At 35.4% G+C, this 520,000-nt stretch overlaps 6 protein-coding genes, 1 non-coding gene and 1 pseudogene across 18 annotated transcripts in view; 2 read left to right on the top strand and 6 right to left on the bottom strand.

The window, feature by feature from the left end:
- Positions 1-134,343, bottom strand: part of LOC136033725 (meiosis regulator and mRNA stability factor 1-like) — a 169,892-nt gene extending 35,549 nt beyond the window's left edge. For 2 of the 3 annotated variants that reach the window (XM_065714616.1, XM_065714617.1), the window contains exons 1-17: positions 134,246-134,343; positions 125,363-125,509; positions 112,120-112,280; positions 110,726-110,846; positions 102,228-102,406; positions 80,857-80,993; positions 77,156-77,382; positions 69,296-69,488; positions 67,610-67,740; positions 64,098-64,235; positions 55,317-55,492; positions 46,142-46,364; positions 39,034-39,209; positions 24,521-24,699; positions 8,787-9,007; positions 4,585-4,692; positions 2,618-2,830 (exon numbers count right to left, since the gene is read on the bottom strand). In XM_065714616.1, the coding sequence (XP_065570688.1) occupies positions 2,618-2,830; positions 4,585-4,692; positions 8,787-9,007; positions 24,521-24,699; positions 39,034-39,209; positions 46,142-46,364; positions 55,317-55,492; positions 64,098-64,235; positions 67,610-67,740; positions 69,296-69,488; positions 77,156-77,382; positions 80,857-80,993; positions 102,228-102,406; positions 110,726-110,846; positions 112,120-112,280; positions 125,363-125,509; positions 134,246-134,302 (2,787 nt within the window). In that variant the 5' untranslated portion in view covers positions 134,303-134,343. Of the gene's footprint in view, positions 1-2,617; positions 2,831-4,584; positions 4,693-8,786; positions 9,008-24,520; positions 24,700-39,033; positions 39,210-46,141; positions 46,365-55,316; positions 55,493-64,097; positions 64,236-67,609; positions 67,741-69,295; positions 69,489-77,155; positions 77,383-80,856; positions 80,994-90,733; positions 90,888-102,227; positions 102,407-110,725; positions 110,847-112,119; positions 112,281-125,362; positions 125,510-134,245 lie in introns of those variants that run through there. The other variant, XM_065714618.1, reaches the window with a different exon arrangement.
- A 6,371-nt stretch (positions 134,344-140,714) lies between these two features.
- LOC136033719 (solute carrier family 52, riboflavin transporter, member 3-B-like) lies at positions 140,715-258,527 on the bottom strand. Of its 5 annotated transcripts, XM_065714605.1 has the most exons (4): positions 258,362-258,527; positions 242,023-242,098; positions 146,740-147,866; positions 140,715-142,836 (listed from the first exon to the last, which is right to left on the bottom strand). In XM_065714605.1, exons 3-4 carry the CDS (start codon positions 147,850-147,852, stop codon positions 142,639-142,641), a joined length of 1,311 nt encoding a protein of 436 aa, XP_065570677.1. In that variant the 5' UTR covers positions 147,853-147,866; positions 242,023-242,098; positions 258,362-258,527; the 3' UTR covers positions 140,715-142,638. The 5 variants fall into 5 exon arrangements, with proteins under 5 accessions (XP_065570677.1, XP_065570676.1, XP_065570679.1 ...); XM_065714604.1 differs by lacking the exons at positions 242,023-242,098; positions 258,362-258,527 and adding an exon at positions 172,654-172,750; XM_065714607.1 differs by lacking the exons at positions 242,023-242,098; positions 258,362-258,527 and adding an exon at positions 160,515-160,655.
- Positions 172,653-235,206, top strand: LOC136033718 (probable D-lactate dehydrogenase, mitochondrial). Its single transcript, XM_065714603.1, has 9 exons — positions 172,653-172,835; positions 175,955-176,209; positions 180,401-180,542; positions 199,570-199,729; positions 204,566-204,765; positions 212,217-212,345; positions 214,215-214,433; positions 220,837-220,948; positions 234,862-235,206. Exons 1-9 carry the CDS (start codon positions 172,731-172,733, stop codon positions 235,031-235,033), a joined length of 1,494 nt encoding a protein of 497 aa, XP_065570675.1. The 5' UTR covers positions 172,653-172,730; the 3' UTR covers positions 235,034-235,206.
- A 4,447-nt stretch (positions 258,528-262,974) lies between the features above and the next one.
- On the top strand, positions 262,975-448,149 carry LOC136033717 (arginine-glutamic acid dipeptide repeats protein-like). Of its 2 annotated transcripts, XM_065714601.1 has the most exons (19): positions 262,975-263,110; positions 326,200-326,610; positions 374,612-374,682; positions 396,288-396,393; positions 398,521-398,614; positions 402,750-402,903; positions 404,124-404,366; positions 406,348-406,446; positions 408,134-408,214; positions 409,118-409,379; positions 412,283-412,504; positions 415,606-417,280; positions 420,254-420,425; positions 421,780-421,919; positions 424,959-425,138; positions 428,696-428,866; positions 434,221-434,581; positions 437,283-437,434; positions 447,904-448,149. In XM_065714601.1, the coding sequence occupies exons 2-19, from the start codon at positions 326,247-326,249 to the stop codon at positions 447,965-447,967; spliced, it is 4,611 nt and encodes a 1,536-aa protein (XP_065570673.1). In that variant the 5' UTR covers positions 262,975-263,110; positions 326,200-326,246; the 3' UTR covers positions 447,968-448,149. The 2 variants fall into 2 exon arrangements, with proteins under 2 accessions (XP_065570673.1, XP_065570674.1); XM_065714602.1 differs by lacking the exons at positions 262,975-263,110; positions 326,200-326,610; positions 374,612-374,682 and adding an exon at positions 391,052-391,177.
- Positions 272,969-273,087, bottom strand: LOC136034225 (5S ribosomal RNA; annotated as a pseudogene).
- On the bottom strand, positions 275,180-276,313 carry LOC136033440 (uncharacterized). The gene has a single exon (XM_065714189.1). It carries the CDS (start codon positions 276,311-276,313, stop codon positions 275,180-275,182), a length of 1,134 nt encoding a protein of 377 aa, XP_065570261.1.
- Positions 448,150-461,109: 12,960 nt separating the features above from the next.
- Positions 461,110-517,385, bottom strand: LOC136033716 (glucose transporter type 1-like; the record flags this gene model as incomplete). 5 transcript variants are annotated; one of them, XM_065714598.1, is given in 12 exon segments in its annotated part: positions 461,110-461,269; positions 470,379-470,497; positions 478,804-478,824; positions 483,453-483,592; positions 485,269-485,472; positions 487,037-487,170; positions 492,157-492,235; positions 498,835-499,022; positions 500,923-501,030; positions 505,578-505,748; positions 510,117-510,241; positions 517,219-517,385. In XM_065714598.1, coding segments are annotated over 11 exon segments (1,449 nt in total), but the record flags the coding sequence as incomplete, so codon positions are not given.
- Positions 483,093-483,163, bottom strand: Trnag-gcc (transfer RNA glycine (anticodon GCC)). Its single transcript has one exon. It is a non-coding gene; the product is annotated as a tRNA-Gly (tRNA).
- Positions 517,386-520,000: the final 2,615 nt, after the last annotated feature.

Raw genomic sequence — 520,000 nt, 5'->3', positions numbered from 1 at the left:
TAAGTCGAAAAAAATAGAAAAATTGAAGTTCAAAAACAAATGGGGGGATTATGGTCTTGGAGGGGGTCATGCAACAGGTGTCATGGATCATCAAAGGAATATGTCTGTCCGGCAATTATCTCAAATCACTGTGGTATGCATATTCTTAGAATGAAGCACCAACTGCAATTCAGAATCGATAGCGCAAATAACATGTTACAATATTGTGACGCTTCAAACTAGTTGGCTAGTGTCCCACAAACAATACATTTATTTCCTGGAATGTATTTCTAAGAACATAATATCATCAATATTATCAGTCAAGTAACGTGTCGTTCTTTTACAATAGGAAATCCTGAATATCAAGTTTGATTTCTACATCTACATCTACATTCATAAAATCAATGGAAAACTGCTTAGAAGCTAAGAAATGTTCATAAAATCAATGGAAAACTGCTTAGAAGCTAAGAAATGTATCGTTAGAAAAGAAAACATGTCAACATCTATAACTGTAATTGACAATAACCCCATCTAAGATATTGATTATGTAGATGGCATCATTGGGTACCGAGAAATTTGGCTTGTCTAGAAATGAAAGCCTTAAAGCCGCATGTCAATCATCAAAATTCTGGATTTATTTGTCAAATGAGTGTAAAAAACCGATAAAAAAGGAATTGTTAATACTTTGCGGTTACTTACAAAGAGGCATTTTCAGAAGAAGCTCAAATATCACCGATCTACTCAAAGTGATGTAGTGGCTGAAATGATATCTAACGATCCCCATAATTTATGGAAGACTCATTCGGCAAATAATAAAACCCATGAAAATAAAGCTAATATCAATGAGTTACAATGGTATTCATACTTTAGGAGGTAGTTTTCTCAACTTATTCCTAGAGGATATGGGAAATTTGAAAGCAAATTAATTAATCGACTGCTCACTCCTGGGCAAATTGCTTTTGTAATGAATATTAAAGATATAAGTGACGTAATACGAAAACTTAGAAAGAAAAAAATAATGGGTTGTGATGGTGTATGTGCCCTTCATTTGCACAATGTTTCTTATTACCTAATATGTCATCTTTCATTACTTTTCCGAATAGTTTTTTGTAGGGTAGTTCCAGATTCCTTTTTTTAGGTCTTGTTTCCCCGATCCTTAAGAAAAGGCAAAGATCTGCATGAATGTTCGTCGTAGAGACCTATTGCTCTTCATGTGTATTTGCTAATGTTTTGGATTGCTTATAATTAATAGTCTTGAGTGGCCAAACGTCATTTTTAATGTCTAGGACGAATGTTTATTGTTGTTTTCTAGTCTTGATTCTCTTTTTTTGTTCTAATTACGCTCCATCATTTTCTTTTAATACGACGGGTTATAAATAAATATATTCATACATCCATACAACAATGATATTTTAATTAGCGTCAATATCCAGCTATCCATCCTTATAACTCATTTAAAAAAATTAGTGTCCTAAATCATGTTCTGTGAGAATATTCCACTCATTTGTATGGATAATTCTAGAGTACGCCTATCAAATTTGGTGTCCTACTATCTCCTATGAACTGTCTGATAGAATAAGGGCAGTCCACAAAGATTATCTTCAGTTAGATCTGAGCCCCTTGCATCTGCTTTATTCAAATTGCCGATCTAGTCACATTCGAGGAGAGAGAAAGAAAACTTTCTTGGATTTGGCTTAAAAAATCTCGATACCCCCAGGGAAAATTCACGTTTCCCTAGTTTGGCCTTGTCTCCCTCGTTCTGCATCAACAAAAATCCTCATTTTTAATCCAGGTAAGTTTTTCAGAGACAGATGTAGAAGAACTTTCTTCCTATCATATGTTAAGTAAGTGAATATCCTCACCCCCTCCCTACTCTCTTCTGTCTTCAAATTGTTTAGTGTTAATTGCGTTTAAAAAAATCTAAATTTTTTTATCGTCCTTTTTTTGTTAATTCCCTTTTGTGTATTTAGTCATAAAGTTAGATTGTTCCCTTTATAAACTCTGCACATTATAATTCTAACGTTTTTCACATGTTGATTTTGTTTCCTGACTGATCTTTTTATTTATATTTTTTTACTGTGTTGTCTAATATAGCTTGAATTCCATATAGATGAAAAAGCCTTACTTACAAATGAAAGCTCTTCAAGCTGCCTCGATTTGATAGCCTATGTTTCTTTCTTGTGTCAATCTTTGTCTATAGGGAATATTCTTTGTGAACGAACAACTTTAAACAACATCAACGGTTAGAGCACAAACTATTTTGGTGCTTAAATAAAAGTTGTGTATAGACAGACTTTTCATTTCAGTTTAACAGAGTTTGTTTATTTCACATCTGAAACTTTTTGTTTACTTGCTAAAGCCATAAAAAAATAAGATGAAGCTTTTAAATAGTCTTTTGATCAAAAATGCGCATTAATTTCATTGGTTTACATCTGTGACGTGTTTTCTTGTCATTCATGCTTCTCCTTATGTCTATGTCCTAAGGGAGGCCAAACAACACCATATTTTTAAAGCCATATTTTTATTTGTTCGTCTGTGTTATTACTAGTAAAAAGAATGAAAAGCCAGGATTTACAAGAATTTTCAAAAGCCCCTCTGTTTTTCTGTATTTAATCTTACATAAGAAAAAGTAATTTACCTCCGCTGCAAATTGTTTAGTGCGTTCAATTTCATCAGGTGTTTGTTCCCGTTTAGGAAGAGAGATTATTTTGTCTCCTTCAATTGACGTAATTACAACAATATCAGACAAATCTGCCAAAAGATCATCGAAAAAACAAACTCCATAGTTAATTGGACTAAAACTCTTTCCGTAAGCTTTTTCATAGACAGGTGAAAACTGTGAAAGAAGAACCTGTAAAATTAAACAGAATTAATATGGTTGCTAACAAGTTCCTATGAACTTTTTCGGGAGGAAGGGGGGTTAAAAATACAAATAGATTGGATAAGAAATACCAATAAACTCGGAAAAGTTTATGGTTTCAGGGGGCCCAAGCCCAGAGCATACTTCCTCCCATGTGCATCCCTGCATGGCTGGGCTCAGGCGAGGAATCCAAGTAAGCTATAGCTAACAATTATGTATCAATTTAAAGGGGAAAAATTTTTTGCTTTCATGTTGATGTTGCCATTTATTAATTTAATTCTTATTCTTTTTTTCCTAATTAGTACGCACAAAAAAAACATTTGTTGAGATTTAAGTAGAAATGGAAAACAGAATGACTTGACAAAAAAATGCTCTTACAACAGTGCAGAGAATTCGGAGCCGGATATAACAAAAAAATTACTGAGATTTTGGAAAAAAAATCTTATTTTTTTTCTGAGCTCATCATATAGGACTGAAGATCACAAAAAGTCAATGAAGGCCTTGTTCAACAGGAAAATCTGAAATCAAGTGTGCTTTATATTGTTTCGATACGACTATTCCTGTGCAAACTACGGCTAGCACTAAATCCCCTAATACCGCTACTACTATTCAGGCCAGGATTTACGCATAGGCTCAGTAGGTCCGGGCCTACAGGCACACAAACTCTCAACTAGAGAGTTGACTGTTTTTCCTGCCAAGGGGCAGGAAAGACACACAGCGATTTTTTCTCTTAATAAAACTGGACTGCTCTGATTTACCGTCAAAGTTCCAGGTGCTCTTTGCTGCTGCGCCGCCGATTCACAGAAGAGTGATTTTAAAACAGCACAGTAATTCCGTAGATGTCTTATAAACTGTCAGATGTCTCCCAAGAATGGCAGTTGGGAGCTCGGTATCACCTCTCTCTCATGTTACTTTTGGCTCATCACTCATCAGTTGCCTTCTGTTCAGGGCTTCTACTATCCCACATTTTTGGGGGATTTTCTAATACAGCTGCGCACACTCCTCCTCAAGCCTAATCTTTTTAAAGCCTTCCTCTTAACACCTTCCCAAGAAGTTGTCATTGCTCTTAAGCCTTTCCTTGTATTTAATCCCTAATTTTAACAAGAACTCACGCAGAGCTCTTCAGTTTAATCGTCTAAAGAAAATTTGTAAAGTTTATTGATATTAATTGAAGAAAAACACACAAAGAACAAAAATAGACTTTAAAAATACATTTTCTTTCTTTAGCAAAGAATGTGAAGTTGACTTTCCGGTCATTACCGGTGAAGGACTGTTGAGAGCCTTATGATTTGTTTGTCATTGTCAGTAATCAAGTACCGACTTTTATGCTCTTATTGGGATCATCCTTTTTTGCGTTGGTATTGTGGTTTCAGTACAGCATCAATTTTTTTTTTAAGCTTTGAATTTTGCAAATATAGGGAAATATTACTTGTTGTAATATTAATTATATAATATTTTACTTATTACAATATTGTATACCGTATAATATTGTACAATATTACAATCATGTATTTTACAATATTGTATGATATTACAATATTGTAATATTGTATTACCTGTTGTAATAATTAGATTATTTGACCTCAGAAGGTCTAGTTGAGAGTTAGTGCATCCTATGACCGTTTGTCTTCTAATAAAATTAGGAATCTAAGACATTGGCAGTGATCTTTGAGTTGTTTCAAATAAAACTGTTCCTAATTTTTTACAATAGTCTATAGTATCTTGACTGAAGAAGGGCATCTAACCTGCTTTCCTGGTTGACTTTTTAAAAGGCGCTGAAGATCTGTAGTAAATCGTTTCACTTGAGCTCCAGCTGTTAGTGTTAGTTGTTGCTTTGCTCCTTCATCAAGAACCTGAAAAATGTCCTTTACAAAAAGGATAAACCTATTAAAGCAAGATTATTCGTTTTTTTTTCTTTGTATTTTTTTTTGTACGACCAAGCCTTTGAACCTTACGACAGGAGATGAAGTGATAGTATTCTACATTGGAGCCCATGAGTTATTTGGCATAGAGACAAAATTTTGGAAGAAATGAAAAAGAGAATTTGTCTGTTTTAGTAATAAATTTGATATTAGTAAAATCATAAACTAAATATTTAGTTTTACAGCTTTTTTAGACATCCTTCCCATTTTCTACAATCGAACAAGGATATTGCAGGGATATTGTTTTACTCTCTGTACTGTGCCCCACGGATGCATTCCTTGGTATAATTTACTTTCGCCTTATTATAAATTCTACATGCCTGACTTGGATGATTGATTCATGCATTAGACCCGTTCAAGTTCAATTAAAATCAAGTTCCAAAGAATATTCCTATTTTTTACAAAAATACTGATCAAACCTCGTCAAACAAACCATCATATTCTGTCTTTAAAAACAAAACCATTTTCTTTTTACAAATATGTCTGAAACAGCTGACCAAGAACCTTAAAGTATCAAGCCATGGCAGCTTTTCTGAAACATCTTAATTTGTTTCGTTCATTTACTTATTTTTGGTCTCTTGTAGACTTTCAAGAATTTCCGCGACATGATTTTTCGAGTGTTTAATATTTAATGACAATAACCTGTAAGCAAGGAAATATCCTTGCTATTAGTAAGCCAAATTCTATAAAAAGGAGTTTTGATAGATGTATATCATGGTTGCAGTAACAGCTACAATCTAGTAAAGAGAGATCCCTTGCCAATAGTAACCACAAATTTCAAAACATGTTTACAAAAATGTCTTGTGATAAAAAAAAATGGCAATTTATAATGAATTTTGTAATGGTAACTATTATTTTGATCAGTCTCAATAATAAAATTTCGTTGCGAAAACAAATTTATGAAACTAATGACGAAGACCACACTGCCTTTCCATAATACAAATACAGAAGAGAGAATAATGAGGACTTTTCTTCCCAAGACAGTGAATGAACAAAACCTATTTGAATATTTTGGCCCTATATTTAAGGGCCGTCTTCAGCACAGAAAATAATAAACAGTAACACACTTACAATAAAAGTTCTTGGTTAAAAATCCATTTTTTAAAATAGCCTAGGCATCATTACTTCTTAACGAAAAGTTCAGCCGAGACTGTGTGATAAAAGCTAACATTTTACAAGCTAAAAAGGTTCATTCATTGAACTAACTGTATTTATTCAAAATTTGAATAATTTTTATGTCGCAATAAGAAATTATTACATCGCAATAACAACGTGTTATTGTTTATTATTTTCTTTGTTGAAGACGGCTCTTAGATAAAGGGTCGAAAAATTCAAATAGGTTTTGTTCATTTACCGTCTTTGGGAAAAAAAAGTCCTCATTGTTCTCTCTTCTGTATTTGTACAAATTTATAGGGATTTAAAAAAAAGCCTTAAAAAAGCCTTGTCCTGAGCAACAAGGAAAAGTACTTTTCACATTAGGAAATCGCTTTATCTACGTGCTTTTGTAAGAACTAAAACATAATTCAAAATTTATGATACCATTATAAATAAATATTGTATCTTCATATGCAAGATGATTATACTTGAGTGTTTGCACCAACAACTGCAAACCATGGTAGCTCGTTAGTTACTATTAACGTGAGGTAGTTTTACTCCGGAACCATTGACGCCCTACTGCTACCTTTGCAATACAATCAGAAGACTGTAAACTTGAAATAGCTCGTTAACTTCAGGGACTATGAGAGGACAATGTTAAACTAAATTTAAATTAATATAGGATATTTCTGTCTAAGATGGTCTTGGCAAATTCCTTATTTTAATTATTAAAAACTCATAGAAAGCATCCCCCATGCACCAGAGCAACCGTCGGCAATAGATTAAATTCTTACGGGACAATAAAGCCAATGAAGAAAAAATGTAGATGTACATTTGTATATATTCGACTCTGAAAAAACACGCTGAATTAAATGGGTGGCTGGTGAACATTCGGTGACTAAAATGCAATACATATCCAAAGCTTCGAATTACTATGAGCATTCTAAGTATGCAAGATTCCGTAAGTTTGAAGTATCTACCATAAATTGCAAGCCTGAGAAAATGTACCTGGTTTTGAAAAGGTTGAAAACATCCTGAAAAGGGGGAACAATATTTATGAAAATTATGCAATGAAATTCAGAGCATCGGAAAACACCAAGCAGATCTTCCAAGCCGTTATCTATAAATTAAATAAAAGAAGTAGTTTTGTTTCAATTGAAAGTAAGGAGCAGCGTTAAAACTTAAATCGAACAGAAATTATTCGGTATATGAGGGGAAACAACCCCTTCTTGAACCTTGCTCTTTACATTAAATTCTTAGAGGAGAGTCGGGTAAGACGGACCCCATTTCGGTTTCTCACCTGTGGAAGAGTTTGGAAACAAGCAATGATTGACATAAGGTGTCTAACTCCTCCCCCAGAAGCTAGAGTTAAGTGAAGCAACCTTCTTCACACATAAATCAGACGTATTTCCGGGGCCAGGTAAAAATACTGAAGCTCAATAGCATATTATTGAGAAACTTTGAAGCCAGTTCATTCGTGGAAAGACAAAGAAGGGGGCTATAAACTGTCAGCTGCATCGATACACCCCATGACTGTTATTAGTGTCCCTCGCGCAGCCGAAGTAATGCATCCAACTTCCTCAGATTCCTTTTCTACAATCACCTTTGGAGTCTTCTGAAAAGTGGTTACTTCAGTCTCGTCAATATTTTTATCTGTTTGATATAGGGTCCGATATAGATTTTTGGGATCAGATACCGATACCGATATATCGGTAGCGTACCAATACGGTACCGGTGTAATTTGCTGATAAATTCTCCTCGGGAAAAAAAAACTTACCTAGAGTTTAAACTTCCCATTCTCTACCCATACTCGTGCTCACATGTTTCTCCTTGGTCTATTACACACCAAAAAAAAAGCCTCAATGATTCACTGTGAATTCCAAAAACTAAGCCATTCACAAGAATTGTTTCATTTTCTTTACCTTTTCTGATCAGCAGCTTCTGAACACACAAAAAAAATGGTGGATATTTGAGCTTAGCCTCTCGCTCAGACTGTCTGTATTGGCCATTTTTCTACAATTTACCAGTGCAACTTGATTTTAATTGAAAATTCATTTCAATTACCTTTTGAATTAAAATGATGTTGCCATCAAGCTATGGCGAATTGTAGAAAAAACACCAATACAGATAGTCTGAGTGAGAGCCAAAGCTGGCGTAAGCCTTTTTGAAAATTGTATGCAAATGAAGTCATTTTCACTTGCTGATAGATAGTCTATCATCTATCCATCCTAGGGCAGAACTAAAGGTATATAGTCGTAGAACAAAGGGATGATCGAGATTTTTGGTTTGAATCATGACAGACTATGTCCACTGGACTTGTATGCAAAACAGGGGACTGAAGATTTGTTTGGAATGTGTTTGAATGAAGATTTGCGCTGGAACGAAGTAGAATGAAGAATGTGGTGGAATAAAGATTTGTTTGGTGGTGAAAAAGTGACCTAAGCATAACAGACTTGCCCACTTAGAGTCTCAGGTAGACTGAAAACAATTTCAGAAAAAAAAATCGAAGAAGCCGGTTTAGCTACATAAACAAAAATTCATGAAAATCTAATTAAAAGAAGTGTTAGATATTTGTTGAAATTGATTATTCAAAACTCAAAATGACTTTGAGTCATTCACATATTAATGTGAAAGCTTTCCTTTTCATTAATATAATATGAATTACTAAAAGAATGTTTACTAAAGAATCAAGCTCGTTTACTAAAGAATCCATGCTAGGCACACTGGATATAGGGGTGCAGCTAGATTTTTAAGTTTGGAGGTGGTAGTTAAGGAATGTGTCGACAAAATCGACCTGTATGCCGACTTTGTTTTATCCGTTTTTTTTATGAAGCTACCTGATTTAGCCTTGAAGCGTCTCTTACTAAAAAAGGACCCGTACACTACACATAGTATGTATTTGCAAGAGAAAATAAAAAGAAAAAATATACCTGAACCGTATGTCCAATAGCTTCTAGTAAATCAATGAGTCGAGTAAAACCATATGTTGCAACTCTGCACTGCTTTCCGTAATGTCGATGATAACTCGGCACAAACTTAGAGAAAGGAATTCGACAATTGGGGTTGCTTCTCAACAGATCAATAACTTCGCGACTAAGCATTTCCAACTCAGTAGCAAGGCTCAAATTCAAAGGTTTTGCAGCTGATGAACCTACCAAATATTTTAGTTAAGGCAAAAAATGAATGAATCTATTAAAGCTAGTGTAGCAATCAAAATTTTCGGTACAAAAAGAGACACGGTGAGAAACTGAAGCAAAAAAAAAGAAGTAAAATATAGTGCTACCATTTCACCAAATATCTGGAAAATGTCTTAAGAATGATGAAGGGGTGCTATAGGATGTCAGAGGGCCTGTCATAGTGTGGCGGGGTGGTGTGAATCGGCATGGTGTATCACGGCGAGTTGACTTGCTAAAACATGAGCCAATGCATTTAATACATGATTTTTCACAAGAATATATCTTGAAAATTTCCTAGAAATGATGAAGGGGTGCTAGGAGGTGCCAGAGAGTTAGTAATAGTGTCGCACGGTGGCGTAAATTCACATGGTCTATCATGGAGGGTTGGCTTGCAAAGACAAAAACCAATGGACTGAAAGCATACAAGAAATCTTCGGAAAATATCTTAGAAATAATGATATGTTTCATGGGAATGTCACATACAAGCCACATATTGCCATGGTGCCCTGGATTGCTTTGACAAACATGTTCTGCAAATTAAAGTTAAGGTGGGAGGTGTTAAAAGCATTTTTCAGTGGAGGGGGACTGAAATCTAACTCCAGATCAAAGAAATGAGGCATTTTCGTAAAGACCTCTCAGAAATAGCTCTTAATAAGGTTTAAATTTATCTCATGTAACAAGCCCCACTCCCCTACTGGAATTGTTTGCTAGGGGGTAGGCCAGCCACGTATTGTCACGGTGGTGTAAATATGCATAGTCTTGGCACGAAATAAACTTGGAATTTTCATTAAAACCTCTCAAAAATAATCGAATACCAAAATGTGTCTAATTGTCTTGCAGGTGCGTCCAATAGACCATAGAAACGATGCATTTTCATTATTGACCTCCCTGAATCATCTCTTAACATTGGCTGAAATTTACTTCTAATAACAACTCTCCCTCCTCTGGAATTGCTTGCTAGGGTGGGCCAGCCATATATTGCTACGGTGGCGTGAAATATGCATAGTATTGGCTCAAAGAAAAGTTGGAAAAGTCAAATAATTTACAAAGTTTTGTGACGATGATGGACCTACTTACACTTTTTTCGTCCAACTATTTTGTGGCCAAGTGATTCAGAGGATGCATGAACTCAAAGTGGAAATTTCAAGTTTTACCGAAGAAAATCAAATTGAGGACGCAAATAAACTTGGAGATGGTAATTTAATTATTAAACTCACTTGTTTTGAAGATATCTTAGGAAAATGAAACTTTTGAATAAATTGATGCAAGATCCAAAATACATCTATTGAAAAAAATAATCAGAAAGCATTCTTGCAAAAAAAAGGAGCTATGGTAGGCAAATTCAAAAAAAAAAGTTTGACCTCTACCTTTAAATCTGTGCATCCCAGATAACATAGAAGCATTCAAAACTTTTAAGAACATTAGCTTGTGATAATTCTTTAAAACAGAATTTTCAGAATATATTTATAATTCAGTTTTAGCTAGATATTAAGAGTGAATATAATATTTAGTCAAATAAGGCTTAATAAACATTGATGCCATTGGCAAAATCTTATTTTATGTGAAACAGGATTTTTAAGTATGAAGTGAAATGAAACCAAAATATCGTATTCGTTTGATTGTAGAAAAGAAGCTTCACGCAGTCATCTCATAATTGACCCCCAGATTTGACAAAGTTGGTGCTAATTATAGGCAAGCACACCCATCTCATTGAAACAACTATATAAAATTATTATTTGTTTTCTATGTTTGTTTTAGTTCGTCTTAATATTATTTTACAAAATGGAATAGAGGCATCACATGACCAAACATTTTTAAGGGAACCCTAGTAGGGATTCAGTTCAGAAACCACAGATTTGCATCATCCACAAATTCCTGCATTTTCATGTAACTTTTGGCATAGTTGTTTGTACCTCGTAATATTTCGTCCAAAAGATCCATTAGGTTACGAAAGTTCTCGTAGTTTAAAGGGTGTACAAGCCGTTCTCGGGGTCTAGGAGCTTTATCGGGGTCTAAAAAGTACCTTTGGTCTTATGAGGGTGGTTCAAAATCACATTCAGAGGTATGTAATGGATGATGCGCTAGACAATTTTATGATTAGCTACGTTGAAGCTGAAAACATAACGACTGTTACTGGTTTGATCATCGTTTACATTGAATGAAGCTATAGCAAAACACGAGTTCAAGTTTGTATTTTTTTTTGGAGCTATTTAGAAAGCAAGTGACGTCCGATAACAAGCTAATTCAATTCATCTGAAAATGTTGGAGGTGGCAATGGAGGTGGTCCAATAAAATCAAGAGTATCAAGATACTAATACTCTTAGTCGCACAAATAGTTGCAATTTAAGTATTAGTTAGGAATAGTTTAGCAGTAGTAGCAGTATTAGTAGTAGCAATAAAAGTAGAAGTGGGAGTAGTGTTAGTAGTAGCATGGAAATATTACCTTATGGTCAGTTGATCTTCCCCTTCAAGTATTCTCTGAAATTTACAACTTAATACCCACATTAATTCTTGAGATACGCCCTTTTGACAATTTGCATGCATTTAGTGAATTTTGATGTATTTCAAATCCCCCCTCAAAATTATGTCCAATTTTCACCTTCATATGCGTAGCCGTAATAGTAGGCAACTAGTATCATAGTAGTACTAATAGTAGTAAAAGCAGTAAAACAAGACGAAAAGTATAAACCCTCCAAGTAACACTCATCTTTCAGGCCCATAACGGTTTCAACCAGTTTATGCAAACTTTATGCACTTTCGTTAAAAAAAAAAGCTTAAAGAAAAACATTACATGCCTACACAATAATTTAGCTTTCAACACGGCATTGGATGTGCAGACGCCCTTGCAGTTGTTGCTCATGCTCTGCTTGATGCTTTATGTACAGGTAGTTTACTCGCCTTGTCAATTCATGATGTGCGCCACGCCTTTGACTCCCTGATGCAACCCTTTATGCGTTTAAGGGCTTTTAAAAGAAGAGTAAATCCGCCTATCATTAGATCTCAAAGGGATATGTATACTGAGCTACGAGTCCGTCTTAAAATCCCTCTTAAGCAAGATGAAATGGCAAGGACACTGGATAGAACTGTACCAGTTAAGAGAGGAGCCAGGCAAGGGGCAATTGCCTCACCTTGCTATTTCAATATTTGTGTCCTTGAAGCTCAGGACCAGGGTGAGATATCTTGCGTTCTCTCTGGCCTAAATATCTCCTTAGTTACTTATACTGATGGCATTTTTGACATCAGCCGGACAAAATTTCTGATACTTTCCAAAAACTGCAACAGGAATACTTAAAATCTGGTCTTAAATTTAATGCTAAAAATCCGACGTAGTGCTTTTTAACTGGAAAGGCCTACTTCCTCATGAAACTGCACTTGAAATTTCAAATATCTGCCCGTCTGACTAAATCGTTTACCTCAGTATTCCCATTGGAAACACCATTTCTTCCACTCGTCATCTCTTAACAGAAGCCATCAAACACCGCATAGCAGCTTCCTATGCTTCCACAGTCTCTGCTAAGCTTCGTTTCAATCGCCATTATCTCGCAACGCTGTACAATACTGTTGCTCTCCTCTATATTCTCTACATTGCACCCTTCTAAAAGATTCTTACAAATGTTGATAAATTGAAAATCCGCTCCAGTTTTTTCCGTTTCACAAAATACCTACTGAGATATCCAGCTTGGACATGCAATTAAAAGCTCATCAACAGTCTTAATACAGCAGATCTTACTATAGCTGTTGCTAAACTCATGGAGAAACACAACCACAAGATTTCAAGACAACTTCTTCAAGACAACCACGAGATGCTTGGAGCCAACTTCTTCAACTATAATTATCTTGTCATAGTTGTATAGTAATAATTTGCTTTTGCTCGATTTTTTCTTTGTAGTGCTCCGTCATTTTCTTTTTGTACATATACTGGTTTTCAATAATTAAATAAATAAATAGTAGCAGCAGTATTAATAGTAGTAGTAGCAGATATTTGTCAGTCAGTTGAATATCTTTCTCATGATGCCCCAGAAGTATCATCTTGAGACCGTAACCTGTTCCAAAATATTGCTGACTCGCCTGTATCAACAGTCTGTATGTACATAGTATGTTTTAATTTAATTCAACTTTCCCCTCAACATTTCCTCAGATGTCCATTTTAATATCCTCAGCATTGTGGTACTCACTACAGAAGCAGTAGTTTTAGTGGTAGTAGTGGTTGCAGTAGTAATTGTAGTAGTATTAGCGCGCAAATATTGCTTTTTGTCAACTGATCACATCCTCAAAGTTCTGAATTAATATACTTACTCATTCCCGAGTTACGCTCTTTTGACAACCCACATGCACATGACGTACACTTATTTAGTTCAACAATCTCCTCATTATTCACTGAAAGACTCATCTGAAGACTCTTCGTCTTTTTGAAAGTAAAGGTCAAACAAGCAGATCTTTCTCAATAACATATGCTATATATAAACAATGGATTAATTGCCTAACTTACAGCTCTTGCCCTGAAGGCTGTGAAGGGGGGGGGGGGGTATTTGCCCTTTCAAACTTTTTTGAACAGATTGGCAATCTCAAACTTTTGGCTAGGTGCCCTCCAACTACTTCGACTCTTAAAGAGGCCACAAGAACTTGCAGTTTTTCAAAAGAATGAACACCCTCTGGTGCCTATATGACCACCCCATCTGCATCATGTGGCTTTGAGAAAAAAGATAAATTAATAAGAATACATTGAAGCATTATGCTCTTTACAATAGGCAAACACTATATATGCTCTAAGCAAGTCCGATATTTAAAAGGGTTAAAAGATTTTCATTTGTTTCTTGTTAATATTTTTTAACAGGTTTGACAAAATTGTTTAAATGTTTTTTATAAAATTAATTTAAAAAACAAACTTTAGAAAAAAGAAGTTTTTTAAAGAAAAGTAATTCAAGACCAGAAGAAATAAAGTCCTATAAAAATTCAAGCTCAGAGCGACCAGAAATTTCTACAAAAGAATAAACGAAACCTAAAACGAATCAAAACTTAAATGAATGATCCTAACGATAACATATAAAGATATAGATGGATAAACAAATCTTAAAATGAGTAAAAAATAAACTGAATGTCCAGGTCAAACTTAAAACCAACAAAAAAACTATAACCAGAAATACGGCAACTGAACCCCTTCCCCACCCCTAATCACAAAAGTTCTAAATTCTATTCCGCTGTTTGCACTTTACTGTACAGAAGAAAATACTATGAACATTTGTTTTTATACTTATAAAATTGAAAAATAAAAAATTACAGTGAAATGAAATGCTTACATTTTGAACAGCTTGCACTTGAACTGCTCACATTTTCAGGAATTAATATCAGTATAAATTAAAGTTTAAATCTATTTTCATCAGTTCTTTCCAGTCATCTTGATTATTAAAGTGATTTTTTTTTATTATTCGTCGATGTTTTGAAAAAGTAAAGCACAACCTTCTAAGTGCACGTAGTTTTTAACAAAACTCAAATGACGCCATAGGTTTTATAACTTTTATGGTCAGGAGAGGATAAGCGGGCATTAGCCATACACCTATTTGTAGTAATTTTTGTTCTTTAAAGTTTATCAGGAATGTTTAAATTTATTTTACTCGTTTTGGGATCTATTTACGTATTCATCTATATCCGGATCTGTTATCTTTAGGGTTCAAATGATCATTTATTCTATTCATTTTGCGTTTTCATTTATTCTTTGAACGAAATATCTAATCGTTTTGAGTTTTAGGTACTTTTCTTTAAAGAACTCTTCTTTCGGAATTTTTTTTTTTTAATTAATTTCACGGAAAATATAAAATGATTTTTTTCGAACTGAAAGCTCAATAGGAGAAATTCTGCATCTCTTCTGGATTTCAGTATGTGTCTATGTAAAAATCCTATTTTTTTTTCAATTAAATTTTTGAATGACCAAAATTTCATATACATTGTTATGCTGGGACCCAAATTTAGTTCAAAACATTTCCATTCACGATCCAAGTCACAAAAAGAGATAGGGGATGGGGGTTTCACAAATCTTGACATTTGCATATTTACCATGAATGAAAATAAGCTGGTTGCAGCATTTTTAGCCAGGATATTTAAGCCAGCAAAAACAAAAGGAGTAATATAGTGCTTAGGTTATATATTAAATTATGTTTGAGGTGTCGTTTAAACATTCATGGTAAACTTGACTAGCGTGAAACCTAAGGAAAAGCACTAGCGAAGGAAAATATTAAATTGCCGACGAAATGGGAAAAATAAACAGTACATTTAGAGAAACCATCCGAAAATATTTTGGTGTCATTAGAAAGCAGTAACAAAAGATCCATTATATTTTCAGTATAATGGCTTTCAGATTCAGTATAATGGCTTTCAGTATATATGTTTTCAGAGCCTATATTATAAACTAACAAAAGCTGGAAATTGGAAAATATCTTGATGCAGTTGACTGAGACTGATCACCAGAGATTTGTATCTTTTAGGATATTTTGCTTAAAAAGTGACCAAACAAGGGAAATTATTGAAATTCATTTAAAATTTGGTAGGCAAGTAGATACAGCTAATTTTCCCATGAATTTTAGGTTGATGACCTTTACAGTTCAGAAGGTAGCAGGTTTCAAAGAACTAGCAGCTCTGAAAATAGCTGCAATAAAATAATCATATATAATCTCTTCGGAAAAAAATACATTCGTAACTTAGATACCTTAGAGCTTGTATACAAGGAATTCAACATTAAAATAACAATGGAAATAATTTTACAAAAATATCTACGCGTGAATATTGTTAAAAAAAAATTAATAGGCATAACAAAACAGAACATGAAAGGTTTTGTTAATGAAAGATTAAATGAATATGTCTTCATATTCAGTGGGCTTCAAGGAAGCCCACTGGATGGGGTGAGGATGTCTGTATCTCCACAGAAGATAAAACATCATGCGAAGATTTTTGATCCGCTTGATTGAAATTCCGCCTCTCCAACCACCCCGATTTCCTAAATAAGATTGTTCAAGCTATTGTATATAACTACATTCCATCAGAATTTACATCATGTTGTGAGCAACTTTCTAAAATTTTGAGAAAACTTGAGCGTTATTTAGCTGTTTAATTCTATAGTAAAAGAAGAGAAACTGTTATTTTGTTCTGAAAATTTCGAATCTAAGTATTTTAATTCCTATTTCTTTTAAGTCTCCTTGATTTGTTTATGGCAATTTTTGTTCGTATTAAGTTTAACTTGAATAAGCAGTTGTATCCATCTTTGCTTTAGATTTTAGTATCGTTCTTTAATTTTCAATTCAAATTTTTTAAACCGTTTTTACTGCTGTATTAGGCTGTCCAACAAGGAAGGTTTACCCTAAATAACAGACGTGACGCCCAGTGCATCAGCTTTGGCCAAATAGTTCTTATCGTTCCCCAGACTAAGAAACTATCTAATCTAAACCTCTTCTGAGCAACCCAATAAAGAGCTGTCTTCCGAGGAAAGAACGCGAAAAATGTCCTTGTTTTACTCAAATTTATTGCAGAACGGACAACTATGAGGAATTTTATAGCAACTATCGTTTGCAATGCTGACAATTATCTTTATTTTAGTTTTACTCAATTTTCAATTGCTTGTCACAACTTAATATTATGTGTTTTCTTCTTTCTAGTTTTTTTTTTTTTTAAGGGTTGAGTTTATTTCCAACTTTATCCGTTCCCTACGTGCTTTTGTCATTTGCCAACTATCTTTTTTTATGTAATTATTTACGTTGCTTTTACATAACTACGGTCTCTTTTCGTATTTACTTAATTTTTTCTGATCGATCTTCATTGGTTCTCAAAATTTACGTACATTACGGTCTTGCTTCGCATTGGATTGTTTGATGAGTAGAACAATATTGACGATATTGGTTTGCAAAGGCCTTTTTGAAATCAATTTTGACATATAATCTTATCTTACCTTCCTGAATCTAAACTGGCTCATAGATCTACCACTAAAAATCCTATTGAACAAGAGAAATAGAGCATAACATGTCGAAAAGTAGCTTTCTCTTAATATTTCCAAAAGGTTTTGTTTAAGGTGAAAGGCTTCAACATTTCCAAACCCACACGACTTCTTTTAACATCGCTGACAATAAAAAAAAAAGAAGCAGAACTTGACGTTTTCTCTAGGTTATCTTTTATATCTTTTTTAAATATATATATTAAAAAATTTCGAACACAGAATATCATTAAAAAAGGTTACAAAATAAGACGAACATAGTAAGGAAAACAACACAGACTATAATCAAATAACTACAAAATTATCGAAAAGACCCTTATCACAATCACAATAGAAATACGACGCGCATAAATAGGGTACACATAAGACGACCCGACACCAAAAATATAGCAGCAATTTCATATGCCAATGTGAATATAGAGCTTTTGGACTAAACTGTCATTACTATCATGAAACACGCCTACGCCAAAGCTCCAGCTATCCAAATACCAAATTCGAAATTGATAGCGCCTTAGAGGATTTTCGTAGGAGAAATGGAATGTTTGATTTTTTTTTTTTTTTTAAATGAACAGACTGCTTTTGAAATTTAGCACAACATAACTTGCTGAGGAAAAAGGAAAGCCAATAAAGAGGAGAGCCACAGAAGGGAGACTCCAGATACTGTTCTAAAGTTAGTAAATAGTGGAGTTGACATGTACTCGAAGTAATGGCAGAAAAGTATACGATTTCCTAAATGAATGAAGTGATTAAAAAATCTAAATTAAGAAAATAATACCAACTGTACTTAGCTGAACGGGTACAGGCTTCTAAAGAATTACCAAAATCACTTTCGATTTAGGAACGACAGTGTTTACAGTTAAGGCTTTTTTTCTCTATAATTTTAAATTCAACATATCGTAACATATCGTAACTGTAACTACGAAAGGTTATACCTGCCACTTACAGATAACTGTAAAAAACTTTTACTAAGCTGTTCTTTGAAGGAGGATAAGCAGGGTAATGTAGTTAGGAGGGATCTCACTAAAATCGGATTTTCGGCACCCAGACCGATGCTCTTTGAGTCCTAAAGCAGGGGCTGCGCACTTTACTAATTATACCTACTTTACAGCAAACAAGAATATTTTGTAGCACACACAAATATTCAATTTTAACGGCTTATTATTTTTGGCTCTACGGGGAGCGGTTGGTGGCATTATATAAAGGAATATTTGTTCCCTATTTTCTTATTGACTCAAGTTTTCCAGATAAAACACTTTTGCACGTAATGATTACGTCGGTGCCCATTGAATGTACTATCATGTTATCTACATACTTTACTGATATTCATTAGCCCCGCAATAAGCAGACAAAATACCCGATTTTAGATACTTTTAAATTTCTTGGGTGCCCAAATTAGCAAGTTGATGCCCGCTTCATATCCATAGAGGTCTGACCAAGGTACCAAAGAAACGACTTTAGTTTGACCAGATCAGGAGGAACGAAGTGCGATTGAACATACATTTCTCCGCTGATCCTCCATTTGAGAGCAGCACAGCAGACAGTTTCGACAATTATCTCAGAAGTATGTAAATATCAGATACGACTTTTTGGTCTAACAGCAACTATTTATTACTCAAAAGCATAAACCCAAAAATCAGTATACGTTTACTTATATTACCATTAAATGGAATATGTTTTTGTATGGGGTCTTATATTATTCAGTTTAATCTATATTTCCACATACTTATCAAGACCAGAACTGCCCTCGGCTTTTGTAGGAATGTTGTACTAATTTCTTTTTGATGACGGGCGAAAATGCCAGAGAACACCCTCATTCAAGTATATGTTTTCTGTAGCATCATTAAAGGTAGAAATTAATTTTCTTTTCAGTTTTCTATTATTAAATTTGCGTGACTATTATTCCCTTATTTCCCTTCTTTTTTATTTTATTCTATTTTATTTTTATTCTATTTCCCTTCTTTTTTAGGCTTATTGTAAGAAATACTAATTGCAGCAGAGTAGCCAACATAACTCAAAGAAATTAAATCCTCCTAGTACTTATTATTGTATATTTTACGCTTATTATTACACACTATATATATATATATATATATATATATATATATATATATATATATATATATATATATATATATATATATATATATATATATATATACTGTACAAAACTTAATTCTCCTGTATTAATTCACTTACATATAAACCGGAGTTTATCTATAGTTTATAAACTAAAGCTGCCAACGATAGATATCGTTGGCAAGAAACAATTGCGTCTTTACAAAATATCATAAAAGTTTTAGTTTAGCAGCATTGCCATGTAAATTAAGCAGTTGAGAAGAAAATATTTGGTGAGTGTCATTTTAAGATGGATACCACCTGCAGACTAGTTCAGATTAACCCATAGCTCCTTGATCATCATCAGCAATTGTAATGTATTTAGAGTGTAATTAAAGCTTCCTGCAATAAAAGTAAGACCAATTTTTAAACTTTAACACAAAAATTCCTCTTTGGTCACATAAATTCTTATTAAAATCTAACTAATCCAATCAATTAAGAGAATACAAGCCACCAAGAAATAATGCACCACAGAAACACTTAATGCTTTGGAGAATAAGAAAAAAGCCCCAAACTGACTAGGAGGGACGAAAATGCCTACTGGTCAAGCATTTCCAAAGGATTAGAGGAGGACGCAGCTAAAAATGAGACCCACAAACAGTACAAGATCTTCAAAGAGCATAGTGAAAAAGGGGAAAATGAAAGGGTGAAACATAGTGAAAAATGAAAAGGGAAAGTACAGGAGAAATCGTAAAAACAAAAGACAGAACCAACATATCAAATCGTCAAGAAACACTGGATCGGTGGAAAGACTATTTAAAAGACCAATTAATTAGAACAGGACAGACTAAACTCCAAGCAATGAGCCAAATCCCTCATCCACCGCCACTGCCACCAAATGAGCAGTACCCACGTGGTATACCACCGCCGTCAATAGAAGGAGTTAGAAATGCATAAAATCCTTAAAAAGAAACAAATTTCCAGGCGAGGACTCCCTGCCTGCAGAGACTTATAAACCAAGCACAAGGCTCTTGGAAGCCCTGACAGACCTACTTTGTAAAATCTGGAATACAGATTATGGCTCCCAGGACTGGCGCTACGCCACTTAAATTCCTATCTTCAAAAGAGGAGATAAAGCTGATTACAAGGTTTACCGTGGAATTTCACAGATTAACAGAGATTTTTGCAATAGTTGTCATAAACCGTTCCAGAAAAGAACAAAAGGACCAGAAAAGATAGAACCATGCTGTGCTCTCCCCATGCATGGGGTGTGTTGATCATATCTTAACTCTGCGACTCCTCCTCCACCATAGATTCATTCACAGACAAGACACCATCACAACCTTTCTGGATTTCATCGCCGCATGTGACATTATACTCTACCCTATTCTCTGGCAGATAATGTTTGAAGATGGTGTTCCAACTAAATTGGTAGACCTGCTCAAAACTTATTACGAAGATAGGAAGAGTAAGGTCTGAGAAGATGGTGAACTGACAGAACTCTTGGAAATATAGTATGGTGTTCGCCAAGGCTGTCCAGCGCCATAATGGGTTTTGAACGTATAAGATGGCTTACCATTTTCAGCCAAAAAAGCGCTGTTGACCTCAAATACGCTGATGACGGTATTCTCCTATCCGACTCAGCACTGAAAATGGAGAAATGATAAAAGAGTGGCGCTGCTGTATAGATGGCAAATCTCATAATCAGCATCCCAAATACTAAATGCCTATCAACTTAGAATGATACCAACTCTTACAAATCTTAATAGAGATCCTATTGACAGAGTCAAAGAGTTCGAGCATCTGGGAGCACTTGCGGATGGTAAGGGTGGAGCATCAAATGAGTTCCAAGTTCAGTTCATCAAAGCCTTGCGTGCCTTCAGGCAACTGCGCCAACTCTTCTGTCGAAACGAGCAATTGAGCTCAAAACAAAACTCAGAATATACATGACATGTGTATGCTCCATACTCCTATAGGGCTACAAGACCTGGCCACTAAAGACAGAGGAAGAAGGACAAGTATAAGTTCTAGACCTGAAATACCTGTGAGCTATTTGCAACATCAGACGGTCACAATGAATCAGCAAACACGAGCCAGTGAAGATGTGCGGAAAGAAGCTTACAATGTCAAGCATAATCAAGAAAAGACGTGTCAAGTGACTTGGCCCTGTGACGCGACGCCCAGAGGAGATCCTAACATGTCAGGTCCTTACTGCAGTGCCTCCCTCCTCCTAAAAGAAAAAAAAAACAGAGACCAGATCAAGTCAGGGCAGAACGTAGTGAAGAAGGACGTCCAACCACTTGGTCGTTTCACGGAAATATGGCTACAAGTGGGACAAGTTGTGGCTTCAACTCTTTTGATCCCATATAGAGGACAGATCAATTTGGCAGAACCTGGCCCAACAACTTCCTAGTACCAAGTTGGGCTGAATAGCCTGTGCCTCGTCTTAAGTAAGTAAGTAAATAATTGACACAACCCCATTCATTAATTAAACGTTTATGTTTAATTTATGTATATACATACATTACGCATATGCATACATACATATGTATGCACCAGATTATACAGAAGAAGCACGGAAATATAGGAGCGAGTAAAGAGCCATAATCGATTTAACAAGATCGATGGAATATATAAGTTTTGACTGTTAGACCTAACAAACCGATTTGGCTCTGTGTCAACTGCTTCAAACATCTTATGAAACTTTTGCTAGATGGAAGAAAAGGCACAACACGGTCACGAATTATATGTTGTCGGTCGTCTATTATAAATTAAGAAGTCTTTGATTCCAGTTCAAATCATATGTGTAAAATCAATTCCATGTGGATTTTCTTCCCCATCATCACTGGTATACCACTTCAATAATTAATTCATGTGATCAAAGACAAACTATAAGTTTAAAAACGACGGATCTTTCTTCAAGGAAAAATAAACTGTACTACAAAGCTTTATTACAAGTTTGCTAACTTCTACAAATGACGATACAATGGGAGACTCATCCAACATAATCCACTAGCACCGTTTAACTCGTCTAGGAGGAATTACATTGCGGTTTTCTTTGTAGAACTTTCTCATATTAGGCATAAAAGATGACGCTGTGGTATTTACAATAAAGAAATGAATTTTACTTTTCTAACTAATTTATAAATATTTAACTTCTGACATTCTATTGTTCCAAAGAAAAAAGAAGCGCGCAGCAAGCTGCGATTCGGGATAGTTAGCTTTAAATGAATTAACTGTGTGGTCTATTCCCATTGCATTCCTAATAGCCGATTCTAGATATCACACATTACGACAGATGGCATAACTTCATTTATAACTGAAAGCTTTTCTGAGAAACTCAACTCTTAAATAACAATACTAACTAACAATTTTTTGTTAGTTTGCGAACAATAGGTGTTAGCTTGCAAATTTGTTCGCTAGCAACTCTCAGATGCGTATTAATTAAGTAGGAATTAGCAAAAAAATTCAAACTAAGTATAAAAGTATATTAGCAGTCATGAATTCTTTACATATACTTATAGAATAGAAACTAGTCATCCTATGCGGCTGCATTATTAGTTTTTGAATATTACGCTTCAAGTTCTCATACTGTAATTGAACCTGTTAGAGAAATTTCTTAACAATATTAGAAGACGATTTTCTTTATCTCTCGAAAACACCTTTGTTAGTAGGCTTCTAATACATAACATATCTCATTCGTGACTTATTAGAAAAAAACATAAAACGATAAAAAAAGGAACACAAAAAAACAAGTTAATGTTGCTGAACCGTAGCAAGAGTTAAGAGAAAAAACATATGTGCTTCTTAAGGGTCATTACAACTTTATTCTTGAAGTTTTTTGTTATTAAACAAATTTTGTTTTGTTTTTTTGTTTTTGTTTTGTTAGTTGAAGTTTTTTGTTTTGTTATATTTTGTTATTTTGTTTTTTGTTATTTTTGTTATTGTTTCTTTTTTGCAATAAAACAATTTTTATTTTCTTGACTTCCACTATTAGGCTGCTCTGTAGCCGACATAACCCAATCGGGTTTCTTGGTTAGGAAAAATTTCTGAATCCACCTGAAAAGAGTATGAAGTGACTTTGATAAGGGGAGAAAACTGATTTAGAAAAAAGAAAGAAAAAACTGTTTCATCAGTATTGTTAAGAAATTACTGTATCGAAACATAGCTCCTCTTATTAACATCTGTCAAAGCTATGATAAATAAAAATACAAATTCTGTCATTATATCCAAACTTAGAGCGAATATGGTTACCCGAAATAATTTGTCATAGTACTGATAATAGCAACAGATCCCTTTCTTTAAAAAAAAAAAATATTGAAAAATTTATTCCTGACTATAAAGCGAATCATTCAATTCTTATACTTAATTTCAGAGGGTTATTATTTATATTTAGTTCACAAAATAAGGACTGAGTGCCAATTTTGACAATACGGATAGAGATATGTGAGATTGATACACATAATGAGGACAGAATTTTAAAATTAACAGCGAATTGATTGCTTACGCAAAAACTTCCTTCAATCTGCTATTTTTTAACAGGAACAAAATTTTGAATTTCTTCACAAAAAAGATTATAAGATCGTTAAATTTGATTATTAACAATTTTCATAATTAGGAAATGTACATATTGACCCTAGGTACTTCCACATACACAACACAGATATTTTTCTCATCTCTAACACAATCTACTGACATGAACACTAATTATGATGACGAGGGAAAGACTGGTGAACCCGAACGTATCAAATCTTAAAATATAAGATATCTGACAACGTCAAACACAAAGAAACGATAAAAAGCATAATGAAAATATATTTTAAAACACGATTTTTAAAAGAAGGGAAATGAAACTTATCCAATCCTTTTGTTGCTGTAAAAGATTTAAAGTTTGCTCTAAATTTTGCTTTAAAAGGCATATATTACACATATATATATATATATATATATATATATATATATATATATATATATATATATATATATATATATATATATATATATATATATATATATATATATATATATATATATATATATATATATATATATATATATTTATATTATCGAATAGACCAAGCGAAAAGAAAGGAAAAGAAAAAAAATATTTTCATTATTTTACACTACTTCAATTCACATCTCAGCCTCCTCCAACCAGAGCCCACAAATAAATACAGAACCAATTTCTAATTAAACTAAGTACCAACAGGTAACGAATATTTTGCCTAGCGGTTTTCACATTACTGAACGGTAAATTCAGTCAACAATGACCCCCAGACCAGCTTCGTTCTATGGATAGCTGCAGAATCATCAATGCATTGAGGTGTCCGTATTTAGCGGGCACTTAGCTTTAAAAAATTTAGGTCAAAATTTGTTCACAATGTAGACACAACACTTTTTAAATACACATGCTACACAATTTCCAAACGTCTCTGGAAAGCCATCACCAAATTCCTACCAAATGAGTCTTCATTTTCGGAGACCTCAGTCATTTCCAAATGTTTTACGCCACTTGACGGCATTTTGACCAATTTGACTCCTCGAACTCGCGTAACCAGATGCTCTAATGGAACACCTTGCAATTCATCCTTTGCAACTGGTAATGGACCGTATACAGCTTTGTAACAGTCAGGAAGACTGCAAAGAAAAAAAAAATGCTAAGAGGAATCTACCATAAAAGGTCCAATGACCCGTCCCCCTTATAGTCGGTATAAATAAATTTATAAGGCCTCAATTGAACAAACTCAGTCACTTGAAGCTCAAAATCGATGTGTATACTAACGTTTATTTTGGAGGAATCAATTATATCTTAGTGCGGCAATTCTTTAAAATAGTTCTAAATGGATTGGCCATCTCAGAATTTTCAATCGAGTGTACATTAGATCCCTTCGGGCTAAAGCTGTTGGTTTTTGCTACAAATGGTGGAAATCACAACTTTACTATGGAGTGATAATTTTTTTTTTGAATTTAAAAGAATACTACAACTATGAAGTTGAACTTGAATAATCAGTCTTCTAAAATTCTATGATCATGGATTCGATACGGTCACTACTTGAAGGAGAGAAAAAACACATCTAGCACTACCCTTTTCAGGGTAAATACCGAATTTCGTGTTGCGTAGACAGGAACTAGACATCTCTAATCCCTAATTCTCAGATATAATGAATTTGATAGGGCTATTTTCTTCATGATTATTCATTTTTTCCGATATTATTATAAACTTTAAAGTATCTGATTTTTATGTATTTGGAATCAACATTAAAATTGAATTCGTGAAAGTGAATTCGTAGCCTATTGTTAATAAAATAAATTTTTCTAGAGGTCCAGATACCACTGCCACGGGTCGCATTTAACTTACGTTCATTATGAGGAATTGTTTGATCACGAAGAAAAGAGAGTACTTTTAGGAACTAATATTAAATCATGTGTTATTTTTTGGCAGAAATTAATTAAATAGGTGAATCACACCAACACATTATGTTCATCATTTTTAGGTATATTCGAATTTTAAAAGCACAAAAAATAAACCTGAACAATTCTTCAAATATCGTTTTAGAGTTTTAGTAAACAATTATAGTGGCCAACAAACGATGTAAGATGTCGGTTGAAAACAGGAGAAGAGGATGGATGTGATTATAGTTCAACTGGGAGATATAGAGGGGGGATATCATCATACATTTCATTAATTGATTTCAAATGTTAATTTTATAAATATTTTTCAAAGATATTTTTTCAAACAAAAGTAAAAAAGTTGTTAAAACCTAAAAAGACCCAAAATAAAGCCACAGACAACTCAAGCTCAAAATATACAAAAAATACTATATTATTGGTTAATAACTGACACCCATGATAAACAGATATTAAAATGAATGTTCAAGATAAACTTATAAAGAGCAGAAATAACCACCGATCATCACATTATGGCTTCATTTTAAGTTTAGTCCCAGAAACCGTAAAACTTATAATGAGACACGAGACACATCTTAAAATTCCGACCACCCCCTTTCCTACCTAAAAAAATTCCAAAATACATTGTTTTGCATCACTCTTAGTAGGGAAGATACTAAATATGAATATTCCCTATCTAGCTTGTGCTTCAGTAGATAAGCAAGACAATCGAGCAAACAATAAAAAAGACCTTCCTCAAATCCCGTTCTTTACGCTTAAGTCATAAAATTCGACGGCCCTTATGTTTGAGTAGCCTTTCTTAAAGAATTTTAACAAAAAGTCGAACTTTAGCGTAAAGAGCATGGGTTGAGGAAGGGGCGAAAAATTTTCAGCTCATTATAAGTTTTAATGTTGCTCGTAACTTTCAGTTGAAAAAAAATCAAATTCAATTGATGATCGTTTATCAAGTAATGCTAAGAAATAAATCTGTAAAATTCCCCTCCATCGAAAATCCCCCCTCCACAGAGAATTCCGCCTCAATTTTTTGGTATATTTCCCATAACAAGGACTATATGTGAACAATGAGAAAATTGCACAGCTTATGGCTTTATCCCCAGGTAATATAGGGGGTCATGTCATTCCCATAAGCACAGTTATTAGACCTTTTTCTGCTGAATTGAATGGCAATCTCAAAATTTTGATCGGATGTCTTTGGGGCAAAGGGGCATGGAAGGAGGGCTTGTTACCCCCTAATATTTTTGGTCAATTAAAAAGGGCACTAGAACATATCTTCATTAACCTCTTAAATTTTTGGGGGTGTTTTCCACCTTTTTAAAAATCAGGCAAATTTTTTTTACGCTCGTACCTTTCGATAGACAAATTATAGTTAATGAATTTTAGATATTTAGAGCCAACATAAAAAGCCAATTCTTTTGATGTACCTATCGTTGTCAAAATTCCTTTTTTTAGAGTTACGGTTGCTCTTGGGCCGAATCTCAGGCAAATTTTCTTACGCTCGTACCTTTTGATGGACAAATTATAGTTAATGAATTTTAGGTATTTAGAGCCAAAATAAAAAGCCAATTCTTTTGATGTATCTATCGTTGTCAAAATTCTCTTTTCTAGAGTATCAGTTGCTCCTTACTTACTCTCTCCTTACTTACATTACAGTTCACTACCACGAACTATTTGATTAGTAAGCAGAAAAATAGGGCTAAATCTTTTTCTTACTTTTATCCATCGTGCTGTAATAATAACACCTACGATAGTTATGACATATTACAAGAAACTGTTAAAATTGAGTTATCTCTAATACCTATACCGTTGAAGTGACAATACACGAGCATAGTGTAAAGAGTGAGAATGCCCTCAACGTTTTCAATCGAGCACGCAGAACAGTTTAGATGATGTTATTGGTACCGTCCTGTATTGTCATGTCTAGTTTGTTTTCAAGTCATTCCTATTAACACTGTTACTCTGGCTGGAAAAGTACTTTTTATGCAACAAGTTATCCTTATGTAATGCTGTTTCTTCACCTGTCAGGAATGAATTTAATCCTGGGTCCACATTCCTTTTTTTTCAAGACAGCTCACGCCCAAGGGGTGCAGAAAAAATGCAAAAATTTGCATTTTAAATGTTCCATTTCATTAGCTATAACGCAAACGATGAAACTAGAAACTTGAGGTTTGGTGGAAAACAGTTTTTTTTTGTTAAGACTGCAATTCCAAACAACCATAAGTTTGAGAGTTGAAGGGGGGTTTTACTCATTAGGGGCCCTCAATCGTTCATAATCACTGGATACTGTGAGCATTATTCAGAGAAGGTACAATTAAGGTGACTTGACTCTGAGAACTGTTCCCTATACTGATACCACAACAAACATATACCTGAATAACGGAAGGGGGGAGGGTTTGCAAGATTTCCTATTATGAGCCACAATGCTTGGCACTAGAAATGAACCAAAAGCCAACACAACATCCATGGTATAATGGGACGATCACACTATGAGTAATAGGTGTAAATACAGAAGAACAAAGAAAAGAAAAAGAACAAGAACAAACTCCCTGAAAATGTATGTACACTTCCCAGTAATCATTACTATATGTAAACAAAGGTCAAAGTTTGTAATTTGCAACCCCTACCACGGGGACTACGAGGGAGTAAGTCGTCCCCAAAGACATAGTTATTATGTTTTTCGACTATGATGAATAAAAGAGTTATCTCAGAATTTTGATCCGGTGACTTTGGGGAAAAATGAGCATGGGAGGGGGCCTAGGTTCCCTCCAATTTTATGATCACTTAAAAAGGGCACTAGAACTTTTAATGTCCGTTAAAATGAGCCCTCTCGCGACATTCTAAGACCACTGGGTCGATACAATCACCCCTGGGGAAAAAACAACAAAAAAAAACAAATAAACACGCATCCGTGATTTGTCTTCTGGCAAAAAATGCAAAATTCCACATTTTTGTAGATATGAGCTTGAAACTTCTACAATAAGGTTTTCTGATACTCTGAATCTGATGGTGTGATTTTCGTTGAGATTGTATGACTTTTAGGGGGCGTTTCCCCCTATTTACTAAAATGAGGCAAATTTTCTCAGGATCGTAACTTTGATGGGTAAGACTAATCTTGATGAAACTTACATATTTAAAATCAGCATTAAAATGCAATTTTTTTTTTATGTAACTATTGGTATCAAAATTCCATTTTTTGGATCCTTACTACAGTACGTTACCGCGAACTGTTTGATAACACTTCATGCCATTGGTCAATAGACGGACACTAAAATGAAAAGAGTTTGGGTAAAACCACCAAAACCTTCTAAGGTCGAAGCGCCATTTCCAGGATTTTGCGGGGTAGCTTTCTATAAAAAGTTAATTTAATGTTTATTTAGTGTCATAAAATACATGGTTTCATCATTCACCATTTTATTCGATTTTTTTGTGACTTAGAAAAACTAAACCAACAGTAAGATCCCTAGGGAAAGAACATAGTAATAAAACCGATAAGCCCTTTTTTCTACTTTTTCTAAATTATCTCTAATAACCCTTCATGGACGATCTCCGTGTAATCTTTTTTTTTAATAATATACTAAGCTTATTAAGCATACAAACAATAATCACAGCTTGAATACAACACGTACAATGGAAATCAGATTAACTTTTTTGGTTGTCTGACCAAACAATCAATCAAAGCATGTTTTGGTTTCTCAATTCGATTGCTGAAGGAGTCAACAATCTTCTGATACTTTTTGCTTCTCCTGTCATATTAATGTGCGGTTTCGTCATTGTTCTAGACAGCTACAAGCCGGAGGAGTGCTATCAAGATCTCGTTTTTAATTCTCAGATCCAACCTCAAGAAACTTATCGAAAAGTTCCTACTTCGCAGAAAAAACTGCTTTATGATCTTCGATCTCTTTTTTCCAAGTTCTCAACTGCCAGTTACGTTTCTTCAACTTCTCTGTCTGAGAATTACTTACTATTTCTCCCCCATTTCTTGTTGGTTTTTCGCTTTTTCTTTTTGACTTCTTGTGGGAAGACAGTCCGGTGGCTTGCCCTTACACCTCTGGTTAAATGAGATAAACTTTTGTAATGGATATATTTTCCAGTCTTAGAAAGATCTTCATGCCATCAAGAACAACGATTTGAACATTCAATGTCTTTCCACTCATTCTATCTTTTTTTTTTTATCAGTTAGAATCTGATTTGACAATGAAAAACGACACTTGACAGCAGCACTCCCCTGGGAAAATCAAAGACTAGCTTTAACTAGTTAGGCCATTGCCTAGCTTGAACATTTTAAATTACCACACGCATTCATAATGATGTATAAAGAGGAGAAACCTAATTTCTCTAAGTTTGGCAGTTTGTATTCATCGCGTAAAGCGTATGTCTTCAGTCCGTTCAAGGGTAGCACTTTCACAAAACCTTATATATCGTTATGGTAGCTGGACCCTTTTCCTGGCTCCAGAAAGCCAGGTAATGACAAGTTCATAGCCTTTTGGTCACTTGTAATTATCCTTACTATTAGCAAAAAATTTTCCTTCAGAGTTTTACCTACACCTCTGATATGCTTTCCCGTCGCTTCACAGTATCTTCTAAAAGTTGGTATAGATATTTCTGTTGTCCAATATTTAAAAAAGTAAAGTGCTCTGAGAAGGTAGAGAGACCTCCTTTATTAAGAAATTCCCAGCAGGGATCGCCGCAACTGAGTTAAACGCATCATAAAGCAAGTGGATAAGAAGCTCATGACGTTGAAAGGTCACAGTCAAACCAGAAAAGATTATAGAACTGCTTGAAATAATCTTCGGTTGCGCCTTCATTATAGTAGAGAAATATACACTCGCCTTTCATCCCTCTCCAAAAGCCCTCTGTCTTAATTTTCTCTAAATTCGAAAGTTTCATAGCCTCAGAAGACTCGGAGGATTTCATAAAAGAAGGATTCTTGTCAAGAATGAATTTCAAGGAATACTTTGTTCTTTAAACTAAAGTTTGACTTTTTGTCCCAATTCTAACGACTGACTCCTGAAACACAAAGGCCGTTTAATTAGAATAAGAAGCTTCTTTTAAAGGTTTAAAAACTTTAGCGTGAAACGCGGGTTATTCAGGAGGGGGCTACCCCCCCCCCCCATATATACAGAATAATTTCTATTCGTTTAAAAATTTTAAGGTTGCTCCTTACCTTCATTTGAAAATAAACTTTTATTTAATATATTGTATGAAACGTTTTTTTTTCAGTAATTCATTCTAAGCATCTTTATCAAAAATATTATTATTAGCTGAGAATGACGTATATAAATATGTCATGCAGAATATGTAATTGCATCACATATACGGAATTATTTCTGCTCGTTTTAAAATTGTAATGTTCCTCCTTAATTTCAATTGAAAAAAACTTGTTTTTTTTTCTCAATTTAATATACAATGAAAAATCACTTTTTTTTTCAGGAATTCGTTCTCTGCATCTTTATTAAAAATTTTATTAGCTGAAAATGACATATATCAAGTTTTTTCAATAAATATTTTACCTGCAAGCTTGTCTATTCATGTTAAGTGGATGTCATATTCCAACCCAAGTTGAAATATGAAAGTTATTACCAATAGACAAGTCATCCCAGAAAGACCAAATACTTATGTTGTTGCGTCGGATTATGGTTTGCTACTTTATTATCACCAAGAGTAGCATAAAAAATATTGCAATGTAATTCCAAAATAGTAGTTACCGTAAATGGCATGTTATGTGAATAGATCATTTCTGAAAGAATTACAATTAGTTTGCCTCTGTATGGTGACTTCTGGCTTACCCTGATAGATTAAGCTAAACTTCATTTTCAATGAAAAAACTAATTAAGCAATGTATAGGTGCTGATGCCTGTCAACGCTTGGGTCCTTACCACCCTTTGATTAGATTGTATTGATTGTATTGTCTAAATTGTTTTGTTTTTCTTTCCTTTAGTGTTTTTCGTCCGCTTAAATTGTTAAAACAAGCATGTAATAAATAAATTATTATTATTAATTATTATAGCATTTCCGAAGTAATTTACCACAAAAAAATATTTTTCTTTCATCTCGAGTAAGACTTTTCCATGCTACATCTTTCAAACCAGGGTCACACTAACATTGCATTTCAAGGAATGCATGTCAAAAGGACGCGAAAATATGTAATTCCATTTTGTGCCAAAAACTGATTGTAGGTTTGAACTGACATGTTAACACAACCAGAAACTAATACATATTGATGTATTAATTTTCAGTCTCGTACTAATTATTAATAAATATATTTGAATAGCACTTTAAACAGAGTGTTAAAGTTGCTTGTAGTTTCGATTTTTTGTCTTCTTTTTAGGAGGCAGTATACAATAACACCAGTTTCAATGTTGAAAGAAGTCACTGGGGGATCAATGAGGTTTTTTTTAGCCGTGCACACAGTGTACCAATTGTGGCAAGGAAAAGTGTAACGAGAAAACATGGACAAGGAATTGGTCATAAGAAGAATTATAAATAAGCGGATTATTTTGAAACTTGAGTAAAAATTCCCTTGGGAACTGTGAATTCTCTTATTGATATTTTCATGGCTTATATATCATATAGGTCAAGATTTATCAGTTGCGAAAATAATTATAATTTCTGATATTATAGTCAATTATATTACGATAAAGGTGAGAAGTGAATAGAAAGGTGTTAAGAAGTAAAGAAGAAGTCAAGATTATCTTGATCAGATCCATATCTACAACCAGCATTGTTTTTACTCTGATAGAGGAAAGTCTTGTCTTGTCTATTTTATAAAACCAAGAAACAAAGGCTAGTTTACTGTACTCATTATATTGTCCTTTTTCTTGTTGAACTCTCACGAAGTAAATTATAAAAATGACCCGAACAACCAGAATCAGGCAAGCAACATATTCTTACAGTCCAGCCTTCAGTGCTACAAACAGGGGCAAAAATCCCTCAAATAGCACCACATCACATCAGACAGTGGATGGGAACCCAGTTGATTCGAGAAAGGACCCAAACCCCCCATCTACTTCACCTGGTAGACCGATACCTAAACTCTCTGCTGAGTCCCAGGTGCTGTATGATTTGATTACAAGAATTGATATTTCAGTCCGACAGATTTCATCTGAAATAGCTCTGCTACGAACTGAGCTTGCCCAGAAGCCTAGCTATGAAGAAATGCATAAATATGTAGATGGTGCATTTCTTGACCTTAACTCTCGGTTGCAGAAAATTGAAGAAAAATACACCCAGACTTCCCAGCAGACTGATGAGATACGAGAAATTGTAAGGGAAGAAACCTTCTGCCATCATGAAGCACAACGGAGAAAAATGAATATGATTGTAAAAAATATACCGGAACTAGAAGGAGTTGATGATGTAACTCAAGTGAAGCAAATAATTCAAAACCAGCTTCAACTTCCAGTGCCAACAATATTAAAGGCAACCAGGCTGGGGGAGAAAAAACCAACCACTCAGAATTCTGTTTCAAGATACCAGCCCCTTCTAATTCAGCTGCCAGAATCTGAAATTGCTCTGAAAAGACAGATTGTGCAAATGTCTTATGTGAAAAGAAAAAGCCTACAAACATTCTTTCGCAATGATGTACCCAAACGGTTTAGAACAGCTGGTAGTATTAGTGAACCTCTCTTAAGAGGACCAAAAAACTAATTGAGCATAAGACCATGAGCAGCAGCTCTATTGCTGACAAAGGGAAAGTAAACCCGGCTAGGAAAGTGTGAGCCAATAACCCTGGTACGATACGTCACTCCTACTCATTTCCTAGAATCCTTCTTGCGAATGTAAGGTCACTAGTAAATAAAATGGAGGAACTACAAATTATTCTTGGCAAAAACCAGATTGATATTGCTTGCCTTACAGAAACATGGTCTGCTACAGAAGATTCTTGCTCGATTCCTAATTATGACTCCCATTTTAAGCCCAGGTTGGACAAAGATGGTATTCCTCTATCTCATGGTGGAGGAGTTGCCTTTTTTTTGTAAGTGTACCCTCCCAAATCGGATCCTATCATTTTCTGAAATAGAGAACAACTCCAAAACTGAAGTTTTATGGCTCTGGACCAGACCCAAAAACTTCCCAAAAGACGTATCTTGCATGATTTTTTGTATTATTTATTACCCTCCCCGTAGTGGATTTAAGAAGGAGCTGACGGCATATCTGCAACTTTATACTGACAGAATTCGCCACAAGTACCCCTATGCTGCAATTACATTATGTGGTGATTTTAATTAGCTAGACCAAAAGTGGCTTAGCGCTGCTCTTAGTCTTGACCAGGTAGTAAAGTCACCTACACGCAGTGATAAAACCCTAGACTTGATTTTTACCAACGTTGAAGATTACTACTGTGCCCCGAAAATAGCCCCTCCATTAGGGGCAAGTGACCATCTATTCATCTTTTGGACCCCTTTATCATCCTTTCCCCCTAAACCATTGATCAGTTATTCATATAGACCCATTACTGACGAGAAGATTGCCCATTTCAAAGTAAAACTTAGCTCCAAATCCTGGGCCAATATCCTATGTCTTACCAATGGTGATGAAATGGCTTCAAGTTTTCAGCTGAACTTTTTCAGTTATACTGCGACACCTTTCCAGTGAAAAAAGTCAGTTACAAATCCAATTGTAAACCATGGATAAATAAAAAAATTTTGTGCCTAATAAATGAACGTGATAGACTCTTTAAGGAAGGATTTTTCCAGGAATCTCGAAAACTTCGAAACATTATTATTAGTGAAATTCGTAAAGCAAGAAAAGAGCATGGTGCTCACGTGCTCAATAAGTTACTGTATTCGAACCCTAAGAATTTCCACAAATGTATCCAAGATCTCATGGGAAAGGTCTCTTCTAAGTTTCTCTTACTGGATAGTAATGGCAACCCAGTGAGTGCAGACATCATAAACGATTATTTTACTTCAACTTGTAAAACTCACCCGCCACTCCAAAATATGCCGGCCAACAGTGCAGTGAGTGACATTCCTGTGATTAGAATACATCAGACCCAGCTTAAACTCGAAAATTTTGATACAAATAAGTCAGTTTACCCAGGTGATACCCCTACCAAATTGATTGTGAAATGTGCCCATTATTTAAGTGTACCTCTAACTGCAATTTTTAACCAATGTTTTGTAGATGGTATTTTTCCAGTGTGTTTTAAACGAGCTATTATATCACCTATACCAAAAAACAATACCCCAAAAGTCCCCTCTGACTTAAGACCAATAGCAAAAACCTCTATTTTCTCTAAAATTTTTGAAAGTTTTATTTACAATTTCCTCTTTGATGATATTCAAGATAAAATTAACCCAAATCAGTTTGGCTTTAGGCCGAATCATAGCACCACCCATTGTTTATGTTATATACTTGACACTGTTTTCAAACATCTTGAGTTAAGTAGTTCCTACGTTGAGGCTGTTTTTGCTGATATTAGTAAAGCCTTTGACAACTTGGATCATCAGACAGTTATTGATAATGCAAGGGCTTTAGGTGTCAGAGATTTTGTTTTACGTATAGTAGCTAGTTTTTTATCTGGTCGTGAGCAATGTGTAGTCCTCCCTAACGGAGATTCATCTGGTTTTACCTCAATTTCCTGTGGAGCACCCCGAGGGACTAAATTGGGTCCTTTAGCATTCTTAATTGTTTTTAACAATGTTTTACCAAACTTTGACAACACTTTTAAATTTGCGGATGATTTGACATTACTTAACCTTTGTCAAACCTCAAACACTTTGGGCGTTAAACTTGACTCACTCATTAACAACTTAAAGAATGATCTTGCCAATGTTAAACTCAATCTGAGCATACCGAAAAGCAGTTTAATGCTATTCTCCTTTTTAAAAAATATACCCCCAATCAATAATTACCTTTGCATCCCAAACTTAAACATGGTTAAGCTACTTGGTGTGCACTTGGACAATGACCTTAAATGGAAATCTCACTCTTTTCACTTATTTAAAACAGGTGGTTTTCTCCTTAGATCTTTCTCCCTTCTTAAACGGTTCTCCATATCAATCCAGAACCTTAAAATAATTTATTGTTCTTATATAAGACCTTGTCTTGAATATGCTTGCCCTGTCTGGCACCCTGGACTGACCAAATCCCAATGTTCTAAAATTGAAAGCATTCAAAAAAGAACTATAAAAATTATACTGGGGACGTCCTATACTACTTATGATGAAGGTTTGGCTAGACTTGAACTCACTACATTGGAATCACGACGTCACTTCCTTACCATGAACTTCGGGCACAAGTGCCTTAGTTCTGACTATCATCGACTTCTTCTTCCCCCCTTCAAAGAAAACCCCCCAATCCTTCCCAATACAAGACTTAATGCTCGTAGAGCTCCAAATACTCAACTTGACTTGTGTCCCCAAATGTTGACAATGAGGTACAAAAACTCTTTCGTTCCCTATTTTGTTTCGCATTTTAATAATTGATTTAACTTTGTAACTATGTTTATCCCTTAACATTTATTTTATCATTGTAATTATAATTGTTCTGACGTGCTTATGTTAGCTTGTGTGCTATTTTAGCCAATAAATCATATTCTATTCTAGTCTATAGATAATAATGATAAGGAAAGAGTTCACAAGAATATCTTCAAGGTGCAGAGATACAGCTTGCTGCTTTTATGGTGGAGCTAAACATTTCTTTTTTCACTAGTGATCATCTAGTCAAGACATTAAAAGTAATAGCAAAAGATCCGAAAGTGGCCCAAGATTTAGAACCAAAAATAATTCTGTCACAAAGAATATTCTACAAAGAATGAAAATTATCGGCTAATTCAGCTAATTCAACAACAGTCGAATTTACACTTCCAAAGTCCTTTGATCAGAAATTATCCAAACCCATGTTTTCAATCCTTTAGGGAAGAAGGGGATCAAAATATATTCAGAGGGTTTGAATTCCATTAAAGTATTTCTGTAGAACAAATATCTGAATTTCCAAGGATTTCATGTCTCTCCCCAAAAAATATTGTCTTAGGGTATCACGGAGAATTCTCCAATACAGCTAATCGGCTATCAACTATTTCTTTAGTTACCATCAGACGAACCTACTGACAATACATTGGATAAATATTTATGTGTTCTAGTGCAATAAACTAGGAATATGACGTGCTCAGAGTTGATTGGGATGATCACACTTGAACCTACCAATATTTCGGTTGACAGTATTTTTTCGCCATTAAAAGTTTTCGTTGTCAAAAATCTGTCTTTAAACCAGATTGGTGGATCTTGCCTGTAATGGTACAACTGTGATGGCTGGGGCCAACAATGAAACAAATAAAATATAAATAAATAAACAAACAAAAATACAAACTTCTATCAAAACTCAAGAAATCAAGGGACTATAAAAACTTATTTATTTTGTATGTATTAGTCATTCGGTCCGTCTATGTGCTGCCGCTGCTACAGATGGGATACCAAGGAATGTCAAGGAATTTTTGCAGATAGTTGTTAATTATAATCCCGATGGAATTCCACGAGTACTATAAAATAATCTTGAATGGACTGCTTAAACTTGCAGATGCAAGATGGCTTGGTGTTCACCAGTGTATTATGAGACTCCTTGATCAGTGAAGTGCTCCTGAACAGTTTTTTTGTGCTAGCAGAAGACCTGTAAGTTTCTGCAAACAAAATCTTGCTATAAACGAAGATATCGGTTCATAAAAGCATGTTTGCCCTTCCATAAACATGTTCTCAACGACATAAACTTCTTTAACTAATCAGCGAAGATTCTCATCAGACATTTGCAGTTTGAATATAAAATGTTGCTCAAGACTCTATGGAACAACTGTATTCAAAAAATTTTTCTTAAAGACTGTATAAAGATCAATGCGTCAAACCTGTGACATTTCTGATCATTAGAAGACATGGTTCTAGGAGCTGAATGCTCGCAATATCTTGTAACATCAGTCCCAAATGGTAGAATAGCTTCTGAGTATGTGAACACTTGCCGAGAAGGGCCTTTAAGTTTCTATATTACCACAGCAAGACGCAAGCTGAAGCGATTCTCGCACGGTGGTCCTTTTTTGAAGTTCCTTCGGTTTGTAAATACCAAGATGGCTCCAGAAACTTAAAGAACAAGTGTTCTGTCACTTGGTGTCGAAGGGAACAAATTTCAAATTTTTATTTCTGAACTCACACATTTTGACTCCCAGTGACGCAAGCTACCATTTGCTTTTAGTGTCTTCAAAACAGAAGATTTGAGCATAATGACTACAGGCTTTATGTAGAAAAAAGTATGCGAAACGAGAAACTTCGCCAACGAAAGGTTTTTTTTTCCAGACGTAGCTGAACTTGCCGAGAGTATGCTTTCCCTACCGGAGTCGAACATAGACTCACAAAGAATTTTTTCTTGGATGCCTAGTGTCAAGAAAAAAAAAGCGGAATAGATTCAAGAAAGAGAGTATTGAAGCAGTCCTGGTCATAAAATCGTGATTAAGAGCAAAAGACTCAGTTTCCTGCAAATATGTCCTTACAAACAATCAGATAAGACTTCATAATTCTGAAAACCCCTATGTAGCCCTTCCACCCCCTGATCAAGAAGATGAATCCAGAATCGAAGATAAAAAGGATCGGTGAACACGAACTACATTTTTTCCCTTTTTCTATGTATGTGAAGTGAAATTTTGATGATTAAGTAAAACACTATGTTTTCAGAACCTGCCAACCGATTCAAAAAGAAAGACAATTTGTGGCAAAACTCAATTTAGATACATAACCCGAATGGTGAACCAAGATCCTGCCCCTGGACACAAAAAAAAACATTTTAATTTATTTTATTTTCTATTTTTTCTTTTGCTTTGACCTGGTTTTGCTTATTACTTTTTCCTGGTTTTCCATCAGAGCAAATTGTCATTACCGTATGCAACTGCTTTTTCTTCTTGGGCTGCAGTGCTGCAGTCCTGACCGCGCAATGGGGACATAACTCAAGTGATGATGCTTGAAATTTGCGGATTCTGGCTCCCATATACAACTATAAAGTTTTCTGAACTTGCTGATAGAATTTCCCATACAGTCAGAGCCTTTAGTGAGATATGACAGAATTCGACTTTTCTTTTGTCGGAATAAATACCAATATATCAACTGATAAACTTGTTCGTGAAACCTCGGTGTGGCATTATTCTGTCCAAAAAAGCAAAATTTGGGGCTCAAGATAGCATAATCCTCTCCTTCTGATCTACCAACATTTCACAGTACTTGATAGTAATGGAAACCATGAGCACACCTAATAATGAGGGACGAGTTACTTTTCTTTCAGTGCACATGCTGTAAATAGGCAGTAATTATAAATGCAAAAAATAAAAGATATTAATAAGCGGAATTTTATTTACCGATGATTAAGGGTTATGCAGTAAACCATTCTTGGAAACACACATGTCATTCTGTATTTGGCTGGAAGGGGAAAAAGCAAAACTTTTTTTTTACATAGACCTAAAGCTATTTGAAGAGATCATCAAATGACAATTCATCCTCGAATTTTAGCTGTTTACAACTAACAAGTTTTTTTTTAAAAAGCCTGTTTTTGATTTACTTTTTCGATTTATCATTAAAGAAAATATAACCTTACCTATTTAGGTACAGTATGCCATCGTGAGTTTCAATCAAATATTTCAACTTGGGTTCAAAGTCCTTTAAGCTGATACAAACATTGGGGAGATCAAATTTAGCTTCTCTTTCTGCCCAGCCTCCAGTGCCCTCTCTTGGAAGTTGATAGTGGGTCTGGCAGACAGACGAACGTAAAAACTAAAAAGAAAACAAAAAAGGATGAAAAAGCAATAATAGATTTAAGAGATAGGAGAAGAAGCATCTTATGTATGAAGAAAAGTTTAATCCGTTATGTTCCACGCCAGGGGAGTTCAGTTGATGCTTTCAGGAAAAATTTGTATTCTTAGGGGGGCGGGAGGAGAGTCAGGGAACTATGAAATTTAGTTGAAATAAAAATATTCAGAATTTTTTTTTCCTGTCATAAAAGAGAATACGCTACGGTTGTCTTTTTTTTTAATCCGATCAAAAAGCTCTTTTGCTAGTTTGTCTTGCTAGTTTATCTTTAGCTAGTTTATCCTTTTTTCTCCTTATTCGTGTTACAACCATTCTCTTGTATTCCTTCCTGTTTCCCATTCCAAATAGAGTTCAAGAGTGCCACCGTCCCTAGCATTTTCTTTCTACGGGGTATCTTTGAAGGGTTGATATACATATTATCCCTGAGCCCAATGTCCTGAAGAATGGAAACCAAGAAAAAACAATAATTTAAACTTGGACAATATGAAAATGAGTCCGCTGTAAAGTGACTCTGAAAACCCCAGAAAATTGGAATGTGTGAATAAACTACATTAAAAAGGGAAGAGAAGCTGATAGGAGGAAACTCAAGGAAGCCATTTTAAAATATGGAGATCAGTGGCATCTAGCTTTAAAGCTGATTCTACTCCCATTGAGTATGGAAAAATTAGTTAGTCCAGTCTGTTTCAGGGGGGAAAAAAACAGGTAACACTTTATGATTAAAAAACTGAGCGTCAGATCTTGTGTTTTTACCCTCCTGAAAATGTATGTAATATAACGAGTTTACAGGGTCCATAAATCTTGTTTATGCAACACGTAAGTATCACTATTTTTGACCGAAAGTGTCCCCAAATGGAATCAAAACAGATAAATTAGAAAATATACCAGAAGTATCAAACTCGAGCACAGGGATCGTGGAATTTTGATTGTTTGGTAAAAAAAAAAATACTGTTTTAATTTCTTTCCTCTTCAAATTTCTGGATATTTTCCAATACTGTACAGGTTTCAGATAGAATGAAAGCGTGAATTTTGACAGATTAATAAAAAAAAAAGAGAAATTTTTTTTTCGAAGAAAAGAAAAAAGAAACTTAGATGAACTTCCGACCAGCAGAAATAAAGTTTTATCATTATTCAAACTTAAAGGACCAGAAATTACTATTCAATAAAATATGAAACACAAAACGAACAGAAATCAACAGACGAAAAGAAAGTTTTTCAAAGAAAATTAAAGAGAAACTTAAATGAACTTAGGACCAGCAAAAATAAAGTTCTAGCCTGATTCAAACTTTATACAACCAGAATTCACTATTAAATAAAATGTGAAATCCAAAACGAACCGAAATCTAAATAAATGATCACATCAAGCATAAAGATAACTGGCACTGATATAGATGAATAAATAAACCTTAGATGAATAAACATAGACAAAATAAACTATAGATGAATAAACAACCATGATAGAGTAACAGGAAAAGATATAGTAAAGAATAAAAAAGTTCGTGACTTTTTGAAGGAAGGAAATGAAGGGGTGAAGGAAGATTTATTTTGTGAGGAAGAATTAGTTACAGTACTAAAAGGACTAAAAGATAATAAGGTCCCAGGTGCAGATAGTGTGGTAAATGGGTTTTTAAATATGGAGGTTAAGAAGTTAAAGATAAAATATCAACGATTCTGAATATTATTTTTTTAAAGGGGGAAATACCTAGAAATTTTAGGTAAACTCTAATTAAACCCTTCTATAAGATAAGTGATGAGAGTGAGCGTGGTAATTATAGAGGTATTAGCTTAGTTTCTATAGGAAGCAAATTACTTAGTATCATGATACTTTTTTGACTTGGAGATGCTGTAGATAAAGTTGTAATAAAAGAACAGTGTGGTTTTAGGAAGGGGAGAGGATGCGTAGACCAATTTTCACTATTAGATCAATAAACTCAGAAGTGCCAGAATCTCCTTTAGTCCTCAGTTTTATAAATTATGTGCAAGGGTTTCATTCACCTGATAATAGAGCTTCAGCGAAATGAGCTTCATTGTATTGTATATCAGACAAATAAGTTAAAGCCATTAGTGCTATGTATGAGAATAAAACTGCTGCGGTTAAGGTGGGAAATGAGGTTAGTAGCTGGTCTCGTATTAGATTAATAATTAACCAGAGCTGCGTTTTATCCCCGCTATCATTTTGATGTACTCTGTCCTAAGGAACACAGAAAAGGCAATGGGAGAACACGGAATCAAATGGAGAAGTAAAACTCTCCTAGAATTAGATCAGGCTGATGATTTAAGTATTCTAAATGACAAAAATGTTAGCAATGTCAATAAATTTTTAGAGGTTCGAGTTCAGGGTGCAATAATAGGTTTAAAGAAGACTTTAGGTCAGACTTTTTTTATAGGTTTGAAGAAGATTGTTAAGAAGACTAAGTTGCCAAGACTAGGCACATTGATTAAGCAATAAGTGAAGATGGAATGGTGATTTTGAGTAACGAGAAGATTGATCAAATGGAAAACTTCAGTTAATCAGGTAGTATTATTAGTAAAGACAGCGGATCCAATGAAGAAGTTCTAAGTAGGCCCAGAGTGCTTCTTTCACAGTTTCAAAAGTTTGGAAGAATGAGAAAATAAGTCTGCGAGCTAAGATTTAGAATGATGGAAGTTACACAGATGCTACTCCGGAAAACAAAGGAAAATTTGCTAGAGGCTTCCCAGACAAATTACCTATAAATCGTTTTGGGTACCTGACTGACTGGCCGTATCTCAAATAGTGAGGTGTACGAAAAATGATGTTCCATCCCGCTCTCTAGGGCTATAATGAGAAAAACATTGAGGTAGCTACGATATAGTCTGCAGATGAAGAATGACAGATTGTCAAAGATCCTGGGAGTATGTCGCGAGGGAAGATTTAAGGGAAATGAGAACTTCTTGCGAGGGTGTAAAGAGGGAAGCTTTGAATAGATTGGGATGGAGGAGGAGTGTGTGTAGCTGTGTAGGTCTCAGGTGTAGGCCTTGGTGCTACAGTTAATCATAAGTAGTATTAGCAGTAGTATATCACTATTTGTTATCTTTATGCCTGATGTGGGCAATTATTTTAATGTCTGTTTGTTTTTGGGTTCAGTTGTTCTGTAATAGTAATTTCTGATAGTTTTGAAATTGAATTATTGTAGAGCCCTTTACTTTTCTTTGAAAAACTTCCATTCAGAAAGTTTTCTTTTTAAATTAATTTCTGTTCGTTTTTTATTGCCAAACTACTTTTACTAATTAAAATAAAGCACATTTCTTTGGTTTTCAGATCTTCAGGCTAAGAATTAAAATATACGAATCTAATTTACTAGTTATGATTAGTGTATTTTAGTTTATTTTGATATTACCCTTAATATTCTTAGAAATTTTCAATTAAATGCATCATCCATTCCTGAGATATTGCAGATTCGTCCTTCTAACAACCGGGATGCTCATAGTGCATTGATTGAGTCCTCCTCAACATCCTCCTCAACATTCCCTGGGATTTCCAACGCAGTGCCCTTAACTACGCCTGAGATATTGCACACGCCTTTACACTATACTCATATAAAGGGTTAAATTTAGAAATAATGCAGTTGAGAGGTTTTGCCGGAATGAGGGAAAGAGGATAGAAGAGATGGTAGGGACCGTATTTAGGTTAGTTGCTACTAGGCTAGAATCTCAGGAAGTTCAGGGTTGGCAAGCTGAGAAGGCCACCTCGCCGTCCCTTGGGATATATGCGGAGGTCAAGGAGAACTGGGGCGAAGAAATTTACCTAAAAATGGGATTGGCTCTGGAAGATTCGAAATGGGTAATGTTTGTAGGGGGGAATTTTATGCCTCTTGAAGAACGTAAGAAATATTTAGGGACAAATACACTGAGGGATGGTCCTTACAGTTGCCCTATGTGTGGAGAGATGGATGAGTCCTTTTAGGACTCATCCTAAGGGGACTGCATCTTTTAGGGGACTGTAGGGAGTTGAGGGAGTTGCACTTGGAGATATTTGGTAGGGAGGTCGGAGGGCGAGTTTGGATTTTGGAGAATTGAAGAAGTATGTGTTACTTAAATATAAATAATATTGGAAAGTTCGTCCGGATAGGTATGAGAGATCGTGATGATTTTCTTAAATAATTAGTTTTACTATCTTTTCAGTCTATGTTTTGTTGCTATATTTTTTTCACTTGTTTTGTGTATGTCACCATTCCCAATTGGGATTTCGTGTAAATAAATCTATCTATCTATCTATAGCTTTGCAAAGTTTTTGGTTGACTTTATTCGGGTACAGAAGGAGGATGATGTCAACGGCCTGTTTCTGAATTTAAATTAGATTTGGTTATTAGCTCTTTTCTCCCCATTTACTGATGGCCCTAACATTGAAAATAGGTCAAGAAAGGGATAAAGCTGAGCAAGGACATTGACCAGCACTTGTTCGTTGAGCGCTCATGCGAGATGATATGTGTTTCATGGAGACTAAATCCTCGCTAGCAATCCCATTACACAATGAGCCACAACCGACAACGAACAATCAGATACAATTTCCCCTGACATGATTTCCCTGCATCCATCAGCAATGTCAAACTTTGTCCTTCTGTGCGGGGAACTTAAATGGTTAAATGATCCTTCTGTCACAAATATCCCGAAAAATATTACCAATGTTGACGATAATGGGACCATGGGCCGGTTCTTTTCAGATGGACGTTGGAATCCTCGTTGAATTACATAATTCAGTTGAAGGATTACGTCTTCACCTATATAAAAAGGCCATACAATTTTTTCTAGAGGAAAAACCAGTAAAAAGTGGTCAGACTGCAGACTAGCAGTTAATGGAAGAAAAGACAGCAGATACAAAATGGGAAAACGAAAAGCCATGTAGATGTCTGTAACTCATAGATGCTTAACTGCAAAGAGCAGCAGATGCCTAGGAATAACATAATTCCAGACGAAGAGAGGACCTCAGACCGAAAAGATGAGTTATGAATACGGCTACGGCGTTCCCGGCAAATGACGCAACACCTGTATTGGTGCAAGTATCTAGAGGTAAGCAAGTACTGCGTTCTTGTCATAAAGGAAGCAAAATCAAGACTAGCTATTGGTTGTTGGAACGTGTGATCTGTCAAACAAGAAACTACGCAGGGTGTTCCTTGTCCATAAGACAGCATTGATATAATATTCGTTTCCGAGACCAGAATCTCCTGTTCAGTCTCTACAGTAATTACAGCACCCAAAACACTGCAGCAGTTCCACTATTTCTATTCTGGGATAGACAATAATTTGGGTGTTTATGGCGTTGGTTTCCTTATGAACCAAAAAACCAGAAACACAATTTTTAAGTGGAAACCAGTTTCTCCCAGATTGGCCAGGATTAGTCTTAAAGGAAACCTGGTAAATATATCTATTCTCTCCGCATATACCGCTACTCATGACGCTGCCGATGCCGCAAGTGCCCTTTTCAGTTGCTGCACTAGACTACCTAATTGCTGCTGGGGACTCCAATGCGAGAATTGGTCTGTCTGGTCAGACCACCACCCAAATCATTAGAAAGCTCGTGCAGGGACACAGATCCGAAAATAAGGCAAATAATTGCCAACGACGCCTTAATGAATCATATTGCTGTTGCTAACGCCATATTTCAATAGGTATTCATGCCCATAAATATTAGACTATAATGGAGAGGCAGCCCTTAATAAAATAATATAGCAGGGTTAAGTTAAGCAGTCCCGCTCCTCCCCCTCCTCAAGTAAAATTCAGAAACCTGCAAAACCCATAATCAAAAGCACCCATTGCTTACAATCGAGAACAATACTTTTCAGTAGAATAGGTTATAGCTTCCTCTAGGGACATGCCCCTCAAGGCCACCCAGACCCTCATTTACAGTCGTGGTTCTGGTTGGAAGGACAAGGGAAAGATAAAACTCATGCTTCGCTTCAATTTGCAGCTCGAACCCTGTGATTTCCCCAAATTGCTCTTATTTTGACCAAACAGTACCTTTGTCCCAATTCACCCAAACACGCTCTCACTTTTCTAGGGCACTAGCCCCCCCCCCTCATCTCCCTCAGAAAAAGATGGACCCTTGCTTTGCTCGTAACAGTATAAGCGCTCCGTTATTGCATATGCACCCCTCAAGATCAATCCCAGGCGATAAGCAAAAAACAAAAAGCAGCAGAGAAGCAATAAAAACCATGAGCCCTAAATGAGGTTTCTGAATCTTCGATACATCAGAAACTCTTAAGTTAAATTTACATTGAAAGTTGGTCTTTGCTAGTTCTTTTTTTTGTGCTTTTCTGTTTATTCGTACTTATATATTCCTTTGACCAGTTCTCCGGCACTAGGGTTATGTATTGTCATGCGTTTCCAAAAAATTAGAAAAAGAAAATCATTTAAACTTAAAAAAACGTCTCCTTCCTGACAGTTTCGAAGTCATTTTTACAAAATTTAAAGGAAGTAAACAAAATAGGCAAAGACTTAAGTTGATGGTAGCCAAAAAGACAGCCTTATAACCACGTCTTGGTGGTTATCTAAAGGCTAACTTTGGGGGCTTGTCAAGAAAATTGTCGACCAAAGAGTAATTTGAAAGCGTATCAAAGGTATTACCCAAACATTATTCAGGTGCATCAGTTCCCATTTCTAAAATATCCTCACTGTCACGCCTAAAAGTCGTATCTGACATTTCCAGACGTCCTAGGTAATTGCCCAAAACCATTTACTAAGCTGTTCTCAAAGGGAGAATCAGCAGGGTAACATGTTTTCAATCAGACGTAAACCCTCTTGACCTACATTGTCCAACTGATTATTCTTTTGAAAATAGTATAGCAAACGATTTTCAGCAATAGCCTCAGATATATGAAAATTTCAGATACGACCTTTCAGCGTGGCAGCGGTGGCATGGCAAGGAAACCTTATCTTTTTACCTCAGAAACACCACCACAGTCATCAGTTAGAACTCTTGAATCTCTCGCCAAAGAGATCATTCGACCGTTTCCATTTTCGTCAGTTATAGTAACAATGTCCTTCATTCTGTATAGATCTGAAACACTAATGGATGCATTGAATCGCCTTTCAAAAACTTCTCGAAATCGGAACAAAGGGAGTGTGTTATTCGGAACTTCAGCTAAAAGACTTTTAACCTCTGACCTGTTAAAAAACGTAGGAGTTGTAAACCTATATAATACAAACAATAAGAGCAAGAGTTGAATAAAAGGTTCTATAGTTGCAGCCGTCAAAAATTTTTACTACACTCATGATATTTCGGAAACAAGTTTGATGATAGTAACAATAATAATAATAATTTATTTTTGCCCTCTTACAATACATTACAAAAATGCACTAGAGGAAAACAAACAAGGAAAAAGCACAAATAATTAAAGATTATACAGTCAAGTGACCAACATGTCTAACGAAGATAGACAAACAAGTAGAGATTTAAATCAACACTAAGACACAGGACCTATCAGTCTACCCAACCGATTATCACTTATAGTCAGAGCCCATTTTACCAACAGGCTAAAAACTGGGATGGAACCTGATCCTCAACCATCATATTCAGCTAGGTGCCCGCTAGAACCACCCACATCAGCAGTGGCGTACTGGGTTAAAATTTCTGTACCAGTAGGCATCTGAATGTAATATTTTATGGTGCAAGGAGAAACATTTAATTGCCACAAGGTCTTGAACGCATTTAATATGCATTTAGCGTTTTAATATACTATAGGCAGAGTGATGGTTTAATTCTAATTAAATAAATGAAATTAAGAAAGTAAAATCCTTTCCATAACAAAATAAAATTGAATAAGTAAAATTTGAATAGTGTAATTTTTACTTTTAATGCTGTAATAACTGGAAAAAGAAAATATTTGTAATATAATTCGCTTTCAGTGACTCGGCAATGACACAATAGGCTTTAGACTTTTACAGTTAGGGAAGGATGCAGTAACTAAACTAAATTTGTGGGGAAACTAAATTTGTTGTGAACGGTTTTGGGAAAAAATCAGCTGCTGAAAAGCCCATCTATACAAAATTTAATTTTACCGTAATTTTCATTTTATTTTCAATTTTGTAAAGTACAAAAGAAAATATTTGTATTACAATACATTTTCAGTAGGTATTCAAGACTTTTACAGTTAGTGAAGTAAGCAGTACCCATATTCTTCTTTGAAGTGATTTTTGTTTGTTTCAGTCTTAATTTGCATACTTAACTGAAGTTATATTCGTTTCAAGATTTATTAATTCATTTACATTAGTACCTGTTGTATGTTTGGTTGCAATGATGGTTTATTTAATATCTGTTCGTTTTGGGTTTCATTGCTGCTTCAATAGTAGAATATTTTTGTTAGTTTTAAGCTTGCTTTGCACATTCAATTTAAGCTGTACTCGTCTTAAGATTTATTTATTCATTTATATTAGTACAAAAGAATAAAAAAGAAATATACCCTCAGAAGCAATATGCAAAAACCAGAAGAATAGAATAACAAGAACAGTGCAAGAAGAAATAAGAAAGCTAGAAACAATATTTTTAAGGAAAACCAAAACAACTGACCTCCTTCTCCCGCCCAAAAAAGCAAACCAAATGTATTTAAGCTACTCCATCCCTATCCAGATAATAAGAGTCTAGCCTAATACAGGTTAGATTTTAATTACTTTTAGCTTCAATGACGAACAATTCTGATTTTCACCTTCTCTTCTTCATTTGATTAGTTGCAATCCCTTAAATCTTATTGTTCGACGATCTCTTCTTTTATGGTTTCTATCGGCATTGAACATGCCTTGTTTGACTTGTCTGAAGATGTATTAGCGTTGTTTTTTTTTTATCTTTGCCTATCCCTTTTGGTGGCCAGCGTTAACCCCCTAGAAAATACCCACCCCTTCGGAAAATGACCCACAAAAATTACACCTCTCCGCGATAAACGACCCCCATAAAATAGCCCCCCCCCCACAGGAGGGCTATTGCAAAACAAGGGCAAATGTAAATTTTTGACTTTTTGTCCCAATTCTTTAAGAACGACTCCTGAAACACAATGGACGTTCAATAAGAATAGTAAGCTTTTTAGTTTCCAATCACCAGTTATGAAAGAGTGTCGGTGGGTGCAGAATGGAGAGAAGGGGAGCAGCCTGATACCATCTCGAGGGTACCGGATTTCCCATCATGATCTAATTAGCAATCAGAAATTAAAATATAAAAGAATAAGTTTTTTCAACTTACAGTACAGAAAAACATTGAAAAGACAAAAATTAGTCCATATATGAGTAGGGCTGCACCCTCTTAAGTCCCTTGCTCATTTACATAACGTTTTTACTGCTTTGACAAAGCTTTTTATTCTAATTAAATGACCCTAATGTTTGTGGAGTCTTTCTTAAAGAATTAGGGGAAAAGTCTCAAACTTTAGCGTAAAAAGAGAGGGGCTCGAGAGGGGATGCCGCCTCATATATGGAATTTTTTTTTTATGTTTTTAATGTAGGTCCTTACTTAGAGTTAAAAAACTTTTTCTCTATTTAATTTCATAGGAGGTTACTGTATTGAAATAAACGACACAGAATGCACACAGGGTTCCGATTAACAGATAATTAATGTGGGCTTGGTCTATTTTGGTGGGCGTTTTCGGGCTGAAAATACTCTTCCTAGACAATTTAGCTACTATGGGTCACTTCCCCGTAGTAACCTCCATTCATACTGGAGGTCCCAGGGATTTCTTGCTGTCCGGTTCTAAGCCGGCTTAAGCGCTTTGGTGTAGACTTGGGAAGATGTTTTTGTTCCCGTCCTACGCTGGTATTTGGGACCATTGCCTTTCCTGAGACCAAAATAATTTCAATGATTTAAAGAACATGAAAATTGGAACTTGTAATATTACTTGTATGCAATATTGATAAAAGTAAAGAGGAAATAAATTCAGTAGTCAGCCAATCTTTTGTGGAGGAAAATCGCAGTAAAATGTGCAATGTATTATTTAGGGGATTGAATGAAGTACCATTCGAGGATGCTGAGTCTCTGATTAAAGAAGTGATGGTACATGGATTATCATTAAATAGCGAAAATTTGCCGTCGTTTAGTGTTATCCAGCGCTCTACTAAGTTTGTTAAAATTAAAGTGGACAATACGCAAGTTCGATTTTCTCTTCTGAAAAATACGAAGAAACCTAAAAGGGGAAAAGTTCAGCACTTATAATAATGTTTTTATTGGTGATGACGTTACGCTTCGTGTGCGTATTGTACGCAAGGAACTCCTGGGCATCCGTAAATGTCTAGTGGATAAAGGAGTGGAATGCTGGGTACCCCCTACCTGACCCCCTGTTATTTGTGTAAAAAAATAACACTGTAGCTAAAGTGCTTTGGTACAATGCAAAGGATCTGTTGATACCGTAATTTGTGTATTTTGGTGATCAAGTCTTATTGAAGTTTTGTTAAGTTATTTTTTAAGTATTCTTACGATATTGCGATTTGTGGTTATTATTAAGTTGTGAGCCGTTGTGTTAGGAGCTTGAGCTTTACATGAACGGGTTACAGGCAATATTTGCACGGCCTGTTCTTTTTCTTATTAGTGCTATTAAGTGAATCATTTTTGTTTTTCTTTTTTGTGTCTGTTTGTTATCTTTATTGAAACCATGTACCGAGGTTTATTTTGTTTTTAATGACAATGGATAATTATGATCGTGATTCCCGGAGCAGTAGCCGTCTTAATACTTTGGAAGCTTCTAATGTAGATTTTGGGGGTATATTTACGGAGCAGCTGCATCGGAGTTATGACATTGAGTAGCAGGGCATTATAAATCTATTAGTTCCAAATATTTGTTTAAAGATGAAATCCAATCTGAGTGTGGAGATGCGAGAGGCCTCAATGTTTTCCATCTCAATTGCCAAGGGCTAAATTCTTCGTTTAATTTTTTAAATGAAGTATGTGATCTTTCGGTTTTTCAGGTTATCGGTCTTACTGAAACCTGGCTGAATGACCACAACTCCGCTCTTTTAAATATACCAGGATATAAATTTTATAATAGGAATCGACAGTTTAGGCAACACGGAGGAAACGGTGCATATATCCGAAGCGATATTGAGGTTTTGGTAAGAAATGACTTAGTAGTATACCAGGAAATGGTTTTTGAACCATTTATTCTTCAGCTTAGGCTGACACCTAAAGATGCATTTGTTATTATAGTGTATAGGCCGCCATCTGGCTCCATACCAATCTTTATGGATCTTTTGGATAAGCAGCTGGAGAAACTAGCAACTAGTTCACATCCATTTATGATGCTCGGGGAGTTTAATATTGACCTTAATGAGCTTGATGCGAGTGTTTCTATGGATTTGTTGCAGCTTTGTATGTCCTATGCTTTGTTTCCAACTATAAATATATGCAGACGAGTAACCACCTCATCAACAAAGCTAATTGACAATATTTTTTCAAATTTGTTTTTTTTTTTCAGCTCCAAGAGTTATTATTACAGATGTATCCGATCATTTTGCGATTTCAACAAGATTTGATCTCTGTATTCCCCAAAAGCCAGCACCAACAATTCCTAAGAGTCCAATGCATGTGTTTAGCCAGAGTAATCTTCAAAAATTTAAGCAGGTAATTGCAGAAGTTGATTGGAATAATTTAATAGACCTTACGGATGATATAAATACGAGTTTTCAAAGATTTTACGATAAACTAATTTTGTTAGTGACAAAAACATGTATAATGGTTCGTTCGCCATCAAGGAAAAATAATCCTAAGAAACCATGGATGTCGCCTAGCTTGTTCCGCTGTATTAATAAAAGAGATAAACTTTATAAGAATTCCATAAATAATGGAAATGATCCAATTTGCTTAAGAATTTATAAAAATTATAGAAATGCCCTGAACAAATTACTGAGAAATGTAAAAAAAAATATTTCGTAAATAAATTCACTGAGACTTGTGGTGACCCTGCAAAAACATGGAAAATAATTAAAAGTGTAATATCGATAGAGAACTCTATTACTCCCGATGAAGTAGTAATGCAGAATGGCCTACCAACGAAGAAACCCGAAGAGATATATAATGCTTTTTCCAAACATTTTGCTAATATTGGCGTAGATTTATCTTCCCGTATAGTATCTTCTGATGAAGATCCTCCCTTGGAGTTTTTTATGAAGACTCCAATTGATATTTCTATGTATATGAGACCCTTCTCTCGTGATGAAGTAGAGAAAATTATCTTTGGGATGAAAAATACATCGGCAGGTAGTGATTCACTCAATCTTCTGGTGTTAAAAATAGCGTTTCCTTATGTTGCTGATATTCTTACTTCCCTCATCAATTTGTGCTTGAACCGGGGAACGTTTCCTGATTGCTTGAAAATTGCTAAGATTACCCCTGTTTTTAAAGGCGGTTATAAGAATGATCTTGGAAATTATCAGCCTATCTCAGTCTTACCTGTTATTTCTCGTGTGCTAGAAAAGTTTATTAACACTAGAGTTTATGATCATTTGGAACTGCATAATCTGTTAAATCCAATTCAATTTGGCTTCAGGAAGGGGAGAACCACAGAGATGGCATTATCATATATAACTTCGGTAATCAATGGAGCTCTCGATAATAAGCTTCGAGTAGCTGGTCTGTTTCTTGATTTGGTTAAGGCATTTGACACTGTTGACCACCAATTACTACTTCGAAAATGTGAATTTTATGGACTAAGAGGGGCTACTTTAACTTTGCTTTGTGATTATCTCCAAAACAGAGAGCATTATGTTCGCATTAATGGATTTTCTTCAAGTAAGAGTCTTGTTAAATTTGGTATCCCCCAGGGTTCTGTGTTAGGTCCTACTCTTTTTTTGATTTTTATCAATGATCTGCCAAATGCTGTTGCAGCTACTTCTAGAATAGGGGATATAGTGGATCCCACACCTTCGGTGACCAGGATCACTACACCCTTATTTTCTGATGATGCGACATTGATGTGTGTTGCTTCAACTGAACAACAACTTACCTCAACAATTAATGCAGCAATGACTACGACATGTCTTTGGTTGAAGATAAACCTTGACCTAAATATAAATAAGTCAAATTTTGTTATCTTTTCACGGTCCCCAAATTATTATCCTTGGATTTCGGAAATAGCTACACCAAAGGGAATTGTTAAGCGGTCAAATTCCGTTAAGTACCTTGGGATTATTATTGACGAAATTTTATCATTTAAGTGCCATGTAAAAGCTATAAGTAGAATATTATCGCGGAATTTAGGATTATCCGTAAACTGAAACATTTATTTCCTTCAAATGTTATACGGTTATCATATTTTTCTCTGATTCATCCGTATATTTTTTATTGCTCGTCTGTATGGCTTGGGACATTCCCCTCAATACTTCGCCCAATCCGCGAACTTCAGAATAATGCCATTAGATCACTTTGTGGAATAGGGAACCGGGATTTGGTCAGGTCAATGTACAGTATCATAAATATAATGCCTGCAGCCGGATTGCGCGATTTTTATACACTAGTTTTTATGTATAAGTACCATTATGGGTGCGTTCCAGAATGTTTTACAGGAATTTTTCGGGATAGATCTAATATTCATGATCACAGAACTCGAACAAGTGGAGATATTGAGGTTACTCGCCTAGTTTCAAGTAGGACTGCTTTTTCAATTATTTATAGAGGGGCTAAGCTATGGAATAAGCTTGTTCCAAGTATCAAAGAATTGCCCATTAATCAATTTAAAGCCGTGCTGCGTGTGCGGTTTCTTGGTAGGTATACCTTTGAATTAGATTGGGATTGATTGATTTAATATTAGAAATAATTGTTTATTGTTCTTTTTTTTCTTTTCTTTTTTTTTTGCTTTGGGACCATGATATTATGTTGTTTGATTGTGTAACAATTATTTATGTAATTTTTTTTCTCGGTACACGGTTTCACCTTTCTGCTCATTTTAGATTAACTCGTTGTTTTTTTTTTTGTTTTTTTTTTCTATTTTTTGTTCTTTTTTGTTAGTAACACACCCTCGCAAGCAACGCTTTTGTTGTGCTACCGATTGATTTTGTCTGTGTTATTTCTTTTGATTAATAAATTAATACTACTACTACTACTACTACGACGTTAAAAAATAACTATCGAACCGAAATTCGACTGACAAATTCAGACGATTCAAACAGGACTTATTAGAAGTTTCAGAAACTCATATCGCAGGGGTAGGAAGAATGGACTTAGGTGATACAGAATTTTTTTACTCAGGCAGGAATGATGAGTTACATAGACAGGGAGCAGTGCTCATGATATATAAGGAAGCTGTTAAGTCTTGTTTAGGCTGAGAAGGTATTAACAATAAAATACAAATTGATCATTTTATGACTAAAAGTTTCAGGATATCAGTTATCGTAGTATATGCCTCTGTAAAACCGACTGACGGAGATTCTAGTGACTCAGATGAATTTTACTTACAGGTACAAGAGCAAATAGACAGGATCCCGATTCCCGACCGAATCCGGTGACACTGTAGGGAATTAGAAGGGGAGACCGAAGATCTTAAAAAACACTTAGAGTGTAGAGATCGGTATGAAATTTGGTGGGAAGAATGAACACACGTCCTAGATACGTTATTGACATAACCGGACCGGGTCCGCTCTCTTTGGGGGAGTTGGGGAAATTTGCTAGTTTGAACACTTCCAGATAAGCTTGGACGATAGAAGTTCACAGGCGTATCAGGGAGCAGACTAGATTAAATTAGATTTTAGTCTCTTCCCGGATTCGACCATCTGGGGGACGGGGAGCGAGCGAACAAGATAGTTGAGAAGAATTTTATTTGCCAATAAAAAAACGATTGTTCTTCTTAAGTGTGACTTGTGGTCTAGGGGTATTCTTGCTTAGGTTCTCAGGTTCTTAGGGATTCTTGCTTAGGGTACGAGAAGTCTCGGGTTCGAATCCTGGACCATCCCAACTTTTACATGAAGAAGATCCGAAACTAGATACGTGATCAATATAGCGATCGCTGAAAGTCGACAGGCGTATCAGGGACCCGACCAGATTAATTAGAAATAGTCGCTTCTCCGATTTGATCATCTAGAGGGGCGAGTGGAAGGATGTTTAATTCGGAAAAATTAGAAAAAATGAGATATTTTTAACTTAGGAACCGGTTAGCGGATCTTAATGAAACTTGATATTTAGAAGGACCTCGTGTCTCAGAGCTCTTTTAAAATCCCGACCGGATCCAGTGACATTGGGGGAAGTTGGAGGAGGAAGCGGATATCTTGAAAATGCTTAGAGTGGAGAGATCGCAATGAAACTTGGTGGGAAGAAGCTCTTGGCTCTCGGCTCTTCCGACCTCGTCACAAGCGCCATATGAGCTCTTGGCTCTTGTTCTTGGTTGTTATAATAAGGTTTTCATTATGCTTTTGAGTGCATCCTTTGGTTTTATAAATGACACTTTCTCCCATTGAACACCAACAGGTTACTTCAACAGAAGATCTAGCCTTAGCAATTATGGAGATTCCTTCGTTGTTGTAATAAGGTGATCATATTATTTTGTTTTCAGGCTCCCACTTTTTTTGTGTGCATGACATTTTCCCCCGTTCGTTCGAAAGAGAATATATAACCTTAGCAATATTGTACATTTTCTTGGGCTGTTCTAATAAAGCTATAATGACTCTTTTATATCCACACTTTTACTTTTAGGAATTTCACCTTTCCTCCTTCTTTCTTTCCCCGTTAGTTGAAAACAGAATGTCGAACCTTAACAATGCTGATGATTTGCCTTCGTTGCTACAATGAGGTTATCTAGTTTTTTTGGGAAGACCATTCAAGTTTATACAAGAACTTTTTTTTCCTTTTTTCCTTCCCTTATCGGTAATAGAAAGTATAACCTTAACAAGGCCGAGGGCTTTACTTGGTTTTTATGACAGGGGTATCATAGTTCTTTTAGATTCAAGGTTTTGGTTTTATTTTCACCCTTTTTAGTTTTTCTTTGAGCTTTTTTTTTATTTCCCTTATTCATTAAGAACAGAAAGTTTCACCTAAACAATGCTGAGAACTTTACTTTATAATAAACTTGTCGTATTTCTGTCGAATGTGGCCTTTAGTTTTGCACGAAAATGTTCTCTTTTCTTTATTTTCCCTTATTTGTTAAGAACAGAAAGCATTACCTTAACAGTGCTGACGGCTTTCCTTGGTTGTTATAGTAGGATATCATAATTCTTTTCTTTCCAATTCTGGCTCTGTGGAAATTTGAAATGGCTATTTGACCAGCTTCTTGATTTCTAACACGAACACATGCTGTATAAACTCCATCCGCTAAATAGTGAATGAACACTTGAAGTACCTAAACAAAGATTTTTACTCAAATACATGGAATTCTACAAGAAGATGTGCAATTTTAATAGTTTAAATATAAAAAAATATCATATTGCGCAGGGAGACTCTTTGTAAAGGAAAGGTTTTCAACGAGAAACCTGGAAGAAATTTCCTGGAGACCCATACAAAAAGCAATTTCTTGACTGTTTTCAAGAATGACAAACACTATAAATAAAGAGCTTCTACGACGATGCTGGCTCGATATGATAACATTGAAAAAAATGTCTATTCATTAGAATAAATAATAAGAAGAAACCTGTACGCAACAAATCCATCATACAATCTTTGTACGTAAGTAAGGTAAAGGAATCGAGGGCTATTACTCAGGTTTAGTGCTAGTTCTGGCAGCATTTTTCTCCATTTTTTCCTTTTTTTAAGTTAAAGCACATTTGCTAAGTATGTAAATAAAATTGTAAATTAATACGGCAACTATTTTTAAACAGCCAATTGTTTTTTATCATTATTCAATAGTATAGTAAGATCTTTTCAAAAAAAAAAAAATGAAGATTAAAAATCTTATTTTAAGCGTCAATACTTTTCTCCCAGGGAAAACCCGCATATCACATTTCAGAACTAAAATGAATTCAAAAGAATTTATCTTGGTTTAACATTTCTCGATTTCTATAGTTAGTTTATTTTCCCTTAGTTTAGAAATTCTTGTCTTGAGTTTTTTCAGCAACATTCGTTCGAACTACATCGTTTGTGGCTCAATTAGTTTTGGACGCTTTATTAAAACCATATCAATCTGATCCCCTCCAATTTCATTGATACAATCCATAAAATCAAAACTGAGCTAATGTAGTCGTCCTAGTTTTTTTGTAAATTATAAAGGAATTTTTCAAAAGAAAGCACGAACAAAAATTTTATTTAAAACTAGGTGTTGGGGTGGCGCTTCGCGCCACCCCAACACCTAGTTGGTGGGAGCGCTTCGCAACCCCCCCAAGCCCCCCCGCGCGCGTAAGTCGTTACACGCCATATTAGTTACGCGCCATTGTAGTTGTGTCCCTGTGTACCACCTGTGAATATAGATAGATATATATATATATATTTTTAACTACGTAAAACTTGCGAATATACAACATTCTTGGCTGTCCCATTGTCTGTGCATATAAATGGATTGTCAGGTTTACCGACTCTTGAACATGCAACATATAATTGTCCATGGGAAAAACAATCTGTATTCAGATCTATACCTCATTATTCTAATGATTGCCCTTGAGCTTTGTTGATGGTGATTGCTAATCGAACATTCCCTGTGTTCCCGCCGTCATTTATATATCCCCCTGTGCCCCCGGCGTCCCCGTTGTTGTTGTTTCCCTGTGTCCCGGTCGTCATTTGTGTCCCGGTGTCCCAGTCTGTAATTTCTCTTTGAGTGTCGCGGTCGTCATTTACATTCCCTGTGTCCCGGTGTCCCGGTCGTCATTTTTGTCCCGGTCGTCATTTGTGTTCTGGTGTCCCGGTCTGTAATTTCTCTTTGAGTGTCCTGGTCGTCATTTATATTCCCTGTGTCCCGGTCGTCATTTGTGTCCCGGTTCTTTGTTGATGGTGATGGCTAATCGAACATTCCTTGTGTCCCGGTCGCTTTCTCTTTGAGTGTCCCGGTCGTCATTTATATTCCCTATGTCCCGGTGTCCCGGTCGTCATTTGTGTACCGATGTCCCGGTCTGTAATTTCGTCAGTCGACAAACATGACGTCAGTCGACACACAAACATGACGTCACTCGACACACAGACAACTTATTTTTATATATATAGATATATAGATATAGATAAAATAGCCTTGATTTTCTTTTTGAAAACATAATTTTAATTGAATACATTAATGCTTGTTCCACAAATGTTTCAATGAAAAGATTTCTTAGTACATACTACCTTTCCACTTCCAATTTAAAGGACATAACGAACGAAACTTGTTACTAAGACAATAAAAAATTAAAAGAAGAAAAACACAAAAGTAGGATATGATCTGGGATATCCACGTTAATGATATTGACCATAAAGGTAACGTGTCCTTGTCTCTCCTAAAGCTCTTGAATAAATTTAACGTCCCCCCATCCCATTCTTTACGGATCTGTACTTCCTTTGTCCGCCAGCATCTTGAACATGCATGTCCAGTTTGGTATCCTGGCATTCCCCGCGATGAATCAGAAAAAATTAAATCTTTCGACAAAAACGCCCTGAGAATAACTTTTAAACAAGCTAAGGTACGATACTCGCTCCTTCTAAAAAAGGCCAAGCAACAAATCCAAAAATAAACCTTCGTACGAAAACATTTTCCCCAAAAGACACTCCCCATCCGACATCGCTTACCACGTAATGTTTCTGAACCCGTTCCTATCTTGTCCCCCATCCGTTAATTAGCCTCCAGGTATGTAAAAGCCTTTGTCCCCTTCATTACTTATAAAATAAACCATTAGTTTATTTGGTACTGGTGATACCCAAGTTTTATGTTCGTGTGATTCTTTTGTTCCCTCCCCATTGTTTGTATGTTCTCTTTTAAACTTTTTCAATGGTTATTTTATATCATTTTTCTTTTTTTTACCTTTTTAACTTTCTGACATTCGGAAAGTCTTTTTTTTTACTAATGAATGGATTTGCCTTTCTGATTCTGATGTTTTTGTGACAGTTTTTTGATCTTGTGCTATTTTTATGATTTTTTTTTATTTTTATGGTTTTATTACTCCAAAATGCGACTTCGGTCCTTTGGGGCTTATGATAGTCATTTTTTGAAATTATGTAACTTATCTAAAAGTCGGAATTTTTTTTGTTAGTGGCTTCCAAGTTTCAAGTCAAAATATTCGGATATTTATATTTTTTCAATTTTCACTATCTTAAATCAAATTCTTATTCCCTATTATATTTATACTTCATTTTATTATATTTTAACACGCAAGCAATATATATAAATAAAAAAAAAAAAAAACTTTAACTAAGAAAACATTCGGTTATTGACGATCACTGTTGCCATCGTCAAAGGTTTCCTGTGAAATTTCCCAGTTTTTTTATGGTCACGAGTTCATAGGTTTTTGCAGCGAAATGGTAGAAAGTCACAAGTTTTAATGCAAAGGTTCAAGAGCTGCCCATAAGGCCATTTTTAGAGTCTGTTTGACACTATTTCACTGTGGATGATACTTTGAGGTTCGAAAATGATACTTTGGTGTTTTTTTCATCAAGCGTTTTAAAAAAAAGGTTACTATTGGTTTATAGTCTTAAAAACCTTTCGTTAAAAAAAAAAAAATAAAAAACTTGCTCATTAGCAATTTATGTTTCCCATTAAAAACCTAAATTTTATAGTTTGGTTCTTATGAGAATTTCAGTTACCCAGCATCGGGTGATAGGATGCTACGACCCAGCATCGTAGCATATTAAATTATGAGAAAACAAAAACACATTTTGCATAATCTTGTTCAGATTAGGATAGTATTTTCATTTGCAACGCTTAGAAAACAAACAGATCTCGCAATATTTTTATTTTTGTTCAGCCATGCATTGTGCAACTAAAATTCAGGGAGAAACAATAATAGAGTAGAAACATACAAAAAAAAAGGTAAATATCAGTGTACAGAACATTTATAAACATTGTAAGAAGTTGTTCTAAAAAAAAATGAAATCATAAGATGGGCAATGCACTATTACTTGGGTGACGGAAGATTTGTGTCCTCTGCTGCAAACGCTTTACTAATACAGATTACTACTGCATTAAATTCAGAAAATGATTTTCTTGGCGTTGCTCTTTTATTAGATTATCTAAATCCTAACCAATTTAACTGTTTTCTACCCCCCCTCCCAATCACATCATAATACTTGGTTTCATTTTTGTGCCCCCTCTTTCACCATCATTACCAAAATACAAGTAACATCATAGTAACGACGAGAAAAACTTTAATTTGGTCTCCGAGGCTTTGACCGGAGATAGCTACCCACCTTGCCCCCTAGCTACGCCACTAGCTGTAAGTGAGACATGGGTTAATTCAAAAATACATTGGAAACCGTCAAAATGAGTCAACTTTTGTTTCTGAAAAAGGATATATACTGGCATCAATGACATATATTAGGAAGGGGACTGTCACCCAGATTCTTTGCCTTGTTAGATTTTGAAAAAAGAATCTTGTTTTTTTTGGGGGGGGGGTTGATATTTTTGTGGAAGAAAGGCTTTTTGTATTTTCATTGGAAATGCTAAGAAACAGTAAATCTTTAAAGAAGCCTACATTTTGTGCCCCCGTGTATCGTTGTGAATTGACACCGTTGCCAGATATTAGGAGAGGGAAAGGTTAGGGAGTTAAACCAGAAGTGACTATAAAACAGCAATAAATAGAAATTTCCTGAATATCAAGGAATAAGAATTTTGCTGAAATAATATCAGTCAGACATAAACTAGACAAGTACAAGTGTTTTTTTTTTTTTTTTTTTTTTTTTTTTTTTTTTTTTTTTTTTTTTTTTTTTTATTATTATTATTATTATTTAAGACAAATAAGCTAAGATTTGTTTAAGGACAAGTGCAGGGGGAGGGGCTTTGGCCATGGACCCGGACAATAGCATGAGCCCTCCTAAAAATTCTAAACCTTTTTGAATTTCAGGGCATCACTTAGTCAAATATCAAACATTTCTGTTTTACAGTCCCCCTTGGAAACGGAAGTCATTTTTTACTTCCATTTCGCTTTTTTAAGGCAGACTCATTTCTCACTATTTAATCTTTCAACAGCAATTTAGGAAAAAGTGTTTCAAAATGAAACCCTGTTAGTTATTATTACTAATAGCATGATAATAACTAATATCTTAATGCTGTAAACAAATGCTGGGAACGCTAATTGTTTTTTTTAGCAATCCGTTTACACCATTGAGGGACTCAGAAAAAGGAGCCACATCAGTCATTTTTAATAGTTTCTGTCCGGATCAGGTTTGAACCGAATGTAAACTTTAATTCTGTCTGTCTCAGGCTAAATGAAAATTTATCGTCGTTTCCCTTGAGTATTTGTTTTGCCCGAGTATTTTTTCGTTTTCAATTTCATTTATTCATTCACTGCAATTTACTTTAGGTTATGTTATAATTGTTATTTGGTTCCGTTTTTATTGGTTTTAGTCAAGAAATTGCCCTTTACTAATCTGTTAAAAAGTTTTGTTCAATGTTTTTAATTCGTGTTGTTATTTTGATTATCTGCTTTATCATATCTGGTGGAGAAACATGCATTATATTTTTTTATATTATTATTATTATTATTTAAGACAAATAAGCTAAGATTTGTTTAAGGACAAGTGCAGGGGGAGGGGCTTTGGCCATGGACCCGGACAATAGCATGAGCCCTCCTAAAAATTCTAAACCTTTTTGAATTTCAGGGCATCACTTAATCAAATTATCCCTTGAGTATTCCCTTGAGTATTTGTTTTGCCAGTGTTTTTTCGTTTTCAATTTCATTTATTCATTCACTGCAATTTACTTTAGGTTATGTTATAATTGTTATTTGGTTCCGTTTTTATTGGTTTTAGTCAAGAAATTGCCCTTTACTAATCTGTTAAAAAGTTTTGTTTAATGTTTTTAATTCGTGTTGTTATTTTGATTATCTGCTTTATCATATCTGGTGGAGAAACATGCATTATATTTTTTATAGTTGTAGTATGGCGAGTGCAGTTTAAATTTAGAAAGTGTCAGAACTTGCTGAGGTCTTTTACTTTTTTTGTGAATTCACTTCCATTTATCTATATGTCTTCTATCCCACACGATAAACACATGATCTTTGTAGTCAGGAAATGTCATCAACCAATAGAGGAAGAGTACCATAGTTCGATCCGAGCTACCACAGGGCCGATGCGAAGGCCTTTGCAATTGCAAGGTGTTTTGCTGAGTCTGATTATGATATTGTACATATCGTTAAGGGTACTGAACACATTCATCTTTAAGCCAATTAGACATCTATATGTCTTCTATCCCACACGATAAACACATGATCTTTGTAGTCAGGAAATGTCGTCAACCAATAGAGGAAGAGTACCATAGTTCGATCCGAGCTACCACAGGGCCAATGCGAAGGCCTTTGCAATTGCGAGGTGTTTTGCTGAGTCTGATTATGATATTGCACATATCGTTAAGGGTACTGAACACATTCAAGAATTACGCTTAGATTATATATCAGAAAACCGGTTCCATACCTAAAAAAACAGGTGACAGATGATACAATGCATTGGACGTAGACAGAATGCATTGGAATTGTAGAATTTGGGCAATATATTTGCACATTAGAGGGGGAGGGGGTAAGGTTAGGGTTTAGGTTAGGTTGGGTTCGGTTAGGTCTCCATAGTTTTTTTCTAAAGTATTATTTTATCATTATGTTTTGTTATATTTTCATTAGGATTAACCTAACTTCACTTCTTGGGTGTGTTTCTAATAACAAACAAATACGTTGTTGAGGAACTAGAAGGTAATTCTGTATCGGATTAGGATATGTTGGGTAGAAAGCATTTCAGATTCAAATATTTATAAAGAATAAAGACTAAAAGTATCAATTACTAAAATCAAATATCAAATATCGTTTGCATTATGGCTATTTTTATGAAATTTGACCTAAAGTTTTTGGCGTCAAATTCTACCATAAATTTTTGTAATTTGATGTAAATCAGTTTAAGAAATAAAGCAAAATTTTAGCCGTCAATTAAATTCAATTATTTTACAAACTAAGCTAAATAAAGTAGGTTACGATTAAAAAGTTTGTCTATAATTGAGAATTGCTTGAATATGCTTGTTGAATTGCTAAAATTTGCCTTTCTCGGTTACCTGTTGTTTTTTTTTGGGTCGTTTTAAATAATTATTATTTGTATTCACTTATTGAATATACTGAATGAATTCATCTTTATTGATTTCATACAATTGACGCCCGTTTGCGATTATTTTAATTTGCTATTGTCAGCAGTGTCGCTCCCACGGATTTCCGAACCCTGTGAAAAAATAGCGCAAAAACCTGCAAAATATTTCAAAAACCTTATGACTACAGTTTACTTTAGTCTAGTCTTCGTTGACCAATTCCGTTATCTGGACCAACTTTTCGTACTCTGAAGCAGCAATGCTAGCACGTCGTTAGTTACTAGAGTAGGTGCGACTAGGTTTGAACCTAACCTAACCTAGGTTAACCTAACCTAACCCGACTAGGTTAGGTTAACCTAACCTAACCCAACTAGGTTAGGTTAGGCTAACCTAGCCTAATCCGACTAGGTTAGGTTAGGCTAACCTATCCCAACTAGGTTAGGTAAGGCTAACCTAACCTAACCCGACTAGGTTAGGTTAGGCTGTAATCATGAAATTTCCATTTTGCTTGATTGCATGACGGAAGTGATGAAAGTAATACCAGGTTAGGTTAGGTTAACCTAACCCGACTAGGTTAGATTAGGCTAACCTAACCTAACCCAACTAGGTTAGGTTAGGCTGTAATCATGAAATTTCCATTTTGCTTGATTGCATGACGGAAGTGATGAAAGTAATACCAGGTTAGGTTAGGTTAACCTAACCCGACTAGGTTAGGTTAGGCTGTAATCATGAAATTTCCATTTTGCTTGATTGCATGACGGAAGTGATGAAAGTAATACCAGGTTAGGTTAGGTTAACCTAACATAACCCGACTAGGTTAGGTTAGGCTAACCTAACCCGACTAGATTAGGTTAGGCTAACCTAACCTAACCCGACTAGGTTAGGTTAGGCTGTAATCATGAAATTTCCATTTTGCTTGATTGCATGACGGAAGTGATGAAAGTAATACCAGAGGTAGTTGTTTTTGGGAGTAGAATTAGAAAGGGTTAAGACATATAGATATTTAGGATTTATTCTTGATGAGTTTTTATCTTTCTGTAGTCATTCTGACCAATTCGATATAAAATTAGCTCAAAATTTAGGATGTTTACGTCGATTAAAGTATGTTTATCATCTTTCAACTATTAAAATTCTCATAGAATTGTATTCTTTATTCTATCATTTAACAGAATTTTATTCTATCATTCTTTAAAAGGATCATACCTAAGATATTGCCCCAATCTTTACCTAAAAATATTTCCTAATCATTTTAGACCTCACCAGATAATGCAAAATAAAGCCATGAGAATTCTTGGCACTTTCCTTCATCATCCTACACGACTTCAAAGTCTTTCAGAAACAGAAACTTTATTCATATATTTCTTCATATATTAAACCTTAGTCAACTTAAGGATTTTCAATTATCAATCTGGCATTATGATATTCAGTCTGCAGTAGATCCTAGATCCTGATTCCGTCTCTCGCTGCATATGAAAAGTTTTGTTATAGAAATCTATTTCTGTAATGTTGCACAAAGGAGTTGATGGAGCCCTGCGAACTGTAAAGTGAAACTTTTCTAGATTCTGTGTTTCTTCAACAAGGCCTTCAAAACGTTCATCATTAATTGGATTTTTTTGGCTGGTTACTTCGGCTGTGAGTGCGTTCGGAATGTCATTATTTGATTCTACAATATACCAAACCCAACTGAAGCAGAACCCCAAACCTTGCCATCATTAAATAAGAATACAAAAGAAAAGAATAGACAAGAGACAATGTTTAAAATATCAAATCCATTTTTTACCTCAACATGTTGGCTAAATGTTTGTCCCAAAATCCGTTTCATCTCTCGTGCTTGTATGGTCTGATCCAAGTTTGTTATGTGGAGATCGACGCACCCATCGATAGAACGGTTACGGGAATCAATATCACTTACACTTGTCTTAAACGAAAAGAAAAAATTATATTAGGAAATGGATCAAAAATCATCTGTAAAAATACTGGAAAAATATCTCCTAATCAAGAAATTAATTGGATCCAAATTATTGCTCCTATCAGATTTGGGATTTAGATTCCTAAAATCAGAGCAGATATTCTCTAATATAGAATATAATTGAAAATCTCTAATATATTGAAAAATAATATATATTGAAAAATCTCTAATATTCTAATATAGAATAAACTTGAAAATCTCTAATATAGAAGCGTGTTTTGAGCAATTGCGAATAGAAGCTATAATATTAAAATTATTCTCCATTACAGCTTATTCTAGTTGTAATATCAGGCGATAACTTTTGGATTTCACTCAATTATTGTCACTTGTGGGAGAACAAATAATCTTTTTCCTTTAAGGAATATTTAGAAACCTGGACAAAAAAACAAAGCAAAACTATATTGTAAATTTGAGGTATATATGAAATAAAAAACGAAAGTTTTCGTTCATTTCAATAATAAAAAAATGTACATTAGGTTAGAGCTTGGGACAGGTTGTTGAAGCAAGCAAAACTTTTATTGTGAATAAATCAATTGAAACAAAAGCCGTAAAAGCAAAATGAAGAAAACGTTTGTAAATGCAAAAGTACGTTTTTCTAGTTCTACCTGATCTAAGTTAAGCATCTGAGTGATGGCCCAACAAAAACAAAGAATTAAAAGTTAAAATAAATTTGTACATGGTTTCTGAATATCTATTTAGTGTGTTGTGTATACGTAAATCTACTAACAGACATCAAAGAGGCCCTATTCAGAAGCCACATCTATTATCTCTACGGGATAAATCATATATAGGTGTTACAGTGAAAGACCAAATCTGGTGAGTGTCGACATTCACCGGTGAATGTGGACAAACACGTAGTTGCTTGCTGTATGTCGGAAATATTTGTTAAATATCCTTATTTCTGACTGTCACCGATGAATGTTGAAATTCATCATGCTCTAATAGTGAACGTTAAACATTCCAAACCTAATTTCTAACATATTTCTCATATTCATAACCTAACATAACCTAATCTGTCACCACCAAAACTTGCATAAGACTGACAGAGCTGACTGAATCCAAACAGAGAAAACGACTGGGTGGGAAACAGCCTGTTGACTCCCAATCAATCTAATTCTCTCTTTTGGAAACTCACCAGAGCATATCTGTGAATGTAGACATATACCGGTGAGGGTCGAATGTACAAGAAGTAATGAAATATTCAAACTTCCAAAGATGTATTTGATTTTTATTGACCTTCACCGGTGAAAGTCGACATTTTCCAATTTTGGTCTTTCATAGAAACATAGGTATTAACACGCTTGATTATCTCTGTATACCTGTGAGGTAACAGAGAATACTTGAACAAGAGGAACACAGTAACTTCCGTCTCAATCATGGTCAGCCTCACAATGTCATAGTCACATAGTCAAATAGCCTCATGATCTGCCTCTAATGGAGACAATGAAGCCTTCAATAGAGAAACATCTTTCATTTGGTAGCTCAATACAGAACAACTACGAGATATGCCTTTGATCGTTGTGTGTATGCGGATATAACAACGCCATTTCGCCTTAAAGAGTTCAACTTCCTTTGTTGGTACCTAGTAGGCTATGCGTTGGATGGTGCATCATATACTGTACAAAAACCTGGCACCTGTTCAAATCCCGTGTTCAGGGCACTTACAAAAGTTGTATATCAGCTATGAAAATCGAGAAATAATCATCATACAAGAGAAACTTCAATGGATTGCACCATTAATCGATGCTAAATGATCTTACGTTTGAACACTTCAAAACCAATTATCGATATATTATGTACCAGTTAAGGGCTAGTCATTTCAACACACATTTGACTATAGCAAGAAAAATTAAACTAATTTGGATGAAATTATGGATTAAAAAGAAAATATAATTCACGAATATAGCACTTGCTTACAATTACATGCTTATATAATTTACGTGAAAAGGATCTTTAGCAGTTAAAATATTTCTAACAAAAGAATAGCAATGTGGATAAAATATTTTAAGATTATAGTATTTGTTTAAAGCATATATGCAGAACATTAAGCAGAAACAACTAACGACAGACCCGACGAAGTGTTTTGCTTTTCCACTGGCGATGCTCTTCATTTAATGACTTCTAGTCATTTTTCTACAATGATTTTTCCTTACCTATCTGGACTTTTTCAAAATTTAGAGTCAACAATTATTTTTTAGGTCTGAAGCCAATACAAAAGAAGTTAAATTTGAAATGACAAGGAAAGAAGAATTTCGCGTCGTAGATCTGTTTTAAAATGGATATCTTTTTTAAAGCAAACAAAGTTGCAACTTTAGCAGTTTAGTTTTGCAGTGCTTAATTTTTTAGTCTCAAGAGTTTTAGACGATTTATCCAGTGATTCTTCTGGACCATTAAAAACAATGATCTCAAACAAATTACAGCCAACTCGACAAAGTCTTATTGTAGCCTTCGATTTTGTGACCGCAACTACAAACTTAAAATCAGATATCTAAGCGGAGCTTAACAAAAACTAATTCTTTTCTTTTCGAATAATCTACTCGTCAAATTGTCAAGACCTTGTCAAACTTGTCAAACTACTTAAAAAATAATTTCGAAGACCACACTGCCTTTCCATGTCGATAAACAACAATTTCAATTCGGATAAATCCTTTTATTTGACAGTGAAAAAGAAAATCAAAAAAATATACTGGATATTTCGATCACATATACAGTGATCCTATATGTTATCTATATTCGTATATGTTAGCCTATTCGAACTGTTATCTATGCTAAAACAATCCACAAAACGAAAAATAAAACTACATTCAATAATTGTCGCATATTTCTATATCAATTTCCCAAGATATTTATTTATAAATTGTCTAGTTTTATCAAAGAAGTTTATTTGTTTCTCCCTTAAAAGTTTTGAGCGTTCATTGTATCTCCATGTTTAATGTACTAAGCTAACACATCGAGCTCTGCTCCTTGCTAGCTAAAGTAGAAGTTTTGTTATAATTGTTCTATTAATAAAGATTTACCTTTACTTTAATCTCATTAAATTATTTCAAGCTAAAATTTGAGAGTGTTGTTTTAAAGTTCACATTAAAAGTACTTCTATTGAGCAGTCTGGAGGAATTTCACATAAGCAGCAATTTATTTTAGCTTCGCGCAGAACGCAATTGCAAATTCTCAGGGTTCATCCTAGAAATTTGTAAAAAGTATCTTGGTTAACGGCAAGCGAAAGTTTTATATTTCTTTTTTACAAAATTTTTCATCAATATTAAAACCTCCTTTAGCCATTTATTATCATATCCTAGAACTACAAAGGTATAAAAAAAACTCACAAATGACATATCCATAGCTGTTGGAGGAGGTGCTGTAAAACATGGAGGTGGTGGAATCGTCATGTGCATCGGAGGTGTATACCTATACGCTTTAGTTACACTTCGAAGAGAACCAGACGATTGTCCCATTTCTGAAAGACAAGTCCAATTTTTCACAGGAATAATGTTACTTCACGTAACTGGTGAATGTTTGTAACACCAAATAAATCACATGAGGTTAACAATGGCAGCCAAAGCCAGTATTTATCGACATTACTCGTATATTCAGAGTCCATTGGTTCCAAATCCTTACAAGAAAGTTAACCCTATTTCTCTCTCTCACAATTTGGAGGTTGCGTTCAAACTTATACGATAAGTTGGGAGGAGGGGTAGGAGTACTTATAATTTTGTGTTTAGGGGAAGGTGACAAAAAAATTTCTCACAGGTCCTTTCAAAGAGCATACGCCAACATTTTTTACTGTTTGTGTCTGTTTTTTTTTTGTATTCTGTCTAATTTACAATAAGTTTCAAAATATTTATTAGTATACCTAACAAAATTTTTTCCTTAAAATAAATCATTTAATTTACAAAGAAACGGTTTCCGCTTAAGGATACAGCGTTAAAACCCATGTCCCCTTTGTAGAAGTTAAGGAGAGCATAGAAACATTTAAATGTATTTCTTAATGTTCGCGATATCTCACCCCAAGGTTGATTATATAAATTTCAAATCATTCTTTCTATGCCCTTAAAACACAGGAATAAAGTACGTCCAAAATCGGTAAAAAATGAAATAAAAATGAAGAAAAATATAAAAACAACTATACATTATGAAGAAAAATACAAACAAGCATTAATATCCTCTCAAAAATTTCCCACTGATGTCACAGTTTCCTCTACAAAACTTTTGTTCTTCCCCAAATTTCACGATTTTTCACCTCCTTTTCAAAAAAGTATACAGGGTTTATCCACATGTAAGACACGAAAAATATAGTAATTTTATTCCTCTGCATTTGTAATATATGAATGTCGGGTCCTAAGAATTTGCTCCAATCCTACCCCTACCTTAAGAACAGTGACTTCTTATAGAGTAGAAAACTGCTGTCTTGTGTGAATGAAACTTTTACGGATTGAAATTAATCCCTGCATGGTTCTATTTGGTTTTCAGGTTATCTAACCCCGGCTCTTGCCTACTTGCACGGCTTAACAGATTCCACCAAGATATGACGATTACTTGTCTAGGGTTTGAGATATAAAATTCATGATATTGACATCCACGCCTGGTCCTGAAAACCATGCTGCCACGGCGTGCGCCTTGGCAGACTCTTAGTCAGACTGCTATTTTTCCTAAAATATATACCCGTATCCTCGAAAAAACAAAATGACTACAATCCAACCCAAAAACCATACGGAAAAAAAACCGTCTGATATTTGGACGGACAATGCTTGAGTTACTAAGAAGAAGAGACAGGAGAAAAAAATAGCGTCAAAAAAAAGATACAGTTCCGAGAAATTCAAAACCAATCCTTGTTTGAAAGAGACTGACAAAAGAAAAAGACGAGAAGAAGACAGAACAAATATAGTCCAAGGCAAATGAATAATAAAGAGACCATGTAAATAGCTTGATATTAAAAAAAAACGTAAACCAAGCCGCGCCAACTTCAACAAAAAAGAGATAAAGCGCTAAGGATCAAAAGAAAACTAGCTTACCGGAATTCTTCTTTTTTATTTTTCGATACCCCTCAGGAGTCTGAGTTAAGGATGCATATACAGGATTATCAAAAATCTCAGGATTCTTCATCTCTATCATGCTAGCCTCCATATCTGGACCCCTAACAGTGGGTGGAGGGGTGTCTTTCAGTAGCTGGCTTACCATCCACGGGTCGCATTCCGGAGAAGAGCTCTTAAAACAAAAACATAGCTATTAATCCTATTAAAGTTTCCTTTTACACAATTATCCCCAAGAAAACTCCCCCGCTTGAAAAAACGATCAACCAAAGGGGAAAGACAAACAAAAAGGATGAAGAAACGAAGAGATTGTAGAATATCATATCCATATTTAAATATGGGTACAATGTATGTTGTAAAGTATCTCATAGTACTTATTTTTATAATTTTATTTCTTTTAATTATTTTTTTCGTGTTTTTGGGTATTGGAGGTTGAGTTGTCAAAGCGGGATAAGATAAAGGTTAAAGAAAATAATTTAAAAATATGAAATTAGTGACGACTGTGGAAGAGGTGTCCTATGATGGAAGTGCACAGAGATACCGAATAAGACCAAAATACTACGAGTAATTAAGTGGCAAAGTCCCTTCATCTTGATGACATTGTGGTAGTGAAATTTGATGGCATTTGTTTAGAAACTAATTTCTTCAAAAATATATTGGTGAAATTTAAGAATAATTATAAATTTTCCAGTGTCAATGTCACAGAAAAGAGAAGAGGTGGGATTAAAAAAAAGGACCAAGAATCAAGATAACCGGCGTGAAAATGTTACCACTAATGCCACAAATTACAATCTTCAAGAAAACCAAAATAACATACCATGCCATTGTCCGGATTCAATTATCATTAAAACTTCTGAAGGTTTTGCTGACTTCAAGAAAAAAAAAATTACAACTACAAGGAATGTATTTTTTTTCATATCACGCCTTTACACATAAAAAGAAATCCCTAATGATGATTTATCTAAAAAATCATTTCCCCCAGCAATATTTAGTATTTTCGTCATAAAAATGTATTATTTGGCATTGCAAACTCCTCTCTCCCAATAAAGGATTTTCCGACACTTTCCTCTCCAAAAATGGTGATAGTGTAAAACTATATCTCGACAACAACTTCATAACTAAGTGTCAACACAGTTTTACCTTTTTTCAATAAAAAATACAGAAAATGGGATCTTTTCTTTTTGTACAAGTTAAAGCTAAATAATATCAAGCCTCAATCAAACCAATATTTGACTAGGTAAAACAGTTTGTCGTAACGAGGTGTAAATAAGGAGCGACGCGGCTCAATAGTAACCTAAATTTCCCCCTCCCCCAAAAGAAAAGAATTCTGATATCAATAGATCCATCAAAGAACTGACTTATTAAACTGATTCCAAACATATGTGATTCATCAAATTTTGTGTTACCAATCACAAGCTACCAGCCTCAAAATAGTTGCTTGATTTTCGAGAAAGGAGGAAACACCCTCTAAAAGTCGAATAATCTTAATGAAAATCACACCATCAGATTCAGCGTATCAGAGAATCGTGCTGTAGATGTTTCAATCTCCTATACATAAAAATGTGATATTTTGGATTTTGTGCCAGAAAAAACATCACGGATGCGTGTTTACTTGTTGCTCTTTTGTATGTCTCTCCCAGCGGTGATTATAACGAGCCAATGATCCTAGAAGATCGGGAGAGGTCTAATTTGATCACAAATTAAAAGTTCTAGTACCGCTTTTAAGTAATCCAAAAGATTGGACGGTAGCTAGATCCCCTCCCACGCCCCTTTTCTTCAAAGTTGTCCAATAAAAATTTTGAGATTGCCATATTTTCAACATAGTTGAAAGGTTCAATAGCTACACTTTAACTGAAAACTCCTCCGTGGAGAGTTTTTTCATAATTTTTGCTCCTCCATGGAGGAGCACAATTTTCATGAAAGGGGAGCCTGATTTGTTAACCTTATTTGAAAATCAATCAGATCAGAAATAAAATAAAAACATTTTTTTAACTGAAAGTACATTAAAACTGAAAACGAACAGAAATTATTCCATACAAGAAGGGGGTGCCCTTCTCCCCAACAACTTTCTCTTTGCGCACTAATTGTCACGATTTCTTAAGAACGACTCCTATGACGCAAGAGCCGTTTAATTAGAATAAAAAGCTTTTTTACAACTGCTTAAAAAACTTTAGGGTGAAGAGTAGGGGCAACCCCTTCAGATGCAGAGTAATTTCTGTTCATTTTGAGGTTTAATGTTGCTCCTTACTATCAATTGAAAAAACTTTTTTTTTTTTTTTTATTTAATCATTATAGGTACAACGCGGCAAATGCAAAAATCACAATAGATACAAATAAAAAAGAACAAGGAAATTCAATGATTATTGACTGAAATGATTATCAACTCTGCCTGCCCAAGTGCCATAGGTATTAGGCAGCCAGTCCCAAGCCTGGAAAAGGAGGAGGGTTGGGCTGTGGGCCTGCAACCTACACCCGGGACCTGGAGTACATTCCTCAGGAGAAAAACCTTCAGCAACTGAATCATCAAGACTGAGCCGCGGGTAGAATCCCTTAATGATGCTAACACCAACGAACCCAAGGAAACGATTTATGAAAGCGAACAATAACCTGAAGCTTGGTTTTTGGAATGTACGAACGATATCTCAACCATGCAAAGCAGAGCAATTAAAAAAGGGATGACAATACCACTTGGACCTACTAGCTTTCCCAGAAGTGCGGTGGACTGGCTCAGGAATAAAAAAGTTTGATGCTGGTCATACCATCATATACAAAGGTCAAACAGATAAGTGAGAAGTTGGAGTTGCCTTGATAATGCCAAAGCAGACCCACAAGTCACTCCAAAAATGGACTCCTGTATCCCTGAGAATATTAACTGCAAGATTTTTTGGGAACACATGCGAAACTTTCAGTCGCTGTATGCGACGGCCCTACAAATGAAGCCCCTGATGAAGAAAAAGATGAGTTCTATAGTTGAAGCCACAGCCAAAGGGGTTCTATAGTTCTATAGTTGAAGCCGCACCAAGGCATGACGTTGTTTGCTTCCTTGGAGACTTTAACGCTAAACTAGGAAATGACCAATCCTTCAGTCCATAAGTTCTTGGTCAACATGGTCTGTATCAAAGAAATGAAAATCGGGAGTTTCTAATTGGTTTTGCCCAAATGAATGACCTTGTAGTTGGTGATTCTCTGTTTCCTCACAGAGAACTAAAATCGGGTACTTTACGAACACTACTAAATCAGTGAGTTTTTTCAAGTGAATTATCTTAACATTTCATAATAACCGGCTTCGGATTAAAAAGACTTATAATCCTGACCTATATACCATAAGTAATTCAATGACCTTCTATTATTTCACAACAATTGGCTTGGAATTGTAGCGACATATAATAGTGACGTAAATAAAATTCAAAGTTCTAGTGCCCTTTTTAAGTAACCAAAAAATTGGAGGGCAACTAGGCCCCCTCCCCCACCCCTTTTTTTCAAGACCGCCCGATCAAAATTTTGAGAAAGCCATTTAGCCGAAAAAAGTAAAATTAGTAAGTAAATTTCGTTTTAATTATTCATGTACGGTGAGCCAAAATCAAAACCTGCATGAATTCAAAAACATTCAGAAATTAAATAAATATACAAGTTTTTTTTAATTAAAAGTAAGGAGCGGCATTAAAACTTAAACAAAACAGAAATTATTCCGTATATGAAAGGGGCTGTCCCCTCCTCAACGCCCCACTCTTTACACTAAAGTTTTTTATTGTTTTAAAAAGCAGAGTAGTGAGAAAGAGTCAAACTTTAGCGTGAAGAGCCAGGGGTTGAGGGGGGAACTGCCCCTTTCATATACGGAATAATTTGTCTCTGTTTTAAGTCTTAATGTCGCCCCTTAGTTTCAGTTTAAAAACTTTATTTTTATCTCTTATTAAAAGAAAAGTGATAAGAAGGAATGTGGTAATTATAGAAACATGAGCCTAGTTTCGGTAGGAAGAAAACTACTTAGACCTAGAGACACTATAGCTAAAGTTTTAAGAGAAGTGCAATGTGGTTTTACGAAGGGTAGAGGATGCGTCGACCGAATTTTCACTATTAGATCAAGAATTGAGAAGTGTCTGAGTCATCAAATGCCTTTAGTCCTTAGTTTTAAAGATTATGAGCAAGTGTTCTATCTCCTTGATAACAGAGATTTAGCGAAGGTCCTATCCTTGCATGGTATACCAGAAAAATAAATTAAAGTGATCAGTGCTATGTATGAGAATTAAATAAAAAAAACTTAATTTTTTAGCTGAAAGTAAGGAGCGACATTAAAACTTAAAACGAACAGAAATGACTCCGTATATGAAATGGGTTGTCCCCTCCGCAATCCCTCACTCTTTACGCTAAAGCTTTTAATTGTTTTAAAAAATAGAATTGTGGCAAAGAGTCAAACTTTAGCGTAAAGAGCAAGGGATTGCGGAGGGGACAACCCATTTCATATACGGAGTCATTTTTGTTCGTTTTAGGTTTTAGTGTCGCTCCTTACTTTCAGCTAAAAAAATTAATTTTTTTTTATTTAATTTCTGAACGTTTTTGAATTAATGCATGTTTGGTTTTGGCTCTCCGCACATAAATTATTAAAATGAAATTTGTCTATTAATTCTTTTTTGGCTAAATGGCTTTCTCTTAGTTTCGATCAGACGATTTTGAGAAATAAGGGGTGGAGAAGGAGGTCTAGTTGCCCTCCAATTTTTCGGTTACTTAAAGATGCAACTACAACTTTTAATTTTTAACGAATGTTTTTATTAGTAAAAAATATGCGTAACTTAAGAATTAACTTACGTAACAAACTTTCATAATCTTATAGTTTTATTATGTATACGAGGGGGTTTGTACCCTCGTTAATACCTCGCTCTTTACACTAAATCGTAAGTTTTGTCCCAATTCTTTAAGAATGACCCCTGAATCAGAAAGGCCATAGAATAAATAGTTGAAATTACTAAAAATACTTTAGCATAAAGACCGAGGTATTTATCTCCTCCTAAATACCTCGCTCTTTATGCTAAAGTATTTTTAGAACCCCTCATATGCGTAATAATCTCTGTTCGTTTTAAGTTTCAATGCTAATCCTTCCTTTCATTTGAAAAAACGTTTTCATGTTTATTTTTCATTGTTTTCTTATAGTAATGCTAGAAAATCCTGCACCCTTTTCATTGAATTTTTCTTCCCCCATGACAGATTCCTCCAAGGAAAGATCCTCCAACATAGCCCCCTCCCCTCAGCCTCATCCCCAAAAAAATAAAATCGCCCTGAAAACGTCTGTACACTTCCCAATAACCATTACTATATGTAAACACTGGTCAAAGTTTGTAACTTGCAGCCCCTCCCCCAGGGATTGTGGGGGAGTAAATCATCCCCAAAGACACAGTTATTATGGTTTTCGATTATTCTGAACAAAATGGCATCTCAAAATTTTGATCCGTTGACTTTGGGAAAAAAATGAGCGTGGGAGGGGGCCTAGATGCCCTCCAATTTTTTGGTCACTTAAAAAGGGCACTAGAACTTTTCATTTCCGTTAGAATGAGCCCTCTTGCGACATTCTAGGACCACTGGGTGGATACGATAACCCCTTGGAAAAAAAACTAAAAAAAAAACAAAAAACAAACAAACAAACAAATAAACACGCACCCGTTATTTGTCTTCTGGCAAAAAATACAAAATTCCACATTTTTGTAGATAGGAGCTTGAAACTTCTACAGTAGGGTTCTCTGATACGCTGAATCTGATGGTGTCATTTTCGTTCAGATTCTACGACTTTTAGGGGATGTTTCCCCCTATTTTCTTAAATAAGGCAATCTCAGGCTCGTAACTTTTGATGGGTAAGACTAAACGTGATGAAACTTATATATTTAAAATCAGCATTAAAATGCGATTCTTTTGATGTAGCTATTGATAACAAAATTCAATTTTTTAGAGTTTTGGTTACTATTGAGCCGGGTCGCTCCTTACTACAGTTCGTTACCACGAACTGTTTGATAATATTGCTGCGGTTAAGGTAGAAAGTTAGTAGCTGGTTTCGCATTCAATCAGGAGTTGAGAATGGTTACATTATATCCCCGTTGGAATAGATTATTTTGATTGATTTTGTCATAAGAAGCAGAACAAAGACAACGGGAGAGCACTGAAGCAAATGGGAAAGTAAACCTTTCCTAGACTTAGATTATACTGATGATTTATGCATCCTAGAGGAGAATTTTTCCATTTTATTACCTAGGTAGTATTAATAGCAAAGACGGTTGGTGCAGTTAAGTTTTAAAAGTTGAGTAGCCAAGCCCCAGGGTTTTCACAGTTTTTTCACAATAGAAAAAAAAAGTTTGGAAAAATAGGAAGATAAGTCACCGAACCTATATAAGAGTCTTAGACGCTGCAGTGATGATAATGGTAAAGTGTGATTCTGAAGCATGGACGCTTTGAAAAACTGAAGACGAGTTGGCAGATGTTTTCCAGAGAAATTTCCTGTGTTGTCTTTTTTTTTGGTGGGGGGGGGGGGTTCCCGACTGACTGGCCATATCTCAAATAGTGAACTACACGGAAAATGTGGTACAACCCAAAACATCGGTCTATAATTAGAGAAAAGGCTGAGATAGCTAGCACACGTACTGCGAATGATAGATTGCCAAACAGTGTCCTTGTTAGCCAACCATTCAAGGCCAAACGAAAAGTGCATCATCCCCGAATGGGTGGGAGGATGTTGTAAGTAAACATTTAAGGAAAATGGAAACTTTTTGGGAGGCCTTAAATAGATTAGGATGGAGGTGAAGCGTGCGTAGCTGTGCTGGCCTCGCGCAGCTTAGTGCTGCGGTAAGTTGTTAGCACCAGTGGCTATTGCTCTAATATTTTCCTCTGAAATTCTAATGACCTTAATCCTTTTGTTCCACCGGAGCTATCCAGGTCACCCAGAAAGAGCCACCCTTATACAAACTGATGCCCAAACATCTTCTCATTACAATTTGGACTATCGTGTTGAAGTGCATCAGTTCCCAAGTAGGGGTAACGAAGGATATTTTTTTTAGTCTTCCTCTTCATTTGGTTCCATCTGGTTGCTACCTTTTGTTGATGCATTACTTTTGTTACAAAAGACTTTCACCAGAAAGAGCAGAGTATCTGGTGGGAAACATATTTTCTTGTTAGGGTTCACCATCTGCAAAGACAGTTGTTCTTGAAAGCAAAGATCCTCTTTTCTTGCTGCTGGTCTAAATTCCAGAATTCATGTGGTTCAGGCATGAATATTTTGTAAACAGATGCTCTTTTTTTACTTAAAACCTCACTGTTCTTACTTCAAAACCTTACCAACAGACTCTCTTAGTTTAAGAGCGTGAGCTCACCCTTCCCTGGCATTGGCTTCACAAAGCCCCTTGAAAAATCTCAGAAATGGTGGTCTATGGTTACACATTTCGTGTTGGAAAACTTTCCTGCATACTTATTGGTATTCTCTTAGCTCTATGACAGCACAATGTAATTTTATATATTATAGGCCAAAGCAAAATAAACTTAAATTATTCTACCACACATTGTAAATTTTTATAGATTTTTAGTTTAAATCCTTTTAACTACAGTCATGTAAGTCAAGCCAAGAAAAACTGTACAGGTATATTATACATTCTTGTATGACAATGCCATCTACACTATTTACAGTGTCCAATGCAGAGAATCACAGGAGAAATACGAAAATAAATGAAGAGAAGTGAAAGTAATTTTTTTTGCTTCATTTTTATATCGGTTACCACTACTCAGTCCGATTCATCAATAACAACTAACGCAAAAGTCAAAGTCATCTTTTAGAAAATATTAAAAAAAAAAGAAATTGGAGCTTTTACATACCATGGCTGTAGGCTTCTCAGTTGTCGATGGATTGGGGTTTGAGCTAGACATTGTAATGGGTAAACCAATCTCAACTGGATTTGGTGGAGGTGGAAACGGTCCCATTTTTTGTATATAAGGCGAAAACATGTTCGGCATAACAAACCCTTTGGGCGTAAGAAGCGGCGAAAAAGATTCTTCAGGTATCATCGTCTGTGGCAACAACATTGGTTTAACCTCTGGTAAACCTGCATTTAAAAATTGAATTGCTGTATTCACTAAAAATTTCATAAAAAACACTTAACTTAGCCAGAATGAACTTCTAACAGGAAAAAAACGGTTTAACTTAATTTTCAAATCGTAATTTTTATATTCCTCAAAATACAAAACTGTTATTGCTGTTAAACCTAGAAGCTGCATCTGAGATTTCCAGCAAAATTAAGGACTAGAATTGAATATTTATCAATATTGCAGGATGAACGTATTTCATGGTAATCATATTGGACAGACTAATAAATTGGCAGCTCTTGTTGACTAGATGGCAAAAGCTATCTTTCTAGATAGTGAAGAATAGCATGAAGGATAAACAGTTTTTCGCTATTTCGAATGATTTATTGAAAATGGATTTTAAGGATAGGCGGCGGAACTATTGCTACGGATAGTATCAGTACAATCAATTCTCGTGCTGCGTCATGCTCAAGTTTGTCGATAAAATCAATATTATGCAGGATTAAATCGCCAATTATGTACCCTGTTCGTGGATCTCCTGAGTTGAGTAATGTTGAACTTTCATGCATAAAATTTGCGAGTGACCAGCAAGAGTTGAAGTTTAAGGCATAATTAATTAAAATTGGAAAAGATGAAAGCATAGAATAGCAGTTTTCTCATTTGTAAGAGAATCTGGCAAAAGATACAAAGACACTGTAGTAAAAGTATGATGTTAAAATCAGGTGAAAACACATGTCATTCCGAACTTTTGGCTTTCTCTTATGACAACCGTTTGGCTCATGCAAAACTCCGACCATTTTTTTTTTCTTAATATGAAGGCTGTAAAGAGTGCAATAGGAAGCTATTGTACTACATAATCTCCTGGCATAAAACTTTGGTAAATAAAATAAAATACTGGCTAACAAAATAAAAAAAAGCCAGTTTCACTGGATAACTGAAGACCTTCCTGTTATTCGCTGTTCCATTGAGCCATTATCCGTGAAAGGCTACAAGTTTCTTGGCTGAAATACGATAGAACAGCTGCTCAAAAAGTTTTCTGCTAAGAGGTCCAAGAATTCAAAATTGAACCTGGTATCATTACAACTAGCCGGGAGAAGATTGTTGAACTCTAGAAACACCATTCCTAGAGACTTTTAATACCCAAGTTGATCCGCTGCCACCTACTAGATCCTCTATAATACCCCAAAGGATGAACATCAAGGTGTTAAATTAGAGTCCCCCGATGAAGGAAAAATCCCGACAGCAATACAGAAAACAAGAAATTAAAAAGAACCGTTTCAGTTCAATCAGAAGCACCATCACATGTCCAAGCAGAGCGGGCTTTCGACTTGGAATGGACTGATTCGACCAATTCTTCACACTCCGACAAATTCTACAGCACCTCCTGAAGAAGAAGCAGATCATAGTAGCCTTCTAAGTCAAATTAATAACAGCATTTAGTTCGATTGCTCGCGATAGCATATGTATTGCGATAAGGGGAGACGACGTCCCTGAGAAACTAATACATCTCACTCAGGCATACTATCACCATTTTCGTACCTGCGTACAAGTTGATGGAGAATTTTCTTAGCTCGTCGATATCGATTTTAGAGTGAGCCAGAGATGCGCGTTATGTTCCCCATGTTCTTTAAATTTGTTATCGATTTGACAATGAAGCGTATCACGCATTCGTCATTGGCGTCAAAGTACGCCGTAATTTATCCGTCTGAGAACCGTACAGAACGAGCACAAGCCATGCTACGCAATGTTAATGTCGATGTGGAGCATGTTGGCCAGAAGATTAGCAAGTAAAAAACTAAAACTCAAACAAACAATAAAGATGTATTGGAAAGTGATATTTTTCTCAATAATGACCACTTGCAAGCAGTAGATTAATTCAAGCATCTGGGATCTCTCGTTGGCATCTCCAGTAGTTGCAGGAAGGATGTACAGAACAGAATATCTTCAGCATCAGTAGTTTTTCCACACCGAAGGAAAACTAAAAAGATGGAGAGATATACTGTTAAAACGAAAATCCAGATGTACGAGGCATCTCTGTTCCGTATTCCTTTACAGATGTGAGACTTGGCCTCTTAAAGCCACGGATGTCCAAGCTATCACCGTGTTTAACTATTCATGCTTGTAGCGAATCCTTGGTGTTTCCATACAAGATAGCACCGGAAATTTCCAAATTAGACGGCGATGCCGTCAAAGTAGATGGGGAATGAGGTCTGGACTGGTAATTGCTCGTTGCCATCAGAACTCAGCAGGACAATAGAGCACTTACCAAACAACGCCGCCGAACCTGGTTTGACCATGTTAGTTGAAAAGTTTATGATTCCCTAGCAGAAAAAGATACGCATCATATACAAGTAAAGTGGGCAAGTAAAGACCTGGGTAGACACAGTACAGAAAGACAAAGAGCCAATTAACGGCTACCATCATCATGGTTGTAGATGGTACAAACATTGACCGGAGATTTCTATGTCTCTCACAACTGATAGTGGCTTGGTACCCAAAAGTCCGTCACATCATAGCACCAGGGAGAGCTAAATCACCTGTGATCTGATACAAGTACAAGTATGCACAAGCACTGATAAAGAAAGTTACAAACAAATCACAATAAAGTAATTAAACTTAAGCAATATCGCACAGTTTTCTATACATGGAGTAAGAATTTCTAGAAGCATAGAGTCATAGGAGGTAGGAACGCAAGAGCAAGGATTCCTAAACAATGAGACAGGGATTTTTTTTTCAACTTTTTTTATGGAGATAGAAAAACGGCATTTTTCAAATCTATGGGAGAGAGAGGGGGGGGGTAGTTCTGTTCTGTTTTTGCCGAATCATTTCAATGAACATACCAAAAACGGTATTTCCCTAAACGTATAGGGGGAATGAGATCTAGACTGGATATTGCTCAACAGCCCAAGCCACCCAAAAGAGAAGAAAGCCAAGACAAAAAAAAGAAATAGAAGGAAAAAAACAAATGAAGATAAATTTTCAGCCAGTGAATTCTCATTTAATCACTGAAAATCATTCCCCTCTTTTCTTTTCTTTTTTTTCATCGTTCATCTTTTTTATTCGTTCATCGTGTATGGTCCTAGAACCGTAATATAAATGGAAACTAGCTGATAAATACAATTTATAAATCCTCTGAGTGAAAAAATATTCAGGAGTCGTTTGTGCTTGCTTTAGCGTTTAAGTACATTTTAGCTGAATTATTCAAATTGGTTAAAAGGAAAACATTCAGCATTCAAAACATTTTGTTTTTGCTTGTGCGTTTAGGTATATTTTAGCAAAAATATTCCAATCGATTGGAATGAAACATTTAATATTCAACCTTTTAACATGTCTTAATTTTAGTTTACTTATGAACATACCAATTTAAGAGGGAATCTTCCCTCGGTACAGCTTAATTAATGTGAAATAGGTAGGATTCGGTTTAGGGGGGGGGGTCTAAATTATGGCCTTAAGACAGTAGTTTAAAATCAATGTAATATAGTACTGAGACTTACAGCATTCATCCATAGGCACTTCTCTCGACGATATTTTATCTTTTGGCTGAGCCATTTCTGGAAGTGGAGATGGACGAACTTTGCTTGATGAGGTCAAAGTTCCACACACTACAGCGCCATCCATCCTTATTCTAGCTCTAAATGAGAAAGCAAGTAAAAAATTTCTTCAACTGGTTTAGATATAAGGGAAATCTAGACGGGGGTGTACTGCAATACTAATTACAACATAATAAATAATTATATCATCTACGAGTAGGGAAACACACATGCCAATAGTAATCAAAAATTTTAAAAAAGAAGTTTCAAAATATATATGCATAAAAAAAAGAGCTAAGGGCTCATATGGCACTTGTAAGGAGGTCGGAAGAGCCAAGAGCTCATATGGCATGAGCTCTATCAAAATTCTAAGAATCAATAGATTGGGTTAAAATGAAAAATTCGAGGCTTAATAACGGTAAGGAATTAAAATAAGAGCTCTGAGACACGAGGTCCTTCTAAATATCAAAATTCATTAAGATCCGATCACCCATTCGTAAGTTAAAAATACCTCATTTTTTCTGATTTTCCCCCTCCCTTCAGCCCCACAGATGGTCGAATCGGAGAAAACACCATTATCAAGTCAAATTGTGCAGGTCCCTGACACGCCTACCAATTTTATAGTCCTAGCACGTCCAGAAGCACCGAACTCGCCAAAGAACTGGACCCCTTCCCCCTACCTCCCCTACATAGAATGGATCCAGTCGGGTCACGTCAATCATGTATCTACGACATTTGCTTATTCTACTCACCCAGTTTCATCCCGATCTCTCCACCCTAAGCGTTTTCCAAGATTTTCGGTTTCCCCCTCCAGCTCCCCCCATCGTAACCAGATCTGGTCAGAATTTAAAATAAGAGCTCTAGGCATAAATTTCTTCTAAATATCAAATTTCATTAAGATCCAGTCACCCGTTCGTAAGTTAAAAATACTTCAATTTTTCTAATTTTTCCGAATTAACACCCCCTACCCCAACTCCCCAAAAAAGAGCAAATTCAGTCCGGTTATGTCAATCACGTATCTAGGACTTGTGCTTATTCTTCCCATCAAGTTTCATCCCGATCTCTCCACTCTAAGCGTTTTCCAAGATTTCCCGCTTCCCTTCCAACTCCCTCCGATATAACTGGATAAAGCCGAGACTTAAAATAAGAGCTCTGAGACAAGAGGTACTTCTAAATATCAAAATTCATTAAAATACGATCACTCATTCGTAAGTTAAAAATATCTCATTTTTTCAATTTTTTCCCTCCCTCCAACCCCCAGGTGGTCGAATCGGGGAAATGACTGTTATGAAGTCAATTTGTGGAGGTCCCTGAAACGCTCACCAATTTTTATCGTCCTAACACGTCCAGATGCACCAAACTCGCCAAAGCACTGGAAATCCCCCAACTCCCCCAAAGAGAGTGGAACAGGTCCAGCTATGCCAATACCGCATCCAGAACTTGTGCTAATTCCTCCCATGAAGTTTAATCCGAATCTCTCGACTCTAAGCGTTTTCAAAGATTTCCAGTTTCCAAGATTTCTGTTTCCCTCTTCCACCCCCTATGTCTTTGGATCCAATTCTAATATAAAATGGAGCATCTGTGACATAAAATCTTTCTTACAAGTTTCATTAAGATCCGATCACCCGTTCTTAAGGCAAAGATACCTCAATTTTCACGTTTTCCAAGATTTCCAATTTCATCTTCAAACTTCTCCCAATGTCACCAGATCGGGATTTTAAATAAGAGCTCTGAAGCACAAGATCCTTCTAGTTATCAAATTTCATTGAGATCTTATCACCCGTTCGTAAGTTAAAAATACCTCATTTTTTAATAAATTTTTCCGAATTACCCCACCCCAACAGAGAGCCAATCCGGTCTGATTATTTCAATCACGTATCTAGGACTTGTGCTTATTCTTCCCACAAAGCATCATCACGATCCCTCCACTCTAAGCTTTTTCCAAGATTTCCGGTTTCTCCCTCCAACTCCCTCAAATCACCAGATCCGGTCGGGATTTAAAATGAGATCTCTGAGACACGAGGTCCTTCCAAAAATCAAATTTCACTAGGATTCAATCACCCGTTCGTAAGTTAAAAATACCTCATTTTTTCTAATTTTTCCAAATTACCGAATTAGGTCTCCCCCCAACCCCCCCAAAGCAAGCAGATCCGGTCTGGTAATGTCAATCACGTGTCTAGGACTTGTACTTTTTCTTCCCAACAAGTTTCATCCCGATCTCTCCACTCTAAGTATTTGTCAAGATTTCTAGTTTCCCTTCCAACTCCTCCCAATGACAATGGATCCAGTCAGGATGTAAAATGAGAGGTCTGAGTTACGAGATCTTTCTAAATATCAAATTTCATTAAGATCCAATCACTCGTTCGCAATTTAAAAATACCTCATTTTTTCTAATTTTTCCTAATTACCCCCACCCTAACTCCCCCAGAGAGAGCAGATCCATTATGGTTATGTCAATCACGTATCTAGGACTTATGCTTATTTTCCCCACCAAGTTTCATCCCGATCCCTCCCCTCTAAGCATTTTTCGAGATTTCAGGTTTCCCCTCCAACTCCCCCCAAATCACCGGATCCGGTCGGGATTTAAAATAAGAGCTCTGAGATACGATATCCTTCTAAATATTAAATTTCATTAAGATCCAACCACTCGTTCGTAAGTTAAAAATACATCATTTTTTCTAATTTTCCGAATTCACTCCACTCCCCCCCCCCAGATGGTCGAACCGGTGAAACGACTATTTCTAATTTAATCTGGTCTGTCCCCTATTACGTTTGCCAAAGTTCCATCGTTCTAACTTATCTGGAAGCGCCCAAACTAGCAAAACCGGAAAAGACAGACAGATAGGCCGACAGACCGAGATAAATTGCGATCGCTATATGTCACTTGGTAAATTTCAAGTGCCATAAAAATCGGGTTTTCATGGTGATCCTAAAAATGTAAAATTCATTAAATTAAAATTAACTACCAAAAGTAACGAGTCTGAGAAACTATACATCATTTTCAAAAAAGGATGCAAAACATCCCCAAGAGAGCAAATGATCTTGATGAAAATCACCACGTCAAATTCATCATATAATAGAACGCTATTATAAACACTCCAAGCTATTGCTAACCAAATTGTGAATTTTGTATATTTCTCAAAACGAATGATCACGGAATCGTGTTCGTTTGTTTTTATTTTATTTACTTTTTTCAGATAGAAGACGGCTGTTAAAAATCCGGAGGACTTATTCGGACAGAAATTAAAATTTCTATCCACCTAAAGTAACGAGCATGAGCAAATTTACCTCATTTATGAAAATAGGACAAAAAATCCCAAAAAGGCCAAATGATCCTGACGAAAATTACATCATCAAATTCAGCATAGAAGAGAACCGTGCTATCTACAAAAGTACAAAATTTTGTATATTTTCTGAGCTGAATGATCCAATATACGTGTTTGTTTACTTTGTTGTTGTTGATATCCCAGACTCACTGTTCTAGAAAATCGGAGGAAGACTTATTCCGACAGAAATTAAAATGTATGCTGTCCTTTTTTAAGAAGTAAAAACGTATGTCCCATAGCAAAGTGGCGCTTTCAGCCCTTTTCTAACACAAAGTAGCAACTTGCCCCTAAGAGGGAGAAAAAACTATCAATTGGAAATTCTGATATAGCCAATGAATTTAAAATACTAAGCTCCTCAATTTCAGAAGCAGTAATATCGCGCGGGGGCAAATTTGTTTCTAAAGATGCAATAAGTTGATACAAAACAAATTAATAGACGGTTAACATAGACAATTATTTTAAAGCTTCGGTTAAGTAATTTGATTCGCATGAGCCTTAATTAAATTATGCGCAGTAATGGGTACTTGCCCATTAGCTATTAGGAAAGAGGGCTGGTGGACAAGTGGAGGGGGCAGAAAGGAGGAAGTCTATCTGGAGATTTAGCAGAATATTGTTATGCCCAAATTTTCAAACTCACCGTGAGCCTTCATATAAATGTAGGTTTGGAGAGGGTAGGGGGTACAAAAATGTACCTACAAACCTCTTCATTCCTAGTAATGCTTTTAAATTAAGCCCGTAATATGGTTGTTGCAAGGTGAATGCTCCCTTCTAATTTCGAACTATTTTTTTCGGTAGACCATAAATATTAGATTCATATGCTTACCAGCACACAAAGGGGAGACGCAGAGAGATCATGAGTGCCACCAGGCAATTTCTAAGGAGAGGGTCAAATGCTTGCAGGAGCTCTGCCTTAACCCTTTAAGTCCGGATGTCCTTTTAAAAGGACAAGCAAGTTTAATTGGTAGCAATGACTCGCGTATGGTTTCAGTCGCCATACACCATCTCTTATATGATTGAGCAGTTCAAGACGCGTCGAACAAGATGTCTCACAAGGCGGTGTGACACTCGGTTCTGTTGCTAGGCGAAGATTGGTGAGAGAGGTTCAGAAAGGGGTGAAAGGTGGGTATTGATTATAATATTATTAAAATTATTAAATGACTTTCAAAAATTCTAGAAAAAAATCAGAGTGTAGTTAGGTAGTGTTAAATTAGAATTTGATAAGAGGCTAGGATCCAACGGTAACATTGCTGGTGTATGAACTAGTTTCTGACAATCTGTCCTTTTGAAAGGACATCCGTCCGTAAGGGTCAACAACTTGATGGCTATTGCACGAAAGAACATCGAAGGAAAATAACAAGTATATTTAATATATTACAATATGTTTTAACGAATTTATATCCAAAGTATATTTCAAGATGGGTGACAAGTTTGAAAAGGCATTGAAGAATTCACAAAACTTGCGCGCTCGGCGAAATCTTGAACCAGAACAAGCCCTAGAAATGTTTTTGGAAACTACAAGATGGAGATGTTTCCGAGATATCGGATCTTTCAGATTCCAGTGATGACGAGAGCGATGGCCAGTATTTACCGCCGAACTAACCGACTTCTACGAGTTAATGCAGCTGGAACTGACGTGAGACAGCACCCCTCCCGATAAATTTCTTGATTCCCGTGATCTTGAAGAACCTGAGCCCTCTACTAGCTTTTGGCCCTCTACTAGCCCTGACAGGGCAACTGAAGATCAGCAACCTTCAGCCAAAAAGGTAAACCGACGGAATAGGGGCGAATACAAACGGTGTTACAAGGACTTCGAACCTTATATTGAACATCAGCAAGTAATGTGTGCATATACTCCCCCGCCAACAGAGTCCATGTCCCCAGCCGAATATTTTTCTATGTTTTTCTCTGATGAAATGACTGATGAGATATTGTTAGAGACGAACCGCTATGCAATGACAAAGGACAGCAAATTCATCAACGTCGCGAAATAAGAGATATACTCTTACGTTTCAATAAATCTCTACATGGGAATAATAGGATTGTCTAGCTACAAGCTCTACTGGGAGAAGGAGCTGAACTATACTCTCATCTCTGGAAAGATGTCACGAGACCGTTTCACATTGATTCAAAGGTACTTGCACTTCAATGAAAACAGTAAGTGTAAGCCAAAAACCGATCCTGGACATGATCATTTGTTAAAGGTGAGACCCATAGTTGACATGCTGAGAGAAAATTTGATGAGAACTGAGCCTGAAGAAAGACACAGTATTGATGAACAGATTATCCCATTCAAGGGAAGATCTGTTATGCGGCTGTATCTCCCAAGCAAGCCGCATAAGTGGGGTTCGAAGTATTTACTCGAGCTGGAAGTAGTGGGAGCATGTATGACATTGAAATTTGCCAAGGCCGAGAAACTGTAGAAGCTGTGCCCTTCAGTCTTGGTGGAGATGTTGTTATGAGGCTCTTGAGATCCCTGGAACCCAAAGTGGGACACAAGATTTTTTTCGACAACTGGTTTTCAAGCGTAGACCTTGTCGTTCATCTAAAGGAGATTGGATATGATTGCGTTGGGACTATTCGTCAGAACCGTCTTTTAGGATGCGAACTGACAGACGGTTTCGTCTGGAATACGTCGACTGGAGAGTTGAAAAATCGACAGAAGTTTGCTTGGTGTGCTGGTATGACAACAAAGCGGTCACGCTTGTGTCGAACTACGTTGCAGTTGAGCCCAAGGATACCTGTAGACGTTGAGACTCCTAACGTAACAACTGTATTTACATGTATTGGTCTTGATTTCTAAGGATTATTCGAGATTTCTACATGTTGATCTCTTGAATTTTGCGAGTTCATCTGGATTTCTAAGCACTGGTTATGATTTCTATGGGGTCGCTCTAGATTTCTACATGTTGACCTCTTGATTTCTTTGGATTGGTTTTGATTTTTAGATGATGGTCATTTTATCTCTAGATTTCTTCGGATTGGTCTGGATTTTCTGAGATTGGCCTTGATTTCTTCAGTTTGATCTTTATTTTTACTTATTCATTGGGATTTTTAGGGTTTGGTCATGACTGTATGCATTGGTCTTGATTTAAAGATGTTGCCCTTGATTTCATTGGTTTTGTCTTGATTCTTAGGGGTTGAGCATGATTTATAGTTTGGTCTTGGTTTTTACGGTTTGGCCTGGGTTTCTACGCACTGGTCATGATTTCTAAGGATTTTTCTGGATTTCTACATGTTGATCACTTGATTTTTTTGATTTCACCTGGATTTCTAAGCGTTGGTTATGATTTCTATGGGGTTGCTCTAGATTCCAAGATATTGAACTCTTGATTTCTTCAGAATAGTCTTGATTTTTGGAGGTTGGCCTTTGGCTCTATGGATTTCTTCAGACTGGTTTTGATTTTAAGCGATTGGCCTTGATTTCTTCTGTTTAGTCTTAATCTTATATAAATCCACTCCAATTTCTAGGGTTTGGTCATGACTTGTATGTATTGGTCTTGATTTGTAGATGTTGCTTTTGATTTCTTTGGATTAGTCTTGATTTTTAGAGGTTGACAATGATTTATAGAGTTTGGTGTTGGTTTTTTACGGTTGTGTCTAGATTTCTATGCACTGGTTATGATTTCTAAGGATTCTTCTGGATTTCTACATGTCAATCTCTTGGTTTTCACAGCTTGGTCTTGATGTCTATGGTTTGGTTGGGATTTCAAGAGTTGACCTTGATTTGTATAAATGCATGTGGATTTCTATCCATTGCTTATGACTTGTAAGAGGCTTACAAGAACCCCTCACGTACACTCCCCCTCCGAACCCTTTTAGTCAGTTTCATAAGTTGCCTACTCACCTTAAAAATAAAAGATTATTGGGAAAACAAATTAACTAAACTAAAAACGTTTCAACTAAAAATCTACCAAAATTTAAGCTTGAATGATCAACAGTTTTGAACTGAGCCTTCAAAATTAACTCTGAGATGTGTTGGTTCCAACGGCGGCCGGTGTGCTAGTTTTAACAGCGGTAATTGAGGGGAAGAGACGTCCTTGCCCGCGTAGTTTTTTGCTCTTATCTAGGTTTTGAAAAACATCTTTTTGTAGTCATTTCATTGGAAAAAACACTTTTCCATTTGGAAAATATGGATGAAACAGCCAAAAGTGCACATTATGGCAATGTGCTATCAAGTCAAATTTATAAAAAGTGTGTATGTATAAAAATAAACTTTTAAATGAGCCATTAAACATCTCTCTTTTGCCACAGTATCCTTCTAGCGTCTGCTAGCCAGTAGGCGATTTATAAAGCCCTGTCTTCATTATGGCTTTTTCAAGCAAAGTAAATTGAGTAAAAACCGTTTTTTGTTCATCGAAAAACAAACGTTCCTGAAAAACATGTATTTCTTTGTAAAGTATAGATAATAAACTTTTTTGGTGATGATTAAAAAATAAACTAAATTGGTGATGATTAAAAAATAAGTTTCAGCTGAAACTAACAAGTGACATTAAAACTTAAAACAAACGGCAATCATTCTGTATAAATAAAAAAGATCATGACAGCATTATTTCTAAATTAAATTTTAATCAAAACGAGCAAAGATTAATAAAAACGAGCCAAGATTAATTTAACAACAAAGTTGTTCCGAGAGAACTAAAGAGCGAAGTTGAAACTTAAAACGGACAAAACTTATTACTAATTGGTAACCCGGGCATGTTATTAAAAACGAACAAAAACTTAATATTAAAAAAAAACTAATGTTTGTCAATGTAAACGGTTTGCCCTGCAAAGGGAGTCGAAAAAATTAAACTGAACAAAAATTATCTCACATAATTCTTCAAGACTCGTATATTAAGACCTTGTGTCGCAAATACTTTAAAAATAATTACTTCAGCACAAGAGCGATTGGAAAGGAATAGAAAGTATTTTTCACCATTTCTCAAGAATTAGAGACGTTATTGCTGGACATTTACTCCAAAAAATTAAATTTCAGTTCAAATGGTTTTAAAAAGCAATCAACTGCATATTTCCACTCATAAATACTTTCAGCCTTTATGCACTATAAAACTTCACCGCAAAGAGGGAGTAGGCGGGTTGACGAGGAGGTAGGCCACCTCACATACTGAATAATTCCTTTCATTGCATGTTTTAGTACCACTCTTACTATGAAATAGTATTTACGGTGGTTTTAAAGTAATTTTCAAAATTTTTAGGTAACCACTTTCTACTGGCAAATAGGAAGGAACAGGTTGCCACTTTAAGAGTCCCTCTAAAGTTTCAAAATAAAATGTGCTAAAGAGCAATTATGTACTTGAAAAGAGTCTAAATAAAAATACATCGAGCGGTGTCTTCACCCTAAACCTAGCTAAACAAAGGAATAAACAACCTCTGGATTTACATAAGTCTTCAGTACATGAACTATTAAAGACTAAAATTAAAATCCTGAATAAGCAACCTATGGGCGCCTATAAGCTGAATTTTAGGGGAGGGGGCTTAACTGGTCTAATCGGCACTTCCAATTCTGTGTAATAGAAATATCAAAAATATATGGCATAATCATTCATCCAGGGGGAACCCCTCCCCCCCATACGGGTGCCCATGTAATCACCTACAAACGTGTTTTAATTACTTGGGTTCAAAGTTGCATAGACCTTGGTAGGTATTTTAAAGCTCATATTCTACTTTTTCCATACATGTAAGGCTAAAAAAAATGCAAATAGGCCTAAAATATTTTCCCCTTAGAGTCTTCTTTTCATTGACTGTAGGGTTTGAAAACACAGTTCCGAGGATTTTGGCAGAATTCTAAGATTATATTTTATTCTAACTTAAGACAAAACTACAGGAATTTTCCAAAACCTTCTGAATCATGACTTAGCAAAGGTATGAGGCTCAAAACATTTTTCCTTGGCCTCATTTTTCTGCATATCTAATTCTGAAAGTAGCGCTTTAAAGCAAAAGTTTATCTAAGTTCGTCAAAGGTCAGTATCCTTTGGAGAAGAAAGAATAAACGTAGATATTCAAAAGATAATCCACAGGCTACAATCTTAATCTTTAGATCAATTTCATTTCATCATATAGAATTCTACCGAAAACATTCCCTTTTGACAAAAACATTTTAAGGAATAAAAACCAAACAAGATAACCGAAGAAGTAAATATTTCCTTAAGAATCTGAAATTCATTAGAAATACACCAAAATTGGAATGTTTTCAGAAATAAACGAAAAACAAATATTTTCCATAATTACAACCTTAGAAAGATTAGGCTTACAGCCCCCCCCCCCCAAAAAAAAAATTCAACTGATCAAAATCTCACTATCACAAAAAAGGGTTATAAAATATATATATTTACATTCACATTTTGCATATTTTATTCTCGAAGCTTGATAATTAGATTGATACGTTGCTATTCTAAATTTACTAAATTTCCCAGCCTTTCCGCGAAAAGCGACACGTGGCCAATAATTGACTTGCAAGTGAAGTTACGTCACAAATTAATTTACAATCGCATTCAGTAATTACCTAAATTTCTTACCTCTTTTATCATTTATTTTTAAATCCTACCAATCAAGAGCATAAAACACTACAACTAACTTAAAAATTGATGTACACCGATCACTAGGTAAAAAAGCACTGAATTGAATGTATTTCAGTTTGAAATGCAAGACTCCTCTAGTGGTGTGGTTGCCAAACAAAAAATTTGCAATTAGACATTTTTATAACACATGCTTGAGTCTCGCGGGGTTACTTTATTAAATTAACAGTAAATTCATGGTGAATTTTATTTCATTGTTATTGCGAAACAGTCGGACATAAGCTTATCGGATGCTCATATTGCAGAGGTTTTCATATGACAAAAGTCAGGGTGGCAAATGCGGTCCGCCATTTTCACGACCGATTTAAAAAATGGAGAATACCAGTCTCGCTATTTTGAACCACTAGTACCAACAAAATGGCACCAAAACGCCTAATTTGGAAACGACCACAAATCTCAAATTCCGACCTACCAGAGTCAAGAAACTTTTCCTATCAGTTTTTCAAACTTTTTTCTATCAGTCCTTAATACCTTTTTTTAATGCTGGCTTGCTTTTAAATGGAGTGATAGGGTGGCTTCTAAATAGAGTGAAAACGTGGCTTACAAATAATAATTTTGGCTATAGCTTCGGCAATTTGGAACTTAGAATGCTCTAAACAAGGAGTCATATGTACATGTAAACAGGATATGGAAAATCTTGAAAGAAATGATTGAAAGAATAAGTAGAAAATTCCAGGTGTTATTTTTGCTTGTGTCGGTGAGTTTATAGAAAACGATATGCGTGTAACTGAACAGTCGTGTGAACACTCGTGTAACTGAGCCCCGTACAACTGAAGCAATGTAACTATACCTTCGCACATCTGACCTCAGACGCAACTGCACCCCCGTTTAACTGAGCCTCTGTGTAACTCAAGCCCCGAGCTCCACAACCCTCATGTAACTGATCCCTCGCACAACTGAACCCTGGTGCAACTCAACCCTCGTGCATCTGAGCCCCCGTAAAGCTCAATCCCATTTAACTGAACCATCGTGCAACGGAACCCCCTTTTAGCTGGACCACCGTGCAACTCAACCGAATTCCCCGTTTAAATTAATCCCCGCTTAACTCAACCCTTGGGCGAATCACCCCTTGGCTAACTCAACCCCTATTTAAATCAAGTCCTGTTCCACTCGACTCAACTGTCTTACTCAAGACCTAAGAACGAGTCTGAAAAGAAGCCCAAAATTCGCTTCTCGCTTCGTTCACAGTTTCTAGCCTATACTATCTATTCAGGTAGCCCAAGAACTTTTTAAAATTGAAATAAACTTTTCTTGAATGGGTCTATTGCTAAAATCATGGCCCGATAAAGTGTTGTTTTTTGTTTGTGTTTTAGTTTTTTGCAAACAATCGACTTTCCAATTAGTGCTCGGGTAAGAATTTGCTACGGGGCAAAAGAAAAATAAAGGGACAAGTGGCAAATAATTTTATACCTTGTTCCCTTAGCTCTTTAGTTTGACTTTTGAAGTTACGTAAAAGCATTTTGTTTTGTCATCCAATAAGATCAACCTGGAAAAGACACCCGCCTTTATGGGGTAGGGGAAGTAAAACATTAATTCCGAGGACTTCCAACGGCTACCCGTTTCAGCGCCTCCACGATGTTTCAATGACTCGCTAGTGATAAAGAACAAAAAAAGAAAAAGAAGACATATCCGAGTATCCAGCACCTTTTTGGTAATTCCCAAGAATTTGCTTCGTAATTATTTTTGTGTTGAAATGAGATTAAATAATATATATCGTTAAAGAACCATCTTTCTATTTGAGTCACAAAAAAAAAATTCAACTGAAAGCAAGGAGCAACTTTAAAACTTAAAATGAACAGGATATTATTCCGTATATGAGTGGGTTGCCCCTTCCTCAACCAAAAATCCTTTAAAAATACTTCTCATTCAAATTCAATGGTCCTTGTGTTTGAGCAGTCTTTCTTAAAGAAGCAAAAGAGCCAGAGCTGAGAAAGGGGCATCCCCCCCTTTTATATGGAATAATTTCTGTTAGTCTTAACTTTTAATTATGCTCCTTACTTTAAGTTAAAAAACATACTTTTTTTATTTAATTTTTGACTTTTCTAATCAAGCTAGGAAATCCCCTTCCCTCCCCTCGCATAAAATTTGTCCTAGAAAATTACCCCCTGGAAACTTTTTCCCCAATGAAAATCCCCCTGCAGAAAATATCCCCCAAAATTTCCGCACTGCCTCCGATCTTTTTGACCACTTAGATCACTTAAAAAGGTCATTAGCACTTTTGATTTCTGGTCAAATGAGTCCTTTCCCGACCTACAAGGATTATTCGTTCAATACAATCACCCCTGGGAGAAAAAAAAGACAAATAAACACGCATCTTTTATCTTTCTTTTGGCAAAATAATTAAAAATTCCCCATTTTTGTATATAGGAGCTTGAAACCTAAAAAGTAGGGTTCAATGATACGCTGTATTTGATAGTGTGTGATTTTCATTAAGGTCACTTGACTTTTGGGGGTGTTTCCCCCTTTTAGGAAACTCGGGAAAATTTTCAGAGGCTCGTCACTTTTGATGGGTAACATTAAACTTAATGAAATTTATATGTAGCATAATTTTTTTTTCTATATATTATTAACGAACTTCAGTTTTTTAGAGTTTCGGCCACCATTGAGCAGAGTCGCTCCTTACAGTTCGCTACCACGAACTGTTTGATGAATTTTTTCACTTAGAAGTTTCTTCAGAACTCTTTTTTTTCGTTTCAAAGGTGACCGGGAAGGGGAGTATTCAAGAAGATAATTTTAAACAGAAATTCAAGGATTTTAGAGGAGAAGTTTAAGGATTTTCAATTATAGAGATTTCAGGTGTAGACCTTTCAAATTTTCAACCCTTTATACTCAAGAAATGACACTAAAATCACATTTTGGTGCCACATGGCATTTTGTGATGGTGTTATGGTGAAACTATAGCAAGTACGTAAATGTAAACATTGGGTTTTAAATGACCTTAAACAGCTCTCTAAGATGTTCTAGTGCAGTATTAGTATTGGAAAAATAAAACAGAAAAGGGAAGATTTATCAGTGTTTCCAGCTCTTTTTTAAATATTCCCATAAATTCCTTTCTGCAATAATCTGTTACTATTAAGATGAATTTAGATAGCCAAACTCGGTCGAATGGAAGGAGCTGCCATATAAACTTCGAAAGGGGCTCATTCGATTAGAAATTTAAACTTCTAGTGACCTTTCTAATAGTCGAAAGTGATTGGAGGGCAAGTCAATGACAACCAAATGACCGTGGATTGTCAGTTTAATGTAGATATACTAGTATTTATTCTTAAAGTTTTAATAATGTTTCATTTATTAAAGTAACAAAAGTGAATACATTTAAAAAGCATTTTCTTTTTTTGTAAAGTGAAAATTATGTTCACGTAAAGTTGCATTCGAGCTATACTCTCAGCCTTGAGTTACCTAATATTTTGTATATATTGGTTATATTAAAAGAACCTTGAACGTCTTGAGAGGGCATGGGGATTGTAAGTTTAAAGTTTCGAGGATTTCCCGATTGGCCAGTTTGTATCATTGAGGTTTTGGATCTAAAGACTGCGAACTGCAAGTCAAGAGCCTTCAAGTATCAGGTATTTTGCTACGGGTCACATGACACGCAGTTTGTTCTCCAGCCACAGCTCATGCAGTTTGAGGGAAATAAGGCTGAAGCGATGAAATCTTATGGCAAGGATATGAAGGGAGTATTTGAGGAGTTTATCGATCAACCGAACATTTATATTGAGATTTGCAAAGATAAACTAAAAACTCAAATTCCAATTCTTGGGCAACAAACTATAACGAGATCGTCGGCTATAATTACTCGCATTTCCACGACAGAACAGGAAATCCAAAGTGTGACGGAAAATCTGAATGAAAAACTAGTGGCTGTTAGTGCTGGTAGGCAGTCTCTGTCCAGTGACACTTTGAATGCTATAAAAGCTCAAAGCTCAACTATCGTCAGTGAGGTTTACTCAGTATTGATTATTGAGTTTGGACCGAAATTCTTAGTCCTCAGCAACGAACTGAAACTTCTAAGAAATCAGATAAAATTTCTTGAGGAGAGAATTAAGATTCAAAGCAAAAATTAGATATGTACGATAAGGACTTAAGGCTAGATAGTCTTCTTTTCAACAGTATCAAACAGCCTCCAAGTCAGTAATCGGGGGTGTTATACGCAATAAATGGACATCTCTGGAGTATCTAATGGTGATATTGTGGAAGTAAGAAGATTTAAACTAAACAGTTCTACAACTCGTCAAGATGCCATAGCCAGGGTCATTGTCAAATTCAGGTCGATAGAAATTGCACAGAAAGTTTTCAAGCTGAAGTCGAAGTTGGCGCGCACTGGTATATTTGTGTCAGAAAACTTAACAAAGCAGAGACAGGACATTTTGAACCTAGCACGTGAGAAGTACGGAAATAAACAAGTGTGTTCTGATCAAGGTCGCATTAAAATAATCCTTGAGAGTGATACTTTCCCCCGTCGGGTATGGCCATTGCAAGATGTCACTTAGATTGTTTATTTGTTTTCTTTTAAGGAATTTGCACAGTTTATATTGCTTTTTATTTCTTAGTAATTAGTATTACTAAGTATTGAAAAAAAACACTATATTACTATAGTGTTGAAAAAAAACAGTAAGAAAATGTCAGTATGTCACATTTGACTTTCCGATACGCAAAGAAATTAAGAGTTTTCGTGTGTCTAAATGGAATTGCCACATTACGTCGTCGCCTGAGGATTTTGAAAATTTTCTGTCTGTTATGAATAATAGTGTTGATGTATTAGATATTTGTGAAATATTTTTGTCCATGGACAGCTGTCTCACGACTTACTTTTTTCCAGGATACCAAATGACTTCGAAGGTGAGAAACTAAACGAGACAACGAGGTTTGCCTTTTTTGCTGAAAATGGAATAAAATTTGAAGAAGGATGATCTATGCCTTTGGATTGAAGGCCGAAATTTTTTCAGCGGAAATTGTAATTCATGAGGATAAAAAGATAGTAGTTTGTTTGGCTTATAAGCCAACTAGTACTCCCTTGGTTGAGTTTCTTGATCTAGTTGATGATTATTTATGTAAACTTCTGTCTGAAAAAAAAAATTAATGTATAACCATAGGCGATTTTAATTTTGATTTGTTATGTTTAAATAGTTTAATTTTGATTTTTTTTTTTAACTTGATGTTATCGCAGGGTTACTTTCCTATGAACCGCCTTCCACCTAAAATAACTGAACATTCTGCTACTCTTATTGATAATATAAATCTTCGTTCAAATTTAGTACCTGATTCTTATTGTGATATCATGATCCGTCCGGGATCTGATCATCTTACTGTTACATTTACGATAAAACTAAGATTTAAATTATGAAAAGACTATGCGTAAACTTATAAAAGATCTTCGGCCGGCAAATCTACGTAACTTCCGCGAACAAATAAGCGTGCTGTCGTGAGAGAAAGTGTGTGAAGAATCGGATCCCTCGCGTGCCCTCGACAATTTTCTTGGGATAACTACTCCAATATTTGATTGCCCCTTGAAGCCTACTAAAAAAAAAGAACGAGATATCCCCCGAAAACCCTGGATTGGTGATGAAGTTGTTGAAATTATAAATGATCGGAACGCTTGCTTCTTCAAAAGCTTAAATGGCTCATCTGAAGAAAGTAAAAATAAATATATTATAGTCAACGAGATTTATTAAATAAGTTAAGACAATCTAAAAAAAAGAATTATTACATCAAAAAATTTAATGAACAAAAAGGAGATATGCGGGGCACTTGGCAGATCATTAACGGCGTGATTAAAGGCATAAGTAGACATGATGGCCTCATAAATGGTATCACTATCAAGGGTGTTATAGTCACTGATAAGCAGCAGATTGCTGACGAATTTAGTAAATTTTTCTCTGTTATTGGAATTAAAATTAAGGAAGACACTTCTCACGGAGACCCAGCGAAAAGTGACAAGCTCTTCGAAGATAATCGAGGAGAAAATCCTAACTTTCAATTTGAGAAAGGGTCAATTGAAGAGTTAGCAAAAATTGTACAGAATTTGAAGTCAAATGCTGCTGGTATTGACGGTTTGAATCTGAAAGCATTCAAAGTGGTTTCAGTGTATCTACTACCATGTCTTCTTTATCTTGTTAACCTGTCACTTGAAGTCAGCCAATTCCCTGACGCACTTAAACAAGCGAAGGTCCTACCACTGTTCAAATCAGGCAATATGACGAACTGGCGACCTATAAGCTTGTTACCACTATTCTCGACGATATACGAGAAAATAGTGCATCGACGACAATATGAATATTTAGACAAGCTCGGAATATTAAGTGAGTCACAGTTCGGTTTCAGAACTAGACATTCAACTGTTCACGCAGCGTAAGATCTAACGGAGTGCGTTGATAGTGCCCTAGAAAAGAAGCTTATCCCTCTTACTGTGTTCATAGATCTTAGAAAAGCATTCGATACTGTTGATTCTAATCTTTTATTAGGTAGGTTAACTTTTTTAGGAGTCCGCAATAAGAATTTGGAATGGTTTAGGTCTTAGCTGCATGGTAGGTTCATCAAAGCTATGATAGATGATGTGGTAGAGAAAGCCTTCAATATGAATTGAGGAGTGCCCTAAGGTTTCGTATTAGGACATTAAGTAGATACAGTGCGTTTTTACTTTCCTGATGCCGTAGTTACATCACTCGCAGATGACACAGCGCTTGTAGTGATTGCGAAATCTATTGAGGATCTTATAGAGAAAACTAATGTACCTCTGGAGAATTTATCTCGGTTAACAAAGCATAGTTTTCATGCAGTGAATATTGAGAAAACTAATTATGTGATTTTTAGTCGCATTGGAGAAGTTGTAAATAATTCTCATAGCATTCTTTTACAAGAATGCTTTACAATTTTTACCATTAGTCAGGTTTTTCAATACAGATATCTAGGATTTTATTTTAATGTAAGTTTTAGTTGGATTCAGCATTGCAAAGTTTTTTCTTCAAAGTTGACTCGCGGAATTGGTATTTTAAGAAGATTTCACAGATTTTTTCCTCTGTATGTTCTCTAAAGCAATTTGTCATTCAATTGTTCATCCTTATTTAGTGTATGGTTGCTCATTGTAGGCAAGCAATTTTTCTAGTCATGTGAAAAGGGTCCAGATTATCCAGATTGTAATAAGTCTTAGCAGATTTTTCTTTTTGTATACAAGGTTTTAAATGGATTGTCTCCTTAGTATTTTAGAGGTTTTTATCGATGTAATTCCAATTATCACGATTATTCCACTAGGAACTTGGAACAGTTGCCTAGTGAAATCAGACATACAACGCGATCTGGATTTATGGTTAAACATGTAAATGTTGATACTTGGAACTCAATCTCAGAGAGTGTTAGGTGGTCTGAAAACCTTATGTTATTTACAGAAAGAATAAAAAAGTATTTTTTTCGGCTAATTTGTAAATTATGGTGGTTAAAATTTATCCCTCTTTTTTTATAGAATTTTTTTTTTAAGATGGGAGATGGCTACTAGAGACTGCAATAAGTTATCATTTATATGTTGTTGTTTCGCTGCTTAACAAGTGACTGTGAATTATCAGTTTTATATACATATACTGATATTTCTTCCTTAAAGTCTTAATATTTTTTTTTTATTTATTAAAGTCAGAAATGTAAAAACATTATTACGTATTTTGTTTTCAAAAGAGTGCAAACAAAAGTCCCCTGAAGAAAAAACGCAAAACCAACAAATGAACACGCTTCCGTGTAACCATCCTTCTCAGAAAAAAAAGAAATCACCTAAATTAAGTTTTTAAATATGACATTTTGTATTCCTGAATCACAGCACAGTAGGGTCCTTTCTTAAGAGTGCGCTATCAAGAACTATTCGATGAACTGCCAACATTATTTGAAAATGATATAACAATTTGTTTGAGGGTGAATACAAAGAGGGATGATCCCTGTCCCTTGAAACTGTTACTCTGAATGAATAATCCGTTCCTTGAAACTGTTACTCTGAATGAATGTAAGTTCTTGGTTTAGCGCTAATCGATTAATCCCTAAACTAGAGAAGTCAGAATTTCTGGTTTATGGGAGAAGTTCAACGCATGATTTCAAAATACCGATATTTGGACTCCTTCCATAAAAGGAGTGGATGTTTTTAGATATTTAGATATATTGAACCCTGTTATTTAAAGCGAAGAGATAGATAGGTAGATATTTATTACAACAAAAACCTCTTCCAATCATGGCAAACAACACACTCATAATAATGACACGCAATAGTAACGCACATAACAACAACAATAACACACATAATATCGCATATATAGGCTAAAAATAATAGCCAAACTAATCTCATTCTACATTTTCAAATTTTTTGAAACAATCCACCTCTCCAAAACACGTTGAAAACACCTCTGTCTTCAAATCTATTAAACGCTTATATGTGCTCACAAGATGCACAACATCTTTCTCCTCACGACACATAGGACACTGATAAAAGCCATTTTAATCCTAAAATTTACCTCCTCATTTTACCTCCTCCTCTCACAAAAAATTGCCACGAACTAAAATTACCCATCTTACATCTTCACTACTCACTCCCATTTAAAAATAAACTTCCTCCCCCAAGTGTCCTTAGCCAGCTCACACAGCCCTAAGGACATATCAAATTTTAAAAAAAAACAAGTTTTTTCAACTGAAAGTAAGGAGTGATATTAAAACTTAAAATGAACAGAAATTGCTCTGTATATGAAAGGGGCTATTCCCTCCTACACACCCCACTCTTTACGCTAAAGTTTGACCCTTTCTCACAACTCTACTTTTTAAAACAATAAAAACCTTTAGCGTAAAGAGCGGGGTGTTTAGGAAGGAAAAGCTCCTTTCACATTCGGAGCAATTTCTGTTCGTTTTAAGTTTTAATATCGCTCCTAGCTTTCAGTTGAAAAAACTTGTTGTTTTTTTTATTTAATTTCTGAACGTTTTTGAATTAATAGCTGTTTTGATTTTGGCTCTCCGCACATGAATAATTAAAACGAAATTTGCATATTAATTTTCTGTGGCTAAATGGTTTTCTCATAGTTTTAACCGGACGATTTTGAGAAAAAAGGGGTGGGGTAGGAGGCCTATTTGCCCTCCAATTTTTCGGTTACTTAAAAAGGCAACTAGAGCTTTTGATTTTTTTACGAACGTTTTTATTAGTAATATATATATACGTAACTTACGAATTAACTTAAATAACGAGCTTCTATATTCGTATATTTTCATTACGTATATGAGAGGGTTCGTCCCCTCGTCAACAACTCGCTCTTTAAACTAAAGCTTAAATTTTATCCCAATTCTTTAAGAATGACCCCTGAATCACAAAGGTCTTAGAATAAATAGTTGAAATTACAAAAAATGCTTTAACGTAAAGAGTGACGTATCTAGGAGGAGATGAACCTCCTCATATGCGTCACAATTTCTGTTCGTTTTAAGTTTTAATGCTACTCCTTACATCCAGTTGAGTAACTTATTTCATATTTATTTTTTCACTGTTTTTTTTTAAAGAATGCTAGAAAATCCTGCACACCCTTCATGGAATTTCTCTTCTCCCATGATAAATTCTCCGTGGAAACATCATCCACGTAACCCCCTCCCCTCGACTCCCCTCCTCCAACGAGAAAAAATTTCCCTAACAACGTCTGTGCACTTCCCAATAACCATTTCTATATGTGAACAATGGTCATAGTTTATGACTTACAGCCCCTCCCCTGGGGACTGTGGGGGAGTAAGTCATCGCCAAAGATATGGTTATTAGTTTTTTCGACTATGCTGAACAAAATGGATAGCTCAAAATTTTTATCCGGAGATTTTGGGAAAACAATGAGCGTGGGAGGGGGCCTGGATGCCCTCCAATTTTTGGTCACTGAAAAAGGGTACTAGAACTTTTAATTTCCGTTAGAATGAGCTCTTTGGCGACATTCGAGGACCACTGGGTCGATATAATCACCCCTGGAGAAAAAAAACAACAAATAAACACGCACCAGCAAAATATACAAAATTCCACATTTTTATAGATAGGTGCTTGAAACTTCTACAATAGGGTTCTCTGATACGCTGAATGTGATGGTGTGATTTTCGTTAACATAGTATGATGTTTAAGGGTTATTTTCCCCTGTTTACAAAATAAGGCAAATTTTCTCAGGCTCGTAACTTTTGACGGGTAAACCTAAATTTGATGAAACTTGTATATTTAAAATCAACACAGAAATCCGATTCTTTTGATGTATCAATTAGTACCAAAATCCCGTTTTTTAGAGTTTTGGTTACTATTGAGCCGGGTCGCTCCTTACTACAGTTCGATACCACGAATTGTTTGATTAGTAAACAATAGCAACGGTACCTAAGAATCTTGGTATTAAATGGATTAGAACATTCATTTCCATACCAAACTATGAGCACTTTACATTTTGCATTAATTGATTGTTATTTTAGGCTACCCGCGCGTTTAGATGTTGATATTCCCTTCAAATCTACAAGTGCAACAAATTGTTCAAAATGAACAAATAATAAATTTAGACTATTTTCTACAACACCTTAGGAAGACAGAAGCACTATCTGAAACTAAAACATCTTTTTTATTTCTTTGTATTCTTGATTTAAGACATTTTTTTTTTCATTTTCATTTAGAAAAGCGTTTCTTTTAATCCTACTTAAAGATCATTTACTTTTAAAAGACTGAAATTTTTAGTTGAAGATCAACATTTTCATTTATTAAAAGCTTGGATCAAGTTTATTTTCCATTTTTTAAGGATGACAGATGAAGATTAAGTGTAAGGTTTCAACTTCCTCTGGTTGTGAAATAACACAAGCTATCTGAATTAGTAAGTGAATCAAAGTTGTTCGCATTCAAAAAGAATTCTAAGAAAATAGTTAATTCAGCTTACAGTACTGGGCTATTTTAGTCAGTTGTAAGTCATTTGGTGATTCCCATCCCTGTCTTCCGTTATTTTTTATTCTTCTTTCTTTTTTGAGAAATGAACATGTTTTTCTGCTTGTTTCTTTTTTGCACAGAGGAGAGGGGTCAAGTTCAACTGCATAATTTTGAGTGCCCTAAGATCTACGCGGATGATGTCTCCGGTGGAGGCAGATCTTTCGATCATACTAAGTGAAATATCTGTCTCAATTGTTAGTATCCTATGTCATGGGTGATACTTGGGTTCTCAGAAAAAAAGGTAAAGGAGGGAGTGGTTGCCCTTTAGTAGCTTTTTGTCCTTAAAAAGTGCGCTAGAGCTTTCAATAACCGACTGAATGAACTCCCGATTCTGCGACCCCCCCCCCTCCCAATTCTATGCAAAGTGGCCAGGAAAGAGCAAAATAAATGGGAGACCTTACGAGTAATAAATAGGGGATATCACTCTTTCCTTGGTCAAAGCTATTGCGTTGACTCTGATTTATGCTAAATAATAGCCCACACTAAGAATGGATATCTTACCTTTCAGCTGATGTTTTATCAACAAACTTCAAAATTGCTTTTCCTCGTTCGAGGCTCTCCACCCTGCAGCCAGTGTTATCACCAAGTCTACTTAAACACGAAAGGACCCTGCCCCGAGGGGCTCCAACGGGTAGGTTAAACATGGTGAATTCATGAGGCCTGACAGGGATGTCGGTTTTCTATAAAAAAAAAATGCAGTCAAAGCAGGGAAACAAATAAAAGTATACTTTAAAACAGTCGGTGTGCAAAGAAAAATCCCTTAGGATAACTCGCTATTCTAGGTGAACTTTTCAAAACAAATTGAAAATAATAAACTTGTACATTTCGTAGAGATTTCGAAGACGAAATCTCTCTTTCCTCGGCCCTTAAATCTGGACTGAAGATAGGCTATGAACTATTCCGAGTGTATGAATATCGGCGAATTCCTAGGTGCTGCAGGAAATGTCAATCACCTGACCACCTTGCCGCAAAATGTCCCGATCAAAACTACAAATGCTCACGGTGCTCTGGTCCCCATATGAACTCTAGTGACTCACCTTGCAGTAACACCCCAAAGTGTGCAAATTGTAGTGGAGATCATGTTGCTTACAGTTTTCGTTGCTCCAAACTAAGGGCTCTTGCAAATTCCAAAGTTCCACGACCTTCTCGCTTGCAATCATGAATGAGTATAAAGTCTCAGTGTGCTCTTTCAACATCAATGGGACAAAGGATAAAGTGTTAAGCCTTGATGAGAAACTAGCTAATCATGATGTTGTTCTCTTACAAGAACACCTGCTCCCAAGTTGCAGTGTAAACTTTCTAAGGCGAAGTTCTCAACATGATGTTTTCACCACGAATGCCCGCCGTACCCGAGGCAGGCCTTCTGGCGGTCTTGCCTGTATAATTAAGCGATCTTTGCCTAGATATTTGTCTCCTAGCTGCTACCAATCCTTTGAACACTATCTTGCAATCCGGCTTGCAGACGTGATCCTAATCAACGCCTATTTGCCCCATGATAGAAGATCTGTTTCTTCCTTCTCCAGTTATGCTAATGCCTGCAACAAATTAAAGACTCTCATATCTGTTATTGAGCGTCTCGGATACAAGTGGGTGCTTATAGGCGACTTAAACTGTGACATCACCGTTTCCTCGACACGAAAGGAAGCGCTTTTTCAGTGTCTACCCTCAGCATTTAAGGTCCTAGCGAAAGACCTCAGTTTTACATATATAAACTGTAATGGTTCTGTCTCAAATTTGGACCACTGTATCTGCTATCATTCATTACAAACTTCAGCAGTACATGTTGATGAAGATGAGAGAGATTATGATCATTTACCTCTGTATTTTGATATTACGGTTACTTCTGACGCATACTCGAACCAGCCATCACTGTCGCATAAGTCATTTGAAAAACGTGATTGGTCTAGTGCGAACATGCCTCTTTACCTTTCTACACTTGGAGCTCTACTGTCCACCGTACGTGTCCCCTTCCATCTTCTTTGCACAAATGCGTACCCCATTATTGACAATGCTCGTGCTGATTTGAATCGCTATTATCGTGACATTATCTTATGTATAAAGCAAGCTGAAGATGTGGCCGTCCCACTGATCTGTGTCAGGCGGAATACCCAAAAACCAATTTGGAAGTGTGATCCTTTGCTGAAAAAAGTAAAGAATAAGGCCAAATTCTGGTTAAGAATCTGGTCTGCCTGTGGTCGACCTTCTCGGGGTAAACAAGATCTAAAACAAAAGACGAAACTCGAATATAAACGCCATCTTCGTGCCGTTCGTTACTCCGGTGAAACTTTTCCGAAAAGTAATAGTGAGTGGCGAAAAGTGATAAATTCTGCCAAGTTTCCGGATACAAGTTCTAGTGATATTACACCTCGTCCATCTTGGATCGAACATTATTCAAAAATATTTTCGAAAGTTAATTATGCAGTGCATAAGCGTTTCTCACGTTTATGTCAGAGACATGTGATTCCAGTTGAAAAGTGGGCTATTGTTAAAGGTATTAAGGGTTTAAAATCAAAATCTTTGGATATTGATGGGATTAGTGTTTTGAATCTTGTTCCGAATACTTTTGAACTGGTATCTCATCTCCAACTGTTTTTTCAAATGTGTTTTAGTAGTTCGTGTGTGCCCGACTCGTTCTTATGCGGTAGCGTTACGTCACTTCTAAAAAAAGGAAAAGATCAGGTTTCTTGTAGTTCTTATAGGCCAATAACGGTAGCTTGTACACTTAGCAAGCTTTTTGAACACCTCCTACAACCTTATATCACTAAGCTTGCTCTAAATGATGATAATCAATTTGGTTTTAGATCGGAGCTAGGCTGTCAGCATGCTCACCGTGCTTTTACTTCTTTATTAAAAGATGCCCATCGCACTCGTCGTGTACTTCATTTCGCAACCCAAGACTTGTCTAAAGCATTTGACAGTGTTTGTCATACTCAAGCATGGACAGCATTATGCCAGAGAGGAGTAAATCCGTCGGTAATTCACGTGCTTCGTTTTTGGTACTCCCATTCTTACCTTCGCCTTAAGTCATTAGATAATTCTTATTTTGGTCATATCCCTGTTCGTTGCGGTGTAAGACAAGGGGGAGTTCTTTCGCCGTATATTTTTAATGCTTGTATTGAAAATGTACTATCAAAAATATCGACTACGTGCCTACTAGGACCATCTGATATCTCATATCTGGCTTATGCGGAAGACCTTCTTCTGATTAGTCAAACTGAGTCTGGTCTTGCCCGTTCAGTGAAGTCAGTTACTTCTGCTTTCCGCGATATCGGCCTGTACCTAAATATTGACAAGTGCGAGTTTCTTGTTTTCAACGGTAATAATTGTTCAGATTCACTACACTGCGGTGGTTTTAGTATTCCTCGTGTTAAATCGTTTCGTTGGCTTGGTATAACAGTTTGCGATTCTATGAATGCTCTCCGGTCTCGTGCTGTCAAAGATATTAGTGATAAGCTGAGGCTCGGTTACTCTAAGATTGTAGCAAATCGTGGACACTATAGGAGAAGAGCGCTAACTCGGCTTTACTGAAATTTTTGCGATCATTCTGTACTCTTCTGTTCTGGTATTAGGCCACTTCTGTTGACTGGTGATCTAAAACGTATTCGTATAAATTATTACCGGTACTGCAAATTTCTTTTATATCTACCTCGTTCTTACCGGAATACAAAACTGGTTAAAAAGTATTGTGCGACAGATATTACTGGTGCTTTCGAAAAATTATCTGCCAATCTAGCTATTGAAGCGATTTATAGGCTAGGATGTTTTCATCGCCTTATCCGTCTTTTTTCTGTATGTGATTAAATTTGTTTCTTGTATTACTTTTGCTGTTTTTCTTTTGTATTTTACTCCACTTAACTTCTGTTTTTGTAAAGTGGGTGATAAATAAATTATTATTATTATTATTATTATATGTGGAGCAAATGTATTCATGCCACAGATGGTTTTTTTTTCTCTACAAAAATCGTATATTTTTATACATTCAGCTGGAAAAAGTAGAGTTTCTTTGCATGAAGTATAATTTTGACGAGCGACTCTCGTATATTTCTTCGCTAAATAGTCAGAGGGATAACAGAACATAAATTTAAAAAAAACACACAATTTTCTGCATAAATAAAATCTCCAGCGAAGTACTTGCTACTAGGCACGAGCTTGGTATTTTGAGAATAGCAAAGACTTATTTGGGTTTTTACTAAGGAAATCTTCAGAAAAAGCAAAATAACAAAATAGCTAAAATAAAATACAGATTGGCGCAATGGTTGTGACCTTTATGGCTTTTTTCTAGAACAATTTCTTATAAATGCATGCGAAAGACTACAAAAAAGCAAGCAAATACCCTCTCGTAAAAATGAGTTTAGCGCTTGGCTGAACCAAACTTTAGGATACAATTCTGGTTAAGATGGATAATATGAGTAGTGCATCAGGTTTCGGAAACTAAATTCTTGATTGAAAAGATTGCGTCACTCGAAACGGACGCTATTTATGTCATCATGGTTGCCACAGTAGCTAAGCTCAATTAAAGAGCTTAGCCACGACCCATTGTAACAGGAGTTTTAAAAAGGCGTTAGAAAAATTGTCCGCTAGGATTTTTTTTTTTTTATGTTGATAAATCTGAAAGCTAACTACATCTTCACACTATAAATCAGCTATAAAATCTAAATTTGTGCAATCATTATGAGTTTGTTTACTTTTTTCTACGGAAAGCTGTATAAATGTAAATTCAATTGCAAAAGTATAACAAAGTAAGGGAAAAGTTCTCCTGGAGAACCATGTCCTACAAATCGGTTCAGCTCCCCTGCGGAGCCAAACTTCAGAATACGGTTCTGGTCAAGATGAATATGTATGAGTGATGCATCAGGTTTTGGACCGTAAATGTTTAATTTAAAAGAGTACGTCACGCAAAAAGGAAGGTATTTATGGCTGTAGCAACACACTGCAGGGCCGACGCAGAGACCAACCACGACCCATCATAACTGAAGTTTAAAAACGCGTTTGAAAAACTGTCCGGTGGTAAATTTCTTTACAGTTGACGCTTTTCCGTCAATATATAAGGATGTTATATTAGACTAGGGCCTATACAATATACACTATGTAGAATCTATACTATATATACTATATTACCTTTCTACCTTAGCCCATATGCAACTCAACAATAATTTGCAATTACGAAAAACATTTTCAAGAGTTCCAAAAGAGCATGAATCCTCTCAAACATGATGTCAAATTGAAGTAAAAATACCATTAAAATCCCCATCGTTGAAAACCCTTGCAGGGATAGCGCTGATGTGCCCCTTTGCTTTACCTTTTTCGTCACTGGGTCATTATGTAGGAGGGATGTCCGTATGTAAACGGATAAGGGCTCATCTAATGTTAAATATCATCTGACTTTTACAAATAGTCATTTATAGCGCCACATTGGAATGTCATATGGCATCAACAAGTGCCTCTACTGGGCATTAACAAGGTTTCAGCGGTAGCTGCAATAAAGTAAAGCACAAATCACAGCCCACAGTAACCAAAAACATAGCCTAAAGCCCCTAAAAATGAAGATTAATCGAAACAAAAATTACACCATTGGAATTACCTTGGCCCACAACCTTGTACGGGAAACTTGTAGTCATTTGACTAGAACAACAATGAAAATCATTTTTTGCATGGAAATCACTATCAATGTTTTTCTTCCTCCCAAACACAAAACTAAAATAGGATGATCCTTTCTTAGTAACGGTGAAAGGAGTTCCCCTTTTACCATTACTCAGAAAGGGTCATCCTATTTTAGTTTTGTGTTTTGTTTTAGGGTTTGGTTTTTATATTTTTATCAGTTTTATTCTGCACTGAGGACGGTCAAGCGGAGGTCTTGAGCGAAATATTTGCATAATTTTTCAATTTTTCACTGGCTCTTTATTGTCCACGTTTTCTCCCTTTCTTCGCAATTTTCTTTTAAAATACTTAAAGGGGAAAATCAATTGACCAAAAGGCAATATGTGCATGCTACTACTAATACAACTACAACTGCTACTTCTAATACTACTACTACTTCTTTTGTAGCTACTACTAGTGCTAAGAATATTAAAATGAAAATTTCTGAAAAAGTTGAGGAGGAAGTTGGATTAAATTACAACACAATATGAACACACAAATTATGAAAAAGGTATATCGACAATATTATAGCAACGGCTAATTGTATTAAGTTGAAACTTCCAAGGCTTGATGGGGGGGGGGGTGTTCTACTGACCAAAAGGCAATATCCTAACACAACTGTTGCTTCTAGTGCTAGCCCTATTACTGTTAATAATACTCCTAGTCCTGCAACTACTACTAGTTCTCCTACTACTACTACTGCTGTGACTACTACTACAACTATGGTTTACGGTAGGAATGTGAAATTTACAGGAAATATTGAGGGGGAAAGTTGAACTAAATCATAACACGCCGTCTGCAAGCAGGTTTTCAAAAGGGCGTGTCAGCAATATCTTAGGAACGGCTTTGTGTGTGAAGTTGAAACACAGGGCTTGTTGTGGGGAGTGTTGAACAAACCAAAAGGCAATATTCGCATCCTAATACTACTACTTCTACTATTACTGCTGCTAGTACTACTACTCCTTCTGCTGTTACTACTGCTACTACTAAACCCAAAGCTAAGAGTATTAACGATAAAATTTTGAAACAATTTTCCACTAAATCAAAAGACACTATGCACATATAGGTTGCTAAGAGGAAGTATGAACAATGCCTCAATAACGCTTTATGGTATTAAGTTCAAACTTCCAGTGTGTACTGAGGGGGATTTTGAAAAAAAAAATACCTTGTACATACTGCTACTAATGCAACTGCTACTACTACTAGTACAATTACTGTTATATATTACTGAAGCTAAGGGTATCACGGTGCAGCTTTCAAGAAATGTTTAGACTGATGTTGAACTAAATCAAAACGAGCTATGAGGATGAAAATTGTCAAAAGAGTGTAACAGGAGAATATCAGAAATGACTTACACTAATATATCTGAATTTTCAGGGTACAAACTTAATGTTGCTGTGGATTTTGAACTAACCAAAAGTCACTATGTGTATACTACTACGACGGTTGCTGAAACTAATGAGGCTAAGGGTATCAAGGTGAAACTTTAAGTGAACATTTAGGGGGAGTTTCATTTAAACGAAAAAAACTTTATGCATACAGGTTTTCAAAAGGGCATATAGGCAATATCATAGGCAGCGCAGCGCTATCATAGAAACTTTTAAGAGTCAAAAGCGACTGGAGGCCCAGCAACCCTCCTCCCAAGCCCATTAATTCTCCAAACACATCCAATCAAACCACATATTGAGAGAGCCCTTTTGTTCAGCACAGTTGAAAGGTCCACAAACTATGTCTCTGGGGATGTTGGGGATATCAGCCCCCCACAGTCCACATAGCAAGGGCTATAAGTTATACGATTTGCCCATTGTCTGTGTATAGTATTTGTTATTGGGAAAGAGGACATGTTTGACCTTTGGTGTTCAAAAAGACCAAGAGCATTTAAGTGAAGCTATCAGAGAATGTTGAGGGGAGTGCTGAACTGAATCAAAACATATTATGTGCATACTGGTTGTCAAAAGGAAGAAACTCAAGAATGACTGAGGATATTATGTTGGAACTTTAAGGGAATGACGAGGGAAATGATCGATTGACCAGAGCATGTTGAGGGGGAAGTTGAACTTACTAAAAGGCAATACATACATGTTACTAATATTGTTATTATTATAACTGCTATGGCTACTACTTCTGCTGAATTGAAGGATATCAAGATGAAACTTTCAGGGAACTTTTAGTTTGATGTTCAAGTAAATCAAAACACAGAGCATTAAGTCAAAACTTTCAGGGCGTGTTGAGAGGGGCGTTGAACTAACCAAAAGGTACTCTGTGCATACTGCTAAGACTATTGTTGTAGCTACTTCTGCAACTACTGCTACTATTGCAACGACTACAACTGAGGCTAAGGGTAAGAAGTTGAAACTTTCAGGGAATGTTTAGAGGTATGATGAACTAAATAAAAACACTCTATACATCTAGGTTGTCAAAGGAGCATATCAACAGTATCCCGGGAATGGTCTAGGGTATAAAGTCAAAAACTTCAGGACATTTTAAGTGGGATATTGAAATAGGCAAAATGCAAAATGGGCACACTGCTACAACAACTTCCACAACTACTACTGCTACTATAACTACTTCTACAACTGCTACTGCTACTACGACTACTACTGCTACAATTACTACTACAACGACTGCTACTAGTACTACTGAAGCTAAGGGTATAACAGTGAAACTTTAAGGAACATTTGAAGAGGATAGTGAACTAAAATGAAACACGCTATGTGGTTACAGGTTATTAAAAGGCTGTAACAACTATACCTCAGAAGCACATTAGATTATTAAGTTAAATCGTTCAGTGCATGCTATGGAGATGATGAATCAAACAAAAGGTACGATATGTATACTACCCCTCCTACTTCTAATACTGCTATCATTACTACTAATAAGGCTAATGGTGTTAAGAAGACATTTTCTGATACCGTTGGGGTATATTAAATTAAATTGTAACACGCTGTATGTATAAGGCTGTCAAATTTTGTCAAATATTGCAAAAAAGAAAAGGAAAATCGTTTCCTTTAACAAATCCACGTGATCAAAGAAGGCTATAGTACGATTTTTTGTATTTTGCCGTTTACCTTACTTTTTCTCCTTAGCCCCTCCCCCTTTTTTAAAGCAAGAATCACAGCATCATTAATTAGCCCGCTTGATGATTCGTCACCGACCTTGGAATTTGATATTGACAAAATCGACAATATTACTTGAAACTAAGGTTGTCAAATAATATCCCGCTGTTAATATGGTAGAAATATTGACAGACGAAGAGGTGATTAGACTCCGATATGGAATTGGGCGTTAGTTCCTGCACACTGAAAAACAAAAATCGTAAAGACAAAAACAAATCACAGCGTAATTCACGAATCAATCCCTACCTCAGCAACGTTAGTAACCCCTCTCTGTACAATCTCCTCAAATAAATAATTCTCTGATGCAGAAAGCAATAGAGATCGAGTGGCGTGTCGGTTATGAAGCAAGATGATTTGACATTTCTTCCTGAAATAAAGAATGAAACAAAACAATGGATAGCTTGAATCGATAACCTTATAAATAAAAAATTACTAAAATTGTCATATATCCTTTGGACGGTCAGTTTATTTTTTATATTGTTTAATAGTTGTAGTGAAAACTTATTTATACCCTTTCATTTAAAAATTTGGAAAACTGATCCTCCAAATATCCCGAAACTTTAAGAGCATGAATCGATAACTTTCAAGCAATTTGTTTAGTTTGCTTAAGTACTATTTGAATTGGCAAAATTTAACTTTGGTGAATAATGGTTCGCCAATTTCATTTCTATACATTGGAAAGGAAATGATCTAAAAGTAGCAAAATATTGACAAGAATTGATTGCATATTAGACAAATGAAACTGAATTGGTCGTTTCAAATATTCTGCAATGCAACGAAAATTAACTATTGGACATTCGAGCAGTATTTATTTTTTTCAACTGCATAATGAAAACACAATCTGTTCAATTATGGTAATTCAAGTTTTTGTAAATTTGAAAATATTTTTTACTTGGTTTCTGTACTATTAGATTCTATTTATTCAGGCGGGCCTATATTATTTTCTTTTTCTTTCAAAAACCAAATTTTACATTTTTTTTGTCTTTTTAGGTTTTAATACTGCTCTTTCTACTCTCAAGATTTTAGCAAGATGGAGATACCTGTAAAACCATGAGGAAGAGAAGACTTACATACAACAAATTTCTAAAATTCAGAAGAAAAGGTTTTAAAAAGTTCAAATTTGTCCACCCCAAAATAGAAAAACTCCACTTAGCTTTTGTTCAATTTTAGATATTGTACATCTTCTTTTTTAGTCGTCGTCTAAATCATTAATAATGAGATAATTAAGACCGTACTTGTGAATACGAACAGAGGGGAGGAAAACGTATGTTTTTGGTTTTAGATAGAGTCATTTCAATAAATGTGTCTTGATTTTGAAGAAGGATGTCTTGATATTTCAAAAGCGAAAAAATAGAGCGAATATCACACATTTCAAGGATTTTCCGTAGCTATTCGTACTAGAATCTTTTTTCTCTATTGTGTATTGTCGAGCATTATTCGCACTGTTTCTTCTGTTTATGGTTACACTTATTTGTTTCTAACTTAAAGACCATATTTTACAGGTTTTTGAATAGATACTATAAGCCAGAATAGACTATACATTTATTTTACAAAGGTTATCCCGCTATTTAGTTAGAAGATACGAATCTCCCTTCAAGCTTATCCTGGTCCAAATGGCACTTTTAATTCGTATCTCCTACCTTCGCTTTAAATCCGCAAGGTCGGTGGAGAAATTGACGTCACCCGTCAGGACTATAATTTTAGCCCGATCACCATGGACATCTCCAAAACGCCGAATTAGTTGTCGTAATTTATCATCGGCTGCATTCTTTGAAATTGCGTCGATGTGTACAACCGTCACCTGAAAAAATAAACGAAGACAATTTATCATGCATAAATAGGCGAATCATTTGACAGATGTATTTGTTATGATATCGTTTGTTTAAATCAACCATAAAACATAATAAGATGTCTAACTTTTAAGCAAAGCTTCTTCATGTGGTGGAAGGCACTTTACTCAAATAACTTGAAAAAGAAAAGGAAAAAGACAGATGGTTTCTTACTGTAATCTAGATAGGACCCCTAACCATTCATCGCAAGAAATTGTTTCTTTATGAGTAAACAAAGGCTAGTTTGTCTCATTGATAGTACTTTTATATCATTAATTCCATCCTCATAGTATTTTCCTTGCATTCCAGTGCTGACACATTCGCAGACTAATGCCCCATACAAATCTAAGAAAAAAAACTGTCAAATGTAGATTACATTAGAAATGTCTAGCAAGTTTAAAGAATCCAAAATTTTGCATCAAAAGCAATAAAATGAATTCGTACATCTTCATACATCATAGACCATTGTGTGGGGTGTTGGCTTGAACTTGAAGAGGACAGTCCAGCTTTGTTATGCGATTCTTGCTAAACTTTGCTTTGCGCCAATTGCTTGAATTTCAGTGATCTCGAATGAATTGTTTGATATTTATATATGAGCGTATATGACCCGACAGTTTGGATCACGCTGGATTTTGTCCACCTTTATACAGCAAGGGCAAAGTTCAAATCAAAATGAAATAATAACATCTATTCATTATTAATCTCTTGTGGAACTTAAATATGAGAAGTTTTTTTTTTGAAATATCCCTTTACGGCAATGACAAATAGTCTTAAAGCAGATATAAGCTGAAATTATAACGTCTATGAAATCATCCTTGCAAAAGTTAAATATGAGATAAAATATGAGATAAAAATATGAGATGATAGATCCCTCTACGGCTGTGAGGCATGTGGGCATTTGCCCACCACTGCCCCTCCCCAAATGGCGCCTCTGCACAGCCCCTATGATTCAGCCGCTAGGCAATCAAGCCAGTTTCTAGGAATCACATGACAGAGTTGCAAGGCAAGCTTGGTCAGCAACTGTATCTGTCACGGCTCTCCAGATTTTCAGTAGGGAATCTTTAGTTCCAAGAAATACTTATCCACTCAAGTCGTGGAAATCTTGTAGGTACTTGAGCATTATTTGGTACACACTCGAGGATTTGGATCTATAGATCAGATAATAATTGGTTTCTACCTGTCAGTTAATGAAGAAAATTAGCTTAGGATCAGTTGAAATCTATGTTGTAAGTATATTTTTATTAAATATTTAATATACAGAGATGTTATTTTGATTGGTTAAGGTTAAGTTAGGTATTTAATATCATGCGGTTTGTGCGGCCCCCCTGCCATAATTCTTTGTTCCATTTTTCATAATTTTGTCATTAAAGTATTGTATTTCCATCATACTTTTGTAAATTGCATTACAATTAACCTAATTTCACTTCTCGAGTGGGGACCACATATTGCACAAGTCTATAATGCCGTCCTGTGGAAATTTTGATAACTCGGAACTTCGATAACAATAGATACATCAAATGAATTGGCTTTTTATGCAAACTCCAGATACACAAAATTCATCCAGTTTCATGTACCCATCAAAAGCTATAAGCTTGAGAAAGTTTGTATAGAATTTTTTTTAAGAAGGGTGGGAACGCCCCTAAAAGGTCAAAGTATCTTAACGAAAATCGTACCATCATATTTAGCACATCAGAAAACCATTCTATAAGGGTTTCTAGCTTCCATCTGTAAAAATGTGAAATTTTGTAATTTTTGCCAGAAGAAAGGTCACGAATGTGTGCTTATTAGTTATGTTTTGTTTTTTTTTCTCCTTTTTTTCCAGGGTGATCGTATCGAACCAATGGTCACGGAATATCGAGAGAGGACTTGCTCAAACGAAAATTACAGTTCTAGTTCCCCATTTTGAGACCAAACCGATCGGGCCATCAGTTAGTAACACCAGCAAGAAACTTTAATGTGCCCGTCAAAAGCACAGAGTAACTAAACTTGTTACTTATCAAACAGTTCGTGGTAACGAACTGTAGTAAGGAGCGACCCGGCTCAATAGTAACCAAAACTCTAAAAAATGGAATTTTGATACCAATACCTGAATCAAAAGAATCGCATTTTAATGCTAATTTTAAATATATAAGTTTCATCAAGTTTAGACTTACCCACCAAAAGTTACGAGCCTGAGAAAATTTGCGTTATTTTAGAAAATAGGGGGAACACCCCCTAGATGTCATAGAATCTTAACGAAAATCACACCATCCGATTCAGCGTATCAGAGAACCCTAATGTAGAAGTTTCAAGCTCCTATCTACAAAAATGTGGAATTTTGTATTTTTTGCCAGAAGGCAGATCACGGATACGTGTTTATTTGGTTTTTTTTTTTTTCCCAGGGGTGATCGTATCGACCCAGTTGTCCTAGAATGTAGCAAGAGGGCTAATTCTAACGGAAATGAAAAGTTCTAGTGGCCTTTTTAAGTGACCAAAAAAATTGGAGGGCACCTAGGCCTCCTCCCACGCTAATTATTTTACCAAAGTCAACGGATCAAAATTCTGAGATAGCCATTTTATTCAGCGTAGTCGAAAAACCTTATAACTATGTCTTTGGGGACGACTTACTCCCCCACAGTCCCCGTGGGAGGGGCAACAAGTTACAAACTTTGACCAATGGTTACATATAGTAATGATTACTGGGAAGTGTACAGGCGTTTTCAGGAGGATTTTTTTGGTTGGGGGGAGGGGTTGAGAAGAGGGGGATATGCTGGGGGAATTTTCCATCGATAATTTGTCACGCGGGAAGAAAATCTCTATGAAGGGAGCGCAGGATTTACTAGCATTATTTAAAAAAAAAAAACAATGAAAAAATAAATATGAAAAAGTTCTTTCAGTTGGAAGTAAGGAACAGCATTAAAACTTAAAACAAACAGAAATTATTACCCATATGAAGGGGCTCACCTCCTCCTAATACCTCGCTCTTTACGCTAAAGTATTTTTAGTAATTTCAACTATTTATTCTACGGCTTTTGTGATTCAGGGGTCATTCTTAATGAATTGGGACAAAATTTAAGCTTTAGTGTAAAGAGCGAGGTACTGACGAGGGGGCGAACCCCCTCATATATGTAATAAAAATATGAGAATACACAAGTTCTTTACGTAAGCTAATTTATAAGTTACGTAAATCTTTTACTAATAAAAAGATTCGTAAAAAATTAAAAGTTCGAGTTGCCTTTTTAATTAACCAAAAAATCGGAGGGCAACTAGGCTTCCTCCCCCGCTCTTTTTTTCTCAAAATCATTCGATCAAAATTATGAAAAAGCCATTTAGCCAAAAATAAAAATATGCAAATTTCGTTTTAATTATTCCTCTGCGGAGAGCCAAAATCAAAACATGCATTGATTCAAAAACGTTCAGAAATTAAATAAAAAAAACAAGTTTTTTTAACTGAAAGTAAGGAGCGACATTAAAACTTAAAACGAACAGAAATTACTTCGCATATGAAAGAGGCTGCTTCCTCATCAACGCCCCGCTCTTTACGCTAAAGTTTTTTACTGTTTTAAAAAGAAGAATTGAGAGAAAGAGTCAAACTTTAGCGTGAAGAGCGGGGCGTCGATGAGGAAGCAGCCTCTTTCATATACGAAGTAATTTCTGTTCGTTTTAAGTTTTAATGTCGCTCCTTACTTTCAGTTAAAAAAACTTGTTTTTTTATTTAATAAGAAGCTAGGCTGCTTCCTCATCAACGCCCCGCTCTTTACGCTAAAGTTTTTTACTGTTTTAAAAAGAAGAATTGAGAGAAAGAGTCAAACTTTAGCGTGAAGAGCGGGGCGTTGATGAGGAAGCAGCCTCTTTCATATACGAAGTAATTTCTGTTCGTTTTAAGTTTTAATGTCGCTCCTTACTTTCAGTTAAAAAAAACTTGTTTTTTTTATTTAATAAGAAGCTAGGCTGCTTCCTCATCAACGCCCCGCTCTTTACGCTAAAGTTGTTTACTGTTTTAAAAAGAAGAATTGAGAGAAAGAGTCAAACTTTAGCGTAAAGAGCGGGGCGTTGATGAGGAAGCAGCCTCTTTCATATATGAAGTAATTTCTGTTCGTTTTAAGTTTTAATGTCGCTCCTTACTTTCAGTTAAAAAAACTTGTTTTTTTTATTTAATAAGAAGCTAGGGAGCCAAAGGCTACAATAGCTTAAATTACCAGCTCTTCAATTCTGCGCAAATGTGCTGATCTAATTGGTTCATTAGAATGCCTTAGAATATTAATCACACATCATTCTTCAGATTTACAAAATATCCGGCCACACATAACTGTCATCATAAACTGAACCTTCAGAAGTCTTCTTATCATCCTGCTTATCATTCCCTGAAAATTCCGACTTTACACCCTCGGCTATTTTTGAGATATACCCTTTTGACAACCTGCATGCACGTAAGTGTATTTTGATTTAATTCAACACTCCCTTCCTCCTTCTCTGAAAGCTTTACTTTAATACCCTTAGCAGTCTTAGGTCAAACCTGTCTCCCCTCACTTCCAATAACAAACACTGTAAGTAAACAATGGACGAATTACATAATTTCACAGTCCTCGGGAGGTTGTCATCCCTTGATGCATAGTTAAAGGATCTTTTAACTATACCAAACAAAATTGCTATCTCAAATTTTGATCAGATTTCTTTGGGGATTAAGAGGTGCGGAATGGGAGGCTGCTTGTCCTCCAATAGGACAGCATACCTTTAAATTTCAAATCTACTGAGCTGCCCTCCAAAGTTTATACAACTACTCCTTCCATACGAAGTCCCTTGGTGAAAAGAAATATATATATATATATATATATATATACTAGCTGTTGGGGTGGCGCTTCGCGCCACCCCAACACCTAGTTGGTGGGGGCGCTTCGCAACCCCCCAAGCCCCCCCGCGCGCGTAAGTCGTTACGCGCCATAATAGTTACGCGCCATTGAAGTTGTGTCCCTATGTCCCACCTATGAATATAGATATATATGAATATAGAATATATATAGATATATATGAATATATATGAATATATATAGATATATATGAATATAGATATATATGGTTTTAACTACGTAAAACTTGCGAATATACAACATTCTTTGCTGTCCCATTGTCTTTGCATATAAATAGATTGTCAGGTTTACCGACTCTTGAACATGCAACATATAATGGTCCATGGGAAAACAATCTGTATTCAGATCTATACCTCATGATTCTAGTGATTGCCCTTGAGCTTTGTTGATGGTGATTGCTAATCGACCATTCCCTGCCCCGGTGTCCCGGTCGTCATTTATATCCCCCTGTTTCCCCCGGTGTCTCCGTTGTAGTTGTGTCCCTGTGTCCCGGTCGTCATTTATATTCCCTGTGTCCCGGTCGTCATTTGTATCCCGGTGTCCCGGTCTGTATATACATTCGTTTTATAGTTTTGTTTTTCTCCTTTATTTTTTCCTTTTTTTCTTTTTTAGTTTATTTAGATTTTTAGATTTTTTAGTTTTTTTATTAGTTTTTAGTTTGTTTTTTTTCTTTTTAGTTTTTTTGTAGTTTTTACCTTCTTTTTAGTTTTGTTAGTTTTTTTTTTTACTTATGTCCTGGTCGTCATTTATACTCCCTGTGTCCCGGTGCTTTGTTGATTGCTAATCGAACATTCCTTTTGTCCTGGTCGCTTTCTCTTTGAGTGTCGTCATTTATTTTTTTCTTTTTTAGTTCTTTTAGTTTTTACCTTTTTTAGTTTTTTAGATGAAAATTTTTTTTAGTTTTTTCCTGTTTTTCTTTTTAGTTTTTTATTGGTTTTTACCTTTATTTTAGCTTATTTTTCAGTTTTTTCCTTTTCATTAGTTTTTTTTTATTTTTTTTTTTTTTTAGTTTTTTACCTTTTTTTTAGTTTTTTTAGTTTTTTTAGTTTTTTAGCTTTTTTACTTTTTTTATTAGTTTTTAGTTTTTTTTTGTAGTTTTTGCCTTTTTTTAGTTTTTTCAGTTTTTTTTTTAGTTTTTTATTGGTTTTTACCTTTATTTTAGCTTATTTTTCAGTTTTTTTCCTTTTTTTTAGTTTTTTTTAGTTTTTAGTTTTTTTAGTTTTTTACCTTTTTTTAGTTTTTTTAGTTTTTTTAGTTTTTTAGCTTTTTTATTTTTTTTATTAGTTTTTAGTTTTTTTTGTAGTTTTGCCTTTTTTAGTTTTTTTAGTTTTTTAGCTTTTTTATTTGTTTTTAGTTTTTTTGTAGTTTTTGCCTTTTTTTAGTTTTTTTAGTTTTTTAGCTTTTTTATTTTTTTTATTAGTATTTAGTTTTTTTTGTAGTTAGTTTTTTACCTTTTTTTAGTTTTTTTAGTTTTTTTAGTTTTTTAGCTTTTTTATTTTTTTTATTAGTTTTTAGTTTTTTTTTTTGTAGTTTTTGCCTTTTTTTAGTTTTTTTTAGTTTTTTAGCTTTTTTATTAGTTTTTAGTTTTTTTTGTAGTTTTTGCCTTTTTTAGTTTTTTTAGTTTTTTAGCTTTTTTATTTTTTTTATTAGTTTTTAGTTTTTTTTGTAGTTTTTGCCTTTTTTTAGTTTTTTCAGTTTTAACGTCACCTGATCCAGTTTTTTCAGGTGACGTCACCTGATCCACGATCCACAGATCCACAGACAACTTATTTTTATATATATAGATATATATATATATATATCTATATATATAAAAATAAGTTGTCTGTGGATCTGTGGATCTGTGGATCGTGGATCAGGTGACGTCACCTGAAAAAACTGGATCAGGTGACGTCAAAACTGAAAAAACTAAAAAAAGGCAAAAACTACAAAAAAACTAAAAACTAATAAAAAAAATAAAAAAGCTAAAAAACTAAAAAAACTAAAAAAAGGCAAAAACTACAAAAAAAAACTAAAAACTAATAAAAAAGCTAAAAAACTAAAAAAACTAAAAAAAAGGCAAAAACTACAAAAAAAACTAAAAACTAATAAAAAAAATAAAAAAGCTAAAAAACTAAAAAAACTAAAAAAACTAAAAAAAGGTAAAAAACTAAAAAAACTAACTACAAAAAAACTAAAAACTAATAAAAAAAATAAAAAAGCTAAAAAACTAAAAAAACTAAAAAAAGGCAAAAACTACAAAAAAAACTAAAAACTAATAAAAAAGCTAAAAAACTAAAAAAACTAAAAAAAGGCAAAAACTACAAAAAAACTAAAAACTAATAAAAAAAATAAAAAAGCTAAAAAACTAAAAAAACTAAAAAAACTAAAAAAAGGAAAAAAACTAAAAAAACTAAAAACTAAAAAAAAACTAAAAAAAGGAAAAAACTGAAAAATAAGCTAGAATAAAGGTAAAAACCAATAAAAAACTAAAAAGAAAAAAAGGAAAAAACTAAAAAAATTTTTCATCTAAAAAACTAAAAAAAACTAAAAAAGGTAAAAACTACAAAAAAAACTAAAAACTAATAAAAAAGTAAAAAAGCTAAAAAACTAAAAAAAATAAAAAAAATAAAAAAAGGTAAAAAACTAAAAAAAATAAAAAATAAAAAAAAAATAAAAAAAAGGAAAAAACTGAAAAATAAGCTAAAATAAAGGTAAAAACCAATAAAAAACTAAAAAGAAAAAAAGGAAAAAACTAAAAAAAAATTTCATCTAAAAAACTAAAAAAAACTAAAAAAGGTAAAAACTAAAAGAACTAAAAAAGAAAAAAATAAATGACGACACTCAAAGAGAAAGCGACCAGGACAAAAGGAATGTTCGATTAGCAATCAACAAAGCACCGGGACACAGGGAGTATAAATGACGACCAGGACATAAGTAAAAAAAAACTAACAAAAGTAAAGAAGGTAAAAACTACAAAAAAACTAAAAAGAAAAAAAAACTAAAAACTAATAAAAAAAACTAAAAAATCTAAAAATCTAAATAAACTAAAAAAGAAAAAAAAAGGAAAAAAATAAAGGAGAAAAACAAAACTAAAAAACGAATGTATATACAGACCGGGACACCGGGATACAAATGACGACCGGGACACAGGGAATATAAATGACGACCGGGACACAGGGACACAACTACAACGGGGACACCGGGGGAAACAGGGGGATATAAATGACGACCGGGACACCGGGACAGGGAATGGTCGATTAGCAATCACCATCAACAAAGCTCAAGGGCAATCATTAGAATCATGAGGTATAGATCTGAATACAGATTGTTTTCCCATGGACCATTATATGTTGCATGTTCAAGAGTCGGTAAACCTGACAATCTATTTGGATCAGGTGACGTCACCTGAAAAAACTGGATCAGGTGACGTCAAAACTGAAAAAACTAAAAAAAGGCAAAAACTACAAAAAAAACTAAAAACTAATAAAAAAAATAAAAAAGCTAAAAAACTAAAAAAACTAAAAAAAGGCAAAAACTACAAAAAAAACTAAAAACTAATAAAAAAGCTAAAAAACTAAAAAAACTAAAAAAGGCAAAAACTACAAAAAAACTAAAAACTAATAAAAAAGCTAAAAAACTAAAAAAACTAAAAAAACTAAAAAAAGGTAAAAAACTAAAAAAACTAACTACAAAAAAAAACTAAAAACTAATAAAAAAATAAAAAAGCTAAAAAACTAAAAAAACTAAAAAAAGGCAAAAACTACAAAAAAAACTAAAAACTAATAAAAAAGCTAAAAAACTAAAAAAACTAAAAAAAGGCAAAAACTACAAAAAAACTAAAAACTAATAAAAAAATAAAAAAGCTAAAAAACTAAAAAAACTAAAAAAACTAAAAAAAGGTAAAAAACTAAAAAAACTAAAAACTAAAAAAAAACTAAAAAAAGGAAAAAACTGAAAAATAAGCTAAAATAAAGGTAAAAACCAATAAAAAACTAAAAAAAAAACTGAAAAAACTAAATAAAGGCAAAAACTACAAAAAAAAACTAAAAACTAATAAAAAAAGTAAAAAAGCTAAAAAACTAAAAAAACTAAAAAAACTAAAAAAAAGGTAAAAAACTAAAAAAAATAAAAAATAAAAAAAAACTAAAAAAAAGGAAAAAACTGAAAAATAAGCTAAAATAAAGGTAAAAACCAATAAAAAACTAAAAAGAAAAAAAGGAAAAAACTAAAAAAAATTTTCATCTAAAAAACTAAAAAAAAACTAAAAAAGGTAAAAACTAAAAGAACTAAAAAAGAAAAAAATAAATGACGACACTCAAAGAGAAAGCGACCAGGACAAAAGGAATGTTCGATTAGCAATCAACAAAGCACCGGGACACAGGGAGTATAAATGACGACCAGGACATAAGTAAAAAAAAAAACTAACAAAACTAAAAAGAAGGTAAAAACTACAAAAAAACTAAAAAGAAAAATAAAACTAAAAACTAATAAAAAAACTAAAAAATCTAAAAATCTAAATAAACTAAAAAAGAAAAAAAAGAAAAAAGGAAAAAAATAAAGGAGAAAAACAAAACTAAAAAACGAATGTATATACAGACCGGGACACCGGGATACAAATGACGACCGGGACACAGGGAATATAAATGACGACCGGGACACAGGGACACAACTACAACGGGGACACCGGGGGAAACAGGGGGATATAAATGACGACCGGGACACCGGGGCAGGGAATGGTCGATTAGCAATCACCATCAACAAAGCTCAAGGGCAATCATTAGAATCATGAGGTATAGATCTGAATACAGATTGTTTTCCCATGGACCATTATATGTTGCATGTTCAAGAGTCGGTAAACCTGACAATCTATTTATATGCAAAGACAATGGGACAGCAAAGAATGTTGTATATTCGCAAGTTTTACGTAGTTAAAACCATATATATATATATATATATATATATATATATATATATATATATATATATATATATATATATATATATATATATATATATATATATATATATATATATATATATATATATCTATATTCACAGGTGGGACATAGGGACACAACTACAATGGCGCGTAACTATTATGGCGCGTAACGACTTACGCGCGCGGGGGGGCTTGGGGGGGCGCGAAGCGCCGCCACCAACTAGGTGTTGGGGTGGCGCGAAGCGCCACCCCAACAGCTAGTATATATATATAATGACATGCAGAGCCCAATTCAGTCTTTGCTAAGGCAGCATTATTGCCCTGACTATGATTAATTGCGAGATTTTATTAGCAGTGATGGTAATAAGTTGTAATGTGATTTCCTGTGACAAGCCGTGGGACTTACTGTATTTTCATCAAATAAATCGATAAATACACCCACAAAACCAACCAATCAACCTCCAAGAAACCAAATTGACAACAGTCTATTTTTCCTTGTCATTTGATGCAGTAAACATTTAGATACTTTACCAAAACCTAATAGCTAGAATAACGTAGTAATTTCTTCTTCCAGCACTGCATTTCAAGAATGACAATCATCCACCCTGTTAGAGGGTTTATTCATTCAAACGGGCAAGATCTTATTTTAATATTTTCAAATAATTATTAATTAAAACAATACAGATGATGGACTAAAAAGAATACATAAAGATAGAGATTTAGCAAATCATATTTTTATTTATTACTTAGCAATTTTAGAATCCATTAATATTCCGTATTTCCCCATATTCCCTTGCTTTCCAAACAGTTCCCCTTTCTCTTTCTTTCTTCCTATAACTTCACATGTCCGATTTTATCTAATAAGAGCTACCTATGTCTATTTTTACACTGCGAGAATTTACAAGCAATACAACCGGGCAGAAGTTCAGCAGAGTGAGTGAAACAATGGGACAAAAAAAGCGAGGACTGAGCTTAGGCCCTAATTTGGCAACAGGTCCGCTAAGGTCAAAGAGACACGCACAAACACACATATATATATATATATCTATCTATATATATAAAAATAAGTTGTCTGTGGATCTGTGGATCTGTGGATCTGTGGATCAGGTGACGTCATGTTTGTCCGCATATGACGTCTGAATTATTTCACACTAATACAAAAGAAGAAAAAAAACTAAAAAAGGTAAAAACTACGAAAAAAAACTAAAAAGAAAAAAAAACTAAAAAAGCTAAAAAACTAAAAAAAACTAAAAAAAGGTAAAAATCTAATAACTAAAAAAAAACTGAAAAAAATAAAAAAAGGCAAAAACTACAAAAAAAATAAAAACTAATAAAAAAACTAAAAAAGCTAAAAAACTAAAAAAACTAAAAAAAACTAAAAAAAGGTAAAAAACTAAAAAAAACTAAAAACTAAAAAAGAAAAAAACTAAAAAAAAGGAAAAAACTGAAAAATAAAAGAGAAAAAGAAAACTAAAAAAATATGAATAAATATATATATAAAAATAAGTTGTTAGTGGGTTATGTCTGTCTGTCTGTCTGTCGAGTGACGTCGTGTTTGTCCGCATATGACGTCTGAATTATTTCACACTAATACAAAAGAAGAAAAAAAAACTAAAAAAGGTAAAAACTACAAAAAAAACTAAAAAGAAAAAAAACTAAAAAAGCTAAAAAACTAAAAAAAACTAAAAAAAGGTAAAAAACTAAAAACTAAAAAAAACTGAAAAAACTAAAAAAAGGCAAAAACTAAAAAAAAACTAAAAACTAATAAAAAAAACTAAAAAACTAAAAAACTAAAAAAACTAAAAAAAGGTAAAAAACAAAAAAAAACTAAAAACTAAAAAAGAAAAAACTAAAAAAAAGGAAAAAACTGAAAAATAAGAGAAAAAGAAAACTAAAAAAATATTAATAAATATAAAAAATATAAATATAAATATAATATAAATTAGCAATCAACAAAGCACCGAGACACAAATGACGACCGGGACACAGGGAGTATAAATGACGACCAGGACATAAGTAAAAAAAAAAAACTAAAAAACTAAAAAAATGGTAAAAACTACAAAAAAACTAAAAACTAATAAAAAAACTAAAAAATCTAAAAATCTAAATAAACTAAAAAAGAAAAAAAAGAAAAAAGGAAAAAAATAAAGGAGAAAAACAAAACTAAAAAACGAATGTATATACAGACCGGGACACCGGGATACAAATGACGACCGGGACACAGGGAATATAAATGACGACCGGGACACAGGGACACAACTACAATGGGGACGCCGGGGGGCACAGGGGGATATAAATGACAACCGGGACACCGGGACACAAGGAATATAAATGACGCCCGGGACACTCAAAGAGAAATCATAGACTGGAACACCGGGACACAAATGACGACCGGGACACAGGGAATATAAATGACGACCGGGACACAGGGACATAACTACAAAGGGGACGCCGGGGTGCACAGGGGGATATATAAATGACGACGGCGACTCAGGGAATGGTCGATTAGCAATCACCATCAACAAAGCTCAAGGGCAATCATTAGAATCATGAGGTATAGATCTGAATACGGATTGTTTTCCCATGGACCATTATATGTTGCATGTTCAAGAGTCGGTAAACCTGACAATCTATTTATATGCACAGACAATGGGACAGCAAAGAATGTTGTATATTCGCAAGTTTTACGTAGTTAAAAACATATATATATATATATATATATATATATATATATATATATATATATATATATATATATATATATATATATATATATATATATATATATATATATCTATATTCACAGGTGGGACATAGGGACACAACTACAATGGCGCGTAACTAATATGGCGCGTAACGACTTACGCGCGCGGGGGGCTTGGGGGGGGCGCGAAGCGCCCCCACCAACTAGGTGTTGGGGTGGCGCGAAGCGCCACCCCAACAGCTAGTATATATATATATATATATATATATAGATCATGTAAATCACTTTATTCGCTGGGCAAATTATGAATCTTTGAAATGCTCAAAAGTCCAACTAAATCCTTTACATTTGTATTAGCCAAGTTACTCCTAGCCTATTTATTATTTTAAAATGTTTCTCTAAAATTAGCTGAATTGTATAATAGGATTAGAGTATTTGAGGGGCATTCTGCTTTCCAATTCTTTTACGGTTGCATTAACACACCAAAGATTTACTCCATCAAAGATAGATTACAAATACAGGTCTAATTTTAAAAGACAGCAAATAGGAACAAAAGGGGGAAAGGTCCAAAAGGGGAAATACCTGTAAGCTATTCAATCCTTGAACGACAGCTGGAGATTCTTTTCGAATGTCACAAACAACTTGAAACTCCAGTTCAATTTCACCATCACTACAAAAGCGTTTTCGAATAGCTTCTATTGTGTCAATGGTGCTGGTACCTTTGGGAATCTGGAATAAGGAGAATTAATCAACAAAACAAATAAGTGTGGGGATTTCCCTAATACAAATCCCACTTCTGGATATTATTCATTCAGTTTGTTTGTCTTAACTACTACCTGAAATAGCAATATTTTGAGATTTTCTTGTGTGACTTTGTTTCTTGAATAGCCTCCACTCCTTAAAATGTATGCTCAAAACATTCAAAAATAGAACCTCGAGCAACATTTATTTAGCAAGTAGATTGAAAATGCTGACACTTCGTTTTAAAGCACCTTAATTATTTAAACATTTAAACCTAAACAACTGGTGAAAAGACTACAAAAAATTTCAAAATCCATGCCATTTCAAAGAGCTGCAATTCCAGTTTTTCCCAACTTTGCTGGTGTATTTGGTTACTTTTAAGAAAAATAATAATAAGCAAATTTCACATTAAAGCAAGCAGCAATTTGAAAATTATTAATGGTGATAATTTAGCCTAGACAAAAAGGCTGCCAGTTCTTCAATCTTTAGTCTTAATGCTAATCTGTCATATTTATTAAAAACTTGATGTGTCACTCCAAATATGCTTAGGTAGGCATATTGGTTTTTGATAATGGAATAGGCCTAAAAGTACACTTACTGAAAATTATGCTTTTTCTTAGTAATGCACAAGTGAGACTTTGCCATAAAAAAGTCAATATGCTAATGGGAGTTGCAGTCCATCTCATATTGGTGTAATATCTGTCTGTTTCAAGTTTTAACATTGGCTTCATTTGGACAATATTTTATGACTTAAGCTTACAGGTCTGCCATGGGTTCAAGGTGTCAAAAATAGAAAATTCAGAGACTTTTTGGTTGAAAAGGGACCTTTAGGGACCTTTATGGCACCAAAAAAAGGACCTAAATGGACCTGGTTCAGCTGTATGTTTTTTCGTTTGTTTTTTTTTTTTTTTTTTGCTTTGCTTCCTGTAGAATTTTTCAGAAGTACAGTTAGCAGCAACTACTTTTTTTCTGCATAAGTACCAAAGTATTCTCAATAGCAGTCAATACCTTTTTCTATTTGGTGTGCAACAGAAGTGACTCATCCAACATGGTTTGGGCAAGCTGAATTTCGATCTGGTCTTTTTTCTCATTGTCTATTTTAAGCTAATTTCAGCCTTCCAACATTGATTGTAATGAATTTTCAAGAGCCTCTATTGTTTGTTTGCAGGAAGAAAGTTCAGCAAGCATTTGCTTTTCTTTTTCTACTTTTTCTACAAGCTTCATTTGTTCTTTTTCACTCTTTTTTTCCAGCTCTCTTTGGTGCTCTAGATAACATTTGTAACTTGATTGTGTAGATTGGACAAGGGTTATCCTGTCTTCAGTTAAAGAGACGTTCTTGGCTCTCCCACCAAATCTGCAGAGACCATCCACAGCAAACAGCTGAGCATTCAATGTAGCGCTCAAAATATCTTTAATTGCTCCCGCGAAACTCAGGTATTTTCAATCCTCAACTAGTCTGTTCCATTTTCCATTGATCCTATTTGGCTCTGTTTATACACGTTTAAGAAGAGATCCGTTTTCAACAAGATAGGCAAGTTTTGAGAAACAAAAATTAAGTCTTGGACAGCATTCAGCTCAGTTGTCACTTCTACCATGTATGTCTGTACCTAAATCTAAGCCTATCTCTTGTATTTATAACTCTGGCTCAACTTCAAACAGACTTTGTTCACCCTGATCATCCAGAGCTTCAATTTACCACTATTGTTGTCTCAAATGACATCTAGTAAATGACCATCTTCACCTTCAGTTCACCAAAGATATGTCACCCTCCAAAAGGTAAAACAAAATTGTCATAGAAAAACACAAATACCACGTATAATCGTTTCAGTATATACTGGATTCTCTGCTGACATAGATTAAAGTCCTTTTCCATCTTCTTTCTAAATCACCAAAAAAGAGCAGCCTAGACCTTGATTACTTTTTAGCTGGGGTATTGGGATTTAACTTGTCAGGGATTAAAAGGGAGCACATGTGACACTATCATTTAGGCTGTTCATGAGCAAAAATAAGGGCCATCCTGTCCTTGCCTCCTCCCTAAATGTTTTCTTCTTGCCCCAAAGGGTAAACTATTTGCCCTCAACTCAACAATATACTTTGCTTCCTCCTTTCTTAAATTCAACTTAAAAAGTACCAGGTCTCTTTTAAAACCATATAGAGTCATAAGAAATCAGAGAGGCTTCTTTCATAGATATATTCTTCCAAATCTGACACAAACCAACAGTGATGCTAGCCACCTGACTATACAGAAGACATCCTTCTAAATAAAGCTTAAACTTAAAAAATAAAACTTAATATCATACCCAAATATTTCCTTCTATGCTCTTTGACATCTTGGATACATTTACACTCTTAAGATGTATTTAAATTTTAAGAGCTGAAGTAGTAACAGTAGTAGCCCTCAGGGCCGTCATGTATGGGGGGAAGACAGGGATGCCCTCAATGTTTTTAATCAGTCGGTAACAAAAAAGTCGGTAAGATTGTGGCGTTTCGCGCCACAATTTTTTCTATGTCGCTAAAATTCCTTGTTTGGTTCAATTAAGACCACAAAAATACTGACGTGTCACATAAAAAAAATTTCAAACTTGGTTGGTAAATGCAGCAGTTCTACTGGCTCTTGACTACTGCCATGGTTTCACAAATGGTACCACAATTTTCTATTTGCTTAAATAAACAGTATTAAAATAGTGACATTATATGTACCAAAATCTGAAACTTGGTTGGTAAATGCTGTGGTTTTTGAAATGGACACTGCTAATTTTTGAAAAAAACAGTCAGTATAAATGACCAATCAGTCAGTGAAATCTCTTGCCCCCCCCCCAAAAAAAAAAAAACATTTTGGCTAGTAACAACCCTGGTAGCCCCTAAAGTTCCAAATTGATACCCCCAGTCCTGCTTAATATATTGCTGAGGTTTCTTATAGGCAATCCTACACACACTTCCTTTTGATTTAGTTTTAAAGCATAATGGACCAATTGCAAGTTTGTGAGGGGTTAACATACTCAATATCCCTAGAGACATAGCTGCTGGACTACTGAACAATATGGCTGTCTCAAAATTTTGATTGGATGTGTTTGAAAAATAAAATGGGCTTGAAAGAAGGGTTGCTTGCCCTTCTATCTCCTTTTACTCTTAAAAATGGTATTAGAACTTTTAATCTTGAATCAAATTTGCTTCTTTAAAAGTTTCAATGATGTTTTTAGCTATTATAGAGCAGCATTGCCTATGATATTGCATGTATGCCCTTTTAAAAACCTTAATGCGTTTAGTCTATTTTTGTTTAATTGAAACTCCCCTAAAAGTTTCTCCTTAATACCCTTAGCATTCTTAGTTAAAGTAATTGTAATAATAGTATTGATAGTATATATTTATTGCCTTTTGGCTGAAAAACAGCTGATATGTCCTCTTAACATCCTCTGCAGGCATAGTGTGTTTCAATTTAGTTCCATACAATATTAATATTTCCCAAATTTTTTGCCTTCATACTTTTAGTTTTAGTAGCAGTAGAATTATTAGTAATAGTCTTATCTTTAGTGGCAGTAGTAGTAACAGAAGCAGTAATAATAGTAGCAATAGTAGTAGTATGAGTAGAAGCAGTAGCAACAGGATACAAATATTTTCTTTTGGTTAGTTGAACATCTCTCAGAACAAGCCCTGTTAGTTTTAACTTCACACACCAAACTGTTCATAAGATATTGCTGTTACACCCTTTTGACAACTTTTATAAAGACAGTTGTAATATTCCCTTTTTGATCATCTCCCATATCATTTCCTGAAAGTTCCCAGTCACTCATTAAAAGCTCACATGAATTCCCTTTGTCTGTCTAGAAAAAAGAAATTCAAAGATGCATACCTTTCTCAATAAAATATACTATATGTAAACATTGAACAAATCGACTAATTCACAGCCCTTAACCTGAGGACTGTGGGGAGTGACATCCCAAAGAAATTATTACAGGACATTTCAACAAGGCTGAAAAAATAGTTCTCTTAAAATTTTGATTGGATTTGTTTTGGGGAATGATAGGCATGTGGGGGTAGTGTTGGTTACCTTCTATTCACTTTTGACTCTTAAAAAGGACACTAGATCTTCCAACTTCCAATCAAATGAGCCCCATCCAATTTGAACTTTATAAAACCATCTGTTTCATAAAAACCTTATATACCTAGGGGATAACTTACAACCCTTGTCCCAGGGCCCTGGGAGGTTGTGACAGTGAATTATCTGTTATATGATTTTTGGACTATTGTGAACAAAATGGCTATCTCACAATTTTGACTGGATGTGTTTTGGGAAAAGAGGGTGTCAGGGAGGGCAGCTGCAACCCTCCATTACTTTTGACTCTTAAAAGGGAACTAGAATGTTAAATTTCCCATGAAATGAGTCTCCTCTAAGGGCCCAACAAACACCCCTTCCATAAAAAACTTATATGCCCCCATGGCATAAATTAAAACCATTGTCCCCATAGTCTGGGGGGTTGTGTCAACCCCAATGGCCTTCCTATGTGATCTTTGGACTGTTTTTGAACAAATAGCTATCCTGAACATTCTGTATTTGATGCATTTGAAGAAAACAGACTGTAAGGGGGGGGGGGCTTTTATCTTAAAAAAGGCGCTAGAGCTTCTCATTACCATCCCAATGAGCCCCCTCCAAAGTTTATACAACCATGCTTTATATAAAAACATTATATACCCCCAGGGCATACCTTATAACCCTTACCCTGAAAGCTGTGGGTGGGGGGGGGGTTGTCATCCTCAAAGACATAATTTCCAGACCTTTCAACTATTCCAAACAAAATGTCTATCCCAAAATTTTGACTGGGTGAATTTGGAGGAATGAGGAGCATAGGGGGCTATTTGTCCTACAATCACTTTTGACTGTTAAAAAGAGCACTAACCCTTTCAATTTCCAATCAAATAGACCCATTTTGAAGTTTCTATGACAATTCTTTTTATACAAAGTGTCATGGTCTGAAAACAAAAAGGGGGAGGCTAGTTGCCCTCTGGTTACTTTGACTTCTAAAAGAACACTAAAACATCTGACTTCTAATCCAATGAATGAAGTTAATATGGCTACCCTTTATATGCCCTGGGGGCATAACTTACAACCTTTGCCCTGATGGTTGTGGGGGGGGGGTTCATCTTCAAAGTTACTGGACCTTTCAACTACACTGAAGAAAATGGTTATCTCAAAATTTTGATTGGATGTATTTGAGGAAATGATTAAAATAGGGGGGGGCTGATTGTTCTGCAATCATTTTTGACTATCAAAATCGGCACCAGACATTGCAATTACCCATTGAATAAGCCACTTTTGAATTTTCTATGACAACTCTTCCTTTACAAAGTGCCCTGGTCTAAAACTGAAAAGGGGGGTAGCTGCCTTCCAATCACTTTTTATCATAAAAAAGGCACTAGAACTCCTGAATACCAGTCCAATGAGCCCCCTCTAAATCTTATATAGCTGCCTTTTTGATAAAAACCTTATATGCCTCTGGGACATGGCTTACAATACTCACCCTGAGGTATGTGTGTGTGGGGGGGGGGGGTTGTCATCCTCAAAGACATAGCTTACAGACCTTTCAACTACACTAAACAAAATGGCTATCTCAAAATTTTTATTGGATGTGTTTGGGGAAATGATAAGCGTGAGGGGGGGGCTGATTGCCCTCCAATCACTCCAATCAAATGAACCATTGTAAAGTTTTTATGACAATTACTTCTATACAAAGTGCACTAGTAAAAAAAATACATTGTGCCCACATTGCTCTTTACTTAGGCAACACATTTCTGTATATGGTAATTACTTTTCTGAAAGTTTGACTTATTATAGAACTTGATTTCTAATTGTTTTACATTATAATCTTAATTGTCATACACATATGCAAAATTATCTAGAAATCCATAATTTTTCTATAATTACACAATAAACAGGTAAAATTACAAAATAAATAAACAGGTTATTTAGGTGATGATTTGAGGAATATTTGTAATATTTTGGTGGGGTTGTTGTTTGTTTTTTTACTTCTTTTGCTTAAAGAATAAAACCTAGCATGTAATTGAAACTTTACACAATTGTGAAAATATAAATATAACTTTTAATCATCCATAAATTTGGAGAGAGCATAAGCCCAAGAGCTCAACTTAGGACCAGTTTTTGGGCAAAGCTGCATACTAGCTACCCCTGCAGCATAGAGTGCTGAGATGCTGCCCAATAGAAACAGGATATAGCCTACAGTAAGAAGTGAGTTGTTCAAATCCTGCTTCTACTGGGCAGTATCAATGAAAACTCATAGCCCAATTGACTGGGTAATATAGAGTAAGAAATTGGTTGTTTCTATCACAGGTAGCTAATCTGCATCTTAAATCAGTTTTGTTGGTTGAAGACCTTAGAGAAGAGGGAAATATCATTATGCAAGAGCACCTGGGCAAAGTTTATAGGGAAATTCATATACAGGAAGATAATCTTAGGTCAGTGCACAATATTAAAAAAAAAATAACACACTTTTAACAGGAGCAGGTGGCAACCCTGGTCTGGTACTTCATCTTGGATAAGAACCCCAGTACTCAGCCAATGCCTAATCTTAGACAGATATCCTGACTAAGAGTACATTTCCTATACAGAGACAACAGACTCCTAATCTTGAACATTATGCATATGGGGTTAGATAATTGGGATTGGCTGAATGTAAAGACTAGATTAGTTGGGATTGGCTGACTACAATCTTAGAAAACTTTTGGTTTTGAAAATTTTTAATTTAGAGAAAAATTATCCCTATAATCTAGCCTATTTAAATGCAAATATTCTGTTTCACAAGACATGTCTTGAATTAAGTCTGTCTAAGGTTGACTGTGTCTATGATCAAAATGTGTTATTCTAACTTCAAGATCCTGCATCCAAGATCAGACAGTATTTTTAAAGATTTTATGCAAACTATAAATGTGTGGCAAAGATTAGGCTCCACTGTTGTCAATGAGTATATTTGAAATTGTGAGATTTGTATATGGTTAAAATATTCATCACATATTTGTTAGGAAGATTTTGACATATATAATTATGAAACAATATACCATCTAGGTGACAGGATAGAGATTTTACAGTGATTTAACTGCTAAAGAGAGGATTAGCTGTCCAACTACTGGGTATCTTACCCCAAATATAGCAACAAAACACTTCTAGTGATGCATTTTGAAACTCCTCTTACTTTCAGCCAAGGCTATCATTCTTCAGGGGTCTCTTATTTTAGTCAGCAGACAATCTATGGAAAATATTAAGGGAACTGGGAGAGGGAGTATACAAGAGAGAGGAATTCTGATGTTGTATTACTCACTGTCATAGAGGTGCATATACTGAAAAATTTGGTCAGGAGTGGATAATTAATGAAAAGTGTGAAAAGGAGCAAGAGGAGAAAATTTTGCTGTTGTGCTATTGGACAGTATGTCAGCGTATGTCATCTAATGATAAAATGTGGAAGTGGGTTAATTGAATATTTGGAAATATTTGAAAATCAAGAAACTTACAAAAAATATTCAGGGGACTGGGAGGAGGAGAAAAGGAGAATTAGGAATTTTGATGATGTATTCTTGTAGTAGTATCATTGGAACTGGATAGGCCAACATTGACAAATAGAATTTTACCAATAGGGTAAAATTCTAGTTAATTGACTTCTTCAATTAACTATCTCAGGAAAGGGTTTAGGTCAGGAAAATGAAACTTTCAGGGATGAATCTACAGACTAAATTATGCTCTGGGAAGGTATTTTGAAGCAACTACCTCCACTCTTTCTCCCTGTTGAGGGCCCTGACCTTTAAAAATATGTGTGTTATAAAAGTGAAACCTTGCAAAATAGATCTTCTGCTTAATTGAAGTACAGCAAAGTTGTTTTCAGCTTTATAACTTTGCTCAATTCCATTTTATAAAGTTTTAAAGATATGCAAATACATTTCCTAAATTTTGAAAAAAAAACCATTGATATGGCTCAAAATTCTACTCAAATAACAGGAATTGCATTTTCAGAACTAAAGGCAGAGAAAAAGTAACTAGCAACTGAAAATTAAGGTAAAATGTTGTTTTGTCAAAATGTCAGTAGGTATAGACATGTCATGTAGGCAAATTTCAGGGCCCTCTAGAGGGAGAAGGAGTGGAGGTGGGTATGGGTACTGTAAAATACCTTTCCAGGACATACTTTAGCCTGAAGAACTATCCCCAAAGGTTTCATTTTCTTAACATAAACCTATTCCAAGGTAGCAAGAAGTCAATTAACTAGAATTTTACCTAAAATAGAGTGAATAATGGGCTGTACAACTTGTCTATCAGGTAGGGGTGAGAGTAAAGTGAAGCAATGGGTACTAGTTTAGAGGTTGACCCCTCTAGAAGGAAATACCAGCCTATAAAATCCTGAACTGAACTATGTAATTTGAACTATAGGCTAGGCCTATATTTGAAGTCCTAGGCCTATATTTGAAGGAGGGGGTAAAGTAAAGTGATGTGCTTCTAGGAATGATATGAGCAAGTATCCTATTTTGGAATTTGGTTAAGTGATTTCCTGAATTTTGAAGTGTCTAATTCTGAAAAGGTGGACCACTAGAACACTGGCTTGCAGTTTTAGGAACAATATATAAATGGATTGTTTTAAAGTGGCTAACAGAATTTCTTAAGGTATCTTCAAACGTGTCCCTGATCCACATGGTTGTTTGTATTTAAAGCCACATATATTGCATATTTACCCGAATGTTCTCAATATCCCAAAATATTCCAACCAAATTTTTGTGTTCATTTTCCATGTTGTTGTTCGTTTAAATCTATCGAGCTTGCCCAATTGCTCGCAACGACCATGCAGCGCTGTCAAATTAGAACAGTTAGCTAATTGCGTATTACTGTCTTAAATGAAATTAAATAAAAAAAAACTAATTCTTTTAGCTGAAAGCGACATTAAAACTTAAAACGAACAGAAATTACTCCGTATATGAAATGAGTTGTCCCCTCCGCAATCCCTCGCTCTTTACGCTAAAGCTTTTAATTGTTTTAAAAAGTAGAATTGTGGCAAAGAGTCAAACTTTAGCGTAAAGAGCGAGGGATTGCGGAGAGGACAACTCATTTCATATACGAAGTAATCTCTGTTCGTTTTAAGTTTTAATGTCGCTCCTTACTTTCAGCTAAAAAAAATTTATTTTTTTATTTAATTTCTGAACGTTTTTGAATTAATGCATGTTTGGTTTTGGCTCTCCGCACATAAATTATTAAAATGAAATTTGAATATTAATTCTTTTTTTGGCTAAATGGCTTTCTCTTAGTTTTGATCAGACGATTTTGAGAAATAAGGGGTGGAGAAGGAGGCCTAGTTGCCCTCCAATTTTTCGGTTACTTAAAAAGGTAACTAGAACTTTTAATTTTTAACGAACGTTTTTATTAGTAAAAAATATACGTAACTTAAGAATTAACTTACGTAACAAACTTTCATAACCTTATATTTTTATTATGTATACGAGGGGGTTTGTACCCTCCTTAATACCTCGCTCTTTACGCTGTCCAACTGAAATAATTGATGGTACTAGTCAGTTTGGTGCTTTTTCTCGTCTATCCCCTGTATCTTAAGATTATAGAACCATCCTCAGTTCTATAATTTTGCTTTTCAAGTGCTAACAAACTTTTCTTGGGTGGAGATCTCTCTAACGATCATTTTATTGTGAAAAAAAAATCCCTGACCCATATAAAGCGCTAATAGAAAATACATGACAGCTAGTATCTCTTCAGTTAACATATATTTGGTTTATTTTCTTACAGACCTTATAGGGAGAAAAGCTAGCTTAGCTAGCTATGTTGGATTTTTTCCAAGCGGACATCTTTTTATTTGCACCTGTTTTATGCTTTTCTGAACATTGTGTGAAAACTGTTTTTGTTTGCTAACTTTTGTTTTCCTTGGCTAACTCGAAATTCTTGTTTAATATTATTGAACAACATGGGAAACAGCATTGAATTGTACGTAATGAATCTTCAAGAATAAACAAAAGAAAGGCTTGAGACAGACTTAAATCAAAAATGGGTCTACGGGTCTACCCCATTGTTCATAAGCAGTTTTGTGGGTAAACCTACGTTTCATCTGCAGGGTCGTCATTAGCCAAATCTGTTTTGGGTGGGGCGTAATGGATTTTCTCAACTCACTGGTAATTCCTACCCACTTCATTTGTTTCATCAATAAGTAGCAGAATATCCACTCATTTTATACTTCTGGTGTTCGCAGCATTTATACAAGTAATTCTAGCATTTATACAACTTATTTTAGAATCATTTTTTTAACTAATATAGGAAACATTTATAAAGTTAATTAGTCACCTAGCAAGGGTGTCTTCAACAGTATTGGATAGTTTTTTTCACCTGAGCGGTATCGGATAATACACTTTCGGCTTTTTCAAAAAACCACCCAAATTTGACTAGTCAACAATACCAGACTGTTTCAATATTTTTTTATAAGTACAAATTGAGATCAAATAAAGACTTTGGATCTAAGATTTCAGAGCTTGTAAATGTTTAGAAAATGTCTAGAATTTTGCTATAAAATAAATGCAGCCTTATAGGAAATCGAAACAGAGTGACCCTTTCCTCGTTTTAAATATAAAAACTCAGCCGTTCTTCTCAGCCTCTTATGGCGGAAGTACATTCTTTTTTGACATTCAGGAGGTATATACACACACATTCAGAAACAAAGATTCTGAAGAAACTTTCAAGGACAGACACAACTTCGATCAAATAAGTCACACCATCAGACTAATAAGTATAAACGTCCTCTAGTATGAAAAAATGTGCTCTTTAATGGTTCCAATTGAATCTATACACTACTTGCAGATAATAGAGACAATCTCTGGAGTGTCCATGGGAAACACGAAGTTAGGATTTACAGACGTCTATTAAACTCATCCCCACACATTGATTCCATTTTGACCAAACATTGGCAGCATTGTCTTGAAATAGGACCAAGAAATATTCAATCGACGGACATTACGCAAGTCAGGTCGCTCAAATTAACGAATGCCGCACAAAGAATGAGCATGGCAACTAAATAACAGAGTGTGGGGGGTATCTATCATACCATGTTGTACGCTAGGGTTTAGTCCGGGTTAAGTAGATTCTAAATAGATACAACTATCGCTTATCTAAATAGAGCAACTGTCACTTTCATTTAGTCTCTGAGGTGTTTTGTCATTTTTCTGGGAATATATTGTGGGCTCATGTTTGGGTATATGTTCAGTTTGGGTATATATATTAGGGGAGTGATTAAACGAGTCCAGTTCAACTTCAAGTCTAATAAAGAAAAGCTAAGTAAAACCTAAGTTGATTATATTTTGAGCATGTATATTTCTAGTTTAGTTATATAAAATAAAATATAGTAGTAGCCAAGCTATTGCTTCCATTCAGGCATAGGATTGAGAACCAACGAAAGGTACTATATTACCAACAACACTATTGTACATACGTTTTGCCCATTCAGCATAACAAATAAAGCTGTTTAGCAGCTCAATTGGCTCACATCAATTGAATCGGCTGCAATTGCTTAAATTTTCATCGACGGTTAGTTTGAGTCGGATCTATCAAAGCATCTGTAGTCATTAACAATGATTCACAAATGGATAAAATTCGAATTTTCTTAAAAAGGGTTGCTTACTTAGGCTGATTACTTTATTACAGCAACACCTTTCAAGCCAAAATTGAGCTGCGTACCTCGCTCGGTATCAGCTTATCCTCAGCTAATAGAGTTTCTTCTGAATGGTAAAAAGGAAGAAATAACAGAAACTGTTGCTCAGGCCAAGTTCCATCTCATTGAAAACACAATGTACAAAAGCCATTTTCCAATGTTAGACTACGGCTCTAAATCTAACACATCTACAAGCTGTACCATAAACCTCCCCGAATAGAAGGTCTTAGCAGCTGAAAGGCTCCCCCAAAATCGTAAACATCTCCTCTGCCAAGATTGCATCAGTTGCTATGGGCCTAGAAACGGCCCACGGGATCCACACTGCCTGCATAACCTCATAATCTACTCAAACTCTCTCTCAGCACTGCAGCTATTACAACAACATCAAATTAAAACGGACGACTATTTCCTTCAAAGCTCCTATCTGTCCCTCAATCCATACTCGCGCAAAAAGATATGAAACCAGTCCGGTACCATTTTTTTTATGAGATTTTCAATTGTTTAAACAGCACAATTAGTTAAACTCAGCCGATTTATTTGTATCATTAAAAGATTTACTCTTCGATATCATTCAAGCGAAAAATCTATCAAAGACTATTAATAACATCATAGCTAGGGGTCTAATTCGTTTTATAAATACTTGTGACATTAGTTGTATAAATGCTATAACTATATTTATAGATGTGATTCTTACTCAAGGTTAAAATATGAAAAAAAAACATTTTGTTAATTATTGCTTAAATAAAACAATGGTTAAAATTACCCACGATTCAAATAGATTTCTTGCCTCCCACCCTCCCCAAAAAAATGGCTAGTGACAGCCATGCAAATCCGACGGATATTACTTTTTAAATATTTTTTTCAAAAGAGTCTTTGCTTTTAAGAAATGTTCTAGGAAGAAGAATTTCGCGAAGAATCCGTCAAAATTTACATAAGGGCTCTAGTAGGTCATTTTTCTGGACAAAAGTTGATGTCTTCTGTTAGAATTTAGCTTTAATGATGCAAAGTAAAAGGTCAGAACCAATTTCACCGTGTCAGTTTCATTAATCGATTCATGGTATTTTCTTTTCGTTATGAAGGCTTTGTTACTACATGACTAAATTTCTGCTCATTTTAGGTTTTAATGCGACTCTTTACGTTTCTTTGAAAAATATTTTTGGAAAATATTAAAAAAAAAATAACTTGAATTTTTCCCAGACCACACTGCGTTTCCTTGACGAAAAAAATTATAACTTTTGACGAAAAAAAACTCTGCAACTGTAATTCATAACATTGTGTTGCAAGATATATGTTTGACAGGAGAGCAAAAACTAAAAAAAGGCGCTTCTAGTACTTCAATTAACAGTGAATTAACGTTTTAAATAATTACTTTTATAATCATTATGTTAATTTACTTTATGTTTTTTTATATAAAAGGTTGTTACAAATGAATACAAATAAAAAGTTGCACGAAAAACTAATTTTTTATTATTATTTAAGAATTAACGACGCTTCTTGACTACTATGGTCCCTGCGTCGGCCCTGCAGTGCATTCCTGCAGCGTGATTCGATCTCTGGGTCCCGTATTACCAAGCTAAGGTCAAACCTACTGCGCCACCACAGGACAAAAATTACGAAAAACTAATTTTGGAACATTAGCTAACTCATATTCCAAGCCGAATCAAAGAACAGCTAAGAAAAATTTCGGAGGCAAATATTTACGGAAATATTCAGATCTTTTGCACTTGTTTTTTTCACTGCCTAACAAAGGACTTACCCTTACTGAAACTCTTATTCGTTAGGTCAAAGAATGGCTGTGTGGCTTGGATTAAAAAAATAACTCGTATATATGGGGATGATAGACCAGGAAAATTTATAACTATAAATTCACCAGCATTCCGTTTACAATTAGAAAAATGAGAAGATTGTGCCAACTTAAGAATTATAAAGATAGCAATATTTTGTTTACAATTAGAAGAAGAAGAAGAAGATTGTGCTAACCCTATTAAAAATTCAACATAAATTTAAGCCGGATTAAGGAACTCAGGACTTTGAGTGAACTAAATTAATGAACTTTTTAAGCCAATGGACCGGTAATATTCAGCAATTTGGAAGCTATTGCATTTTTTTTCTGTATAAATATAGTTTGTATTGATTATAATACTTTAAAATTTCTGCTGGTGATGAAGACGGACTGTGTCTTCGAAATATTCAGAACTTTTGTATTTGTTTTTTCACTGTCTATTAAAGGACTTATGCCTATTGAAACTCTTATTCGTTTCACAAATTAATTTCTTTTTGTTTTTAAGTGATATAGTTCTTTTATAATTGTAGAACATTCTACCTTATTCGTGTAGATTAAGGTGAATTGTTGGAATGTTCATAAGTTTTTTATCTCCTCCTTAAGAACTAAATTATTGGATTGTAATTAAAATTCTGGACAAAATTTGTTGATAAATCGAAGTTTTGTACAATAATTTTCTGTAGATCTTTTACTTTGAAATTTTTGTTGGAATAGAAATTTTATTTATATGGATTGTGAATATGCATAATTTTTTGTCTTCTATGAGGCTGAAGAGATCCTTGGAATATAAAAGTATTTGAATATCACCATTTTGTTTAAAGAATTTTTTATGTTTTATTTTGTTTGTAACTGTTTATTTGTTTAAGTAAATGCATCTACTTAAAGATATTAGTTTTAAATCACTTGGAAAAGACATTTGGCACTTTCTAGATTCCACATCTCCAAGCCAAATTGTTTTGTACATTAGAGTCATTGACCCACGAACTTACGGTTTTCCATTTCAAACTGTTCAAAAAAAGCTTTAGACCCTTTCTCAGACTCCGTTTTTCGAGAGAAACTGTTATCTACTATTTTCATCTACATTTGGGTCATTTCAAACCAAAGTCTGAAGAATATAACTTTTGACCCGATCAGAAAGTTTTTCACCCTTACTAGACCCCATTCTTAAGATTCCTATCTTCCCAGCCACTGTTTTTGAACATCAGGCCTTTCTTGGCCTAATCACTCCAGGCAAAAAATTTCGAACTGCTTACCCATTAATTAGTTTCGACTTCTAAAAAAGAATACTAGTATTCTCGGGAAAAAAAAGAGAGAAATGGGAAATAATGCATATAAGGCACATGGCTCTTTACTATAGGAACCATTGGAGTATGTGGTGGAAAAGTCAGACCGAAACATTCAATGCTAATTTCGTCTGGAAATGAAATTGAGAAGTTATGAAATATTTGAAAGGAATTAATAAAATGAAAGAAAAGAAAATTGAATAGTTCAAAATTAAATTGCTGAGATTTAGTAATCATGTGTTTTTTTGGGTCGTCCCAAACACGCTAATATGCGTCGGGACCTATTTTGATATTAAGAGTTAATGTTTAGTTTTTTTTTATTAGTATTACATGGAAATTTCGATGTTGTGTTTTTTTACCCATTTTTTAATAGAAAAAAATGGTAATAAAAACCCTGGAGTTACTGAAGAACAATCTAGCAACATTGCTGAAAAAAATCACCCGATTAAAATAACTTTACTAAATGTCTCAAAACTGTACAAAATATTCAGTGCTAAAAACTAAGAGTAGTGAGCATAAAATAAAAAGTTGCACGAAAAACACAACTTTGGAACATTAGCTAACTCATATTCCAAGCTGAAATCAAAGAACAGCTAAGTAGTCAGAGGCAAATATTTACGGACCGTGATTCTGTGCATGTATTATTATCCTTTGGCAAAGAAAAAAAGAAACTGACGAGGAGTCAAAATTTTTCGTTAGGGCTTCGATGCAATAATAATTGACAACTGCTATTACTATTGCCAATCCACCGTTACCCAAAAGTTAGAAAAAAAAATTCCAAAAAGCTTGAATTGAGTTTAATTCATATTGTTTAATTTATCCAAGAGGAAATCTTCTGACTGTAAGCGAATTTCTTTGTTTTTATACTATTTTTCTGGATTGTCAAATATCTCTAGGTTAAAACGAAAAGGCTAGTCAATGAAAATGTACTAAATATGCCTGTTGCATCCCTTTGGAAACTTGAGTCTTTTGTTCTTTGTCCCAGTTTAGAGAAAATTAAAGAACAGGAGATAAATAAAAACCATATTTACTTTTAGGTTTAAGTAGCTTTGTAATTTCATTAGGCCGTCCAATGTACCGTTGGCTCCTGTTTTTTTTTTCTCTGATTAGTCTCCTGGTATGTGCTTCAATAAAATAAATAGAAAACAGATGTGAGAGGAAACCCTAGTTCGTCTGTGAAAAAAAAGCAAAACCAACCGACGACGTTTAACGTTACCCAGGTACATCGCAGAGCTGAATATAAAGCAAAAATAAAATACCATGTGTATTGTTATGCCAGTATTTTGACTTCAAGAACTTTTTTTTAATAAAATTACTATGTATGATATAGGGACTGGCTACCTCTCTTTAGCCAACAAATAATTAAAAGTGAGTTTTTCCAGAACAGCAAAAATCAGAAAATGTTCTCAACAACAATCCAAAGATTATTGAAGTCTAGTACAGGAAACCTAAAGTCAATTATAGGAGAAAGGCAACCAATGCCATTACCTAGCAGAATCGTAAAATTAGTAATAGAAAATCGAATAAAAACATGAGTTGTATTCATTTATCTGATTTTTGCAGAATAGGAGAACAAAAGTCCCCTTTATCGAAAGGGTACAGCAGGTACAAGTCTCTATAATGAGCTTCGTCTAGAGTCTCCCGCTTCTCTATAGTAAAAAAAAACAAGAGAAAATGGATTTTTTAAGACAACTTCAGAAAAGAAATTATTCTTCAAAATTTCAGTCAGATATTCACATACGTCCCTCAATGACATTCCAAAAATTATGAGATACGTATACAAATTTGAGGTCAATTCTGGGAGAAAAGATAGCCAACGCAATAAACGTGCAGGGTTACAAAGTTGACTTTAACAACACAAATAAAACCTTATTTATGTTCATTTTCATTCTGCTCTACATTAGGCCGAACAAAGAGTTCATTTTACCAAAAGGCCACAATGGTTTTTTTTTGTGTACATTTTTTGCATCTAGCTTACGTTCCACATAACAAGCTGGCGATAACTGACATAATAAACACTGTTGATAGAGACAAAAAAGTCTATAAGCTCTCAGAAAATTTCAGGATTGATTCAAATACAATCAGCTATTTAATTGAAATTCAAACAAAAAAAAGGCCTAATAGAGTTGGCTTTGAATTTTTATAATTCTGCTGGGAGCTACTGTGCTATCAGTGACAACAGAATTTTTTTAATTTCTTCTTAACCCATGTTAAGGTGGCGAAACCCTCTTTTATCACTATCCCATACTGTTGGTGTGGCAATTTTATTACAAGGACCGCTGAGCTTGTATGAATTAAAATCAATGTTCCGCATGTTCCGCTTTTTATACAATCCTACGAACAATAAATAGCTGAGCAAACGGTCTAGGAACATGGATAATACGATTGGAATAACACAAAAACATTAACACAGACAAACATCACAATAGAGCCAAGAAAGGATCCAACTTGAGTTGCTACTCCAAACCAGAACAATGCTCCATTTCCTTGCTCTCGGAGTCTTGTTGCAATCTGGATCTTGACGTAAGATAAAGTACCAACAAATACAATCCAAGAGACCACCTGCAATAAAAATACGCGCAATGATTTTTTAGTTCCAGAACATAAAATTTAAATATTACAATAAATTAAATTTGAATCATACAGAAATCAAACGGTTTTCAATTCTTGGCTTAATTTTCAGCTATAGCTGCAAAAGAACCATATGCACCTTTTGAACTTTTACTTGAAAATAACGTGTTTCTTAATCTTTATTTGAACGAATCAAAGATGGCCCTGGTGAAATATCTCGCTCATGGATACCATTTTGAAAAATCTACAGGGACAAGCAAAGCCAATCTCAAAAAGCCATGGTGTATAGTCATGGTTTATTTATTAGTTTCTATGCATGAGCTAAACTTTTGACTGAAAAAAAATCAGCATGTGGATTTGACGGGATAGCCCCTAAAGGTCTATACGCCAAGTTTTATGAAAATCTCGTATCATATCCTTCTACCATTTGCCAGAATCCTCTCCACGAGCAAACCAGTAGGACAGTCTAACATATCCAGTTGAAACCATTTACCGTATGACATGGTAAGCAAATAGATACCCTTGTTAACACAAACCAAATTTCCAGAAACAAGAATTTTGAGTACATACCATGACACTTTTTTTTTACTGCTCTTTTATTTTGAAGATTAATTGAGTTCAACTTTATCTATCAAAATTTGAGAACATAATAAAATGAGTATAACTTTTGAAAAAAAGGCCTCGGTGAAGGCAAAGCCGCTCCTAGGGTTGGTGGTGCCCGGGGACAAATTAATTACAGGACCTCCTCCCGACTCAAACAAAAGCAACAAAGGCTGAATCCAAGTGAAAAATTTGATCAAAGCGCATAGCCCTCAGTAATGGAACGGGGTAGATGCCCGAGTTGCCCCCCCTCCCCCTTGAATAGCTTTGGATGAAGGTTACACCAATAATTTCAATATAACAAAGGACCTTGAAACACAGGCTTCCCGAGCCCATCAAAAAAGTATAAAATTTCCTATTTATCTCAAGAAGGGAGGTCATAAATGTTTCTTTCACTGTTTGTTTCTTTTTTATTATTTTTCTTTTCTCAAGGAGTGATCGTGACGAGCAAGTCGTCGTCATATGTCGGAAGGAGGCTCATTCACAAGAAAATTTATAGTTGCAATCCTCTTTTAAAGTAAAAAACAAAATATTACGTGATAGCAAAGTAATGATTTCTGTCATTTTGTGCTGCAAAACATCAATTTGGGCTAAAATAGGGATAAAATACCGTCGAGCAAAAATTCTGATCTAGTCAGTCGGTTCTGAACTATGTGAAAGTCATTTATGTTGTGTCCCAGTTTCAAAGGCTATTTTGTCCAGGGATGGTGTATTCATTTAGTTCTATTCAACAATAGAAACTAAACAACATTACAATTAATTGGTATGATATCTTCAGTCATAAGAGTCATAAAGTGTTCACAAAAAACTCTGTTAATTTCTTAACTTTTGACTTTACCAGACAAGACTTCCCTGAACCTAACAGGACTTCCAAAAGGTAACGTGTGTAACACAAGTTCGGGAGTGGATTTTTTTTGTCTCGTAAAAGGAAGCTCAAATACTTCCAATGCACCGAATTCACTGGCGGATCCAGGGGGCCAGGGAGGATCCCCCGAATATTTTTTCTGTCGCCCTCATTCCTTGTTTTTTTCTGTTTTCCATTCTTTTTAAAAAATAAATTTGTTAATTTACCCTTGTCACATTCTCCCAAAGATTTTGCTTGTTGGTTCCCATGTCACATAGCCCCCCTCCCCCCTAAGATTTTGCTCTTGATCCGCCCTTGACCGAATGAAGGTATTTTTCTCAGTCTTTGTGAACCCTTCTCAAAGTGAAGAAATATAAAGGAGATATAACATGTCAATAAGTGAGTGAAGTTGAAATTACACTATTATTACAGCTGTAATTAAGTTTTACAAATGCAACTTACTCGAACTTACTCGAACAGTTGGGAGACTTAACCCTTAATATCCCTTCATTTGGTGGATAATAATAAGCATACGACAGAAGCAGTGAGTGGATGACAGTTACCCCAATTATTTCAGAAAACTTTTTCTTTTTTTGCATGAAACGGCAGTTTATGTAATTTGAAATACCATGATGAAAAATTCATCTGTGGAGCAAAGGGCTGGGGAGGGGACATAGCCCCCTCATATTTAAGTTAGTCCTGTTTCACCATGCTTAATAGACAGTTAAACATTACCAACTCCCTCTTATAGATATACCAAGTTCAGGCATAAAGGCCAGGAAGCTGAGGAAGGAAAAAACTTTCCTCGTGTTTAGGACGCCTCTGAATACCATTTCAAACAGAAAAAAAAACTAACTTAAAAAGGAAAACAAAGATCGACATAAAAACTTGAAAGAAACAGAAATTGTCCCGTATAAGAGGGGGTCCAGCGCGATCTCAAGGAGGAAATAGAGGTCATCATCCTTATACTTGAATGCAGCAGCAAGCTGAAGGTAAGGTGGAAAGAACCGCGCCAAGTTCTGAAGAAGTTGAACGATGTCGACTAGTTGGTTGAGTTAGGCAGATCTAGGAAACGGTTGGTGGTCTATCAAGTCAAGTTATTCAGGAAAATCAACTAAGGGTGCTAGGATTTTATTGTCATTGAATCTGCGGTAAAAGACGCCCAAGTTCACACGCTTATGATTTCGACCTCAAAGGAAGATGGCGGTACGTGTCCCTGAGGAAATTTGGATCTGGCTGAGCCAAATGAGATAAGCCTTGAAGACAAGTGATTAGGCCTAGTACCAGTTGAAAAGTAGTTCTTTGAGAAATCATAGTCCTCAACTCGCAAGTGTTTTGGCCCCATTAAAATGTAACTTACTAAATCGTAACTATCCTCGAAATAAACCCCTAGAGTATTCTATTCTCATTCACTGTCAATATCTACTCCCCTTGTACCTCTGCTCTGTACTTTGTTATCCTGCTTTGCTCATGAGTGACATTTACCCACTACTACTCATTCATGCTCCGTTTGGATGAAATCTATTAATCGTGACACCTATCTTAACCCGATTTTTCCTCTGTACTCTGCACTCATGTACAGTTACCCATCAACACTTTTAAAAATTGACCCTCGTCTTTCAGTAGAAAATTATACCTCCTACACATCTACATCGTTCCCTGTCTACCCATTATCACCCATAGATGTGTTTTTTTCATAGCTTTCTTAATTCTACTAGTAGCTTTCTTAAACCATGCATATAGGGCAGATTCTTCATCTCGTTTCAGACTTGGAACTGCTTCCACCAATAGATGCAGCAGAAGGATGGATGCGTGGGTCATTTTGGTTAAATAAAACTCTACGTAACATCTAAATTTCAGATGCCAGATGAGGCGGAAACTGCCTAGTTCTGCTGCAAGAAGAGAAATTATTTTGTAATTTGATGTTTCCTTATATTTTCCTTAATATTTAATTTTCTCTTTGATTTTCCTTAATATTTAGCAAGACAAGTGATTTTTATCAAATTACTCTAGCTGGAAAAAATAAGGTTGCTGCCAGGTAATCTTACTAAATTAAGGAATATAGGCTACACTTTTTGAGTTTTTAGGCAAGATGGTAGTATTTTCTTTTACGTTTAGTTTCTTTTTAGCTTTTCCTATTTATTGTTTAAGTCCAAACATGGTTTTTTTGGCATAAATGTCTGCATGACGATTGTTTATCAGGTGAAGGGCGCTATGTAAGCAGATTTGTACAAAGTTTGGAGGTCACGATGATAATGTTATCCCATGATGCAAGAAATTCATTACTTCCCCAGTAACTTCTTAAGATTTCCACAAAACCTATGTTTGCAGCTTATACTCCTCCCTAAAGTTTGAGGAGTATTCAAATTTGTTAGAAGCAGACGGAGGGAGCTCCTCAGAGAACTGTGCAAAAGTAAATGAGCAAATTAAGCGTAAAATAATTGACTTACCGTAATAAATTCACCTCCAGTTGTGCCAACGAGGAGTGGGAACGGGCTCATGGCAGCCATGGCTATAATAAAAATCGAGGTTGCCGTACCGACGATGAAACAGCCACTGACAATATTTCCACGCCATTTGGGGGATATAAATGCAATACCACATGCTAAAGGATTTGCCATTGAAGAAAGTGTCACCGCCAAATGATAGGCTGTGTTGCCATAAGGTAAGCATGCAAATGATTGTATGCTTGGTAAAGCTCCATTGCTTAAACAGCAGACCCACGCCTGAGCAGCTAATAAAACAAAATAGGTTCTTCTCGAAATGGCTCTTCTCTGAAGTTCTTCATCATCCTCAGGAACCGGGGAGGTGGAATTTGAGCTCGGTGCTTCTGAGTATCGAACTTCTAATTTTTCAAGATTTTTCACCTTTTCTTTTTTGCAAGCTGGCACGAAGTTAAGAGAAACAAATGCAGCCAGACTGGCACACATCATACCAAATAATATAGCGAAAAATACTTCAACACTGAAAAGAGGATCTTTGTAATATGGCTGTATAATTGTTGTACCATTCACAGTAACATTTACACATGTTGGATTACCACCTACACCTTGAACCAATGCTACCAAACTCGGAAGTAGTCCACTGAGTCCCTCGCCAACTAAATAAGATGTTAAGTATGTCTGTCGAAAAACAGCCATAAAAGGAATGAATAAAACCGAGCTTGTGCAGTCAACAATTGCCAGTATAAATACAAGAGACAGCAAAGCCGTGCTATGTTCTACACCAAAAATCACTGACGTTTCTTTCCACAAAAACACCAAAAGAAGACTAGCCAAAACTCCCACAGTCAGCACTGTGTAAATCCCTGGCCCTTCTTTCAAGTTTCTTGAGTAGCTTCTCATAACACTCCATACTATGGGCCCGATATTTGCAATTTGGATAATAATCGACAAATATGACGGTAGATTCCAACCTTCCGGGAGAGCAGATACAAGCAGTGGAAGTTCTACCCAAAGTCCATTTACTGCCACCCAGGCACCAATTCCAAAGCAAATGGAGAAGATATCAACCAGAAGCACACGCCTACGGCGACTGCTTCCAATTTGCCAAGATAAGTTCATTTCTTGTTATCAATCTGAAAATGAAAAAACCGTAAAAATTCAGTGCTTGTCTATGTCTAATCATTTCAAAAAGGTAATTTTGGAAACAAAACATATAAACGAAGTTGAAGATACTTTAAATATTGACTTAAATGGTAAGCTGAGCAAGTTGGTTAAACGATCCTCTGATCTATAAGATCATTTGGATTCCCTGGAAAATAATAAGTTTTTTTTGTTGAGTGGAAACATTTTAGCTGACCGTTTCCAGTCCTGTTTTCAAATTAACGTAAAACGCTTCTGTCAAACTAATATTGTTAAACTAATATTATTTAGCTTGGATTATTTTAAAACCGTCTAAAGTATTGGAACTCACAACTACAATGCAAAATGTACCGACCTCCATGACAAATCCCATTTTGAAATTCTGATATCCCGTCATTATAGAATTATAATGAATTATATATGCCCAAACGCCAAAAGATAGTTCTATCAGTCTAAACTGATAATACTGCTGATAATTCTCTCTGGTTTGTTTTCACCCGTTAATTAGATTGTTTTTCCGTCGATGATTGTGCAATGTATTTTGAAGTTTCTTAGGGGTTTCTTTTTTCCTAGTACTCCACTTGTGTTTGTTGTTTTGTAGCAGGTTAAAAATTAATTATTATTATTATTATTAAGACAACCAAGAAAATCAAATTATTTTCCTACAGCGTGTCCAATTGACCCGTGGTTCCCACCGATGCGATTATTTTTAACGTAAAACAGCTCACGAATAGCGGATGCTGGAAAATCATAAAAATGTTCATACAGAAACAGTTCACTGCAGCCGTTAAAAGAGTAAAAATATTATGAGATAATTAAACAGCAAATGCATAGGAATAGACAAAATTACGCTTTAGAGGCCAAGGACAATATCCAAAGGGCTAACCTGTATTAGCCTAGCCAGGCTAGGTTGAGATGGCTATTGCACGTCCTGCGGATGAAAGATGAAAGATTGCCAAAGATTGTCCTTTTTGGCCAACCGTATAGGGCAAAACGGAAAGCAAGACGTCCGGGGTTGGCGTGGCAGGATGTCAAAAAGAAAGATTCAAGGGAAATGGGAACTTCCTTGAGGGTGTAAAGAGGGTGACTTTGATTAGATGGGAATGACGGAGGAGCGTGCGTAGATGTGTTGGCCTCAAGCAGCATGGTGCTGCAGTAAGTTGTTAGCAGTAGTAGTAGTAGTAGCAGTAGCTATGCCTGATTAAAAATACAATTCTTATCTTGTGCACAATTCTTATCTTGTTCATTTCCCTGGAAATATCCCCCTGGTGCTAAGGATTAAAATCTTGGCTGAAAAGGACCTGATCCTCATGCTCTTTGTCAAAAATTGATGGAAAATTTCTGATAAACATGATTAGTTGTTCAGTTACTTGTAATTTATGATTCTAGAAGCTTTCAATTCAGAATAACGGATGCAATTTTCAGCGGCTCAGTAGAAATATTTCAACAAAGCCGCTGAATTGTCATGCCGTCTAAACTTGCAGCAAAAATGGAAAAAAATTCGCTGGTTCATACAAAAACGGCCGTTTTTGCGTGGAATCGCATCAGTGGGAACCCAGGGAAAGGCTTCGTTCCCCGTGAAACACACGATTATGAAAAAAGGCTACAGCTATAATTTTTTATCAAAAGGACAAGATACTGGTATTACTGGATTCATTTATTTCAGAACTGTCAATTCAAAAACAAAAATTATGATGTTGCTTAGACTTTTTCTGAAAAAATTATCTAATCTTCCATTTAAAGAAAAGGAAATTTACCTATTTCATACATTTTTAACACATTTTTCAAAGAGGAAATAAATACAAGGCAGATTTAAAAAAAAAGATGATAGACATAAGTAAATCTCGGCATTTTTATCTTATGTTGAAATTAAATACTTCGTAGTAACGAACTGTTCAACGAGCGACCCAGCTCAATTTTAACCAAAACTCTAAAAACGGAATTTTGATACCAACATACACATAAAAAGAATTATATTTGTATGCTGATTTTAAATATATTAGGTTTCGTCAGGTTTAGTTTTACCCATCAAAAGTTACGAGCCTCAGAAAATTTGCCTTATTTTAGAAAAAAGGAGGAAACACCCCCTTAAAAGTCATAGAATCTTAATGAAAATCCCACCGTCAGATTCAGTGTATCAGAGAACACTACCGTGGAGGTTTCAAGCTCCTATCTACAAAAATGTGGAATTTTTGCTTGAAGAAAGATCACGCATGCGTGTTTATTCGTTTTTTTTTTGTTGCTGTTTTTTTTCTTTTCCCCAGGGATTATCGTATCGACCCAGTGGTCCTATAAATGTCTCGAGAGGGCTCATTTTAACGGAAAGTAAAAGTTCTAGGTCCCTTTTTAAGTGACCAAAAAAATTGGAGTGCAATTAGGCCTAAAAATCTAATAACTATGTCTTTGAGGATTACTTAATCCCCCACAGTCCCGGGGGAAGGGCTGCAATTTATGAACTTTGCCCATTATTTACATATAGTATGGATATTCGGAAGTATTATGATGTTTTCAGGGGGGAATTTTTCCTGGTGGTAAGGGGGTCGGGGGGAGGTAGTTACGTGAGGGGATCTTTCAATGAGGAATTTATGGAATTTCTATGAAGGGGGCGCTAAATTTTACAGCATTATTTAAAAAAAACAATGAGAAATTAAATAAAAAAAGGAGTTTTTTTCAAAACTGTTCAAGTTTTTCAACTGAAAGCTTTCAACAAAGTTTTTCGACTGAAAGCTAAAGCAACACTAAAACCTAAAATGAACAAAAATTACTACGTATAATAAGGGGCTCGTCCCCTCCTCAATGCCTCGCTCTTTATGCTAAAGCATTTTTAGTAATTTCAAAAGAACTATATATTCTAATTCAATGGCCTTTGTGATTCAGAGGTCATTCTTAAAGAATTGGAACGAAATCGGAACTTTAGTGCAAAGAGCGAGGTACTGACGAGGGGGTGACCCCCTCATATACTTAATAAAAATATACGAATATGGAAATTCGTTACGAAAGTTAATTAGTAAGTTACATATATTTATTACTAATGAAAACGTAGGTAAATAAAATTAAAAGCTCTAGTGGCCTTTTTAAGTAGCCAAAAAAATTGGAGGGCAAATTGGCCCCCTCCTCACTCCTTTTTTCTCAAAATTGTCTGATCAAAACTTTGAGAAACCCATTTAGCCAAGAAACTAAAATTAATATGCATATTTTATTTAATTATTCATGTACGGTGAGCCAAAATCAAAACCTGCATTAACTCAAAAACATTCAGAAATTATATTTAAAAAAACAAGTTTCATCAACTGAAAGTAAGAGCAACATTAAAACTTAAAGCGACCAGAAATTATTACGTATACGAGGGGGTTCATCCCCTCCTCATTACATCACTCTTTAACGCTGAAGTATTTCTTATTAATTTCAAAAGAACTATTTATTCTAATAAAACGGCCTTTCCGATTCAGGTGTCATTCATAAAGAGTTGGAATGAAATTCAACCTTGAGCGTAAAGAGCGAGGTATAGACGAGGGGACAAACTCCCTCATAGACGTAATAAAAATATACAAATATAAAAGTTCGTTATGTAAGTTAATTTGTAAATTATGTATATTTATTACTAACAAAAACATTCGTAAATAAAATTAGAAGTTCTAGTGGCCTTTTTAAGTAACAAAAAAACGGAGGGCCATTAGGGCCCCTCCTCGCCTCCTTTTTCTCAAAATCGTCCAATCAAAACTTTGAGAAAGCCATTTAGCCAAAAAAGTAAAATTGATATGCGAATTTCGTTTCAATTATTCATGTACGGTGAGCCAAAATCAAAACCTGCATTAATTCAAAAACGTTCAGATATTAAACAAAAAAACAAATTCTTTTAACTGAAAGTAAGGAGCGACATTAAAACTTAAGACGAACAGAAATAATTCCGTATACGAAAGGGTCTGTCCCCTCTTCAACGCCTCATTCTTTACGCTAAAATTTGACTCTTTCTCACAACTATTCTTCTTAAAACAATAAAAACTTTGGCGTAAAGAGCGGGGCATTGAGAAGGGGACAGCCCCTTTCATATACGGAATATTTTCTGTTCGTCTTAAGTTTTAGTGTCGCTCCTTATTATCAGTTAAAAAAAACCTGTTTTTTATTTAATCATGGCCATAGGACTAAAGAAAATTAACCTAACATAATTGCAGATAGAACATAAGCCTAAAGGCAAAGTAAAAGGTTCGACATAGAATATCAAAGCATCTTAACTCTTACCTATCTAACAACGTACAGACAAAATTTTACACTATATTCGGCAAATTATAAGAAAATTTTTCTAGTTTGTCCTCTGTTTTTTGAATCAAATTCGTTAATAGACTTAGAAAAAAGTTACTATGTGAACAGCAATGTTATTTCAAATCTAATCTTTTGCCTTCTGTAATTTCAGAAAGCCGTAACTTGATCTTCTAAAGAAGATGAAAGGTTTCATGAAATAGAATATCCATAAAATAAGCCTGAATCAGCAGGATTTGACTTGGACATTAAAATAAAAATTTGGATCGTAATACATATCAACTACAGAAAAAATCAATAAAACCAGGCTCTCTTTGTCTTTAGCTGCCAAACCCTATACCACTAATGTTAAAAACTCAATTTTGCAGAATACAATACAAATTAAATACTTATATTTAAATTTCAGTAGCCTTAAATAAAAATCATAATGCTTTAATTTTACAATGGTTATTTTTGTATCAAGAAACAGCTGGTGATTCTGGAGCAAGAAGTCTAAACGACGATTTGAGGTTCTTTTCATAAAGTGATCCCCAAAAAGTCGGACAAAGGAGAACTACAAACCCCCTAAAAGATAGTCAATTTATAAAAAATACAAATTTTTACCGCGATTGAAGAAAAAATATGGCCCCTTTCCTGGTAAAAAGAATACTTGTTTTCAAACTTCTCCTTCTGATGTAAGTATTGAGAGGCTTGCCGGAAAAAGTATACACGAGCATAGTTTTGCTATTTAGATTTCATAGGAAAGCGATCACTTCAATTTCTTATTGATTTCGAATGTCTCATTCCCATAGCAAAACTTTAAATTCAAATTCGAAATACGACACTTTATCAAGGAGGCACACTCGTGCCTCTTTAAAGAGGCGAACCACGACAATGTTAAGCGATCTTCGGTTCCAGTGGTCGCAGAGGGATGGGGAGGGCTGCATTTCGTAGCCCGAGCTCCAACTAAGAAACCTGCCAAATTTCATCCCCCTCCGACATTTCCTTCATGGGGAAAATCTGGCCGAAAGTTTCGACCCGTCAACCCCAGCCCCCCTTTAACGTTGTACGATCGGGCTGAAATTCACAAGTTAAGGTCCCTTAGGGCCCAGGAGCTTATCCACGGAATTTCAGCTCGATCCGATAACTCCTTCCCTGTTTTCCAGAAACCACGCATAGCCACTTAATGTTCATTTTCTTTTTTTCCTCGACGCCTACAGGTCACAGCCGACATCGGATCTGGGTGTACGAAGACTCATTCGACGCGGAATTCTCCGAGTAAGTGCCCATGAAAGTTTCGTCGGAAAATCTTAACCCCCCGATTTTCTAGCTTAGAAAAACTCATTTTCCCATAAGAGCTACGATCGGTGGGACTTTAAATCCTTAAGTCAATGGTTCAAGTCCCTTATCGGGCGGTTTTTTTTTCACAAGATCAAAATAAAAGTGTATAATTTTGATAACACCTGGACTGCTTATCATTTGAGAGATAACAGAATATTAGCTTCTTATGAGCAAAAGAAACATTTCGGTCATTCTATCTATTTTTTTTTTCTGTTTTATACAATGATTTAAAAGCGGGGGGGGGGGGGGTTGGGGGTGACAGCCACCCAACTTCCTCTCCTAATTCCTGTACGAGGAGTACAGGAATTATTAAATTACATCCACCATGGATTGTAGAAAAACGTACAGAAATAATATGAAAAAACTTCGTTTTCTTAAAGAGTTAAAGAGGCTGCGTCCCAAAGTCGAACCTTAAAGCGTACAGGAATTAGGAGAGGCAGTTGGGGGGCTGCCGCCCCCCAACCCCCCGCTTTTAAAGACTCTTTTGTACAGTTTTTTGGTTGTGGGTGGCTGCCGCCCCCCTAACCCCCCGCTCTTGGCTTCGGAAAGGCCCTCTTTTACTTAACAAAAAATTGAAATGAATGAATAATGGAATAACTTCGAAAATGTTAAGCACAAGAGGACAGGAGAACCATTGCGCCGAAACTAGTAATTAGTAACAATGAAGTCCCCCCACAACAAAAAACCTGTACAAAAGAGTCTTTAAAAGCGGAAGGTTTGGGGGTGGCAGCCCCCCAACTGTCTCTCCTAATTCCTGTACGTTTTAAGGTTCGACTTTGGGACGCAGCCTCTTTAACTCTTTAAGAAAACAAAGTTTTTTTCATATTTTTGGAAGAAGACGAAATTCAACAGCATCGACTGATCTGCCGTTAAATTTCCCTCGAGAATGCGTCAGTAGCCCACTCTCACCAAACTGCGATTTAGAAAGTTTAGCGTCAGGGTATTTATATAATGCGTAAATATGTATTTATTATTTAGTCTATAAGCATGATCAGAAGTGTGGCAGTTGCTGCAGGTACTACTCTTTTGTTCTCTAGCACCTGGCTCGGCGGTGGTACAAATCTATATATTTAAAAATAAGTTGTTTGTGTGTGTCTGTTGACTGAGTTGTGTCTGTTGGACACCGGAACACAAATGACGACAGGGACACCGGGACACAGGGGATATAAATGACGACCGGGACATTCAAAGAGAAATTACAGACTGGGACACCGGGAAACAAATAACGACCGGGACACCGGGAAACAAATAACGACCGGGACACAGGAAATATAAATAATGACCGGGACACAGGGACACAACTTCAACGGGGACGCCGGGGGGGACAGAGGGGATATATAAATGACGACCGAGACACAGGGAATGTTCGAAGAGAAATTACAGACCGAGACACAAATGACGACCGGGACACCGGGACACAGGGAATATAAATGACGAGCGGGACACTCGAAGAGAAATTATAGACTGGGACACCGGGGCACATGGACACAACTACAACGGGGACGCCAGGGGACACAGGGGGATATATAAATGACGACGGGGACACAGGGAATGTTCAATTAGCAATCACCATCAACAAAGCTCACGGGCAATCATTAGAATAATGAGGTACAGATCTGAATACGGATTGTTTTTCCCATGGACAATTATATGTTGCATGTTCAAGAGTCGGTAAACCTGACAATCTATTTATATGCACAGACAATGGGACAGCGAAGAATGTTGTTTATTCGCAAGTTTTACGTAGTTAAAACATATATATATATATATATATATATATATATATATATATATATATATATATATATATATATATATATATATATATATATATATATATATATATATATATATATATATATATATATATATATATATATATATATATATATATATATATATATATATATATATATATATATATATATATATATATATATATATATATATATATATATATATATATATATATATATATATATATATATATATATATATATATATATATATATATATATATATATATATATATATATATATATATATATATATATATATATATATATATATATGTATGTATATATATATATATATATATATATATATATATATATATATATATATATATATATATATATATATATATATATATATATATATATATTAACAGGTGGGACACAGGGACACAACTACAATGGCGCGTGACGACTAACGCGCGCGTGGGGGGGGGGCTTGTTGGCGCGAAGCGCCACCCCAACAGCTACAAAGTTACAAGTTTGTCCGCATATGTTTGTTTGTTTGTCCGCATATGACGTCTAAAAAATAAAGAAGAAAAAGAAAAGTAAAAAAATATAAAAAAGTAAAAAAAGGTAAAAACCTAAAAAAATAAAGAGAAAAAAACTACAAAAAACTAAAAAACTTAAAAAGCTAAAAAACTAAAAAAAGAAAAAAAAACTAAAAAATGAAAAAAAGACAATAAAAAACAAAAAAACTAAAAAGAAAAAAACTAAAAAAAATAAAAAAAAGGTAAAAAACTTAAACTAAAAAAAGCTAAAAAAAACTAAAAAAGCTAAAAAAAAGAAAAAACCTAAAAAGAAAAAACTAAAAAAAGGAAAAAAATAAAAAAGGTAAAAAACTAAAAAGAAAAAAAAACTAAAAAAGCTACAAAACTAAAAAAGCTAAAAAACTAAAAAAGAAAAACTAAAAAAGAAAAAACTATAAAAGAAACTATATCTATATATATATATAAAAATAAGTTGTATGTATGCATGTTAGACCGGGACACCGGGACACAAATGACGACCGGGACACCGGGACACAGGGAATATAAATGACGACCGGGACACAGGGACACAACTACAACGGAGAAGCCGGGGGCACAGTGGGGATATATAAATGAAGACGGGGACACAGGGAATGTTCGATTAGCAATCACCATCAACAAAGCTCTAGGGCAATCATTAGAATAATGAGGTATAGACCTGAATACGGATTATTTTTCCCATGGACAATTATATGTTGCATGTTCAAGAATCGGTAAACCTGACAATCTATTTATATGCACAGACAATAGGACAGCAAAGAATGTTGTATATTCGCAAGTTTTACGTAGTTAAAAACATATATATATATATATATATATATATATATATATATATATATATATATATATATATATATATATATATATATATATATATATATATATATATATATATATATATATACTAACAGGTGGGACACAGGGACACAACTACAATGGCGCGTAACTAATATGGCACGTAACGACTTACGCACGAGGGGGGGGGGCTTGGGGGCATGAAGCGCCCCCACCAACAAGGTGTTGGGGTGGTGCAAAGCGCCACCCCAACTGCTAGTATCTATCTATATATATATATATATATATATATATATATATATATATATATATATATATATATATATATATATATATATATATATATATATATAAGTTGTTTGTGTGTTGTGTGTTGACTGAAGTTATGCATGTTTGTCGACTGACGTCATTATAAGAATTGAGCATTATGCCGTCATGAAGTTGTTTGTCACCTCACGTCATGTTTGTCGACTGACAAAATTACAGACCGAGACACCGGGACACAAATGACAACCGGCACACCGGGACACAAATGACGACCCGGACACCGGACACAAATGACGACCGGGATACAAAAAATATAAATGACGACCGGGACACAGGGACACAATTACGGCGGGGGGCACAAGAGGGATATATAAATGACGACCGCGACACGGGGAATTTTCGATTAGCAATATCCATCAACAAAGCTCAAGGGCAATCATTAGAATAATGAGGTATAAATCTGAATACGGATTGTTTTTCCCATGGACAACCGGGATACAAATGACGACCGGGACACAGGGAATATAAATGACGACCGGGACACTCAAAGAGAAATTACAGACCGGGACACCAGGACACAAATGACGACCGGGACATAGGGAATATAAATGACGACCGGGACACAGGGACACAACTACAACGGGGACGCCGGGGGGCACATGGGGATACATAAATGACGACGGGGAAACAGGGCCACCCCAACAGCTAGTATATATATATATATATATATATATATATATATATATATATATATATATATATATATATATATATATATATATATATATATATATATATATATATATATATATATATATAGGGGCAAGTTGGAGCCATTTTTCCCAAATTAAGTGGAAACGACAATGAAAACTGAAAAATTAGTCTTATATTATCATAAGGCAAAATTATACTAAAAAAACTGACTTGTTTTTCTGGATACTTGAATGATAAAAGCTTATCTGAATTTTGACAAGTTTTTTGCAAAAACTAAATTTCATCGGGGGGGGGGGGCAAAATGAGGTCTGGGGGCAAACTTGGATCTGTAGGGGTCAGTCCCCCCAGTCCATAGTAAATTACACCCCTGCTAGACAGTGGGATTAAACGACACTTTTCGTACAGCCTACTGTTCGAAATATATATCCCCGCTATACTTGAAGTATGGCCTTTCTTCAGTACCACACTTGACCACTGTCATCACTGTAGCTTCCAATATTTTAATCTTGGTTCGCAGACTCACCTTCTTATTCTTCAAACTTTTATCAACTTTCAAAGTCCACCTTGGGCCTTGGCTATTCTAATTTTAACATTTTCACTGCACCCAGAGTCTTTGCCAGTAATACTACCTAGGTAATTGAAGCTGTCCACTTGTTCGATCTTTTCGTTACCTAGCATCACCTTTTCATCTTCGCTTATTCCAAGCCTTAGCGACTTAGTCTTCTCAACATTAATTTGCTAACTTATTCTTGTACTCTTGAAATCGCAAAACCTCTAAAAGTTCATTCATTTTGCTAACACTTTAATCTAGGATGCTTAAATCATCAGCATATTCCAGGTCCAGAAAAGTTTTACTTTCCCATTTAATTCCGCGCTCATTTATTGCCTTTGCTGTGCTGCTTAAGACAAAGTCAATCAAAATGATCCACAGAAACGGGATAGAACACAACCCTGCTCAACTCCTGATTTAATACAATACCAGCTACTAACATCAATTCCTGCCTTGACAGCAGCAGTGTTTAATGTATTTATCTGGTATACCATACAAGGAGAAACCCTTTGCTAAAGCTCTTCTTTTAGCTAAATCAAACACTTGATCATAATCTATAAAACTGAGGACTGAAACTGTTTGATGACTCAAGTATTTTTCAATCAACAATCTAAGAGTGAAAATTTAGTAGACACATCCACTACCCTTCCCAAACCCGCTGTGTTCTTTTCTCAAAACTTTGTCTACAACATCTTAAGTGTAAAAAGTATTATCATACGAAGTAATTTGCCTTCTACAATAACCAGGCTTATATTTCTGTAATTACCACTCTCGCTCTTATCACCTTTTTTATACAGAGGCTTAATTAGGGGTTTCCCAAAATCGCTAGGTACTTCCCCTTTTTTCAAAAATCATATTCATAATCTCTAGTAACTTATTCCCAACCTAATAAAAGACAAAGTAAAATACAACAGTGAAACTAATTAGTTACATTTGACAACGTTTATTTTTCGTAAAATTCGAACATGAACAATTGTTTTCTCTCTTTTTTTTTGGTGACTTTTAACAAAAGCTGCATATCTGGAAAAAAGTTGATTTTTTCCCAAATTTTTAAGACATACATAAATATATACTTGTCAAATTGTCCACTTAACCAATTGAAATGATGCGATTTCATTTTCACAGTCGTAAGTACTTTAACAGTTAATTCAAGATACAAAATACTATCAATTGGAAAAAAGGATTTTCCAATCTTTTTCCAAGCCTTGAAGATCATCAAATACACAGAAGATTAAATCTCGCTAAAATCACTGTTTGAGCTTTCCTGCTTGGTTTTTGCTTTCAGATTCCTCTCTGGATTGCTTCCACCGCCTTTTAGGAATCTATTCCGTTTGGTAGCCAAACAACATCTTCCAATTACAAGACTATCTGCAAAGATCCATATTCGACATACGCCAACAATGAGGTCAGATTTTTCGCCTGACATCGTCTGCGCTAAGGCTTACAATACCCTACCGCTTGAACTGAGAGGTAGGAGCTCCCTTGGTTCTTTCAAAAAGAGAATAAAAAATTATCTTGTTTTGAATTAGTTTAAATTGAATAAAGAATCTAAATAGAAAAGGGATTTTGGCCATTATTGAGTATTTTTGTGTGTGTATGGGGATTGGAGTGGTTTGCTCCTGGATGAAAAGGTGGGGACTTGTAAGGATGTTTTTGTTGGTAGGGGCCATGTTTGTAGCGAAGAGGTGGCAGAGCCATAGTGCGTATTTATTTTTGAGGTGATAAGGGACTCAACATGCATTTTTCGCAAAGAGATGAGAGATTATGTATGTTATGACTGTTATAATTATTTTTATTAATAAACCCGAATGAACTGAACAGAACTGATCAACCAAGTTTTGTAAATAGTTTCTGACTTTACACAGGCAGCAATGGAAAGGCGGGGGCTGGGACTCAATAGCACTCTCAGTCCACCGTCCACCTTTGGTAATTTTATACAGAATGAACGCTGAATCAGATTGTATTCTTATCTTTTGCCTATTGAACTAATCCAGTACTCGAAAACCTCGGCGAAAAAAAATTGATATTTGTAATGGAAGGATAAAAAGACAATTAGACCTATATACCTTTTTCTATCTCTGTGGACAACAGCAAAATGGAGTTCATATGACTATATAGTGTGACATGTGGCAACCGTGTAAATTTATGGATTTGACAAAGTTAAAAACGCCTAGTTCCCTTAATCAATTCCAAATATCAAAAAATCGTGGATAATTATCTTTAAGTGAAACAACATCGAAGAAGAAAGTGAAGGAGCTGCAGTGGAAAATTATAATTACCTTAATCTTTGTAGCTAATCCTAATGGAGCGAGCTATTCAAATTCCGGTTCATTAGTGCCAAACTTGTCGTTACGTAGTTAAGCGTTCCATAAAAATCTGTGTATTATTTTAGGGCGATTTTGGACTGATACTGACCTGGTGAGTAATGTTTGAAGTTGATTTTGGTGCTGACGACTTAAACTGATATTATTTTAGTTATTCGAAACTAAAGCAAAATTTTACACAATGAAAATAGCATTAAATAAAGCCATCTTCATTAGGAACATAATGGCATCTATGTCTGAGTAGGATAGATAGCGTCCTTTCACTGCCCGAGATATCTATTGACGCACAAAATCTGGAAGTGATAACTTTTCTCAAATTCTGAACTTAACTTATACAGTATTAACCACAAGACAACAGAGCGATCACTTTGCAAACATATAAAGTTAAATTCACCTTTTCTTAGTTGTGTCAACAATATAAACGAGATTTCAATTACACGTTAATTTTTATTTACAATTAAAGAAAAACCAAGTATGCGCCGTATTTCTATGTGTTTTCCTGCTTTAGGAAACATTTTCCTTAGCACATTTCGCGTTGGAGAAGAAGTATAGCAACACTTAGTACTTGTCCTTCTTGAAGAAAATGATCTGAAGCATGTTGAAATTTAGTAGATTCGTTCGAGAGAGTACTTGTACGCTTTAGTGCTAGTTATCTTACCACATATGTTTCTGAGTCGGTTCAGTGTCACTCAAATGTTTCCTAATTTTTCCTGAGTCACTGACTCATGAGTCGGTCTCGTGTATCTTATGTTTGCCCTCACGTATCTCAAGTCTATTTTGCAGGTGGTTCTATTAGCAGACTAAAGGATTATTCCACCTGATTATTAGGCATTCTTTTTGATGATTATACTGCTTTTAAAAACCGTATTGATTTGACTAAATGAAATTATGCGGGATTTTTCCTTCAGAAAGCGTCAGCTTAATTTCCTGTGCTGATTGTGAAAGTGCTCTTTCATCGCTTTATTGAGTCTTATGTTTCTTATTTTCGATTATATAAACACCAACTTTTCCTTCTCGCCAAGAAATCTTATTTGGGAAGGTAATCGTTTGGCAATTAAACCGTTACTGGATCTAGAATCACCATGTTCTTTAAACTACATTTTTTACTTTTTCTCAGCACCACAGCGACCTCCCCGCGTCTTTTAGTACTCTTAATCTTATATCTCCAATTAGTATAATTACTATCTTTGTAACAAAAAATGTCATTCAAACTCATTCTTACTCCGTTTCTAAGGTCAGGTTTCAAGCTTCTGACTGCATATCATATCTTTTAGAATGTTTTAGCTAAATCAGCTCGAGGGTGTCACTCAATCTGCACGTTTAAGACATTTGTAAGTTTTTCTTGGGTTGGAGCTTGTTTAATTTTTGCTGTTTATTTATTTTCTTAATCTAGATCATTTGTCACTTATTTGTGTCTCTTTCAGCTTTCTTAATTTTCTTTTTACTGTTTCGTCTTCCTTCTTCATTCTGCATTCTTGGGTTGGAGCTTGTTTAATTTTTGCTGTTTATTTATTTTCTTAATCTAGATCATTTGTCACTTATTTGTGTCTCTTTCAGCTTTCTTAATTTTCTTTTTACTGTTTCGTCTTCCTTCTTCATTCTTATATTCGAGTGAAATTGTATCTTCCTTTCCCCTGTCTTTTGCCATGCCATAGTGCTTTGCAGAATATAGTGTCTGTTTTTATTTATATGGATTCATGACAAAAAAAAATTATATATTTTTTATATTTCGAACATATCTTGAAAGTATGCAGTGATGACCGCATTGAAGGTTCAACAATCATGCAAAATATAAGTGCCAAACACAACAGAAGTCCCCAAAATTTGTTGAGCTGACAGACGAATCTTGTGTTTCATTTTTATCTCCGATTTGAGCCCTTAACATATTTTTATGAAACAAATATGTTAAAGAATCTGTGTCTTTCTTAGAAAGCACTTGCCTTATTATTCGCCATGTGCTTTATAATAATATGCTGTATAATACTGGATAAAGCCACCCGCTTTATCCAGTATTATACAGTCGACCAAGAAAAGGCCTCTTTTCTGTTTTTTTCTCTTTTTGTAAGTCAATTTCATAATACCAAAAGTACCAAACATCCAAACATATGGCCGAAAAAATTATTTCATTGGTTTTCACATGTCAATGATATAGAATCTAGAGGTTATATATTATTTTAAAAAATGAGATTTATTTTGATACGTTGCTTAATGTCATCCAGACTTTATGTTTGATATTTGCAAACTTGCTAATGTTTGGAAGAATGGGAACGAAGGCAGGGCTAGGAGAGACCGTAGACAATTGAGCTTAGAGCTTGATCCAGATTTAAACCAAAATCTAAAATTCATTTTCAAACCATTTTTATTAACTTCAGAATTCGAGAATAGGCTCTTGTAGTTGGTTTTATCCGTTTTCATGTACGGCCGCATAGTTCTTAAGATTTAAGAAAGAATAGGTCACTTTTATTGTTCCTGCAATAGGTTTTCTCTCCTGTATGTATTGAGGTATCGTGTCTTCCGTTTTTGTTTTAATTGCGCATGTAGAGTTTTATTCTTTTCGAATTGCTATTTGTTGAGCTGTATGATTGAATTGTTTTAACTAATGTTAAACAAAAGATTGTCATCTAGTAGTATTCAGGGTTAATCTTAAAGCTGAAATTTAGGAAGAATAACTACCTTTCGGGAACTTATGACGTTGCTAGAATCCAGGATGAGAATTTGAGAGAAATTTCTCAGAAACAGTTGAATATTAAAACTAGAAAATTCAAAAATTTGAAAATGCAGAAGATAGATGGAATAATTATTGTGAAACAGTTTGTGAAGTAGCACATGGTGTCTTAGGAGGAAAGTTAGGGAGGAAAACGTAGCTAGGAATATTAGTGAAAATGCTTCAAGTTTAGAAGAGAAGCGGAAGGGCTTGTGCAAGAATTATCTGAGTGATAGATCATATGAAAATGAGAGGAATATAAGGAATGCAGGACAAGCATTAGAATATGAATTAAGGAGCTGTGAAGTGAAGGCCATGGATAAAATCGCTGAATATCTGGATCCTGTCAGATGATTAAATAAAAAAAAACTAATTTTTTTAGCTGAAAGTAAGGAGCGACATTAAAACTTTTATTCCACCATTATATTTTTATTCCACCAATTACACCGTATGAAATGGGTTGTCCCCTTCGCAATCCCTCGCTCTTTACGCTAAAGCTTTTAATTGTTTTAAAAAATAGAATTGTGGCAAAGAGTCAAACTTTAGCGTAAAGAGCGAGGGATTGCGAAGGGGACAACCCATTTCATACACGGAGTAATTTCTGATCGTTTTAAGTTTTAATGTCGCTCCTTACTTTCAGCTAAAAAAATTAGTTTCTTTTTATTTAATTTCTGAACGTTTTTGAATTAATGCATGTTTGGTTTTGGCTCTCCTCACATAAATTATTAAAATGAAATTTGTATATTAATTCTTTTTTTGGCTAAATGGCTTTCTCTTAGTTTCGATCAGACGATTTTGAGAAATAAAGGGTGGAGAAGGAGGTCTAGTTGCCCTCCAATTTTTCGGTTACTTAAGAACGCAACTAGAACTTTTAATTTTTAACGAATGTTTTTATTAGTAAAAAATATACGTAACTTAAGAATTAACTTACGTAAAAAACTTTCATGATCTTATATTTTTATTATGTATACGAGGGGGTTTGTACCCTCGTTAATACCTCGCTCTTTACACTAAATCTTAAGTTTTGTCCCAATTCTTTAAGAATGACCCCTGAATCAGAAAGGCCGTAGAATAAATAGTTTAAATTACTAAAAATACTTTAGCATAAAGAGCGAGGTATTTATCTCCTCCTAAATACCTCGCCCTTTATGCTAAAGTATTTTTAGAACCCCTATTTGCGTAATAATCTCTGTTCGTTTTAAGTTTCAATGCTACCCCTTCCTTTCATTTGAAAAAAACGTTTTCGTATTTATTTTTCATTGTTTTCTTATAGTAATGCCAGAAAATCCTGCGCCCTTTTCATTGAATTTTTCTTCCCCCATGACAGATTCCTCCAAGGAAAGATCCTCCAACATAGCCCCCTCCCCTCAGCCCCACCCCCAAACAAATTAAAATCCCCCTGAAAACGTCTGTACACTTCCCAATAACCATTACTATATGTAAACACTGGTCAAAGTTTGTAACTTGCAGCCCCTCCCCCAGGGATTGTGGGGGAGTAAGTCATCTCCAAAGACATAGTTATTATGGTTTTCGACTATGCTGAACAAAATGGCTCTCTCAAAATTTTGATTTGTTGACTTTGGGGATAAAATGAGCGTGGGAGGGGGCCTAGATGCCCTCCAATTTTTTCGGTCACTTAAAAAGGGCACTAGAAATTTTCATTTCCGTTAAAATGAGCCCTCTTGCGACATTCTAGGACCACTTGGTCGATACGATGACCCCTGGGAAAAAGAAAAAAAAAACAAACACGCACCCGTGATTTGTCTTCTGGCAAAAAATACGAAATTCCACATTTTTGTACATAGGAGCTTGAAACTTCTACAGTTGGGTTTTCTGATACGCTGAATCTGATGGTGTCATTTTCGTTAAGATTCTACGACTTTTAGGGGGTATTTCCCCCTATTTTCTTAAATAACGCAAATTTTTTCAGGCTCGTAACTTTTGATGGGTAAGACTAAACTTGATTAAACTTATATAATTAAAATCAGCATTAAAATGCAATTCTTTTGATGTAGCTATTGATATCAAAATTAATTTTTTTGGAGTTTTGGTTACTATTGAGCCGGGTCGCTCCTCACTACAGTTCGTTACCACGAACTGTTTGACATAATAGTAAAATATGGTATTGAAATGTTAAAAAATTGAGCGAGAATAGGCAATTTAAACTAGTCTCAGTTCAAGATAGCAACGGGGCCTCCATCACTTATAAGGAAAGAGGTAAAGAGAGGTAGGTAAATATTTTGAGAATATATTCTAAAGTTACAGGAAATGATGCAGGAAAGAATGGAAAAGATTGTGATACTTTGGAAGTGGAGGAAGATTTATTTTGTGAGGACAGTAATAGAGACAGTAATAATTGGATTATTTAAGTAACGTGGCACCATGTACTGATGTTGTTGTGAATGAGTCTTTTAACATGTGGTGGTTGTAATGTTAAGAGATAAATTACTGAAGATTATGAATATGATATTTGGAAAGGGGAAGAACCTAGTGATTTTAGGACAAGTTGAGGTTAACCGCTTCATTAGAAAGTTGAAAGGATGCACCAAATTTGGTAATTATAGATGCACTAATTTAGCTGCTGTAGGAAGCAAATTACTTAGTATGATGATACTTTTTAGAATTAGAGATGTCGTAGATCGAGTTTTGCTGTAGACAAATTTTCAAGAGAACAGCAGTGCGGTTTTAGGAAAGGGAAAGGATGCGCCGACCAAATCCACATTCTTAGATTGCCACAAGATCTGTGGCAATCAGACCCCTTTGGCCCTTAGTTTTAGAGATTATGAGTAAGCCTTTGATTCAGTTGGTAGAAGCATTGAAAGTTATAGAAATCATATTGGTTAAGACTGATCCTGAATCGTAGGCGCTCAAACAGCGGAGGAAGATTTGTTAGATATTTCCCAGGGAAATTGTCAACGGATTCTTTTGGGTACCCGTCTGACTGATCGTATTTCAAACAGTGATCTGTACGAAAAATGTAGTTCTATCCCACTGTCTAAGGTTGTAACGAGAGAAAGGATCAAATGGCTTGGACACGTTCTGTAGATGAGGGGTCACAGACTGCCAAAGATCTTTCTTTTTGGCCAACAATCTAGGGCCATACGAAAAACAGATCAACCCTAATGATTCAGGACAGGGGTCAGGACTAGGTTCGGGACAGGTCGTCCTGAACCTAGTAGGGTGTATTGCGGGGCCTAAAAAGGGTAAAAAAGTAAGGGCTGATGAATAAAATTGTCTTCGGTCAAAACAGCATTAGAATTTGACAGGATCCCTTGTCTGAGAGGACGCGGGTTCGAATCCCAGTGTACCCAATTCTTCAGTTTGGGACGGGGGTCAGTGGCGTGACTCTGTAAGCATAGCCAGAGTCGACCCAGCTCTAAATGGGTACCTGGAGAAATCTGGGGAAGGTAAACAGGAAGGGTGTGCGAAAGCACTGGATGGCTGGCCCCCAACCCCCCATTGCACTTCCTGGCTGAAGGGCCAAGAAACGGAGATCAGCACCGCCGGTACGGACTGTAAAGTCTAATGCCGTATCCTTTACCTTTACCTTTTTTTAATGTAAATCTGCTCTATGAATTTTGAGAACGCAATACTTCCGCAAATCACTCGAGCATCCCTAAAAACCAAACACAAAATGAAAAAAAGTCCTACTTAAGATTCTGCCGATCCCACTGAGCCATGTACCAATTTTCTACCGAAAACGCCAAGGTTTTACGGATTGTTTGAAAAAAATTGGAGAAACAGTAGTGGAAATCCTGAATAGTGATTTCCTGCAATTCAAAAAGTTGTTGTATTAGGTGCATTACACTTTTGAGGATTGGTATTTAGCTCAAAATAAGACATGGGAAGGAGTTTTACGCTATTAACTCCACCCCTTTCCACCTTGTGAGGCATAACAGTTTTAATTTATTAAAACTTGTGAGGCATTTTTAATTTTAATTTATTGGATCTATCTAGTCAAAATGGTGATTTCTTAAATTTTATGATAGGAGACCATATCAATTCTAGCTATCTTTTCAAAGATGCTAGAGAAAGTGATAGATAAAGTGATAGGCTTTATAATTTCCTTCAGATGAATAAGCTTTTGAGTCAGATACTATTTGGGTTTCGTAAGGGTCGTTCCACGACGCACGGCTTACAGCACACTGGTTAATTGTACATTAAACTCAAGTAACGTACCTCTGTCTATTTTCATTGACATTAGAAAAGCGTTTACACGGTTGACTACCAAGTGTTGCTTCATCGAATGAGAAGTCTTGGAATAAATGGAGTTTGTCTAAGATAATTTGAGAGCTACCTTTGCGGTAGGCCCCTTAAAATAGTTTTAAGTGACGTAGTCTCATCGTCTTTTCCTTTAAAGTGGATTGTACGTCATAGATCTGTGCTGAACTCTTTACTTTATCTAATATGCGTGGGCATGATGCGCTTTTATGTGGACAATGTATGTATTACTTCTTTTGTGGATGACACTGCGCTAACAGTATTTGCAAAATCAGTCGATGATTTAATAGCAAAAGCTAATAATGCTCTCAAAAGACTGGAAGTGTTTACGAGTTAAATTTGCTGTGCGTGAAGTTAAAGAAGACGTACTGACATTCTGTAGATTGGGTGACTCTATTGATGTAAGTGGTAAAGTCCTGTTATGTGAAAAGCCTGTTGTACAAGTTAAGTCTCTGCGGTGCCTTGGCTTCCATATTGATTCTAATCTTTCGTGGAAGCATCATAGGGGCATTATTTCCGCCAAAATTGCACGTGGAGTTAGCATTTGAATGTATTGCACGTGGAGTCAGAAAACTGAAGCACATTCTGCCAGAATGTACTCTTCGCCGATATATTTTGCAATAATCTACCCGTATATACCATATGGATGTGTAGTTTGGAGCAGGAGTTTTTATATTAATTACAAGCGTTTTCAGATTCTACAAAACATATCATCAAGAATATTTAGAAAGTACGTAAAAAATGTGAAAGACAGTAGTGTATGCTTTAAGTCTCTAAAGGCTACTCAATGTTGGACAGATAAGGACTATCAAGCGGCGATGTTTGTGTTTAATTGTGTACATAATCTACTCCCGGGTATTTTTAATGAGTTTTTTCATTTCAGAAGTTCTGTTCATGAGCATGATACAAGATGATGTGATAACCTGGTTTGGAGGTTGAAAATAATGTAAGATCTGGTTTTTCTTTGAAGTATCTTGGCCCTTCTGTATGGAATTCGCTTCTTGTGACTGTTAGGGCGGCTGAGCACCTCCCATAGTTTAAAAATAGATTAAAAGAGTATTTCTTGGGGAATTAGTTTGTTTTTTGGGGGGATGTCAGTGGTTTATAGGACTCGAGGGAGGAGGGTATTGAAGGGTTGGGGGTGGAAGGATTGGTATGTGGATGGTGGTTGTTACTCTCGGGGTATTTGGGAGAAGCTGATTTTCTTTTTTATCATTATTATTATCATTTTAATTGGTCTAGGATACTTCGAGGAATATTTATGTAGGTTTTTTTGTATTTTATTTTTTTATTTTTTTTTTTTTTTTAATAATTTAGGGTGTCTTTGGGAATGTTTATGTAGCTAGTCGTTATGTGTCAGCAAAAAATAAAGTTTTCCGTAGAGTAGTGTTTTATATATGTAAAAATTTATATTTTTGTTTATTATGTTAATAAAAAGTAAAAACGTCACTACTACTACTAACTTAATGCAGCACCAAGCCACCTGAGGCCAACACAGCTAAGAACGCTCCTCCTCCATCCTAATCTATTCAAAGCCTTCCTCTTTACACCCTCCCAAGAAGTTTCAATTTTATTTAGATCGTTCGTTACGACATCCTCCCAGCCCGTTCGGGGTCTACCTGTTTTTCGTTTGCCCCTAGACGGTTGGCCAACTTGAACAATCTTTGGCAATCTGTCTTCCTTCATCCGCGGAACGTGTCCTAGCCGTCTCATCCTTTCTTACATTACAACCTTAGAAAGCGAGATTGAACCATATTTTTCGTACAGCTTACTGTTTGAGATGCGATCAGTCATTAGGGTACCCAGTGGCAGATCCAGGAGGGGGACGCCCTCCCCCCTAAGGAGGTGGTGGATTTGTGGTTGGAACTGTTTGCTCTGGTTTGGGTTGGGACGAAATTTATTTTTTTGTAATTGATTTTTTAATAGTTAAAATTTTTAATAAATTTTTAATTATTAAGACTGTTTCTTTTTTAAAACAAGTTTGAAACAAGGTTCTAGTCAGTTTGTGCGGTCTCTCTTAGATTTTACTAATGTCACATACCAAGTTCGTATAAGTAGCCTATATGCATAAAACTAAATATATGAGTCGAAAAACTCTTTCCAAGGTCGGAGTAATTATTTAAGAAAAATAAATTTTCGAAAAATTGTTTATAAAAGAAGGCAAATAACCATGTATTTTTTTTTATCTAGCTGGTATAGATGGGTCTTTGAATTCTCATTTTGAATCAGAAGATTGGCATCGATTTTTTTCAAACGTTTACCAATAAAATGTTAAAAAATGCGGAAATTCATACAACTTGAGTTAACCATGGAAATGGAATGCAACTAGAATATTACTTCAGAATTTTACACCTTATCAATACCAACCAATCACAAAATATAGTTATATTCTTGTATATGGATTGCATATATTTGTCCATAAAATTGTCTAAACTGCAATATATACCGCCGAGAATTTTTATACTTTCTTTGATACATTCCATCCAATCGTATTTCCACGACTAGTTGTTTATAAATCAAATTTTTTACGGGACAATTCTTTTACTTAATGCTAAATCTGAGTAAAATTTCAAGTTGTTGTATTTGTGCTTAACAGACGTATCGAGATTTAAACGTTTGAATTGAATATCTGAAAATTTCAAGATTAAAAAAAAAAAAAAAAAATTCTACCACAGGTTGAAACCCTGAGAATTTGAATAACTAATCTATACCTATCAAATACAAAAATAACAAACACATAATAATTTATTTTTAAGGGGTATTTCGACGCATATACTTAGTTTGAGGCAAATACCTACATACATTTTTATAAGAGTTCATATTTTTCTGATGATTTTGGTCTTTATTCAAATATTTTTGATTGAATAGAAGAGGAAATACTAACTAATATTGAATTTGAACTAATATTGAGGTAGACATCGACCGTGTAATAACTAGACATGGCGGGAGTGGAAATTGAGAAATAGACTTTTTCTTATAAAAGTGTGAATTCTGTAATTTAAGCGAAATATATCGAACTTTAAAACGTGGAAAGAAGAGCTCTGTTGTTATGAAAAGTAAAATTTTCATTAGTAAATTTTTGAGATTTCGTCAAAACAGTATTTCTGTTTCTTAGAAAACTATTTTCAAAAAGAAACAGTGATTACTTAATGCTTTATTGCCTATGCTTAAAACCCTCGTTTTAAATGTTTTCTATGTATTTCTATCTGTTACATTACAACAAGAAAAAAAAATTCTGTTTTTCTTGTTACATTCCTAAAAGAACTTGTTTTTAATGGTTAATATATCTTTTACGAGTATACAAGTTGTATCTTTATCCTCACTTCCTACTCTTCATTACTATCTTAGTTAATAAGCGATGCCACAAAGTTAGGCTACATACTAATTGATTTGACCTGTACAAATTGTCACAAAAAGTGCATGACCCCAAGAGATGGTCCAAGATCATTTCTTTTTTCTTTTTTTTTGACAACAAAAAGATTAACTCACTCACTATAGTGGTCAAAAGTGTAAAGACAAAAGACTATGCAGAAAATATTAAATATCATTTTTTTTATAGATGGTGAGCAGCTTTTTATTTTTTTTTTTTTTTTGTATGGCAGGATGGTTTTTATAACTTAATATGTTTTGTATCAATATTTTTATTGATATTAATATGACAATGTTTTTATTTAATTTCAACAGATTTGTTAAAACTTTAACCCTCTCCACGTTTTGGATAACTTACGACGCATAGTTGTCGAGGTTCCCTTTAAATTGCAGGCATGTCTTTGTTCTCAAGTTTATCTGAGCAACCTATTATGCGCCCCCCCTAAAGCAAATCCTGGATCCGCCCCTGAGGGTACCCAAACAATCCTAAAACCCACACTTCTTCTCTTAAAACTTTAATCTACATTATCTCTAAGTCTAAAAAGTATCATCATACTAAGTAATTTGCTTCCAACGAAACCAGGCTAATGCCTCTATACTGACCATACTCACTCTCATCACCTTTCTCGTTTAATGAGTTTGGTCAATTCCACTCACTGGAAGTTATGACTTAAAATGTGAAGCTCCTACTACAGTTGAGACCTGCAGCAATATAATTGACAGAATCAAGGGGAGGATTTGGAAGGGGGAAGGTTCAACAGTTTATTTTGCATTTTTATATAAACCTATTGTAGTAAAACGACGAATTATGGAAATGAGAGAAAAAATTGATGCTAAAAAGCCCATAATGTTGAATGGAAATAATTTTCGGTCCACACAATCGAGATTCCATAACTGACGTAGGGGAGGTGAACAAGTCACTCGGTTCCTTTTTGCATACACCTTCCAAATATACTAATCAATTCACTCGCAAATCCACCCCTTTCCTACCTCATGGTCCCATTAGTAGCCCTAATAATGTATTTCTTCGTTACATCAATACAGCCATAGCTTATAGCTCCTATTAAACCTGTTATCTAATTTTTCTCACGAAAACAATGAACGAAAGTTCATCATCAAAGCCAATTGATTGAAACAGGTAATGCGGTTGTTTTTCCTCTTATACTCCACTAAATAAATATTTTGACTACTCTCTTAGACATAGGGGAGGACTCCTTAAATCCAGGACCATAGATATCGGCAGAAAAAGGGAAAGGCTCCACCTTTTGAGGCAGGAAGACATTGAAAATTTATAGAATAGGGAAAGAAAATATTTACATTTAATTATGTTAGAAGAAATAAATATCGCGTTAGTACTTGCCCCTTTCCCCACCCCTGGAAAATTTTCCAGGTTGCAAGCATGTCCAGAACCGTCCTGAATTTCCTTGGAAACAGAATCATTATACGCACAACCCCTATCTATTACCATTTGTATTACTTAGAGAGGTAGGATTAGCTCTAACTCCCCCCCCCCAAAAAAAAAAACACTTCAAGCTCTTCCGCCACAGAGTTTTATTAATAGGCCTATCTGGCAACTCATTCAGGTAATATCGTGATAACAAGAATTTAGGATTTTTTCAATTTGTGTCGATGATTTTAAAGATTTTGCTGATCACATCACTTCAGGTGGTAATTTTGGGGATTATATTTTCGTAATTGCAACCCTAGCTAATCAGCAGATTCATAATCTTTTGTATTCTTATTCACGTTTTTCTAAGATTTACAGTGACGTCAAACTTACGACACGTGATTAGTAAAATACTATTAAAGAAAATATATCACGAGACTACCGGAGAACATTTTGAGAAAAAGGCTAGTAAGAAAACTGCATTACATAACTGTGAATAAATCCTGCATTTAAATTATAATTTGTCTCTTTTAGTGGATAGAGGTTTACCTGTTTTCGGTATTTGCTGTCTATCTAAGTCTGTTATCAGTCATATATCCCGACACCTTGAGCGTTCTGTTGCTACTATGTTACTGAATTATCGGAGAGTTTTCAATAGTGTTTTATCAAAAAGCACCAAACGGAGTTTTCATCCCAGCGCTTCTGGTCGCCAAACGCATACGAGGCTGAAAGTAAGCTTTAATCCTTTTTTCTTTCTGTTTCCACCCTCAAAAGTATTTTTTTAATTACAAAAGAACCTATTATTTGATTAGTGACAGCAATAAAAATAATAAATGCCTCTTAATGAAGTTTTCTCTTCTGTTATGCAATTCTTACCCGGGTACTTGAAACTCGAACAATGATGAAGTACTTTTTACATGGTTGTAGAAATCGATCTGTGATGTAATTAACTGAAAGTAAGGAGCAAAATTAATACTTAAAACGAACAGAAATTGTTCCGTATATGAAAGGGGCTGTCCTCTCCTCAACGACCCGCTCTTTACTCTAAAGTTTTTTATTGTTTTAATAAGTAGAGTTGTGAGAAAGAGTCAAATTCTAGCGTAAAGAGCGGGGCGTTGAGGAGGGGACAGCCCCTTTCATATACGTAATAATTTCTGTTCGCTTTAATTTTTAATGTTTCTCCTTACTTTCAATTGAAAAAAACTTGTTTTTTATTTAATTTCTGAAAGTTTTTGAATTAATCCGTGCATAAAGAATTAAAACAAAATATGCATATTAATTTTACTTTTTTTGGCTAAAGGGCTTTCTCAAAGTTTTGATCGAACAATTTTGAGGAAAAGCGGAGGGGGAGGGGGCCTAGCTGCCTCCCAACTTTCTTGGTTACATAAAAAGAACACTAGAACTTTTAATTTTATATACGAACGTTTTTGTTACTAATAAATATACTTAACATATAAATTGACTTACGTAACGAACTTCTATATTCGTATATTTTATTATATATATGAGGGGACTTGCCCCCACATCTAAACCTCGCTCTTTTCTTTTAATTTAGGATTTTATTCCAATTCTTTAAGAATGACTCCTGAGTCACAAAGGTCACTTAATTAGAATAAATAATTCTTTTGAAATAACTAAAAATACTTTAGCGTAAAGAGCAAGGTATTGAGGAGGAGACAAACCCTCTCATATACATAATAATTTCTGTTCATATTAAGTTTTAATGCTGCTCCTTTCTTTCAGTTGAAAATTTTGTTTTTTTAACATTTAATTTCTCATTGTTTTCTTTTTTTTAGTAACGCTGGAAAATCTAGCGCCCACTTCATGGAAATTCTCTTCTCCCATGATTAGTTCCTTCATGGATATATCAACTCACGTAACTCCCTCCCCCGGTCCCCCTACCACCAGAAAAAATCCCCCCTGAAAACGTCAGTATACTTCCCAATAACCAATACTATATGAAAGCAATGGGCAAAGTTTATAACTTGCAGCCCTTCCTCCGGGGACTGTGGGGGATCAAGTCGTCCTCAAAGACATAGTTATTAGATTTTTCGACTATGCTGAACAAAATGGTTATCTCAAAATTTTGATCCTGTGACTTTGGGAAAAAATTAGCGTGGGAGGGGGACTAGTATCCCTCCAATTTTTGGTCACTTAAAAAGGGCACTAGAACCTTCAATTTCCGTTAAAACTATCCCTCTCGAGACATTTTAGGACCACAGGGTCGATACGATCACCCGTAGGAAAAAAAAATACAAATAAACACGCATCCGTGATCTTTCTCCTGGCAAAAAACACAAAATTCCACATTTTTGCAGGTAGGAGTTTGAAACCTCTACAGTAGAGTTCTCTAATACGTTGAATCTGATGGTGTGATTTTCATTAAGATTCTATGACTTTTAGGGGGTTTCCCCTTTTTTGCGAAAATAAGATAAATTTTATCAGGATCGTAACTTTTGATGGGTAAAACTAAACTTGATAAAACTTATATATTTAAAATCAACATAAAAATACAATTCTTTCAATGTATATATTGGTATCAAAATTCCATTTTTTAGAGTTTCGGTTACTATTGAGCCGGGTCGCTCCTTACTACAGTTCGTTAGCACGAGCTGTTTGACTGTAACGTCTTTATAAGAACAAAACAAATATCTTCATTTCCGGCAATTGTACTTTCTTTTGTCCCGCTCTCTCCTATTCTCTTTGTCGCTGTCTGTCTCTCTGTCACTATGCCTCTCTCTCTCTCTCCCTCTCTCTCTCTATTTTCATCTTATTGACGCAGTTGAAGTATTATTTGACCTGATTCTCTGTGTCATAGGCCTACATTGTGTAAAAATGATATAAAATCACTAACAGAATAAAGGGTATCTGAGGTTATGTTCCTTCTGTCATTTTCGGTGTTTTTTTGCTCTCCCACGTTATTAATATATCAGTAAAAGATGACTATTTGTGATCGTTCCATAGCTGACACAGTTCTAACCCTTTACTGAACTAACTTTTTGAATTTCACTTTACATATTTTTTTAGATAGAAAATACGTCAAATATTAGCTGAAAATTGTTGAAAAGAAAACTATTTTTCTATTTTTTAGGAAAAATTTAGATCCTTCTCCAAGAAAAAGTTAAAGCAATCTCATGATTCCGACTTAAAGAATTCAAATCTGAGACTAATAATATCAATGATATAAGTAAACTCTTGTTTTTTTGTGTAAGTTAGAGCTGCATGCTCTTCGACAAATCACTTATTTCAGAGGTAACGTATACCTTAAGCAGATTTAATTATCTTTTACACTTAACTTTACCAACTGCATGTATCTCTAACCATATATTCATTATGCCTAACGTGGTCTTGAACTCAAATGTAATTAGCGATATTTCCGATCGTTATCCAGTTTATTTTTGTTCATTTCACGCTGATATTGGCTAGAATATTGCTTCCACGGTTACCACATGTATTTTGAAACACGATTTTTATTTCTTATCTTAGGCCGCCATGCTTTAAGTCGATGTTCATAGAGCCAGTATTAGTCAGGGAACTGGAATTGTTATAAAAAACTTGACGTCTTGACGCCCTAATTTTATTCCTACTAAGGCAATTAAATCTATTGTTCATTCAATAATTTCTCCCCTAACAAAATTTATTAATCTTTCATCTGAACGGGATATTTTTCCGAATGGTGCCATATACCTTTGAAATGATTAGATTGTATTCAGTTTATCCGCTATTTGTTTTCAGCAAAGAAAATTTTATAAGAGGCGGAACTGTCTACATATCAATTTTTAAGCCTTATTAAATTGGTTTTTTATCTCATTTCACATATAAAACAAATTGAAGTTGCGTTTTTTTCCAGCCAAACCAGGTGGAAGACTTGAAAACGCTTTTATCCGGCATTGTTGGCAAAGAAAGTGTATCTAATGCTGGGATTGTTTGCGAGCAGCACGGGCGAGACGAAGGACCTTCAATGCCTTCCCCGGCTGACCTTGTTATTTGGCCGAAAACTACGGAAGAAGTCTCTGAAGTAGCAAAGCTGCTGTTCGCTAAAAATGTTGCAATGATCCCATTTGGAACGGGTACTGGCTTAGAGTCTGGAGTTTGTGCTGTGCAGGTTTGAGCTTGTTTGACTTTTTAACAAGTGGAGTAGATCATCGAATGACACCTTTTCCATTGTGCTCCGAACAATTAAGATTTTTGACTGTATGCGTGGGTGTCCGCTCAGATTTTTTTGAAAAAAAAAATCTGGAATTTCTTTGAAACGGTATGGAATATATTAAAAATAAATACAGTAAAATCACAGACCCAACCCCCCGAAAGCATGAGCCTGGACTTGGACGTTATGTTCAATATTGTTTGACATTCGTCTGACTGAACAATCGTGGAATTTAAAGCCTCTCAGCCTCAGCCCCTTGGTTAAAAGTCTGAAAAGACCCCAAACCAGCAATGAGGTAGAAAAAAGAATTTCACTTGTTAGTAGTGCTTATGAGGATCAATTATCACTTCGATTGATTCCTAGAATCAACCGCTACTAGTTTTTACTGATTCTTGTACGTATTAAATAAAAAGAACAAGTTTTTTTAAATGAAAGTAAGGAGCGACATTAAAACTTAAAACGAACAGAAATTACTCCGTATATGAAAGGGGCTTTTCCTCCTCAACGCCTCCCTCTGTACGCTAAAGTTTGACTCTTTCTCTTAGCTCTACTTTTAAAAAAGGAAAAAACTTTAGCGTAAAGAGCGGGGCGTTGAGGAAGAAAAGCCCCTTTCATATACGGAGTAATTTCTGTTCGTTTTAAGTTTTAATGTCGCTCCTTACTTTCATTAAAAAAAACTTGTTTTTTTTATTTAATTTCTGGACGTTTTTTAATTCATGCATGTTTTGATCTTGGCTCTCTGCACATAAATAATTAAAACGAAATTTGCATATTAATTTTCTTTTTGGCTAAATGGCTTTCTCATAGTTTTAATTGGAAGATTTTGAGAAAAAAGGAGAGAGGGAGGAAGCCTAGCTGCCCTCTAATTTTTTGATTACTTAAAAAGGCAACTAGAACTTTTAATTGTTTTACGAACATTTTCATTAGTAAAAAATATACGTAATTTACGAATTAACTTACGTAACGAACTTCTATATTTGTATATTTTTATTGCGTATATGAGGGAGTTCACCCCTCGTCTATACCTCGCTCTTTACACTAAAGCTTAAATTCTGTCCCAATTCCTTAAGAATGACCCTTGAATCACAAAGGCCGTAGAATAAATAGTTGAAATTACTAAAAATACTTTCGCGTAAAGAGCGAGGTATTACGAGGAGGTAAACCCCTCATATGCGCAATAATTTCTCCTCGTTTTAAGTTTTAATGCTGCTCCTCACTTTCAGTAGAACAAACTTCTCATATTTATTTTTTCCTTGTTTTTTTAAATAATGCAAAAAAATCCTGCGCCCCCTTCATTGAAAGTCTCTTCCCCCATGAGAAGTTTTTCCCTGGAAAGATCCTCCTGCACAACCCCCACCCCCCACCTCAACTCTCCCTCCCAAACCAAAAAAAAATTACCCTGAAAACGTCCGTACACTTCCCAGTAACCATTACTATATGTAAATACAGGTCCAAGTTTGTAACTTGCAACCCCTCCCAGGGAGACTGCGGGGTAGTAAGTCGTCCCCAAAGACATAGTTATTAGGTTTTTTGACTATGGTGAATAAAATGGCTATCTCAGAATTTTGATCGGGTGACTTTTGGGAAAAAATGAGCGTGGGAGGGGGCCTAGTTGCCCTCCAATTATTTTGGTCACTTAAAAAGAGCACTAGAACTTTTAATTTCCGTTAAAATGAGCCCTCCCGCGACATTCTAGGACGACTGGGTCGATACGATCACCCCTGGAAAAAAAACAAAAAAAAAACAAATAAACACGCATCCGTGATTTGTCTTCTGGCATAAAATGTGAAATTCCACATTTTTGTAGATAGGAGCTTGAAACTTCTACAATAAGGTTCTCTGATACGCTGAATCTGATGGTGTGATTTTCGTTAAGATTGTATGACTTTTAGAGGGTGTTTTCCCCTATTTTCTAAAATGAGGCAAATTTTCTCAGGCTCGTAACTTTTGATAGGTCAGACTAATCTTCATGAAAGTTATATATTTGAAATCAGCATTAAAATGCAATTTTTTTGATGTAGCTATTGGTATCAAAATTCCATTTTTTAGAGTTTTGGTTACTATTGAGCCGGGTCGCTCCTTACTACAGTTCGTTACCACGAACTGTTTGATTACAAATGAGACAACATTAAAACGCTTGAAAATGGTATACATTTATGAAATATAAACTTTCACTTGTTATCATCATAACTATCTATTTATTTTTCTAAAATTAGGCATGAATTTTTTACTTAGTTCCATTTCTAGCACTGTAACTGATTATTTGACAAATGTATTTTGCAAAAAAAAAAAAAAAAATTACTGAGCCTCCTGTTTGTGGGAGCTTCTTTTCGCTCTAAGTTTGACTTGACACGTACCTCCTTTGTATTTATCTTTTCTTTTCTTGGTTGAAAATTATGGAAGGGGGGAGGGGGCTTTAAAAACTCTGGAACATTTTTCTCAACTTTTTCCTAGGCCTTTTTGGAGACCAGGATCAAACAGACCTCCGTTTCCAAATAAAAACCTTACGTATAAGCTACGAGCAGCTTACATAACTTACAGCCCTTGTAAAGGGCTTTGGGGGTTATAACTTACAGGGCTTTGGGGGTTATGTAAACCCTGGAATCACAGCTGTCAGCTTAAAAAAAAGACCGTAAATATCATGGAAATCTGGGCTTAATCCTTTTTGTTAAAGGTTAAAATTTTTCTTTTTCTTACCTGCGGACATGGTTTATTAGAAGTTTTTCAGAAGAAGTTTTGGTAGTAATCGGTGTTTTAGTAACCACAATTGATAAGCTCAAATTAGTAACACAAAGTAGTACGCGCGGTAACTGATTCCCTGCATCTTTCTTCGACTTATGTGCAAACCCTGATGAGTTATAATTCTATTTAAAAGAGCGTAAGTTCCCCATTTCTGGGGCTCCCTAAATTATTGAAGTTTTAGAAATTGAGATACGTCCGAAGTTCTACTTTATCCACAAACCAAAAGTTAATATTTTAATGCACATTGAATTTTAACTGAAATTCCTCCTTAAAACGGTAAAACTCTCCCCAAAGGCAACGTTGGGCTAGTTCTTGGATCCCAATGGATCCAGAACTGTGGATTGTTTTGGGTACCAGACTGACTGACCATATCTTAAACAGCGGGCTGTACAAAAAGTGTAGTTCAATTCCGCTTTCTAGGGCTATAATGAGAGAGGGGTCGAGAAGGCTAGGGCACGCTCTGGGAGTGACGGATGGCAGAATGCAAAAGATTATCTTTTTTGGCCAACCGTCTAGGGCCAAGCGAAAAGCAGGTCATCCCTGGTTGGGGTGGGAGGACGTCATACGGAAAAGTTTAGGGGAATGAGAACTTGCTTGAAGGGGTGTAAAGAGGGAGGCGTTGAATAGATTGGGATGGAGGAGGAGCGTGCGCTGGCCTAAGGTGGCTGGGTACTGCAGTGAGTTTTTAGTAGTAGTAGCAGTGGTAGTAGTTTCAATCATGAAGCCTTCAGACTCAGCCGCATAAAACCTCACAAAGTTAAAGAACTTTATCTTATATTCAATTAGTGAAAAAGGCTATTTTGCTTTTCAATTAGAACCTGAAAGATAAATTTCCTGCTCATGTTGGTTTTTAAAAAATTAATATATAGGAAAGCTTGAATCCTCCATATCTATATGGCCTTTTTATTCTTGTAAGTATTTCAACTGTTAAGATGAGCCTCTTTTTGAATTGTTCCTTTCTTTTTTTCTCCCTAACAGCTAATTTAGAAATCCATCATCAGCGACGATCTGACGATCTGAAAATAGGAGGTTTGTCAAATCCAACGAAGTAAAGCAACATATTGCTATTTTTTTTACAAAAAAGAGTTTTAAAGTTTTTCTTATTTCAACAAACATGGAGTCAGTATTAATTTGAAGAACGAGAATAAAGTTTTGACTTCTAATCATAATATATTGATATTACGATTCACTTCGACCAGAAACCAGAGAGGTTAAGTCATTGCTGGAAAGACGATCGCCGCAATTGAAATAAATTTAATATGAAAATCTTTCCCTTTGGTCTTGTTTGTTTTCCTCCCTACTCGTGCATCATAAGAACCATTATGTATTATTAGCACCGAATAGGAGGAAAATACGAAAAAAAATCCTACTTTTACGAAAACGATACAAAAACTTTTTTTTTTCTAGGGTGGTGTCAGCATTGACCTAAGCAAGATGGACCAGATTACGGCGTTTAACCCTGAAGATTTTGATATCACAGTTCAACCAGGTATAACAAGACAGATGCTTAATCATCATTTGAAAGACTATGGTCTCTGGTTCCCAGTTGGTAAGCTTTGTCCTTTCTTCTCTTGTTTTCTTCTATTTCTCATCAAAAATATATAATAAGCATTGCTCCTTACAATTCTAAGAATCATATATTTTTTGAAAGGAAAGGCTTTTTGGTTAGCCTTAGTAAGTCTTATCCCTTCTCCTTACTTTCTTTTGTTTTCTTATTGCAAATATATGCCGAGCATCATTTCTTGCGTTTTTAAAACGTATATTTATTTTGAAACTATAATCAAAAAGCATTTGTAAATGAGGTTTAGTATATCATTTTCCCAAACACCCTTATGCAAGGGATGGTCGTAGAAGCTTTTTAGGGGGGAGGTGCTCACCCAACCTGAGAGATGAGTTTTAACTCTCGACTTGCCCGGAGGGCAAGTCGAGAGTGATAGGAGGGCAACCATCCTCTCCTGAGCCCTGTATTCTAAGCATCCTTTGTAAATCCCCATGATGTCGGAGTAATATTTCAGATAACTGCTTTGTTAAAAATTTTGTTGAAAAGTTGAATAAAGTGTGACTTCTAGTATGACAAGATCCCTTTTTCCAGTCCCTGGTGCAATGGCCATAAATTATACAAATTACTAATTGTTTTCAGGTAGATTTTATGGTGAAAGGGGGGGGGGGGTATCGTTCTTCTTGGATACATCATTGCCTCTAAAGTTTCATGCGTCGTTCCTTGAGCCAAGAGGAATACGTATTTTTTTGGCAAGGGAATTTCCGGGAACCTGAATCTGGGCCAGAAAATATTTTTCACCTTATCCGTTTGGATTTACGGCCGTAAAGCCTTGGGCCAAGAGGAGCCTAATCTGCAAACAATGTTATATTGGGAGGGTAAGCTCCCCTCAAAAAATAGGGTGCGAATAAGGCCAGAAAACTTTTTGCCCTGTCGGCTTGAAAATTACATCCTTGAGTCCTTTGGCTTGTGGTACCCGAATACAGAAAGAAAGACCTAAAAAAATAATTTAACCTCAAAATGGGGTCCAGCAAATTCCCAGGGAGTTTTTTTCTAACTTTATATCCCTGAGCCAAGGCGAGCCTAATCTACAAAAACTATTTTTGTGGAAGTAGCCCAGTGTGCGAAAAGTAAAATGGTAGTATTTTTTTTTCTTTTTCTTTTTTTGTTGGCTTGAAATAAGCACCTACTCTCCGATATATGCAAACCTAAGGACTAAATTTTTAAATGAATTGGAAAATAAAAATAAAATCTGGCTCCATCATTCAGGATTCAACTTCTTTGCTAAAAATAATGGAATTGAATTTATTTATTATCCGTTATAATACACATGAAAAACGGAGTATAATGTGAATAAAAGAAAAGAGGAAAAAGAAAATGACCTAAAAAACTACACAAAAAACTTTGCAACACTTCACCTTACTAAAAAACAATTAAAACATACAAAAGCAAAACATTCATTGAATAAAAATAGCGCTCCATGGGTGCCGACCAATTCTACCATTATAAGCTTCTATGCTTTTTCTGATAGAAGCATTCGGGTCTATGATGCCGTATCTTTTAATGACCCGGGAGTTGCTTGACCATGGTGGAAGGGCAAGCAGGTATTTGGCATACCGGAAATATATTCGCCGAAGCTCCTTCGTCTCGGTTATGGTAAACGTACACCAAATAGGTGCAAGGTATAGGAAATTCGGGAGTGCAGAAGCATTGTAAAGTTTCGCTAGCAGTTTGCGGTTGAGTCGAAGTTTGTTTGCTACCAAGCTTCCGTATGCAGTTGCTGTTCGACGTTGGAAATGAAGGTTCAAGAGCCGTCTAGTTGCTTTAAGAGTGTCACCGATAGGAAGCCCTAAATATTTCATTTGTGATTTTGGGGAAACTGGCGCGGCGTCGAGATTAATAGCGAATCCTGCTCGAGATTCAACCCAGTTGAACAGAACCACGTCCGATTTTTCTCTATTGAATGTAAGGTTAATCTTAGCATATTCTTTACTTAAAATAGCAAAATTTCTTTCGAACGACTGTACTGTTCGACTGGGGTTAAAAATATCATCTGCATAAGCGATTAGTGACACATCATTCTCCTTTAAAATACACGAAGGAACTATGCTGGATTGGGCGTTCAGGATACAGTTATTAAAGGCAACTGAAACGTGTTATGGTCCCATCAGGTAGCTTGATTACAACAGCAAGACGGTTATACATATCGTACAAAGCACGAATGGCAGACGTGTCAACTCCCCGTTTACATAGCTCAAGGAGAATTTGTCGTGAATCAGAGAGTCGAAAGCATGGCTTACATCATGACTCCCTAGGACGAGCGAATCACCAGACTTATCAGCATCTATAAGTATTGACGATAGTGCAGTAAGCGCGTGGGCACACCCTAGGCCTTTTTGGAAGCCAAACTGATATGGCGGCATGTAGCATTTATCTGTAAGTTCTGGCATTACGAGTGTTTCAAAAATCTTGCAGAAAGTAGTAGCAACTGTAATAGGGCGATATGAAGAACACTCATTCAGCGATTTTTTTTTTGGAACAGGAGTAAGACGACCAGAAGAGAACGAGGTTGGAACTATTCCAGTTGTGAGCACCATTTGGAACATGAGATCAAGGTGACAAAGTAGTAGGGGACTTCCAAGAAGAATGTGTTTAGCACAAATATTATCTGTACCCCTCGAAAAATGTTTCTTAATTTTTTACGCAGAATTCCTAATATCAGACAATGAAACAATAAACGTGGGTACAGTCTTTTTTGACAGTATCCGATTGAGATCACATTTAAGGGGATATTCTACTTTGGAATCAGGTTCTGAAAATTATTTCAAAAAATACTGCTGCCAGGCCTCAGAAGAGATATGAGCTGACGGAGCGTTTCTTTCACTCTGGTTTCGGGTCAGACTTTTCCACAGAAGCGTCGGATTACTCATTATCTTTTCTGAAGAATCAGAACGAATAGCGGCTCTATGTTTTTGCAGTTCTTTGGAAAATGGCGCTTTGTGGAAATCCGTATTTGGTTCACTATGCCGTTCTTGGGTCTCCCGCATTCTATCCATATGCCTAGCCAAAATTTGGCCTTCTGGCAGGCTTCAACAAGGGATGGGTACTGATGTTTGGAGCAAGTCAAAAGGTATTTTTATCTTCGAAAGTAGATTATCAAGCCAGTACTGATACTGAGTCAAATCGATTTTACTCCATTTAATGATTGTTCTCCATTTTAAAGGTCGATTTGCGTGCTTTCGATAAAATGGTGCACTGATTCGGAGCGATAGCGGTAAATGGTCAGAAACAAAAAATTCACGTAGCACATCTACTGTTAATGAGCTACTAAAAATACTACTAGATACAAGGACATGATCAAGGTCAGAAACTGATCCGGTAGGGTGAATGTACGTAAAGTCACCCGCTTTCGTACAAGAGCACTTTCATTTGGAATCAGACTAAGCAGAAGAGCTGAACGCGAGCTTTCACTTTTGGATATATCACAATTAGAGTCCCCCAATAAAATCCAATGGAGATGAGAAGCACTAATTTTATTCATACATTTCCCCAGTTCTTTGCCGGCTAGAGCAAACTTCATTTCGGAGCAATCGTCTCTGTAGTCGGTGGGCGCCAACTTTACAGTCTCGCCAACTTTAACTGCTAAGAAATGGTCGGAACTAGCGAACGATTCGGAGTTGATATGCGCACTTATTAGCGTAGCAAGTCCACCCGAGGGGCGCCCTCGTTTCTTAGGCTTTTTTTCGCTGGTACAAAATGGACCATGTGTGAGGGTAAGGCATCGAATATATTTCTACTGTCGTTAGAAAGAAAGTGTCTTGGAGACAAATAATTTCTTCGGTGAGGAAGAGCTGTTCAAGCACGGTAATTTTGTTACTAGGACTACCATTCATATTCCAGGAGACGAAACGCTTGTCAATATAAAATTCATTCATTTTGGGCGTTTGAGGTCATTAACTTCGCTGACTTGTTAGATGGGCAGCTAGCGTGGTAGCATGTGTGTTGGGTGCTTGTACAGCTTAGGCACCGCATCGCATTCTGGCAGGGATTTTCTTTCGTTGCACCATGGTTATTTTGAGCACAATGGGCACACTTCGATACGTTTTTGCACTGGGCCGCTATGTGGCCAGATTCATGGCAGTTGTAGCAACGTTTCGGAAGAAAGACGAATTCTTGAATTCTGAAACTTTCAAAGCCCACTTTCATTGACAGTTTTGTGGCAGTATCAAGGGATTCACGACTTGGAAAATAAAGCTTGAATGCGCGTGATTTTCCACATTGTTCGGCTTTCTCACATCCAGAAACTAGACTTTGAATGACCTCTGCGTCAAGGGGTTCAGGAATCCCTTTAATCAGTCCTATGTACAAAGGGGTTTTTACTTTGGCATCGGATTCTGAATTTTTATTTTTGATCGCTAGTGCTATTTTTTCCGCCGTAGCCTTGTGAGCTACAGTCATGCGCCAACCGTTCCTTCCAGGCCTTAGTTCAACTTTGGTTGCGTCTAGAGCTTCGCCACATGCAGATTTGATAAAGTTCTTTCGTTCCAGTGGTGTTTTCAAGAGTGGAGGGATTTTTACAACGACTGAGTATGATAGCTTTTGCGGAGTGTAAAGTTCACTAGAGGGGCTGGTATGGGTAGAAACGTGGAACTCACCTTTGTTAATACGTTCCATAAAGCCGTCAAAACGACGACACATGCCGTTTACTTTAGTAGTTATACATGCATTTATCTCCCCCATACAAGCCAGGACTTCTGTAGGTTCAAAAATAACAAAGGTAGGCAAGGCACGATTTTCCTTTGCTGACTTGACAAAGAATTTGGCTATATCCAAAACATTTTTATCATCTTTCAGAGACTTGCGAAAGTGGTCCAGTAGACCATATTTTAACAGCAACAGTTCTTTTGCACTTAAAATGTCATCTCTACTGAAGAATTCCACAGCACGGCTTACAATTATCTAGAATAAATTATCTCACAGGGATGATTCACAATGAATGAAGGAACCTGGGAACAAGGGAAGTGTAAGGACCCCCTCAACTATTCCCCGCAATTTACGGGTAACTTAATACCGGCGGGTACAATAAGTCGCTTGCGGGAGGCTCCTTCCCCCCTTCTGCTTGTTCCCAGTACGCTTCTTAATTATATGAAATCAAAAATTGTCTATGGTCACTGAAATAATCCGAGTTTAAACCACTGAATTAATGCAGGTTTAAAATCTAAAAAAAAATATATTCACTCTGAATCTAGGTCAAGTTGAGCCATAGCAAATATTATGAAATAACAACTGAATTACCTGCGGTCACTGAGCTATTAATTACTAATATTAGTAATTACTGAATTATAAATAAAAAAATAATCAAACAGTTCGTGGTAACGAACTGTAGTAAGGAGCGACCCGGCTCAATAGCAATCGAAACTATAAAAAATGAAATTCTGATACCAATAGTTACATCAAAAGAATCGCATTTTAATGCTGATTATAAATATATAAGTTTCAGCAAGATTAGTCTTACCCATCAAAAGTAGCGAGCCTGAGAAAATTTGCCTCATTTTAGAAAATAGGGAGAAACACCCCCTAAAAGTCTTACGGTCTTAACGAAAATCACACCATCAGATTTAGCGTATCAGAGAACCTTATTATAGAAGTTTCAAGCTCCTATCTACAAAAATGTGGAATTTCGCATTTTTTGCCAGAAGACGAATCACGGATGCGTGTTTTTTTTTATTTATTTTTTTTTCCACAGGGGTCATCGTATTGACCAAGTGGTCCTAAAATGTCGCAAGAGGGCTCATTCTAACAGAAATTCTAGTTCTATTGCCCTTTTTAAGTGATCAAAAAATTGGAGGGCACCTAGGCCCCTTCCCATGCTCATTTTTTTTCCCAAAGTCTGCGGACGAAAATTTTGAGATAGCCATTTTGTTCAACATAGTCAAAAACCATAATAACTATGTCTTTGGGGATGACTTACTCCCCACAGTCCCCGGGCGAGGGGCTGCAAGTTACAAACTTTGATCAGTGTTTACATACAGTAATGGTTATTGGGAAGTGTACAGACGTTTTCAGAGGGATTTTTTTTGGTTTGGGGGGGGGGGCTGAGGGGAGGAGGCTATGTGGGAGGATCTTTCCTTGGAGGAATATGTCATGGCGGAAGAGGATTTTCTAGCATTACTATAAAAAAAACAATGAAAAAGTTTTTTCAACTGAAAGTAAGGAGTAGCATTGAAACTTAAAACGAACAGGTATTATTATGCATATGAGGGGTTCTTCTCTTCCTAAATACCTCGCTCTTTATGCTAAAGTATTTTTAGTAATTTCCACTATTTGTTCTACGGCCTTTCGGGTTCAGGGGTCATTCTTAAAGAATTGGGACTAAACTTAAGCTTTAGTGTAAAGAGCGAGGTATTAACGAGGGGACAAACCCCCTCATATACATAATAAAAATATAATAATATAGAAGTTTGCTACGTAAGTTAATTCTTAAGTTACGTATATTTTTTACTAATAAAAATGTTCGTTAAAAGTTAAAAGTTCTAGTTGCCTTTTTAAGTAACCGAGAAATTGCAGGGCAACTAGGCCTCCTTCCTCACCCCTTATTTCTCAAAATTGTCTGATCAAAACTAAGAGAAAGCCATTTAGCCAAAAAAAGAATTAATATGAAAATCTCATTTTAATAATTTATCTACGGAGAGCCAAAATCAAACATGCATTAATTCAAAAACGTTCAGAAATTAAATAAAAAAAAAGTTTTTTTTAACTGAAAGTAAGGAACGACATTGAAACTTAAAACGAACAGAAATTACCCCGTGTATGAAAGGGGATGTTCTCTTCTCAACGCCCCACTCTTTACGCTAAATTTTTTTACTGTTTAATAAAGTAGAATTGAGACAAAGAGTCAAACTTTAGCGTAAAGAGCGGGGCGTTGAGAAGAGAACACCCTCTTTCATGCACGGAGTGTATGAAAGTTAGAGTAAGAGCAACTAGCTCCTTTGAAGATTTGCAAGTAATTTCAAATTCGATGCCAGCTGCACCAGGTCACTATTACAGAATCCCTTAAAACCACATTTTATTACCGTGAGAATTTTCTTTGATGCTGCAGGAAGATCCGTGAAAATATGGCACAGGTTGCCGTTCTTAAGTCTCCATCTTCAATTCCCGAGATCAATGGCAGGGCTCCGAAGCTCAATCCAATCTTTTACTTAAAGATAGGTTTGGAAACAGTGATATTTCACTGCTGCTGAAGTAGGAGGTAGATCTTAGGGATGGACGAAAGTAGTAGACGTTGTTACTTTCAGCTGAAAGACTCAGTGTTTGAAACTGGCAAGATTGTGAGTAGATTTTCCACCGTACAATATAGAAGGTTCAGTCTCTATCGCTGCTTTTATCTCTTCTTTCGATGCATCAATCGATAAAAGGTTGAAGTATTTTCCTATACTGCTTGTTGTCTGTCAGCCGTTTAAGCGCAAACCCTTTGCCTAGTCCATATAAACTGAAATTTGTGTCGCAGCCAAAAATTGTGAGAACAACAGGAAGCAGATGGCACGTTTCAGTACCAATCTTCGTAACAATGGCTTCGATATTCCAGCTTGCACCTGAAGTGGTTGACTTGGACTCTCTGTGCAGGTAGACCTTGTGGTGCACAGAAATACAATGATAAAGTAACAACACCAATAAGTCGGTATCGTTACCGATAATTACAGTGTCCAAAGTCTTCAAACACTCAACCGCTGTAAGTACAAAAGTGAGCACCAGCTTTAGCTTGGACGGTTGTCAGACTTTTGCCTTTTAAATAGTCAGAAAGGGCATTGACGAAACGGGCTTTTTATTTTTCGCGCGAAAGAAAATCCCATTTTTGGCGGTCAGTCTCATTTCTGGGATAAACAGTACTTCCCGTCCAGTGACACAGTTTCGCTTAAGATGACTCATATCCTTTGTTGAAGCAGCGATGTCGTGGCCATCAAAGACAATAATGGTGTCTATATAATTGGTCAAAACGTAGTTCCAGTATCGATCTAAAATCTTCGAAAACGGTTTTTTCTTCGCCCAGGGAATCCTGTAAAGCAAAGCGTCCCCATCTAAGACGTAGATGTAATTCAGACTATGTTTTCCCCCAATAGTATAACTATGTGAAAGTCGCTTGAGAGCTTTTGCTAGCTCTGGTTTATTTGGTTTTCGGTACGTGCCAGAATCATCAAAAAGCAATGCAGAATAGGAGTAACGTTCATATTTGAATGAAGATTTTTCGTCCATATTCAGTCTTTTGGATATTGTTAGAATACGCTGAAACAGTAATGGAGGGTCCAAGTGCTGGATTTATCCTCCATTTTCTTGCTTCACCGTCAAAAACACTCCCTGATCCTTCCGTTTGAATGAATGTTCCTTCAGAGATTTCCCAACATTCCGTCAAGAATCTTAGTCCTGACTTTCACTGCTTTGTTGGCGTTCACGTTTTCTGCGGAAGCCATGCCAGTAGCAAGGTTTCGAAGCTATAGCGGATAGCCCTCGAAAGGAGACGACTACTCAAAAAAGTCAATAAATACATGCGTGTCTTTGCAGCTCCTATGTTGCCTTGAAATGCCAGACTCTTTGTGTTGGTCGCTTATCTGATACGAAAATTTGTAAGTTCTTGCATCAGAAGATTAATGTGAACACAGGGTAGACGTCCTGTTACCCACTGAAGTCCCGGTACTTCAGTCTTTCCTCTACCTCTAGTCAATCTGGTTACTGTTTTCAGACCTATCATCAATTCACAACGTGTAAGCCTTCTTCGAAAGACTGGAAAAGTGTTGGGCTTGTATGTTCAAGTATGTTCATCTGCTGTAGCTACAGTCTTACTGACTTCGGATTGTATTTGTGACTAGCTGGTGCGAGGTAAGGAAACTGTTTGCTGTTTGTCATGAAGGCTAGATGGCACTATTAAATTTTTCACCAAGCGGTGTATGAGTAATTGAGAGTGTCCGGTTCAAACCATGTCCGGTTCAACCTCGACCTCCCCTATTTGAAACCAGGTTTGACGTACATTAGAAGCTGATCGCTATAGAGTAACAGCAATCTCTTCAGATGCTTTTGAAAGCTTCTCAAGACATTGCCAAACGAATAATCATAAAGTTGTGGTTATCCCCCGTACATCTCAATCATTCTAGTAGAGAAGTGGTATTTATTGACAATTTAGCTATGCTGTGATTTCAGCTTTGAAAAACCTGCCTTGTATCTTAAATGTAATTAAGAAGTTAACTAGAAACCAAAGTTGATCAGTAAGCGTACTGCTTACACGTTCTTTCAAACTCGAATGTCGGCAAAATTGGTCAGCTTGTTCTTGCGCATTACCGCATATATTGAGTAATTTCTCACCAAGAGCGTTGAAGAACATTGCAGATGCAGGACGATTTTGAGACGTGTGCAAAACCATTTATTCGATTAGGTGTGTCTGTGTGGGGAGGAAAAAATATGCGAGATACTTGGACACGACGTTTTCCTTGCATTTCGGCATAGGAAGTGTATATTTTCTCTACGTGGGTCCGACTTCCTGTAATATCCAACGTATATTGACGCATGCTTTATCTTCCTCGTTTGTTAGGGTGAAAACGACTCAGGGATGATCAAAATACAGAATTGAGTTTATATTTGAGATCTACGTCCCAGATCACTAACTTTTTAAAAGTAATTTTCTTAAATAGCGACGAAAACCACACTGCCTTTCCATCACAAACATCAAAAACAAGAAGAACAATAGGGAAATCTTTTCGCAAGACAGTGTAAATCTAATTAGAATGAATACTCTAATTAGAGATATGACATATGGAGATAAAGATAGGAATATTCTAATGGACGTAGAGCCAAAATATTCATTCTAATTAGATTTCCACTGTCTTGCGGAAAGAATTCCCTCTAGTTCTTCTTGTTTTTGATGCTTGAAATTTTTTTAAAGTCGTTGTTTTAGAAGAAAAGACGAAAAAACATCAATTTGGCCTCGATCGATTTTTAATGTTGTCGAGAATTTTTTCCGGTTTGAATGATACCAAAATAAAAACAATTGCAATTTCTTTGAGGTACCTAAAAATTAATTTAGATTGACTGTACTAGCAGCCCACTTTCATTTGGATGCGACTTTTGACGGGTTTCAGGCTCTTTTTTGAAATCCCTCCTAATTTGTTTTTGCAATGAACTTCTACTGTGAAGATTAATCGAAATAATAGCGAACATTTTCGAATCAACTACAAATGACAATTTTTTTTGACACGACAATTTTTTTTCAAAATGCGTCTTTAAATCCCGGATTACTGTGCGCCGCCCTTAAAGCAATGACAGCAACCATGATATGTAATTCTGTTTAAGCCTTGGAATTCTAAATCCTAGACCTGTGATTATTAATAAGTATCAAATTTACTGATAAATATTTATAGATAAATTAATTATTAGCAAATAAGTAAATACTAGTAAAGTGTTTTGATAAAAGTTTATTAGTTTCAATAGATAGATAGATTAGTAGAATCTAAAACCAACCCTTGCCAATGCTGAATTTCCTGACTCTCTAATATAAATCGTACCTCGCTTTCTAAATTTGTTGGTACATCACTAGAACAAAGACCATTATTCCATAAATAAGGCATTCCTACTTTTTCTAGTAATGATTTAATTTGGGATGGCCACGAGGTTTTTAAACCACATTTCAACATCTCTTCATATGCCACTCTTACTAGTCTATCTTCATTACTCTTAGTTAACTTCAACCAGAATATAAGCATTAAAATATACCTACGTAGCTTTAAAGAAAACAGGCCCATATCACCTTTCAGAATCTGTGAATGAGTTGTCTGATGTAGACCAAACACTCTTTTATAATACTGGAGCTAAAGGGACTCCAGTCGCAGCACCGTTTCTCCACCCCATATCTCTGCTCCATATTCTATCACGGGTAAAATTTTTGTGTTAAATATTCTTTTATGCATTTTTAGGTTTTTAATCCCCATTATCGTCGGGTTTCTAAATATTGCTTTCAATATTAGTAAATCCTAGTCTATGATTGCTGACTTATATCAGATCAAAACTAGCTCAATTAAGATCATAATACTTTGATTGTTGTTCTGTCCCACTTGATTGGCAAATGAACAATTGCATGTTCAAAGTTCTTGGAAAAAATCATTTTTGATAAGAATGTTTTAAGAAGTTTATCTTGCTTGGTTATATTTGAGAAGAATGTAGCTCGGTTACGTAATTAAAGTAATTTAAGTAATTAAATAAAAAGAAAGAAGTTTCTGGAAAACGTCTAGGAAATATACATCCGCTTTTCTTGGAGCGCCCATGCTTCAGAACACTATTTGATCACTGTCATTACTTTCAAACTTTTTTAACTGTGAAAAAAAAAGACTGAGCCTTGGGTATTCTATTTTCATCATCTTCACTCCTCCCACCATCTTTACTAATAATGCTACCAAATTAGGTGAAGCTGTCCACCTCATCAATCTTTTCTTTAACCAACGTCACTTTTTCATCTTCACTTATTCCTAGACTTGATGGCTTAGTCTTCTTAACATTAATTTTCAAACCTGTTTTGGTACCCTAAATTCGCAAAACCTCTAAAACTTCATTCATTTTGCTCGCAGTTCCATCTAGGATCCTTAAATAATAAGCATAATCCAAGCCCAGGAGAGTTTTTCCTCCCCATTTATTTCCTTGTTCTCCCATTGCCTTTCCTGTGCTCCTTCCCCAAGTATAAGACAAAATTCGTCAAAACGATCCATATACAGCGGGATAGAACATAACCCTGCTTAAATCCTGATTTAATACAAAACCAGCTGCTAAACTCATTTCCTATCTAAACCGCAGCAGTATTATTCTTGTAAATAGCCCTAATCACTTTAGTGAATTTGTCTGGTATATCATACAAGTATAAGACCTTTACTAAAGCTTTTCTATCAACAGAATAGAACGCTTGCTCATAATCTATAAAACGGAGGACCAAAGGTGTTTGATAACTCAAGCACTTCTCAATTATCAACCTATAAGTGAAATTTTGGTCGACACATCCTCTACCCTTTCTAAAACTGCACTGTTCTTCTCTTGTAGCTTTGTCTACAGCATCTCTCAGTCTAAAAATTATTATACTACCATGTAATCTGCTACCTACAGAGACCAAGCTAATGCGTTGATAATTACCACACTCACTTTTCTCCCCTTTCTTAAGCAGTGGTTTGATTAGGGTTTTCCTATAATCGATAGGTACTTTTCCCTTTTTCAAAAATCGTATTCACAATCTTCAGTAACTTATTTCTAACCTCAGAGCCACCATTTTCAAGAAATTCATTTACTTCACTATCAGCACAAAGGGTCTTATTATTTTTTAATCCTTTTAGTACTATCGTTAACTATTTCTTCACAAAACAAATCTTCCTCCACATCCATGATATTATGAACTTTTTCGTTTTCCTTTATATCTTTTCCTGCAACTCTATTTGGTTTAGCACATTCTCAAACTGTTCTACCCATCTGTCTTTAACTCTTTCATTATAACTAATTGTGGCCCCGTTCATATCTTTAACTGGGAAGAGTCCGAATTGACCACTCCCTCTCCATTTATTAACATGTCAGTACAATATTTTGCTATTATGCCGTCTAGCTGTATCTTCCAGATCTACGGCAATTTTATTCATTTCAATTCTTCTTCAGGGCCGTATCTAGGATTATTTTTGGGGGTGTTTTACTCAAGGATTTTTTCGGTGGAAGGGGACACACAAAAAACAGAAAAACGCGTAAAAAATTTGTTTATATCCATTTTCGTTACATTTTTACGAGTCAGAAAAGCATTTTTTTTTGGGGGGGGGGGTTCAAACCCCCACCCCTTGAGTACAGTTGACCTCCTTAGTTCATGTTTTGATGCTTTCTCCACTTTCTCTACATTCTTTTTGTTTTCATATGATCTATCGCTCAGATGATTCTTGTACAAGCTCCATCTCATATCTATTAAACATAAGGCATTTTCACTAATATTCCTAGCTTTATTCTTAACTTTCTTGCCTAAGACACTACCAGCAACTTAAAAAATTGTTTTCCTAAAATTATTCCATCAATCTTCAACATTGTCAAATTTTAAACTCTCTAGTTTGGTATTCAGCCCAACTCAAAACACACTTCATTCAAATTTAATGGCCCTTGTGATTTAGCAGTCTTTCTCAAAGAATTGTGAGAAAAGCGTGAGTGATTGAGGGTTTGCGTAAAGAGCAAGGGCTAAGGAAGGAGTGGTCCCCTCAACTACAGAATAATTTCTGTTCGTTTTAAGTTTTATTGCTGCCCCTTACTTTTAATGGAAAAAACTTTTTTTTTAATTTAATTCTGACCGTTTTTCAACTCATGCCACGAAATTCCCTTCCCCCTCCCGTGTAAAACTTTTTTCTTAAAGATTTCCCACAAAAAATTCATCCTCGTGAATAATCTCCTCCACCCCCACCCCCCCAAAAAAAAAATCCGTACATCTCCCAACAAAAAATACTGTATATGAACATTGGGAAAATTGAGTGACTTACAGCTCTTTTCTCGGAGGCTATATGGGGTCTTGTCATCCCAAAAGGCATAGTTATTGAACGTTTCAACTATGCTAAATCGAATGGCTCTCTCAGAATTTTGATTGGAGATGAAAAAGGGCTTGGGGAAAAAGGGGGTTAGGGAAGGGAACTAGTTGCCCTTCAATTTTGGATCACCTGGAAAGGTCACTAGAACTTTTAATTTTCATTCGAATGAGCTGTTTCTTTGATTTCATTCGATGCCCTGGGGGCATATAAGGTTCTTATAGAAAGGTGGGTCGTATGTGCTTCGGAGGGGACTCTTTGGATTGGTAATCAGAAGTTCTAGGGCTCTTTTCTAAGAACCAAAGTGATCAGAGCGTAGTTACCCCCCCCCCCTACACACACGCACACAAACACGTCGTGTTTTCCCGAGATGCATCCAATAGGTATTTTGAGATAGCCCTTTTATTCAAAATAATCCAAAGATCATAATAAAAGGATTTTGAGTTTGACGCAAACCACCAGAGCCTGAGAGCGAGGGTTGTAAGTTATACTGCTTGGGCATTTAAGGTTCTTATGGAAGGGATATTTGTATAAACTTTAGAGGTGGCTCATTTAGTTAAAATTGGAAGTTCTAGTTCCCTTTTGAGAGCCAATAGTGATGAAGGTCAACTAGCCCCCCCCCCCCAACTACCTTTCTTCTCTCCAAATGTATTTGATTGGAATTCTGCCATAGCAATTTTGTTTAAAATAGTCCAAAGAACATATAACAATGCCTCCAGGGTCAGCACAACCACCCACAGCCCTGGGGCAATTGCTTTAAGTTATGCCCTGGGAGCAGATAAGGTTTTTATGGAGTGGGTGGTCTTATTAAGTTCAGATGGGTATCATTTGATTTTAAAACGGAAGTTACAGCGCCCTTTTTGAGAGTCAAATTGATTTGAGAGAAACCAGCCCTCCCCCACACCAGGTCGATCATTTTACATAACAAACATCCAAATAAAGTTTTGAGATATCAATTTTTTTATCATTGTTGAAAGGTTCAGTAGTTGTGCGTTTGGGGATGTCAACACCCCTCCCTGAGGCCTCAGGGCAAGGGCTGCGAGTTATGCAATTTGTTCATTTTTTACATATAGTATATGATATTGAGAAAAGGTATGTATGTTTGACTTCTACTTTCCCAAAATACGAAGAGCACTAAGATGAGTCTTTAAGGGAATGCTGAGTGGAGTATTGAACAAAATCATGTAAAACATGTAAATGTAAATGGGTTGTCAAAAGATGTAACTCAGGAATGACTGAGTATACTACTGCTGCTTCTACTGCTACCCCAAGTACTATTACTGCTACCACTTCTATCATTAAAACTACTACTTCTGTAGCGAGTACTACTAAGGCTGAGGGTATTGAAAAAAAATATTTGAGAGAACGTTGAGGGGAAAGTTGAACTAAACCAAAACACACTATGTGTATACAGATTGCTGATACGGGTGTATCAGCAATATTTTTGGAACGGCTTCTCGTATCAAGAGGAAACTTCAGGGGTATTATGAGTGGGATGTTCAAAGTTGACCAAAAGGCAAAATGTACCTGTTACTACTGCTATTAATACTGCTGCTACTACTAATAATTATGCACTATTACTACTACTACTGTTTCAGCCACTGCTACTACTATGATACTAGTACAATTAAGGCAACAATTATTAAGGTGAAAATTGGACAGAATATTATGGGGGAATTTGAGCTTAATCAAAACACACAATGTACATGCAAATTGTCAAAAGGGCGTATCTCAAGAATTGATTTGGGTATTAAGTTGAATTTTTCGGAGAATACTTATAGGGAAAGATCAATTGACAAAAAGGTAATAAATGAATGTCACTACTAAGGCTGATACTACTGCTACTTTTACTTATGCTACTACTGCTGCTAAACTACTCCAACTACTACTTTAATTGCAGCAACTTGTAAGGCTTAGAGTATTAAAATTAAAAGGGCGTCAAAAAGGTGTCAAAAGCGCACATCAACAATATTTAGGAACGGCTTAACGTGTCAAGGTGAAACTTGAGGGGCATCATGAAAGCAATGTTGAACTGGCCAAAAGGCAATATGCACTTGCTACTACCGCTATTAATACTGCTTCTACTGTTACTAATACTAATACGACAAAAAAACTACAACTGCTTTTACTACCGCCGAAACTACTGTGATAACAGTTCTATTAAGGCCAAGTCTAGGAAGGTAAAATTTGAGAGGATATGGATGGCAAATTCGAACTAACAAAAGACACTAAGTGCGTTTAGATTGTCAAAATAGCGTATCTTAAGAATTGATTTGTGCGTTAAGCTGGAATTCTCAGAGAATACTTGAAGGGGAAGATCAATTGATCAAATGGCCATATATGCACACTTCTACTAATGTTACTGCAACGTTTACTAGTTTATTACTGCTATTACTATTGCTCCAATTACTACTTCTATCGCAACTACTTGTAAGGTTAAGAGCATTAAGATGAAGACTTAAGGAAATATATGAATACACAGGTTATCCAAAGAGCAAATTTACAATATCATAGCAATGGCTAATTGTTGAGTAATTATACTACTGCTGTGACTGCTTTTACAAGCATACCTATGGGTATGAAGGGGAAATTTTCAGAGAATATTTCTGAAAATTCCTGTTGTACGGACGACAACCTGCCATCCCTATGCAGGTTGTCATAAGGGCATATCTGAAATATCTTAGAAAAAGTTTCGTGTGTGAAATCGAAACTTACAGCGCTTGCTGTAGGGGATGTTGAACTAACCAAAAGACAATATTTGCGTCTAATACTGCTGTTTCTACTCCTACAACTACTGCTACTGCTACTATTATTCTTACTGCTACTACTACTACTGCTACTAAAGCTAAGACTACCACTATTAACTCTACTTCTGCTGCTACTACTATAACAGCTGGTGCTACTACTACTGCTAATAATCCTAGGTGTATTAAGGCGAAAACATAATTTGCACTTTACGGAAGAAAATAAATTTTAAATGTTTTCACTTTTACAACTTTAATAAATCGAATATTATTAACATTTTAAGGAATAAATATGAGAATATGTATATTAAATTGGCAATGCGTATTCATTTGTATTTTTTTCAGTGAAGTGCAAATTATTTCCTGGTTTTTGGAAGTCATAGGGGTGTTGAGCCCTATTCATGTTAATTTTTGCTCGTTTTGAGTTTGATACTGTTATTCACTGTAATTTCTGTTTGTTTTGGGTTTCATTTATTTATTGATGCTGATTTGTGCTAGTTGTGCGCTTGGTAGATTATTTGATTTTGTTTTTGGTCATTTTTGGTTTAATTGAGCTCTTTACTTTTCTTTGAAAATTTATTTTGTGTAAAAGCTATTTTAATTATTCTATAAGAAAGATGCCGGGTGCGTGTTTTTGTTTTTTTTTTTACTATTGTTTTTTTTTTAGGGGTGACTGTACTGAACATTTAAACCTAGAAAACCGGTAGAGGGTTCATTCGAACAGAAAATAAAAGCTCTGGCGACCTTCTTAAATGACTAAAAATATTAGAGGGCATCAATCCCCCCTCCCAGATCCCTTTTCCTCTAAAGACATCCGATCGAAATTTTGAGCTAGCCATTTGGCATAGTTGACTGGTTCAATAATTTATGCCTTTTGGGATGACATGACCCCATGGTCCCTGGAGAAAGGGTTGTAAGTTAGGAATTCGCCCATCCCTTACAAATGGTATTTGTTTTCTGGAAATATAAGGAATTTTTTCGGAGAAATTTTTTCTGTGGCTGGGATTTTCCATTGGAAGAATTTTCCGTGGGGAGGAAAGATTCCGAGAGGATTTATCAGGGGAATTTTACGCAGAGAGGGGGATTTCCTGACATGATTCATAAAATGTCAGAATAAAGCTTAAAAAAAGTGGGTTTTTTTCGATTGAACGTGAAGAACAGCATTAAAATTTATATCAACAGAAATTATTATCGTATATGAGGGCAACTGACCCTTCCTCATCCCTCGCTCTTTATGCTGAACTTTAAGTTACTGTCTCAATTTCTTAAGAATGGCTCCTGAAACACAAGGTCTGTTGAATTTGAATGAAAAGCATTTTTAAAAACTTAAAACTTAAGCCAGGGCTGAGGAAGGGGCAGCCCCCCCCCCTCGTATACGCATTAATTACTGTTCACTGTTTGTTTTAACGCTGCTCCTTCCTTTCAGTTGGAAAGACTTTTTTAGTTTAATATTTATTTAAAGTCGAGGGCATATTCTGTATAAAACCCAACGTCCCATTAATAACTGTAAATAACGTGAAGAGAAAAGTATGTTTATTTACAAGAAAAATCAGAATTCCACCGGACCGTTCGTTCCAATTAGGGACATTTGGTACAGCTTCTAAGACCTTCACTGTGTGCGAGCGCAGTGTACAAAATAGTTTTATGATCTTGAGACGCGTGGATCATATTCACCTCCCTAAATTAATCAAAGGTATCGATTTTTATTTTTTAATTGATTGGCACTCTTAAGTTTTGTTAAAGTCTTACTAAAATTAGAATTTTTGTATTTTATATAAATATTTCAAGATTTTTTTTTTTTGTTTGGTGAATGGCAGAATGGCAGCCCCTTGCGTTCTTTTGCTGGAGCTGTTCGTAGTCAAATCACACTAGTGGTGGTTCATTTAGATGATTTAATTATTTAGTTATTTTTGTTATTATTATTATTATTTAACTATTTATTTTTTAATTTATTTTAATTTATTAATTAATAAATGATTTATCAGTTGTTTTCATTTATTAACTTCGCCCTCTGCTTTATTTTAACAAAAAACAACTTTCAAAAACTACAAAATGATTATAGCCATTAGATTATTTATTTGAAATTTTCCGCCCTTGAAATTCTTCGCCCGGGGCAATGACGTCTTCTCCTCCCCCAAAGCCATCTTTGAATAACGCCTACTTTTGTCAGCGAATTCCTTTCCACGAATAACAGCATTCTCTTGTAAATGTACATTTCGATAATTACTTTTTTCAACTGCTATCTACTCAGCGTTTAAATTTGGCCTTCTATGGGAGTTTCCTTACTCATGTCTAATCTTCCCTAGTACGAACACCTTCATTGCTCCATTTTTTTGTTTACCTTTATGGAAAAATTTCAATACAATTTAAATAATACAATCGATCATTGATTTTGCTTCCAATTTCAAAACAGCTACATTCGTTTGTTGTGCGTTTCCGTTGTTTTTACTCACGAGTCGCACATTTCGTTATTTATCAGGCCTCTTTTATTTGAAATAGCACATTCTGTTCATGCTTATCATGAAATGATTGTCAGGATCTTACAGAAAAGGAAGTATTGGGCAGAAAATAACAACAGCAAATAGCGTAAATAGTGTCAGCCTAATTTTATTGCAATAAGAAAAAGATAAGAATAAGAAAAAAGGAAATCTCTGCTTCCTTCAGTGTAGAGATTTTGACATTTATGAATAAGATGAAAATACTCTAATAAATAAAAACAAAAATCGTTTTCGTCTAGGCTTGAAAAACAACAAAACAGGCTTGTTATTTTAGACCCTGGCGCAGACTGCTCTCTGTGTGGGATGGCAGCAACTAGTGCTTCAGGCACCAATGCTGTTCGATATGGTACAATGAGGGAAAATGTACTTAATTTGGAAGTCGTCTTATCTAACGGACGAATTCTTCATACTGCTGGTAAAGGAAGGCGTTCAAGGTAATATATATACATCCATAGCCAGTTTATGCTAAAACGGGTAGTCAACACTTGTTTGGAAAATAAGCTTATTTTATTTTTTTAATATTCAACTTTAGGAAAGAAAGAGCAATAGATAGAGCAATGGACTGCATACTACTAGACGCCAAACGTCGTTGACATATAGTCCAGGAAGGGAATGGTTTGACTCGAAACAAATTCCAAGGAAACTGATTCTTTGACTACCCGACTCAGAAAAATGTGATAATTCTAAATATGCAAGGTTTGCTTATTTAGCTGTTTCACAAATACGTTTTTTTAAGTTGAGGCTGATTTTGAGGGGGTGAAATCCGCGTTTCCTTATATAGGCGTACTACAGCAAAGTTTGTATCTATAATACGGTGCTAGATCACGGTGATTATGAAAGTCATCTTTATTTGAACGTTAAAATTATTTACTTTGAACTGTTGAACGACAATTATATAGCAAACTACTCTTAAACTTTAAATTGTCGATACGAATTGTGCGTTTGCAAAGAAGAAATAGTGGAAGAGTCAGGAAAGGTCGTTTTGGGAGAGAAAGGTGCAGTCTCGGCGAATGAAGCTTGTCGATCAAGGAATCATGAAGATGTCGCAGCAGTTACTGGGGATCCTGTCCATAAGTCATGCAGGTCTATATTGACAAACAAGAAATTTATTTAACAGAACTTGTCATTGTAGTCGTAGGTAACACAAAGTTAAAGGCGAGAATCTACCCATTTATCTGGAAACTTTGACTTCAAATCCAATTGTTTCTTTTGCTTTACGCCAGTTACCTTTGACAGAACGAAGAAGAAAGAAGACAGTTTCAAGGTTAGAACGAGAGACTTTGAAAATACACAAAGAGAGATTTGTGAAAAGAGAAATGATGACTGGTTAGGAGCAGTGATAACTAGAACTGGCGCTGCCTCTGAAGATCTACACGCTGCTGAAGTAATATACCACAAATCTGGCTAGTCAAACTTTCTAATGCAACTTAATATCCCTAACAAGTATTGCAGAACTCCATCACAGTCTGGAAAACGAAAATCTGGTCGACCACAGAACATGAATCAGAACGAGGCGTTCGAGAAAGCTGTCGAGTGTTTCCAGGCTAACGATTATGAGCAACTAATACTAAATGGTCATTGTTAGTATGATTAACGAGATCATGGGTTATTCAGAGGATTCTGGATATAGTGAAAGATACATGATAAAGAAGATACGAGAGAGATTTGGTGAAAAAGCAATATTTGCATAGATAAATGACAGACAGAACTTAAAGATACATGATAAAGAAGATACGAAGGAGATTTGGTGAAAGCGCAGTATTTATATAGACAAACGGCAGACAGAACGTTATTACGCTAAGAGTCACAGCTCATGCCATTCTCCACGAGTATTATGTAAAGCCAAAAAATGTTGACTTAGAACTGGAGGAGGAAGTTCTCGTCCGAGTTGCAGCAGCTATAATCAAAAGAAATGTCAAAGGTATTAAACAACAAATGGATGTGTAGTATTCCAATTCTGAAAACTTCGGTGAGATAACGGACAAGCTTTGGTTTTTAACTGCACTAAGATTGAAGTACTGAAGGGAATTTCTTGCATGAAGCACATAACTGTTAACGTCAATCACAACGTCCAAACCCTTAATGGTAACGACACTTTTCACGGTATGGACATAATTGTTTCTGTGACGTCACTGTTGAGGTCTTCAACAGTACTTAATAGGAGATTGTTTGTTAAGAGGAGGCAGATAACTGAACTGAACTGAATTCCCATCATGTATCTCTGATAGGCACTAGTACAACCTAACCTTCTTTACGATCCGCTACCGCAAGCTTCGGTTCCGGATCCCTCAAATTTTTTTGACTTTCTATGGAAGATTTCCAGACTTTTTCTGCACCCTTGCCTAGCTGGTAGGGAGCTATGAGCGAGGTGTATGTTGATACGCTGTCCGGCTCTTACACAGGGAAAACCTCCATTATCTTCACACTCATGATAGATATGAGACTAAGTGATCCCATTTGTATCTTCTCCACACTCAGCTTTGTTTGTGAACTGTTTCCCTGATATGGTGTGACTCCAGAACTGAAATTTGATCAGCCACTTTACGGGAAAATTCTTACCATTACTGCTGCCGATACGGATGCATGTCCTTTCAGAAAAAAATCCTGCGGATGAGTGGCTTCCACACACTCAAGAGTTACGTTGGGGCTGTTGGACAGATTATGGAAGGCTCTGGACTTTAAGATATGTTTGAAATAATGTGAAATCAGATTTGAAGTTGAAGTTTCCAGTTAAACGGGAAGATTTTCGCCTCTGTGTTTGTTTCCCCTGCGAAAATGATGAAAAGCAAAGTCTAATAGATTTCTTGTCTGTGAAGCTAGACCTGCATGACTTATGGATAGGATCCCCGTTTGCTGCTATGAAATCTTCAGGCTTCCTTAATCCACTAGCTTCATCCACCGAGCCTGCACCTTTCTCTCCCCTTCCCCACTCTTCCACTATTTCTCCTTCTAAATGATACAATTCATATCGACAATTTAAAGTTTAATGGTAATTTGCTGTATATTCTTCGTTCAACCCAAAAAGGTAAATGAAAGTTTTAAATTTTTGTTCAAATAAAAGTTATTCTCATAATCACCGTGATCTATTACACTATTGAAGACAATAATTTTGTTGTTGTACGCCTTTACATGGAAATATGAATTTTACCTCTTAAAAATCAATCTCAACCTCAAAAACCCTGAGTTTGCATTTTTCGTTTAAGTAAAAGTGATGTTCATAATCACCGTACTCTATTACACTATTTTAGACATCAATGTTGTTATTTTGCGCCTTTATTTCGAAACACGAAGTTTACTTCCTCGAAATAAACCTCAAACTCAAGAAAACATATTTTTGAAACAGCTAGATGAGCAACTTTGTGTATTTGGAATCAGCGTGTTTTTTTGAGTCGGGTAGTCAGAGAAGCATTTCTCTTGCAATTTGTCTCGGGTTAGACCCTTTTTTTCACACAATTCCTGGTCTAACAGTGCTAAACCGTGGTAGCGCTACAGGAACAGCGCTACAGAAAAGAGTGAAAAGGTTGGTGACGTTTTGGATGTGAAGGAATATTTATTTTATGAGGAAGAATTAGTTACTGTACAAAAAGTATTAAGAAATAATACAGCATCAGGTGCTGATAGTGTGGTAAGTGAGTTTTTCAAATATGGTGAATGTAAGGGTAGAGATAAGTTGCTGAAGGTTATGAATATAATTTTTGAAAAAGGGAAAGTGTCCAGCGATTTTAGGGATGCTCTAATTAAACCCCGCCATAAGACAGATAATTAGAGTGAGCCTGGTTTCTGTAGGAAGCAAATTACTTAGTATGATAACAGTTTTTAGACTTAGTGATGCTGTAGATAAAGCTTTAATGGAGGAACAGTGTGTTTTTAGGAAGGATAGAGGACGTGTTGACCAAATTTTAACTCTTACAATGATAATTAGAAGTGCCTGAGTCATCAAAGCTTTTAACTCCTCAGTTTTATAGATTATGAGCATGAGTTTCATTCAGCTGATAGAAGAACTTTATTGAAGGTCCTGTCTTTTTCTGGTATACCAGGTAAATACATTAAAGTGATTAGCGCTACGTACGAGAATAACATTGCTGCGGTTAAAGTAGGAAATGAGGTTAGTAGCTGGTTTTGTATTAAACCAGAAGTTAAGCAGAGGTGCGATAACGTTATATCCTCATTTATATGGATAATTTTGATGGACTTTATCCTAAGGAGCACAACAAAGGCAATGGAATAACACGGAATATGGTGGGGAATTAAAACTCCTAGACATATATTATGTTGATGATTTAAGCATCATAAATGTAAATATTAACAAAATGAATGAATTGCTAAAGGTTTTGCAAGTTCATGGTCCAGGAATAAGTTCAAACGCTAATGTTAAGAAGGCTTTGTTAAGACTAGGAATAACTGAAAGTAAAGAAGTAATGTTGGATAAAGAGAAGATCAATCAGGTGGAGAGTTTCAGTTACCTAGGTAGGGTTTTTAATAAAGATGGTGGGTGCAATGAAGATTTTCAAGATTTTTTAATTCAAAAACAAATTTTAAGCATTGTTTATAATTCCAATAACATAACCCTTAATCATAAAATTTTTTCGAAACTTATGAAAATATTTCAAGCGAACTACAAAGATGCATACAGGAGGGACTAATTTAATAATTTATTTTGAATGGCTAAACTTGTTGTAAACTAATGCCGCTAGAGTTCTATAAAGGTGTCATACCCTGTGCTTGCATTTGGCATTAATTTGATATCAAACTCCCACACAGACATGTTTCTCCTTACCCCTTGTAAACACGAAAGAGTGGGACTTCCAAGAATAAAAGCACAATCAGTAATATAATTTACTTCAACCCACGCTAGTACGTCCCGATACAAAAAGTTCGTGCAGACTTTAAATAAGAACTTAAATAATGCCACGCCATTTCCCTTTTTTTGATATTTTTGGTCCTGTGTTTCATATTCCTTAATTCTTCTTCTTATTTTCCGTAGTGCTTTGTTGTTTCTCGTTTTCCTTAATTTATTATCCTAGTTTTATTTGCTTCTTTCGTTTCTTCTTCTGAGTTTTTCACAGCGTATTGTGATTTTTCTTTTTTTTTTCCGTTTTTTAAGGCTGACTTGGCATGATTCATGTAGTGTGAAGTCGTTTTTGTGTATGAAATCGTGTCCTACATATGCTCTTTAATGTGCTCTAAAGACTTAATTTAGCAGTGATAAATTACATATACCGATTTCTTATATCTAATAGCTTGAATTTGTGATATATTCGATGTTTCAGGAAAAGTGCTGCAGGCTACAATTTAACCAACTTATTTGTTGGTTCAGAGGGGACCTTGGGGCTCATAACTTCTTCGACTTTACGTCTTCATGCCCTTCCAGAAGCCACATTGTCTGCCGTCTGCTCTTTCCCTGATGTTCGTTCTGCCGTAGAAACTACAATAATGACACTTCAATGCAGTGTGCCTGTTGCTAGAATTGGTAAGTTCTTGTTACCCCATTCACCTCTTTCAGCTTTTATTTATAGAAAATTTTATTTATTTTATATATAGGAAATGTTCGTTCTGCCGTAGAAACTACAATAATGACACTTCAATGCAGTGTGTCTGTTGCTAGAATTGGTGAGTTCTTGTTACCCCATTCACCTCTTTTTCAGCTTTTATTTATAGAACATCTCAGGAAGTAGTACTTCGATTACTCAAAGCTAACGCATCGGTGCGCTCCAAGCTATGGGATGTATCCCAGTCAAAAATATATTTTTCAAACAAGTTGCATTTGCAGGCGTGAATTTACTTAATAGGAGATAGAGAATCCCATGTGATCCACTACCCTCTTTGCAGAGGTTCAATTGGATATTTGCAGAGGCACATCTGCTTAGTAAGGAAAATTTGCCCTGGTAAGGGTAAGTGACCATGACTAAGTCGAAAATGTCTCATTCAAGACACTTCAAATACGTTAGACAAAAAATAACGTTATTTCAAGCGACATTCGTGCCTCATTCCTGTGAAGGGTAGCAAAGTCTCCAAGTAATTGTTGTTACCCAAAGCAAGGTAGTTTTTTTTATGCAGAAATAAGTAGAGTTTTAGGTTTGTGTGTTTGTTACATCGTTAAAATCTTGTATGTGGTATCCACAAGACTGTGAACTTGTTTCGGGTCTCTTAAAGTAGTTTTTTGGGATTTGTAGTAAAGTTTATGTAAAGGAACTTGTTTGGCGTGTATTCTAAACGTATTCCAGAATAATTTTAACCATTTTAGATGAGCAGAATTAATTTTGAAATCAATGAGCTTCACAAATAACAAGAATTACCTTCAAAAATAAGTTCCAAATTTAAGAAGAAAAACTAATGCCAAAAATTAACAATGGAGTTAAGAATTAAAAACCCTTAGAACGACGAAAGCCCGCAATCAAGTTATCGCTGACTGATTGCGCAAATAACATAAATGACGTTCTGGTATTTAGAAAGCTTAGGAGAGTTATCATTACTCCCATTTTGGCTATTTTCTGTACGTTTTCGTTTTGACTTAATTATGTAGTGTAATTTCTATCCATTTGGGGTTTCATTCATGGCTATTTACAACCTGCAAATATGATATGAATATGATTTAACGCATTAAGTATGGTATTAAAAATTACTAATGCCATAGGCTCAAGATTCTCTGCAGTAAGATTGTAAACTGAAATCAAATTTGAAATAAAATATATTATCTGTTATCTAGCTCGCTCCTCGGTATTAACTGGATATAGAAGCGAAATGGCTATAGTAGGGGTAAAAAATGAAATAAACATAGTAAGAACCTTGACAAAACGTTGGGAAATCTTTAATTCTAAATAAAATACAAACACGTGTTTGCTATCATTGTTCACAGGTACCAGGAGGTCTAAAGCAAAAAAAAGAAAACAAGAAAAAAGGGAAAAGACTTCCCTGTCAAACGAAACTTTTTCAGTCAAAGCTCAAGGAGCTAAAAGGACAGAAAAAGAGAAAATAAGACAAGGAGTCAAAACAGTTCAAACTTTGCAACTTCTTGTTAATCATGATCATATTTTAAAATAGATGGGTTGTACCATGGATTGTATCATTATAGAACAGTTGATTGAAACCAGGGATGCGATCCATGTCGATTGCAAATATTGGGGGTCAAGAAACCTATTAACAAAGTTAAGAGTGACTTCATGCCAGCTGCTTCCTCTGTGTGCATATGGCAGAAAAATAAGATGAGTCATTGTTGATTTATTACTTCCAGTAACCCTCCCCAATTGCCAAAATTTGTGTGTCATAATAATTAATGAAAAATTTTAGAGCGGGAGAGGGGGATCTTAAAACCTTATATATTTCAGGCCAAAATTTTGCAGCTTTTTGTAAAAAAAAGTCTTTCATATTAATAAGTTTTAACATTTACGCCCTAACTTCCCTTTATTTAGACAGATATATTCGGATAAATGTATTTATCCTACACTACATTACATACAGGTTGGTACTATTGTACCATCTATTCTATTATCATTAATTTCTCTAAGCACCGGAATTAGCGAACTGGCATCTCGATTTCATATCCCTTGGGATATGACGACGATATGACGTCTGGGATATGACGATTGGGATATGACGTCTTGGGGTGACGCAGTTGGAATGCTTTCTGTTATGTAGTACGGGACTTAGACCTTGATCTCAGCTGCGACAACCCACCGTAGCAACTGGAAGTCAATTCTAGATATGAGACTATGTGAAAACCACTCCATCATAATCAAAAAACGAAAAAGAAGTAGAAAAGATAAAAATATTAAATCCCAAGCTCGGAACTCGATTTAGATTTGATACTGGAACACATAGTCTAGTCCATCAGGACAGCAAATTTTAGGAGGAAAAATTAGTTTCTATCAATTCATAGTGCCGAATTTCAATTTTTTTTTTTTTTTTTTTTTTTTTTTTTTTTTGTTGATACAACAGACAATTAGAGGGAATTTAGACAGGTATAAGGTGAACTCGGTGAAGACAAGAAATCTGGGTAACAAATCATGTTGTATCAACCTACAATGTTCGATTTGCCTTTTTTGAAAAGGAAAATAATAGAACCGTTTGCTGTTGTTTGTTTTTTTTTTCAAAAGACCTTGACATGCATTTATTTAGAGAAACTAACATTACAAAAAAATATAAACAGAGAAAAATTTCTTTGATAGAATCGGGGATTAAGATATGTGTATATTCTTGGGTCTTAGAATCGAAGATTAAATCAGGATAGTTCCAATTCTATAGAAGACCAAAACTCATGCGTATTTCCAATCCACATATTTAGTAAATCCGGTTCTTTGTCCATCTCGAATTTAAAGTAAAAATATTATTAAAAGCTATCGCAAAAATTAGGGCTGACAGAATAATATGATTCAAGATTCAAATTTTTCCGTAGCGTTTAAATCATTGATGGGATCCAGTTGTTTTCAGTAAATGCCAGTAGATCATTTATGGAAACTGCAGACATTTTAGGGGATGGAGCACTTCCCTGTTTTATCTCATATTTTGTTCTGAAAAGGCATTGACAACTCCTTCCCACAACCTAAACTATGTGCATTGCCCCTGTTTACATCCATATTATTTATTTTTCAAACGGTTCAGGCATGCCTACCCCTAATAGTCTCTTAATCGTAAATAATCAGTACTTCTCATATCCAAACTTCTTTAATACTACAATCATTTCAATACTTCTTCTTCAATGCGTTTCAAACCATCACTATCTGTCCTAGGATATCCTTTCATAAATCCTTCCTACTATTCCCTAACCGCTTGTCTTTTCTCCAACTATATTCCTAGCCGTACGTCGACTATAGATTCTAAAATTTTGCTTATATATTAACAATGATACTGAAAAATAAAATATGTTGAAAATTCCGAAAGCTAAAGTTATCATGTTTTAAACAATCAACCTAGTTTTAGTAGCCTTTACATGCTCTGGATTTTTACACTGGCGGATCTAGGGGGTGGGGGTACCCCGCCCTCCAAGATTTTTTCTGGTGCCCTCGTTCCTCCTTTTTTTCAGTTTTCTTTTTTTTAATAAATTTGTCAATGTGGTCAATTATTGGTGCCCTTGTCGCATTGCCCCCCTTCAATATTTTGGTGTAGATCCGCCCCCGCATTTTTATCCATACAGTTTTCCTTTTAGACACATTTTTCTAATGTATATAAAACAAAAGGATAAAGTTTTTATTGATTCGTAGCCTCAAAATATTGCTTTAATAAACAAAACAGATTTCTTTAAAAATGGCCAATGTTTACATTAAAACTTACTGAGCATCAGTTGTCTGATGTTTAGAGCCAAAAATAAAAGTTTTGGCAAAAACGTGTCATTTTAAAATGGTGAAATTAAATTGAAAGCCAAAAGTATAACTAGATCTACGTTGCATGGGCAACGTAATGTGTTGCGGCAACGTTTGTTCGGCTTCGCCGAGCAAAGCGTTGTGAGAGCAACACTTTGGTTTTCTTTCCTCGTTTTGATTAAACGCTGAAGTTGTTAATCTGTAAGGATCTTAAAATAAACAAGTCCCCTACATGTCTTACCATTGGAACCAAATTGGTCTTACATGTCTTACCACTGGAACCAAATTGGTCTTACCATCAAATACACCAAAAACAAATAATAGGTACACCAACTAGCAAAAGTTACGAACCCCTAATTGCTGAAGATGATTATGAGCTATCAAAACTCCCCTACATGTCTCACAATTGGTATCAGCCTATTTTTGGTTTCAGTGTGTACCTTACTACTGAAGTTGTCAACTTTAAACTTTCAAAGTGGTACATCTCATGAAGGAATTTTTCTACCAAAAAATCGATCATATACACTTTGATCAGCTCATCAAGAGCTATCGACTGCCTTCAAAAAAATAATTTATCTGTCTTAGTTCAAAAGTTGACTTTTTTGCCGTAGGCCAAGTTTCAAACGTCATCACTTAGAAAGGAGCAAAGGATCAACTCTAATTTCTTTAGCAATTAAATAAAAAAAACAAGTTTTTTGAAATGGAAGTAAGGAGCGACATTAAAACTTAAAACGAACAGAAATTACTCCTTATATGAAAGGGGCTTTTCCTCCTCGACACCCCGCTCTTTACGCTAAAGTTTTTTATTGTTTTAAAAAGTAGAGTTGCGAGAAAGAGTCAAACTTTAGCGCAAGGAGCGGGGTGTCGAGGAGGATAAGCCCCTTTCATATAAGGAGTAATTTCTGTTCGTTATAAGTTTTAATGTCGCTCCTTACTTTCATTTCAAAAAACTTGTTTTTTTTTTATTTAATTTCTGGAAGTTTTTGAATTAATGCATGTCTGATTTTGGCTCTCCGTACATAAATTATTAAAATGAAATTTGCTATTAATTCTTTTTTTGGCTAAATGGCTTTCTCTTAGTTTTGATCAGACGATTTTGAGAAATAAGGGGTGGGGAAGGAGGCCTAGTTGCCCTCCAATTTTTTCGGTTACTTATAAAGGCAACTAGAACTTTTAATTTTTTAATGAACGTTTTTATTAGTAAAAAATATACGTAACTTAAGAATTAACTTACGTAACAAACTTTTATATTCTTATATTTTTGATTATATATATGAGGGAGTTTGTCCCCTCGTTAATACCTCGCTCTTCACACTAAATCTTAAGTTTTGTCCCAATTCTTTAAGAATGACCCCTGAATCAGAAAGGCCGTAGAATAAATAGTTGAAATTACTAAAAATAATTTAGCATAAAGAGCGAAGTATTTATCTCCTTCTAAATACCTCGCTCTTTATGCTAAAGTATTATTAGAACCCCTCATATGCGTAATAATCTCTGTTCGTTTTAAGTTTTAATGCTTCTCCTTACTTTCAATTGAAAAAACTTTTTCATGTTTATATTTTCATTGTTTTTTTTTAATAGTAATGCTAGAAAATCCTGCGCCCTTTTCATTGAATTTCTCTTCCCCCATGAAATATTCCTCCAAGGAAAGATCCTCCCATATAGCCCCCTCCCCTGAACCCCACACCCAAACAAAAAAAATCCCCCTGAAAACGTCGGTACACTTCCCAATAACCATTACTGTATGTAAACATTGGTCAAAGTTAGTAACTTGCAGCCCCTCCTCCAGGGACTGTGGGGGGTAAGTCATCCCCAAAGGCATAGTTATTATGGTTTTCGACTTTGCGGAACAAAATGGCTATCTCAAAATTTTGATCCGTTGACTTTGGGAAAAAAATGAGCGTGGGAGGGGTCTAGGTGCCCTCCAATTTTTTCGGTCACTTAAAAAGGGCACTAGAACTTTTCATTTCCGTTAGAATGAGCCCTCTTGCAACACTCTGGGACCACTTGGTCGATACGATGACCCCTGGGGAAAAAAAAAACAAAAAAAAACAAACAAACAAATAAACACGCACCCGTGATTAGTCTTCTGGCAAAAAATACGAAATCCCACATTTTTGTAGATTGGACCTTGAAATTTTTTCTATAGGATTCTCTGATACGTTACGTTTTCGTTACGATCCTATGACTTTTAGGGGGTGTTTCCCCCTATTTTCCAAAATAAGGCAAATTTTCTCAGGCTCGTAACTTTTGATGACAAAGACTAAATTTGATAAAAGTTATATATTTTGAACTCAGCATAAAAATCCGATTCTTTTGATATATCTTTTAGCATCGAAATTCCGTTTTTTAGAGTTTCGTTTACTATTGAGCCGGGTCGCTCCTTACTACAGTTCGTTACCACGAACTGTTTGATGAGATAACTTTTAAACATCTGATACCATTTCTCTACTGCAATCCCAAGTGCGAAAAACCGAATGATAAACTCAGCTGAAATCACGAACAGAAATGGGTAGAAATAATAGATGGCAGCACTTTCGGACCCGTGGGAAAATGTCACTTTTTTGCTTCTGTGAATTTTTTATTTATTTATCACTCAAAGAAGATATATTGGTTGTGGGGCCGGGTAACTGCCGCATATATTAGATTTCAGTCCATCTTCAATTTGAAACTGGTGCCAGCCTGCGTACCTGCTAGAACGGAGCTTTCCACTCGAAAGCAGAAACATGGTGTGATGAAGCGAAAGCTTGACTACATAACTTCAGATTGTTGTCTCTGACACAGGCTATAAAACTCCACTTTACTTTACACACTATAGGCTCTGGCTCAGGGACTAGCAAAAACCGTCCTTTTTGGCCCCAGGCAAGAGTTCTACGAAGCTTTCCAAAATGCAAAGCCATATTCATCAATCCGGCCTAAGATCCATACTTACTGTAAAAACCGCAGAGGTTTGAACCTTACCAATTTCTAGGAATAAGCTGAAATTTGGGTGCTAGAAAAAAAAAACACAATTATTTCCTGTAATGCTGATTTGTACTGGGAATTTCTTCTTTTTTATACTTATATGTAAATGATTCTCACTCCTTTTTGAGGGTTTGAGAGGGGAAGAAGAAGCTCTACTCTTATTTTTGATAATTTTTGTTCGTTTTAGGTTTCATCTTTTCGTCGACATAGTATGTGTTATTTCCAAGCTCGTTATGACTATCCATTATTATTTTTGTTCGTTTTAGGTTTGACATAGTATGTGACTATCTCTTCTCGCTTTGGTTTAAGTAGGGTTCTTTGCTTTTTATTGGAAGTTTTTTTTTTCAACGGCATTTTAAATTGGTAAAAAAAAAAGGAGAGTGGCCTTGAGGAATCAAGGCCACTCTCCCTTAAAATCTGATCCTTAAATCTGATATTGACCAGATTTATTATTAACAAATAGAAACCCACAATTGGAACTATTTATTGGCATGCTTATATGATTAAGCGGTCCTAACAGAATTTAAAAGTTTTTATTTAGACTAATTAAAAAGACGCAGTTAATATGACTAAGGCCTTAATAATCACAAAAACAAGTAGGCCTTATGATTTTAGCCTTAAAAGAAATAATTTATAATTTAGTAACTTTTTTTTGTTTCAGAGCTGCTTGACGACGTGGCAATTGCAGCTTGTAATAGGTACAGCAAGCTTGACTACGATGTAACTCCTACACTCTTCTTAGAATTTCATGGTACAGAAAATGATGTCCTTGTACAAGCGGAAACAGTTGGTAAGGAGCTGTTTCTTGTATTTGCTAAAAAGATATAATTTCCAGTACGTACCAGGTTTTTGGTGACAAATTTGACCGAATTTTATTGAATCAAATTTTGAAGCATACCTTTAATTTATCTGGCTTTTGGGTAGCTTTCTAAATTTCTTGCTCTTTAAAAACATCCTTGCTCTTATGGTAATTTTGTACATTCCCTGAAATTATCAGCAATTGCCGCTGAAACTTTTGCTTTGGCAGAGCATATGTTTATTGCCCTGACCACAGATTCAGACACAAAAACACGATATTTAACTAGGACAAGCCTCTAACGTGACATCAGGACTTTAGGCAAGCTATAGTGCCCAAATAAGGGATGTTCTCTTGGGAGTATTGTCCCTATCTTTAGAGCCCCAGGAGTCTTACCGCTGGAGTATTGTATATAACGCTACTCCCAATGCTACTGCTTCCATGCCTTCCCAAGACGAGAACATAATTTGCGCTTTACTAAAAACAAAATACATTTATAATGTTTTCAATTTTTTATTAAAAAAGAAAATTATCAAAACTTTAAGAAATAAATATCATTATATGTCAATTAAACTGACAATCCGCGTTTTTTTTTTACTAAAGCGCAAGTTATGCTCTGGTCTTGAGAAGGCATGGGGGTTATCAGCCCTGCTCATGTTAATTTTTGCTCGTTTTGTGTTTGACTCGGCTATTTATTGTAATTTCTGTTCGTTTTGAGTTTCATGTATTTATTGATAGTGATCTGCGGTAGTTTTACGTTTGGAAGATTATTTGACTTTATTTTGGCTTATTCTTGGCTTAATGGAGCTCTTTATTCTTCTTTTAAAAGATTGTTTTGTGGAAAAGGTTTTTTAAATTAACCTCGTATAGTAAGTATGTCAAATCCTCCCTTGTAAAAATGTCCCCTGGAAAATTCCCCCTCTTTTCGGAAATTTCTCCACCAAAAGAAGGTTCTCCCTATTGAAATCCACCCCAAGCACCCCCCCTCGATAAAAAAAAATCATGCGTAAACAACGGGCAAATAACTTACAGGTCTCTCCCCATGTACTGTGGGGGGGGGTTCATTTTGTGGCTAAAAACATAACTATTTACTCTTTCAACTATACTGAACAAAAAGGTTATCTCAGAATTTTGATCCGATAATTTTATTTTTATCAGATAATTTTGGAGAAAAAATGGGCTTGAGAGGGGGCCAGTTGCCCTTGAAAAGAACTTGAAAGTTCACTTGAAAAAAACACTAGAACTTTTAATTTCTGTTCAAATGCTCCCTCTCCCGATCTTTAGGACCATTATCTCAATACTATCATCCGTGGAAAAAAATAAATAAATAAAAATGCATCCGTAATCTATCTTCTGGTAAAAATAGCGAAATTCCATATTTTTGTCGATGGGATCTTGAAATTTCTACAATAGGGTTAGCTGATACGCTAAACATGATGATGTGATTTGTATTAAGATTCCTTGAATTTCCCCCTATTTTAAAAATCAAGCAAATTTTGTCAGGCTTGTAACTTTGATGGGTAGCACTAAAGTTGATGAATCTTTATATTTGGAATCAGCATAACAAGCTGATTCTTTTGATGTATCTACTGGCATTAAAATTCCGGTTTTTAGTGTTTTGGTTACTATTGAGCCGAGTCGCTCTTTGCTTGCAGTTCGTTCCCACGAACTGCATATGTTGAATGATATTAGTTCCTGGAAATCTCAGCCATTCAACATTCAAAATTTTATTTAAGACTTTTTTTTCAATCTTACGATGATAAACGAAAATTTGTTAAAAATATATTTTGCTCTATTTTGACTTAGCTAAAATGGACATTTTATAATTATCATTTTATATTGTTAATTTGCTTTGTTTTGCAGCTGAAATCGCTCGTTCAAATGGTGGCTCTGATTTTCAATGGGCAAAAGAAGCAGAATCCAGAAACAAGCTTTGGAAAGCACGGCATGACCTTCTATACGCCACTCTAGCTTTGCAGCCAGGATCGCGGGCCATTGTCACTGATGTTTGTGTTCCTATTTCGAAGCTGCCAGATTTAGTTGTTCAAACTAAAGATGACGTCTTAAAAACGGGTTTAATCAGTACGTTATTATTTTTCAAATATTTTGAGTGTATTCCAAAAAGGCACATAGGCAAGAAATAAAAAGAAACATTTTTTTTTAATTTCATTGAAAAATGTCGAAAAACTTATCTTTATTTTGGAGGGGGGAGACGCAAACTCTCCTACTTCCTGGCTTGGAAAATATTTACTTGCTGTCAGAGACTAATTTCTTAAAGAATTCCTGGGATCGGGGACTTACGGTAAGTATTTTATTACGTATTTTCATTTTTTTATAATTATGTACATTTCTACTTTTATGTTACATTTATATTTTTGTTTGATTTTTGCATTTTATCGTACATTATTAAAAAAGATTATCACTGGAAAGACAATTAGCATGCTTTGTGAAACATTATAGCTTGGTTTGCATGAAAAGTATAAAATACAAAATGTCATTCCTACTCAGTCTTACACGTTCACTATTGAGGATGCAGATAGTCAAAAAATGATTTAACCCAGTTCGTTGGGGCCAATGAATTTCTTAAATAGCAAAAGATATCATTTTTTTTTAATGTACTTACTTACTTGTACTTGGATCAGGACACAATCTATGTAGCTCTTCCTGGCGACAGAATCTGGGAGACTGTTGAATTCCCCAGGTTACGATTTTGGATTAATGGGGCAATAATTTCGAGCCATGAAGGGTCGCAGTGTCATGGTCGCATCTGCGACCGTGTCTCCAGAACCCGCCAATCGGCTCGAGGTCAGATTTGACGCAGTTGAGCCAAGTTTTGGCTTGTCTTCCGCCTTGTTATCTCCAATCAGGTGCTTGTTTGCAGTGTAGGCTTTGATTTGTAAAAGTGTTTGCCGCTCTTCGGAAAAAACAGTCGAACCAGGACAAGCGTTGGCGTCGAATGAGAGTTGTGATGCTGTAATTCTGGTCACATCATTGGCAGATGATTGTAAGCTGATGCAATGCAAAATTGGATTTCTTCGCTATGTCCATCGTTGATGTCGACGTACGATCTGAGGTACTTCAATTTATTGAAAAGTTCAATCTGCCTTTGTTCAGGGGTTATAGGGGTAGAGCTTACATCCGGGGCATTAGACATAGCTTAAGTCTTCACAATATTAATATTGAACCCCATTGGGGCATTTGCTTCGGAGACTTTCAGAAGCATGTTCGGGCTTTGCCAACAGATTCATTTCTTCACTTCAGTTCACTCGGGTTTAATTGAAAAAAAATATAACAAATCATAACTTATATAATCTCTATTCTCTACTTCTCTATGCGAAAATTCATGCTGCGTCCCTTAATGCCTCAAAAATTATTACGCACTATGGCTCTCCCTCCACTCCTCGATACAACCATGGCCCCTCCCTTCAATATCATCCTTACAAGTCCCTACCATTCCATCCAGGAGCAAACCATTCCAATCTCTACTTTAAAAAAAATTACTCTATAATGACTAAATTTTCTTATTTATTTAAATTCTTTATTCAATTTAACCTATTTCAAAGCAAGATATTTTTTTTTTTTTAAAGAACCAAGGGAGCTCCTAACTCTCAGTTCAAGCGGAAGGGCAAAGCATAGATTACAGCATTTTGGAACGTTATGGTTCGGGTTAAGGAGACGAGTTAGGTCATTTATATGGACTAAAAACAAAATAGGACCGAGGGTCGATCCTTGAGGCAGACCGAGTTTCACAGTAGTGTCGTTCCTCGGATCGTCACCAATGTAGATACACCCATTTTGAAGGTAAGATTCGAACCATCGCAGGGCTATCCCTCTCACTCCAATATGTTCGACTTTCCCTGTAAGATTGTGTGATCCAGACTGTCAAAGGTTTTTATGATGTCAACCAATATAGTAGCCGGCAGCATACCTGAGTCAAGTGCCCCGTTGATGAATAAGCTTAGGGATCCCAGAGTATCTTCTGTTGAATGACTAGGTCTGAAGCCAAACTGACGACTATCATTTTTTTTTTCAGGAAACTGGTAAAGTAGTCATTGCAAGGGTTTTTCAAAAACTTTTGAAAAAACAGATAATATTGATATGGCTCAGAATTTCGATTAATCATCTTGAGGGCCACCTTTATGCAAAGGGATTAATCTCGCTTTTTTCAGTACCGAAGGAAAAACACCACTTCCTAGAGACAAGTTTACCAAATAAGTTAATGGCTCTAGGATAGAAGGGAGGACTTCTTTCAGGGCTTTCGTTTGTATCTGGTCAAATCCAGATACTGATGTTTCTTTCAAGGTCTTTACAATTAGCTCTACTTTCAGTTGATGTCACAGGAATTATTGCCAGTGATGTGGTTCATGCTGAGCCAAGGTAATACTTGTAAGGTTTATGGGGACTTCTCGCAGAATTAACTGTAATTCCTCCTATCTCTGCGAAAAAACCTTTACAGCCTCTCCGTTGACAAAAAGTCTGGAAGGCAATTCTGCTCTCTTATCATTTGGTCGCAAAACCGAACTAATGACCTTTCAGATTTTTCGTCCATATCTCTAGGTTTTCTCTGTTTGGGTGGTTTCTGTAATTTGCCCATAACTTGTTTTTCTTATTTATGCACATGAGTAAGCTTTCGGTAACCCATAGACATATAGGTGTATTTTTTCTTCCTTGGTTTCTTGGCTTCTCTTTAAAACAGCATGTTTTATATGTAGCTACAAACACATTGTGGAAAACTTCAAAACCTTCAGTCACTTCTTCTTTTGCTAAGACACTGTCCCAAGAAACTTTTTTTAACTCTTCTTTTTCACAGTTTGAGATTCTCCTCTTTAAGGGTAATTACTTGTAGATCCTGCTTAGTTCTTACGAGTGGAGTTGACATCCTCGCTGTGTTGAAGTTAGTGTGTAGGAAAGTGATCAGATAGTGTGTAGGGATAGGAAAATGATCAGATGTGTCGCTAGTGATAACTGATACCATCGCTGGAGATAACGTAGAAAAAATGTTGTCAATCAGTGAATTTTTATTTTCTGTTACTCTGGCTCGAATCATAGTTGAAGGGTAAAGATTAGATCCTGGCATAATAGTGAGAAGATCCATTGAGCTGTTTGTTTGAGGAAAGGCTAGATTAATGTTAAAATCACTCATGATGATCACATCTCGGTTCTGGTTTCCTATCAGCTGCAAAATCTGAATTAGTATATTCATAAAAGCAGAAACAGAATCTGATGGTGAGCGATATATCTCTCCAGTCAATATCTTTTTCTTAGAAGGCACATATAGCTCAAGGAAAAGTGATTCAAAAATGCCTTCCACATTCTGGCTCAGTTGGTTGTTAATATGCACAGTATATTCATTGCTCGCATAAATAACCAATCCTCCACTGCGAGCTTCTTTTCTATGTAAAAACTTTGATGCATAGCCTGGGATATCTAGGAGGATATCCGTTTGTCCCGTAAGAAATGTTTCACACAATCCAATTAGATCGGGTTGCAGATGTTGACACATTGAAGTTAATTCCATAAACGACGAACACAATCCTTGACAGTTTAAGTTGAAGCACACAACTAAGAGTCAGAGCGTCCCTTCGTCAAATCTATTAAATCAACATATTTACTTCTATGAAATTTACTTTCACTAAATAACGGCAATTCGTCTTCATTACTTATTTTTTCATCAAAAATTTTTTTTCTGAATCCAAAAAAGAATTCTCTAATTGCTTTAACTGGTTATAATTTTATGGTAATGAAGAGGTGATTAGCCCCTGGGATGAACAATAGGAACTCATTACTTTCCCAATAATTTCCAGGGGACAAGGCTGTATCTTGGAGTGAAGCAAAAGCCATGAGAAATACACACACCCGTAGGAGCTTTTTTAACTCTGAAAGAGAAACACGAAACAAAGAATCAAAAATCAAGGAAGGTTCGAGAACTTAATCAACTTCTGACGCTGGCAAGGATGGGGTATTTTTACACCAAAATCTAATCAATTGGCAATCAACTTATGCTGATAAAACTTATGAAGGAGAGGAGCACACTCACTTATGACTCTGAGTCTAATTCCTCAGGTTGGATAGCTGGCAGTTTAGCCAACTATCCATAGTTGGCAGTTTATCCAACTATAGTTAGCCAACTAGTTTAGCTAACTGGGTCATAGCAGTCATCTAGTTACTTCGCCCATTGGGAATTTTTAGACTTTTTAACATCCAACCACATTCTGACGCCTTGTTGAACAAGACCAGTTTCTTCAACTTTCTCAGCTGTCACTTTAGATGTTTTTAGCTTGTACCCTAATGACAAAAGTTCCTTTCTTCCTTTACCTAGCTCCGCTGGTAAGTCAGTCTTCTTAAGTTTTCCACACTCCTTCATGATCACCGACCAGTCGAAACCATCTAGGCTTACAAAAATAGGCTCTACAACTTTTTTTCGCTATGTCCCACTTCAGAGGCTCAGACAACTCTCTGGTTCTGGTCGACTAGATTTCTTTAAAATACGATAAACGGCACTCATACTTGTTTGTTCAGCGTTTGGTATTCCAAGCTTAGCCTCAAAAATGAGGCTACAATCTGCCGAAAATTTTCAGAGCCTTGTGAAGCTTCAATTCAGTGTATAATGATGTCATTTTTTCTTGCATATATTTCTGTTCGCAAATTAGAAGTCTTCACTTGGACGAGCTCAGTCTTGAGAAATTTATTTTCTGCACTGAGTAGTTTATTTTCAGTCTATAACTTCGAAATTAACTGTAGCATTTCGTCCATCCGCCGTCAAAATGTTCTTTTGTCACTGCCATTACTGATTTCTGACGATAATGCCGCTTTGCCTATCTAGTGTACTAAAACAACATCGAGTGAAACTTACTCGCAAGGGCCCCGTTTTGTAATAAAACCAGTTATTACTGGGGCCGCTTTCATCAAATGCAAATCTGAGATCCTATTCGATCGAGCTTGTGAAAAACTTGTCTGTATCCGAGGGGCGTGGCTGCAGCAAATTCATTCTGCACAGCGGAGAACCACACTGCATGAATGCTCAGCGATAACTGAAGATAACTGATTTGCCAAGAAGAGCAACATCATCGGCATAATCCAGGTCGATGGTACTGAAATCAGGGCTAATCTTGACTCCTTCGAAGTTTAGCCGATGTTTCAATAGATGGTTGGCTAGTTCACTTTTTATAGGAGTCTCCGAAGCCTCCGACGCTTCGCTTGCCGGGAATGCCGCAACCAAAGTCGGTTTTCTAATTCTTTCTGCCATTTCCATCGATTCGCGGGAAAATATTTAACCGACGGGTCCCCAGTCCGACGGCTCCAATTGTCTCCTTCTGCGTGTTTGCCGGTGTCCTCCAAGGTTAGGTTGGCAGGGCCGTTGCCACCCTTCTGCCACGGTGAGACCACGAAACTAGATCTCTCTCTGAAGATCTAGGGACGGAGAAGGTGCCTGTGGTGCACCCCAGAGGCCCACAACCCTGTCTAAGGGTGGAACAGGAACCATTATCCAGCAATTCTAGCTTATGAATGATTAAGATTTGATTATGAATGATGAAGTTTATAGTTTTAATCCATAATTCAAATCAAACTCTGCAAAATGTGAATAAGAAAAATGTGTTACTGAGCAGAGTGGCGGTAAGGCTAAGAAAATGAATTTTCTTTTATGTTTTGTTATTTATTGCACCCTGACATATAATAAAAGAAAAACAAGAAACGATAGTTACAGAAAACAACTAGTCTCCTGTCTGTCGTTTAACAATTATAAAAATGATCCTTAATAATGAGGTAAAATCTTTTAAAATTTGAATTTTAAAAATTATTGAAGAGGAAAAATTGAGATATTAGAGAAACAAAGCCAAGGAACAAAAACTTTTAGCCATTAGGGTATAGGGAGCCTGTCCGGCCAAATCACGCAATAATTTCCCATTAAAACAACCAAGAGACAAAAAATAAAATAAAGTTTCAGTCAAATCTATGGATAAAAATAAAAATCGTGCATGACTACAGCTCTAATAGCAATTTTTTTTTGTGAATGACACAAATCAGAGTGAAAATTTAAAATACGTTATTTTTGTTTTAAAAAGTCTAGAAGATGGATTTTTCTGTCGGCGTGATGAAAACGAGTAATTGCAAAAGAACAAATTATTAGTAGACAAAACTTAGAAAAAAAACTGATGCTAATATACGCTTTTGAAACTTGGTTCACTGCATTTTTTGCTTCTTTGTTATAAGTGTCCAATTTAAATCATTGGTCAACACGAATCGGTCGAGTCTTGCCTTTTTTTTATTAACAGACGTAACCATAACGTGACTCGGGTATAATTAGTCAAGTATTCCAGGCCCTCGTTTCCATATGCTCTAAAAAAAGAGCAGATCTCATTCTAACATGAACCTAGAAGAAAAAATTTTCTGGTAGGGAAGGGGAGATTTCTCACAAACAGTCCCTTTTTTTCTGTGACTGTGAAGAGAAAGTGGATGTTGAACTAAATTTGAGCTTTTATTGCAGGCCCCATATTGGGACACGTTGGAGATGGAAATTTTCACGCATTCATATTGTTCGATCCAAATGATGAAGCCTCTCTGAAAAGAGCAAAGGGGGTAGCTGTGAGACTAGCAGAGTGAGAACTTCTCTAACTTTGAATTTTAAGTTCATTATGCTTATTGAAAGAAGGAAAGTAGAAAAAAAAAACTAACTCAAACAATTAGACATAAAAAGATGTGAAAAAGAGCAAAAAATATTTCATATGAAGCAACAAAAATATGTAAACTATAGCGTTTTTTGTGTGTGTTTTTTTTTTCGTTACTTTTTTCATAGGCAACGCAATAGCCTTGACTATGAAAAAAGAACCTGCAGGGCAAGGGCTGTAAGTTACGCCTTGGCGGCATATAAGGTATGTATAGAAAGGGTGATCGTAAAAACTCCGGAGTGGGGCTCATTGGATTGGTAATCAGACGTTCTAGTGCCCTGTTTAAGATTCAGAGTGATCGGAGGGTGGATATCCCATATTTTCCCGAAATACATCTAATAATAATTTTGAGATGGCCGTTTGTTGTCGTAGAGACTTCGAAAAGAGCTGATTTGATCAGATATTGAAAGGGCTAGTGCCGTCTTCAATAGTCGAAAGTGATTAGAAGGCAACTAACCCCTCCTCCTAAGCCTATCATTTCCCCAAACACATCCAATCAAAATTTTGAGATAGTCATTTTGTTCAGCGTAATTGAAAGGCCCGGAAACTATGTCTTTAAGGATGAGTCTCATAGCCCTCAGGGCAATGGTTATAAGTTATGCCCTGGGGGTACATAAGGTATCCATAGAAAGGGTGATCGTGTAAAATTCGGAAGGCCCTCACTGGATGGGTTATCAGAAGTTCTAGTGTCCTTTTTAAGATTGGGAATGATCAGGGAGTGGATACCCCCCTCCCTCCACACCTCGTATCTTCCCGAAATGCATCTAATAGAAATTTTGAGATGGACATTTGGTGTCGAAGAAACTTCAAAAAGAGATTGAAAATTGAAAGGGCTATTGTTCTTTTTAATAAAGCTTTATTGATTTTTTTTTTTTTTAGTAAGGCTTATACAGACAATTTTAACCTGTACAATAAGTCTGCTAACATTTACGATGCACTTACATCAAGAAGTGAAAATAATCATTTGTATACGACTCTGAAAAAGTTATGCAAGCCTCGCTTCTCATAGAGACTATCGGTCTTGGCTTTACACTAGTTAGCCATGGCTCTCAAGTATTTCAACATTTCCACTAAGCTGATAATTCAAATTGCTTTCATAGTTTTTGATCAAAATCTAGGCTATGTTGTAACTGTTGTAATTTTTTCTTCATTTTTTCTCAACACTTTCCTACGATTCACTTTCCTTTTGCCTTTCTCTCATTTTACCGTTTTTTTTTTTAATCTAATATGTAGCCTACTTGAGCTGAGTCCTTTTATTTAAAACTAGCTGTTGGGGTGGCGCTTCGCGCCACCCCAACACCTAGTTGGTGGGGGCGCTTCGCGCCCCCCCCCCCCCAAGCCCCCCCGCGCGCGTAAGTCGTTACGCGCCATATTAGTTACGCGCCATTGTAGTTGTGTCCCTATGTCCCACCTGTGAATATAGATATATATATATATATATATATATATATATATATATATATATATATATATATATATATATATATATATATGTTTTTAACTACGTAAAACTTGCGAATATACAACATTCTTTGCTGTCCCATTGTCTGTGCATATAAATAGATTGTCAGGTTTACCGACTCTTGAACATGCAACATATAATGGTCCATGGGAAAACAATCCGTATTCAGATCTATACCTCATGATTCTAATGATTGCCCTTGAGCTTTGTTGATAGTGATTGCTAATCGACCATTCCCTGAGTCGCCATCGTCATTTATATATCCCCCTGTGCACCCCGGCGTCCCCTTTGTAGTTATGTCCCTGTGTCCCGGTCGTCATTTATATTCCCTGTGTCCCGGTCGTCATTTGTGTCCCGGTGTTCCAGTCTATGATTTCTCTTTGAGTGTCCCGGGCGTCATTTATATTCCTTGTGTCCCGGTGTCCCGGTCGTCATTTATATCCCCCTGTGCCCCCCGGCGTCCCCATTGTAGTTGTGTCCCTGTGTCCCGGTCGTCATTTATATTCCCTGTGTCCCGGTCGTCATTTGTATCCCGGTGTCCCGGTCTGTATATACATTCGTTTTTTAGTTTTGTTTTTCTCCTTTATTTTTTTCCTTTTTTCTTTTTTTTCTTTTTTAGTTTATTTAGATTTTTAGATTTTTTAGTTTTTTTATTAGTTTTTAGTTTTTTTGTAGTTTTTACCATTTTTTTAGTTTTTTTAGTTTTTTTTTTTACTTATGCCCTGGTCGTCATTTATACTCCCTGTGTCCCGGTCGTCATTTGTGTCTCGGTGCTTTGTTGATTGCTAATTTATATTATATTTATATTTATATTTTTTATATTTATTAATATTTTTTAGTTTTCTTTTTCTCTTATTTTTCAGTTTTTTCCTTTTTTTTAGTTTTTTAGCTTTTTTAGTTTTTTTTCTTTTTAGTTTTTTTGTAGTTTTTACCTTTTTTAGTTTTTTTTCTTCTTTTGTATTAGTGTGAAATAATTCAGACGTCATATGCGGACAAACACGACGTCACTCGACAGACAGACAGACAGACATAACCCACAAACAACTTATTTTTATATATATTTATTCATATTTTTTTAGTTTTCTTTTTCTCTTTTATTTTTCAGTTTTTTCCTTTTTTTTAGTTTTTTTCTTTTTTAGTTTTTAGTTTTTTTTAGTTTTTTACCTTTTTTTAGTTTTTTTTAGTTTTTTTAGTTTTTTAGCTTTTTTAGTTTTTTTATTAGTTTTTATTTTTTTTGTAGTTTTTGCCTTTTTTTATTTTTTTCAGTTTTTTTTTTAGTTATTAGATTTTTACCTTTTTTTAGTTTTTTTTAGTTTTTTAGCTTTTTTAGTTTTTTTTTCTTTTTAGTTTTTTTTGTAGTTTTTACCTTTTTTAGTTTTTTTCTTCTTTTGTATTAGTGTGAAATAATTCAGACGTCATATGCGGACAAACATGACGTCACCTGATCCACACACAGATCCACACACAGACAACTTATTTTTATATATATAGATTAGAGCCACCCTTGAGCCTCCTTACGTCATTTGGTAATTTTCTCCAAATTCAAGAATAAGAATAGAGGCAAGAAATAAGAAATTAAACCGACCATTCATAGAGCACTCAATTCATTCACTCTATGTGTGCCGTGATGATGAGTTAATACTCTGCAAATCATAAAGATCCTTCGTAGAATTATTGTCAAAGAGCCCAAATATGCCTAAGATAGATTTACAAATACCAATGGCATCACTGCAACAAACACTGGTAACCAAGGGAACTAAGATTTTTACGCTAACAAATAAATGAGGAAATTAATTATAAGAAGATTAGAAGCTACCCTAGTTTCAATTTTAATTAGTAATTTTTCAATATCCCTCTTCAGGAGGGCAACTAAGCCCCCTCCCATAACCACCATTAGCTAAAACATATCTAATCAAAATTTTGAGATAGCCATTTTGTTCAACGTAGTTGAAAGATCCGGAAATTATAATTTTAAAATCACAACCCCCGTACAACCCTCAGGGTAAGGGTTGTGAGTTATGCCCTGGGGGCATATAAGGTATATATAGAAAGGGTGATTGTATAAATTTCGGAGTGGGAATATTGGATTGGCCTCCCAGGTCCACCATTTCCCCAAACACATCCAATAAAAAATTTTAAATTTTTGTTCACGTAATTGAAAGGTGTGGAACTTCTGTCTTTGAGCATGGCATCCCCCCTCCCCACTGCCCTTGGGGCAAGAGTTGTCAGTTATGCTCAGGGGGCATATAAGGTATATATATAGAAAGGGTGATTGTATAAATTTTGTGGGGGTTTGCTGGATTAGCAAACAAGCACCACCCCACGCCTACCATTCCCAAAACACATCCAATCAAAATTTTGAGATAGCCTTTTTGTTCAGTGTACTCGAAAGGTCTGGAAATTGTGTAGTTGACGGCCCCCATACCTTCTCAAGACCATTACATAATTTGCATTTTACTAAAAAAATGAAATGGCTATGGATTGTCAGTTTAGTACACATACTCTGATATATTTTCCTTAAAGCCTTAAAAAAATTTAATTTATCAAAGTTAAAAAAGCTAAACATTTAAACGTATTTTGTTTATTTAAATCATACAATAAATAACTGAGTCAAATTCAAAACGAGCAAAAATTAAAATGAGTAGGGCTGACAACCCCCATGCCTTTTGAAGACTAGAACGTGATTTACACTTTACTGATAACAACATATATTTAAAATGTTTCACTTTGTTTTTACCTGTTTAAAAAAATGTTACTAGATATATGAAGGGGGAGTCCTTCCCCTTGCACTCCAATTACAGCACGAGTGTCTGATGCCCTTTTTAAGAGTAATAAGAGATTGGATACAAGTAGCATTTCTCTCAAGCCCGTTTATTTTCCAAACACATCCAGTCAAAATTTTGAGACTGCCATTCTGGTTCGGCATAGTTGAACGGTCCAGCAACTATGTATTTAGGGATATTAGGCATGTCAACCCCTCTCAATTATACACTTGGCCCATTATGCTTCAAAACTAAATATTTCTATAAATAAATCAAAAGTCATTGTGATAAATGGTTTCCAAAAAGACACGTCAGTAATATATCCAGAACGACTCGGGGTATAAAGTTGAGACTTTGGGGGATATTACTATTACTACATCTACTCTTATAATTTAAATAAAGAAAAAGAATGTAAGCGTCTCCAGGTTGTCAAAGAGCACAGATAGAATCTTTCGGAAATGATATTAAGCTTTATTTTTCAGGTCAAATTCAGAAGCTAAAAGATTAAATTAAAAAAATACTATTAGTGTCAGGATAAACATTTTTTGTAAATGTTTCTCCAACATACAAATAGCAACCCACACTATGGATTCTGAATGAAGAAAACATAAAAGATATACAATATTTTTTCCCATGAAAAAGGCAATGTCAATAAGAAACGAACAGAAATTAATTAAAAAAAACTTTCTACAAGCAAAATAAAAGATCAAGAAAAGCAGCTTCCCCTACAGGAAATCTCACATTCCTTGAGGAATGACAGAGAAGACTCGTAAAAAATAAATATGGCAAACAGCAATTCATCATCATTCTGGAAAAACTCGGATATATCGATTTATGCCAAATCTCGTTGCTTAAGGTACTTATAAGAATGTTTTGCTATTATATTTGTAATAAATTTATTTAACCGTATCAATTTGGTCTTAGATTTTCGTTAGAGCTGGATTAAGGAGAAAAAAGAATGAAACAGACTTTTTTTCTAAAGATCAGAGATGAATTAACAGGATATTTTCATTAAAAAAATTAAAGAAAGCTCTTTAGATTGCAACAAACTCAGCTAGTTGGTAAATTCTGAGTGTTTTAGTTGCTGAGTTAGCAACAAAAATTTAATAAAAGCAATTTGAGTACAACTAACTCAACTAATTGATAGATTCCACATCTAATTGATAGATGTGTTTTAGTTGCAGGTTGAGTACTAAGAATTTACTAAAAGCGTTTTTGAGTACAGAAAACACAGCTAGTTGATAAGTTCCGTGTATTTTACTTGTAGGTAGAGTACGAAAAACTTAACGAGAGCACTTTTGAGTACAATAAATTCAGCTGGTAAATTCCGAGTGTTTTAGTTACCGACAGGGTAGAAAAAAGCTAATAAAAACACTTTTGTGTACAACAAATTCAGCTAGTTGGTAAATTCCGAGTGTTTTAGTTGCTGACTGAAAATTAAATTGAATGAAAGCACTTTTGAGTTAAAAAAAACTCAGCTAGTTGATAAATTCCGAGGGTTTTAGTTTTAGGCTTAGTATCAAAACATTTAATAAAAGCACTTTTGATTAAAAAAACTCGACTAGTTGGCAAATTCTGAGTGTTTTAGTTGCTAATTGAATACTAAAAATTTAATTAAAGCACTTTTAAGCACAACAAACTAACCTAGTTGATCAATTTCGTATCCTCTAGTACAATAAACTCAGCTAGTCGGTAAATTCTGAGAGATTTAGTTACCAATAAGTGTTTTAGGCGCTGACTGAGAACAAAATTTAATGAAAGTTTTTTATAGTACAACAAACGCAGCTACTTGACAAATTCCGACTGTTTAGTTGCTGGCTGAGTACCAAATATTTAATGAAAGCACTGTAGAGTACTCAACTAGTTGGTAAATTCCGTCTTTTTTAGTTTCTGACTAAATATCCAAAATTTAATAAAAGTACTTTTGAGTACTTTACCTCAGTTACATGAAATTCCGTGAGGTCTGCCATATATTCACTTGCAGTCCTAGACGGCCTTATTTTTGACTACCTCAAGTGCTGCCATTTATTTCATTTTAGTTATAAATGGCAGCACAACTGATTTCTTTGCCTAGGTTATATTATGTCAACTGATTTTAAGCTAGGCTGGTTTGGGTTCAGTAATCGTGCCTGCACTACAAGTATTATTTTTCTAAAAGAAAAGCTCATGGAATGATATATTTATATCATCTTCATTTTGTATCTTAAAATATCACAAGTGATTTTTTGTTATAAGTATATTTAGTATGATTTTAAGACATGAAAAAAAAATTTGAAAAAAATTTCAAAGTTAAAAAACTAAGTAAAAAAATGTGACTACAAACCTCGTTTTACTAATAAAAAATCACGACTGACATATTCATATTATCTTCATTTTGGATTTTTAGATTATTGCAAGTGATTTTTTTGTTATTATGTGATTTTAAGACATAGAAAAAAGTTGAAAAATTCATTGAAAAAAATCAAAGCTCAAAAACAATTGGGGGCCATTAAGGTCCTGGAGGGGGCATGGGGCCCTGGAAGAGAACTCGGGGACCTAAACTCATGTGCAAGCCTGGTAATGGAAAACCGGTGTGCCTAGGACCATTAAATTACAAAAAGAATAGGTGGCCGATTGTAGTCAACACAATTTTTGGAGATCAAAACAAGTTTCATTAACCCTCAAAGGAATATGTCTGTTCAGCAAGCATCTTAAATCACTGTGGTATGTATATTCTTGGAATAATGCCAAAAAAGGTGCCAGGAAACAAGTCACCGGTAGTGTTTACCATATATCCAACTTCAATTGAGAAATTGATTGCACAATTAACTTGTTACGATACAGTGACGTTTAACACCAGTTGGCTGGCGTCCCAGAAACAATACATTGATTATTTGTTGTACTCAAAAGTGCTTTTATTAAATTTTTAATGCACAGTCAGCCGCTAAAATACTCGAAATTTATCAACTATCAGAGTTTGTTGTGCTCAAAAGTGCTTTTATTAAATTTTTGATGCTTAGTCAGCAACTAAATCGCTTGGAATTTACCAACTACCTGAGTTTGTTGTGATTAAACGTGCATTTATTAAAATTTTGATACTTGAGTATACCAGCGACATGAGTTAGATGTGATAAAAAGTGCTTTTATTAAATTTCTGATACTTAGTCTGCAACAAAAGAACTCTGAATCTAGCAACTAGCTGAGTTTGTTGTAGTCGAAAATGCTTTTATTAAGTTTTATTTTAATCCATCATAGCTTAGTTTGAGCTCAGCAGTGCGATTGCTTCTCGTGTCAAGCCTAAAAATAAAGACGGGTCCAGGCACATCCATAAAACGGAGTTTTAAAATATACCATATATTTTACTGTGTCGGATGGAAATACCACGATCAGTTATACCCCTTGGTATCAACTGTTTATAGAATTTCAGTTTCTTGTACTCTACAGTGCTTTTATTAATTTATTTTTAAACACAGTCAGCAACTAGAAAACTCAGAATTTATCAACTATTACAGTTTTTTGTACTCAAATGTGCTTTCCTAAGTTTTTGATGCTAAGTCAGCAACTAAAACACTTGGGGTTTACCAACTACCCAAGTTTGTTGAGATCAAAAATGTTTTTTTTTATATTTAGTCGGCAACTAAAACACTCCCAATTCATCAACTACCTGAGTTTGTTGTAGTCGAAAATGCTTTCATTAAATTTTTGATATACAGTCAAGAACTAAAATTCTCAGGTTTACCAATAGTTGAGTTTTTTTGTAGTCAAATGTGCTTTTATTAAATTTTTTGATACTCAGTCGGCAACTAAAGCACTCGAAATTTACCAACTAGCTGATTTTATTAAAGGTTTTGATATGCAGTCACTAATTAAAACACTTTGTGTGGGTGTGCCTTTGTAGGTGTGTATGTACGAGTCTGTGTCCCTCTATGTCTGTGTGCCTGTTTGTTTGTGTGCCTGTGTTTCTTTTTCTCCGTCTGTCCGCTATACAAAGTCCGAAAATGTTCACATATCACAAACTTCTTTTTTTATTCAAAACCTTTTATTTTCAAAGATAAAATAATGCTAACATGGTTATCTCACTATATTCACATACTGATTCATATCACCATATTTAGTGTATTTCACAGTTGCATTTAAAACATCTTGAATTCTATGTATATCTGCAGTCATAAGACATACATTTTCAAGATTGTCCTTAAAACAACTTTAGAATTCACTGTATCGATTAGGAAATGATAGACTACTGTGAGTGTATTAAGGTATACCATATTCTAACCAAAATGTCAGATGAGCCTCTTCCTTGCTGGGATTTTCCACAAATATAGATTAAATCGTGATTTCCTCTGTTTTTGTATCTGTGTGTCGGTTTTTATGGCACTTTGTATTAACCAAGTGACATATAGCTATCGCAAATTCTGTCAGTCGGTCTGTCAGTCTTTCTGTCTGTCCCGGTTTCGCTAGTTTAGGCACATCCAGATAAGCTAGGACAATGAAATTTGGCAGGCGCATCAGGCACCGGACTAGATTAAATTAGAAATAGTCGTTTCCCGATTTGACCATCTGGGGGGGAGTGGGGGGCCGGTTAATTCGGAAAAATAGAAAAAGTTAAGTATTTTTTACTTACGAACGGGTGATTGGATCTTAATGAAATCTAATTTTTGGAAGGATATCATGTTTCAGAGTTTTTAATTTTAAGTCCCGACTCCGATGACATTGGGGGGAACCTAAAATCTTGGAAAACGCTTACAGTGGAGGGATCGGGGTAAAACTTGGTGGGGAAAATAAGCAGAAGTCCTAGATACGTGATTGACATAACCGGAACGGATCTGCTCTCTTTGGGGGAGTTGGGGGTCAGGGTTAATTCTGAAAAATCAGAAGAAATGAGGTATTGTTAACTTACGAAGGGGTGATCGGATCTTAATGAAATTTGATGTTTAGAAGGATATCGTGTCTCAGAGCTGTTATTTTAAATATCGACCGGATCCGGTGGCATTGGGGAGAGCTGGGGGAATTAAAATCTTGGAAAATGCTTAGAGTGGAGGGATCGGGATGAAACTTGGTGGGAAAAATAAGCACAAGTCCTTGATACGTGATTGACATAACCGGAACGGATCCGCTATCTTTGGTGGAGTTGGGGGAAGGCTAATTCTGAAAAATTAGAAAAAATAAGTTATTTTGAACTTACGAACGAGTGATTGGATCCTAATGAAATTTCATATTTAGAAGGAACGCGTAATTGGGATATCTTATTTTAAATCCCAACTGGATCCAGTATCATTGGGGGGGGAAGGGGAACTGGAAATCTTGGAAAACGCTTAAAGCGGAGAGATCAGGATGAAACTTGGTGGGAAAAATAAGCACAAGTCCAAGATACGTGATTGACGTAACCAGACCGGATCTGTTCTCTTTGGTGGAGTTTGCTGGGGGAGTATTTCGGAAAAGTTAGGAAAATGGAGTATTTTTAACTTACGAACGAGTGATCAGATCTTAATGAAATTTGATATTTAGAAGGATCTTGTGCTTTAGAACTCTTATTTTAAATCCCGACCAGATCCGGTGACATTGGGGAGAGTTGGAGGGGAAAACCGGAATTCATAGAAAAAGTGAAAATCGAAGTATCTTACGAATAGATGATCGGATCTTAATGAAACTTAATATATAGAAGAACCTTATGTCTCAGATGCTATATTTTCAATTTGAATCGGATCCGGGGACATTGAGGGTTGAAGGGGGGAAACAGAAATCTTGGAAACCGGAAATCTTGGAAAACGCTTAGAGTGGAGAGATCGGGATGAAACTTGGTGGGTAGAATAAGCAATGTCGTAGATACGTGATTGACGTAAAAGGACTGGATCCGCTCTCTTTGGGGGAGTTATGGGTTGGGGTTCAGTGCTTTGGCGAGTTTGATGATTCTGGACGTGCTAGGACGATGAAAATTGATAGGCATGTCAGGGAGCTGCACAAATTGACATGATAAAGTCGTTTTCCCCGATTCGACTATCTGGGGGTCTGAAGGGAGAGGAAAAATCAGAAAAATGGAGGTATTTTTAACTTACGAGTGGGTGAACGGATCTAAATGAATTTTGATATTCAGAAGGAGATTCTTAGAGTTTTGCTAGAGCTCATACGATATGAGCTCTTGGCTCTTCCGACCTCTTCCGAGTGGAGAGATCGGGATGGAACTTGATGGAAAGAATAAGCACAAGTTATAGATACGTGAAGAAGATAATTTGGATGGATCCGTTCTCGTTGGGGAAACTGGGGGTTGTTAATTTGGAAAAATTAGAAAAATTGAGGTTTTTTTAACTTAAGAACGGGTGACCGAATGAAATTTAATATTTAGAAGGAAATCATGCCTCAGAGCTCTTCTTTTGAACCCCGACTACATCTGCTGACATTGGGGGGAGTTGGAAGGGGAATCGGAAATCTTGGAAAACGCTTAGAGTGGAGAGATCGGGATGAAACTTGGTGGGTAGAATAAGCAAATGTCGTAGATACGTGATTGACATAAAAGGACTGGATACGCTCTCTTCGGGGGAGTTATGGGTTGGGGTTCAGCGCTTTGGCGAGTTTGATGATTCTGGACGTGCTAGGACGATGAAAATTGATAGGCATGTCAGGGAGCTGCACAAATTGACATGATAAAGTCGTTTTCCCCGATTCGACTATCTGGGGGTCTGAAGGGAGAGGAAAAATTAGAAAAATGGAGGTATTTTTAACTTACGAGTGGGTGAACGGATCTAAATGAATTTTGATATTCAGAAGGAGATTCTTAGAGTTTTGCTAGAGCTCATACGAGAGCCCATATGAGCTCTTAGCTCTTGTTATGTCTTTAAGTCTATGACACTGATTGAATATTTTGTATACAAATATATCCATCACAGGAGGTCTTACAAAAGATACCGAGTACATGGTGTTTGTATCTAAATTTCATTTCACTGAGAAATAGCAGCTGGCAAGCGTGTCCTGGAAATATTATTATTGCTATAAGCTGAGATAACGCTATGTGTCGCGTAAGAATGGTGGGAGAACGTGACAATTAAAGTCATTGAGTGACCCTGAGGGTACATGACGCTCAAAGTCATTTAGGGATCCCGGGGTAGGGCTGAGCTTAAAGTCGTTGAGGACCCCAGGGTAGGCCTGCGCTTAAACCAGTTGAACCCATAGTGCTTTTGTCTTACTTTATCTTTGGTGTCTTAATTTTACACGTTCCGGGGGAATATTACAGGGGAAAAATTCTCCGTGGGGGTATTTTCTACAGGAAAAACTTTGAATTTGAAGTTGGAGTGATTTCCAGGAACAATATCGACGGAGGAGAATATATGGCATGATTTGACAAACAATCAGAAATTTAATAAAATAAGTTTCTTTTTAAATGAAAGTAGTAAAGAATTTTCCAGGCAGAATTGTTAGCAGGAATTTTCCAAGGGGAATTCTCAGCGAAGATGATATTGTCCGGGGGGGTGCGTAGGATGAATTTTCCATGTGGTGTGGGTTATGGAGATAATTATGCATGGAGGGGGAAGTCACATTTCCTTGCATTATTCAAAAAATTATTAGAAATTGGATTAAAAAAGAGTTTTCTTCAGCTGAAAATAAGGAGCAATATTAAAATAATATTAGAAAGAACAGAAATTATTCTGTATATGAAGAGTGTTCTCCCCTCCTAAATCCCTCGCTCTTTAAGCTAAAGTTTGACGAAAATGACTTTTGAAACGCAAGAGTTGTTTAATTAGAATAAGCAGCTTTTTTAAAGTAGTTAAAAAATTTTAGAATAAATAGTGAGGTTTGGAGAAAGGGGCAGTCTTCCCTCGTGTACAGAAAAATTTTAGAATAAAGAATTAATCAATTCTGTATTGTAAGGCATAGGCATATGTGTGCTCGATCCACTTTTTGATTTAAGAAAAAAACTATTTTTGTCAAGGTTTTGCTTAAGTTGCGTAGACCTGTGCTCATCCTTAAGTCTCAAGGCTTTTAGTCCTCTCCTCTCTTCTACCCCGATCTTTTGGATAATAAAGTAATTAGCAGTGGTGAATCAAAGCGAGAAAAGGAGCCTGTGATTTTTCTAAGCTTTGAGCTTTCGGGCTGCCAAATACTTTGGTTTGTATACCGCTATTTATACCGTATTTATACCGTATATACCGTATTTGGTTTGATAGCCGTCCTGGCCGAGTGGGTTGGTGCGTTGGATTCGGGATCCCTTGTCTGAGAGGACGCGGGTTCGAATCTCGGTGTACCCAATTCTTCAGTTTGGGACGGGGGTCAGTGGCGTGACTCTGTAAGCTTAGCCAGAGTCGACCCAGCTCTAAATGGGTACCTGGAGAAATCTGGGGAAGGTAAACAGGAAGGGTGTGCGAAAGCACAGGATGGCTGGCCCCCAACCCCCCATTGCACTTCCTGGCTGAAGGGCTAAGAAACGGAGATCAGCACCGCCGGTACGGACTGTAAAGTCTAATGCCGTATCCTTTATCTTTATACCGCTTTATAAACAAACAAAATTACGAGATCATAGGGTGCTTTGATACCATAAAAGAAAGTACATGAACAATAATAACTGACACCAGTAACCTGAATATTTGTGGTTGGGGCTACTAATTTTTATGGCTAGGAAATCTTATTACAAAATTCAAAATTGTGAGTCAATTGAGCAAAACAAATTACCCAACTTATTATAACAAAGAAAAATATTAACAGAAATAGTATTATGAAATAGCAGTCGTTTGTTTGTTTTCTTATCAGTTCGTTTTGGTAAACTTCTAAAATTCTGAAACGAATAGGTATTTGTAGCTATCCATCATATTTTTTTGGAGTGACTTACTCGCATCATTAGTAAAAATAAAAACATGTTCAAGAATGCATATGGCTCGTACATTAGTCACTAGCTATGAAGTGTTTTGATAGCCAGAAATTGTACTGATGATTTTTGACGATGCAATTAATGATATCAATTCATTTGCTGACGAAAGTCGATGTTGATGACAGTTTCTGCTCCAGGGATCTTTGCTTCCGCTTTAGTTTCCTGAGGGTGAATCATTATAGAGAGATATACAAATTTATCTAAAGTGGAGTGAAAAGAACGTTAGAAGTAGAGTGAAGGAGGAAGGGTGCATTGCGTTTTTCTAAACACTCATTCTATTAAAAAAAAAACTGAGCATTTATCCTTTTCAAAATACCATTTGTGAAGCATCGAATCTAAAAAAACATGAATGCTCTCTGTATTTGCAATAATTTAGTGCTATTTTGCTGCTTAATTTAAATATAGCTTTCGTTCGCTCTTTACTCTACTAACTTCGATAACTCAAATTGCTTGTTTATCTGAATTAAGACAAAAGTGCCCAATATTTAAAACCGAGGAGTACCCCACTTCCTACAACCTAGTTTACATCTTGGAACACTATGTACACATACAGTTCCGCCACGCTTAACACAGCCCCGAAAAGGCTCGGTACACTTCCCCAAAACGCTTGGTATACTTTCGCCATACTTGGCACGTGCAATCTGGAGTACATAGTTTCTGCAAGTGGTAACCCCTCGATTAAAACATTAGTCATTGTATTTTAGAGATAACATAGATTTTTTTTTTTTTTTTACTTAAAATGAATTCCTTTTTTAAACTTTTTATCATCAATCTCTCATTTCAGAAGAGCAATTGCTCTTGATGGAACTTGTACTGGAGAACATGGAATTGGTCTGGGTAAAAAAGGATTCCTTGAAATGGAACTGGGACCGGAGGCGGTGATGACTATGCGCGAACTGAAACAAGCACTGGATCCAAAAGGCTTAATGAATCCAGGAAAAGTCATTGACTTGTGAACCATTAATGAGTCAAGGAAAGATTTGCTTCGTTGCTGCCACATAGCATTTAAATTGATTTTGGAGATTTGGTATTGATATTTAGTGATTGTCCCAAAAAATACTATACTAATATTATTAAATAGGTTATTGTTGGATATCTTCATTAATTATATATGTGCACATGGCAAAAATTTTCTTCCTGTATAGAGGCAATTTTTCGGATTTTGATTCTGTATTTTTCCCTTTTGGTTGCTGCTTTTTGTGTTTTCTTAGCCAAAATGACATATTTTTCACACCAGGCTATAATTACACAAATTTTTAATATATTCATGTAGTTTAAAATATATCTCTGACCATGATTGGTTCCCTATCATGTACTCAGTTAAAAACCGCTGCAATTGTCTCATTGATACTCTGCCTTAACAATATATTGATCGCTACTACTCATCTTGAACTACTGTTTGTTTTGGTCAACATTTTTCTCATGTCAATCTTCCGCGGGTTTACTACTGAACTGCATTTTTCGTTATTAAAAATTCCTTTAGTGCCTATGCGTAGAGCTAGTCTTGAGATATTTGCATAAGTGATATCGAAAATGAACAGAAATTAATTAAAGAAAAACTTTATAAATGAAACCCAAACGAATAGAAGTTAAAATAAATGGCCATATTATGATCAGACCAGGACCATATTGAACTTAAGACCAGCACTAATAAAGCCCTATAATAGTTCAAGCTCAAAACGACCAGAAATAACTATCAAAGAATAAATGAAACCCGAAACGAACAAAACCTAAAACAAATCATTATATGCACTGAAATAAACTATTTTCATAAGAGATACTGATAACGATGAACGACAAAAAACGAACAAAACATAAAACAAATCATTATATCATGAAAAGAGTGGATCAAGATAAAAAAGATGATAAGAGACACTGAAATAAACTATTTTCATAAGAGATACTGATAACGATGAAAGAACAAAAGCTAAAACAAATCATTATATCATGAAAAGAGTGGGTCAAGATAATACAGGATTATAAGAGACACTGAAATAAACTATTTTCATTAGAGATACTGATAACGATGAACGAACAAACGAACAAAACCTAAAACAAATCATTGTACCATGAAAAGAGCGGATCAAGACAATAAAGAATGATAAAAAACACAGAAATAAACTATTATTATAAGAGATAGTGATAACGATGTACGAACAAAACGAACAAAACCTAAAGCAAATCATTATATCATGAAAAGAGCAGATCAAGATGATAAAGAATGATAAGAGACTCTGAAATAAACTATCTTCATAAGAGATACTGATAACGATGAACGAACAAAACGAACAGACGAACAAAACCTAAAACAAATCATTGTCAAACAGTTCGTGGTAACGAACTGTAGAAAGGAGCGACCCGGATCAATAGTAACCGAAACTCTAAAAAATGGAATTATGATACTAATAGATACATCAAAACAATTGCATTTAAATACTGATTTTAAATATATGAGTTTAATCAAGATCAGTTATACCCATCAAAAGTTACGAGCCTGAGAAAATTTGCCTCATTTTAGAAATAGGGGGAAACACCCCCTAAAAGTCATACAATCTTAACGAAAATCACACCATCAGATTTAGCGTATCAGAGAACCTTATTGTAGAAGTTTCAAGCTCCTATCTACAAAAATGTGGAATTTCGCATTTTTTGCCAGAAGACAAATCACGGATGCGTGTTTATGTTTTTTTTTTTTTTTTTTTTTTTTTTTTAGGGGTGATCGAATCGACTGAGTGGTCCTAGAATGTCGCGACAGGGCTCATTCTAACGAAAATTAAAAGTTCTAGTTCCCTTTTTAATTGACCAAAAAATTGGAGGGCACCTAGGCCCCCTCCCACGCTCATTTTTTCCCAAGTCACCGGATCAAAATTCTGAGATAGCCGTTTTATTCACCATAGTCGAAAAACCTAATAACTATGTCTTTAGGGACGACTTACTCCCCCGCAGTCCCCGTGGGAGGGGCTGCAAGTTACAAACTTTGACCTGTGTTCACATATAATAATAGCTATTGGGAAGTGTACAGACGTTTTCAGGGGGATTTTTTTGGTTTACGGGGGAGAGTTGGGGGGCTTACGTTGGAGGATATTTCCATGGAGAAACTTCTCATGGGGGAAGAGCATTCTAGCATTATTTGAAAAAACAATGAAAAAATAAATATGAAAAGTGTTTTCTACTGAAAGCAAGGAGCAGCATTAAAACTTAAAACGAACAAAAGTTATTGCGCATATACGGGGTTTACCTCCTTGTTATATCTCACTCTTTACGCTAAAGTAGTTTTAGCAATTTCAACTATTTATTCTACGGCCTTTGTGATTCAAAGGTAATTCTTAAGGAATTGGGACAAAATTTAAGCTTTAGTGTAAAGAGCGAGGTATCGACAAGGGTTGAACCCCCCTCATATACGCAATAAAAACATACGAATATAGAAGTTCGTTACGTAACCAAAAAATTGGAGGGCAACTAGGCCTCCTCCCTCGCTCCTTTTTTTCTCAAAATCTTCCGATTAATTGCAATTAATTGATGTGCAAATTTCGTTTTAATTATTTATGTGCGGAGAGCTAAGATCAAAACATGCATTAATTCAAAAACGTCCAGAAATTAAATAAAACGAACAAGTTTTTTTTAATGAAAGTAAGGAGCAACATTAAAACTTAAAACAAACAGAAATTACTCCGTGTATGAAAGGGGCTTTTCCTCCTCAACGCCCCGCTCTTTACGCTAAAGTTTCTTATTGTTTCAAAAATAGAGTTAAGAGAAAGAGTCGAACTTTAGCGTAAAGAGCGAGGCGTTGAGGAGGAAAAGCCCCTTTCATATACGGAGTAATTTCTGTTTGTTTTAAGTTTTAATGTTGCTTATACAAATTGAGGGCCTTCGCAGCCAGTACCCCTTATAATATCTTGGTTAGGGCTGGGATCGTTGAAAAACGATCCGAAATTAAACTAAAATAAGAACAGATTTTTCTCAACAGTAAGTAAGAAGCAACTGTAAAACTTAAAATGAATGATCAACTCCTCGCTTTTTAGGGTAAAATTTGACTGTTTGTCCCAGTTGCTTAAGAACAACTGCATAAACAAATATAGTTAGGAAAATATATTGAAGCCATCTCTTACTAAAAAGAAGAATAGATGGCGCTGGCAACTTAATACTTTGATTCTTTTAAAATTATAACTTCAAAAACGACAGTCTCTAGGATAAACAAGATGAATAAGTTTTTCTTTATCAGAGTAAATCTAGAGCAAATCTTGGGAGGGGCCCAATATTACAAGGAGACGAATGATCAAAATCTTGGGGGGGGTGTGACAAATGTGCCAATAGTTGATCACATTGACAAATTTATTCAAAAAAAAAGTAAAAAAAGAAAAAATACAGGATAAGAGGGTACCATAAAAAATCTTGGGGACGGGGGAGGGTCCCTCGGACCCTGGATCCGCCAGTTTTTTTTATTACTTATAAACGTGCAGAAGAGAAAGTAGAGTAAGCAAAAAAAAGAAGCAACTTCTAAGCAATTCAGAATATAGAATTAATCCAAACAATATCCATGCCATACAGCAAAAGAGACACAAACGATTTCGTTTTATATTCAGTCGACCACATCATCATTTATATAATACGTCACCAGGGCCGAATCCAGGTGGGGTGGAGAGTTATCCGGTTTGAACCCCCCCCCCCCCAGAAAAATACAACTCGTACAAAAGTAATAAAAGAACATGTAAGCAAATTTAATTGTGTTTGGGAAAGTTTTTAGTGTAACCCCCCCCCCCCCCCCCCCCTCGAACAAAAATATTAGATACGACATGCTCATGACATTAAATGGATTGGGAACAGAAAGTTTTGGCATGAGGAAGCTATCCTTGCAAAACAACGGGAGACTCGTTAATAACTTCGATTGACGACAAAATACCGAACAAACCCTTAAATGCTTGGTTTTAAACAGTAAATTCTGAAGTGACAAAACATAAAATCACCCATCAATCGTCCCATTCATGGCAGTTTTAAGAGTGTTAAACATAACAGGACTCAGAATTGAACCATGTCTGAATCTAAAATAAAATTTCCAACTTCTATTGAAGCGGATCTATATCTGCTCTTCATCGAATGTTTTTTTGTTTTTTCAGTAACAGCATAGTCTTGTGTTTGGTTAGATTAAAACAAAAATTAAATTATTTTATTTTAACATTATGTATTATGTTACCTATATACATGCAAAAATGTCTTTTAGTTAAAATTTGTTTAGTGTTTCTTTACCATCGATGGAAAGTAAAAAAAAACATGTAGGAACTCAAATAAACTCAAGGGAACTCAAGGAAAGAACTCAAGTAAAAATTTACTGGAGTGCATGTTTGTGAAGCTGGCTTTAGGATATGTGTATTAGTCCAATAATTTATATAATGAGTACCAAAGACCACAAATTATTGGTTCCAAGAAAATTGCTTTTGGAGTGTTTGAATCTCAGTTTCTATTCACTGAGACACCTAAAACCCAGTGTATAAATTATTAACAAGATGCAATATTGAGTTAGAAATTGTTTGGGATTGTCCAAATAAGATTATCCTTTACTTTTACGGCCGCTCTTTACATACTAAATTAAAAAAAAAAACATCAATACACGATAAGAGTCATGTAATAGCCTTAGAAACCAGAATTAGGTAGTAGTTTTGGACATACAGGGTTCTTATAATACATTGATTGTCGGATAATTCCTAGCTTTCTAGGAAATTTGGTTGTGGCCATCCCGATACATATCTTAACATACTCTAATATACTACAACACCTTGACATCTTGTAGATATAATTCTTAATATTATACCATTTCCCATTTACGTCCCTGTAATGCAAGGATAATAATTTTCAGATATGGTGAAAATTGTAATATTTACTTTACTAATGTTTAAGTTTAGCTTATTTGCCCTTAACCATAAGTCCCTAAGATGTAATAAATAAAAAAACAAGTTTTTTTAACGGAAAGTAAGGAGGGACATTAGAACTTAAGACGAACAGAAAATACTCCATATATGAAAGGGGCTTTTCCTCCTCAACGCCTCGCTCTTTACGCTAAAGTTTGACCCTTTCTCTTAACTCTACTTTTTAAAACAGTAAGAAACTTTAGCGTAAGAGCGGGGCGTTGAGGAGGAAAAGCCCCTTTCATATATGGAGTAATTTCTGTTCGTTTTAAGTTCTAATGCCGCTCCTTACTTTCCGTTAAAAAAAAAACTTGTTTTTTATTTAATTTCTGACGTTTTTGAATTAATGCATGTTTTGATCTTGGCTCTCCGCACATAAATAATTAAAACGAAATTTGCAAATTAATTAATTGCAATTAATCGGAAGATTTTGAGAAAAAAGAAGCGAGGGAAGAGGCCTAGTTGCCCTCCAAGTTTTTGATTACTTAAAAAAGCAACTAGAAATTTTAATTTTTCACAAACGTTTTCATTGGTAAAAAATGTACGTAACTTACGTAAAGAACTTCTATATTCGTATGTTTTTATTGCGTATATGAGGGGTTCAACCATCGTCGATACCTCGCTCTTTACACTAAAGCTTAGATTTTGTCCCAATTCCTTAAGAATGACCTTTGAATCACAAAGGCCGTAGAATAAATAGTTGAAATTACTAAAACTACTTTAGCGTAAAGAGTGAGGTATAACAAGGAGGTAAATCCCTCATATGCGGAATAATTTTTGTTCGTTTTAAGTTTTAATGCTGCTCCTTACTTTCAGTAGAAAAAACTTTTCATATTTATTTTGTCATTGTTTGTTTCAAATAAAGCTAGAAAATCCTGCGCCCCCTTCATTGAAATTCTCTTCCCCCATGGGAAGTCTCTCCATGGAAATATCCTCCCACGTAACCCCCCCAACTCCCCCTTAAACCCAAAAGATCCCCCTGAGAACGTCTATACACTTCCCAGTAACCATTACTATATGTAAACACAGGTCAAAGTTTGTAACTTGCAGCCCCTCCCACAGGGACTGCGGGGGAGTAAGTCTTCCCTAAAGACATAGTTATTATGTTTTTCGAATATTGTGAATAAAATGGCTATCTCAGAATTTTGATCTGGTGACTTTGGGGAAAAAATGAGCGTGGGAGGGGACCTAGGGGCCCTCCAATTTTTTGGTCACCTAAAAAGGGCACTAGAACTTTTAATTTCCGTTAGAATAAGCACTCTCGCAAGATTCTAGGACCACTCAGTCGATATGATCACCCCTGGGAAAAAAAACACACAAAAAAAAAACAAATAAACACGCATCCGTGATCTGTCTTCTGGCAAAAATTGCGAAATTCCACATTTTTGTAGATAGGAGCTTGAAACTTCTACAATAAGGCTCTGATACGCTGAATCTGATGGTGTGATTTCGTTAAAATTGTATGACTTTTAGGGGGTGTTTCCCCCTATTTTCTAAAATGAGGCAAATTTTCTCAAACTCGTAACTTTTGATGGGTAAGACTAATTTTTGATGAGACTTATATATTTAAAATCAGCATTAAAATGCGATTCTTTTGATGTAACTATTGGTATCAAAATTCCATTTTTTAGAGTTTCGGTTACTATTGAGCCAGGTCGCTCCTTACTACAGTTCGTTACCACGAACTGTTTGATAAATTAACCAAAGTTGTTTCTAACGATGCTATTGTCTTAGCTCTCGGCAAAACTCCGGCATTGCCAGCAAATAAGGGGGTAGATATATTAGTAAAAAAAAAATTCAATATGAACAACGTTGAAACTGATGCCTAGAATTAATTGATTTAGGTTATTTACAAACAACAAAGGAATTCAAAGGACCAAGATATGATCCTTGTAAAACTCCAAATAAAGTATTATCTGTATCTCATAAATTGTCATACCGAATTATACTTGATCCTGTCAGACAAAAGGCTTTTTAAAAACTGAAGAGTATTTCCATTAATTCCATATACAAGAAGTTTCAGATAGAAGAAAACCACTACCTACCTTGTCTTCGATGTCCAACCGACTATTAATTACAGGAGTCTGATAGTTCATTTCTTGCTCTGTTGCCCTCTTCTTCCTAAAAAAGAATTGGGTATCACTTACTAGATTGTAATTTCCTGTTAATTCATACATGCTAAAACAAACCCATTTCTCTGCTATAGCATGCAATACTGGCGAAGGTCATTAGCTTTCACAGTGATTATTAACACTACTGATACTGATGTTACTTTCGTAACTTCAAACTTTTAGGAAAAGACCCTTAATAGAAGCAATCGCTAACTAGAGAACTCAAATGAATAGGAGTTGCGGAGAACATTTCTTTAAGAAGTTTTATATTTGTATGGTCAGATACCGCTGAATACAATAAGTCCTACAGTTTTCATGCAACAGATTCATACAATGTTCATACAATAATACAAACTCCTAGGGTTGGAGGCAAACATGTTTCAAGACTGGGGCTAACCCCCCCGCCACGGAAGATGAATTTGTAACCATAAATCTTAAAGCCCATAAGCGAGGAAAAAGATGTGGAATTTTCGTACTAGGAACTAATTTGATAACATTTTATTTAAAAATTTGTTGTCCTCGGAAAGGCTTTCTTAAGTCCAATCCACCCTGAAAATTTTCACACTGTAACGAAAAAAACATACTTAGTCAATTTTCGGTTTTCAAGGGTCTCTTGGATTCGATTGGCCCAGTGTATATCACCAGTAACCATCTAACGATCCGAGAAAGAACAAAGTTAGGCCCATTCTGGATATCTTGAATCAATACAACCACTTTTATTGTTTCTTTTGCCTTTACTGTTCCACAAGCCCTGTAAGTCTAAGTGAATCTGAGAAAACAAAATTTGTTCAGTTTTAACGACCAATTTTGTATGTCCCGAATGTCTTGATCAGAAACATTTAGTCATGTGATTTGGCAGAACAAAGATGTTAACGATTCAAAACTGATAGGGTAGAAATTGTTCTTGTGAAACAAAATTTGAAGTTTATGCCTAGCATAAGGGAAGAACCTTCACCCAAAGCTTATGGATACAGGTTATAGTGTTTTAAAAAAAAATTATCAGTCCTTTTCCGGACAAACCCATATTTAGGAGATGAAACTATTTTGTTACTCTTATCCCTCTTTTGATAGTAAATATTTGAAATCCTATTGCCTTCCCAGAATATTCCCTGGTAGTTTTGATACGATCTTTGAGTGGTTTCCAAGATTCTACAGACATGCAATTTTGATGACTTTAATGAATAAACTGTCTTTACACTCTCTTCACTGAGTCACCTTGAATAAATCTAAAGTTCTAGAGGAACTAATGTTGCTATAACTTTTAAGTGAATTGGAGACACATATTATTCATTCCCACATTCCCTCCCTCTAAATACAAAGTTTGGAGTCCATTTACCTCTTCTACCCCAACCCCTAATAATTTCAGTTTTGTCCCTAAACTTCAGTCATACGATGTTATAATTATGCCGTTCTGACGAGCTGTTTTTTTCGACTAATCTTCGCCCCTCTTCCAGGTGAAAATTCAAACTCCACTTGGTCTCCTGACATCCCCAAAAAACTTTTTCTCCATCCATCAGACGGTTAATGAGATAATGTAGACTAGATATGTCATTCATGTAGCCTGGATAAACATGGTGTCGTGATATTAATTTTAAAAAGCAAAGCTTTTCTGAGGGAAGTAAAGAGAGAAGTTTAAACTTGAAGCGGACAAAAATTATTACTTCACAGCCTATCTAATATATATCAATAAAACTAAACAACTAATTATGTTTCCCTATGTTTATAGAAAACTAGCACTTGAAAACACAAAAGCCAAGTATAAAAACAGGAATATTTATTTCGGAGTCGAGAGGGAATATGCAGCCTGACAACAACAAACTAACTTATAAAGCTTTTACCAGTTGTGACATCAGTATACAATTAAAATTATCTTGAAAACATAAGGAATTTTTTTTTTTTTTTTTATAACCGCAAAATCGTTGAAGAGCATACAGAAATATTTGATTGATTGATTTATCAGGTAGCATTTTGGTCTCGCCAGCTATAATACCAATAGTGAGAAATATACAATCTTAGTTGTAAGAAGTATGCTTTAGTATTACTTGAAATGAAGATCAATCAAAACATAATATGAACTCTGAAAATCCAGCTATTTCTCTGTATACAGCAGTAAATTTCAGGCTATGATACAATATCTAAAGCTAATCTATAGTCCTAATACTATCAATACGGCTTTACTTCGAAATTGTCTACAAACCAACCATAACATGTCCTTTTCAGAACTAAAATGAATGAATGACTGTATTTAAGGCCATTTTTCAGGCCGTATGCATACATATACAACAACAAACAAAATCATGTAACACTCGACTTGTGAATAATAAGACCCTCACGTCCCAAAGAAAGCTCCCTCTTAGCTCTTTTAGCCCAGGACACCTGAAAAGAAAATGGTCCAGCCCGTCAAGATCACCGAAAATCGGGCAAGTATGCAGCATTTCCGGGCGACACCTTTTTTCCAAACGCTATAAACAGGTAGACAAAAATGAGAGCAAGTCATTGAAATGAGTCATTGTGCAAAAGTGATACCAAATCAAATGGAAAAAAATAAAGCAACAGTCATAAAATGCGTTTTTTTTATTCTGTAAAAAGTATCCTTAATTAGTTTGCTTTTACTGTACCAGAACTCCTATATTATTTTGTGTTTTCAGTAAATGGCTAGTTTTCTATAGTCCTAACACAGGGAAACATAATTAGTTGTTTTGTTTCTACTAATTTTATTGATATATATTAGATAGGCTGTTAAGTAAAATTTTTTGTCAATTTCAGCTGTCAACTCCGCTCTTTACTTCCCTCGGAATTTTTTTTTAAATAAATCTTTGCTCGATTTTGATTAAAACTTAATTTAGAAACAGCGTCGCCAAGATCTTTTTTATTTACACGGAATAATTTCTGTTCGTTTTAGGTTTTAATATCACTCCTTAGTTTCAGTTGAAAACTTATTTTTTAATATAATTTCTAATCATCACCAATCTAGGGGAGATACGACACCTCTAGAAAATACTGCAGACAATCTCGACAGCTGCGAAAAACTTTCAGTAAATAACAAAAGGCTTATTACCCATAGTTTACAAAATAAAACATGTTTTTCAGGACCTTTGGTTTTTTGATGAACAAATAGCTGTTTTTACTCGGTTGAGTTCGCCTTAAAAATGGTATAATGAAGACAGGACTTTATAAGTCACCTACTCACTAGCAGAAACTAGAAGGCTACTGCAACAAAAGAGAGCTGTTTAAGGGGTCATTTAAAATCTTATTTTTATGCCTAATCACTTTTTATAAATTGACTTGATAGCACATTCCCGTAAAGTTCATTTTTGGTTGTTTTCTTCATTTTTTCCAAATGAAAAAGTGCCTTTTCCAATGAAATGACCACAAAAAGGTGCTTTTCAAAACCCATTTAGGAGCAAAAAAGTAAGGGGGCAAGGCCCTTCCACTCAATTACCGCTTAATTTTTGGTAGATTTTTTGTCGAAAAGTTTTTAGTTTTAGTTAATTTTGTTTTCGCAATAATCTTTTACTTTTAAGAGGAATAAGTGATTTATGAAACTTCTTACTAAGAGGGTTCTGAAGGGGAGTATACGTGAGGGGTTCTTGTAAACATCCATTTAAGGGCATTAGACCATAATTATTGCAACGGTACCGTTTTATGCTTCCAAACTCTTCCACTTAAGAAGTGTCAACAAAAGTGCTGTTTTTAGTGCTATGTGGCACTTATGGATGGCGAAATTGATAAAAAGCACACAGATTTGGGCAATAAATTTAAAATAAGCCCTCCCCAGGATAACCTTTAAAAAATGAGTGCATCACATTTGCAAAAACAGCGGATTATCTGAAAAGTAATCATAAGAAGGGACAAACCGTGATTGGAAAAAATTCTAAGCAGGAATCGAACGCATGATAATCTAATTTAAAGTCCAGCGCTGTACTAACAGAACCATACCTCTAGTAATCTAATTTAATATATTGGTGCTTTGTAGGACTTAAATTGCGTAGCTTATTAAGGGGGCCTTGAGGGGAAACATACGGGAGGTATTCTTGCAAACCAAGCTTGTGAATCATGATTATTAAAGTGATACTGTTTTATGTTTCCAAGATATTTCCCTTAAGAACTGGCACCAAAAGTGTTGTTTTCAGTGCTACATTTCACTTACGAATGGTAGAATTGATAAAAAGTACGTAGATATGAGCAAACATTTTCAAATGAGCCATTAAATATCACTTGAAAAAGTTCTGGTAGCCCCAGCTTTTCCATTTCCTACATGGCACCAAAAGTGTCGTCTTTAGTGCCATTTGAAACTTGCAGAGGGTGGAATTTCTAGGGAGAACGTGGATATGAGCAATGTTTTCTTATATGAGCTATCAAAAATATATCTACGATGTTCAGGTAGCCCGCTAGCCCTACCTCTTGAGAAAAAGCATAAGAAGTGCCTTTTTTTTCCCCTTTGACACTTGCACATGATGGAATCAAGCAGTTCGTGGTAACAAACCCGGCTCAATAGTAACCAAAACTCTAAAAAATGGAATTTTGACACCAGTAGCTACATCAAAAGAATCGCATTTTAATGCTGATTTTAAATATATAAGTTTCATCAAGTTTAGTCTTACCCATCAAAAGTTACGGGTTAAAGAAAATTTGCCGTATTTAGAAAATAGGGGGAAACACCCCCTAAAAGTCATAGAATCTTAACAAAAATCACACCATCAGAATCAGCATATTAGAGAAATCTTATGCAGACGTTTCAAGCTCCTATCTACAAAAATGTGGAATTTTGTATTTTTTGCCAGAAGGCAGATTACGGATGCGTGTTTATTTGTTTTTTTTTTGTGTTGTTTTTTTTTCCCCAAGGCTGATCGTATCGACCCAGTGGTCCTAGAATGTTGCGAGAGGGTTCATTCTGACGGGAATGAAAAGTTCTAGTGCCCTTTTTAAGGGACCAAAAACATTGGAGGGCACCTAGGCCCCCTCCCACGCTAATTATTTTCCCAAAGTCAACGGATCAAAATTCTGAGATAACCATTTTATTCAGCGTAGTCGAAAAACTTTATAACTATGTCTATGGGGACGACTTACTCCCCCACAGTCCCTGTGGGAGGGGCTACAAGTTACAAACTTTGACCAGTCCTTACATATAGTAATGGTTATTGGGAAGTGTACAGACGTTTTCAGGAGGATTTTTTGGTTGGGGGAGGGGTTGAGAAGAGGGGATATGTTGGGGGAACTTTCCTTGGAGGAATTTGTCATGGGAGAAGAAAATTTCCATGAATGAAGCTCAGGATTTTCTAGCATTATTTAAAAAAAAAACAATGAAAAAATAAACATGAAAAGTTTTTTCAACTGGAAGTAAGGAGCAGCATTAAAACTTAAAACGAACAGAAATTATTACGCATATGAGGGTCTCACCTCCTCCTAATACCTTGCTCTTTACGATAAAGTATTTTTAGTAATTTCAACTATTTAATCTACGGCTTTTGTGGTCCAGGGGTCATTTTTAATGAATTGGGACAAAATTTAAGCTTTAGTGCAAAGAGCGAGGTACTGACGAGGGGGTGAACCCCTTCATATTTGAAATAAAAACATGGAAATACAAATGTTCGTTACGTAAGCTAATTTATAAGTTACGTGTATCGTTTACTAATAAAAACATTCGTAAAAAATTAAAAGTTCTAGTTGCCTTTTTTAAGTAACCAACAAATCGGAGGGCAACTAGGCTTCCTCCCCCGCTCAGTTTTTACTCAAAATCATTCGATCAAAACTACGAGAAAGCCATTAAGCAAAAAAAAAAAAAGAAAAAAAATGCAAATTCCGTTTTAATTATTCCTCTGCGGAGAGCCAAAATCAAAACATGCATTGATTCAAAAACGTTCAGAAATTAAATGAAAAAACAAGTTTTTTTTAACTGAAAGTAAGGAGCGACATTAAAACTTAAAACAAACAGAAATTACTTCGTATATGAAAGGGGCTGCTTCCTCATCAACGCCCCGCTTTTTACGCTAAAGTTTTTTACTGTTTTAAAAAGTAGAGTTGAGAGAAAGAGTCAAACTTTAGCGTAAAGAGCGGGGCGTTGACGAGGAAGCAGCCCTTTGTTCTGTAAACATAAAAGTGAGTGTTTTTTTTTCTAAAAAATGAGGGCTGAATCACCACTATGGTTGGTAAGAATTACACTCGAATGTTGATCATCGCTCAGCCCACCGAATTGTAATCGTGCTTAACTTTGGTTTTATCCACTAGTGTGACTCTAATATGACTAGGCCACGACCCAATAAGTGACCTATTGGCGGGACGAGTTCTTAGTTTGCAATGACATTAGTAATAGAGTAGAATTTATATTTCTTCAAGTCCTCAAGGTTAGATCAGAAAAGGTTCGGTGCCATTTTTAACCATTTTCATCTGTAAAAATATACCACGGATTCCAAGACTGGTGTGACAATAAGCAAACTGGCATGCAATCTAAAAACAGAAGGTAAAGAAATACTTATGTTTGAGGAATGGGCATGATAGTATATACGCTTTCATTTAATAGGTGCTCCCTCCCATTTTCGGAATGCTGATCAATTTTTGTCAAATCTGTTTACTTTTAAAAAGCACAATTTTTAATTGTTTTAAAAAGCAGAATTGTGGCAAAGAGTCAAACTTTAGCGTAAAGAGCGAGGGATTGCGGAGGGGACAACCCATTTCATATACGGAGTAATTTCTGTTCGTTTTAAGTTTTAATGTTGCTCCTTACTTTCAGTTAAAAAAACTAGTTTTTTTATGTAATTTCTGAACGTTTTTGAATTAATGCATGTTTGATTTTGGCTCTCCACAAATAAATTATTAAAATGAAATTTGCATATTAATTCCTTTTTTGGCTAAATGGCTTTCTCTTAGTTTTGATCAGACGATTTTGAGAAATAAGTAATGGGGAAGGAGGCCTAGTTGCCCTCCAATTTTTCGGTTACTTAAGAACGCAACTAGAACTTTTAATTTTTAACGAATTTTTTTATTAGTAAAGAATATACATAACTTAAGAATTAACTTACGTAACAAACTTTAATATTCTTTAATTTTTATTATGTATATGAGGGGGTTTGTAGCCTCGTTAATACCTCGTTCTTTACACTAAATCGTAAGTTTTGTCCCAATTCTTTAAGAATGACCCCTGAATCAGAAAGGCCCTAGAATAAACAGTTGAAATTACTAAAAATACTATAGCATGAAGAGCGAGGTATTTATCTCCTCCTAAATACCTCGCTCTTTATGCTAAAGTATTTTTAGAACCCCTCATATGCGTAATAATCTCTGTTCGTTTTAAGTTTCATTGCTACTCTTTACTTTCAATTGAAAAAAACTTTTCCATGTTTATTTTTCATAGTTTTTTTATAGTAATTTTAGAAAATTCTGCGCCCTTTTCATTGAATTTCTGTTCCCCCATGACATATTTCTCCAAGGAAAGATCCTCCCACATAGCCCCATCCCCTCAAACCCACCCCCAAAACCAAAAAAAATCCCCCGAAAACGACTGTACACTTCCCAATAACCATTATTATATGTAAACACTGGTCGAAGTTTGTAACTTGCAGCCCCTCCCCCAGGGACTGTGGGGGAGTAAGTCATTCCCAAAGACATAGTTCTTATGGTTTTTGACTATGCGGAACAAAATGGCTATCTCAAAATTTTGATCTGTTGACTTTGGAGAAAAATGAGCGTGGGAGGGGGCCTAGGTGTCCTCCAATTTTTTGGGTCACTTAAAAAGGGCACTGGAACTTTTCATTTCCGTTAGAATGAGCCCTCTTGCGACATTCTAGGACCACTTGGTCGATACGATTATTCCTGGGGAGAAGAAAAAAAAAAAAAAAAAAAAAAAAAATTAAACACGCACCCGTGATTTGTCTTCTGGCAAAAAATACGAAATTCCACATTTTGTAGATAGGAGCTTGAAAATTTTGCTGTAGGGTTCTCTGATACGCCGAATGCTATGGTGTGATTTTCGTTCGGATTATGTGACTTTTTGGGGGTGTTTTTCCCTATTTTCTAAAATAAGGTAAATTTTTCCAGTCTCGTAACTTTTGATGACAAAGACGAAATTTGATGAAACTTATATATTTAAAATCAGCATGAAAATCTGATTCTTTTGATGTATATTTTAGCATCAAAATTCCGTTTTTTATAGTTTCGTTTCCTATTGAGCCGGGTCGCTCCTTACTACAGTTCGTTACCACGAACTGTTTGATATCACATAGTTTTTTTTTTTATTGGTTTTAGCCTGGAAAATGGTCACTCTCCACAAGCAACGCTTGCTGGGATTGTTAAGAACATTTCACTATTTCCAAAATCAATTATAAATTTTGATGGCGGCACGGGCCCTTTCAAACGTGGGGCCCGATTGGGCCCAATCCTTTTAATCGACCACTTTTTCCGGACCAGTGCGCAGGACAACATTCTTGAAGAGATCACTTTTTCTTGCTAATATCGTAATATTCAAATTGATTTCTGTGAATCCAATAAGGAAATCAATCATTTCACGGAGATAAAGATTCTCTTTGAAAGGATTGATTCTCGTATTAAAACTACCTCTTTCACACCTATAGAGTAGGGTTGACTGTTCTAAATAACCGCGCATGTACATAATTTGTCAGTTAGTTTTGTTGTGCATAGCAAACTGTGTAAATTTTGCACGTTCTTTTGTTTAGACTGCGTAACAAATACTAGGTAATACAGAACGTTGTTAAATAATATTCTTGTTTAGCATCTAGTAAATAATGTTCTTATTATTTTTCTGTTATTGTTGCTATGAAATCATTATTTTAGTTTTAGCTTTTAGCTAGTTCAAGACTAAAATCTAGCTTTTAGCTAGTTTAAGTTTTATTTCACTTGAAAAAAAACTGAACCCTGGCTGATGCGTCATAAATTATAAGGGAGGGTTAGGGCTATTTTCAAAATGTTCCAAGATGATTTTGATAATTTATTCTGAAAAAGAAATGGTGACACCGTTTTTTTCAGCTGTAAGTAAGGATCAAAATTAAAACAACATAAATTATTCCGTACTAGCTGTTGGGGTGGCGCTTCGCGCCACCCCAAGACCCCCCGCGCGCGTAAGTTGTTACGCGCCATATTAGTCACGCGTCATTGTAGTTGTGTCCCTGTGTCCCACCTGTGATATATATATATATATATATATATATATATATATATATATATATATATATATATATATATATATATATATATATATATATATATATATATATATATATATATATATATATATATATATATATATATATATATATATATATATATATATATATATATATATATATATATATATATATATATATATATATATATATATATATATATATATATATATATATATATATATATATATATATATATATATATATATATATATATATATATATATATATATATATATGTTTTTAACTACGTAAAACATGCGAATATACAACATTCTTCGCTGTCCCATTGTCTGTGCATATAAATAGATTGTCAGGTTTACTGATTCTTGAACATGCAACATATAATTGTCCATGGGAAAAACAATCCGTATTCAGATCTATACCTCATTATTCTAATGATGTGTCCCTGTGTCCCGGTCGTCATTTATATTCCCTGTGTCCCGGTCGTCATTTGTGTCCCGGTGTCCCAGTTTGTAATTTCTCTTTGAGTGTCCCGGTCGTCATTTATATTCCCTGTGTCCCGGTGTCCCGGTCGTCATTTGTGTCCCGGTGTCCCGGTCTGTAATTTCTATTCGAACAATCCCTGTGTCCCGGTCGTCATTTATATATGCCGCCTGTGCCCCCGGCGTCCCCGTTGTAGTTGTGTCCCTGTGTCCCGGTCGTCATTTATATTCCCTGTGTCCCGGTCGTGATTTGTGTCCGGGTGTCCCAGTCTGTAATTTCTCTTTGAGGTTCCCGGTCGTCACTTATATTCCCTCTGTCTCGGTCGTCATTTGTGTCCCGGTCTGTAATTTCTCTTTGAGTTTTTTTTCTTTTTAGTTTTTTTTAGTTTTTTACCTTTTTTCTTTCTTCAGTTTTCTTTTTCTTCTTTATTTTTCAGCGTCACTATGAAGTACATATCGACGAACCTTTGTTTTTTTAACTTAAATCTGGCAGGCATTGATGACCTTATCCAAGTCAAAATCCCAAACCCAATCATCATCGCTATCATTTTCAGTTTTGATACGTTTTGACTCTCGCTGTCCAGGTGGATTTTCATCTAACTGCGCGGTTTTGCGTTCTTTAGCCGCAAGCCTTTTCTTGCTGTTCTTGTGATTCCCCGGCACGCTTTCTTTTCTTACTTTCTCTATCAGCTGCAAGCCTGTTTTCTTGCTGTTCTTGTGATTCCTCGGAACGCTTTCTTTTCTTACTTTCTCTATCAGCAGCAAGTTTTTTGGCATAAACTCTTTGAGCAGCTTCCTCGGCTGTTGCCATTGTAGGTTCTTCAGTCATTTTACAATTAAACATTTTTCCGTGAACAAATGTCTTAAATACCGTTAATGACGTCACCGTCATAGCAAAAATGACGACAACTAACTTCATGACGTCAGTCGACACAGAAACATGACGTCACCTGACAGACAGACACACAGACAGACAACTTATTTTTATATATATAGATATAGATATGAGGGGTTCTACCTCCCCCTCAGTCCTAACTTTTTACGCTAAAGTCTTAAAGTTCTTACAAATATATTCTCATTTAAACTCAATAGCTCTTATGTTTGAGTGTTCTTTCTTCGAAAATTATGGCAAAAAGCTAAACTTTAGCGTGACAAGCAAGGGTTGTGGAAGGATGTCGTAATCCGTATAGAGAACACAAGTTTTATTTACTATACTATACAACATATAAAACTTCAACTGGACTAATCACTCTTAACTCCGGTAGTTCACTAACTTATTTCATTCAACGGCGCGCAATTCACCACTCCCGTACATCTGACTTTTAAGTCTCTCGACACGAAACGTGATCTATATAATGCATTGGTAAATGGTTTTAGATAAAATCACGGTCGTCAAGGTACGCCCTTGCAAAGCAACGACATCAAGTCAAAATCTTATCCATAGCACGCTGGAAGGTTGCTGGTGCCCCGTGAGCCCCAAAAGGAAGTACTCTGAACTCGTAGAATCCGGACTTCGTTTTGCCGTCTTTTCCGTGCTCTCTGGCGTAAGTTTTACTTGCCAGTAGCCTTTGGTAAGATCTAAAACACTGAAGACCATTTTGTTACCAACCTCCTCCAGCAATTCATCTATGCGGAGAAGGGGGTAGGCATAATTAGATACCCGATTTAAACCTCGGAAGTCCAAACAGAAACGAATGCTTCCATCTGGCTTGGCAACCACGACTACTGGAGAACACCAGGGACTTGAAGAAGGTTGCATGATCCCTAAATCCAGCATTCGCTTGACTTCTTCTTCAATGGCTTGTAGTCGACTTTGTGGTACCCTGTTGGGTTTCTGACGCGCAGAAGGAGCATTAACTGTATCTGTGTGATGTCTGACCACTGATGTTCTTCTGGGAATTTTGGAGAAGGACTCTCTAAATCTCATTAGCATCCCAAAAAGTCCTTTCTTTCTCTTTTCCGTAGGGTGACTTAGTGAATCTATCTGGATATCATCCTGGTTACCAGAATTTTTTGCCTGGTCAAACGTAGGCATACTTGGAGCTTCATGAGCAAAGAGGAGGAAATTCATCGGCCTACGCTGAAACTTCCGAAGAAGATTGGTGTGTAGAATCTTCTTCTCCTTTTTTCCTTCCGGGAACAGGACTTCGTAGTTTACAGCCCCAACTTTCCGAGATATCCTAAGGGTCCTTGTCATCTGGTTTCCAATTTATGATTTCCAGTCGGCAGAAGGATGACAGCCTCGTCGTCCACCTGCAGATCTCGTGGCTTCGCCTTTTTGTTGTATTGCGTTTTCTGCCTTTCAGACGCCTCAAGATGATTTAAATGAGCCTCTTCTAGGATCTGCCGAAGTCGTTCTCGCACGGACAAGAGCTCATATGCGGGTCTAACGGTAGAGTTTCCAGCGTCTTCTCGTTGCTCTTTGATGACGTCCAATGGACCTCTTGGCCTCCGCCCATAAAGAAGCTCAAAAGGACTAAACTTGGTCAAGGCTTGAGGCGTTTCTCGATAAGCGAAGAAGACGTAGGGGATAAAGTGATCCCAGTCTCTCGGGTTATCCATAACAAACTTCTTCGAAAGTTGAACAAGCGTCCCGTTTAAGTTTTCCACCAGGCGAAAGGGTGATGTCCATATAGGTTTTATTCCGTGAATTTTGTATACCTCGAGTAAGCTCTTAGCGACAAAATTCGAACCCTGGTCTGTCAGGATTTCTTTCGGAACACCAACCTGAGAGAAGGACTGCTCAAATTTTCCTGGCATTCGTAGATCTCAAGAGTATTGCCTCGGGATAAAGAGTGCAATAATCTAATATAACCAAGAGGAATCGATGACCGTTCCGAGATGGTACCAATGATCCCACAATATCTGCTGCAATCCTCCTGAAAGGCTCTTCAATGACAGGCAGTCACAAAATGGGGACCCGTTCTTTTGGCTTAAGCCGTGCCACTGGCTGGCAGGGCTCACAAGCACGTACAAATCGTTTGACATCTTGACGTACCCTGGGCCAGAAGAACCTATGGTTGATACGATCCAGAATGCGTGCAACTGCAGTGTGGCCGCTCATTGGGAATCTCGGACGACTCTCAGCACAAACGACCTACAAGGCTTGGGAACTACCAGCTGTGTAATCCTTTCATTATTCAACCTGATCTCTATCTTCCTATAGAGCAGACTATTCATGAGCTCGAAACCCTGGCCTGAACTTGCCAGAGTGAAACACTTTGTCAGTGTAAAATCTTGTTTTTGAAGGTCAGCTAATTCCTTTGAGTTCAGCTGTTCTGTGTCAACATCTGAAGGTTTTTCTTCAAAACTCTTTCGTCTCCACTCTCCTTTCTCCTTTCGTCGGCATCGTCGACTCTTTCTGTCTCTCATGTTGCCCTTCTCATTCTCCGACTGTACCATAATCTGGGGAACATCATTTTCTGGAAAATATATTGCGGGGCTTGGGTCTTAGCCTCCGGTCCAGCGTAGTCTTTCGCCCTAGTCGACAGAAGAATAGAGACAACAGGGCTGTCTACTTCTGAATTTCGGCTACAAAGTTCTAGGAATCCAGGCAACAATCTTCCGATGAAAGCGTCTACGGGTAGATCCTCAGAAACTGCAACTTCTATATTACCATGGAAGGTATAATTGCCATATCCTATCTCTACATAGCCCTTATGTAGAGGGTATTGCTTACAATCGCCGTGGACGCAACATATATTCGTGGTGGACGATGTTTGTTCACTCAGGCTTCCAATGTACCTTCCATGGACGATACTGATAGATGCTCCACTGTCAATAAGGATTTCTTTTGGCTTCCCATCTATCACACCCCTGACATAAAATTTTGCCTTGGTTCTTTCTTCCGGACTTGGACTGCGAACCGATAAGTTTTCTCGCCTCCTTGGTTCCCTACAGTCAATAGCTTTACGATCAAACTTTCCACAGTTGAAATAAACTCGTGCCCCTCTGTTATTTTTCTTGCGCAGAGCGCCTCGACTGCTGAATTCTGTTGTTTCTGATTCTGTCACCCGCTTGTTTGTTAGTTTAACAAGTTGTGCCTCCTTTGGAGCCATTTCTTTCCTTGAGGACAGATATGAGCTTCCTTTCCTTTCAATCCTTCGCTTCTGTCATATTTGTGGGCTAGAAAGAAGTTTTCAGCCACCTTGCAGACAGCAACGAGAGTTGGTTCCTGAATTTCTCTCAAACTGATGTGTAGTTGTTCATTCTTAATGAAAGTGATATATTTTTCAACCGCCAGTTTTCTAAGGGTATCGGCTATCTTCGTTCGCAGCCCATCTGTGGTTGCGATCGATCTGTAGTCAGCGACGTCCAACCATTCGGTCAGCAGCTGCTCTAGCTGCTTACCATAGTCGGTAAATGATTGGTCTGCCTCATTCTGTGTCGTACAGAATAACAGCCGATAGGTTTCAGATGTCACTCAGAATCTTCTCAGAATAGCTTCTTTCACAAGGTCGTAACCAGAGCTAATGGCCGTCGGAACAATCGCAGCAGCTTCTACGCTTTTACCCGTCAACAAGGCCTGGAGTTTAACTGCCCACGTAGCACGACTCCAGTTATTTTGGGTGGTAGTTCGCTCGAAGGTTGTGAGATATGCATCAATATCCATACCATCCGTAAACTTGACAATCTGGATCGTAGTATTCTCAGCTGTAACTGACGCATTCTGAATAGCGGACTGATTCGTCTGTACAGCTTGAACCAGAGGGGTAAACTGCAAAGTCAACGATTTCAGCTGCTGTTGCATCTGCCGTCGGCTAGTCTCCCTTTCTCGCTCTAGTTCAACCTGAATTGTTTCCATGCTCACCTTCATGGAGGCACGAAACATGGACATCAGGCGTTCTTCGTCCATTTCCTCGGCCTTGTATTTAGCTAAGCGCTGTTCTGCCTGTGTCTGTGACCTCTTTCGCACGTTACCCTTATCCTGCTCCTTCAGGCTCATACAGCTGCGAACTTGGCTGTCGGTGAGATACAGGCATTTCCCAAAGTGCTAGGAAAGCACATTGGTGTGCTATAAAAGTAGGCAGAGATGTGCTATGAAGCACCCACAATATGCCATGAAAGCACGCACAAATGTGCTATGAAGCACGCGTAATGTGCTATGAAAGCACGCACAAATGTGCTATGAAGCACTCGCAATGTGCTATGAAAGCACGCCCAAATCTGCTATGAAGCACGCGCAATGTGCTATTAAAGCACGTACAAATGTGCTATAAAAGCACGCACAAATATGCTATGAAGCACGCTTGCACAACTGATACCCTGAAACCACGGGGGGGGGGCTCACCTTGTTCACCAAGAACACACGGTAAATGCACAGCTAGCTACCAACGGGAACCAATAATCGTCTTAAAATCAGCGCACTGCTAATCCAGCAACTATCTCCCTTGGCGAAAACAGTTTAATACGGGATATAATTTTCACAAATGGTAATAACGGTAAAATGGTTCTTTTTTCAGGATTATTTTAACTAGCTATCGAAACTGAAGCACAAACAGGCTGTGAATTGAATATTTTTAGCTTGTAGATAGTGGAAAATTTTACGCAAAACTGGGGCAAAGTCCAAGTTACCGCACATTCTTCAATACTAACGTTTAAGCCTATTCACAATTCAGAGATAGGTAAAATTATAGCAAACAGTATTACTGGCTTTCGTATAAAGTGAATATACCACTCGATGCCTTTTTTATGCTCTTTACAAATATAATAATCGCTTCTACTGGAAATTCAGACTTAAGCACTTTTTGACCTCTTAAAAATGACCTAATATGGGGTATAAAAAAGGCTTAAAACATTGCTCTCAAACTTTGTAACATTGGACTCAAACTTACTGTTTCATTATAAATCCATTTTGTTAATGTTATATTATCCACAAGCACTGATTTTCCACGATTAAATTGGATAAATAAATATTATCAATGTTATGGCGTTTTCTTCTTCCTTGTCGCCGAAATTTCAATTAAAGCATGCGTTTTCGGTCGTTTTTTACAAAATAATAGGATATTTGAAATCGCAAATCTGTAATAGTTTAGAAACAAATTTGGGCTATATATTTGCACATCAGGGGGGTGGGGGTAAAGCATAGCATATATTAAATACGTGAACTAACCATTGCTGTATTTAATATAGTTAAATTTATAGCAAATAGTATAACTGGCGTTCATAATAGCGGGCTTTCACATTTTCGACCAAAAACGCATGCTTTTATTTAAAATTTGATGTCAAGGAAGAAGAAAACATCATAACATTGGAAAAATTAATTTATCCAAATTACTATTGGAAAATCAGTGCTTGTGGATTATATAACATTAAAAAAAATTGATTTATAATGAAACAGTAAGTTTGAGATCAATGTTATAAGGTATTTAAGGTTCAAGACCAATTTTCTTAGCCTTTTTTATACCTCATATTTAGGTCATTTTTAAGAGGTCAAAAAGTGCTTAAATCTGAATTTCCGGTAGAAGTGATTATTATATTTGTAAAGAGCATAAAAAAAGGCATTGAGTGGTATATTCACTTTATACGAAAGCCAGTAATACTGTTTGCTATAAATTTACCCAGAGATATATGGATGGAGATAACGATTATAAAATCCAATAAGTGTCTTTTCAACAGCACTAAATGTTACGAAAAAATTGCGTTCTTTACCTTAATTTATGCTACAATTTAATCAGCAAAAAATCCAAGTTTCACTTTATTCAGTTGAGTATCCCACTTCTGACACCACTTATGTCGTAATCCGTATAGAGAACACAAGTTTTATTTACTATACTAAACAACATATAACGCTTCAACTGCTCTATTCACTCTTAACTCCGGTAGCTATCTAACTTATTTCATTCAACGGCGCGCAATTCACCACTCGCGACATCTGACTCTTAGTCTCTCGACACGAAACGTGATCTATATAATAAATTGGTAAATGATTTTTTAGATAAAATCACCACAAAGGATGGCTCGCCTTATATAAAAAATAATGTATTTGTTATAAGTTTTAATTTAGATCTTTGCTAAATTAATGTTCCCCAACAGAACATTAAAAAATAATAATAATAAGAACCGAGTATTTTAAACCAGGCTTTCGGGTGTTATTTCCCGAAAATGTAGAAGAGATATGGGATTTTGCTTGGGTTGCGGAAGAGATAACAAACATTTTATAAGTATTCGTAATTGACGGATACTTACTCGTTGTGAATATTCATCGATAATACTACTAACGTTTTATAAGTATTCATTCCCATTTGGGCTCTAACTAGTTTACCTTCGAAGCAACAGTGATTTACTTAGACAAAATGTAGCAAATTCGCAAAATCAAAATTTCAAATGAAAAAATTCAAAGAAGGAATTCATTTCGAAGCATTTATGTAAGGTTCAGTTCTAAGAATAGCAAGACCTCTGTATCCGCGTTAAAAAAAATCAAGATTTTTAAGAAAAAAGTTACCTCTAGAAGGTCAAGGAAAGATGATGCGAGATACTAACTTTAGAAATTACTTCTAATTCTAGGAAGCATTTTCGTATATATCAGAGTCAAGGTCGTCTTGTTCACTTTTCTTAGTGATACTTGATAAAAAGCCAAAGGGCTTTAAAATCAAAAATCTAGGAAAAATTTAAAAAATGGCAGTGGCGACTTTTCCTGCCATTTCCTGGAAATTTAGAAGATATATAAATTTTTGACTCCAAGTTCTCGAACAGATAATTTGATGTTTTACGGGAGTCCGACATTAGCTGGTCCCTAAGAAGTTTATTTTCGGAGCTAGGACACTTTCATTGTGTTATTATTGAATATTTTGTAGTTGGCGAGGAAAAAATAATTTTTCTTTTTTTCTGAAAGATTACTGGAAGTTTTACACAAATTTCCATGAGATTGTCCCATTCTCCGTTTAAGAGATTTTTTCTCTTAATGTTTCCGAGCTATAGACCGCTGTTCACGAGGACAAAGTAATTACGAAAGAAGTAGTGTTGCCCCATAACATAATGAAAGGCGCTCACATTTGATTCAATAAACTGTTTGACTCTTTTTTAGGATACCCAACCCATAGTGTGTCAAATGCCTCGATGACAAAAGACATTTTGTATTGGCCGCCAACTTTAACTCCAGAAATGGACCTTTCACTAGGCAAACATATGCCTAGTGAAGTTTTTGGCCTAAACTACCTACATCCCCATGACGGTCGACGTTTCTCCGAGAAAGCATACTCAACGCGAGAATCGTTTGTTTGATGCAGTCAACTCAGGAAGCGATATAATTAGGTCAAAAGGGCCAAGGACCGAACAGAATGCTTCCTGTTCTTCAGAAGAAGTGATTGAGCATGAGATATGTTATGTGGTCCAAGCTGCTTGAGGTAAAGCTTAATTGTAACAACAGCATTAGCTCGTCAACTTTCAGAGACGGGTACTCATTCTGAAGCACGTGAAATAGTCCTGGATCAAAGAACTTGAAAGACCTGGGTTAAAAGCCCAAAGCGACTGCAACAAAGAGTTATCTCTAGCTCCCCCAGCATGGTGTACCTACATTGATTTTCCTATAGCATTTTCAGGGGGTTACTCACAACATGGTGCGACTACACGGCATTTCCAGGGCCTGGTGTATTTAGCCACTTTGTGTACCTATATTGTCAGCTTTTCAGGGGTTACTTGACACATGACGTAGGACAGAGGGGGACGATATACCTAGAGCTGGTTTTACCAATAAACTAGGACTATTCTAAACATTAAGACTGGGTAAATTCAACAGTGTTTATTGCTTAAAAGTATCGAAACAAAGAAAAAACAAGAGCTAAGAGCTCATATTCTACTTCTGACGAGGTCGGAAGAGCCAAAAGGCAAGAGCTCACATGGCACGAGCTCTAGCAAAATTCTAAGAATCAATAGATAGATTTAAAAGGAAAATCAGAAGCTTAATGCCGGTCGGGATTTAAAATAAGAGCTCTGAGACACGAGGTCTTTCTAAATATCAACATTCATTAAGATCCGATCACACACTCGTAAGTTAAAAATACCTCATTTTTTTAATTTTTACTCTCCCTTCAGCCCCACAGATGGTCGAATCGGGGAAAACGATTTCATCTTGTCAATTTGTGCAAGTCCCTGACACTCAGAACAATTTTCATCGTCCTAGCACGTCCAGAAGCACCGAACTCGCCAACGAACTGGACCCCCATCGTAACTCCCTCAAAGAGAGCGGATCCAGTTTGGTTACGTCAATCACATATCTACGACATTTGCTTATTCTACCCACCAAGTTTCATCCTGATCTCTCTGCTCTAAGTGTTTTCCAAGATTTCCGGTTTACCCCCCACTCCCTTCAGTGTCACCAGATCTGGTCGAGATTTAAACTAAGAGCTCTGAGACATGAGGTCCTTCTAAATATCAAATTTTATTAAGATCCGGTAACCTGTTCTTAAGTTAAAAATACCTCAGTTTTTCTAATTTTTCCAAATTAACACCCCCCCAGGTCCCCCAAAGAGAGCGAATTCAGTCCGGTTATGTCAATCACTTATCTAGGCTTTATACTTATTCTTCCCATCAAGTTTCATCCCGATCTCTATACTTATTCTTCCCATCAAGTTTCATCCCCACTCTAAGCGTTTTCCAAGCTTTCCCGTTTCCCCCTTCAACTCCCCCAATATTACCAGATACGATCGGGATTTAAAATAAGAGCTCTTAGACACGAGGTCCTTCTAAATATCAAATTTCATTAAGATCCTATCACCCATTCGTAAGTTGAAAATATCTAATTTTTTTCAATTTTCCCTCTCCATCCAGCCCCCCAGATGGTCGAATCGGAGAAAAGACATTTATCAAGTCATTTTGTTTGGGCCCTTGACACGCCTACCAATTTTCATCGTCCTAGCACGTCCAGAAGCACCGGACTTGCCAAAGCACCGAAAATCCCCCCAACTGCCCCAAAGAGAGAGGATCCGTTCCAATCCAATGTCAATCAGGTATCTGGAACTTGTGCTTATTCTTCCCATTAAGTTTCATCCCGATCTCTCCGCTCCAAGCGTTTTCCAAGATTTCCGGTTTCAAAGATTTGTATTTCCCCCCTCTTCCCCGGATCCAATTCGAATTGAAAATGGAGCATCTGAGACAAAAGATCTTTCTACATATCAAGTCTTATTAAAATCCGATCACCCATTCATCAGATAAAGATACCTCAATTTTCACGTTTTCCAAGATTTTCGGTTTCGCCCTCCAGCCCCACCCCCCAATGTCACAGCATCAGGTCGGAATTTAAAATAAGAGCTCTGAAGCACAAGTTCCTCTAAATATCAAATTTCATTAAGATTTGATAACCCGTTGGTAAGCTGCAAATACCTCATTTTTTCTATTTTTTCGGTTATGTCAGTCACGTATCTTGGACTTGTTCTTCCCATCAAGTTTCATCCTTACCTCTCCACTCTAAGGGTTTTCCGAGATTTCCGGTCCCTCCCCCCAAATCCCCCCAATGACACTGGATCAGGTCGGGATTTAAAATAAGAGATCTGGGTTACGACTTCCTTCTAAATATGAAAATTAACTAAAGTATTTAACCTCCTATGTTTTCCTTATCGTTTGTGTCTGATCACAAGTGTTACTTTTGACCAGACGGATCCAGGCTACTCCTCTGTTTTGTGTATCCTGAATTTCATTTGGAAGTAACTTTACGCCCTAGGCATATCACATCTGTCGGTAAAAAAAAAAAAAAAAAAAAAAAAAAAAAAAAAAAAAAAAAAAAAAAAAAAAAAAAAAAAAAATGACATAGCATTTTTCTTGATCCTAGTGTCACATTTGTAATTAAAAGGCGGGAAATTAAAGTTGCAAGAAATTTGGTTTAACGCTTTGTAGAAACATTAATTTGTGGCCAACTGCTCTAGTAATCCTAGCGTACTTCTTAACCTTTGTAAGATTCCTCTCACAGATAGATGAATCGCTCCGTCTTTTCTAGTTTTAAAAAGTGTGCGTTAAACTTTGACTGTGATTGGTCAGTCTAGAAATTTACGCTTGAAAGTTAAACAATGTTCAACTCATAATTGGCGCTGTAGTCGTGCGTAATTCTGATTTTATCGACAGATATGACTATGGTGTGGCTCCGGAATTATTCTCTAAAAACTTTTAGAAACCATTTGATTTTTTAGCTCATTTTGATTTGAGTTGATTGTCTTTTACACTGAAAGCAACAAAACTTCCTAATCCACCCTCATGTATTATAAACTTCTGCCCCATGTAGAGTATTTCTTGAGGCTCTTTTAAACAACCGCGCTCTCTACAGCAAAACCAACGAATCCTGAATTTCCTGTCAGTGTTGCTTTGTCTCTTGCTCGAGTAGTATGAGAGAGACCTGTGATTTTTAATTCTATAATTTTGGAATATTTGAAGATTAGACAAGTTTTGGATATTTCAATTAATGCTATAGAGGTTGGTTTTATCCTGCATATGTCCGTTGTTTGGCAAAATTCTAGTTAATTGACTTCTTGCTATCTCGGAAAGGGTTTAGGTTAGGAAAATGAAACTTTCAGGGACGGGTCTACAGGCTAAAGTATGTCCTAGGAAGGTATTTTAAAGTACTCACCCCCACTCCTTCTGCCCCTAGAGGGCCCAAAAATTTGCCTACATGACAGGTCTATACCTATTAAAATTTTGACAAAACAACATTTTACCTTAATTTTCAGTTACTAGTTGCTTTTTCTCTGCCTTTAGTTCTGAAAATGCAATTCCTGTTATTTGACTAGAATTTCGAGCCATATCAATATTTTTTTTTTTCAAAATTTAGGAAATGTATTTGCATATCTTTAAAACCTTATAAAATGGAATTGAGCCAAGTTATGAAGCTGAAAACAATTTTGTTGTACTTCAATTAAGCAGAAGATCTATTTTACAAGGTTTCACTTTTATAACACACATATTTTTAAAGGTCAGGGCCCTTTAGAGGGAGAAGGAGGGAGGTAGTTGCTTCAAAATACCTTCTCGGGACATACTTTAGTCTATAGATTCATCCCTGAAAGTTTCATTTCCCTAACCCAAACCCTTTCTGAGATAGCAAGAAGTCAATTAACTAGAATTTTACCCGTTGTTTTTATTGTTTGTTTACTGAATTAGTTTGGCCAACGGTAACGTACAAGCTAGCTTAGATTATCTCAATTATTAGTGTGTCTACTGATATGGGCCTACCCAAGCCTAATGAATGCTCTGTGTGATTTTGCCTGCTTTAATATCAGCCTAGACAGACACGCATGCTTGATTTTTTGGGGCAGGGCAATAATAGTGTAAACACTCCATTTGTCCTTCCCAGATTAGCCCTTCCAGGTACCGTTCCAGATTAGGGGCGCCATGGCTCTATCATGTATGATTTTTTACTATGCACCCTCCCCCCCTCCGAGAAACGGGTTTTTATTCAGTCTCTCGATTATCTTTGTCTGTGATTGAGTGCAATATTATCAAAATACTATTTAAAATGATTTAAAAATGGGATAAAATGGAAGGCATCATGATATGACTAACAGAAACATGCTGTATTTTGTAAAGTAAGAATTTTATTGTTTTAATCCTACCCATCAAAAGTTATGTGCCTGATTTTAGAAATAGGGGAAAAGACCCCTTAAATGTCATAGAATCTTAACAAGAATTACACCATCAGATTCAGTGTATCAGAGAACCGTACTGCAGAAGTTTCAAGCTCCTACCTACAGAAGACATATCACGGATGTCTGTTTATTTGTTTGTTTGCTTCTTTTGTTTTTTTTTCAGGGGTGATCGTAACGACCCAGTGGTCCTAGAATGTTGCGAGAGGGCTGATTCTAACGGAAATTAAAAGTTCTAGTGCCCTTTTTAAGTTACCAAAAAAATTGGAGGGCACCTAGGCTCCCTTCTACGTCCATTTTCCCCAAAGTCACTGGATCAAAATTATGAGATAGCTATTTTATTACAAACTTTGACCAGTGTGTTTTAAGTTACAAACTTTGACCAGTGTTTACATACAGTAAAGGTTATTGGGAAGTGTACAGGCGTTTTCAGGGGGATTTTTTTGATTGGGGGGGGGGTTGAGAAGATGGGGTTATATGGGGGAACTTCCAATGGAAGAATGTGTCATGAGGGAAGAGAATTTCCATGAAGGGGGCGCAGGATTTTCTAGCATAATTTAAAAAGCAATGAAAAAGTAAATATGAAAAAGTTTTTTCAACTGAAAGTAAGGAGCAGCATTAAAATTTAAAACTAACAGAAATTATTACGCCTATGAGGGGTTCACCTCCTCCTAATACCTCGCCCTTTACGCTAAAGTATTTTTAGTAATTTCAACAATTTATTCTACGGCATTTGTGATTCAGGGCTCATGCTTAAGGAATTATAACAAACAAGTGTAGAAATATAAACAAATTCGCGTGTGTTTGACTACTCAGAGGCATGGGAGTAAAGATGGACGTGTAAGTTCGGTGCATCTACGAAAGATAGTACACGACCCCTTACAATTACAGTATTTTCTTCGTTGCTCATTGACATTCGTTCTCTTATCAGCTGTTAATCCATTAAACTTCTATAATAAGATGGTATATACTTGCTTTTTGATCCTTTGATCTTTTGTTAATTGATTTTGGGAAGGCTCTAGAATGTCTTTACACGCATGTCAGTGTCAAAAGCTAGGAAAAGACATTACTTATATGGTCATTCGCCAGTTAGGGAAAGAATTGTCAAACTCCTGGTATCTTGTAGGGAGTGGGTCATCCACTTTGCGACTGTGGTTCACCTGGCAATCAGAGAAATTTTGGCCCAAATATCGACTAAATACTTGCGTTAATTTATTATATCGAAATCACTTGCATACAGACCTGTTTATTAGGCTATAGTTGTAATTGCAGCTATATTAATGTCTTTCGTCATTTCGTTGTATTTGTCTATTTGAAAATTTTTCGATTTAATATTTTCGTATTTGTATTTTAATATTTCGTGTTTAGTATTTCGTATTCTTTTCAAGCGCCGATTCATCAAACATGTTCAGTTCAATAATGACGAATTCTCCTAAAATATTAAAGTCAAAGAAGCAAAAATTTACTTTAAACACAATTTTACACAATGTAACACAGCACAAAACACAGTGTAAACAATGCAAACACAAATTTACTTAAAGTGTCAACTCCTCAAATATGCCAAGGATAAATGCTCCATGGACTCTTGTTGTGGTATTCTTGATTTTTTTCGGGCAAATTTTAAGAGGCGTGGAGTTAATCGCATATTTGATGCCGTGTTTTAGCAAAAATTCGTGTTGACTTAATTAGTCTCATTGCTTGGGTGGAAAGAAAGTTCTTATTATACGATTTTTGCCAATATTTGAGGCCTAAATAACGTACAAAAACGGATTTAAAAATGCAGCTTGTTTAATGAAAGTAAAGAGTAAAGTTGAAACTTCAAACGAACAAAATTATTATTTCGTGGTTGGTGTATGCAACACATTTTTGAAAAAAAAATATTAGGCAAACTTGCTCGTAATATTTCCCTATATTTATAGAATTCTGAAAACTGGCGCTTTGCAGAAAAATGAGCTTTCTTGATTTTTCTAGAGAGATAAAATCTTGGCGTAGCATTTGTTGATTTCATAGCCGGTAAAAGAATATTGAGGACTTTATTAATTACCGTTTTAGTTTATGCAGGCCATTTAAGGATTTTCTTGTTTCTGTTCTGGTTTTGTGTTTTAAATAATTTCAGTAATTTTAACAGGACTGAAAAAGTATTAAAAGTCTTAGCTGATCGATAAAAGAGTTTTTGACCCAGCTCCTGGAGAACCAATTTTTTTCTGTGCATAAGGGTCACATAAACTCAATGGCTTACACATAAGTTTTAAGTAATAAAGAGGAAAATTGTTGACTCTTTTTCGGGCAAACAAATATACTTAGGATATAAGTGATTTTGGCACTCTGGTCCTTCATCTAAACATAATATTTGGAGTTTCATTTTCTCCTGAAACATCCCTGAAAGTTTCATGTCACGCTCACAAGTCGTTCCATAGGAAAGAAATGGAAGAGTTTTTTTGGTAGGTTTAATGTAGTTCGGAAAACGGCTTAGCTTTGCGGTGTGAAAACAGCCGCTTTGTTTGTTTTTATGACTGGCGTCTTTTGAAAGCTTTTTAATAAATCCAATACCATTTGATTCCGACTTTCTCTGTGTGTTGTTCATGATATAACTACTTATCGAATTTGTCATCACAAATCCTGGCTATGTCCATAGTTTAAAATGAACACACCATTAAAATAAATCATATTCGTAGTTACAGAAATGAGGCAAAATAAACGACCATGCTAACAATGATTCTTAAAAGAAGAAAACAAAGAATCGTAATTTGGGAGGTCTGTGGTGAGGGAACTCATGTAAAAGAGGCTGTTCGGACCATAGCTTCTCTTAAATGCCCAGGTTACAATAGTGCTGCCCACGTTTTCAAATATTTGTTCTGTTAAATATTTTTTTGGGGGAAGGGGCTTGACGAAGCTCGTGCCTTAACTATCAGTATAAATCCCTCCCTGTAGAAGAATATAAAATTCTTGTCGGAGTAACCGAATTTTTTTTAGAGGAATTACAGTTCATGCTTGTTATTGTGAGTTCTTTTTATTTTTTTGATGGTGACTACAGATAATTAGTTGGTATTGCAAACAAAGTGTGTATTCGTTTTATTTCTTAATCTTGTCTGCTTCTTTTCTCATCTCTATAAACAAATAAAATAAAACTTGACTTCAGCCATTTTAATTTCAGTTTAATTATTTTCGTTCCCTTTAATTTATTTCCATTTCGCTTTTACAAACACATCTGACTCATTAGTCGTGGAGCGCTTTAATTTTATTAGAAATGAATTTTTTACTGCTGGCAGTTTCCAAGCCATAGAAGAGGGGAAAGTTCCTTGGAACCTTTCTTTCTTATTAAGACTTAAAAGATGAGGTCGACAAATGTGTTCTTTTGACGGCCTTTTGTGTTTTCTCGAAGAAAACATCTGATTATTAAATCATGGGCATAAAAAGGTGAATAATTAGGATCTGCAAGCATAGAGACAACCAAGATTTGTTGGAAGGGTGTTATTCTTTGAGGGCCGGCTTCACGATTTGGGCAATCTGATGTCTGCTTTTCCTGCAAAATGCATTTGATTATAAGCCCAGACAACAGAATATTAGAACCAGCACATTAAGAATATTATAATTTCAGAGGAGGGGGTGTGTCATAACCCATGAGAGTATGTTTGATACTTTTCTGTGCAGCCTTCCAAAATTCACTTTTTGATTGGTAGCTTTGGGCTTGAGGTCGTTAGAAGAGAATGATATACTTATAGGCCGTAACCTTAACGAAACTCGTCTACTGCTAGTCAAACACGTCGAGAAAAACTCCGCACCGCGTATGGATTTATCGTCACCAGCAGACTCCTTATGCCGAAAGTATCTCGCGAATATGTATAACGCTGTCGCACTGCCGCATGTTCTATCTTGTCGCAGTGCCTTTTAGAATTTATTAACTGACACCCAAGACCGCAAGCTTCGGTCCCTTTATTTTAGGTTCGCGAAGTTCCTGCTGCAATGCCCCTTGTGGACGATAAATACTTATATGATTGATAAACACAGGATTGCAGACCCCAGTATCGCGGTAAACCGGTTTATTTCTAATTTCCAGGCAAATTGGAACCATCCCTGGCTTAAACATTTCTACAGTTCTTGATTGTTTATTTTTTTTTTCATGTTGTGTTTTAAATTTCTCTCCGTTTTCTTCTCTTTTTTCTTTTATATTTTTTCCTTGTACTCCGTTTTGTTCCATGTGAAAAATACGGGTAATAAATATTTCACTTACTTACTTATCACTTTATAATGCTTATTTTGGATTACAGCTGTAGGTTCATACGGGTTTGCGCTTTGTCTTTGGAGGGGGTGAGGTATTTCTCTAGGAAGGGGAAGGGATGTTAAGAACGTGGCAATACCTATTGGATCTCTTATTTTAGGAATAAACCTCCACATCATGAATCGTACCCTGGGGGATTTATTTCATAAAACTCTTTATGTTTTCTGTATAATTCATCTTTTGATTTTTCGAATTCGGGTCCAATCCTTTTAAAATTGTCAGGGTAAATAAACTCATCTGGATAATCGCCTTCATCCACCTATTCTCCCCTTGTATGCAGGTGTCAATAAAACTACGCTGTCTCCCAATTAATAATCTCGTGTATATATTATTAATATATTAATATATTATTAATATATTATATATTTAATATATTATTAATATAATATATTAATAATATATTATATATTATAATATATTAATATATTATTAATAATCTTGTCTCCCAAAATTAATATCTTGTGTATATATTTTATATATATATTAGGTTTTCTACTGTAAGATATAAGCGAAACAATGGAATTCATTCAGTAGCTATAAAGTAATATCTGGTTTTAAAAATAAGCCTGTCCAAATTAACTCAGAAAGCAAGACCCATTAATAGATGAACATGGAAGTTTATTTTATTGAAATGACATGTGTAATGTAGTTGAGCTTCGCGAGGTGCACTTCTAGGCCTAGAAGGGTCGTATGTTTCTACTTGTTTCAGAATATTCGATAAACAACAAAACACATACTGATGAAAGAAAGTGTAAAGTATTATTTGTTTTTGAAATTTAAAACATCAAGTACTGAAAATTGGCGGGGCCATTATAAAATGAAGTGAACTATAATTTAACGGAAATACTGTATGTAACCTTAACATTTTAGCTATGTATTAAAGAAAGAAACTTTGTTTATGTTTTAATCAAAGATATAAGATTTATTTTGGCTGATATAGACACTACCACTAACACAATATAAGTAGCGAAAACTCCTATGCTCTCCATTAAAGAATTTTTGGTCTACATCAGTCACATACCTTTTTTCGTCACTCCGCCTTCTTTAATGTCTATGTTGTAGTAGCAACTGAAGCTGTTGCTGTGACGCTAAGGGAAACTACCCTTTTCGCGTGCTGTGATGTGTTTAGTTTCTGAACCAAATTTTCGCTACTGTTTAATATTTTACTGTGATCATTAGTAACAACTAAAGGCAGTGTCAGGTTGCCTGGGGCCAATGCAGCAACACACACTCCTCTTCTGCATAAATGCGATATGTGGAAAGACGATCTGTCTATAATCAATGCAAAACCTTTTTTAATACAAACCTACACCCATTTTTAATGGAAATTAAATAAAAAACAAGTTTTTTTTTACTGCAAGTAAGGAGCGACATTAAAGCTTAAAACGAACATAAATTATTCTGTATAAAAATGGGGTTGTCCCCTCCTCAACGCCCCAGTCTTTACGCTAAATTTTGACTCTTTCTCTTAAATCTAATTTTTGAAACAATGAAAAACTTTAGCGTAAAGAGCGAGGCGTTGAGGACGGGTCAAACCCTTTTATATACGGAATGATTTCTGTTCGTTTTAAGTTTTAATGTCGCTCCTTACTTGCAGTTAAAAAACTTGTTTTTCTTATTCAATTTCTAAACGTTTTTTAATTAATGCATGTTTTGATTTCGGCTCACCGCACATGAATAATTAAAAAGAAATTTAATTTTTTTTTGCTAAATGGCTTTATCATAGCTTTGATCGGACGATTTAGATAAAAAAAGGGTTGAGCGAGGAGGCCTAGTTGCCCTCCAATTTTGGTTCCTTAAAAATGCAACTAGATTTTTTTTTTATTTTTTTTTACGAATGTTTTTGTTAGTAACGAACGTAACGAACTTCTATATTTGTGTATTTTATTATGTATATGATAAAGGTTTGCCCCCTCGTCAATACCTCACTCTTTACACTTAAGCTTGGATTATATCCCAAATCTTTAAGAATGACCCCTGAATCACAAAGACCGTAGAATAACTAGTTGAAATTACTAAAAATACTTTAGCGTAAAGAGGAAGTTATTGTGGAGGAGACGAACCCCCTTATATACTTACTTTATGTCCGTTTTAAGTTTTAATGATGCTGATTACTTCCAGTTGAAAAAAATCATTTATTTTATCATTGTTTTTTTTTTTTTAAATAATGCTAGAAAATCCTACGCCTCCTTCGTGGAAATTCTCTTCCCTCACAAAAATTTCTGCAATGAAAGATCCCTAGAGTTTCGGTTACCATTGAGCCGGTTCGCTCCTTACTACAGTTCGTTATTAAATTTTCAATCTGAAAGCTCCAGGCTAATATCTCCCCTCCCCATCTCCGTCCTGTGAACGTGTCGCGTGTACATTCATTGGTATACCATCCTATAATAGTCAAAATTTTTCAAACAATTTGAATGCCATATGTTTGACTCTTTATAAACATCTAGGCTATATATAACCTGTAAAGCCAACTCATTAACATTATGTAATTAAGCTCATTGAATGACAAAAAGAAGTAACAATTTTTCATTAATGAATTTGCTTCTGTCATTTACAAGCCCTTGAGGAGAATTTGAATGATTTATGCTACTAGTTGCAATCTTAAACACAATCCAAAATTTCCCTTAAGGATATTTTAGTGGTCACGCTAAACGATTATTTTTCAAAGGATTGCGTAAGCAATTTGTAAGATGCTTTTATTGAAATTTACAGAAGATTTTTATGTGTTTGGACGTGCTCCTTTGCAACAAAGAAGTAACGATTGGGCACCAACATCCGTCTGAATTGGATTGAAATATGCATGTAGGGGAGATTGGGGCTAGATGAAACAGTTAATATTCCATTTTATTGAGGAGACTGAAGGGATATTTTGAAAGGGATGTTATAAGCAGGCGGTTATAATTCCAGGTATAAAAGTTTTTATTGAGTGCAAATCAAATTTAGGTACTTACGTGTTATAGTGAACACACCCAAGAAGTGAAGCTAGGTTAAACCTAATGGAATATAAAAAAGGTGAAAATATAATACTTTAGCAACAAAATTATGGAAACTACAGAAGAGGATTATGGAAAGCAGGCCGTTCAGAACGCATTATATTAAATATCTAAACTAACCAACTCTATATATTAAATGTTTCAATAAAATTTATCTGCTTAGTAGTTTATCTCACGGAGACTAAGCTAATTATCTCTGAATGCAGCAAGAGAAACCGGGTTTTACTCAGATCAAAAGATCAGTGTGGTCACTATAACACATAAGTACCTAAATTAAGTATAAAAACTAAATTCAAAAATTACTCTTCACGTTAATCGTCTAAACCTTCTCATATTAAATACTACTCTGAATCACTAGAATTTATTTCCGCAATTGAGTTGCAGTTGCGGAAATAACCGACGCTGATACTGGTTTTATCAGTTTGTTATCAGCTTTTTTTCTTTTGTAAATCATAATCATTTTCTTCAAACTTGACTTTCATACCTATGGACTTTTTTGAGTCTTTAATAGTTACTTTTTCAATTACTTCGCTCGTTAAAATTTTTAACTCCAGAGTCTGTCTTGCTCTTGTATTTAGTTTTGTTTTGCGAGTTTTGGGAAACGGACCAACGACTACCGGACTCACAACCCTGTTGTAACCTATTCATCAATAAATATTTGCCTCGGTTTAGCATAACCCATTGTAGTTTCCTCGCCAGGTGATTTATCTTTCTTCTAATAAATCGAAACAAAGTCGTTTTGTCCATTTTTTTAAGCTGCAGCTGCCTCCCTTTACACCATCGTCTTATTGTGTTAGCGTTGTTGTTGTTGTTGTTGTTGTTTAGTTGACGTTTGAGCGAATTAACCGCTCGTATACGTGCGATCCTCTTTTGAAATTTTGTCTTATGAAGCCGCGTCACTTTGAAAATCTCAAATAAAATTTTGGCACAGGCCACGTCAACGCTTAAGATATATTGGGAGAATACTAGGACGTTGTACAGAGTGTTCTTGCTTAAATCACTGGTGCTAGTATGAATATCACACCTCTATTCTGCTAATATTGCTTAAAATATCTGTGAAAAGAAACATATTCAGATTTAAATAAAGCTAAAATACAAGAATAAATCGATAAATAAAAAGGTCAATACAATAAAAATATAAGTTAATGCTGTTATTACAATTAAGACATTTATAAATGGAAACATTAATACGAAAAAGAAAGGTCAATACAATGAATATAGAAGTCAATACATTAAAAAAAAAAAAAAAAAAAAATCAATCAGAGAATGTTATGTAGATTACAACTCTTTATATTCTTAGTCAACAACAACATAGTCTTTCTATGGACCCACTTAGGGGACTTAGCCTGACCTAGGATTGCTCTCATTGTGAAAGGACCAAAATACTTCATAATTTGGTTTCTAAACAAATTTCTAAAAAAGATGCCAACAGCACCCGGTGTTCCTAGGCGGTCACCCATCCAAGTACTGACCGGGCCCGACGTTGTGTGACTTCCAGGATCTGACGAGACTGGCTACTTTCAACGTGGTATGGCCGTTGTGTTAGTGTTTCGCCCCTGTCCGTCTTCCTCGTATACGTTCACACTATTTTCCGAAAGTACAAAAATAGGATCGCTGTTAAAATTGTGCTGGGGCACGTTGATACACTCTCCTGTCTCAATCAGCCCCAGTCTCCCTATATATATATATATATATATATATATATATATATATATATATATATATATATATATATATACTTTTTTTCTGGACAGGCCACTTTCAAGTCGCTGTAAAACAACGAGGTTTTCCTAAGACCAGTACCTACATACATTGCTATTCTAAAAAAAAAAAAAAAAAAAAAAAAAAAAAAAAAAAAAAAAAAAAAAAAAAAAAAAAAAAAAATCATACGTACATATTTGCTTGTATGTATTGCGTCTCTGTGCCACTGTGGTAGACGTTTATTAACGCTGACACAGTCAAAAAAAGTCTCCTCCAATATTCATATTATAGCACTTTGTAGTAAAATATGGGGAAAAAGAAAACACTTGAATATCCAGATATTGGACTCAAAACATATTTTTGAGAGAGTCTAATGATTATTAGCCTGCCTTGATAATATTATAAAATTGTAATTCTAGCAAAAAAACATGTCAGAATTACTTTTTAACTCTGCGGACAATTGTAAATTCTATGATTTTTATGAATACATAAATTCTATGAATACATCAGCATTCTAACATTCCAAAATTTTATCATAATAAAATATTACCTTGTCTTGCTTTATATCCAATTGCTCTTGGAAAATCATGTCAAATTCTCACTAATTCTGTAAAATTTGAAACGGCTTAGTAAGTATCTTAGACTGGGAAGGGATGGATATTGATGATTGAAAACACTTGCCCGGGCCGTAATGTTGAACATATATTCTGAAAGTTTCAATCTCCTTGCTTGGCAACTTTCTATGTTAGTAATTAGCCGCTAAGCTGCAGTTTTATGCATCAAACCTTTGATTAATAAGCTAAGAGTGTCGCTTGTCTTACTTCGACTTACTTGCCTTAAGTCTCCTGCCGGGCACTGCTCGGCGAAGAGAGTGACGTCTGCCTCCTCCACCCATTTCAACCCATGGTGGTCCAACGTTTCTTCGGTCGGCCGCGAGGTCGCTTCCAACCAACTTGGATAGGGTCGGAGTCATAGATCATCTTTGCGGGTTGATGTGGTGGCATTCGAAGCAGATGCCCGAACCATCGTAAGGTTCGCTCGGCTGCTTGAGTCGAAAACCAAGACTTCTTTGTGAGCTGCAGAAGCTTTTCATTGCTGACGAAGTCGGACCATCGTAGGCCCTCAATCCTCCTCAGACTCTTTGCATGAAATACGTCTATTTTCCTGAGGGTTGCAGCTGATGCTTGCCATGTCTCAGCTCCGTAAAGCATCACAGAGCCGACTAGAGCGTTGAAGATCCGCAGTTTCGTTGTGCGACTGATGTTTGGTTTTCGCCAGAGGTGACGATTCAGTCTACCCATGACAGAAGACGCTTTAGATTATCTTGCCTGCAGCTCGGGGAGAAGTGAGCCATTTGAAGAAATTACGGAGCCCAGGTAGGTGAAGTCTTTAACAACCTCGATTCTAGTGGTGCTGTCCAGGCTAACTGGAGAGTTAACAGCAGGAGAAAAACGGGTCTATGGCCATAATTTTAGTTTTGTTCCAGTTTATATGCAGTCCTACTTTGGCAGCCTCTTCTCGCAGAATTCGGAGCGCTTCCAGCAGCTGCTCCATGGAGTCCGCCAGAATGGCCAAGTCATCGGCAAAATTGACATCTGTGATGGTATTATCTCCGAATTTGAGCCCAAAGCTGAGACGTGAAGTGTTTTTTTTTGTGATAACGTAATCTATGATGACATTGAAGAGCTCTGGGGCCACTGCACATCCTTGGCGCACCCCTGTCGTGATTTGAAAGAACGGGCTGCGCCGACCATTTACTTGTACACAGCTCTCCGTCCCATGGTGCAGCGCCTTGAAAAGTCTGCAATATTTCTCGGGTAGGCCAGTCACTCTAGAATCCGCCAAAGAGCTTTTCGATCGACTGAGTCAAATGCAGCAAGGAAGTCAACGAAGGCAATAAATGCTTTCTGTCGGAACTCTGTGTTCCTCTCTACTATTTGTCGAATCGTGAAAATCTGCTCGATGGTTGAACGATCCGACATAAAACCAGCTTGCTCCGGTCGCCGGATTTTTTGAATGATGCTCGACATCGATCCAGCAGGACCATTGAAAACAGTTTGCCAGGGACTGACAGTAGGGTTATTCCCCGGAAGTTGGAGAAGTCGCTTCTTGAGCCTTTTCTCTTCCATAAGGGGATCATGACACCCTTCCGCCAATCCTCGGGAATTATGTCTGTTTGCCAGATTGTAGAGAACAGGGTGTGTAGAAACAGGAGTATTGCAGGACCTCCATATTTTAGCAGCTCTGAGTTTAAGCCACAGATACCAGCAGCTTTATTATTCTTGAGTCTTTTTACTGCATGTCCAATTTCTGAGAGGCCGAAAGGCTCATCTGGAGGAACATCTGTTCCAGGTCTTTCAAGGTTGGCTGGGACTATCATTAGGAGGCGCAGACGGACCAGTATTGTTGAGGAGCGAACAGAAGTGGTCTTCCACCGCTCAAGACAATAACCTTCGTCAGAAAGAAGTGCACCATCCCTGGACAGGACGGGACCCAAGGTGGGAGTTTTATTTTCAGTGAGGTCTCGGAGATGCTTGAATAGGCTGCCCATGTCTCTCTTTTTTGCAGCTAGCTCAATTTCATCGGCTTTCCTTGCAACAAACTGGGTTCTATCCTGGTGAATGAGTCTGTTCCGCACTCCATTGAGCCTCTGATGTGTGGTCATGTCCCCAAGAAGTCTTGCCTTCCGTCTTTGCTCTATGACTTGCAGTGTTTCATTAGTTAGCCACGATTTCTTTGGATAACTCCTCTTGCCAAGCACTAGTTGTGCTGCTTCGCTGGTCTGCAATTTAAAATGCTTCCAGAGATCTTCGCTGCTATTAAGTGAGCCAAGGGCCTCGAAGCGATTTGATATCTCGATACTGTACCTCTGGCGAGTATCTGGTTCCTTTAGTTTCCCAATATCTACAGCGACGGGTTTTCTTTCCGATCGTTGTGCATGGAGGCGAAGCCGAAGATCAGCGCACACAAGCCTATGGTCTGCGTTTCCAATCTCTGCTGATCTGTAAGTTCTGCAGTTCTTCACCAATGATCTCCAGCGTTTGGAAATAATGACGTAGTCAATCATCTTCTTTGTACGACCGTCATTACTATACCACAAAATTAGATAAATCCATATATATATAGAAATCACCAATGTAACAGCACAAACACATAAAAAAAAAGACAGAAGGAGAATAGGAAGACTGTTTTCCTACATTAGTGATTAATATAGATCAGCACTTGAATGAGGCCTTAACTCTACTCATCCATACAATCACATAGGTCTTATACAGAATCTAAAAAAAGGGAACTGTACAATAGTATATGTATGAATAGAATTTGCTTTAAATGCCGTTTTGAGATAAATACAGATTGAGGATTATTAGGATTAATTAAATTAGGATTATTAAAATATTTGTTTATTAGAATATTAGAATATAATGATGAATAGAACATCGGTCAGAAGCTCTTAGCTTAAATTTTTTTATTTTTCTACAGAATAGGAAAAACACCCCAAATATGGCGTACGATGTAGGTGACAATTTTGACATCGAATCCAACATGTCAGAAACCCTTATGTACAAAAATAAAAAATTTGTATTGGCATAGGATGTTGGAAGGCCCTTTATTCAGATGAAATTTCAGCTTTAGTACCTAGCACCAGACACGTACGTGGGAGCTTCTTTTGTTGGTGGGGAGTCTAATAATATATTGCAATAATGGCTAATATCTAATAATAATATTATATTTTAGGCTATTCCCTCAGTATGATTAATTTTCTTGAGAAGGGTTATTAATAGTCTGACTCTTCGTAGCCTGCTGAGACCTTATAGCCAACTTGTCGATAAATTGTAGTAATTTATTCTTTCTTTTCAAGTCGTGCAGTGTGTAGACTGTTATTATTATCAACTCATGCACATTATTGAACAATAGGCATCGGAGTAATTTTTGACTCTTCGCCTATCAATGTGGTTTCAATTTCTTGTGCAATTACTTAAGTAAACTTTTACAACAGGTATTTGCGATAAGTGTATATACAAAAAATTAAGTAAGAGAAAATGGGTTTTAATTACAGTAGAGTAGCGAATAAAAATAAATCAAAACTACACCTTAATTAAAAAAATTCTAAATATTTTGGCCCCACGCCCGGGAGCCTTTTTCAACGGTAAAAAAAGAAAACGAACGAAAAAAAAAGATTCTTTTTAAAACATAACACACACACAAAAAAAAGACATTCATTTTGGTTTTATTCTTGTGTTTAATTCATCAGTGCTGGAAGTTTGTTTGTAATGTGAGTTGCTCTTATTTATTTATTGTTAAACCGTAGAATCATAGGAAGCGCAATTTTAAAAAGCAATGTGGGCACAATGTATTATTTACTTTTTTTATTTTTTGGTCTTAGACAAGATATTTCGTATCGAAAGACTTGTCGTAGAAACTTCGGAAAGGACTCATTCAATTGGAAATTGAAACTGATAGTGCTCCTTTTAATAGTCGATAGTAATTGGAGGGCAACTAACCCCCCTCCCACCATTCACCCAAACACATCCAATCAAAATTTTGAGATAGCTACATCGTTCAGTGTAGTTAGTATGTCGGAAAGTATATCTTTGAAGATTACAATCCCCACAGCCCTCACCGCAAGGGTTCTAAGTTATGTCTTGGGGACATTTAAGGTTTTAATAGAAAGGGTAGTCGTAGAAACTTTGGAGGGGGCTCAATGGGTTGGTAATCAAATTTTCTAATGCCCTCTTTTAAGATTCAAAGTGATCAGAGGGCGGATACCCTCCCACACTTCGTGTTTTCTTGAAATGCATCAGAAATTTTGAGATGGTCATTTGTTGTCGTAGAAACTTCAAAAATGCTCATTCGATTAGAGATTGAATAGGCCCTTTTCAAAAGTCAAAAGTGATTGTAGGGCAACAAGCCCCCCCCCACACTTCCATCAATTCCCAAAACACATCTAATCATAATTTTGAGATCGCTATTTTGTTCAGCGTAGTTGAAAGGTGTGGAAATTATGTCTGGAAATGACAACCCCACAGCCCTCAGCGTAAGGGTTGTAAGTTAGGCCCCGAGGGCTGGAGGTGGCTCATTGTATTGGAAATCAGATGCTCTAGTTCCTTTTTTAATCGCCAAAGTAATCGGGGGCAGCCGAGCCCCCCCCCCTTACGTTGTATTTTCCACATATGCATCCAATGCAAATTTTTAGATAGCCATTTGTTCAAAAATCGTATAATATGGCCTTTGGGGTGGACAGGGTAAGGGTTGTAAGTTATGGCCCAGGGGCATGTAAGGTTTTTACGGAAGGGGTGGTCGTGTGGACTTTAGAAGAGGCTTATTTAATTTGAAATGTATAGTTCTAGTTCCCTTTTAACAGTCAAAGATGACGGAGAGTAGCAAGCCCCCCCCCCTGACATCCTCTTTTCCCAAAACGCATTCAGTTGAAATTGTGAGATAGCCATTTTGTTACCTAATATTCAAAAATCGTGTAACAATGTCTTTAGAGTGGACACAATCCCCCAGAACCCATGGGCAAGGATTATAAGCTATGCCTCGAGGCATATAAGATTTTTATGGAATAGTTGGTCGTATAAGCTTTGGACCGGATGGAGCTCATTTGATTGGAAGCGGGAAGTTTCAGTGCCCCTTTTAAGAATAAAAAATGAATGGAGGGCAATCAGCCCCCTCCACCCATCCCCAAGTATATCATTCCCCAAAACATATTCGATTGAAAATTTAAGAGATCTATTTTGTTCAGCCTTGTTGAAAGGTCCAGTAATTATGTCTTTGGGGATGTCAACCTCCCCACAGTCCTCAGGACAAGGGCTGTAAGTTAGGCAATTCGTTCGTTGTTTACACACTGAGAAAGGTATGTATGTTTGAACTTTACTTTCCAAGAAGACGGGGGGCATTCAGATGAGCCTTTCAGAGAATGTTGAGGAGAGTGTTGAACTAAATCGAAACAAGTTATGTGTTTAAGGATTGTCAAAAGAGTGTTACACAGGAATAACTGAGTGTATTAATTTCGAAAATTCAGGAAATGATACAGGATATGATCAAAAAGGCGATATTTGCGTACTAACAATGCTGCTACAACTACCACCACTGCTGCTACCAGGCTATTCTATTTACAGTATTGAGGGAAATTTGAGCCAAATCAAAAGACGCTATGTGCTTGCAAATTGTCAAAATAGCCTATCCTGATTATTGATTTTGAGTATTAAGTTGGAACTTTCAGATAATACTTAAAAGGGAAGATCTTCTCATCAAAAAAGCAATATATGTACACTCTGCTAATACTACTGTTACTGCTGCATTTGCTACTACTACTAATACATCTATTGATTCTTCTTGTAAGGCTATGAGCACTGAGAGGAAAATTTGATAACATACAGGTTATCAAAAGCACATATCAGCAATGCCATAGCAACGGCTAATTATATTAAGTTGAAACTTCTATGACTTAATGCGAAGGATGTTCTACGGACCAAAAGGCAATATGTTAATGCTATTGCTAGTAATATCAATGCTACTATTGTGACTACTATTACAACTATGCCTAGGGGTATGAAGGTGAAATTTTCAAGGAATTTTGAGGGGAAAAGTGAAGTGAATCACAACATGCCGTCTGTATGCAGGTTGTCAAAATGGTGTAACAGCAATATCTTAAGAACAGTTTGGTGTGTGAAGTTGAAACTAACTGCGCTTGTTGTGAGGGATGTTGAACTAACGAAAAGAAAATATTTGCATCCTAATGCTACTGCTTTTACTCATAGCCTACTACTACTACTTTTACTATTATTTCTACCTCTATTACTACTACTGCCACAAAAGCTTAGGTTGCTACAGCTAATTCTACTGCTAATACCACTTCTAAATCTGCTTGGGAAAAATTTGGGATATGTAGAAAGTAAATGGAAATAATTCGAAACACGCTATGCCCACACAGGTTGTCAAGTCGAGTGTAAATAGTAATAATAAATGGCAATAGTAAAATAAATAGCCGAGTAAAATACAAAACGAACAAAAATTAACATTAGTACGTCTGATAACCCCCATGCCTTCTCAAGACCAGAACATAATTTGCGCCTTACTAAAAACAAAACACGTTTTAAATGTTTTCACTTTTTACTTTCATAAATAAAAAATTATCAAAACTTCAAGGAATAAATATCAGTATATGTCATTTAAACTGACAATCCACGGTCGTTCGTCTTTGGGATTATCAGCCGCACTATTGTTAATTTTTGCTCATTTTGAGTTTTACTCGGCTATTTATTGTAATTTCTGTTCTTTTTTAGTTTCATTTATTTATTGATAGTGATTTGTGGCATTTTTACGCCTGAAAGATTATTTGACTTTTACTCACACTACTCCGTATATTCCGTATACTCCTTATATGAAAGGGGCTTTTCCTTCTCAACGCCCCGCTCTTTACGCTAAAGTTTGACTCTTTCTCTTAACTCCACATTTTAAAACAGGAAAAAACTTTAGCGTAAAGAGCGGGGCGTTGAGAAGGAAAAGCCCCTTTCATATACGGGGTAATTTCTGTTCGTTCTAAGTTTTAATGTCGCTCCTTACTTTCATTTAAAAAACTTGTTTTTATTTATTTAATTTCTGAACGTTTTTGAATCAATGCATGTTTTGATTTTGGCTCTCCGCAGAGGAATAATTAAAACGAAATTTGTATATTTATTATTTTTTGGCTAAATGGCTTTCTCATAATTTTGATCGAATGGTTTTGAGAAAAAAAGAGCGGCTTATGTCTAAGGGTCTTCCTCAGCAATACAAAAATATATAAGAAGAAACAACTTACAAGAGGATAAAATCAATAAAACTAAAATGAAAAGTTTTTCAAAACAGTCCCAGCATTCTTACCTCAGCGAAGTTTGCTATTTAAATTAATATCGAAAAAGATGTAGATAGGTATATGCTGCGGGTAGTGATGGGCATAATTTACAGAAATTTTGTTAATTTTATTGCCATTTTTCTTCTGGAATGCTACTAATAATTTTAAACTTCTCATAGGAAAGTATACTTTCCTTATGTTTGCTTCTTGGACTTATTCATTTCAATACAGTCTATCATTAAAATCAGATCATTATGGAGAATGCAAGGTTGTGGCAAGGCTTGCCCTCCCCCCCCCCCCCCGAAAAAATAGGTTCATCAGACTCTTGTGTTGATATTTTGGTCAAGCCATCACATTTGATCAGCACGTTAAGTATCTTTAAATGGAATCTGTCCGTTGGACATGACAATGTCTGAATATGATTTTCTTAAGAATGAAAATAATTATGAAATAAGTTGTTATAAAGCAGAGGAAAAGACAAGAGTTTACCGTAATTAAAGGGATTATTCTGTTTTAATTAAAGAATAGTTTCTATTTCCTTGCCTGCGGGAAATCTGTTCAAGCCTGCGATTAATTTGTTTCCACGGAAATAACATGCTCTTCGAAGCCCTCACAAATAATGGAAGTCAATTTTCAATGCTCTATTTGGCCAAAAACTCGTAAAATATTGACTAGGGAAGGAAAATGCGTAACATGTAAGGATAAATATGTTATCAGTAGTCTTTGAAATTAGGTTCATGGAAAAAAAGAGTAGGTTATTAGAATTTACCAACTTATAGAAATGTAGTCTCAACTTATGGTGCGCCTAGTCCAACGGTGTGAGTGGCGGTGTGAAGTGTTCCTCGCGGAAAGAGTCGTTATACCTGCAAAAAGCCTATTTTGCAAAAAATTGCTATGAAATTTGAACCGTTTTTGCGAAAACTTCCTTTGAAGTTTGAACTGTTTTATCCTATTTGGCTCTAGTTTCTAGTTAACAATAAAATCTTCCATTTTGACCTGTAAACTGTCAAAATGTTGAAAATGTTTTAGTTTTGATTTCACGATTGATGGAGCGTTTTTGTTTTTCAAATTCAAGTTCGGATAAGTTCCTTAATGGGAAAAAGAGTAAGTCCTTGAGGAATGAATTTTTTTCCTAGGGATTGGGTCTGATGTTCTAGAAAAATTGCTTTCAGTTGGAGAATTTTTTTTTGAATTTATTGCATCTGTTGTTGTGTATATGTCTGACTCTTGGTGAGAGGGGGGATGGAGGGATCCAAGGACTTTTCCTGGAAAAAAAATACTTTAAGTAACGATTTTTTTCTGTCGGAAAGGGCTCTGCATCGATTTAAGGGTTCTCCCTATACTGTTTGTGAAGAGCTCACTCCTTTAGGTGGAAGTACAAGAAATCTACTGCCTACGCAAGGTTTCTACTTTCTTCTACGCAAGTGTGACCCATGAAGAGGTGGGAGGTAGGGGATGACTTTACATTGAAAGGGGAAGGGAGACGAATAAGGTGTGTTTAAGGGCATCTTTTTCAAAATGTCTGAAGGTTGGTGTGGGGTATCCGCTGGACCGATTTTACCATGGTTTGAAAATTTCCTCCGTGAGAATCTACAATGCCTGACAGAATAGCGGTTATTATCTAACCCAATGCTAATCATGCTAAATTATATACACTTTTGATTATTTATTCGCTGTTGTTAATGTTATGCGTAGCAATATTTGGTTGACCTTTAGTCCCTGAACGTGTTAGTTGTATGTCGCTAAGAAGCGTCTTAAAATGCGTCTTTGAGAAACGTTAATTGATTCTATCAATGACGGACTGTTTTTCGACTGTTATTCATAATTTTTATCTCGACTATGCTATTTATGCTATTACTATTCTATACGTACAGCTAGTATCCTATATACTATATATACTACATGTATATATTTATACTATTTAGGTTACTCTTGACTTCCAAGCATATTGGGTTATGGCACTTCTAATAACCCTTGAGGAATTCATCCTCCCAGCTTCTAACCTCCTACTTGTGTGCAGGTGTGATTCATATTTTTCAGATTTAAGAGTTCCTTTCCAAGAGGAGCAATTCATAACCCTGCACCCCCAGAGCTGCTCTCTCAAGCAAACATCGAATAGGAAAACAAGTACTCAAGAGTCCCAACTGTGACCCTAATATGATGAGAATAATGTCTGTCCAAAACAAATTTAAGTCCGTAATCTTGTTTTTAAACTAACTTCCGCTTAAATGAAATAAAGAACTGGGACTAGTTTTAAGAATATTATAAATTCAGTCTCCTCTTAACAGTTTTTCTTAAGCAAAAAAGTCATTCAAAAACTTTATCGGAAATTAAACGTCTTTCAGTTTGGCGGTTATGTGTTATAGATGTCTTAACACTTCCGAAGAAAATTTACCATTTCGTATTTTCGTTAGAGACTATCACAGAACACTTCTAATGTTAAAAGTTTTATTGGAACTCTCGACATAAACACTTGTTACCAAGGAAACCTCATTTGATGCAGCAACGGATATTATACTTTTACTGTGGGTGGATCTCAGCGCTAGGAAACCTTTAATGTAAGGTACACTGGTTTAATAGTAGGCTATCAATGTAAGCCGCATGGAAGTAATAATTAGTTGTTTTAATTACCCAGGAGTCTACCATGGTGTTGCACACTGGGTTGTTTTGTGTGCAGCAGGGTAGGTTTGAACGCAGTTCCAGATGCAGGGTTGGAAGCACAGGAGAGATGTCGAGAAATTTGATTTGTGTACACCCACTTGTAGCACCTTAAAAAACTCCCAAGACAAGGCGTTTGAGATTCTAGACTTTACTTAGCTTTCACTGACTTTAGGGCAGGCAAGTACAAAGGGGATTTCGAAGCAGGATCGTATCCAGGATTTTTTTTTCCAGGGTATTTACGTTAGATTTTTTTTTTTTCGGAGGAGGTTTACACAGAAAAACCTCAAAAACACATAACAAATTTGTCTATATCTATTTTGTTACTTTTTCACGAGTCAAACAATTATTTCAGAGGGTGGTTCTAACCTCTGAACCCCCCGAGTACGGCCTTGGCATCAAGGTCCCTCTCTTGAAATCTAATGACTTTTGTGTTACGCTCTATATTTTGCGTTTAAACCGCCAATTTCTTTTGTTTGGAAACCCCTCTGTCCCCAAAATAAAATGTATGCATGTGACGCTAGTTACGTCACATTCTAAATCGAACTCATGTCTTGGTTAGGAGATCAATTTGAAACCACATTTATTCCTCACCTTGCTGGAATTCCAGTATGCGCCTGTTTTTGTGCTGAAAGACCTGTATTATTTGTTTTGTTTTTTTCCCATCAAAGTTGCCTTGCTGATTTTCAACTTTTTGAAAAGCATTCGATAAAATATCGCCCCCCCCTTGAATAATTCCAAATTCATTTATGCTGAGAAAAATAGAGAAGGGGTATTAGAAGATTTTCTTCGGAGAAGGGTTATCCGAAATGTCAGAAAGTGCAGTTTTAGTTTTCAGACCACCATTTCACAGTTGTTGTTTTTTTGTGGTGATTCGTCCTCACATCAGGAGGTAGAACAGCACTAAGATGCGATTTTCGTTTTTAGGCTGGTATTTCCCAACTTTTCCTGGATAAGGTCCGTCTGGGACATTTTTGTGAAATTTTTCCTCCCTTGTTTGCAGCTCAGATTTGGATTCCTTCAATTCATAGCTATGTATGATTTTCATATAGTCTGCCTGTTTTGTTGTTGTTTTGACGAGTGTTCTCCTTGTCCAGAAGTAAGTCCCTTCATGAGGGAGCACAAAAAAAGAAAAAAAGAAACACGTGGCCGAGATTATATTTCCATAATTCATTATAGGCCACTGCTTCTTAATAATCTTTCCATTCTTTTCATTAATGCTTGTATTTTTAAAGGTCCTTGGCTTGCATAATAACACATCTGGGCTGTAATTTTGGGCATAAACATAAAAAACCTGATTAGACGATATATAAAACTGTCCTTCCGAATAAATATTTCGAAATGTATCATGGTTATTCGGGCAAAAGATGTCAAGCTTATCATTTTTAGACGCAAGCGTAATTTAATAACTTTGATTTCTCTACTGGAGTAAATTGAAAGGAAGTCTGGTCTGTTTACAACTATAGGTATACTATGTTTTGATTGTCAAATGAAAATGTATAATTGACTTAAAAATTTAGGCAAGAGAGGCTAAACTTTCTGTAATGGATTTGAGGCAACGTATAAACAGTAGATGAAAGCACTATTAAAGGAGGGAATCAGTGGGCGGCAGGCCTCAAAATATTGTTTTATTAGCTAGATGAAACGTATCATTGTCTCGAAAGTGTATATAATTTATCACATGTAAACTCTTGGAATCAGGACTGGGTGATGAAGGGGTCAATGAGCTCAGGGTCAGAGAGGACAAGGGAAGTAAATTACTGCATGTATGAGTAAACTTCCTTCAGAAGTCTGATGCTTCAAAAAGCTCAAAATGTTGAACTTAGCCCATGGTTTTCACTGCAGGAATATTGGTAAGAAAATTCACTGATTCCAGCGCTGTTAGAATAGAGCTTGGCTTGATATGACTTAGCTCCTTTAATTAACATTCCAATAATGGAAATTATTTAATCTCCTTTAATTCCATAAAGGAAATTTGGTCTAACAGTGCCTTGAAACCAAAGTCTTCTGGGTGAAAAAGCCTAGTCAGATCGACGGATGTTTTATTTATATGATATCTAACTGGAATGTATTCCAGTTATAAAATCAAATTTATTTGATTTTTTATACAAGCTTTCCCTACCATCCGTACCATGAACTGCTACTGATGCCAAGGATATTGATTTGCACATTAATTTTATTTTCTTTTGTTTTTTTATTAGTTTATCAAAGTAGACAATGATGAAGAATTTCCCATTTGATTTGCACTCACTCTTTTCACCCTCATCTATCTCCTTTGCTCTACTGGGGGTTAAATGGATCAATATGCATCCACCATTTCCCACCAGCTGTTTGAGTCCCGCACAGACAACGATGATCCACGGAGCTATTTTGACTAAAATATCCTAAGTGTCTTTTCAAATAAGGGATATGAAGAGGGATTTTGGGAACTTCAATGAAACCAGAAACTGCTCCTTTAAACCCCTCCGAAAGATAAGGAGCTATATAGATTTTTTTATCCTTGGTATTGGATTGGATGCTATTTTCCTTACTGAGAACCAAAACGTCGGAGAAAACGCTTTTTAATTGCACATCAGTTCAATAGTTAAAGAAATATACGATTTATAGATGAATATAACACTTTAAAGTGTTTCTTAAAAAATTGCATACCTTTCGATGATATCTTTTTTCTTTTGCAAAAACCAGGAAAGCATGTAGGTGGAGAGCCTTTGTCTAAGCATCATGTTTTTTTTTTCAGTTTTTTCTTTCGGAATTTTCATATAATTTGCCAAAAGAAAAAATAATTTGCCAAATAAAAAAAAAATGCAAATTCCAAGTTGACATCAATTACGATTTAGGGGGGCTTTGATGCACCAGAAAGAAATATCGCCACGAAATTCGAATATTCGCATTTGTATTATTTGGACATGAAACACCATTTTAAGTACCTGTAGTGATTCTTGTAGCCAATGCGTTTGCACTGCGAGCCACATATTGATAAAATCCCTCGGATGTGAAGCCTAAACCCTATTTACCTGGATAGAAAATAATCGACTGTACAGGACTCATCCTACTCTATACATTGGTTCGTAATTCCCAACCATTCACTGATCTTAAAACAGTTTTATTTTTATACTTTTAAATATATATGTCCCAAGGGGGGGGCATTCTAGTCGTACTCCTCTCTATCCTACCGACGTCCAATTAACCATATAACATATTTCTTTCTCAAAAATTTAATAAAAGATACGATTCTAAAACTAGTAGAAAATGTAAAAAAAAAAAGTTTCCTCTGTTTTTATTTGCTATGCATTGACAAATGAACTGGTTTAATTAGATACGCTTAGTTAGTATTTTCTGGTTGATATTTATATTTCCCCGCAAATAAATAAACTTTCCTCTCAGAAAAGTTATATCGATGTTCAAATAGGCGATGGTGTATCGGACTCGATATCTAAAGAAATTCGGCGATCAATAGTTTAATAATTAGATCTATAATAGTTACTTTTGTCAATAATTGAACATTTTTAGGTGTTCGCTAATGAAAAATTACAACAACTATAATGTGTTTGTTAATTTATACATTTAATGAACCTAAGGCTGGCTTAATAAAAAGAGCGTATTTCAAGTTGCATCTTGCATTAGTAATGTGATGCCAATTCAGACTTGAAGTTAGTGTTGCTAAAAAGGCATTCCCTTTTTTACCGAATGTCAAAGCTTGCTTATTAACAATGTCGCAAAAAACAAAACTAGATTTTAGTTAACTTTACAGACAATCCGAAGTGTTTTGTCTTGCGAGGTTTTATGCTCACTTCGTTGGAAACAATCCCATTTACTTTATAAGGTTTAAAGAATGAATTTTAATGGAAAACGATTATGAAGAAAGTGTAAAAGTCGGCATTTATGCAACAAATCAGCCTCAGCGTTATTATCAACGTCAAGGTTTCATATGTTTTAAACTTAGGCTGACCGCACAACTACTTTATAAGGCGGGCACAGATTGATGAGTGTAAAACATTTTAAAAGAAAATTGCCTGAAATTCCTAATAGAAACACATCATTTTGTCATATTTCATTAAAATCTCAGGAAAAGAAAATCTTAACCAAAAGCGCACTATTCTTGTGTTTTGGTCCCATCTCAGGGAATAAAAATGATTCAAGCCCCCCTCCCCCTCTATGACTCCGACCTATGGACACGTATGGTGTCAATCAACGACTGGGCTTTGATAAATATTGCAACAAATCAGAGGGAGAAATTTTCGTGTTTGTATCCTGATGTTACCTTCTGTAGAATTGATTCTCATTTGAAGGATTTAGTGTTCAAGTGGGCATAGTCAAGAACCCCCTTCATATCCCTTGGCTTGGGTGCGGATTGTGTTCAGTTTTATTCTTATTCGACTGAACGTCTCAACTTCAAAGGGGCGACCCTCTGGCTTGGGTGCAAATCGAATCTTTACCGGTTTTTTAAATGTTTATTTGGATTTGTCGAAGGAAATATGTCGTTAAAACTTAAGCCACCCGATTTCCCTAATGTACGTATTCTCCTAATTATTCTGTAATATAAATAGATCGTGCGGATCGGTGCTTTTGTTTTTGTATTTCTTCTACGGAATCTCGTTGAAGAATAAAATAACATTCTCTTCATAAAAATTCACCAGCTATTCTTTTTGTTACTAATGGGCCACGAAATGTCCTGTTGTGTATGCTGGAGACATGAACACATGACTTAAGCATAGATATTTGAATAAACTGATGAGGCAGAGATCCTGCCTCAGATCATAAAAAAATTCTGAAGAATCCTGCTTGAAAGGTCCAAATACCGCCGAAAACTCTATTTCAGGCTTGTTGATTCCAGTACCAGGGTTACCGAACAACAACAAAAAATTCAATGCATTTTCTAAGTAAGTCCTAACCTTAGACAAAAGGTAAGCAATATTGCATATCCTTTGTCTGTTGTCGCAACTAGCACTGGCTCTAAAGATATCCTATTCTTGCAAATCACGGACACCATGTGGCGTGTACTAAGCGTGGCAGAACTGTGCCAAGCGCTGCGGGGACTACTACGCATGGAGGAACTGTTTGACACACTTGACACTCCGAGATGTACATTTTGTGATGGTAACTGGGTAACCCCTCAAACTGGGTTGTACCTCTCAATAATTTACCACTTACGACACTTCGCGTCTATCAGATTTTTCTGATAAATTCATTTACCAGAAAAATGAAATTTACAGATTTGAAGGCTTTTTTGAACAAAAGCATTGTCTCAAATTAAATCTTTGTTATATTATTAGTAGTAAAAACATGTATACTACAATTTTGGTGGCAGTTCTGATCAAACGCATTTCTTTTCGCGATATACTTTTACTTTTAAGACGAAATAATAGTTACCATTCCTAAGTCTTTGTCAGATGGCGATTTTTTCACTAGACAATTTTTTTTCAAAACGCGTTTTATAACTTTTGGTTACTATGGGCTTTGGTTCGCTCTTTACTAGGTTGCAGCTATCGCTGCAACCATGATGCGTGCATCCAGCTGGCTTAGCAACTAGTTAATGCATAATCGCTGTTTTAACTTGGACGAATGAAGAATATTATCTGAGGTGAGAAAAAAGAAGTATCGTATAGTAAAGTTTCGGTTACTTTTCGTAATCGTTAGAACTCTTTTTACCTCAAAAAAGAAACAGAGCAAGACAACTATTTACTAAAATAAAATATCAAAGTGGTTCTCGCGAAGCAACAACAAAGGTGTAATTTGACGAATTATGCACCCAGAGTCGTGAGAAAGCCTTAACTCAATTTATGCTTGACATTCCCAATTTTCTACTTTTTTATGATCATATTTGACCCATAGTGGCTCATTTAACATTCAGTAAACTGTAAAGTTCAATTAGTATACTAAACGTACCATTTCGGCTAGAAAATACCCCTAAGATGAGTCTAGAACTAACCAAATTTTACGTGCTTTTTTTTCAAAACCCTCGCTGTTAAGGGAAAGTTTTGGTATTAAAGTGGACTTATTCCGTATTTTTTGTATATTTATCAAAATAAATTGGTCTTAGAGTTGCTTGCTGGTTCCTTTCAATTATAGCCGAGAGTAACTGATTGAATTTTAGCTGCTTAACTTCGAAAGCCTTTGTCTTGGAGGTCGCAATTTCAAAACTCGGTCCTGTCTAATGATTGAACCTCCAGTTTTTCCTTAGTGGAAACTCAAGAAGGATATCGTGGTAACAGAAATAGCTGCAATCTAGCAAAGAACGAACCACGGCCCAAGGTAACCGAAAGTTTAAAAACGCACTTTCAGAGAAACTGTCTGGTAAGGAACATTGCCCAAGGAACACTGATTCAGTTTTAAAAAAGAACCTGACAGCCCTCAAACATTGTTTAAAATTGAAAAGAAAACTGCCTTTCAAATTGCTTTTGTTGAAAACCCAGAACATTTTTTGTCATATTAGTGCTTGAGTAAAGTGCCTTAGGGCACACATATGACACATGTCATTGCCAGAGCAGAGAAGGCTAGGGATCATGAAAATTGTACCATTGAAATCACCATCGCTGGAAGCCCTTAGTTGACGATTTACAGTCTCCCACCTTGGTTGAAGCAGTAGCAGCAACCTAGTAAAGAGGGAACCGTAGTTCAAGCTAACCAGACTTTAATACGCTTTTTCAAAGAAACTGTCTGGTGAACAAAAATTCCTAATGGAATCTAATTCGGAAATCTAAATCTGATTCGTCTGTACAGTAATTTTAAATATGAAGACTGGTTTTTAAGAATTACGAAAAGAGCCTGGAATTCTCGAACATGACGTGACGTCAGGGTCGTATCCAGGATTTAGTTCGGGGCGGGGGGGGGAGGTGGATACAAGAACGCTTTAAAAATATCAAAAATTTCTTTGTGAGCATTTTTGCTACGTTTTTATGAGTCGGACAAACTTTTTTTTTTTTGGGGGGGGGGGGGGTCAAACCTTCTAACTCTTCCCCCTGGATAGGGTTTTGCGTGACGTTAAATCGAAATAAAAATGTCTTGCTTAAATCGTGATCATCGTAAGCCCGTCGACTAGGCATTTATTATCCACCGCCTTGGAAAATAAAGGCGGTTGCATTTCTGCATAAATGTGTCCCCCTTTTACTAGCGTTTGGAAAACCGTGAAGGGATCGCTAAGGGCTCAATGCTCTTGTTTGATTCTTAAAAATATCTTCAGGGGTAGATTGGCTTAATAGGCAATGCTGGTTGTTCCTAGCTGTTCTTTTTTTTTCCTTTTTTTGTATTTACCGCCTGATTAATATATCTCTGAGAATTGTTAGCCAGCAATTTTCTAGTAATAATAGGGCTCCCGCCCCCTAAACATTCTAAAACACAAAGCGTCAATTGTGCTTAACTGAAAACAAATAGGCTACATTTCAAGAATTTTCTCTTTTTTGTAATTACCGAGAAATTACCGAGATTTCGAGGAACCAATTTTGTTATATGCTTATATACAATTTTGTTATATACGTTATAGTACGTCTCTTGTTTGAAAAACTAGCTTAGTGTCGTGATATTGTTTTTGTTATGTTGTTCCTGATGTTAGGACATAAAACATAATGCTCAAAATTCAAGTCGTTTTGGTAAAGTGCAAATGATATTTTGGTCTTTGGAAGTTCCAGGGGGCGATAGCCAAACTCCTTGTTCTAATCATCTCTATTCGTTTCAAGCTTGATTTAATTAATAATTTTAGTTTAAGTATGCTTAAAGACCCAATAATTTATTTATAGGAGTATTTATTATCTTTGTATTTGATATTGATCTTAATTTCTGCTCGTCATGGGTTTTTCTTTCTTCATCGACTGTAATTTCTGCTCATTTTAAGGTTGAATTGTTTAAGAGACACATCAGTGCTGTACCATGAAAAAAAAAAGATTTTCCATGTTGTTCAAGTTGGAAAGCTGTATTTCTCTTACACAGGACTTTCGACTATGCTGATTCCAGCGAGTCACTTCAGTCTGACGCCATTTTCTAGGAGTAACGGACTCTAATTTGGAATTCCCATAAATTTGCTTTGTAATAAAATTTTACTATGAAGATTAATCGAGATAATAAATACTCCTCCACAGAATCAAATGGCAATTTTTCAAAAGACATCTGAAACTTTTGGTTACTGTGGGACGTGATTTGCTCTACTTTCCTGCAGCTATCACTGCAACCATGACTCCACTATGAAGTTCTATGATTGGTCTTCATGTTAAAGACCTATTTGCCACTCTGAAACAAATAGATAAGCGCATCAATCTCTAGATAACTGTTTCCACTTCATCGTTTCTACAGATTGAACGTTAAAATATATTTTGTCACCTTTCCCTTTTGTTAGGTTTATCGGAGGTAGCTGATTGCAAAAATGAAACAGTCACAGTTTCCATTAGGCCATGAATAACATAAGCTATGAGCTAATATGATTAGTAATAATTATAATTAAACCCTAAGTTTACTTAACAGTCATTTTGTTCAAGAACGCCATTTCGTGGCTCTTTCCCTAAAGGAGATCGCTTAGTTTTTAATACTTTAGTATAAAGATTTTTCGATTTTGCAGCTCCAAGCTATCTAATTTTATTGCTATTGTTCCACAAATGTTAACAAGAAGATGCAATGCTTTTGTTGAGAAACGTACTTCAAACATTCCAATTTTTGCCATTTCTGTTGCCACGGAAATAGTTCCTGGAATCTTGACTTCTGCAACTCATATCCGCTCGATCTTACTGTTCACTTAGCAAAAAAGCGTATTGGACGATATGGGAACAGTAAAAAATTATATATATATATATATATATATATATATATATATATATATATATATATATATATATATATATATATATATATATATATATATATGTACATATACAAATTATCTTCAGAAGCTCAGAAATTTGATAGTTGGTATTTTCGTCAAGGCTTTAACCGTGCCCGATTATTAATAGATGCTACATTGTTAGTAATCTTTAATCATTTATAATTTAGCTATGGTTTTCTGACTAAAGAATAAAGCTGATTGACTTGTCAAGACTTCTAAAAATGGGAAAACCCAGAATAAGTAGATTGTTCTTTTAATGCTTTGAAAATGGTTGAAATCTTAAAAAATATCTGTGTAGGTGGGCGAGTCAGGTGATTTGAACAATGTTTGAATGAGGAGTTAACCTCCTGTTAACCAATGTCTAGACCTCAGGCTGCTCAACGCTGCGTTGAGTTTATAGTGGTAGCAATGCAACAAAGTCAACATGCATTAATTTCAATAAACCTGCTTAGGAGCAGCTGCGATTTTCAGTTACGAAGTTGTAAAAATAGTCAAAACTTGGCAAGGATAATTAAAAATGAAATATTTGGTGATTTCATAGACTTCACGAATCGACCCAACAGGATAGATTGCTATATATTATCGATTGAACTCAGAAGCTGCTTGATTTTGCATGGCCAATTAGAGAAGTTCGCTTGACATACATAAAACAAAAACAAATAATTTTCTCTGCTTGAGTTAGTATGAGCAAGGCAAATACGCGGTGTCAGGGCCTTCAGGGGCGTGCCCTCGGAAACCTTGAGTTTTTTTTACGAATTTTCGTGTGATTTCCAAATTATATTTTCCAAAAAATTCTGCTGTTTTTTTCTGAATCTTTGAAACGATTTCCCTCCACCCGAGGTGAATTTCAGTACCCGATTTCTCGTTCATCTGGGACTCGATTAAGATTTCTCCTGTGGCACAAGAGGTTTTTAGCGTCCTTGTCATCAAGTTGTCCAATTTTCCCCAAGAGTTTGACTCAGCCACTACGATTAGTTCGAATTTTCATTTAGTCCTCGGTCGGGAACGACGGAACTGTGTGTCAATCCTCTCTAAAACATAAACATATCATTGTCCTTAGCATTTCCGCTTAATTTTGTTTCTTCTGCCAAGAGTAATATCGTATTTATTGTCACCAAGGATAATGTTTTTCAAGGGAAAGAATATTTCTTGGCATTAAGTATTTTGTTTATTGCCTTGCCTAGTTAGAACAAGATTCCCAGAGGTGAAGTGACATTGAATTGGCGGAAAATGAGTTCTTTTTTTCTTGTCTTTTATGTGACTTAGGACCTAATTGATAAGGAAATATAGCCATAGTTTATAAAAAAAGAAAGAATTATGTCTAGTTGAAAGAAGATGGTGGGAAATGTTTCCAGGCAATTCCAAATTATAGGGGAATATATCAGTTTCTCAAGTTGCTTGCATATCCCCGTGGGCATACCAGAATTAAGTCGATGAACCTAGAAGTTTTTGTGTGGGTATTTCGTCGCCTGAAAGCGGTTTTTCCGAATCTGTTTTTCCAAAACCCGAGAAAAACGAGTTTGAAATTTTTGACATTTGTATCGCAGAACCGGCTATAGCTAGAGCGTTGGTTTTCTGACCATGTAACCAACTTTCGTTCAGCAAATCAGCAACTTTCGGCAAAACACACGATGCTGTATGCAATTCGACAAAAGTGCTTTGAAGAATATGCAACTCGGTAAAGCAACTGCAAAATACAGGCAATTAGAGAAGTCTTGCAGCAATGTCAATTAGACCATTCGAAAGAGAATTATTTTTGCGCAAGATGCCGTTAGTAACTCAGTTTTGGCAAAATTGGTATTTTCGGCAAGAGTGCTTTCAGGCGACAATTTATCGACTAAGATAACTCAGAATGCTTTGTTACGAAGCATTAGTTTTATAGGTGAGTGGAAGAAATGAAAACTGGGAATCGCTTTCCTTTTGTTTTCATTGAAGACCAGTTGTCCGTAAAAAGGGCTTTTGTGTAGCTTTCCAAGGTGCGTTTGAAACAGTTTTGAAATCAAAAGCGCCATTTCCGACATATTTCTTGAGCGAAGAAAGTGGATGCAACCTACAAGAAAATGAATTTTTAAACATCTTGAGAACCAAACGAGGTTAGAGAAAATAGGCGAGATCGATTAACGGGGGCTTGTTAGGTTTCAGGGGGTGGGTTTAAATCTAAGTTTGGAAAAAAATGTTACAAAACAACTTTTGATTAACCGATCAACATTAACCAAAACCCAAAGAACGGTCAAAAATCGTATTTTACCAGGAGTAAAATAATGGCGTCATTTTTTTCTACAGGGAGTCATATTGACCAATTGCGTCAAAAACGATCATTACGTTTTGAAAGAATGAGAATCAAATGGGATATTTTGTTTTTACTATCTAATTTCTGCTACAAGTTCACTCCAGTATCGATATGGGGAATCGTTTTTCCCTATAGGACATCGTACTGAACGGATTGTCGTAGAAGTTCACACAGCTTATCCAAAAGTGGATATTAGGTTCTACAAACTTTAGTGACACAAATTTTGTTTTGTCCTGTGGCTATGCCACTGATGGGAACTAATTACTTCAGAAATGGATAAAGTTAAAGAATAAAAGGCTATATTTTTGGCTAAAACATAATTTAGAAACATTAGCAACTGTTTATTTCGAAAGTAAACATCGATTAGTACAAACTTTTGTAAAAAATTAATGGTGTTAAGTGGCGGTGCCACCACAGCAAAGACTAACTTTTCAAAAATGGATACTGTTAGAAAACCGACCCTTTAATAATTATACTTTACATGTGTAAAAATCCATACGGCTTTTTTGCGAATTTCGGCCCCTTTATTGTGTGATTTGGAGAGATACGGTCCCTTCTCTATGTCGTGATCTTAAAAAAGACAATGATATAATGGTGGCTGGTGTTAACCCCCCCTCCTGGCGCTTACCCCTAGAAAAATCCCCCTGAAAAAATGCCTCCGCGGAAAATATCCCCGAAAAATACACCTTCAAGGAAAATACCCATCCCCCCATGGAAAATAAGGCTTTCCAAATTTGATAATTTTATTTCATTTTTTTTTTTAGTTTCGTTGAAAAGTGCTGACGAACGGGACAGAGAGGAATCTACACGCCAAAAGTATCTTAAAAACTCAGAAAAAGAACCCGCAAATCCATTTTTTTTTTTTGTTTAAAAGACTTCCATATGAAGCTCTGCAATTTTTTGGCAGTAATGGGTGCCAAATTAAAAACGAAAAATGAAGAAAAAAATGTAGGCGAACAATCATCAAAATTAAGCTAAAACATATGGGACCAAAAAGTTTAAGAAGGTTTAGCTATCTTTTGAAAGGATAGTTGGCTTTGGGAGCAAACAAATTCTTATTGCTTAAGTTTTTACGGACGAAAGCGCTGTCAAATTCTACGAGTTTGTTTTTCTTATTTTCCAAGTGCAAAGCTACCACAAATCACCATTAATAAATAAATGAAACCCAAAACTAACAAAAATTACTGTATATAACCTAGTCAAACTCAAAACGAGCAAAAATTAAAAGGAGAATGGCTGACAACACCCATGTTTTCTCAAGACCAGGACATAATTTGCACTTAACTAAAAAAAAAACAAAAAAAAAACGTGTATTGTCAGTTTGATATACATGTTCTGATATTTATTCCTTAGTCTTAATACTTCTTTATTTGTTAAAGTCAAAAAAGTGAAAACATATAAAATGGTCTTGAGGAGGTTTGGGGGTTGTCAGCCCTACTCATGTTAATATTTCAAATAGACTCCATAGTTTTTACTTTGAAGACTATTTGACTTTATTTCTGCTCATTTGTGGTTTAATGAGGTTCTTTACTTTTTTTTTTTTAGAAAAGTTGATCCGTATATTTCCCATTAACAATACTATTTGCAAGTTTTTAAATAGAAAAACATTAAGTTTTTCAGCTGAAAGTAAGGAACAACCTCAAACTTTAAAACGAACAGAAATCGCCTCCTAACTGCCTTTTAAGAAATTGCACCGACCCTCAAAGATGCAACATACAATTGTACATTGGTAAAGCAATCTGTATTAAGATCGATACCGCATTTTTCTAGTGATTGCCCTTGAGCTTTGTTGATGGTGGTTGCAAACGCTAATCGAATTGGGAATTGCAATCTTTTAAATTGAAAAAGCAGATCCGTTGGAATCATGGGAATGCGAGGAATATGAACAGCCTCACCCTCATAAGGCCCTGTCAAGATTGTGGCCTCTATTAGGTTTTCCATTGTTTTTTTTACGGCAAGTCGCGTGCCATTGCAAAGCTTTGGTGGGTTGATATTTCTTAAAAGTATTATTGGTACGCCTATTTTTAGTTGTAGCACGTGTGGTGGAAACCCTGAAGGATCTATGGAATTTAAAAATTCAGATGGATAATTAACCGCTTCATTTGGTTCCAAAATACAAATTAACTGGGTAAAACTTGCGAATATACAACATTCTTCGCTGTCCAATTGTCGCTGCATATAAATAGATTGTCAGGTTTACCGACCCTCGAACATGCAACGTACAATTGTCCATGGGAAAAACAATCAGTATTAAGATCTATACCACATTTTTCTAATGATTGACCTTGAGCTTTGTTAATGGTGATTGCAAATGCTAATCGAATTGGGAATTGCAATCTTTTAAATTGAAAAGGCAGATCCGTTGGAATCATGGGAATGCGAGGAATAAGAACAGCCTCACCCTCAAAAGGCCCTGTCAAGATTGTGGCCTCTATTAGGTTTTCCATTGTTTTTTTTTACGGCAAGTCGAGTGCCATTGCAAAGCTTTGGTGGGTTTATATTTCTTAAAAGTATTATTGGTACGCCTATTTTTAGTTGTAGCACGTGTGGTGGAAACCCTGAAAGATCTATGGAATTTAAAAATTCAGATGGATAATTAACCGCTTCATTTGGTTCCAAAACTGTGTCGACTGACTTGTAAAGGACTGCCTGGTCTCGAATCTTGGTCAAAACAATATTGTTGATTTCGTGGACGTCTATATTTTTGGGTGCGAGAATCGCTCTTTCACTTAGCCATTTATTATTTTTATAATTTTTTAGAATATTCGGAAATACTTTTTCAATCAATTCATTTTTGGACGTCACTAAATTACAGAAATCAGCAGGTAGTTGTATAAGTCCTGAAATTGAGTCTACTGGGAGCTTTCCGTTTCCCATTGCCAGCAATTGATCTGAAAATGTTTGACCAGAGTCATCGTTTTGCAATCGGACACGCATATTTGTAGTTAATTTTAATGTTTTTACGTGTGCCCATAAATTAGAATTTTTCAGGCAAGCATTCATTTCGTCTGCAGGAGTTGATCTAGGTATTATAGGTAATGTTTGCCTGAAATCTCCCGCAAGCAATATTAAGGTGCTGCCAAAGGGTTTCGACTTCCCTCGCAAATCTTTCAAGCATTGATCCAGAGCCTCGAGCGATTTTTTGTGTGCCATTGTGCACTCATCCCAAATAATAAGTTTGCATTGCTGCAATACTTTACCCATCCCAGATGATTTGGAAATATTGCACGTGGGAGTTTCTGTAGAATGCAAGTTCAGATCATAAATGTCTTTTTGTTCCGACGTTAACTTGGAAATGTTATTTTGTACATACGACAATAGATCACTCGTACTGTAAATTTGTTCACGATCCAATTCTACACATGTCGAAACAGCAGCGATAGGGTTAGGTGAAGGCATTCCCAAATCCTGAAGAGGTTTGTTTGCCATACTTACGCACAAATCTTCTATAACAACTAAAGTGTAGTTATAAATTTCTGATGTAAAATCAAAAGTCATATCTGACGTCTCTAACTGTTTTCGATGGAGTATATCTTCGGACATTTTTGACTTATATTTTCCCCATAACTCTGTAGGAGCGGATGGAGAGCAAGTTGTTAAAATGATGCCAAACAATGCACGAATTTGACTTGGGGTTGCCTCAAGCCTGTTTCCCTGCTGTTCTTTTGATTCCTCGGCACGCCTTCTTTTTTCACTTTCTCTTTTAGCAGCAAGTCTGCTTTCGCGTTGCTCTGGTAGTTCCTCGGCACGCTTTCTTTTCTGACTTTCTCTATCAGCAGCAAGTTTTTTGGCATAGACTCTTTGATCATCTTCATCGGCTTTTGCCATGGTAAGTTCATCAGTCATTGTAAACTTAAACATTAATAGATTTCTACGTGAACATATGTCTTAAATATCTTGAATGACGTCACCGTCAAAGCAAAAATGACGACAACTAATTTCATGACGTCAGCCGACACAGAAACATGACGTCACCTGATCCACAGATCCACAGACAGACAACTTATTTTTTTATATATATAGATATATGTATATATATATATATATATATATATATATATATATATATATATATATATATATATATATATATATATATATATATATATATATATATACATTTTAAACAATATGTTGACTTTTTTTACTACAAAAGAGAGGCTTGTGTGTCTCCTTTGTTTTTTCAATGGCTACGTCCAATTTTGTCAAAACCCTTTATCTATCACAACTTTGACAAACGGATTTGACATGGTCGGATTTGGTCGGATTTGACATGCGGAGGTCTATTCCTAATGGGGTTATTTTATTACGGCTTGACTTGACTGCTTCGTTGACGACTACAGAGAAATATAAGGATTACAATCTTTATAGAGATCTAATAGATTTAATAGAAGGGAGCTGACGTTTACCCCCCCCCCTTCCCATGGCTGGTTTGTCTTTAATCACTTTCAACTTACAAAAAAGGACTAAAAATCCCAATTTCTGATGTAAAAAAGCACCCTCCAAAGTTTCTAAAACCATCAGGTTGAGGAAAAGGCACTCCTCCTCCTGTACGGAATGCTCATTTTGGGGTTAAATGTTGCCCTTTAATAGCAGTGTAGAATAGAAATATTCCCAGAAATAAAGAGGAATTTAATATCAATTTCACATTCTAATGTTTTTTGAAGTTTTTTGTACCCCCCTCCCTTTCTACTTACAAAAAAGGACTAGAAATCTCAATTTCTGATGTAAAAAAGCACCCCCCAAAGTTTCTAAAACCGTGAGGTCGAGGAAAAGGCACTCCCCCTCCTATACGGAATGCTTATTTTGGGGTTAAATGTTACTCTTTACTTTTAAAATAACAATGTAGAACAGAAATATTCCCAGAAACCAAGAGGGATTAAATATCAATTTCACATTCTGATTTGTTTTTGAAGTTTTTTGTAATCCCCCCCCCAATGGAAAAACAACCCACCAAAAAAATTGTTACGCCCCTGGGGATTGTGCACCAGTCTCTACCTCCACTCCCCTAGTCTCTCCGTTAGAACTAATTCTGTATCAAACAATACGTGCTGTCAGAGAGGAGCGACTCAGCTAAATAGTAACCAAATTTCTAAAAAACGGAAGTTGGATATCAATAGACACATCAAAAGAATTGTCTCATCATGGTGATTCCTAATATATAAATTTATCAAGAATTTATTATTAATCCATAACTCATAAAATTTATTTTTACTGTTACCCATCAAAAGTTAAGAGCCTGAGAAAATTTGTATGATTTTCGAAAAAGGTGCTAAATATCCTCTAAAAGTCAAGGAATCTTAATGAAAATCCTACCATTATATTTAACATACCAGAGAACCCTATTCGAGAAGTTTCAAGCTCCTATATAGGAAAATGTAGAATTTTTTTTTTGTCAAAAGAAAGAACAGTTGTGTGTGTGTGTGTTTTTTTTTCTTTTTCAGAGTTGATCGTATCGAAATAATGGTCACAGAAGACCGTTAGAGAGTGCATTTGAACGGAAATTGAAACTTCTTGTGCCCTTTTTAAGTGACCTGAAATATTGGAGGGCAACTAACCCACCTCGGGGGCTATTTGTTAGAAAAAATGGACATGGGAGGGGGCCTCGTCCACGCCCATTTTTTCCCAAAGGCATGCAATCAAAATTTTTAGATAGTCATTTTGTTCAAAATAGTTGAACTGTGTCTTTAGGGATAACATGGCCCCCATTTAGTGCTATATCACACTTACGGATGGTAGAATTGATAAACACCACATAGATATGACCAATAGCTTTCAAATGAGTCATTAAACGTCTTTCTAAAAAGTGTTGGTAGCCCAATAGTCCCAGCTTTTCTACTTAAGACATGGCGCCAAAAGTGCCGTTTTAGTGCGATTTGGAACTTGCTGATGGTGGAATTTATAGGAAGGCCATAGATAGGAGCAATACTTTTATATGAGCTATTAAAAACCGGTCTTAAGATACCTGGGATACCAATACTGCCAATAACAATGCGCCCGTACCAATACGTGTGATATCGATGCATCCGATAAGATACAGTGTGCAGCCCTTTCCCCAGGTACTATGAAGTGTTATATATCATCACCAAAACAAAGGATATTAGGCCTTTGAACTAAGTTGAACAAAATGGCTATCTCACAAATTTGATTAGATGACTTTAAGGGGAGGGGTATTTAGGGAGGGGGGCTAGTTGCCCTCCAATTTTTTTGGTCAGTTAAAAGGGCGCTATCAAATTGAATTTCTGTTCGGATGAGCTATTACACATCTCATCATCCCGAGTGCTTCTATTCGCTAGTACTTTTGTATCATGTGAAGAATGCAACAAGTTTTGCAAATCTTAAAAGAGAGTTGATAACATTTTATATTCTACATACAAAAAAGCATGCCTGTCTCATAGCCTTGAATTCTACGATAAACAGTTCAATCAACGGCCTAGAGGAATCGGCACTGTCCAAAATGCCTTCTGTGATGCGAATACTTTTCGCACAGTTGGTAATCTTGCAGATCAAAAAGCTCTTTGGGGAAGATTCAAAATCAGTTGGCAGAAGATTTTGTTCGGCCTGCGCGACGAAATAATTTATCGGAAGATCCTGCAGTAATGCGTCTTATCGCATTATTGCATCGAAGTTAAATGTGATGGCAATAGAAGGTCGAAGTTTTAGGTTTTGGGCGGAACGATACGGAATGGACAAAATTGAGACCAATGAAAATGACCAACGCTTGTAATTTCTAAATTCTACTGAGTTAGCTGCTACTGGAGATAGTATGCATCGGCTTCTGCATGGAAAACAGCTTGAAATTATTGACAATATTTTACAGGTTGTCAATGATCCTAATTATCCTGGGAATTTTTTTTCATAAATGGACCAGGTGGTACCGGTAAAACATTTGTTTATAAAACCTTATACCACATTCTGTGTGGAAAGAATCAGAAATTAAATGCATGGCTTACACCGGAATAGCAGCAACTCCATTGCCATTAGTACTAACAACACACAAGATCTTTGGCATGGAAGTTCCGTTTTCCTCAGATTGTGTTTCAAATATAAGACCAAAATCAAGCAAAGCTTTAGAATTTAGCTCAGGTAGATGTTTCCTACTTGACGAAGCACCCATGCTTCTCAAGTATGGCTTACAAAATATGGATCAGTTGTTACGGTCCATTGCCTTCCAAACTTGCTATTTGGTGGGAAAATTTTAGGGGCTGGAGGTGATTTCCGACAGTGTTTACCAGTTCAACCCCGAAGCGATCGCAGTGAAGCACTCAATTTATCAACAAAAAAAGTCATCTTTGCAAGTATTTCAAACGTATTTCCTTTGAGAAAAAATATGTGGGTTGATTCTGCATTTGCAAAGTACATCCTTTAACTTGGAAATGGAAATCTTCCTAAAAATCTTCTTAATGAAATCAAATTACCGGAAGACACAATTTCCAGCGGTAATTTAACTGAGGAAGTTTTTGGAGAATATTTGTGTAAACAAAATTTCAATTTGATGAAGGATCGAGTTATTTTAGCTTCAATCAACAAAGAAGTTAGTAAAATAAATGCGAACATTGTCGATCGCCTTCCAGGAGAATACAAATCGTATAAAAGTTATGATCCTGTAAAAGATAAAAAAAAAGAGGAATTGAAGTTACTCCAGAATCCCTCAATTCAATTGAAACTACAGTATTGCCACCACATGACTTAAAAATTAAGAAAAATACGATAGTTATACTTCTGCGTAACTGAGATGTTTCAGAAGGGATGTGCAATGGGACCCGCCTTATTGTTACTTAATAATGCAACAACATAATAAAGGCGATTATCATTACTGGGGTAAAATAGGAAAAGAAGTTCATATTTCTCGACTTACAGTGGACTCCAGTAAAACTCAACTTGGATGTTCTGTTCAACAACATCAATTTCCACTTCGACCCGCATTTGCCATGGCTATACATAAGTAGCAAGGGCAAATTTTTGAATTTGTTAGTGTCTTATTACTCCAGTTTTTAATTATGTAATGTTGTATGTGGCATTTTCTCGTGTGAGAAGACAGTGTACCTTAAAAGTTCTGCTACCCCCCTTAAAATGAACGAAGAACATATAACGAAGTGTGGAAGGAAGCCCTGACAACTACCAACAAAAGGTCTTATTGTTTGAGTGATGTTTCTTCTATTTTTTAAAGCAATTAAACGATTGAAAAATATAATATATATTACATATTTGACATATCAGGTCACAAGAACGATCTCAATAGGTCAGGACTTAAGGAAGAATTTATATTTTTCCCAGGGTGGTTATAACGAATCTGTGATGTCGTTCTGACATAAAGAAGAGGGTCACGTCTGTGGTTAGAAGACAAGTGACTATGAAAATCTATATATAGAAGCCTGCCGCGTGCCGAGTGCCGGGAACGGGCGGCGAAGCCGCCGGGCCCGCGATGCTATATATATATATATATATATATATATATATATATATATATATATATATATATATATATATATATATATATATATATATATATCACAGCAAACCCGAGGAAGTTTGCACCGCCCCTCCCTTACACAATGTCCCTGAAAGTTTCAACTCATTCCCCTTGCCATGAGACAAAATAGGGTAGACCTACTAAAACTATAACTTTAGAAGTATTCTTTTAAGAATAGAAACGAATTTCACTCTTCTTCAAAGAATTCCATATTAGCATTTAGAAATAAACGAATTTCCTATGAATGGATTTTCTCTAGAGTTACAGACACTTGTAAATTATGTGAAGTAAGGTACAAGCATTTGGCACCTGCGTAATTTTTTTTTGGAGGGTGGGCTGTAAAAAATCGTTAATTTGAATAAGAAGTGCCAGGAAATTTGTGAAAATTATGGATTTCGAGAGTGTCAGGCCCTGAAACCCTCCTCTCTCCTTAGTACGCCTCTGATAAGTGTACTGCTCAGAAGTTGCTCATACCTCCAGTTTTGAATCCAGATTGTATCTCTTAATGAAACGGTGGTATATCTGAAGAATGTGGTAGTTTTGTAATGAGCATTCTGTGTTTATCCAGTCGAGGCTGAGGACTTTTTTATTACCTATGCATTTAAAAGAAGAAAAAAAAACATATGAAAGTCCAGTTCATATGAAATATGCAATAGGCCACGAGTGTTGAAGAACTAAAGGCGTTTCTTATTAGCTTTCAGCGTTTGATATCTTGGTTTTTGAAACTTTTGATCTTGTTTCCTTATCAACGAAAGTTGTATTTAGTTTTCCGAGTCACGATCTAGAAACATAAACTAAGCTAAATTGACGGCTTAACAGGTTGTTGGTTATTTTAGATCTTTTTTCGTACAGTTTGATCGTCTGGAATCAAACCATTAAATATGGCCAACGAGTATTAGACAATCATGGCTGTTGCTGAGGTGTCCCTTCAAATAGTTTCCCAAATACCGTATAGTGGACAAATAATGTCGATTAAAAAAAAAAAAAAAAAAAAAAAAAAAAAAATCATCGAACAACTTACCTTGGAACCATGCGCTCACGCAGGAATTTGTTTCAGGGGTTTGAAAATGTTGAAAACATGCCAATTATATTAAAGTATGCTATTCCGGTTATATTATATTAAAGCACGCACAGGGTGGTATAGAGGCAGGAACTTATTTGATGGGACAGGGGGCACTGGCCTCCCCTCCCCCGTGCATCTAATGTAGGTTTCTGGTTGTAGGAATCTTCTCAGGAGGGGGAGTGTAAATCTAACCATCTTTTCTAACTATTGTTCAAAAATCCTTTTTAAAAAATTTGCTTCTTCCTGCAATGATAACCCTAAGTTTTATCGTTAAGAGCTAATTGTCTTCTTTTCGCCTCTGAGCATTTTGAAGAAGTTAAACATCTACTATTCGAATATTAGGAGTTCTAGCTTCAAGAAATGTGGAAGCTAGTAGATTAATGGTGGAATTTATAAGGAACCACAAGTCTTTTTTGTAAGGGGAAAGAGTGTTCTTTTCTTATAATAATTAGACTTTCTTTGGGTTTTAGCGTGTTTTTTTTAATATTATGGAGGCGGGAAAATACCAGAGAAAATTTTCTTATTTGTGTAGCAACAGTAGCCAAAACGTGTCCCTTTCTACTGCACAAAACTTTGCTCGTGCAAACCTGCGTATCTGCAGCTGAGACATTTGCTAAACAGTCCAGTTGCCCGCTGATGATTTTTTTTTCTTCCGGCTGAATTTTCGAACAACAGATCGTCTTTACTTGAACCTCAAACAAGCCACTCCGGCTTAACCCCTGTTGATAGGCGTGCAAGATTCAAATAACTAACAAAGCCCCTCCTAAATAAGTGTCAAATGCATCCGTTCGCTGGCAGCCGCGAAAGGAAGTTGTTTTCACCATAGGACTGTGCTGCTATAACCACATTACTTACTTAATTACGTTAATTGGATATCTTAAAACTACTTTTGAGAAATGCCTTAGTGAATTAAGGTTCTCATATTGTAGAGGTGGCCTTATTAGCTTTAAATTTAAATATGCTTATGTCATTTCGAATTTATAATGTTGTCAGTTGCCAAGACAGCAGAATGAAGAATCCGGCTTCATAGAATGCTTGTTTTTTAGTAGTTCTCTGTTGAAAGAGTTATTTGATGACCTTTTGTTTTAATTTTTATTTGGCTTTTGAGCTTCTTAATAAGTATGGTTCTTTTCAAGTTAAATGCTGGCTTTTTTCTGCTTTGGACCTTGTTTCTCCATACCACGAAATCTGAAGATTAAAAATAGAATTGGGAAATAATATTTTTTTTCAAAGTTTCAAAATAATTTACAGAAACAAATTAAGTAGTAAGAGTAAGAGCTCGGGGGAATGATTCCAGGGCCCATAAAAACTTGACGTTTCTGTATTTTCTGCATAGATCTTGCCTGAATAATTTACCTAACCCTGTCAAATTACGAGAATCGATATCGAAACGATATATAACGATACTTAATGACGTATAGCGAACTAGAAAACAAATAAATTATTAAAATAGCTGTATTTTGAATGGAGGCACGTTCAATTATTTGCCAATTCTTTTCACATTGGGTCGTAGTCGACAATCGGTTGATTACATATAACGAAGTCTAATTTATTAACATCAAATTTTCATATGAAAGGATTAGACCAGAGGGTAAGTGACACATGATAATTCTCCGTGAATTATCGTAATTCCTGAAATCTCATTTTCCCTTTGTCCCATAGATAGGACTGCTTTCCCTTAGGGAAAAAACGAATGATTTTCGTGCTGCTTGACAGGAAATGACTTTGCTTTTACGATCTATAAAGTCAGGAACGTATTTAGGCAGGGGAAGCCTTTGGGCCCCTGCTCCTCCTCTTAATCTGTAGCCTATTTTTTGCTGTGGCTGTTAGCCAGGATTACAACTAGCCCAAATAAGTCTTCTAAACTTAATCTTAAGAGATATATCACACCACTGGAGAAAATTACTAATTTTGAAATCTACTAAAGGCTTGTCCCCTTTTAACTTTTTTTTTATTTAGCGAATTTGTCGTACAAATTTTCTCTAAATTTACACACAGTTTTGTTTTCCAATGCTTTCAAATTTAATTTTAAGCTATATATCAAACATAAATCTATGCTATTCAAATGAAGTTAAATAAGGAAGCAGATTTATTATTTCAACAACATTTTTAGAAATTACTTCAGAAAATAAATATTACCAAGAAATAGAAAAAGAAAATCATTGAAATGGTTATTCACTCTAAGGGTAGTAATCTGACCAGTCCTTTTCAGGTGAATTGCTGGAATATTCCCGTTTTAAGTTCGAGGGTACAATTTTCATTGTTAAATCGGAGGATTTGTCTAAGATGATATTAGAAAATAAAGATCCGGACGCTTTGAGAGTTTTGGTGAGAGGTACCCAAAACAGAAGCCTAATAAAGGAGGGATGAAGAAGTACCCTAGCATACTAACAACTGCGCAAATATTTATTTGGCGGGAATATGGTGCAAAGTCTGATAATGAAATGGAAACTGATAGAAAATTTCCTGTCCACATTCCTCTAAACATTCAGAAATAAAATTACCCATTGTCACTACATGTCTAGGATAAGTTGATTTGGGATTCGAAGTAGCAGCTTATCATAACCACTATAAAACAAAACTCTCCTTAGACTTTAGGAAACTTAAAATCATTTTGGTGAGCCTAAGCATCGGCTGATTATCACAAAGACAAAGGGCTTATTATTTATGTCTCCTAGGGGACTAGTCATCATCGAGGATTCTTTTTTATAATTTATTTTCAAAAAAAAAAAAAAAACAGGAGCAAGATCAATCAGTAGAACACCAAAAGCGTCAAAAATTTGTTGTTTGACCATGAAATCCGACTAAAAAAGCAGTAAAATTTATGAACCCTTTGTCCGTGAGTTTTTCAATAAAAGCGGATGGTACTACACGGAATTCTGCTCAAATCATAATTTCTTTCAGCTTATTTTTCATTTTCTAGCAGATGAAGGATTTTTAGGGATAGTCCTTTCCTGAACTTCAAAAAGAAAACTGCTCCATTTAATCGAAACATAAAATTCACATTTCCTGATGGTGTAGATTTCATTAAACTGCTGAATAACTACCTCCGACCCAAAAACACGAGAAATTAAATATTTGTTTTTCTTCTAACACTTCCGAGAGTGTTAGTGTTGGCTTTTAGTTTTGTGTCATCTCTTATTAGTATCTCTTATCTCTTATCTTTACAAGTTATGGCAAGACCGCCCAATCAGTTCCAAATAGTTTGACCGCACAAACTAAAAGCAAGTTTATAAGGGGTGATATAGTTGGTCCTTTAAGGCAGTTCATCCCTTTTTAAGTTATCTTTAAAAGTTAGGTAACATGTGGTTTATGTATACATTAGGCGTATACCAGGTATGCTACTAAACTTATTTCAAAACTCTGCTAATGGGCCTAGATGTGCAATGTTTATTATAAACACTCCAGTTCTGGAATATATCGTGAAAGAAAACCCAATAAATCCACCTACACAACTTCAAACATCTTTTCCTCCTTTTAGATAGCGAATATAACAGAAAGATCCGAAACTCTCAAGATAAAATGCGTCAATGATAATGGGACTATTGCAGTGTAATAAATGAATAGGGGGGGGGGGTCTCAACTATGGAGAAGATACTTGCAGAATCGTTCGATAGCTTAACTACAGTCGCATTTTAATACGATATTTTAGTATTTGGTGATCAGTACTATAAGGCATTGTTTAAGACCTGTAAATTTACAATTGAGGTAAATAGATTTTTGTGGTCGGTATCTCCCTAATAAATCGAACTCATAAATTCAGAAATCAGAATAAAACTAGCTTTGAAAATCTGACGTCGATTATCGAACAGCCCTATAATTGAAAATAAAACGTTTATTTTCTATTTTTTTTGGGGGGGTTCAGGGGAGGGATCTGGAGGATCAAGGCCTACCCCTTCTGAGGTTGTTATAGTTAGAGGAACAAGACAGATGATTAAGATATATTTAGAGGTATATGCTCTCCCCCCGGAATCTCGAGATCTTTATCATATTTTCTTATATATGCTATATACTTCCCTAAATTGTATCATCTTAAAATGCCCGCCCTTCGCCCCAAAAGAACATCCTTCGCGAGTGCCTGAGAGTAATATAATTGATTTTTTCCTTTAATAAGCTATATATTTAGCCTCGAAAATGGTAAATAGATTATTGTATGTGATCCTAGTTGTTTTTTTTTTGTTTTTTTTTTTAATACAAAAAAAAGTAGCTATATTAGCCTAGACTGAATGAACAAGCAACCATGTCTGTATAGCTTTATGCTAAGATAATATGTCACCGAAGTGATCGAAAAAAAAAAAAAAAATCTTCCAAAACATGTAAATTCTGGCGCCCATATATCTTGCGTGCCAGAAAACAGATGTCGAAGAGTTGTTTCAGTGTGTATCAGTGATTGCGCGCTTGCGCATGCTTTTTGCTGCATGTTTGTGTGCTTCTGTAGTGTACTTTAAGCGCGTGTCCTTTGCTAAATATCATGGCGCTCGGCCAGTCAGAACTATCAAACAGTTCGAGGTAACGAACTGTAGTAAGGAGCGAACCGGCTCAATAGTAACCGAAACCCTAAAAAGCGGATTTTTTTATACCAATTTACAGATCAAAAGAATTGAATGTTTATGTTAATTTTAAATATATAATTTTCATTAAGTTTAGTGCTACCCATCAAAAGTTACGAACCCGAGAAAATTTGCCTTTTTTTCGAAAAAAAGGGAAACACCCTCTAAAAGTAATAGAATGAAAATTAGTGAAAATCACACCATCAGATTCAGCGTGTTAGAGGACCTTACTATAGAAGTTTCAAGCTCCTACCTTCAAAAATGTGGAATTTTGTTGCTTTTTTTGCCAGAAGAAAAATCACGGATGCGTGTTAATTTGTTTTTTGTTGTTGTTTTTTTTTTTCTTCCAGGGGTGATCGTATCGACCCAGTGGTGCTAGAATGTCGCTAGAGGGCTTATTCTAGCGGAAATTAAAAATTCTGGTGCCCTTTTTAAGTGACAAAAAATTGGAAGGCAACTAGGCCCCCCACGCTCATTTTTCCCAAAGTCCCCGGATCAAAATGTCGAGGTAGCCATTTTGTTCAGCGTAGTCGAAAAATCTAATAACTATGACTTTGAAGACGACTAAATCCCCCACAGTCCCTGGGGGAAGGGCTGCAAGTTATGAACATTGCCCATTGTTTACATGTAGTATTGGTTATTGGGGAGTGTACAGACTATTCAGGGGGGATTTTTCTTGTGGTGGGGGGAGGGTTACGTGAAAAGATCTTTCCATGGAGGAATTTATCACGGGGGAAGATAACTTCCATGAAGGGGACGCTGGATGTTCCAGCATTATTTGAAAAAACAACGATAAATTAAATAACTGAAAGTAAGGAGCAACATTAAAACTTAGAAGGAAGAGAAATTAGTACGTATATTAGGGGGTTCGTTCCCTCCTCAATACCTCGCTCTTTACGCTAAAGCAGTTTTAGTAATTTCAAAAGAACTATTTATTCTAATTTAACGACCTTTGTTATTCAGGGTTATTCTTAAAGAATTGGAATGAAATTCGAACTTTAGTGTAAAGTGCGAGGTATTGACGATGGGGCGAACACCCTCATATACGTAAAAAAAAATATACGAATATAGAAGTTCTTTACGTAAGTTAATTTGTAAGTTACATATATGTATTACTAATAAAAACGTTCGTAAATGAAATTAAAAGTTCTAGTTACCCTTTTAAGTAACCAAAAAAATGGAGGACAATTAGGCCCCCGCCCCCTTTCTTCTCAAAATCGTCCTATCAAAACTTTGAGAAAGCCATTTAGCCAAAAAGAGTAAAATTAATATGTAAATTTCGTTTTAATTATTCACGTACGGTGAGCCAAAGTCAAAACCTGTATTAATTCAAAAATGTTCAGAGATTAAATAAAAAAAAACAAGTTTTTTTTTACTGCAAGCAAGGAGCTATATTAAAACTTAAAACGAACACAAATTATTTCGTATATGAAAGGGGCTGTCCCCTCCTCAACGCTCCGCTCTTAACGCTTAAGTTTGACTCTTCTTAACAGCTCTACTTTTTAAAACAGTAAAACACTTTATAGTCTAAAGAGCGGGGCATTGCAGAGAGGAAAGCCCGTTTCATATACGGAATAATTTCTGTTCGTTTTAAGTTTTAATATCGCCCCTTATTTTAAGTTAAAAAAAAAACTTCTTTTTTTTATTTAGGCCTACTCAGTAAGAGATCACAAAATTTTTATTGGTAGATGGCGACTAATTAAATGGTTCGTGGCCTCCTCTTCAACACCTCGCTCTATTTGAATTTTGTTTGAAAATTCAAACAGAAGTTTGAATTTTGTCCAAATTCTTTTAAAAACGACTCTTTTAAAAACGAATTCTTTAAAAACGACTCTTAAAACACAAAGGTCGTTTAATTGGAACAATAAGAAGCTTTTTTCAAAAGTACTAAAAAACTAAGTTGAGTACCTATAAAAATTGACTTACGGGAATAAACAGCTGTAAGAAAACTCGCTCTATGGAATGTTAAGTGTTATAATGAAATCTTTTATTTGTCCAAGATAGTGTGATTGTCGCCCCCTTTAAACTGAAATCGACCTGTTCTTTTTAGCTACCCAGAGTTTTGTTCAGGTCTATTTGGAATTCATGGGATTCGTCAAATTTCGTTTCGCTGCAGGGGTTTCTTCGCTAGACACTGTCCCCTTCTCTATTTATGTTGAGGGGCGCATCACTCGTTTTTGTGACGCAATTTTCTTTTGTTCTCAGTAAACCTTTATAGGAAATCATATTTATTTGATAAGCTAAATCTAAGATTTACTGAGAAGCCAAAGTTGGCATATTAAGACATTTCTAATGACATATGCTGACATATGCTAAAGACATATGCTGTTTGATTCTAGGGTTTGTGTGGTGTTTGTACCTGGCACATTTGAAGGAGTTTGGTGGCATTTAATCCCAATTTTTCACCTATTACATTCTTATGAGGGTGGCTGCCCCTTCCTTAACCCTCTCTCTTTAAAATACTTCTTATTCAGTTTCAACGGTCCTTGTGTTTTCAGGAATTGTTAATAAAGAATGGGGACAAAAGTCAAACTAAGCTTTAGAGCACGACAGCCTAAACAGCGAGGGATGAGGAAAGGGCAGTCTCCATCATATACCGAATAGTTATTGTTCTTTTTAAGTGATGTTGCTCCTTATTTTCAGTTGAAAACAGCTTTTTTTGTCTCTCTAATCTCTCACCGTTTTTCAAATTATGCCAGGAACTACCCCCCCCCCATGTAATTGATTCATGGAAATTTAACCCCGGAAACTCCTCCCCTGCATAAACTTCCCCTCTGAAATTTTTTTGTATATTTCACAATGACAAATGCTATATGTAAACAATGGGTGAATTGCATAATTTGCAGATCTTTCCCCAGGGGCTTGGGGTCATGTCATCCCCGGAGGCACATCTGTTGGACCTTTCAACTATGTTGAATTAAACGGCTCTCAAAATTTTGATAATATGTCTTTTGGGCAAAAAGGGGCGCGGGAGGATGCTAGCTGCTCTTCAATCTTTTTGGTCACTTAAAACGGGCACTAGAAATTTTAATTTGCGTTCGATTGTGCCCTCTCCCGATCTTCTAAGACAATTGGTTTGATACGATCACCCCTGGAAAAAAAACAACAACATATAAACACGCATCCATGATCTTTCTTCTGGCAAAAAAGTGTCAAGTTTCGCATTTTGTGGATTCGAACTTGAATCTTCCACAACAGGGTTCTCCGGTATGCTTTACATGATGGTCTGATTTTCGTTTCTTTTTCAGGGTGTTTCCCCCCTTTTTCGAAAATAAGGCAAATTTTCTCAGGCTCATAGCTCTTTATGGGTAACATTAAACCAAGTGAATTTTATGTATTTGAAATCAGCATAAAAAGTCCAATCTTTTGATATTTTTATCAAAATTTCTTTTTCTACAGTTTCAGTTACTGTTGAGTGGCTCCTTACTTAAAATTCGTTACCAAAACAGTTCGTTAAAACGATAATTATATAGAAAGATTTAGTAAATCTAGTTTTAAAACTACACTTTTTGGGGGTTTTCAGCAAGGGAGTGTTTTAGGGCCAGTTTATACTATCAAGTGCGAGAAGGAATCGGAAGCACAAACATGGGAGGATGGGAGGATAATTGTGTCATATTGAAGATTATCGGGACGTACGAGATGAAGAGGGATAAGGAGCGCATGTTTATATAAAGCTCCTTTGGTTCTGATTTAATTTAGTTTTATTGCAAGAACATAATTACAAAAATACAATCCCACTTGCCCGGGTACATGCAAGGACAAAAATTGACAGAAAGTATAAAAAATAGCGAAAAATGGGAGAACAGGAAGAATTAAGCGTGAGAGATTATGATCGGAAATTTGTAAGTGAAACAATATCATAATACTACTCAACTTACCATTAAAGCCATAAATAACATTTATTTTATAAAAAAAGCTAAGGTCTTTTTAAAACTGAATTAAAGCTAAAAAGCTCAATGGTCATTTTAAGACTAAGTTAAAACTATAAAGCCTAATGTTAAAATATGATTCCTCGGTTAAAGCCCCATCGCTATATTAGAAAAGAAGGACCTCACAGGTACTTAACCTTGAAATGAATCTTTGTACCAAATCTTGTACTTCAAGAGTATATATTCTCATTTTTCGAAAATATAAAACAGTCAAGTAAGTTTACATATACACAGACTTTTTTTTTATTACAATCAGTAGGAAGTGGTATTTTTGAGAAAAAGAAAAGTTTGTTGTGATTCCAATCGTTCCTTCAAAGTTTAATTATACTAAATGTTTTATCATAGTGCATACAATGTTTAGACATCTTCGACAATACAGACTAGGGATTTTTTGTTACTTCGTACTTCTGAAGCAGCATATAACTTAAAATCGTAAATTAGTATAAATCTAACTTTAAAAACATAATGAATAACTTGAAAGTCTACTTTGGTTTTGAAAATATAAGCCAAATTTAGACCGAGTCATAAGCCCTTACTTTATTTATCTTGTATCTTTATAGGCAAGTTCAATAAATTTTAGCCTACAGCTAAAACAAATATTGACACTAAACTAAACGACTAGAATTTGTTCGCCCGTTGATCTTTCTTTTTTTGTAACTAAGCAATTGTTTTGTTCTTAAGAAAACCTCTCTAAATAGAGTAATTCTATTAACTGTGACATTAGGCTTTCTTAAGAAATAAATTTAAAAAAAACAAGTTTTTTCCACTGAAAGTAAGGAGCAACAATAAAACTTAGAATGAACAGAAATTATATATATGAGGGGTTCGTATTTCGTATTTTGTTCCAAATCTTTGAGAATGACCCCTAAATCACAAAGGCCATTTAATTAGAATAAATGGCTGTTTTGAAAGTACTGAAAAAACTCTAGCGTAAGGAGCGAGGTATTGACGAGGGGTCGAACCTCTCATATACGTAATAATTTCTGCACGTTTTAAGTTTTAATGTTGCTCCTTGTTTTCAGTTGAAAAAACTTCTTTTTTTAATTTAATTTCTGATCGTTTTTAAATAATGCTGGGAAATACGGCGCCCCCTTCGTGGAAAATTCTCTTCCCCTTGAACTTTTCCTCCGTGGAAAGATCCTCCAACGTAACCCCCTTCCATCAGAAAAATCCCCCTGGAATCGTCTGTATACTTCCCAATAACCAATAATATATGCAAACAATGGGCTGAGTTCATAACTTACAGTCCTTCCCCACTGTGGGGGATTAAGACATCCTCAAAGACATAGCTATTAAATTGTTCGACTATGCTGAACAAAATGGCTATCTCAAAATTTTGATCCTGTGACATTAGACAAAAAATGTATAGGAAAAGCCTAGTCGCTCTCCAATTTTTTGGTCGCTTAAAAAGGGTACTAGAACTTTAAATTTCGCAAAATTCTACGACCATTGGGTCGATACGATCACCCCTGGGGAAAGAAATAAATAAACACGCATCCGTGATCTTTCTTGTGGCAAAAAATACAAAATTCCACATTTTTGCAGATAAGAGCTTGAAACCTCTATAGTAGAGTTCTCTTATGCGCTAAATCTGATGGTGTGATTTTCAAGATTCTATGACTTTTGGGGGTATTTCCCCTTTTTTTGAAAATAGGGCAAATTTTCTCAGGCTCGTAACTTTTGATAGGTAAAATTAAACTTAATGAGACTTGTATATTGGAAATCAGCATAAAATATGATTCTTTTGATGTATCTATTGGTATCAAAATTTCGTTTTTTAGAGCTTCGCTTACTATTGAGCCGGGTCGCTCCTTACTTACAGTTCGTTACCACGAACTGTTTGACCAAATAATTACTTGAAAAGAATAATTATGTTGGTTTCGGAAAGTTTAAGCTAAATTTAGATCGAGCCATACAAGCTTCAACTGTGTATCTTGTATCGTATTCTTAAAGGCAAGTCCAATAAGTTTTACTTTTAAAGCAAATATTGACACTAAACCAAGGATTAGAATTTGTTCGCCTGTTGATCTTTATTTTCAAGTAATTATTTTGTTCTTAAGACAACAAAATAAATTATATTTTGTAATTATATATTTATAATTAATAAAAAAATATGAAATAAATTAAAAATATATTATATATAAAAAATATATTATATAAAAATATTATATAAAAATATTAAATATATAAAAATAATATAAATAAATAAAATATATAAAAATATTATATATTATATAAACAAATATAAATTACAAAAAATAAAAAATAAATAAGAAATAAATTATGCCTGTTAGTGGTTCTAATGCAATTGTAGGGAAATATCAGATACAAATCAGGAAATATCAGATTTCAAATCATGAAAGGATTTTGAAGCACGGATATCATTTAACAGACATTAACAGAAATTATTAAACAGACAGGATATTATTAAACGACACTATCTCTTCAGTAATTCGAAACAATTCGTGGTAATGAGCTGTAAGGAGCGACTCGGGCCAATAGTAACCAAATAAACAGCTGTAAGAAAACTCGCTCTATGGAATGTTAAGTGTTATAATGAAATCTTTTATTTGTCCAAGATAGTGTGATTGTCGCCCCCTTTAAACTGAAATCGACCTGTTCTTTTAAACGACACTATCTCTTCAGTAAAAAAAATCCTCTTCAGTAACCAAATCTCTTAAAAAAGGTATTGATACTTGCATGATATAGCGCCAACTACTCAAGTTGTTCATCTTTTGACGCACTGCAAACCGGTTTCTTTCGCTAGTTTCTTTCAGCTTAGCGTGAAACAAGACACATATAAGTGACAGAATAGATGGGAAGTATATAATTTGAACTATGTATGTGCACATTAGGGGGGGGGGTGAAAGTATTTTGACAGTGTGAAGTAAGAAAATAATTCTTACTTCATAATATGCAGAATAATCGTAGCTAACACATTGGTTGCAGACCCGCTATACTTTAACTCCCCTCCCCCATAATTTACAAACATATAGCCCAAATTTGCCTCTAAAGTATTATATTTCGATCATAATTGGTATATTTCATTAGGATTACCCGAAAAGGTAATCTTATTGAAAATCACACCATCAGATTCATCGTATTAGAAAACCCTGTTGTAGAACTTTCGAGCTCCTATCTACGAAAATGCAGAATTTTGTACTTTTTGTCAGAAGAAAGATCACGGATGCGTTATTATTATTAGTTTTTCCCCAGGGATGAGTGTATCGAACCAATCGTCCTAGCAGACCGAGAAAAAGCTAATTTGAACAAAAGTTAAAGTTCTAGTGCCCTTCTTAATTGACCAAAAAGATTGGAGGTCTCCTAGTCCTCATAAAAACTAGCCTTTAAATTGTGGAATTTGTCCATTGTTTACATGTAGTATTTGATATTGATAAATAAATGGAAGTATTCGGGAGGGAATTCTTTGCGGGGTTGAATTTCCACGGAGAAAATATCGATGGGGAGGAAAACCTCCGGGGTAACTTTCTAGGGGAAATTTCGTACGGAGGAGGGGGATTTCCCGGTATGATTTGAAAAACGGCCAGGAAGTAAATGAAGAAACAACATGTTTTTGACTTGATTTGTGTTAAAATTGGCATAAGTTTTCTTATATGAGAAGGGTCGCTTCAGTTTTAATGAAAACTATTTAAATAAGTTTAACACTTTATATTTAATAGCATCTAAGCTTTGGTCTGATTAAAGTAAAGAACTTGAAGGGAGTTTCAGAACTTTTTTTCCACCTTGAAATGAGGAAAAAGGCTGAATGTTCGTAATTAAAAGTACACTTGTTTTAGGATTTTTCTTCAGCAATTTATTCCCCTAAATCTGAGTGCTGCTAGGATGTTTCCCCTGGCCGAGTGCTCCTAGGAAATTAATTTTTATCGAGATTTAATGAGAATGTTTCTCAGTGTTTCTTCTTTTCTAATGTCTTCTTTTTTTACCAGTAGCGGTCATTGTCCCCTCCCTGGTTGGCTTTCATAGCCTTAAAGGTTTGGATTTCTTAATATTTAGATTTCTACAGTATTTCATTTACAAGATTTCTAGTAAAACAAAGTTCTCTCAGTTGGCGGATCCATTTTATCTTGATGCTATTATGGTTTTTTCAATAAATCTTATCTTGTCTTTGGCAAATATAGATTTCTACAATGTTTTATTTACAAGATTTGTAGTAAAACAAAGATGTCTTAGTTGGCAGATTCATTTTATCCTGATGCTATTATGGGTTTTCAATAAGTCTTATCTTGTCTATGTCCCTCGGCCTGATTTTGCCATTGAGATTCCAGTTTTTAGAAACCAAATTTATTCTAATACTTACACTCATAGCTTTATATGGGAGAAATCGCCTTAAAAACATCCACGGAACTCATGGGAAAATTTAAGTTAAACGTGTAAAATGCAGATAAACTAAAATAAAAAAGAATGTAATCAAAACCAGATTGTGATGGATAAAATTTTAAATATTGGAGGTTATTAAAGCGCGAGTTTTTCGTTTATTTTGTTTTCATCTTGTTTTTGTATTGACTTATGGTTTTTTTCCTCTCTCTTTACAAGTTTTGTTTATTTAGGTTAGTTTTTTCTTTTCCTTTTTTATCCCCATTGATAAAGGCTTTAGGACGTGAAACCGCAAAAGACTACTCGAAGTTTTATTATCATTATTGTGAAAGTTTCTTTATTTTATTATTTTTTCACATTCTTATAGGACCGTTTTTCTATATTTTCATTTCGCTGTAATTGTAAATGGAAAAGTAGTGGTGTCTAAGAAACTTTAAAAAAAAACAAACGAAATTTGTAATTTTTTTTGAGTTTCAGATCCCTCCCATGGAAATATTTTCTTGTTTGCGAGCACCTGTGTATGCACTGTCTACTTCGGGATATTAGTTCTTGCTATCTGGATTCAGTGTTGCTGTTGTTATTGTAGTTTATCATCATTTCTTGATTTGAAGTAATAATAAACTCTTATTGACATTAGAAAGCATAAAATCATATTTATCTGTGTGAGCTGATGAGTGATGTTTTTACATTAAGTAATGCTAAAATCTGTTTTTATTTCCTTATGAATACCTAAAAGTGAAATATATGGTTTCAAAACGTTTTAAGGAGCCTGTTTGTTGGCTTAGGGCTGATTGTGAAAAAAAATCCAATGCCATGTAATATTTAAAAATGGAGTGTTAAAAAAACAGTGTGGTTCTTTCTATACTTATTGCAAGGTGACTCGTATTGACTTTGAAATTAGAGAAGATGATCACGTGTTTGAAAATGAAATTTGCCGAAAACTTTGAATTTACGATTTGGATACATATTTCATTTCTTGGAAACATACATATTTCATTTCTTGGAAACATACATATTTCATTTCTTGTATAATTTCACATATTGCACATACTAGGGATGAACATAAAAAAGTAAATCTTTTTTACTATATATTGTTTTTCCAAAGAAATCTTTATAAAGCCAGAGATATATGTATATTTTATGAAAATTAGCCTATATGTTTTGGCTAAATCACTGTTTCCATGCAACGCTGTTGCTAATGAATAATTTGGATTCCCTGTTTCTTAAGAGTTTATGGCAGCGCGATGAAACAGGGATTTCAGTAATAGTTACCTCTTTATGAATATATATATATATATATATATATATATATATATATATATATATATATATATATATATATATATATATATATATATATATATATATATATATATATATATATATATATATATATATATATATATATATATATATATATATATATATAATATACGTCGTAATACAGTACTTGCCAATTGCTTATAATAAACCGGGCTTAATTTACTTCATTTGATTTATCTTTTAAAATACATCTTTTGCTCCTTGTTGGGTTTTGCAATATTCAGTTACGGCAACATTATCATGCTTGGCGTAGGCCTACCTTAATAAATTCTTTGTTTTTTAGATCAAGCTTTAGTGAATTTATCTACTTATTTATCCATTTTAGCCTTTTTGGTCTTATTTTTTATTGTTAAGTTGAGCTCCCTATTAAACACACAATTAAATTATAGGAACAAAAGTTGATGCGTGAATAGATCTAATAAATATATAATTTTTTAGGCTATTGTCAACATAGTTTGAACAAAATGTTGAAATAATATATGCAGTTCTGTATTTGTGGTTTTTATTCGTACAAAAAAAAATAAGAAAGGAGAACAAAAATAATGAAATATATAATGACAATAAAATATTAGTTAATATATTTTATTTTGATGAGCAAAAATCGTCCCTTTCACACTTCTTAATTGGCGAACCTTGCTGTTTCTGTCTTGCTTAAGCCCCATTCACAGTGATATTTTACTAATTCCAAAATATGGCTTGCGGTAATTTGAGCCAATCAGAATTTTTCAGACAAGCCGAAAATCCTATGAAAAATCTGGTGAGATTTAGTAAGATTTTGTTAAGGTTATTTTTGTACTTGTCTTCCCTAGAGGTCGGTCTGGATGCTCCCTTATTTCCAAGAATAGTGGAAAATTTGATGCTTGTAAATATTTTTTTTTAATCCACACCACCCCCTCTCCTAGGAAAAATCAGTTGGTACCCTTCTATAAGCATGTGTCAAAATTCAAATGCAATCAAACCACGGTTTGGCTGTATCTGTATTTTCACTGAATCGCTTTATTGGTCTGTAAAACCTGACAGGTTTTAAGCGATTTCCTCTCTACAGTTCTTTTCTGAAGTCCAAAATTACTATAGGCACAAGGAAATGCATTAGTTGAGCGGCTATGGAATTTTAGTTTGCTGCCTATCCCAAGGGCGTATCAAGGATTTACCTGGTAACCCCCAGTAGTTTTCAATTTTGGGTTCTTTGATTTCTATGTTACGGTAGAGCTTGGGATTTTTGCTTTAAGATGTATGACAGTATTTGGAAATATTCATAGAGAGAAGCTACTGTTAAGACCGAGATAGAATCAGAAACCCTAGACGAGATTTGCAGTACTGGTAGATAATTTGAACTAGGCTCCGTTGCCTAGCTATCATTAACAATTACAAAACCTGTAGAATGAAGTATTTTATTTTACAGCAACAAATGATAAGAAAGTCCATTATTCATCTAAGAAAGATTCTTTTTCATGCTTTAAAAGTAGAATTGGTCTTTGGCTGCATTAATCCTTGATGTGATTATATAACCAATGAGGATCCAAGGCTCCCAAATTATTTTTGGACCAAAGCGTCAGAACGATCAAAAAAGGGATACTTTGTGTCCACCAAGGAAATTGCCGTCTTAGCTTGACTCGAACTCAAATTAAATGCCTCTAGTCCGAACTGCTTTCTTACATTGTATTAGCAAATACAGTGACGTGTTGGGGGGGGGGTGTTGGTGGTGTGACTATAAGCTCAGCCGCCGTAAAATATACCACATAATGTTTGAATTTCGCTTATCTGCGAACAAGAAAACGCCTGGTCCTGCTGTAAGTTCAAGTGACTTGTTTGTCAAGGTTTGATTTCGGACAGGGTTGTCAAAGTAAAGACGAGAAGTTTGCCGATAAGTTTATACTTTTTCATATAATCTAACCAGGAAGAAAATGAATTCATCATTTGATGTCTTGTTTATGCTCTTTCATAATATAATAATCGCTTCTGTGGCAAATTCCATTTTGGGCCCTCAATGGGGCTCAAAACGGTCTAGTCAGAAAAATTGTCATTTACATTTGATTCCGGAATGACAATTGTTATTTAAATAATTAATAGTAAACCTTTTATTTGAGTATAAATAGAAAAAATCTGAAAACAAATTTGCAGTAATTAAATAAAAACCTTAAATCCCTTGAAAAAGGCGCCACAGTTAAACACAAAGTACACCATTGGAATTGCCATTGTTGAAAACCCTAAATAAGAAACTTAAGGACTCCACCTTGAGCAAAAAAAAAATACATTTTTCAATGAATAGCACTGATGTCTAAGGACTCATTTAAAAGAAAAATTTCGTGTCTTTTTGATTTTTAACTATTTTTAAACTTTGCATTATATTCTAAGAACTGGGGATAAGTTAATATGTTACCTTTAAGGGCTCAACATGGAGTTTTCCCAAGAATCGATTCACATATTTGAACAGAGCATTAAAAAGGCACTAAGCTATGAATTCACTTTCTTCTTGGCTAAATTATATGAAAAAAAAAAAATTCCTGTTTGCTTTCAAACCAGAAAAACAATCTTTGTTTAATTGCAACTTATAAGCTAGAAAAGCAAAGGTAGTTTCTTTTGGAAAATAAGGCCAAAATAAAAAGACATAAGGGTTTGTTTGGAAACATTCTCTTTAAAAAGTTGGCCTTTTTTAAGCCTGAAGTCGTGCGGTGGCAACCAAGGTGGACAAGTGATGAAGAAAAAACAAACAATAAAAGCGTTTTCGGTACCTGTGAGCAAGGCCTGTGAGCAGGGCAACGTAACAAAATAGAAAATTGTTTAAGGACTCATTTAAAAGAAAATTTTCGTGTCTTTTTGATTTTTAACTATTTTTAAACTTTGCATTATATTCTAAGAACTGTGGATAAGTTAATATGTTACCTTTAAGGGCTCAACATGGAGTTTTCCCAAGAATCGATTCACATATTTGAACAGAGCATTAAAAAGGCACTAAGCTATGAATTCACTTTCTTCTTGGCTAAATTATATGAAAAAAAAAATTTCCTGTTTGCTTTCAAACCAGAAAAACAATCTTTGTTTAATTACAACTTATAAGCCAGAAAAGCAAAGGTAGTTTCTTTTGGAAAATAAGGCCAAAATAAAAAGACATAAGGGTTTGTTTGGAAACATTCTCTTTAAAAAGTTGGCCTTTTTTAAGCCTGAAGTCGTGCGGTGGCAACCAAGGTGGACAAGTGATGAAGAAAAAACAAACAATAAAAGCGTTTTCGGTACCTGTGAGCAAGGCCGTATCCAGGAGATTAGGGGGTTTGAACCCCCTCCCCTCTGAAATATTTGTTCGACTTAAAGACGGAAAAAAGAATATAAACAAATTTTGATGCGGTTTTTAAAGCTCTTTTCTAGTAAAATCCCCTGAAAAAATTATTTTTACCCCTTCCCCCACCCTAAAAAATCCTGGATACGGCCTTACCTAGGAGGATGAAGAATAGGGGGATCAAGAGGAACATGTGGTGCTTCACTTTCAATTATCGTCATTCTCTAATTCCATGTCTAGGTCCTTTACTACTTCATAAATCATTCCATATATGCTGTAGATAAGCAATAAACAACAGGTTTTTCTTAGCTGCCGGCTATCTCCATTGATAAATTATCGAGATATGAAAATTTAAGTACCAAAGAACCTATTCAGCAAGCATATCTTTGTTGGGGCATAACTTTTTTACAGATGTTTGATTGCATTATTTTAATTCGTATGGGATTTAAAATTAATCCGAACATTATGTTGTTCTACTGATTGATTGGCTCTTAAGTTGTTAAAGGTGATAATAATTTGAAAACGCAATGATTAAAATGCTAATCTTATCTGATTACAAACTGTTGTTGAACAATCTGCTAAACACGCTCGGGCATAAACGGCAGCAGTCTGGGAGTTCGGCTAATATAGGAAGAGTATAAGGGAGGATGTTGGTCCCTCCGTTCTCTTCAATCAACCTCCCCACTTCTGCCACCTAAACTAGCGCTCCGTGAGAGCATTAATCCTTTTTAGCCAGATGGCAATTGCTACTGATTTTTACTGCCTTGCCAACCCCCTCCTGCCTAGAAATTTTCTGGCGAGTCTCATGATGCCTCGCCTCACCCTTTTCACCTCTGCACCGATAGGTATGTGAATTTAATATTGTATGCTACATAGAAAAGATTGTCGAAATGAGAGTGGCACCACTGACCCCCTCCTCCAACACCAATAACAAAGGTGAAGATGTAGATCAAAAATGTTCCCGGGAATCGAGAGGAATAAGATACGAATTTCTACCCCCCCCCCTTACTCTCCAAAACTAGTTCTATATTTATATGAAGGCTCAATGAGTCATATGGGCATTAAAATGCACTCCTTGACCTATTTCCCCTCCCTCTCCACCTAACTAACTGATGTGTATTTGTGTATAATTTTATGAGTTATGAAGCAAATTAGTTAAGTTAAATGAAGGTTTATAATAAATGCCATAAACATTTTTCTGTAACTAGAAGGGAAGTATCACCCCGCAGCACCTTATTCAGGCGTAGTCCAAATGAAGGAAAATGAGAGATGAATGTCTACCCCCTTTTCCCATACCCTGTTCTATATTCATCTGAAGGTTCATGGAGAGTTAGATAATTTGGGCATTGAGATCCGCTCTTTTAGACATCTGGCAACCCCCGCCGACACAATATCCCACCGTCGCTCCTTCATAATAGCTGATGAGCAATTATACATCATTAAACATAATTTCGTTAATAATTTAGTGAATCAACTTAGTTAAACCAAGCATTAAGATAAATGACCATATTCACCATTTATCTTGAACGGACTAAGTGACTTTTTTCAGAAACGAATACTTCACCGTGTGGCATTAATTCCTCTGGAACTGGGAAGCTTGATATACAGTTTTTGGTATTTATATTCGATTGACTGTCTCAAAATTTTTAGTTAAAAGCAACTTGGTCCTCTTAGTGACGAAATTGTTGTTTGATGCCACAAAACGGTAGATAACGCCACCCTGTCGTGGCACATTCTTTTTGGTTACTTAAAAAGGGCACTATAACATCTAATCTTCCTCGAATAATCCCTCTATCGATCTTCTACGACCATCGGTTCGATACGATCGCCCTTGAAAGAAAAAAACAAAACAACAACAACAACAAAAACGTATCCGTAACCTTTTTTCTTAAAAAAAGGGAAAATTCCACATTTGTGTTCATAGGAGCTTGAAACGTCTACGCTGAATCTAATGGTGTGATTAAATAATAAAAAAAAGTTTTTTTTAAACTGAAAGTAAGGAGTGACATTAAAACTTAAAACGAAGAGAAATTACCCCGTATATGAAAGGGGCTGTTCCCTCCTCAACGCCTCGCTCTTTGCGCTAACGTTTGACTCTTTCTCACAACTCTACTTTTTAAAACAGTAAAAACTTTAGCGTAAAGAGTGGGGCGTTGAGGAGGGAACAGCCCCTTTCATATACGGGGTAATTTCTGTTTGTTTTAAGTTTTAAAGTCGCTCCTTACTTTCAGTTAAAAAAAAACTTGTTTTTTTATTCAATTTCTGAACATTTTTGAGTTAATTCATGTTTTGATTTCGGCTCTCCGCAGATGAATAATTAAAACGAAATTTGCATTTATTTATTTTTTTTTTTTGGCTAAATGGCTTTCTCATAGTTTTGAGCAAATGATTTTGAGAAAAAAAGAGCGGGAGAGGAGGCCCAGTTGCCGTCCAATTTTTGGTTACTTAAAAAGTCAACTAGAACTTTTAGTTTTTTACGGACGTTTTCATTAGTAAAAGATATACGTAACTTACGAATTAGCTTACGTAACGAACTTCTATATTCGTATGTTTTTATTACTTATATAGGAGGGGATTTGCCCACTCGTCAATACCTCGCTCTTTACATTAAAGCTTAAATTTTGTCCTAATTCTTTAAGAATAACCCCTGAATCACAAAGGCCGTAGAATAGTTGATATTACTTAAAATACTTTAGCGTAAAGAGTGAGGTATTAGGAACCCCTTATATGCTTAATATTTTCTGTTCGTTTTAAGTTTTAATACTGCTCCTTACTTTCAGTTGAAAAAAATTTCTCATATTTATTTTTTTCATTGTTTTTTAAATAATGCTAGGAAATCCTGCGCCCACTTCATGGGAATTTTCTTCCCCAATGACAAATTCCTCCATGGAAATTTTCCCGCCCACATAACCACCTCTTCTCAGCCCCTCCTCCCAACCAAAAAATCCCCCTGAAAACGTCTGTACACTTCCCAATAACTATTACTATATGCAAACACTGGTCAAAGTTTGTAACTTTCAGCCCCTCCCACGGGGACTGTGGGGGAGTAAGTCGTCCCCAAAGACATAGTTATAAAGTTTTTCGACTATGTTTAATAAAATGGCTCAGAATTTAAATCTGCGGACTTTGGGAAAAAACGAGTGTGGGAGGGGGCCTAGGTGCCCTCCAATTTTTTAGTCACTTAAAAAGGGCACTAGAACTTTTCATTTCCGTTCGAATGAGTCCTCTCGCAAAATTCTAGGTCCCTTGGGTCGATGTGATCACCCCTGGGGAAAGGAAAAAACAAAACAAATAAACACGCATCCGTGATCTGTCTTCTGGCAAAAAAAATACAAAATTCCACATTTTTGTAGATAGGAGCTTGAAACTTGTACATTAGGGCTCTCTGGTACGCTGAATATGATGGTGGGATTTTCGTTAAGATCCTAGGACTTTTAAGGGTTGTTACCCCCCTATTTTCTAAAATAAGGCAAATATTCTCAGGCTCGTAATTTTTGATGGGCAAGACTAAACCTGATGAAACTTATATATTTAAAATCAGCATTAAAATGCAATTCTTTTGATGTAACTATTGGTATCAAAATGTCGTTTTTTAAATTTTGGTTACTATTGAGCCGGGTCGCTCCTTACTACAGTTCGTTACCACGAACGGTTTGATTTTTGTTAAGGTTACTCACCTGATCCTTGCGCTGAAACCAATTTTCTCAGGAGCGTAGCTTTTGATGATTAGCGGTAAACTTGATGAACTTTATGTATTTGGACTCAGCATAAAAAACCAATTCTTTTGAGGTATTAATTGTATCGAAGGTTTGTTTTTAGAATTTCGACTACTATTGACCCGAGTCGTTCCCTACTTACGGTTTGCTGCCACGAACTACTTGATGTCCTGATTTTGAGAGCTGAAATCCACGACCCAAGTCATTCGCCTTTTTATTTACAATTTTGTATTTAGGCCCATTCCCTGAAGAGCCTCCTCATATGAATGGATTTTCAGCCGTGTGTATTGCCTAGTTGAACGAACATGGGCTCTGTTTGGCTGGGAATAGGGGTACCACACCCTTCGCTACTCAAAGAATTAAACAATTCGTGAAATGCGTCTCATAGTGGAGAAAAACTATTGGATTTTATCCTGCCCAGTCCACGGATTTATTGGCTTCCCCCTCCCTCCATAAATTTAAATGATGTCTCTGAACCGAAGCGATAAATGTAATAATAGACTTTGCTTCAGATTTTGTAGTAATGACCGCACTATGAAAAAAAATAACGTTTTATGGTACTAAGTTGTGTTGAAGTTTGTAACTCAACATGTTTTTTTAACAACTTTAATAAATGTTTAGTCTACTAATTTTTCCAGTTGTAGCTTATTTTCTAGATAGGGGAAGATTTTAAAAGTCAGTAATTTTAAATTTGCATTGCAGGATGGATATAACAGCATAGTTCAGTGTTTTGCGGTGACTGTGCTTTAATGAATATGAGAAAAGAATCGTCAAATAATGGTGACAAAACAAAAGAAAGTAACGAAAAGATGACAAAAGATCAACCTCTCAGCCGAGGAGGTACCCCTCGCAAAACGAGAAGCAGCTCTAGTCCGGCGATGGATAAGGATGAGGAGAGTACGTCAAACTCGGCTGCCGAAACTAAGAATCGTGACAGCTGTGACAATAGCTCAACAGAAACGACTGAAGAGGAAGAAGTTTTGACCGAAGAAGAAATTATGATTAATTTACATGGGAAGAAACAAGGTATCCGTGGGCGGGCTTGGAAAAATGGCGATGGAGACTACTTGCGCTTCCTTTGCTTAGATGATGGTTGTGACTACAGACCTGGAGGTATGCTTCTATTTACTTCGGTTATGCTACAAACATGTAGCATAACCGATTTTGCGTTTCTTTGCGATTTTGTGTTTTGATGCAAACATACCCGAGTGTAGTTACTTTTTTATAGTGTGGGGGGAGGATCAATGAAGAAAAATGGAAAAACATGCGCATTATGTGAAAATGTAGGATCTTGCAGGGCAAATTGTAAAAAAAAGAACTTGAGAATTCAGAAGCGTAAGGGGATTGACCATCCCTTCACTTTTTCTGTTCTTGACTCTAGACATTGGAGGCGTTTTATTCGTTTTTATGTTTCAGCACACTAGGTTTCTGTGTGTAATTCCATCAAAATTTGGGTCTCGCCAGATTTTGAGTTAGAAATGCTTTGCATGTCTTAGTACGGTCTCCTTTAAAATTACATTTTAACAAATAGATTGACCGCAATTCCCCCTCCATCCTCCAAGTATAAAAAATTAAAGAAATTCAAACTTTACCTTTTATCTGGGCCTATGTGTCCCCCTTTCTCCGCGGAAAATTCCCCTTGGGTAATTTCGGATGTTCACTATAACGGAAATGCAAATTTCTACTCACCTGTTTAAGTCAGATGGAAAGCTATTACGTGGCCTATAGTAAAGAGCTATAAGGGCTCGATGCATTACTATTTATTTAATTTTTCCCAGATGCTTTTCATATGGAAGGGTGGTCGTATAAATTTCGGAGGGGGGTCATTCAGTCGGAAACCGAAGGTTCCATTGCTATTTTGAAGATGCAAAAGTGATCGGGAGGCAACCACCCCCTCTCATGCCCTTTTCCCACTGTTGTTAGAGAGGTTTTAATGCCAAAATATCCTAGCTCTCATTGAGCCTTCAAGTAAACACAGAATTAGTTCTAAAGAAGGGAAGAGAGTGGATGTAGATATTGATATTTAATTCTTCTTTATTTCTGGGAATATTTCTGGTCTACGCTATTGCTATGAAAGCGTAGGAGTTTAATAACGTTAAACTCCATAATTACTAGAATTTATTCTGTATAGGAGGGGCTGCCCCTTCCTCATCCCCAACATTCCCCTTATGGTCCTAGAAACTTCGGAGGATGCTCATTCGACCGAAAATTGAGAGTTCTAGTTCTTTTTATAAATCAAAAGTGATTGGAGACCAACAAGCCCCTGTCTTAAAACTGCTTTTGATATCAGGTTCTTTTGTTACCCCATAGGACATCTGATCGATATTTTGGGGTACCTATTTTGCACTTTATATGGGGCAGCTTAATTTTGTATGTTGGAGAATTATCCAGGGGGACGTCGGCTCCCTTTTATCTATAATGCCCCTCTCCTTCCCTTCTTCGAATCAGTATAATGGCCGTGTTTTTTTTTTAACTGGATGTCCACCTCTCTAAGCGTTTTTTTCCCTATTTCTTGGTTTTAGCGACGGTTGCAACCTAATAAAGAGCAAGACACGACACGCAGTTACAAAAATGGAAAATTAGTTTAAGAAATAATTCCAATAAGGAAAATAAAATCAACGGTGCTTATTCAGGAACGATAAGTCCTACCCGGATTCAATCTCATGATATTTTGTAATGAACAGAAAAGTGTATTTGTTATTGGTGCCATCTCTGAAATTGCTGGGGATTGGAGGCTAGTTGGACCTTCTTAAGAGAGGTATTATACAGAAAATTTCTCAATATGAATGCTGAATCCGTTTGTTTCTTAAGCATAGTGCCAAATATCATGTCGAACTGGACTTTATTATCTACTTAGCAAATGAAGCTAGGTATACTAAAGCCGCTTTAGTCTTGTAACTTATCCTGAGCCAGATCTGGTGTGTAAAAGCTACTGTAGGGTGTCCTCTCGATAGGAACTGAAGTCTAGTGAGAATCTCTTTGGATTGATCTTATTGAGAGAATCGATTGACATGAACACAGTTGTAGATAAGCCGTTTTTGAACTCATTGGCCCTTTGACTTATGTAGATAAAGTTCCTTTTTTTTCTTGGGACTACCTTCCTGCTCAAGAATCAATGTTTCGTTTCAGTAGCAAAACTAGAGTGACTTGTTTGAACAACAACCAAATTACCAAACGGTTATCCAATAGTAGCCTATATTGCTGCTTAATACTTTGTCGTAATATCAATTTCAGATCTAGGGGGAAACGGTGGTGACCGCTCTGACGCCTGAGTAGTTTTTTCCCCATATGCTCTTATATTTTTTTACGAGTCATTCGAGCAAACAAATACTGAAAAAAACGGTGCTGCTCTCCTCGCTTCCTCCTCCCAAAGTCCTGGATCTATATACAATATCCAATATATCTCTTAAATTTTGCTATACAAATTATTTTAAGCTAACTTAACGCTGATTCGTTTTCGCTTTGTTCTTCTTATGCCTTAATTTTCCAAGGATGAGGCTGCAAATTCTCATAGGGCACTTTTTTTTTGTTTTTTGCTTTGCTTTGCAATTTTGGTCCCTGTAGAATCTATTTGACTGAGTAAATTATATGGTGACGACCAATTTGTATTCATAAGATTAAATGCCTTCCCCTGACTTTTTCGTAATGCAAGGCTGGGATATCTGGAGATTGATTGGTTAGTTGAAAATCACCGTTTCATCGTCAATGCGATTGAAACTTAATGGTGGTTTGCATTTTTCTCATATGGGTTCTACGAGTATGGCATGAATAAGGAAGTTTTGAATCGTTTCCTATGGGTATTAAGTAACCCCGTCTGACCTCTTTTGCATTATTGGCTACAAGCACTTCCTGTCATCAATTCACTGATGAAATCAATTGACACTGACATTAACTTTCTTTCCAAGAAAGAATAAATTAAATCAATCGGAAATATGTTTCAATATGTCATCATAGCCATTTTCAGATTTTCAACTTACAACTATCAGGATTACGAGGCGGGGCACAGGGACAAAGCAAAAGACTGGTTAAATATTTTGTTAACATTCGGGAAGTAGTAAAATCTTGATATTTTGTGGTTCCCGAGCACCTTCCCTTTTCCCCGAGTGCGTACGCATATAGCCTGATACAATTAGTGTATTTATCATTTTCACTGTTATTATATAGGTACACGGGGGCTATGAGGGTTTCTCTTGGGGGGTTGGTGGAAAACCTAAAAAGGTTACGTAGCCTAAATATAAAAAAGTAGGCAATTTAAAAGCAATCACTGTTGCTAATAATTAGATTGTAAATTCTTCAACCCGCTATCGGTACACTTACTTATTTGTGCATCATTTATTTATTAAGTTGATGTAGATCTGTGTCGTTAGCCGGACAGTTTACATGACAAAATATCATTGTTAACCAGGGTCGGATCTAGGACTTTTCTTTAGGGAGGGGCAACGGCTTGTTCATTTAATTTTTTTTTTTGCACTGAATTTTTGACAAAAGCGGTTTTCAATTTACTTTGTTCTCCTGTTATTTCTTTTCCCATGGCAATTGCTACCTTTTTATTGCATCTTTAATAAATCATCCTATCAAATACTTATCTGTCAAAAAGTCAAATAAATGACATGAAGATGACGCTGGATCCCTTCCAAGATCTTTATTTAGGGAAAGAGATTATCTGTACAAAGTGGAAATGGACACTGGTACGAATGGACTTCGAGAAATGTTAGAGAATCTAAGTTTTTCATATGGAATCAGAGGCATCATTCCAGGTTCGACAAAACGTTTCAAAAAACAGAAGAGGTAATTTGTGGGCCATCCCAGGTCTTGAAAAACACCTTTTTGAATAGTTTCCATTGTAAAATGCATTTTTTTTTGTATTTTCGCCGGAAAAATTGAAACAACAACAATTTTTTCCCCACCCCCAATTTTCATGAACTGACGACACTGCTAAAATTAGCTTTTTCGTGCGATCTAATGCTGTCGTAACCGCTGGAAAGACAGAGAATTAACTTTGAATAAATTCCTAAGATAGTTATTAAGCATCTTTAGTGAAGTAAATCTATCAGATTAAAACGTTTTGAAAATATTATTAAAGTTAAAGAGATATGGATACATTTGAAACTTACAAAGTACGTTTTCAGGTCTAATAAGCTCTTAGTTACTTCACAACCGTTCTCGGCGAATGTCAACCTTAAGTAGCTTCTGTGTAAGTTACTACGATTTACAACTTGCAATGCACCCAGAGATCAACTTTAAACTTAAACTTAAAATGAAGAGTATTATCCCGCTCTAAACATTAAAGATTGACTTTCCTGAAAGCATATTAGAATGTCAGATGTAGCCAGGTGTAATTGTGTTTATTTACTGCTTTTGTTTCCGAGTACACAAATTAAAAATAGTATTGTTTGAACCGGGGTCCGGTGTACTCCCCCCGTGAAAAAATCTCCGCACATACAAAATTGAGCCACCAAAAGGTAATTAAGACAAATAAAAAGAATGAAGAAAAGAAGTAATTAGGGAAATTCTACCTATATTCCAAAATACACGTAAAATATATGATGTAGAATCAAACAATTCATGGTAACGAACAATAAGTAACGAGCCACTAAGCCATTAGTAACCAAAACTTAAAAAAAAAATAGAATTTCGATAACAATAAATACACCAAAACATTTACCTGATTTTCAGAAATAGGAAAGACACCACAAAAAGATAAGCGATCGTAGTGAAAATTACATCATTTTATTCAGCATATTAAAGAACCCTACTATGGAGATTTCGAGTTTCTATCTGCAAAATGTGGAATTTCGTTTTTCCCAGAAGAAAAATCCCGGATACGTGTTCTTTTCTATGAGGTAATTTTAGTTGGAATATTACCCTATCAGTTGGTAAAAATCACCAGCTAATCAGTAAAATCCATTTCCCCCCTCCAAATATTTTGAACAGTGAGGCCTCTTGTTGGGACCAGGCCAAGTTAGTGTGAAGTACTCTTACTTCTTAGTCCCAGCCTGTCATCTATGTGCACTTCCATTATAGGACAACTCTTCTACAGTTGCCACTAACTTCAGATTTTTTTTTACCTTTATTTTACCCTGCTATGATAACTCATTCCCCAAAAACACATAAAATTACTGAAATAAACAAAAATGTAAAAAGAAATACATTAGGATGCTCTACGCCATACTTTTGCCTATATTTTGGAATATAAGTAGAATGTTCCAAAATTCCCTCTTTCCTTTATTTTTTTTTATTTGTCATATTTTCTTTTTGGCTGCCCAATTTTGTGTGTGGGAAAATTTTCCATTGGGAATTCCCCTAGTACTGTTTTAAACAAAAATCTAAAAAGAAATGCAATAGGATGTTCTACACCATACTTTTGCCTATATTTTGGAATATGCGTAGAATATTCCAAAATTACCTCTTTCCTTCATTTTTTTTTTTTTTTGCTTATCATACTTTCTTTTTGGCTGCCCAATTTTGCGCGTGGGAGAATTTCCCGCGGGGAATACCCTAGCACTGTTTAAAGCAAATTCAAAATGAGCCCTTTAGTTCAGAGCCATTGACTGGTTTAGGAAATAATAAAAAAAAGGTGCTTCATAGTTGAGCACACATCTGACGCTTGGGGGGTTGGGGGGAGTTGGACTTTGTAAGAATTTTCCCTCGGAGTGGGTGTGGTGGAAAGCACAAAACAGTAAGTAGGTATACAAAAGTAGGCAATTTAAAAACAATCGCTATTGTCACGACTAAGGTTGTAGTGCAATACATATCATATCATATCCACACTCACTTAGCAATGAATCGATTATTTGTTATTCTTTTTTATCAATTTATTGGTAGACTGTGTTCGTTAGCTTTGCAATTTGATGAAAATAAATTATTTTTAAAAAGGATAGTATAAAGATTTTTTTTGGGGGGGATCAGACGAATTATAGGGGAATCAGACGGGGTATAAAAATAATTTTGTGTAGGGGGGACTAAGGCTCTTCGTACCTGAATTTTAAAGACCAATTTATGAGTCTGAGAAGGATTTGTTGGTTTATTACAAGAAATAATCCTTTTACCTGTATTTTCTGACTAATTTACGAGTCGGAGACAAATTTTTTGGAGTTGGGTCAAACCTCCCACCCCTCGGTCATGTCCTCCACCTGTATCAGACCTATGCAAATTACTTAAATACTATCGCTTTTCAATTTAGAATCGCGTTCAGTCACAAATGTCCTTAAGAGAGTGGAGAGGTGGTACTGTGGGTGTTTGTCACCTCTTCAATAACAAAGAATATTGATTCTGACCAGTATCGAATTGGCCAGACCTTTTCTGCAAAAGTGAAGTTGTGACTTTTTTGGGCGGAGGGGTATAAACACGCACTAAGAACGATAGGTACATGACCATAGAGAAAAAAAATGTATATAAATGGTAATGCCTTTCTTGTGAAAAACAAATAAAAAATATTTAAAATAAATACGAATCCTCTTAACTTTAAGAAAATATAGTGTACCATTGCTATATTTTTAGTGTGTTTGAAATCAGCTAGATTTGTAGCCTAAGGTTATAAAACCGTAAACTGAAGTTAATAATATGCGAAATAAATTTCGAAGGATTTATAAATGTCAAGAAAAACTAATCTAGACAAACCTCTGCGGGTTGTTGCTATGTCTTTGATATTTGTGAGATTACCTATCTCATTATCTTTTGACTCTCAAATAAGCATACACCCCTGCACGGAAACAGAGAAACAATCTAGCAAATTCCGAGGGAGGGGAATCCATCGGCTCTTAGCACATGCCTGCTGACACAACTTACTCTCATCAACAATCGGTAAACAAACAATTAAACTTAGTAATTTTATATAAAGTCCTATAAAACAAGTTCTTACAGGCGGTAGTTGTGGGTAATATAATTAGACAAATATTTACAGAGCATATAGTAGATTGTAGTCTTTGGTTATCGCAAATGTGGATGGTGTTCTGCGATCAATTATGCACACTGTCAAATTAAATCCAAATTTCAAATCATGATAAGCTAATTAAATTTAAATACGAAGAAGCCAAATTGTGATTTTTTTTTGTAAATTAATCCATCAGTCTTTTTGAAACTGGTTCTTTAGTCATTCAGCCTCTTTACCGTTAACATCATGATAGGCTAATGAAATTGTAAAATATTATTTTTTTTTCTGATTTGATATAACTGTCATGACCTTTTTTTTTTTGAGTCAGTAAAGTAATGGCTTAATTTTCAAACACTATTTTTATTAATTGTCAAATACGGGAAATACAGAAAGCTCTGGTGCCAATTCAAAAAAAAAATGTTGGGTGAGGGTGTGCATTTTCACTTTTAAACGAAGATACAAAAGAAAGTTATTATTACACCCAGAGAAGGTAAATCTCCAATGGTGTCAATTAAGGGGGGGAGGGTGGCCCCTGTATTTTATAAAAGGTTTGGTACTTTTTAATTACACGGAACACCCCCAACAAGTGTAGTTCGGTTAATCCTAATGAAATATAACCTTCATATTAGTTTGTATAATAATATAATTTAGGCTACATGTTTGCACATTAGGATGGTGGTGGTGGGGTGTTTTCCGTATGATTGACAAGTACCAAATGTTTCTTTTTTTGGGGGAGGGGGGCTTATTTTCATTGAAAAATACTTATTGTGACGTTTTCTATTAGAAAAAAAATTCAAAATGCGTCAAATTTGCCCTCGTTCTAGCTTTAAAAAATATATTTCACCCCCACCCCCCTTTAAATTTCTGCGAATTGTCGCCAATGGAATAGCCCCCGTCCACTTGTTGGCACTGATAGGCAGATGTCTGTTTAGGAGGTGGCGAATCATTCCTGGGACAGGGAATCTTAATCAAAAAGGGACATTTTACGGCAATCGTAAATATAAATAGAATTTTGATACGTTTACAATATTTCTTTCTGACCCATTAGGATATATATATGTACGCTCTTCTGCTCTGGGCATCACTCTATCTTTCAATAAACTATTCCTCTTAAGGAGATTTTCTCCGCTAGAAACGACTGTCACTATTTTAAATGAAAACGAAAGTATATAAAGACGACAAAAATCGGTTTCTATATTAGAAATAAAATTTCTCTGGCTTTTTCCCGGTCCAATAGGGGAAATATAAATGGAAGTTCTCCTTTTATAATCACCGCTCAGTGAGAAAGGAAAAAGTTTATGTGATTGAGTTCTTCTAAATGCAACCTTTAGGGAGAAGTCGTTTCTTTCAATCGTGCTAAGAAGAAAAATGAATTTCTTTGTATTATGTTTATTTATGACACTGCGATTCAATATATACTAGAGCAACTCCAATTTTGTACCAAATAGGGCAGTTAAAAAAAAATTATTTTGTTGTTTTATTTTTCTTTTCATTTTTTTTTGCTTTTCTTTTCTCCTCTTTGTGCTGAATTGATTGGATTCTATTTAATCTATTTTTTCATTCTGTTCAATATTTTTTTTTATCTCTGAATTGCTGATTCAATGACTCGTATGTCTGCCCGCCCCCCTTTAACAGGCCAAGGAACTTTTTTGGGGATTAATATAGTTTATTCATTAATTCTTATTTCATTATGAATAAAATGTTACCATATCTTAACTCATAACATTAATAACAAAATTTATAACAATAGCTAAGCTAGGAAAATATAGCTTAGTTTTTTAGAACCTTGGTATTGATTATTGCCTTTTTCATTTATTGCTTTGTTGTTTTTCCTTCTTCTTACATTTTACTGCTTTTTATGGCACTTGGTATTAACCAAGTGACATATAGCGATCACAAATTCTGTCGGTCTGTCTGTCGGTCCCGGTTTTGCTACTTTAGGCACTTCCAGGTAAGCTAGGACGGTGAAATTTGGCAGGCGTATCAGGGACCGGACCAGATTAAATTAGAAATAGTCTTTTTCTCGATTTGACCATCTGGGGGGAGTGGGGGCCCGGTTAATTCGGGAAAAATAGAAAAATGAGGTATTTTTAACTTACGAACAGGTGATGGGATCTTAATGAAATTTGATGTTTGGAAGGATATCGTGTCTCAGAGCTCTTATTTTAAATCCCGACCAGATCTGGTGACATTGGAGGGAGTTGGAGGGGGAAACTTAAAATCTTGGAAAACGCTTAGAGTGGTGGGATCGGGATGAAACTTGGTGGGAAAAGTAATCACAAGTCCTAGACACGTGATTGACATAACCGGAACGGATCTGCTCTGTTTGGAGGAGTTAAAATTAGAAAAATGAGGTATTTTTAACTTACGAAGGAGTGATTGGATCTCAATGAAATTTGAAGTTCGGAATGATATCGTATCTCAGAGTTCTTATCTTAAATCCCAACTGGATCCGAAGACGAGGGAGGAATTGAGGGGAGGGAACCTAAAATCTTGGAAAACGCTTAGAGTGGATGGATCGGGATGAAACTTGGTGGGAAAAATAAGCACAAGTCCTAGATACGTGATTGACATAACCGGAACGGATCTACTCTCTTTGGTGTAGTTTGGGGGGGAGAGGGCTAATTCTGAAAAATTCGAAAAAATGAGGTATTTTTAACTTACGAAGAGTGATCGGATCTTAATGAATTTTGATGTTTGGAAGGATATTATGTCTCAGACCTCTTATTTTAAATCCCGACCGGATCCGATGAAGATGAAGTTGGGGAGGGGGAACCTAAAATCTTGGAAAACGCTTAGATTCTAGGGATCGGGATGAAACTTGGTGGGAAAAATAAGCAAAAGTCCTAGAAACGGGATTGATATAACCGGAACGAATCTGCTCTCTTTGGGAGAATTGGGGGGGGGGGGGGGTTCATTCTAAAAAATTAGAAAAAATGAGGTATTTTTAACTTATGAAAGAGTGATCGTATCTTAATGAAATTCCATATTTAGAAGGACCTCGAAACTCAGATCTCTTATTTTAAATCCCGACCAGATCCAGTTTCATTAAAGGGGAGGGACTCGAAATCTTGAAAAACGCTTAAAACGGAGAGATCAGGATGAAACTTGGTGAAAAGAATAAGCACAAGTCTAAGATAGGTGACTGACATAACCGGACCAGATCTGCTCTCTTTGGTGGAGTTGGGGGGGGGGTAATTCGGAAAACTTAGAAAAAATGAGTTATTTGTAACTTACGAACGGGTGATTAGATCTTAATGAAATTTGATATGTAGAAGGATCTTGTGCTTTAGAACTCTCGTTTTAAATCCCGACCTGATCCGAAGACTTTGTAGGGAGTTTGAGGGGGAAACCGGAATTCTTGGAAAACGTGAAAATGGAGGTATCTTACGAATGGGTGATCGGATCTCAATGAAACTTGATATATAGAAGAATCTTATGTCTCAGATGCTCCATTTTCAATTCGAATCGGATCCAGGGACATAAAGGGTTGGAGGGGGGAAACAGAAATCTTGGAAACCGGAAATCTTGGAAAACGCTTAGAGTGAAGAGATCGGGATGAAACTTGATGGGAAGAATAAGCACAAGTTATAGATACGAGATTGACATAGTTGGTACGGATCCGTTCTCTTTGGGGGAAGTGGGGGCTGTTAATTTTGAAAAATTAGAAAAATTGAGGTATTTTTAACTTCAGAATGGGTGACAGGATTTTAATGAAATTTGATAACTAGAAGGAACTCGTGTCTCAGAGCTCTTCTTTCAAATCCCGACCAGATCTGTTGACATTGGGGGAGTTGGAGGGGGAAACCGGAAATCTTGGAAAACGCTTATAAATGTCGTAGATGCATAATTGACGTAACCGGGCTTGATCCGCTCTCTTTGGGGGAGTTAGGTGGTGGAGTTCAGTGCTTTGGCTAGTTTAGTGCTTCTGGACGTGCTAGGACGATGAAAATTGGTAGGCTTGTCAAGGAGCTGCACAAATTGACATGATAAAGTTGTTTTCCTCGATTCGACCATCTGGGGGGTTGAAGGGAGAGCAAAAATAAGAAAAATTGAGGTATTTTTAACTTACGAGTGGGTGATCGGATCTTAATGAATTTTGATATTTAGAAGGACCTCGTGACTCAGAGCTCTTATTTTAAATCCCGATCGGCGTTAAGCCTCTGATTTTCCTTTTAAAGCAATCTATTGATTGTTAGAATTTTGCTAGAGCTCAAACCATATGATAGGGCTTTTTATATAAAAAAGCCCTGTCACGTCAATAGTATATGTAGTGTGGTGACTATAATGAAAAACCCCTTTCTTTGGCCCTTCAGAAATTTGTTGATTGAGCCTTTTACCTGAGTGGTAATCAGCCATATTTTCTGTCGCCCTGAATTTCAGTTAAATCTCTTGGTTCCCGCCTTTTAACTATTACCTTCAAAGTATGTGTGGAAAATGCAAAAATTTGCTGATAAATCCATGTAATTATTATATTATCTATATATTACAAAAATAAACAAAATAGAAAATTGAAATTGCCAAAAAAAACTAAGCGTGTTTCTATGTCTAAAATTAAGTAACCTTTGGAACTCTATGCCGAAATTCATATTGTTAAAATTCCCACAATACAGTTTATATAGTTCACTTTTACATTTCCTATTTCGAATCCCCCCCCACCTGCTGAAGGAAGTTATGCGAATGGTTCTGGTCCTAGTGTGATTGTTCTGAGCATGATAGTAGTGGGATTTGCTTGTCAATCTAGTGGCCTCTACAAAAGAAGGCAAAAGTTCTTGCTAAATACTGTAGCTTAAAAATACGTATATGCTAAATAACGTAACGAAGTCTTGTAAACAATAATAAACCTGTTATATTATACAGTAGAGTAGTTCCTAAATTCCTTTTGGCTGAATATACAACCTTACCATCTCTAAAGTCTTGAAGCACCTCTCCCCTGGGATGCCTAGGTTTAAAATGGATTTGGGACTTAGCGCATAAGGCGAGCCTAAAAGGTCATTAACTTTGTCAAAAGTACCTCTACCCAGAGCTGCGGACCAAATACGGCTCTTGAATCGTTCTTATTCATATCCGACCATTTGCGCTGCATCAATACAAATTTGCCGAACGGTTTTTGTAAAAGTGTTTTTGCACTACGCACCTTTTTTACGAAATTAGAACATGCAATTATAATTCTTTCTTTAGTGATTATTTGATAGCATTGTTTTAATTAACCTTGATTAAAAAAAAAAAAAAAAAACGCTTGAAGTTCTGGTTTTCAGAATAAGAGCACAAGACAGTGGCGTAAGTATTATGAATACTAGAAAAAATCTTATCACATTTCTCGATTTACCATAGAAACAGCTCTAGAAAAAAATTATACAAACGCATTTTTCAATTCAGAACCATAATGTCACGTCAAACAAAAAAAAAAAAACTATGCAAAAAATATATCTGACGGAAAACTTCCAACCCCCTCCCCCCAAAAAAAACTGAGTATCAACCTTGGGAGTGTGTTCCGAGGAGAAAACCGAGCGCCCTACGTAAATAACCGCAGTTTTATTTGCGCCACAATTTATTTGTCTAGTTGTTTAAACAGTTCTTTTTAATTGTGTAAGCGGCATTGATTTAGCTGCTACAGTTTGCTGATAGGCCAAATATCTTTTTCTCTATTTTGTATGATAATCCATGTTATCTGCCATGTCAGACATTGTCGTTTGGCAAGGATGTTGAATACTACTTCTGGATCACAGTTTAAATTCTCATTCAAATTTTTTTCAGTGTAAATACCAAACTAATTTTACTGTCGACACAGAGATCTGGACCTCCGCCACTTAAAAGTTTTGGAAATGTGGACTAGTTCACAGTTCAAATTCATCTTAACAGTTTTCATTTTACGGCTTTCAAATTTATGAAACTGAGTATTTTCGAGGGACTTGCCGCTCTCTGCCACATGGTATACATCTTGAAGTGCTACTTGTTTCCCCACGCTTGGCACACTTCCACCCCCCTCGTGTCACATCATGCTACGCTTGGCATACTTTACATCGCAAGTGGTATATTTTTCCATTCTAGGCACCCCCATCTAGCGTATTTTCGGAAGCCGGTAACCCCTCGGGTATAGAAAAAAATTTTGAAATAAGGAAGATTTCTTATTTTAAATCTTGTTAAGGTACCTGTTTCTCGAACTATTTTTTTTCAATTTATTGAGGAGGGAATCTTTTCGGACCAGTCGTGTTAGAGTTGACCTCTGACATGACCTCTAAATTTGGCTCATACTAGCTATGCTTTTGAATCGAAGCTAAATAGGCTACCTGATTACGTTTTTCAAACAAATAAATTGATTGAATGATTCCCCCCTCTCAAATAAAAATTAAGAGGCGTTGTCGTTCAAATACGTCTGCTAAAGCAAGCCTCATTGCCCATGTATGAATTTGAACGAGGAAACATCACATTTTAGCCTTGTTTGCGGATTCAATAATTACGGATTTCTGGTCTAATAAAAAAATAGGGTTTTTGAGGCAGGCACAGACCTATGGGGTTGAGTTCTTGTGCGTGGGTGCGTCCAAACACACTTATTCTTATGATTTTTGCCAGTGTCCTGCAATTTGTATAAGTCCCGTGTAAGCTGTTAGATTTGTTGCTGTTTTGATGGATTTTCTTCCCCTAAAATAGGTTGTTGAGCAGCTAGCCCGAGGAATCAAAATCCTATTAGCCTTGGTGAATTTATATATTATTTTCCATTTAATTATTAATTTTGCATTGCCGCATTTACTTAATTTGAATTCTTCTTCTTGTTATATTCGAACTTGTTTATTATTTCAGGAATCCGATCTTGCTGAAATTTGAATGTGAAATTTGTATTTTTTTTTCTTACGATATTGTAATTATTTTTAGACCTTTCGATTGGTTTAGTGTAAACATAGATTGCATGAACGAGCCATATACTGTCTATCATAGATTTGAAAACAAAAGCCTGCATCCAATCTTAATTTGTTAAAATTTGAAAACGTTTTGTAGTCGCAGAAGCAAGAGTCTCTTTCCTAGATCAGAACAAACCTGGTGCAGGCAAGTGCAAAAAGGAACTTGGACCCAAGGCAGTGGTGGTTCTGGTCTCTTGCGCCCGTGGTAAAATATTGATCAGCCCCCCCCCCCTGTCTATCAAAAAATTTTAGGCCAAATTTTACCAAATTATTCATTTATTAACAAAATTTTTCACTTATTTAAATCTGGCTTTTCTTCCTTTAGTCGATGCAAAATTATTAATTTTGTCGTCCCAATGGATTGCTTGAAATTCTTCACATTCTATGCTCATAACACTAAATCATTTAGTCACTCCCGGTCCATAATCGATCGGAGGTACGTTAATTTAAGTTTACTAAATGACCGATCATTAATGGCCACCGACACTGCAATCAGGTGTCTAAGGAAATGTGCTGGTGCTGACTTAATTTTTTCCTATCTTTGAGTTCGTGGAACTGAATGGGACTGAATGGAACTGAATGGGACGTGGAACTGAATCACAATATTTTACACCAAGTTTGAGGTGATTTGCTTTAACATCATCTTCACTCTTCTGTAATAAGCAAAAACCAAAAATTTATGTTCAAACCTCAAGTCTTTTGAAACGGTCATTGGTTTCTACAATTGTTTGGCCAAGATTAACACCTATTGCTTATCCAACCCGGTCTTTTGGATCGAATCCTCTTGCAAGATAAAATGTCACAAAAAGTATTAAAATTGATTAAATTCGGACTATCTACTTCTATTTTCAAGGAATGGTGATGAAGATATAGAGAAATTGAAAGTTTCGGATTCAATTTGCTTAGACCTACTTGCAACTTGCCCTCTATTCTATTTTAATAAAAATAAAAGATGATTATAAAGAGTCTTAGGCATATTTCAAGATACCATAGCTTTGGTATAAAGCTAACTTCATTAATGAAGTTTGCTTCTGCATTCAATAAACAATGTATTGGTGGAACAAAGTGTGGCATGGCTTTAATATTCTGGAATAAGGTCAGTCGACTCCCCGGCATTTATAATGTGAAAAACTAAAATGAATTAAAATTGAGTTCTTTTTCTGTATCATTAAAAACAATGGCATTTTACCCTTAATATTCTTTATATTATTAACCCACTTGCAATATTCTTTAACTCGATTGACAGAAAGTTGAACAAAGTAAGAGTCACTAAAAAAAAAAAAAAAAAAAAAACTAAAAAGTAATAAGAAAGACATCCCTTTTCAAAATCGGTTTGCTCGCGCTCAAGACAAATGTTCAAATTTGAAGCGCCACTACTCACAAGAATCACGGAGACAGAAAGTCAATGAATATTCAAAACTGCCTTTTTCAAGCCGATAACGCGAGGAAATCCTCATAGATTCTCTACGGGATGAAAGATATACTAGAACATGTGTTTGTAAATCACTTCTCTAGGGGAAAATGTCAACTGTTCCAATTAAGGAATGTTGAAAGGAGGAATTAGCAGTAATTGGAAATATCAATTATTTTAGGCTGAATTTTTCACTGTACACTTTACGCTGTAGAAGCAACTTTTAATCAAAATTAGCAGGTCAATTGTGTCAAGCAAGACCCTATGCATACACGGGTAGAAGGGACTTTGGGCTGGTGCCCCTTTCCGAAAACTTCAGTTTCTTTCATGATATCCCAGTAGTTTTCTATATTTTCTTAATAGTTTGCAGATTTGGTGCTTGTCTATTATATAATACACAGTCGAAAACTTGTATCGTGAAGATGAAACAATGCCCAGTTTTCACGCTGTCAATACCAGACAATTACCTTCGGCTCGTTGGGAAACTACATTATTGCTGTATTTAAATTAAACATTTAGTTGGTAATTTGGTTAGGTTACGCATTTAATATAATGCGCTGTGAGCGCACCCTCCATAATTCTTTGTGGTAGTTTTATAATTTTGTTTTAATTTTGTGTCATATTTTGTTTTATTTCTTTAGCATTCACTAAACTTCACTTCTCGAGTGTGTATTATATAAGAGATAAGTACAGCGGATTTTTTCGAATTTCACTCCTATTTTTTTTTTTTTTTTTTTTTTCCTTCCAAAACGAATTAAGCACCAGACCATAGGATACGAAGGAGATTTGTGATTTTCCAGATTTATAACCACCCGTGATATTTGATAAATTAAATAGAACCTGCACTTGTAGAAGGGCCTTGTGTGTGTGTGTGCGCGGGGGGGAGGGGGGTATTCGAGCTTGTACCTCTTCCTCAGAAAACTGAACATGTTTGCTATTCTTCCTATATTGTCTTGTGTCTTCTGTGCAAATTCGTATAGTTTTGTGGTCTTATTAAAGGTGCCCCTCTCCAAACAAGATCCCGCGTATGTGTCTGACTCGGGTTATCCCACACTCAAGAAACGTAGAAATATATTTTTTTGTTGTTGACCCACCTCCACCAAATAACATTTCTGTGACTTATTCCTGATAACAATGTCAAGCTTCAATGAGTTGACGAATTGGGTCTGTACTTAAAGAAAAATATTGTCCTTGCTGCCCTCGTATAGGGCAATACCTCATCTATTTTTATCTTGTTAATTAGTTCGATATTTTGCTTGAAGAAAAATAGAGTTTTCAAGAAAAGTAATTTTGATCAGTTGTTAGTTATAATCATGGAACTGCACAAGTTCGGCATCTATGCTGAGTGGATCAGATTGATAGTTTTTGTTGGTGGGGTCAAAGGTGAATCTATGTTTTTTCTTTACGCCACGATTACCCTTGTGGGTTTTCTTAACCATGCTCAGCGTAGAACTCCCCCCTCCCAACACTTAAAAAAGATCAATCCCCCCTTAAAAACATGTGAACTATTTCATTAGAATTTTCCTAGCTCGCACATCAGCTGTCCAAAATTAAAACCTTTTCTCGATAGAACATTTCGTTTTAGGCCTGTTTGTGTCTGAAAATCATATTAAATGAACACAATGGAAATCTAATAAATTTTTGCTGTCTATTTTTTTCATTTTTGAAAAGACGTTTTATGAAGCAATGTAGATCATATGTTTAGTAATAGTCATTGTGATGTGTTATTATCCGTATTTTAGACTCATAAACAATGCAGAAGCTATTTTAGCTGAATAACATGACCTTCTATATGCCTTTCATTGTATGGTTCTTGTGACATGTTTCGAAGCGGAAATTATTAGGTTGAAAAAAAAATGCACCTTTTCACAATGTGTTTGAAAGTGGAGCAGACTAAAAGAGATGTCGGACAAAGTGACTGTCATTCTGTCTAGCAACTGCTGGGCGAATAACTTTAGGTGGCATCTAGTCTACTCTTGAAATTGAAATCAAAATCGAAAAAGTAAAAATCACAAAAAACACGTTTTGAGTTTGGATGACCGATCGATCAGGTAGTCTATGCTAAGATGAACATGGGTGTATTTATTATGGAAAAGGGATGTGGTTTAATGTCGAATTACCAGATTGAAGTAGCAATGCGGGCAATATTAAGAAGTTGACTAAAATAAAGGGCATTCAAAATCTAATTTTTAAATGTATAATTATTTAATTTGCATTAGAAATGGTCTTTTGGCGACTGGATCTCCAGCAGTTGACAACTGGCCTGAAAAACGCTTGTAATTCAATTTGACGAAGTTGCAAATAGCAGGTTTCCGGTACTGTACTAACTCAGAGTCACGCCACTTAAAATCAATTAGTAACATTGACATTGTCGGATAGCTGGATAAGTAATTATAAGTAAACGCACATACACATATTCAAGATTATAGGTAAATACACCTACACGTATTCAAGTGTGCCAAAGGCATGCTTCATAACCACCTTTGCTAAAATGGTATTTCTCCTGTCCCAATGACATTTAGAAATTGAACAATATTTCTTCTATTTGATTTGAAAATAATGTAAAACTGAAGAAAATCCCAAGATACGCTCTTACGCACACATGTTCTGTCAAGGAGGGGGAGGGTGGGGTTTGGGCTTCAGGATAGTTCTTCAGAACGGAAGGTTGAAAACAAGGCACCTTGCATTTTTGCCAGATTTTATGGCAAAGGTTCAGGCAATTTTTCGTTTTTTCTCTTTTTCCCCCTCCGATGTTGGATGTGGTTGGTATCTCACGACGTTTATGTGTGGTTTCACCTAGTCTGCCCTATTTTGTCTCAGAACTGGCGGATCGATTCGTAGCTTTCATGGACATTTTATTTGGGGAGGGACTTCACATTTTATGTCTGGGGGCTAGGAGAGACACTTTTTTGTGATTGTTACAGAAGAGTATACGCTACATATATATATATATATATATATATATATATATATATATATATATATATATATATATATATATATATATATATAAGTTTTAAGTTTTAATGTCGCTCCTTACTTACAGTTAAAAAAAACTAGTTCTTTTTCATTTAATTTCTAAACGTTTTTGAATTAATACATGTTTGATTTTGGCTCTCCACCATAGGACTTGTCCAATCTTATTCAATTTTTTGTATTGAATCAGATTAACAGATTATGACTAAATGACTTTCTCTTAGTTTTGATCAGATGATTTTGAGAAATAAGGGGTGGGGAAGGAGGCCTAGTTGCCCTCCAATTTCTCGGTTACATAAAAAGGCAACTATAACTTTTAATTTTTAACTAACGTTTCTATTAGTAAAAAAATACGTAACTTAAGAATTAACTTACGTAACAAACTTTTATATTCTTATATTTTTATTATGTATATAAGGGGGTTTGTACCCTCGTTAATGCCTCGCTCTTTACACTAAATCGTAAGTTTTGTGTCAATTCTTTAAGAATGACCCCTGAATCAGAAAGGCCGTAGAGTAAATAGTTGAAATTACTAAAAATACTTTAACATAAAAAGCGAGGTATTTATCTCCTCCTAAATATCTCGCTATTTATGCTAAAGTATATTTAGAGCCCCTCATATGCGTAATAATCTCTGTTCGTTTTAAGCTTCAATGCTACTCCTTACTTTCTCCTTAACTGAAAAAACTTGTTCATGTTTATTTTTTCATTGTTTTTTTTATTGGTAGTTTTAGAAAATCGTGCGCCCTTTTCATTGAATTTCTTTTCCCCCATGACATATTTCTCCAAGGAAAGATTTACCCACATAGCCCCCTCCCCTCAGCCCCACCCCCAAAAGCAAAAAAATCCCCCTGAAAACGTCTCTACACTTCCCAATAACGATTATTATATGTAAACACTGGTCAAAGTCTGTAACTTGCAGCCCCTCCCCCAGGGACTGTGGGTGAGTAAGTCATTCCCAAAGACATAGTTATTATGGTTTTCGACTATGCGGAACAAAATGGCTATCTCAAAATTTTGATCCGTTGACTTTGGAGAAAAATGAGCGTGGGAGGGGGCCTAGGTGCCCTCTAATTTTTTTGGTCACTTAAAAAGGGCACTAGAACTTTTCATTTCCGTTAGAATGAGCCCTCTTGCAACATTCTAGGACCACTTTGTCGATACGATGACCCCTGGAAAAAAAAAACAACAAAAAACAAACACACAAATAAACACGCACCCGTGATTTGTCTTCTGGCAAAAAATACGAAATTCCACATTTTTGTAGATAGGAGCTTGAAATTTTTGCTATAGGGTTCTCTGATACGCCGAATGCGATGGTGTTAAGATTTCTATGACTTTTACGGTGTGTTTCCCCCTATTTTCCAAAATAAAACAAATTTTCTCAGGCTCGTAACTTTTGATGACAAAGACTAAAGTTGATGAAACTTATATATTTAAAACCAGCATGAAAATCCGATTCCTTTTATGTATATTTTAGCATCAAAATTCCGTTTTTAGAGTTTCGTTTACTATTGAGCCGGGTCGCTCCTTACTACAGTTCGTTACCACGAACTGTTTGATACTACCAAGGTAAGTGAAGCTTCCCACATGATCAATCTTTTGCTACCCAACGCTACCTTTTCATTTTCACTTAGTCTTCTTAATATTAATTTTCAAACCTATTCTAACACCCTGAACTCGTAAAATCTCTAAAAGTTCATTCATTTTTCTCAAACTTTAATCTAGAATGTTTAAATCATCAGCATAATCTAAGTCCAGGAGAGTTTTTACTTCCCATTTGATTCCGTGGTCTCCCATTTCTGTGCTTTTTAAGACAAAGTCCATCAAATGATGCATATAAAGGAGGATGCATTTCTCAGTTATTAACCTAAGAGTAAAAATTTGGTCGACACATCCTCTACTTTTTTTGAAACCCCATAGTTCTTCTCTTAAAACTTTGTTTCCCCTTTTTCCCCTTTTTCAAAAAAATATATTCGTAATCTTCTGTAATTTATTTCTAACCTCAGAGCCACCATATTTAAGAAACTCATTTACCACACTATCAGCGCCTGGAGCCTTTTTGTTTTTTAATCCTTTTATTTCTTTCGCAAATTCTTCCTTTTAAAACAAATCTTCCTTCACATTCAAGGTATTACAAACTTTTTCATTTTCCTCTATATCTTTTCCTGCAACAGTATCTCGGTTTAGCACATTCTCAAGTTTAGCATTCAACTGTTCCTGGAAAGCATCTCTCAAATTCTCCGTCCTGGAGTCTAACGACATCATAACTTCCTGGGAGGTTGTTACCCTTCAGAAATTCCTGCTTTAAATTAACCCTAGACACTACTAGACGGTGATCTCTTACTTTTAACATCAATAACAGCGCTCCTATCCTAGTGTCTTGCTATCGATCCTACCAGTCTTCGGCTTACTATAACATATATATATATATATATATATATATATATATATATATATATATATATATATATATATATATATATATATATATATATATATATATATATATATATGTCCTTAATATAAAAATACAGAATTATACTTCTAACTAAAAAACCCGAAATTTTCTTCGGTACAGTCTTCCTGTATCTGTTTTCGTCTACATGTGATTTTTGAAAAGTCTAGTAATTAATCGCTCTATTAAAGTATGCATTGAGGTAATCTCGATGTGAAAAAGGACTTTTCTTTGCTTGTTTGCGCATGTACCAACTTGTTCGATAATTTCTTTCTTCCATGTAAGTTTTTGGCGATTCCAAACGAACGTGCACATTAGTTTTAAGATGGGCTAATCTTGCTGAAAGTCAAAATATCCTTTTATTGTTTTTAGTGGAACCTGAATTGACCGGTAACGAGAAAATACATTCTTTAAGTCGAAAGGGAATCAAATTTTGTCAAGCAATAATTTATTCAAAAACTCCATAGAAATGTAAATAAATTATTTCACCTAAATACTGCTCTAAAAGAGGGTAGATGAATGCATTCCTAGTAATTACTAACGCCGCTGAGAAATTCAATCAACTGGAACACCTAAAAAAATAACACAAAACTAAATTATTAATTCTGTTACTTGCAGCATAAAAATTGTATTTTCTTCAGAATAATTGAGTTGGCATATCTATATATGCTGGTGAGCATACTTGAATACACTGGGAAGTTATTTTTGAAATCCCTGAAGGTTGGTTGAGGGTCCCTCTACCGCTAAGAAGGGTCCAATAGAAAAATTGCGGGCTCAAACGAGCTTTTCAAGTATTGGCCCCTTCCTTGAAAGGAAAAATAATGTGTCGTACATCCTCTGACTCCTGCCCCATCTTCCAGACATGAGGATGACTATACAGAAGAGGTACGGGGCGCATCCCTCTCTCTAAGAAACTTCTTAAGAACCACCCAAGAAATATACAAAAGGCGCACAATCATTAAGTTCATGGATTAATAAACATAAACACGCTAGTTCTTTATTCACCAACAGGGGCGAATCTCTAGTATTTTATTGGGGGCAAGAGGGGTCCACATCTGGATAGTCAAGGGACATGAAATATGTAATAGTTTTTCTCCATATTATTGGGGGGGGCAACTGCCCCCTTGCCCCTTTGCAAGAAAATAGCCGTGATTTTCCTTGTTGTTCAAGCCAGGGGACTGTAAGTCTCCCGTAAAAAGTTTTCTGCCTTGGAGATTCCAGTAATGCAGTTTGCTTCTATCCGACGTCATTTTGTAGGGGGTTTCAGGCTATTTTTAGAATTCCCATAAATTTGTTTTTGAAATATCATTTCACTATTGAGACTAATCGAGATAATTGTTACCATTCCTGAATCAGGTACAAATGATAATTTTTTTTCCCATTAGCCAGTTTTTTAGACACGTTTTTTCAATTTTTGGACACCTATGGGCCATGGTTCGTCCTTTACTAGATTGCAGCTACCGCTGCAACCATAATTTTTTTGCTATGCCATGGTTAACTCTTTAAATTGACCTATCATGGTCAAGCAGAAGACGATTTTCATATTTTCATGAAGATCAGTGTAAAAATTTGTTTTTGCAACAAACGTTCTTGCCTGCGGTCTGTCCTATTCTATTAGAATTGGCCCTTCCTTTGTCACATATTTTGTTTCACAGTATATTTTCATGTAGACAAGTGTTATGGCTGAAAGATGCATGCATTAAACTTTTCAGTCGCCTTTTCTTCCATTTTTTGCTGTCTTGGAAGTATTAGTGAAATTTACATACATATTTAACTGAGAAAAGGGCGGTTGATTTAAAGAGTGTTTGCTTATGTTTGTCATTTCGTGCTTCTGAATTAATCAGATCTCATATACGGTTCGAAAAGAGTGTGGCATGGAATTGCTGCTAATCTAAGAATGCTGACACATATCTTCTCATTTCTGTTTTTTTTCTCTTTTTAAACAGGTCAAAGTCCTTTTTTTTTGCAAGAAGTTTAATCGTGTCTGATTAACGAGAAAAAAGGATGTTACCATCAAAGGCAAAACTTAAGTGTACGTCAGAAAGGGAAGTCAAATCACCCCCCTTTTTACCCGTTATTGTGTTTTACCTGTTGTTGCTGTTTCGAATTTGAACCAATAAGAAGAGCACAAAACTTCATTTTGTTGTTTTTTGCATGACATTTCAAGTTGGTAAGATGAACAAAAGGTTTTTGAGTCATATAATTATTAAATAGTTCGTGGGAAAGAATTGTAAGTAAGGAGCGACTTGACCAATATTAACCAGGGGCGTAATTTGCTATGGGGCAGGGGCAACTGCCTCTCCTAGACCTTGGTTTAAAGTACCTTTAGCCTATAGTACCTTTATGGTACCAAATGGCTTTTTTTTAGTTTTTACTGTCAATTTCAATTGATTTTGGAAAATTGGCTCCAAATTTGTCCCCTTCCCCCAGGGTTTTGACGAAATTACGCCACTTATAATAGGCTAACCGAGACTAAAAAAACAAGTTTTTGTAATAACTAATACATCAAAAGAATTGACCTTCAATGCTGATTCTAAATACAAGGAATTTGCCAATTTGCCAGATTTTATTGTAAGTAAATTTGATTCCTCCGAAGCCCTGCTCTATTGAGTTAATTAAAAATTTAGTTATTGTTTCCTATTGCCTAACAGTTGTAGGTTTGGACAGAGATGTTGACTGAAAGGGTAGTGCTATTTTTGGCGACACAAGGGGTGTTTCTATTGGAGACTGAGTCCAAGAAGGTTTCTGGGTCACCCTCACTCAAAAGTGAAAAATTGTTTGAAGATTCACGATTTCAAGCTCCGTGGCAATTAAAAGCCATCTATTCTATAACAGCTCACCTTAATTCCAAACCCTGGACACAGTCCAAGGGTTTCCAAACCACAGACCTAGATTATCTTCTTTAAGTTACAAATTTTGCTAGCTGTAATGAAATTCTAGGGAGACTTATCTTGTGTTAAGGCCGTGATTAAGTGAACTGATAGAACTCGAAAATCCCATGTTAAAATTGAAAAGTTATATTTAAAAAGTACTCTAGCATTGAGTGGCGGAAGATACCGCTTTTAATATCAGGCCGTAGCTTCTTGAAGATGCTACAAAATGTTTGCTAGGATTTTGCTCTATTTCCTCTAATTGTTTAGAAATCTTAGAAAATGTCTAGCTCTTTTTCACAAGTGTACTCTATGAAGTATATTGCTTTTAGAACAAAATCGGTACTATCATGAGCAGAAGACAATAACCTGTAAGATGATTACAACCATTTTCGATGTATTTTCCTGTTTTCGAACAGTCCTATAGAACATTTTCAGCTACCTGAAATTTTTACAAGATTTTGCCAGAAAGAATCGTTTCAGCGCCCTAGAGACCATATCGACAAGCAGGTATAATTAACCTGCTATTTCCGCCAATGAATAAGTGCTATTTGAAGGGTTTTTGACAATCGACGGTCTCTAGAGAATTGAGAGACAGAAGGCTACCCTAACTTCAATTTTGAATCTCGATGTTTTCAAGTTCACTTAATCACGGCCTTAAACGTTGCTGTTTAAATTTAAACTAGCAAAAGTATTTCAACGTTGCACGTAATTTGTGTTTCTGCTGTTCAGTTGCTCGCGTATACCATAACATATATTTTATAACTGTTTTTTGTTCCTTTTTATCTTCTCTTGCAAAATTCCTTGAGGAATTAAGTCCACTTCGTTCAAAAGTAAAACAATATTTTCCAGAGTTTGTTTCTCGGAAAGTTGGGAAAATTTTCCATCTAAGGAAAATGGTCTCTTCTTTTATTTGCAAGAAGCTTTATCCTTAAAGAATGTCTTTGGGGGAACATTATTCCACTTTGGAATCGAATAAATATGTTTTATTGATTTGATGTGATTTTTTTTTCTGATTTCTTGCTTCTAAGTTTTCCCGCTCTTTATTAACTGAATCCTCATTGTATTTTTATCTGTAAGTCCATACAGTACGGAAATGCTTGAGGTAAACTTCTAAGGAGAACCATTGTCTATTTAAAATTTTGAGAAAACAAAAAATGCACCCTAGTTCGGATATTTAAGCCTTGAAAGTCCTCCTTTTAAAAGAAAACACAAACTGAAATATACATGCTGTAAAAAAAAGAAAAAAGAAAACGTTAGTTACCTCATGTTGCCTACCCGTATCTGTGCGAACGCAGCCACAATTCTGGGGAAGTAGTGCTTCAATAATTGTTCCGCTTTCATATCTTTGAAGACCCACGGGGTGGTCTAATAATGGGGAAAAAGGTGGTGTACAATGCCCAAAATCTGCATGCCATAGGAGCACCAAATAAAAGACCCATTTTTTCACCCAATAATAAGAGCAAATTAAAACAAGAGCCCACATGGCATTTGTGACGAGGTCAGCCTAAAATCAGACTCGGTACTAGAGTTATCGAGTACTCGTGCTTATTCTTGAACTCGCGAAAGCACTAGAAATCCCCCCAGCCCCCCCCCCCCCAAAGAGATCGTACCCGGTAAGATTATGTCAATCACGTATCTAGAACTTATGCTTATTCTTCCCTTAAGTTTCATCCCGATCTCTCCACTCTAAGCGTTTTCTAAGATTTCCGGTTTCTAAGGTTTTCGATTCCCCCCTCCACCCCCCAATGTCCCCGGACCCAATCCAAATTGAAAATGGAGCATCTGAGACATAAGATCTTTCTATATATCAAGTTTCATTAAGATCCGATCACCCATTCGTTAGATAAATATACCTCAATTTTCACGATTTCCCCTCCCTCCAACCCCCACCCCCAGATGGTCGAATCGGGGAAACGATTGTTATTAAGTCAATTTGTACAGGTCCCTGACACGTCTACCAATTTTCATCGTCCTAGCACGTCCAGAAGCAACGAACTCACCAAAGCACTGGAAATCCCTCCAACTCCCCCAAAGAGAGCGGATCCGGTCTGGTTATGTCAATCACGTATCATTCTTCCCACCAAGTTTCATACCGATCTCTCCACTCTAAGTGTTTTCCAAGAATTCAGGTTTCCCCTCCAAATTCCCCCCCCCCAGTGTCATGGGATGCGGTCGGAATTTAAAGTTAGAGTTCTGAGACACGATGTCTTCCCAAATATCAAATTTCATCAAGATCCGATCACCCGTTCGTAAGTTAAAAATGCCTCATTTTTTCTAATTTTTCCAAATTAATCGTCCCTCTACCCCCCAAATGGTCGAATAGGGGAAGTGATTATTTCTAATTTAATCTGGTCCGGCCCCTGATACGCCTGCCAACTTTCATCGTCCCAGCTTATCTGGAAGTGCCCGAACTAGCAAAACCGGGACTGACACACCGACGGACGGATTGAAATTGCGATGTGGCACTTGACCGACGGGTGAGTGCCATAAAAAAATATATTGGATTGAAGGTAAATATCCATCGTCGTCTTCAAAAACTACCAATCCACTTAGTTTTCTATTTTCTTAAACAGGGCGCCCCGTAGGGCGCATACTTCAAAGTTTTCTGCGTGGCCATAACAGTTGGACTTTTTTCCAAGTAAAATGTATACAGTTTTGCTATAAAGTGGCTATAAGATGTACTGGATCAACTCCACCCCCTAAAACAAAGAAATCATAAAATCAAATAACCGAAAGATCTAGAAAAGTAATTGAAATTCAGTTCTTGGCATAACAAATCTTATGGGAGTGTTAAAAAAGTTGCCATCCACTTCAGTGCCTGTTAGTTGTACGGGGGGCTTTAAATGATGCCTTATCTTTCTAAGGATTTGGTATTATTTGCTTGTATATAGAATTAGCCAATTCATATCTTTAAATTTTATAGGAAAGAAATAAAAGAGTAGTCCATTTCACTGGAATATTGTGGCCTAAACCGCTTATTTAATAGATGTGATTATAATATACTGATCGGCTGAAGCACGCATTTACTTAAGCAATTACCGTACTTGGCATGCTCAGAAACAAATCAGTGATTAATAGACTAAATGTCTACTTTGAATCTACAGTTTTAATCAAAGAACAATTTAGTGAGAAGTTTGCGTGAACGTAAATGTATCCTTGGCTATTATGGACTATTGAATAGCTATTTTTGCCTTTTGTTTAAACTTTCATATTTGGCAGTTGTGCCTAGAAGGCAGAGTAAACCACACAGCGTTTAATAGGCGGATTTCGGTAGATCCAATTTCAAAATGAGAAATGAGGTTTGGGTTTGAGGGACTTGAAGCTTTGGCATTCGAAGCAGTGACGTGGGGTTTACATGGGGTTATAATTTTAAGTGGTGATGGTTCTTTATACAAAGCAGATATTTGACGAACCAAACACGTCTTTTCGTCGTTTTTTTTCTTCGAAAACTGTCTTAGATGGAAAACCGTTTATGTATTCTACATTTTTGCATAAAAAACAAACTTTATTTTTGGAAAGATGATTATTTCATATTGGCTGTAGGCCTATTAAACTGGTTTACTTAAGATCCGTAGCAGGTATGGAAAAAGTTCCAAAGCTGCCAGTAGCAGAATTCAACAGAATTCTAAAAGCTGCCAACACTTAGCAGCACAGCTTGTGTCTTGACTTCTTTTCTTTGAGCAAAAAGTACTTTTATATGTGAAAAAGGTATTTTCAGACAAAATCTGCCAACAAATTTGAAAACTACCAAGTAGTATTACTACTTTGGTACCCCACTTTTTGGACAGCGGGTAGTTGGGTTAAGTAGGTAAACTCGTTTCTACTTGTATTATTTTTTATATTTTGTGCCTAAGGTATGTAACGTTTGTTCTTACGTATTAGTATGAAAGGTTCAGTAAAGAAAATATTCTTCAGACATCTATTCTGTTGAATTGATAAGAATCAAATTCAAGCCTATGGGATGGGGTACCCACAGGCTGAAATATAGCAACTAACTATAGTAAAATAACTCAATAGTTAGATAAATAACTTCTCTTCAATTATTTTCGTGCTTCACAAGATAAGCTGTCAGGCGTACTGTTTGTCCTAGGTGAATGGATTGGTGAGTAGGGTCAAGGCCTTGTTCAAGTGCCTATCTGTCTTAATAGCTAAAAGTGAGAAAATAGTTTTTCTCGCCGAAAAATTACCTTTAACACATATATAATCTTTGTCAATTTTTGGTTGTAAATTTAGGTGCTACTATTAGCTACTTTTTTGGCAGATTTATTTTATTGATTTCATTATTACATCAATTTTATTACGAGAGGTTGTTGAGCTGTATGGTATGCGATTGTGCGTTGTGATGGTTAGTTATTAGCACTGCAAAAAAGAGGGCCAGACATTGTCCCAACCGGAAAACTGTTTATCTTATGCTTTTGTTTTGAGATGGAAGAGGAGGGGGATGATATTTTGGGAAGATGAAATTTTGACAAAACTTAAAAATAAGACGAATTGCATGGGGACTATAGGAAACTATAGGAATAATATCAAGACTTCTGGGAGAGGAATACACCCCTCCCTTTACATACATACTTGATTGATCACTAGGTTGGTAGTTTAAGATCTCCTTTTTGAGTGGAAAAAAAGACTTAAGATTTTGTCCGATTTGGATAAACCGTTCCATGCTTGAAGAAACATAACATTTCAAAGTAGCAAAATACAGAGTGGGTTGGGGGTAGTGGTGGTTTTAGAGGGGAAGGGCAGAGGGGATTCTTGCTCCGGGCGCATAAATTTTAGGGGCGGAAAATTGCAAGTAATAATCTAACGGTTATAATTAGTCCGTAATTTTGAGATTTTATTTCAATTAATATAAAGTGGTGCCGGGGGCATTAAACAAAGTGGTGCCTTTATTTTTAAATAAAGAGGTGCAGTTAATTAATAAAAGTGATTATTAAATTATTAGTTATTTAATGATTTCAATAATTCGAATAATTTAATCAAGATAATAATAATCAACAAAATTTATCAATTAATTAATAAAAATAAATTCAAAAATAAAAATACAATTAATCAATATTAACACTTAAATTAACATAATGATAATTCAAAAATAAATTATTAATTAATTGATAAACTGAAAGAAATTGTTAAAAAATGAAAATTTGTTAAAACTTGGCCCGAAAATTGTTGGGGGGCAGGGGATGGAGGATCGATAATCAATATTTTGTCCCTGGTGCAAGAGAAGCCAGAACTGCCGTTGGTTAGGGGCTTTTGTAGAAAATATAAGCGTATTTGAACTTATTACTGCAACTCAGAATGGGCCTGTTTCAATGATATCTGATTCAAAATTCAAACGCCTTTTCACTGTAACCTGAACAAGGCACAGAATCGATTTTTTTTGTTATTGTTGGGGGAATAGGAATTTGTTATTGATTTTTTTTTTTTTTTTGGGGGGGGGGAGGGGGGCAACTCCAAAAACCTCAAGATTTTGGGGGAAGGCATACATCTGAAGCTTTTCCCCCTTGCGCGCGTGCCTTGTGTGAATAGAACAACGTTTTCATGACCGTTTATAGCGTACTGTCCGAAGGGCTATTTTACTAGTTTATCTTGACTAGCCTTATAAGTCGAAACCTGATCAGATCTCGGGTAATTAAGTCTTAATTGTCTTTTAATTCCTTTGTCTAATAATTAAGATTGTATAACAAGGAGACACGAAGCTTGTTCATAAAGATGATGCATCTTCAGGTTTATTTTGAATTCCAATTATTCAAGGCGGTGATTTAATTTCCTAAGTACCGAGCCATATGTATGCCATTTATTATTATTTTTTTTTCATTAAATAAAAAAAAGTTTTTTTAAATGAAAGTAAGGAGCAACATTAAAACTTAAAACGAACAGAAATTACTCCGTAAATGAAAGGAGCTTTTCCTCCTCAATGCCCCGCTCTTTACGCTAAAGTTTTACTCTTTCTCTTAACTCGATTTTTAAAACAGTAAGAAACTTTAGCGTAAAGAGCGGGGCGTTGAGGAGGAAAAGCTCCTTTCATATACGGAGTAATTTCTACTCGTTTTAAGTTTTAATGTTGCTCCTTGCTTTCATTTAAAAAAACTTGTTTTTTTTATTTAATTTCTGGAAGTTTTTGAATTAATGCATGTTTTGATCATGGCTCTCCATACATAAATAATTAAAGCAAAATTTGCATATTAATTAATTGCAATTAATCGGAAGATTTTGAGAAAAAAGGAGCGGGGGAGGAAGCCTAGTTGCCCTCCAAGTTTTTGGTTACGTATGTAAGTTTTTGGTTGTATTTGCTTAAAAAAGCAAATACAACTTTTAATCTTTTACAAACGGTTTCATTGGTAAAAAATATACGTAACTTGCGAGTTAACTTACGTAACTAACTTCTGTATTCGTATGTTTTTATTGCGTATATGATGGGGTTCAACCCTCGTCGATACCTCACTCTTTACATTAAAGCTTAGATTTTGTCCCAATTCCTTGAGAATGACCTCTGAATCACAAATGCCGTAGAATAAATAGTTGAAATTACTAAAAATACTTTAGCGTAAAGAGTGAGGTATAACGAGGAGGTAAACCCCTCATATGCGTAATAATTTTTGTTCGTTTTAAGTTTTAATGCTGCTCCTTACTTTCAGTAGAAAAAACTTTTCATAATTATTTTTTCATTATTTTTTCAAATAATGCTAGAAAATCCTGCGCCCCTTCATTGAAATTCTCTTCCCCCATGAGAAGTTTCTCTTTGGAAATATCCTCCCACGTAACCCCCCCCCCCCTCAACTCTCCCCCTAAACCGAAAAAAAAACATGAAAACGTCTGTACACTTCCTAGTAGCCATTACTATATGTAAACACAGGTCAAAGTTTGTAACTTGCAGCCCCTCCCACGGGGACTGCGGGGGAGTAAGTCGTCCCTAAGGCATAGTTATTACGACATTTGCACGACATTTTCTTATTCTACCCACAAAGTTTCATCCCAATTTCTCCACTATAAGCGGTTTCCAAGATTTCCGGTCTCCCCCTCCAAATCCCCCCAATGTCAACAGATCCGGTTGGGATTTGAAATAAGAGCTCTGAGACAAGAGTTCCTTCTAAATATCAAATTTAATTAAGATCCGATCACCCGTTCTTAAGTTAAAAATATCTCAATTTTTCTAATTTTTCCAAATCAGCACCCCCCCCCGCTCCTCCAAAGAGAACAGATCTGTTCCAATTATGTCATTCACGTACCTATAACTTGTGCTTATTCTTCCCATCAAGTTTCATCCCGATCTTTTCACTCTAAGCGTTTTCCAAGATTTCTGTTTCCCTTCTCCAACCCCTTATGTCCCCAGATCCGATTCGAATTGAAAATGGAGCATCTGAGGTATAATATCCTTCTATATATCAAGTTTCATTAAGATCCGATCACCCATTCGTAAGATAAAGATACCTGAATCTTCACGTTTTCCAAGAATTCTGGTTTCCCCCTCCAACTCCCCCCAATGTCACCGGATCCGGTCGGGATTTAAAATAATGTATCTGCGTTACGAGGTCCATCTGAATGTGAAATTTCGTTAAGATCCGATCACTTCTTCGTAAGTTAAAAATACCTCGTTTTTTCTATTTTTTCAGAATTACTCCCCCCCCCCCCAGCTCCTCCAAAGAGAGCGGACCCGTTCCGGTTATGTCAATCACGTATCTAGGACTTTTGCTTATTTTTCCAACCATGTTTCATCCCGATCCCTCCACTCTAAGCGTTTTCCAAGATTTCCGCCCCCCCCCCCAATTTCACCGGATTCGGAGAGGATCCGGTAATCCGCTCCAAAAATACCTGAATTTTTGCAATATGCAATATGCAATATGACTTCATATTTTGTGTTAGGACGGAGGGGAATGTTTCGTTTCCTCGAAACGAAATATTCGAAAAACCTCGGTTAGCATTGTGATTTTATTTTGTTGTTGTTTGTGTTCTGAAAAATACATAACACACTCCTTGAAATATAGTTCAGAAATGGCTGCCTTTGGTTCCTTCTTAGGCGACCAGTATTGGTGTCCTTGAAGTAATTCGTTGATTCGGTAAAATCACTGCTTAGCTCTTCCTAGAGATCTCCGAGAGTTGACACAATGTTACTAATATGCCAGAGCAGGTATCAGCCGAACCGGCAGAAAAGTTCAAGTGACTTCTGCATCGCTGCTGGTGCCCGAGTGCCTAAACTTTCCTATAGTATAGATGCTTTGGCTCTGACACAGGTGTAAAAAACAAACTTCTATCTCCACTGTCAGAAAAGTCAACTTTAAGATGTTTATTGATGCGGCTTCAAAACCTGCCATCACTGAGTGGGGGGGGGGGGGAAAGAATGGGTTCTATGGCTGTGATCTCTTCCAAGAGCCGGGTGTATGTGGCCTGGGATTTACTGAAGGGAAGGGTGTAAGGTACGGTTATCCAGGTTTTTCTGGGTCTAAAAATGAACACCAGCTAAAAATCTAAGTGAAGGGTATGATGTTACTATCAAGAAGAGTGTGGACCGGTTAGAGTTGATAAAATAGACATGGAGTAATTTTAAAGATCCGTCTATAATCTAGTGATCGGGCCTGTGGAGGATATGTTTCTCGGGGTCTAAAAATGACTACCCTTTGAAATCTCCTACACTACTTTCAAAAAGTGGGAAATTCTCCCCGTTGTCAAGTATTTGGAGAGGGTCAGGGATATCGATGAATGCCTTATAAGTGAGAAGGGCTGTTGGAGGGCTAACGGACTGCCTAACTGTCATTACCTTTCAACTGAGAGACCTGAACATGGGAAGCCTGGCGATAGCCAGGTCTGGCAAGCTTCCCATACAGTTGAAACAATGTGGGAAGAAGCATCCGAAGCTTCCGTTGCTTGTTTTATGAGAGATAAAAATAAATCTAATAGGATGCTCTTCAACATGTATTCCACCGGTATTTTGGAATATACGCATAATATTTCAAACCCCTTCTTTTCCTCATTTTTTTCATTTGTCTTACTTTCCCTTTGGCAGTTCAATTTTACATGTGTGGAGAATTTTCCGGGGATAATTATATGCGGGGGGATTCACAACTGAATTTAGTTTACTTTCTATCAGTTTTTCTACAAAGAATGTAATCCTTTGGAATAATCACCCCTCCCTACGTGTAGGCCTATAAATATTTCCGCTAGATTGGCGTTCGTTCAATCCTATCAAAACGTGTAATCTAAGAAGGACACAAAAGCTCATCAAATGTTTTCCGGATTTTCCACTGGATTCCCTTTCTCCTAGAAAGAAGAATGAAGTATCTTATTGATTGACAAAATTTCCTTCCCCGTTAGTCCTTAGTTGGAGGGCGGAAATATAATCACAGATATTTTTCTGTTGGCTGACCCAAGGTATTTCACGAGGACGCTTATATTTTAGATGCGACGTGCCTCCTGTCCCTAATGCCGGTGACCGTGTCGAGTATGAGTAAATGGATTTCTGTGGCGTTACTTATAAAGCTCAACCTTGGTCTCCCCAAATATATTAACTTTCATTTTCGTTTCTTTAACTTCCGGATGGATCCTTCTTTCTGTTATGAAAAAGCCTCCCGCCCCTGCAATTCTTCCTCTTTGAAATGAATTTCCACGCATCAATACTTGAGCATTGCCTTCGATGAACGCAATCATGGTAAGAAAATTCGCTTTCTATGAAATTTCCTAGGACTCCTTGTGCTAAGGGGTGTTTCATAAAGCCCCACTTAAACTTGAAAAAAATCGGACATGTGAGTTTAAAATAAATGCCCGGAGCAGGAAGACCCACCCTGGAAGAAAGGTCGTTCAAGCTCTCCTTCTATTTGGCTCTGTGTACTTCCAATTGTTCATATTGGCTGAGTAAGTCTATCATATTGGCCTACTTAAGATCCGGTGGACTTTTTTTTTGATTGGTGGAATATACTGTGCTCGATATGAAACCACTGTTTTAGCATAATTGCATTTAAGCTGTATTGAAAGGTTTCCAATTTTTGTTGTTGTTGAAAGTTTTTAAGCCGTAGTCTGGTTGATAATCCGTTGCTAATTTGTAGAAATCTTATTAATTCTTTCCTATTGAAAAAATATGAACATTTATCGGCAAGAAAAACTATCCTCTGTTTACTCTGAAAACATCTTATATTTAAAGAAAGGAACTTAGATAGGTGTTTCGTTTTACATAAAACAGTCTGAAGCTATGGTATCCTAGAAAAGCAACGATGTTGTCTAATGAGCGTCTTATGATGGCTATTAATATCGGCCGTCTTTAGGGTAGCAAAATGTTGTTTTCCTTGAAAGTTGTGCGACCGTATGTAATCATTGTTACTCAGTACTCACTCGAGTACATTTAATTGATATGATTTTATTAAAAGGTTAACTGGATTTTAATGTAATATAATGAGGCTAATTGAAATTTCACGTAATTTTGTTTTTAACGTGTTTTTTTCGATAATATAGTTTTAATTTTAGTACTATATGCACTTGATTTTGAAAGTTTTATCCCAATATTCTTCGACAAGTTCTGCTTCAACTGTGCTTGTCTATGCCCTTTCGATTTGATATTGTATAAAGCTTCATGATTTTAGACTAAATCAAGTATTCTTTCGTCATTGTCTCCCGTCTAAGTCATGTATCCACTCAGCATTTTAAACAAAATAGTCACCGCAACACCGCTACTGACAGCACCGCTATTTGATGCGGCACTTGACGTTCTGTACAAGAGCTAGTCTGATGGTTTGTTTTGACTACATTTTTGTCAGCGCCATATTACAGCCGCTAAATAACGGCACTGTTTTTCTAAGAAACCGTAAGATTAATCCAATCATCCTCCCGGACACATTTTCGGAAGGTCGCATATTTTTGTCAGCGCCATTTTACAGCCGCTAAATAACGGCACTGTTTCTCTAAGAAACCATAGGATTAATCCAATCATCCTCCCGGACACATTTTCGGAAGGTCGCATATGCTAGCCATATTATTGCCAATAATTGATCTATGACCACCAGTGTCTGAGCAAAAAAAAACTATTGGGGTTCGAAAACTAAGGATTTGTTATTCAACATATTTATTGGCTTTACTACGGCTGCTCCGGAATTGCTTGAACATGGTTTGTAGGTAAGTGGCTGACTCTTTGTCCATCCACCGATGCTATTTTTCCATAGGTTTTACTTGAATCTATTTTCAATTACCATACTATCACATTCTTAGGTTTGCGGGTACCTAATCAAGCCTGCATCCGTTGATTTTGGTTTTACAGGTAAACCGGGCTGGTTTTAACCAGCTGCTTCTCAGACGACAACCTTTCATATAAATAGATGAAATACCGACTGCCAGCTTTTACGATTCTGTTTGGTGAGAGTCCTTTAAATGATGATAACATGTCGTCAGCAATCTGTCTTAATGATCAGGATTAACAGCCCATTAAACCAAAAGAGTGACTGACTGCTCAATTTGATAAGTGATGTAAATATTAGTTGGCAGTTATCCAATTTGTATTCTTGGACTGTTGCCTGAAAAGTTACGTTTATTATATATCTACAGTACGAAAGAAAACGAAAAGGCGATTGCCACTGTGTAAACGCAAATGACAATAGCCCTAGGCCCAGCATCATAGTTTATAATTGTAACAGCCAAAGAGTGTCGGGAGACTGGCATGAAAAGAAGAACAGAAGCTTGCACGCCGATAGGTTGCTGACTTTTTGAAATAACGTAGATGTGCCAAGTTTGACGGAACTGTGTCAAGTGTTTTGGAACTGTACAGCACAAGCGGCGCTGCGACATGTATACCTGGTTGCAGGAAGCTGGTGGCTGCTCGGAACATTTTTGTAGAAACGGAGAAAACATGTTTTGCAGCCTTCCTCAAGCAGAAAGATCTCACTCAAAAGAAGTCTTATTTTAAAGTTTCCCCCAACCTCGAGACAAAATAGGATAGACATTGCAAAATAAAAAATTTTCAGCTTTTGATGAAATCTAGGCATGTGCAATCTGTCTCATGACAAGTCTTTGCTTGCCTTCTAGCATAAAAAAAAGAAGATATATATATATATATATATATATATATATATATATATATATATATATATATATATATATTAAATAAAAAAACTAATTTTTTAGCTGAAAGTAAGGAGCGACATTAAAACTTAAAACGAACAGAAATTACTCCGTATATGAAATGGATTGTCCCCTCCGCAATCCCTCGGTCTTTACGCTAAAGCTTTTAATTGTTTTAAAAGGTAGAATTGTGGCAAAGAGTCAAACTTTAGCGTAAAGAGCGAGGGATTGCGGTTGGGACGACCCATTTCATATACGGAGTAATTTCTGTTCGTTTTAAGTTTTAATGTCGCTCCTTACTTTCAGCTAAAAAAATTCGTTTTTTTTAATTTAATTTGTGAACGTTTTTGAATTAATGCATGTTTGGTTTTGGCTCTCCGCACATAAATTATTAAAATGAAATTTGTATATTAATTCTTTTTTTGGCTAAATGGCTTTCTTTTATTTTTGATCAGACGATTTTGAAAAATAAGGGGCTGGGGAAGGAGTCCTAGTTGCCCTCCAATTTTTTTGTTACTTAAAAAGGCAACTAGAACTTTTAATTTTTAACGAACGTTTATTAGTAAAAAATATACGTAACTTAAGAATTAACTTACGTAACAAACTTTCATAATCATATATTTTTATTATGTATACGAGGGGGCTTGTACCCTCGTTAATACCTCGCTCTTTACACTAAATCGTAAGTTTTGTCCCAATTCTTTAAGAATGACCCCCTGAATCAGAAAGGCCGTAGAATAAATAGTTGAAATTACTAAAAATACTTTAGCATAAAGACCGAGGTATTTATCTCCTCCTAAATACCTCGCTATTTGTGCTAAAGTGTTTTTAGAACCCCTCATATGCGTAATAATCTCTGTTCGTTTTAAGTTTCAATGCTACTCCTTCCTTTCATTTGAAAAAAAAAAACGTTTTCATGTTTATTTTTCATTGTTTTCTTCGAGTAATGCTAGAAAATCCTGCCCCCTTTTTATTGAATTTTTCTTCCTCCATGACAGATTCCTCCAAGGAAAGATCCTCAACATAGCCCCCTCGCCTCAGCCCCACCCCGAAACAAAATAAAATCCCCCTGAAAACGTCTGTACACTTCCCAATAACCAATACTATATGTAAACACTGGTCAAAGTTTGTAACTTGCAGCCCCTCCCCCAGGGATTGGAGGGGGAGTAAGTCATCCCCAAAGACATAGTTATTATGGTTTTCGACTATGCTGAACAAAATGGCTATCTCATAATTTTGATCCGTTGACTTGGGGAAAAAAATGAGTGTGGGAGGGGGCCTAGATGCCCTCCACATTTTTTTGGTCACTCAAAAAAGGGCACTAGAACTTTTCATTCCCGTTAGAATGAGCCCTCTTGCGTCATTCTAGGACCACTTGGTCGATACGATGACCCAGGGAAAAACAAATAAACACGCATCCTTGATTTGTCTTCTGGCAAAAAATACAAAATTCCACATTTTTGTAGGTAGGAGCTTGAAACTTCTACAGTAGGGTTCTCTGATACGCTGAATCTGATGATGTAGCTATTGATATCAAAATTCAATTTTTTAGAGTTTTCGTTACTATTGAGCCGGGTCGCTCCTTACTAGTTTTGATATATATATATATATATATATATATATATATATATATATATATATATATATATATATATATATATAATTATATATATATATATATAATATATATATATATTATATATATATATATATATATATATATATTATATAATATATATATATATATATATATATATATATATCTTAAGGTCATTGGAATCATACTGAAGCTTCAGGTTCGGTTGTTGTATGTTTGACTACGCCTTTGCTTCCTGTTGTATTTCGATTGGCTTAGGGTTACCGACATTGCTAACTACATTTTGCAAAGCAAGACTGGTCCTTGTAAGTTAGACCAGTATCACAATCCAGTATCCTCTATCTTAAAATATTCATCCGTTGGGGATTCCATCTTGCTGAGGAATCGAAGAACTCCCCACCTTTAAATGTTAGTTCCCCTAAAAAACAAGAGCTAAGCGCTCAAATGGCACTTGTGGTGAGGTCAGAAGAGCCAAGAGCTGGCTCTTGATGACATTTTGGCATTTTTAAGATAGCATTTTAAAATATCCGATTTTAAAATGTCCTTAGGAAGAGTCATCTGGTCCCATCTAAAAGAAGTCCCATCCTTTGTTTATTGGTACGCATAGTTAAAATATTCAGACTGTGGCAGACACCTCCAAACGTTTCTTTTATCCATTCTTAATCCGATATCCATTAAGGAACTTGACATCTGGAAAACGGCCTGGTGGAGAGAGTGAGAGAGAGCATGCTCGTTCTCCAGTAATTGGAAACAGTTTGGTAATTGGAACCCTCTATTAAGCTACGGGATTGTCGCCGAGCATTATTAATGTAATTTGGTTGGTGCAGTAACTCTAACTTGGACTGAAAAGAACTTGTTTTTAAACATAAATGATTCCCAAGTTGAGGCTCTCTTGTAATTCTATTTGCCGCTTGAAAGAAAGATTTTACAAAAGAGAGAAAAGCAAACAGAACTCGCAGTTTAGAGCAAGGTTGTAACACCTGCGAAGAAAAGTCTCTTGACCAAGATTTTGCTCGAAATAATTTGTTTATTTCAAGACAGTGACGTCAGCTTACGAAGTTTTAGGGGAGGAGGAGGCAAAATGTATTTTCAAAATAGGGGAGGGGACAATCATCGTTTTTATTTTTTTTTTCATTGAAAATGCTCTTCAAAAGTTTTTTTTTCAAAATCAAGGCAAGGGGGCAAACAAACCTTAGGATATGCCCCTCCCCTAGTTGACGCAGCTGTCTCACGAAAAACATCATTTCCTTGACCAACCGTGTTTCCAGTAGTTTGTTCTACTAGACCCCCATTCTACTTAAAATCCTGCTATTGCTACTACTAACACACCGCAGCACGAATCCACCCAAGGCCAACACAGCTACGCACGCTTCTCCTCTATCCCAATCTATTCAAATTCTCCCTTTTATCATCATCCTAAGAAGTTTCCGTTTTCCTTAAATCCCTCCCTACATCTCCATCCCACTCCCACCCAATTCCGGGACTACCTGCCTTTTGTTTGGCCCTAGACTATTGGCCGACAAAGACAATTTTTGGCAATCTGACATCGTTCATCCGCAGAATGTGTCCTAGCGATCTCATCCTTTCTCGCATTATAGCCCCAGAAAGCGGGATTGAACCACATTTTTCGTAAAGCTTACTGTTCGACATACGATTGGGTACCCAAAACAATCCATAAGCCATTTCTCTGGAAATTGAAATTTCTCTGAAATGCGTATACGTCCGTGAAAACCCGTTTTTTCATTGAAAATATAGATTCTTGGATTCGAATGAAAAGTTCGTAACTTAGATACAATTTTCACTATTCCGCAACATCCGTTGGAACAGTTTTTCATTCAGTCCATGTTTATAATAGAATGTGATATTTGTTGGTTCTGGAAATCGGTTAGTAGAGAGCGAAAATACAGCTTTCTGACATTTCAACTATATTTAAATCCTTGTTGTCAGTATGCTCAAGTTTTCAGGTTGACAACTTTAGAAGAGCTTTCTGATATATAGGCTACTCAAGCCATCAGTTATACCCGTTGGTGACCAGGCTCGCCTACTATATATTTGCTTTTATTTGTAAAGTTTGGCCCACCCCCGAGCCAAATTGCAAAGTGACTATTGAAGCTATTATCTGAATTTGGGTGAACCATTTAGGTAATCTCTCTAATATCGGATGATGGGTGCAATATTAAATGAAACACAAGAAAAAACATTGTATAGGTTCAAAATGTGCTACTCTATGAGAAAAATGACAATTTATTAAGTTTGAATATAGGAAAACGGGAAACTTTTCTAGAAAAAGCAATAAAAATTGAAAATCACAGAAAAAAAGAATGCCACCAAATTAAAAACTTTGTCAGATTTTTTTTTTTTTTTTTTTTTTTTTTTAAGAACTTCGCTTGTAATGGATTTGAGTACATAAAAACTATAAGGCGTATGCCGGCACAAAATTTCTTAAAAATCAAATCTCATCCATAGAAAGTAACTTTTCTTTACAAATTACAAAATGATTACTTGTGTAAAGCTGCTTGAGGGTATCATTTTCATTTGCAATTTTATAGATGCCAGAGTTCTATTCCGACAACAACCACTATAACATTTTGGTTATCTAATTAGAGATAAGGATTGGGTTTTCAGAATTGGGTTGTTTTTTCCCCTCTTTTGGTCATTCGTAGGATTGGATTTTAAGGTTTGGAGTTTTTTCCTCTCTTTAAGACGCTCACCAGAGCATATCTGTCATTGTCGACATACACTGTTAAGGTCCGAATGCACAAGAATATAATAAAATTTTTGATCTTTCAATGACGTATTTGGTGTTTGTTGACATTCACTGGTGAAAGTCGACATTTACCATTTTTGGGACACACACACACACAAATATATATATATATATATATATATATATATATATATATATATATATATATATATATATATGATCGTTAATATAAGAAAAATATGTAAAACAAATTATTTCCTTCAAGCCATATAATCTTTTCTCACCATTTGTCAAATTGATTAAATACTTGAAAGCCGAAGACTAGTGAGAATGAGCCCTGATGAATTGTTTTTATTTCCTTCGATTTTACAACTTGACGGCCTATATAAAGAGCCTTATCGCTTCAGTAAAAAATCAATTGTGGTTTAGATACGAAACACACCTTGTCTCTAATCCCTTTTCCGTTGACGCATTCTCACTTTCCTGGTTCTTAGCCTTTTTTTAACGATTAAGAGTTTTTTTTTGCGACATTGATATTTGGATAAAAGTTTTTTTCATTCGTTTGTCTAATATTTTGAAAGTGGAACTAAAACGTACTTTGGAGAGCTTTATAAGGATGGCTCATAGATCAAATTGATTGACCGTGTAAAAACAGCTCCGGAGTAAAGTTCCAAAAGGGGAAAACACTGTTGCCTGAATGCAATGGCGTTCGTAGACCTTCTTTCGTAGAGACTGGCTAAAATTACACGGGGGACAGGACTCTAGTGCCGTTTTGTCAGGAATGGGTAATTTCCCCCGAAAGTTAGAAAATGTAAAATTTTGAAAATTTTTCGCCTTCTGGTAGGTGCGGGGCTGCAACCCCTTTGCTTTTCTGTTAAGGTATCTTTGATTTGAAGATGATTTGTATCAATAATCTGATGGATAAATGTTCAGTTTTTTTCTGTGTTTGAATGTAGGGAATGTGTTTGAATGCATCTTGTTACAGCTCAGATTTTAAGGTCTAAGTAGTCAAATTGGCTTCTCAAAAAAACGTTTATTCTTCAGTCAAACTTATTGGCATGGTAATGACTAGTTCCTATTTCGACTTCTGTTAATATTGGGGATTTCCTTAAATGTATTGAGTTGAAGTCATTTAAATGAGCTTGTATTATTTTAATGCATACGAAAAAAGGCCAAATGGGTGATTCATTGTCTAAAGTGAATAACTCAATCTGATAAAATGTAAAACGCTCTTTTGATAATCTGCTTTTAGCATGTTAAATAATCGGTTAAAACTCAATAAATTGAGTCACCCCTGAAAATCTCTTCTCCGTGGTAGGCTTGTAATTGGAGAAGGAAGTTTGCCAGAAAAATATTAGAAATAGGTTAAACTAGGCTTGAAGTCAATTAAGTGGGCTCGTATTATTTTTGCGTAAGCGAAAAAAAGGTCAAGTGGGTGATTCACTGTCTAAAGTGAATGACTTAATCTAATAAAATGTAATAAAAGAGTCAAAGAAAGGCATATTTGACTTTGACTACATTGTCACGCATTCAGTTCTTCACTCTCTTTTTTTTTTAGTTGTATGTTTGAATATGGAGGACGTTTAAAAATCATTTCAATATGGAGTTGATCGCATCATATTATTGGACATATTACTGTGTTTGACTGAATGATGTAGCTTCATTTTTGTATCTAATACTGTATGCTGCATGTAAAATGCTATATTAATGTAATATGATCGTTCAGTTGGATTTAATGAAGCATTTGTTTATCCCAACCGTGACCAGTTCTCCTTTCCTGTCGTGAAGTATATTAGGCGTAAAAGTCCACTAGAAGAATGTTTCTCACTTTTTCACTCATTTCTGAGAAAATGCGCCAGATATCGCCAATTATAATGGTCGTGATGATGTGACTACTTTGTTTGTACTGTTTTTTTTTTATTGAATCCCTTTCCATAACAAAAACAAGTGCCATAAAAAAAAGGGCAAAGCCATCTCAATGAAAATGATGTTTGTGCTGAATAAAGCAAATACGCCGCAAATGAGTTTAAAACGAATTCCGGCAGTATTGCTCAACAAGGAAATAGAGTTTAACGATTTACTTCTTATTGTTTATTTATTTATGTTCCTCAAAGCGGTCCTGCTCAACTCGAAATAAAATATGGTCCAAGGGCCAAATTGCATGAAAGATAATAGCTGCGCCTCAACCCATTAAAAGATAAGAACAGTCAGTGCCTACTTTATTCATGGTAAATTACTTGCAAATATCATTCCATCCGTGAAATAAGATGGTCAATTGCCAACAACTGTTTTTCGTGGGTTTTGTGCTTTTCATTTTAGTGATTTCAGTTGACTTGCATTAGCGTCTTCATTTCAATTTTCCTTGAAATATATTTATATTCAAACGAGTTGGATGATGGCCATTTTAGGACTGGTTGATTTTTTTTTAAAGTTCAAGATTGCCAATTTATCCAAAAATAAAAGTTGAAATTTTGAATCTGTGTACCTTTGCTGGGATATCAACCTTCTACCCTTTGAAGAAATCCTTGAGTGCTCCCCCTTCCGAAATAAATGGTTATATTCTTTATATACACTTAATTGGAGGGGCATAGTCTGTCATCTCAAGCGTTTGTCTCTTTTTCGATCATCGTTATAATTAGTGGAACTGTTTTGCCACGCAGGTAACAGTTCCGCCACCCGTGGTACAGTCCCTGCAACGCTTATCACAGTTCTTCCAGGCTTGGTACCATTCACCTGGTTTATGTAATTTCTGAAAGTCGGTGAACCCTTGTCCAAAACATTGCTTGTAGACCAGGTACGTACGTAGAATTTGGAGATAGGAAAATACTTAAAAGGGAAAAATCTTAAAAGGTGCAGAAATCTGACAAAAACATCAACAGGCCAATTCTACGAGAAATCTAAACGAATATTTGTAAAATCTCAAAAAATAAATCACTTGAATTCGGGACAAGGGCGTGGAAGTCCCTCACCTATCACTACGTCTCTAGCTGAAGACCCGTGTAAAAATTTGTGAAGATACTTTAAAATAAGCAAGAACGATTGCTTCTGGACTCCGAAAACTCGGGGTATGTTAGAAAAATGCTCTCTATAAAAATATGTAAGTCATCTTAAAACTTCAATTGTTCGTCTGGAATTTTGGCGTTTCTCTTAGTCCTCATATAATGCTAGCCATTTCTCTTTATATTGCTCTTATTTCGATTTTACTCATAACTCTATGCATACAAACTCAAGTGTGTGTGGCTCTGTGAATGTATACACTGAAAAATACTATCAACCAATCAAGCTAGGAACTTGATTTTTTTTTTTTTTTTCAAATGATTTCGGTGCCTCGAGAATGAACATATAGCATTCAAATTAAATAATAATAATGAAAGAAAAATAGAAAACTCGACGTAATGGCGTGATCAGGGTACACGACAGCTGAAGACCCGAGCTGCCGAGAGTGGCAAGTGGAAGGAGATGCCAAAAGTAAACACTAGTGCGAGGGCCGAATTTCCAAGCTGCTGACCGTAACGAGCAAAGCAGGTGGAGATAAAGGACATAAAGCCCGTAAAGCGGTCTTTTTGCTAACAAAAGCGCAGACGGTGATGCGTTCCGCGGCTCTTTTTGCAATCTAAACGCATAGAAGATTACCATTGGCACTCGACTCCGAGGCTATTTTTCGGGAAATGGTGCCAAGCATTAACCTGTTATGTTTTTATGGCATTCTAAGAGGAATAAAATGTGACAAGTATAATTTGCTATTCACTCTTACTACTTAGCTAAGATCTACCTGTGCACTTAAGACTTTAATCTACGTATCTATCATATTTATAGCAAAATAAACAAATGCTTAACTTTCCAAAACAATACTGGGAAAACCTGGCTTCTTTTCACCAAAGCATTTTCTTCATAGCTTCAGTGTAATATGTAAAATCACTAGAAATTATATTTCTAAGGATCTTGGTAATCCAATCGTCTATATCTGTTTGGGTTCTTTAATAAGTCAGTCATTTAGTCTACAATTCTTTAAACAATCTACATTATAGTCTGTGCTTTTGAGTTCCTTAAATCTGTTATTTAATATTATTGTTCAGATTTCAGTTCCTTAAAGCTAGGATTTGAAAGAGAGAAAGAAAAAAGCAAAAAACATGTCATCTGAAAAGGGGTACAATAAACAAATCCGACCTTACTCTGAAACTCATTTCTCAAAATCTCTAAGGGGATCCTTTTGCCAGAATTCTAATCAGGCGAATTTCCAGTTAGTTCCTTTCTCTGCAATGAAAACCAGAGGTATTTCCAACTTGCTTTTCTGAGAACTAAGGTGATTCTGACTTCCCTTTTGGATGTTCAAATTGAATTCCTCTTAGATATGGGCTAGAGTTTAAAATATTTAGTGCATATAGTTTGTAAGTATGAAAAAAAAGCTTGAGTGGCTTCTGTATTAAGGATTACGAAGTAAATAAATAAATCTGAAAATGTCAAAATCCGTATAGGCAGGCGAGTGGCATCTCAGATGCGGTGAGTATGAAATCATTTAGTTTTATTTCGATTTCGTTCATTTAATTACTGTCCGTTAATTTGTTTAGCCACAAAAAAATAAATACAAAAATCAGGGAAATATTTGCCATATTGGGCATTATTAAGATATGAGATTTGTTTTATTAAATGGAAAAGCTGTGTGGTCTAAGAAATTATTTATTAATTTGAATATTTCGTTGAATGGGTGGTATTTTCGCGGATGAATGAGCGTGCAAAGCCAGCTCTTTAGCTTACTGACAACGTAGGCATATTGATCTAGCAGTTGCGCTTTCTTCGACAAAAGTCAATACATATGGCATATCGAAAACGGGGCCCGTGTAATTTTACTGATGGTGTTTGCTCTTTAAATCTTGAACGTAAAATTGTTCAGTGCAAGTCCAATTACGAAAGGGATTGCGAGTTAGTCGTTTACGATACGTATTGGCAAATAATGTCTAGCGCTTTTTCGTTTGTGGTGGGGGTAGTAAACCCTTGGTGATTTTTGGCTGATTATGAAAGGGAGAGACAGCCCGCATCAGCAAGTTAAAAGGGGGCTTGTCTTGGTCTGCTGATTAACGACTCGACATATGTGCTTTTTGATCTACCCAAATAAGGCCGTTTAAAATGCTCTCGCGTTTTTTAGCTTCATGATATTGCCTTTATATTGTTCATCTCGTATCGTTTATGATTATATATAAAAAATATTTCTATTATCATAGGAAAACGACATGAATCTATAACAAAAAAGGCACGGGCTTGCCCAGGAGGGCCTTGGGTGCCTCGAAATTCCAAAATTTCGGGCACTTTATTTGAATTATCAAATATAAACTGTTGTTTTATTATTCCCCTTCCCCTCCCTGTCGACAAAATTGTGTGTACGTTCCTGAAGAAGAGACTTTGAAGTTTTTTCGTTATTTTTCGTGAATGTTATGTGTAACCTACACTTTCATCCAATATTGACTTAACACTGTGTCAAAGAAATGTTTAGTATATGGACTCACTGAATTTGTTCGAAAAACATTTTTACCTTTTATAATTAGCAATTTCATTCAGATTAATAGTCTAGGGACTGTTTCACTCAAGATCCTGAAAAATGTCTGTAATGTGTTTTGATTCTTGACAGTGTCTGACATGCATGTTTATTTACCACATATTCTATCCTGATAAGCCTATCCCCGCGGTTGCTCTTATCATCAATATTAATCTCTCTTGTCTCTTTCATGGAGTTAATAGGAATCAATTTGGAAGTTCTATCGATTGGAGGATTGGCGGTCCTTTGCTCTGTGTCTAAGTAGTTATCCGTGCGGTTTTGCACGCACTCTCATGATTTAGCAAGTTTAGTTTACTAGGGGAAATAACGATGCTTGATCAAATTCAATAAACTATGCTTGAAGCATGTCAAATTCCGTATCCTAAAAGTCAGTGCCGCAGACTAAAATATGTTTAGAAGTATTCTATGTGAACATGAGTAAGAGTGGATCTAGGATTTTTGTTCAGGGAGGGGGGATTACCAAAACATCTTTACAAAATGCATCAAAAAATTGTTTAAATACATTTTAATTTTTTTTTACTGGTCGGAAAAAATTCGGGGGGGGGGCTAAAACCAGTATAACCTCACCATGGATACGGCCTTGAACACAAACTATTGATGGATGTGACTTCTTCATAAGGATAATCCTGTTTGTTACCGTTAGTCCTTCTTAATCGCTTACTAAAGCTTGGGGAAGCATTGGAAGGTTCCTTTTTATTTTGCCTGGCGAATACCAATTATTATCATGCCGCCACTGAGGAGGGGCTACAGAGGGTATGTCTGTTGTAATTGTTGAGAAGATTTTCCCTGAAAAGTAAAATAAAGTCGGAACCTTCCTGCGACCTCTATCCGAGAACTGAACCTGTGTAGACAATGGGAATTACAACCCGATGCTTCAAGCTGCAATTGCTTAAATCTCTGCTCTTTTTCCTGCATTATGTGCTTTGAAGTTTAATTTCGGATTTCAGATAGTTTTGAAAATCTAGTTCATCTAATTTTATGTATATTATTTGTAGATGTACCTCGTTGATCCGTCACCTATTAAGATGTATTATCTTGTCCTATTATAAGCTTAAATTAAAGCTGCTCCTGCTAAAAATTCAACTCTGACTGGGGCTAATTTGGATCAGAGCTCTGGAAACCCCCTTAAGTTCCTTTTCTCTTGTGGGTAAGTCCCCCTGTCCGCTTTTTCTGCAGGTACGATTGCTAAATTTTCCAATTTTTTTCTTTTACAATCCAATGCTGAGATATCGTGATGCAAGACAAATTAAATTTGCTTCCGAAGCTCGGGTGTATACCCCATCCTTTGTTTTCACAAAAAAGTAAAAGGGGCAAATCCAATCAACTTAATGATGAATTAATGGAAGAACAAATCGAAGTCTTAAGAAACATATTCAAATAGCGTACTTCACTTCAAACTTGCGAATTTAGCTAATTAATTGGACTTTTTGTTGGGTCTTCCAAGTAATAAAAAAAAAACAATGTTTCTTCAACTGAAAATAAGGAGTGACATTGAAACTTCAAAAGAACAGAAATTATTGCGCATATGAAGGGTTTCGCCCCCTAGCCAATACCTCGCTCTTTACGCCAAAGTCGGAATTTTGTTCAAATTCTTTAAGAATGGCCATTCAATCACAAAGGCCGTTTAATTAGTATAAACAATTCTTTTGAAAGTACTTAAAAAACTTAGCTTAAATAGTGAGGTATTGACTATGGGGCGCCCTTCATATGTATAATAATTTCTGTTCGTTTTAAGTTTCAATGTTGCTGCTTACTTTCAGTTTTTTTTTAATTTAATGTCTGATCCTTTTTCAAATAATGCTGGGAAATCTGGCACCCCTTCATAGAGAATTCCTTTCCCCCATGAAAAATTCCTCCCACGTTACCCCCTCCCCTTGAACCCCACCAGAAAAAAATCCCCCTGAAAATGTTTGCACACTTCTCAATAACAAATACTATATGTAAACAATAGGCAAAGGTCATAACTTGTAGCCCTTCCCCCGGAAACTCTGGGGGATTAAGTCATCCTCAAAGACATAGTTATTAAATTTTTCGACTATTCTGAACAAAATGAATAACTCGAAGTTTTTATCGGATGACTTTTGGAAACAAATGTGTATGGGAGGGGCCTAGTTGCCCTAAATTTTTTGGTCACTTAAAAAGGGCACTAGAATTTTAATTTCCATTTGAATGAGCCCTCTCGCGACATTCTAGGACCACTGGGTCGATACGATCACCCCTGGAAAAAAACAAAACAAAAAAGAACAAACAAATAAACACGCATCCGTGATTTTTATTTTGACAAAAAATACACATTTTTGTAGACAGGAGCTTGAAACCCCTTCACTACGGTTCTCTGATACGCTGAATCTGAGGGTGTGCTTTTCATTAAAATTCTATGACTTTCAGGTTTTTCCCCTTTTTTCGAAAAAAAGGCAACATTTGTAAAACTAAACTTGATGAAACTTGTATATTAGAAATCAGCACAAAAATTCAATTCTTTTGATGTATGTATCGATATCATAATTCTGTTTTTTAGAGTTTCGGTTACTATTGAGCCGGGTCGCTCCTTACTTACAGTTCGTTACCACGAACTTTTTGATATTGTTTCTTAAAGTATAGTTGTTCAAAATGTGCAAAGGAACTTAATGAAATTTTGACTGTTTTTGCTCTTGGATCTAATTCCTGGATTTATTAAATATGTGTGTATGTATGATTCTAGTTTCATAATCTATGTTATGATATATTTCTTTTCAGATTCCGTGTACATAGAGTCACAGCGAGCTGACCAGCCTTATTTTATTTGCAATATACAAGAGTTCAGAAGGGTAAGTTTTTTTTATGTTTTGTTTCTTTTTGTCTACCAATACATCTAAACTAGAAAAAAAGACTTTCAACAGGCGCCTTTGACAAAAAAATAAAATAAAATAACCATTCATATCAACGACCGTGGCGTTGAGCTAAAAGGCAGTACAAAAATAACTCCGAGGTTTGTACTTACAGTAAAATGCAGAAATTCTTAAAGCTGAGTAAACCAATTGTCTCAGAAAGTGTTCCTTATTTTTTTTTATAGTCGAATGGCATTGGTATCAGAAATGAATAACTGCAGATTTATTGCTTTGGTATTTATTGCTTTTGGATGTTTGCTGAAATCTACTGCTAAAAAACAAATAAAAATATTTTTTCGGGGGAGGTTGCGACAAGGTATAATTTAGACCACTCTTAAAATTCTCACTTAGGATTAATTGTTTTTATTCACGACAAAAAAAATATCAACAAAAAACAATTTACTGAATTAAAGTTAGCTTACGGTTATTTAGTGGATTTCCAAGGGCTATTCAATGTCCTTTTTCGTTTTATTGTTTTGGTTTCAGACTTTGCCCGACCTGTCTGATGTAAGATAATAAATGGCGGGTATTTATCATAGGCAAAACAATAGCGCTGCCTAAGTAAAGAAAGATATTTGCACATATATATATATATATATATATATATATATATATATATATATATATATATATATATATATATATATATATATATATATATATATATATATATATATATTTGGTTTGTTTTAGAGCAGGGAACTTCTTATAGAAGGAGTTATCGTAGGTCTGGGAATGATCTATAGTTTTTCTTGTTTTTATGGAGTTTTATATTGGCCGAACCCACCAACAGTTTGTTGAACGATTTATTGAGTATCGTAACTCAATACATAAGGCTCTAAAATTTAGCAAACCTCCTGAAACTTTCGTAACTTTCGTTTCAGCTTTGGGAGACAACATTTTCACCCATCCTGAGCATTACGTACAATTTAATGATGTCACAGCTATTTATAACGATAGGCGCTTGACACAATGGGTACAATTTAGATTTTTTTTTTTTTTTTTTTACATCTACTTTTAGTGTTGAAGACGCCTTGTTTTATACAGGCGAAACATCCGTGTCGTTTTAGTTTGTCTTTTCCGTAGTTCATCATCCCCTTTGTTTTCTTCATCTCGTGACTTTTTTTCTGTCTCTTTGATTTTGTCGACGTTTGTCTGAATAGTAAGGTTAGACAATTTGTACATTAAAATGCGCTCTTTTCGGCATCTGCCGCCTCCGCCTACACATTGGCCAACCGCCCCTCATTTATCATAGATGATGCGGAATTCATCACTAAGTATAATTTGATAAAAATAAAATGAATCAACTTAATTATATCAAGGATTGAAATAAATATCCAAATTAACCATTTATCTTGTATAGATTACGGAACTTTTCAGGAATGAAGCCGCCATCATATGGCATTGATTCCTCTGCAACTGGGAAGCTCAATATATGTTTTTGATATTTTCAAATCGATGGATTATCTTGGCATTTTCTGCTGATAGTAAACTTGATCCCCTTTGGGGCCAAATCGTAGTTGGTGCTACAAAATGGCAGAAATACTACCCTTTCCTTCCGAACGATCTTTTTCGGTCACTCAAAGAGGGCACTAGAACTTTTAATTTTTCGTTTGAATGAGTCCCCTACCGATCTTTTAGGACCATTTCTTTGATACGATCATGCTTTCGAAAAAATGAATAAACACGCATCCATGATCTTTCTTGTAGAAAAAAAGAAGCAAAAGGCAAAACTCTACATTTTGTAGATAGGGTGCTGAATCTAATGGTGTAATTTTCGTCAAGATCACTTGACATTGCGGGGGGTGTGTCCCTCCTTTTTTGAAAAGCCTCTCACGTTAAATCCTGTCACGGTTGTAGCTTTTGATGGGTAATATTAAACTTTTAAACGTAATGAATTTTACCGATTTAAAATTAGAATACAAAGCCAATTCTTTTGATGTACCAATTGTTATCGAAATTCAGTATTTTTAACTTTCGGTTACTATTGGCCCGAGTTACTCCTTGCTCACAGCTCATTACCATGACCTGTTTGATCAGTACGATCAGGTCGTTGTAAAGTAGAAGGCTATACCATTTTCGTTGACAGAATCTACACACTATTTTATTCATCTCTTCTTTCGATCTTTCTTCTTAGACAAGGCGATGTCATGCCTTCTGACAGTACTGTATTCCTTACCTTATAAACGATCTTTTACGATAAGAAAGATCTTTATTTTGTCTCAGACTTCTGATATTCAAGAATTTATTAAAAACAGACCTCCTTTACTTAACATTTTATGCAGGTATACGGTGAAATTCTCGAAAATTAGTCTGTCGTTTATGTTAGTTTTCCATTAGAAACATAGAATTCTAAGAATGATTGTTCCCGAAAGCGTTTCCACGTTCCCTCTAAGCTTTTGAGCGGTAAATGATTTCTATGGACTCTTGAAATGTTGCCTTTTTCTTTTGAAAGGAAAGTAGACCAAGAGATAGAAAATTCATAGTTTTAATTAGCGGTGGGACGATTAATTTGGAACAAGACGGGAAATCAGTATTTTTTTATAGTCAAACAGTTCGTAGTAACGAATGTAAAGTAACTCGGCCCAGTAGTAACCAAAACTGCAACAGAGAAGGGATTTTGATAACAATTAATTCATCAAAGGATTGGATTTTCAATATGTATAAAATTCTTGTAAGTTTAATGCTACCTATCAAATTCAGATTTGTCTTATTTTCGAAAAGGGGGGAAACACCCTCAAAAAGTCAAGTGACCTTAATGGAAATCACACCGCCAGATTCAGCATAGTAGAGAAGTCCTACTGTGGAGTATTCAAGCTCCTATCTACAAAAATTCGGAATGTTGTGTTTTTGCCAAAAGAAAGATCGCAAATACGTGTCCTAGAAGAGTGGAAGAGGGCTTATTAGAACGGAATAAGTTCTAGTGCCCTTTTAAGTGACAAAAAGATTGGAGGGCAACTAGTCCTTTGTGTCATGGTTTTGATACATTTTAGGGGGTCTTGGCCCCTTTTTCCATTATTTTCTTTGTAGTCTGGACTGCCAGTTTGAAAACTATCCCTAGAGACTTGCTTGATCTATTCGTAATAGGATTATGAACACCATTAATTGTTTATAGCTATGTCTCTAATGTTACTCTTATCTGACCATCGAAATTTTCTTTTTTAATTTTCAGCCCAGCCTGTGATACAATCTAAACTGTTCTGGTAATGTTTTTCTTCAAGTCGATCAATTGTGTTTTCTCAATTCTTTTTTGCATCGTAATCTGGTTTCGGTCACTTGACTAGTTTGTACTTTATTCGGTCTTATGCGTTCATTGTTCTTCTCAATCCCCGTTTCCTTCCTCTCTCTCATCTTGTTTTGCCCTAATTTGAGGGGATATATTGTTCCTCTGTTTCTGACTCCAATTGCTGCATTGGAAAATCGATAATATTTTCGAATGCTATCTCAAGCATGTAAGTAATATAACGAATGAAAAAATACAAAATCATAGTGTGACCAAATATAAGGGAAACTTCAAAATTATGCGAAGCTCATGTATGCATTTGTTTTTTACAATTTTTTTTATTTTTTTTTCCCCTCATGTCGAAATCACAAATAAAAAATCAAATGCAAACCTAATTTTTTAAAACAATAGTGAAGACTTATTAAACTTCAAAACTATCAAAAATTAACTGTTAGAGGGGACTATCACATCATTTCCTCACTAATCGATAAATTATTTTGATGGGACAGAACATATACATTTAAAATATGTAAAAAAAAACTAACAGTTTCACTGTTTGACCTGATTGCTTGAAGTTTTGAGACAAATTTTGCCACCCTATGTTTTGAAAAATCTAATTTACCCCCCCCCCCTATATTCTCGTGAACCGTTTTCCGAAAAACGCTATATAAAGTCACATACCATATCACAATCAGGAATCATCTACCTTCTCTCCCTCCAAATTATTCGCTGTGCACTCACCCGTATGTTAAGGAATATTTTTCAACGCAATTTATTAGGGACGAATTCCAACTTGGATAGCACAATCTTTGACCCAGTAACTCCGTGTTACCAGAGCAAAATCCGTGACTCCATCATTAGGAGTCACTAAAGGACGCTTGTTTTTATTAGGTGGTGAAGCGATACCAGTTTCGGCCAATAGATGATTTTCAATTAATTGGTTGATTAGACCAATTAATTGATACACAAAAATTTACCAGTGTACGACATTGCTTTATAGGAGAATAGTGTTCAATTATCTTACCCGTATTGTTGCTAGTGATAATTCTATAACGATCGGGAGTTAGTTCCTAGCATGTACAAGATTTGCTGACACGGTTGCCAACCCCTTTGCATCCGGCTGAATCGAATCTCAGCAGAGCCATTAGATTTAATTGGATATCTTCGCCTGTTTCAACTCAGCAGTAGAAGATGGATGTCATATCCTCATAAGAATTGCCTCTAAATGGATATCCATGGGCGGGTATATCAGTTCTGTCGTGTCGCTGATTATACTAAACTAGCAAAATGAATTGATAGGTGAATTGGCTTGAGAAAAAGTAGTGAATACTTTTTGCAATAAAGACTGTAGCCGTGTAGCGTGACTGTTTAGCGGGTTTCTTTCCTTTTGTGTAATCGTGCAGTTATTTTTCCCTGTCGTGAAGTAAACTTGTGGTTGGGAAGATTAAAGGTGGTTTTTAATGATTTAAATTATAGAATGCACTCTCCTGGTTAAACTAAGAAAAAAGTGTAAAACTAAGAAAAGTGTAAAAGAATATAATTAACTAGGAAAAGAAAAAAAAAGATAAATTGGAAGTCATAATTTTTTCTTCTTATTGAGTAAAACGAGATTTTTGTGACGTATGGAATTCCAGTTAAAGTATGCGGTGTATGGAGGTTTCTGGTTTTTGTTATCAGTTGTATGGTTTGGAACTGGATTTTGGGTAACGTATGATATAGACAATGGCGTTCTGGTAACTTTTTGAAGGGGGAAGGTGTTGTAAGAATGCCTATTTTACTTGAAATTTCCCATATTTTACTAGAATTTTTAGATGTTTTACGTGGAATTATGCAGTAATCTCCTGACGAGTCCTTGAGAACTAATCCGTTAAGCTCTCTAAAAACTTCAAATCTGGGTCATTTAATGAATATTATCCTGCGTAGCTTCACCGCACCCGTTAAAAATTTTCGTAAGTATTTTATTCGCCGACCTTCCTGACGGAGGATGAAGTCTGTCTACAGACAGATAGATTTTTGCCTTCATTCCCCGTTTTTTTCATATGTCTTTCTTGAATTTTAACCACTCACCCTAAAGTGTGTCCTTTCACTGGACAGGACTAGAGTCACTAACGTAGAGCTAGATGCTGGGTCGGAGGCACATGATTATGTACATCAGAGACAAAAAGTGAATAACCTTTTGTATTCTTCAGGTTAGTTTCAATAGCATTTTTCTCTCTTGTATGTATGCTCTGAGCTCTTAACTACCCAATGGAAGTTCTCTGAGAAAATTTTAGCTTTGGTTCCTCCTCTATTATCGCACTTTTGTTTGAGCTGTAAATTTCGACTATGCTTGGGATTCGTCCTGAATTTGTTTACTATTTAATTTTGAAAAGTGTACTTTTCTTGGACATGTTGTGCCCAGGGTTCTCTGGATTCGCCACTACAGGGGGGGGGGCTACTGATTTTCAGCCCACAACAATTGACTAGGCTCCCTTCTTCCCGATCAGTCCCGGCAAAGATTGCCTTTCAGAGTTTGTCTCCATTCCTCTTGGTTCACCCTCTCTGTCGAAGAGTAATGCTTACATAAAAAACAGGTGAATGCAGATAATCATACCAACGAATACTGCGATGATTTTTCCTTTAAACAAAGATGCTAGACTGTAATATATGATTATAATCTTTGAGTGTTTTCAAAGCCGCTCTGTAATAGGCCATTGTTTTCGCTTCAAATATTTTTGCTACTATAATTGGACAAAACATAATGGCTGTAAGATGAGGCTAAATAAGAACCGCAAGAATTTTTTTTCTTAATTTGAATCCACTCGTAAACTCGGAAAAAAGGTATCACTGTTGAAAGCTAAATTTTTTATCAAACAGTTCGTGGTAACGAACTGTAGTAGGGAGCGACCCGGCTCAATAGTAACCAAAACTCTAAAGAATTGAATTTTGATATCAATAGCTACATCGAAAGAATCGAATTTTAATGCTGATTTTAAATATATAAGTTTCATCAAGTTTAGTCCTACCCATCAAAAGTTACGAGCCTGAGAAAATTTGCCTTATTTATGAAAATAGGGGGAAACACCCCCTAAAAGTCGTAGGATCTTAACGAAAATGACACCATCAGATTCAGCGTATCAGAGAACCCTACTGTAGAAGTTTCAAGCTCCTATCTACAAAAATGTGGAATTTTGTATTTTTTGCCAGAAGACAAATCACGGGTGCGTGTTTATTTGTTTGTTTTTTTGTTTTTGTTTTTTTTTCCAGGGGTCATCGTATCGACCAATTGGTCCTAGAATGTCGCAAGAGGGCTCATTCTAACGGAAATGAAAAGTTCTAGTGCCCTTTTTAAGTGACCGAAAAAATTAGAGGGCCCCCTCCCACGTTCATTTTTTCCCAAAGTCAACGGGTCAAAATTTTGAGATAGCCATTTTGTTCAGCATAGTCGAAAATCATAATAACTATGTCTTTGGGGATGACTTACTCCCCCACAATCCCTGGGGGAGGGGCTGCAAGTTACAAACTTTGACCAGTGTTTACATATAGTAATGGTTATTGGGAAGTGTACAGACGTTTTCAGGGGGATTTTATTTTATTTGGGGGTGGGGCTGAGGAGAGGGGGCTATGTTGGAGGATCTTTCCTTGGAGGAATCTGTTTTGGGGGAAGAAAAATTCAATGAAAAGGGCGCAGGATTCTCTAGCATTACTATAAGAAAACAATGAAAAATAAACATGAAAACTTTTTTTCAAATGAAAGGAAGAAGTAGCATTGAAACTTAAAACGAACAGAGATTATTACGCATATGAGGGGTTCTAAAAATACTTTAGCATAAAGAGCGAGGTATTTAGGAGGAGATAAATACCTTGCTCTTTATGCTAAAGTATTTTTAGTAATTTCAACTATTTATTCTACGGCCTTTCTGATTCAGGGGTCATTCTTAAAGAATTGGGACAAAACTTACGATTTAGTGTAAAGAGCGAGGTATTAACGAGGGTACAAACCCCCTCGTATACATAATAAAAATATAAGGTTATGAAAGTTTGTTACGTAAGCTAATTCTTAAGTTACGCATATTTTTTACTAATAAAAACGTTCGTTAAAATTAAAAGTTCTAGTTGCCTTTTTAAGTAACCGAAAAATTATAGGGCAACTAGGCCTCCTTCCTCACCCCTTATTTCTCAAAATCATCTGATCAAAACTAAGAGAAAGCCATTTAGCCAAAAAAGGAATTAATATGCAAATTTCATTTTAATAATTTATGTGCGGAGAGCCAAAACCAAACATGCATTAATTCAAAAACGTTTAGAAATTAAAAAAAAAAAACTAATTTTTTTTAGCTGAAAGTAAGGAGCGACATTAAAACTTAAAACGAACAGAAATTACTCCGTATATGAAATGGGTTGTCCCCTCCACAATCCCTCGCTCTTTACGCTAAAGTTTGACTTTTTGCCACAATTCTACTTTTTAAAACAATTAAAAGCTTTAGCGTAAAGAGCGAGGGATTGCGGAGGGGACAACCCATTTCATATACGGAGTAATTTCTGTTCGTTTTAAGTTTTAATGTCGCTCCTTACTTTCAGCTAAAAAAATTAGTTTTTTTTTATTTAATTTTATACTCAAGTACCATAACGGCTTTGTGTTAACTCAGTCGAATGACATATGACGGTTCCAAAGTTTTAGACTAAATGAGTAGAAAGGACATAGGTGTACCAAAGAGGCCAAGGGCGGACAGTATTTTTCCTTCACAAAATACATTGCTTCCTCCCCCCTAAAGATCCCCAAAGCGAGCATAAAAATAAGATCCGACAAACGATGGTAAATTCGATCTCCACCTTCCCCTATCTGTCTCGCTATCCCACCCCAACGGATGAACTATTACATACATGCGGGATTTTGTGAAGGTTTGCTCCTACCAAAGAAATTCCTATTGTAATACCAAAATACAAAGTCATTATTTAGCCACATGGTTTTCGTATTCGTGAAATCGACGCACTTATGGTATAATTTGGCAAATTGATTTTTAGTTTTGTTTAATGGGAAGGGCAATATGGACAATATAGAAGAAACAAATATATGGGGAAACCGTACGTATCTTAAGATTTCCAGAGGGCGCTGGCCTGAAGGCCTTTCCATAAGTATACATATGCTCGTTGTTTATAGTTACAAATGCTTCATCTTAGTAAGATTTTCATTGTAATCTAATCGCTGTTATGGTTTTGTTAACTTATAAAAGAAAAGCTTCACATACGCTTCTCTCTAGTATGTCCAAAGTTGTTTTATTTTCTTATAATTTGCCTTGTTAGGAGGGCGGTCTTTAAAATGTCATTACTACCGAAAAATCTAACAACACTATTTTCCAAACGACCCAAAAAAATGACAATGTGTCTGCAAATAATCTTGACTATTTTAAACATAAAAATTTGGCTAATTCCTGTGTTTGTCAAGGCTCTGACTGCATTCAACCGATCATTTCTCTTATCTGACGTGTCAGGAATTTGTAATTAATTATTCTTAGATGAAAAGCTCCGTGTATAAATTAGTTTAAAATGCTACTCTTTGGATTAGATAGCTCATGTCAGGACTCAGTCCTTTCATTCCATGGTGTGAATGTGTCTCTTTTAGCTGGATGATATTCTTGATTATATTGATTTTTGGTTAAGATCAAGTTATAAACTATATGTATTTTGGTCGATGTCAATGTTTAGAATCGTATAGTTCGAGCTATACCCACAAACAGGCTAGGGGTGAGATTTTCTTACCCTTGAAATCAATCTGGAGGACCACGTCACTTTAGTCCGCTACAGTGTACTTTTTGTATTTTTTGACGGGTGGGAAATAAGTAAAATAATGATTGCAGCTTAATTTGTCATTCAAGGTGTTTAGCCCCTCCTCTAGGGCGTCGTAGTTATTTTCACCTATGATATAACTTAAGCACAAAACTAAATTAGATGGTCTTGTTATAATTTTAGATTTTACAATTTTATTTATAATTATTTATTTAGTGTTCCAGTTTAGTATTTACTGATTTTGCTTTAATGATAACTTCTATGTTGCAGATGGGTGCCAGATACTATGCATCTGAATAAAAAAGAAAAAAAATTAGTCAGTTCGCGAAAAATGAAGGAGGGCAAAATGTATTTTCAAAATCTGGGGGAGGGGTAACACGTATTTTTCTAAATCGACTTGGGGGTGAAAGTTTAAGGGGCAATTGCCCCTCGCCCAATTGACTCCATTGAAAAATAAAACACTCATGTGTTGTTTAATAACCAGCTTTGTCATGTGGTTTGGTCGAAGATTTAGCATGGAGAAAATGTAGATACGAGGTTTTGCTGTCCACCGCCGAAATAAATATGTGGTTCTCTTTGGAAGGGGGAACAATATTTCGGAATTCTTTTGCCTTGCTCTGTCTACGACACAAAGCTCAACTTTAATATGTTTTTATGCTGCCTTTTAATCTCAAGTTTGTTTTTCTTTATCAAACAGTGTTCCTTTTCAAATAGTTAGTAAATGAGAAACTATCCCCTCATCTTCATAAACTTATGATCTCCTAGGTGGAGAGAGTTTCTAATTAAAATACACCAAAAGCGGCGGAAATTTCTTGCCTTTAGAAGAAAAGCTGAACTCCTATTCATCATCGTCGCTATCCCTTTACATGGGATATATTGCGAATCGCAGAAGATAAATGATATATGCTTAAAGACCGTTTGATTGTCATTGTCTGAGGAAGAAGGGGAGGAGGGTTAGGCAAGTAGAATAATTTGAATAATATCTTACCATTATTTATCTTCTGTTTGCTCTGATACACAATATTACTTTCATTTTTCTTTTTAAATTGTACCTAAAAAAGAACGCAGGATTTGAAAAGCCGGATCACTGATCTACTTTGGTTCACCGTTCTTACTGATTGAATCCCTGTACGATCTGGTTTCTCTTAAGATGTAGCCTATCTTGCCTGCTTTATCGCTAATAAGCTTTTGCTGGGGCTTGGGGTTTCGGGAGGAGCCACTATGGCTCTTTATCATACAGAATGTAAGTCTGTGTATGACTACAGTTCAAGCAGGGTGTTTCAGTGGTAGGCCTGTGTGGAGCTGTTGGAGCCTACATAAAATGTCACCAGGTCCTGTGGATTAAAAAAAAATGGAAAAAGGCCCTTATTTTTCTCAGTTTCCCTATGTTTCTGAGACTTGGCTCACCTCTCACCTCCTCTGATTCGGTATGGTGCTCGTACTGCACTCCCTGAAGGCGGGCCAGTCGTATGCAAATAATCCATTGCTGCATAAGGGTCAATAATCTATTGTTTGTATGAACGGCCATAATCCGTTGTAGGTTAGAAACTCATATCTTTTGCAACAACTGTTGGTACACCATTTATGTAAATATTAAAGAATATCGGTCCCAAGACTGATCTGCAAAGGGAGAGTTAATGAAAAAGCGCTAAATACAGCCGAAGAAAAAACGAAAGGATACTGAACTCAAAAAAGTTGAGGAATTCAAAAGGCTAGTCTGTAGTAAGTAGAAAAATATCTCCTTCCCCTAAAAAAGGAATAAATAAAGACTAGTGAAAACAACAAAGAAAATTAAAGTGTTTTTATTCGTATTGTAGTTTTAACAACAGTCAGGGGTAATTCAAATTCAGACTTTATAACTAATGTACTCGAAACAAGAAATGATAGGCGCATCGTCGAATCTCGGGCAGCTGATGACGAGGTGAAGGGAAAATTCGTTTATGGTTGACACTATGAACAGCAGTCTGGTACCTTGATCTTAACTAAGAATTCAAGAGCGGACAAAATGGACTTATTCCCGTAGTCAGCCTGGACAGGGAATAAGAATTACCACAAATGAAGATCCTTGGCTGATATTCTCGCTCTTTTTCTTTTCCTCTTTGAGGAAGGGAGGTAAACAAATGACTTTCAAAATTTCTAAACTAGTAGTTGTCGCCTTGTTTCAAAAAACACATTATTTGTCTTTCTCGTCGTTAAACTCTATATATTCAGATGTTTTCACAAGGGAAGCACGTTTTATATATCTTTTTATGTCTCCCTTGGCTTTTATTATCTATTCCAAGTGTTTGTGTAGAATATCTGTCAAGTTCCGTTTCTTCTCAAGCTGTGCAACTTCTCCATTAGCATTCTTTATGTATCCATGGATGAGTACTTATTAATGTGGTCTCGTGAGAAACAATTCGAAAAGACGGTACCTAACAAGTTAAAGACCTAGATGGCATTGCTGTTTAAAGAGTGCTTGGTGTTTTGGGAGATATTAAGATAGAGGAGGATGTGGGGAGGTAGATTCTCCATTTTATTTTTCTGAGACCCCTCCATGTCTAGAAAAATTGTTCCCTAAAATTTCCTAGGGGAGGGTATTGAATGATTTTTTTTTTTTTTTTTTTGCTGGGGAAAGTCCTTTTGACCAATCTCAGAGATCAAATTAGGATCTGGTTTGTACTCGACTAAAAACAAAATATATTTCACAAGTTTTTTTTTTTCGTATTGCTAAGATGAAAGAAAATCAAATAGGGCTCAAACTACCGTGTAGTTTGTTTTTCTGTGTAAATTAAGTTTTATCAATCAGTTTACGTAGTTTTAATAGCTCAATGTCAGTAAAAGTTTGATTTTTAGTAAATTGATGTTAGGTAATTCTTTGCCTTTAATACCTATTCATTAATAGTAAAAAAACCGAACACAAAAAAAAAGAAGAAAATTAGGTGAAGATAAATCTTACCACCGGTACACATTTCAATGACACTAGGTACAAAAGCACGCAGTTTTATGATAATATCTGATATTGCAGTAACGTCAAATGCAAAGACGTAAGTAAATGTAAAAAATAAATTTTCACACCAGATAAATAATTTTTGGATTGCACTTCCTTTCCATTTATATTTACAAAGAAATAAAATATGTAATAACTGGTAAAACTTTTCATTAAGACCATAATATAGTATTTAAAAAAAATATTTTATTCCACTTGGAAGTGGAATAAAACAAAAAGGATAAACACGAACTAAATAGTTTCAGAATCATAAATTTAGGAACAGAAATTATAGGGGAGGGGTGAAAATATATTTTCAAAATCTAGGGGGGGGTCCAAGTGTTTTGTGAAGAAGTATAGAAGTAATTTTTCAATGAAAATACCCAAAAAGATATTTTTCAAAATATTGGGAAGAGTAGTACCCTCCTCACCCTGCTCCCCTCGATAGATTTTACTGCTAAAAAAAAAACAACAAAAAATCGCGAACAAGAGAGAAACGAGACCAATAACAGCCAGTGAAAAACAGAAGAAAAAATATGCAAATATTTCGGTTGAGACCTCCGCTAAACCACCCTCAGTGCAGAAGTACCTTTTCACCCTTGCTTTGAAAGGATCCTTATTTTAGTTTCAGTGTTTGTTTTAAGGTTTGGTTTTTATATTGTCCTATGGACTTCTATCTGTAATTTTTAAATTATTATTCTGCAGTGAGGACGCTTGAGCGGAGGCCTCCACTGGCTGTTTTTGGTCTCGTTTCACTCTTCTTTGCGATTTTTGTTTGTCATGATTAGCCATAGCGGTCTCGCAAATTATATACCACTGTTTCACTATTTAGTCTAATTATTCTTCTTTTTTTTCCATGGATTCAGACTTCTGGTCGTGTAGCTGGAATACCCGGGCTTCTATTAGTTTATTTCTGTATATATATATATATATATATATATATATATATATATATATATATATATATATATATATATATATATATATATATATATATATACTCTGCTAGTTAGAAATTCTACTCTTTTTGTGTATATTTTCATTTCATTTTAGTTTACAACAGGTAATAGATTTGAATATTAAAACTGAACAGCCAAGGTATTTTTGTCACTCATCTAGACTGTTTTTTTCGGCGGCAATCAATGTAACAAGTGGCCCATAGATCTTCAGGTCGATCAGGAATCAAGACGACATGTACTTTAGTATTTTATCTTTTTTTCCTTTTTTTTAATGAGCTACATGAATTGCCAGGAAATCCAGTTAATAAAACACTTTATATCGGAAGTGAGATTGTATATGCTATTAAGTCATAAAAAGAAAATTGTTTGGCCAAACATGATTGGCATATAGACGAAAAGACAAAAACCTCACAGGTGCATTGTATAGAAATCCTAATATTTGCGTGAGAAACATTGCCCATTATTAACATATACATTATGTCTACATGATTCCATAAGTGGTGGCCATGTTTTACTGCCTCCTTTTAGATTTTTTTTTCGTAAATTGTAGATCTAATCATTCATTTTTATTCCGAAAAAAACTGGGTTAAACCCAATATGTCTAGCTGCAACCCTCTTCGAAAAATCAAAACTTAGCGTCCCGGGTGACTTTTTTTTGCCCAAATTGATTTCAGATTCCTTTGTTTGGCATAGGGTGGCATCTATAGTTATCTTTTATCGGGAAAAAAATATTTATCGCCTGTGTACTCAGTAGACTAGATTTGAGACATAGAAAATAGATAAAACAAATACAATTTGGAGAGCGACATCATTTTACTGTCAAGGGTCAAACTGATCAAATTCTAGCTGAATGTGACTGTGAATTCCGGGGTTTTAGATATCGTTAGACTGTGATGGCGAATATCAGCACTTTCGTAAAATGAGTTCACTGGCAAATAGACAGCCACCAGCCTTGTATTGAATTCCTTTGACTAGTTGAGTACAGTAATATTTAGCTTAATTCTGTCATTGTTTTAAGAATACTGTTAATAATTAAATAGAACTGCTCAAAGTTAGTTCTTAAGCTGCAATATTTTGTTAGTGACAATAAATCGTTGAAATTAGATGGAGTGTCATTTTGGATTAATGGGAGAAGGTTTTTTTCTCTTGACCAACCAATAAGAATGTTTGAAATGTTTTGCTCTTCCTATGCAATTGTACCTGTAAATCCTCTGGTAATGTTTTTGTGACGGTAAGCTAATTTTAATATTTGCGTGAAAATCCCTTCTCCTAACCATCTGGAAGAACTGTGAAAGATTAAGAGATCCTTTTTTTTAATATACAATGAAGTATTAAACAAAGTCAGAGCTTTTTTTGCTCACAAAGTCAAAATTTTCTGAATAGATTCACGAAGGAAATCGCCTTTTTTATCCGGTTAATTAAATAAAATGTAAGACTTAAATTATCAGAGACAGCGCTGTTGCGCTGAATTCGAAGTTAATAGTTCGAGTATCCTTTTGAAAAGTCGAAAGTGATTGGAAGGTGAGCCCCTTTCCATACCCTTGTTTGCTACATGCCATACTGTAGCCCCAACATCTGATCAAAATTTTTAGACCTCTTTTTTTTACTATAGTCAAAAGGCCCAGTATGATTTACCTCTAGAACTGATATTACCTCCACAGCCCCCTAGTACAAGGGCCACAAATTAAGTAAGTCGCCGAATTTTTAAAGATAGGGTCTATCGTGAAAAAAGGGGGGACTTGCATGGTTAATCTTTGGTGTCCAGTTTCTCGAAACTTTCAGTGATCGTTGTCCGTACGAAAATAATCGCACATTTTGTTGTAGGAAGAGGCTTAGGGTGCTGGGTAACAGATCATCAAACTGTTTGTCCCTGATCAATTTGAAATTTACAGCCATAATTCCTTAGACCAAGAGAAATCTAATGTAGAAAAAATGCTATGGGGCACGCCCCCCCACCCCAAAAAAAAAGAGAAAAATAAAAATGGGTTTGTAAAAAGTATCAGCTTCTTTTTTGTCTCAGGTAGGCTAGCAACTTCCTGGGCATGTATACCGGACCAAACAAACTTAAGAAGAAATGAGTATTGTGTGCAAAAAAAAGGGCTGTCTGTGTTATCTGTGTTACCCCAAAGAGAGCCAAACATCTTTTTTCGTGATCGCTGTGAAAGTTTCAGGGTAATTGTAGTGAACCAGGGCAGGGGCAAATGCAATGGGACCCCTCCCCCCAGTAAAACTAAACCGGCCTAGGCCTTGCATTCCTGCTACAGGCTTGGACCAAGGGAAACTTCCAATTTTAGAAGATAAATGGGATTATGCTAATTTCTGGTGCGAAAAATAAGAACTTTTTCACGCGATCTGCTTTTGAGCTTCAGGCTCTGCACACACCTCAGTTGAAATTTTGGGACAAGTAGAACCTAACTTAGACAAAATTAAGGAAACAAATGTGGTTACATCGGCTCATTACGTATTGTCTTTTAAGACATCAAACAGAACTTTTATTAATAAATGACCTTGATATGCATTTAAAACAAACAAAACTGTTACAACACAATGTACTATAAAAATTTCTTCTAATAAAATTGTGTTTTAAGATGTGGATGTTCAAGGATGTCTATAGGGGGGGGGGGGTAGGATGGCTTCAACTCTATGGAAGATAAAAAAATACCTATATTTTCGATTTATGTCGGATTTGCTTGACTATCTGTCTTGGCTTTTTCTCCAATTAGCCATGCCTTGATAGCAACTTGATTTTAATTCGAAAATCAACGGATTATCTTACCCACCCGTCCAAAATGCCATATAAAACTACTGTTAGAAATATATTGTCAATCAAAAAATTTTATTGAACATTCAAATTTTATTTGAAAACTAAAATCAAATCCATTAACTCTTAAGAAGAAAAACAGAAAAATACTTAACCAGCATTCTTTACATTAACTGATAATAGTCATGTAAATTAAAGCGAACATATATTAATTTTTATAAACCTTTTCTGAAAAATAAGTTTATCGGAGAAAAAGAAAAGTTCTATTGAAACCTATATTAAGCAGAAATAAAGTAAAATAATAATTCAAACTCTAAATGAACAAAAATTACTATCAATCAATAAATGAAACCCAAAACGAATTGAAATTAAAATGTATAATCACATCAAACATAAAGCAGGGGCGGATTCAGGCCCCCCAAGATTTTTCTGGTGCCCTCGTTTCGTTCTTTTTTGTCTTCAAAAAATTAAAAATCATATCTCGAACGCCATCTAATCAGAAAAAGATAAAGAAACTGAGAGAATCAATATTTGGATGACCAAGATCGGCGCGGCCCCTGGCAGAAAACGGAGCATGACTAGTAATTTGCATACATAATTCCGTTTTTAGACGCCTATCTTTGGGAAACCGCCAAATGCCGTAGAGTAAGTTTCGCAGTTTATGTATTTATGCTTCGAGTGCAAGTCATGAGGCAAAGTTTTGAATTGATATGCGAAAAGTTGGATTTTTGTAATTGCTGTAAGAGGATTGAGTGTTGGTGAGTGACAGTATCACAGTAGAGAGATTTCCAAAATAACGTAGGCGTTATTAATTTGAAACTCAAATATCTTGTTAAAAATTAGGGTAAAATTCTAGCTAATTGACTTCTTGCTATCTCGGAATAGTTAATTGACTTCTTGCTATCTCGGAAAGGGTTTAGGTTAGGAAAATTAAACTTTCAGGGATAAATCTACAGGCTAAAGTATGTCCCGGGAAGGTATTTTAAAGTACCCACTTCTACCCCTTCTCCCTCTAGAGAGCCTTGAAATGTGCCTACATGACAGGTCCTATACCTATTGAAATTTGACAAAATAACATTTTACCTTAATTTTCAGTTGCTAGTTGCTTTTTCTTTGCCTTTAGTTCTCAAAATGCAATTCCTGTTACTTGAATAGAATTTTGAGCCATATCAATGTTTTTTTTGTTTTTTTAAATTTAGGAAATGTATTTGCATATCTTTAAAACCTATTTTTAAAACAATTTAAAAACAATTTTGTTGTACTTCAATTAAGCAGAAGATCTATTTTGCAAGGTTTCACTTTTACAAGACATATATTTTTAAAGGTCATCAAAGGTCAGGGCCCTCTAGAGGGAGAAGGAGTGGAGGTAGTTACTTTAAATTACCTTCCCGGGACATGCTTTAGCGTGTAGACCCATCCCTGAAAGTTTCATTTTCCTAACCTAAACCCTTTCTGAAATAGCAAGAAGTCAATTAACTAGAATTTTACCATCATTTGGCCTGTGTCATTGCAACAGAATTGGAAGATAAATATATTATTTAAAAATGACTTTAAATTGTGGATTACAGTGGAAGAAAACTTGATATTAATCATGTTTCATTAATAGAAAATGCCATTTGTAAAATAAGAACATCATTGCTTTTAGTATTTTCTTTTAATTTTGTACATATCCCAGGGGTATATCTAGGATCATTGTGGAGGAACCGAGGGATGGGGTTGTATATTGTCCCAAACGCGAATGTGATATTTGGGGAAAGCATAAAATATGGTACATAATGATGCTACTTGTTTTTTAATAGCACGTTTTCTTCTGTGGAACCGGCTAATATCCCCTATTACTGACGATATTAATATGAAATTAGATAGCTTGATAAAAGGGTAAATTTACAGTAAAAAAGAATTGGACTTGAGAGTCCCTACCAGCGGTGCTGATCTCCGTTTCTTGGCCCTTCTGACAGGAAGTGCCATGGGGGGTTGGGGCCAACCATCCTGTGCTTTCGCACAACTTTTCTGTTTACTTTCCCCAGATCTCTCCAGGTACCCATTTAGAGTTGGGTCAAATCTAGCTGAGCTTACAGAGCCACATCACTGACCCCATCACAAACGTTCCTAAATTTGCAGTGAGCCATATAATCTAGCTAAGATTAAAGTGAAAACGTCATTTGATGCCTTTTTTGTGGACTTCTTAATTCGATAATCGCTTCTGGGGTTAATTGCATCTTGAGCCCTTAAAGAGGTCCCAAAGATTTTTTTTTGTATGAATTATTAATAAAAGAAGCATCAAATGACGTTATGACGTTTTCACTTTCATCCTAGCTAAATTATATAGCCTACTGCAAACTTACGATAAACTTTACCACCCCTTCCCGCCCCCTACCATAATGTGCAAATATATAAATTGAATTGAAACATACCTCGAATTTTCAATGGCAAAGTTTCGAATCGCAAAATTCGGTGCTATTTTTAGTCGACGTTATTCAGAAAATACACACTTGAAAGGGTAGGAAAACGGTTTATATTTCAGCGGCCTGATAAATGAGGTTTGAATAGTTATAAATAAGTATTTTTGAAATTACAAAAATGAAATACCTTTGGGGCCCCTTTAAGGGCTCAAGATGCAATTAGCCCCAGAAGCAATTATTGAATTATGAAAAAGGTATCAAATGACGTTTTCACTTTCATCTTAGCTAAATTATGTGGCCCACTGCAAATTTACCAATAAAACATGGGCCCCCCAGATCGTTTAATTTAGGTTTTCTTATTTAGCAATGTACTATTTTTGAAAATAATTGTGTTAGGGATGGATTCAGACCCTAAATTATGTCATAGAAAGGTGTTTTTGGTATAAGTGTACAATTAAACCTGTTGAGAAGAAACATGTTAAGAAAACAGTTCTTACTTCATAATATACAGAGAAGTTGTAGTTAATCACTCCTAAAAGTGCTTCACTTTAAACCCCCCCCCCCTGCTTAATATGTAAATATATAGCTCAAGTTATATATTTCATATGCATTTTTTTTTGTTTCTTGATTTTGTCAACTTTACTTCGATTTACGGATATGAAGTTGAAACAAAAGGTTGACGTGTGGCAAAATGCATGGGAAATATTTGATTTGAGCTGTGTAGCTGCACGTTAGGGGTAAAGTGAATTGAAGGATCTCTAGGAATGATTAACTATAATTTTTCTGCATATTATGAAGCAGTTTAAGAATTATTTTCTTAACATATTTGCATGTTTCTTTTTCAACAGGCCTAATTATACACTAATACCCTTATCTCACCTTTAGAAACCTGACTCTAGTCTTTGGAGGCACAATTCTAATCATTTACGAAGAATTTAAAACCATATTAGGATTTTTTTTTCAAATTTAAGACATATTTCCCCATTTTTTTTTATTACCTTATAAATCAGGATATAGCAAAGTTGCGAGGCGTAAAACGTTGTCCTTTAATGTTGTTTGAGAATTTGGTATGTTTCTGATAGTTTGCTAGGGGTGGGCATATATATTTCAGAAGACCTTCTGAGGGTATGATTGATACTGTGAAAACGTTCCTAAAGGATTCACTAGCTTATCTCATCTACTTTCCAAGATGGCAACAATCCTGCCATCTAGATCTTTCCCAAATATAATAAACATTGACGTTGCAATTGCGTCCAAGCCCCTCCTTGATAGTGCCCTAAACTGTATACAAAGTTTTGTTAATTTTGTTTGTTTATTTCAAATTGGCTTTATTTGGCATTGTGAATCAATTGTCAATGAGAAATATGCAAAAAAGATAATGGCAAATCCACAGAATTAATGAACTTTGGCGTGTATTCTGAGGCTGTATTTGGCCCTGTTAGAAAGGGTTGTGGTGGTTGGGATGCGATTACGGCGGCAGCGGTTATTATGTTTGAAAGAGGATTAAATGGAGAATTTAATTGTGTGATGTTTTTATTTCTTATCTGTTTTCTTCATCTTAACTGTAATCATTAGTTACCGGAATGTAACTTATGAGCAGCGTTTCCAAATGCTAAGCTGTATCTGGAAAGTTTTTTGAATCATGTGCCTCTACCTCTTTCCCCTCCAGAATGCACTTTTCTTTTGGCCTAAGACATGCTTTGTTCCATAGTGAAATTCTCATAGTTAAATCTGCAGCACAAATGAGGCCTAATGAAATTGTATTGAGCTTCAAAAATTCGCTAAATCCTGATTCATAGGGTTCGAAAATATTTGGAAAAATATGTCATAAATTATAAAAAAAAGTCTCAATATGGCTTCGATTACAATTCGTCGTTGGCATTGCGTTTACAAAACATAGAGCCAAAGAAAAGCACCAACGCCAAAATTAAGGGAACCGATTCTTTTTCTAAGATTAACACTGGCATAGCACCTTTCTTCTGTGTTTTGATAGGAACATGAATAGGACTTGAGGATATTACTTTTCTCGCCCATTATTCAGAAGACATGCAACAGAATATAAACGAACTTGAACGTGTGGCCAGTGCTGTGGGTCGTCAAATCAACGCCAACAAGACGAAGTCTATGGCAAATGTGATCATTCAAGATATTGGAAACGAACTTGTGGTTAATGGTGAAGAAATCAAAGTGATGACAGAGTTTAAATATCTCTTTAGTATCCTTTCTAAAGATCCGAATTGCAAACGGAAAATTTTATGTCGAACAGCACTGGTCAGTTCTTCCTTTAGTTACCTCAGACATGTCTGGAGGAATAAGAAAATTTTCCCAGAAGCTGAAGATTAGAATCTATGGAAACAACGTTCTGTCTGCGCTTCCCTATGTTAGTGAAACCTGGGGGCATCAGTGCGTAACAGTAAAAGCTTCTCCAAGACTTTGACTATGATTGTCTATGGTCGATATTGAATATACTTTGGACTGAACGGGTAACAAACGAAGAAATTTACCGCATTACTAACCATACCCCACCCTTGAAATCTTTCGAAAACGCCGCTGGATCAACTGGAGCCATATAATACGGATGGAAGGTTACCTCGTGTTATGTGGCGTTGGATATCCCCCGGTTTCCACAAGTCAGTAAGCCTAAAATGATGCTGGCCCGATTCCTTGAAAAGAAGTTAATGCTGGCAAGGTTTTCGCTGGAAGAGCTTTGGCTGCAGGTGCTGGACATATCAAGGTGGCGATCTATTGTCGCTGTCTTATGTGCCTCCAAGCGTAAAAGGACTATAGTTCTAAGTAAGCAGGTTGGAAAGCGGAAATGTATTATAAGAAATTTGAGATGAGCCACTCGGTCTTCGGGAAACAGCCACTAAATTAGAACCTCATTTGAATCTTTTTGTATGATTTTACGTTATACGGTGTTTTCAAAAAATTCTAGCAATCAAATTTTTGCCCTTACGTCCAGTGTTGTCCATCTTGGTCAAAAGTATATGCCCACCAATTTTTTTGCTTTTGCACCAATGTAAACGCTTGTCGGTTCTTATGCTTAACTGTCCCACTAATGGCATTAATCGGGAATTTTTGAAAAATTGAGCGGGAGTAAATTTGATGATTCACCTTAAGAGGTACTGGAAACAGATACTTTACTTTAAATAGAAATTGTCCCATATTTCATAGCACCTAAATGGATGCCTTTCAGAAGCTGGCATTGCTGGTGCAGTATGGCGCAAAATTTTTTAGAACTCAATAAACCAATAATTTGGACAAAAAAAACACATATTTATATTTAATTTGTTTTCTTTAATTAAGTTGTTGGTATTTTGGCTTGAAACATTAAGCTAACGCTCAGGAACTGGGTGATTATCCTAGAGATAATACATTCAAGCTAATCGTTTATTTTTGAGGTTGCTTTATTAAAACTTTCTATCAATGTTGCCTGTTTATTTGTTTATTTGACTATTTGTTTCAGAGTAAGCGGGACACTCTCATGGTCAACATAAAATGGTTCTATAGACCCTGCGAAGTTCCCGAAACCGTTTATCAGCTTTTAGTTCACGACAGAAATACTGAACAAAGTAAGTATGAACGATTATGCTTAACGAAAATACTATGTATAGATAGATAGGTAAGTGTATTTCAAAAGTCCATGGGCCATATACACACAAAAATATAAATAAATAACAAACAAGAAAGGAAATTAAACAACAGTGCAAATTACAAACACGCGCAAAAACAGAACACGCCGCGAAAATACCTAATGTAACAACAGAAGAAATTAATCATATAAAACTATATGACTATATAGTATTCATATATCACTATATGAGACTTTTCCATCCGAATTTTCGGTACAAATAATTCATTGTTCTTGAAGAAGCTTACGCAATTAATAGTAATCGGATTAACCTCGCTTCTTGACTGCTCAGGTCCTTGCGTCGACCCTGCAGTGTGTTGCTATAGCCAAGCTTGAGCTCTCTGCCCTTCGTTACCAAGCTAAGGTCAAACCTGTTGCGCCACCACAGAGCACCGTGTACAATTTCCAAAGGGAATCCGATTTTTGAAAACTGACTGTGATCTGTGATGATAAAATAAATTTCGTAGAGTGTCGGCAAAGGTAATAAAATTACTTTTTAAAAAATGAAGACGAAGCACACCACTCTATTTAATATAGAAATGTATCGGTTTCAGTTTGTGGAGCTTCTCCTTTAGGTTCAAAGGGGGGAGGAATTCTTAAGGTGCTCATCTATCTTTAAGTGTCTTCGCTTCTTTCTTTCTTTTTGAAAGAGCTAGCTCCCATGCATCAATGATAGTAATTTTGTCACTGTCTTTATTTAGATCAATTTTGGTTTTTTTTTTATTTCAACTGAATATCTGTAGATTTGCTTCTGAAGCCTTCTTCCATTGCTGTACTTCTGTCTCTTCCCAAAGGCACTACAAAAATACATTCCTGTACGTAAACCTTAACTAGTGTAGAATGTTTGCTACACTATGAGGCTGTTTCACATATTTGTACAAAAATTAAATACGATGTCCCCAATTTCGTATATTTTTCTCAGCTAAGTCTTTTTTTTTACAAATTCTTTGGAGATTTTTTTTTTCAGAAAAATTGACGGAAAAAGTTCTTATTGAACACGAGTTCTTCAAGTCATAGAAATATGATATGTTTTTCAAACACCATTAAATTTAAAAACATGATTATTATTAATATATGGGGGATTTCCGCCAGAGAATTTTTCGGAAAGATTTTCGTTTTTTTAAGATCGTAGCAACGCACAAGCTAGTTTCTTATACTAGTCACATTTTGACTTCAGGAATAGTTCCAATAGTCGTCTGAGTCACTCCAACAATTTATTGCACTATTTCCGTTATAATGTTTGGCGGTATATTTTACAACCTAATATAATATATCATTAACGATATGCTTTATCTTTTAAAAAGACAGGAAGATCAAATAACTAACCATACTGATAATAAAAACATAGCCTGTCCCCATCATGTTCTGGTAAATCGTGTTTGAACATTTGGAAGTGGTTATTACCGCCTCCTTTTTATACACAACCTTCAATTTGGTTTTTATTTCCATTCAAAATTGTATTCAATCTGCATACCAAATACACCTATATAACAACTTCAAATATTACTTTTGTGTCTAGTGAAAAAGTATTAATCTACGCTTAATGCTTTTGAATAATACGGTAGGTTAGAGACAATATACGGCTTTTGTTAGTTGTACTTACACTGGAAAGGCTGCTTAGATAATTTACCATCTTTTTAGCATTTCCTTGTTTGGAAGTGTATAATGCTTTTAAATCAAGCCAAATGTATTTAAAATCCTTTGGTTTTCATTCTTCAATGTTCAACGATCATTCTGGCAAAGAATTATAACAAAAATGGAATTCATATATATATTTCTTTGCTGCAATTGTTTGGTGAGAGAATCATTTTGGGAGATGAATAATTTCGTTAGAACATCGGATGATAGTAAATTATATTAACTCTGTTGGACCATATGGGAAGAATCCTGAACAGACTATGGCCTAGTAGATTCTTGCTTATCTTCAAGGGAATTTTCAAGATGTTTTAGAATCATCATTGCACAGTACTTGTCATGAAATTACCCCCTCCCGCCTCTTAATTTTTCTTGTGTTTATGTACGTTTTCTTTTTGCAACAATAGCCTTGTAACTTTTTTAATTGGTCTAGGTGGAAAAGCAGATTTTCTTCGTCATCCGGCTATTAAAGCCAGAGAATTATTTATTTCAGACGCAACTGATACTTATCCCGTTTCACTACTAAGGTAAGTAATTCTTAACTATGTTTGCTTCTTTATCGAAGGCCAATATATATAAGCGCACGAACACATTTTCACTGGATAAGAGAAAGTAGAACTTATTTTTCTATTTTTTCTTTCCCTGTAAAAATAGTATACAAGAAAATATAATTTTTTTCTTTAAATTTTGGGATTTAAAATAGAATACATAAGAAAACACAAAACTTTATTAGTAAACGCCTATTTTAAGTTTATAAAAAGCTAAAAGGACAGGTGCGCACCCACGGGGGATGCTAAAGGGGCCATAGCCCCCCTCGAGGAAAAAATCAGCTGAAAAGCTAAAACTTTTTCCTTAAAATACCGGTTTTTCTAAGAAAAAGCTTTCCGTTGGTTGGTCCAGGGAACACCGGTCAGCCCCCTCCCCCATAATTATTTTCTGAGTGTGCCACTGTAAAAGGAAAACGAAGGAAAAATTTATTTCAGGTGAGCTGGGCTTAAGGCATGGATATGGACATATATTCTTCTTAGGCGTAAGAAAAAAAGGCGTATTGAAATTTTTTTACGATGCGTACATGTAAGACAAAAAAAAAAATCTTGCTCAGAGATCGAAACCGGTTCAAATATTTTTTTTAGTTGGATTTGCATAGAATTGGGGTACGGTTTTTGACGCTGTGTTTTAGATAGCATAACCTTGGTTCTTGCCTTCGTAAAAAATATTTAAACAAATAATTTAGATTTGGGATTTCTAATTTAATTGTCTTCTCCCGTACCAATTCTGTTTATTGCGTAATTTATTACTAGTTATTTGCGGGTAATTTCCATAAATTATTTTGCTTTGCATGTTTCCGCTGAATGTCTTCTGTGTTGAGACCTTTTTTAATTACACTGCTTAATTATACCCATAAATAAATGAATATACAGATGTGGCAACTATTATGCCTTCATTTAAAAATGTGGCTTAGTGATGAAAAGATTCCGAACTCAGTAATAAAGCCTCCAAAGATGGACTTTAGTCTATGCAACAAAAAAGTACTGCAGCAATAGTTCATCATAATTGGCTCCCCTCTCTTCGCCCGTTTGTAAATTACAAGCTAATCCACTGTAATGCTTTCTGTGGATTTATTGTTAATGTTAATCTCCACTCTGAACAAGACCGTATACATGGAGGGGCTACTGGGTTTGAGCCCCCCTCCCTTTTCGAATGTATTGTCTGACCAGTAAAAAAAAAATCATATAAGCAAATTTTTTTATGCATTTTGTAAGAATTTTTTGCCCCCCCCCCCCCTACAACAAAAACCCTGAATATACCTTTGCCTCTGAAACATTCGATTGAGGTAGTCTTAAAGCTGTATTTCGTAGCGAAAGGATATGATACTTACATTGAAGGGCTCATTAATTTCAGATCAATCCATTCACTGACAAGAATGTATCCTGGTTTTTTTCCTTGTTACCGAAAAATTTTTAAAAAACGCATCAAAAATTTGTTCATACTCATTTTTGTTACGTTTTTACGAGTTGGAGCATTTCAAGGGAGTTTTCAGCTCCCCCTGAATATGAACTTATTCATTGAGCCAGATAAATCATACTCCATAGATTTTTCGAATATAATGACATAAAGTTGCCTAAAAATATGGTTGTTCTCTTTTTTTGACGGTTTTCAACCAATTTTGACGTGTTTTTCAATCTAAAAAAATGTAAGCAAATTTCAAAATGTAATTCTTTAGATTGATAAAAACCGAATCTAAGCTATTGGATGATAGCAAAATTGTTGTACTTTAAGATATTAGTGTGTGTAGAACTGTGAAAAAATAACATTTCAAAATTTCCACAGGGAATTTAGCCAAAAAAAAATAATCATGTAAATATGTTTTATTCTGTTGAAAACCCCCCAAACATAATCCATTTGTTAAAATGCGCTAGATTCCCTCTTACCGCAAAAATGATTCAATTGGATTGAAATTTATCAAATTTCAAAAGAATTAGGCTAAAATTGAAATTTCTATTGCATATTTAAAAAGATGTTCAATCTCGATCCCCATTCTAAGGGAAATGAAGTCTGATAATCTTAAAGTTCGAGTTAATAATTATATAATACCAGTTAAATATCTACTTTTTAAAAATCTCGTTATATCATTCATCATTGTACATAAGTTCAAGCTTTAGGGTGTGGGAAAAGGTAAGAAAAATCTCCAAGTTGTAAAGGGCTCAGAACGGGAAACATTGCGCTTCTAGGCCATTGTGCTTTAAAACATTGCAATTTTCAGGAATATTCCTATTTCTCTCCTGTTTTCAAATATGATCAATGCATATCTGTCCTGGCATTAATTACCTTATTACTAACCATAATTAATCGTAACTAATAACCATCAGTAAAATTATGATTAATAATAATCATAATTAATCATAACTAACTAATCATAACTAATCATGGAGATGCAATTAGATGGCTGCTCAAAATGAAAAGGCGCTCAATCCGTAATCTTGCTTTTGTGAAACAACATTTCAAACGATTAACGGCCCAAAATGCATGTTATTTAGGTATAAAAAAGACACGAGCAGCTAAATTTATTGAGGTCATGTCGAAAAATGTGGATCTAATACTCAGTTTTTTCTCAGGAAGAAGAAATCAAGTCAAATGATTCTATATAATTAAAGATAGTATGTAGTGAATATCATTTGAGTCAGCATTCGTCCTACTCATTGATTTAATTAATTAAGGGATTGACTGGATGAGGGTATGTTCTGGTGAAATTCTTGTTTTTTTCTTCTTCCCCGCCACCAGCAATGGTTTCCGAGGGTGTTTGAAGTAACCAAAACTGGCTTTTTGCCTTTATCACGATCATTGATTGCGACTATTTTCGCTAGGTGTCTGGTGGCCGTTCACCTGCTCGTGCATTACAGTGGTTTTTCTGTATTATTTGATATTTGTTCAGGGTATAAACCTGTGATCTAGTCCAAACTAAAATTACAATTTTCATTCTCTTTAGAATTATTTACGTATATCTAATCTGAAAAATCAAACTGAAATAGATGGTGTTGCAATTCACTTGGCCAAGCACCAATTTGGTGCTTGTTGGAATTCAAGCGTTGCCTCATATATTATATATTTGCAGATCATTTAGTGGCTTGAAACAGGACTGATAATATATATGATTCTTTTGGTCTCATTACTGGATATTTGGTCTTATTATACGCTTTATGGTAAACTTACATCACTTGCTTGAAGCTTCGAGAGTAATTTTCTTCTCTGGTTTCATATGTAGAAACGTTGGGGTGTCGCCCCTGTGACAGGGGATTAAAACAAAGGTGTTACTTTAGTTATAAATTTAAGGAGTGCTCTGGAAAAAAGCCAAAATTTCACGAAGCAGAGGGAACAAAACGAAACTAAATACTGTCTCTGGTTTTTACTTCAATTCCCCAACTGATATTTTTTGAAAAAGGAGGAAATAAGATCATTGACGCTTATAACTCAAATAAGCATGTAGAGACGCTTTTGTTTAATTTGCGAGGGTGTGCTTTTTTCAAGAAGTCGTTAGAAGATGTGTTAATGATGAAATTGTAGCATATTGTGAATAAAATCGTGAGTTTTGGAAGGCCCAGTCTCAGAGGGTCCCCCTAGGTGCATGCCATTTGGCAATCATCAAACAACTTTCCAAAATGTTTTTGCTTTTTGCTTCTTTTTTTTACACATATAATGAAAAGAATTTTGTTATAATGCAAAACAAAAGAATTCACATATTAAGATACAATAAGCAATATGAAAGCTTAGTTTTGTGATATTCTGGTCTTGAAATAATACAAATAAGAAAAACTATATGTTCTATTTGTTTTCCACAAGCTCATTTGAGACTGCAATGTGCACTTATAATCTCTCTAAAATGCTTTGAACAGAAGGATTTGTAAAGACAATTGTTCTGATCAGCAAGAAAAGTACTAACATAATTCTCTAAACTTGGAACTTTTTAGGACAACTTTTTAGCAAAGCAAATGCAAAACAAAAGAATTCAGCTAAGTGGTAAAATATAGGACAAATCTTGGTCTAAATAACCAAGGCCTATTAACACAACTATTTCAAAATATTTGAAGCAGTCTTTACTTTCTTCTTCCTAACATGATTATCATAGAGGCGTATTGAGCATTTTATCTACTTATTATATTTCAGGGGCTCTTGTAAAGTTCATCATTATCCGGATCTGGAGTCGGCTCGATTATTTAGACCAGATTTTGACGAGTTTTTCTATATACTGGGATACAACCCAGAAACCCGAAGGCTGGCGTCCACTCAGGGCGAAATCAGAGTTGGACCCACTCATCAGGTGCGTTTTTTATAATGTTCGCAAATTTGAAATGGTTTTTGAAAAAAAGCATAATACTTTGTAAATCGCATTTTCCAGTAAGAAAAAATTCCAGTTTTAATGACCCAAAAAAACCGCTGTGCATTGATAGATTCTAGAGATCTTACGCCAAAATGATAATCTATGATTGAAGATCTTAAGGAAAAATCATAATGATGAACAAAGGGCCGATCCTCGAATTAGTCGTGCTTTGCGCAAATTTAACCTCCCCCCCCACACAAAATAATGCTATGCAATTTAACAAATGACTAACGCACTCGCAATAAAAAAGGATCTTGGCCCTAGCACCCCCTCTCCGGTTATAGTGCCTAGGCTATCAACTTAAATGTTTTATTGATTAGTTTTTAGTTTAAGAAGATAAATAACTGATGATAATGCATAAAAAAATGTGCAAAATTTACCTTTTCATTTTAAGAATGAAAATATCTACTTTTCCCCTATCTTCTTTGCGATAGGATTGTAAATAAAAAAAAAGAAAAGATTTTTAAGAAATTTTACTCGTTCATGTGACCCTCCCCCCTCTCCTCCTTCCACTGGTTGGCTCCAGATTAAGACAGTCTTTTGCCTTATTTGCTAGTATTGCAATTTTATAAATCGAAGGATCAATTGGAAAATGAATGAAGTCATGTTTGTGGTCCGCCTCGTAATTATGCAACTTATAGGTAACTATTACTAATTTCGGTATCTTACAGTCTCTGATATAGTCTTGCAGAGGGACGATTGTTCAATCATCTTAAGGGTCAGATCTCTAGCTATCGAAATTTTTTTAAGTGCGTTAATTTATTGTAAATTGGCACAGGAATAACGCTCCACTGAAGTAGGGTATGCAACAGGGACCTACACACTAATTTCTTTTGAAGGGTGTGGGCAAGATCGTCTAAACAATTTAATTGCATAAAAACATGTGGAAAATTAAAAAAATATGCACATTTCAGAAAAAGGGGCCAGATATATTCTTATAGGCTCTGATGGCGGTGGGGGGGGGGTGGTTGGGGGTAGTCATATTACCAAGCGCTCTTCATTGAATTCATTATATGACAAAAATGTTCTGTTATTCCTCAATAGAACCTTCAAGGGTCTGCCATGAAGAGTCAAGATCTTGTTGAGCGATAAATTTTTCTTTTCATCTGTTTATTGCCTTTTTATAAATTGTCAGAAATAAGTCTTATGCAAATTTCTAGGCCCGTCTTCCTGAGTATCAGCCCCACGTTCCACTCTCTCAGCGTCCAAAACCAGAAGACAGAGAAGAAGTCAGATGGAAACCACCAGCTAACTGTCCAGCTGCCCGAGATGGTGACCTTATCATGTACCTGCGTGCCGCTCGGTCTGTTGCAGCTTTTGCCGGTATGTGTAATGGCGGATCGCCTGATGATGGATGTATTGCTGCGTCAAGAGATGATACTACGATTAATGCTGTGGACGTTGTGAGTCAATGTTGTCTTTTTTTTGTCATCTCTGTCAGTTTCTTCTATTGATTATGGGTCTATGTAACATTTTTATCAGGCAGAAACTTAATTCTAATCTTGGGGCTAATTCCTTCAATAGACTATCGTAATCTATTGGCTGCGGTTTTTTTTTTTTTTTGGCTAGACCAGGTTGGCCTATTATTATACCAGGATTAATTATACCAATTTTGTCATAAACAGAGCTATTTTTTTACCACTTGACTTTTTCCAAATTGGGCTTGTATTGGTAAATTTCGTTAGCTACATTGAACCTTTATTGACCCAACAGGCAGAATCAAGCCCAACCTGTGAGGACTAATACTGCTTAGGCTGCCTGCATGATTTGCAGGAGAACGGAGGTACAGATTGATTGTTACAAATTTCGCTCATTGTCATTGAAAATAGTGTCAATCTTGTCAATTCACTCTCTTAGGGGTAGGAACATTTCAGTAGGAGCTCACCAAACCCTGAACTAACCCTTAGCTTAGTTTTAGAGAACATAATATTATATTAGTCTTAAACTCGTTAGGAATGTTGGCATTTTAAGAAAGTTGACGTACATTTTCCCAAGAGATATTTTAAGAACACTGTATTATTCCTTAATTCATTTTTATCTGCTATATTGTTGTATTGTTTGGGGGTAGTACATTTTCTTCTCATCTCCATCATTTTCGAGTTTTGCAGAATAAAGTGCTTCGAGTGTTTTGCGGTGTTGTTTTTAAAGACTCGGTACAAAAGAGGTATACAGATTGCAAAATCTTGCCTTTAGCAGGACTTGTTATTTTTTATTGAAGCCTGTTTATATATAAATATTTTCAAAATTGTGTACCAATATGTTTGGAAAGAGTGTTTGAATTAGGAAGAGATATTCATATACATTTTACGAGACAGTCCAATATAATTAGTCGTCCGCTTGCTATTACCCATTGATTTCAATTTTCTATTCGGCATCTAGGACCCCATGCATGGAATCGTTTACCTACGACTTTAAGGAACATGGAAAATTTTCGGGAATTTCGGCGGGAATTGAAGCTATTTGGCCTTAATATTTATGGTTTTGATATTAGAGTGGACCTCAAGTAGAGCCAAGATGTTGGTTTTGTTTTAGGCGATACTGGTCAAGTGGTTTTAGTTTCTTTTTGTTTTGTCTTTTTTGAAGTGTAATCCCGTATCGACCGAAACGCATTATAATTGAATATATTTTTTTCTTTTTCTTTTCTTTTTTCCTCTCCTTTTTCGTATTATTTTTATTTGTATGTTTACTGGGGTTGTAATCCCAAACAAGCTTTGCTTCGGGCTATTTGCTTGTTTTGTTGATTTGTATTAATAAACCCATCTTTCTCTCTTATCTATCTCAATTAAGCACTGAAGACGGTCCGTGGATATTTATATTTTAAACACTTTTTTATTATTATGTCCTTTTAATATTTTTCTTCTAAATGTTTGGCTAATTTGGTCTAAGATATACTCATAAATTTTCTTGCAAGAAATTAGGATTTTGATTCCTTACGAAAACCCTTCGCTTCTCTCTAACCCTTTGCTTTGCTTAGGCCTCAACATGATCAGCTTATTAAACTTTCTTAAATTTGTTCCAGTGTGACTCTATTTACTGTTAGGAAGAAAGTTCCTCCCCAGGGTACGCACAGACTTGTCTTTGGAATTATAAACTGTACTAGAAAATATACTAGAAATTATATACTAAAAAATTTCTAGCTGCACTAAAATTTTGACATTTTCATGTTGTTTGATCTAAGGCCTTTTACCGACTCAGCATCTTAAGTGCTCATGTGGCAGTCTTGAAGCAGATTGTTATTTTCTGTATTTTTTGCACCTGCAAAAGATTTTTTGTTAAAAAAAAAGGTTTTAAAAGATCTGAAATTACTTTTTTTTGCCCTTGCAAATTTTCTACCTTTTCCATTATTTTATCTACTTTTTTTCTACAAATTTTGTTTCTTTTTAGTTGCATGCAGCTGGCTATGATTTAGGAAAAGCACTACAAGCCTTAGTCAAATGTCCAGTACCTAAAGGATTAGAAAAAAAGTGGTCAGAGGAAGAAGTTGTAAGTATTATATCAAAATGAAATAGGAAATGGTGAAAGTCAAAAGAAATAAGGACAGTAAATAAATTTTTTTTTTAGTTTTTGTTAAGTACACTATTGTACCTCGAAAAAAGGAATTTTCCATTTTTTGAGTTTTTTTTTTATTTTTATTTCTTATTAACATCTTTAATGAAGATGATAAGGAAGTTTTTAAGCTTTTCGCGGGAAAACTTGCATGATGACTTACAACCATTCAATAAAAGGACTTATATGTACTTTTCATATTCTGAAAAGCTGTGGTTTAAACTGTATGCTGCTATAGAAGGTTTTGTTAGCATTTAGTTGTGTGAACATTCGGAACCTCCTAAATCAGAAAATTGTACAATGAAAAGCGAAAGTTCCACTCCTAAACATTCCAGCTTTGGTTTCCATCACTTTCATTATGCTCAGTTTTTTTCCTAAGAAACTACATGCATTTTTTAGATACATGCATGAGCCCTCTGTCGTTGCCATCACTAATCAGTTAAGAACCATATTTTATTTCGTAAACAATTCACTCTGTTTTATACAAAAGTGTAAATGAACCCAAAAGATACTTTCAGTGAATGGTATATATGGGTTTTTTCCTTTGGAGGGCTGTTTAAATCAGAAAAAAATCCTGTTAAATTAAATCATAAATAATAATAACAATTAAGACTGAATTATACCATTAAATCATAATTGATGAAGATTAAAAATAACGAAGATACAAAGGAAGGTTTACTGAGATAACTGAGTCAAAATAACAGACCCTATGTAAGACGCAGAGGAAATATGTTGTTCATATCCATTTTTCAATTAGAATGATGCTAGTTTTTCACATCGCATTTATAGTCTACATTTTTCATAAGACTTAGTTATAAAATATATTTATGTGACGTTACTGTCAATACTATCCTGGAAACCCCCAATTGATTGCTAGTGATTTTTTTTTTTTAAGTTTTATACATTGAGGCATAGACGCTTTTATATCTTAACCCATGCAACCTTTGCATAAAATCTACAGCCGATCGCGTGCAATACGAAATGTCCCGTCGTATTACTATCTGGTTTTTCTTAAAAATAAATAAACGCAAGAAGTAAGAGGAAACGAAAAAGGTAAAAATGAATAGCTTTAATAAAAATCTTAGTTCAATAAAAAAAAAAACAATTAAAAATATAAAATATAAAATTATATTTTATATATAAAATAATTCTATAAAATAATTCAATATAAAAATAATTCAATAAAAAAATAATAAAAATGATTTAATAAAAATGTTAAAAATTAATAATAAATGTTAATGGTTGGAACCATTTAAATTGCTTTACCATCTACTTTGGTTGTTTTACCATTACGTTCCTCTTTGCCATTTATTGTGGTAGTTCCATGAACCATTCCCAGGTTTTATTCATTTGTTCGGAGCGTATTACTTATCTTCATTTCCCGTAGACAAAGTGCTGAAATCGATTTCGGCCACCACCTCGAAAATTTGACATGCTCAACAAACGATATGTACCCGTGACGACTACGATGTGTGTTGTGGTTTTCGAGTGACTATCACATCTTTGTTAATCCTGTTTGCTATGACCTGGAATGTCAAGCGTGTTATACATTCAATTTTTTTTTTTAAACTCATCAAAATTCTTTTTTTCTTTGTAATTGCTTATCAGCCCGTTTCATTTTCAGAAAAAGTTTATCAAGGGTCTTCGTGCTTATGGAAAGAATTTTTTTCGGATCAAAAACGAACTACTGCAGCACAAGAAAACTGTAAGTTTCTCTAGCACTTGTTATCTCCTCTTTCTCCTATTTTTCAGTCTCTCTCTCTCTCTCTCTCTCTCTCTCTCTCTCTCTCTCTCTCTCTCTCTCTCTCTCTCTCTCTCTCTCTCTCTCTCTCTCTCTCTCTCTCTCCTCTCTCTCTCTCTCTCTCTCTCTCTCTCTCTCTCTCTCTCTCCTCCCTCTCTCTCTCCCTCTCTCTCTTTCCCTCTCTCCCTCTTTCCCCTCTCTCTCTCTATCTCTCTCTCCCTCTCTCTCTCTCTCTCTCTCCTCTCTCTCTCTCTCTCTCTCTCTCTCTTTCTCTCTCGCTCTCGCTCTCGCTCTATCGCTCTCTCTCGTAAAAACAGGAACAATGGGAATGTGACGTTATGAAAACAAGCGTGCTAGGGCCAAAGTCCCGATCACTGACCGACCAAAATGAGGCTACATTTGCGAGAGCCACTGCACCCAATTACTAACCTTGGCAGAATGCCAGCTTGAAGTCGATAATTCTTTAACTCTTTGGCAGAATTAATGCAAAAATCATCTCATTAAACCATAAAAGCAAAAGATAAAAAAGTCAATGGGCTGAAATCACTAGCCTGGAATAAACAAAAAAATTAATTAGTTCTCTCAAAACTAACAAGAAAAAGACGAGTCTCTTAGAAGATACTTTATCTTAAATTTTAAACCAAACTTGTTAAGTTCAAGCAGAAAAAAAAATACAAATAGAAAAATAGGAATCGACATTTGATTTTTTTTTACTAGTTTTGCCATTGTCAAGTTTCAACATTAGACATGAAATTTTTTCACTTGTGAACAACTGTCATATTCTCTTCTTGAAAATACAGTTATTCTTTTTTTAGTTTAAAAAAAAAAATAGGAAGATAGTTTACTGTTTACTTTTGTTTTTATCAGGCTGAGCTCATAGAATTTTACTACTTGTGGAAGAAAACCCCAGGTGCAGCTAGTCATCGGCCTCATCGGAGGCGAAACCGTCAGGCCGCACTTCGAAGGATCAAAAACCAAAACAAGTCACAACCTCCTCGTCCACCACGGGAAGATCCGGCTGATCCAAGCTCAGCGAGTGAAGACGAGGTAGTGGGTCAGAACTCCGACGAGGAAAACTCGGAAACCCGAGACATGACGTCATACCATTGTAGGCACTGTCTTAGTACAAGTAAGTGTTTTTTTATTTTACTAAATGCTCAGTTCTAACGGAAAATTGTAAATTCTATGAGACGGGCATGACCAAGCAACTTTGATATGTTAATTTTGCGTGGTATATCTGAATGAGGCCGAGATTATCTGAATTCATCCCTGAAAATTCCTGAAACAAAAGCCTGCTTTGAATCGCTATTTAAAAAATAGTACATTTTGCCAGCCGGAAAAATAAATAACTGATGTAAAATTGAAGTGAACCCGTTTGCTAACGTGAAGATTTTATTTTCTTTGGCGAATGGAATCCGGCTTCCGAAGTGAAGTTGCGTTCTTGTCAGAGCCTAGCTTATATTCTTAAATATAGACTAGATTATGACATCTAATGCCCTCTAACGACATATAATACGTCACGCTGTATTATAGTCCCAGTTGTCGATAACTCAAAATTGTGCATGACTACGGCGCCAATTGTGTATCCTGTTCGTATTTTGAATATTTTCAAAATACTTTCAAGAGTTGAACAATATTCAACTTGGAAGCATAGGATTTATGGTTTACCAGTCATAGTAAAGATTTAGGGTATAATTTTCAAAATTAAAGAATGTGATATCAAGCAGTAAGCTGTACGAAAAATGTGGCTTCATTTCACTTTACTATTGTAATAGAAAGAAAGTCTTCTTGAAAGCTGAGAAATGTCATTACAATTTTATGACGGATATTGCCCCTGTTACGAATGAACTTACTGGCTAGCTAACTGACACGTCATTGCTTTGCAGGATTAAAAGTTTTTCGAATCAACTTCACAATACCAAACAGTTATACAAAATTACTGCATTAGTGGTTGCCGCATTGTTAATAGAAGTATTGTCTAATACTTATTCATATCTTTTGGGAGATAAAAAAAGGAAAAAGGAAAACACAACATTTGAGCGCTAATTTGAGCCAATCAGATTTTCGTAGAACTTTTTTATTCGCTGGAAAACTCTATGAAAAATTCTGATTGGCTTAAATTGCTCTAGCTAACTTTGAGTATTGAAATCTCATTGTGAATGGGTCTTTACATTCTTTTGTTGAGTTGCTATAAATCGTGCAATAAGGAAAGGGCAGGGGATTAATAGGCTTTTTCAGAAATTTTAATTTGTAATTAAAGTTGATAGTGGTCTTCAAGCAGAAGGGGATTATGCTGAAATTATTCTAAAATTTAACTTGAACAGATAGAAAATGATGAAACTCACTGTTATATCTCACGAAATTTCTGAAAGGTGCGTAATCTTACGAAAAATAAATATTTTACTCGCTTTCTATTATATTTCTAAGGACTATTTTACTTTACATCTAACACTATTGTGTTCTTCTCAAAGATTATAGCTATAATTAGGATTTGTGGAATACACTTTTTGTCCACGAGAATATCTTGCGGAGATTTACAGGACCTTATTTCGTCTTGCTCAACACCTAAAGATTTCGAAGAACTCTTTTATAAGATCATCAATAATAGTCACTTATCGATCATTAGGAATACTTTGGCGTCAGAAAAGAGGAAATCTAATACCCAATGTATGCTATTGAGAAAAAGCGAGCATTTGTTATTTGTGTCTCTACTGTTGATCTGTGTATATTAATGCGCCGTAATAAATATCCAGGATGAGTTTTTTTCTAAAATTTAGACTGTGTTCGATCTGAAATTTGCCCCAACTCTAATCTTAGTACTTACTCTACTGCATGTTGGCTGGAACGTTTTAGGGATAGTTTTAAAGTTATTGGCAGTGACTCTAAGTTTCTTAACCTAAATATTATACTTAAATAATGTTTTTCTTGTATTTTAATTAAATCCGCCTTTGAATTCATATGGGTTACATTCCAAGTCTGTCAAAGAATCTGTGTGAATCAAGAATTTACTACTTACTTGGGCAGATTTTCCAAAATAAGAAGAATTGATTCAATTTCTTAGCTTCCATGCTTTAATGGGCTTTAATTCTTTTCTCTGAAGCTAATTTTTAGCTTATGAGGCGGTTAACATAGGGTTAAGATGCTTCAATAAAATATCCCAGTGTTAAAAGTCAGTTATGCGCTTCTTCGAGCTTCGACCTACACCTTTACAGTTCACAAGTTCAAATACATAAAGTTATATAGACCAAAATGTCCCTATGAATTTCAGTTTCTTAGCGCACTATGTTGAAGAAGTACGTTTTGTTTCCGGCACCTGGTAATATAGTTTACCTGTGCGTAAGAATGCTAGATGGAGAGTTTTTATTTTATTTTTGTCATGACAGAAACTTGTTACAGTTGAAAATATTGTAAGATGCTAGATGGCAGAGTTTTTTTTATATTTTTTGTCATGATAGAAGTTAGAGTTGGAAATCTTGTAACATTTAATGTATGTTTAAAAGTCTTCCGAAAAAGATGTCTCCTTTTATTTTAACCCCGCTACTAAAATTGTTTCTTTTGGCTTGGTAAATTGAATCCTTTAGGGTTTTTGAGGTTTACATCTTTTGTTTATCTGAACTTGTAGAACTGTGAATATCAAACCTCTAAAGTACATCAAGCATGATTTTTAGTGACTTGGTGGTACTTACAAAAAAAAAAAACACGAATGTTTAAAAATTATCAGATATTTAATAGCCTTGTTAGATTAGCCGAATTTGGTTTACTAACCGAAGAGCAATATACTATGGAAGAGAGAAAGATAGATAAGAGGTGGAAATCCTTCTTTGAAATTGATCCACTCTACTTCACCAGAAAATATTGGCTAAGAGATGTTAGTAGACTACAAAAATTTTATATTGGATTGAAAAATACACTTGTAATCACTAAAGATTCAAACATTATTTAAGATTCCCCGTTGAAAATCTTTCGACTCCGAGATTGTGATTAAATGTGCTGATGCTGGTATCTCTTTCTCAATTGTTTTGAAACTTCCAGATTCAAAAGACTGGCACCATGCCGGGAAAGATTACCTTCTTTTGTGCACAGACTGTAGACTGTACTTCAAGAAATATGGCGAACTTCCAAATCTTGGCACTCCAGAACCTCTTCCAATATTTAGTCCTGAACCTGAGCGAGAACCTGAAGAAGAAGAGGAAGAATCACCATATGTATTTCGTCCTGTCAAAGAAGCAGAAACCGTCCCTCTACTCTCGGCTGGTAGGTGATACCTTTTTTACAACTGAGTGTGAATAGGGTCAGTAACTCATGAATAATACCAGTGTAAATTTAGAATCAAAATTGGTCAGCATTTGTTGTCATATGCCATTGATACGTTGTCTTTTTCCAGCATTGTTGTCATATATGCCATTGATAAGTAGTCTTTTTCCAAATTTTCATCTAGTTGACTGTTTCGTCTTTCACTTTTTGAAATTAAAAATAAAACACGAAGTTAGGATTTTGAATTCGAAAATGCCATATGGAAATATTTATATCTCGTATATTTTTTAAATCCGACAAATTTACAAAAAAGAACATACGTTTTTGTTTCAGATACATTTTCAAGTTTTGATGGTCAATGGGAAAAATTCTTACTGCCATATTTTGTAGTACCTGTAATTGTTTTAAATGTGTCCAAAAGGTATTAAGATAAACAATTGAGCGGTAATTCAAATATAAAGCAAATAAAGAGTGGTAAACTTTAAAGCAAATATTTTGGAAAAATATTTTTACACGATACATCGACTCAATTTCTTTAGCATGTTTTACCTTTAAATGATCAATGTGATTACGGAAAAACAACAATACATCAAAAAAAATTCTAAATAACGGTAAGACTGAACCCTACAAATTTTTTTTTCTCACCAACCTGAAGCTCCTGACAAGAAATCAATTGAGTGACGCGTTTTGGACAACCAAAAACTACAAATTCAGTTTTAGTAAAGTTTGGTACTAAAGTGAAGTAGAACTTATAATCGAATTTTCAATTAATGTAGATAAATTCCTCACTTTAACAGATATAGCTGTGTCGTCTGCTAATAGAAATGCAAGGCTAATATTCTCCTACAAACTTTGCGGAAGATCATTAATATTATTTAAAAATAAAAGTGGACCTAATATTGAACCTTGAGGGACACCAATATCACTAAAGTTTTTTTTAATATGAAAGTTTTCCATCGATATCTACCGCAATTTTATGTCCACGAGGGTATGATTTTACTATTTCTAAACCTTTCGCTCTTATGCCTGCATTTTCAATTTTGTCAAGAAGAATTTCATGGTTTAATGTGTCAAATGCTTTGTTAACATCGTAGGAAACAGTAGCTACATGGAAATCATGATGGAAACAATTTTTTTTTTCTAAAAAAAAAGAGCTGCAACTGCAGGTTGTGTCGAATGGCTTGCCCTAAATCCAAACTGGTATTTGGTAGAAAAAAAAACCTTATCCAAATAATTAGAAATCCTTTCTTTAAAATTTTTCTAACACTTTAGATAATGGCGATAATGGACGATAATTATTTAAATCAGATTTATCACCTTTTTTACGTAATGAATTTACCCCGGCAATTTTCCATCTACTAGGAAAATACCTGAACCGATACATAAATTAAAAATATGAATAAGTGGTTCAGAAATCACTCCAGCAATACTCTTATAACAGGTTTGTTGATAGTCCATCACATACTATTGAATTACCCCTTTTTCATTTTTAATAACCTTGTGGAATTTTGCAAAACCAGCCGGAGTCAGAAATATGCTCGCACGTTCAGGTTTATGCAACCTGTGAGAAGAAAAATCTATTTCTGCTGAAATGATAGATTGCCCAACGTCAATAAAATAATCTCTAAACATATTAGCAACAGTCTGTGGTCCTCTAACTTCTTCACTATTTATGTCATACCGGGCGATGCGACAACCGTTTATATCTTCCAATTTTATCCTTAATCAAACTCCAAGATTTCCTTGGAGAATCAGAATTTTGAAACGAATTTTCATAATAAGCTCTTTCACTTTCTCTAAGAATTCTTATCAACAAGTTTTTATAGTTTTTAAAACGCATTATATTTATTTCTGTGGCATATTTTATTTTGATTTTATATAAATGGTCTTTTTCATTAATTAATCTCAAAAGGGACTTATTTCCCTAAGGCTTTCTTGGAGCATGCCTTTTTCCCAATGGATTTTTTTTTACGGGGAAAATTGATAAAGCTTTGACCAAAATTGATCAAGAGATTGGTGTTAACTGAAGAACATTCATAATTAAATATAATAAGTAATTGTTGGCACTAATCTTCGATAGTAGTAGGGTACGTTTCAAGTCCAAAAATTACCAGAGGCCGTGGCCTTAGCTAGAATAAATAATTTCTTAAACCCAACTGTCTTTTCATTCATAATTGAAATGGAAATCAATAAATTAGGTGAAGAACTTTCAACTAATATCATTCCTATGATATCCTGCTTCCTCGTTTTGTAGAATCTCCGAGTTTTCCCATTTTAACCTAATTCTAAATGAAAAAAAAAGAAAACTAAACTACAGCTAAAAATATAAGAAAATAACAAAGGGATAAGAAGTGCTGCAACAAAAGGGAACAAAGGAAGAAATCTACATGTGAAGGAATATAGTTGTGGTTTAGAAAAGTTACACACAGAATCCAGCATGGTGATAAAAATAATACACAAAGGCAGTCAAACTGTGTTATAATATAGTCTAGATCCGAAAGGCTTTTGATTGGCTTTGTGCTGTGCCTTTTTCACCATGCTGGATCTTGTTCAGAACCTTTACTGAACAGCAACTATAGTTCTTCACATGTGAGTCTTTCCTTTTTTGGTATTTTATCAATTCTTTTTTTTTTGCTAATTTATTACTTTTTTAATAATTTATTAGTATACATATCTCTTCGTTGTCTTATACACATTATCTACATATTTTTTATTTCATTTATCTTAACTAGAATAGTCTATGTATTCTAAACGCGGTTAGAATTGGAAAAATCTAAAATTTTGCAGAACTAGAAAATATGACAGCATAGAGAAAGCTTTTGTATATATGTTACTTGGGCTATATGTATAGACAGATAAATAACTAGATGGTAAGCTAATGAATAATTCTTTGCTAATCGTTGAACAACAATTAGCAATCAAATTGACTGTCCAGCAGTAATTTTTTCAGTTCCACTTTCATTTTTTTTTTTTTTTAGTCAGTTGCCATGGAATCATGTTTTTATGGCAGTAGCCCACATCTGTTGCATCACATCGGAAGATACATCTTAATATATCTTTGTTAGGTTTTGAATTTCTCAACCTGATTGTTTTACTTTCAGGGGATTCTTGTGTTCCTAGTCCCACGGTAGCATCTAGTCCCGCAAGTTTGAAGCGAGATTCGGAACCAACATCCGGTGATGAAAGTGAACCTCGTGCAAAAAAATCAAAAGAAGAAACTGACTCTGAAGTTGAATCGATTGTTAAACAAGGGGAATCAAATTTTGTAAAGGATGCAGACAATATTCAAGAATCAGAAGAAATTAAAAGTGAATTGACTGAAATAAAAGTTGAAGAACTAAAGCCAAAAGTTGAAGAAAGTGTTGTGATAGAAGACAAAGAAAAACTGGGAGAAGAATTGCGAAAAGTGTGTGTCGAAGCTGAAAATCCTGCAATGAATGAAGATTTATGTGCAATAAAGCTAGAGAAAGTGGATTCTTTTGAAACGCCTGAGTTTGAAATGTCTGATAAGCAAAAAGAAGCGCCTTTTATTAGTGTTAAACTTCCGCAGGATCTTATGCCTAGAGCTGGGGATATTAAAGTAGAACCTAGTTTGATGCCTCGTATCCCCGAGGTTGCCCGCTTTTCTGACCCAAGGGCTGAACTTTCAAGGTCTCTTGAAAATAATTTTCAGCCAAGGCTTGATTTCCAAATGCAACCGAGGTATTTTCCAGATTTCAGTCAGATGCGGCCTTCTGGTGATATTAAAATTGAAATCCCCCCTCTTGGAATACTACCTGGTAGCACACCCCCTCGGACTCCTAGTGAAAGAAGGACTCCTAACGACAGACGTACTCCCACCGACAGAAGAACTCCAGGAGAACAAAGAAGTGTGACTCCACAAGGAGCTGCTTCGTTACGAGAACCTCCTAGAGTTCCTAGTGTTGGAGCAACCCCAAGAGATTTAAGATATGACTCTCCCAAACAATTATCTTTTGAAACACATCATCGATTTGATCTTAGTGCTTCTCCAAGATTTGACTCCAATGGAAGTCAAAGATATGACTCCAGACTATCCTTTGATATGCCACAAAAAAATTCCCCCTTGGTCAACACTCCGATACGATCGTATGGGGATCCTCAGCCAGGTGCTCCTCCTCTGAGACTACCAGGTCCATTTGCTCCCCTTGGACAGCACGGTCATATGTGGAGTCAGCATTTATGGCCAGATTCAAAAATTGAGTGTAGCCAACCACAAGACTTAGTTAAAAAGAGCGAGTACGAAAGAAGGGAACTGGAGAATATCCCTACAGATTTAAGCGGGATTCGGAACAGAAATTCTCCAAGACCAAGAATGGAACAAATGTTGTCACCTTTTACTCCTGTTTCGCAGTTTAATATAGCTTCTTCCCAGCCATCTCCCATCACCAGTATGGCATTCTCTGTACCACCAATGTTTCCCTATTCGCAAAGCTACCCTTTTCCTATGCAACAACGCCCTCTCTTTACACCCTCCTCATCACCTTCGTCATTGCGTTTAACCGAGAATAAATCAAACGAAAATGTAATTAGACCTGTTTTGCCTTTGCAAAGGTCACCATCTCCAAAGTGGAGCCAACCAAAGAATGAGAATAAATCATGGTCGGGAGCGTCTGGCAGATCTACTCCTGAAGTTCAGATTGTCGGTGAGGAATGTCGTGACGAAGATGTACCCAGTCCTGTAATAGAAGTTCCTCCAGGACCAAGTCCAGAACCTAGAATTGATGATTCAGAATGTCATAGGAGTCAAAGTGCTATGTAAGTAAATCTTTTGAAATATTAAATCTCAAGGAAAACGAAAGTTACTAGCTAAAACTCGATAAAAATGAGCAAAATAATTTTTTTTAGAATTTTGTATTGTCAAAGCTTTCTACTAATTCTTTGATCTTTATGGTATATATTGACCTTTCAGGGGGCGACAAGGAAAATCCGAAGTTTCAGTTTCAGTTTATGCATCCTCTGAAATGCTTCCTATTTTGAATCTACATGTAGCCTATCTAGAAGATGTACCCTATATTTTGTCTGGAAAAATCTAAGGAAGTTACTTAACTTTTCCATTAACTTCAATGCCTTCATTTTGACATTTATTCCGTTGTAATTGATTATGTGAAGCACTTTTCTAAGAAAAAATTTCAGACTAGACCTAATATTTATTTATTTTGTTTTATTTGTGTTATTTTAAAATGTATAGTGTTTCAAAGCTTCTAACCTAGTTGGTAATGCCCCTGAAGAAGGCGGGTGCCTCCTTAAAATTTATATCGTTGCTTTTCCAACTATGACTAAGTCAGCTCCTATGACTAACCTATATCTAAATTTATATCGTTGTTTTTTCAACTATGACCAAGTCAGCTCCTATGACTAACCTATATCTAAATTTATATCGTTGTTTTTTCAACTATGACCAAGTCAGCTCCTATGACTAACCTATATCTAAATTTATATCGTTGTTTTTCCAACTATGACTAAGTCAGCTCCTTTGACTAACATCGATTTAACGCTTATGCGTCATCAATGGGTCGGGATAAACCTCTTCGTTTATCTTCTGTTTTAGAGGTAGGGTATGTACATGAATCACAATGAAGATCCTTTTGCCTATTTGGATTGGTCATTAAAATAGCTATTTTGGTTGGTATGAATGATCTAAGGTTTAGCGGATTCTATTGTTCGTGGTGTAAATTGTTTTTATTATAAAGATGGCAAGATGACGGATTTAGTTTGAGGGGGAAATAGTGGCTAGAGTCCAAAAGATATATCGAAGTTTTGCACAGTATTTTCTTTAAGAAAAGAAATCACGTGAAGTATATGGATATGCATATAAACCGAGCTGCCTGTTTTCGTCGGATTGATTGCAATTCTGGAAAAGAATTTAGTGATTTTGTCCTCAACTAAGGTAAAGAGCAATAAATTATGGACCCGCTTTCATAGGACTATAAATTATGGCCAAATCTCTTCTGAAATAGAGAATGTAGAGGATGGAACTTATGTTGCGGATCTCCAAATGGGAATTTATTCAAAATTAGTTCCCCTTTCGGGTATTTTCTTTTTGACTCGGGTTTATTTATGTGTGACGGTTTGACTCATCAAAATTAAGTTTATGTCCACTGAATTTGTAGAAACACTTGTCGCAAAGGTGATGGCAAAAGTGCTGCGTGCTTATTGACGGCTTGGCCTAGTAAATGTTCTTTTTAGTTTTTTTTCAAATCAAATATTTAAATTTATGACGGGCAGTATTTCCTAAGCCCATCGTTACCAATGTAAATACAAAAAAAAACAAGTATTTTTCAACTGAGACTAAGGAGCAACATTAAAACCTAAAACGAACAGAAATTATTACGCATACAAAGGGAATTTCCTCCTCCTCAACACCTCGCTCTTTGCGCTAATGTTTTTTAGCAATTTTAAAACAGCTTCTTAGTTTTCTAATTAAACCCCTTGTGTTTCAGGAGTCATTCTTAAAGAATTAAGAATAGGAACAAAATTCAAACTTTAGCGTTAAGAGCGAGGTATTGAGGAGGGGGAAATCCTTTCATATACGTAATAATTTCTGTTCGTGTTAAGTTTTAATATTGCTCCTTACTTTCACTTGAAAAAAAACTTGTTTTTGTTATTTAATTTCTGATATTTTTTTAATAATGCCAGGAAATCTGGCCCTACATCCACGGAGAATTCCCCTCCCCTTTCCCTACGGAAATATCCTCTAAACAATTCAACCCCTATGAAAATTTACCCCTGAAATTTATCCTTAAATCCAAGCATGAAATTGAGACGGAAAAGAGAAAGCAAGACATATAAGAAGAATTTTGTATAGGAATCCTGGCAAATTTCCCCAGTGTATAATGGTCCCCTGACAAGTTTACCCCTTGGAAAATTCCCTCTCTATAGAAAATTCCCCCGTGGGAAAACCACCTGCAGAAAATCCCCCCCCCCTGCTCGAGAATGTATCCATACTTCCCAATAACAAAACTATGCGTAAACAATGGGCAAATTTTATAACTTAAAGACCTTTCCCCTGGGGCTGTGGGAGGATCAATACACATCCAAATGCATAGTTACTGGGCCTTTTAACTATGATGTACAAAATGGCTACCTCAAAATTTTGATTGGACGACTTAGAAAAAATAGGCGAGGGAGGGGGCCTAGTTGCCCTCTGATCTTTTTGGTCACCTAAAAAGGGCACTAGAACTTTTAATTTATGTTCAAATGAGCCGTCTCACGATACTCTAGCACCACTGGATCGATACGATCACCTCTGAAGAAAAACACGCATCCGTGATCTTTCTTCTAGCAAAAAATACAAAATTCTACATTTTTCAGATAGGAGCTTGAAACCTCTACAGTACGATTTTCTGATATGCTGAATCTGATGGTATAATTTTTGTAAAGATTCCATGTCTTTTAGGGGGTGTTTCCCTTTTTCAAAAATCAGGTTTTTACCAATTAAAAGCCCGTAGCCTTTAGTGGGTAAAACAAAACTTAATGAAACATATATTTTAAATCAGCACAATAAGGCAATCCTTTTAATATACGGTATCTATTGGTTATCAAATTCTGTATTTTATAGTTTCGGTTACTATTGAGCCGGGTTGCTCCTTACTTACAGTTCGTTACCGCGAACTGTTTAATAATTCATTTTGAGATATTGGAATACTGTATCATCGCTAGGTATTTATAATCATTCCGTTTCTGATCCCACTACGTGTTAAAAAAGAAAATCTTGGTTTTGTCTTTCAGATTCTTAAGACATTGGGCAAGAGGGGAAGGGCGCTCTTGTTCTCGTACTGATTTGGTCTTCAAACCTGTCCCTAACTCTACTCTAGATAGGAAACGGCAAGAACGTCAGAGAAAAGCAGCCGAAAAAGACAGGGAGGAGAAAGAAAAGGCAACAATGACCGTCCAGCATGCAGTAAGTTTTTTTCTATACTTGGCTTGGAAAATATTATGAAGTGACACTAAGCTCTTTTTAAGCTTGTTTATAACCTTTTCTTCCTGTTTTAGCGCCAAAGAGTTAGGTTGACTCGAAACTTTTTATTAAGGAGCTCGCATGCACACTTTACTTTTAATTTTGTGGTAAAGTTTCACCAAGATTTCTGTATATGCCATTTTGCAAGCTGCGACAAATGGTGCAACAAAAAATATTTTGTTTAGTAGATGCCACAAAAAAGAATTAGCACCTAGTAATGTTTTCCCATTAATTTTTCTTCATTATTCAGATTTAAGCCAGATAAAGATAGCCCCATCCCGGAAAAGTTGATATTTTTCTACGCATGCAATAAGTTTTTCTTTCTTTTTTATACTTGCCTCGGAAATATTGTGAATTGATGGCATTCAGCTGTTTCTAAGCTGATTTATTACTTTTTATTTTAGCGCCAAAGCATTTGGTTGACTCGAAACTTTTTATCAAGGTCTTTGTATCCGCGCTTCACCTGCGATTTTCGGGCAAAAGTTATCAGGGTTTTTCTTTATGCCATTTTTCAAGCTTTTTTCACACAAAATTATATAAGATTTTAAAAAATAGATATAACCAAAAGGAATAAGCACCCATTAGTTTTTTTTCCATGAATTCTTCCTAATTGTTTATATTCACCCCCCCCCCAAAAAAAAAAATGTTTTTTTCTTCTTCTGAGCAGTCGATATTTTTCTACGTACATGGTGTGCACATGGTTGCCACAAACCCCTGTCCAGAAGGTGCTATTTTTCTCGAAAACAGAGTATCACATCCGTGCTACACAAAATTTTCGCTGGAAATGCAAGTTTTGCCAAATGCTGGTTGGAATTGCTCAATCAGCTGTTACGCTAAATGCAGTAGCAGCTCTGTACTAAGCCATATGTAGCACTGTAGTGGTACATGTGGCAACCCTGGCTGTGCACCCGAGGACCTTGTTATACTTTCAATATTTTCTAGTTTCAAGGATCATCTCATCAATATTAAAGAAAAGCTGGCCATTGTAACCCTACTTACAGCCTATGCCTCTACTTAAAAGATTGCTTAGTTCAGTAATGATTTAATTATCTTTTCTAGCTATCGGATGTTTCGTTTATGTCTGTATTTGGAGATGCATTATTAATTTGTTTTTTTTTATACCTTTTATTTATTCTGATGCGCCCTGATTGATAACATTTTGTCAGCCTTTTTAGTCAAATCTTTGAAATTATTTTTAAATAGAATTTTAGTATAAACTTATAAAACTGTCACAAAATTTGACGATTGTTAGACCGTGCCATCTATAGTTATAGTTACTGAGTTCTTATTGTTTTAGAAAAAGACTCCAACGCCAGAAAAGCGTGAAACACCGAAATCTGTAAATTCAGATATGCACTCGCCTGCTGGTTTTGACCGTTTTGTTCCACAGACAAGGCCATCACCTTATCAAGATACACCAGCGTTGCGTCAGCTAAGGTGTGTATTTTTCTTCTTTTTCTTTGTTATTTCCAACAGAAAAACATGACACTCGGATACGAACTTTTTTTTTAGCTGTGGGGGGGCCTGGAGCCATCCAAAAACAGTTTCGTAGGAGGCTTAAGTCATCACATGAAAACTTTTCTACAGAACCGGTAGATGTTCACAGTTAGTAGACTGGATAAAGGATGAAGATCCTCTCAAACCTTTTCGGGCGCAGACCTTTTCTGGCCCAAAAATCTTTTTCTGGTGCTCTTTTCTGAGCGTCAAATCGGCGTTTCAGGTGCTGTTTTTTTTTCTTTTTGACAAGTAGTAAGCGTGTTACCCAAACCTGCCTCAGTGGGGCTGATCCCTGGGTCCCCTTTTTCCCAAGCAGAGTATCGTTCCGCTGTGCTGCGACATATTAGTAGACTGGAGGTGTGTTAAAGTAATATGGTTAGCGCCAGAATCCTCTGAATATTGTTTTTTGCCCGTGATTATATTCTTCAAGCAGGTCGCTCAAAAGAAAGTTTTAGTTCTCTCCTGAAAAAGTTTTTTGGAATTTGACACTAAAAACAAAATTGTAGAGGACTAAAACCAGGAGAACTTTCAATGAAAAAAAAAAAACAGAAAAAGAAAGGAGACGTCAAAGAAAATAAGTAAAAACAAAAGCGCGGAAAACGGAGAATAAAGACTTTGGAAACAAAACAAATCCAATCTTAATAAAAGAGAAAGTGAAATCTATAGTTAGACGCACTCAACTGTGCGTTTTTATCTCAATTTTTTGTCAAGTTTTTAGTATGGTTTTCTTGCTTTGGATCTTATGTTCTCTTCTTTTAGTCTCTTTGACACTGAAGATCGAGGTTTGACCTCTATGCCCTTGGAATTTTTTATGTAGCGTGGCACATCCCGGTTGAAAGACTAAAACGGAGCGGCATTCGTTTACCTAACTTGAATTAATCGTCCAAACTAAAGCATGATTAAATTTTATCTTGATAGTCCTGGAACCAGGGGAAAATTAATTACTTTTGTAGATTTGGTTGTTTATGTCCCTCCTTTATCAGCCTAAGTTAGTTCCATATCACCGACCAGCTGTCTAAGATGTCGGCTATCGGAGGTTATGACTATTGGAGGTTGTTGGACGACATACATAAGAAGGAGCAACTGCTGTGTACATCTCTTTGTGGGACTGGATATTTTCCACCTTCTTCCAAATACAAATTAAGTTCTTTACCCCCTCCCTTCTCCAAAGGAAAACTTTTCCTGAAAGCTTCAGCTTGATCCCCCAACCATGAGACAAACAGGATACATTAAGCAAACCCCATATCTATTTCATCACCTTGAAGCTGTTTCATCACCATCACCTGAAAGCTATTGACTGCTTGCAATCTCTTTAAACGGTGTGAAAAAAAAAAAAAATGCAAATTCCGTCTGATTATTGCAAACCAGCAACTGACAGACTATAAAACTACTTCGTGGACGTCTTAGTCACGTTTTAGCATCGGCTCTTTCTGTTTTTCAGAAAAACAGACATGGTTGAAAGAGATGAAAAAAAAACACAACAGAACATGTTTGTGAAAAACATGTAACCTGTTTCTCCTTTCTGTTTTTTTTTTTTTTTTTTTTTTTTTTTTTTTTTTTTTTTTTTTTTTTTTTTTTTTTTTTTTTTTTTTTTTTTTTTTTTTTTTTGAAAAACAGAAACAGGTCTTTCAAAAACAGGTAAAACAGAAACAGGTCTGTCAAAAACAGGTAACTTGTTTCTCCTTTCTGTTGTGTTTTTTGGGGAAACAAAACAGAAATGAAAAAAAAAGAACAGAAACTAGTCTGTCAAAAACAGTTGTGTTTTTTTTTTTTGGGAAACAGAAACAGGTTAGGCAAAAACAGAAATGAAAATAAAACTGAAAAAAAAAACAGAACAGAAACAGGTCTGTCAAAAACAGGTAAGTTGTTTCTCCTTTCTGTTGTGTTTTTTTTTTTGGGGAAACAGAAGCAGGTTAGACAATAACAGAAGCGAAAAAAACTGAAATAAAAAACAGAACAGCAATAGGTCTGTCAAAAACAGGTAATTTGTTTCTCCTTTCTGTTGTTGTTTTTTTTTTTTTTTGGAAACAGAAACAGGTGCCTCAAAAACAGGTAACTTGTTTTTCCTTTCTGTTGTTTTTTTTTTGGGGGGGGGGGGGAACAGAAACGGGTTAGAAAAAATCAGAAACAGTGCCGATGCTTAGTCACGTCTAGCTAGTAAGATCACGTAATGTTTATTCAGGGCAAGGGTTGGTTGGGTGTTATGGAGATTTACCGGTTATGTTAAGTAAGTTTGTTTTTAGTGTAGTAATGAACTACCTGGATTCGATTAGCTGTCACTCTTTGCTAAATATTACCGCATGAATATCAAGGTTCAACAATAAGATGAAATATTTTATTCTTTATTTTCTCTTAAGAAAGGAAAAGAAAATATTTTTCTTTGAAAAATGTGGATAAATAGGACCGTAAATTTTATAACTAACGACGACATAAAAAAAGAAAAATTAAGTGGCTGAATCGACAATGTTACTTGAAACCTTTTAGTAAGGGATATTATCTAGGGTCGAAGCGGATAGTAACTAAATACGAAAGAGACAATTTCAGTGATCAAACTGAATGATTAATATCCCAATCACAATGGGAATTCACTATTAATAATACAGAGATTCAGCTAGCGCTAATTTAAGCCTATCAGAATTTCTTTGTCAGTCAGAAAATTCTATGAACTTGGCTCAAATTAGCGGTAGCTAATTCTTTGAGTTAGTAAAATCTCATTGTGAATGGGCTTCAACTCATAGCATGCTGTCAAAAATCTTTTTCCTTTTTGTCCCTTGTTCTGTTCTTTGTTCTTTGTCCTTTGTTCTTTTGTTCTTGTTCTTTGTCCTTGTTGTCCCTCTTTCTCTGGTTAGAAGGATTATTAGCATTTAAGTTTTTTTTGTAACTTCGAACTCGCTGGTGGTATATTATTTTTGAGATGACTTCAACTACACCAAGTAGTTGAAATGAAACAAGATTTTAATGGTCTTATTTTCTCCATAGTGAATACGCCCGACCGCATAATAGTTATGCCCCGCCTCCTTCAAATATGGGTCAGGCAATACCTCCAAGTATACCAAGAAGTATCCCTGGGTTAATAGGCCCTCCAGGATCAAACTCTATAGATTCTCTTGCAATGCATCAATTTGGAGGACTCTATGGGCCGAATGCTGCTAGAGAAAGGTACCTCTTCATACTTGCTTGACAAATGCCAAATTGTGTATGTGTTGCGGTGAAAGACCGAAATCCGGTGAATTTCAATATTCACCAGTGAATGTTCGAAATTTTTTTTCTCTCTGCTTGGATTCAGTCAGCCTTGGCAGTCAGCTTTTTCAGTCTTATGTAAGGTTTGATGGTGACCGGTTAGGTTATAGATCTCAGAAGCCGGTTAGAAACCTAACCTGTCACCGTCAAACCTTGCATAAGACTGACAAAGCTGACTGGCAGGGCTGACTGAGTCCAAACAGAGAAAAAGAAATTTCGAACACCCACCGGTGAACGTCAACATTATCCAATTTCGGTCTTTCACGATAACATAATGTATTGAATGTGGAGATTACCAAAGTTTAAGTTTCGTTTAACAATTTGTTAGTGGAACTTTACTTTTATTTAAAGATTTGTTTTATGAATGCCTTTCAAGTTACTTATAAGATGACAAAATAGAAAATAATGTTGGTTTTTATTGTTTGCTTTGCCAAACTTATGAATTTATTTCAGTCTGTTTTGTTGATGTAAATGAGGTCATCTCCAGAAAAGTGTAATAGAAAATTACCTGAAGCGGATGTTTCTTTTTTTTATCACTTTTCCATTGCACACTGATAATTGCCCAGGTAGTAAATGTAGTTTTTTTAATAGAATTAGATTGACTATTTCTATTAAAATAGACAATGCTTTTCTTGATGACATTTTAGTAAGTATTGTCATCTGGTGTTCGATTTGTTTTCAATTTCGGCTTTAAATTTTTTGTTTAAATTGAGAGATGCTAACTCTATTCTTTCCCATATGAAAAAATGAATAAAAATCAGATACTAGGAGCCTAGTTCTGCTTTTCCAAACCAAGGAATTAAATTATTTTAATTGGACTAAAATGTATAGCCTACTAAGTTAACACTGACACTATGTCCGTAATAAGATGTGTTCCCCCTAGCATTTATAAAAAAATGACGACATCAACCTACATTGCTATAACTTTTAGCATAATATTATGAATAGATGGTTGTTATGTAAATCACAGTCAATTCAGTATTTGTAAAGTAAATTGAATTTATTTAAAATTGATCTAATCAAAATTTAAATGCAAAAACAAAGTTGATTTAAGGCCCATTTCTACCGTCACATTCGGTATTAATGGTTATTCGTAGTAGCTTTGCCATACTCCGTGTGAAAAAAATATTAAATAAAAAATGTTTTTTGTCAAAATTCGAAGAAAACATTAAAATTGGCGTGTAATTTTAACTATAAAACTAAGAATGACACAAACTCGAACAAAGATTCTGAACAACATCCGATGAATGTATTAAAAATGTAAACTACAAAAACAGTCATTTATTATTCATAAATCAACATATTTACTAGTTTTGTAGTGTATTTAGAAGTTCTTTTTTTCGCTATTTGTTTATTTTGTAATATTTTTTATGTCTTCAGAACAGAAGTATAATGAACAACTCTTTTCATGAGACGTCTAATATAAGTGTAATTGGATTATGGGAGAGGCCTGTGATTTTTTCTTTGGTGTAATACTGTTTCCGCATTTGATCAAATTCTGCTTAAATTCAAGTAATTCCACCTCGGGTGAAAACTTTTGCGACTTCTTATGGCACTTGGTATTAACCAAGTGACATATAGCAATCGCAAATTCTGTCGGTCTGTCTGTCTGTCGGTCTGTCTGTCTGTCCGTCCCGGTTTTGCTACTTTAGGCACTTGCAGGTAAGCTAGGACGATGAAATGTGGCAGGCGTATCAGAAACCGGACCAGATTAAATTAGAAATAGTCATTTTCCCGATTTGACCATCTGGGGGGGGGGGCGGGGGCCGGTTAATTCGGAAAAAATAGAAAAAATGAAGTATTTTTAACTTACGAACGGTTGATCAGATCTTAATGAAATTTGATGTTTGGAAGGATATCGTGTCTCAGAGCTCTTATTTTAAATCCCGACCTGATCTGGTGACATTGGGGGGGGGGGGAGTTGGGAGGGGGAAACCTACAATCTTGGAAAAGACTTAGAGTGGAGGGATCGGGATGAAACTTGGTGGGAAAAATAAGCACAAGTCCTAGATACATGATTGACATAACCGGAACGGATCCGCTGTCTTTGGGGTAGTTGGAAGGGGGGGTTAATTCTGAAAAATTAAAAAAGAGGTATTTTTAACTTCCGAACGGGTGACCGGATTTCAACGACATTTGTTATTCAGAAGGATATCGTGTCTCAAAGCTCTTATTTTAAATCCCGACCGGATCTGGTGACATTGGGGGGATTTTGGGGTGGGGGAACTTAAAATCATGGAAAATGCTTAGAGTGGACGGATCGGGATGAAACTTGGTGGGAAAAATAAGCAGAAGTATTAGATACGTGATTTACATAATTGGAACGGATCTGCTCTATTGAAGGGGGGTAATTTTGAAAAATTAGAAAAAATGACGTATTTTTAACTTACGAAGGAGTGATCGGATCTTCATGAAACTTCATATTTAGAAGGACCTCGTAACTCAGATCTCATATTTTAAATATAAACCGGATCCAGCGTCATGGGGGGGGGGGGGACCGGAAATCTTAGAAAATACTTAAACCGGAGATCAGAATGAAACTGGATAAGAAGAATAAAAACCTGTCAAGATACGTGACTGACATAACCGGACCGGATCTTCTCTCTTTGGTGGAGTTAGGGGGAGGGGGTTAAATTGGAAAAATGAGGTGTTTGTAAAAAGGAAAGGGTGACCAGATCCTGTGACATTGGGGGGAGTTGGAGGGGGAAACCGGGATTCTTGGAAAACGTAAAAATTTGTGTATTTTACCTTACGAATAGGTGATCGGATCTTGATGAAATTTGATATTTAGAAGGAATTCATGTCTCAGAGCTCTTATTTCAAATCCCGACCAGATCTTTTGACATTGGGGGGAGTTGGAGGGGGAAATCTTGGAAAACACTTGGAGTGGAGGAATTGAGATGATGCTTGGTGGGTAGAATAAGCAAATCTCCGTGATACGTGATTGACGTAACCGTACCGGATTCGCTCTCTTCGGGGGAGTTGGGGGGAGGGGTTCAGTGATTTGGCGAGTTTGGTGCTTCTGGACGTGCTAGGACGATGAAAATTGGTAGGCGTGTCAGGGAGCTGCACAAATTGACTTGATAAAGTCGTTTTCCCAGAATCGACCATCTGGGGGGCTAAAGGGAGAGGAAAAAAAATCAGGTATTTATAACTTGCGAGTGGGTTATCGGATCTTAATGAATTTTGATATTTAGAAGGACATCTTGACTCAGAGCTCTTATTTTAAATCCTGACCGGCATTAAGCCTCTGATTTTCCTTTTAAATCAGTCTATTGATTCTTTGAATTTTGTTAGAGCTCATACCATATGAGCTCTTGGCTCTTAGCTCTTCTTGGCTCGTCACAAGTGCCATATGAGCTCTTAGCTCTTGTTAAGTATGATTTTCTTTTTTTGATTAGTTACCATAAAGAATGAAAAGTTTATTTTGTTTTAGAATAAAAGTCTTTATCTTCTTAGCATTTTTTTTTCGTTAGAATGGAATTGGAGCAACTTGACCGCGAACAAAAGCTAAAGGAAGAAATGATGAAAAGTACCAGTCTTGGCCTTGGAGTTGGCGGTCCACCCGGCATGGGAATGGCACCTCCTGGAGGTCCGAGAATGCCTGGGTCCCTGGAAGCCTCACACTGGCTCGATCTCCAAAGAAGGTATAAATTTTCTGTTTTATCAGGCCCTTAGAAAACGGGACGGTAGACGGTGAACAGAAAGAGAAATGGATTATGAAAAAATTACATAACACAAAATCTGGCGTTCTATCAAAAATTTGCTTAGAGTTCTAATATCATCTAGTATGATACGGCAAAAAGTTATGTTGTAAGGTGGTAAAGCGTAAAAAAACAAAACAAATTAAATAAAAGAAATTATCCGCCAGGAAATATCAGCCATCAGAACTAAATAAATTACTGACTCTCACGCGATATGTATTACCAATAGTTAAATAAAAAGAAAAGTAAACTGAAATGACACTAAAACACCGTTAAGTAACAATAAATTGGTTGGATTATTGGTAAGAACTAGATGAATAACTGGTAAGAAAATGTTACTTCTTGTCTAATATAAAATAGACGTTTGTGTATAAATACCAGTCAATATTAATAGTGAAGAATGTGTTCGAACAATGAAATAGGGCACCCGTCATTCAAGGTACATGAATTCCCAGAATCAACCAAAACCACTACAATCAGCTAAAAACAACCAAAAACAACTAAAACCACTACAATCAACCAAAAACCACTGCAAATTCCCTAGAATAGCTAAGTGGCTCAAACTTGATCATCAATAAAGCTGAAAGTGTAAAAAAAAATTAAAGCCATAGGATCATGGCAACAAAAAAATAACTAAAAAATAACAACAACTAACAGATAAAATAACATTTCAATAACATACAAAATAAAAGCGCCTGTCAAGTTTCTCCAAGTTGTGATCCCTACTTGTTCTGAATATTATTCTGCCATACTTATTCTGATTCTTCCGGGTTGCCAATATAATATTTAAATACCAAGACATTCCAAATTATTGCATTTCAGTGAAAAAAAAAAAAAAAAAAACTAATGCTGATGCCAAATACTGTGCGTAACTTACAAGGATGGAGGCTAATATTAGTGTCGAAGAAAAAAATCACTAACAACATCTAGGGTTTGCCTTTTCTTTGTTTTTTTTTTTTTGTGTGTGTAATGTCAAGGCAAAATTAATTTTATGAGTGTAATTGGTAAAATTTGTTTCTGAAAAGTATGATCTTAGTTTCTGAAAAAAAGATGACCCTGGTGATGTTTTCCTACACTAACACCAGTTTCCCCTCTTATAAGCTGTACATACTCTTTACTTGATACTAGGAAAATATAGTTAAGCTATATATATATATATATATATATATATATATATATATATATATATATATATATATATATATATCTATATATATATATAAAAATAAGTTGTCTGTGTGTGGATCTGTGGATCAGGTGACGTCATGTTTGTTCGCATATGACGTCTGAATTATTTCACACTAATACAAAAGAAGAAAAAAACTAAAAAAGGTAAAAACTACAAAAAAAACTAAAAAGAAAAAAAAACTAAAAAAGCTAAAAAACTAAAAAACTAAAAAAAAAGGTAAAAATCTAATAACTAAAAAAAAACTGAAAAAAATAAAAAAAGGCAAAAACTACAAAAAAAATAAAAACTAATAAAAAAACTAAAAAAGCTAAAAAACTAAAAAAAACTAAAAAAAACTAAAAAAAGGTAAAAAACTAAAAAAAACTAAAAACTAAAAACTAAAAAAGAAAAAAACTAAAAAAAAGGAAAAAACTGAAAAATAAAAGAGAAAAAGAAAACTAAAAAAATATGAATAAATATATATAAAAATAAGTTGTTTGTGGGTTATGTCTGTCTGTCTGTCTGTCGAGTGACGTCGTGTTTGTCCGCATATGACGTCTGAATTATTTCACACTAATACAAAAGAAGAAGAAAACTAAAAAAGGTAAAAACTACGAAAAAAACTAAAAAGAAAAAAAACTAAAAAAGCTAAAAAACTAAAAAAAACTAAAAAAGGTAAAAAACTAAAAACTAAAAAAAACTGAAAAAACTAAAAAAAGGCAAAAACTAAAAAAAAACTAAAAACTAATAAAAAAACTAAAAAAGCTAAAAAACTAAACTAACTAAAAAAGGTAAAAAACAAAAAAAAACTAAAAACTAAAAAAGAAAAAACTAAAAAAAAGGAAAAAACTGAAAAATAAGAGAAAAAGAAAACTAAAAAAATATTAATAAATATAAAAAATATAAATATAATATAAATTAGCAATCAACAAAGCACCGAGACACAAATGACGACCGGGACACAGGGAGTATAAATGACGACCAGGACATAAGTAAAAAAAAACTAAAAAAACTAAAAAAATGGTAAAAACTACAAAACAACTAAAAACTAATAAAAAAACTAAAAAATCTAAAAATCTAAATAAACTAAAAAAGAAAAAAAAGAAAAAAGGAAAAAAATAAAGGAAAAAAACAAAACTAAAAAACGAATGTATATACAGACCGGGACACCGGGATACAAATGACGACCGGGAGACAGGGAATATAAATGACGACCGGGACACAGGGACACAACTACAATGGGGACGCCGGGGGGCACAGGGGGATATAAATGACGACCGGGACACCGGGACACAAGGAATATAAATGACGCCCGGGACACTCAAAGAGAAATCACAGACTGGAACACCGGGACACAAATGACGACCGGGACACAGGGAATATAAATAACGACCGGGACACAGGGACATAACTACAAAGGGGACGCCGGGGTGCACAGGGGGATATATAAATGACGATGGCGACTCAGGGAATGGTCGATTAGCAATCACCATCAACAAAGCTCAAGGGCAATCATTAGAATCATGAGGTATAGATCTGAATACGGATTGTTTTCCCATGGACCATTATATGTTGCATGTTCAAGAGTCGGTAAACCTGACAATCTATTTATATGCACAGACAATGGGACAGCAAAGAATGTTGTATATTCGCAAGTTTTACGTAGTTAAAAACATATATATATATATATATATATATATATATATATATATATATATATATATATATATATATATATACTAGCTGTTGGGGTGGCGCTTCGCACCACCCCAACACCTAGTTGGTGGGGCGCTTCGCGCCCCCCCAAGCCCCCCCGCGCGCGTAAGTCGTTACGCGCCATATTAGTTACGCGCCATTGTAGTTGTGTCCCTGTGTCCCACCTGTGAATAGAGATAGATATAAATATATGTTTTTAACTACGTAAAACATGCGAATATACAACATTTTTCGCTGTCCCATTGTCTGTGCATATAAATAGATTGTCAGGTTTACTGACTCTTGAACATGCAACATATAATTGTCCATGGGAAAAACAATCCGTATTCAGATCTATACCTCATTATTCTAATGATGTGTCCCTGTGTCCCGGTCGTCATTTATATTCCCTGTGTCCCGGTCGTCATTTGTGTCCCGGTGTCCCAGTTTCTAATTTCTCTTTGAGTGTCCCGGTCGTCATTTATATTCCCTGTGTCCCGGTGTCCCGGTCGTCATTTGTGTCCCGGTGTCCCGGTCTGTAATTTCTATTCGAACAATCCCTGTGTCCCGGTCGTCATTTATATATCCCGCCTGTGCCCCCGGCTTCCCCATTGTAGTTGTGTCCCTGTGTCCCGGTCGTCATTTATATTCCTAATTTCATGACGTCAGTCAACACAGAAACATGACGTCACTTGATCCACAGACAGACAGACAGACAACAGTATATATATATATATATATAGATATATATATATATATATATATATATATATATATATATATATATATATATATATATATATATATATATATATATATATATAAATTAGCAATCAACAAAGCACCGAGACACAAATGACGACCGGGACACAGGGAGTATAAATGACGACCAGGACATAAGTAAAAAAAAACTAAAAAAACTAAAAAAATGGTAAAAACTACAAAAAAACTAAAAAATCTAAATAAACTAAAAAAGAAAAAAAAGAAAAAAGGAAAAAAATAAAGGAGAAAAACAAAACTAAAAAACGAATGTATATACAGACCGGGACACCGGGATACAAATGACGACCGGGACACAGGGAATATAAATGACGACCGGGACACAGGGACACAACTACAATGGGGACGCCGGGGGGCACAGGGGGATATAAATGACGACCGGGACACCGGGACACAAGGAATATAAATGACGCCCGGGACACTCAAAGAGAAATCACAGACTGGAACACCGGGACACAAATGACGACCGGGACACAGGGAATATAAATGACGACCGGGACACAGGGACATAACTACAAAGGGGACGCCGGGGTGCACAGGGGGATATATAAATGACGATGGCGACTCAGGGAATGGTCGATTAGCAATCACCATCAACAAAGCTCAAGGGCAATCATTAGAATCATGAGGTATAGATCTGAATACGGATTGTTTTCCCATGGACCATTATATGTTGCATGTTCAAGAGTCGGTAAACCTGACAATCTATTTATATGCACAGAAAATGGGACAGCAAAGAATGTTGTATATTCGCAAGTTTTACGTAGTTAAAAACATATATCTATATACATATAAATATATATATATATATATATATATATCTATATTCACAGGTGGGACATAGGGACACAACTACAATGGCGCGTAACTAATATGGCGCGTAACGACTTAAGCGCGCGGGGGGGCTTGGGGGGGCGCGAAGCGCCCCCACCAACTAGGTGTTGGGGTGGCGCGCGCCACCCCAACAGCTAGTATATATATATATATATAATGACGTCATAAAGTTTAAAGTAAGTTCCAAGCCTAATAAAAAGCAACTAAAGAGCTCAATATAAGGTGTAATAAAAGGGGCATCGGCCGCATGACCTAAAAATGTGTGAAGAAGAGAGGTTTTTTTGTTTTTCTTGCTCTTTTTTTATACGAATGACAGAAAACTAAATAGTCCTTAGTTATGCTAAGTATTACAAGGTGTAGTAGCTTCGATTACGCTCGCATGGGATTATAAAGGTAGATCTGAATCCCCTGCATTTGTGGAACAAAATAGAAGTGTTTAGATTAGTAATTTGCTCAGACAAAAATCTTTTCTATTCTGTAATCCCTATGTATTTATCAAGAACCAGCTGTGTCAATATATAGTGTGAGCTTATTGGTCAGGGAACTGTATACATAAATCTGTTGTAGAAAGAAAGCTATATTCTTATATAACAGTTGATTTTTGTTTGGTAATGATTTGTTTTATTTTGTATTAGTATATCAATCTGAGTATGTGTGAGGTGTAGTGGGATTTATCATGTACTATTTATTTTTGAAACTTGATCTTGCGATAACTTATGATGCTTTTGCTGTTTGAAAGTTATCGCTTTTTAGATGGAAATACGCCCCCCTCTCCCCACTGTATTTTGGCTAAGGATATTTATTTCTGTACTATTTTTAGGTTCGGTCTTCAGCCTGGAAGTGGTGGCCCTAATCCTGGGCTGGGTTTATACCCACCGCCTGGATCTTTGCAGCAACAAATGGAAAAGGAGCGTTTAGAAAGAATAGCCTCTTTTGGTCAGTTGGGAGATCAACTAGCCCAATCTTCTGCAATGGAACCTTTGTTCCGTCTCCAGTTAGCTGGATTAGCTCCACCTGAATTTAACCACCCATCATTAGGCTTACATCCGTCTAACCCAAGCAATGAACAAATACTGCAGAATATGAATTTACTTTCTGGGGCAGCTTCATTTCAAAGACCACCAGGTCCTATGGGCCTCCATCTCCTTGGAAGACCTTATGATGACCCTGCATTTGCCCAGGTATGTTTTCTAGCATTTTTGTTTTTTGTCTGGCAGATAAGGGCTAAGGTGAAGTTTAAATCAGATGCATTCTTTTCTAAACACCTATACCCAGGTGAAATACTTTTTAACTTATTATAATTTGCTTTTTGTTCCGTAAGCAGTCTTTATCGGTCCAAGGGGGGTAGTTATAGCCAATAACGGTGGAGGATGGGGTTTAAATTTATCGAGACAAAAATTCCACTTTTTGTTATATTAGTAGTCAAATTTGATCTTTGTCTCACAAAAATGTAAAATAAAAGAAAATGGTGATGATGATGTTCATTTTGATTTTTAAAAGAATGTCTGAGTGGTCAATATTATGTCATTGGTAACGTTACCATAAGCACCCCCACCAACGACTGTATCATAGTCATTATTCCCTACCTTGGCAGCCCGACGTGTTACTCTTTGTACCAATTTCGGAAATAATCTGCGTTGTAACCAACGCTTTCAATGTATACTGCCAGCCCGTTATTGCCCTCCAAAGCCCCCTTTACTTCGACCAAAATTACAAAAAAATCCCAGTTTTAAATCCTATTAATGCAAGGACTGAGCACTTCTGAAAGAGCTGTGTGCCAGCGTTTGTTGTAATCATAAGTAAATGAAATTTGTAATGCATCATGTTAATGTGTCATTTATATTGTTAATGTGTTAGTTTTGTTGTTTCATTTCTATCTGACAAGCCAGTTGGATTCATCAGTGTATGTTTTTTATAGTGTACTTATGTCCCTCATTTTTTTTTTTCATTTTATTCATCTTACTCACTGTATTTAACAGGCCAGTTTGATTGACAGGCCATTGCTGTAGGCATTATTTTAATATTTCACTTATGTGCTTATGTAGGCTAGCTGACTGAAGGCAGTAAGTTCGACAGTTTTATGTTGTGAGAGTTTGCTAGATAATAAGTTACTTCTATTATATTCTTCTATTATTAATGTTTTTATAATCCTAATCAGTACGGAGACCATTCCTAAGTTGACTTCTGTGATGTTGGCATCTTCTTAAACATCATTTATTTATCATTATTTATTGAGAAACCTCCACAAAGTTTTGTACGTCAGTGCCCCCCCCCCCTGTAATTCTACCTTTTCCTATCAGCCATAGTAGGTTGTAACCATAACTGTTGTCACCATGAATTATGAACTCCGTGTTGGATGTGGCCGGCCTGACAACGAGGCTGATATTTAGATGATGACTGTCCGTCGAAAATTTTCCAGGAGTGCAAAAATATTTTCAGGAGGGTATAAGTTAGAAAGACTGGCTAATCATCCTTAAAAGCTGCATAACCCAGGATTCAAAAGATTTTCTTTCATAAAGCTTACTTGTTTCGCTAGCTTTACTACTGTATACCGATGAAGCATTGAGAAGTTGTTGCAGAAAATCCTACAGATACAAAATGCGTTTTAATACACAATGCTGATACCGAAGTTACAACTTCAAACAAATTCAAATTACGTGTTTAATGTAAGAATTTGAATTTACTTCATTAATACTAAACAAAAGGCCTAAAAAACATGAATGTCTTTCTCTTATACTTGAACTCTATATGTACTACCTTGTTGATCGAGAAATACCTGTGTCAATAGACTCCTTTTTCGAATAACGAGTCCTCCAATACAGTTTATCTAGTTGTATGGTATATTAGAAATTGATTTTAAAATCCCAGAGGACATATTCCCTGCATTCCCTCCCCCCCTAACTTAGGCACCCAAGAAAGATGTAGACGTAGTATATGAACAAATATGCGATACCTGCATATATAGAGTGGTAGTCCACCAGAGAATGGTCTGATGGAGCCCCCCCCCCCAAACAAACAAAAGAGAAATTATTGTCTAAAAATGTCTTCTTCTTTTTCTGATTTTGTCCTTTGCCTCCAAGGGAAAACGCTCAAATAATTTTCTAAATAGCATACTTTAATGATGTATACTGTAGCGTGCATCTGGATTTCTGTATAATGTATTCACTTTTTTTCTCACTATAATTGTGTGTTTTTTATTCTGATTAAGATGAATTTCTTTTTTTTTACGTCCACTGCTGTATTTTCCTGCTCCTCAAAAGGCTTTGTATTTTTAACAAGTAGTTGAAACATTAAAAATTAGTAACTTGTCTAGAATCGACAAAAAAATGGCGTACTATGAAAATGCAAAAAAAAATGGTTAGATAATTTTTAATAGTAGAACACAAATGCGGAGGAGGAAAAGACTTGTTCCCATTTTGATGCAACAACAAATATGGACTTGGAAACAGTGTATTCCCCTAGATTAAGGCACTTTCTAAACCTTTCCACAAATGCTGGTTTTTAAAAGAAGCCGTTAATTATAGAATTTTTTCAAATGTCAGTACAACTCCTGTTTGTTAGGTTCTTTTGGTATGGGCAAAGTCCATACCAAAAAGACCCATAAACGCACTGCCTTTACTCAACCACATAAGCAGACATCTTTCTGAATCTTTTTTTCTTTCTTTTTTCATTGTTTATTTTACGGACTTAATACATTCGACTTCTGTACTGCCTATACGTCGGGAATGTGTTTTGGTTGCAAACGGCTATGACTACTGTTCCTTTTAATTATCACAGTTTTGTTTACTAACGAAAAATAAACACCAATTATCATTAAACTAAAAATACGATAAAAATTGAATAAATATTAATCAAAAAATGTGATTTCAACTTTATTTTTAGTTATCAGCACAGGCAGCTGTTCAGGAGCAGTTACAAAGACAAATGCTTATGGAAAGAGAAAGGCTATCCTCACAGGGTCTTGGCCTTATGCACACTCATCCTGGTGCAGCGCATCCAGCTCTCGCAGCTGCACAACATGAGGAATATATGAGGTAAGCATTACAAGAGACACAAACTAGACTAACGAAGCGATTTCAGAAGAGCCTTCCCAGGTTTTCTCCTGTTGTTCTTTTATAAGAATCGTTATTTTAAAAGCCAATAATTTCACACTTTCTTTGTAAGTGGCGCATATTGAAAAAATTTATTTCGAGTTAGGTTAGCAATTTGGTATGAAGTAACGCTCTGCATCAAGTTTGAGCCCGCCTCCTTCACCGAAAATATCAAGATATACGCATCTCATAATGCCTTATATATATATATATATATATATATATATATATATATATATATATATATATCATGAAAAGAGAAATCACCAATGCAACAGCACAAACACACAAAAAAAAAAAAAAAAAAAAAAAAAAAAAAAAAAAAAAAAAAAAAAAAAAACATGAAAGAGACAGAAGGAGAAAAGGAAAACTGTTTTCCTAAATTAGTGACTAATATAGACCAGCACTTGAATGATATATATATATATATATATATATATATATATATATATATATATATATATATATATATATATATATATATGTATATATATATATATATATATATATAAGGCATTATGAAATGCGTATATCTTGATATTTTCGGTGAAGGAGGCGGGCTCAAACATATATATATATAAATATATATGTTAAATATATATATATATATATATATTATTTATTTATATATATATATATATTTATATAAGTTGCTCATTTTTTCTCTGTTTAGTTCGCCTCCCTCCCTCTCTTCTAAGATTTATATCTCCTTCTATGCATGGCTTGGGTTATTAATGCTTTATTATCTGTCATAAGAAGGAGTGATCCAAAATGCAATTTGCTTTCCTTGACAAAATTAATTAATAACTTAAAAGGAGAATTTGAGCTCTTAGTTTGTTCACTGGTGGGATTGAATTCTTCTTCTTCCTTACGGCGAGATATTGGCTTTTCAGTCAAGAATACTTATCCCTCCTTCTTTTGTCTCTTTATATTGGGTGTATTGAACTGTTGCAGGTAGCTGCTAGTTCTCTGTTTGCCAGAATTGCCTCTCACTCAATCGGACTATCTGTCTTGGCTTTTTCTACAATAAGCCATGGCTTGATGCCCACAACTAGTCGATTTTAATTCAAATTCTCTTGGGATTTGAGTAGTTGGATAATTCTGGTGCATACTCCGTATTATCCAGATCAGATCCGTATCATTTCGGGGTCAGATCCGAAATATGTTTCTTCTAACAACGTTTTTAGCGATCTTTAGAATATGTGATTTGGTACATTTAAAATGTATTAACTGGTCCCGTTTATTACAAGATTTAGCTTTTGTAATGAAAATAAATACCGTCCCTATCAAGCAAGTGTTGTTCTCGAAGATAAAGTAAAAGCTAAATATAATCCAAGAAGATTCGAACCCCTTTAGAAATCCATCCGGCAAAGTCAACATTATCTTTTATAGGCATCAACTTTGAGGCATTCTAAGGCTCCAAGGTTGTTCCGTAGAATTAAGATTAGTACCAGTGAGGGACGAATTTTTTTTTTGCCATTCTAAATTATTCATTTACAAGATCGTTTGATTAATTTCTTTCTAAAATGCACTTTCGAGTATTCTTGAACACTCAAGCAGTTAGGCAAGTCTTAAACAAGTGAGTAGATTTTGTCCCACGTGGTGATTTGCAAAACAGGTGGTGAAAATCAAAGAACGCACCTAATCCTCACCATTTGGAATCCTTCTCCATTCTTTGGAGCATCCCCCCCCCTTTCAGTTGGTGCCACTGTAGGCACTTACGCAGAAATATTTTTTTAAGGCACCATTCTCTTTTACAGCCATAAAAAGGCTTTGACTATAATAATCCTAACCCTGAAAACAGACTCAGGAATCGGGAACGAAGGCAACTTTAAGGTAATCTTCTGCTACCCTAGGCCGGCCGGCTAATGCTTTCTCAAGATTATGTGATATGTTGAATTTGATCTCGACAATTTAAAATAATGTAAACCACCTTGATCTTTTTTTTTCTAATTTACTTAGCTTCTGTTTATTCTGCCGTACCTTTCTCTATTTTTTGTTTATATCTAAGTTTTCATTTCTATCCACCCTAAAAATTTAATTTTTATTTGCTTTGTAATTTGCTGTCTACTACTTTATGATAGTGTTGTTTACTGTATGTGAACGGATTTTTAGTAAATGTAAGTTCAATTACCGTCAAAACTACCTTTGAGGAAATCGAATAATGTCGCCGGATTGTGACATCTCAAAGTTAAATATCTATAAGTAAAAGCTTAAATGTCGGCTACAACGTTGTATCCAGGATTTTTTCTGGAGGGGGAATTACAAAAAGAAACTTTGAAAAAGCATCAAATATTTGTATGTATTCATTTTGTTACGTTTTTACGAGTTGGACAGACGTTTCGGGGGGGGTCATACCCCTTACCCCCCCCCCCCTGGATAGACTATTGGTCAGCTACAATTTCACAGACTATTTGGCAGAGCTTCTAATGTAATATCAACCATGTGTGTTGTCATTTTTATGGAAATTGTACATTCAGTAAATGTGGTAGAACTCAAATTGGGTTTCGTTTATTTTCATAAAAACGCCCTCCATTTCATGGATGTACGCAAGAATTCATTTCTATGGGGAGGGAGGGATTTGTCAAGTAGGCAATAAATTGTCAAAATAGGCGGATTGTATGAAGCTCGTGAAAATCTGAAATTTTGCAAAGATTAGTCAGTCCCACAGCTCCCTCCAGTAAATTTTTGTTATTGGAGCTTTGTTAAGCGTATCCATATTAATATGGATACGCTTCACACAATCTCGATTCCAGAATTCGCTGCAGTCGAGTTCCAAATCTGGGTCCTAGATTACGAAGTAGAGGTCAATCCCACTGCAGCCCTACAGGGCTCTCTCCCACCAACCCTTCTTAGTGCTTGCCTGCTCTATACATAATAGTATATTTGTGTTAAATACAAAATGTTATGATTGTAAACAATTTAGAACTTAAATGATCTAAACTATCTCTTGCAGAAAAAAAACCTGACTCGACTAAAAGTCGAGGTCTCGAGGTTATAACTAAGTCGATCCGAGGGAAAAACTGAGGTTGAATTTCAACCTTTTAGGATTTTTGCATTACTATGAAAAAAAAACGAGTTCCATTTATAATGGTGATTGCAGAGTGTAGAATATGTAATATCGCTTCAAATGTGTAATTAATTTTCTGTTGTACCTTTATATCCCTTTCAGTCTCCAACTCCCATGAAGATCTTTTAAAATAATAAGCTACTATTCACTAAAGGCAGTGAGTTAAATCAATTTTTATGATTTTATAGGCGACTGATTTTTCAATTTGAAGACAATACCCATTTTTTAAGATAAAAATGGTTTGAAGGATCCTTTGGTGGAATAGCAGGATGCTTTGACCAATTTGGCCAAAGATGTCCTAGGTGAGACATCTGAATAGAAATTTAATAAAATGATTAAGTGTGAAGACAATCGTAGAAGAAGTCAAAGATTTTATTATCGAAAAATAGAACTTTCTAAGTAAACGGAGACAGTGACCCAAGCCTTAAAAAGAGCTACATCATCTTGCAATAGAGGAGAGGAGTTTCCGCCCTGAAATATCACTTAGCGTACTCTAATACCATTCGTTTTAAATCTAAAACCAAAGAAATTGAAATATCTATTTAATATTTATTCTATTATATTATTGGGATGGAAATTGAAGAATTCTATAAAACAAAAAATGTTTGGAAAACAACGGTTTTTATGGCACTTGCTATTAACCAAGTGACATATAGCGATCACAAATTCTGTCGGTCCCGGTTTTGCTACTTTAAGCACTTCCAGGTGAGCTAGGACGATGAAATTTGGCGGGCGTATCAGGGACCGGACCAGATAAAATTAGAAATAGTCTTTTTCCCGACCTCACCATCTGGGGGGGGGGGTTGGTTAATTCGAAAACACTGGAAAAAATGAAGTATTGTTAACTTACGAACGGGTGATGGGATATTAATGAAATTTGATGTTTGGACGGATATCGTGTCTCAGAGCTCTTACTTTAAATCCCGACCTGATCCAGTGATATTGGGGGGAGTTGGAGGGGGGGGGAACCTATAATCTTGGAAAATGCTTAGAGTGGAGGAATCGGGATGAAACTTGGTGGTAAAAATAAGCAGAAGTCCTAGATACGTGATTGACATAACCGAAATGGATCTGCTCTGTTTGGGGGAGTTGGGGGGAAGGTTAATTCTGAAAAAATAGAGAAAATGAGGTATTTTTAACTTACAAAGGAGCGATCGGATCTTAATGAAATTTCGTATTTAGAAGGACCTTGTAACTCAGATCTCTTAATTTAAATCCCGACCGGATGCAGAGTCATTAATGGGGGGGAGTTGGGGGGGCGGAAATCTTGGAAAACACTTAAAGCGGAGAGATCGGGATGAAACTTGGTGGGAAGAATAAAAACAAGTCCAAGATACGTGACTGACATAACCAGAACGGATCCGCTCTGGATCCGGTGACATATGGGGGAGTTGGGGGGAGACCTAAAATCTTGGAAAACGCTTAGAGTGGAGGGATCGGGATGAAACCTGGTGGGAAAATAAGCTGAAGTCTTAGATACGTGATTGACATAACCGGAACGGATCCGCTCTACTAGGGGGAGTGGGGGGGGGGTTAATTTTGAAAAATTAGAAAAAAACAAGGTATTTTTAACTTACGAAGGAGTGATCGTATCTTAATGATATTTCATATTTAGAAAGACCTCGTAACTCAGATGTCTCATTCTAAATCCCGACCGGATCCAGCGTCATTGGGGGGGGGGAATCTTAGAAAACACTTAATGTGGAGAGATTAGGATGAAACTTGGTGGGAGGAATAAAAACTTGTCCAAGATAAGTAACTGACATAACCGGACTGGATCCGCCCTCTTTGGTTTAGTTGGGGGGAGTAATTCGGAAAAATTAGAAAAAATGAGATATTTGTAACTTACGAACGGGTGATCAGATCTTAACGAACTTTGATATTTAGAAGGATCATGTGCTTTAGAGCTCTTATTTTAAAATCTCGACCAGATCCGGTGACATTGGGGGGGAGTTGGAGGGGGAAACCGGGAATTCTTGGAAAACGTGAAAATTGAGGTACCTTTACCTCACGAATGGGTGATCGGATCTTAATGAAACTTGATATATAGAAGGATCTTATGTCTCAGATGTTCAATTTTCAATTCGAATATGATCCAGGGACATAGGAGGCTGGAGGGGGGAAACAAAAATCTTGGAACACGCTTAGAGTGGAGAAATCGGGATGAAACTTTATGGGAAGTATAAACACAAGTTATAGATATGTGATTGACATAATTGGGACGGATCTGTTCACTTTGGAGGAGCTGGGGGATGTTGATTTGGAAAAATTAAAAAAAAATGAGGAATTTTTAACTTAAGAACGGGTGACCGGATCTTAATGAAATTTTATATTTAAAAGGAACTCATGTCTCAGAGCTTTTATTTCAAATCCTGGCCAGATCTGTTGACATTGGGGGGTGTTAGAAGGGGAAACCGGAAATCTTGGAAAACGCTTAGAGAAATCGGGATAAAACTTGGTGGGTAGAATAAGCAAATGTCGTAGATACGTGATTGACGGAATAGTACTGGATCCACTCTCTTTGGGGGAGTTAAGGGATGGGGTTCAGTGCTTTGGCTGGTTTGGTGCTTCTGGACGTGCTAGGACGATGGAAATTGGTACGTATGTCCGGGAGCTGCACAAATTGACTTGATAAAGTCGTTTTCCCTGATTAGACCATCTGGGGGGGGGGGGGGCTGAAGGGAGAGAAAAAAGGAGAAAAAATGAGGTATTTATAACTTACGAGTGGGTGATCGGATCTTAATGAATTTTGATATTTAGAAGGACCTCGTGACTCAGAGCTCTTATTTTAAATCCCGACCGGCATTAAGCCTCCGATTTTCCTTTTAAATCTATCTGTTGATTCTTAAAATTTTGCTAGAGCTCATACCATATGAGCCCTTGGCTCTTGGCTCGTCCGGCCTCGTCACAAGCGCCATATGAGCTCTTAGCTCTTGTTTATTTATTTATTACTTACTCCCGTGGAGTACAGTTTTAGGGAATATTTTTCTTCCGAGACGGAGGAGGGGTCTGGTCTAAAGGTTACCGGTAGAAGCCATGAAAATGTGTGGGTGGACAAAAAACAACTATTTAGCACATGTTAATTGCTAAAAGGGAAACGGATACACAACAACGAGAAATTAAAAATTTCGGGAAAAAAGTGGTTTTAGCCCATATTAAATCCTTTTACACTATCTAGCGTGGGACTCTGAAACGCAAGCAAGAAGAAGTTGTTTAAATATGTCAGGATTCAAAACAGGAACCAAGCAGCCAAAAACAAGTGAATAACTTCCTCCTCAACGCCTCGCTCTTTACGCTAAAGTTTTTAATTGTTTTAAAAAGTAGAATTGTGGCAAAGAGTCAACCTTAGCGTAAAGAGCGAGGGATGGCGGAGGGGACAACCCATTTTATATACGGAGTAATTTCTGTTCGTTTTAAGTTTTAATATCGCTCCTTACTTTCAGTTAAAAGAACTAGTTTTTTTTTTATTTAATTTCTGAATGTTTTTGAATTAATGCATGTTTGATTTTGGCTCTCCGCACATAAATTATTAAAATGAAATTTGTATATTAATTCTTTTTTTTGGCTAAATGGCTTTCTCTTAGTTTTGATCAGACGATTTTGAGAAATAAGGGGTGGGGAAGGAGGCCTAGTTGCCCTCCAATTTTTCGGTTGCTTAAAAAGGCAATTAGAACTTTTCATTTTTAACGAACGTTTTTATTAGTAAAGAATACACGTAACTTAAGAATTAACTTACGTAACAAACTTTTATATTCTTATATTTTTGTTATGTATATGAGGGGGTTTGTCCCCCCGTTAATACCTCGCTCTTTACACTAAATCCTAAGTTTTGTCCCAATTCTTTAGGAATGACCCCTGAATCAGAAAGGCCGTAAAATAAATAGTTGAAATTACTAACGATACTTTAGCATAAAGAGCGAGGTATTTATCTCCTCCTAAATACCTCACTCTTTATGCTAAAGTATTTTTAGAACCCTTCATATGCGTAATAATCTCTGTTCGTTTTAAGTTTTAATGCTACTCCTTACTTTCAACTGAAAAAACTTTTTCATGTTTATTTTTTCATTGTTTTTTTATAGTAATGCTAGAAAATCCCGCGCCCTTTTCATTGAATTTCTCTTCCCCCATGACATATTCCTCCAAGGAAAGATCCTTCCACATATCCCCCTCCCCTCAACCTACCCCCAAACCAAAAAAATTCCCCTGAAAACGTCTGTACACTTCCCAATAACCATTACTGTATGTAAACACTGGTCAAAGCTTGTAAGACATAGTTATTATGGTTTTCGACTATGCGGAACAAAATGGCTATCTCAAAATTTTGATCTGTTGACTTTGGGAAAAAATGAGCCTGGGAGGGGGCCTAGGTGCCCTCCAATTTTTTTGGTCACTTAAAAAGGGCACTAGAACTTTTCATTTCCGTTAGAATGAGCCCTCTTGCGACATTCTAGGACCACTTGGTCGATACGATGACTCCTGGGGAAAAAAACAAACAAATAAACACGTACCAGTGATCTGTCTTCTGGCAAAAAAATACGACATTACACATTTTTATAGATAGGAGCTTGAAAGTTTTGCTATAGGGTTCTCTGATACGCTGAATGCGATGGTGTGATTTTGTCGTTAAGATTCTATGACTTTTAGGGGGTGTTTCCCCCTATTTTTTAAAATAAGGCAAATTTTCTCAGGCTCGTAACTTTTGATGACAAAGACTAAATTTAATGAAACTTATATATTCAAAATCAGCATGAAAATCCGATTCTTTTGATGTATCTTTTGGCATCAAAATCCCGTTTTTTAAAGTTTCGTTTACTATTGAGCCGGGTCGCTCCTTACTACAGTTCGTTACCACGAACTGTTTGACATGGGTTATAAACGCCAATTAAGGCAAAACAAAAATGCACCACTGTAAACAAAACAGGATAAATTGAAACTGTGAAAAAAAAAGTAGCCATGATAAGTTCTTATATAATTGAGTATCTGGAATCTACCTTCAGAGATGTCAAAAAGCAATAAATCATTTTTTAACTAGGGAATCGTTACAAAGTTTCCAGAAAAATGAGGTAAACTGACTAATTTGAGACGATTGTTACCATTTTGTTTAAGTACACGGGAATAATTTGACTAACTAATTTGAACTGACTAATTTGAGACGATTGTTACCAAATTTTTAATTTCACGGGAATATTTCTGACTAATTTGACTAACTATTTTGAACTAACTAATTTAAGACGATTTTTTTAATTTCACGAGAATATTTCTACCATCTTAACTGGTCAGGGCGAAATACGGCATGCACAAAATACATGCAGCAAGAATGAAGACAGTGGGAGATTTTCCTTAAAATTTGTTTAAAAGCATTATCTTTTTATGAAAATATGAGTTGAGAATCCAATGTGTCAATGACATTAGGGTCAACGTATCAAATAGAGAAACTTGCTGTTGTTGTTAGGCGGAAACTACTTACTGATAAAATTTGAAGTAGTAAGTAAGTACTTTTATTACCCAAAAATTCACTGGAATTACGTCGGAGTACGAGTGAAAAAAAAAGAAAATCAAACTACGAACATAACCATAAGTATATGTACACTAAGAAAACTACTGACACATGATAGCTAGCCACGGGGTCGTTCTTCCCTTAGCCTCTTCCAGGAAATTCTCTACAACCCGGTTAATGCAAACTGTTGGGTCGGACATTCCCCGGTTACGCATGATATACGATTTCCTCGTCCACGGAGGAACAGTGTTAAAAAGCATGTATCTAAAAATAATTATAGAAGCTTGACAGCGCGCGTGCCCAATTGCATTTGCAATAAAAGAGTTACTAGCTGTCCCCTGTCGTGTTTTTAAATTTATTTAAATATTTTCTTAATTTTAAATATTTTCTTAATTCATTAAAAACAAACAAATAACATGATGAGATTTAGGCTGGTACACAAAAAGGAGGCCTCTGGGTTCACGAGAAAAAAGTTTTTGCTTTTCTTTGGAGCTGATCAGCTTTGCAGTCCCCAACTTTGACCCTATTTGGCTTATGTGTATAGTGGTGGATACAAGCTACATGCTCCATCAAAAGTAGTTGATTAGCGCCAAAGCTTTTGATTTATTGCGTCTATCCCTTCCACAATCAGGAGTTTTCTGTGATTCTATCTCTATATAATTTTTGTGTTTTGCCATAAATCGTCTACTTTTTGCATTTGTCTGAAGTTGCAAAACTCCCCTCATCCCTGTTCCCACATCTAAACATCATAAATTCTTTCGGCTAAATAAAAAGACAAGCCCATATGGGTTTCAAATAACATATTGTAACGTAGAGAATGATAATACATCGTAAATTAACAGTTACTATAGTAAAGTGGCTATGGTACTCTTCTATAAGAACTATATTCTATTAAAAAAAAAAATAATAATGCTGACAAATGCACTAGATATAGCAATGTCGTTTCGAATGAGCCCTTGAATATCCCTCTATGGTATTTGAGCACCCCACTAGTGACAATAGAGAAAAAGCGAGCATAAAAAAGTCGACACGCCTGCTGCCCAGACAAAAAGTGGATTGTCTTTGCTGGTTAAGATAGGAGACTGCTATTCCTCTAAATCGCTATGGTGATTCCAACGGTACAGTTTCATTTCGAGCCAACACTAATTTTGTGGTTTTCAGACAGGGTAGTGCTCACGTTTTTTTTCGGAGGGAGAGTTTACAAAAGGATTTGTGTGTGTTTGTGGGGGGGGGGTAATAACACATTAAAAATGGGTTCATATTTTTTACGTTTTTACGAGGTGGACAAATATTTCTGGGGGGTTAACCCCCCCCCCCCCTGGATACGGCCTTGGTTTCAGACTCTTTTTCAAATTTCCCATAAATTTGTTTTCACAACGGACGTTTATAATTAAGATTAATCGAAATAATAGCTATCATTCGTGAATCGGGTTCAAATGGCGATTCTTTTTCACTCCCTAGTTTGTTCGTTTTTTTGTTTTTTCCAATCCGTGTTTTTAAATTATTGGTTACCATGGAATATGCAAGAGTTTGAAAAAGATATTCATGGGTCCGATGTGGCTATTCAACAGAACATGGCAAAAGACTCCTCCCATTCAAAACTAAAACTCCTTTTCTTCTTTCTCCTCCTTTTTTAATGTTTTCAAATTTTTAAAAAGATATATTGGAATTGATTGTAACTACATGTACGTAATTAGACATTATTATGGCATTCAGAACCACGGAACCATCTGAATCTGCTTGTAACATGTCCCAAGGAGTATTAATCCTTTTCCCTTCGCTAAGAGTAGTATTCAGAGTGCGTTTGTTATTCTATATGTATTCATTTTTTGTTTGATTTTTCAGGCAACAACAACGCGAAAGAGAATATAAAGTCCGAGCTTTAGAAGAAGCAGCGCGAAGGCAATAGAAAGTCAAATCCTTTTGTGAATGTGTTTAGTTTTAAAGTTCATTTTAGTTTCACTTTAATTTGTATTTAATTGAGTATGCAATGCGCTGATGATTTATAATGACACATTTTTTCTTATATTGCACAATATTACTGTCGTTGTTGTTGTGTAATCGTTTAAATAATAATTCTTTTATAATTGAGTTGGATTATATATAGATAAAGGTATGTCGTGAACATTTATCTGCCATTCTGAGTATAAGCGATACTATTGTCAATAATTCATTTGTGTATATTCCATCTGGTTTTTGTAATTAAACGGGACAGGAGAGGGACGTAATACAAGGACATCCTCCCATCCCCCCCAAAAAAAAAGGTTTTTCCGACTCATAAAAACGTAACAAAAATGAATGTAATTTTTTTCATGTTTTTTTTAAAGTTTCTTTTTGTAAACCCCCCTCCCCCCGAAAAAAAAATCATAAATGAATCAAGATTGCTACAATATCAAGTTTTTCCATTTTTTAACGTTTTCTCTGTGAAAATACGAGGGGTCCCTTACTATCTGACCCCTGGTGCACATATCAGAGCGCTATGTATGACGCATTGTTCCACCACGCGGAACGCATTGTTCTGTCGCACTGTTCCGCTCTCGGTATATAGTACCGGGAGCCCGGCACGGCTACCTGGCAGGCTTGTAAATATGGATTGTCATTATTGCGTTCCATCTTACTGCAGACATTGTGAGTCTCTTCTTGATCTCATGATCTTCTGATCTTGATCTTCTTGACAATATTTAGAACGTTTTTATGGCCAAAATGTAAGTATGCTATTGTTCAGAAACAAAACTGTGTAGCCGATATGTAGGCTTGTATATATTGATTCTCGTTGTCGCTTGTCTTCTAACTACAGATAATGTGAACTTCTTGATATCATGGCTTCAGGTTAGGTTTGATGTAACTATGGGAAAAATACTAAAAAGGCATATAACGCTAACTAAAAGATGTTTCAAATAAATACATAGTTGTTCGTTTAAGGGATTATATAAATACATATATATATATATATATATATATATATATATATATATATATATATATATATATATATACTAGCTGTTGGAGTGGCGCTTCGCGCCACCCCAACACCTAGTTGGTGGGGCGCTTCGCGCCCCCCCCAAGCCCCCCCGCGCGCGTAAGTCGTTACGCGCCATATTAGTTACGCGCCATTGTAGTTGTGTCCCTGTGTCCCACCTGTGAATAGAGATAGATATAAATATATGTTTTTAACTACGTAAAACATGCAAATATACAACATTCTTCGCTGTCCCATTGTCTGTGCATATAAATAGATTGTCAGGTTTACTGACTCTTGAACATGCAACATATAATTGTCCATGGGAAAAACAATCCGTATTCAGATCTATACCTCATTATTCTAATGATGTGTCCCTGTGTCCCGGTCGTCATTTATATTCCCTGTGTCCCGGTCGTCATTTGTGTCCCGGTGTCCCAGTTTGTAATTTCTCTTTGAGTGTCCCGGTCGTCATTTATATTCCCTGTGTCCCGGTGTCCCGGTCGTCATTTGTGTCCCGGTGTCCCGGTCTGTAATTTCTATTCGAACAATCCCTGTGTCTCGGTCGTCATTTATATATCCCGCCTGTGCCCCCGGCGTCCCCGTTGTATTTGTGTCCCTGTGTCCCGGTCGTCATTTATATTCCCTGTGTCCCGGTCGTGATTTGTGTCCGGGTGTCCCAGTCTGTATTTTCTCTTTGAGGTTCCTGGTCGTCACTTATATTCCCTCTGTCTCGGTCGTCATTTGTGTCCCGGTCTGTAATTTCTCTTTGAGTGTTTTTTCTTTTTAGTTTTTTTTTAGTTTTTTACCTTTTTTCTTTTTTCAGTTTTCTTTTTCTTCTTTATTTTTCAGCGTCACTATGAAGTACATATCGACGAACTTTTGTTTTTTTAACTTAAATCTGGTAGGCATTGATGACCTTATCCAAGTCAAAATCCCAAACCCAATCATCATCGCTATCATTTTCAGTTTTGATATGTTTTGACTCTCGCTGTCCAGGTGGATTTTCATCTAACTGCGCGGTTTTGCGTTCAAATACCGTTAATGACGTCACCGTCAAAGCAAAAATGACGACAACTAATTTCATGACGTCAGTCAACACAGAAACATGACGTCACCTGATCCACAGACAGACAGACAACTTATTTTTATATATATAGATATATATATATATATATATATATATATATATATATATATATATATATATATATATATATATATATATATATATATATTCGTTATCCTTTTGTTTTAAGCCATCAGGTGTCAATTAAGCAATAGCAATAGAGTTAAGGTGAAATCGTGAAAATTTGCCAGATTTTTTAAATTGGGGGAAACACCCCCTATAATTAAAGGAATCTTTATGAAAATCACACTATCAGATTCAGCGTACCAGAGAACCCTAGTGTAGAAGTTTTAAGCTCCTATCTACAAAAATGTCGAATTTTGCTATTTTCGCCAGAAGACAAATCACAGATGCGTTTTTTTTTTTTTTTTTTTTTTTCTCGGGGTTGATTTTATTGAAAATGGTTCTACGAGGTCTGGAGAAGGTGCATTCAACCGAAAATTAAAAGTTCTAGTGGTCTTTTCAAGTTACCAAAAAGATTGGAGGGCAACTAAGCCCCCTCCCACGCCCATTTTTCTCCAAACTTGTCGGATCTAAATTTTGAGATAGCGATTTTGTTCAGTACAGTTAAAAGATTAATTAAATATGTCTTTAGGTGTAAAATGCCCCCCACAGTCCCTGCGGAGAGGCCTGTAAGCTATGAAATTTGTCCATTGTTTACGTATAGTATTTGTTATTTGGAAGCATACGGGCATTTTTTCCGGGGGGGGGTGTTGTGCTTGGGGTGGATTTCTATAGGGAGAATATTCTTCGGGGAGAAAATTTCTGGGGGCTGAATGTTCCAGGGAAAATGTTACGCTGGGTGGATTTGACAGAATTACTGTACGAAATTATTTTTGATTGTCTTATATTCTATCTGCTAAGTTTTTCGTATGGAGATGCTCCTGGGGAATTATCCAGGGGCTTTTTCCGCGTGTTTTAATTTCCAGGGATAATTTCCGTGGAAGGGGGCATTTCTGGAGTTACCGAAAAACCGATTAGAGATTAAAGTCTTATTCAAATGAAAGAATGCTTAGGACAATTTTTCAGCCTCAATCGTTCGCAAGCAATTTTACAGGGAGGGGGATTCGCAACGAGGATGGAACTGTCTGGAGGGAATTTGAAGGGAGGGGTGCACTTTATGCTGGATGAAATTTCCACGGAGGAGTTTTCTGTGAGGGGAGGGGTATATTTCATAGAGGGCGAGCAAGATTTACCGGCATTATTTGAAAAACTAAGAGAAATAATTCCGTATGTGAAGGGTTGCCCCCTCCTCAATACCTTCCTCTTTCTGCTAAAGTTCGACTGTTTGTCCCAATCTTTTAGGAATGTCTACTGAAAGACAGGGGCCGTTTAATTAGAATAGGAAGTATTTTGTTTTACATTTTCAGGTACGGTGAGCCAAATTCGGACCTGTATTAGTTGAAAAATGTTCAGAAATTAAATAAAAAAAACGAGTATTTTTAACTGAAAGTAACGAACGACATTAAAACGAACCGAAATTATTCCGTATATGAAAGGGGCTGTTCTCTCCTCAACGCATCGCTCTTTAAACTAAAGTTTTTATTGTTTTAAAAAGTAGGGTTGTGACAAAGAGTCAAACTTTAGCGTAGAGAGTGAGGTGTTGAGGAGGGGACAGCCCCTTTCATGTACGGAACAATTTCTTTTTGTTTGAAGTTTAAATGTTGCTCCTTACTTTCAGCTAAAAGACTTTTTTTATTTAATTTTAAGTAATAGAGTGGGGAATAAGCAATTTCAATTGAATTAAGACACTTGGCCGTGAATTCAATCCATACTTCCTGCGTAACGCGTTCTTATTTAATCGTAGTTCTCTGAAATCCTTAAACCCAGCAATATCATAATAAATTCTTCTGTAGTTTTAAGTCAGAATTTCGTTTATAACTCAGTGTGATTTGTTGTTGTTTCTAAAGATAGAATATTTTACCAAGGATAAGGAACTGTTAATTCTTTTGTATGGGGGTTTTTGCTATGGAAATTCTTATAATGCAGCTACCATTTTTGAATTAACTTCAACTGGCGATTATTCCTCAATTGACATTTTTTTTTCAAAGCGCTTTTTTAGATTTTTCGGTTTCTATGGCCTAGAGTTCGCTCTTTACTAGGTTGTGATGGATATAGTAGTCATGATAAGTGATATTAATTGTGCATAAAATTTATTTTAATCAAAATTTTGATTCAATAAAATATTTTAAAAATGGAGTTTTGAATAAAGTAACTATGGACAAATATTTCTCATGTAGCAGTATTTTGAAAATAACAATTTTTGTTTAGATTCAATTCATTTTAATCAAAATTTTGATTCAATACAATATTTGAAAAAGGGGGTTTAAGCAAACTAACTATGGACAAATATTTCGCGTGTAATACTATTTTGAACATACTAATTTTATTCAGATTCAATTTATTTTCATCAAAATTTTGATGTTATTTGGTATTTGATAAACAGCGTTTAAGCAAATTAACTATGCACAAATATTTCCCATGTATTACTATTTTGAAAATAATAGTTTTTAATCAGATTGAATTTACTTGAATCAAAATTTTAATTTAGCACGATATTTAAAAAACGGGGTTTTAAGCAAACCAGTAATGGGCAAATATTTCCCATGTAAAACTGTTTTGAAAATGATAAATCTTGTTCAGATTGAATTGAACGCTTTTTTTATAAATACGTTAAAAATTGTTCCAAGAGTTTAAAAAAAAACTAAAACCCTCAAAAATGATTTCCAATTCAAAAAGTGCACCACTGAAACTGTCATTGTCTCAACTTTTTTCTGGAAATTATACAAGAACAACCCTTGTCGAAAGAAACCTAAACTCTAAAAAAAAGTAAATTTGATAACAACACCGTAAAAGAAAAGAAAGAAAGAAGAAACTTGACGCCATTGGGGTGACTATTCGGAAGACCGATCTCTCTACTTCCTAGTTCCTTTATGTTTATTGACATTGCGTAACCATGTTTGACCTCATTAGCAATAATCCGTTGTCTGCCATTTTGTATCCGTGGGTTTCTAAAACATGAGCTCTCACCCCAAGAAACAGCATTTGTCGAGAAAAGTCGTCCAAAACCCAGTGTAGATTTTAAAAACTCTACACTTTTACACACAGACACACTCCTAAAACAACAAGGATAATGATATTCTTGAAAAGGCAGAATCGATGTATTTTCTTTTTTTTACCCAGGGTTAATAGTGTCGAGTCAGTGGTGTAGAATATTTGAAGCGGGCTCATCTGGATCAAAAAAATACAACTTAGAAACAATATGGATTTTTTTTTCTTTCAACACACTCAAATTCAATTCGGTCAATATTTCGGCCTTGTGTCCAAGGGCCGTCTTCAGCAAAACACCAAATATATATATATATATATATATATATATATATATATATATATATATATATATATATATATATATATATATATATACTAGCTGTTGGGGTGGCGCTTCGCGCCGCCCCAACACCTAGTTGGTGGGGGCGCTTCGCGCCCCCCCAAGCCCCCCCCGCGCGCGTAAGTCGTTACGCGCCATATTAGTTACGCGCCATTGTGGTTGTGTCCCTATGTCCCACCTGTGAATATAGATATATATATATATATATATATATATATATATATATATATATATATATATATATATATATATATATATATATATATATATATATATATATATATGTTTTTAACTACGTAAAACTTGCGAATATACAACATTCTTTGCTGTCCCATTGTCTGTGCATATAAATAGATTTTCAGGTTTACCGACTCTTGAACATGCAACATATAATGGTCCATGGGAAAACAATCCGTATTCAGATCTATACCTCATGATTCTAATGATTGCCCTTGAGCTTTGTTGATGGTGATTGCTAATCGACCATTCCCTGAGTCGCCATCGTCATTTATATATCCCCCTGTGCACCCCGGCGTCCCCTTTGTAGTTATGTCCCTGTGTCCCGGTCGTCATTTATATTCCCTGTGTCCCGGTCGTCATTTGTGTCCCGGTGTTCCAGTCTGTGATTTCTCTTTGAGTGTCCCGGGCGTCATTTATATTCCTTGTGTCCCGGTGTCCCGGTCGTCATTTATATCCCCCTGTGCCCCCCGGCGTCCCCATTGTAGTTGTGTACCTGTGTCCCGGTCGTCATTTATATTCCCCGTGTCCCGGTCGTCATTTGTATCCCGGTGTCCCGGTCTGTATATACATTCGTTTTTTAGTTTTGTTTTTCTCCTTTACTTTTTTCCTTTTTTCTTTTTTTTTCTTTTTTAGTTTATTTAGATTTTTAGATTTTTTAGTTTTTTTATTAGTTTTTAGTTTTTTTGTAGTTTTTACCATTTTTTTAGTTTTTTTAGTTTTTTTTTTACTTATGTCCTGGTCGTCATTTATACTCCCTGTGTCCCGGTCGTCATTTGTGTCTCGGTGCTTTATTGATTGCTAATTTATATTATATTTATATTTATATTTTTTATATTTATTAATATTTTTTTAGTTTTCTTTTTCTCTTATTTTTCAGTTTTTTCCTTTTTTTTAGTTTTTTCTTTTTTAGTTTTTAGTTTTTTTTGTTTTTTACCTTTTTTAGTTTTTTTAGTTTTTTAGCTTTTTTAGTTTTTTTATTAGTTTTTAGTTTTTTTTTTTTAGTTTTTGCCTTTTTTTAGTTTTTTCAGTTTTTTTAGTTTTTAGTTTTTTACCTTTTTTTAGTTTTTTTTAGTTTTTTAGCTTTTTTAGTTTTTTTTTCTTTTTTGTTTTTTTTGTAGTTTTTACCTTTTTTAGTTTTTTTTCTTCTTTTGTATTAGTGTGAAATAATTCAGACGTCATATGCGGACAAACACGACGTCACTCGACAGACAGACAGACAGACATAACCCACAAACAACTTATTTTTATATATATTTATTCATATTTTTTTAGTTTTCTTTTTCTCTTTTATTTTTCAGTTTTTTCCTTTTTTTTAGTTTTTTTCTTTTTTAGTTTTTAGTTTTTTTTAGTTTTTTACCTTTTTTTAGTTTTTTTTATTTTTTTAGTTTTTTAGCTTTTTTAGTTTTTTTATTAGTTTTTATTTTTTTGTAGTTTTTGCCTTTTTTTATTTTTTTCAGTTTTTTTTTAGTTATTAGATTTTTACCTTTTTTTAGTTTTTTTTAGTTTTTTAGCTTTTTTAGTTTTTTTTTCTTTTTAGTTTTTTTTTGTAGTTTTTACCTTTTTTAGTTTTTTTCTTCTTTTGTATTAGTGTGAAATAATTCAGACGTCATATGCGGACAAACACGACGTCACACCTGATCCACAGATCCACAGACAACTTATTTTTATATATATAGATATATATATATATATATATATATATATATATACTAGCTGTTGGGGTGGCGCTTCGCGCCACCCCAACACCAAGTTGGTGGGGGCGCTTCGCGCCCCCCCCCCCAAGCCCCCCCGCGCGCGTAAGTCGTTACGTGCCATTGTAGTTGTGTCCCTATGTCCCACCTGTGAATATAGATATATACTAGCTGTTGGGGTGGCGCTTCGCGCCACCCCAACACCTAGTTGGTGGGGGCGCTTCGCGCCCCCCCCAAGCCCCCCCGCGCGCGTAAGTCGTTACGCGCCATAATAGTTACGCGCCATTGTAGTTGTGTCCCTATGTCCCACCTGTGAATATAGATATATATATATATATATATGGTTTTAACTACGTAAAACTTGCGAATATACAACATTCTTTGCTGTCCCATTGTCTTTGCATATAAATAGATTGTCAGGTTTACCGACTCTTGAACATGCAACATATAATGGTCCATGGGAAAACAATCTGTATTCAGATCTATACCTCATGATTCTAATGATTGCCCTTGAGCTTTGTTGATGGTGATTGCTAATCGACCATTCCCTGTCCCGGTGTCCCGGTCGTCATTTACATCCCCCTGTTTCCCCCGGTGTCCCCGTTGTAGTTGTGTCCCTGTGTCCCGGTCGTCATTTATATTCCCTGTGTCCCGGGTCCCGGTCATCATTTGTATCCCGGTGTCCCGGTCTGTATATACATTCGTTTTTTAGTTTTGTTTTTCTCCTTTATTTTTTTCCTTTTTTTTTCTTTTTTAGCTTATTTAGATTTTTAGATTTTTTAGTTTTTTTTATTAGTTTTTAGTTTTTATTTCTTTTTAGTTTTTTTGTCCCGGTCGTCATTTATATCCCCCTGTTTCCCCCGGTGTCCCCGTTGTAGTTGTGTCCCTGTGTCCCGGTCGTTATTTATATTCCCTGTGTCCCGGTCGTCATTTGTATCCCGGTGTACCGGTCTGTATATACATTCGTTTTTTAGTTTTGTTTTTCTCCTTTATTTTTTTCCTTTTTTTTTCTTTTTTAGTTTATTTAGATTTTTAGATTTTTTAGTTTTTTTATTAGTTTTTAGTTTTTTTTTCTTTTTAGTTTTTTTGTAGTTTTTACCTTCTTTTTAGTTTTGTTAATTTTTTTTTTTACTTGTGTCCTGGTCGTCATTTATACTCCCTGTGTCCCGGTGCTTTGTTGATTGCTAATCGAACATTCCTTTTGTCCTGGTCGCTTTCTCTTTGAGTGTCGTCATTTATTTTTTTCTTTTTTAGTTCTTTTAGTTTTTACCTTTTTTAGTTTTTTTTTAGTTTTTAGTTTTTTTAGTTTTTTACCTTTTTTTAGTTTTTTTAGTTTTTTTAGTTTTTTAGCTTTTTTATTTTTTTTATTAGTTTTTAGTTTTTTTGTAGTTTTTGCCTTTTTTTTAGTTTTTTTAGTTTTTTAGCTTTTTTATTAGTTTTTAGTTTTTTTTGTAGTTTTTGCCTTTTTTTAGTTTTTTTAGTTTTTTAGCTTTTTTATTTTTTTTATTAGTTTTTAGTTTTTTTTGTAGTTTTTGCCTTTTTTTAGTTTTTTCAGTTTTGACGTCACCTGATCCAGTTTTTTCAGGTGACGTCACCTGATCCACGATCCACAGATCCACAGACAACTTATTTTTATATATATAGATAGTTTTTTTTTTTTACTTATGTCCTGGTCGTCATTTATACTCCCTGTGTCCCGGTGCTTTGTTGATTGCTAATCGAACATTCCTTTTGTCCTGGTCGCTTTCTCTTTGAGTGTCGTCATTTATTAGTTTTTTCCTTTTTTTTTAGTTTTTTATTGGTTTTTACCTTTATTTTAGCTTATTTTTCAGTTTTTTCCTTTTTTTTAGTTTTTTTTTATTTTTTATTTTTTTTAGTTTTTTACCTTTTTTTAGTTTTTTTAGTTTTTTTAGTTTTTTAGCTTTTTTACTTTTTTTATTAGTTTTTAGTTTTTTTTTGTAGTTTTTGCCTTTTTTTAGTTTTTTCAGTTTTTTTTTTAGTTTTTTATTGGTTTTTACCTTTATAGTTTTTTTAGTTTTTTAGCTTTTTTATTTTTTTTATTAGTTTTTAGTTTTTTTTGTAGTTTTTGCCTTTTTTTAGTTTTTTCAGTTTTGACGTCACCTAATCCAGTTTTTTCAGGTGACGTCACCTGACACATCCATCCATCCATCCACAGACAGACAGACAACTTATTTTTATATATATAGATATATATATATATATATATATATATATATATATATATATATATATATATATATATATATATATATATATATATATGGTTTTAACTACGTAAAACTTGCGAATATACAACATTCTTTGCTGTCCCATTGTCTTTGCATATAAATAGATTGTCAGGTTTACCGACTCTTGAACATGCAACATATAATGGTCCATGGGAAAACAATCTGTATTCAGATCTATACCTCATGATTCTAATGATTGCCCTTGAGCTTTGTTGATGGTGATTGCTAATCGACCATTCCCTGTCCCGGTGTCCCGGTCGTCATTTATATCCCCCTGTTTCCCCCGGTGTCCCCGTTGTAGTTGTGTCCCTGTGTCCCGGTCGTCATTTATATTCCCTGTGTCCCGGTCGTCATTTGTATCCCGGTGTCCCGGTCTGTATATACATTCGTTTTTTAGTTTTGTTTTTCTCCTTTATTTTTTTCCTTTTTTTTCTTTTTTAGTTTGTTTAGATTTTTAGATTTTTTAGTTTTTTTATTAGTTTTTTTTTTCTTTTTTTTTGTAGTTTTTACCTTCTTTTTAGTTTTGTTAGTTTTTTTTTTTACTTATGTCCTGGTCGTCATTTATACTCCCTGTGTCCCGGTGCTTTGTTGATTGCTAATCGAACATTCCTTTTGTCCTGGTCGCTTTCTCTTTGAGTGTCGTCATTTATTTTTTTCTTTTTTAGTTCTTTTAGTTTTTACCTTTTTTAGTTTTTTTTAGTTTTTTAGATGAAAATTTTTTTTAGTTTTTTCCTTTTTTTCTTTTTAGTTTTTTATTGGTTTTTACCTTTATTTTAGCTTATTTTTCAGTTTTTTCCTTTTTTTTAGTTTTTCTTTATTTTTTATTTTTTTTATTTTTTTACCTTTTTTTAGTTTTTTTAGTTTTTTTAGTTTTTTTACTTTTTTTATTAGTTTTTAGTTTTTTTTGTAGTTTTTGCCTTTTTTTAGTTTTTTCAGTTTTTTTTTTTAGTTTTTATTGGTTTTTACCTTTATTTTAGCTTATTTTTCAGTTTTTTCCTTTTTTTTAGTTTTTTTTAGTTTTTAGTTTTTTTAGTTTTTTACCTTTTTTTAGTTTTTTTAGTTTTTTTAGTTTTTTAGCTTTTTTATTTTTTTTATTAGTTTTTAGTTTTTTTTGTAGTTTTTACCTTTTTTTAGTTTTTTTAGTTTTTTAGCTTTTTTATTAGTTTTTAGTTTTTTTTGTAGTTTTTGCCTTTTTTTAGTTTTTTTTCTTTTTAGTTTTTTTGTAGTTTTTACCTTCTTTTTAGTTTTGTTAGTTTTTTTTTTACTTATGTCCTGGTCGTCATTTATACTCCCTGTGTCCCGGTGCTTTGTTGATTGCTAATCGAACATTCCTTTTGTCCTGGTCGCTTTCTCTTTGAGTGTCGTCATTTATTTTTTTCTTTTTTAGTTCTTTTAGTTTTTACCTTTTTTAGTTTTTTTTAGTTTTTTAGATGAAAATTTTTTTTAGTTTTTTCCTTTTTTTCTTTTTAGTTTTTTATTGGTTTTTACCTTTATTTTAGCTTATTTTTCAGTTTTTTCCTTTTTTTATTTTTTTTTTTTATTTTTTTTAGTTTTTTACCTTTTTTTAGTTTTTTTAGTTTTTTTAGTTTTTTAGCTTTTTTACTTTTTTTATTAGTTTTTAGTTTTTTTTGTAGTTTTTTAGTTTTTTCAGTTTTTTTTCTAGTTTTTTATTGGTTTTTACCTTTATTTTAGCTTATTTTTCAGTTTTTTCCTTTTTTTTAGTTTTTTTAGTTTTTAGTTCTTTTAGTTTTTTACCTTTTTTTAGTTTTTTTAGTTTTTTTAGTTTTTTAGCTTTTTTATTTTTTTTATTAGTTTTTAGTTTTTTTTGTAGTTTTTGCCTTTTTTTAGTTTTTTTAGTTTTTTAGCTTTTTTATTAGTTTTTAGTTTTTTTTGTAGTTTTTGCCTTTTTTTAGTTTTTTTAGTTTTTTAGCTTTTTTATTTTTTTTATTAGTTTTTAGTTTTTTTGTAGTTTTTGCCTTTTTTTAGTTTTTTTCAGTTTTCAGTTTTGTCACCTGATCCAGTTTTTTCAGGTGACGTCACCTGATCCACACACAGATCCACACACAGACAACTTATTTTTATACATATAGATGATATATATATATATATATATATATATATATATATATATATATATATATATATATATATATATATATATATATATATATATATATATATATATATATATATATATATATATATATATATATATATATATATATATATATATATATATATATATATATATATATATGTGTGTGTTGTGCTGAAGACGGCCCTTGAACATAGGTTCGAAATATCAACTGAACTGAATTACACTGTGTGGAGAAAATTTCCCTATTGTTTCTAAGTTGTGTTTGTTTGATATGGGAAAGCAGTGTAGTCTTCGTAGCTATTTGCTCATCTCGATGGAAATGAAAAGTATCCTCAAGGGTTTTGTAATTTAACCAGAAGAAGAAGCAGCTCAAACGGCTATAGAAGCCATCAATAACAGATGTATTAATGGCCAAAAATAAAGCATGTTCTAAAAAGGCCAGACGAGCTTCAACGACCACGGCGCGAAAGTATAATTGTTTAAATTGTTATAATTCAGCTCTTACTAATATACAATAAACATCTTTTATATCAAATGGAAATACTAGGGACAGCCAATGACAGAATGCTTTTGATAGTAACCGTGGCTATAAAGGGTTCACTTAATTTGACCCAATAGAGCAACGGATCTTCAATAATTCATCTGTAAAGATTTGGGAAGGTAACAAATATTTTCGAAAATCAACATCTTGTTTAAAATAAATAACCAGACGGCGCTGGTTCAAATGCTAAATTGGCGGGGAATCCAAACATCAATATAAACGGTTTGAGGTATTAAAAAAAAAACTGTGTTTTGAGAAGGTCAGAGAAGCTTCACCAACTTCAGACACAAAACTTTAATGAGTTAAATTTTTACAACTCAGCTCCAAATGACGTAGAAGAAACCCCATTTTTATCCTATAAAAACTGTGCAAATAACCAACATGAGTAGTTGTATTATGGTATTTATAATAGTACGGTATATTTCCGCCGAGGGTAATTAACCAGGGGGAATACGCCTAGTGTCCTCATTTTAATTCCTTTTACTTCTGAAGAACAATTTGGAGTAATTTATTCGTACTTTGAAGATTTCGGATTTTGCAGTAATGTTTAACTAGCAGAGATCGACAAAAAGAGTAGAGACCAGATATTTGCTCGTATTCGCTACTTATTCCATTCTGAAAAATTGCTTGTAAACACATGACTTTAAATTACCGACGAAACCACCGGAAAGTTTTCTATAATCCAGCCTCTACTCTTTTGTCTATCTCTGATTCTAATAGGTCTTAAAATAACTTGGATTGAAGCAATAGAAATTATCTGGCATCTCTGTATTATATATAAAGAGCTAAGTTTCACATTTTGTCTTCTTTGTGCTTTCCCTCTTCTAATTTCTTCTTACAGCTTCATTTTTCCTCTCGTCTTTCCAAGCTTCACACTGAGGCTTCGACACAAGACTGACCCACGTGTGCTTTTCTAATCAAAGAAGAAAAAAACAGATAAAACAATTTGGTAAAACAATATGGTAAAACTTCACAAAAGAATAGTCATCGACATAAAATCGCATATAGCCTAACACATAGAGAGCAGAAAAAAAAGAATAAAATGAAAATATAATAAATAAAAAACTGAACAGCTAACAAGAACAGTTAAATACATTAAATGATTAAGAAACAAAATGTTAACGTATTTCTATTTCACGATTTTGCCACCCGCTTTTTCATTTCTTTTTCTCGGTACATGTTCTCATCCATTCATTTTTTCGTCAATTTGTTTTCTAACTATACTTAGCCTTAGTTTCTTTTGTTTCCCTCTTTTCTGTCTCCTTATTTCTTCTCAAGTAGGTGTTTTTCTAACATTAATAGAAGTGCCTTTATAACCTAAAACCCAACATATTATATATCAATTTTATTTCTACCTATATTAATTTTAAATGCTAAATATTTCCCTTTTTTTAAAATTAACTAAAGGAAAACCTTCCACACAAGAGGCTTTTAAAAGCAAAGTAATGAGCCAGAATTAAACTTAAGACCACCAGAAACAATTCCTGAACTAATTCAAACTCAAAACAACCAGAAATAATTATTAAAGAATAAATGAAACCCAAAACGAACATAAATTAAAATAAATGATTATATCAAACATGAAGATATCAGATACTGATAAAGAAGTCACACTTGCAAATAGTACCAAGTAGTCATAGTTTCAGTTACAAATAGTCGCAGTCATAGGTAGTCGTAGCTGCAGTCGCAGAAGTAGTAGCAATAGTGTTTCTGGAAGTTTAATTTAATATGATTAGCTGATCCTAAGAAACTATAATTACACCTTTTTGATAACCTTGATAAATGGTGCCTTTGATTTAGTTTTCTCCCTCTTAATATTCGCTGAAGTTTTACCTTAATATCCTTAGCTTTTTCTGACGCAATCAGGATAAAACTGGCCCCTCTTTCCATAAATCCTGTCTGTAAACAATGGGAAGACTGCATAATTTACAACCATTTCCCCGGGGACTTTGGGTGCATAACATCCCCAGATATGTAGTTATTAGATCTTTTGACAATTTTGAACAAAGTGTCTATTTCTTAATTTTGATCAGTTTTCATGGAGGGAGGCACCTAAAACGAACAGGGGGGTGGAGAGTCTTTGCCCCCAAAGAACTTTTCAACATGCCCTGAAAGTTTCAACTTAATACTTTCATCATTCAAGTGATACGCAGTTTCGGCCACCAGCATACACATAGTGTGCTTTTATTTTGTTCAACATCCCCTCAATATATCCTGAAAATAGTCGCAAGTAAAAGTAGTCACAGTCGTTGTTGTAGCCGCAGTAGAATTAGTAGTAGTAGCCTTGAAAGTTTCAAGTTAATACTTATAGCTGTTCCTAAGATACTGTTGATTCCTCCTTTTGATAGTCTGGATGTACAAAGTGTCTTTATTTGGTTCACCATCCCTCACAGCATTTGCTCAAAATTTTGCCTCAGAATCTTTAACTTTTTCTGACACAACCAAGGTCAAGTGTTACTCCTTTCCTAGTGATAAATCCGATAAGTAAACAATGGGCAATTTGTCCAATTTATAACTCTTACCTCGAGGGCTGTAGAGGGCATAGCATTCTCGGAGGCGCAGTTATTAGACCCTTAACAATTTTGAACAAAACCTTTTTTTTTCAAAATTTTGAGCATATTGGGGAGGAGACCTCCAAAAAGGGCTGTTTGGGAAGGGGTAGCTGTTCTCTGATCCCTTTCAAACGTCCATCCGAGTTCAGCCTAATACCCTCAGCCGTCCTTGTGACGTTGCTGATATGCCTTTTTGAAAACCAGTATGCGTATAGTGTATTTTGATTTATTCAATATCCCCTTCAACACTTCTTGAAAGTAGCCACAGTTCTAAGTGGTTTTAGTTATAGGCGTTGTTTGGGAGGGGGAGTTGCCCTACCCCCCAGCAATTTGGAGAAAAACTATAAACTAGTTAAGTGACTTTAAAACTGTTGGTCTCTTTGTTTCATCTTTGCTCTCCACTTTCAGACAATTTTTTTTATCATTAATCTATGCTTGTTTTTAAAACAAAAAACGCGAAAAACAGGGGCCCATTACATCTGGCAATATTTCCATAGTAACATTTATGCAAATATACTGCCTTTGAAAAATCTGATTCCCTACCGTAGACCCGAGAATCTTATCATCAAGAAAATAGGTGAGTCTAGTTAATGGCGGAATTGGAAAAATGTTCTATACTTCCTGTTTCGGAACGTTTGCTCAGGTCAAATCTTTTTCCTGGCATTGAAAGTTCTTTTAATCCCAAAAATCAATCAGTTCAAGATTAGATTTTCTTGTTTTGAAACTTTCGAAAGTGGATATGAATACACCTTCTACATTTAAAACTGCAACGAAATAAAATCATTGAAAATAAGAAGGTAGATATAGAGTAAATATAATTTTCTGAATGAAAAAAAGGAATCATTGATCAAGAAAAAAGACTAATTTTCGCTTCTAATATTTGATCGAAATTCAAAATATTTTCCAAATTCTTTTATTTGTAATTGAAACGCTTAATAAGTGCTAATAACGTCCTCTGCTATACGTTTTGGGTTCACATACTAACCAGTAAATGTAGAATTGTTTCTATTTATAATACCATGCTGACTTCTCTTCATTTTCACGTTTCTATATATTTTTTTTTATCAAGCTCCAAAAAAGGTTATTACTGAAATTAGTTGCATTTGACGAAACGTCAGCGCTACTTGTGGGACATTTATCTCTGTATAAGCATGCCCTCAACATGTCCTGAAAGTTTCAACTTAATAGCCTCAGCTGTTCCTTAGATAGTGCTGATATGTCCTTTTGACAACCATCCTGCATAGAGTGTATTTTGATTTTGTTCGACATCACGCTTAAAATTTCCAAGAAGTTAACATAAGTCTTTTCGGACACCCAGGATAAAACATGCCCCCTTTCCCAAACAACATACACCGTATATTAACAGCGGGCAACTATCATAGCTTAAATCCTTTGCCCCAGGGCAGGGGTTGGAGAGGAGTTCTCTCATCCCCGGAGGCATATTTATAAGACTCAAAGACTATTTTGATGAAGATGGATATTTCAAATTTCAATCGGACGTCTTTGGGGGGAAGGCAGCTGAAAAGAGCAGGAAAGGGGCCTGGTTGCCCTCCAGCCACTTTTCAGCATACCCAGAAAGTTTCACCTAAATACCCTTAGCCTTTTAAGACATACCCAGAACCAAACATTCTTTTCTTCCTAATGATAAATGCCGTATGTAGACAATGGGCAAATTGCATGATTTACAGTCCTTCCCCGGGGATTGTGGGAGGCATAGCATCCCTCGAGGCATAGTTATTAGTTGTTTTGACTATTTGAACAAATGAATTTCAAAATTTCGATCGGTATAGAGGGGGGAAAGGGTGTCTAAAAAGACAGGGGGGTTGGTTGCCCTCCAATAGCGCCTCAACATCCCCTTCAAAAAACCCTGATAGTTTCTACTTTATACCAACAGCCACTCCTTGAACTTTAGTGGTAAGCTCTTTTGACAACCAGCATTCATATGGTACGCTTTTATTTTGTTCGAAATGCTTGCTAACATTTTCTTACAGTTTCACCTTAATACCTTAAGCCTTTTTGGAGACCCATGATCAAACATGCCCGCTTTTCACAATAAAATCTTTTTTATATGTTAACAAGGGCAACTTGAATCACTTACAGCGCTTGCCCCGGAGGGCTTTGGGGATTATATCAATCCAGGAGTTACGGTTATTTGATCCTTGATCTATTTCGAATAAAATTGCTAACTCAAATTTTGAACGGTTGTCATTGGAGGGGGCTGGTAACCCTCCGATAACTTTTGATTGTTAGAAAGAGCACTAGAGCTTTCGATTTCAAACCTAAAGGAGCCCCCGTCGAATTCAATACGACCACCCCTTCCATTTGAAGTAACTCTGAGGGAAATAAAAATATAATACATTTAAACCTTATGGCTCTTCAATACAGGTAGCGCTAGAACATTGCCTAATATATTTCGTTTCAATTCTAAAAATGGGTAAAACCTCTTTTCTATCCGGATTACATACCTAGTTTGTTTTGTTACCGAAAATTTTAAATTTCGTATGTCGTGTTATTGTCAAATATTTCTTGAACTGTCTAGGGAATAAAGGTAATGAGGATTTCTCGTAGACGAACAGCAATAATAACGCAAAAGGTAGAATACAATTCTTTTGTCTTTTTCATCTTATTATTGAACCAAAATTTCACCCACTTTCCGTGGTGCGATGGGGCTAAACTTATTTAGTAGAAATCAATTTTATTGTGGAAAGTGGGTATAATCCGCCTTATTTAAGACATAATCTTACAAAGACTTTCAATTCGTATGATTGGAGGACCCGAGTAGATCTCAGTCCCCTCAAACCACTCAAACCCACTTAACCCAATTGCAAACTTTTAAAGGAAAGGTAGAAAATGTTCACCTTGTCTGAATTCGAAATTATGTATTTTCAATCTGTAAGATCCGAAGACCAAATTAGACTTTTGGTCTCTCTAAAGCCCCTTCCACTACCAACTTTCTAGCTGAAAGGTAAACACTTGTTACCTAGTTTGAACTGAAACCACGAACGGTTTTCATCCATAGAATTGAAAGTAGGTAGTAGCTTAGCGACATCATCAGTACCCGGAGAGGCTACATATAGGAGGGGGGCTCCCCTAATTTCTTTGGTTACTCAGTAAAAAAGAGTTTTTACTTCCTGCGATTTTACTGACTCACTATTTCAAAATATGTAAAGAATAATATTCATATGATAATAAGATAAACGAAAAAATAAAAAAATAGCGACAAGGCAGAAATCTCGACCTGCCAGAATTTCGTTCTCGGTCGGCAAATGCGGCAATTTGGCCTACCAATTTCCAAATTCGGTAAAAAGATGAATGAAGGAAATGAAATAAAAGGATTCATCAAGGTAGTCCGTTCTGGATGAAAAAAAAGATAAGACATACATTTAAAATGTTCTCTATCCACTGACAAGTGGGTAGGCTGTTTGAGGAACAGTAACGACTCCACTCAGGCTAGCAATATGATTTTTCATATTTTACATACCGTGTCTATTTTTGGGTTTTCCAAATATTCCTCAACTTGAAAATTTCTTGACATTTATGATGTTTTACATACCATGTCTACTTTGTGTTTTCCCAAGTTTCCCTCTACCTGAAAATATCATGTGACTTTTCATTTACCGTGTCTATTTTTATGTTTTTTTTTGCAAATTTTCTATAACCTGAAAATATCTTGTGAAATTTTACTTACCGTTGCTATTTTTGTGGGTTTTTTTTTCAAGTTTTCAGCAACCTGAAAATTTTCTGACAATCATGACGTTTTAAATACTATGTCTACTTTCGTGTTTTTCCAAATTTCCTCCTACCTAAAAATGTCTTGTGACATCTTATATACCGTGTCTGTTTGTGTGTTGTTGTTTTTTTATTTTTCTTTTAACTGAAAATATTCTGTAATATTTGTGACATCTAATATACCGAGTCTAGTTTTGTGCTATTGTAAATTTCCCTCTATCTGAAAATATGCATCCCCCGAAGTGTAAGAAACCGTTTGCTTACAAAAGATTAATATAAGTTATAAAAGGCGAGTCTCTTGGGGCAAATTTAGTTCAATTTATTAATGAAAATCGTTCGATTGCTATGACAGCCATTCAGTATTAGTAAGTGGAACGATTAGCTGAACTCAGATGTGTTTTGGTAGGAACCATCCTACCAAATGAGGTTTTCCGACACTATTCAAGCGTCGATAACACTGATTTTATTTTCGTAATCCAGAAAAATACTATTACAAACGGATTTTTTCGGGGAGGGGGGAGTACAAAAAACACATCATAAATTTGTTTATATTCATTTTTGTTACATTTTTACGAGTCAAAAAAACATTTCGGAGGGAGGGCTCAAACCTCCTAGCCCCCCCCCCCCGAATACGGCCTTGAAAATAAAAACATAAAACAAAACGTTTTTTTTTAAACATGCTTTACCTCGAAAACTAACATAAAAGTAAAAATAAAGTGCAACCAAAATATTGAAAAAGTTTTGAGGATTTAATTTTAGGCGAGAAATATGATCTTTTCACTGCTGCACTTTTGTGATCTATTTAAAAATAGATCGACTGAAGTCAGACATGAAAAGCCAAAGACACATTTCGGCTAGGCCACATTTTTATATTTTGTAGCACCCTTACCCCAACTGCTTATCACACCTACTATTGCACCAATGCAGACTTTGCTCAAGAATACAAACAAGGTTAATCTTTGTTTTCTTATTAAAAAGCAATGATATTATTTTCCTCATAACAGTTCGACTTTCTAGCTTAGCACAGTGAAACAAGAGAAAATAAAAGCAGGTGGTCACCAATTTATAAATTTATTAAGCACCAGAAATATATAAAAACACAAAATAAATACACACAGTACAGCAAATAAAACAATACGAAGGAAAGGGTGAAAAAAGTATATCAAGAAGAGCAAGCTTGGCAGCCTTAACGGATTTCTACCTCCCAAAATGAAAAACAATTGCTTAAGATAATTTGTACGTTTTGACACCCTTTTCCCCCGCCCGCCCATGGAAAAATCCTTCTTCCCTCATAAGGGATAGTATCCACCTATGCTTGTATTTTTACTTTTAGAGTACACCATAAATAATCCGAGGTCAAATGAGTTTACTCACTTTTAGTTTTCCTACACGAAATCTAATCATGAGCTTATATATTAACTATTTTATCACGTTTTGTGTGTTAATTTTTTTTTTATCAGTTTCCTTTTCCATGGATGTAAAAAAACACCAGTTTTTTCAATTGAAAGATAAGTATATCTGTATATCTCTATACATTGGGGAGATAGTAATCCATTACGCTCAAGTCCAAATTATACTTATTGAGGTCATGACCGAAAGCCTCATGCTGAGAATTTAGCGTAAAGAACGGGAAGTTTAGATAGATGTCAGCCCCCCTCATACGCGATTTTAATTCTTGTCCGTTTTAAGTTTCAACGTCACTACTTGCTTTAGTCAAAAGATAAAAAAAAACTTGTTTGATAAAAATTTAACCAAGACAACTCTAAGCACGAGGTGAGAAATTGCCTCTTAGAAACCTTTATTTTGTGTCGAAGTTTAACTTTTACATCATTATTCTTCGAAAATAGTGATCAAACCTGAAAGAAGTGTACTCCTAAAAAATGGGCAGAGGGTTGGAAGGGGTCCCATCCTTCTTACCACCATTTTGAAATTTATGAAAGGCGATTGCTTTTGGGACATGTAATATGTCCAGGAGATGTCGTCATCCCTTCTACCTCTTTGTGCAGGTTAGGTGGGGTTGGAGCTATTAGAAATGCAATTTTTATTTCGCGCTTAAATTATTTCTTCAAAAAGAGAGAAGCAGTCACTCCCTTTACATCTGTCTTGGATGTCTATCTAAATATTCTCCTCCGAGTAAAGGGAATTTTGGGAGATAAGTCCCTTTGCATGTTGATCTGAAGATGTTTTCTCGGTGATTTTGGGAATTCGAGTCTAAAAAGCGCTTTTTGAGGTTTCGAGCACCCTTTCACCCCCAAAATGATCCAATAGTTTCCTCCTTAGTGGTTGTTCTGCAGTTTTGTTTTAATCTATAAACAAATTTTAGTAACACCGCATAAATGTTCTGCAATTATTGGCATTCATTTTGGATAAAATGCATATATCTATATGTTCAGGGATGAACAAGCTACCTTGCGGCAATATTTCCTCTGAAGCTGGGGGTTTAGCAGATGGCTCTGCAAGGTTTAGCAGATGGGTTTGCAGGGGGGATTTAGCAGATGGCTAAACAAGAGCTCTAAAGTGACTAGCCGTCACAGAGTAGTTGCTCCATAAGATTTTTGCTCTCTTTGGTCCGACATTGTTGCTTTGCTGCGAGAAATAGCAGAAGTTGGCACCTTTCTGTAACAATCTCGTTTGTAACATAAAAGGGCAATAGTAGCAGAGATTCAAATTTCCTTCGAATGATCCCCAGTCTAATATTCTACTAACATCAGTATAACCATCCCTCGTAAAAGAAGTAATAAACGAGCATCCATGACCGTTCATCTTGGGGATAACACTATACATTTTTGAGGGGTTGCAATTTTCAGTGTAGAATTAAGGAAATTTTGAACTTGGCACAGTAGTTTTCATCTAAATTTTCTTTCCCATTGCTCTTCGTTTTCTGGAGTTATGCAGATGTTCTTGTGATAATAAATCGTGATAGTTAATTTTAGTAACTTGTGAGTTTTACATGTTTGTACAGAGATGCTTTGTGCAGAAGGTCTGGACTTGACTCTTTTTGATAATCGGGTTTCTTGAATCTTTTCCCACATTACGTTCCCACCAACCCCCAAAATTATTGTAAATGCCGAAAGAAACGTCCTGTTTTCTGCCCTGTGGTGTCTACCCGTAAAAGGGTATACCCTTAGTTGTCGAGTGATACAACACAAGCAGATAATGGAAAATAACCCGTTGTCTCTCCTGATTCATGTATCTATTTTTCTCAATTAAATTCATTTTGTGTTGCAGACAATAATGTTCTGTAAATAAATTATTTTGCTCGAATATTATACTAACAAGCCAACAGTATGTGGGTATTATATGTAGCTTTTGACCGTGTTATTTTAACCTTTATATCATTATCAAACTTTGTCTTTAGTGTTGGTTCCTATTGACAAAGGTTAGCCATTAGTTACCGTACCATGGCGGCTTGATAAGATAGCACTCGTTACAAAATAAAAAACAAAAGCACTATGCCGAGGGTTGTAGCGAAAAGCGGTTGTTAAGGTATGTTACCAACCAATAGAATTTTCACATATTTTTGAACATATTCTCACAGAGAAAGGTCTTCCTTTTCTTAGTCAAATATTCAAACTCTTTGAAAGGACTTAATACTCTTCAAGTTAGGGATTGCGTCACTACCTTTGTGATTCTGCTTATCAAAAAAAAAAAAACAAAAAAACATGACAATTAAAAATAAAAATTGGGCAGCAAAATCAAAACAGGTTTTTAAGCAACAATTTCAAGTAAGAAGAGGCATGCCTGGGTTTTATAGAGTCTTACGAGGTCCGTCCTTAGGAAACTTTTCCTCTGCCAACAATGCAGTATTCTCTTGGGCAGAAGGAGGGGCCAAAGTACTTAAGTGCTGCATCTGGGCCATCCTAAAGTAAGACTGAAATCACTTAACGTATTGCATGAACAGAAAGAAAACAAGGGTTTTCTCTATGCCAATAGCTCAAAAGCGAATTACACAGAAGGAAATAGCTATGAATACGGAATAAAACAACCTGTTTTAGCTGCAAAAGTTATAAATATTTTATAGTTATATTGTAAATTTTTTATAGTTATGTATTTGCCTGTGGGTCACAATTAATCGGGACAACTTTTTGAAACAAAAAACCTAATTTAGCTTTGCATGTGCACAATTCGAGGCTTCAAGCACTTATCCCTTTGTAAATCTAGGAAATCACAATTCTGAATAAGTTTGATTCATTTGTCCTTTGGCTTTCCAAGAGCAAAAGGTGACTCATAAGTAAATGGACTTAGCCGTAAAGAGAAGTTACTACAATTTTTTTATTTACAGTTTTCAATAAATTTCATGCTCTGTTTTCAGTCCGATGGTTTTCACTTTGTTTTTCTCGTTATTTTTTATTGACAGTTAAAGTTCTTCTCCCCTGACTCGTACGCTGGAAGAGGGGGCTATGGCTAAAAAAAACGTCACTTGGTCTTTCCATGAAGAATGGTTAATCCAGAATAGGAATATTTCGAAGTAAAATGTTGCATTGCTATTTGATTTAAAACCGAATAGTAAGCAACTTTTTTCAAGCGAAAATTTAAACCCCGCTTTAATCCGTTCCCCAGTATGTCTTGACATTCTGCAGGCATGATTCGACATTCCGTTGAAATTAGATTAAGAGCCCACTACCTTGAACTTACACCATTGACTGAATGATCTAATCCGTTTTCATGTAGATTATCTAGTTTTCAAGATATTAAGGAATTCCAGTTTTTCTCAAACGCGTTATACCCGACTTTTTGAATACTGAAAATAAACGAAAATTGCAGTTTAAAATATGAAAATAATATTCACCTTATCTTAAAGATCTTAAACCTTGTATGTACAACGTAGTGGTAGTTTTTGAAGCAAATTCAGCTCAAATGCACTTTTTAGTTTTTTTTTTTTATTTTCTCTCAAATCAACTCTCCTTTTTCAAAACTTATTATCTCAACCAAAGTTTGTTGAAAGTTAAGGGTGAGCCTAGCCTCCCCATCTTGTTCTTGACACGACGAGTCCAATGACAGGGTCAGACTTGTTCTTCCTGCTCCACTTTTTGCGGAGGGTAAAAACAGACTTCACCGGCTCTCAGCAGCTGCAACCTAGTACTAAAATTCCATAATACTAATATACGTCCAACAGGAAAGAGACTTCAAAAGTTCTGTATCTTCATCTTATCTATTTCATCTTCATCTCTGTTCCAAAATTGAAAAAATCGCTATTTTTCCGATTTTCCTGAAAACTTTAAAAACAGAGATACAATGTTTAGGCACAGAATAGCCATAATCTTGGTTTTGCAACATACTGTCTTCCGGATCATCGCTGCCGTTAGTTTCTCAAGATGCTTAGTTTTTCAGCGAAGAATATTTAACATGTTATCAGATTTCAGTTCGGAAAAGTAAATAGATGGGGTAAGCATCCAGCGCACTGTACCAGATAAATGAAAGGGTGATAGTACTCAGTTTCCTGCGCTATGTCAACACCTCTATTTTTAACTTAAACAAAGATATAAATAGGATTCTAGGTGCCTCTATAACAACCTCTTTTCCACAGCAATGTATGCGAGTTAATAAAAATAACAGCCACTCAAACCTAGATTAAAAAAAGTCACCGTATACCACAAAACCCATTCGAGGGAGTTAGTTTTTACCTCATTGCAATTTCTTGCTGTTTAATGTTAAGGCTGGTAGTAGACAAGCAGGGGCATACCTCCAGTTTTTTTATTGAGGGGGGGGGGGTATTTCTCCAAATTATTGAGGTAGGGGGGGGACTTTGACCCCCAAAAGACGCCCCTGAAGAAAAGTCTGTTCTATCCATGCACACAAATAGCAGTTTGATTGTATGCTATAGCAATCCTCAAATACCCATACACCCGGTATTCAAAAAATTCATGAACAATAATTTAAACAAATCAATTAACATGTCATCAATAGTTGGAACTAGTCAGAAAATTATTAAGGAAAGAAAGATATTATGACTATAATTCGAATTTTAATAACTATAAAGCACTAACTAAGGTTTTTCGAAAACTTTAGACCTTTCAACCACAGGCAAATACTCTAAAACAGCAAAAAAACACTGCAAGCAAACCATTCTAACTAAGTTCAAATGGAAATAACTCAAAAACGTTTCTTCTGACTAAAATTATAATTAAAATACATTAATTGAGCTTAAAATGTAATTTGAAAGTGGATGAGATTCAGCGACAAACTATTACTGATTTGGCCATTTCTTATCCTCAGATTTCTCCGAGGGATCATTTCTGGGAACTGTATCTCAGTTCCAAGGATTTGCTATTTCTAACTAAAAATTTTTAAGCTTCTAAAGATAAACAAACAAAGGTTTCATATTATACATAAAGTCAGTACAAAAACAAAACATACAAAGTAAGAACACAGGCACGAATTTACAGAGGAGATTTTTCTGAGTCTGATTCGCTGGGATTATCGCCGAAAAATTTTCTGTAATAATAAACCGAAAAAGCTCATAAAACATAAAAAACACAAGAAGTAAAATAAAATTGTGGAACGCAAGAAAAGCAAAAAAGAAGAAAAACAAGCAAAATGAAAAATCTTTTTTTTTTGCAAATGTTAAATATTATGCATTATGCGGCTTTGTGTGCAGATATAAGTTTCTCATGCCATTTCGTAGACAGTGTGAAATTTTAAAATTTTAAAGTAAAAATATTTGTAAGTTTTTCAGTCCTATTGCAAATATTTGAGTCCCAACGAAACGGGCTTAAAACTCTCAAACTCCTAAAAATAACTAACAAAGCTTTCATATTACAACATAAAGGCAGTACAAAAGGGAAAAGCCAAAACTGTATATAGGCACGAGTTCACATAGGAGATTCTTCTGTGTCTGATCCACTGGGCTTATCACCAAAAATCTTTCTGCAATAATAAATTAAAAATCCAATAAAGTTTAATAACAAAAAACATAAAAGTTCAACAAATTAAGTAATGTGGACGTCATAACATAAAACGTCGAATAGTAAGAAGTTGAGAGTAAAACTAAGGCTGCTAACGTCAGAATGTACTGAAAACTTCAGGGTCTTCATTACTATCATTATTTTTTTGTGAGGTCATTATGTACGGTATGACGTCTATATGTAGACGTCGTACCGTAAAACGTCGAACAGTAAGAAATTGAGAGTAAAACTAAGGCTATTAGCGTCACAATGTACATGGAGTAAATGTCTGTACCCAAATATTTACTGAAAACTTCAGAGTCTCCATTATCATTTTTTCTTCTTTTTCTTAGGCAAAACTGAACCCTAGCAACTGAATCATGTACCTTATTCGTAAAGGATTTCATTTTTGTAAAACCCAACCCAAAAGTTATCACACCAAAAAATCGAGGCATGCTATTGATTTCTTCTTTCCAGAAACTACAAAATTTTCTGAAATTATAAGAATAGAAACAATAAGATAAAGAAAAACATTAAGAAAGCTTAAAAAAGATAAGAAAATGGTAAACATAACGAGCAATACCAGCAAAATAAAAGACGTTATTATTCCGGGCGTGACGGAAAAGAAACGAGAACAACACAAGCTAAAAAAAAAAAAAAAAGAAAACAATTAATTTTAGTTACTGAGTTCGGTGGTGCAATGCAATTTAATCTAAGCGTACATTAGATCTTACCTCAAACAACAATAACAGTAATAATAGTAATAATAAAAAAAAACCATGACAACATTCTTTTTATTATTATTATTTTTTAGAGAAGGCATTTATGAGACATCTCAAAGAGGTGTCTGTAAGGATTTTTTACCAATATTATTTTATAAAGAGAAAGACTTTTTGAGACATACAAAATGAATACATTGAAAGCGAAAAACATATGAAATCAAGAAAAAAGCGTGCTCTAGCCTACTACGCTTAGAGTTTGGATGGCTCAAATACCTTCTAGTTTCGCAAAAGAAAAACAAACAAAGTTTTCTGAGGATTTAGAAGACAAGTGTTCTTCTTGAGATTTAGTGCAGCGTGAATATTTGGAATCAGTGTGAGAAGAATTCCTTTTACTGTTGATTTAAAAAAGAAAGAAAAAAAAAGTGAGATTGTGGATTTTCTACTTTGAAGACCCTGCAAACAAACTGCTAAATCTCTAGTCTTGAACCTTTGTTTTTTGTAATTTGGACCAAAAGTTATGGAAAAGCTCCCAAGACCCTAACTCTTAGGTATATTTAAGACATATCCACTCTTATTGACATACCTATGACCGATGATACAGACAAGGATTACAATAATTAACGTTGAAGAAAAACGGGGCTGAAAAGCAAATATTTCATCAACACAAGAAAAATCTAATGTCAAAACCAACTGCAAAATAATCTATATAAATCCTAAGAAGTCGGATTATGCAGTTTACAGAAAAAAAGGAGAAAAATCTACATAACTATCATTAATGTTCGTGTTTTTCTGCATACTTTTATAATGAACTAATTGATTAACTTGTAGGTTTATATTAATACTATTTCTTTTGCTTCGGCCTCCTTAAGTAATTTATTCTTGTTTTATTACCCATATTCGGTATAGCAATACGGAAAGTACGTAAGCGAAGGGGTGGGGGTCCAGGACCGCACACCCCTTCTCTAAAAGTCACGAGATTTTTCACCATATTATTTACAATTTTCAATATTTACTGCTTAGTCCCTGAAAATGTTTTGTATATTCGCGAATTTTATTTTCATCAAAAACATTTTAAGGCCCCAAAACAGACTACCGTGTATATGCCTGCTGTCGCCGATAAATCAACAAATCACTCATGTTCTATAATAAAAAGAATAATTTAAAATTTGAAAAGTTCTGGTTTGGTAACATATGGCATATGGACGATAGAAAAGATTAATCTTTGGCAGAGTGAATCAATAAGGATACATTGACAGATTACCCATTCTTCTCTAGTCTATAGAATAGATGAGCAAAGGATGATACATAAAAGTAAGCAAATCAAAATTACAAGAGAAAAAAAAATCTCAAAAAAATTACATCTATGAATTTCAATTATTTTTTATTTTTAAGCCCTTAGGACAAGGGCTGCAAGTTGTATCAGTTGCCCATTGCTTAAGTGTAGATTTGTTTTTACGAAAGGGGGGCATATTTTATCCTGGGTCTGCAATTAAGGTGGAACTTCAGGGAATGCCAAGAGAAATACTGAACTAAATCAAAATATGCTATTAACCTGATTTAGCAGGTTGTGGGAATTTCTTTCTCTCTTTAAGATCTTTCAATTGTTCTGTTAGACTTTTCGTATCGTTGATTTAATCAGATGAATCTTCTTGAGAATTTCTTTTTGTTTGTATATTTTGCACTTCTTTCTACTATTTTTACTTTTTCAGATTTTTTTTCCCTTTTTTGTTGCTTAAATTCCTTTTTGTCATCCTTTTCAGTTTCTTTTGTCCATTTTCTTGGTGAATCAGTCACCAATTCTAGATTCTCGTATCATTCTGTAGTTCTTTTCTTATAGATGGTCTCTTCTTTGTGTTTATAAGTTCCAGACTTTTTATCCGTTTTGTTTCTGAAATTACTTTCTGTCGTTTATTTTTTCCTTTCTCTGTCTGGTATTTGCTTTTACTCTTTTCAATTTCTTTTGTCCATTTTCTTTGTGAAAAAGACACAAGTTCAGTTTGCTTTAACGAGTTCTAGAGTCTTGTACCAAGCTCTATTTTTTTTCATATTTTTGATCTTTTTTTGTTTCTTAAGTTTCATTTTGTCTTTATTTTTTCCTTTTTTTTTTTTCTTTTTAACATTTCACTTCTCTGTTCTGCGGATAAACATGTTTCTACTCGTTGAGAAAGCATTAGCAGTGGCTAGAACGCAACTAAAATAGTTCCATTTAAAGCGTGAAGTAATTCATATAATTTGTCCCATGTCGAATAACTCATTGTCGCTTGTCTTCTAACCACAGGCAATGTGAGCCTCTTCTTGATGTGATGACATCACCACAGGTTCGATCCAATAACCCTGGGAAACGTACGAGTTCTTCCTTAAAGTTGTGACCTATTTAGATCGTTTTTATGGCCAGAAATATCGATGTGTCAGTTTTAAGAAAAAAACAACTCTGTAGCCGATTTCGAGGTCAGGCCAGGGCATGGCTACCAGGCAGGCTTGTATTAATATATTACAATATATTTATTATTACAATATATTAAAATTAATATATTAATTATTGATTCTCATTGTCACTTATCTTGTTAAAAGTCACTTATCTTGTAACCGCAGACAATTTGATGTCACGATGACACCTTTTCTTGATGTCACGGAATCAATCACAACCACCCTTGGAGGAATACAAATTCTTCATTAAATTTATGACCTTTTTAGATCGTTTTGGTGGCGAGAAATGTCAATATGCCAGTTAAGAAAAAAAACTATATATCTGATTTCGAAGCCGGGCCCAGGCATTCGGCATGTAATAGACTTGTACAGGGTTTTGCGCCACATTTTGTTGGCGCCGAAGATTGTGACGGCATTTTTCTTCGAATCGAACATTTTTGACTCGTTTAGATTTTTGCTGTCGCTTGTCTACTAACAGCACAATTCTATGTTTTCCACTCCATTTTTTACATATTCTAATACTCAATTTCCCGCGATCGCTTGTAATTCTCGCTGCTGCTTATGCTCTAACCACATATTCCTTTGTTCTCGCTGTGGCATATCTTTTATTCGCATATTTCTTTGTTCTTCACTTTCATCACTAATTCGTTCTACTCCTTGTTGTCGCATGTAGTGCAACAGCACATTAATTTGTTCTTCACTTTTGTTTTTGACTTGTTTAATTCTTGCTACCGCTTACTTCGAACCTTATGTTTCCTTGTTGATCACTTTTGTTTCTTGATTTTCGATTATCATTACTTTAGGAATTTTTTCAATATTCTTTACCTTAGCTGCTCAGATTGGTTTTGTCACGTTTGATGATCTAGGTTGTTCATTTATCTTCTAGGCTTTATGAAACTGCTTAAAACGCCTTTTGTAAATAGACTAGTTGTACCCGGTATTTTTTACTTAGCTATGTTCCTTTTGTAATGTTGCATGCGTCATAGATATAAAAACGATATGTTCCCTCCTGGGGGGGGGGGGTGATATAAAATTATGCTCTTGAAATATACTCATAAGTATGACGTCAATCATACAATTTTTTTTTGTCAGTCCAATGCTCCTTGTGGAATTTTAGGCCATAAAATTCCATGATGCCAATTTTCCCGAAAAAATACGGAGCCGTTTTCGAGAAAATCCATCATGTGTGTGTATGTGTACTTATTTCCTAACGTCATATGTACAATAGCCATCTTAATTTGTATGTTCATATACAAAACGAGTGGTACATGTAAATAATTATCTCTTTTCTCATTTGATTGTTTAACCCGTAGAAGGGCCGCGCAACGTCAAAACGGATTCTCTATGAAAAAACAGAGAAAAGGAAAAAAAATGGGCTTTTAGTTGAATTTACTATCTTTGGTAGTTTCTCTGACTGTGTCAATTGGTCAAATCAGTGAAACTTTTATGCGCCTTCTTTCTTATTCATCTTGCTGTAATACACATTATTTAAAATCATTTATATGCAATCTCATACTTTCAAACCAAAATTGTTCAAAACTTACTTATTTCCAGGGAACATGCAAAGATTTTCCATGAGTGACCTGATTAAAAAAAAAAAAAAAAAAAAAAAAAAAAAAAAAAAAAAAAAAAAAAAAAAAAAAAACAGTGGCATATGGTTTTCCAGACATACAAATTTCAGATTCTAAATTTGTAAAATATGCATTTAAACTTAAAAAGGGCCAAGGATGAGTACAAAGAGCATGCACTGTTGACATGTTTAGAAATTTGATACAAGAACGCAATTAATCAACATTAAAAGTTGTCTTACAACAGACAATATAAACGAAAATTCTCGGTGGCGGAGGCTGTCCAAAACCGATACGTATATACATAGAGTAATAAATTACTATTTCTTTGCTTTAATTTTCAAAGCTTGAATTAACTTGATTTGAAATATACTAGAAATATCAGTGAAAAAAACTTAAAACTGTCGTCTGAACCTGAATTGGAGTTTCTAAGCCAATTGGATTTTCGATTCTTTATTTAAACATTTGTAAATGCTTGCCTACGACTCTCACTAGAGGCATGCCTAAGGGAAGCAACATATATAGAAATGACATCGATTAATCTACAGCATTCAATATATATTACCATGTTTGCCGCAATGTTCGCCTTTGTTGCGCAATTAAAAAGAGCATCTATCAATATACAGGTGGACAAAAGAAAAACAAAGAGGGAGAGAGAAAGTGAAGAGGAGAGGGGAAGCAGAGAGACACGGATAGAGATAAAGAAGAGAGCTTAAATGAAGGACATATCACTAAAAAAGAAGAACTTGGAAAAAAATCATAGTTAAATTATGATATTTTAACTTCTGGACCAAAGTTACTGTTACTCAAAAATATGTCATCTCGTGCCCCCCTCCCTCCTCCGAAAAGTTGGACCTGTTTACACTCATGGCAACATGAAAACCAAAATGTTGCTGTAATTACCAACTGTTGTCCATTGTTCTGCCATAAGAGTAGGACTATTACCCCCACTCCCCTTCCCTCCCATTAGTAAATATGTTCCTTAATCCAAACAAACATATATAGGGGAACAGTCACTCACGCGTAAAGAAAAAAAAATATACAACACTAGCATCAACATAGAATTTTGATAACCACGCGATACTATGCAGTCTTATAATCCCGGATAAAGTCATCAGTCCCCAGAGCCCCATATTCTCGAAAAAATATAGGCAAGGTGGTGTAATTATTCAATTTTATGTTCTATTTAAATTTTAGGTATATATTCGCATTATAATATTCGATTATAATTCGTGTAATTGCATGCTTGTCATTTACTGAATTTATTTGATTATTCTATTCCGGAATCTAGATACTGACCAGAGTTTTAGAGTTCGTTTTTTGGACAATAAATTTACACAAAACCGCAACCCTCCCCCTCCAAAAGGCTACATGATCAAATGGCCAATTACGGCAATTTAGGCCATGGCCAAATTAAGATAATCCCGACAGAACTAATTCTCACTTATTCTATGAGTAAGTAAAAAAAAAAGAAATGATAGGAAGAGTTTTGATCCATATAATAAGGTTCTGAAGCTTGGAATCTCAAAATAAGTGGCATCGTAGTACTAGTTCTCAACATCAGACAATGATTGTAGGTTGAAAATCAGAGCTGTTGTTTTTTATTCACAGTCCCTATGTGAATTTAGTGTCGAAAAATAATGTTTAAAGCCTAGTTTGATCAGCGTTCCCCTTATCTGAGTTAACTAGTCACTAATAATTATTTCTTGATTAAATTACGTAAATATTATAAATATGTTTTCTATATAAAAGTGTATTGTAAATAAAGCATTATATAGAATATTTTGTTTTTAAGTTTTTTATTACAATATACTATTACATCAGATATTGTTATTTTGACAGAAAAGCCCTATGGCCAGTACTCAAAACATGTAATAAGGGGAATATGACATTAACACCCAAATTAAATTTAAGAGTCTATTATCTAATTGTATACTTTCAGCCTAAAATTGCTGATAAGAACAGACCCAAATATTCACTAAAAGGGCATGATAACAAAAGCCCTTTTGCACTTACAATGATAAGAGTGTACTTTTTTTGTTAATCAGTGTTTTGAGACGAAAACAATAATTGACTGTTATTATTACAATAGGTCAAAATTGCCTACTGTGAAAATATATCATTTTATACCAAGAAGTGCAATCGAATTTGGATAAAAGATGCTATGCATTGAGTCAATTAAAATTACTGTAAAAAAATAAGCGCTCCATTCGTCTTCTTAGACTGGCGAAAAAAGCACGCAGATAAAACAATAGCTATGTAATAAAACAATATATACAATGTGATAAAACAATAGCGTGACATACTATACATATTCCCCAAATAACGCTGAACAAAGCGATATAGAAGCACATTTTCTTCTTTCTTTCTATACCAAAGAGTAAAGAACATATAACCTGCAAGTGCTCTACTGGTGAGCATTCCTCACCCCACTCTCCTTAATATTTCTCCTTCGGTCTTCTCATTAAGACCATATATCCCATAGATATCTCTGTACCTCCTACCAATGTGAAATTTAAATAAATACTCTCTCTCTCTCCTTGTGTGTATTGTTTAGGAGTCAGTGTTTATATAGTATGTGTTTCTTATTGTCTGTAAGTGTATCTTGTGGTCTTCCACGTATCTTACTATCGTATAGTCTTATAGTCATAGTGCGCCATCTCCTTTCATTACAGGCGTTTATTGGGATCAGTTTTGTATATTTTTTTTACGTTGCTTCTTTCTTCTATTCTTTTTTTTGTACATCTTATTTGGTTGTCTATTGTGTCAGTAGGGCAGTATCAAATCGTAAGGCTTATACAACTGTCATGGACAAAAACCTTATAATACTATAAACACAAAATAGCATTATATTAAACGATATTCATATTTTTTTTTTTTTTGCGGATGAAATACGTCTCATGTGTAACAATAGTTGTTAGTACTACTTAGAGGAGAAGGGGTCAAATTTTTCCATGCTATGCAGGAATATTTGCATACCCCACTTCTACTATCGCTTTTTGTGATTCATTTATCTTTTCATTTTGCAATGTAATGGATGAAGAGAAATTAAAATTTCTACTTCAAAATTCGACCCAACGATAGTTACGACCGAACAAGAACCGAGTTCCCAATGATATAAAAATAAAGATATACTTAACACACACGCTGTCTCTATACTTGATTTGACGTTGAAGAATAAGTAAACGTTAACCAAATAACATTATGACGTTAATTCACGTTAGAGATATGACGCCAAGAGAATAAATTGATTATTCTACAATAACAATTTCTACATCGTCTTCTCTGAAGTACTTGGGTCTCCCGTTCAGCTTAACTGTTCAGGCTGCTACGCCAACAGCTGCTCTCTCAGCGTTGAAAGACAAGCTGAGAAAGTTCTACAAGTATTTGCTCAAGTTAAAAAACCAGTGTTGCCAAAGCGGTACAATTGTACTGTTTTTGGTATAATTTAGAGTTCCTGGTACAATGCGGTACATTTGGAGGTGTTTTGGCACAATACAAATTTTCCTACATTTGGGTTTTACTTGCTCTTTCTAACTCGAATATCTGTTAAGTTTTTCTCGAAATTTTTCTTCTTGTCGCGGCAAATTTTTATAACCTTGATGGTACAAACTAATCTTTTGCAGTACAATTTTAGTCGGTACAATTTTAGATTATTTCAAAGTTTTGGCAACGCTGCTTTGGACTTGTGATCGGTAGGTATCCAATGGATACGGTGTGTCTGATATTTATTTAACAATTGACCAGCTTGTAGACAGATTTCACAACCGGCACCAGAGCATTGTCTATTTTCTCTTTGACTGTGTAGTTAAGTGTGTTGTTTACGTAGTTCGAAAGTTATTTATCTTGTGCGTTTTTTCTTTTCTTTTTTTCCAAGTGCTTTCGTTTTTCTTGATTATACTCCTCTAGGTACATTCATATCTTGTACAGATGGTTGAAATAAAATACACTTATTATTATATAACTTAATATTAAACCATTTCATCTTCTGTCATGCATAATAGTTTAAAGAGAGTAAAATACAACCAGGGATCAGGCACACACACAGGAATTTATTTTGAAGAGCGCTTGATACTTGGGGAGGGGGAGGGACACAAAAACAGGACAATTATGAGAAAAGCTTGGGTAAAATCATAAGATTCTCGATAAGGAAGGGAAGCCCAAGTACAAGAGAGGAGGTCATCCCGCCTACCAATGAATCTCAGAAAAGATCCAAAAAGTTCGTTTCTTGCAGCTCAATTCATCGTAAAAGTAATCCAGCCAAAACTCTCCATAACGCCAGAAACGAAAAAAAGTAAAAAAAAAAGGAGAGAAAAAACGCAAGAAAACATTTTAATAGAATGTGTCATGAAGACGGACAATGAATTCCCTTAGGAATTATATTAATTTGTCATTATAACAAGAGCCAAGAGCTCATATGGCACTTGTGACGAAGTTGGAACCTAAAATTGGACTCGGTACTAGAGTTATCGATTATCCGAATTCTCGATTCTCTTACAAAATTACCTTTTTGGCTCCCGTCGCTTCTCCATTCTTGCTTTTGACAACCGGACCTGACCCGACGTCCTAACTAAATACGCGTATTTTGATGATATATTTCACAAAAAATTGGCATATATACGAGAGACTATGCTTCTTGGTAAAGTCCTGACCCACTTAAAGCACCAAGAATACTCTTTCTATGAGTTAAGTCAACCACAAAAAGATGAAGACATTTTGTTCTTTTTTTCGTCTTCTTCCCCATTGTTTAAAATAATACATTGAAAAAAGAAGACAGCGAAGAGAGAAACACGAAAAACAATCATCTATAGATGACAACAAATTTCAATCACATTTAGAGGTGGAAAGTAAAAATGCATCGACCGGGAATCGAACCCGGGCCGCCCGCGTGGCAGGCGAGCATTCTACCACTGAACCATCGATGCTCTTTAGATAATAAATAAAATTAGTAATGATGTATTTAAAGATCATATGGTCCTCCACTCCCCTCCAGATGGTCGAATCGGAGAAGCGATTATTTCTAATTTAATCTGATCCGTTCCCTGAAATTCCTGTCAACTTTCATCGTCCTAGTTTATCTGAAAGTGCCCGAACTAGCAAAGCCGGGAACGACAGACTAAACGACCGACAGACCGACGGACAGAAATTGCGGTCTCTATATGGCGCTTGGCCGACGGGCAAGTGCCATAAAAAGCAATAGTGAACCAAACTTACCGATCTTCACGACTTTTAAATATTGCAGCAATCTCTTCGAAAGTTTTATTTCTGGTTTCCGGTACTTTACGGTAAGTGAATACCCAGAAAAATGCCAAAAGAATACTGAATGGAAGGAAGACATAGCTGCTCAATCCAGCCTATAATAATATTAATTAGAATAATAATTTTATTTAGAATAACAAGAAGCATAGCTAGTTTTTTGCGGCACTAATAATAATAAATATTCTATAGACAAAAAAGAAATGAAAATGCACAAAACAAATGACCAAAGGGAACACACAAAGAACGCTAATAGAATAGATTCATTTACTTTTAAAATTTTTGATTGAACATAAAATTAGGTTATATAAATCACGTTTTTTGAGTATATTTATATTTTATTGAATATAAAATTAATATTATTGAATATACTATTTTTATTGTAATATAAAATTAGGACTAAGTTAAATGCAGAAAACAGCCTAATAAAAAAAAAGCAAAAAACACTAGGTATTGAACCCTTTTGGCAAAAGTAGTTCTTTTACCTGTGCCTCAATTTACAAGAAAATCAAAATAAGGGATGAATCAAAAATAATACTACTAGTATTCCTCTTTTCCTCTCAGAATTTTGTTCAGGGAATCACTGAGATCAACCTGTGAATATGTTACAAAAATATTAGAGGATAAACTTTATTCTTATTTTTTCTCTTTTTTGCCGTCTTGTAGAATCCGCTTTCAATTATTTGTCGACTATAGAGGTGGCCTTACAACTTTTTTTTTTATTTAAAGAGAATCTGTTTTACCTCAAAAAACTTTTTTTAGGCATCAGACTCTAAACACCTCTACAAAGAAGGAAAAGAGAATCCCCTATACGTTAAATGGCCGATATTTGGGACTAAAATCACACTTTTTCTGAGCATAGTGACTTGCTTCTTCTTTAAAAATATATTTGATTGGTTCGAAATTCAGATATCTAGGAATAAAAAAAGAAGAAAATTAAACACTCATATTTTTAGACAGAGAAGCTATTTTTTCAATATTTTTTTCTATATTTTTTCTATTATATTCAAACAATTTTTTCAAGGTTGCCTGATCATAGTCATTGCATAATGCAGCGCTCACATATTAAAAAATAATTAGGTATTTTAATTAGGTATTTTAGGTATTTTAATTAGGTATTTACTAATTAGGTATTTTAATTAAAACAAATTAGGTATAATTTTTTCAAAATCATATTAATTAGAAAGAAATTACTTGTGATAGGATAAAGGCCCTAAAAGTAGGGGGTATTGGGCGGCATTATGTACCTTGGGATTCCTTTAATGGTTTAGTGAGTTGACGCTCCGGTTTCTAATTGACCTAATTCAAGTAAAGATTCTCATTCAAAATATTATTCGTGATGTGACGCTTATTATTGGTAATGGAACATTAAAAACTAGTGATGAAACACTTAAATACTAAATATTATTGGTGACGGAAAATTAGGACGATTTCATTAGTAACCTAGTGCATTTTCTTGGAATTATTCGAACGAAGGAAAGAAAGTACAGCAGGCTATCCTTAGTTGGTTGAATTGGAACTAAATATTGTTTTTTACTATAAATTAGTTCCGGGAAATTGAAAATTTCCAAAGCCCAACAAGTTTCATAGAAAATTCTAAAGCACAAGAAAGGATCATTAAAAATCGCCCAATTCTGACTCAGAATACCCTTTTGGTTAGTAAGAAAACTACCATTATTTGGAGTAGGACCTGAATCTTTCTTTTATTTTTGTAACGATAGCCTATGCTTAGTATGAAAAAAAAAAATGGTAATTAAATTGTGTGTAAACTTACATTTAAAGCTGGAAATCCGATTCCTACAAGAAAATTGGCCATCCAATTGACAAGAACAGCTAAAGACATAGCAGCAGGTCTTGGTCCCTGGGAAAAGAGTTCAGCTGTAATCATCCAGGGTATGGACCCAGGTCCTACAGCAAAGAAAACAACAAACAATAGAACAGAAACCACCGACAAGTAGGTCACCCATTGTATCAGCTCCTAAAAAAATACAATAAGTCAAATAAAAGGTTATAAAGAAATAGAGATATATAGAAATACATGCATTTCTACCATTATTAGGACATCAAGACCAAAAAAATATTAGGGACATTTTTTTAGATATCTATCATAATTTCAAGTTAGATCAAGGCGTCATACATATAGTGGGCAACATATGAGCGGCCTCATTTAATTGTAGTCCACGCGAAACAGATCTTTTACAGTTTGACAACGAACATTAATAAAACAAACAATGAGTTCAAAGAGAAAAAAATCCATTGCTTCTTTCAATTTGTACAAATTCGTCATTTGGCAGGAAAATTTATGCGTTTTTTTCCCTATGTGCAAAGGTGTGGGGAATATTCATACAATTTTGTATGTATAGCGTCAAACTGACCGCTCAGACATTGCTTAATGTTAGACAACAATCAGGTTAAATTTTTCGTTTATATCGTTTTAATTCTTATTCTTTGCAAATATTTTTGTTGAAGTGCAAAGTTATGGCTCAATCAAGGGTTTTGACGCTAAGTAAAATTTCTGCACGCACAGCTACTTCCAAGCATAAAATTGTTCAAAAGACTTGAATAAAAATAAAATAAAAACCAGAAGAGAAGAAGTGAATCAGATTGCATATTTTATAAGACAAGTAGATCGACCAAACAGTTGTATTAAAGATTACGCGTAAGAGAAGCCAGTGTCTGAATCACCAAAAATAAACAAAGTTTTCTCGTTTTAATAGTTCTGAGCAGTTGTACTATTTAATAGTCGATACATTTTCTGTAGAAAATGGCAAATAACAAATAGCCTTATTACGGAAAAAGGTCCCTCCATAATACCTGTAGCTACAAACTTTCCCAACTTCTTGATTCCCATAAAACTTCTATCCATACGAAGTTCAACCAGGACTGATAAATAAATGGCGATGAAATCGCTGAGGTAAGGATGCTGGGACTGTTTTGAAAAACAGTTTATTTTAGTTCTATTGATTTTATCCTCTTGTAAGTTGTTTTTTATCACATATCTGTATTGCTGAGGATGGCCCTAGGACATAGGGCCGAAATATTCATTCTAATTCGTTTCCCACTGTATATTGTTCTTCTTGTTTTTGGTGCTTGTGATGGAAAGGCAGTGTGGTCTTCGTCGTTATTTACGTCTTGGATAAAAATTTCTCAAAAAATTCTCAAAAGCTATTTGGCGATATCGCATTATCAAATCGACGTATGATGTTGCTTTACAGGCTTTTGAATAGAAAAAATTGTCCAGGTTAAGTTCTCTTAATTCAATAGGGGCAGAATATCCGCCTTACGAACAGCAAACATTAAATACCACTCAGCTGGGGCATACGATTTAAAAGGCAAACAATTCTTTTAGGCTAGTTATATTTAAAATCCTTCAAAAGGCTAACTAGAATTTTTCCTTCTTCTTTTTCTTGTTACCGCAAAGCGCCATGCGTACAATACCTAAAATCATCTAAACGATGTGGAAGAAGATATATCTGCCTTTCCAATTCATTGTTTGAATTGGAGCAAGTTAATGAAGCAAGACAAAAAGGGTGTTTTCTCACCTTAACTAGCAAAGAAATTGTAATAAAAATGGAAAATATAAACATCCCTCCAAGGCCCCAAAGGTGCAAAGTTCTTCTGCCAGCTTTGTCCATAAGGGGAATTGATATCAGTGTCATGGTGACCATAATAACGCCTAAAATAAGTAAAATAGAACAAGATACAACATGATGCTTGAAATAGGGTAAAAAATACACTTAAACAGTGAAGAAGCGACATGTCTTATGTCATCTTGCAAATACAAAACGGCTACCGAGTACAGCCAATTTTCTTGTAAAAGTATGGGTTGTTGGCCTCGCATTTTGGTCAACTGCTAACCTAAGGCCTTATTTTTGCGCTGAAACACCAGACTCCTCACTTTGTTTCATTTCCTGGCACCCAGGCCTTAATTACATTTATTTATTAAATATTAATTATTTTGTATTTGTTTACTTAATTAATTTATTACATTTATTAAATAATTGATAAGGCCATAATTTATTTAGCAAAAGGATAAAAGACAAGAAATCCCTCAAAAGGATAAAAGACAAGAAAATAAAGTTGCATTAACACTTCAACAAAGCAAGGATTTACGGAAAAAACAAGAAACACGATAACAGCAGCTTAACAGGCCTTGAAAAATAACAGCGCAAAGTACACGAAAGAGGAATAGATCTCTCTTTCCCCAAACATATTCCCCCAGGGCATAGCTTACAACTCTTGCCCTGAGGGTTGTGAGGGGTGTCATCCTCAAAGACATAATTTCTGGATCTTTCAATTAAGTTGAACACAATGGCTACCACAAAATTTTGATTGGATGTGATTGGGGAGATGGTGGGCGTGGGAAAGGGGTTAGCTGCCCTCCAATCACATTCGACTATTAAAAAGGGCACTGGCCCTTTCAATTTCCAATCGAACGAAGCTGTTTTTGAAGTTTCTACAACAACAGACATTTTAATAAGTAACCATTATCCGGGTTGGTTAGTTGACCAGACTTTTTCGAAAAGAAGTAAAAAATTTCTAGAATGTTCTGACGATATTCTGGAAACAACAGAAAAGAAAGATATCTTTTGTTCTCTACCATATGTTCCAGGTTTGAGTGAAAAACTTAAAAGAATTTTACAAAATAATGGTTTAAAGGTAGCTTTAAGAGGTAGTAATACTTTGGCAAGTTTTTTAAATTCTGGAAAGGATCGGACTTCCGTAGAGCAACAAAGTGGGGTTTATAAAATTCCATGTACTTGTGGAAGCTCTTATGTGGGATGTACTAACCAGAATTTAAGAACGAGATTGCTACAACATCATAATTCCATTTCATCGTCTTTAAAGCAAAATACCAAACCTGAAGATTTCACGTCGGCCCTCGCGGAGCATATCTTTAATTTTCCAAATCATTTTATTTTGTTTGAAAATGTTTCTTTGATTTCTAGGGACCAAGGTTTAAAGCAAACTTTCAGGGAAACAATCGAAATTAAAAAAATTCTATTCAAGAATAATTCCATAAACAGAGATACAGGTGAATTTGGATTGAACTCAATTTATGATAATTTACTGAGGTCAAATAAAGTAAATATCACTTCACCTAAGAGCTATGACCTCTGTCCACGTAATACGTCAGTTAAATCTAATGAACCGGAACCGAAAAGGTCAAGGAGATTTGCCTCGGCTGTTGCATTGAAAAAAATAAGAGCAATAAACTATATGTAATTAGTTTATTAGGTATAAATTCTGTTTATTTTTATTCATGTCTTTTAGTTTTACTGCTGATGATGAACACTGTATATGTGTTCGAAATATCCAGTTAAATAATTTTATATTTCACTGTCAATAAAAAGGTATCATCCCTATTTTGAACTGTTTTACTTTCGTCATGGAAAGGCAGTGTGGTCTTCGAAGTTATCTAAATCTTAAAAGGAGACTAGAACTTATGATTACCAATCCAATGAGCCCCCCCCCTGAAGTTTATACGATCGCCTTTTCTATACGCACTTTATATGCCCCCAGGGCATAACTTACAACCCTCATTCTTAGGGTTCTGGAGGGATGTCATCCTCAAAGACATAATTTCCGGAGCTTTCATTTACGTTGAAAAAATGCCTATCTCAGAATTTTGATTGGATATGCTTGGGGAAAAGGTGGGCGTGGAAGGGGGGGGGGTTAGTTGCCCTCCAATCACTTTCGAAGATTAAATTCAATTTGCAATCGAATGAGCCTTTTTCGAAGTTTCTACCAAAACAAATGGTCATTTCAAAATTTCTATCAGATGCATTTTGGAATATATGAGGTGCGCGGGGGGGGGGGGGGGTATCCACCCACCCGTAACTCTGAATCTCAAAAAGTGCACTAAAACTTCTTATTAGCAATCCAATAAGCCTCTTCCGTGGTTTATACGATCATTATTTCTATATATAAACCCCCAGGACGTAACTTACAACCCAAACAACAAAGAGAAATAAAACTCCGCAAAAAAAAGACTAAAAATAACACAGATATTCCGCCTGTATCTAAACTAGGCGTCCTCGGCACAAGATAAAAAGAAAAATACTAAACTAAAAACAAATAAAACCACCACCAATAATAATAAATACAATTGCCGCTACTGATCCACGTAGGGAAAAGAAGCTATTAGAGTTACTTGAATGAGAAGATCAAAGCAACTGAGGAAAAATCATGAAAATCGAAACTAAGTTAATTATTCTGTTGCGAAATAATCCCCTTGTCAGCTATTATTGAAGCAACTCTATTTGGTCTCGTAGGTAATCTTGTCCCCTGGTGATTGTGTTAAATTTTAATTCCCTTATTGACTAATAGTTCATTTTTCAAGGGACAAACATAAATCGGGTTAATATTTAAATTCCTCGTGTCTCTACTTATTGAAAGATTAGCAAACATATGTTTTTTAATTTCTATAGCCTCCCTCGCCCAATGAGAAAAACCCCTATCATTAGTAATAGCTGTAGCCTCATCAAATTGTATAAATATTCAGGATGGAAGAATGTATGTTCAGCCAGAGCTGAAACAAAAGTTTCAGGAGGCTTTCTTAATTGTAGATTTTTTCTATTGAGTTACGAGGCTCAAAAAATCTTTCAATTAATTGTTGGCGAGTTCTACCAATATAAAACTTTCCACAAGAACAAGGAATTTTATACACCCCACAAACTAAATCTCCCCGGGTTAAATCCTTCCCAGAATTAAGGAAACTACATAATGGTCTCACTGACTGGAAACAAATATCAATGTTATGTTTTCGCAAAATTCGTTTAAGCATCTCCCCCAAAATAGGTAATAATGGTTTGCGTTTGGAAACACGGTTTAGAGTCCTTAGACCTTTTTCATAAACATTTAAAAGAGTTTTGATAAAAATGTAAAATTTACAGTGGAGTTTGAAGAAAATGACAAACTACCTTTTCTTGATATCCTTTTGATTAAAAGTGACTTCCATTTACTGTTCTCAACATATAGAAAGCCTACACACAGTAATAGGTATTTGAACTTTCATTTGTGCCACCCTATTTCAGTGAAACGAGGGGTTGTGATTGCACTGGTAGATAGAGCTTTCAGAATTTGTCCCCACGAGTTTTTAGATTCCAAATTGTTGTATTTGAGGGATATTTTATTTTGTAATAGTTACCCGATTAAATTCATTGATAAAATAACAAAAATAGACGCATTAAACATAACAATAGGGGGTTATTGGAGTTTGACAGTGTACAGAATTTAATATGCCGAAAAGTTTCATTTCTTTGCCTTATGTATCTGTTTTTGAAAAAAAGAAAAGGTTTATGGAAAAGGTCTAAGGCTCTAAAGCTCTAAACATAATATTGGTACCTGTTTCCAATCAGTGAGACCATTAGGTAGTTTCTTTAATTCTGGGAAGGATTTAACCAGGGGAGATTTAGCTTTTTTCAAAATCCTTTGAACAAAGCTTTAAGTCTCATAGACGGGATTTTTCTAGCGTAAATCATGAGTCCGATATACTTCGATATTTCAAACACGTTATTTGGTTCAAAGCTTATCCGTCTAATATTTTATAGGCTGCAGAGATTCCTAATTCGAATCCTAACAAGAAATATTTTTAGTAACTCGTTTGGGAGATTAATTACAAAACCATAACCCGCACTAAATTGATTACATCGTTTAGATGAATGCCTTGAGCCGGGGAATTCGAAGTTTAGTGATCGTCGATTATTTAATATTTATACTAGCTTGCATAGACAATATTGCAGGTTATAGCGGTAGTTGCATTTCTTTTTATTTTCTTTTGAGCGTATAAAGAATCCAAGTACTATCAATTATTTGACCCCCTGACTTGGTAATTACTATAGCTAACAGTATTGATAATGATCCAAAATATGGGAAGTTGCCAATACAATAGACAAAATATTTTTAAATGTTCTGCTCTAGAAGTGTCTATCTTAGAACAAGTAACAGTGGCATTGATTTTCATACGACTTTAATCTTGTAAACACACTTAATTCCACAAGAAGAAAGGATAATGGGTGAAAACTTTACCATTGATAAAGAAACAAATCCACTCTCTCCAAAATATTGGGAAATAATTAGTTTTTTCAAACATTTATCGTGAATAGATGGCGACTTGCAGAAGATTACTTCTTATTTCAGCCATAGCGATTCCAATGGTGTACTTTGTTTCGAACTGACGCCATTCTTTAGGGGATTCAGGCTATTTTTTGAAATTCCCATAAATTGCTTTTTCAAAATAACATTTTACTATTAAAACAAACGGCACAAATGGCAATTTTTCTCTCTAGCTAGTGATTTTCAACATATTTTTAATTTTTGTTAACTATGGGCCTTGACTTGTTCTTTAATAGTTTCCAGCAACCGCTACAGCTATGAGAGCTAAAAAACTTTTAACCTACAAAGTGGGTCCTTTAAGGCTCAAAGTTTAAAGAGGAAGAGGCTTAGCATTTGCCTCTCAATCATAGCCATTCCTAGGGTTGGTGGCACGCGGAAAAATTAATTACAGCACCCTCTTTCCGAAAAACTTAATCAAAGCGGGCAGCCTCCCAGTCTCGGCACCGGGGCAGCACACCCCAGGCATTCCCACCCTTTTTAAATGGCTCTGTTCTCAATGTCCAGTTTTAATCAGAATTCACAAATTATATAAGAAAAAACTAACCTATACCAGTTGTAGCATACTTAGCAGCCTCTTCTGATAAACCAGCATTTTTAAATAAAACAGTAGAATAGTAGAAAACCTGAAAATAAAAGTAAATTATAATAGTTGCGTTTAAATATGGCAAATACAGACAAGTACGATGGAATTTATTTTCAGGGGGATGCGGATTAATAGAAAACGAACATTTCCTTTCTAAGGGTGTTCTTGGAAACCCTGACAATTCCACGGTCCGTTTTTAGAGCTGGCCAAGTCCTTTTTGATATTTAAAGAGCACAAATGTACCCGGTTGAAACCGATTTAAACCGATGATTTAAAAGAACTGTTACCAAAATAAATGGAAGGATTCCTGGGAGTAAGATGAGGATGCTTACGTTTTCTTCCAAGGCTCTCTAAATTCTTTTTTTTTCTTTTACTTTGTAAAATTCTTTGATCCTTTATCTTGAAAATTTTGCTATTTTGAAAGTCAATCTAAAAATGATTTTAAAGATAACGAAGCATAGATGCCTTGTCTAGAAAATGTAATTATCTAGAGCCAAGTCATTTGAGAATAAAACAGATAAAAGTTAGCGGCTAGTGCCCACCATGGAGCGCCACTTATAGAACACTCCTTGCCATGCATAAGCACTTTTTTCCACTTTTCTCTAGAATGGTACTATGTTAAGTTCTTCATCCATTGATGCATAGCAGAATGGGTTTCTTCGTCAACAAAGAAATACATTTTCAAATGGGAATAAATCCTTTTATTTAGACAGTGAAAAAAAAAACAGGTACAAAAGTCCAGATATTCCGATCACATATACAGCGATCGTCTTGTAATATCACAGCAATGACCCTTTAGATTTTAGTTAGTGCATTGGCTGTTACATTTCCATAACAGTCGAGGATAAAGATATCTGAGTTTGTGTTATAGCAATAAGAAACCAAACCACTTGACCTTGTTTCAATTTAATGTCTACAGACTTCAGGCATATTACAAATAATTCTTAAACAATAAAAGGCTCTGTGGTTAGTAGAAGGAAAAAGGAGAATAATTACACGAATATTTCGCCTGTATCAAGTAAGGCGTCCTCAATGTGGAGAAGAAAGAATTTAAAACACAACTGCACAATAAAAGTGGAAAATATAAAGTCAAAGAAGAATAAAAAGAAATAACAAACTCAAATATATACAATTGCTACCCCATGACCCCTTTGAATTGGACAGAATTGCTGCTACAAAAGATCTTTTATTCGCCGAATAATTTTACAATTTCTTACAGGTGTAAAAAAATTTTGAACAAAGTGAATGATTCAATATTAATATCTTAAATTCAGTAGATGCTATACCCTGTACCCTCGATACACTTTAAGTTTGTATAGATTTTGACAATAAATTTGTATAAATAATAACAACTTTGAATGAATACCCTATACCCTAACCTCATCAAGGGCGCCGGCAGAAAATTTTCCAGGGGAGGGGCAGACACCAAAACAGCAGTGGTAGTTGGGTGACGGAATATATTTACGTATAGTTTTTTGTAGGAATAAGTATATTTTTAAATACTTTTAGAAAAAAAACTCTCAAATAAAAAGAGCCATTAAATTGCATCCAAAATGAAACAAAATACAGTAAATTTTAAACAACAAGGATTCCTGGCAAAGGGATCAGCTTATTTAACCGATAATATATTTAATTATTATGCATTTAATCTTAAAAGAAAATCAAACTCAAACCAAAATTACTGTAAGATTTATTGCTTCCGTACACAGCGCTTTGATTTTATACCGGCAATGTAAAATGTACCTATTTCATAACAGGACAATTCTTCCCCTCGAACTTAAATCCCTTATATATTCAAACATTAAAAAAATAGAATAGTAAAAGAAAAACAAAATTTAAACTTACTATCCAGCTGTCAAATTGACCCTCTTTCTTTTTATTATCCTATTCAACTAAATAAAATGAACAGGTTCGAAAAAATTTCCGTCGTAAGAGAATCTTATCAAATAGTTTATGACAAAAAGCTGGAATTAAAAAGCGACTTGGACCAATATTCACCAAAACTAAAAATGGAATCGTCATTAAAAATGCTACACCGGCAATATTGGCTTTTTATGCTGATTCTAATATATAAAATTCTTTCAGTTATTGTTACCCACCCAAAACCGAAAATCTGAGAAAATTTGGCTTATTTTTGAAAAAAAGGGACCCGCCCCCCCCCCAAAAAAAAACAAGCGATCTTATTGAAAATCCCTTTGTTAGATACATCATATCAGAGAACCCTACCGTAGAGGTTTCAAGCTCCAATCTTCAAAATGTGGAATTTCGCACTTTTTTTTTTCAGAAGAAACATCGTCGATGCATGTTTATTTGTTTTTTTTCCACCAGGGGTAATCGTATCAAACCGAAGGTCCAAGATAATTGGGAGTGCGCTCATTCAAACATAAATTAAGGGCTCTTTTTTAAGTGACCATACAGATTAAGCCGGGGGAAAGTCTTGTTTTCTGCCCTTTTAGGGCACCAAACTACGACTTTACCCCGAAGAGGACGAATTTGCAATCAATTTAAAATTCTGAGAAGCTCATTTATTTAAAATTACCAATAATCATATTTTAGGCTTCCCAGTTGCAAAAGAAGTAATGCCACACGGGGGCAGCACTGGATTCAACCAAGTGGATTCGCTTTATTTGTAATGAAATTAGGCTACGTTTGGTGATCTGTAATTGCGTATAAGCTATAATGAGGGGGGGGGGTGAGTAATATGTTTCTCCATACAGTTAAAATGTTACATTCCCATGTCCAGTCGCACAGAGGTGGAAAAGGCAAGGCAGACCATTATCAGCCCCACCATGAAATTTCTCTGGGCTTGCAAATACTGCTAGGAACTTAGTTTACAGCAATTCTGAGTGGTAATATTTTTCTTCTTCTATTCATACGAAGTATTTCAATGTATTTACACAAATGTATTCATTGATAAGAGGTTTAGATGGCTTCAATGACGTAGAAGATCAAAAGTCTCACAGAATTTCCATCCATACAAACAATAATAATCCTTTTCATCCCACTTAAATTGCAAATTTAAACATAGGACGGTACTAATTAACGCACAATTACTGATTTACACATTCAAAAGCAATTAACCTGGGATTTAAGGGACCGCCACCTTGAATTATATCTTGGTTAGGCCTGGGTATGATTTAGAAAACAATCCGAAGGTAAATAAAAACAGAGCTTTTCAACTGAAAGCAAGAAACAGATTCGAAACCTATTTGAATAGATTATTCTTTATATGAAGGGGGCTGTCTCCTCCTTAGCTCCTTACTCTTTACTGAAGTTTGGCTTTTGTCCAATTTTTTAAAAAATATTTGCAATTGAAAAAAAAAAAGATTTTTCAAAGCACTAAACAACTTTTGTCTAATAAGTAAGGTGATGAGAAGGAGGAGTCCCCATTACATACAGAGTAGTTTCTATTTGTTTTCAGGTTTAAACTTGCTCTTTATTTTAGTTGAAGTTTTATGAATACAATACTTTTGGTAACGCAGAAAAAAAGATCAATATTTAAGTGATCTCTGTTGTGACTTTTGATGGGTAATCAAACACTTCATGGTAACAAACTGTAAACAAGGAGCAACCCGGCAAGATTTGTTTTGCCATGCAGTAGTTTTGCCATCTTTGACAGGCACCGGACTGGGCTTTTTTATTTCAATGTCTGATACGTGTTCCCCTTTAAATTGCTTTTCTGACACCATTGGCTCTTTTATGGCACCATTTACATAACCTAGCTGTTTTGTAGCGGGTTCAGCTGCCTTTAATGGAGGGTTTATCAATTCTGATTCCACTTGCTGGTCGACACTGGAGTCAACGCTTGACGGAAAAAAAAACGAAGGAGAAGATTCTGCCAGACGTGGCTGAAACAGTGGTATAAGAATATCTTCGACAGGCACCGGACTGGGCTTTTCTATTTCAATGTTGCAGACAGAGCCTGTACATGCAGCAGAATCTAGAGCCTCTGTTACTGGAGTTTCTCTTTCTTTACGTGTGTCACTATCGTCATCGTTATTTGTTTGTTTACACCAGGTGAAATGCTTTCACAGTTTTTATTACTTGCGCCATCACCACTGATATTATGATGAGAAATAGCTTCTCCTTGCAGCTCATCTAAATCCTCTTGCCCAGGAGTCTTTTTTTTCTATATTACTTGGTTCACCAAGAGGTTATGACGCTGCATCCTCCAAGAAAGATGTCAAGCTCTTGGAAACAGAGGCTGCACTCTTGCAGACAGAGCCTGTACATTCCAGAAAAAGGAGAAATGGCTTTTTCCGTCATTATAATCTTAGCTGCATATGCAGCAGAATCTAAAGCCTCTTTTACTGGAGTTTATTTTCCTTTACTTGCGTCTATATCGTCTTCGTTCTTTGTTTGCTCTATAGCAAACAAACGAAACGAAACTTGAAACGCTTTGAGATTTCTCACTACTTCCGCCATCATCCCTACTGCTGTGAATCAGGGTAGTATTATCAACTTTGATATCTTGCCCCATTTTAATTGGTTCCTTTGAGGCGTCAATAGTAGCAGTCTTGGCTGGTTTTGGTTCTCTCTTCTTCCTGGGTTCAGAGTTCTGTACGTCTGCACCTTCTTTCGGACGTTCACCTGTTTTGGACTCCTTCTATTTCTGAATGACCCACCAAGCTGATACTCCAGCACATGAGAATGGAATCGCGATTAGTAAAGTTTTAAAAATGAACATAGTTTGCGAAACAGATACTTTCTTGAAATGATTGACATTGTCAGTTGAATTATTCGTACGTTAAAAAATGATGTCAAGGTTGTCAAGCGGCTGATGTTTATACCGAACATGATGTCGTATTGTGTAAGCCACGTTAATGCTTTTATAATTTGGGATAGATTCCTAACTAAATATGACATCACACTAACGGTATTGTGCAGAAAGAGAAATTGGATTCAGGATGCCAAAATATACTTGAGAAATATTTCATCAGAAAAGACTTAGCACCGTGAAAATCAACTGTTGGGTCTTTTTCAACATTGATTCTAATACCTTTCTTGATACCTATAAAATGACCGAGCAATGTCACTTTGAGAAATCTATTCTGGTATCTCCGATCAAGAATATTCAGGATTTTCGTTCGGGGTGGGGGGTGGGGGGTGGGGAGAAAACATTAGAAACACATTAAAAGTTTTTTATTTGCATTTTGAGTCGACCAAAAATTTCGGAGACGGAGGTGACAGACCCAGTAACCCCCCTTGTCCCTGATTAAAATGATGACCACTAAATCTTCCCGGAAAACTTCTCAGAGAGAAAAAAGTCTCTTTTGAATCTCTATCTGAAGAAATATTCATATTACATTTCCACAAGTCCATAAACAGAGAGTCAATTGTACTTCAGACACAATTTTGATGGCTGGGGAGATACATAGCACAGAAACATGCATGAGAAGACTTTCTTAAATAATTCAAATTAGCTTTTTTTTTTTAGAAAACCAAAACAATTAGATTCCTGAAAGAAAACTACATTAAAAATAAAGTCCTCAACCACTTTTTTAGTTATTTAGCTTTTTTCTTATCTTAAGAGTCTATACAAAGACAACTAATATCCCTATCCATAATCAAACGGGTCTACAATTGGTCTCATTTCGGTACAAGAAGAGGGAGGTAGGACTATATTAGCCATTAGGGGAATTATAATGTTACACATCCGTTCTGCACTACAAAGGAGGGGGAGGGGTATACAAAAGTAGGTGGATTTATCTTAAAACCTTTCTTATGCTTCTATAGAGATTCAAAGTATCCACATCTTTAATTAAATCACCACTGTTTGGTTAAAGCTATATCTGGCTTAATTTATTCAACTGCCAGTTACAACTGAAATTCTTACTAAAATTATATAGAATTTGTTCCTGATAAATTATACTAGTTAATTCGGTAAATAAGGAAATTTGACGACGACTAGCTCAGCAGGCCGTAAACGGGTTTAGTATAAACTAAAGCTAAAAAGCACAAGATATTTTCGGTTAACTCGGGAGCACAAAAGAGCGAAAGGATCCAGCAAAATTTAGGGATTAAGGAACGACGTTGTACTTCTTTAATTGATTCTTCCTACTCCGTCAAAAACACCCTATACCCAATCCACTAGAATCTGTAGAAACTGATGAAAATTCTATTTCGGCCGAAGAAACAAAAGAAAAAGATGAAGCTTAAGACCCTAATTTGAGCAGTCACTAGATCCAGATTTAAAACAAAGGCATCTTAATGATTTAGTTCTTGACTTGGACTTGTCAAAGAAACAAGAAGAATTTGTGGGACAATCCCTTAACGGTTAGAATTTAATTGGAGAAGGCACCAAAGTATTTGTTTTGGAAACAGGTAGGAAAATTTTGAGGACTCTTACTTCCAGTAAGAGTTTTAATCTTTTTAAATGAAAGTTTAGTCTATTTTAATGAAACTTTAGCTTTAATGCATATGCCTCAACACAATCATACCAGAAGACTAGTATAGATTTTTAGATATCATCAAAAGACAGCCTTAAAACTACACTATTACATTAAAGTAAACAAATTGCCTTTTATGCCACTGGCTTAAAATCCAAATATGAAACGGTAATAAGAAATCAATTGATCACTTCTTCAATGCTAACATAAACACATAGTGATACAGAGGACAGAAACAATGTAATTTTACCGCATTGATTCCCGACAGCTGCTGAGATAGTTGCATAACGATGGCGATGACTAGTGGGTTTCGTAGTGAAGTGGTTCTTATGAGCTGACACAGGGTTGTACGGGCTTCAGCTTGCTCAGCTCGCTCTTCGGCTTTCATCTCTTCTATATCAGCTTCAATATGATGACTTGCACGCAATCGCCTTAGCGCTTAAAGTAAACATTATATTTAATAACTTTTTTATGGTAAGTTCAGACATACTGACTTTCGCATATTATAAGAATCACGCGCATTTTAGTTTAGGAAAAATCAAATTCTAGATCAATTTTTCGCTAATTTTGGTCCAAGAAACTAATTTTCAGAAGTTTTTGGGTTGCTCCATTACGGTTCGCTGATAACAACTACTTCTGGGCAATTAGAAAATTAAATTAATTAAAATCAAATTCTAGATCAATTTTTCGCTGAATTTGGTTCAAGAAACTAATTTTCAGATGTTTTTAGGTTGCTCCATTATGGTTCACTGATAACAACTTCTTTGGGGCAATTAGAAAATTAAATTAATTAAACTCAAATTCTAGATCAGTTTTTCGCCGAATTTGGTTCAAGAAATTACTTTTCGGATGTTTTTGGGTTGCTCCATTATGGTTTACTGATAACAACTACTTCGGGCAATTAGAAAATTAAATTAATTAAACTCAAATTCTAGATCAATTTTTCGCTGAATTGGTTCAAGAAACTACTTTTCGTTTTTTTGGGATGCTCCTTTATGATTCACTGATAACAACTACTTCGGAGCAATTAGAAAATTAACTTAATTGAAATCAAATTCTATATCAATTTTTGCTAATTTTGGTTCAAGAGACTACTCTTTGGATGTTTTTTGGGTTGCTCCATTATGGATCACGGATAGAAAACTACTTCGGGGCAATTAGAAAATTGAATTAATTAAAATCAAATTCTAGATCAATTTTTCGCTACATTTGGTTCAAGAAACTACTTTTCGGATTTTTTTGGGTTGTTCCATTATGTTTCACTGATAACAACTACTTCGGAACAATTAGAAAATTAAATTAATTAAAATCAGATTCTAGATTTGATTTTTCGCTAATTTTGGTTTAAGAAACTACTTTTCGGATGTTTTTGGGTTGCTCCATTACAGTTCACTGGTAACAACTAGGTTACTTTGAGGTAATTAGAAACTACACAACAATATTGTTTTTATTGAGATTACAAATTTTCAAAATCTCCAGCGAGCGTACTTTTAAATGGTACGTACTCAGAAATAGGTATATTGTCCAAAAATATGGAATGTTTGATATCACTACAAAAATGAACCATCAATACATTCAATTTCTTGGTGATCCAGACAAAATGGAATCAATTTTCTCCTTTAATTGTCTTCTTTGACTGATAAATAATTTTGTCGTCATAGCTTTTAAAACTTCGCTTTTTATTTTGAGTGTTTATGAGCTATTTATTACCTATTCATGGGCTATTATGTCTATTAATCTATTTATTATCATCTCTTTCCTCAGAAGTTTATTTTGTAGCTTTCAGTGAGCTATTTATAATCGTCCTTTCCGTAGTTTTCAGTTTTCTTTTCATTTATTTCCTATATTCCTCTGCGCACATTCATGAATGAATAAAGGGCATAAATAAATTATTATTACTACTTCAAGGCTGTATGTCAAACTATCTTTATCTGAAGCTGAACAGCTTAAAATGAGCCACAGTTTTAAGCTTTTTTATATTTTATTTTACTAAATAATCATAACAAAGTTCAAGACGGGCCTGAACAAGACTATTGGTCCGGAGTCCTACCTCCTACCCTCTCCCCTGGTCGTGTTTGTGTCAGAGCATATTATAAGTTAATTAATTTGTGATTGATTAAAAGTAATTTTTGTATCTCAAACTAGCTTTTGACTTTTTAAAATTAGTTTGACCTATATTCAATACATATTTTCCATTTCCTTCTAAGATGTATCTTTCTTGGCCTCCTCTTCTGTATTTTTAGTAATAAAATTGATAATTTCAAATTCGCTTTTGCCTTTTTAAAATTAGTTTGAGTTATTATGCAATAAAAACGTTCAAATGCTTTCTAAGACATACCTTTCCTGGCCTCCTCTTCCCTATTCTTAGTAATTAACAGATGTCTGGGAGATTCGGGGCAAAATGAAAATAGCACCAATTGAAGTATAGCAGGACATAACGTAATTCCTGAAAGGAAAAAGGTTTATTTTAATGATTAGATCACTGATGAACCAAAAAAAGAAGCTAATTTCCAAGACAATATATTAAAAGAAAAGCAATAGTAAAAAAGAAAGCAGACAAGTCACCTTCTAGTATGCTAATTACACAAAAATTCAAAAGTACACCTTTTGAATAAATATCAAGATTTTCAATTTTTTCTCAAATTTACTATACAGGTTTCTTATCCACGAAACCCGTTAAAGTTGAGATTTTGTATTCAAAAAGGCTGAGCGGTTATGAAAGATTTCTAGACCGGAATTAGGCTTCCTATCAAAAAAGATTAAATGTTTTCTTGGAAAGTAGAAAATTACAATTGTATCTGCCCAGGACCCCTCACAGCTGATAAAATGTTTCTTTGTTGTTGTTTTTTGCCTCATAACTATAATTAAAGCTGTAGAGGAATGACATTAAGACCGTGATTAAGTGAACTGATGGAACTCGAAAATCCCATGTTAAAATTGAAAATTTATATTCAAAAAGTACTCAAGTATTCATTGGCAGAAGATACCGCTTGTAATATCAAGCCGTAGCTTCTTGAAGATGCTATAAAATATTTGCTAGGATTTTGCTCTATTTCCTCTAATTGCTTAGAAATCTTAGAAAATGTCTAGCTCTTTTTCACTAGTGTACTCTATGAAGGATATTGCTTTTAGAACAAAATCGGTACTATCATGAGCAGAAGACAATAACCTGTAAGACGATTGCAACCATTTTTCTATGTGTTTTCCTGTTTTCGAACAGTCCCATAGAATATTTTCAGTTACCTGAAATTTTTACAAGTTTTTTGCCAGAAAGAATCGTTTCAGATCGCCCTAGAGACCAGATTGACAAGCTGGTATAATTAACCTGCTATTTCCACCAATGAATAAATGCTATTTGAAGGGTTTTTGACAATCGACGGTCTCTAGAGAATTGAGAGACAGAAGGCTACCCTAACTTCAATTTCGAAGCTCGATGTTTTCAAGTTCACTTAATCACGGCATTAATACTTAAATGAAACGCAAGTACCCAAAGACCAGCTGTGTCTCAGGGGCAGAGTGAGGACAAAAAACCCCTTAGTGGTCTTTATTTTATCACAATTCGTTCATAGATTTTTATAATCCTCAATATAACTAATCTTTTGACTCTTTTTGACAGTCCCTAATCCCTTGAAATAAGCACAGTCAACAGAATGAATTCCTGTGTAAGTACCTGTTTTTGCAGTACCAGTTTGGCAGTATTCAAACATTTAGTTAGTACAGTTTTACTTTTCTCCGAGTAAAGGAACTTTAGTCATGAAAGTAAAGAGACCCTTGACAAAACAATATCAAAGAGCTCGATATTTCGCCTAGTTTAGGAGTACATAATAATATTCAAAATAGGCAACATTATAACGACGTTTAAAAATGTCGCACAGGTTCATTGAAAAATAATTTGCTTGAGAGATAACCAAAACTATTGAAGGCAGATAAAGAATGCACTAAACAAATACACCCGATATGCTTAGAAAACATAGAGCTTCATCGAAAACAGCCCCTAAATATTTCACAGACCTTCTACAAATCACTACTTCAATACCGACATTTAACCCCTATAACCAAAGATAATAAATTCTAGACTAAGAAAATATCACAAAGGCTGACTATTTACAATTTAGTCTTAATTTGCTGACACGGGATCACTTCCAATATTGGCTATGTTTACGGACAATATATCCAACAACTGTTTTTCAGACCTACCATCTACAGCAAAATTGGTATCATCCGCAAACAATACTAGCTCTTTACTAGGTTTAGAGGCTACAATTTTACCAATGAACTCATTGAAGACACTAGACAGCAAGAAAAACATATCATTAATGCAAACAACGAAGATTAATGGTCCAAGAGAAGACCCCTGTGGGACCCGAAACTTAAGATTATAAAGAGCTTATTCTTTAACATTTAATTTTAAAAACGAATACCTCTTTGACAAAGGCAGGGCTATCAACTTTAACGCCCTTCCTCTAACCCCGCAGTTATCAAGCTTATTGAAAAAAATTTGATGATTCACAATATCAAGAGCTTTCAAAATGCCTTGAAACACGGTTATAGGCTTCAGTTTACTGTCCAATCCATCATTTATAGAAGTTGTTAATCACAGCACCACCAGTTCAACTGAATAACCTTATCTAAGTAAAGTACTTCGAAGTAAAAGTACTTCATAATCCCTAAAATCGTTTCATCATGTTATAAATTATTTTTTTTCAAAAATTCAAGGGAATGTTGGTAAGAGAGATATTACCCGGAGTTACAATAATCATCAGAATCACCACCTTTAAGCAAAAGCACAATCCTGGCCTTTTTAATGAGCTCACAAATGCACCAATTTTGAAACAACCATTGACCATTTCTACAAACTCAGATAAAATACATGGCTAAAAAAGCTTTATAGTCCTTAAAGACGCAAGATCACTCCCAAGTGGAAGTATTTTTCATTTCATCAATAACATTGGTTACTTTTGTTTATACTTCTCGTTTCTATTTTGTGATTAATATTTTTCTTTTTTTGAATTATAGGCTTCTTCCATGTATGAAAGTTTAACGAATGAATAATGAATCACTTTTTTTTTTAATATTGTTTTAATGACGCAAGTGACAGTCAGATTTTACCGTTTTTGTTGGACTTCCTCCTTTGCTCCTTCTATTTCTCCAATTTCTTGCAATAAAGAGATAGAACCCGACTGAGAAATGTCTCAGTCGGGTAATCTTGAACGAGTAGTCAACACATTTGGTTTATTTTCGGGCCCCGGCGTCATACACCATTCTTTTGATTTTATAATCAAAGCAGCATTTTTACCATTAGTGCAATAAGGGACTGAAGACCTGAGCTAGTGGGGGAGGCTAGGTATAGAAGCCTAGACAAATGAATACGGAAGGAATAATAAAATAGCAAATTTTTTTTCATGATTTAGGGAAAAACTTTTTGATTTTTGGGGAGTGGGGCAACGCCCCCTCAAACCCACTAACGTTCTTAAAATGAATTAGTTGATCAAAAAAAAAAAAAAAAAAAAAAAAAAAAAAAAAAAATAAAGCCAAACCGACCTCGTCAAACGACCAATCCCAAAATTTGTAATTAGAAGATAATAACTTTTAATTAGAAATTTTAATTACATTACTTAGTTCACAATTTCTAATCCTTTGAATCCTCGTTGTACGGCCGATAAGAAGAGCCAACAAGAACTTCATTTTAAAGCAATCTGACAAATAGCTAAAAACGGTTAGTTAATAGTGATAGGTTAGTTTTGAAGAAAACGAAGAAGAGAGAAACCACCAAGTAGCTTTGCACCGAAAGGTTGAAGGAACTGCGACCAGGTAGAAAACCGATGAACATAATCACCGTAATTATTTGTGATATTGAAAGACCGTAAACATGGAACCCAGTCAACCCATGGAAATCCAAAAGCACAACAAAAGGCCCTATGACCTTAGAATAAGGAATGCACACAAACAACCTAGTTTATACTGTTTACAATGAAGTTGATAATTGTATTAACAGTTATTTTTTTATTTTTGTTTGGAAACTATAATTGAAAAGGTTCAAAGAATTATAAGAGAAGCGAAACTATGAATACGTATTTTATAGACTTTTTTTTCACAATTAAGGTTCAATATGAAAAGCCTGTGAATGGTTCGACTCTACTTTTGCTTAACAAATCCAGAGAAAAACGGAACAAAAAACAGATCTTTTACAGATGTTTAAAAAAAACTGATTTTTTTCCTACATAAATACACAATAAAGGCTCAAAATGAAAAGCCTGTGCAAGGTTCGACTCTATTTTTACTTAACAAATCCAGAGAAAAAGGGAACAAAAAATCAGATATCTTACAGATATTTAAAAAAACAGATTTTTTTTCCTACATAAATACACAATTAAGGTTCAATACGAAAAGCCTGTGTATAGGACTCTATTTTTGCTTAACAAATCCAGAGAAAAGGGAACAAAAAACAGCGAGACATTTTATTACGACACTGAAACAAAACAAAGCTATGAAAAAGGATATTTCGAGACAGTTTCTGGGGCGAAAACCATGCTAATTACACACCTTTTTTGTATTTTCTCCCTATCTTTAATGTTGTTCCTGTCTTTGCATACATATATTGGAGAGAACCTGCATGGTCGTACAAAACTGTTTCATACTACTTAAGCGCCTATCGTATGGGGTAGAGAAAAAAGAAAAAGAAAGAGCAGGTGAAATAAGAGTATGGGAAAAGTATAAAGAAGAAAAAACACAGAAGGACTTGAATTGAAGGTTAGAAGGAAAAAAAGAGGCTATAAGAGAAGGACAGACGAATTGAAGAGAAAGAAAGAGAGAGAAAGAGAGAGAGAGAGAGAGAGAGAGAGAGAGAGAGAGAGAGAGAGAGAGAGAGAGAGAGAGAGAGAGAGAGAGAGAGAGAGAGAGAGAGAGAGAGAGAGAGAGAGAGAGAGAGAGAGAGAGAGAGAGAGAGAGAGAGAGAGAAGGATATAAATTAAATTCAGAAAGGTGAGGGTGTACCGAGAAGAAGATGCCATCCTTCAGGGTTGCCAAGGAGTTGCTGGATACCCAATACTTGTGACACGAGTAGGCCAATAGTAACTCCTAATTGATTAACTGTTCCGAGGCCACCTCTCAGTGTTAAGGGTGCAATCTCTGATATATACATTGGTACAAGGGAAGTATTTAAACCTAAAACACAAGCTAGGTTACAAAAAGACAATAAAGAAAAATAATATAAGGGAGCGACGGTGTATTAAAAATGAGGTCGGAGACAAACCTTTTCATGAGAGAACACTAAAATGAATTTCGTCTAAAAACACTAGATTTAGTTTCGACTTAAAAAAAAATATACGTGGTATACTCCCACTTTCATCGGTATGATCAAGTTTGTCCCAGCTCATATTAATGGTGACGCGCTTAAGAGAATTAAACTGAATTGTGAAAAAGCTGATCAATGTGGCAAAACCAGATCCTTTAAATTATACTTCTCATCCTGCCAGTATCTGAACCACGCCATGAAAAACCCTCCTAAAATTGACTTGGAGCTGTACCCCATCGAGGAATTTATCTTTCTCCCAAAGCGCTGTTTTAACTGCCAGAATTTTCGTCATATTTCTGCTACCTGCTCTAGCCAGCAAATTTGCTCTCGATGCGGAGAAGGAGGTCATGGCTCTAGCCCCGGCCAGTTCTGTGGAAACCCTATAGCATGCACCCTCTGCAAATCAAAACGCCACACTTGCCATTCCTTCAAGTGCCCCACAATAATAAAAATCGTCAGTGAGCTGAAGCGGCCCAATGTCTAATAGCCCAGCCTGTGTCAAAAATACGTCTTGGAACATGAACGGAGGAGTCCCCAACAAACTTGCCATAATTCAAAAATATTGTGCAGACTGTGACACTATGTTTATACAAGAACATATGCTCTCTCCTCACAATATTTCTCTCCTAAAGTTCTCGCACGAACTTACTTTTTACTTCGAGCCCGCAAAAATTCGGTCTTTCGGACGCCCCTCCGGTGGCTTGGCAATTATTTGCCACCCGTATATTGAAAGTAAGGTGTTATTTACGCATGATCACTTCTTGGCTATATCTTCCGGCAGTATCGCATTCTTCAACGTATATCTTCCTACAAACTACCATGATGACAAATCGGAGCGAAAGTTTATGAACGCAGTTCGCGAACTAGCGAAGTGCCTGAAGTCTGTGACCCAGAGAGATTTGCATTGCGTAGTCATGGGGGACTTCAACTCTGCGTCAACCCAAGAACAACAAGTGGAAAGTAGTAAGTGAATGGGATAAAATTAATACTACTTTGCATCATCAGGTGCTGAACTCACTTCTTGTAAAGATATGAATCCCCTTCTATTTACTCCAAGTGAATTCGAATTTTGATCCCGCGGATGCGAGAGTACTCATCAATATATTTTGTGCCGAGATTACTCACTCGCTTCTCGTAGCTGAAAAAAAAGCAGTTCCTACTAGAAAGGTTAAAATGAAAACAGAAATTCACAAATTCTCGCAAAATCCGGCCCTAGTTAAGTGTTGCAACGATGCTAAGTTTTGGTTTAGAATCTGGCAAGATTGTGATAGGCCCAAATCCGGTCCTGTTAACTCTGACCGTTTATGGACTAAACGAAAATTTGACAAGCAACTGAAAGCTCATCGTACCAAATTAAAAGAAGAGTACTCCTCCAGAATCGTAAGTGACCCAAAACTAATCTGGAAAGCCCGGCTGAGCGAACCGGTCGCCGGAAAACCCCATGATTCGATTAGCGAAAAAGATTGGGAATCGTACTTTCCCAACGAATTCAGTGCCCCCGACCCAAATACGTCTAATCCCTTCACGAACCGGCTAGAATCGGTATTATCCAGCCAGTGTGTCCCTGATTTTGTCGTTACTTACGGAAGCGTACATGAAGCTATTTTAAAGCTGAAGAAGAAACATTCCCGTGGTGTAGACGAACTGTGCGCGCTAAATCTGCTACACGGTACTACTATGCTTATTGAATATCTGACACTGCTACTCCAGATTATTTTCACCACTGGTATAGTGCCTGATTCTTTTTGTGTCGGTTTGCTCTCGCCCATCCTTAAAAAAGGGAAACCAACAGACCAATGCCCTTCGTACAGGCCAGTCACTGTTGCTCCAGTGCTCTGTAAAGTCCTAGAGATCTTAGTCTCAAAAGAAATTCAATACTCGTGCCGAATGCCTGACCACCAGTTCGGTTTCCGACCGGGTCTGGGTTGTGCTCACGCTCTCTTCAGTCTTGCCGCTATTCTAGCAGATTCTCACGAATCTGGTGACCCTATAGTGATTGGTGCTTTTGATGTGAGTAGAGCGTTTGATTCGTCGATTCACGCTCAGGCCCTTTTAGCTGCTTAACAGCAAGGTGTAAACCTCCGTGTCACTAGCGTACTGTACGATATGTATTGCCGTTTAAAAGCGCGTATAAAAATAGGTAACCGCATCACGTCAGTGGTTGTTCCAGTAAAGAAAGGTGTCCGTCAGGGTTCCTTATTATCCCCAAGTTTGTATAATAACAGTGTTTTAAATGCCCAGGTATGTGTAAATGTTTCATGTATCTCCAACAATATAAATGTGTCGCTACTTACATATGCGGACGATCTATTACATCTAAGTCGGTCTATTAGGGGTCTGCAATCGAACTTCTCCATCCTGCGTGATGAATACCGAAAAATCGGCCTGGCTTTCAATACTTCTAAATCTGCAGTTCTTTTTTTCAACGATAGTCCTTCTCAGCCTGAATACCTCCTGCTGGGTAGCGAGTCAATTACCGTTTCATCTCACGTCGTGTATCTGGGTTTACCCATAGGCCGTAATCTTACTGAAACTCGTCTACTGCTCGTCAAAAACGTCGAGAAAAAACTCCGCACCGCGTATGGGTCTATCGTCGCCAGCAGACTCCTCTTATGCCGAAAGTATCTCGCGAATATGTATAACGCTGTCGCACTGCCGCATATTTTATATATCGCGCCATTTTGGAATTTATTAACTGACACCCACAAACGCAAGCTCCGGTCCTTTTATTTTAGGTTTACGAAGTTCCTGCTGCGATGCCCTTTGTGGACGAGAAATACTTATATGATTGATAAACACAGGATTGCAGACCCCAGTATCGCGGTAAACCGGTTGATTTCTAATTTCCAGGCAAAATGGAACCACCCCTGGCTTAAACATTTCTACAGTTCTTGATTATGTATTTTTCCATGTTGTGTTTTAAATTTCTCTCCGTTTTTCGTCTCTTTTTTTTTCTTTTATTTTTTTTTTCATTGTACTCCGTTTTGTTCCAAGTGAAAAATACGGGTAATAAATATTTTACTTACTTACTTACTAAAAAATTACACTAAGGATAGCTTGGACTAGAACGTAAAACTAACAGTAAAAACCGATTGATATTTTGCTTAACTTTCAAACTGATTTATCTGTATCGGTTACGTTTTAAAACGTCAAAAATACATAAATGCATAAAACCAATCCTCTTTCTCTCTTTATTCGAATATGGGAGCCTTTCTACATATTTTAGGTACATGCAAAGTATATGTAGGTTGTTTAGATAATTTTTCACCGTGAGCACATATTTTAATACAGATACTTAACACACCTTAATTACCTAATATCGTTAAGGACAAGACGAAACCAGGGTTGTTCTGAATTCTCTGAGAAACTCGTTCGAAACACGACTTTTTTCTAATTTAGATGTTTTACAAAAATAGAAACTATTTTTATAGAATCTTTCAGTCTTTCACATGGTGGAGCTAAAAGCTTCGAAAACCTTCCCGGCCCTATTTTGGGCTGTATATCCGTTTTACAAATATCCCCCCTCCAAAAATACTAGTTCATGAATTATATTATATTTGATGGGTGAACGGATAGAGGCAGGTACTTGGAAACAATTACCCGGACCCTAATTTTGGCTTTAGGTTCATTCCTCAATCCTTCTTTATCTAGTAGTAGTAGAATAATTCACCATGAATCAAAACAGAACATCTCTCACTCCCACACCAAAAGCTAAGCTTAAAAGGACACCAAACACAACTATCCTCTGAAAAAAAGAAGAGGAAGTATTCATACAAGAAGAAGAAATGGGAAAACTTTCAAAAAAAGGAAAATTAGATAAATACCACAAGATGTTATTCGCTATTTTTCTTTTAAATTATAGGACGCCGATTTTTTAAGGTTTGCCTTTTTCACATTTGTTTTACTTAAATTCGTCTCTATGAATAATTTTTCGCTTCTACAATTGACAAAGTTATTGAAGAAGAAGAAGAAGTAATGATATAAGAAGATGAAAAAGGAAAACTTTCAAAAAAAGGAAAATTAGATAAATACCATAAGATGTTATTCACTATTTTTCTTTTAAACTATAGGTTGTCGATTTTGGAAGTTTCGCCTTTTTCAAATTTGTTTGACTGAAGTCCGTTCCAAGAATAATTTTCGCTTCTAAAATTGATAAATTTACTAAAGTAGAAGAAGAAGTAATCATAAAAGAAGAAGAAAAATGAAAACTTGTGAAAAAAAGAAAATAAGATAAATACCACAATAAAATCCAATAATAAAACGGCCGATGATGAGCATTTCATAGGAGTTGGGATACTTGCAAAATCCCATCAAACAGGCACCAGCAATACCCATTAAATTGTTGAGCAACAAACCTCTTTTTCTATAAAAATAAACGACAATTGAACAATAAAACATATTTGGACAGAAGTTAAAGTATGTAGACAAAAAGTAAAATTCAAGTGATCAATTTAATATAAAAATTCACAGGAGCTTTTCAAAAATAACTTGATTGAGCTACTCCACTGAGTTATTTCAGGCACAACAAAGCCCACTTAACCCTTTTCAGTCATTCCTACCTCAGTTTACAGACAAAGCTGGTTAAATTGCCTTGATTTTTCAAAAAGCTTTGATTTTTTTTAAATACTTTTGACCAACTGTTGTTATTTGGATGAAATTTTTCCCCTTTTTTGCAATTCGTCAAAATAAACGGGGACCATTAATAGTTTTCGAGGGACTATGTACCGTGTATATAAAAACATACTATAGTCTTAACCTCACTTTTTAAACTATTAGCCTCAATTCCATCTTCAAGTTAAATCTAGAAACTAGTAAATACCAACTTTTTCTTTTGATACGAATTACAGCCCTCCTATATAATCTAGTGCCCGTACCAGTCCCGCAAGTCTTCAAGTTATGACCAGAGATAAGGCAAACATTACTGGCACAATCACACAAGCAGTAATATTAGCAGTCTCTTAATCTTATGATCAATACCGTATGGATTAGAACTGTGTTAATGTTGGACACAAAATTATGGAGTGTATCAGAATTGCTATTTCCTTTTTATAGATCAAAACCACCTAATCAAATATGTTATTTATTCCCAGTTTTACCAACATGTGCAGTAAAGTTTCACAATAAAAACACCAAATCTTAGGTAGGAACCTTACATATTTATTACGTTAACCACGTGAAAAAATCGTCTGAGTCACAATTAGTGTCTATGTCACTCGGCTCTACGGGAGCATCGACTAATATATCGTATCAGTCAAGTCTATGACTCAGATGTTGCACTTTCTAATCATACAACGTGCAACTATGCCTCTAGTATCTATTTATTAACCATTTTATCCCTCAGGTCAAGCAAGACTCGCAAACTTCCTTATTCAGCTTCTTATTCAACTTCCTTATTCAAACTTCCTTATTCCCATGGCGTCAATTCACAAAAATTAGAGGAAGGGGACATAGATACGTTTTTTAAAATATAAGGATGGGCATTTTTTTTTCAATTTATTCAGTAAAAGTATTTAAAAAAGGCCGTTTTCAAAAAGGACTCCGAAAAAATTGTGGCTTTCAGAAACTAGAGAGGGAAATCTTTTTTTTTTGGAGTGCGGGAGGGAGGCAAAACACCCCCCCCCCCCCAAAAAAAAATTACGCCACTGGTTTATCCTATATCCTACTCATCTTTCCCACAAGAATAAATATATTCTATATAGCCTTATTTTATGCTTCTCATTCTTGGAATCTATGAGACTCGATCTCGTCTTTTCTAACACCAAGGGATTTAGGAGATAAATAGTAATTTCTTTTATAGCAATTACTTTGATCGATGACCGAAAATCCTTTGGTATCAGAAAAGACAAAATTGAGTCTCAATGCCCACTAATGAGAAAAGGCGAGGACTGATCAAAATCGGAAAACAATGATAGAGAAGAAAGAATCCTAAGTGATATTAGAAAGCCGAGAGAATCAAACACATAACCCTTTTTGAAATAACAGGGTGATTTGTGTTTAGATGTAGTAACGAACATTGAAGAGCTATTAGAAAACATCATGCACCGCACGTCAAACACTTCTCGGTAACGAACTGTAAGTAAGGAGCGACACGGACTGATAGAAACCAAAACTCTAAAAACGGAGTTTGATCACAACGTTCATATGAAAAAACAGCTTTTTTCTGCAAAAATCGGTATCGAATATGTAAAAATCATTGAGTTTACAAGTACTTATCAAAAGTTACGAAGATGAAGATGAATAAAAGATGAAGTTATTTTCAAGAAAATTGTACCATTATTTTGAGTACATTAGTGAACCCCTTTTCCAGTGCTTTCAAACACCTGATTTGGCTTTTTTCGAGGAGAAAGATAACAGATGACTGTTTATACATTTTTTTTTGTTTCCCACAAGTGATCATTTCGGGCCAAGAGAATCAATGCCAAGCACCAGCGGCAGAAAAACCAAAAAAGCAAAAGCCGCAAAGAACCAAGAGAATCAAACAAAAATCTGTTTTTTAAATAACAGGGATGATTTGTGGTTCACTGTAGTTACGAACATTGGAGAGCTGTTACAAAAAAATCAAAAAAATCATGCACGACATATAACAAAGATATTATAAGGAAATTCAAGCAACAGATTACATGTAATAAGATAGGTGATAAAATTAAAATCCAAAAAGAGAAAAAATTACCACCGCCTAGTCAGTTTCTAGAAGTCGGTACAATAATAAAGTAGGCATAATAGCGGAGAAAAATTAACAAATTAAAGTAGAAATACTTCAAACAGGGAATTTTAACATGTTTCACTTGTTTTCAATAAAAATAAACTTTTAGCAAATATTTGACTCGTCAAAAGCTACAAGCCGGAGAAAATTTGCCTGGTTTTCGAAAAAAGGAGAAATATCTCTAAAAAGTCAAACTACCGTAATGAAAATCCTATCGTAGAGGTTTCAAGTTCCTGATTACAAAAAATGTGGAATTTTACATTTTTTGTAGGAAAAAAAAAATAAGATTTGTTATTTTTTTTTTTTCATAGTGCGACCATATCGAACCAATAGTCCTAGAATATAGAGATGGGGCTCATTCGAACGGAAATTAAAAGCTCCAGTGCCCTCTTTGACCAACCAAAAAGATTGTACCACGAGACTGTAGTGTTTTCTACAATTGTATGGCACCAAACTACGATTTTACCCCAAAGAGGACCAAATTGCAATTGATCGAAAATTCTGATATAGCAAATCAGCTTAAAAGTATCAAAAATTATGTACTGAATAATCGCAGGAAGTAAAATAGAAGGTATAACCGTACGGTGGCACATCACTGAAAGCTATCTAGTCCATAAAAGATAGATGGTTAACATGGACATTTATTTTAATGTTTAATTAAACTAATTTGATTCAGTTGATTTTCATGAAATCGCGTTTAGCTTATTAAATAAAAAAACAAGTTTTTTTTACTGCAAGTAAGGAGCGACATTAAAACTTAAAACGAACAGAAATAATTCCGTATATGAAAGGGATTTTCCCTCTTCAACCCCTCGCTCTTTACGCTAAAGTTTAACTCTTTTTCACAACTCTACTTTTTAAACAATAAAAGACTTTATCGCAAACAGCGAAGGATTAAAGAGGGGAAAATCCCTTTCATATACGGAATAACTTTTGTTCATTTTAAGTTTTAATGTCGCTCCTTACTTACAATTAAAAAAACTTGTTTTTTATTTAATTTCCGAACGTTTGTGAATTAATACATGTTTCGATTTTGGCTCACCGCACATGAATAACTAAAATGAAATTGCATTTTATTTTTGGCTAAATAGCTTTCTCATAGTTTTGATCGGACGATTTTGAGAAAAAAGGAGTGGGGGAGTAGGCCTAGTTACCCTCCAATTTTTTGGTTATTTAAAAAGGCAACTAAAATTTTTAATTTTTTTACGAACGTTTTTATTAGTAAAAATATACGTAACTTACGAATTAACTTACTTGACGAACTTCTATATTCGTATATTTTTATTGCGTATATGAGGGGATTCGCTCCCTCGTCAATACCTCGCTCTTTACACTAAAGCTTGAATATTGTTCCAATTCTTTAAGAATGACCCCTAAATCACAAAGGCCGTAGAATAAATAGTTGAAATTCCTAAAAATACTTTAGCGTATAGAGCGAGGTATTGTGGAGGGGAAGAACCCCCTTGTATACGCAGTAATTTCAGTTCGTTTTAATGCTGCTCCTTACTTCCATCTGAAACAACCTTTTCTCATTTTTTTTTAAATAATGCTAGAAAATCCTAGGGCCCCTTCAGGGAAATTCTCTTCCCTTGTGATGAAGTCCTCCATGGACATATCCTCCGACGTAACCCCCTCCCCCCTCAACACGAAAATGTCCCCCTTAAAATGTCTGTACAATTCCCAATAACCATTGCTATATGTAAACAATGGTCAAAGCTTGTAACTTAAAGCCCCTCCCCCGGGGACTGTGGGGATTAGGTTGTCCCGAAAGACATAATTATTAGGTTTTTCGACTAAGTTGAACAAAATGGCTATCTCAAAATTTTGATCCGGTGACTTTGAGAAAAAAATGAGTGTGGGAGGAGGCCTAGGTGCCCTCCATTTTTTTGGTAAGTTAAAAAGAGCACTAGAACTTTTAATTTCTATTAGAATGAGCCCTCTCGCGACATTCTAGGACCACTGGATCCATACAATCACCCCTAGAAAAAAAATAAATAAAAAAAAATAAACATGCATCCGTGATCTGTCTTCTGGCAGAAAATACAAAATTCCACATTTTTGTAGAAAGGAGCTTGAAACTTCTACATTAGGGTTCTCTTATATGCTGAATTTGGTGGTTTGATTTTCGTTACGATTCTTTGACTTTTAGGAGGTGTTTCCCCCTATTTTCTAAAACAAGGCAAATTTTCTCAGACTCGTAAATTTTGATGGGTAAGACTAAACTTGATGAAACTTATGTATTTAAAATCAACATAAAAATGCAATTCTTTTGATGTAACTATTGGTGTCAAAATTCCATTTTTTAGAGTTTCGATTGCTATTGAGCCGGGCCACGAACTGTTTGATAATTGCGTATCAGCTATTGGGAAAGAGGGCCGGTGGGCCATCGTGTAAGCGGGGGACGGGGGTCAGATGCTTAAAACAGTGCATTTCAATCTCCAATTTGTCTAACTCTCTAAACACCTTCATATAAATACAGAAAGGGGCAAGGGATGTGGTAGAAATTAATGTCTCATCTCCCTTCACTTAGACTGAGCCTGGATAAGGGTGCTGTGTGGTGATACCTCCCTTCTTGTTGCAGAAAAATGTTTATAATGTTTATTTCAAAGCTTCATTTAACTAAACTGATTTGCTTCATATTTCATACACAAAATTATACACATGGATATGCAAGTGCGCATTAGCATTACAAAGGAGGAGTGATGGGTCATTTTGTAGGCAGGGAGGGGGAGGGCAGACGCCTAACAGAATATATTTCAATGCCCAAATATCCCAACTCTGTTTGATCTTTCAGATAAATATAGATTTATGGGGAAGGGGTTGGGTGAAATTGGTATAAAATCCCTCTTTATTCTCGAAAAATGTTTGGCCTGAAACTTAATTCAAGTGATGCTAGGAGGGGATTAATAGTGCCCCTTCCATTGCAACAATCTTTTCTGTATAGCATAAAATATTATTATTTTAATATTTTATTATTAAGTATGATTTCCTTTCCTTGTTTTTAGTATATCTTTTAATTTATACGATTTGAATTAAAATGGAATAGTTGTGGGAATCAAGTCATGGCTAATTGTTGAAAAAGCCATGACAAATAGTCCAATGGAGTGAGAGGCAATTCTAGGATTAATCGCCCCATATTAGGATTGTGTAAAATGAGGTTAGTTCATTTGTTAATAGATATGTCTATCTATTATCCGTCCATGCGTCATTCTTAGGATAGTCATAGTCACAATTATGTAGATAGTCATAGTCATAATTGTGAAGAGACAGCCCCCTTCCGATACAGAATAATTTCTGTTCATTTTAAATTTTAATGTTGTTCCTTACTTTTAGTTGAAAAAAGTTGTTTTATTCTATTTCATTTCTTACCCTTTTTCACCTCATGGTAGGATATGCCCTTCCCTCCCCTCCCGCCCTAATATAATTTAATATTTCTCCTGAAACATTCCCCTGGAAACTTTCCTTCCCAGAGAAAATCCTCCCCTTCCCCGTAGAAAATTACCCGGAAAATTGTCCGTGTGTTTCATAATAAAAAATACTATAAGTGCAGGACAAATCGCATAACTTACAGCCGTTTCCTCAGGGCTCTGGAGGGTAATGTCATCACCAAAGGCATAATTATTGGATGTTCCAACAAGGCTGAATAAAATGGCTATCTTAAAATTTTGATCAGACGTGTTTGGAGTACCAATGAGCGTGAGAGGGGGCTAATTGTACTCTAATTTTTTCGGTCACTAAAAAAGAGCAGTCGAATTTTTTATTTCCGTTCAAATGAGATGTCTTCCAATTTTCTAGGACCATTGGTTCGATTCGACCACCCCTGGGGAAAACAAATAAATAAACACGCATGCGTGATGATTGTTGTGCCAAAAGATACAAAATTCCACATTCTTGTAGATAGGAGCTTGTAACCTCAACAGTAGGGTCCCTGATATGTACAATCTGATGGTGTCATTTTCATTAGAATCGCTTGACTTTTTAAGGATATTTCCCTCCTTTTTTGAAAATCAGGCAAACTTTTCTCAGGCTTGTAGCTCTTGATAAGTAACGTTAAACATAATGAACTTTATATATTTGGAATCCGCATGAAAAGTCAATTCTTTTAATATGATTAAAATGCCGTCTTTTAGTTTCGGTTACTATTGGGCCGAGTCACTCCTTACTTACAGTTCGTTACCACAGTTTGTTACCAGGAACTGTTTGATATGTTACCATTATTATTACTAGCTGTTCACTGGTACCAGGAGGCTGAACGATCTACCAGCTGCTATTTGTGACTAGCTCAGCATTTTTCTGTAAGAGGTAGACTTAAAAGGTGGCTAAAAAGGACTCTCTTGTTTTCCCCAAACATGTAAATTTGTTAAGTTTATCCGTATTACCAGGGTTTTCTAAAACTTTTTTATTCAGTTACACACTAATTCGAACCAAATTTTTCTTGTTTAAAATTCTTTTCCACTTCACTTTTACATAATGACAGCAAACAAAGAATTCCAATCATAGCAAGTTTAACGTTAAGATCAACAGTCAAATCACAAGAAATCTGCTTAGTCGCCAACCTTGACATAGGTTGTTTTGTGAATAACAAGAAAAAAAAGAATAAAAAGAAGAGGTTAAAAGCGTCAGAACTAGACTATTACCTTCCCAGTTTATTGGCAAGAATTCCGCCTCCAAATCCTCCAATCATTCCTCCAACGGCAAAAATTGCCACAGCTATGGCATAAATCACAGTTGCTCTGTTTCTCACCTCTTCTTTGATTCCCCCATACCGTTTTGTATATGCTTCCACAATAAAATCTTCTATCACCTATGTGAAAAACATAATCATAAGGAAAGTTGCATCCTGTAGTTTAAAAACAAATTCTAAAGAGGAGGGGTTTTACTTAGGGAATCTAGTGTCACACCGCTAGATAAGAGATTTTTTTTCGTGTGAGCGAATTTAAAGTTTGTTTCTGATTCAAATCTAAGTTCACGGCTTGTTTTTCAAGCCGGCAAAGTTGTGTTTAAAACACAATCAAAAGTTTACTGTTCACAGACTGGCAAAAATGAATAAAAAGTTTTTTTTATAAGCATTATCAGAAGTTCGAAATAAACTTTAAATTTAGTAAAAATGCACGAAAGGTGTTCGTTTTTAGATGAGCATCCAAAGGAGTCTGCCCTTTCTTGACAAAGCTCAAAAATTAAAGTTCATAACAAAAAAAATTTCAATCATCTAAATAAAGGTTCTAACAAGAGTCGAATTTCTCTTCATGAACCTGATTTCACACCATCAGATGAAATATTTTTTCACGTGGGCAAATGTTACGTATGCTTGCGTTTCAAATCAAAGTTGACATACACAAATTTCCGGTCACCGAAGTTGTATCTAAAATAATCAAAACTGTTTACGCACTGGTAAACTTCGGAAAAATTCTTTTTCAATCAGACGTGCCCATGAAAATTCAAACGACGACGTCAACTGATCGTTTCATTTTACAAATTTACCGTCTTTTGTCAGAACTTAACTTTTGAAATTTTTTGGAAACCAAGGTAAGCTTTAGTAAATATTTGCACGCATTTTTAAAACCAATTATATGTATAATGTGGCAGTTGTAAAACGTTTAAAACACCTCCAGGGTAATAAATTCGTTTTTTTCTAAATTCTCCAGTTCATAGTACAATTATTACATCACTTCTGCCACTTTGTACCCGCACATTTTTATAGCAAAATTTCTCCTGAATTATTAAGGGATTCCTTTTTCTCCACACTGGGATGCAGCCACTCTTACTGCGTAAATTTCTTATTTATAAATTATTTCATTCTAGGATAGCATTCCCAGCCTATTGTAGGTCATTTTTAAGATAAGGCTCATCTTCATTTTCCCTTGGTAGGAAAAGTTGCCCACGATACCTTAGAACAAGTAACAAAATAAGGTGTTACGAAATATGATAGGATTGGCCAAAACCCATCATGGCTCATAGATTTAGACGTCGCTAGCCCAAACACATTTTATAGCCTACATGTTTCACAAATAAGTTCAAATTAAGGGGAATTTCTAAATTAGGGGAAAGTCAATAAGCATATTAAAACAAATTAAAAGAAAGCTATTGGGAATTAGATTAGATTTAGCTTAGCAGAAACTATCCAGCCAATTAATACAAACCTCCATTATTTATACAGACTATCCAGAGCTGCTACGACTACATTTACAACGACATCTTCTATCGCAACTTCTCATATCTAGGCCATTTTTAAAGCAATGAGACCTGCAGCGACGGCAGATTGGTTCAACAGAATCTCTACCGAACCTGCCCCACCCCCAATCCCACTGTTACCACAATATTTATTCCTAGCATAACTATTCCGATCATCAAGTCTCCTAAGACATCTTTTCTCTAGATTATTATTACTACCACGAATACAACTACCTTTACTACCACGAGACCTATCCCGATTGCCCCCAATACGACTATTTCTATCAGGATTATTCTTATAATGGCTACACTTACCGCGCCTACTCCTAGTATAACTACTCACATTGCCACTTCTACTCTATCAATTAAGATTAGCTGCTATTAACAACTCAATGACAAACCAAGGCATCTGAGTCTGTTACTTTGTGCCCGCTCATTCTACACCCCAATCCGTTAGTCGGTAGAACCGACTAACGGAGAAGTAGTGACTCATACACGTATGCAAAAATTTACAGAAACGATTAGATATATGGTCCCAGATAGAAAAAATAGTATTTTTAAACTGGGACTTTGCTGCCCAGATTGGTACGAATAGGGACTGCTTAAGGAAATTTGGTGTAGGGAAGGAAATTAACATCAGCAATAAACTGCTACATTTGTATAGGTAAACATCAAGTTAATATTAGCTATGATAATTATTTAGATTAATTTGCCAAAATTACTGTTAATATTAAATAAAATAAATTACGACTGCTCAAACGCCGAGATAAATTAATTATATATTCAGTTTTTCGAAGAAAAAAAAAAACAAAAAACGACAACGAAGTTAAAACTAAGAACGGGCAAAAATTCGCTTGGATAAAATGGCAAACCTAAAGCACGCAGATATTACAATAAATAATTAAGTAAAGGCGGAAATGAACAGGAGCTGCTATGAATAAGTGTGGTGTTCCAGCTCCCCTCAAACCACCTCGAACTAAAGTTTCCAATGTCCTCCAATTTCGGAGGGGGGGGGCTTCATCCAATAGAATAATTTTATCCAATAATTTGTATCAAATACAACTCAAATTCCTAAAAAAATTTGTCGATACCAGCATATTTGTCAGTTTTACAAGTTTTATTCCCAAATAGTTTTACTTCGACCTATTACTTACAATTTTAATTCATTAAAATCATTTTTCTTTTAAAATATACTGTTCAAATCCAAACAAATACAAAAACGCATCTAATGACACTCAAGCTCTACAT

Source organism: Artemia franciscana, chromosome 12 (assembly GCF_032884065.1).
Source record: "Artemia franciscana chromosome 12, ASM3288406v1, whole genome shotgun sequence".
NCBI lineage: Eukaryota > Metazoa > Arthropoda > Branchiopoda > Anostraca > Artemiidae > Artemia > Artemia franciscana.
This window is presented reverse-complemented; position numbering and strand designations above follow the sequence as displayed.

Bases quoted from the DNA above. Each gene is read 5' to 3' on its own strand.
- LOC136033719 (XM_065714605.1), bottom strand. From the start codon at position 147,852: ATGAACTTATCTTGGCAAATTGGAAGCAGTCGCCGTAGGCGTGTGCTT. The intron at 142,837-146,739 runs GTAAGTCAATTA...TTTTTATTGCAG, and splicing joins CTGGAGGTGAATTTATTACG to GTGGTCTCTTGGATTGTATT.
- LOC136033718 (XM_065714603.1), top strand. From the start codon at position 172,731: ATGTTACTGAATTATCGGAGAGTTTTCAATAGTGTTTTATCAAAAAGC. The intron at 172,836-175,954 runs GTAAGCTTTAAT...GTTTTTTTCCAG, and splicing joins AAACGCATACGAGGCTGAAA to CCAAACCAGGTGGAAGACTT. The intron at 180,543-199,569 runs GTAAGCTTTGTC...TTGTTATTTTAG, and splicing joins TGGTCTCTGGTTCCCAGTTG to ACCCTGGCGCAGACTGCTCT.
- LOC136033440 (XM_065714189.1), bottom strand. From the start codon at position 276,313: ATGATTGACTACGTCATTATTTCCAAACGCTGGAGATCATTGGTGAAG.
- LOC136033717 (XM_065714601.1), top strand. From the start codon at position 326,247: ATGAATATGAGAAAAGAATCGTCAAATAATGGTGACAAAACAAAAGAA. The intron at 408,215-409,117 runs GTAAGTTTCTCT...TGTTTTTATCAG, and splicing joins TACTGCAGCACAAGAAAACT to GCTGAGCTCATAGAATTTTA. The intron at 417,281-420,253 runs GTAAGTAAATCT...TTTGTCTTTCAG, and splicing joins CATAGGAGTCAAAGTGCTAT to ATTCTTAAGACATTGGGCAA.